This window comes from Melospiza georgiana, chromosome 4 (genome assembly GCF_028018845.1).
Source record: "Melospiza georgiana isolate bMelGeo1 chromosome 4, bMelGeo1.pri, whole genome shotgun sequence".
NCBI classification, from domain to species: domain Eukaryota; kingdom Metazoa; phylum Chordata; class Aves; order Passeriformes; family Passerellidae; genus Melospiza; species Melospiza georgiana.
The window spans coordinates 68,148,251-68,686,799 of NC_080433.1; the positions used below are offsets into that span (position 1 = coordinate 68,148,251).

General features: G+C 40.6%; 10 protein-coding genes and 1 long non-coding RNA gene across 17 annotated transcripts; 5 read left to right on the top strand and 6 right to left on the bottom strand.

Annotated features, from left to right (window-relative positions):
• Window positions 1-24,563: 24,563 nt before the first annotated feature.
• On the top strand, window positions 24,564-307,976 carry RELN (reelin). 2 transcript variants are annotated; one of them, XM_058023698.1, is made up of 65 exons: window positions 24,564-24,792; window positions 70,116-70,226; window positions 105,034-105,169; window positions 135,937-136,007; window positions 144,473-144,505; window positions 146,076-146,154; window positions 153,254-153,350; window positions 157,030-157,081; window positions 171,847-171,943; window positions 174,930-175,170; window positions 188,885-189,030; window positions 193,012-193,163; window positions 195,372-195,484; window positions 197,073-197,281; window positions 200,164-200,292; window positions 201,370-201,479; window positions 204,302-204,368; window positions 205,764-205,997; window positions 206,595-206,756; window positions 211,074-211,310; window positions 217,082-217,274; window positions 219,829-219,941; window positions 226,706-226,843; window positions 227,545-227,731; window positions 231,381-231,586; window positions 233,414-233,585; window positions 233,959-234,159; window positions 236,739-236,974; window positions 241,598-241,755; window positions 242,660-242,867; window positions 248,277-248,353; window positions 250,474-250,632; window positions 252,952-253,140; window positions 253,488-253,761; window positions 255,047-255,187; window positions 255,280-255,457; window positions 256,840-256,924; window positions 259,515-259,697; window positions 261,041-261,212; window positions 261,292-261,394; window positions 263,745-263,974; window positions 266,745-266,965; window positions 268,022-268,169; window positions 271,486-271,744; window positions 272,965-273,214; window positions 275,466-275,634; window positions 278,198-278,338; window positions 280,070-280,247; window positions 281,914-282,107; window positions 283,204-283,460; window positions 284,880-285,034; window positions 285,837-286,051; window positions 286,335-286,512; window positions 287,558-287,733; window positions 290,079-290,185; window positions 290,599-290,841; window positions 291,394-291,569; window positions 293,129-293,202; window positions 294,060-294,221; window positions 294,946-295,103; window positions 295,953-296,172; window positions 297,167-297,364; window positions 297,753-297,851; window positions 302,839-302,974; window positions 306,838-306,923. In XM_058023698.1, exons 1-64 carry the CDS (start codon window positions 24,564-24,566, stop codon window positions 302,966-302,968), a joined length of 10,416 nt encoding a protein of 3,471 aa, XP_057879681.1. In that variant the 3' UTR covers window positions 302,969-302,974; window positions 306,838-306,923. The 2 variants fall into 2 exon arrangements, with proteins under 2 accessions (XP_057879681.1, XP_057879682.1); XM_058023699.1 differs by lacking the exon at window positions 302,839-302,974 and having other exon boundaries at window positions 306,838-307,976.
• Window positions 307,977-314,150: 6,174 nt separating this feature from the next.
• On the top strand, window positions 314,151-353,086 carry SLC26A5 (solute carrier family 26 member 5). 3 transcript variants are annotated; one of them, XM_058021898.1, is made up of 21 exons: window positions 314,151-314,240; window positions 314,865-314,983; window positions 325,599-325,812; window positions 327,490-327,629; window positions 330,687-330,797; window positions 331,339-331,520; window positions 332,619-332,783; window positions 334,582-334,734; window positions 335,987-336,069; window positions 336,162-336,309; window positions 337,941-338,054; window positions 338,365-338,442; window positions 339,878-339,973; window positions 340,741-340,847; window positions 342,007-342,076; window positions 343,469-343,561; window positions 344,477-344,587; window positions 345,451-345,657; window positions 345,919-345,973; window positions 346,507-346,678; window positions 353,004-353,086. In XM_058021898.1, exons 3-20 carry the CDS (start codon window positions 325,658-325,660, stop codon window positions 346,647-346,649), a joined length of 2,211 nt encoding a protein of 736 aa, XP_057877881.1. In that variant the 5' UTR covers window positions 314,151-314,240; window positions 314,865-314,983; window positions 325,599-325,657; the 3' UTR covers window positions 346,650-346,678; window positions 353,004-353,086. The 3 variants fall into 3 exon arrangements, with proteins under 3 accessions (XP_057877881.1, XP_057877879.1, XP_057877880.1); XM_058021896.1 differs by lacking the exon at window positions 353,004-353,086 and having other exon boundaries at window positions 346,507-348,331; XM_058021897.1 differs by lacking the exon at window positions 353,004-353,086 and having other exon boundaries at window positions 314,190-314,240; window positions 314,898-314,983; window positions 346,507-348,331.
• On the bottom strand, window positions 350,243-358,944 carry PSMC2 (proteasome 26S subunit, ATPase 2). Its single transcript, XM_058021899.1, has 12 exons — window positions 358,816-358,944; window positions 356,611-356,648; window positions 355,424-355,505; window positions 354,450-354,549; window positions 354,014-354,145; window positions 353,306-353,378; window positions 353,066-353,161; window positions 352,643-352,807; window positions 352,070-352,157; window positions 351,252-351,454; window positions 350,622-350,718; window positions 350,243-350,513 (listed from the first exon to the last, which is right to left on the bottom strand). The coding sequence occupies exons 1-12, from the start codon at window positions 358,883-358,885 to the stop codon at window positions 350,356-350,358; spliced, it is 1,302 nt and encodes a 433-aa protein (XP_057877882.1). The 5' UTR covers window positions 358,886-358,944; the 3' UTR covers window positions 350,243-350,355.
• Window positions 358,945-359,219: 275 nt separating this feature from the next.
• DNAJC2 (DnaJ heat shock protein family (Hsp40) member C2) lies at window positions 359,220-374,597 on the top strand. 2 transcript variants are annotated; one of them, XM_058022007.1, is made up of 17 exons: window positions 359,220-359,299; window positions 359,905-360,006; window positions 360,563-360,638; window positions 361,430-361,528; window positions 363,737-363,878; window positions 365,032-365,112; window positions 365,826-365,891; window positions 367,647-367,738; window positions 367,839-367,960; window positions 368,765-368,914; window positions 369,214-369,302; window positions 369,389-369,458; window positions 371,018-371,202; window positions 372,409-372,509; window positions 373,461-373,568; window positions 373,833-373,987; window positions 374,480-374,597. In XM_058022007.1, exons 2-17 carry the CDS (start codon window positions 359,974-359,976, stop codon window positions 374,552-374,554), a joined length of 1,644 nt encoding a protein of 547 aa, XP_057877990.1. In that variant the 5' UTR covers window positions 359,220-359,299; window positions 359,905-359,973; the 3' UTR covers window positions 374,555-374,597. The 2 variants fall into 2 exon arrangements, with proteins under 2 accessions (XP_057877990.1, XP_057877989.1); XM_058022006.1 differs by having other exon boundaries at window positions 359,221-359,299; window positions 359,816-360,006.
• Window positions 374,552-383,125, bottom strand: PMPCB (peptidase, mitochondrial processing subunit beta). The gene is made up of 13 exons (XM_058022008.1): window positions 383,026-383,125; window positions 381,526-381,666; window positions 381,169-381,255; window positions 380,573-380,702; window positions 380,040-380,238; window positions 379,301-379,380; window positions 378,570-378,682; window positions 377,810-377,953; window positions 376,739-376,899; window positions 375,398-375,483; window positions 375,236-375,324; window positions 374,936-375,011; window positions 374,552-374,840 (listed from the first exon to the last, which is right to left on the bottom strand). Exons 1-13 carry the CDS (start codon window positions 383,113-383,115, stop codon window positions 374,776-374,778), a joined length of 1,461 nt encoding a protein of 486 aa, XP_057877991.1. The 5' UTR covers window positions 383,116-383,125; the 3' UTR covers window positions 374,552-374,775.
• A 2,678-nt stretch (window positions 383,126-385,803) lies between these two features.
• On the bottom strand, window positions 385,804-399,551 carry LOC131083117 (uncharacterized). Its single transcript, XR_009114397.1, has 3 exons — window positions 399,255-399,551; window positions 388,050-388,152; window positions 385,804-385,895 (listed from the first exon to the last, which is right to left on the bottom strand). It is a non-coding gene; the product is annotated as an uncharacterized LOC131083117 (long non-coding RNA).
• Window positions 399,552-399,786: 235 nt separating this feature from the next.
• NAPEPLD (N-acyl phosphatidylethanolamine phospholipase D) lies at window positions 399,787-420,171 on the top strand. 3 transcript variants are annotated; one of them, XM_058022442.1, is made up of 6 exons: window positions 400,165-400,245; window positions 407,723-407,909; window positions 411,097-411,409; window positions 417,061-417,707; window positions 418,579-418,693; window positions 419,924-420,171. In XM_058022442.1, exons 3-6 carry the CDS (start codon window positions 411,113-411,115, stop codon window positions 420,050-420,052), a joined length of 1,188 nt encoding a protein of 395 aa, XP_057878425.1. In that variant the 5' UTR covers window positions 400,165-400,245; window positions 407,723-407,909; window positions 411,097-411,112; the 3' UTR covers window positions 420,053-420,171. The 3 variants fall into 3 exon arrangements, with proteins under 3 accessions (XP_057878424.1, XP_057878427.1, XP_057878425.1); XM_058022441.1 differs by lacking the exons at window positions 400,165-400,245; window positions 407,723-407,909 and adding an exon at window positions 399,787-400,020; XM_058022444.1 differs by lacking the exon at window positions 407,723-407,909 and having other exon boundaries at window positions 400,042-400,245.
• A 3,132-nt stretch (window positions 420,172-423,303) lies between these two features.
• On the bottom strand, window positions 423,304-430,506 carry ARMC10 (armadillo repeat containing 10). Its single transcript, XM_058022445.1, has 6 exons — window positions 430,365-430,506; window positions 429,004-429,149; window positions 427,751-427,885; window positions 426,305-426,481; window positions 425,234-425,305; window positions 423,304-424,018 (listed from the first exon to the last, which is right to left on the bottom strand). The coding sequence occupies exons 1-6, from the start codon at window positions 430,504-430,506 to the stop codon at window positions 423,767-423,769; spliced, it is 924 nt and encodes a 307-aa protein (XP_057878428.1). The 3' UTR covers window positions 423,304-423,766.
• A 119-nt stretch (window positions 430,507-430,625) lies between these two features.
• Window positions 430,626-493,234, top strand: FBXL13 (F-box and leucine rich repeat protein 13). Its single transcript, XM_058023307.1, is given in 15 exon segments — window positions 430,626-431,090; window positions 434,521-434,649; window positions 436,123-436,250; window positions 437,899-438,003; window positions 459,366-459,499; window positions 466,691-466,778; window positions 467,404-467,525; window positions 467,680-467,842; window positions 468,972-469,032; window positions 477,578-477,661; window positions 479,251-479,342; window positions 481,253-481,423; window positions 485,129-485,214; window positions 485,217-485,291; window positions 493,009-493,234. Coding segments are annotated over 15 exon segments (2,055 nt in total). The 3' UTR covers window positions 493,161-493,234.
• Window positions 446,047-459,515, bottom strand: LRRC17 (leucine rich repeat containing 17). Its single transcript, XM_058022909.1, has 5 exons — window positions 459,433-459,515; window positions 455,262-455,391; window positions 451,278-452,150; window positions 447,669-447,824; window positions 446,047-446,450 (listed from the first exon to the last, which is right to left on the bottom strand). The coding sequence occupies exons 3-5, from the start codon at window positions 452,032-452,034 to the stop codon at window positions 446,047-446,049; spliced, it is 1,317 nt and encodes a 438-aa protein (XP_057878892.1). The 5' UTR covers window positions 452,035-452,150; window positions 455,262-455,391; window positions 459,433-459,515.
• Window positions 493,235-494,486: 1,252 nt separating the features above from the next.
• FAM185A (family with sequence similarity 185 member A) lies at window positions 494,487-532,457 on the bottom strand. Its single transcript, XM_058022910.1, has 8 exons — window positions 532,091-532,457; window positions 525,293-525,402; window positions 522,040-522,132; window positions 517,584-517,722; window positions 513,431-513,472; window positions 507,947-508,042; window positions 505,522-505,656; window positions 494,487-496,069 (listed from the first exon to the last, which is right to left on the bottom strand). Exons 1-8 carry the CDS (start codon window positions 532,455-532,457, stop codon window positions 495,954-495,956), a joined length of 1,098 nt encoding a protein of 365 aa, XP_057878893.1. The 3' UTR covers window positions 494,487-495,953.
• Window positions 532,458-538,549: the final 6,092 nt, after the last annotated feature.

Genomic DNA, 538,549 nt, shown 5'->3' on the forward strand with positions numbered 1-538,549 from the left:
GCAGTTTGTGTGGGGAAGTGAGTGCCCTGCTCTGTGCCACCCTGGATGCCAGCCCTGGTGTTGCCATCCTAGAGCAACTCAGCATCTCAGGCTTGGGATGGCAACAGCAGAGAGTGGTTGTTTTGTCTTGCAGGGTATAGGAACTTCAGCAACATCCCTGAAAAAGAAAGACGTGATCGGAATAAGTAAAAACATCTACAAGGGAGGCAAATTATGTTACTCGTGTGCAATTACAGCAGTTCCTGAATTCCAGCTGCATGGCTGAATGAATACCCATCCCATTTCCTCACATTTACATTTTTATGCTGCTTTTGATTATTTCTTAAGGATGCAAATCATTAGGAAACAGCAAATAACTGGGCGTTCTGCTCAAACTTTCTGAGAACAGTGTCATGTTGAGATTTGGGGATTTCAGAGAAAATGAGAAGAACAACCAAAGACAAGTACACGATTTCTCCAGTGATGTAAACAAACCTGTAGCTCCTGCCTCCCAGGGAGGGGAGCTTCTTCTCTGTCAGCACAGGCTCTTTCACTTGACTGAGCCTGGGGCTGGGGCATGTGCAGGAACCTTAAGTAACTTCTCCAGTGCTGCTCTTCACTTCAAGCAAGATAGAACATGTCTGGAGCTATCAGTAAGGAGATGTGTTCATGTATCCTGAGTGGGTTGCTTTTCAATGGCTTAGAATCCTTTACAAAAATCTTATCTAATGTCAGGAGTGTGGGAGGGGTCTCTTTGGTTGATTATAGGAAAAGCAAATACGATGGTTGTGCAAATAGTCACAGTTACTTTCTGCAAAGTAATTTATCCTCAGCAATGCCTCTGTTCACCATCCACTGAAGAGACTGAAGCTGATCCCTCTGATCCCTTTTGGACGTATTTGCAGAAATAAATAATCTCATTCCTAAAATATGGGGAGGCAGGGGATTAGACTGAAAATTCAAACTGCTCTGTATGGGCTAGCCCTCATACTGCAGGAGTCAGAAGTCCTGATTTCAGAATGCTACATAAATATGTGTCTGGTTTATATTTTCCTCAGATGGTACAGCTTCATGAATTTTGGTGTTGAAGGCAATTAGATGTGTGACCAGGGCAGCTGTTTTCCATCGGTAGCTAAAGAATAGCTCATCCATCAGGAGAGACAGCACTGCTTTGCATGTTCACAGCTGAAGAGATAGAGATAGTGGAGGAGTTCAGGTGGTGCTGCTGTTTCCTTCTCAATTTCCCTTCCTGGGGAGGTGAGGATGGTGTAAGAGCACAGTAAGATCATGAATATCAAATGATACTCTCAGACATGGATCACCACAGGTTTCTGATGATCCAAGGTCTGTGACTATGGGCTGCCTTTAGAGCAGTTGGATTCTCTTAGGAGGTGTCATATTTGATGCTCCTCAAACTACTGAACCAGTCAGAGGAGAGAGAGAGAGGACACCTTTTGCTGCCTTTGTGCCAAGCTGCTGCTGTTGGGCTTTTCAGCTGAGAAGGATGCAAAGTTTGGGGCACCTGGGAAGACATGTTTGGACACAAAGGTCTAGAATGGTTACATGGATCACTGTGGAACAGATCTACTCCTCATTCAGCTTGTTGAAATCACAGAAGAGAACCAGTCTCAACAGGGATTGGGCTAATCCTTTTTCCTGTTTGTGTCAAACGGTCCTTGCTCATTAAAAACTGGAATTTCTTTTTGCTTGAAACAAGTAAGTCAGCATGGGCTGCTTACCCAGTTCCAACTCTGACTGCTGAGAAAGTCATTATTTATTTTTAGCAGGTTAAGAAACATCATTTATGCTAACCTTTTCTTCTTTTGAATTCTTTTCTACAGATGCCTTCCAGAAATCTTTGGATGTTCGACATGTTACTATAGATATATAGTAAAATGTTGACAGCTTTCCTATTGCTCAAAACCTGAGGTTCCCTACAGAGACCTTTTCTTCACTGTGGCCTTATTGCCAAGTTGTCAGAGCATTAATTAAACTAGAAGAATAAGGCATTGCATGTAATTTCCTATACTGGATGCCTTCATGTCAGGGACATATCTCCATGGTAAGAACCTGTATATAAACAAAAAATAAGCCTGGCAGTGCTACAAAAGCTCATACAGGCTTTTAAGTGAGAAACATGGCAAAAGAAAATACAGAGTTTAAAGCAAAGTATTTCTTGGGAAAATGAAGACTGCTGAATACTGCAGTCATTAAGAACAAACGTGATAATTTTGTTTAGCTATTTGGTGTATTCCTATGCTACTTTTAATCTCCATATTTTAGGTATTTTTTGGCTCAAATCTAAAAAGTTTTCTTATTCTAAACCACCCCTCATTTATTATAGGTAGACTTACTGTTCCTTAGTGGGATTATGGATTCTCTGTACAAGCGCATAAAATTATGTATAGTAAAACTTTATTCCTTATAAACTGCTAATAATTTGCATACTTTTCATTTTGCTGCATGGATCAAAATGCCTTCATACACTATACATCACATCTCAATTTGATATGCATTTACTCTGCTGTTTAGGAGTCAAAAATACAGCACACATGTTGATGTTTTTCCTGCAATAAAATGAATAGATGCTCAAACTATAATTGCAATCCACTCTTTGCTAAACCTACAGGCAGAGCCAAAACACTACAGAAAAAGTATTTTTCATTTTTTTTCCTCATATTTTCAGGGCTGTGTGTTTTTGTGACTCTTCAAAAAATAAATTTGATCATTTGCTGCCACATTGAAAAAAAATTTTCAAGTGCTGAAAGGAGAAAATTGTGCTTTAGGAATTACAAAATGAAGGGGATAAAACTGTCTGGAGGATAAAACTGCTGTGTGTACACAGGGTCATCCCTTTCTTCTTGCCACGTTCAGAGCAGTTCCTGGGGGGTTGCATACAAAGACTCTCCCTGAAGGGGAGCACTGCAGCTGTTGGGACCTGGCTGTGCCACTGAGAATTGGGGCCAGCAGAGGGACATCCATCACTTACAGGCCGGGTTCTGGGCCTGGCCAGGAGCGCAGGAGTGAAAACTTCTGTGCCACTGAAAAGGGACTTGGAGAGCACTGGTAGTGTCTTCTGTCTCAGCCAGATACAAGAGCACTGGCAGTCTCTCAACATGTTATTTGAAACATTTTCAGGCTTGAAAAGTCCTTGTGAGGAAGCTCAGCTCGATGCATGTGTTTCTGGGCTGGAGCTGTGTGGCTGCTTCATACCAGCCTTCACTCCTCCTCCAGGAGCTCCATGTCCAAGGTGGGCAGTGTGGCCAGAGGTCTTGGTGTCTCTGGGGTGACTGTGTTGTTGTAGGCAGGTAGGTGGAGTGGCTGTGCTGCCAGGAGCTGCCTGTAGCAGCATATGTAGTATGTTCCTCTTGCTGTCTTTGTAGAATCACAGACTGTGCTGAGTTGGAAGGGGCCCACCAGGATCCTTGAGTCGCACAGCCCCGCACATTCACACCCTGTGCCTGAGAGCATTGTCCAAACACTTCTTGAAATCTGCCAGGCTTGGAGCTGTGACCACTGCCCTGGGGAGCCTGTTCAGTGCCCCACCACCCTCTGGTGAAAAACTTTTTCCTGTTAGCCAGCCTAAACCTCCCCCAACACAACTTCAGGCCGCTCCCTCGGGTCCTGTCACTGTCACCACGGAGCAGAGATCAGGGTCTGTCCCTCCTCTTCCCCTCATGAGGGAGCTGTAACTGCAGCGAGGTCTCCCCTCAGTCTCCTCCAGGCTGGACAGACCCAGTGACCTCAGCCACTCCTCACAGAGCTTCCCCTTCTTGTCCCTGGTGTTCTGGGTGGGTGTGCAGCAGCACAGTGTGGGTGCCAGTCTCTGAGCTACTCTTCAGCAGAGCAGTTTCACCCTTTGCTTCTCTGATCCTGCACAAACCCTTCCCAGTAAATCCTGTAAGACACCTGGCTGGCTGTTGGCTGGGGAGTCCATGCCCAGGTATTTTACATCTCAAGCAGCCTATGAAGCTGTACTGGGAGCCCAACAGTGACTCAAGCACACCCTGGGGTAGTCAGGAGCTCAGTTTAGTGCTTGGCAGCCCAGGCACAAGCAGAGAGAGTTAAAGTTCTACAGTGCTGGGCCATTCTCACCACCTCCTCTAAAATGTCAGAGTGATAGCATGAGCTTCCTGTAGAGGAGGCAGATTTTCAGCACAGCTTCTGCCATGGGATGAGTGTCCCTGTGCCTGTCCTCAGAGTGTCTGCCAGCAGGATGCACAGGGCCTTGTGTTCCTCTGCACAGGGCTCGCCTCTGCCCGAGGTGAGGGACAGCACTGAGGTATCTCTCATGGCCACTGCGAGGCTCCACGTCCTCCTTAGCTCCTTCCCTGCCATCCCCTCTGCTGAAGCACTCCCAACATTATTCAAGCACTTGGATTCCTTCTCTTCAAAAAACAGTCTTTAAAAATTATTAGTTAAATTTTCTGGTAAATAGAGTTAATGCCCTAAGAGAGGAACACTTTAGGTTGCTTAGCTGAGAGTATCTTTTATTAATGAGCTGCATACACCATACATTCACCCCCTCACTCAAGTCTCAAGCATTATTTCAGGCAGAAGAAAGCACATCTTTAGCATTGCAGGCTTTTGAACAATCTGAAAATGTGTAATGAAGTGGCAACATGTCTCAGAGGCAATAATGTGCTGAAACATTACAAGCCTTTATAGTTAGTGGGCATTTTAAAGCCCTAACTTGTAACAAACAGAACTTTGTTATTAAATACTTTTATGTACACAGAACTTTTCTCCTTCTCCCTATGTGTATTGAGTGAATCCTAAATGATAAACTGCATCAGTGCTTTTTCTCATAAACTGCTTGGTTTTTAACTTACAAGGTCCTTAACATAATTTTCTCTAGTATATCCAGTAATTCCCTTTCTTTTCTGGGTGTCCCAAAGAGAGGCATACAAGAGTTCATAAATCTAGTGCAAACTTATAGCCTGCTGTTTCCCCTCTCAGAATTATTTTTTAAAACACAGGTGAAATATAAAGCCTGGGGAGTGCAAAAGTTGGTCTCTTCATTAATTTAACACTTGTCTTTGTGGGAAAATAAAGCACAGATGAAAAGTCTGTAGGAAGACCTGCTGGTTCAGTCCAGGGTTTGGCTACTAAGCGTATTTGGTTATCAGAAGGATTAGTTCATTGTTGTTGAAATTTTAGCTTTGATCTCTCATTATAAGAATTTTTTAAATTCTGAGGATTAATTGCGTTTGAGGGGAAGATCCAAAGAATTTTTCTGACTCCAGTGGGTTTTGAAGGAGGCCACCTGAGGTAAATGATAGGAAAGCCCACCTCTGCATCTTGATCCCCGGAAATGGAATTGACCTTTTCACAGCTCAATTACGGATCAGTTTGTATAAATATATCTTAATGTTTGACCCCAATCTCCTTTGTGTGCCCTCGTGCAGTTGGCCTGTGAATACTGTGGTCTCCTATCAGCAAAAGGAGACAAGATATTTGCTCAGATGTTCAGAGTCAACAGCCCAGCAGAGATGGCCCCAGCTGAGGCTCTAACTCGGGCAGGTTGAAAAGCTTGGACCAGCTGTGGGGAGCTGAGCAAAGCTTTCTGCTTGTCCCCTTTGGTACTCACCTGCCAATAGTCCAAATTTTGCATTAGCAGTACTTCATAGCTCTATGGATTTTGAAGGTGGCATTTCTCTTCCAGCTGTAGTTTCTTCATCATAGATAAGGCAGCTTCCTGTGCCCAACAAATGTAGCTTTTACTCTTGCTGGGGGAGGAACACAAGGGCTCAAATGAGATCTGTGCTACAAATACACAGTGCCTGGGGCAATCCTGCTCTTGTGGGCACCCACAGATTCAGCACCCCTGATCCTCATGGGCTGTGTGAGGCTGGAGAGCAAAGCCCCAGCTGAGCATCTCTGAGCCTTCCCCGTTACCCACAGGAAAAGGGCTCAGTCCCACAAACTCAGAGAGCTGTCTCCCCTTGCCAGTGGGTCTGGTCCTGTCTCCCCTCAGCCCTGTGCCCTGTACTCCTGTTTGCTTTGTGCCTGTTCTGGAGCTGATCTCACCCCACTGAGACCCTAAAACCAGCTCAGCCAAAAACTGGAAAGCTTTCTGCCATGTCTCAGAGATGGGTGAGAAGGAACAGGGAAGGATGTGCTTTGGTAGCCGCAAGCCAATAGGATCAGCTCAGCTGCCCGAAATCAAACCTTAAATATGTACATCCTCTCCTGTTTCCCTCTACATGGATGGTCCTTGCCCTTGGACAGTGGCATAGCTTGGACACTTATAGCCAGTGGCTATAGGTAGAGATTCTGGAGTTCAGAAATACTATTTAGAATTAATTATTCCCTTAGTCTTCCAAAAGGAGGACTCTGTATTCATGTTTGGAGTATCTTCTTGAGGAGTTGTGGACAAGCTTCTGCTGCCCACATGCTGTACATACGAGACTACTAAACAGACAACACTAAGGCTATTAAACCCGCCCTTTTCATGAACTTCAAATTCATTGGCAACATTTATTTTAAATCACACTCTAATCTTTCAGAGAACAGAGCTTCTGCTTAAGATGCTGCTCCAAGGAGAACCAGCCACCATACAAGGTGTCCTCTTGATTTATAGCTGCAGCAGCCTGAATTTCATATAACATGATAATATTCTATAAAGTCTCGGAGCTCTGCACTGAGTCCTGCCCAGATAACTGGTTGAGCAGTACACACAGACAGGATGTGATAATAATGTCTTCAGCATGAAACGATGCTATTTGGGATGCCATCCTTCTTGATGTGGGAGACATAATCCTATTATCAGTCATCAACAATAAACGACGCCATTGTAGATATCCATTTGCTGGAGGTGATAAAGAAGCAGCCTAGCCAGCATGCTGAGGTTTCACCTGCTATTTGCTTGCAGATTTTCTCTGCAGATTTCTGCCCATCTGCAGATTTATTTTTTTTAATCACCGTGAGTAAGAGGGCATTTACTTCACTGGTGATTATTTCAAGCCACCGGTTGTATTTCAGCATTGATTTGGGGAATTCTGTTCCAGGCTTTGGAGCTGTGTCCCACAGCATTCTCCTGTGAGAGACTCTTCAGGTGCAGAAAGCAGGATGGTTTGTGGATATGTTAATGTCTGCACCTACGGGGATGGGTAACAAAGAATAGCAGTGAATATTTTGCCATAAATTGCCTGAGAGATCTCAGGAAAGGTGTACAGGTAACAGCCAAGTGACAGTGCCAAGCAAACAGATGAGTTTTCATCATCTTCATGCCTAGCCCATCCTTTCCAGCTATGGCATACTTTTTGATTACACTATGTTATTTTACAACTAGTATGAAATATTTAGGGCTTTACATTTACATAGTCATAAGACACCATTTTGCAGTACATCTTAGAATTCGAATACAGGAGCTGTATAATTACATACTTCCACAAAATTTTATTAGTGGAGAAAACATAATTTTATTCTGGCACATTGTTGGAAATTATTTCTATGATGAAATAATAGGAAAAATTTCTTCAGTTAAGTAGAAGTGTAAATGAACGAATTAGGTTATCCCTCTTAGACTTCATGTGCTGGGGTTGCAGCTGTGCTCAGACTGGCTATTTGCCTTCCTGTGCTTCAAGCAACCCAGTGCAGCAAGGCAGACTGGGAGGGAAGATGTGTCAGCGCTGGTGCTCACTGTGCTGCCCATCAGGGGCAGATTTATGCACACCCAGTTGCTTTGGTCCTTTCTTAGCAATAAGCAGCTGCTGCCAGGATACAGCTGTTCATTGCCCTCTCAGCATTTCTTGGCCATCTACAGGACTCATAACTGTCCACAGTCCAGGGCACAGGGAAGCACTTCACAGGCACAGCCTCGCTGTGTGACTGAGAAGGTCATAGTTTCAAAAGTTCTATACCTTCTTACTGATTTCTCATGGGCAACTCCTCACAGCACTGACTCCTTCATCACAGCATAGCCAACAAACTCCAACTCTCTACAGTACAACCAACAGACTCCAATTCTCTCCTCACCCAGCTAACCCGCTCTTTTGTAGCACTCGTGTCCTTATTGGGCACAGCTGTGGCCTGTTAAGGGCAGGGCTGTTCCTAATCTTTGGTGATCAGTACAGCTGCAACTCCTCAGGTGTGAGACTGCCCTCTGAACTATTCTCTTACATTCTATCCCTCCACAATTCACTTTTCTCCTGGGGATGTTACTACACTACAAGCACAAGCTTTCCCTGTGACAGGCTGGTGCAGGGGGGTCCCTTCCCATCTGCACCTCTGATGCTGGGTGCTTTTAACCCATTTGCAGTAAGAAATTCACCTGAACTCACCCAAATTCACTTCTCTTTGATTTTCTTTCTTCCCTAACTGCTTATTTCCCCCAAATTTCCCTACCTTCACACATGTACAGATACAAACCTCCAGCCCCTAATCTGGACACAGAGGATGCTTTTGGGTCAGTGCCTAAGTGCTAGTGCCCATCCCACAGGTTTCCACCTCTTTCCCTGGGCAGTTTCTCATGGAGGAAGGGATGTGGCAAAGGAAAGTGGACAGTGTTTGTCCAGCATGAAGCTGACCTTGGAGAAGACCACAGAGGGAAGAGGCTTGGACAATCTTCCCATGACTAAAAGGAGAGATGGAAACAGAATTTCGAATAGAGAGAGAGGTCCTGCTGCATTTCGACACTGCACATTTTTAGCTTTTTACACATCCACTCTTTCCCTGGCCACAGTCACCTTTTGTTGCTAATCAGTGGCACAGATGTCAGTGAATTGCTTTCTCATTTGAAAGATGAACATTTCACACTCCCCTTGGCTGGGAATCAGCTCCTTGCACAGCACCCCATGCCAGCACCTTTGCTACAGGCTAGTTTACTTTGCTAAGCCTTGCACTGGACACTTTACATGTTGACACAATGAATTCCTATACAGAATGGCTTTTCAAAATGACATTTCTGTAAAATCAACTGTTAGCCATCGTTTAAAAACACACACGGGATCAAAGTTCTGTTTATCCCAGGTTTAATAATTACCTTAGCAATGCAAAGCTGAGCCCAGTGGCACAATAAAACTTCCTGTCCACTTTGACATCTTGTGTGTTGATGTTGACTCATGATTTAGTCACTGTTTACAAATATTGGCCTGGGAGGTCCTTATGGATCAAAATAAATTATAGTATCAGGAAAGTGAAAATGGACAAACCCTACAAAACTGGCCTTAATCTGATGAAAATGCCCTTTAAATTAAACAGGTGGTGGAGCTAAGCATCTTCTCCAGAATTTTGCTCCCCTGTAATCTATCAAGGGACAGATTTACATTTATTGGAGCCTAAGGATTCATTATGGTAGAGTTTTTAAATGCAACCTACAGAGCACTAACAAGAGGTGAAACCAGGGTCACTCTTTAACTCATGGATCAATAAATCTTTTCCATCCTTGAACTGTAGTGTCAAATGCCATTGCCTAAAAATTCCTCAACCAACACACCAATCTATATCCATTACAGCTATATTTTCATTTTAGGGTACAAAGAGTGTGCACGTCATCTCAGCTACACTTCCCAGCTGTTTGTGCAAGTTATTTTACTTGCAGGCTAAAGCATATTCTAATTTCAACATCTATAAATAAATAAATATGTTCTGATTCATATTAAACATCCATAAGTTTCACATTGACAAGGCAGTAATTATTCTCCAACTCTTCCATTTCTTAATAGGAATAAAACCTTTGCCTAAACTCCATATTCACAGTGACAACACAACGTTAACATCTTTGTAATTCAGATAAGCGAGATCTTCTTTAAGAAATTCAGGGGGAAAATATGCAACCTGACAGAACAGCATGAAGCTTCCACATGAGAATCCTGGGAGAAAGTGTCTACATATTTCGGAGTAAAATCAAAGGAAGCCATTAAAAAAGAGCACATTGTCTAAAATGTGTTGAAATGAGACATGTATTTATTCTCTCCCTGAGGTAAAAACCTGTACAACTTTGGGTTAACAATCCATAAATTATCAAGTCATTTCTCACTTATGGAATAAATAGCATCCAAGAGTGTCTGCATCCACACATCAGCTGAAGCTGGAGAAAGCTGAATTTACAAAACATTGAATCAGGAGGTATGTGAGACTCAGTAAACAGCACAGAATCGAGTGACTACAACAAGGAATATTACAGCTAATCATCAAGTTTTCAGCTTTTCAAGAGTTTCTGGGGTGCTCAGGACCTCCCTGCAGAGCTTGACAGAAGAGCAGGCAAAACCAGGGAGGCAGGTGGGTGTAGAGGATGGAGGGGCCAAACTGGCAAGACCCAGCCTGGGCAGCAGCTCTTGGTTCAGCCACGTGTAGTGATGGTATTTTGGGGGCACTGATGAGGTTGGGATTGTCACAGGTGGTTGGTATTATTTGAATTCCTGGCTGAGCTGTGCCTTTCCCTCGCAGAGCCCAGCCCCATCCTGCTGGCTGTCCCATGTGGATGGAGGTCTGATTCAGAAATGATCATCAGAGCTGGAGCTCTGCCTGCTCCACTCAGTGGTGAGGAGGGTGCCCACCTTCTGCAGAGTCCCAGGCTTAGACGCCTTGATGGTAAAAGCACAAACCCAAGTGTTTCAGCACAGCGTGTCCAGGAGCCTCAGCCCACGTCCCTTCCAGGTCCTGCCCTCTCTGGGTACATTGCTGGAGCAGAGGTTCCTGTTTTGGAACGAGCCAGCCTGCAGGGCACAGAGGAGAGGGTTTGTGACCACCGCAGTGCTGCAGTCCATATTCAAATGCCAGGTCACAGCACCTCACAGGAGGTGTCTGGCTCCTGCAGAAGCCTGGCCCAGCCTGGTGGTGGTACACAGTGCCCTGGAGCAGGACTGAGATGCTGCCAGGATGGACCCTGGACCTGGGAGTGCTCTGAGAGCACAGCTGCAGCATCACATGTGGACCAGCCCTGAGTTTCAGAGCATGTCAGCAGTTACCTTCTGCCTTCTGATGAATCAACTCCTGGTCTCATTGCATATTTTTAAGGGCAGGTATCCAGAGGCTGGATCACACGGTGTAGGTCCTGGTAGTGGAGAAGTGCCCATGTTGGCAGGCTCTGGAGGAATCACAAGACATTTGCCTGTGGAAAACTAAACTGGACCTCATCCTGCAGCACTCGGAGGGTGAGTGCTGGGCCTCTGAGGAGACATGGGCTGGGCCAAGAGCATCAGTGCTAGAGATAAACACGAGTAAACACAGGCAAACAAATTACAGAGGGGAACAAGAAACCGACAAAGATGAATGTGGCAAATGAAATGTAAGAAAGTGTGTTAATGTGGGTCAGACAAAGACTTAAAAAATCTTGTACTCAGGATATTAAAATTGCACTCCCTGGTGTGTACCTGTCTGCACCTCTCTCCTAAACATTATTTCTGCTACATTTGCCTTGAATTAAGAAAGAGGTTTTTCATCTTCGAAGCAGTCAGACCTGCAATTACACCGACCCAAGTTTTGCATGAGGTAATATTTTTTCCTGCCTTAAACACAATTTGTACTCAAAATGAACTTGTTAAATAGTCTGTCATCTTGCATTTCCTTCTGTAAAGAGCAGACAACACCTGAATAGTTAATGAACTGCAGTGCAGTTTAATCAGAGTGGGAAAAATACTATTTCAAACAAAGAACAAAGTCATCCCCTCCAGTTTCTCCCACTGCCTCCAGCTTCCTGCAGTGGTCACTGGGTTGCACATGATGTCCTTTGAGCATGTCCCAAGCCAACAGGCCTGAGCCCCAAGGGTGTACACACATTTTGGGAGATGATGCTCCCCATCACCTTGCTTTGCAAGCAGCTGTTTAGGCCAAGGTGAGGTGAAAATGCCAAGGCAGTGTGCCCCAAGTCATGGACCAGCAACCCCAGCCCTGTTCAGGCTGTGCAGTCCCAGTGTTTCAGCCTACATAGAGACATAAAAAGGCTGGATGCCTTATTCACCCAGTAAGTAATTTACTGTGACATGTTCATACCAGTATACAAGAGCATTGATGTGCCTCCAGTCGTAGTGCTGAACCCAGAAATGTTGCTCAGAGGAGTCATAACCTGCAGTAGGAAAGAGCTCTGGAGCTGCACGCTGGAGTGCATGTTGCAGAGCTCTGCCAAATGTGATATTACCAAAATAGCTTTTGTTCCAATTCATTGGGCACATAGAAGCAAAAATATTACCTATTGTCTGGGTTGTAAGTTCCCCTTTGTATAAAATATGAATAAAATTTCTTAAGTGCGTTTGTGAAATGCTTTGTCCCTGGGCACAGAATCTATACACAGCCCCAGCATTGCCCTTATTTATGGCTTTCCTTAAGCACTGGGAGTTATGAAGATGTACTTTCACTTTGATCCTTCACAGACCCGGCAGCCTGCAGGAAGAATACAATTCATCAATGGTTTTGTTATGTGTGTCACTGTAACGGAGGGCAGGAATGAGATCCAGCATTCCTCTGCCACCTGGGAGCACCCGCTACCCAGCAGCACGAAGGTGGATGGGCAACATCCTCATAGCAGGTGAACTGCGTGAAAACACAAAGAAATAAAGTGGTGATTGTGGCTGGGAAGTGGCCGTTAAGGAAATTTAATTCAGCTGACTGTGATGAGTAAAGAGGCCATCAATAGTTCCCGCTACTGGCCACTGAGTTATTTGATACGTGATTTCCACAATCTAACTCCCTCAGCACATTGCTGTATTAAATCTTTTGTTGCTTTTGTTGTTTTATCCCCAAAGAATATGAGAGAGGTGAATTGCTGACTTTCCACAGCTTGCTTTGGCTGCAAATGGAGCTTCAGCTCCTCAGGGCTTTGGCTCATGGGCAGTGAAGCAAACAGCGACGGCAGGTGAAGATGGAGCTGTCTCCCACCTGCCTGCCAGAGGTTAGTGCTGCTCTAATGGTGTTAGCAGCAGAAAATATCTGCCCAAGTCAGCTCAAGCTGGGGCACAAGGGTGGAGCAGCAGAGATGTAGGTGCTGAATCAGCTCTGTTTTGGAGAGCAGAGGGATGTCAGCAGCAGCGCAGGGGCAGGGCAGGGCAGGGGCCACTGCAGGACTTGTTTAAGCAGCTATGCCAAAGACCACAAGCATGTTTTGCACTTTTTTCCCCAGGATTATGTTCGGTTGGCCAATAATCTTCAAAAGAGGGAGAAACCCAATATTGTAACCTCCCTATTATCCACATTAAAGGTCATAACAATCTGAGCCTCATGTTAATTTTATTAGCAATTGGACTGGGCTTTAGTAAGCACAAAATAATACTAACTCAAACAAATGCATCTTGCTTACAACTCACTATTATATTCAAAAGAAACAAAATTGCAAAACCTGAATGAAAATAGTACAAGGAGTACCAGGAGTAAACTGCAATCCCTCTGATTCAGTCTGTGCATTTTTGGTGTGGGGAGAAGAAAATATAATAGACAATAGGGTGCTGTAGGACAGAATAACACAGCCAGGGAGAGTCCCCATGACTCATACCCAGAAGATCTTTCCTCAGGAGTGGGAGTCATTATGATCCACAACAAACTATTGTAACCTGCTAAATGTCTCAAGTGTCTCTGAAGCCACATTAACTTCCCGCAGCGATGATTTTTCTAAATACGTGACATCGTGCTTTGTTCTGCTCCCTGCCAAACACATTTAAAGGCACTACCTTGACTCCCCTTTGAGAGGTCTGTCTGCAGCACTCATTTCTCTTTGTCTCTCCCTCATCCCCCTCCCCAGTGCTGGGCGATGCTCTCTTCACTTCCAGGAGAAATGACAGCAGCATTCTGCTTCTTGGAACAATGTTCTGGTTTATCTCCAGGAGTCAACAGTAGGTGGTTTACTTTCTGCCATTTCTGTCTCTTTTTTGTTACTTTGCTAGGCCATTTGCCAAAGGGAAAAAAAAAAAACCAACCCTGAATACTATGCTTTGCATTTCTGCATCTTGTTCCATTCAAGGCTTCTCAAGTATTTAACAAGCACCCTTTAATTCTGAGCTGGCTGCTGGCAGGTGGATGCAGCCGCTCTGGCTTCACCAAGGCAATGCTTCCCTGGGTGGGACATGCAGGAGAGCTGCAGATGTGCAGCCATAACAGGGTCAAGGCAAAGGCAGCTGCAGGCTGAGATGAGTTTTTCCCCTCCTCCTGCAAACCAGAGCTGTGCACATTTCACACTTGGACACCGCGGCGGTGGTGGTAGCTGTGCAGTAAAATCCTGTTGGGAGTCTCCAGGTGAGATGGCCACTGGTGTCTCAGTGAGGAGGCTGGCAGAGTGGACAGGCAGAGCTGGTCACAGAGCAGAGACCCCCAGCAGCTCTGGGACAGGGCTGCTTCTGTGGCTGCACCTGCAGCAGGGTAGGAGTGACACCCATGCCTGGAAACACAGGATTTCCAGATCTGCGGTGGGGAATTAAGTCTGTGTGTACAGCTAGTAAAGATAACTCCTTTCCTCTTATCTCACTGGAAGGGGGAGCAAGAGAAAGGCCAAGAAATTGGCCAGATAGTGTTGCCAGGAGCAGTGCTCTGAGCCCCCTGTGACAGCTGATAAAGGCTGTTGTGACCACGAAGCAGCAGAGACAGTGCTGTGCCCCCAGCCCTGCCTGAGAGCAAGAGGGGGAGGATATGTGAGTTAGCAAGTCTCCCTGGTCACTTTGGAGACATCACCTGCCTCCTCCTTAGGGACACAAGTTGATGTCATGTGCTCTTGTGTCACATGTCCTTTTAGAAAGAATTTTGGAGACAAAATAGTCCGCACTCCTGAGAATTCTTCCAAGTTACACAAGTGTCTCAGAGGCAAGGTCGTGGCACAGAAGCCACCTTGACAGCTCAGTTGATGGACCAGGGGCAGGACAGGGGTGTAGGGACATGGAGGCACTCAGGCTGACCATGGATTTTATTGTAGAATGAGCTATTTTTGACTGGCATAAGTTCAGATGTGATGTATGAAGTTGAGCAATGGGGCTGCACTGAAGTTACCGAGGTCCTCTGTGGAGGGCTGGGACATCCTGGGGGGCTTCAGATGAACTTTGAGAAAACAGAATAAATGGAAAGATAAGCAGGGATCTATGGGTACACCCTAGGATTTTTTCCAACCCCATAGACACCCATCAGAAATCTTCAAACCTGTTATGAGTCAACACACAAGGACCCAGCAGTGTATTTTAAGACACCACTTTCACAGGTTCATCCCCTCCCCTCAGTGGCAGCTCTCCAAGAACCTGCTCAGTTTTATGAGCATTGTGTGTCTTCACACCGTTGTGCCTGCATGGTACATGGGATAGGAGGACCCACCTCTGCTGGGGATGCTGCTCTCTGAGAAGTGCTTCTTGAGGGGTTACCAAGGTGTGGGAGAGTGAGCAGGGAGCTCACTGGACTTAGAGAGCTTGAGCTGCTCAGCTTATCAAAGAGACAGATAAGAGAAGACCTCTTATCTGAGAGAGCAATCGAGTTTTTGGCCCTGATCAGGAGCTGAGTGTCCCTGGCAGAGCCCTGTGATCCCCCTCACCGTGCACTGGGAGGACGTCAGGAGCGCCCTTGCACTCCAGAGCTGTGGAAGCAGACTCCAACATAGACCAACAGTTCATATCATTGCTGTGAAGGGAGCTGGGCAGCACAGCCAGCTGTATCTAACCAGGCACACCCTGAGCCTGCTGCCTGCCCTGGGCCCGCTGATACAGCCCCATGGCAAAACTGGAGGAACAGATTTCCCCAGGAGAAGCTCAGGGCAGGGATGGGAGCCTGGCAGTTTTCTCACAATGGCTGGATCACTCCTGAGGAGTATAACCGTGGTTCCTTTTGGGGATAAAAGTGCTATGGCCTCTTTTATACTTTGCAGGAGACAATATATTTTCATCGACAATCACTCTGAGCAGATTCTCAGTGACCTTCTTAAAGGGAGCTGGGAGGTATATTTGACTCATAAGTGGTGAAATTTAAACTTCTTGTGGAGGATTTGGAATAATGAAGTATATCTGCTTATTCCATAATATTCTGGCTTATCTTAATACTTTGCTTTGCTGCTAATAAGAATTAAGATTATTTTAAATTAACCTATGAATCTGATTTTCCAACCAGTCTTTGGTTGAAAAAGTCATCTTGTTCTCAAAACTGAAGTGGAAGTTCCATTCCCAACTTTCTTACTGCATTCACATCATCCCTGTATGTTGGCCCTGTGTTCTGCTGTTGTGATGTATTTCCTGGATAGCACTTGCTCTGAAAACCAGCTAATTTTACAGCTTGCAAGCAGATAAAATTAAATAAAAGCAGTCTGACTATGCAGTTCTGGGTGTGCAAGGCTCTGATGAGATATTTTCAATAAATTATTTGTGCTGGGAAAAAGAAAGGAGTTACGCAGTGTTTGTTTTCTGTTCCATGTTTTCCCATGGCGTCATCCATTCCCCATCACCCATCCCATGACACCCATGTGTGTTACCCTCAGGCTTGGGCCCACTCCTGGGTGCCTCCCAGGGCTCCTGGAGCTCACACAGGGGTGGGTGCACAGCGTCACCTCCTCTGGTCAGGCTTGCTGCTCGTGACACCCCAGCGCTGCTTGAACGGGGCAAGGAAACGGCTGAGCACCAGGGGAGCACACACTCACACTCACACTCACACACACAGAGTCACACACTCACACATTCACACATACAAGCAGACACACTCACACACACGCACACTCACACACACTCTCACTCTCTCTCACACTCACACACAGTCACACACACACTCACTCTCACACTCACACACAGTCACATTCACACACTACACACACTCATATACACACATACACACTCACAAACACTCTCACACACTCTCACACAGTTACACTCACACACAGTCACACACACACACTCTCACTCTCACACTCACACACAGTCACATTCACACACTACACACACTCATATACACACATACACACTCACACACACTCTCACACACTCACACAGTTACACTCACACTCACACTCACACACACACACACTCACATTCACACTCACACACACTCACACTCACACACTCATTCAGTCACACATGCTCACCCACACATTCACCCCCCCACACACACTCACACTCACACACTCACACATTCACACATACAAGCAGTCACACTCACACACACGCACACTCACACACACTCTCACTCTCTCTCACACTCACACACAGTCACACACACACTCACTCTCACACTCACACACAGTCACATTCACACACACACACTCATATACACACATACACACTCACAAACACTCTCACACACTCACACACAGTCACACACACACACTCTCACTCTCACACTCACACACAGTCACATTCACACACTACACACACTCATATACACACATACACACTCACACACACTCTCACACACTCACACAGTTACACTCACACACTCACACACACACACACTCTCACATTCACACTCACACACACTCACACTCACACTCACACTCATTCAGTCACACATGCTCACCCACTCATTCACCCCCCCACACACGCTCACACTCACACTCACACTCACACTCACACTCACGCTCACACTCGGTCCCCGTGCCCCTGTTGTTCCGTGCACAGCCCCATCCCTCGCCCCGCGTTCCCGGCGCTCCGCGGCCGCTGCTCCGCTGTGGGGAGCGCCTTGGTGCCGGGAGCCGGGGCCGGGCTCCCGCTCCCACCTCCAACATCCTCTTTCGACACAAAAAAAAAAAAGAAAAAAAAGGATAAAAAGACATTGAGTTCAGTGCACAAAGCGCAGCGACTCAGTCGCTGAGGGCGGCAGCGCATTGACCCCTGTGTCGGTGGGCTGCAGAGCAAAGCTGGGAATGCCGTGGCCCTGTGACCGGCTCTCACATAAGTTACCACAGAGCGCTGACATCCGTCCGTCTGTCCGTCCGTCCGTCCGTCCGTCTGTCTGTCCCGCCCTGCGCTGTCCGGGAGCTCCATCCTCCCTCACGGCCCCGCTCGGGGGTTGCCACATTCCCGCGTGGGTGAAAGAGCTCCGATGCAGCTGCCTTGCGGCTTCTGCCCGAACTGCATCGAACAAAACACACCCTGCAAAACGCCCCTGGTCCCACGGCCTGCAGCTGCGTGCCTTGGACAAAAGCGTTGAATCCTGTGTCTCCACACTCAGGTCCACTGACATGCACTCACACAAACTGTGTGTTTTAAATACATTTTAAATACAGATAGGATAAACTTGCAGTAAAATGCGTTTCCAGCCCCCTGCAAGTTTAGAGATTGCTGAATGAAAGAGAAGGGATACCTTTTCTGAGGCTCTTAAAGTTTAGCGATCATTAAATAAATCAAAAGGAATATCTTTTATAGACTTCCACATCCCACTTTTCCTCACAGAGTAAACTGTTCAAACTGTCCTGGCCTGTTAGCCCTGTGTACCTTGGGTCCCCGGGGTTACTGAAGTTAGAATAGCAAAGGGGAGAGATAAATTAGGCTGTAAAACGGACTAAGAGTTTCCTTTGTGGCCACTGACATTTTAAAAATTCTTCAGATAAAGGCTACCCACGATAAATATTTGCAAGTTAATGAAAGCCTTGGAAACTTCAGCATGCAGATGTAGCATGGTTAAATACCCATCATTTCTTCATGGGAAGGCAGAGCAGCCAGTGGATAGTGGGACAGAGCAGCCATGGACAGGAATCCTGGTTGTGTGAGATACCTCCTTATGTAAGCTGTGTGTATTCAATGTACACTCAAAATCAGATTTGCAAAACAAAGTCAAACGTTAGAATTGTGAATTCAACCAGCCCCAAGTTGAATTCCCCTAAAATATACTTAGGGTGCTCCTCACCCAGTGTTAATAGAGCACAGCAGCACCGTGGAACAGAAACAGGCAAAAGTATATTCTTGTGCCTGTATTGCATCCAAAAGAGCACATTAAGGGAAGCATAATTCAAATTAGGAAAATATAAAAGCAAGAACCATAATGAATGTTGTGTATTTGTCTTCAGCAATTTAAATTTTTATTCATAATAGATAACGAGATTAATTTTAAGCTCAGAGTCCCACCCACTACCTACTTTCCTAATCATGAGCAGAGAGTTAAATCTCTAGATTTACATCTCTAAAGAAATTCCATAAAATATATAAGATATTGAACACAAAAACTTTCTACTCTTTGAAAGTATTCACCCTTAAATGCTATTATTAAGCCAGACAATAGAAAGTTTTAAATACTTGTTCCCCAGTATGGAGTTATTTTTAAATCCTGTATTCTTTTTAATGGCTACAAGATCAATAATAAATGTAAGGGTTTGGGCTCACCTATTTGATAGCATCAATAGTGTTTTTAAAGCAATGCCTTTCTGAAAAAGAAAAGCCTTTTAATATTCTCTTTTATATTCATACCTCAATAAAGTTAATAAGCAATATAGAAATACAAGTTTAAACCCATTTGAATGAAATGCACTAAAAGAGAGAGAGAGAGAAATGTCTAAAGTTAAATTCTCTATTTCCAGATGAAATCATGAGATGTCAGTTTACAGATGGTGCATATTGCAGCAGCCCACTGGAAAATGGAGCAGCCAAACAGCTGCTATTGTTCCTACCCCAGAAAAAATGAAGATCTCGTAATAACATAGGCATGGAAGTTGCCTATAATTTCACATTTAGGCCTTTGTTTAGAAATGACTTGGGCTCTGCTTAAGAGCAAAGTTCATGAAACTGGCAAGGCAAGACTGCTTTATTATCTGACTGTGACAAGTCCTGTGCACAAAAAAGGGATTCATCCCAAAGGCTTATTTGGCATGGCCAAGGCAACTCCAGAGTGCCAGGCCTCTCTGGCAAATCCCTGCATAAATAGGAGAGGAGAACAAGGAGGCTGCATGAACTGAAGACATTGTTTTGGAAGAAAAAGCGAGATCAGTTAGCTATTAATTACTTTTAACTTCCCTGTCCAGCATTCACAGGTCAGAGGTTCCCACTTTGCTGAAGCCAAACTTTACTTACACTGAAGCTTCAGCTTCACTGATAGACACGAGAGAGGGGTCCCATCTTCCTTTAGCATGGTCAGACCCATCCTCCCCGTTTCTTTCCTTGACTGGGATTATAAATAAGGCCCGCACACCCAGGGATGACTGAGGGAGGGTTTCCAGCCTGCAGGAGATGTGCATGCATGGACTGAGAGCCCACCTGCTGCATGGGCAGCAGGGATCCCTCTCAGCAATTTGTGTGCATATCTGATTGTCAAGAGTAAAAACATACCAAGACAACACTGAGTGCTTGTATGGATGAGTAGAAAATAAAGACTTGGTGGAAAAATCTGGCTCTGGAAAGTCCAATTTATAGTGTGAGAAAACCAAAAGTGCCCCAGCTTGCTGTCCTGCTTTCAGATGGTGTACCACAATGGATAAATGACACATGCATTTTGGTGCTCCATGTCTCTTTCTCATTTGCTGCTGATTATGTAGAAACTCTAGGCAGTTTCTTTAATTTTTGTCACAGAAAGCTGCTGAAAGCAGGGGACAAGATTTGCATCAGGTCTCTCCACACGGTGACAGTGACAAAAGTGATTTTCTACATTTTTCCATGAAAGTCTTAGCCTTGACCCAAGGAGCTTGGACAAAGCCCCTTATTGTTCCATGTTACTTAGCAGCTCCCCAACTTGCCCATGTCCTTTCAGAATTATCTGCTGTGGCCATATTAATAAAGCAGCCACTTGCCTGCTAATGTTTCTCAATTCTGCTCTTGGGGTGTGAGCTCGCTCCCTGAATGAAGTGAGCAGCTCTACTGCCTGAATAATCACTTCCTTAAATTAATATGGACTGCAGCCACGTCCATCTGTGCTGTGATTTCCCACCACCACCCATGCTTGAAAGAGGCCTGTACCTCCTAAGTAATTATTTACATTCCACCTATTGCATTCTCCATTGCAGACAGACATTGACTCAGTTCTCATCTCAATTTATTCCTCGTTGTTTTCTGTGTTAAACAACACACTTCATGGGGGGTGAAAGCTCATGGTAACCTCCATCCTGCATGTATCAGGTAGGTCCTGCCTTTAACAGAGAATAGCTGTAACTTACACAAAGATCTTGGTTCACACAAGAGAGAAAATAAAGATTATTAGGATTTTTACAAGATTTTATTCCTATTCCAGGAGGGTTGGTCTTGGACACTCTTCTTAAATAGTTGTTCTGATGTTATTAATGGTAATATCTTAGCCTTGCTGTCAATGGGAGAGGCATGAAAAACTCTGGCCAAAGTGGTTTCATAAACCCCTTGCCTTCAAAAATCAGGTACTGTATTTACTCAGAGCAGTGAGGGGCTGTGAAACAATGCAAAAAACCCCTGGGACAGGGCTGGCCCTGTGAGAGCATGGGGACAGCCTGAGGGAGGCTCCCTCCATGCCCAGCCCTGCTGAGGCTGCTCAGGGCAGGTGTGCTGGTGCTCCAGGATGCAGGAAAATCTTTCACATCAATAAGGATTTGGGGTGATTTATGGGTAAATCATGCTTGTATCAGTGAGATTGTGCTGGAGCTGGGGCTGGGAATGAATGATCCTTTAGGGAAAGACTGGCAGAGTATGGAAGCTCCTTTTTCTTCCTTCCCCCAATGCACAGGGCTTGGTCGCAGCTTTGGCTCCCTGCAAATGTCTCAGCAAATGTCTCCCTGCCTTTGTAGGGACATTGTAAAGTCATGGGGTGTGTGGGTTCTGCAGTATCCTGGTTTTTGATTAAGGCCACTACTAACATCACTCTCCTAAGCAAAGATGAGCCTGAAATGTGCGAGGGAGTTTTGGGAAGCACTTTTTGACCTAAATGAGTAGGGTCAGAGAAGGCAGGTGTCTTGTCTGAACTGAAGGTCTATTACATCATTTCTGGAGGGTGCAGGAAATGGGGTTTGAGGTCCCAAACAGCCCCTTTAAATATCCCTGTGTCCTTGAATATTAGTGCTCTGGGGTGGCTGCTGGATTCCCCACCAACAGGGCATGACTGTGGGGCTTCCCCATTCTGCCCAGTGAAGAAGAGGTCAGAGATCTTGTGAAAGTGTAAGAAACAAAGGAGAAAGGAGAGAGGAAGCCATAACATAAAGAAATGGAGGATGGAGGTTACCAAGAAGAGACACAAGGCTTCCAGGTGGAGTTGCATTTTCACCTTTTTTACTGACCCTTTTGATGAGTGACACACACCTCCTAGAAGAAAGAGATGTGCTGGCTGCACTAACAGTCCTGGCTGCTCTGGATACTAAGCAGCTGGAAACAAAGAAAATTGTGTAAAATTCATCAGCATGGGCTCTATCCAAATCCCAGTGACCTCAGGGAGTGCTAATCTGAGCCCCAAAATCTGTTGGCAGGTTAGCTGTCCCGTGGTCCCAAGGTAATTTAGGGAATTAGCTCTTGAAAACACAAATGAAAAGGCTTTGCTGGAAATGGGTACAGTAACATCCTGGCAGAGGAGGATGGCATCCCCTCCTGCCACAGCAGTGGGACCACATCACCCCCTTTCCCTACCACTTCTTTATTTTACAAGAGTTGGCCACAGGCTCCTCCACAATGCCAATTTCCATGGCTGTGGGCAGAGCAGGCACGAGCCAGGGTGAGTTTGCTCAGCTGAAGCCCCCCTGGCATGGCCTGGCCTCGCTGGCAAGCCCTTGCTGGAGGCAAGCAGGAGTGCACAAGGGAGAACACATCCTGTTGGCAGTGGATTCACCAGTGAGCCCACACAGCTTTTGCCTGCATGAGATTTTGGCATGAGGAAATGATATTATTAGTCTGTCACTTTTACAAGCGTTGAAATATATGGAGGAGGCACAGATGTTAAAAAATATCCACCAAAGCAAACAAATACCCAAAGTTGAAAAACAAATAAACCACCCAAAAAGGAAGCCTCAGAGCCAAAATGACTCCCCACCAGCTGCTGTCAGGCCCAGCTTCCACAGCAGAGGCCAGGGACACCCCAAGCCAGTGGTGGGACAGGAGTTCCGTCCCCGGCATGTGCACCGCTGGTGACTTGTGTCCCTCCAGCAAAGGCAGCGCATTTCTCCATCCAAGCTGATCAGGGACATCCTCAGGGACATCCTCAGGGCCATCACCTCACTCCATCCCCAGTGAGGCACGCCCCAGTATGACAGGAGCCACGGCAAAGTTCTGCTGCTGGCGGAGAGCTGAGGCTCAGTGCAGAGCCAGCAGAGGAGCAGGCTGGGCAGATGGCAAGGATGTCCCTGCCCACGGGGTGTCCGTCAGCCGGCTGGGAGGGAGGCAGCCTGCACGGACGTGGGGCAGCTGCTGGTGCCATCCCTGTGGATTGTGCCTCCGTGGAGGGAACCTTTCCCTCTGGCACTGAAACCAGTCCAGGAGGGAGCCCCCGCCCCGTGCCAGTTTTGCACTTCAGCAATGCTGGCAGGCAGGCTCTCCTTTCCAATTCCATCATGTCACTGCCGCTCACCCCGGCGGGCTCTGGCCCTTGGGCAGGATCCAGCAGCAGCATGGGGGATGCTCTAAACCCTTGTGGATTTACTCCCATCTCCTGATGCCCTCTGTCAGTCCTGCTTTGTTAAAAATTTATGGTGTTATGAATCATTCGACTTGCCAGTGTTTTATGTTCAGTTTCTCATTTCCCTTCTGGTCTCCTCTGGGTTTGCCCCTCTTGCTGGGATAAAGGGCCTGGGCACACACTTTCAGGGAGTTAAACCCTTCTCCCAGGGACCTGCACTCCCCAGGACACACACACTGGCCCCCTCCAGGGGTGCCCGACCCTCCTCTGGGGATGCATGTGCATCACTTTGAAATGGCAGTGGAGAAGGTTTCAGTAAAAATCTCACTTTTCCCCAACAGTGGGTGCAGGTACAGCAGAGGCAGGGCTGCGGCTGGGACGTGGACAGGGGCAGCAGGGCAGGAATTGGAGCTGAGGCAAAGGGACAGAAGAATAGGGGCAAAAAGATAGGGAATGGGGCAGGTGTACAGGGGCAGGGACAGAGGAACAAGGACATGGACAGGGCTATAGGACAGGGGACAGAGCAGAGGGACAAAAGGATGGATAAAGGGATAGAAGTAGAGACATTTGTGTTGAGCCTGAGAGACAGGGACAAGGAAACAAGGAGGGAGCAGGATCAGGGACTCAGGTGTCAGGGTCGGGAGTAAGGGCTGAGACAGGGGCTGAGACAGGGGCAGAGGCAGAGACCGAGGCAAGGGCAGGATCAGAGCCAGGAGCAGAAGCCGGGTCGCGGACGGAAGGGCAGGGGCAGGGCAGGGCAGGGCAGGGACAGGGACCCGCGGCAGACAAAGGGCGGGTGGTGGCAAAGCCCGGCTCGCAGCCCCGTGCCCGCGGCGGCAGCACCGCGCACCGGCGCGCAGAGCGAGGAGCAGGAGGAGCGGGCGGCGGCGGCGGAGAAGGAGGAGGAGGAGGAGGAGGAGGGGAGGGACCTTCCCCTCCCTCCCACCCCGGCACCGGGGGAAATAAATTATTCCCAGCCCTCGCGCTCCCAGCTCCGTGCCCCGCACCCGGCAGCGGCAGGCGGGGACGGCGCAGCCTTGTCGGGGCGCGGAGGGGCCGCCCCTGCCCTGGCCGAGCTCCGCTCCGCGCAGCGCCGCGCCGGGGGGCAGCGCCCGCCCCGTCCGCCCCGTCCCGCCCCGTCCCGCGCCGTGCGGAGCGGAGCGGCGCCGGCCCCGCCGTGCCCTGGATGCCCCAGCGGCGCCGGCGGCAGCAGCATGGAGCGGCGGCGGGGCGTCCCCGGGGGCTGGCCCTGCCTGCTGGCCGCCCTGGGTGCCCTGCTGGCGGCGGGCCGGGCGGCTGCGCCCCGCGCCCGCTTCTCGCCCTTCTTCTTCCTCTGCACCCACCACGGCGAGCTCGAGGGCGACGGCGAGCAGGGCGAGGTGCTGATCGCCCTGCACATCGCGGGCAACCCCTCCGCCTACGTGCCTGGCCAGGAGTACCACGGTAGGTGGTGGCGCCCGCCGCGCTCGGCGCTGCTCGTCCCGGGCGGTCCCGGGGCGTCCCGCGGGGAGGCGGGCGATGGGGGGAGCGGGAGCCCTGGGCGGGTTCGTGTGCCGTGCCCCGGGGCAGCCCCGGTGCGGAGCGCCCCTTCCGTCCGTGCGGGGCCGCGCTCACCTGCCCCGGGCTCCGGCACCGCCGCCCGCGCCCCGTCCCGGCCCCGGCGCGGCTCCCGCCAGGCGCAGCCCGGAGCAGAGGAAATCCCGAGTCCCCGCTCCTCAGCCGGGCCTGGGCCGGCTCTAGAGCCTCGCAAGTTGCTGGCGGTCTGTCCCTTTCCCACTTTCGCAGGCATTCGGAGCGCCGAGCGCATCCCGCTCTCCCGGGGCGCCGCGCGGTGCCGCAGCTGGCGCTGCCACCGGGTCCCCGCCGTGTGTCACCGCGGTGTGCGCCGTCCGCCCGCCTGTTGCTCCCTTGCAGGTGCCGGGGGCGACAGCCGGGGGTCAGGCACTCACAGGTAGCTTGGAGGTGGAAGGTCGTGCCCAGAATTAATAAAAACCCCCCTGCTTTTCGTAAGCGGCCAGGCGGAGGAGAGTGAACAAGAACGAATAGGCGAAGTTGCTCAGCAAGTAGTGTCTCTGTTTGGGGGCTGTTCTGGGAGAGGGGCACAGCCCCGGGCTGAGGGGGGCCTCGCAGGCGGGTACGCTGCTGTGGGAAGCTGCTCCCGGCTGCAGAGTGCCCCTGGAAACCAGCACCGTGCCGTGCAACAGCCACATCTCCACTCCTCCGCGTGGAAAACTTCCATGTGGGAAACATCTTTTAATTCATAACGGCGGGAGACTGGTTAAGGCTACATTTGCTAATCCTTCTTCTCTCTTTGTGTCTGTTTGGAGTTTGCAATGCTACAGAATCATAACAACAAATTCTGCAGTAGGCAATTGGAGTTCAGAGAAAATGACAATAAAGGTTTATTTCAAACACGTTGCTCAAAAGCAGATACTGTGTGACAGTCCCTGGCTAAAGATGGAATTAAACTTCCGACTTTGATATGTTCCAGCTCAAAATTTAAGTTTCAGGTAAAATATTGAATAGTTGAGTTATGTGAAAATTCTAATTGAAATTGTTACTGTAAAGACATAAACCCCAAACACATCAAATACTCATTTTCACAAAGTATAAGGCATCCTGGCGTTTTTGTCTATGTGTAAGCTTTAACAGTACAGTTTTACCAGATTCATAGGAAACTTTTGATTTCGAAATACTACTGACCTTTCTGAAAAGCCACATATGTAAGTTTTATGACTTCACCAGATAATTTTTTCCCTTAGAACCTTAGATCCTACCGCCCATAATACACACTCAGGTTAGGTCAATTGCATTCAACCTGCTGAACCACAGATGTGCAGAGGGAAAAAAGAATCCGGGATTTCCATTTGGCACTATTTTAAATGCTGGGGTTTTGAAATTGTATTTCGGCCACATCAATGACAGAATCACCCCTTTCCTCACTGCTGCCTTTCCCCCCCAAGCCTTCAGCCCGTGTTTGAGCCTTTGCTGGTTCAGGGATAGGGTTCTGTGGCGGGCAGGGCTGTCCGGCTGTCCTGCATGGTGAGGAGCAGGACAGAGCTTGTTCCTCCGGGGATGCTCTTCTGCATCTCGCCCTTTGAAACAGGGTTTTGAATTCTGAAGCACCAGCTTGAGGAGCAGCGCCCCAGCTGCGCGCCAGACCTTTCAGGTGGCCTAGAGTGGCTTTCCCGTCGCTGTTTTGCGTCTGACCCAGCAAAATGCGGCATCTTTAAATCCACCTCTGCTCCTCCCGGGATTTCTCCATGTCCGCTCTCAGGTTTTGCCGAGCTGCTGCCGCTGCCCGCCCGGGGAGCATCTCCGGGGCTCCAGCAGCGCTCCCGGGCTCAAGGAGCGGCTCCGGGGCTCCAGCAGCGGCTCCAGGAGCGCTCCGGGGCTCCAGCAGCGGCTCCAGCAGCGCTCCGGGGCTCCAGCAGAGCTCGGGGCTCCAGCCGCGCTCCGGGGCTCCCGGCATCGCTCCCCGAGCTCTGCTGGAGCCCCGGAGCCGCTCCTTGAGCCCCGGAGCGCTGCTGGAGCCCCGGGGCCGCTCCTTGAGCCCCGGAGCGCTCCTGGAGCCCCGGGGCCGCTCCTTGAGCCCGGGAGAGCTGCTGGAGCCGCTGCTGGAGCCCCGGAGCGCTGCTGGAGCCGCTGCTGGAGCCGCTGCTGGAGCCCCGGCAGAGCCGCGCTCCCGGTGCGCGCTCCCGGTGCGCGCTCCCGCGCTGCCGGCGCTGCCCCGGTACCCGCGGGGTGATGCCCCGAGCTCTGCGATGTTCGCGGGGTGCAGCCCAGACATTCCGGGGGTCTTTAAAGCCACCGTGCTCAGCAAGCGTAAAGAAATCGGCCGCGTTCAAAGCACGAACACAGAGGGAAATCCACAAGGCGAACTTGCAAAACTAACTTGTATACACAGTGCAAGGTGCGAGCCAGACTCCTAATTTATGTCAAACTTGCAATGGTGATTTCTTTTCAAATTCGTGCATTGATAAAAAACCTACCCATGCCAAACCATATCAAGAGCCCTGTCTATTTGCTGTGCACAGTGCAGCAGACGTATTCTTGAGCTAAGCACACTTAATTGGTTAGATATTTTGAAATATGTGAGTATTTTAAAACATTACAATTATCTATGTTAAATATAGCACAGGAAAAATCAATCCCAGAGTATACAATCTGAAGAAATAATTTGAAGCAACTTGGAATCTTAAATAATACAGTTTAATGATGCTGAAAAATGCCAATCTGTACTGGTTGAGAATTTATCATTTAAAAATAAGACTTTAAAGGTGGTCTTGCTGGGGCACAGAGCAAGGTTTTTGATATGCTGCACGGAACACGGGACAAAGGGAGACTTACGTATGTGCAGTGAAAACTCACCTGCTCAGAGAGTATATTAAAATGCTCTGAATCTTTGCAAGTTCCAGTGAGGCCCTGTTTCAGTGCCCCTTCATTCTACAGGAACAGGTGCCAGCAGCATCCAAGAGCATAGAGTTCAAAGGGGAGGGAATTGGATGAAACCATATGCCAAGGGCTGGATGAGAAAAAAATTCTGATTAAAAAAATCAGCCCCCGGCTTTCTGCTAATTTGTTTGGACATTTCCCTGGGCACTCAGAGGGGGAGTCAGAGCACTGTGCAGCCACGGGGGCTGTGGCAGGGGCTCTCGGCCCTGTGCCCACCTGTCCCTCTGCTGCCCAGCACCACGGGAGAGGAGCAGCATGTGCTGCACCAGCCACTTGCCTGGGCAGCACAAGAGCTTCTACAAGAGGCTTCTCTGGCACCCCGAATCTGGCATTTTATTTCCCTGTGCCTCTGAATTTCATAAGTAAAACAAAGGCAATAATATTCCCTAGTTTGCATAGTCAAATTGGACACATTAGGATTTAGCACTTCGCCCCAAATATTTAAAATTACTCAGATTTGGCCCTATTCCTGCAAACAGTAAGTATTTAATCACTGACTGAATAGGACCAGACCCACGCTGCATATAAATACACTCTTTTATGTAAGACGACTGACTTGATACATCAGCAAACAATTTTATTACTTTTGGCAGACTTTTATTCCTTGAATTAGCTTATTTCAAATGTAATTAAGTCCTTGAACTGGCAAGGCACTTATGGGCTTGCTCAAATGCAAACTGACAAAGTGTGCACTGGTTTAATGTAGGCACCTGCTCAGCCTCCTCTCAGCCAAGGGGTGGCTGCGTGTTCAGGGAGCAGCATCAGGGCTCGCCTGGCTTGCTTGCAGCTTTCCTGGTAGATAGGGATGATCCTCTTTTGGTTTTTTCCTCTGTAATATGCAGAATAGAATATAATTTCTTTAAAAAAAAAAATCAAGCCAATACCAGTACAATTTCAAAATTTTTATACAACTCTATTTGGATTTATTTGCAATCTGCAAGTTGGTTTTTTTAATCTATGTCAATGTACCTTCAGTGCTGAGAGCATGTACCATGATTTACAGGCAGATAAGTACATTGGAACTGTATAAAGAAATAAGGATAAACTTGACTGAACATTGAGTCTTTACTGACCTTAATCACAGAAAGCTCAAAATGAACAGTCAGATTTGTAGTGTTTAGAAAATACAAACGGATTATCTTTATACTGTATTTGTTCTTATCCCTTAAGATTTTTTTTGCTGTCACTGCAAACAGTTCCTTTTTCCCAAGGTTTCAAATTTAGATCTTTTAAGAAAAACTTTGAACTGTTTTCCCATGATTGATGCTAAAACTCATCATTCTGCCCTTAAAATAGTTTTCTTTAATGGGACTTGAGTTTCTATTTCACTCTCCATTGTTCCTTTTTTTTCAAGAACGGATTAACCTTCAGTCCCCAAATGTTATCAGTTTCCATCTATGACTGCTACTATTCTTAGATATACTGTATATTGTCTAGAATGGTTGCTGTGATAGGTTGTAAAAAAATAGTTTTCAACTATTTTAAGTGGTATTTGTACACTCTTTCAGCACTGATAAAAAGTTGTTTAAAGTCTGTCCAATTCCACCTTTGTTACTAACCACTGCATTTTAGAAATACAGATTGTGACTTAGTACCTAATTTCATTAGGATCACTTACATTTCTGATGGACATTTTCGTTGTAAATTCTTGTTGTTCAGATCATTATTGAATAAAAACATGTTTGAGTTTGACATGAAGGAAGGGAAGGAAAAGAAAGACCGGAATTTATGTGGTGATGCTGCTTGAGGTGTAATCAGGGTGGTAAGTGAGTGGCAGAAACTCAGGCATGGCTACTTTCTGTACCAGTTATGCTGAAGTGTAGGAAGCTTTTAGTGAGTCAGTAGAAGTGAATAATGCACAGGAAGTGATGTTAATGCCGTGGTTAGAGAAGAGCAAATTTGTGTCTCTGTTTTCCAGCATCAGCCCAAGAACCAGGTCAGCTTCTTGAGTCTTTTGCAGGCTATTTCCTCAAAACCTTTCATCTCACCCACTTGCACCCTCCTCTGATCTCTGGAAGAATGGAGACGTCCATCAATGTCTGTTTAAAATTAAAGTGTGGAAAAACTTTTGCTCATGGGAGTCCAGTTATCTCCTGGGATTATTTTAGAAATCTTCTCTTAGGGACCCTTAAATTAAAAACCCGAGTCTGGCAATAGGTAGCAATGGAGAGGGAGTTATTAGCAATGGGGAAGACCCTTGATCTTCCAGTCTCTCCTTTCCTCTGAGGTTCCCAGCAATATCTTGCAGCTGCATGAGGGTTTCATAGCACATAAAAATTTCACCTTGGGTCAGCACTTACTAAAAATGCCTTCACCCAGCAGAGCCTCCGGAGCGCACCCTGACTGTGCTCTGCTGTATTTAGGATTTTCTTCCACAAAGTGAGCTTTGCAAAACCAAGGCTGATTTATGAGTGCTGTGGCCTGTTTGAATATCTCAGATCTGAGCCTTACTTAGGATGTTATTGAGGCAATATGAGTTTCTAGGTCTTGATGTTGACCAGTGCATTGTCTATATTACTGAAGCTCTTGCCTGGCCCCAAGGTTCATGTGGTGTGTGTTTGCAAATTTTAGAGAGTTGTGATTTTAGGACCTCGTGACCAGAAACTGATGAACAGTGCCAGCCTTAAAAGAGAAAGGTAGGGAAGTTTGCAGTTGACAGCCTCTTACAGACTGGGTTTCGCTAGGGAAGATGTTAAATTTCAATGGTTTTGGCTGTCATCACCAATTTGTGGGCATCATAAGCACCAGCAGATGGCCCAGCCAAAGATGAAGTCAGGCAGGGATTGATGAAAGGAGGTAGAAGGTCCACACAGGCCTAAATGAGCCTTTCTTGCAAATTTGCAGAGGAAATGTAATCTCCAGTTAAATCCTTTCTCCCCTCATCAGGGGGCTGCTCCCCCCTGCAAAGGAGCCTTGATTGCCCCAAATAACAGAAATCAAAGCCAGCATGGCGTGCTGGCCTGACCCACATTTGTGAGGTGACATCTGACTGTGGGACAGACAGGGCATTGTTGGTATTGCGGGTCTGTGTGGGGCAGACTGGGCTGGGCTGGGCTGGGGATGTGAAAAAATGATCTCTGCTTCAGCAAATTCACTGTCCAAGGCCTGGGGCTGCTGGGGGGGCTGGCATCTGTGAGTGAACCTTTCTTATGGCATTCACCCAGCACTGGAGTCAAGGAATAAAGGAAACCTTTAAATGGCTAAAGGGTGCAAAAATATTGTTTCAGTGAGAGTGTTGCACATATTTGCTGATTTCTCTGTCCAAAGATATTATTCTAATATGCATAATTTATCTGTGGAATTTATTGCCAAAATCTGTCCATGTAAACTGCTTTTAAGTAGAAATTTCTAGCAGGTATTTTTCTTATAAATAATTAATATTTGCAATTGCGTATATATATATATATGTATGTGTGTGTGTGTGTGTGTGTTGTGTATAATAATATAGTTATATATATATATATATGTAACATATACACAATATTTATAGTGTATATATATAACAAGAGATATACCTTCAAGACCAAAGGTGACCAGTTGCATCACCACAGCTATTATCAGATTGAAAATCATACTTCAACCAGTCAATGTGCAAATACTGTAGCATTGCTCCATCATAAAAAGCTATAGAATTTCAAAAGTGGTCTCCAAAATCCAGATCAAGGCAATAATAGGGAAAATGAGACATGACACCAACAAGCCAAAATGATTTATAAGTCGGTACTTGGGCATGTTGGTGTGTAGGACATTTCTCCATTTCCCACACTGATTATTCCACATTTGTTAGTTCTTTAGGTAGAACAGGGCGAGACTGTCAGGCCGGCGTCATGTCCCATTTTCCTTATTATTGCTTTGATCTGGATTTTGGAAACCACTTCTTTTGAAATTCTACAGCTTTTTATGATGGTGCAATACTACAGTATTTGCATATTGACTGGTTGAAGTATGATTTCAATCTGATAATAGCTGTGGTGATGCAGCTGGGATGGATTCAGAGGCAACCTCCATTTGCATTGTGTGTCTCATGCCCCACAGCTGTGGTTTAGATTTGCCATGAGTGTTTGCTGCATGGAGAGGGAAGGAAATGGCACTGTCTTACCTCTGAGAATAAGCAACCTTTCAGAGCAGCCCCTGTTATGAGAATTTCAATGGTCTCTGATGAAAGGTTCAGTCTGTCTAACATGCTTCCTTTCTTTGTCTTAACATTTCCTGCCTTTTCATTGGGCATGAAAGGTGCACAGAGTGCAATGTGTCTGGAATGTTTGTGTAATTCCCACCTTTTTTTCCCCCACCAGCTGGGACTCACCTCTGGGATAAACATAGGACAAACCCTGTAAGTGCAATCTTTGACATCTGTCAGAGCTCACTAGCAGGCTCCATGGGGAAAGACCTTCCTAGGCTGTCAGGATGATGCCTTTTTGTTAGGCTGGTAGTCTTCCTCCATTCCTCCTTCCCTTAGGTCAGTCCTGCAAACTGGAAGCCATGGCATGTGTCACTCAATTCCTGCTGGGCTCTGCCAATGGACAGTGGCACCAAGAAGACAGAGATCTGTCAGGTCCATGCCCATGGGACCTTCTCCAGGTCCCTTCAGTGCTCAGATGTGTCCCACAGCTACACATTTTACTCTTTTCCTAAAAGGAGAAGGGTCAAGGAAGTGGGTTTTTTGCAAGACTTTGTTTTGTTTTAATGTATCTCTCACTAAACCTTTGCCTTAAATAAGACCATGCTGGAGGTGTGTATACCCTCATGGAGAGGAGTACTGGGGTTTGTGGGAGCATTAGGGTTTGTACCTGTTTATTCCAGCCCAGGATCAGAGATTTCTCTGTCCTTCTGCAGCTGGAGAGGTCCTGGCTGGGGCTGGAGATGGCACCCAGTGCCAGGCACAGAGCCACAGGCTCCTGGCCACTGTCTCCTGCAGCCATCTGGAGTGGCTGCTGCCTCTGTGCATCAGGGTTTCCTGGGCAGCTGGGCTCAGCTCAGCTCCAGGCTGAGGCACTGTGGGCTTGGTCTGTGTCTCACCAAGCTCACCTGCGTCACTCTGGGCTCCCTGCGCTGTGGTTGTTGGCTCCTCATCCTCATCCTGCTGCTGTCAGCACAGCTTTCTGTTTGGGCATGCTGTGTGCTGATGTGGTTTCTGCTGGTTGAGATCTCCCCAAGGCTCCTCTCTGTCCACTTGAGGGGGATCCTTGGTCTTCCCAGGGAATCAGGACATCACTGACTGCTGCCTTGTAGTGTTTGCTCATGACCTATTGTGAACAATGTCTTTTATGTGAGCATCTCAGTCAAGAAAGCAGGATGTGTCCTGGGGGACTGGGCATGAGTGACTTGTGAAAGTTGCTGGAGAGCAGGAAGGGATTTCAGGCACTTTCCCAAAGGCTTTTACACCAAAGTGAAGATTGTTACAGTCTTTATAACATCCCTCTTGCCATATTTTTCCATCCTGGGAACTAAACAGAAGTGGCTGTTCCCTGCTCCTCTCTAGCACTTTGATTTTAATGTTGGTTGTGAGAGTTTCACAAGCATCTCCTTGGGAAGGGAAATCAATGGCACTTTTCCAGACTGTGTCTATTGAAGTTCAACCTGCAGGAGCCCTGAGTGACAGCAGACAAGGAATCCATCTCCCTTCAGGTGCAAGCTTTACCTTACACTACCCTGTCTTGCATCCCACCCCTCCCCACTTTATTTCAAACTTCTGCATTGACCTTCTGAAAATTTTGTGTGCTGTGCAAGTGCTTCAGCACATGCCCAAGGTCTGTCCCAGTTTTCCATATTCTGGGGTGACAAACATGCCTGTGTGTGTCCAGCCCTGCAGTGGGACCAGCATTCCCCACAGACCCTCTGAGGGGATGCCTTGCTCCTCTGCCAGGAGGGAAGTGGTGTGCCTGCCTGTCCCCAGCTCCTTGCTGAAGGTGCCAGCAGGGGAGCATCAGATGGATGATGGCCCTGCCTTCACCCCCATCACCTCCTCCCCTCCTCCTTTCTGCCTACTCAGAGGGAGCAGCTCCAAGGCACAGTGCTGAGTATTTGACTGAGATGCCCAGAGTAAAATCTTATTCAGTTTTTCTAGATGAGAAGCTTTATTAGTAAGATCAGCCTTCTGGGTGTTGGGGTTGACTGGGTGTTGGACACATTTGTGAGGCCAGGTGTAAAACTATTGCTGTGTCTCTCCTGGAGCAGAAGCCTTGGGGTGTGCAGCCATGCAGGGTGGTTGCTGGTTTCTCTCTTTGCTTTTGCAAGATACAGCAGAGGGGGAACTGGAGTGCCCTTGGTCTTCTGCAGCAGGGTGAGCATTTTAATAGTCAGAGATGGGGCTGAAGGTCTCTGTGTGTTTCCCAGAATGGCTTCTACTCACACATATGGATTTGTGACTGCCCACATATGGGTTTGTGACTGCCTGTTTCCCACAGGAGACAGGACTGTGCTCACTGGCCTGAGGAACTGAGCTATAACCCACACTGAGGTGAAATGCTAAGAGCTCTTGCACCATGCTTAGCAAAATTCCGATTGCCTCAGATTAGACAGTTATTTATTCCTGCCCATGTCTGCTTGAAGGGTAGATTGTAAATAAACAGGTATGACCCAAGAGAGCTGAGACAAGAAAGAATCTGCCTGCCAGCCTGGCTCCAGCTGTGTCTGTGTCTCCTACTGTCCCCTTCACCATTCCTTGCTGCCATGGATGGCTGGATGCTGGCACCCATCCCATGTCCCCTTCCAGAGCCTGGCTGCCATGTGGCTGTACACTGAGTGGTCCAGCTGGTGAAAAGCACACAGAATAAGGGACCTCACTGTTTCCCTCTTTCCATCTCTCCTGTGTAATTTTTGAGAGTGCATTTAGATAATCAAAAGTTGGCAAAGAAAAAAACTCCATACAGGGAAATCCATCAAGCAAGCTCCCTTGCATACACAGGCAGCATGAAGCAAATGCTGCTTTCCCCTCCTTATCCTGCTGCATCCCATCTGCAGGCAGCTCCTGCCCCATCTTGGACTGGAAGGGATTTTCATATTGGTTATGCACAAGTGGCATATTTAAGTTGCTCCTTAGGAATGTGTGGGGGAATAGTGAAAGTTTACTCTGCCTGTGTGCACGTGATGGTGAAGAGGAGGGAAGGAAATGGGAGAAGAGAAAGCACACAACACTCGCTGTCCAGAAGGCTTGAAATCTGGTAATATGTTTTTCCCTGTGGCTGAGAGGTAGTTTGTGGTCATATCATTCCACAGTTCTGGTAGAAGATTCATAAATGAGATAGCCAGGATGCAGAAAACCAGCTTTCCTGGGCAGGAGGCCTGTGTTCTGGCAGGGAAGTACTCCATGGAAGAGCTGTGTGTTCCCGTGTGGATCCTGCATGGGGGAGCTCTTCCTGTGCTGGAAATGTAAGTGATGGGAGGGTGATGAGCCTTTTTAACATCTGAAAACAGCAGTGTGACCCTCTGTGGCCTCTCTTCACGTCAGGCCCTGGGATGTGAGAAGTCATTCATCACATCATGGGGCTTGGCAAGGTCTCTGCCTTTGCCTTCCACTGTTCCCACTGCTCTCAGGACAATACAATGCATAGGAAAGAACGAGAAATATAGATAATATTTATCTTTCTGGCTAAACAAGCAGTGGTTTCCAGCACACAATAACCTTCCAGTGTTCCTATCTCACAGGGGAAATGCATTGCTAGAAAAAAACAACACTCCTTCCAGAATTAGACACATTCATCTGGACATTGGATGAAATGATTATTATAGCAAGAACTGCAGAGAGAAAGAAAACAGGTCAACTGGCAAAGGCAAAGATCCTGGTTTAACAAACTGCTGTCCAGCCTTGCAGTGCAGCAGTTTGTGGGTATGCCAGGTGTGAAAATCAAAGAATCAGTATTTAAAATGCTTAAAAATTAGTTCCTAGATGTTTGAAATAGAGAATCCCTGGCTGAATCTCAGTGTTAAATATTTTTGTTTAACAATTACAGCAATTCTTCTGACTCTGGCCCAAAACAAGTGTAGTCTTCAGAACCTCATTCAGATGACTACAAAGATTTAAAACTTCGGGCAAATATTTTTATGCTTTCCAAGTATTATAGTTCATCTGCTGATGGCTGATACCCTGTCAGATAGTTTTTCAAATTGATACTCCTGTTGCATGAGGAATTCCAAGCATAAACAGGCTGGGTGGAGAATGCATTGGGAGCAGCCCTGAGGAATGGCTTCAAACTGAAAGAGGGCAGGTTTAGATTAGAAGTAATTAGAAGGTTTAGATTAAGCAATTCTTTGCTGTGAGGGTGGTGAAACACCGGAACAGGTTGTCCATGGAAGTTGTGGATGTCCCATCCCTAGAAGCATTCAAGGCTGGGTTGGATGGGGCTTTGAGCAGTCTGGTCTAGTGGAAGATGTCCCTGCCCAATGCAAGGGGATTGAAACCAGATGATATGTAAGGTCCCTTCCAAGCAAAACTATTCTATGGTTCTCTGAATTTATTTAGTTGGAATTTCCGTGTTCATAGGGAATTAATTTGTCATCTGATTTTTGTCAAAGACAAAAATTGATAATGTACTGGAATAGGATTTGGTAGAAGTTTTAATGGAAAATGGGGAGAAGTGAAATATTTGAAATACATTACTGTTATTTTCAAATCATAGTTCTTATTTTTGTTTTGGGAAAGTATCTTAATTGTGAAACTGACTGAAAAAAAAGAAGTTACATGCATAATCAGAAAATGGAATGAGACTTTTCTGCTTGAACAAAAGTCTTTATCTAATTTTTTTGGGTTCATTGAAGATTTTCATATTGACCTAACTGATATTTTAATTTATTTTTTTGTGCCAGATCCTGCAGTATTTCTTTTATGGTGGCCCAAGCTGATCTCTTTTCCTTTCTTTTTCTTTTCGTTTTGATCACTGAACCAAAAATCAAACAGTCCTACTTCTGACAAGTTGACCATTTAATTTCCGGCCACTGCACTGATCTGATTCAGACCACTCCCTGTGTTTGTTCCCAAAATAAATTGCACAATCATAATTCACTCTTTAAGGTAGAGAGGGCAGCTGGTAACAATACTAACATTTCCAAGGTAACAAACTCATGTTTTCTATAATGATGCCTGTGGTTGCTGTGTGACTACTAATGTGTAAGTTGGCCACGTTTTCCTTTACATCTAGTCCTTTTTCAGTTTTCTTTTTTTGCAGAAATCTGTTCTGAGTTGCAGTGTTTGGTAAAAAAGGCTTAGAGGAGATCTCTCACTTGCCTTCTTCTGTAGCACTGTAATGTCTTACAGTTAAAGGGTACTTCTGCTTCTGATCTGGAAAACCTGTTGCAGGGCATCTACAGAATTGTGGCTCATTGAACTAGACAAAGAGACATTCATGTCTTTAAAATGATCTCTTAAAATGATCTCTTTTCTTCACACAATAATATTTACAGGCTGTCCACCTCAAACAGAAATGAACTGCTGAGAGCAGAAGTAGAAAACGCGTTTGAGAGACGCAGGTTTATTTCCTTCAGGGAAGTGATCCCTGTGTTCTTTATTGCCCTGCTTTCCCTTCAACGTGTAGTTAATGCAGTTGTGAAGCACAAAGGAGTTTCAGCAGAGCTGTGATGTTTGCAGAATTTGCCTCAACCAGCAGAGATGACAGGTGTGGGTTTGGCTGGAGCTGGCAGCCTCAGGCAGCCCGGATCACTCTGTGGACCTTTCCACTCAAAGGGATGTGAGTTTTGTTTCCTCAAGTGGTAGCAGATGTTAGGGAGCCTTTATGCTACTCATCACTGACAGAGCACCAATGCTGTGGCATCTGGCTGTTTTCTTTGTACAAATGGTGTTTTTAAACTCTAAACTGTCTTTGAGCAGTGCTAGTGGTGCATTACACGCTGACTACTCTTCTTCTGGGAGCTGGCCCAAAACCCCAATGAACAACTCCCCCGCAAGTGGCTTTTGCCCAATTAGGGAGATTACAGCAGAGAGCAAATCCTCCTTCTAATTGCAATATTTTCCATTTGAGAAAGCACATTGTAAAATTAATAACACTACAATATTTCTTTCAATTGCATTTCACTAAGTGCTAAGAAACACTAGTGAGTGACTTGCACTGTAACTAGTGACCTTGCATTCCAGATTTACAAAGCCTGCACTTTTTGCAGTTACTAAGTATTTTCTTCATACAAACAGTAAGAAACAAGAAACCTTTTTGTTCTAATTAATGTATTTTATCTAGAGCATGTAGATTTTTCATGAGGTGCAGAACTCATACAGCTGCTAGTAAGCACAGTACCTCAAATTTTCAGAATGGTCAAATTGTTGACAAACCAAAATTGCTTGTTCTGTCTTGGAGTGTGCCAGCTTTTAGCACTTCAGGGAGGTGAGGACTGTCATCACCATGGAAGAGGATCAGTGCCAGCAAAGCCCACAGCTCCTTGATGCATTGGTAATATAAGTGATGCATCATGAAATCTTTGGACAGGAGGACAAGATTTAACCCTGCTCTCTTCTTGAAAATTTTCCTAATTTACTCCTTATGGAGAACATCTGGATGGCAGTTTCCATCCCTCTGTGGGTGCACTGGGGCAAGGCTGACTGTGGCATCCAGGTGCAGGCAGGTGAGGCAGAAGAGATGACCACATGTGAGGGAGCAGTCAAATTTTCAGTTTATCCAATTTTTTCCCCTCTTCTCTCCTTTTTCACAGTGCTGGGCTCATTGCTCAGGGATTTAGCAACCGCAGCTTCCATGAAGTGACTTCTCCCCACATTGCTGGGCAGATGTGTCAGTGGGAAAAGCATTCCCTGGTCAAATGATCTGGAAGGGGTTCCAGCTGCATGCCAGTTCAGTTCTCATCCCTTCTGCTGAATTTAACATGTGTTTGTTATGGTTAGCGTGCAGAGTGGTTGTAATTTGTTTGAATTAGAGGGGAATCATCCTCTTTGTGCTTTTTTTACATCAAGAACACTATGCTCTGGTATAAAGAGAGATTGATGCCTTTGTAATTAGCTAGGCCAGAACTTGATAGACCTTTTAATTTTGGGTTTTACTTATGAGTATCGTATATAGATAGTTACCTTTAAGACAAATTGAGAATCAGTGATAATAACACGTTGCATTTTCTCCATTAGTTTTGATTAATTTGGAAATTTTTAGGTATAATTAAAGGATTATAATAGATTTCTTTTAATTATACACATAAGAGCATGTTCCATGATATTCTTTGTTAATGCCTGTCTATTTAACTCTTTCCTGAGCTTTTCTGTTGCAGGCAATCAGGCTGCTGCTAGGATGAACAGCTACATCTTGGGTGGCTAAACATTTAATGTGCTCTTCAGAATCAGAGGAGGTGCCACAAGGAAATATATGTGAGAGATCTGAATAAGTATTTCGGGGAGCTGGGTCTATAGCAGCTATTTATTATGTTTAATGTATGCATCATGGCAGCCTAATGCAATGCCTGTCATGTGCCAAAAGATAGCTCTGCTGTCTGGGGTTTTATAATCCCCTGTAATATCTCCCAGAAAGACCACATTTCAGTGGCTTAGATCTGGCTCAGGTTTTGTGTTGGTGGGGGCACTTTTTATGTGCTACAAAGCTGGTAGCATATTGGGCAGGAATTAGGAATTACTAGGAAATCTTCCTGTTCTAATGAAAGAACAGAAAAAGAAAAAAAAAAAAACCAACAAAACAACTCCCTCCCCCCCCCCCCCCAAAAAAACCAACAAAAAGAAAAAAAAAAGGCAAAAAAAACCAACCCCAAACAAAAAAAAAAAAAAACCCCAAAACTCCCAACATGTCCGGTTTAAATGTGAACTTCCTTAAATTTGTACCTAGGGGCTCAGGCTCATTTTTGCTTTCCAAGAACACAAAACTTTAGAAGGATGCAAATATAGTTGAAGTTTTTGTGACCTATTCACTGTAGGAATACCTTTTGTTGAATTTGTAACCTGTGTTACTTAAAAAGCTGCAAACTGGAACAATTTCCTATGAGAAATGGAAGCAGAAAGAAATGTTTCTCAAACTTAAAGCAGGATTTTTACATATTAACTATAAATATATTGCAACTGAATGCTTTTAAATTAAATAAAGCCTCTTGCTGTCTCTGCAGAAATGAATTGGGCAAAGGGATTTATCCAGGGTATTTCAGTCAGATGAATGGAGAGATATGTCCATCACCACTAACATGATGGTTATTCCTTCTAAATATAAACTGATAATATTCTATATTAAAGGCTTGATTATACCGTTAAGAAGATTAGTACATTTAAACAGAAAATAAGGGCTTATGTGCCCTAAATGTGAAACTAAGAGGAGAGGGTTTTATATATGGCACTATCACAATATTCAGTACTTTTGAACAAGGTGTTTTCCCCTTGGAAATACCTGTAAGGAATAATCACTGCCTCTGGGAATAGGTGGGATGCCTTAAGTCTAATCTCTTTCAAAGTGGTACTTTGAATATATGCAGGTATTAATCTTGGCCTGTTTGTGGGTATTTATTGGAATAAGCGTAATGAAAGCATGTGATCCACAAGGTCAGTTTTCTGTCTCGTCCCTTTTCTGTAAGTGTTTGGGATATCTTTTAATTGCAGAGACTGTGGCAAAGCTATAAAAAATGTGTGTCAGAAGGGAAAAAGGATTGATGATACCTCTGTGATATTTCTCTGAATCAGATCTATGAATTTAAAATATTTAACACATATTAAACATTTCAGTGTCTTTTAATATTGTGCTTGACTTACATGGCACTGTCTCTAAGGACATTGTATCTGAATCTTCTGAAGGTATTGAATTTATGACATTGAATTTAAGACTTTTGTGCTCATGTCATGAAGTTTGTTAGGTAGTGTTTAACATGTCTTCTTTTTAATTTTTTTTAAATTCTTTTTCTTTATAATGTAGTAGTTCTTCTCAGTGAAAGATTTATAGTGATGATGGGGGAAGACTTGTAGTTATCTCCTGATAGATAGCACTCCTTGATTTCTTTTTATACTTCTCTCAAATTAGATATTCTGCACCTTAATCACAACATCATCTTGGTTACTTTATCTTTTAAGACTAAAAGCCCTGAAATTATAAATTAGCTTAGAAATATCATCAGATCCTCTGCCTGGGGGCTTGTCTTTGTTTCTGACTCAAGCATTGCTCCATGGTCAAGTCCTGTCCAGAGACAAAAGCTGCTTGATTGAACCCGGTGGGGGCTGCAGTTTGAATGGGCTGCTGTATCTGGAGGCAGAGCTGGAGCTGCTGTTCCCCACATCCCTGTTTCCCTGGGGCAGGACACAGCCTGTGGCTGTAGAGGGCTGCCAGGAAACGTGCAGGCACCCAAGGTGCTGTGTGGGTCAAGGTTAAATGCTTGCACTTCAGAGGGCAAATCATGGAGTTATGGACTGCCAGGTATTGTTATGGACTGCCTCTAGGTCTGTGTCTTTTCCCCCTCTTTGTTGCTCAGGTCCCCACTGGAGCAGTGCCAGCCCCTCTGAGCCCCTCTGGCTGCTGGCAGCACATCCCCTGCCCAGCACTGGCAGAGTTTGCACTGGAAGGGGATGTCAGGTCTGGCCTGGGCTGAGATCCTTGGAATTTTCTGCCCTATTTCCCCATGAGAGGACCAGCGCCAAGGGGAAGGGCTGCCTGGCCCCTCCTGTCCTTTGGGATGAGCTGGGGACACAGCTTTGCCCGTCATTTTTGAGGCTGGGGGTGAGCACAGAACCTGGCCCTTCCTGGGGCTGTATATGCTTCTTGTACTGCCCTTTGGAACTCTTCAAATCCATGTCCTCTGGAATACTAAAATCACCCGAACTTCCATAGCTCTTACATGCCTGCAAGAGCTGCCATCCTTTAAACACTAAACTTCCCTTTATTCCCAGTGATTGTTAGTACCATTGCATAGTAATGTCCCAAATATCCAAATATCCCTGTATGCCTCTGTTGCTTTGGTGCTGTTATTGTTGGCATATCAAGACACTGTAGACCAATATGCTAAATAAATATTCTTTACACTGCTGTGGTGTGGTTGCCTTTTCTGCATGCTTATGCTTGCAAATCAATATATTTTTCCCTGAAGAAAATGTATGGGCACTCTCCTAGGGTACTGTCAGTACACTGTCTGTCCTCCTCCCTTTGGAATGTGTTGGTTAACATTGGTTAGTCAAATGTAATAGGGATACAGGTCTCAAAGATGTGAAAGATATGAAAGCTTGATGGCAATGGGTAGCAAGTAGAGCAAAAGGACCCAGGGTCATGCCATCGCTAAAACTGAAGGCAGTCAGGTGAGCTCAGCTATTTATTAGCCCTAGGAGAACACAGAGAGAGAGAGAGAGAGAGAGGAGGGGCCCTGCAGATGCTCCAGGCACAGCAACTCTTTAGTAAGACTCTGCTGTTCCCTACAGACACTGGGGAATGCCACCATGGGGCACTGATCCCCACTGAGAACAGTTTTCATTTTGCTGCTAAAAACAAAAACCACTCTGCAGCCACAGAGTGCTGGGCACCATGGCATGGCTGTCCTGGGGCTTGCTCCATGGCCTCCATGGCCTGGGGACCCTGTGGCCCTCTCCTGGGAGAGCAGAGGGTGGCACTGATGGGGAGAGAGGCCTCTCCCCTGGGTGGGCATGGGTGGGGGCACCCAGGGTAACAGGGTGTGGAGGGATAGAATGTAAGAAAATAGTGCAGAAGGTAGCCTCACCCCTGAGGAGCTGCAGCTGTACTGATCACCAAAGATTAGGAACAGGCCTGCCCTTAACAGGCCACAGCTGTGCCCAATAAGAAAAGCACAACAAAAGAGTGGATTAGGTGGGTGAGGAGAGAAATGGAGTTTGTTGGCTGTGTGTGCTGTGAAGAGAGTTGGAGGCGTTGGCTGTGAAGAAGAAGAAGAAGAAGAAGGAGGAGTCAGTGCTGTGAGGAGATATCCATGAAAAATCACTGAGAAGGTATGGGAGCTTTGCAATGAGATGGCAACAGCAGGGGTGCCTCAGCTCCCACTGTGGCACTTGGGAGGAGCGATGGGGTTTGGGTTTTTAGTCATGCACAGAAGATAATTTGTTGTCCTGTACACATAACCAGTTCTTCTGGTGGCCATCAGAGGTCAGGGTCAGGGGCTTCTAAGCCAAAGGTTGAGCTAGTCCCTGAGGTTTTTTCCCATCTCCTGAAAAGATGGAGCTTTCTGTAAAGGGCAACTGCAAAGAAAGAGCATAGGGATCCCTGTGGGAACAAATCCTCAGAAGAAACAGGAGGAAGGCAATAATCCAGAGCCTTTGAAGACCTGTAGGGCTGACCTGCAGTGGTGTGAGCTGGGTGGAAGGTGGCTGAGGGCACTTGTTTGTCCCTGAAGCTAGCCTAGTGGTCTCAGCCCTGGCAGAGACCACCTCAGGGCCAGGTACAGTGAGACATGGGAGAACCTCAGCCATAAAGAGCCTTCTTTGTTACCCTCAATGAGATTTTTATTGTCATTAGGAAAGCTCTTCCCATGAGATCTTAACTTTTGCGCTGTGCACTATGCAAGTGTGTTTAAATATTAGATTATTTATTTCTGTATTTTCACTTGTCCTCCGTGGGAATGACAAGGATTTTAATGTAGTACAGAAAATCCTTTGAGGTCTTCAAATTAGAAGAGCTCTAATGGAAAAGAGTTCTTTTTTTTTTTTTAAGCATAAAATGATGTGTTTGTGATTATAATTGATGATATCCTCATGAATCCCATGAGTTAAATAAAGTGAATCAGGTAAACAAAGTATTTTGTCTTGCTCAAATGCATGGTTGCAAAAACAGGAATAAAACACATCTGTAACATAATTAATTTGAATTTGTTTTACTAAAAAGAAACATTTTTATGGAAATGGCAATATTTTAATTTTGTGCATCATCCTGGGATCACTTTAAATTTAATTTAATTTCTGTATGATATTTAAATTTGGGTCATGTTCTGTGGAAATGAGATCATTATTCCACTGGGTGAAATGTTACCAAAATGGTCCTGGTGAGTGGAGAACTTGGCTTTGAATTCCTTCTAATGCAATCATAACAGAATATTTTTAGGTAAAAGCAGGGATGCCAGAGAAACATGCCAGCTTAGGTAATATTTAATACTTGAAGTCCAATGCTGATCAAGACACCACTTTCCAATTTCCCTTCCTGCAATCTGCCTGCCCTCTGCCAAGCACTGGTGTGTGATTAATTGACTGACACCAAGTCTGTTATTTACATTGCAGATATATTGTAAGTAGACTCCAGGTGAAGCTCCCAGCATGCTGCATATTTACTGCCATATGTTCAGGAGGTTGTGAACAGAAAAAAGTGAGTCTAAAGCCAGAGGAGGTATTAGAGGACACAATAGAAAAGCTAATTATAAAAGCCTTCAAAAGCAGTGCCTGCTTCACTGTTTGATGTCCCAATATGTAATTACAGAGAACTAGGAAATAAGGGAAGATAATAAAAGGAAGATAAAAAAGGGAAGATATAAAAACCAGGGCATGCTAGTTTGTGAGAGAAGAGGAAAACAGAGCTCCCCATGCGTTTCTCCTTTAGCTGTGGGAAATGAGGGAGGGCTGTGAAAGGGAGATGGAGGGGCAGGTGCCCATGGACAGGGGAGGTGTGAGCTCAGGGGGAATGGGCAAACTTTGTCAGTGCTGCTTTTGGGTGTTAACTGGTGTTCCACCCTCCTGAGGGGGCTTTGCACCAGGTGGGATGGCCAGACAGGGAGTGCTGGGGCTGGCAGCTGCATCATCCCTATTGGCAAGCAGTAATTTGTTCCCTTTAAGCAAGGACAGCATGGGAGGAAATCACCCCACAGGATGCTGCCCTTATTTAAAGCCCATTATGGGCTGCCTGTGCAAGTAGAAAATCTCAGTCTGCATCTGTTACTGTGTCCCCTACTAATGTATGTATTTTCCTTGCTATTTACATCACTTCTCTGTTAGGCTTCTGCTATGAGGGTTATTGGGTGTCTCCTATTGTTTCACAGAGTGGCTGGTAAGGGTTATAAATTTTGATAAAATGGAAGAAAAATGTGTGTCTGAATCCTAGCTTTGAATCTCTATGTATATAGCAGTATATCAGTATTTCTTAGGAAAACAGAGGTGCTGCCCTGCATTTCTGTGAGCTTCACATGTAGTGGGAGCTGGGGGTCAGGACACTTTTGGGCACATGAAGCAGCTTCTGGCTGGCTGGCTGGTGCAGGAAGGTGCAGGCAATATGGGGGGCTGGAAATGACAGCTCTAATTTTGCTCTGGGGCTTGAGGGAGAATGTCTTCAGTGATGCCTCAAAGGGCCTCCCCAGCACATAGCTCAATTATTTGGATGGTAAGCTGATTAGAGGATTTGAAAGCAATCATCCAAAAATGGTTGATGCCAGCCTCCAACTGACACATCAACTTACTCTCAGTGAGGGCAGAGAGGAGACCCATTTCAAACAGTGATTTTAGAAGGGTTTCAAACATCTTCAGAAGGAGTGTTGTAGTGAGCAAGGACAGCAGGCAGCAATTGGCATTTTAGCTTTCCTTCATGCCTCTTCTGGTTGGCACTGGAGGTTTGTGTGATGCCAAGTGGTGCCCATGTGTTGCACCAGCTCCCCAAGGTTCCATCCTGGCGTCCCAGCTGGGCTCTGGGGGCACAGGGCTCCCCAGAGCTGCATTCCTGTAGGGGGATAGAATATAAGAAAATATAGATACTGTAGAAAGCAATCTCACCCCTCAGGAGTTGCAGCTGGGCCAATTATCAAAGATTAGGAGCAAGCCTGACTTCACCAGGCCACAGCTGCAAGCAATGAGAAGAAGATGCTATAAAAGAGTGGGATGGCTGGGTGAGAAGGGAACTGGAGTCAGTTAGCTGGTTTGTGAAGAAGGAAGAGTCAGTGCTCTGAGGAGGTGCCCATGAGAAACACCAAGAAGGTATGGAAGTTTTGTGACAGGAGACAGCGGTGTGGAACCCTTGCAATAAAATGACAACACATCCTGGCATCCAAGCTGGGCTGTGGGGGCACAGGGCTCCCCAAAGCTGCCCCTTCTTGGAAGGCAGGAAAAGTGTTTGCTCAGGATGAGAAAATAGGAAAAGAGAACTGTGTTGGCTCAATGAGAGGACAAGGTGCCAAGAGGATTAGATGCTTAAAGTACGTTGTTCTCCTTTAAAAAAAACCCCCAAAATTTTCTAAGTAAAAATTTCCAAATTCCCTCTTTGCAAAATTTCTGTTTCTTAGCAGATTTGCAACTTGGCTTTACCACAATGATTTACAAAACTCAGCCTGCAGATTTGATGGGAGCAGTAAGGTTTACATATGAACAGAAATCCAGAGAATGTGAACCATAAAAATTATGGGGTTTTTTAATAGTATTTCACTATGAATCATTGTTGAATGATTACATGTATATTTGTCCATGGTCTGTGGGCAATTTAGTGTTTAAGACATATTTTCTTACTTTCACAATTATGTTCTGAATTGCAAATTTGCATTGATAAAATCTTGTTTTAAATATATCCCAAATAGTTTAAATGAATGTATGCATTATTATATTTGTTGCACGTTAAATTTCAAAAGTCATTTTACAACTGTTGAGTAAAAATGAGCTAGAAAAAGCCCATGAAATGTGAAAGGTGACAAAGAGACCAGCCCAGTCATGGAAGTGATTGGTTGGGGACAGAAAGCTTTCTTGCTCAGTGCTTGCACAGTGCTGAGCACTGCTGTCTTTAGTTTTCCTTTTCTGCTTTAACCTTGCTCAAAGCTGTGGTTCAGCTTCCTCCTCCGTTCCTACAGGGACTGCTCTCAGTTTCCAAGGTGTCAGGCTTGATGTGGAGTGCCTCAGATTCTAAACACCTATAGCATGTGCTGATGAGGTATTCAAGGGTTTCCAGCACATGTGAATGCAGATTAATTTAATGGGAATCCTGGTGCTCAAATCTTAGCAAAATTCAGATTTGAGATATTTCTATAGGAATGCTCGAAGACTTAGAGCCCTGGAGTGACCAAACAGGGAAGGGAATGAAGAGGTACCATTCTCAGGTACTGATTCTTCAGAGGATTTAGAGAAGCAGTAGTTTCCAGATGTTTACCTTTTGGCTGTGTTTAGCTGAAATCAGCTGGTGAGATCAACAGTTAGTGAGAGACATGTTGGGGAAACACATTTGTGATTCTGTTATGCTGTTTTCCATATGGAAATGAGGCTTACCCAAATGTTCCTTGCTGGACTGCTTTCTCTTAAATGAGAGGAAGCAGAAAACTAGTGAAAAAAACCCTCATGTTCAGATTTAAAAGGAAGCTACAAAGGCAGGTAAATAGAATTGCAGGTTTCAAAGTGAGTCTGTTCTGATGGAACACACAGAAAGCAAAGGTGGGACTAGGAAAGTGGAAGATTTGTGTTATCTACAAATTACCATGAAGCCAATAATACAGAAAAAGTGAGATTAAAGAAAATTTGTGTCTGAAAGTGTGACAGTTTTACTTGTGTATCTCACCGGGGGACACTGACATAATTTGTTTATATTTTAAAGTATTTTCTTGCCTGGTGAGATTAAATGGAAGAGCAAGGTCACCCCAATCAAATTGCCATGAAAATATGAGGGTGCAGATAGAAAATCTACCTTCCTCATCCTTTACCATGATGACTAATAAAAAGAAATAATATTTTACTCAGCTGTCAAATGGGCCTGGGCAAGTGGCTGAGTAGAGTTTTACAGGCCCAGGTGAGGAGTACTGAGGAGGAGCAGCTTTTTCATGTAAGAAGCAAGATTACAACCATTGAGGCAGGAGGAGAGAGAGGATGAAAACTTGACCACATATAATGGCTGTATATATTTAAATGTGTTCACTGAGATTCCTGGGTGCCTGTAGTGGCATGGATATATCTAGTAATAAAAATGTGGTTTTGATAGTTTTCCTTCATAGAATAGTGTCTGAGCTACCTGGTGTTTTAAAATCTGTTGAGGCTGTTTTTAGGGCACTTTTTCCACATCTTGCAAAAACCATTTTTTAAACACTTGTACCAAAGTGCATATAATTCCCCAACCACTTGAAACACTCTTTCAGTAAGAAACTTTGACAAGGCAGTTTGGTTTTAGCACTAACTTGCCTGATTTTGAAAGACACTTCATCCTTGCAAGTAGTTATACTGATAAACCAGTTAACTGCAGGTGGTTACATTTGCTTATCAGATGGGTAATTATTATACACTGGTAAAAGAAAGACAGCTGCAATTGCTACAGATGATTGTTAGGAGTTTTTTAGCAAAACAATGAACTGCAGCACCTGCCTTCCCAGTATATTTTACAATTTTGCTAATGGTATTATTTCCTAGACCCACCATGGCACAGAAGGATCTACACGGTGCTCTAGCTGAAACTTGAAGACATTTTCATTTCAAATGTGTTGTTACATTTGCTTATAACTTTCCGATAACCTCACCTTTTAGATTAATGTTTATTAAAAGTTTGCTTTCATTAAAATGGTGCACAAATGTTTGGCAGCTGTATGTATTGCTTAATAGCTGGCCAATTTGAAAAAGAAAGGAAAAAAACCCAAAAATCAGGTTTCAGAACAGTAGCTTAAATTTGTGTGGTTCTGCATATGTGTAACTCAGAGACTGCCTGCTGGGACCTACAGGCTTCCTCCACTTTATGATGAGATCTTGTGGCAAGTTTGAAGGAATTTGTTTTGCAAGCAAGAGACTTAGTTATGCATAAAACACTGGAATAGCTTAGGTCTGTCTCTGCTGTGCTATGTATTTTGTATTAATGTCAATATTTGTCTTTTGTATATATATAAGTCCCATTAGTCACTTTCCATTCTCATTTAATTTCTGCCAATCCCTGCCTTAAGAAATCCCCTAGATACAGCAATCTGGCCAGGGAAGCCTGCTCATTTCACCCCTCACACAAAAAGCAACATCCACCAGTGTAAATTGGTGAGGATTAGTGTATTTGATAAAGCTGTGCTTTCATTGCCACCTGGATCTGCTTCTGCTGACTGCCTACCATGCTTCAGGTCAGTTTGGGAAGAGCCCAATGAACCTGCTGTAACATCTATAATGCTTACCCATGATAAAGGGTCATAAGTCTTTAAAATATCTCCGCTTAGCTCTCTGCACCACACAGAAAGCAGATTCTCCAAACTTCTCTACAGCTCCACACCATGTGGTGTGATCCATTGCAGTATAATTTCTTATTTATAGTTGTTGGTTTGGAGAGGGAATCCTAACGCTTGCAAAGAAGAATTTGCTGCTCCTCGCTTAAATGTAAAATCACTGAGCTGAGACTCTCCTTTGTCCTTTCAGCTTTTCCACACTTACATCACATACATCTCACATTTGACCTTTACAGCCACACTTCCCATCTTTACTTTCATTATTATCTTTATTATCTGTAGCTTTTTAGAAACAGTTTGCAAATGGATGGACTGCTGTCTCAAATGCACTGAAATTTTAGCAGCCAAGATTCCCCTGAGATCTGGGGCCTCTGGAGGGGTGTGAGTGACTCTTTGTCCTTTCTTGCTGCCTTTGTGTTCCTGCACAGGGGGGCATGAGAGCACCACTGGCAGTGGGCAGGACCTTGAGAAGCTACATCTCAATGCACCTAATTTTTAATATATTACAATGTTGTTGTTGTTTTATAAGGGTTGGATGGGGGTTTTTCCATTCTTAAATCTGAAGAAGGCAGCAGATGTGTAATTCCTTAATTGTCTGAATTGCTTTCTCAAATTTCCATCACTTTCCATCAAAATCTCTTTTCTTACATTTCAAGGGGACAAGTTATCTCCCCAGCCTTGTCAGCAAGATACACAGGCAATTACACCTCTTAGCTTTTTTCCTACATCTGCTGAAAAAATAGTGATGTCCAAACCAGTATCCACTATCCTTTCATTTGTAGTCTGTGTTCCACAGTGGAAAACTTCCTTTCTCTGATATTCTTTTGCAAGTCCAAGTTCACCTATGTTGTTCTATAGTAATTTGGGGTTCTTTTTGTAATTCTTTAATCTCTTTGCCAATGTGATTGCTCATTTGTTCAGGCCTGTGTTAGACTTTCTCTTTCTTAGCACATTTTAAATTAGTCCAAATTTTCCCTTCTCCTGTTTTTGGGGTGAACTTAGTCTGTGCAGTCAGGTCAGGCTGGTTAATTAATTCTGACCCAAAAATTCCCCAAGTCTGCCATGGCTGTCTCAGTGAGAACCCCATCTATCTGCAAGGACTCCCTGACTTTTTTGGCAAAATTCAAAAGTTTCTAGAAATTATATTATGCCAGCTTTTGTTCGTCATTTTGGTTTGGTTTTAAACGCTTTCTGTACCCTTTGTCAAGGGTCATTTGCGTGTCTTGTGACTTGTCTGTTACTTGCACCTTTTTGATGCAGTGGTTGTAATGCCATTGATGGTAGATCCAACTGAGATTTCTCAGGACTGTATGAATCACTTGCAGTAAGAGAAGAAATTGGTAACTCCCATTTTTTTCTTTATCTCCTCCTTATTCTGAAGAAGTCTTGTTTCTTTAAGTGTACTGGGACATGAGATGATCTCGAAGTGATTTTCTTGAGCAACATGAGAGTCTTTTTGTCCATCACAGGGTCTTCAAATCAGCGGAGTGAGGGTTTTGGTGTCACAGATGTGACATTGTGTCCTTACAGTTTCTTTCGTGCCTTTTCTCTTAAGTTCCCCATATCTTCTTCTCTGTTTTTCATACAAACACAGAGAAATTACCTGCAATAGTTTCATGTGTCTGTGTTTGCTCTTGGACAATGATGTTCAGCACTGGGAATGCAGGGCCCACTTTTGGTTTAACAGGTTATGTAAAGGACTCTGGCTGCTGCTTATGAGCATCTCACTAGGGTACACAATTACTGCCAGTTCTGGAGTTCACTTCCAGCAATTTTGTGAAATCAGCCAAGGATGATCTCTGGGGCAGGGCTTTGTGGATGTGGAAGTTTGGGTTGTTTGAGGTCTCTGGGAATGAATGTGGGTTAGCAGGACCACAGAGGGGTGCAAGGACTGAACTGGGGCATCTCTGTCCCTTTTGCTATGTGTGAGCATTTGTGGCAGATTTGGTTACTAGAAAGGTAATGGTGCTAAAGGTTGAGGCTTATGTTTCCTCAAAAATAAATGGAGGATAAGGATTTGAGACTTTGTCCTGGTATTTTTGTTATTGTTGTTTGCGGGGAGGTGTGGCAAACACATGTCTTCTGAACAGAGAGAGACATAGCTCTCCCAGGACTCTCCTGTGAGAAAGCTCAGAGAAAGAATTAAAAAATTATTACCTCAATCTCTGCACCTGGCAGGCAATCTCTGTTTGCCAAAGATGTTTACAAGAAGGAGTTGTCCCTTCTTGACCAATAGGTGAGAAAAGATCCCTAAAGGCCAATCAAGTCTTAGGTCCACCATTGCTTCTACAAGGACTGTGAATTTCTAATAATAAAGTGCTTTTTCATGCCTTCTGATGACAGAGTCTCTGTATCACCTTTGTCTGGCCCCGATACCCCTTCAGTGATAGGGAGGTTTTGTTGAATTTGTTGTTTTTAAAAATAACTCACACTACCAAGCCTGGCTCTCATGTATTGGCAAACAACCTACATATACTGATTTTTATGTGCCATCTCTTCAATTATAATTGCTATGGTTCTCTTTGAAATTGCCCTGCTATAAACTTAATACCACTGGTAAATTCAGTTTTGTGTTCTGCAATGGTAATTCAGGCAAAATCATGCAGAATGAGAGCAATTTATTGAATTTAGACTGAATGACAAGGGGCAAAGAGATGGGCAGGAGTTCAGGTGTTGCAGGGTCTGAACTCCAGACTGTCAAAGAGATATGGAAATGAGCACGTGTTCATAACAAAGGCTTTATGCCATTTGTTGTTGTCTTACAATTTCCATCAAACCGCAACAGCTTTGTAGTTTGTTGTTGTGCTTTATCTAGGAATTTTCAAAGTCTTTTTTACTTAATTTAGAGGTGATAAAGCACAGAATCTCAGAAATATGTTTACAATCAAAGCAAGCCTTTTAATATGTGACTCACTGTCTTCTAAAGAAGGTCTTCATGTTCTCATTTTCAACTTTAATATGCTTTTAAACACTATGTTTTAAAACTACTCATACATTAGTATACAGTTCTTGTATTTAGATTTACCATTTTTGGCAGCACCAAAAAATATTTGAGTGCTTGTTTTTTAGAGTAAGGGAATTTGTGGGCAGCTAAATATCTCTATCTATATATATTTTTTGCTTGCCACAGCTGGTGTTTTGGAGAAGATTTACTTTACTAACACACTAACATTAATATTCTGCAATGTCTACAATGCCTTTAGCATGCCATTTACACTCATCTGAGAGATTTCAGGAAAGTATGATATTATAAGCCTTCATGAGTAATCCATCATGCCTAGGAGACTTAATCAGATTGGACATGGACTTACCCCTGGCTTAATAATTGTTACTTGTGTTATTACTGCCCTTATTTCTGTTTCATCTGTGGTAAAAATGTTCAGAATTTCAGCTGTAGTTCAACACATTATAATCGTGGTTCTCCACTAAATGCAGCACAGCACAAAACCTACAGCCACAATTCAGATTTTATGTGCAGTAAAATGTCTTGCTGTCCCTTACAAAGGACTATAAAAAGTTTAATATTTCTTCAGGACTGTTGAGGTAGCAGCATTAAATATTAAAACATTTAAATGTGCGGAACTGATTAATTCAGAATATATCAGAGCTGCTCATAAATGTTTAATATCTGTATTTTGCCTGATTGGATATAATTTAAGCTATGTGCTTCTTCCAGCACTCTAGGACCAGGTACTCATCTTTTATTTCTAGGAATGGTTTAAACATCATTCCTTTTATTACAGGTTAATATTAATGCCTCAACCTTTGGCTGTTATTGTTCATTCTTTTATAGAACCTACTTCAAAATTAATCACCTAAAGTCTGAGAGCAGCTGTTAAAGTTCTTTTTAAGTGTACCTTTCAAAAAATACAGTTAAAATTTGTACAACTTCTGTAGGATGAAAGCTGAAATTTTGTCTTTGTGATATTTATGCATTTCCTTAGAAAAGCAGAAATATCTGGGGGGAGTATTGAGACTGTGAAGTGCTGGATCTAGTCTGAGGTTAAACTTGGACCAGGTTGTAGCTGTGTTGGTTCACAATGAACAAATTACACTAAACAGCTGAAGAATGAGTGTCAGTGTCTGGGGGGAGAAGGGCTGGTCCTGACTGGCATGTGGCTGCTGAACCACAAATGGATCAAAACACCCAGTGCAGTGGTGAGACAGCCTCATGTGTTTCCTGGTGGTGTATGAAACATAAAGATCTGTATGGAAGCCTATAGATCTGTTTGAGACTTAGCTGCAAGCCTGGTCTTATGGCCAAATGCCAATGTCATTTATCTTCATTAATTTACAACACCAGTGCTGTTAAAACTCTCAACAAACAAATCAGCAAATCCTACACAGACAAATTCTTTTTGTTCCCCAAAAGCTACTCACTGCAACAGCACTCTTGACTGGGAGTGTTTCCTGTCCTAGAATTGGTACAATGAGGAGGAAGGGATGGACCTCATCTTTCAGCTGCTCATCCTGCTGTGGCACTGCAAGGCCCCACTGGGCTGGAAGGGAAACAAAAGCTCAGTAGGAGCTCCTGTCCTCGAGTGGATATGGTTTTGCAGCACTCCCCAGGAAGCATGCTTAGCATACAGCATTAGCAGAGCTCCACACTAGTTCATTTCCTTGCCTAGCATGCTTTAAATTATCTTCACTGCATTTAGTGCTTTATCCTCATCCCTCTGAAGTTAATGGCAGAAGCACCATTGCTTGTAATGAGGCCCAGCTGCCTGAGAATGCCTTGAATATAATAAAAGGACTGCCAAGCAATTTGCTGTTGTCCAAGGTAGAAATCTTGCTTTGATGCAGTGCTTTTCCCTTTTGAAAAGTGCTTCTCCACAGTATGAAGCAGAATTCTGGTTCCTGCAAAAAGCAAACTTGAAGTTTAACAGAGAAGAGGATGAGCTCAACAATGGTACAGGTTAACACCCTGTTGTGCATCCAAAAATATCTATTCCAGGAGTGTTTTCTTGACTTAAATGGCTTGGATTTTTTGCTGTCTGACTTTCTGAGGTAGTTGGATGTAATATATCTCTGTAGCACGGATTTCTCCTTGTCCTTGGAGACCTGTGGGAATGCAAAGGAGAGGAGGTAGCACACTCTGTCTCATCACAAAGATGTGGGACATGGAAGTTGTCCTTGAGTGAGAAACTGGAAGTCTAAAACCAGCACAAGTGATAGAATATCTATAATATCCCTTTTTTCTGAGGGATTTTTGAGGTAGATCTCGTTTTGAACTCTGAGACAAGTCCTGCAGCTCTGCACTAGTGTGCTCAGCGAGGCTGCCCAATGATAGCTTGGTTTCTTTTTGACTTTGTTCTTCAAGACTTGAGGAACTGCCAAGTTCTCCCTGTTTTTGACAGGATAATATAAACAGAAAAATGAATACATTGCCCAAACTACTTTTGTATGTGAGCTCACAGGAAAACTGTGTTTAGTTGTGTTTATTTTAGGTTAGCAATAAGGAAAAATATGCCAGATGTGAAAGAGAAAAAAGAAAAGTCATAAGAAGGCATTGCAATACATTCAAGTATAGGCAAAGTGCCCCTTTGCTTTCTAGGAAATGGAATAAGACTAGTTCCGGGAGGAATGATTTATAATAGAAAATACAGCTTTTGCAGAATGAAAACCTTACTTGGAAAGTAAGGTTTGACTTTTTTAAATTTGGGAAAAAAAAAAGTTGGAAAAGGGGAGTCTGACTCAAATGGGGGTTTTTTGTGCTTTTGCTTTCATGTTCATTGAATTGAATATGAAATTCACATTTTTCTTTGTCACCTCAAGATTAAATTGTATTTTTCTTGGTATGTAGTATCACAAATTCTATGATTAGGATCTTGCTGCTTTTTACTCTATTGGAAGGTTGGATGTGTTAACTAGATAGTAAAAGTTGGAGCATGGTGAAGTGCCTCCCTGAGGTGGAGGGACCACCTGGCACAAAGTGTTTGGAAAGGACATTTAAATCTTGATTTAGACTAAAATAGGGCTTGGGGTTTTTTTTCAGTTCAGTTTAACAAAATGAACTGAAATATTCAATTTCAAACTGAAATGACACTGGAGAAGCTCAAAGTATTTGGTTTTCATTGAAAATTGCATAATAAAAATATTGTATCATTTATGAGTTTGTAAGCCTCCTAAAAGCTGGTCATAATTCCCTCTTTTCATATTCAAAGTAAAAATAAATGTTCAAATACTATTGGCACTGGACTATTTCTATTACTTATTGAGGAGGCTTATTTAGCAAAATTGCAAATTCAAAGTTTCTTAGGTTTTTAGGTGGGAGACTTCATTTGCCTCTGAAGTAAGGTGGTGAAAAGTGTACAGAGGTGGATTTCTAAAACACTCTTTGTGTGGATTTTTAAATGTACTTCACTCCATGCTTGCTGACTGCTGCCTATTCTGTGTTTTGAAAGTTCAGTGTACAGTTTATTCCAGCTGATGCTGGACAGACCCCACTCAGATCCAGATCCATCTTTCTGTACTCTGCTTATCTGATTCTTCCTACTCATTCTCAGTGTGCAACACTGAGGGGGACAGACAGATGTCACAGTCATTGTTTGAATCAACTGTGGGTTTTAAATATAGAAGTGAAAGACATTATTGAATATGTGGTTCAAAAGACAAAAATGAATGTATTTATGAATACATGACTCCACAGAAGCATTCTACTTATATTTATTTATGCCTAATTTCTTCATAGCTAGATCTGTGCAAAGTGGCACGACTACTTGTATTAATGTCTGGCCATTTCTCTGTGCTTTAATTACTGAATGAGGGAGACATTGAGGCTGAACCAGAGACTTCTGCCATTTTTTCTCAGAATGTTTGACTCTCAGAGAGTCCAACTTCAAACAGCTGCAGTAAAACAAATGTAGAGTCTTCTCCTATGCAGAAGTTTCTCTTATTTTCTCTTATTCAAGCATTGCAGGTTAACAGTGATGTTACGTGTTGAGCCAGGAGCTGGAATAGAATGTTAAGTGTTCCTCTTCAATATTTAGGCACATGTTTCTTTTCACAGGTTGGTCAGAATTTTTTTTGCAAGTGTAGCTATCTGCTGGTGCAAATACCTGGAGTATTTTCTCCTCCTGGTTATTCTGTGGGAAGGATGTTGAGGTTTATACCCATCACAACATACTGGTGTCACTTCTGCCTTGGCCTTAGTAACTCCTGAGAGGAATCTGATGGAAGTGTCTGTCCAATTTGGGACTGGAACAGGGGGCTGAAAGAAGAACTTCACCATTTAGGTAAGGTGTTCACCAGCTGGTACACTTGCACTAATGGCCTATGTTATTGTAGGTGCCTGCTGTTACTGGGGGCTTATTTGGTGACACTATTCATTCACTGATGTAAAGACATGCCACAGAAAGGAGACAGAATGACCAACAGAGCTCTATGGATTTAACTGTGTTCCCAGTGATATATTTTGCTTTGTCCAGACAGTGGTGTTTGGATCAAATAGACTTGATTAACTTTGGCACTTGTTTGCCTAATTTGGTTTGTTGGGGGTTTTTCCAGGGGGCCTAGTTTCTAGTTTAGTCTCTTTGTTTCACTCTTAAAATTTTCATTGGCAAAATGATGAAGAAATGCTAGGAAGATAAAAAACCTCTTCACTGTTTTTTTCTGATAGAGATCTGCTGCTTATCATGCTTCTTGCTGAGGACACCAATACAAGCTATTCTGGAAATTAGTTTAGTTCTTCCTACTGCTAATGATCTCTTGCCTGGGAGAGTGGCTGTGCTATTTGCACAGCTTAGCTTGCCAGGTGACTGACTTTTCCACTGAGTAACTGTGCTTTTTGAGCCTTTATAAATATACTTAGCATTTTAGCCCTTTCCCCCTGCTATAATAATATGCAGAACCTCACCTATTGTGGAGGTACTTCTTAGTAATTGTCTCCTGTGGGACATGAAGACCTCTGTGACACAGCAGTGCACGAGCCAGGGAGCTGCAGGCTCGCAGCAATCCGAGGCAGGCAGCTGTGGGATTTATTTTCCAGAGAGCCAAGTGCCTCTTTTTGTTCTAACAAGATATGAGTCATAGCAGGGACATGGCTGTGAATACTTATAGCTTTCACTGGGATGTGCAGAGCAGAAGGAATTGCAGTATGGAAAGAGGACATGAAGTGATTTGTTAAAAATGCCTTATTTGCTGGGGGATTTGTACTGCTGTTATCTGGGATAGTTAGGCACACCAGGGACAAGAACCATGCTTTTCCTCTTTATTTATTTATTTTTTTAAGAACAGAAAGTGACCACTTGAGAATTTGCTGCATTTATAAAGTATTTAGGAAGCAACTAACAGATAAGGACAAGTTCAACACAAGTCACTGTACTGCAGTTGTATGTTTGTGTGTGTGCATGGTTTGGCTGGTTGCCTAATCAGAATGTTGGACTCAGACTTTCTTGTGAACATTTAGAGGTGGCAAAGTATCTGTTACCTGTCCAGAAACAGGAGTCTGGAAGGAGCCTGTTTTTATCTTCAGATCCAACCCTTAGCCCAAGCAAAATAGAGAGAAAAAATTCACTTTGAGGATTTTCCCCCAGAGTCCTGTCAAATATTTCATAATCACAACCTGCCACTGGGCTGGTGTTCCAGCCCTCTCCTTTCTTGTTCAGTAGTTGACCATTTTAACAAACCTAATACAAAGAGCCAACAGCTCTTGCTAAAGTGATGTACCAGGAGCCATTCCCTTCCTGAGGGAGCTGCCAGGCACTTGGGATGCTCAGCCTTGAAAAACCACACTGTGAGGAATTGCATGTAAAGAATAAGCATATGTATTGTCTGACTGTCCCCATCTCTGTCTCTGACCCATTTAGCCACATAACCATACAGATGAAACAAACAGATGCCACTGAGTTTTAATATTGATCTTGCTTTAGGAATTTTATTTCTTAAGCACGTCATTTTCATTCTACTCAATTTTCATTAGGTGTTTATGTATGTCAGAGGACTAGTGAATGTTTTTCTTATTTTTTTCAGATTCTTTTCCATGTTGTTCTGATTTGAACCATTAGAAACCAGCATTTTTTATTGATTTGAACTTGCAGTATGTATGGTCAAAGGATTGCATTAACATTTATTACAGCCCTGCCATTCATATGCTGAATTCAGTATCACAGAATCACTAGGTTGGAAGAGACCTTTAAAATCATAAAGTCCAACCCAGCCCCAACATTTAACCATGGTGTGCCATGGAGTGTCACATCCAGTCTCTTTTTAAAGACATCCAGGGATGGTGACTCCACCACCTCCCTGGGCAGACCATTCCAGAACTTTATCCCTCTTTCTGTAAAAAAATTTGCCTAATATCCAGCCTATATTTCCCTTGGCACAGCTTAAGACTGTGTCCTCTGGTTCTGTCAGTGCTGCCTGGAGAAAGAGACTAACCTCACCTGACTGCAGCCACCTTTCAGGAAGTTGTAGATGGTGATAAGGTCCCCTCTGAGTCTCCTTTTCTCCAGGCTAAACACCCCCAGCTCCCTCAGTGGTTCCTCACGGGGTTTGTGTTCCCAGCCCCTCACCAGCCTCGTTGCCTCCTCTGCACGCGCTCCAGCATCTCAACATCCTTCCCAAACTGAGGGCCCAGAGCTGGACACAGCACTCCAGGTGTGGCCTCACCAGTGCTGAGTACAGGGAAGGGTGACCTCCCTGCTCCTGCTGGCCCCACTGTTCCTGACACAGGCCAGGATGCCCTTGGCCACCAGGGCCCACTGCTGGCTCACGTCCAGCCGGCTGTCACCAGCACCCCCAGGTCCCTTTCTGCCTGGGCACTGTCCAGCCACACCATCCCCAGCCTATAATGCTGCAGGGGGTTATTGTGGCCAAAATGCAGCACTTGGACTTATTAAACTTCATCCTGTTAGACTCAGCCCATCCATCCAGCCGTTCCAGGTCTCTCTGCAGAGCCCACCTACTTTCCAACAGATCAACATACACTCCCAGTTTAGTGTCTGCAGATTTACTAATGGAAGACTCGATCCCCTCAACCATGCCATCAATAAAAACATTGAACAGAGCTGGTCCCAGCACAGAGCCCTGAGGGACACCACTGGTGACTGGCCCTCAGCTGGATGCAGCACCATTCACCACCACTCTCTGGGCTGGCCATCCAGCCAGTTCTCAATGCAGCAACGAGTGCTCCTGTCCAAGCTGTGGGCTGCCAGTGCAAATACTGCTTTATATTTAATATAAGCCCATATATTTAACCCAATTTAATATTTTTCCCATATAAATCCTCATTTGATCCATTCTTTAACCTAAAATGTTAATCTCTAGGCTATTTAGTATTATTGTTCCAGTTTATAGATGGGGGTTCTGTAGCTTTTTTTAATAGCATTCTGCACCAACTAAATGAGGGACTGTACTTAGGCAGAATTATTTTGTTGCATGAATCATACATACAAAATTAAATCACATTTTTGAACTCGTGTCCGTTCCCATAATAATTCCCATAATAATAAGTATGATGTATTTTAGGCCTCTTCCTTCTGTTCATAGTTCTCATCAACTTTCAGTGCATTTCAGTCTTCACTTCTCCATGCTAATTTTCTTTATTTTCTCTCTTCTAATCAGGACACTTGTGCACTCTTACCCCCTTTCTCCCCAGAGTCTACGGCCAACCCTCCCAGAGCCTGAATTGGTGAAATCTTTGGGTCTGGACAGGCTGCAACTCACTCTGCTGACTGGGCTGGGCACATCTGTTGTGCAGAAGGGACTCTTGAGATGAGCAGTTTGGGTGAGGAGGATGATTTTCTGCACACTCACACCCAGACAGATGAATCCCAAGTCTGGTATTAAAAAAATACCTGTGTGTCCCTTGGACATCTGCTATATTGGTTGCCCAACATATTTAGACTGCAAAGCACCAGGTTATTTAAGGTCTCTTATTTCTGCAGTCCATTAAGCAATCTTGTTAAGCTCTGGTTTAATGAAGACAAGCACAAATATATTAAAGATAAATGGAGTCAGAAACTTTATAGCTCACTCTTGTTCATGAGTTAACTATAAGACAATGCCAGCTTTCATTTGAATTATATCACACAAGGAATCCACTCTGAGGAGGGAGGACTGTGGCTGATAAGGAAGTGTCATTGTCATGTCTTGATGCCTGAACTTAAAAGTGGTGAACATCATAATGGGAACTTATTAGGAAGGTAACAGCATCATATATTATGCTGCTCAAAGTAGTAAAATTTAAGGCTGGATTACTGAAAAATAAAGGTGGTAGACAGGAACAGAGGCAAAAATAATGCAGACTTTTGGAACAGGAAATTGGAAGTGAATTTCAAAACATATCATCTTGATGCTAAGCATGAGTGAAGAAAAGAAATCAACACATTGAGCCTTAGGAATTATGAGGGAAGGAGTGAAGACTGAAACAACTTTTACCACTGGGTGTGCATTACAACATCATACCCAGATTTCTATGTCATGGATGCATCTGGTTGCCTCTGCTTCCAGAAATATAGTAGAACTATATTTTTTAAAACTAGCTGATGATGATAGAGAGAACATCTTCCTGTGTAATAGGAAGCTAAAGTAAGTTTCCTTAATTTTGGAAAAAGGATAGTTGAGAGAGTTGTGAAAGTTATCTATAAATGTTGAATTCTGTTGATAAAGCAAATGCTTCACTGAAAATACAATAATTCAGAGAAAAGGGAACTTAAAAATAAGTAAAAGCATTTTCATGCATTATATAAATAAATTGTAGGGCTCCTTGTCACCTGAAGCTGTAAAAGTATAAACTGACTGTGGGATCATTCAATCCCCTTTCCCTGGTCATTGATAAGGGTATTGAAAAGGAGTGGTCCCAACGCTGGGCCAGGGGAGCACCACTTGCACTGGCCACCACTCTTTGGGCTCAGCCATCCAGTGTTTCACCCAGTGCACAGTGCAGCTTTCCAAGCCATGGGCAGCCAGGTGCTTCCAGCATCTCTCGAACTCCTGCATTTCATGATATTTGCTCATCACAATTCATGTGTCTGTAAGAGGATTTGTGCTACTTTAGCCTGAGGTAAACACGTTCAAGAATCTGGTTTTAGAGGGTGTGCTTCCTTAGCTAGAGTTAAACAAAAGATCTTGCAAATATTTAGATATTACTGAGTTATAATAAATTCCTAGTAGATAATTATACTTACTCTCTTTTCAAGCCAGCCTTCATTTTCTCCTTTAATGCTATTGTTAATTGTGTATTGAGAGGTTGTTTGCCTTTTGAGGACAGCAGAATAAAAGGATTTACCAAATTCTTCTGAAAATCTGCACTGTGCAGAAATATTCAAACCTTCTAAATAATTTATTGAGAGCAGAGCCAACAATATGAAATTTTCATGTATGGGTATCAAACAGGCAACCTCACATAAACTTGAAAGGCATGAAAAATAAGGTTAGGCTTCAAAATGGGGGTCAATATTCTCAGGCTTAGAGTGATAAAAAAGTAATTACAATAACATTTAATCTGTTTTTAAGAAAAATTTGATGTTGATGCTTTTCATAGAAGCATGACAGCATTTGGCTTCAAAACTTAATAAAGGAGAATGGTGATTGCTGAATAAAGACACAAAACATTTCCAACATACATCAGTAACCAGGATTGTTTCATGCCCTATGTAGCTGGTGAGGTCTGGGAATGATCATCAGCTCTTCCATCTTCTCCTGGGACTTTGGATAAGAGAATTAATAACTACCACTGACAAAGAAGGTTTCACAATCATTTGAGTCTAACCATCATGTGCATGCTGTTAAAGCACATTTTATTGACTTTTATGTCATGTTAGGTAACTCTCATGTTTATTTGTTGCCTGGAGGTGCATTTCAATAAATGATATGATTGGTTTTTGTTTTTTAAGCTAAGACTATAAATAACTGTCCTCTCCAATCATTACAGGAAATGGTATTTTGATGATTATTCTTGCTTTGGCTATGGCACACAATTCAGTGGTTAAATTTTTAGAGACATAGCTGAGGTACATTTCAGTGAAACACATTTTGTTTGATATGCAGGTTATTGTGTTTACTGCTTAAACTCCATTAATACTATTAAGGCCTCTGTGAATTATCCAATGGAATAACAGGCATTTCTGATACCCTTTGGAGTGTTTTGGTACTGCAAGGGCTTGCTAAGTTGCTAAGCACTAGTGATATGTTTGGCATAACACAAGAAAGAATATAAAGATAGTCATTGTCTCTGATGTCCCTGGGTGAGCTCTGGGTTCTGGGATGCTTAATTCCGGCTCAGTTCCCTCTGATGTGGGCAATAGTTGTACATTTTAATAGAAATTGGATAATTAAGTTACTCTGTGTGAATGGCTCTTGGTGGGAATAATCTCAGTTTAGCCATCTTCAGTGTTGACATCTACAGCTGAGCTTTACAGTCTGGGCTCCCTTTATAGTCAGTGAGGAGAATCAGACATTTCTGGAGTGTGATTCATCTGGTCTGTTTTAAACATCAACATTAGGGTGAGATTTACAGCCTAAATGGGGTGACATAAATAGATGTGATGTTCTCTGGAGATTTATATAGCAGTAGCACAAATTCACTGGGCCACTGACTGAAACCTTCATCTCTCCTTCCAAGAAGGCTGCCCCAAAAAAAGAGAGGATGTGCCTCTCCCTGTGCCAGCTGATACTCCCTTTTTCCCGCATAAAATGCAATGCCTGCAGCTAAGGGACAATGGCTGGGTCACACAGGCACTGGAGTTTAAAATATTTTAAACCAATATTTTGTTGGGAAATTCAGATTTGAATCCTCTTACCCAGGTGAGAGCCTTGATTGCCCATCTGTTGGTTATAAGCAGGCAGCTATGACAGCAGCCAGTCTTACCTCTCCACTGTCAGGTCTCTGGGCTGTGCCAACACGTTTGGTGATGCCAGCTGGAATAAAGCACCTCTCTGCTCAATGTGGCCAACTTTCTGGTGGCTTTGAATATGGTCAGAAATGTATTTAAGTTTGGGATTTTGATACATAGGAAGTCAGACTCTTGGGTCTCACATTGGCAGTCTGTTCACGGGTTTAACCATGGTACTCTTCACTTTTAGTGAGATGGCAGCTCTGAAGCATCTTGGACCATGTAAACAAACGTGACCAATTCCTTATAGTTTAGGAATACAAGAATAAACACTTTTTATATTGCTACTGATGTCATTGTCACTGTCTTGTTATGAACTTTCAAAAATATAAGTAATGTCTCTGCAAATAGTTCTTTCACAAGGCTGATAGGCTACTCTTTGCATCCATGACAAATGATGTCTCTGGATATCATGTTACAGACATCTTGCCACACATCTGCAATCTATTTTCAGTTCTCTGTTGCTCATTACCAATTTAGGAAAGGATTTGAAAAGCTACAAAGACACAGAGATTTGATGGAGCATGGGGCAGAAGAACTGAAACTATACTGTAACACAAAGCAAGGCCAAATCAGATTTTTAAACAGTCTAGTACAAAGTTCAAAACTTGTGCATTGTACTCCCCTCCATCTGAGGGTATTTGCTAGCTGGAATAACTGGTGAGGGCATCACAGATTAGAGATGGCGCTGCTCTGTGCAAGAACTTCAAGCTCACGGATGTTTTATTGTGAATTAAGTGCTTTGGTTGTGGGCTTCAGAAAACCCACAATACACCTAAGTGAGAATGCTTGCAGTTGTAAGACTGCACGTCTGTTTACTTAACCATGCTGAAATGCCTTTTTTCTGCTTTCTTCCACCTACTTGGGGAAAATCAAAACAAGTATGAGTAAGAATCCTGTGGGCTTTCCGCTTTTGTTGCTGAATGATGTGTAGACCTGTGATTCATACTGTTCTTGCATGTCTGTCTGGTGCTCATATTTGAAATAGCTGTATAATTATGAATTTCTCTATTTTGTTTTCTTTTGAAAGCAAAGTATGTCTGCGAGCCATAAAAATTAGTTTGATGTCAACATGCAATTCACTAGTCTTTTAAAAATTTCTTTTTCAGTAATAAGGTTCTGAGTGCAATTCAGTACATACACTTTCTGGATTCTTGTAGTGATATATTCTCCACTATTCTCTTACAAGTACATTTGTCAGCACACTCTTTGGAAAGTATACCTGTAAAACTCTACCTGAGTATTTATAGATTTATAATCACTGTGGTGTCTTAACAGTTGCCTTTAAATAAGGCAGCAGGGTTTATTCTCCTCTTACTAGCAATTTAAGCTGTAGTGGCATTTCAGGAGCAGTCTGGTATTTTAAGGATTTGGGCTTGGTATTATCTGTGTCTGGATGGGTCACCTGTGTTTGGCATTGCATGAGGGTGGCAGAAAGGTTCCATTGCCTAAAAAAGAGAACAAACTTGGGAAGGGACAAAGAACATCTTCCCTGTGTTGAGGAGACTGAGGGCAGACACAGTAGTCTACAATTTCCTCACGAGGGGCAACACAGGGACAGACCCTGATCTCTTCCCTGTGGTGACCAGAGACAGGACCTGAGGGAATGGCCTGAAGTTGTGTTTGGGGAGGTTTATGTTCAATATTAGGAAAAGATTCTTCCCCCAGAGGGTGGCTGGGGTCTGAACAGGCTCCCCAGGGCAGCGGTCACAGCACCAGCCTGACAGAGCTCAAGAAGCACCTGGACAATGCTCTTGGGGAGTGGTGTGACTCTTGGAATGGTGCTGTGCAGAGCCAGGAGCTGGAATTTGATGATCCTGATGGGTCCCTTTCAATTCAGCATACCCTGTGAATGTAGTGTGGCATTTTCAGTCTTCGCTGTAGTGATGTTGGTCTCCATTGCTTTGCAGGATGCTGCACCACAGTGAAGGGACAGAGCCCTCTCTGAACAGGGCCATTGCACACCTGACTGGTAGATTTTGTTAGGAGTGAAGCAAAAAAACCCCCAAAAGCTTCACTTAAGTATAAATAATTTATTTCCTAAGAGGATGGTTTGCAGCCATGACTCAGGTGTGTGATGATGCAATATTACAGTGTTATAGGGAACTGGCTTTGACCTTGAGAAGAGCCTTAAAAAGTGTCTGCCATTGCTTTGATGCAAGAAAGCTTCATTTCAGGAACTCCACTGTCTGTGGTGATTCCATTTCACATACCAGAATTATTTTCTGTTTTGTCTGTGGTATGCAGAGGTGCAGTTTTACACTGTGGCTATGCCTTGACTCACTGAAGATGTGTGTGGGCATCAAAGATCTTTGCCTTTATAAATTCCTTATTGTACTCTGTGATTGTCATCAACAGCAGCTGCAAATTCTGTGGAATTTCTGTACCTTTCAGCCCTGTTAGTGGCATTCAGCTGGTGCTGAAGAGCAGCCAAAATAGGTAAGACCTGTCAGTGGCAGCTGTCTCCTGAGATCATCCCCTTCCTCCACCTGGCACTTTTTCTACTTTTACAGTTTAGATGCATTGGCTGTATTTTGAGTCTTTTGAATATCAGTCAAAATACAGCCTTTTTGGAGAGTAGATCAGTCCCTTGAGAGAATTTAAGACAAATTTTATGCAATTACTTACATGGATTAATAGATTTCTATAATCGTATGCACTATGTGTGGCATACAGCACCAGAAAACTGAAAATTATGTTTATAAGAACAGAATTAATTTCTTAAAATTATTTGACTATAGCTACAGTTTAAACTCCACTTGTTCTTTCCTGTTATGCTGCTACCTCCACTTGTGGTATAATTTCAGCAGCATCTTTGCCAGCCTCCTCCTTCCTGACCCGCTTCCTCCTCGAGACATGTCAGCTCCTGGCACTGCCAGAGGCTCTGCTGTCCCTTGTCCCACGGGAAGCACCAGGGCTCTCACAGAATCTTGTCATGCAAAATGAAAGGCTGCTCCAGCAAAGGCTGCTGCATCCCCTCCCTTCCCAAGGAAACAGCACCAAAGCTTCCCAGGGATGGAGACCTGGCCAGCCTGGGTGCCTGCCCAGCCAGCCTTGCTAGCACCAAACACAGCAGCAGGGATGTGCTGGGTGTGCAGGAGCTGCAGGCAGCAACTCCCGTTATTTTTGGTGGAAAACTGAGCTGAGGGCCTCATGATTCTCAGAAACATATTTTGTGACTGCAGTCCTTGTACAGAGAGAAGGGTAGGGCAAAACAGCACCAGAGGATTCTTCTATGGTGTTTCCCAGCCCCAGTATGATTTCTTTTTTATGGAGCCACTTCCTAGGCTTTTACAAAATAAACTGGAGTTATTCACTAATCCATGCATTCCTATCCATGTGTTTTGTGGACATGAATGTTTCATACCCATCATGCAAACACAGTTCACTTGATTTAAGAGATGGACTAAGAGTAGACAGTGGACATCTTTCCTGGCAGCTGACCAGCACATGAGGCTGACCCACACTTTGCTGCTGGGTTTTACACCCGGTCTCTCTTCCCTGTTACTGTGTGAGTCCCTCACACTGAACCTTTCTAGGATTTCCAGGCTACAGGTACAGATCCCATCTGCTTTTCATCACCTTCTCTTGGCTACTTTCACCAGCTGTGGTCCCCTCACCCCCATCACTCCCCATTTTCTCTTCAAAAATGTCCCTATTCCCTGTTCTGGTTCCAGTCACCACCTCTTCCATCCTAGTTCACTTTTGCCCTCAGGTCTACTTTTCTGTCTCCTAAGTTTAAGATATTGGTGATGGTATTGGTCAAACTTGTGGAACAACTTTGTGACATTTTGCACATTTCTCAACATTTTGAGAAGTGGGATTTTGATGAATTGAGTTTTCTCACAGAAGGCTTAGACTTTTGATAAAGATCACTCTCTTTCTCCTTTCTCTCCAGCCAGCAGATATGACTGTCTACTTTAAAACACTGAGTGAGAAACTTTCCACATCAAAACATCATCAAAAATGATATCTTCACAAAGCACTTCTGCTCCAACAAAGCAGTATAGCTGGACTGAAATATTTTTCTTGGGACTTTTTTCAGCGAGCTTTTATTAGTCAGAGAGTGCTCTAAGAGTACTAAGTGAGGACAGAGTTTGAAGAAATATTTAGATACTAAAAATGAAAATGTCTCTGTTGAGCATATGTGAACTCTGATTTTTTTAAAATGTGTATATATATAAAATATAATTTGTCCAAACTTGGAGAAACACTGTCATACTTGAGAGCAGAAGAGTTGATGAAAGCAAAGGACAGTGGAATTTTTCATCCATGACAACATATTCTCCTCTAACCTCACCTCAGAAATGAAATATTTTGACTGAAATTCAAGTAGCCCAAGGGGGTAAATACTGGCAAATATCTCAGGAACTGAAAATAGAAGGAAGTGTTGAGCAACTCTTCTAGTAGTTAGCACCTTTGCCTCTAAAATTTGCGGTGCGATATTGTCTGATCAGTAGGTCGTTCCAAAACGCATTTTTGGGAAGATGTTCTCAGTCGCTCCTGCTGGACCATTTCAAAGCAGTCGAGGCTTCCTGCCTTCTCTCTGAGGGGTGCAGGGTCCAGCACACCCCTGCCCAGCCACCCACCCATCCCTCCTTGCTGCTTCACCCCCCAAATCCTCCTCCCAAAGCAGGGTCATGTGGGGGATGGAGCAGTGCCTGCTTGGGCTTGTAGATGGCACCTGCTGCTGTGCTGTCCCCTGGGTGCCACGGGGCAGCACTGGGGCAGTGCCAGAGCCCCCCTGGCCTGCCCTGCCCTGCCCTGCCCTGCCCTGGCTGCTCTGTGTCCTTCCAGATGTTTCCCAAAGTCCCAGTGGGTCATGGCATTGGTCCTTGCTTCTCTAGTGCCAGATATTTTACATCAACTGCATATGGCCAGTGTACAGGCACAAACAAAGCCTGGTGAAGGGAAACTCCTTGTTCTTTTGGAAGAGGAATTTAGGACCCCACAGTAACAAGCCCTAGCCCCTATATAAAATCACAGTCCCATTACTGGGCTGTGCATTAGCACAGCTTTCCTGTTCTTGGTCATTATCACTTGGCATACTGTGTGTTTTCTTTTATTTTAGGGGAATTTGATGTGTTTCAACAGTGGGTAGGAAAAAAAAATCATCACTGAGAATGTCGTGATTAATTTTTTTCTCTTGAAGAACTATGGAATTATTCTGAAATGTATGACACATGTGTAATAACAGCCTAGTGCTCTGTTTTTAAAAAATGTGCTAGAGGCCTTGTGCAGTTTCCCAGAGGCTTAATGAGGGAGCCATACTGTGTTGGAAATTTTTCAACAATAAAAATTGACCTATTACATGCTTATGTAAAATGAGGGTTGACAATCACACAAATATGTCCAAAGTCAAATACAGGCATTGTGAAATATCACTTCTTTCCCACAGAGAAACTGGTCACCTGTTCACAGTAGGCTTTTGCATTATATCCTATCCAGTAAAGAATAAGATGCTTCCCTACAGGGAAACAAAATGGCAGCAAAGTACTGGCCCAGTGCCCTTCTATCAGTGCTTTTCACTGACTCTTTTGCCAAGTCTTCAAAAATAACACATAGGCATACTTTTCAACATATGTTTTGCCTCTCTGTAGGTTTAAAGGCATAAAGGGAAGAAAAGGTCATGTATTTATTCACCATTTCATCATCAAATGCAGGAAAAAAATCATTGTTTGCTTGTTTGATTTTCTTTTACTCTCCCTAATACATCTTTTATTTAAAAAAAAATCTAGAGTCTTTTGCTGTTCTTTTAACGTGTATCAGAAGTTGCCTGTTCTTTAAAAATGAACATATGGCTCTGAACCTGCATCTGAATTCAGGAAAGTGTCTATAGCAAAACACTGAAATTTGGAGTCATGGGAGCAGAAAAGTTGGATTCAGGGTTTATTCAGTGTAGTATTGAATAATCAAAGAAGAGAAGATAAATACAAAGAGTTGAATAATAAATTAACCATGGTAAATACTGCTCTTCTGCTCAAAGTAAATTTAGCTACTGTAAATTAGACAGTAATTTTAAGCCAAATGTGTACCACAGAGGAAAAACTGACTTTTAGGACTTAAGGAACCCATCAGTTTCTCTGTTGAATCTGTATCACCAATGACTGTCCTAGCAGTCACCTTGCAGTACCTTGCTTCAGTTTCCTGGCCAGTCACTGGCTCGTGATGTCCCCAGCCAAAAAAGGAGATACAGGGAAGTAGAATGTGATTTAGGAGTGATCAGAGTTTGTCCCCAGCAAAAGAGGGAAATACAGGGAAGTAGAATGTGATTTAGGAGTGATCAGAGTTGATCAGCAGTTCCTGACAAGCACTGATCTCTCCAAGTTAAGGGAATAAAAAGGATTGAGGTATGAAGCAGAATGAGTGTGGTAACCGAGGTCTGGAAGCATCTTCAGTGTAAGAGGCTACAAGTCATAAGACTCTTCTTCAGCAGAGAGAGCTTTTTGTTTTTTTATCTTGATCTTCATATGGTTGGTGACTGCCCAGCCCTCTGGTTTTTAGGGGTTTCTCAGCAGGGCCTCTCTGCATTTGAAGGAGTCAACAGCTCTTGCTGGTTTTGTATTGTCTCTGCACTCGCTCAGTATCCCTTCAGTCCTGTGCCCAAATCATTTATGAAGATGTGGAAGGGCACAGGGCCTGGAGAGCACAGGATGGAACCCTGTGGAACCCCACCAGTGGTAGGTCCCCAGTCTGATGTCACCCAATCACTGTAACCCTTTGTGCCCAACCTGTGAGCCAATGATGCGTTTATACAACGGTGTGCTGGATGTTCTGTGCGGAAGGATCCTGTGAGAGACAGTGTCAAAAGCTTTGCTGAAATCCAAAAAGGATACATCAACTGGCTTCCCTTGTGTGCTTACCTTGTCAAACACACCAAAGTAAAAATATGAAAGTTATTGTGTACAAGAATTGAATAAATATTGCAATAATGGTCAATTTTAATAAAGAATTTATAGATTCCAATGTTATTTGTATTTTCCATTTGGATGTTTTCTGCTATTACTGAAGAATCTCTTAAAAATGCCTTCCTGAGCTATTTAAATACACACAATCTGTAATGTTTCAGATGCCCGTATAACTTAAATGTATAATACTATAATAAGTGTGATAACTATAACTTGGCACTCTATTTAGATTCAGAAAGAACAGTACCATAATCCTGGTTATTTCAATGTGTTTACTACAGTTTAATGTCTGGACAATTGCTTACAAGCCATGTATTCCAGTGTGTTATTTTCTAACTCATTGTGCATTTCATGAATATGGTTTATCCTCCTGGCAAAGGCAACTTCCCAAGCACCAACTGAAAGTAAAAGTAGCATAAATATTGGGGAAATTCAGATGGATTCACTGGACTGCACGGTGGGATCTCATTCAAGAGCAAGAGCCTGCTCGCAGAAAGTGTATAGGAACTTAACCAGAATATTTACACGAATTTTATTTCTCTCATTTCAGTGACTATTTCGACAAGTACCTTCTTTGATGGCTTACTGGTAACTGGGCTCTACACATCCACCAGTGTTCAGGCTTCCCAGAGTGTTGGTGGTTCCAGTGCTTTTGGATTTGGTAAGTCCAGTGCAATTTACCTTCTGCAACCCAGGGTAATGGGCACTTGCTTGTACAGAGGACATCAGTAGCAAGACAATTCCTGGAACAGGTTAATTTAGACTGAGTAATCAATAATACATGGAAGTCAGTGGGAGTGAACAAGATAAAACAGTGGCAGCTTTTAGGCAGCTTTTATTGCTTCTTGTACCATCTTCACCTTTGCTCAGCCCTGGTATTAGTATGCTGAATAATATAAATTTTAAGACAGAAAAGCCTCAGCAGATAAATTGTTTTAAGTAGCCATTTCTAAATTGTGTGACATTTTGTATAAACTAAAGCATTTAGCCCAAAGCCCCTAAGTATTTCTTGGCCTGAAAACCTTTTCCTTTAAGCTTATGTCAACCTACTTTTCCATTCGGTTAATAGCATCTTCCTTAAAACCAGAATGCTGGTCAAGATATTTCATACAACCAATTATTTACCATGTCCCAAAAGCAGAATTGTTGTAAAAGGGATATGATAGGCTTTGCAAAATTATCATGTATTTCAGGTTCTGCTATAGCCCTCAGCTTTGCCAGGGACTAATATTTTTTAAATAATCCTTTCTAAATTTGTGCAAGTAATTGACAGCTATACTTTCTGCAGTTTGTTATTTGGTAGCATTTTTTATATCCTTACAAATAATAGTAAGAATTGCATTCCTCGAATTGGAGGAACTCAGTGACTCTATTAAGCACTCTGTGGTGAAGGTACAAAAAAAGGTACCAGTCATATGGTACACAACTTCACCTTCAGTAGCATGTTTAAATGTTTTAATTTTAATGTTAATTTGTCTGCTTGGGCCAGAATTCAGTACTTGGTTCATAATAACCTCTCATGGCACTTACTTTTGTTATAAAGTGTGTAGAGCATGAGTGGTCTGGGCATTTAAGTGTCATCCAGCAGGCACACATTTGCTTGTGAATTAAAGAATGCAATGTAAATAGCACATTATTTAAAACTGCACTGAGGGATAATTTGAGAAGGGCTTTGTTCTGTGGATAACACCAGAGTTCAACGTCAGACATTCTGCTCAGCCTTTCAAAGGGAAGAGCATGGCTGGCACAAGTGTTTCATGCCTTGTTCAAAAGGCACTGAAAGATTCTCTTTTCTGGAAGAATTTGTGCTGCTCCTTCTCCTTTCCCACTGTACTGTTTACAGAATGAATAGAATCTGATGGAGTAAGCAAGACAGAAAGAAATTACCAATGTGAAATTTCTTGGATGGTCAAGTCACTGGCAAGATGTTACCTTGCTGTGAATTAAGTGTTTATGCCATTGGGAGATCATGGCAAACTCACTGGGCAAAGTACACAGGTCATGTTTAATTACAACTAAGTATTTAAGAATAGCAATTAAGCAAAATTTTAAGAATCTAAATACCTCTGTGCATTTTCAAAGAATGTCTGTATTTTTCCCTAAATGTGTATCTTCATTTGTAGCATAAGTCTATTGCAGTTGATGTTTCATTGAGACAGATGTTAAAGTAACATGTGATGTATTGACAGAAAAAACAATGTGGCCTTCTTTAACTTGCCGAAGGTCATTCTCTAGCTCTTGATGTGTTACTTTAACAATTCTGTCTCTGTAAGATAACCAACAATTAAACTGGTGACATGTGTGCTCTGTATGCAAAAGAAGCTCCAAGCCTAGAAGCTGGAAAAATGCAAAAGCCAAAGTGATGCAAAAACAGTCATGCAGAGTTGGAGCTACTTGATTTTGCTCATCAAAACAAATTTTTAAATATCATGCCTGGGGAGATCTGATGCTCTGTCTTGAGCACGCCTCCATCTATGTTAGAGAAAAATTGCTGCCGTCTCTGAATTTCATTTTTTAAATTTAGTTTTCTGTGGGTAAACTTCAGGGTCAGTTGTGTTACAGTGTTAGTTAAAAATATTTTAAATAAAAGCCTTAATTTTCTATTTTTATTTGCTGTTTCCTAAGCTTGTATGTATATTGGAAAAAGAAAAAGAAAAAGAAAAAACCAATCTGAATGTTTCATAACAGATGATACTCTTGTGCAGCGTCTTTGAAGACACAGTAAAAATCAACAGTGAAGGAAAATGGCAATGGCTTTCAAATGCAATTTTATGTGAATCCTTAATCTATGATGTACTGATGGCTCCCAGGACTAAGAGCTACATCAACTTTTCCTATCTCCACTTTGCAGTGAGAGATGAGAAAGCTGGACTCTTCCAAAAGGTGTTTGGCATGTAAATGATATGCTTTTAAAAATTATTTGGTAGTTTTAAAAAGTAACAATATTTTAAAATCTACCATTTTCAGTAGAAAAATAGAGCAGTCTTCACAATATTTAATATGTTGTTTAGTAAAATAGTAGGTGGGAGTGACAATGTTTGGCTTTCTGAAGAAAACACAAAGCAGTTTCTCTAGAAACCCCGGATCCATCTGTTGTGCCATCATTTTCAATCAGCAAGGAGCAGTTTCTCCTTTGAGGCAAGTGATTGTGATATTCAGGTTTAGCTTGCTGGAAATTATTATTTTTTTTATGTTGAGGACTAGTCAGGTTCAGAGACCTCAGTTCAAAGATTCATGTGGTTTATCACAGATTAGATGGGGAAGGAGAGGCAAAGCTGGGCCTTTAAAACCTGAAGATAGTAATATTCTGAAATTGGGTTGATTGCTTATGGTACAGGGACGAATATTTTTTCTTCTTTTCAATATTACCATTGAAATGGTCTTGTCTGTCTCACACAGGAGGTCACACTGGATTATCATAATCTTCCAGACTGCCCAACAATTTGAAGTCTCCTTAACACCCATATATTGTCTCTTCTGTGCTATGAGCCACTGTGTTGTGACTACAATTATCTTTTACCAGTTTAGGAAGTTACTTGATGGAAACACAATCATTAAGATAATTTAAGTGTCATTACATTATATCTGGTGATTGCTATATGTCAGTTATAACAGTTAACCATGTCAAGAAGCTTTGAAAAAAAAAGGATAAAATATTTTAATTCTTAAGGTTATTGTTTTTTCCTTCTTCAGTACATATTGTATAAGAAAATATGTAGTTTCTGGTTTCCACAGACATGAAGCTTGTTGAAATTTTTATTTGGGAAACCTTCAAATGATTTCTTGGGGAGAAATGTGTGAGTTTTTGGGTATAAAAATTATTAGTAGTTTTCTCCCAGGTGAACCATTTTCTGCATTCAGATTAAGGTAAAACTAAAATTGTAAAGCTAGAATTAGAACTGGGACCAAACATAAATGTGTTGAAACTTCCCTAAACCAGGCTGGGGAGATTCTTTAGCAGAGAAATTATCTTTAAAAGCAGCTTTTAAGAAGAGGGTTTCTTTTTTCAATAGACTGTCTGATACAGCAGATACTCTCAGCTGCATCTCTTCAGTGTCATTTCCACTCTCCCTTCCTGATCAGTGTGGTGTGCACATGGAAATGTTCCCGCATCTTTCAGCGTTGATGGCTGATGGGCAATCCCAGTCTTTGTCTCCTCTTTTCACATGCCACACTGGTAGCCCTCAGTTTGTTCACACCCTGTCTGTCTCTGGAGACACATTTTGGACTTCTGTGGGATCTCTGTATCCATCAGTGCTTTTTGTTTCTTCTGCTTTTGTCCCTGAGGATTCTTGTTGGTGTTTGGCTGTTTCTTGACTGCTTGGGTCATCTGGCTGTGCTCTGGGGTTTATGAGCCCACCAAGACTAATCTCCCATGCCATCATTTAGGGCTCTTACTGCTTGGATTCGTCCAAATATAAAAGAGGAAAGTGAGAGACAGAAGTACTAAAAAAATTAGAAAGCTACAAATGTGGTGGTGGGTCTGATGGGAATGGTTGCTTTCAAATGAGAGTGAGGATAAATGCTTTGGAACTGGGCAAAGCATCCTTAAAAGGAGAACCCCAGAAGCAGCCCTGGTCCATGTGCAGTGGTGAGAGCACTGGGCATGGAAGGAAGATGTCACGATGGCAAAATGTTCTCTGGGCTGTGCCACGTGTGACATGGAAACACAGGAGGTCTCAACGGTGTTTCCTGGGGAAGCCTATGGCACAAGAGGGACTGGTCTCTTCTTGATGAACTGGGAATTGATTATCTAAAGGGTGGTGATGGACTGAGAGTTGGTGATCTGGGGGGTGGTAACTGAATTGAGAATGCAAGGTTTTGTCTCACTGTGGTGTATTGGAAATTTGGTGAGGGGAATGTTTTTGGAAGGTTTTCATTCTGTGTGTTTCTTTTTCTTTCACATATTGACAGTTAATCAAGTTTTTTTCCTTTATTCCTAAACTGGAGCCTGCTTTGCTCTATTCTTGGTCACATCTCACAGCAGGCACTAAGGAGAATATATTTTCATGGGGGCACTGGCATTGCACCAGTGTCAAACCATGACAGGGGGTGATAGGGGAACCCCTCTGCAGCTTGGCAGAAGCACCAAAACGCCCCGTGGCTCCTGCAAAGCTGTGTGCTCTGGAAAGCAGGAGCAGGGAGCAGGGTATCACTGCTACAATTACAGGAGCAGATTACAGCCTAATCCCTCGGCAGAGATAAGGAGCGCCGGGAGCTGAGGACCCGAATCTGTCTCATTACACAGGATGATCCTGGTGACAGCCTGGCTGAGCAGCCAGATGTGCTGGGCTGTGCACATCAAAGCGTGCCTTTGACCTGCCACTCACACTGCATCTTCATCCATTCCTGCTCTTCCCAAGGCTTTCTGGCTCCCTGGTAGCTTTTCACTTGATGAATACATGACAAATTATATTTAAGTTTGGTGTAATTAGTTTCTTACAAACTGCAGTGGGAAACATGAGCCTTCCTAGTTAAGCCACCCAAACCCTTGATTTTATGCAAAATCATAATGACTACACTGATGTTTACCTTTTAGTAAATGTGGAATTAACAAGTAATTTCCTGATAACATTTACGAATGCATTAACCTTCCAATCTAAATTGCAAAGGTACTCTTAGAAGTCTGTAGGCTCTATTGTGGCAGAGATAGTGGACTCCAAGCTCTGATTACACTGGAAAGTGTTGCCATAGGCCTAATTGGATAACAGAACATTTTTGTTTATATTCTGTGTAGGTTTAAACAACTTGTAATTTGCGATCTTTTAAAACAGATAACTCCTCCTACTGTGAGGTCATAAACTCCTAATTAAATTTTGGTTTTGTTTAACTGTGTGGGCTACTTTATAAGAAACTGGGAGGGTGATTTTACCTGGAAACCTTTTTATGCCTGAAATTGCATCTTCTAGAAAGCAAAAAACAGAAGATGAAAGATGATGTTGCAGTCTTTTCTCTTTTGCAATTCTTTGTTCCTATACCATGAAGGTGATCATACATATTTTAAGTAATATATTGACTCTCTGGGATTTAAAAGAATGAATAGTTACAACTAATCTTTGAAATATGGTGAATAATACATTTCCTAGAGGAAATCCTGGAAAGAGCAATCGCCAGATATAATGTAATAATGACACTTAAATTATCTTATACTCTTTGCTTTTTACTATTCTATTGCCTTTCGACAGGATTAAAGCAGCCCTCACATAATCCTTCACTGAGTATTTTGTTTACATATGTGACTGCCAACCAAAACCCCCTCTCAGTTTATAGAGGAAGGGTCATTTTGATCTGGTTCTGTATGGGTTGGGAACTGGGGGAAATGAAAAAAGTGGTTTCCAGGTCCTGTATTGTTGTATTTTCTGGGACCCCCTATGAAGGGAGGAAATGATGAATCTGACTCCATGTTCTTAGAAGGCCAATTTATTATTTTATGATCTATATTATATTAAAGAATGGTATACTAAGCTATATTAAAGAATAGAGAAAAGATACAGACACAAGGCTAGAAAGATACTAATGAACTCGTGACTCCCTCTTCAGAGTCCCACACAGCTTGGCCATGACTGACCATTAACTCAAAACAATTCACAGCAGAAACCAATCAAACAATCACATGTTAGTAAACAATCTCCAACCACATTCCAAAGCAGCAAAACACAGGAGAAGCAAATCAGATAATCATTGTTTTCATTTTTCTCTGAGGCTTCTCAGCTTCCCAGGGGAAAAATCCTGGGCAAAGAGCTTTTTCGGGAAATATGACCGTGACACCGTATCCCTTTTGGCTCTAGCAGCCTTAGAGCAGAGCTGCTGTGGGTGATGCTGCCTGGTGCTGGTTTCACCTCCTGAGGAAGAAGCAAAGAGGGAGCCTGGGTGGCTGAGGGACACCCCCAGTGTCATCTCCAAGGAGGTACCACAGACAGTGCACCCAGCTCTGTCAGCACGTGGGTCTGGACCATGCTCTGGAGGCATCCGAGGCTCCTCCTGATCCTGGATGGGATTTGTGGTTTTGAGCTGTCAGAGGCTTGGTTTTGGCATCAGTTTAAACACTGATGCTTCTGGGACAATGTTTTGCTTTCGGATTTTGACATATAGGAAAGAAAGGGAAGGAAAGGAAAATATCCCCCACTAACATTGTGAGATGGAAAAAGGCCAACTGTTGCATTTTCTTGTTAGGTGAGCCTATAAAATCAATCCCCCCTGCTCAGTCTGTCTCTCTGTGCTTGCTCACCACTCTAAAAAGTAAGGAATAGTCAATAAATGACAGCTCTTAAAAAAAGTTTTCAGCTATGTACATGCTACTGATCTTGAAGTGCAGTTTTTTACTGAAATTGCTGCAGATCCCTGGTTTATTTTGTGACAAGCCAAATGGGCTCCAGGACCCTCCCTTCACACCAGAGATATTTGCCAGAAACCAAACAGATGGTAAACTAGGAAGAAATGACCCTCGGCATTCTCATTAGAACAGTTGGGGAAATTTTAATAGGCCCCCATTTGCCTTGTGCTGTGTCTAATACCCTTTGAACTGCCACTTTTTTTTCCTTTTTTTTTTCTTTGTTACAAGTCAACTACTGCCATGTATATTTTAATAGGGATTATCAAATACAATTTACCCAGAAGATGTAACAGCCCTCCGCTGCTAATTAGCAAAGTTTAAATAGTCACTGAGTTCTGGAATAATTGGAAAGAAACAGTGATTTTTCTGCCAATGTATAATTACCAATTAACAGGAAGATAAAGTATCTGTATAGCAGTCATATCTTGAGGAATTTGTTAACAGTCAATTAAGTAGTCAATTGATGCCAAACTGACATTGGTCAAGAAAGTTTACATTTGAGTTTTAAAATACTTCCCCCTACAAATGGTATGTAAGAAAACCATAATGATGATAAAATTTTGAAAGTCTCTGTGTCATGATGTTTAATTACTACTCAATTGTCTTCCTGGCCAAAAGTTGACCATTTCTGCAAGTGATTGACTGTCATATGTGCCTTGTGGACAGGGTTTTAGCTTTATTAATACAACATATATTCATTATCATGGCATAGGCAGTAATTACCCATGCTTTCCTGGCAAGGAACTGCTGAGGAAGAAAATTCCCCACACGTTAGTTGTATAAGGCAGACAGCAATGCCCCAAAGGTTGGAGGAAAAAGCTAACTGGAGAGGGAGCCTACACAGAAAATACTTAAGTTGGCCTTGTTTTAGTCTAGTTTCACCCAGTCCAGTCACCTGAACACCTTAATTCTTTTCTGCAGCTACTCTTGGACTTGTCAGGTTTGTCTAACTCCAGCCATGGTAGCAGCAGCAGCTCTTGGACATCAAAATCCAATTTTGCCTAATCTGTTGAGAGGTTCTGAGTTAGTCCACAATTTATTTCAAATATCTTTGTAGCATTGTGAAAATGACATTAAAATACTTCAAGCTTTTAACCTTTTAAATATACCTGCAGCTCCTACTAGCATTTCTGTATATATATATACTAACATTGCTTGTATTTGTGAGCTCTGAATGGTGGTGCAGGTGAGTGTTTGATTCTACAGGCAACACTTAAGGCTTTGCAGATGAGATTGGGGTGATGACTGCACTGGAGACACTGAGGAGCATTTTCCATGTGCCAGTGCTTACAAAGGGACCCCTGGAGTTTTTAAACTAGAAATGCCTTTAGAAATACTTTTACACAGCCAAAACCAGAATGCTAATTGAAGTGTTGGGGCCAATTTTGGTCCAATTTAGCAAGTACATTTATTCAGTAGTGATGTTTTTTTTCAAGTCTTATATAAATCCTTTTTTTTTCCCCCTGAGTGACCAAAAAATGGTATGGGGAAAAGCTAGAGAATAATTGAATTTTAATGTGAATATTTCAGTTGCATCTTAATTTTTTATAAAATGCATGTAGTAAAAAAACTGGTGTAAAAGTTTTTGATCTGATCAGTGGTTTTGCTATACCTCATACTTCTGAAAATATTCCTGATTCCAATAAGGTAAAGATTTAATTCAAAATATATTAAGACAATAAATATACATTGTGACAGGTTGGTGATTTTTATTTATACTAATATTTATTGAAAGTAATTTGAAACGCTTTTTGAACTGTGCAAAATGTAGGTTCTTTTAATAACGGAAAATAATATATAAATAGGTACACACCCCCCATCTATGTGGACATATGCATTTATTCCTCACTCTCCTTTTTTTCAGCCTAATTTCAATATTGTGTTCAACCAGCGCTCTTTACTGTCACAAACAGTAACTCTTTGTAACAGTGCTGTTAACAAACATATTGCAAATTTTCATTTTTTTTTGTAAAAAAGCTGATGCCCATTGGAAAAGGATCTGGGAGTGCTGGTCCACAATCAGCTGACCATGATCAGCGTGTGCCCAAGAAGGCCAAAGGCACCCTGGGTTTTACAAACAGCACCAGGGCAGGGATTGTCCCCCTGTGCTCGGCACTGGTGAGGCCACAGCTCAATCCTGGGCTCAGTTTTGGGCCCCTCAGTACAAGGGGGACATTGAGGGGCTGGAGGGAGTCCAGAGAAGGGAACAGAGCTGGGGAAGGGTCTGAGCATGAGTCTGATGGGGAGCAGCTGGGGGTGTTCAGCCTGGAGAAAAGGGGGCTCAGGGCTGTGACCTTATCACTCCCCACAGCTGCCTGACAGGAGGCTGTGGCCAGGTCAGAGTCAGTCTCTTCTCCCAGGCAACAACGAGGAAAAGCAGAAATGTCTTCAGGTTGCACCAGGGGATGTTTAGACTAGGTATTAGGAAAAATTTTTTCACCTAATAGGTGGTTAAGCATTGAAAAAGTCTCCCCAAGGAAGTGATGGAGTTACTGTTCCTGGAAGTGTTTAAGAATTATTAGACGTGTCACTTTGTGGGCATGTTTATTTAGTGGGCATGTTAGTATTTGGTTAAAAGTTGGACTTGATTTTAGAGGTGTTTTCTAACCTTAATTATTTTATGATTCTAAATCTTGCCTTAAAATCCATCTTCTCTGCTTTTTAATGAGTAAATCACTCTTGTTTGCTATTGATTAGAGAAATGTCAATGTATGACATAAATTCTCTTTTGTTACTGTTTTATTTTCTTAGCAATAACATTTGGCCTATTGTTCACCAGCTAGACTGTGTTCTCAAAAGCAAGGACTTTCTTCTTTATTTTTCTGTACAGACATGCTGGCGCAATACAGCCCAATCTTTACTGCTCATGACTGTTATTATAATACAGATAATAGTGCAGAAAAGTCAAGGAGAAATGAATTAAGCCTTCATTGACTGCAATAACAGTAAAAAAAAAGCTTTCTTCTCCAAAAGATGTTGTCATTGTGCTTTGAGAGCTACCTTCAGCAGGATTGACAGGCTAGAGTTGCATGGTAACTTGTAGTAACAGAGGGATATCTTAATAAAGTAGGGGGAAAAGGCCATCATCTAGAAATTTAGGGCCATCTTAAAATTGCATTCTGTGTGTGTGTGTGCCACAAGAATAGATCAAGCAATTGTTCCTATGGCTGCATGAACTTCACAGTGCCAGTGTGCCTGCCTGCATTGCTTCTTGTCCAGAGCCTGGTTCTGTGGTGCCTCATTGTCACGTGTTGTGCTGTGACAGTCAGAGCCCCTTCTCCTGACTTCCTGGCTGTGCCAGGCCTATTATTTTCCTTGCATCTTGTGTTTGTCACAAAATGCAAGGATCTGATAGCATATTCAAGCAAAACTTACTGAGCTCTTGGACTTCATCAATTAAGATGCATTGAAGCCTCTTGCAAATGTGAAACGGTATTGGAAATTTTTTTTGTCATAATTTTGAAGACAAGTTTGTAAACTAATTTCTGGCATATTATGACAAACAAATGTCATCAGACTGCTTCCCCCTTATCTGCCAATTTGCCACATTTTGAAGTAGAGTTGATTATATGTGGTGAAAAATCAGGCTTAGAGGAAAATGGAGCCCTCTGTTAAATCCTGATCATCACCTGTCCTACCAGCTGAATTCACTGTTTGCTTGTCTCTTGTCAGTGTTGTGACTGATAATCATTTGTGTGTTTTCAGAGATGGTTCACAAGAAAAATCTGCTCCAAATCTGCTAAAAGGAATATCCCAATTTTCAAGGCTATGCCAGTGAAAGGTGATTGCTGTTTGCAGGGAGTGAATGGTAGGGTTGCATTTATTGGGTGCTAAAAGGCTGAACTAGAGGAGCGGGTTCCCGGGTTCCTGCTGGCAATGGGAGCAGGGCCAGCTCCTTTTGGGGCACAGGAGGGAAGGGCTGAATCCCCCGTGCTGCTCCTGCTCAGCCATCCCCAGCTCTGCAGGCAGCTGGAGAGGAGGGACTCTGCCTTTGCATGGGCAAGGTCATTCTCTCAGCTGGTGCCACTAAAAGGGGTATTTGCTGACTACCGAGCTTAGAAAATTCGGGGTTGTTTTGATGCGAAATTTGTGAAGCATCTAAAAGGCATTTGCTTGTAAGTGAGCATCACCTCACAGGAACCTGTCAGTCCAGCCATTCTTGCTATAAAATCCACAGGAAGGAAAAGTGCAGATCTTCACATGAAGCCCTTACTCTTTGCAGTAGGGTTGTTCTGCCATTCTGCTCTGCTGGATTTTATCACTGAATGAAGTCTGTAATTCCAGGGTGGTCATGTTTAAAGTTTTCGAAAGAGAGGGAGAAAAAAAGATTATTTTAAATTTCTTTAACAAAATATGTGTATAATACTTTAATAGTTCATCTGCTGCTTGAATTTCATTATTTTTGGTGACATATTAGACATAGTGTCATTTGAACACTGACTTTTGCTCCTGAAAAGAAAGAAAACGTGTCTTTTAGGTCAAAATGATAACTTCAGGATATTGAAAGCCTTAAGCAAGGATTTATTTAAATTTATTAAATGAGTCAACCTACTGTAGTTCTTGCCTTATTTCAACCTTTAAGAAAAATAATGCAATTATTAAAATAGGTGCAGTTTGGAGCCAAAGCAGTTGCATCTTCAAAAGGCTTAGCTTAAGCTGTTTGAGTGCTTGAAGGAAAACAGCTTTTAGAAGAAATCCAGTCAGTACACAAGTAGTCAGTGTAGGAAAGTAAAGATACTTTGCAGGTGTATGAGAAGGTTGGATTTTTTTTTTCCAATTAGCATCAAATTAAATAGCTGAATGTTGAATATCTTGTAGTGTTTTGGGAAGATGTGCTGTTGTTCAAAACACTTTCACTGAGCTCTAGCTTGTTTAAATAAAACTATTTAAATAATTACTTGACAGGGCTATTTTGGCAGCATCACAGCAAGTGATGAAACATTTTACATAGCAGTTCATGAATAAAGTCAGTATTTTTCTTTTTTATCCCTCTGACATTTGCTATATGTCTGTTTCTGGATAAACTAGTGACACAAATATTTTGTGACACTGGACTCATACTCCAGTCATATGCCATCCAGTCACCTTGACAGTCTCTGACATGCTGGAAGGATGATGTAGTTATTAGAAGGCTGAATCAATAAATGCTGACAGCATCAGCTCTTAAGATGAAGAATATGAACATTAAAAATGTCTAGATTAAAAAAAAATCTTTAAGAACTGTTTCATCTTGCAAGTTTTAATTTTTAGAAGGATTAAGTTTAAATTTTTAATTTTGATATGAATAGTGAATCTCCTGAAATATACCATCTGCTTGCTCAGCACATGTATACATTAAGCTTATCATTTGCTCCCTGTAGCTGTAATTTTCCTATTTTTAGATATCATAATGAAGGTCTTGGTAGAGATTTCTTCTTGTTATCTACTGATTTAAATGTATCACTGAACATGTAATAATTAATATCACAGGCAGTAGTGACCACCCAGTAGTCATAATTCACTCCAACAGGCAGCTTTGTGATAACCTTTGCTTAAGGAGGGCAAAGATGTAATGAACTCTTTTAAAAACCTTCAGTCATAATCTGCCAAGAGCTCAACCAAATAAACTGGAATGTGCTTTAGCCACAATTTTCCCTGAGACTATCAAAGAGGGGTATTCTAGCTTCTGATGAAAGTTTGGGTAAAGATTAAGCATGAGTATGGAATTCAGATTTGCCCTGAAGAATTTATCACATATATGTGGTAATCCAAACGACTTTTGCTTAGCATGGGACAAATAAATGTTTATTTGTTCTCCACTTAATTATGCTGAGCAGGATATGTAAAATCCAGTAACATTCTCTATCCTGGAAACATTTATGAGTAATTTAGTTACTGATTTTTTTTTTTTTGGTTTTGTTTTTAAAACCAGGAAAGTTTAGGGTTTTTTTTTTCCTGTGCTTTACTCCTAGTTGTATCTCCTCAGCCTGTTTCTGAGCATCCTTCCATTAGGGACTTCATTTTTGCTGTGTGTAGCTTGGGGACCTTGGCTGTCTGGCTCAGGCATTCACATACAGCCCTGCCTTCAGGTGCCCTGCTTTCCAAGGATGATTGAAATGCAAAGTACTTGTGGAGATGCAATTTTCTGATGCTCACTGCAGTTCATCCAGAGGAGTTTTGAAAGACATCTGTCATATTCAGTTATTGCAGGGTGTTGTGGTGAGCACTTTACACAAAAAAACCCCTCTAGATTCAAGGAACTCACAGGGATGGGACAGATTGGCTCTTGGAGACTGAGGGACTTTGTAAACTAGAATATTTCACTATGTAGGATTTTGATTTAATAGCATATGAAACATTTTAAATTTAATTGATTGGGATGTTCCCTAGAAATCTAGCTTTTAAGGTCTAAGCTTTCATAAGAGATATATAAAGTTTGTTAGAAGTCTGCAATAGTCCATGAGAAAAAAGCTGTCTAGTTCAAGTTTAATACAAAGAAGTTGTTGGCCTGGTATCTCTGGCCCAAAGCAGAGGGCTTCCATCTGGTAAATCTATGATCATAAAATCATCATTGAATGGCCTGGTTTGGAATGGACCCTAAAGATCCAACTGCTCTTCCCATGGGCAGGGACACCTTCCACTAGACCTAATTGCTCAAAGCCCCATGCAGCCTGGCCATGGCCATTTGCAGGGGTTGGGGAACCTGTTCTAGAGTCTCACCACTCTCAGCAGTAAAGATCTGCTTCCTAATGTCTAAACTACACTGACTCTGAGTTTGAAGACGTTCACCTTTGTATTGTCACTACATGCTCTTGTAAATATTTTCTCTCCATCTTTCTGTAGGCTCCCTTCAGGTACTGGAAGGCCTCTATCAGAACTCCCTGGAGCCTTCTCTTCTCCAGGCTGAACAGCACCAATTCTCTCAGCATGGCTTCACAGGAGCAGTGCTCCAACCCTCTGACCATTATTTATGTGTCTCCTGGGGGCTTGCTCCAACAGGTTGATGCTCATCCTGTTCAGGGACCCCAGACTGGCTGCAGAGCCACAGGTGGGGTCTCAGCAGGGCAGAGCAGAGGGGCAGAATGCCCTCCCTGCCCTGCTGCCCACACTGCTGGGGCGGCAGCCCAGGACGTGTTTGCCTTTCTGGGCTGCAAGTGCACATTGCTGTCATGTCCAGCTTTTCTCCCTTCCACCCCCACAAGTGCTTCTTGGCAGGGCTGCTCTCCATCTGTTCGTCCCCCAGCCTGCACTGACACAGGAGGCTGATTAATTACTTTAGTTAATATCCAAAGCATAAACTCACAAATCGCTCAGAAGGAACGGACCCCGGTGCTTACCCTTTAAGTGAAATTCTAATCAAACTGGATAAGAGCCCTTCCTGCCCCTTCCCCACAGATGGGTACGGTCAGCCTGCAAGTGGTTAATTTTCTTTGGCTGGTGGCACATGGAGGTTTGGGGTGGACACATGTCCCATGCCACGGCGTGAGAGGAGCCAAGACTCGTCACTCATGCGCAGGCACGTCCACATTGTCTGCCTGGGGCGAGTCCCACCCTGGCCCTGCTCCTTCTGAGACTCGGGGCATTGTCTGGCTTTGCTAACAAACAGCTTCACTTCAGCCTTGGGAATAGCTAAAGTGCAGCATCCTTTAAACACAGCTTTGAAATTACATGGAGCTACTTCTTTTTTATGTAATAAGTGAGTTTATTTAAGTGAAATCGTATTTAATGTCAGCCTATTGGCACAGGGTGAGAAAAAAGAGGAAAGGTTACTGTTAACACGATCTGTTTTTTATGCTGGCTGTGGAATTTGTGCTGTTGCAAACCCTCTGAAGTACTTTCTAAAAAGCTGGTGTAGAAGCGTCTCGCCAGGACAAGTGGCTTTTCATGCATTGTTTTATTGACTCACATTTGATGGGTTCTCATGTGTATTTAAAGGCTGAATTCCAGTCTCTAGGGAATGACTCAGAAAGCATTTAATTTTGAACTGAATTCATTTGCAATTTCCAACAGAGGCATCTGCTGACCAGTTATGAGAGGGTCTTGGTTCTTCAGCACTACCAATTGTAATCTTGTGGCACGCTTTATTTTGAGTCTCCTGGGCTTATACTAGGTCTTTTATTATAAACGAAATATAAATATCTTCAAAAGCAACACCAATAATTTTCAAGATTTCACCCAAATATGAAAAGATGTTTACAACTCACTCAAGTAGTGCTCACTTACTTGAATCATAGTCTAATAAAATGTAGTAGAGGTCCTGTTTTGTGTTTATTTTCATTGTCTTTTTTAATTGAAGGAATATTCCTCCTTGTTTTACTAAGAAAGGAAAATACATCATATTCCTACTACTTTATTTGTAGAAGTACAAGTACAAGTACTTGCACCAGAGGAAAAAAACATGAACTTAGGAGCATTTAAAAATGGGATATAGTCAAGTGGATGTTTTCAGTGGAAATAATTGCAGATATGCTTTTCTGGGTTACATAAACCACATGAACAAGAAATGTTGCTCATGTGAATAATAATAATTATTTTTATTAATATATTGAATTATATTATTGTTATTAAATTAAAACTGAATTCATTCAACTTAGTAATAATTCTAAACATGAGGAAACTTGCACTTTAAATCCCCATCCATCTTATTTGCAGTTTGTTTCTTGAGGTGTTTGGTTGGTTTTTTTTTTAAATGCAGTCATACAGATTTCAGAATAACAAAGTAAGAAGTTGTCAATCTAATTAGAGCAGGCATTCAAGAAGCAGTAGGAAGATATAAGTAGTTTAAAAATTATTCTAATAGAAGCGGAAATAGCTTAGAGTCTTCATAAGATTTTCTATTTCTATGCCCTGAAGACAAATAATAAATCTGAAGGGTTTCAGGAAACCAGTGCAATGAAATGACCTTTTATTATAAACAGAAGGAGTTTGGAAAACAATGTATGACCATAGCACAGCTAGATTGCTCTTAAAGCACTGTTTCATTACTCCACATGCAACAAGAAGGGTACTTTAAGCAGGAGTTATTTAAACAAGGCAGACAACATTAAGCTGAACCACTGTTAGTCAGTGCTAACCTGACTGTGGCTGAAAGAATGCTTCCTACTCGCCTAAAGTACAAGAGAAACAGTGAAAATCCTTTTTTATCCAGGCAATTCTTATTTTTGTCAGCATGATCTAAATACTGCCTTTTTGTATATGAACCTTGGTACATGTCTGCTTAACTATGGCATTTTCAGTGTAATTTGAGCTTTGCTTTGGGAAAAATAAACGAGTGATTAGTTTTTAAAAGTAGATTCCTGACATTAGCAGAAAACCTGGAAACAGGGCTGCTTGTAGGTAGATAAAATTTTCTGGTTTTTAAGAGAAGGCAAGTTATTAAGGTGACCTCAGGGCTTGGTCACAATTTAAGCATGATGTTGGTTTCATCAGGCCCTGCATTTTGGGGTGTTTTGGCCATTTTGGCACATGATCCCTGTGGTGCCAGGGAGCCATCCCCAGGAGGGAACCTTTCACTTTGGCTCTGGGCCCTGGAGCTGCAGGAGCTGTGACAATGCTGCTGTAGCTTTAATGTGTGTGGATTTAAGCTCCATCTTAAAGCTGGTTATAGTCATTTATCTCCTAAATTCCTATTGCAAAATTGTTTCAATGCTTCATTTGCCTAGTAATTAAAAAGGATCTAAATTAGAGTAAATTTATTCAAGTCCAGTTTCAACCCTTTGTTCTTATACCATGGTTGTCTTTTGGCTTAAACAGCTCCTTTGCAGCCCTGTGATATTTAGTGATAGCAGTCATCCTCTCTCTAAACAAGCTCTTTCTGCCTCCTTTTGTGACATATTTTACATTCTTCTCATCATCCTAGCAGTCCTTCTCTGCAGCTGCTCCAGCCTAAGTTAATCTTTTTTGAACACAAGCGTTCATAATTGCACACAATAATTGAAGTGATGTCTTAGCAGTACTTTACCAGCCCCGTACTAATACTTCCCCCATCGTTACTAGAAATAATTTAGCTGATGAATTCTAGGGCAGTGTTTGTCTTTTTTCACACTGGTAGCTTATTTTCAAACAGTGGTTGACTAATGTGAACAGAGCTTTCTCCTCCTCAGTAATTTCTAGCTTATAGCTGAACGTATTCTTGTTATTATCTAAAGTGCATGACCTTACATGTTCTACAAGAAGTAAAGAATCCACTTTGTGTACTTCTTTTCCCGTTCATTAATCATACTCTGTTTAAAAATGTGCCTAATTTCTAATTTTAATGTTTCTCCTTTGAACCTCCAGGAGCTTTTTCTTGCTGTGTCTTTAGCAGTGTATCTAGAAGTCCTTTATTAGGGGGTATTTTCTTTATGTTAGGCTAACTTATCCACTGAAATCAAATCACTTTTAAAATCTGATAAATAATTTATAACCTATAGATATTGAGCACTGACTTTTTGGTGCAAGGAAAAATTTTTATATCTAAGCAGAAGGAATAAGACAGATTAGCTTTTTTCCCCAGACTTTGGCAATCTTCAGCTTCCTTCTAAAATTGGGAACCCCAGCAATTTGTGTTCTTGTAGCCTCAGTTCATTGAATCATAGAATGGTTTGGATTGGAAGAAACCTTAAAGATCAGCTGGTTCCAAACCCCTGCCTTGGGCAGGGAGACCTTCCACCAGACCAGGTTGTTCAAAGTCCATCCATGGCCTTGAACTCTTCGAGGGATGGGGCAGCCACAGCTTCTCTGGACAAGCCCTTTTAGTGCCTCACCACCTCACAGCAAAGAATTTCTTCCTAATATCTAATCAAAACCTACTCTCTTTCTGTTTGATGCCATTCCCCCTTGTCCCACCACTACAGGCCCTTGTGAAAAAATTCCTCTCCATCTCTCTGTAGGCCCCTGTCAGGTTTTGGAGGGCCACTATAAAGGCTGAACAATCCTAATTGTGTTTCATGGCTGTAATTAATCATTTTTGTGGCACTCCTCTGGACTCTCTCCAGCAGGTCCATGTTGTTCTTTTGCTGTGAGCCCAGATGTGGATGCAGCTCTGCAGGTGGGGTCTCACCAGAGTGGAGCAGAGGGGCAGAATGGGAGATTGTTTTGCTGTTTTTAAGGTTGGCTTGGTTTACCAAATAATCTGTTTACCAAATAGTCTGTTTACCATGTTCCATGTGCCTAACCTGACTGAAAATTTCTTCCCACCTGGCCAATGCTTAAATCATAAAAAGCTGTCACACTTGGTGATTTCAGATCTTCCAGATTTCTGATGAAAATCCTGACTAACATTTCATGACAATAGTAATGAAAGTGCTATTTAGTGATGATTTATAAGGGACAGCTGGCCTAAAGGATTCAAATGCTTAATGCCATGAATTTTGTTTTGTTATTGTTTGGGACCACTTTTGAATATAGGGATATTGTATTTTTAATTGAAGTGCCTCAGGAAAGACTAAAAATGGAATTTTGGAATGAAATGAATCAAAGTTAAACATTAAAATAAAACTTTCAGAATATTCTGGGCACAAAAGTATTATTTCAGTGAAAACAGATTCTATTATTTTCATCTCTTCTAATTAACAATGGAGAAGAATAGTTATTGTGTGAAAGTCCATCAGTTAAACAAGAATTCACTTGATTAATACATGCAGAATAATACATGTTAGTCAAATACTGTTTTCCTCTGAGATCCCATTAAAAACTTGATGAAAGTTTAATTACAACATAGACCAGTTACGTTTAGATGACACTGGAAGCAACAAGCCCTTCAAATAATGGGGATGACACAAAGAGAATCAACAATTGTCATGAGCCAAACTGGAATTCTGCAGATTTCAGCCAAATGGCTGAACAACACAGGCAAAGGTGCTCTTTTGTTGATGGCATGTTGTTATGAAATTACATTTTTCATTCTTTGTGGGTAATTTTATTTCCAGAAGTCACCTGAGGATTTGAAAGATTTGTACATAAGTTTTGGATTTTATGAGAAAATTGATGTCAGAAAAACTCTGACCAATACATGCTGGATTTTGTGAACACTGAAGGTTTGCCTTGGAATTAGCTGTTTGATATTTACTTATCTCCCCTTTTTCCTCAAGAAAGAAGTTGAAGATAGCTCTGTTCTTCAGCCCTGTCATGGGGACTGTCATTTGAGAGCCGCTTGAGGACAGGGACATTTGGGGTCTGCAGACAGTGTGGAAGCAGAGTAGAAAGAATGGGATGGTGGAGAGGTTGAGGGGAGGATGTTTGCTGGAGCAATGGGAGTGAGGGAGAAGTAAGCATGAGACCAGAGCAATCACCTGTTCAAATGAAGCTATTTAAATCAAAGCGGGAAAAATTAACCCAAGAACTCAGATGTTGAGTTTGGTTTGAGTTTTTACAAAGTGCATAAAAAGTTTGTAAGTCAGCCTTCAACTCACAGACAACACTCCTGGAATGTACTGCAATGTGTGGCATAGCTGCATTTTTTAATTGAATGTAGCACAATCCATTGGTGGCCCTTCAGAAAGGAGTGAAGAATAGGATGTTCTTTCTTTGAGTGGTTATAAGGGAGAGCTGCATGACCATGCACATCAGAGCTCAGTGAAGCTCCATGGGAAAAGCATAAGCCTCAAAGCAAAAGTACTGCTGTTCCTGCTTAGACCATCTGACCAAAGAAAGGCTTTCCTTCAGGAAATATCCTCTGGACAGAAGGCTCAGAAGTTCTAAAATAAGACTTTCTATGGTACACTGGATTTTAAGAGGTATTTTATGCACAGAAAATAAGTACTGACGGAACAACAGGAGCTCCAGGAAGGAAGCTGTGATCAAACTGGTATATTCTCCAGCAGAGATCCAATTCTAACAGGATAAAGATATCAGATACTGTAGTAGCTGATTCATATTTCCTGTAAGAAGACCTCTACTGGTGTGGAGCACACTTATATCTACAGCCATACTTGTACAGATGTAGTCATTTAGCTGTCAGTTTCTTGTCCAAATGCTCTGCCACATTTCAGGCTCAGCTTTGAATGTAGCCATACATTCATTTTTTATGAATAAAACATCACATTAAAATGATCCCTTCAGCAGCAAAGATTTGTATTAAAGGTTATTTTCAAATTTTCTGTACTAATATAGCATCTTTTTGTTACCTTCATGATTTCAAAGCACGCCAGAGAGCACCAAAACCAACCTGCCTCACCCACTACTATTCAGAGATCTATCATGGCCTCTCTTCAATTCAGCCTTTCTGTTATTAATGTTCTCTTTTTTCCCACTTTGAAAGTAAATTAAATTTACTGAGATAGCTATCCCTAATGGCATGTTTCTCCTGAACTAATCCACATATTACATGTCATTGAAAATTGCACAGAGTGAGTAGAATTAGGTATAAAAAGATTTAAAATTCTGATTGCTACATCTGCAGTGAATATTGGGAATTTGTTTCAGCTCACAGCTGTTATCTCCATCAAGAGTCCTTTCTTTGCTAGTACAATAAAAGCTGCCTGCTAGCAAGAAAAAGATTTCTTTCCTTCATTTTTTTGGAAATAGTTGTATTGGAGGGCTGACCATGGGGATCACAATCTTTTTGTTGCATATATTACGTTTTTGCTATCTGTAATCCTTATTATCAAGGAATTCCTGAAAAATGAATGGGACATAAGTTATAGGTAGCTTTCTGTGGAGCCCATCCCAAGCACCCATCTCTCCATGTTGTTTATAACAGGACTGTAACCATTTGCTGTGTGAGGACTGCCTCATTCTGCATTTAAAGTTCAAGTGGTCTGGACCCTTCTCGTGGGAGTTATCAGGGCTCAAGTGTTTACTCAGTTTTTATATAAGTTTTACAATTCAATATGTTCCTATTAGTAGCTGATGTAAACTGAAATTAGCTGAAAGCTAATTTGGAGCTGCTCACAGGAGTGTAATTATTCAGAAAAGTGACTTCAGCATAACCAAACTTAACTATTTTAAGATAGGTAGTTCAAGTGGTATAAGTTGTTGATATGAGTAGGGCAGATCTGTGCTTATGTCATGAAGTGTTTGTGTGTGATAAAATGCTTTATTTCCTTAATGTGGTATTTTAAAGGATGTCTTACCTGTACCATTTAAGAATGAACAAGGCAAAAAGAAGCGTTCAAAAGCTGGAAGATCATATTGCATGTTTTTGTTCTTTCCATGATCACCGAGTCTCTATGGTCATCTAATTGAAGCTTAGATGTCATTTCCAAAGAGCTGTCTGTGCTTTGTACCACACTGCATACAGCTGTGTAAGGAATAATAAAACTGTAACTATCACCCCAGAAAAATAATGCACCCACCTGCACAGTACTGGCAGCCCTGGAGCTTTTAACATATTGCCAGGACAGCCTGGAGCTCCAGTTGGGCAGTGCTCGTTTTCAAAACACTTAAATGAAAAATAGGTGGAAAACTAATTATGGAAGTTATTTCAAAGTGAAGTACAGTGATTTGTTGAGATAAATTGCAAAATAAAGAGCAGGCAGTGTTAGAAGTGTGGAGTACATAAATTTATTACAGCCACAATTAGCGATCACAAATATTCTACAGTGAATAATTCTACAGTGAATATTTTTGGGGGGAGCAGGACAAAGACATTCCCCAATCCTCCATGTCTTTGTGAACTTGTAGACATAGAGCTTCTCCCCTGGGTGACCACCATGGTGCTGCCTTCAGCCTCCCTATGGAATGCTCTGTCGCCCTTTGGATTCACTTGTATGACATGACTTCAATCTACCCAAAAAGCAGTTTAAGCAATGCAATATCCTTCCTCAAGGATGATTTGGACACTGCACTAAATAATGCTCTGTCAGTCAGCTTTAGGATGCCACACTCTTCCAGATCAAACTCTTTGGCATATTAACCCATAGTTGTAGATCAATTGGAAACTCCTTAATCTTTTCAGATTTGCTAAGCATTTATTTACCAGAAATATCCTTTTGTATACTATTTTATCAATGAGTGACAGGATCCAGAAGCACTCTGTCCATTCATAAATCAATAGATGCCATCCAAGAAAATCAGTGCCAGGTTAGAGAACATGGACATGTGGAGAAGGACTGATATCAGCGAGAGCTGATGTTACAGTGTGCAACAGAAAAGTCACAATTGCAGTGTCTGGAAGTCCCAGAAGAAAACACCTCAATTAGCATGCGTGGCAGGGCTGAGATTAATGTAATTTAGGAAACCTTCTCATTTCCGAACTGCTAATCTGCCTTGAACAAGAAAAAATATATTTGAGATGTAAAATTAAATTTCTCCCTGAGTGAAACACACACTTTTTTCGTTGCAAAACAATAATGAAGGGGAGAACTTCCCAGCAGACCTGCAGCTCTTCAAGGTACTTTTCTTGTTAAGGGCAGATTAGCACGTCAAAAAACAGAGCCATGTTTTATCTTTACATTTTTAGCCTTCTCTTTATACATTAATGGGACTGCAGCTCTCTAGCGTAAGTCCCTTGGGTGTTACTTTGACTTAGCATATTCTTTAAACCCTTTTTAAATCCACAGTAAAATCTTGGAACGTTTATCCTACTAGAGCCACAGTGGGGGGGCATCAGCTGGGAGAGGCGAGCTTTCAGCTGTGTTCATTCATGGCACTGAGGCAAGCAAGGTTTCAGATTAAATTCAAGCATCTAGCTGATGCAGGAGGAGAACCTGGGATGCTCTACTCATACTCACATCTGGAGTCCAAATATTTTTTCCATTTCCATCCCAAATTCTAAAATGCAGCTCTGACCTTCTTACACATGCTCTTTAGTTTGGTGGTGTCCTCATATTTACACAGGATGGGATAAAGTTTTCTTTTTTTCAGCAAAACCATGAGTTGATTTGTAGGTCATGTGGTAGAGGGCTCTGCTCCCTGTTTCTGTAGCACCCTTAATTTTAATGCACGTTGCTACGTTGGCTGCTATCACATGAACCTTGATTAGGCTTCAGAGGTGAATATTTTATTCTGTTTTAATTTTGTTTTCCATAAATGCATAGGACACCGAGTACAGCAGGGGCTGCAGCTGCAGCAGGGGTGTGGAGCAGTGAGTGCCATTCTGGGGACACAGCCCTGCTTCTGGGCCAGCCCATGGCAGCACCCCCAGGAATACATTTTAGGATGCTTTATTGAACATGAAATGACTGCAGGAGATCAGCATTGACCCTTTAGTCATAAAGTGCTCTTCTGAGGACACAGACTCCAATAACTGCAGGTTTTTTCCTGCAGTATTTTCCCCCAGGAGTTTTGGTTAACAGTGACTGATGGTTTATAAGGGAGCTACTGTTCTTGGTAGATTGCTTTTATTTTCCTATCTTATATCTGATCTGGAAGTGCTTTTGCATGTTGAGGATTGATGATGTTTTGTCTAGAAGTAAGTTTCAGGCAAAGGAATGAAATGCAGCCTTTCTTTCTTTGCATTCTTGTGATTCTTGACTGACTGTATGTGTTGTCAGATAGAAACAAAACTGTAGTGTTACAATTTTTGTCTATGGTATATATGTCTAAATATATACCACATGGCAGGGGGCAGTATATCAGATTTTTTTTTCCATGGGTGATTGTTTTTGTCAGTAGAGTAAAAGTAGTAATGTGGGAATTAATTATTAAAATAATTTATTCTCCTTCTGAGCTTGCTGGCTGTGATTATTTTTGCTTCTTTTGGTGTGTAAATATTTGTATTTATATTTTGTTTCCTTAAATATTTTGCTGCTGTTCATGTTCATTAGCTTGCAATATATTTTTTGAGGAGTTTTCTTATGGGTGCCATTCTGCCTTCAGTGGACAGAAATTCAGCCTGCTGACTATGCTGCCCTTCCCTTTAATACTCTCAACATTATGGTCCACTGCTGACCAGTAGGGGAGAGGCATTATGAAAATGCAAAGAATTGGATCATTGCACTATTTAGGATAAACCAGGAGGCAAAATAAATTACTGCACATTTTACAAGAGACAGGGAGCAATTTTTAGACTTTCTGTTTAGTCCTGTAAATTGTAAAAAGAGATGTTGAATAGAGATGCATAGAGAATTACAGCAAATTTTTGTGTGTTTGTAGAAAAGGAATTTTTCATTTTCCTTTTAAATTTTTTTTTCCAAAAATACCATGAAATTCTGCAAATCACAATTCATATTTCTGTTTTGATGATGAAAGAAAGCATGACCAATGTGTATGAGGGAAACAGTTTGATTTTCACACTCCAGCTTCACTGAGTACCTGAATATCCAAACTTCTGCCTCTATTGCCCCTGTCTCTGGTGGCATCTGAGATGACCCTGTTGGGGTCAGCCAGGTGCTGGTGAGGGATGAGGGCTCAGCCAGGCTGTCCTTTTGGGCTGCCACATCCTGCTGCTGGTACCCAGCACACAGAGCACACACTCCCCCTCCCAGGAATGCTTTAGCCCAGACCTAATGCCTTCTAAAAGCTATCAATGCTATAATAGCTGTATTAATGCTGTAAAAGCTACCAATTTAATAGATTTGCAGCCTCAGAGGAGGAAAATCAGTCAGGTTTTTTCCTGATACATCCAAATATCTGTGGACCGTACAGGTGGTGTACAGGACTGTGCTTCCTTCCACACTGGTTTGATCTGGACAGAGATACTGGTGGATTTCAGCCAGCAGCACTGAATTTCAGCATGGTTTCAAAAGAAGAACTCCTGGAGATTGACAATTTTATTTGAAATTCCTCCATTCAATCCATAATACCATTTTTCCAGCCCCACTTCTCCCTTACCTCTCCCACCAATCTGGTCAGTGATTCCTCTGCTCTCTTCACCCCTTTGCAGAGGCCAAGAATGGCCATGGTGCCCATTATGCAACTTCACTGTTCTGGTTTTTGTGTTTATGAATTCTGAGGAATTTGTAGCAAACCAGCACTAATGTGTCATGGGTTTCAGCTGCTGAAAAAGGCAAACATCCTGACTCCTGATCACAGTGTTACAGACACTGTAGGTACAAATGGCACATGTGTAAGTGGTTGTGTAGTGGTTGTATGAAGATAAAACCACAATCTGCCATTACCTCAGCTGGCTTTTCCCTCACAGATGCATCTCTCCTGCCTGCGTGCCATCTTCCCAGAGCAGAGAGGCTTTTGTGAGGCTCAGATGTCACAGAAGTCTCCCAGAGATTATGGGACTGGCTGTGTCACAGGTCACTTCAGTGTCCCAGCAAGGGTCCCTGGGGTTGTAGGAGGCCTTACATAGGTCACCCCAATGTAGGTATTGCTGAGGTTCCTGTAAGCCCAGCTGTGGCAAGGGGGATCATGAGACCTGTAGTACCTCCAGAACTGCTCCTATGAATGGAAAGTGCCTCTTGTCTCCAGCTCTGTGGAGATGTTGCAGTTGACACTGGTGAGGAACAAACTGCAGTGAGCCACTCACTCAATTTCCAACCCTCTACACTCCCTGGGATGGGGAAGAGAATCAGAAAAAGGTAAAACTCATGGGTTGAGATCAGAGCAGTTTAATAATTGAAATAAAGTAAAATGTAATATTAATAAAAATGAAAAAGCGAGAGAGGGATAAAACTCAAGGGGAAAACCAAATAGTGCCAATACAATTGCTCACCACCTGCTGACCAATGCTCCTCCCATCCCTGAGCAGAAATTGGCAACTTCTGGCCAAGTCCTCCTGTTTACAGACTGGGCATGACATCCCATGGCATGGAATATCCCTTTGTCAGTCTGGGTCAGCTGTCCTGGCCATGCTCCTCCTGGTTTCTGGTGCACCTGCTCATGGCACAGCATGAGACACTTGGCTTGACACCTGACACTAAAAGTCCTTGACTTAGGGGTCAGCACTACTGAGCAACAACTGAAAAATCAGCTTGTTATCAATGCTATTCTCATGTTTAATCCAAACCACAACACTAGGAAGAAAACCAGCTCTATCCCAGCTAACCCAGACAACACAATATGATTTCAAGTTGACTTTCAGATCATCCGAGATAAGGAAATGGGGGATAAAACAGTATACCTTCCATAACAACATCACTCCAAAACAGGAGGAGACGTCTGCAAATGATAAATGCTCCATCTGGAAAGATTTATATGGAAATCCCTCTGGTTTCATTATGTAGTTGTCCTTATTGATTGGTTTGACTGACTTAATTTGCCTTGGAGGAAACTATCAATTTTAAAGCATCAGAGTTCACCAGCAGTGTTGATAACAGAGATATAAGGAGTAATTAGGGACAGTGCAAGTGCAACCAGGATAGGAGGTGCTGAGTGGCTCCTGTGGTGACTGAGGCAGTGACAGCAATGAGGGCAAACACAAAACACGGCTGCGGGCGAAGGATCAAAACAGAGGAAATGCCTTACAAGGCAGACTGCTGCCAGAAACCATTAACTTCATTTCGCATAAATTAAAGAGAGATTTAGGCTTTTGTAGGTAAAGCCATTATTCTCATTAGTCATGCTAGGCTATAGAAGAGCAAACAAGATACCAGGAAGTGTTACCAGCAACCACATAGACGAGAGGATGCTGTCACTGCAAACCACTCAGACCAGCTCAGATGAGTCTGGGATGAAGACTATCTATTATCTTATTTCAAAAACCCGACTTGGTGCTTTCTAGGTGCATTATAGATCCAATCAGGATGTCTGTGTTTATAGATGAGTGCTGGGCAGTTACATTTTTAGTGACCTGTGCAGTGAATTTCTAGTTATTGCTCAGCAATGTTTCATTTGATGTCCCTTGCTCTGGTCAGCAGGGAGGTTTGCTTGGGTCATGGCTCTGTTTAAATGAGTGGGTCAGGATGGTGTTGCCATTTAAGGCTGCTGGTTCACAGTTTCACCTCTACTAAAGCAAATTCAGGGCAATTCCAGGGGCTCCAGTGCTGCTTTGGTGAATTGTTGCTGCTGTAAGGAGAAGGATGTGGTTACTGCTGGCTCTGACAATGAGTCTGGTGGGAGCAGATGTCTGGTGAGATAACAAGGTGTCCCTTTGTCACATTTGTCCCTGGTATAAGCCCTATCAAGCAGAGTGTCTCATGTTTGGCTCATGAGACAAAGATTTATGTTTGCAAAGTGGAAAGATTCAGAACAAAGATGTATTTTTTGGAAGTTGTATGAGAGCTGCTCATGTGGATGAGGCACCAGTCAGTAACAATTTAAAATAAAAGTGGATGCAAACCAGGGACAGTTGCTTTCCTTCAACAGAATAAACTGGAATTTGGTGCTAAATAAACTAGATTTTGGTGCTAAAATAGAAACTGTGAAAAGTACAGAATGAAGGTATCAGCCTAACAGGTCTATAAAGAAATATATATAAGTTGCTTATTATAAAACATGCTGGGACTATTAGGAAAACATTTAAAATAGATTTTGGCTCAAGCTTTTGGAAATAGATTTTTTTCTTCTTCTATATTTCAGCAACACAGTAACTTATTAGCATTTTCTATTTATATTACTGCTGGTCCCTGTTTACTGTTACTAAATCTACTTGCCTTGGAGCACTTAGTGCTGTGCTGCTCTCTATGGAGCACTTAGATCTCAGCAGTAAATTGTCTTCTCATCCTTCTGACAATGGCCTGAAACCACCAACAGGCTGCAGACCAGGGCCTCACCAACCCATTCCCCTGAGTCGTGCAGCCAAATCACACATTACACAGGGGACTCACTCAGTGAGGGGATTTTTTTCACAATTCCACATTTCCACAATTCTCACCATTCTCCACAATTTCCATATGTGTAGGTCCTGTTAGGTTTAATGAGACCAGTACTCATAAATCCCTGAGATTAAATTATAACCCTAAATGGGTACTAACAGAAAGTGCTCAAAAGTTTTGATTAACAATCCCATTAAAAAAGAACATTAAAAGTGAGATTAAGCAAAAAATATCCTCCCTTTCAGACCAAATTTTCAAAAATCTGTTCATTAGTTGTTCATTCCTGCAAATCTCTGTTTCTAGTAAATGGTTTGCAGAAAATATTCACAAATGTGGATATAAAGCACTTCTCCTGTAAGCACCTAAAAGCTCTATTCTGAACTGTTTCCCTGAATCCCAGTTTGTGAATGTAATTCAAATGTGAACTTGCAATAAATTATTGTTTTCAGGACTATGAAGAAAATATATTTACATTTCATGTATGGGGGAAAAAAGGTTATAAAACCCATTATTATTATCTCAAGTGTGAGTCACATCAGCACTGTGGTACCCTCTGAAGAATCAGGTTGCTGTATTCAGGCTCCGGTTTTCTCCTGACCACAGAAGGAATTATGGATTTTAGAGACAGACTTTATTAGGCTGTTTTACACATATCTGTTTTTTTTCCCTAGTGTTCTGATTAACATGTAAATGGTATTTTCCCCCCAGCATTGCAGATAGTGAAAAGATTTATTATTTAATAGTGAAGCAGTAGCAATAATAATAATAATGAAACAAACACCTGACTTCAAGAAAGATAAAAATAACATATTGCTGGGTGGGAGAATGTATCTGTTGGTTGCTGGTCTTTTCTTTCTTCATACTCTTTAATAATTTATCCAACCATCCTGACCCTTAATTGATCACAAGGCTACCAAGTGCTTTAGCAGTCTGCTACACTCTGTCAAATGAGATGTGTTTTTTCCTGTGAAGCAGAATGAAATCTCCCCCAAAAATCAATTGGCAACAGCGAATTTCAGCTGGGTGGGTGCAGTTCACTTAGGGCCACATTCTGCACTTTTACTCCAGTTGAAAGGAACTTACATATGTAATTTAGAAACATTTAGCTGGCTACTTGCTTGGGTAAAACTGCATGAGCTCACAACTGTACATTTGTGTTCATTCTTTAGAAATTATAGTTATCAGCTCCAGATATTTCTTTACCCCCAATGGTCCTTTTTAACATGGATTATTAATGTTTTGCTTAAACATTTTGGTGGGATTTTTTTTAAAGAAAAAACCTACCAAAAAACAGGGAGCAATTTGATTTTCTTCCCATCACTATTTCTAAAATTTTAAGACTACATTGCAGGGTTCTGAGAGGGGTTCATAACTGTTTAAGGATGTTGTTCAAATATTCTTCCAATAACTGAAACTATGGCATTATTTCACTCTCTGTAGCATTCAGTGAAAACATAAATTTCAGTTTTACGTATATTTACAGGTGAGTCTCAAAAAGGTCCTTTAAAACATTTGAAGATACACAGGACAAAGGGAAGTTCCTACCTCTGAAAGTGTGGTCTGAAAGCTGCAGCTTTAGCAGCTGTAAATAGCACTTCATGTCTGTATACATTCAGATTTTATCCTAAATTGTTCCTTAAGGTCTCCACTTGGCTTTCTGTGAGTTCAGCTCGTGGCAGGCACCAGTGCAGCTGTGCTGGGGCCTGTGCTGCACCTCAGATAATGGGGATAACATGGACAACATCAAATATAACATGGCTTCCCCTGAACTTGCAGAGGACCTTGGTTCTGCACAGTCCTGGAGCCCTGTTCTACAGGGGTTTTACTGAGGAACCAGGCTCCTTGTTAATGGCACAAAGTTGTCACTTGTCCCAGCACTCCTGGATCTCAGTGGTGTGCTCTTCCATGTGACGGGAGTGTCACAGGGGGGCACCTCTATAACTGATCCTCAGTTTCTTAGAGAGGATGTGATTCTGGAAAGTGGAGACTGTGGGCATAAACTCCCTGCCAAAGTGATTACTTTAATTGAAAATATTAAAAAAAAGGCTACAATCATCTTTTCCATTTTGAAAAAATTAATCATCCCCCTCAGAACAAGTCCCTGGTGCTGCATGGGGAAAACAAGTAGCAAGCCCTGGTTTGGCCACTTGTGCATGAGATTCAGCACAGGAGGTGTTTTCAGGCATAGTCACTTTTGCATAATTTTTGCTTTTTTACACCAGACAGAATTGTGCTTACCTTGTGGGTTTATGGATCATCCTTTGAGATGCTAGAGCCTGGATGGAGAACAGAGCCCCCAGCTCCGCTTCCCAAGGGAAGAGATGGTTCCTAGGACTAGGTACTTTATTTTTGCATAACGCAAAATCTAATTTGAAAATGTCAGTTTCTGACTCAAATTTATTATCTCCTAATCAGGAATTATTGCTTTCTCAAAGATGCCAGAGTTATTTTGTTACTTGGAGCTTTTTCTTCTTGGAATTTCATCAATATTTTATGTATGGCATTTTGCTCTCACTTACACATTTCTGTGAAAATGGAAGCATGAAGCAGATAATCAGTTTAGAAGCAGCAAAGCCAAATTGTGGTGATTCATTTGACACCTGCATTTAACATTCACTCTCTTGTTTAATATCATACTCAAATAATGTAGTAAATAGGAAGTGGTCTCTAGCTGTCATCTGGTTCATCACTGGAAATTCTGTTTCTTTTATAAGATGAAAGTTGAGCCTTAGCTATAAGGAAGGGGTTTACCAAGGACCTTCACATGCACATGAGCTCCTTGTATGAAATTAGGGTTTAGAAAACTCTTTTCTAAAGGGGATATGTCATGCTGTAATACAGAACATTATGTAGTCACATAACACAGGGTGAAAGTCAGAGCTACTGCAGGTCCATGCGTCTCAGACTTGCAAAGCAGAGAAAGATGTGACTCTTTCCTGCATTTATCTGGGAAAATTAGATTGCATTAGATGCTTCCCAAGCACTGTCACTAGACAAGATCATCTTTTGTCTTCCAGGGGCCCAAATGGGAGAATGGCTGCTATCATCCATGTTCTCCCTTTTGGAGAAGTTACATAACAAGGTGAATGTAATAATGAGTTCAGGATCAGCACCTGAATTTGGGCATTTGTGGACCACCATTTTCCCATCTCACACACCTTTGTGTGTGCCATCTTATAAAAGAAACAAAATATTTCCCTGCATTAGATGTCACAGCCCTACTAGGGGTTCTGATTATCAATTAAATACTTTTAAACATTTAAAGATTGAAGTTATGTATTTATCACCTGACTTTACCTAAGCTTTTCCTTCCAATAATTTTCTCTATCCCTGCATTTCTTGTATTAATTTTATCCCTTGAAATCTTCCTCTTCAAATAGAAGTTCTTTGATTGACTATAGATAGTGTATTGAATAGTATTGAATAGAGCTAAACACATTTTGTTTAAAGTTTACACAATAAAAACAGCTGCTGAGTTCCCTCTTGAGAAGTACTGAGAATGTGTAATTTCTGTCCTGACAGTGCTGTTGGCAGGTACAAAGCTTGTCTGGGATTTGAATGGTTGTAATGGTTATTCTGATCATACTGAGATTCCTAAAGCCTCAGAAATTTTAGGGGATGGAGAATCTAGAAAGAAGTCTGCAGCAGGTGATTATGAGAGTGCACACTGTAAAAGCCAAGGCAGAAGGAGTTCAGAGAGATGCTAACAGCCTTTTTGCATGCAGCATGTTTTAGAGCTGTGGATGGCTACCTCTCACAAAACTCTGAGCATTTCAGTACTCATTAAGTCACATGGAAACACTTGATTTTTTGCTGAAGTGTTTATAGATTTTTATACAGGATGATCTTAAAATTTCACCTAGAGATTTTTAGTTTTGTGCGACTTGTGAGACTTTGTGAGACTAGACTTGAATGTACGTATTGGCACTGGTCACCAGGGTGTGAGGGAGATACCCACACACAATACTGACCTGAGCCACTCTGAAGCTGTCAGAGGTACATAAAGGATCCACTTTTGTTCTTAGAGCTGCTGTATTATCAGGCTTGTCTCATAATAATTTAAATTTTTTGTAGCAGAATGTTTTTTCACTTTTGTACTTTGATTTGTTATGGGGCAAACATGCAGCCTGAGAAGCAGCTTACCAGTTTGGAGAGGGGCTGGAGGAGAGGGGTGGAGTTGCATTCCATAATAAGGAACTGCAAAAAGACTGGAAGCGAAAAGGTGGAATAATATTCTTTGCCCTTAATTTAACAAGTTCTTAGTATCAATTTAATTGTCCAGTGTTTTTTGCATTTTTATCCTTTTTATGTTCAACCTTCAATGGGAAACCTTGGAATTTAAGCATCAAAAAGTTTTTTAATATTGCTGTCATTCACTGAAGTTTCATTATTTAATTGTTGTTAAATGTTCTGAAGGCTCTGAACTCCTAAATGGAGTTGATGTACTCAGTAAAGGTCCAGCAGATGAGGAGGGTTGTTTTTATTGCAATAATATAGCAATGAATTATTAATAAAATATAAAGATAACATGGTAATAAAATTATAAAATCGGTATTTGAATGATTGCTGTACTATTCATTGATTTTTTTTCCTGAAAAAAAATTGAATTACTTGTGTTTTTTCCCTTGTTTAGAATTTATTCTAGTAACTGCAAAATTGTTCTTTTTTTAAACTGTAAATCAAAGGAAAAAGAAATTCTCCACAGATGTTGTATGCGTTTGATGTATTAGGCACATTTTTGCAGTGTACTGCCTGAAACCTAGGGAATTCATTAACTCACAAGTCGCTGCCAAGGAGAGAAGCAGTCACATCCCCCAAGCTGCTCTGCCTGTCCCCTGGCTGGGGGATGTGTTAGGGCAGCCTTTGTCCTCCCTTGCATTTGCCTGGCTCTGGAGAAAGGGGAATTTCTTCAAACTGCAGGGCTGTTCCTGCTTCTCCCCTGGCAGCATCTGTTATTTAATTACCCTGATAGTCTGAGGCTGGCTGTTCCCACTGCACAGCCAGGGAAGGTGAGAGATGAGAGCTGCAGCAGCCCCCAGACCCAGCCCACTGTGCTGGAGCCACTGGCTTTAGCACAGCTTCAGAGAGAGGGACAGGCTTTGGGAACAAATCAGAGTTACCACCTGGCACCCTGGGCGAAGCAAAGCAGTTGCCCAAATGGCATTTGCTCTGTGAGGGACCTCTCTGGGCATATTTTTGGACACACCTGTCCCAGCAGAGCTCTGCTGCAGGACTTCAGCAGTGAGAGCAGGGCAGTGAGCCTGGGCACCAGGCAAGAGGGATTCCTTGAGGATGTTACTGCCACCCCTCCCAGTTAGCCAAGAGAGGCAAATAAAGCAATACAGCATGGCAAGAAGTGGCCAGACCTCATCTGCACCTAGTCTCTTGCAATAAAAGAAGAGTCAGTAAAATACCATCTCTCTGGATTTCCCTACTATTGATCTCCAGAAAAGAGGCTCCATTCAGGGGAGCTTGAGCCTTCTCTGTGACTACCCTGACACAATGAGCTGCAGCTTCATTTGGGAATTTGAGCTGTGACTGTGTGAATGACAGAAAATCTTATGTGGATTTTCAGTGGGGAACTGAAAAACCCTGAATGAGGAGGTTGTGGTTGTTTGCAAAAGACACAGGCATCACTACCATCACCTGCTGCCTGCTGTCACTCCTGGGATGGATCCCTTAAATTCACTGTGGCTCATTTCTCCCGCCCAAAAACTGAAGCTGGTTTAAAATTTCATAGCCCTGAGGATAAATAACATCCATAACCTTGAGCTATAGTCTGTCATCCTCACCAGTACCTGACCAGGATTTCAGACATTGCCTTTTGTCTGTAAAATGTGAAATGTTTTGCTTGTGAGACAGCCCCCACTCCATGCAAGGTACTGCTGGCATCCAATCCCTGGGGGTACCCAGTGGAGCAGTGTGCTTGAATTAGGAAGGATTTATCCCCTCCTTGATGTAAAACCCTCACTTGCAAACTCCTTCCCCATCTGGATCTGTGGGGACTTAGAAAAAATTGCTGCATTCATATTACAGGAGAATTCCCGAAAAAACAGTAATAAAGGATTCTGATACTCAGAGATTGTAGGCACAGAGTTTGTGGTGATTGGGGTGGGGCTGTGGCTGAGCCCCATCCCCAGTGGGCACAGCTGTGAGCAGCACTGACAGCAATGAGCCAGGGAGTGCCCAGGGGCACTGACCAACACCAAAGGGAACAGAGGGCACACAGGGGCAGGGCATCAACAGGGGGGTATAAAAGGTTGGGCTAAAGAACAAGGAGGGCAGGTGCTTGAAGTGATGATAGAAGGACAGTCTTCTGAAGTGATGTTGCTCTGTATGGGCAGACACCTGAAGCCTTCTGAAGTGGTATGGTGCTGCTCTGCAGGGGTTGAAGCTTTCTGAAATTGTGTGGTGATGCTCTGAGTGCTGTGCCTGTCTCAGCTGTGGCATGTGCTGTGGTGTACACTACGACAAGACGCAGGCTTTATTTCTCTATTATTGTTTGAATTGCAACAAGCAAATTCGGGAAATACCAGCCACTCTAAACTTTGTGATGCAATCACCAAATAGCTGACTGTGACCTTTTTGAGCACAGTAGTGCCTGCTCCCATTGCCTTTTCCTTCTGATCCTATTTGCAATATTTCAGCCCATGTCACTGTTTTCTGAAATGAAGGTTCAATATTTGAAGTAACTTGGAACAAGGCATTCTCTTCTGATAACTGTGTTTAAAAGAATAGTTTTATCATTTACTCTTTCATGTAGGAGGAGAAAAGGTGCAGTGATCCACTCTGATAAGATTGCCTTCCTTTAAGCCAAAGGGTGTCAAATAAACAACCAAGTTGTACGAGTTTGTAGGAAACTACGAAAGGGCTCCAAGGGGAGGAAGACTGCTGTCAGACATTGTTTTACATTAAAAATACAGTTCTTTCGTTTAATGTTGAACTGCAGTGAATTCCAGAGGGAGAGATTAATAGATGACATTTGCATTCATTCGTGTATTAAAAGCACATATGAGAAAGAAGTAAAAGAAAAATCAAAAGAACATGTACTGGTAGAACTGTTGCTTTTACTTCAGATCAGAAGAGTTTGTGATTCCAGGGTTCATCTGGTTGTCCCAAATAGATGTCTTTCAATTGATAATATCTTTCTCTAAGAGCTTCATTTTTCTGACTAAAATAGAACTTTTTTTTTTTTTTTTTTTTTTTTTCTTCAGGTATTATTGTCTATTAGATCTGTAATGAGTGTAAATGAGGTAATGGAATGACTGATTTACAGTAGCTGTGATCCAGTTCCTCCTTCCTCCTTCCAAAATGCAAATACTTCCTCTGGCATTGGCCTCATGAAGACTAATAGCAGAAAATACACGGAGCCTTGCTGTAAATGCAAAGTCAGCCTTGGCTCAGGCAAAGGCCAGCTCCAGTATTTTCATTGGCATTAATTCTAATTATTTGATGGCACGCCCCTGGGGTTTTTTAATTCCGTGTTGCCATGATGAAACACATGGCAGCCGCATTTCTCGGTCTGTTAGCGCCTTGCAATGAGCCATTAACACTTGTCACCGTTTCCTTCCTCTGTCTCTTTCTCCCAGGAATTATGTCTGACCACCAGTTTGGAAACCAGTTCATGTGCAGCGTGGTTGCATCCCATGTGAGCCATCTCCCAACCACCAACCTCAGCTTTGTGTGGATCGCTCCACCTGCAGGGACGGGCTGTGTCAACTTCATGTACGTATGGGCACAGAGCCATGGGCAGGCACTCACTCTGCAGATAATGGAGCCACCCAGCCTGCTCACACTGGCTGAGTAAAGCAGTCAGAGTACACCGACGGGTGCACACTGTAATTTGAAGTGAGAATATTGAGTTCTTCCTGGCTGAAGCATTTCTGTGCATAATGGGACTTCTTATTTTCAAAGCATGAGGAAGTCTAGCATTTAAAAGAAATTAATTCTTCTAATTAATCATATAATTGATCCTTTAAGTATATAGCCCATTTGCAGTGACACAGTCTCGTGATTATTGCATTTAATATGAGTTAGAACATCACACAAATATATTATTCATATTGTAAGAATCAATGCAAAATGCAAGTATTTGAGTGTAGCTATACTCAAGTATTTACTATTCCTAATTTTAAACACTCTGAACTTCTGATGAACCAAGAATGACCAAGAGGGTTTTTTTGGTAATTTGTTTTACAGACATAAGTTATCATTTAATGTTTTAGCACCAAATAAAGTTCTAACAAAATAGCTTATCTTCAGTCATTAGCATATATATTACTAACTTTTACCTTCAAGTAATTTCTAATTATTTGTCCCAGAATTTTATAGACCAGATTTGAGAGAGAAAATACACTGAGAATGCTGTCATAAGTAGAAAATGTTTCAAGTTTGACATTTTCAAGAAAAAAAAGGCAGACAGTTAGTTCCCTAATTCAATAAGTGAATCATTTCAGAGACATGTTTCTGTGTTTACTGTTGTCAAAACAAGTTTTCTGAGTATTATTCCCTTTCAATCTATACTGGGAAGCAGCAGGTAAGTGCCCCATATAATCAATTTTTTTGACTTTTGTAAAAAATAACAATGAACAGCTGACTTTGACTACATAAGTTGCTGATGGTGAGCACAGTACCTGTGGATTGATTTGCCTGTGAATTTGATATTTCCCCTTACCTACATAATGCACTTTTTTGCCTATACTGTCAGGATACATTATTTATTAGCTGTGATGACAATGTCAAGACATTTTTATTTCTGGCTCTGTCTTGTTCTAAACATGTAACAGTAAATTGGGAAATAATAGTTTTGATGGTTGATAGCTAAATTGTGAGAGTGTATTTATTGAATATACAACAGTTGTATATACCTTGAGGAAATCTGTCAGCTATGGGGTTTATACAACCTTTAACTTCTTTCTAAAAATTATTTCTTTTTTGGATAAAGAAGCAGCTAAAGTTTGTTTGAGCTGCCTGTACATCTTCTCTGTTTCACTCTTGCTTACTCCCTTTTTTTCTTGAATTATTTTGTTTTCCTGCTATTCAAGAAATATTTGTTGAATTTTTCGTCCCAACTTGCAGAGTGACTGTGAATGTATTTTTTATTAAATATGACCCTCCATTGTGAGTTTTGAGGTCAATTTCTAACCAGTCATTCACTTTCCTGTGGGTGACTTTTTCCATGGTTTTGTATTGGGTTGTTTGTTCATGTTTGCCATTGTTGAAGAAGACCTGACAAATAACTCTGCAGAAATACAAATACTATTACAAATGCTGACTCTCATTTAAGTGAAATTAAAGGAATATTTTTCTAAGGCAGTGAATGCTTGTCTATCTTGAAATCCACGGAAGGTTCAGCCCTGGCTTCAGTGGTAACAGAGTTAGATCAGCACTGAACAGTTTTGGAAATCAAACCTGTAATTTCCTGTTTAAGTCATAATTCTCCTCTTTGCCATTAGCACCCCTTGAACAAAGGTGGTGTTCCCACTGTGTTAGGGAAGTCCTTAGCCATGCATAGCAGAAATCTGAATTTATTGTTGGCTGGGTAGTTTGCAGCATGGATGTAAACCTACATCTGGCAGGGCTGAGAGGCCTGATCCTGCAAGGTCCCTGGGTCAGTCTTGGTGGCTTTTCAGGACGCCTCACATGAGGTATAAGGATGCTACGTGGGTGATACTGTTTTGTCTTGGAGGATGAGCAAAATGCTGCAGTTATATCAGTTTGCTTTTCCATAGTACGAATTCAGACCAGAGTGGAAAGGCTCAGCTTCTCTGGAGTTGGTGTTTACTCCAGGATCACACTTGTCTGCAGGAACACTGTGGGTAAACATGATCATCAGGTGAAGGAAATGTAAAGAGGGGAAATATGCTTTACCTCTAATCCTCCTCCTCAGTTTTTCTTCAGCTGCCCACACTTTCTTGCCTCAGCTGGTGTTTCTCCTGCTTACAAAATCACACATTGCAGTAAACAAAGCTATTTTTGGGGTACAGTGTTAGTCTGCCTACCTTACCCAGTTCCCTGAATACAAGAGTTCCAGAGGACTCTATCTTATTTGTCTCCTTTTGTGCCTTTATAGCAAATAATAAGTTTTCTTAGCACTTTCAATTGAATATAAAGTTTAAATTTAATATAGATTACATTTAATATATAAATTTAATTAATTTTTGTTTAACTTAGTATAAATTGGAAGTGCTTAGAAGAGATACATGAATTTATAGACTCTGACGATAGTTCAGTATAGGTAAGAGTTTCCTATACTGTGTGTTGCCAGTTTGTCTGTGATTCAGATCAGCTCATTAGTCTTTGACCTCTCTGGGGATGGATAATAAGGTTATTAATTAGCATTGGCTTTGACATGCGATTTTTGAGTGTTGATTCCTCTCCCTGGACAATTCTCAGGAGGAGCTGAACAAAGGTCACCAGGCAAACCTCTCACAGGCCAGGCAGCTTTGGCTATAGATGCACAGATAGCTTTTATTAACTGCACACACTATTGACCTGTTCTGGCTTCCACTGAAGCAGTGGAATTCTGTGGATGTGACACAAAGTCAAGACCCTGTAGCCATCATGGCCAAAATTCCCTTTCACTTCATCTGGGCTTTTTGGTGTGCTATTGTAGAGCTCAGTCCTGAAAGACAGGAGCCCTAAGACATGAGATTTGTGCAGTGATGCTGTCAGCCTGTTCTTCCTTGTAGCTCTTGTATCCATTGGCAAGCAAACAAACACGATAAAGGGTTTGAGATATTAAGATACTAACTTTCATAAAAATCAGTAGCCAGGCAGACCATTTATACCTGTAAATTTGGGCATTCCCAACAACAATCCTCCCCGCTACAATGTGATTTGTTTATAAACTGCCAGAAATATTCCTGCTGTCAGTGTGTCCATTCCCAGTTCCCAGTCCTTGCATTTCGCAGTCATGGTGCAGGAGGAGGCTCCTGGCCACACTCAGGTTATTGACACAGCCAGTGAGGGATACACAAGAGTATTGCTGTGCTGTGGGGAGGGATGTGGGGCAAAGCAAGGAAAATGGGCTTTTAAAATTATTTCACCTTATTATGGCTACTGAATGAATATTAAAAATACCTTTCTATGAAATACACTTCTAAGAGAAACACAGAGTGCTGTTGGTGTTCCTGTAGTACATCTTAGTGTGACCCTTGAGTGTGTTTTCACCATAGATACTGCCAGCTGAGCCGAGGAAATGAAAGCTAAAATGCATCATTTATTACAGAACAGTTTTCTTAGCAATAACTTAGGGCTATGTTAAACAGGTATTGAGCACAGGGCCGTCCCAAACAAATTGCCAGGATCTGTAAATGCTCTTTGCCACCACAAAATAGTAGGTCCTCCTTTAAGCTAACAAGTAATTTCTCTGATTGTGTGCAAATTTGCAAAATATTATCTTCATAATCCTTCAGCTAGGTTTGGTGGTTTGTAATTTCTTCTCTAAGCTCACACTAACCTAGTTAAAGCTCAGCCTGACAGCAGGGATAATAATGGCTGTTAAGCAGGGTGGCATGCTGGGCTGCATCTTAGGATGTTAAGCCTGTTGTTTTATAGATGGCTTAACTTACTAGTTTGCAAAAGTGATAAAGCTGACCTAAATAGCAAAAGCATATTTTGTTTTGACCACCAGCAGGGTTTATTGCAGAAGTTCCAGCTATTGTATTAAATAGAATAGCAGGCTGTAGAACGTACCTAGAAAAATAAGTATTTTTCTTGTGTAACTATTTGTGTTAGTCACTGAACAGGTGTTTAATAATTATGACTGTGTCTATATATCCACTATAACTTCTATTAATGGAAGACTGGACTTCTGTAAAGACATCTGCTGAGTCTAGGCAGAGTCTGATAAGCTAGTAAGTGCTAAAATCACATCTTTTGTGACACTTAATTAGCACAGCCTGTGGTGCAAATGGCTCAATAGGAATGGGAATAGCTGTGGTGCTCTCTCTCTGTGAGCACAGAGGTAAGACAGCAGTGGTGGCTGAGGCAGGAGAAACTGATTCTCAGCACAGCTCCTGGAAAAAGTCTGGGGCTGAATGCTGAGGCAGACAGCTGAACTGTTGGAAGACATTTTCAAGAAAGGAGATGTGTTTTTCACTGAGAATATGCCTCTTCCCATAATCACTTAAAGTTACAATTCCTTTCTGGGAAGTTTGAAGCACCCTGTTCCAGAACTGGTCTTTTCATGCCCATGTGTTTAAGCCTGTTTCAAGAACTGGCAATGGTGTTAATTATGAACTCAAAATACCATGCTGTACAAACACTACAGAGCATGAAGTCTGTGATTGAGAGACTTGGTTACCTATTTAAAGCATTTATAGAAAACTTATAATTATAGAAATATTGAATAAACAGCGAAGAAGATTACATGCTTTACTATATTAGTTCTCTAGCCAGGGTGGGAAAGAACTCTATTATCTGAAGGAACCACATTCCCCTGGTAAACCACTTAGCTAAACTGCCATTTAAGACACTGTTTACTGTGGTTTTTTCAATTGTTTTAAAGAAGTACAAAGGATAATCTTAAAGATTAAGTACCCAATTATGTTTGTACACAATGATAAGACACACAAATAATAACATAAAGTAAACAGAAAACAGCATCTCTCAGAAAGTGAGGTCCCTTAAGTCCCTTGTATTTATGTATCATCAACTCTCAATTATATGGTCGTATATGTTTTTCTCCCTCACATTCTTATGATGCCACAGAATTGTACACTGAAATACACTGTTGTTCACAGCATTCTAGCTGCTGCTATATTTGAAATCTCTGCATTCAGTTGAGGATTGCACCATAACACATATGCAAACCTTAATGTACAGATAACCTTGACTTTGGGGTTTTGTAAAGAAGCAGCTCCCTGCTTCAGTAAGTGCTGCATTTCTCTTCCTACTCTTTACTGCAACAAAAGGGCGAAGGAGGATATTTCATAGCACTCTTTGTGATATTGGTGTGGACTCTGAGTCAGGGATTGCATGGGCAGCATCAAATAAGAAGCAGTTGCTGCTTACAGTCAGTTCCAACATTTAGCCCAGTGTTGCAGTTATTTTTATTTTTCCATACTGCTTATAACTTATGCCTTGTAGAAAAAAAAATCATCAGTAATTGTTCCTTGCTCGTGTGTCAGTCTAGTGGAACTATGAAGAAAAATTACTCCCTTGCTTGGTTTTCCACTTCCCTGGGTAGAGGCATTGTTGTGCCGTCAATCAACATTATGTGTAATATTCTGAAAATCACAAGCCAATATTTGATTCCTATCTTGGCTCTGCTCTCATGTCCCATTTTGATGTGGTGCCCAGATTACCTCCTTCATCTTCTGTGTTTGTTAATTTCCAGTGAAATGCAAACTCTGTGCATGGAATCATTGTGGCTCCTCTATGACCCCGAACAGCAAAGGCTTATCCAACTATGTGGAATTAGATTTAACTTGTCTGTTAGCTCTGTCTCAGTTTTATCATTTTTGTGTAAAGCAGACTGAGGTGACTAATGAGAAATTGTGGGTGTTTTCAGAAACTTTTTTTAACAGAAGATAGTAACACAAAGGGTACTGTGTAGGTGAGTTCTCAAAAATGTTCAGAGCAAAGCAAGAAAACTATGAGAGAGGGTGAAAGCTGGTTGCACCTAACTTTCCACTCCTGAAAAGGGGTTTTCAGTTGTTTCAGCTGGGTATGGGATATGTGCCTATCTCCAGGGAGGTGTTTATATGGGCTGTGTGTCTGTAATTCCCCTGAGGGTTAATGGAAATGCAGTCTGGTTCCGTAGACATCCAGGCCTGACATCCAGCTCTACATCTAGGGAGAGGTACCTGCAGGAACACAAGGTCCCTAGTAGCTTCCTGAGGATGTTTCAAATTATTTTACTGCTTCTAGGCAGCAGAATTAAGATCTAGATCTCCACTGACAAAAATGGATCTCTAGCTACATAGCTTGCTTGTGGACCTTTACAAAGGCATGCATTTTAAGATTTTTTAAATGTGAATTGGAATCCCACCCAGACTCAGCTGCCTAAACATAAGCATCCTGTACCAAGTCATAAAAATGAATTTTCATCCCCACCACCCTCAGCAGTAACTAACTTTGTGTCAAGAACTTTCCAATGAGTGGGCCGCTCAACAGTTGAAATTTGCTGAAGGGTATGAATAAAAATGGCAACTGTGTAAAGTTCATAAAATCTTGCAATTTTTTTCCTTTTTCCCTGTAGGTCAAATTTGTTGTGCAATATTATCTCAGATGACTGATATTCCTACTAAAAGCCCAATTTAATGAGAGGACTACTCTCTTTTTAAGCTTATCTCTAAGTGTGCAGACAACTGGCCATTTGTGATTTTAGACTCCTCACACTGTGTTGTAGGTATAAGAAAAGCAGAACGAACAAAGCCAGGAAAAATGGTTATGTGAGCATGTATTTAAAGTAAAAGCACATGAAAATTCTATTTGTGTTAGTTGAATTTAAATCCAAAGATGTGCAAGAAGCATAAAATGCTACTTCTGTTAGTGTTGTGTAATGGCAGAGTAGAAACTGTAATGTTTTGCTGTATTAGGATGATTTCTTTTCTTTGTGTGATGCAAATTTATTATATCACTTACTTGTAATGTATGATAGCAGAAGGAAGCTCAGTATAGCCTTTGGCTTCTCTGTAAAGATCTTGTTGTGGCTTCATATAGGACTCTGGCACCTCCTGCATGAAATAAAATTAAATTTAGTAATTTTCTACTAGTATTATCTGAATGATAAAATGGTCATGGTGACAATTGCTTCCCTTCTTATAAATGTTCATTTAGCAATTCTAGAAGCAGAGATTAGATTCTACTTTCTTCCTTTTCTGCACAACAGTCACATTATTTTTGTGCACGAGGCCATCAATGCACAATCTGTGAATCAGTTATGAGTAACTGTGTTTAAGATTCTCTCTTGAATTTTGATAAAAATATCTCTGAAATTGAACCTCAGGGTGATTTTTCAGAATGTATTTTAGTTCATCACCAGCATAAACCTTTGTTTCATTCAAAGCATTGCTTTATCTTCCCCTTTTCTCAAAATGGCTTAATTTTGAAAGCATGACTGGAGTACAGAACATATTGCACACACTCCAAACACTGTTACCACTAATAGATTTTCCTCTGTATCACAGCAGTTGAATGAAATATCTCTTGCCTAATAATAATTCATCAATAACAAACCTTTCAAAATTACATCCTAGAAGAAATATGCTGAATGAAATAGCCACTAGCCAGTTTTGGGAAGTTCTTTTGGAAATGTTAGCTATAGAAAGAGTGAGCACTAACCATACCTGGAACTATTGTCTACAGGTAGACATGTAGTGCATAAAACACAAGTGCAGGCAATGGCAGAGGACAATTGTAAAAGATGTGTTAGGAAGATGAATTTCAGTCCTGCAGACGAGGCTGTACAACTAAATTCCATGTCTGCATGGAAGTCCCTGGTACCTCTGGAATGTCTCCTGGTGGGCTGTTGGAGTCTGATCATTTCAATGCCATCTCTGAAGCAGATAAAATGTCCGATGCATGAATGGAGTCAAATGCATTGTCTTGTTTCTGGGGAGTCCTTGACTTCTTGCAAGGGACTGTTGCCAAGTGACTTGGTGAAGAGCTTGATCCTGCAGGGTGCTGAGCACTGCCCTTGGTACAGCAGAGCAATCAGGTGTGTTCATGCTGTCATCAAAGGCACAGGCAACACTTTCCCATTCTTTTAAAATTCATGCCTTCCCAATATTTTTTTAAATTTTTCTTCGTTTGTGTACACAGGTAAGGGCATATAAGGATGTTCTGACCATAATTTCAGTTCTTACAAATTAACTTTTCTCACCTTGTTTGTTTGGAGGATCTTTAATAGAGTGATCTACAAAATATGATGTAGACACACAGTAATATTCAGCAAGGAAGAAATTCTCCCTTTGTCTGTATAACAATGTTCTCCTCATGCTGAATTTTAGCAAGAGTTTAAAAACAAGAAAGAAAGAACACCTAAACTTGAAGACAACAAAAACATTTGATCAGCTTTTGCTGCCCTCCTGCTGGAAAAACTTGATTTTGAGTATTCAGAATGAATGACTGTGATCTGTACAACAGAGTTATCTGTTGTACAGCAGTTACCAGCTAAAAGACTTGAAGATGCTACACCAATTCAAATGGTACATTTTTATTTAAAAGCATATTATTGAAGTATTTCCCATACTGTTTTGTGGCTCTTGTTGGTGATTAATGGCTATTTTCATTACCTATTTTACAGGTACATTGGCACTGTAACATTGTGTTTTAAGGTTGATGGTGTTGTTTTCCTTATTGTTTTGGAGTGGCTTGAATATTTTTAGTTCTTACTAGAAGTGTAACAAATACATTTTCTCTTATAACCTTCCAAATATCCCTCTTAGATCAACATAAGCTGTTTAGCTCAAGTAGCGATGTACATTTGCTTGAGCCATTTTCTGTGAAAAATGCATTTTTGAAGTCTTAAAGAATAAGAACTTCTCCAGCAATCTCTGTGATTTCCCACCCAAATAGGGAAGAGTTTAAAATAACAATTTTGAAGAAATCAATAATGGATGAAAATAATTCTGTCTTTATTTTCAGTACTTCAGTAGTCTGAGGTCAAATTTTGCCCATGTTGAACACATTGCTGCAGTCAGGAACTAAAAACCTGCTCCTCAAATTCAGCCAGCTCCTATCACCATCAGTGTTTATGCAAAGCATTATAACTGATAGGAACAAATTACTTTGCAGAACCTACTTACACATTCAAAGAGCAATGTCCTAAACATCCTAAAATGCAAATAATAAATAGTAGAAACAGTCCCAATCAGTATCACAGACAGTTTGGCAATGCAGTGAAGATGTCAGGGCCATAATTTGAACGATGGCTTTAACACACAAATGGAGAGAGAATATGTATGGTAAGTTAAGCTGCATAAAGCCTTTCTTCTAAATCCAGATGTAGGCATTAACTCGCATATTTGAGATGGCATGCTTATTTGCTAAGTGCAAAGATGGCTAGAAAAAGGCTTTCCTGACTGATGATAAAAGCTGGAGCACTCTTTAATTTTGGTTACTGCCAAGCTTATTTCAACAACCACAATAGTTATTTGGCTTCATACCAAAAGTGGCAATACAGTACTTACATGTCTATGGATCAAAATTAGATGAAAAATTGCTGTTTCTCATCTCCAAAGCTATTTGCCACACATTTTATGGGCCTCAAGATGCCTTTTGTAATATGTGATAACAGAGCCAACTGAAGCATCTGCCTGGGAAGAGATTACTTTAATTATGGACTCAATGTCCTATTTTCTGCAAGTGTTCCCCAGAGAATTTCTTACTGCTGGATGAGAGGTGTTATGATGCACATTAAAACGTACAAGTGAAACAAAAGAGGTTGTAAAAGTGAGACAAGGACACCCATAGAGACCCCAGTCTTGTATTCAGTGGCTAAAAAAACAACCCTGAATTCTGTGATGATAACTTTTTCATTAAACTAATACCCGTTAAAATAAATTTCCAAAATGTATGTACATAAAAAAAGAATGATAGAAAAGCTTACCATTTTTTTCCTTATCCTTTTATGTTTTGTAAAATTGATTGATCTGTAGAAGTCTTTAAAATGTTCATATTTTCCTTTTCGTTTTTCCAGTACAGTAGTTACTAATGATGTAATGTGAAAAATGCAGCAAGGAGGTTTCTTGTTAGCTTCTATTTTTATTGCACGCGAAGTTTCTTGTCATTAAGGATTCGTTTGCCTTCTGCTGTAGTATCATTGATCACAATTAACTCACTTGATATTAAAGTGGATGTGCTGTATGCTCCTATAGAAATTCTGGGTAAATCACCATTGATTTAGCACAGCTTAATGGATACTTAAAATATTTGTCATTCTCTCCTCATCAATTAGAAGAACGCCTAGAAATCTTCATTAGCAGCTGCTGCAATGATGAGCTGAAAGTTTTTCTTTACACAAAATACGATGGAAGGGCTGTAAAGATGGCTTGAAGATGCTGTGACAGCATGTGAAGTGCTGGGAAACTTCCTTAGAATTTGGAAAATTGCCAACATTAAAAGGGAAAATGACATCTCTAGAAGATACCGAACTTTAAAAACAAAGCAATAATAACAACAAACCAAATACGCCAAAAACTATTTGAAGTTTGTTTAAAACAGAGGGCCATATCTTCCTCTTTGATTTTGTACAATTATTAGAAAGGTTTATTCTCATAAAACATTAGAGTGAAAGCAATGCTCATCCTTTATAAATAATATCAATTAGCGTTAGGGATTTTGCAGTTTGCTAATTTTATAGTAACTGTGTCTCCAGTGAAATAGAACCAAGTCTGAAAAGAATGTTAAATGGTCAGTACTTCCCTGGTCTGGGGGAAGGTAGTATTGGGATTTCATAGCACAGCAAATGAAAACAATTAGCTACCCCTGCAGCATCCAGCCCCAAGAGAAGCTTGCCACGATGTGCTGGGGGCTCAGAGATACCTGACCCTCATCTGCAGGGTTGAATTTGGGGTTGGATGTGGTGGCACCTGTTCTGTCTGGGCTGTGGATATGCTCATGATGTAAGCTTTAGGAAGTGGATAGAAAAAGCTGAAATATTGTAGGTGGCTTTGCCTGGAGCCATTCTGGGTTAGGAGGAGAGGGAGCTCAGCTGTCTGCCGTGTACGATATGGTAGGACTCAGAGACACATGGCCTCTGGCCCCATGGAAGGATTAAGGATTAAATATTAGATCCCTTTTCTATTTTCTAGGCTGTAGTTGTTGAGGGGTTATTTTCTGACTTCATCTGGTTGTAAGAAGCTACACAGTGCCAGGGTTAAATGGAAGGTTTTAGCTCGTACATAAATGGGAAAAGCCCTGTTCTGTGAGAGGAGATCCTTGGACCAGCCTTGGACCAAGTTGGGAACTGAGTCAATATCAGCTGTTGCCAGGCTCAGTGCTTTGCCTTTTGGTTTATTACTGACAGGATGGAGAAAAGGGTCATGAATATACATGGCTTAATGAAGTGACTGAGGCTACTTTTCCTTGATTCAGGACACACAGACATGTGGGATCGCGGCTGGTCAGTTACTGGTGTCCCTTCTGAGATTTTGGGAGAGACCCTCTCTCCCTCCATCAGCTATGAAAACTACATGTGCCTGAATCCCTGTGCCTGGGAAACATCCAGTGAGGCACCCATGTGCATCCAGAGCTGGGCTTCCTCAGCTGCTCTCCCAGGCCCACATGCCCTGCATACCTTGGGGCACTTGAATCATGCTGAAAGTCACGTAAAATTTCAACTGTGATTTCTGCAAGGGCACACATTTCAGCTATGATGCTTTACCTTGCCAGAAGCCATGAAATCTGTTCACATATTTTCCTGCTTGCCAGGGAGAGCTGACCTTTCCTTCGGGTGAGGTGTCCAGCTTTGGAGCTACTGTTCTTGAGCTGGCACTGTTTTGTGGGTCTCCAGTGTTCCTAGCCAGAACTTTTTAAATAGTATGGGCAATTAGGTCATCATTCTAATTATTTATGTGCAAATTGTTGTGTTTTTTGTTTCAAAAAACATTCCAAAAGGCTGGTGCTCTGCTGTTACTTAACATGCACCTTTGAGCACTGGGTCTCTTATTCTGTGGAGCTTTTAACTTCTTAGAGAACTTTTTTTTCTGATTGTTCTCAGCATCAAGAGTCCCAGAGTCAGGCCAGTGAAGGGTTGGAAAAGACAGCTCTCTGTTTGAGCTGTTCCTTCTACTGTCAGCTGATGTCTGTAGCCCACATCTCTCTCCTGTTTAACGTGGCTGTGACTGTAGCTGCTGGCAGGTCTATGCCCATCTGGGTTGGAGGCAACAACTGCTCTGTGGGGGCTCCTGACTCTTCCACAGAAGGGATCTGCATCTTGGATTCCATGGGAAGGGCAGCACATGGTGCTCCAATCCTCCTCTCTTTTTCAAAGCCACGTGAGGTGCCCCTTGCCTGGAAACCACTAGTTTATATCACTGTGAGCCATTGCCCGTGCTGATGGATGAGGAATGTCAGCTTTACTTCTCATGGGGGGGAGAGCAAACAGATCTGGAATCCATGATACTGTCTTAGTTCTGAAGTACACCAAGGATACATCAGATTTCATCTAGCCTCTGCAAGGATTTCAGTGTCTTTTCTTAGGGAATATGAAACGTAGTCTCACAAATATTTCTCCTTGTTGGCATTTTCTCTAACATAACAGTTTACCTTTATTTTTTTTGTTTTTGCAACCCCTCTCCAATATTGCACAGAACATCCATTGCAAGTGTTTTCTCCTTCTTATGAGGTTCATTCTTAGCTCTCCTGTGACAGCAACACACCCATCAATAGTGAAAAATTCATAATCCTGGCAGAGCACTATGGTCTCCATGAGTCACCATTCAGAAAAGTGAAAATTATTTAATGTTAAATTTCTAAAAATCATTTAATTCCTCATGTATTTGTGCACTTGTTTGTGCCTTTAAAGACATGCATTGTGACACTGAAATCACATCTAAATCTAACTTTGCATTGCCATATGGCACAACCTGTAGACACTAAGACTCAGGGAATTCATGTATTAGGTTGCCAGACTGATGTGGTGGATAAGTAGATTGTCATAAAAGTAATTAGTTTCAGTGTATGTAGATTGCACTTGGCCTTTTTTGTTGTTAAGCTTTTAAGGATTGATCTTTTAATGCTTTGCTTTGATACAAAAACAAAGCATCTCACACGAGGACAATTCGCAGTTAAAAATTTTTACTATATGTTTGCTGAATAAAATAAAAATAAAATAGATCTCACTCTTGCTAGTGTTTAGGATATGTCATGACTGTTTACGTGTATTTGTAAGGATATTTCTGCTGTTGATTTTTAACCCATCAGGATCTAATTAATAGCTAGGTTTGCTGGTTGTGACTATGTTCAGAGCTCTGGAATACTTTTGGCTAGAAGCCCTGTGGACTAGGAAAAGGAATAAAAAGCAAATTTAAAAAACCTGAGGTTGGCTGATGATGTGCAATGCGATATGGATGACTATTGGATGCCTATTACAGTGGTGAGTAAAGGCAGTCATGTTGCAGTAGTTTAATTTGGTAATGGTAATTATTTTGCATCAGCAATTCTCCACTCTTGATGCTGATCCATCTCACAGGTATTCAGGCTGGATTTCAAGGCTGGGTTTCTGCCTCACTTTTGTCAACAGGGATTTTCAGTTGCAGAATGTGACTTGGGATGCGAATTCCCAGCTGGAGCTGCCAGGGAGTGCCAAAGCCAGGGCAGAGCAGTTATTGGTCCCTGTGACCCGAGGGCCCTGCACCTGCAGAGGCTGCAGCACACCTGGGGGCTCTCAGCTGCCTGGAGCTCCGTGTGTGAGGCTGGAAGGTTCAGCAGCACTGAACACCCAGGGACAGAGAGAAAGGGAGGGGTACAAACCTCAGCCAAAACAGAGATATTAGCCAAGTTTATTAAGTTTTCATGAGTTTAATTAGATTTCCAGACAGTAACAAAATTATGGAGTAAGTGAAGCTCAGTGTTCACAAGTGCTGGAAGCTTTGCAGTGCTCTGTTCAGCAGTGCTTTAATAGTGTCTTTAAATTTGCAAGTTACGTTTGAAAAATTAATAAATAGAATTTTAATAAACCCTCTTTCTCTTTTTTTTCCCCCCTTAAACTGGCAAAATCAACTCATTGGGTCTCATTCAGTCTGTGGAAGTGTGAGTACAGAATACATTTCATGGTTGATTTATGAGCTCCTTGAAAATATGGTTTATAATGAAATTCCGACAGGCCCTTAACGAAATTAGCATAACAAATAGCAATGTAATAATACCTTTCATGTCTGTGCATTCCTGCAGATTCACTGTCAGTGAGCACTTGCCAAACACCAGAGCATTTCCAGCCAGGGCTGGGCAGCACATGCAGACAATGCACCCCCAGAAAGCTGAGTGCCTGCTGTATGGATGTGGAGTTATGGATTCAGAGAGTCTGCATGGGCAAAGTTAAACCAGCAGTGATTCTAGCAAAATAATATCAAATTAAGAATAGCTGTCTTCAGCTACAGAGTTATTGCTGTTATTGCTAGTTGCTTAGTTATTACTAAGGCAAAATGTGAGAAGTGTAACTTTTACTTCTGGCAGTACTTAATTTCAGGGTTTTGTGAGAATTAGGAAATACAGCTAGCAGACCAGTAATGGCTTGGGCTGTCATTGTCCATATAGAAAGTCTGTATTTATACTTTAGAACTTTATTTTGATGAATTTTACATTTGAGCCTGGTCTCTACAGACTGGGATCCTGATGCTTTGCCGGTGTCTAGCATTTGCAATATATGAGTTTCTGCCACCCTGTGTCTAATGCAGCAATATATGAGTTTCTCCTAATGTGCTTCTTTGAAACAATTTTTTAATAGGTTTTTTTAAACCTGGGCCAGAGCTGGATAACTGGGTCTGAGTCAGTGTATTTTTATGTAGAAAAGTCTGGGCTGTGGGCATCTCAGATTTTATGTCCATAACACAAGTGGTTTGCCACTTGGAATTTCGAGGGCATTACACTGACCTCAATCTGCTCACACAATCACTGAAACAATTTAAAGAGCAAAAGTACTATGCAGCTGTTAGTATGCAAAGGGATGTTGGAGGCTGTTGAAATACAAAGCAAGAGAAAGAAAGACAGTGAGTAGCATAATCTTTGGTCTCCCAGCAACTGATGCACACTTATGGATAGATGAAGCTAAATTTTAGCATTGAGGTTCACATATGCAGAGTATAATTACATTTGTATTCTAAAAATGTCGTTAAAGCAATGTTAGACTCAGTGGTTTCTTTTCAAAGGAAAAGTTAAAATGGGAGATATAATTCCAGATGAGATAGTTAGAAAGAACTGTTTACTGTGTTTCTCATTGGCATATTATTTTGGGAAATACAGAAATGGCTGGGGACACAAAAATGCAGTCTGGGAAACAAAAGAGCAGAGAGCTTTTGGTGAGACACCAAAGCTCATAGGGGTGCAGGTTAAGCCAGGCCTGGGAAGACTTAGTGCAGAAAGTCAGCACCTTGCCTACAGAAATTTGGGAAAAGTAAAATCCCTTGAGAGACAGCTTTGTTATTCATATAGAGCTGTTTTGTTCAGTTTTAGTGACATGTCTGTGCCTGTGGCAATCCTCAGATTTCCACTATCAAAATGTCAGGTTAGGAGGTGACTCAGTACTGGAGATTACTGTTTCATGGGGAGAAGAGCAGAGGTAGAGGAGCCAAAAGTTTGGGGAAATCCAAACCAAGGCTTGACATTGTCGTAATAATTCAAGCAGTTTTATTTCTTTTACTTAAACACTGTTGGGTAGCTAAGGTAAAAAGGGAGCATGAAAAGGTTTTATCTTCATTTATATGAAACGGGGACAGTATCCATCTCCTGCACTCAGCCTTCAGCTTTCTCACTGTCATTTTTCATAGGAGAATTTGCCTTTTTTGTTAATAGATTAATGGAGGAATAAAACAGCCACCCTAAGTTCAGTAGCATAGAAATTGTGAGCCTGCTTTTTTCCCCTGCTTTTTGACTTAGCCAGGCTAAGTATCCTGAAAGATTTGGGCTTCAGTCAGCACGGTGAGTGCATGGTCCATTAATCAGATTCCTTAGGTTTGCAGTCTTACTCTTTCTAGCACAATTACTTTTTTCTCATTGTGTCCCTTGTACCAAGGGGTACAGATCCAACAAGGAGGGAGAGAGATGATTCCCAGGGAATCAAACTGCTTCATTTATGGCTGTTACATTCATGACATTGCTCATGACAAGAGGGTCGTAATCCAGCTCTACAGTTGTTACCTCATGAATTGTAGACCATAGGAATTTGGGTCTCTAAAGGATTCAAAAGCTTTTAACCAGTAAATATAATTGGAGGTTGCTTTACCATTTCTTAGATACAGACAAAAAGATACTCAGCTCATGCTGAGTAATTGCAGAAAAGCCAACACTTGAAATATAATTTCCTCAAACGCTACAAAGTAGACCATAAGAAATAAATTATCTGCTTTCTCTGCCAAAGACTCTCAACCATAACAACTCTTAACAGTCATCAGCATCAGATGATGTGTAAATCAATAATTCATTGCCCTCCAATTTCAATTTTCTCAAGGAACATGTTTCCTAATCTCATTTAGACCAAACTATGCTGTTTTAAGTCCCATGCAGAGGATGGTGTTGGGTGGGTAGTGTGAGTTTTGGTGTACACATAGGACATGAGAGCTTCCCCTGTGATACGGAGCTGGTAACTCACAGTGCAAGGACTCCCAGGTGCTGAGGAGCTGCAGCAGCACCAGGATTTGTTGGGAGAGGTGTCTGTGCAGTCAGGAATTTGAGAATCACACCAGTGAAATGCAGGTGCTGAAGTGGTTTGAGACATTGGGGTCTTGAACTACCTTGAGGGTGACTGAACTGCTGTGTTGTTGTTTTTGCAATCTGTGCCTTGTTTTAAAGAAAAGAGGTCTATCCAAACCCACTCAATTTGAAGTCTCATATGTGTGTAGTGATTTGATAAAATTTCTTGGTCAGAAGTTTCACATTTTTATTAGAAATGGCAGGTATTTATAATTTGCTGCACAAGTAGTTTTCATGTTTTAGCATAATTTAGAGTGAATTAATGGCTTGTTATTTATTGCCTAATGCTCTGTAGGAGTGATTTATAAAGCCACACTCTGCACTGCTTGTTACTCTGTATTCTCTGCATTAGGTGTATCATCAATATCATTAAATGAATTCACAGTGACATTGCTCTGGAACTATGGGTTTTGATACAAGGGTAACAGAACATAAATCAAGAATTATGTTTAATTCATAAGAGGCACCAACCTCTCATTTAAGTGTAGGCTGGGCTAGATGGTGTCAAAAATATGCTTTACAATACCTCTTCTGATTGCATTTCAGACCCTCTCTATACACCCTTATGCTCTCCATGAGAATAATAGATAGCAATACAGTGCAGTTTGTCAAGTGAATAGCATTTCTGGCTTTATATATTTGGGTGCAAATGCTATCATTATTTTTACCACAAGCCAAAAAGGAATATATTTACATGTATATACTTAAAACTATTGTTAAGGGAATCTATAAATTTAAAGACAAATCTTGCCTATTCTCTGCAATAAATACAATTGTTAACGATGTAAATTACACTTTAAAAATCCAATATTTTGTAGTAGTTCTAACTGTTCTGTTATTTTTACTCCTAAGCAGAAATATAAATAAACTTTTATTTTACTCTTTCTTTTCTTAACTCTTTTCTCTTGAATTAGTACATTAAAATCCAGAGCATTGAAAAACCTGTCAGAATATTTAACTAGTATCTGGTTACTTTTTTACAAATTTTATGAAAATATTTATTTTCCCTTTGGCTTTTGTAAAAAATTAAGAAGCCTAAATTTAGGATTGGCACTCACTTGAAAATGCACTTTCACCTCACTATTACTCCAAGTGCATATGAACAAGACAGTATCATTCATATATAATGGCAATATTGAAGCAAGAAGCTTAGGATGCAATTTATTGGAAGTGTTAATTATGCAGGAGCCAGGGTTGTCATTTGCTAGAAGTTTCCTCATCACTTTGCTGCAGGAAGCAGGACATTAAACCTATTAAAAAAAAAAGTTTCTCTTTGATACTTCTTGGAGTTAACAAAATAGTCTTCATGTATTTGAAATGGCTGGAAGGAATTACATTCATGGGAGAATACTAATGTTTACACATTACACACAGAAAAAAATGTTTTGTGAAAATAAAGGAATTCTTTTTGTTCACTATTTTAAACATTTGTTCTCAGTGGAAACAAAGGACAGTAGAACAAATAACATATCTCTGGAGAAGGAGAGAAATCAGACTACAGGGCCTTTTGGTCCCAGCTTTCATGCCATATCCTGTGTGCACTTTCATTAATATTTTCTAGCATTTGTTAGAACAAGAGAAAAAAATCAATTTAAATATATGATGAAGTTTTTTACACAAAGCTGGAAGAGATTGTTGGTATTTTTTTTAAATTTTCACTTAAAATTAAGTTGGAATAGGACACTTGTAATGGATAATTTTATTCAATTTGGAAACAAAACTTAGATACTGTTCTAAAATGAGTGACTGCTGTACATGGTGACACAGTACAGACCCATTTCCTGGGCAGCTGTCCAGTTTCCAAACAGTCACTAATATTAAAATCTTCTGTCACCAGCATTAAAAGGTGCCTGTGTCAGTTAAGAACAGAAAGACAAAACATGCAGGGAAATTCAATTTAATGTAGCATAGGATGTATGTCTGGAGGGGAAACGCTGCTTGTCCATCCCTCTTTCTCCTTGCATTAATTATTTCTGAACTCGTAGGTCCATACCAATGAAAGTTGACAACAACTTAGGTGTCTTTAATAATATTATCTTGGATGCCTGAATATAGAGGACCATAGTGGGAAGGATTATTGTATACAAATGAAGAATTTGAGGAAGCTCAGGCTTGGCAAGAAGCCCCAGCTGAGCCCCTTGCTGTTTTAGCAAACTCCTCCTCAGCTGGGAGGGGATGGAGTTGGGAGACCAAGAGAAAGATGGTACCAGTGTTGCTGCTTGTGATGAGCTTTCTGTGGGTTAGAAATCACTTCTCCTTCCTGCAGCTGTGGAATGACGGTGCACACACTCCTGCTGCATGGAGGGACACAGGAAAATACACAAAGCTGAACCAGTACCAAATAAACCCATACTTGTCATGAAGTCATGAAGCAGCATCATTCAGCATACCCTGACACCAGGAATGCAGACATGGATTCCTGAGTTCAGGAATGCAAGGCTTTAAACAGGATTCTTTTCACGTATGTCCCCAGAAATTAAAACGGCTTTATAAAATTTATTTTGATACAAGTTTTGGAAGCGTTAATTGGTAAAAAATGTTTTTTCAAACCATGCATACTATTTTAGAGACTATTAAGAAATGTAGGTGTGGTTCATTTAAATCCCATAATAGGACAAATCTTAGCATTTGAAAAGCAAAGATTTTCTGAAATTTAATGTATTTTGTTGCGCATAATGAAGCAGATGAAATAGCCTGGAAACAAAAAAAAAGCAGTTTCATTCTTGCTTCCTAAAACCAACAGGGCAAAGTTCTTTATTGTTTTCCTATAATAAACTCCTCAAAGACCAAGTGTCAGCATGAGAAGTATTGAAGAACAATTTTCCACACTACTGACAGCTGCAAAAAAGGAAGGTATTTCCCTGTACCAAGGCAATATGTAAATTTTTGTGGTAAGCACAGATCAAAAGATTTGTGAATGGAACCTCAGAAAATACTCCTGTTTTGGTTTATTAAAAGTATCTAAAATATTTATAATGTTTCCTGTAGCTCTTAGTTTAGGAATCATTAACTCAATAATGCAGTCAGAACAATGGTGAAATGGAATACATATTGAAAGATAGAAGTAAATAGACCATTTGAAATTCTTAAGCTAAAAGGTACATGTTCACATGTCTCCACTGGGTATTATTAATACATAAACAAAAGTCTTTAGTTTAAATGCAAGGGATTGGCCTCAGGTCAATAAAATTTTAAAAATGTATAATTTTTTTTAAAAGGGCAGCAATATTATGCAAGGAATCCAGAGTTACTGTGATCTCTTTGATTGAGGGATCCTCAGAGATGGATGCACCTGGAAGCTAAAAATCACTAGCTGTATTTTAAGATATTTTATTTGTTATTTGCAATATACTGTTTTTAACAGTCTTTGTGCAGGAATAACATAGAGTTATCCTTGCCAGTGGATGAAGTCTGCCTGTTTTCTAAGCATGTGCCAAACAAGTGGTACAGCATAATTAGTGCTGCTATTTTTACAGCATTGTTTTGGATGCTGTTCTCAAATATATCTTATTTTCTCCTGATTTTATAATTATATCTCTGTCATCCACACACCTTTACCAGCAAACAGTTGTTCCATCCCTCTGAGGGGTCTTGCTTCAATTCTTTTGACTCACTGCCACATCCATCCCATTCACAGCAACAAGGTGCCTTCTAGCTTATGTTGTATTGTGTTTCCATTGTAATTTTTCAACGTTTCAGCCATTCTCTGTGCAGATGTGGGATTTATTTTTCCCTGAGATCAGCAGATTCCTGATGATCATTCAAAACAGAAAATTGCTAATCGCACTTGTAGTACCTTTATGTAACTTTTCATGAAATCTGATATGAATCTATCCTTGGTCTGGTCAGTTTTACTTGGACTGCCCTGGGAAGATTTATGTCACACATGGGATGTCACTGCTTCCCATTCCAGGGGACTCTGTCTGGAGCCAATACTTTGGATAATTTTGACAAAGAGAATTCTCAGAAAACCAAGGTTTTATAAAACCTGTTCAATTTATCACTTGTGAATTTATCTCAGGCAGCTCATGGGAAGTGTCCCTTCCATAAGGGTGGAGAGAAGTGGACTAAATGCAACAGTCGACCTAGTACCCAAAGTTGAAGAGGAGAGATTTGCAAGAGCAAACCCATATTTTTTTGGTTGTGTTTATTTGATGCAGTATTTTCACAAAATCTCAAAAACCGTATCACACTGAATACCCCATTAGAATATCAGTTGTGAGAAGAGATCCTCTTTTATCCTTAAGTGTTAGCTTGAGTTTGATGTTTTATTAATCAACCATAAACTTCTTAGCTACACAAATTACAGATGAATTTCTCTAATTTCCAGCACCACTCTGTTGTGTACAGCAGCAGATGTGCACGTCTCCAATGAATGGCTTCATCTGTAGTACTTGGAATTTGGGATTCCAGACAGGGGAATTTGAGCTCCCAAGCAATATTTCATGTAAAAAGCAATCATTATTTGTGTGTATTTGAAAAGTTCACCTTCCTGGAAACTTTACTGAACTGAATTCCCAGTGTATTAATTTTGATAGGAAACTGTCATTAGCAAATAAATGAAGAGTTGAAGTCTGGTTGTGTTTCACCCAGTATGGCCATTTCTTTGTTCACCAGGGGCAGAGGGAATCCAGCGTTGGTGGTAAAGAATCTCAGAGCATCAACAGGATATTTCCCTACAAAGATTCATTCTAGTGTTGTGCTCATTCTGCCAGAGTCTTCTGAAAACAAATTTGTGCTCAGGAAAAATTAGTCAGTAATAAAAAGCAAGAGCAACCATCTATCCTGGAGGTACTTACATTGTTCCTTAGATTCTCTGTTACTCTGGTTTCTTTCGAGGCCAGGGTTATAAATCTCTTCATTATTACTTTAAGAGAAAGGTTTTAGACTTCAATGTCTTTTTAAATAATGGGTTTAAAGAATTATTATCCACAGCGTATCTAAAGGAGATATTATAGCAGTGTAGCTTAGCAGGTAATTTGTTTCTGAGTAAGACAAATCATGGATTGTTTCCTAGTGAGAAACATGGTTTCAAACTTATTATTTTGGAACAGTATATTATATGGGAGGCTGCTGTCCAAATGAGTTGTAAGTCCAGTGTATTAATGCCTGTGTCAAGTGACTGACCAATTGAAGGTGAAGCTCAGATTTTGTCAAATGCTATTTTTGGTAATCCTATTATTACTTTATTATGCAAAAGCATTCACAAATACCAGAACTGTGAGCCTTGATGTGCTGCCAGGCAATGTGGTAGAAGGTATAGCAGAGCTGTTTGTGTTTTATTGTGTTTTATAGTGTAGTTGACCCTGCTTTGGCCAGGGGGTTGGTCTGGAGACCTCCCAAGGTCCCTTCCAGACTGGATTTTCTTATGATCCTCTCTGGGCAGTGACAGTGAGGGGCAGGCCATGGTTTCCTGGACGGATAATAACTCAGAAGCAGCTGAATGAAACCATTCTGGAGGTGGCAGCAGGGGCAGAGGGTGGGTCCTGAGCCCAGCTGTGGCTCACAGAGCTCCCACCTGCAGCACCAAGGGGTGCTGAGCTATTGCAACACCCTGCAAGGGGAGCTCAGGGGCTCTGCTCAGCCCAAGGAGCTGCTAAAAGTTACTGGTTTGGAAAGCAGGGCTGGAGGACAGGACTTGTTGTGGAAGGACACAGAGAACAGATTAAATTTTAAATTCGATCTCTCTGGCTGGGGTGGGAAAGGCTGGATGTGATTTAGGCACCTGTGTGTCTGATTGTCTCTTAATCCCAGCCCTAAACCAGCCCTCTCATGGGCATCTCTGAAAAAAGTCTGTGTTGAGGAAAGGCCAAACTATACTGTGAGCAGCAGGATCCATGAATCCAAGTTTCCTTTGTCTTTGGACTGTAAACCCCAATAGCACCCACACCACAGCACTTCCAGGGCCTCACACTACACCTCAGTCTTGCCTTCAACACCTCTAAGGTCCCCAGATAAGTTCCTACCCTCCTCTAGCACAGCCAGCTCCTGCCAGGGCTCCCCACCATGGTCTCTCCAGTTTATGCTGTCTACATGATGCCATTCCACCTGCTCCTTTTGTCTGGAGTTCTGTGATACTTCACAGATTTTTCTTTTTTTTTTTTTTTCTGGTGGCTGATGGAATTAATTATTGTCCTAAGGCAATATTTCACCTGCCTATTTCTGTTTGTAAGCTGGTATGGTCTTTAGGGATTTGTACTTTCTTCCAACTCATAAATCTGGATGAAAATTAAAAACCATGCAGGAGAAATAACTGTCCTTCGTATGATTAGTGACCCTGCATTTTTTTTTTCAGAGGTTCACCACATTCACAGCAAGAATAACAATTCTTCACTAACAACTGTATTAGGTTCTCTCTTAGTTTGATTTTGATCTGTCTGTGAAAGACTTGTGTTCATGTTTCATTTGTTTTTCAGTCCTCTGAAAACATTTAGGTTGGTGAGAAGGCTGCAAAGAAACATTAGACAAGGAGTGCAATATTTCAGAGTTTGGTGAAGCTTTAGGAAGGGAAACCTGCCCCATGTGCTGTGGGGTGCAGTCTGTGGAAATTTTGATTTTTGCTGTATTATTTTCTAGCATTAGGCTAAAGAGGCAGGTTTTATCCTTCCCTTGTGAGCTGACTCACACACTGTGGATGCACCAGTTACATATCTGTAATTAATGCTGAAATTAGTTGTTTTTAAGAAAGGGAAACAATTTGGCTTTGTAGGGGTTATAAAGCAAATACAGGGGATAAGGTTCCAGATTTTTATGTAGTCCAGCACACCCACAGCTAGTGGGAATGTCCTTTGGGAGCATGGGCAGCTAATCAGGATAGAGCAGACTGGGGAAACGTTAACTAGGAAATGGATAGTGAGTGCAGATGGCATGAGAGCAGTGAAATGGAAAGATGGCATTAATATCATCCTTTTCCCCATTATTTAGGATCTTTTAAAACTAATGTTGTTTTCTTCCCAGCATCTCATATGCTATTTCTTTTTTTTTATTTTTAATTTTAAATGTTTTTAAGTTTTCACTGTGTTAGCTGAGTATGATATTTATTACAAGCTTTCATTTAAAAATGTACCACATCAGAAAACCCCAGAGCATCAAGTACCTCTAAACTCCTGGTTTTCTGGGACCATGTAAAACCTTTGGCACTCTGAGATATCCCCCAAGATTAGGGAGAATCAATATCAATATTCATGCAAAGTGTTCAACATAATGAACTGGTTAATTCTTCTGTTCTGTGAAAATCAGTTCTCAAGTGATGTTTAATCTGATTAGATGCAAACCTTGGTTTCATTTCTTTGCTTTTACTAGATACACAGAACATTAGAATGACGGTTCTGCAGTTGAATGCAGGCTGGAAGGCATCTCAGGATCCCTTTCAGTCCAAAATCCTGCTCGAAGGAGGGCCAGACCAGGTTGCTCAGGACTTTAATCCAGTCTGGTTTTAAGATACAACCATGATGGAGTGGAACTGCACGAGTTCCTTTGCTGGCTGCTGCCATGTACCCCCAAAATCACCTCTTCTGCGGGCTCAATGAGCCCTGCTCCCTCAGCTTCTCCTCACAGGGGGTGTGCTCCAGCCCAGCCCATCCATCCCTGTGCTCCAGCCCTGACCATCCTTCCTTGTGCTCCATCCTTGTGCACAAGGATGTCTAAAAGGTCTAAAACCATCTCCGTGTTCATTTAGGGATTTCAAGAATTTTAAAATCCACAGCAACTGCAACATTTCTTCTTTTCATACCGGAAAAGACAAATGTTGTTCTTCTTCAAGGATAATTTAGGTGATTGAATAACATCTTCATTGAATATAGGCTTCAAAAGACTACATAAGCAAAATTTAGGAAAAGTAGTATCTGTTGTACAAAAAAAATGCAGTATATTCATTAGCTTAGGGTTAAATATAGATTTCAAATAGTTAAAAATATTCAATGCATTAAAAATCTAAAATTCATCCAACTGATGTTTCACTAAATTATAAAGTAAAATAGATTACAAAACCTAAAAAAAGGACAGAGTCTTCTCCCAAAGACTGAAAAAGGTAGAAAACAGGGACCTAGTTGCTGGCACTGTGTCAGTAGAGAGACAATGGATGCTTGTTCTATTATTTATATGAGCTCTCTGCTTGGCAGATGCCACTGCAATAACCCTTTATTTTAAGTATAGAAAAAATAGAATTTGCTTTCCTTTATAATCACACAATGCAAAATACTAATGGAAATGTTGGATTTCCTGTAGCTGGGAAGAAAGTATTGTCCTAATCTGCTTTCAGTTAACAAGAACCTCTAAGCATTCCAGTCACATAAAACAAGGCAGAATTTTTAAAAACCCCACATCTTTTTATTCTCTGAAATTGAAGAGAAAGGACAATGAAAGTGTTTTATATACAATTTAAAATGGTAAGTCTTACTTTTTCACCTCTTTTCTAAGGTGTATACATTGTTATGTTGTCTCCATCTTTTGTACATGCACCTTGCAACCAAACAAAAGTTTGGTGTTCTTCAGGACAACAAAAAAGGGTTCTCAAAAATTGTAATGTGTAGGGGCTGGAGGTGCTTGTGCACCCCTCTGTTTCCAGTGTTGTAGTCTTACATTCATCTTCTAAAATAACTATAATTATTTTTAATTATAATTATAAAATCTAGAATAGAATCACAGAATGGCCTGCCTGTTCCAGTGCCTCACCACTCTAACAGTAAAGATTTTTTTTCCTAATATCTATTTTGAACCTGCCCTCTTTTCAGTCTGAAGTCACTCCCCCTTGTCCTGTCACCACATCCCTTGCAAGAAGTCCCTCTCCATCTTTCCCTTCCCAGTATCTACTGGAACAAAATTTCTGTAGGCCCTCCTCATTTATTTTCTATTTGAGATTTTTTTATTCAAATCTTGTTTAAAGAAAGTTCTTAAATGTTTATTAAATCAGTCTTTAGTCAACGTTTGCATCCTTTTCCCACATGGGCCGTCCCAAGAGATAAATTCAGTGACAAAAGACAAAGCCAAGTGGCCCTTGTTCCTCTTGCATGGGTGAGCCTTCCACCCTATGTGAAGGCTCACCCATGAACTAAGTTATTAATTGTAATTTTTTATTTATATAATTCATTCATATGAATGAATGAATTATATAAATAAAAACCACAAACTTCAGCAGACAGTTGCCCCAAATGAAATTTTTGTTCTTGGCCCTCTAGCACACACCCTGGCTTTTGCTGACCATTTTAGTCCTTTCCCCCGAAGAATTTTCACCTCTGACTGAGGTTTTCAGAGCAAGTGTGCCAATTCCAGTCTCCTGAACAAATCTCTACAACAGTAATTGCATCTTACTTGCCAAATTTCCCTGACAATTTCAGCTGAATATGGTCAGGACAGATGACTTCCTCTATAACATATCAGTGAGGGAACCATTGGGGACAGGGAGAGAAAAGCAGAGTCAAAATGTGTATTTCAGAACACAGAGATCTCATTTCTGCTGCTTTAATTAGACTGAACTTGCATGTCAAGTGGAAACTGAAATAACAGCTTGGAGGCATTTAACCAGTGGATGGAAGCCTCCCATCCAAGTGCCTTTGCATCAGCTGCCATGAGGGCTCTGTGCATTTTCCCTCCTGGCCCCAGCACCATCTCCCAGTCAGGTTTGACATTCAGTCTGGCTGCTCTTGAAGAAATTGTCACTGAAGCTTCCAGCCCTGGTAGGAAACACAATACAAAATGCACCCCAGCCTGACCTCACCTCATAGCACACAGAAAATGGTCAATAAACCACCTTGGCAGGGCACTGGAAGAAAATGGTTCACACTTCCAGCATGAAAGGCTGTGCACAACACAGTCCCATGTTCCTGAAGACCTCTTCTCCATCATGCTTTCAAGTTATTTTATTCAGAGATCCCTTAATTAGGCAGCATTGGAGGAGAATGTATTTTTTAAAGATTGTGGGTTAAACAAGACAACCCTACAGAGATGATCCTGCAAATTTCACAATGCATTAAAAATCAACCCATTTATTTGCATAAGCAGGGCAGCTATCCACCTCTGGGCACGTGGCTGTGTGTCCTTTGCACAGGTGGGGCTGGCAGAGCAGGGCAGCAGAGGCAGCACATGAGGGTCAGTCCCACATTAGCCTCCTGTCTGTGCTCTCCTGAGCCTAAACCCTCTCTCCAAAATGCAACCTGTTAGCAAGAGCATGTTAGCAATCCATGTAATAAGGCCAGCGTGAATTATGAGATATTTCAACACAAAATGCCAACAGCAATCATTGGATGTGCATTATTTTCTGCTCCAGCCCAGCTCATAACTTGCCTAGCATCACCTGTGTCCCCCACCGTGGTGGGGAAGCAACACAGTCTGTGCTGGCAACAGACCTGATTTCAAGGGGCATCACTGTGGGGCTGGGGAAGACCAATTTCAGCTTCCTACAGTCACTCTGATTTTCCTGGAGCCAGTGTTGTGGATGTTGCCCTGAATTTCCTCAAGTAGAAGCAGCCACTAACCATTAGTAGGTGGCACAAGGTTAAACTCTGCTAGTGCAGGTAAGAAATAACCTCCTTTTCTTTGATCCTGCAGAAAACCCTCTTTGGTGCACCATGAGATGAGGTATTTTACTCTAGGGCACCCGAGCCTTTTTGAAACTCCCTCTCACATGAATTTGTCCCAGTGCCTTCCCTCACCAGGGAAAGGTGCAGATCTGTGTAAGGGCAGAACAAGCACCAAGCATCCTTACTGGCACCTGATTTTAACTCAAATAGTTGTGGTTTAGGGAGGAAAATTCTTTTAAAAGCTGCTGTAATTGATGTATGGGGTTAGCAATGCCTTGAGCTGCCAGAGAACCTTGGCACCTGATGTAGTCTTTTTGTGTTGAGAACTCTTTATTCCTCTGTAAGCAGTTCTTCCCCTCTTGCACAGCCCCAGGCACACAAATAGATCTAGGCTATTTGGAATATATATAATATATAATGGAAGAGTGAGGTTAATATAAAGAGGAACCTTATTACCTCTAAGTTGTTTTTCTTTCAAAGCTCTCACTTACCATGTCAGGATGTACCTCTTCTGGGAACAGGATGGGATTTCTCCCATTTCTTTTGTAATTCTCATCCCTTTGGAAAGATTAATTCCTACTAGAAATTTTCTCTGGGGACATATGGAACATGCATCTTGCCTTTTGGCTGACTGACACATTAGGTCTGATTAGTCACTTGCCCTGTAGCTGGGAATAAATAGCAGACAATGTCAGAGTGGGACTATAGACTGGTGTGGAGTAAAACCAAATAGAATTTAGGAAGTGCCCTTCCTCTAAGCAATATTTAACTAGGGAGTTAAGACAACACAGAAACTTTTCAAAAAAGCATAACATTCAGTTAAGTAACTGCATATATATACATATACATATACATATACATATATATATATATATAGTGACATATATATGTCACAAAAGCAAAACCCGAGTTACGAGTTGAACAATTATATTATGTAGTCTTCATATGAGTGTGAATATAGGAATTGAAATGAGTTTGGATATGTTAAATGTCTTTATAAAAAAAAAATCCAAATACACAATCCTGTCTTGTGAACATCACCTGTCAGGTAAGAACATCACCAACAAAGAAAGTTCGATACAGAAAAGGTATATTTTGAACTTCTTTCTAGAAATAGCTCAGTTCCTGCATAATTGTGCTGCATTTTTTTTCATTTGCTCCATTAATAAAGCACAAATCCAGAGAAAAAGGAGCAGATAAAACTGGTCAAGTGGCAGTAGCAGCACCCTCAGCAAGTCTCTGAAGCTGCACTTATGCCCATGGCAAGACAAGCCTGACGTGAGCACGGGCTGCAGCAAGCAGTGCCCCTCCTGCCCTGCTCCCCTGGCCCCAGGGTGCAGCTCTCTCCTGCTATGGAACAGCAGCACTTGGCTCCTGGTCTGCATTGTCAAGCAAGGGATGACAGGCACAGAAAGATGCTGATCATTCAGCTGGGTGCTGGCTCTCTGCCCAAATCCCCTTTTTCTCACACGCACGCAGAGATCCAGTGAACAGCGCAGGGTTTGGTATTATTGGTATTACTTGGTGTTTGTGTGCATTCAGACACATGCTTGAGCTCTCCTCTGCATGAGGTCTGTGTTCCAAGGGTTTGCTCTTCTCTGCCTCATAAAGGAATGCCCTGGTTGCCATCATTGTTGTGTACATTCTGAATTGTTTCCTGGGCTGTTGCATAAACAGCATCTCTGAAGTCCTGGTCCACTGCTAATATAAGTTTTCTTTCCCACTGTCTGCAAAGAGTCCTCTCTTCCACCCTGACAGCTTGGGGGATAAAACTGTTGTACAAAATACCTTCTGTGCCTTAGGTGTGCCTTTTTCTTGTATGTTGAGCCGGGGAACTCAATACATAAAATTTCCACACTGAAACACATCTAAAAACCTGTCTCTTGGTGCTGCATTGGCCACAAAGCTGGCTGTGGGATGCCCTGCCATTTCAGCTGCCTGAGGAAGCCACCATATCTGGTCCTTCTAAAGAAATCTGGGCACATGTTTGATTTTGGAGATTGTTTGGTCCAATTCTGACTTGCATGACTGAGTACACCTATGTGGTAAATTGCAGAAATCTATGTGATGATCATATAGTTTCATTCCTATTTGTCACAACAGAGCTTAAATGAATTATTTAATTCATAGTTTTAAATGAGACTTGCTCTCATTTAAATGAGAAATGCATCAGCTCTCTTGCCTTTATGTGCTGGAGCAGTGTATTTGTTTTTATTTTACTCTGTACTTAGCATGGTCACTGGTCTTATCAGCAGATATAGAAATGCTAATGTAGAACTATAGCATGAAGTTCTGCTGTATTTTATGAAAGTACTGAAAATCCTAAAATAGCTGCAATAGGGGACATGGTAGGGAGTGCAACCAAAACCTCTCTAGTGATGTGATCCTGGGACTGTGGCCAAAATACTGGCACTGCCAGGTGAGGCAAGGCTCCAGCTTTACATCTGCCTCTGAAAGTCCAAGGTGGAAAAAACCAGCACAGCTCTCCTTCCTCAGGCAGAGGAAGAGTGTCTAAAAGCCCTAGGAGCATCAGGTCAGCATAGTTTGCATTTCAGGACACACACATTGGTGTAAACAGAGCTTTCCTACACGTACAGAAAGCAAAGTAGATCCCAGAGAAGCTTTCCTTTACTCCTATTTGTATTCTGACAGTTCGAAGATGAGTTCACCCTGGGCATCCACTGTATCTGAAAAATTTAGTATTAGATATGTTAATTTTATTCTTCCTTTTCAGGATAACTGGCCTAGTAGCCAAGTAAAATAGGATGTATTTTGGTTTTCATTTTCCCACCATTCCTTTCTGGTCTTTTCTGACATTTCATAAGCCAGCTAGGCATGATCCATTAGAGAGGGCACACTGCTGGCTGAGAAACTGCACTCATAAAGGAGCTTTCAGCATCTTACTGTTCAACTGAGAGGCCATTCCAAGAACTTCACATGGATCTGTGCTGAGCCCATTAATATTAGTTAGAGAAAGGCTAAAGAACACGTATGAAGAGTGTGCATGAATCTACACAGATATTGGAGGAACTTGAAAGAAATCAGACTTCAGATTCAACACTTGCAAACACTGAGAGGTTTGGAAATCTCTGAGATAAAACTGATGTTGTGAAGTATTGCACTTGGAAAAGAGGGGTTAAATGAGCAACTGGGAAGAAAGTAAAACAATTGCTGCTAACATGAGAGCTCTGTAAGAGAAAAACAAATCACATTGCATTGTGTTTCTACCTGATCATGAGGAAGCAATGACAAGTTTTGTGGTACATTACGTCTTCTAGCTGTGGGTCAGTAATGGGAATTAATTATTCTTTAGAAAAAACTTTTGAGGCTTCAAATATAGAAACTCTTTGTGCAGCTACAGATGTATGTCAAAGACATTCTTCATTACATGCCAGTGATTTTTATTACCAACCAAACCATTTTGGTTTAGGAATTTTGTTTTGCTATGCACAAAACAATCACTGCAAATTATTCTATAAATTTAGAAGACTACAAAAAAGAACACAGAAAGAAAGCAGAATGGGACTTCTGATTTGATTAGTCATGCATAAAGATATACATATACATGTATAAATAAGTTTATATTATTTATTGTTGTCTTTTTTGTGTTCACAGGGCTACAGCTACTCATAGGGGCCAAGTTATATTCAAGGATGCCTTAGCACAACAGCTGTGTGAACAGGGAGGTAAGAGTCACCATAATTCTAAAAATATCTGGCAAGTGTGGTTTTCCATTGTACCTGCATGTCAGTGTTACTCTTCATGAAAGCTATTCTGTAGAAAACCTTGAACCAGGATCTTATTTACATTCCTGAAACTGAGTTTTTTGGCTCCATACTTCCCATTGTCTATCCAGGAATCCCACTTTTCCTCTCTGCTAAGTGTTGGGGAATATACAAAACTTTAAGTAGCATTATACACATTCCTGAAATCAGCCTTAATAGCCAACATTTCTTTTCTGTCAGAGCCACGAGCTGGGTTTTAACCCTCACTGTATTAACTTTAAGCAATATGGCTGCAGCAAAAGCTTTGTTTACTATCCAGCTCACACATGTGCATGTAAAAAATATGCCTTCTCTTTTTGTGAAAGTAGGCCATTGAAATTTTGCCTGTCATATCCAACATTTGATCATTTTTATAGCTAAACAAAATGTTTGACTTACACAAACTTTAAAAATCTAATTGTTTTCACAGCTTACTCTTTCAATGAATAACCTAAAAAGTAAATGTCCTGTTGTCATCTGTTGTCTACAAACAGTACTTTGCTTTGAACCTGCTTCTTTTAGTGAGAAGTAGAGAAGGTATCCATCATTTTTGGTACATGAGAGAAAGGAATTTCCATTTATATCAGCAAAATTCCAGTGATATTTCCATGTGAAAAGAAACAATGAAACATGGGCCAAATTATTTAAAATAAAGATTTTTAAATGGGAAATGTGTTGTGATATTAACCCACAAGAGAAAATCCCATAAAACCCATCTCTTGGGGGCATTGGAACTACAAGGTTGGGGTTTTTTCCTATGAGTTGCAATATGGTTTTTGCAATAAAAAGCTGTTGAACATTATTTCAGGAGCATAACCTGAGTCATTCATATAAGGTATCAGTAGTAGCTCTGTGATAATGAGGGGAAAAGATTTCAACTTTCAACTTCAATATTCAAGTTTTACCTTTTGTTGTAGCTCAATGGAAGTAAGAAAAAGGATTCAGAGAGGTGAAAAAATGTCAGGATGTTGGCTGTACTTTGGAGGAAATAGAAATATGTAACACAGTGCTGGCAATGAGAAGGGAGTATCATGGTGATCTGGATGGCAAGTGATTGGGCCAGCCACGTGTTTTGCTGTGGGGAAGGAAGAACATTTGGAGAAATTAAGAGGAGGTTAATTAACAGGAGGTTGTGCACCCGTGATGGGAGTGTGGAAGGGCAGTGTTTCAGTGACTGGTGTGTGGGGACCTGGAACAGAAGTGTTGGCAGGATCATCATTTGGATGTACTGAGGAGGATGGGGAGGGTATCTCACACAGGCTGCTTGCTGGATGAATGTGAGTCAAGAGTGGAAAAGTGAATATGCAATCAGCTTAAAGTGACAAAAACCAGAAGAGAAACAGATTAAATTCTCCAAGGCATAACTGCAGAGTGAGCACCCCACAGCCAAAGGCAACCTGGGGCAGCCAGAAGAGGTAGGGAAGGGAGAGGGCAGTGGGAGTCATGTTGATGGCAGTGACCAGGATGGTGACAGCTGTGCACAAGCAAGCTGAACGGAAATACACAACTGTCAGTGTCAGAGCTGGCAACATGGTCAGGGAGAATATGGCCAAAGCAGCAGGATTTCTCCCTGCTAAAAGAAAATACCTTGGTAAGCAGAGACAAGCTGGTAGATATCCATCTATACAGACCTGACAGTCCTTCTTCAGACATTCTGTTCGCTGAGATTTTAGTGGGAGAGCTGACAAAAGAAATTTTTGTTCTTTCACCCTTCTCTGCTTTATAGTTCTGCAGTTTTGGAGCATAACCTAACCTCAGATCAACATTTTAGCAACACTTATGTTGGTTAGAACAGTAAGTCCTTATGTTACTGTTTGCTGTCCCTGAGTTCACAGGAACTCTGCAGAACAAGGAGAAAATAGAATTGTGGTATTTGTTGTATTCAGAGTAAAAGGATGCTGAGATGTCCCAGTGGCTGCTCAGCTGTGACAATCCCTTTGCTGCCTCCTTCTCCCATCCACAGCCATGTCCTGCACCAGCTCCCTGAAAGGGCCTTCAGCTTCCCTGCCTTGCCACAGTCTCCCACACCCTTACAACTTCTTTTGTTTCCCATGGTTTTCCAGCAATTCCCTTTGCTTTGTACAGTCACTCCAGAGACATCCCTGCAGTGTGTGCTGTCGCTGCAGTGCCTCTGCAGCCCCTGGGTTTGACTTAGCCAGGATCACCCCGAGGTGCTGCTCTGTGAGCATGGACAGCGTGTGCCGGCTGTAGCAGTGACCGGAGCTCCCTGCAACACTGATGTGCAAGATCCTCAGTTTTTCTCTTGGCTCTTCTCCCACGTTTTTATCCTCACCATGGCTTCTCCCCCTTGGTTTCCCAGCTCAGACCCAGTTTCCTTGACTTGGATATTCAACCACTGCATTGCCCATTACCCTTGCTCCCACCCCTTCCAGGCTCTCCTCTGCCTTTTTGTTCTTATTTCTTGAGCACAGTGTGCATTGCATTAATCTCTAACCACTGCATACTATTATCATCCTTATACTATTAGAATTAATTTTCCTATTCAAAGAAAAGAGGCTTTCTTTGAAGTAGACCTTACTTCATTTATTCAATTTTCATCAACACCACTCATGTAAACAAAGGATTCTTTCAGGAAGAATTAGTGAATTTATTTAGATGCAAATATCATATTAATATATATGCAAAACAGCAAGGTAGACTGACATAAATGAGGTTTTATAGTCTGTTTCTAGCCCTAAACATTACTATACTCAAATCATGCCCTGAATGATGTGACATATTAAATAAAGAAAAATAAAACCACAGGGCAACTTCATAGATTTATTACAGGACATGTTCTTAATAAGCATGTTCACTAGAGGTGGTATCAGACTTCCGAATGTTTAGTAAAAAGGATATACAGGAAGATGTGAAAGTAGCAAGGAATCTCAAAAATCATGTTTACTGTGATTGTCCACCCTCAGATGTACATTGATAAATCCTGATAGAGTTAATGGAACTTGTGCAGTAAAAGGAAAGTGATTTTTTGTATTTTGAAGAGAATTAGAGGATGATAAAGGGTGGTGTTAAGGGATGGCAATGCCATATGTATAATGTAAATGTAGTAAGAAATTATGCTATAGGGGAAGACACCAAAGAAAGTAAAATAATTGCTTAAAAACTCTGTGTTCAGAATATAATACATATTTTAGGAAGCTAGGGAGAGCTGATGTTTGAGAGCTGATGTAAGCTTTAAATTTTATGAGAATTAGACTGAAGAAAGGAGACATAAAAATTATCATAGAAAAAGTTCATCTAGAACAAACAGGAAAAACCCCAACAGAAATAAAAACTATATAAAAGAATCTGGAAAGGGTAGCTGTCTTGTCAATGCTTTTAACAATAAATAAGGATCATAATGAGTGATGATATGCTTGACAATAAAATATATATTTAATAAAAAATATATTTAATTCATTGTAATAGTTAAATAAATGGAAAATAAGGTAAGCTTAGTATTGTGCATGTTGATTCATATTTATTTCTGAGAATATCCTGAGAATTGGCCCAGACTGTCTTGTATTTGAGAACTTTTGCCTGAATGTTTGTGCAAGACCCTTTAGGTGCATTTTGCATTTGCACTTTAGGTGCAACCTTGTAAAATTTAGGAACACTCTGGAAAAAAAAAATGCAAACCAGATTTCAGCATTTCAGGCTTGTATTTTAGAGGGTCTCAGAGCAGTATTTGACAGAGCAGAGGAGTGGAGAGTAGAGCTGGTGTGAAGCTCCTCAGTTCATGTTTTAGCAAGAATAACCCAGCCTCCCTGGGGATGCTCAGCCTCCATCATTCAATAGCAACTTGGTTTACCAGTAGAGAGAAAGTATTGGAGGGAGTCTAAATAAAAGCATTTATTTCCCTTTTTATCTTCATCTGGCTGCTAATGGCAAGGAGATTAGAGTTCATGATCTGCAAACAGAAGACACCTCTCTGCACACCTCATTTGTCATGAACTGATGAGCAACAGCTGATGGCCCCTGGCTGTAGAACTCTGAGCAGTGTTTGTCTGGGAGCATGCAGGCATTTGTGTCACTGTAATTCACTTGCCCTTCATATTAAAAAACCCTCAAACTTCAGAGTTCTGAGAAAAAAAAATATATATATTTTTAGTGGGTTTTAAGAATATTTTCTTATGCTGGATTTTCTATCTATACCTATACACAGTCTTGACCCCAGAACTCTATGGAATATGACTGTCAATAGAACAAATGGATGTTTCTGTGTTTAATTTGCCTTATGCTTGCTCTTTTTAAATTTGAATGGGGACTAATGTTACTTAACAGTTGACTATTACCATGTTTAATGATTTTTTTTCTTGTTTTTTCACTGACAACAAGACCACCAACAAATCATTTCTTTCCTCCTCACATTCCAGTTCCTAGAAGATGGCATTCCCTTCCCACTTATTTAATACTTCTCTCCCTTCCAGTTTAACTAAAAATGGGCATATTTAAATTGGCTTAACCTTTCAGCAGCCTTATTTCATCCACAGAAAAATTTAACCTTTTACTCCAAAACATTCCTCCATTCTGCCTCATCCCAGTGACACAGAGCCCTACAATGTCCCCATTGACTTTTGAATTCCCCATTAGCTTCCTCAAGATTCTCAGCTTTCAGTTTGGCTGTGGCCTTTCTCTCTCTGAATTTGTATTGCATCCTTTCTTCTCTGCTTTTCCTTGCCAAAGGGACTGCCTTGTAAGACAAGGCAAGCACTCTACATTTCCTTACATTTTCTCATATTGTATTTGCTGATACCTCTGAGATTGTGACCTCAGTTGAGCTCTGCTTCCATTCTTTACTCAGAACAATTCATCTCTTGTAAAGCTCTGTATATACCCACAGTGCTCGTTGAAAATCAAATAATAAATTCATTTACTTTACTTTTTAAAAAGGTACAACATTCTCATTCAAGCTAAGATGCTTTTTGGAGCCACACAAATACTGGGTTTAAATTTAAAACCATCCAACTATGTGCCTAAGGAACATCTAACAAAGTGAATAATGGTTTAAAATATGAAGTGAGATCGTCTTTCTTTTTCCCTCTCAGTCTGAAGTATTGTATAATTCCTTTTAAATTATAAATTTATATCTTTGCGCTGCATAGCTACTCTGCACTGTAGCATTCCTTTTATCTTTGTCAAATTGTACAAAAAAACTTCATTTGGCTTGACCCACACTGTATGGCTTATGTAAAAATCCATGTTATTTTAAAGAAAGTAGTTCTGTAAATTGATTAGAAAGGCAGATCTGAAAATATTTTAAAACAACTACTATTTTTACAACTAATATTTTAAAAAACTATTATTAGTTTTGGGTTGTGTTTTGAATTTCTATTATTTGTGGGCCTTAAATACAACACTTGAAGATCATCTCAGTGCTGTTTTGCAATTAAATATAAAATGTAATACAGAAATTATTTATAGAGAGAATAAAGTCTATTTTTATCACTCATTGAATGGTACCCTCACAGTCTTTTGTCACATTCAGCTCCGGAATTTGAATTACAATCAGAATACCTGAGACAAAAATACTTGGGCTTCTTAGATCCTGTAAAGATTTAGGAAACCTCTCCCCAGCATAAAGTCTATACTTGTAACAACAACCTTTTTGTCTAACGTGAGACGTTTGCTTAGTTCCGTCTCTAATTTTTAAATGATTGATCAGCAGCATTAGTATGGACCTGCACCATTTCCTTCCTTTCATTCTGCTGGTGAGCAGTTTTGGTGTGCAATGTACTCTGCATATGGTGGAAGACCCATTTCAGGAAAAAATCTCAGATCCCAAGTCTGTATTTTTTAATCACATAAACAGCCAGTTTTATTAAATAATGATGAAGTCAAAAAGAGTTTTCAAATGTAAAGATGCCCAGTTTGTGCTATACCTGTGCCTTTTTGCTGAATGCTGGAATTTGGCATCATCTCATTCATGACTGTGTGTATCCTTGGCTGGAGAAAGCCTCTTTCAAAGAGCCATGTCAAACAGCCTGGGGTGAATGATAACACAGCCCTCCCTTCTCATTTGGAGGTCTGAACTGCTCTCCTTGGAGAGGGTGGTCTGTTTCATCTGAGTTACTTTCACAGGCCAATGACATTTGCTTGGGCAATTGGTGATGTGTCCTGACCATGCTCCTCACAGGTGAGACTGGCAGGATGGCTCTCAGCCACCCCTCAGTGCTGCCCTGGAACTACTGAGAAGGGAACATCAGGGATAGTGATTTTACTTTATACCTAGCCTCTTGGAACAGGAGTATTACAAATCCCATGCCATAATGTGCTTCTTTTCCTGCAGGCAAAGTACAGAACAGTTTGTGTTGTTCAGTCTGGGAAATAATTCAGTTAGTCCAGTTTGATCCATTTATTTGTGCAAATAATTTTTAAAAGGTTTCTGGTGAAATTTACACATTCCCATTGAGAAACACAATACCTGGGGTTCCAAGGGAAAAATGCAGTTTTCACTGTAGGATTCAGCAGTGCAGTCCAGCACTATTCTGGAGACAGTGCCAAGCTTAACATGCAATAGTTGTATTTCTCCAGATTTTGTACCAGCATGATGAGAGGACTTGGCCATTGGTAGAGTCATTATTGACATTTTTGCTTGGGAAGACAAAGCAGCATGGGTGAATTTCTTGTATAAAAATGGAGCAAGTTAGCCATGAAAAGGAAAAAATATTTCAGATTTCTGAAACAAAACCGGACTCTTAAGAATGTCTTTTCTCTCAGTTACAGTAAAGTTTTCTGTGAAGGTTCTCAGTTTTTGTGTGCAAATATATGCATGCATACATACCTATATATGCCTATGTATATATGTATGCATGTACATGTGTGTGTGTGTGTGTATACTCATACATATATATGTATATATACATATATATGTATATGTACATGAGGTTAGGGGAGAGATATATATGTACACATATATGTAAATATTTATATGGTTGGTGGATGGTGTGAAAAGTGTCTCTCCTCTAATTGGTAAGTGTACAATGGAAGTTTTCTGTCTAAGGTAAATTCAGATTGCTTGCCATCATTTTCTGGTCTGCAGATAGTTCATTTGTTGACTGCTCAGTCTTCTCTATCACCTACTTCTCCATGAAGTGTTGCAGTTTCATTAGAGAGATGGCATGGCTCCTTGCAAATCCAGTATTTAAGGACTAAGCAGGAAGAGAAAAACAAAATTCTTGAGATTTGTATTGGACTTTCTATTCAGATAACTATGTATGAGAGCTGTACACAGATTGCTGCATTCATTTTTATGTTTATTTTTAATCTATTTTTAATTTGTCAGATACTATGACAGAAATTGCAGTAATTCAGTATTTTTTTGCAAATATGCTGAAGAAATCAGGAGTACTGCCACAATTTAGGTCAGCGCCCAACAAAAAAAAAACAACACAGAATCATCAAATGAATCCTGGCTTCAAAAATTCTCCTTTTTTTTGGTGGTTTTATTTTACCAAAGTCCAAAAGACAGCTGGAAATACAGATCCATGGCTGAGGTACTGATGGACAATTAGGTAGCTGCCTCCCAGGAGCTTGGGTATATGCACCCCTTTGGCCTTCATGAAAGAGACGTAACCCACTTTGGATTTAAGATCCAGCAAGGCTATGGGTGTGGTAGCTGCCATGGAGTATCCTACACACTGTGTATCCAGCTTCTAGACCGCCCCAAATATTTTTATGTAGCTGTGCCCTTTCAGGTGCAGTCTGGTTCCATTTGTGTGGTGCTACACCAAGACTCCAAAGTGTTGGTAGAAGGTTACTCAACAAAGTTGTGCCATTTCACACACTCCCCATGCAGTGTCCTTACAACATTCTGGTGTTTCTTGGGAGGCAGAGACCTACTGGGGAATTAATCAGCATTGCCTGCAAAAACATGCTTTGACATAAGTGTTTGATATTGTGATTTGCAGAGTTTGTCCGTTACTTACTGCCCTAGGAATATTTGGATTACTTCTCCCAATAATATGCCCAGTAAAATGTTGTTCAGTGTAGTATAAAAGATCAAAAATGGCAATTTTTACCTCTCCTAGACTATTTCTGTTGTTAAGCCTAATTTCCACTTTGTCGGCCCTTAAGCTATTAAATCTTAATCCAAATTATCTCATCATTCTAGACTTTAATTGATCTTTTTTACTATACTGTAAAACCAACACTGACTTTCATTTATTTCAATGCTTATTTTAATTAAGAGAACAATTATTTTTGTTTTCCTATTATATTTTTTGTAACTTTTGGGGTCTGTCATATTTTTCACAATTAAACTACTGAGATAGCTGATTTAGGAGAGAATATACTGTACAATTTGTTTTAAGCTGAATTGATATTTAATGCTGCAGTTGAGCCCTGTTGATAGAAGATATTCATGCACTGTGTGTCTTTGTTTTCCACAGCCCCAACAGAAGCTCCCTTACATCCTCACCTAGGTAGGTGATTTGTCATTCTTACTACTTAAACTCAGAATCATTGACTTTATTACATTAAAAAATCTGTAAAGTCACATTAAACTAAGTCTGGGGAATTCAAATAAAAATGAGATTCATATGAAGTTGATTGATTTATATCTAATTCTGATTAGTTGTTTTCATTGTGGTTTTTATTGCTTTTTATTGTCTTTGACTCCTTGTGGTGTGAGTATATCATGCTGCAGACATTTTGGTCCTAGTTATGTATTAGAGCATCTGTTTGCAAGAGAGTCAGGACTGGAGCACCCCTGCTATGAGAACAGGCTGGAAGAGTTGGGATTGTTCTGCCTGGAGAAGGGAAGGCTTCAGTGAGACATTAGAGCCCCCTTAAAGGCACTGCAAGAAACCTGGAGAGGAATTTTTTCAAGTGCTTGTTGTAATAAAACAGGGGGGAATAAGGGACTTTAAAATGAAAGAGGGCAGGTTTAGATTAGCTATCAAGTTGGTCAGACACTGGAATAGGTTTCCAGAGAAGCTGTGGATGCTCCATCCCTGGAAGTGTTCAAGGCCAGGTTGGATGTGATTTTGAGCACTCTGGCATAGTGGGAGGTGTCCCTGCCCATGCCAGAGGTGTTGGGATTAGATGATCTTTAATGTCCCTTTCCACCCAAACCATTCTCTGATTCTGTGCCCCATAACCTTCAGTGTGGGACAGCACCTCACACCAGGGCAGGGTTGCTCTGAGGAAGGTTTTGTGCCAGTGCATCTCCACAGTGGACCCTGGAGCAAGGCACTGCTGCTCCCTGCATCCACCAACCCTTGTGCTGCAATTGGATTCATCCAGGACAGATTCTGGCATTCTTCCTCAGGTTAAATAGTAGGCCACAGGTTACTTCATTCAGTTTGTGGAAGTATTTGTAGAGAAGGATCTGTCTAACACAATCACAGGTGCCAAAGTGTGGGGATTTTAAGTGAGTTTATTGGTCATCATACATAAATGAGACAGTAATTCTAGGTGGAATATTGGAGTCCAAAGTTTGCAGAACAGTGGTGAGAAATATTTGCATAACATAGCTCACAGTTTATGTTCCTTAGATGAGTTGACCTTTACTGCCAGGTCTGCTGATAGCAGCAGAGAAATTCCAATGAGCTCATGGATTTTTGCTTATGAGTTGTCAAAATGTATCCCCTGACTGTAAGATCTGTAATAAACTCATTAGGACTTCTCATCCATTCTTGTGCCCATGTTTGCAGAATCTGGATTTGGAAGGATTTTTTTCTAAGTATTCAGAAAACCAGCAATTCAGAACAAAACTTCTTAAAAGATTTAGTGTGTACTTGATGAGTCTGTCTTTCCATACCCAGCACACTTTGATGATGGGGGCACTTTTTCATTTTTTGTGGTACTATGGTAAGGAAAAAGCCCTGTAACTAAGAAACCCTGGCTTTTATAAATAGCTTAACCTGAAAAGCAGATTTTTAGGAATATAAAATGCATTTTACCATTAATTGCTTTAGGTTAGGCAACACTTAGAAAGCATGGGATGATTGCACTGGATTTTTTTCCTGTACTACTTTGTTTTCTTTGCAGCTGAAATGCACAGTGACAGCATTATCCTGCGAGATGACTTTGACTCTTACCATCAGCAAGAATTGAATCCTACCATGTGGTGAGTTTCTGCACTCCTTTACAAGCATTTGAGCAAATGAAAACATTTATTGAATGAAATGACGTATGAACTAAAGTGTGGGTTTGCTTCATTAGGACATAAATATTTTGGTTAATTAATTAATTCATTAATGAGTGACTGAGAAATTCTAAGCACATTGAAGTGGGTGACAAATTCTTGTTGATTTCAAATTTTTAAATAATCCAAAAATAGAAGGACTAGAGCTGAGCTCAGTGAATATTTATGAATGAAGATTTTTGGTTTCCTGAAAACACAGATTTTCATCAAAAGGGAGAAGAATTTCAATAATTAAACTTTGTTGTTTCATTTTTCCTTTTAATTTCATGTTGCACATGTTTTTGGTGAAGCTAACTATAGCAATAATTCCTTCCAAACTGAAATGAAGTGTTTCCAAATGGTTTAAAAAAATCATAAGATAACCCCCCCCGAAAACCCCATCTGGAATTAAATACCTCTGTCTAATATTCATGCGATGAAAATGTTTGAGGTTGAATTTCTTTTTCCTTTTTTTTTTTTTTTTATTTTGTTGAAGACACACTTTTTCAGGATTTTTGTATTGTATTGTATTTGTATCGCATTAGAAGGAAAACACTTCTCTGTTCTATACAGCAACTTTGAATTGCTAGGGTTTGGGGGGTTTTGGGATCCCTGACTTTGGTCATTCACATTATCACAATCTGTGTCTGAAACAGCCAGCACAAGATGTTATCATGCTTTAACCAGTGGAAGCTATGGGAGAATCTCAACCTTCCCATGCATAACAAGGCAGGTATCGCTTGGGGCAGGCCAGGCAGCAGCTTTATGAGCTGTGAGCACAGTGAGAGAGCTCTCAGACACCATCTCTCCCTCTGCTCCCCCATTCTCACTCAGCCGAGGGACTGCAGAGCCCCAACCCCTGCACTGCTTCAGAAAACAAGGGAAGAACTGAGGAAAAACAATCACTTCAATGGCAATAAAGTCAAATATCAATCCCTCGGAGGGGTGGGCTCCTTAAGTCACTGCCATGGTTCTGAGTTGCCCATCAGTAAATAACAGGACAATATGGAGCAATAACTGTTGGAGGAGCCTACAGGAGCAATCCCCCAGTGTTCCCTTAGCTCCAAAGATGGGAGTTGGAAACAGTGGCAGACTGTTGGCTTTTAGTCAAAAGGAGTGTTCTTTTAGCAAAGATGACTCTTAGACAGACTTCTGAATCTTAAATATTAATAATTTTACCACCACAGTGGTCACAGACAACCATTTAATATGAAATATGTGTACAAGGTCCCAGAAGAGGAAGTTTTACATCTCTCTTACTACAAAACTACTGCTCTGCATACTGAGGGTATAAACAGTGTAAAATACCCAGATAAACACATCTCTTGGTCTTAATATGAAGTTTTGAAGGTTGGAGCCTCCTTTCTTAATATAAGATTTTTTCTGAGTTTTCTGTTTCTTTCAATCCTATTTCATAAATATAATTAATTTATTGTTTTAATTTATACAAGACATAGAAATCTATTACTGGGATAGTTTATCTTGTTCAAATAAATCCTTGATGAGAATTTTAGCACTTACCTGCATTTGTTAGTTAATACATTCATTCTGTGACATTTGACTTCATTTTCCTTTTTTATTAAGGACTGTCACAACTTTCCATCTGTGCAGATCTTTCACAGATTTACCATCCTATGTAAAAATGCTGTAGTTTACAGAATTTTGCAGATATTTTTATTTTGTACAGGCTCATTTTAACAGGTTTAAATGTGTGCCTGCAATTTTTGCTCCTCTTTTTCCTTTTGTATCAGCTCTTTAAATGTTTTTTCTGGACTAGAGGCATTAAGGACGTGTGATACTATAAAAAAAACCCCATCTTTCTTTATGGTATGGACAGATCAAGGACTCTTAATGGGTTGTAGAATAGCTGCCAAGGTAGATAGCTTTAGCAGCAGTGTGTTAAATGGACTTGAGTGGAAAGAAATGAGGAGAGGCATTATTTCCCTGCAGATGCCTCATAATTCACAGAGGACTTGTCTGTTGGGAGCCTCCATAATTTATTTATCCATTGCTCTCAACTTTAAATTCATCCTTGCTTATAGAAGTCTCGGCAGAAAAATATCAGATTAAAAGAGCCCCCAGTGTTCTGCTCCTTTTGTTCCCAGGATGTGGATTTGGTCTCCCTGGAATTAACTTCACCACCTTGCTTGGTGAGTCAGTGCAGAGAGGTGGGTGCTAGGAGAGAGTCCAAAAACTCACCACAATCCTGAGGCAGATTTTCCTGTAATAGCACAAAGCCAGCACTTTCAGCAATGCTAAACAGTGGAGCAGAAATAAAAGAAAACCATAGTGATGCATCGTGAGCTTTTCAGCACAAAGAATTTCTGCAGTAGCTCTGCCTCCAGTGAAGGCCCACTTAGCAGCAGAAAGCTCATTCTCATTTGATTGTCCAGTGGGAGTAAAATCAGGGATTATTAACAGTTGTTGCCATCCACCCTAAAATTGTGGTTTTTTTCCCCTGGCAGCTGCTAAAATCCCATCTTTACCACAAGCAATTGCAGTGAGTGCTGGAGCAGCATTTCCAGCTCTGCTCAGGCTGCTCTGTGTGGAGCAGCTGCCTCGTGTGCCCCACAGGGCCGTGCCATGGGGCCACTTACACCCAGCCACTCCAATTGTTTCTGAAGCCATTATTTGTGTGCAGATGAAAAGAGAACTGCTTGTATTTTCCTCCAATCTTTCCTTCCCAAATCCTACATAACACTGGAAGTGATTAATATTTTCCCACTCCTCCTGCTTCCCCTTTTGGCATGTGCAGCTCTGGCAGAGATGTACCATCCAAGTGCACCAGATAAGCAGCTCATGTCCCCTCTATGTGTCCAATTTTATGAGTCCCAGCAGAGCCTGTGTGTCACTCCATTGCTGGGAGAGCTCTCACATCAAATAACTATTTTGCACAAGGGCACTGTATGATTTTAAGAGTGACTGCCTGCTCTTTCAAATGCATTGTAAGACACATCCTACCCAGCGGCCATCTGTTTCTTTGGAGGCTCAGAAACAGGGAAGGAGTGGATGCAAATGTTTTTGGAGCTGCAGAAGGAAGAGAAAGGAAAGAAAAGTCACAGCACCACAGTTCCTTACCTAAAACAAAAATTTGATGACTGAAAGAAAACAGGAGGAATTGCTGAAGTGGGAAAGGGACAGGGAGAGAGGAGGCAACAGGAGAGGACACGTCCTTGTGTGAACATAGATGAACCATAGAACAAAGAAGGAGGATTTCTCTGCTGGGAATGCAGGAATGGGAGCATTTCGTCATTTTTGGGGGAAACCACCAACTATGAGAATCTTCTTATGTGGTGTGTCCAACTAATGTTTATAATCTTTTCTTGCAGTGTCCAGTCATGTCAGAATATGGTCATTCCCAAAGTCCCCAGCCATAGGCAAAAGCCTGCTTACCTAAGCAAAGATTTCCCATTTCTTGGGTATTATTTGCCACCAACCTTACAAAGATCTCTTGTCTTGTGAAAAATATGTTTCACACAATCATAAGTGTCCAATGTCTTATGTATCTGGCATGTACCAGCTGTGGAAGTTAAGGTGGGTAAGATGTTCTCACGTCATCATAAATGCAGCACCAATGTCCATGCTCAGCCACTGCTGACTTGTTGAACTAACCAGAAGTGCTTAGTACATTTGTCAATTGGAAAATTAAAATAATACAAGGGAATAATGTCCATGAGACTTTCTGAAAACTGACAGGACACTGTTAGATCAGAAAGCTCAGGAATGAAGGAATTAACTGATTTCTTCAGTAGGGAAAGGGAATCTGCACCAGTACCACTTGCCAGGGAATGGCTGGATGAGTAGAGGTTCAGTATGTGTAGTATGAAGAAGACTGTCTAGGTCATTGAGCATCTATTCCTGTGACCATCTTGCCTCCATGTAACCTCATAAACTGCAGTGGAGAACATAGAAAAGGTGCTAGATAAGAACTAAACCAGGCTAAATGAGAACAAATATTTTTTAAATTCTGTTTAATCTTATGATAAACAATCTAATGTTAAGAAATGCATAAATTAGTAAAGAATAAATGTTGGCATTAATGCATGTTTCCTGTATAAAACAGTTTTAATAGTAGGACTGGAGAAAGCAGGGGATTCAGTACATTTAAAGGTGAAAGAGACAGTACAGAAGTGTTTTGCTGGCTAAACTTTCCTTCCCAATTTGATGTCATGTTTCATCTCAAAGCCTATCAGCACACCAAGCAGCAGTCACTTACAGAAGGCACACTTGTCAAAGATGACATGAAGAATAGTTGAGCATGTAAAATCAATCAATAAGAAACAGAGATTCTCTTGGTCATCACTTCTTCATGGCATATGAGAAATGTACAGGTACAGTGATATTTCCAGTGGCAAAGAGGTTGAGGAAAGCGTTGTGACAGGAGAGAGAGGTCCTAAAGTGGTTTCCAAATTGCACTAAAACTGTGGGATTAAACTTCAGAAAGATTTATGTTTAAAAATCTCTTGGCAGTTTGAGATGTTTATCTTCTTTATAGTTCCGACATCACAAAAGACATCAGTCAATATAATATCCACACACTCAGGTATTGTAGAGGGAAAAGGAATGACGAATAGGGGTGAGGAAACAGCAGATGTTTCCCCCTCAGCAAAGTGAAGAACAATAGCAGAGAGAGGTGGGACTGTCTAAGCCAGGGATGAGAGGGATGGCAGGTCTGTGGAGAAGTCATCTCGATAAATGCGACACATGTCAGCAGCGGCAGCGAGGACCAGCTGTGAAGAGAAAGCTGAAGTGATTTTAATGTGCTAAGATTTTAGACCAGGCAGGTGAGAAAGATAATGTAGAAAGCTGCACCCAGCTAGGGCAATTAATACTCTCTTCTATTTGTATAAATAGAAAAGAAATTAACCTTCCTGTCTGCACCAGGAGAGGAGCAAATTGGATCGTTTCTAAACACGTAGTACTATGACGATGATCTGAGGAGCAGCAGATCAATTATCTTGCTCTTCATGCATTCTTGTCAAGCTAATGAGCAGTTTATTGTCAAAGGTAATGCACTTCAAAGACAGCACAAAGATTTGAATCAGGATTACCAACAGCCATCCAATTTTGTATGAGTCATCCTAGAAAAGACAACCGATGATGAAACTGCTGTATTAGCAGGAAAGTGTTGCTGGATTTCCAGACAATATTTCATAGACCCCATTACAGAAGTAAAACAGATTAATAACTTTTTATCTGTTGAAATATGAGAATTAGAAAATTAAAATATCCCTTGGATTATGTAGCCTGACCTTTCAGGAAGGACTAAGTGGTCCCTACAAAGTATTCAGGGCAAAGTTTTCCTGCCATATCTGTCTCTTTGCATGTATCAGGAGCCCAGGTAGATGCTCCACTATAAAATTCAGAAATGTAGGGGCATACAATGAAAATAATTTTTATAACAGCCAGAATCCTACAGAATCCCAGAAATTTTTCTAGTTCCTGTCCCTCTGCTCTTCAGTTGTCGGAACTTCAGGATCAAGTGAAATTTAGATAGCAACAAAACATGTCCCTTGTGAACTCTGCTTCTGTGCTTTCTCTAAAAGTACTTTATTCACTTACATGCTCTCTTCTTGCCTTTTATTGAGAAATAAAAGTATTTGCTGACTGTGATTTCTGTAAGTCAATATTAATTCACTGATGTTGATTTGAACTATACTATTTTAATTGCTGCATATTCAAAATCCTAAATGCTATCAGTGTGACTTGCTGAATTACTTCAATGGCATGCTCATAGAAGAAAATCAACTCAAACATTTTGATGTCTGATGTTTTTTCTGGAGTAAGTGTTTCCCTGGAGGTTTGATGTTTAAGTTGAGCTTTGGATGCCCAAAGGCAATGTTGGCCAGCACCTTTGCAGGCAGCTTGTTGGGGACCAGGAATATATCCAATGTTTTTTGAAAATGTGGACCTCATGCCAAGATCTGATACCCTAGCTCCAGAAGGTGGAGGAGGCAGCCCTTTCCCTACGTTCTGCAGTCAGGCTTCCCACAAAATCCTTCAGATTGAATTAAGAAGTATCAGGACATGTGTAATTATTTGTCTCTGCAGCACTTAGCAGCCTCTCTGATATTTTCTTCATAGTTTTTCCCCTAAAAGGTGAGCAGAGAGGCAACTCTGTTACTAGGAACATGGAATATGACAAATACAAATAGAAGTAACAGCAAATGCCATGTTACACTGCAGCCTCAAGCCTGGCCTTTGGGGAAATAACCCTGCCAGCAGGAGGGGGGATGATCCCAGCCACTTGTCCTCAGCTGTTCTCTACGGTAACTCCATGATGGTGGATTTACTTATGGTAAATCAAATGTTCACAAGGATTTTGTAAGAAGAGTAGCTTCAGGGTATATGATATATGTAAGATTTCAACTTGTTTTCCCATGGTGAGATGCTTTGCATTCAATGAGCAGGGACACCCCACTTTAGAGGAGGGGCAGTCTGCAGAGAGCCAGCACTGAATCACCAGGGCCTTTCACAGGAGGCAGTTCTGTGACAGTGTTCACAGGGGACCCAGGATGAGGGAAGAGATGAGGATCTAACTCCATGTTTCAGAAGGCTTGATTTATTATTTTATAATATATATTATATTCAAACTATACTAAAAGAATAGAAGAAAGGATCTCATCAGAAGGCTAGCTAATGATAGAAAAAGAAAGAATGAATAACAAAGGCTTGTGTCTCGGACAGAAAGTCCGAGCCAGCTGACTGTGATTGGCCATTAATTAGAAACAACCACATGAGACCAATCACAGATGCACCTGTTGCATTCCACAGCAGCAGATAATCATTGTTTGCATTTTGTTCCTGAGGCCTGTTAGCTTCTCAGGAGGAAAAATCCTAAGGAAAGGATTTTTCATAAAAGATGTCTGTGACACAGCTCCAGTGGATCATATTCACAGCTGCCCTACCTTTGTGTTCAGCACCACTATAACAAACAGCCCAATCTGAGCACCAAGACACAGCAGCCTGATTTTACAGTTTACACAGTCTCAAACACCCAGTCTCTGCTCTCCCTTCTGACCACGGTGTGCTCTCCCTGCAGGTCCGAGTGCAGTAACTGCGAGGTTGGGGGGCACTGTGGAGTGATAATGCACGGCAACGCTGCCACCTTCTGCGACCCATACGGCCCCAGAGAGCTGGTAAGTGAAGGCTGCCCCTCTGCCAGGGCTGGGGGCAGGCTGGGGAGCTGTGCCAGCTGCAGGGATGCTGATATTTGAATCAGGATTACCAACAGCCAGAATGTTTGGGATTTAGCAGAGATGCTCTTGAGCAAGGTGATCGGTCCATACAGGTACACGCAGAAACATCCCAGTGTTTTAAGCAATAGATGCTAACCAAAGGTTATTGCAATAGTTGCAATATTATGTTATTGCAATAGTTGCAATAACCTTTGTCCCTTTGCACGGGACAGTCTCTTGATCCATCATGTATCCAAGTCATTTAAAGTATCTCTGAAATACTGAAAAGTCAAGGACATAGAAGTGTGTTTTCAAACTGGCATCATTCTCTTTTTATATCCAACAATTAAATAGAGACAGCGTTCATTTTTCTTTTATTATTTTATTAGTCTTGTCCCGTTTTTTCTTGTCCCTGTTGACAAATGTTAATTTGGTTGTAAAACACCACTTGTGAACAATGCATCCTACAGACTTAAATGCAGCCTGGAGCAAGCACCTGCCAGTCTCAGGGAAGTGCATGTAACAGATTGAGTCATGATGAATGGGACAGAATTAATTTTGTTGGGGGTAGTTTGGTCATAAAAGTGCTGTAAGAAACAAGTGCAATTTGCATTAACTTGAGGTCACCTGGGTGTGGAAAATGAATTGCAATACATAAAGCAATGGCCACATGCTGATGCTGAACTGCTAGCTGCAATGATGTGCATATAAGGGGAGCTTTGGAAAGCACTGAAAAATTAAAAGGCCAGATCAAAGCCCATGTAATTCAAAATTAATTTTCATGTTTTCAACAGTCTTCTGAATGGAGGGAGAGGCTGATTAGAGCTATTTGAAGAGCAAACATGGAAGAGGGCCATAAAACAGAAGTGGTTTTGGCCAGGCATCTTCCCTTCATTTCAGACACTGACAATTCTTTTCACAGGGTTAATTTTACATCCTTAACTGGGAACAGAATGACACAAATGCAATGTAGATATTGCTGATGTGGTGCATAAAAGTCATCAACACATATAAAACTAATTTAGAGATTTTACAGATAAAAAAGGATTTCCCTTGCAGCCAGCTCCAGCCAGGGAATCCTGTCAGGGATGTTAAATGGCCTCTCTGCTACTTTGCATCCTGTTCAAATGTGCTGTGCTAACTGCCTTGAGAATGCCTGCATTGGTTTATGTCCTGTGCAAAAGGGAAGTCACACCACTGGGGTATTTTCCCCACTTTTTACATTCATTTTTAGCTGTAGTGCTGAGTACAGGTAACACTACTTGGAAAAATCTATTTATGACATTTAACAAACCCAGGGTCCCAGCTCTGAGGGTTTTGAACTGTCATTCATTAGCTGTCATCTCTCTGCTGATATACAATTAAGACTACCCTTAGTAATCAGGAATTGGCTTCAAAATCCAGTCTTGGACTGCATTTGTCATATTGGTGTGTGGCACTACCATGGCATCAGGAATTTGGAAAACATTTGTTATGCTACCAAAGTGGTGTGATTAAATAATGATCTGAAAGAAATCATCATGCTTATAAACAGTTACCAGCCTAAAAATGAAGTATTTATAAATATTATGGCAGTGCTGCAGAAAAAATCAAACCCTTGTGCAGGAACATATTAATGGCTTAACACCATGGATGAGCACAGGAGTGCTCAGGCCAGAGGTCTGATCTAGCTCTATTTTTGAGTATGGACATCCATTTAAATGCCTACTGTCTTAGAACCAACCTGTTTCTCATTTGTAGTTGTTTTGGCAATTTCACAACATACCTCTTCCTGTCACAAATTTTAATACCTGTTTCATTTCTCCATGACTTTCATTAATCCTATTCTGACCCTGCTTGAAACAGATCATGAAATCTCTCCTCCTGCTAATGGCTCCTGGTACATGAATTACTGCTTTAAAATACTTAGTTTCTTTAGTCAAGAAAAGTTGAATTTGCAAAATATTTTCCATCAGCAGCTCTAACAGCTGCAGATTTGCTACCTTGACCTCCTTCTTTCCTCCTGATTTCCAATAGCCACCTGTTACTGCAGGCAGAGGGGTTTTAATACCAACTGTCTCTCTCTGTGGGTGAGAATTTACTGCTGGCAAAATCCTGAAAGGTGTATAGCATCAGAGATGCTGCAAGCAAAGGAAAATATCTGCTAAAGGCTCCCTACCATACTCTCTGCAGTGTCTGAACTAAGCAGTCCTATGCAGAATTTTGCAAAAATGTTTAGTAAGTCTAGTGCTTTTTCCCAAAGCATTGCTGAAATGATTCACAGCACAGTCTAAATCTGCATGAATGTTTCTTCTGTGATAACTGATATGTTTAATTTCTTGGTGATATGAGCTCCTGAACCTCAATAAAGGTTTTGTTTTCAAACTATAACTTGCACAACATAATTAATTGAATGAAAGCTAATATAATAGGTGCTCTTAACTCAAATCAGAAAGTAATTTATCATTTGGCAGGGGGTGATACCTAATACTGAATCAATCCTGGCAGAATGACTTAAATGGGAATGTAACTTTATTTTTAAAGTGAACACATGTAAATGCAGCTTTCCTATTCTTGCTTAAATATGAAAATTATCTGTTAGAACATGTAATCTTTTTATCAGCTAATCTTCAATGCGTTTCAGTGAACATACCATTCCTTTATATTTATAAGAAATTCTTTTCTGTATGTAATATATATGTAGAAAAGAAACAAATCACACCTAAACCTCACACCAACTCATGCAGATCTCCATCCATTATTTTCAAAGGCATCATTTAATGAATAGCTCAACTAGGTTGAGCTGGCACTGGAAGAACTCCAGTCCCTTTTGTTCTTGGATGCCTTGCTTGTTAAGTGGCAGTATTGTTAAATTCAACTTTCAAAATAAACTGAAGACAATTAGGTGTCCTTCACAACACGCTAGGGCTTTTTATTTTATAGCATTTTCAGGAGAACCATTCTAATTTGAGCTACTGAAATATGGAGGCATTCAAAGAAGGGAGAAAGAGAGGCCTCAGAGGAGGGTGGTTTGCTGAGTACAGGGTGAGCTGCTGGTGTTTCTCTTTCTTTTTTCTCCATCTCACTGGATGTCAGCAGTGGGCAGATTCTGCTACAACACTGTACATACCATGTAGTATCACCAAGTGTTTTTGTTTCCTTTGGTGTGGAATATTTAAGTTCCATTGTTTCCTGTTAATAGTTCATTATTTTAGGGTTAATAAATGTTATTTTTAGTATTTATTTATGATCATTTTTAGTCCTTGCTCTGTGCTGGGAAAAGCGAGAACTGTTCCATATATATAGATTTACACTAAGCTGACTGCAAACCACAGAGTTCATCTTTTCAATCTTCTAAAGAGAGATCAAGCGACCCTGCTGAACATAAATGTGATTTTTTTTTTTTTTTTTTTTTTTTTTTTTTTTTTGGTAGAAATTATTATGGTGAAAAAAATTCTGGCTTTGACATATGATGACCTTTCGATAACCAAAATGACATAACGAAAATATCCACGATCACTCAATCTAAAAGGGTTGGTGATCAACAGTCCTATGCACTGGAGATGTGGGTGTCTAGAGATTTTCCATGCTTTAAAGAAAAACAAGTGATGAATGTATTGTTTTGCTCATCTAACAAAAACATTTGCTTCTCTTCCCATAGACCACCACTGGCCTTAACACAACTACTGCATCCGTGCTTCAATTTTCCCTTGGTAAGTTTAGATTACCCTTTCACTCAAGAAAGTGCAAAAAGTCCTTTCTGTAAAGGAAAATGGCCCTAAAGTTCAGGGTTACCTTTGTGGTTGATGTTAGACTCAACACAAGGGATTTAAAAAATCTTTTAAAAACTGCAGTGTATTTATTCATCTCCTGACATGGAGCTACTGTTTTAAATTTTGGAAATGAAAAGCTTCAGTGGATACTCTGATGAGCCATGTTTGAGTTCTGGTTTTTTTCTCCTGTTTTATATATATAAAAGCTTGATGTTTAGCATTATAATTTCTTGCTCTTTCGCTGAAGTGTGATTATTGTTTCTAAAAAAAACAAAAAAAAAGAAGGGTTTTGTTAATTAACTCCCCAATATATTCCAAGTTACACCAAGGTAGTGCTGTTTTTAACACATTTCTACAAAGAGAATAGGTAGGGCAGATGAAGACTAAATGCTATTAAGTCCATATTATCAACAGCATGGTTGTATGCTGTATTACTTAGGATACTGTGAGTTATTGCACATTTCACTGTGCATTTGTGGCTATAAATTATGCTAGAGGCTGTGGTTGAGGGCGAATTTGGAACACACCTAATTTGTTAACTCATTTCTCAGTGCTGAAAATATGAAGAAAAAATGTTCTAGTGATATAAATGGTTCAGTAAAAAAGCAAGCAGGAAATGTAGTCTGTTTTCTCTGTAGACCCCTGGATATGTGTTTCCAAATCATATTCCCATTTTTAAAAAAGTAATTCTCCAAACCTATCTCAGGAGATGTGTGATTAAACTCTGGAAATCTCAGTTGAAAATAAGAACAATCATGTAGCTTGGAAAACAGCTTGGGTTTTTTAATGGATTGGAAATCAAAATCCTAGAAGGCTCAGAAATACATCATTTAAATTTGTTTTTTACCTGAAGTTGTTCATTTGGGTATTGGAAGCCATCAGTACCTACTTCTGACTGCAGTGTAAATATATCTAAGGACTGGTATCTATCCTTTATTTTGAATTACTGTTTTTAAAAAAACAGAAAAAAAAATATCTCCAATCCTCAACTGAATCAGTGCATAAATATTGGGTACCTGAGATGAAAACCAGCCTGCTGCTGCCCTGCAGTTTCATTCAGACAGCGGAAGGGCAGCAGCTCGCTTGACCCACTGGGATGTGTTGCTCACTGACAGAAGCACAAGGAGATGTGATTCTATAAAGCTGCAAGTTTGCAATGATAGAGGAATGTCACTTTTCATGAAAATTGCAAAAATCTATTTTGGATTATTCTAGCAGAGACCCAAGGTGGTTAACAGCAGGGCAAGGTGAATGGGCTGGCAGATGTGTGTTTGCTGTCACAGCCCAGTGCCTGGTGCCTGCTGCAGGTGAGCTGCAGAGCAGTGCAGGCTCCCAGAACGTTCAAAACGAGATTTGATATTTCACTAGGAGCATTTGTGCCTGTCGGATGGGAAAGGTCAAATAAAAAAGGGGTAAGAAAAGGCTGAGCAGGAAATACTCTGTATGTATACCTTAAGAATGCCTGAGTCCATACCAGTAGGAACCCCTAAAATCCTCAGTATGATGGAGCAGAGAGGAGTGAATGCACATCCAAGTAAACCAAATTTCAGCCTCCAGTTGAAAATGTATCATGTTTCCCCATGTGCCTGTGATGAGTTTGAAATACAATGCAGATTGGTTTGTAACTGATAGAAGCCAGCAGGAGCCAGGGGACTGCTGCTGAGCTCAGCAATACTTGGCTTTAGAATCCAGTTTCCAGCTTATTCCCCAATGTCCGATTTAATCATAACCCTATTTAGGGATTGATCCAAGGGAATTGCTTTTTATTTTAAAGAATGTTTACCACTTTCTATCAGCCATGGAATAGCTTAAGCTGTAGTCTTTTGGGGGTGTCTTTATGTTAAATTTGTCACATAGCTTTAGCTTTATTAAAGAGTGCAAATGTTAATTTCTCTTGCCACTAATTATCAGATGGAATTTTGTCTTTGCAGTTATATAGGCAGTAGAGAACTAGGAAATGAAGCTAAAAATTCTGAAGCTAAATTCTGGTTTCACCATGAATTCCAGATCCTTTTAAACTCTGTGGTCAGGGAGGGTAACAGACTAGTGAATTTTTCATTAGTTGATATTCTGTGTGGTTTCCTTCATGCATCATGTATTTGGTAGTTTTGCTCTTTAAAGGCCAAGGCAGTTGGAAAGGTGCACTTAATAAGAAAGCTTAATTAGAATGAAAAGGTAATTAGTAAGGCATTTGCAGCACACAGGACAACATTAATGTGCATTTTCTTTTCTGAATGAGAGGAACTTGTCTGTCATGCAGCATCCACTCAGACCTGGTCCAGGGCTGGGGTGATGTTTACACTCATGCACTCTGTGCCCAAGTGTGCAAAAAATTTTGATTACTGCAACTGTCTTAATCAGCTATCACTACATTTCTCCAAGACCCAGCACTGACACGTCTAGCAGTTTCCTTAATGTTCAGTGGGATTGTTAATGGAGATATTTAAAGCAATGCCTTTGGGCTCTCTCAGGCCAGAACATCTGATTCAACAGCTTGGGAATTGCAGGATATTGCACAAAAGCCTCTGGACTCAGCTGCCACACAACATTAGTGTGATTCATTAGCTGAAATATTCTCTATCTCCAAATCTGAGCCTTTTCCCCTCAGCTGCATCCCTGGGCTTCCCCAGGGTTGAATGTGCTCTGTCATTCACATGGATCACTGTGGTGGAAGGTGACTCTTTGTACTGAGAGACAGCAACTGAGCTAAATACAGGCAGAAAGAGACACCAAACCCCATGGGAAGAAGAGGAAAGGCTTTCAGGAAGCAATGGCAAGGTGTGAGGTGTGCAGGTTGTTGTGCTGTGTTGTTCCTTGGGTGCTCTCCCCAGCAGGTGCTCTGGAGGCAGAGTGGGCACTGCATGGACATTTCAGCACTGGCAGGTTCTTCCCATCCCTCCCTCCTCTGCAGGGCCTCTGCTGCAGCTGGAGATGCTGTGATGAGCATCAACACCCAGCCTGGCCTCCAGGGAGGTGCTCCTTGGAGCCATGTGTGAAACAATGTGAAAATTGTTAATGGAAAATAATGGAAAAACTTGGTTCCATGGCTCTCTCCTTATGTCTTAGTATTACAAGATCATTTCTGGCTGTTTAGCAGTATTTGGAAATGAGAATAGCTTGGTAGGGAAACCTCCTATTTTTCAGCTTTGCTATGAAAATTCCTTCACATTTCTCTGAAAAGAGGATGACTTTGTCAGTATCATATACTGGGTAAATACTTAATGTTTGTAAAGCACAGTCCTACCTTAAAATTGCTTTCCCTTCAACTTTCATGTCATTGTCACAGAGATCCTCTGTCATTACTAGAGCAAATTAGCAACTCTTCTTCCCCCCTAATTTTCAAAAAGAAATCTAACCTTCCTATTATTTTACATTAAACCAAAATTGGTTTCTGGGAGAAAGGGTTTTTTATCTTCTGAGAAGGAATACACCTTCAAATATAAGAAACATTTGGCAGTTCAGCTCTGTGTCTCAAGGATCAAGCCATTAGTCTTGCAAACAAAGAAATAGACACAGGTTCAAAAGCTTTTTGCTTTATTTGGAGATAAAGCTTGGATTTGGCCTCTCCCTTTCAAAATATTATTACAACACACTTTTGCAAAAGTTGGGTTCCCTAATCTGTTAGGATTTACTTTGAATCAACCATTAATCCTTATTTTCAGTCCCCTTCAAAACTACCTTTGTATGGCAAATAGGTCACCTGCAGGATTTAAAAGCTGTTTGCAATCATAAACCATCTTTCCCTAATTGATTATGAGTGACCTGAGTTATGGTCACTTCATATGTGTAATATTGGTGTATATGCTTATCTTGACAAATGGAACCTCTTACAAGACTCTCAATATGATGCAAAATACTTTTCCTGCAAAAAATAAAATAATAAAACCTGTCCCTAGACTTTTGGTGGACCCTGAGAATACCACAGAGCTGGCAAGGAAGGGTTTCTCTCTGAGATCATTATTTGGCATTAACAGGAGGACTTGGAGATGCATTGGCACAGGTGATCTCCGGTGCCTGAAGGCTGCCAGGCTTTGGCACTGGAAATTCTTTAGGCATCCTCACTGCATGGATCATATGCTTAATGCCTTAGCTATTGCTAAAGAAAAGACTTGACATGAATAAAATCTAGCACATCAACCTTCAGCAAAAACAGTTTTCAGTGAGGTTTTAGCATCAGGCTTTAATCTGTGAGAGTGCTTTGTGATTTTGCCAGATGGACTCTGTTTGTCCTCTCAGGAAAATCCCAGTAGATATTATCCAGAAGATGGGTCACTCATGTGGTGATTTGCTCACTGGTCTGGAACCACAAGCATTTGGATCTTACTTGTAGATTAAGAATGGCCCTTTTTTCCCTGCGCTTGTGGGATAGAATAGAATAGGACCATTTCAGTTGGAAGGGACTGACAATGAGCAGCCACCCAGCTATTTCAGGGCTGACCAAGAGTTATAGATTGTTGTTAGCTTTAACATCATCCAGTCACTTCTCTGACATCTACTGCACCTTCCATTGTTCCAAATTATTTGACCAAGTTAATTGTTGATTAAGCATTTGACAAGTATTCCATAGAGGGTTCCACATGTATTAAATTAATCTATTCCAATCACAACAATACCTGCCAGAAATTTATCAATGTCCCTTAATAGCTTTCTAATGGAACCCTATAGTAAGGGTAAATGTATATGTCTATTGGTTTTAATGTGGTTAACATATTATTTAGAAATATTACTATTGGTATTCAACTATTCAGGACTTTTTAGTAATTCAGGGTGCAAAGATGTTGCTAGGGGTGATTTTCATTCTATAGTACCCACTTTTTCCCCATTTTCTATCTTCCTCCAAAGGAAATAAAATGCCAAACTCTCTGCTTTTACATACATAAATATTTCATTGGCAATCTTGCAGTATAATCACTTAAACCAGTAACAGAAGTAATAATTTCCCCAATCTTGTTCAACACACTTTCTACTCTTGCAACTTTATTTTCTGGTTGAGTAATCACCCCTGTCTTCTCTTCAAATTTCCTGAGCTTTTAAAACCCATCAGACCATCAGTTGTACTTAACTGCAGAGTAATTGTATTACCTGTGGTGCCTTTACATTTATACTGTCATGTTTTTTAAGTGGTGAGGTGGATGTGCAATGCACATTTCTATGTGGCTTAGTTTATTTACAGTCTGTTTTTAATGCTGCTGATTTCACAGTCCTCTGTGACTGTAATTCAGAAAACTATTTAAAATCTGCTATTGATTGCTTTTAATTAGTTTATGAGTAAGGGTCACTGATTTGGATGCAGATCTTTGACATAATGATTCCTAAAGGATTTCCATGTCATGTGCTGCTTCACCCTAAGACATCAGGTTAGTGAATCATTAGCAGCAGACTTTATTTCTCTCCCTGAATTACCAAGGTCATGAGGATCTATGTGAAAACTGTTTTACTCAGAAAAATCCATGGCCTAATGGTCTTGGTGATGGTTGTTGAAGACAAAGCATGGATAGTGTTCATCACCTTTACAATGTGAAATGCAATGTTTTCCTTAAATGCTTATTTATTCCACTTATCATTTGTAGCAGCAATTTGCCTTTGTTACCAGTGTAGTCTTGCAGAATTAAACTATACAATTTATTTTATTATGTAGATAATGGAAACACTATTTTACCTTGATGTGTGCTCAATCTACAGATTGTCATTATTACTGTTATTATTATTATATCACCAGCATCATCATTAGAATTGTTGAATGTGCCCTTTGGATTAGTCCTTACCTGATAGGATTCTGTGCTTCAGAACTCACATTTACTTCTCTATTAACCTCAACAAATAGAAGATCATGATGAGCAAAAAATAATCATGCAAAAATAAATAGTGCAGCCGATTCACTGAGCTCCATGTCTTTCTGTGGAGCAAACAGCAGTTCCTCACTGCTAGGGCTGGCCCCTAGAGCAGCATCTGGAGGACTCTGCAGAGATGTGCATGGGGTGATGATCCCTTCTGCTTCCCACCAGAAATACCCCAATTCCACTTTGGCTCAGCCATGAGGACAATGATGATTACATTTGGCCTCATGTGACAGTCTGGAGACATTTATCATTTATGTTCTTATCATGTTTTAATTCACATCTGGTGGCAGCTGCTATATTGACAGTAGTGTTTTTATGCTGTTTATCCTCTGCTTGAATTCAGACCCCTCAACAGAACATTTCCAAACATGTTTTGCTATGTAGGTCTCAGCTTTGGCTGAAAGGAACCACTGCTGATCATTTTCTCTTAATTTCCATTTCTGTTTAGTCAGTTTTATAATTAGCAGAAGCTATTGGATGACTGACAAATGCCATAATAGCAATAATTTTGTGGGACAGCCTCAGCATAACTGGATAGAGATTTCCTTCAGATTTGCTAGGAAAATTCACTCACACATCTCTAGAGAAATACCACAGTGAAAAATAAATCCCTTCTGAATTTAGCATGGAGGAGCACTTGATTGTGTAAATAATCTATCACTCTGGTTAGCTGAACACCAAAAAACCTCATAGAGCCAGCCGTGGTCCCAAATGTTTCAGGTATGTTGAGCCACCTCCCTTGCTTCAGTCACTTGCATGGAGGATTTCCCTCAGTCACACAAATTTTGTTTCTCCAGTGCCTTCCAGGTTTCCTGTGCAGGGGTGGCACATCCACACAGCTGTGTTCATAGTGGTACCAGCAGGGAGGAGCAGTTCTGCTGGCCACAGATTCATTGTTACTGGAGTTAGATTCTGTCCCTTCTGAGCAACAAGAGCACAGCATTAAAAATATTTGAACCCCCAGGTTGTTTTGTCCTAATTTCTTTCCTATACATTTTGGAAAAGCCTGAGAATTTAATACAGCATAACTCAATACTGAAATTGGTGTCATTCACCATTCTGCATTTCTTCCACTTGCTTCATTTCCCATTCTCTCCCAATAAAACAATGTGGTTATTTTGGTGGTTTTTTTTTTTCATTTGTTGTTGTTTTTGTTTTTTGCTTGGCTACCCAAATTGCCATTTGCTAATGTCTGACATGAAACCTACTAATTTCCCTTTTCTGGTGGAAAAGCTGTTTGTGTTGATGCATAGGTTATATATTACATCTGATGTGAAGGAATAAGACAGGTAAGTAATATCATCAAGTACTCCTCACATAGCAGGTGGAAATGTTTGGTGGTGTTTATTTATTTCACTGAGGTTTACAAGAGGGGCTGCCTCGGTACTATCTAGATTGAAACCAGGGTTTAAAGTTGATGCTGTATTTGAAAGACATTTTAATGGCCTTGGGGCAAAATGATTTGTGTTGTTTTGGCTAGCCCAAGGTTACAATGAAATATTGTCTTTATTACTTCTGTACCAGGGTTTCTCAGCCACTGTTGGGAATTAAAATGTGAGCGTTAAAGATTTACTACCTGGAGAAAAGCAGGAAAGATGAAGAGCCTCAGGATTCAGATCCAGGGCAGGTGGCTGTGCCACCATCTTGCAGCCAAACGTGGGCCATTATGGAATTGGTCACTGCAAATAATAAGTGCTGGATTACAGACAGACTCATCTTAATCCTGCTTATATTATTGTACACAGATAACACTTTTGTATGATTAAAAAGGTCCATTTTTTAATTAAACAACAAAGCATCTGTAGTTCCCAGGGTGGGAGGGGACTGAGAAGCCCCCAGCTCAGCAAAACAGTCCTGGCTGTTCCTCCAGTGGGTGAGGGACTGAAAAATAAAAGCAGATAAAAATAGAAAAGCCCGCCAGGAATTGTGAAAAACAGTTTTTTCCAAGCTAATTATTTTCCACCTGCATAGGTAAAGGCAGGCATTTGAAGGCATTTAAAGGCAGGCAATCTGTTTTACCAGCTTTCAGAAAAGAGAGACACCTCAGTGCAGAGCTGTCTTGAGAAAAATTATTTCACAGATTTTCTTGGTGCCAGAGAATTTCCCTAAAGCAGCCAAGGAAAGGACTTTCATATCTGTATATTTAAGACAGCTCCTTTTACATTGGTTCTTGGGCCCAATGTGTGTTTTCCACTGCCTCTAGACTGGACTGGCTGTAGGGATCTGAATAAAACTTCATGTATTTTCCTGCAGTATTTTAATACCTTTACCAACACCTTATGGTGCTCATTTGCTTGATTATTGACCTTCATAGCTGGCTGCTACAGTTACACAAAGCATCTCTTTCTATTTAGTGATATGTGTAAGTGTACTACTGAGCTACTTTTCACATGTTATCATTTATATTTTGCCCAGCTCTCTGCATAATGTGACATTAACTCTTTAATGGCAATAATGCTGAATGGTAGAATGTGGGTACCCCAGTAGAAAATGCTCCCTGAACACGGGGGTTACTATTTTGTCAGACATCCAAGAGCAACTGCAAGTGTTTTGGGAGCATTAATGATGCTGCTATTTCAGGAGCTACAGTTCCTGCGTGTCCATTTCAGCCAGGTCTGGGCAAGTTTGCTAACTTTGCCTTCAGCAAGGTGTTTTGTTATGTGATGTTGGTGCACTTAAAAGCATGATTAAATTTAGCATCGTGTAATTATTTCTTTGGCAACAGGCTTGTTACCCAAGCACATACCTGCTGGTTGTATCTCAGAAAGAGACACTATAAATAGCTTTACATCAGAATAAATTGGACACTGGCATGAGGGAAATACAGCTTTCTGTTTGGCTTATTTTTCTCTCCTTAATGTTCTCCGCACCAAAAGCAATATGAATTGTGATCCGAGCTTGTTCATTAAAAGAGAACAAATTTGTGTGAGTGCAGGAAGCACATCAGATCTCTGAATATAAATAGACTAGGAGGAAGTTGAACCAGATAAGTATTTCCTCAGACTTCTCATCTACAGGAAATTAGCTGCATTAATTCATGAAAAGCACATTTGCTGTTATTGGGAATCCTGGCAGGAGGTGGATGGGAAGGGACCCGTGGGTGATCACCTGCTCCATGCTCCCACCAGCATCACACCTGGGCAAGGACAGCCTGCTCAGAGCCCCATCCTCCTCGGGTTTAGCCTCAGATTACCTTTTAGGACTTAATTTAGGAAGTTATTCTGATTGATTTTCTCAAGTGTATTTACTAATTATTCTTCTCCTCATCTTTTACAATTTTACAGTGGTGGCTTTTAGCCTGCTCGTCAATCCTTTAGTTTTATTTAGATGTAAATAACTACCCAGCATTTCTGAAATTGAACAACAGCCTAAATCTGCTAGTGGAACAAAAATTAGCTGCTCTCAGAAACCTGCAGAAAATAAATAGCTGAGACTTTATATTACAAAATTCATAATTCTCACTAATGCTAAAGTAGATGTGATTTTTATGAAAGGCAAGCACCATTGGCATTTGTTTCCTAGTGCCAGATATTTGTTTCAGATTGTTTATCAGAACACATACAAAACTACAGACAGTCAAAATCCTTTTCCCACAGGGGAAAGAAAAGCAGCCAGCAATAAAATTATTTGTTTCCATGAACAGATAGACAATGATTACAAAATACAATGCAGTTCTTACCGTTTTTAATTTGAATATTTTTTACACTCAAAATACCTCTTTGTATTCTGAATTCACTCTACAAATAAGGAAAAGCTGTTTAAAAAGTCTAAAGATCTAAAATGTCATCGTTAAAAATCATATTCATAACTAAATTCAAAGTTGTGACTTCAGAGAAAAAGAAAAGTGCTCTTGTGACCTTCTCTTGAGAAAATTTTCAGAAACAGAATGGAATGAACAGTGCATCAGATATTTTTCTATCAGTGCATCTTATATATCCAGCACTAAATATTCTGTATTTTAAAATGGTATAAACCATCTTCTTCTTGATCAAAAGCCTATATAAACACACACCTAAAATTATCAGAACCCATGGACCATTCATTATACCTAACTGTATGGTTCATTACTTTGGAAAAAATTATTAGCAAGCCAGCCAGATTTGACCACTAGTCATTTATATTATCCAGTTTGGCTTAATTCAAGTGATACCACAAAATTATAATCCTTAGCAAACACTAATCATTATTCATCCCATTAACAAAATTAATAAATGTAATCTTGTAGCATTAGATATAAGGGATTCTTCCCAGCGCTCTTTTTTTTTTTTTCAGATTGCACTCAGGAGTCTGAATGCTGTTGAACCCTTCTGAATTTGAACCCTTCTGCACAATTTTTTATGAATCTTTCCAGTGCAGTTCCCATTAGACTGACTCTCCTTAAAGGCAGCATTAGATATCTCATCTGCTTATCCACAGAAGCACTCACAGGAGCTATCAAGGAGTTGTCAAGAGGCAGAGGACATCACACTCTATAAGGAGCAAAATATTGCTTCCCTTGCAGATGGCACCCAGTTTTATCTCAGCAAAACACCAGCTCTGATCAATGTTGTTAAGAGATCTTAGAGACCAACAGCTGTATGGCTTGGGTTTCTGTAAATCTGACACAGTTGGAGGCAAAGCCGTAGTGAGAATTAATTTTGCCTGCCATTGTCAGCCTGGATACAAATAACTGAATATCTGGATACAAACAGCTGATATGTGGTGCCTTCATAACATCTCTCCTGAAAAACTACACTCTCAGAGCTGCTCCCTTCATGGCACTTAAAAAATAAGGTAGCTAAAATATTCACCAGTATTTTAGATGGCCAAAATCACCTTAAGAAGACCTATAATTAAAAAATACAAAAAACCCATGACTGTTTCAGTTGGATATGCTGAGAGTGGTCAGTGCTTGTCAGGTCCTGGCTATGCGTTACCCGTCCTGTGAAACAAGAAGCAAAAAAATTGAGAAACAGATTTTTGTTTCACTTTTCTATTCTTTCCTATTTAGCTAAGCAGAATTAACAAAGCAGTCATCAGGACATATTTAGCAATCCCATAGTCTGCCAGTCAAAACCCTCTTCTATTAGCATCAGTGCCTGGACTCAACTATAAGAAAATTTTGTTTTATTGAAATTTGGCTTAGGAAAAAAATCCAAACATGTGAAGCACCAGGCAAATAAATTAGTGTTTCAGAATATTCAGTATATGGAAATGGCTGGGTTTTATAACAGAAGCTGCTCATAGTTTTTGATAACAGACAAAATTGCTGTTTGAGCTTCAAATGTATCATTTAAAATTAAATCCATGAAGGTTGTCTCTACTCTAGCTTTTCTCTGAAAGTTTTGGAAGTCTGTGAACATCAGATAAAAGTCTATCAAAAGGAGTAAAATAACTCCAAAGGAAGAAAATACTTTGTTCCTGAAACACAAGGACAATCTTGCCTTGTATATATGTGAAGAAAAAATTTGACTATTTATTGGGGGATGGTTTGGGGTGCCCCCTGTTCCCAATAGGTAATTACACACGCAAGCCCTTAACATTGAAAGTATAATCCTAACTCTTAGCCAGATTTATCTAGCAATAACCTCACCAAGGCATCAATCTTGCTGTGACATACTCATCTCAAGGAATAAACAGCATTTTTTCTCTAATGCAGTAGCTTACTAACACAGACTTGTTTACAGTAATGATTGTGCAGGTTTTGCTACTCATTTTCAGGGCTAATTCAAATCCTGGGCTTTCCTGATTGAAAGCAAACCAAACCTAATCTCATTCAAAAGGTTTTATGTACAACTTTTCCTTCAGAGGACAGGAAGGTGTGAATATTTATGGCATGATATCCTGCTCCTGCTTCTGTGCTCAGAGCTGACAAACTGTTTATTGCCATCTCTGGGAGCTGTGGGAAGGACACCTCCCTCCTGAGCTGAACTGGCCCCAATTCCTGTGATGTTATTACTTGAGTCCTGATCATATTTTTGTTCAGAAAGTCAGAATACAGCTTTGCTGGTCGAGGTAGAGGCAAGCATCCAAAAAGCAGATTTCTATTTTAAATAATCCTAGTTTAGGATTACTGAAACAACAGTGATAGGGACTAACAGCCATAGCACTAAGTAACAGTAATATTGAAAGTAATATTGAAAATGATATTGAAAGGCAGGACTCACAAGACCATCTCAGTAAGCCCTGTCCTGTAGTGCAATTGCATGTTCACCCTCCTCCCTTTTCTTGGGGAGAAATTCCTAATGTAAACTAGGATGTGTATTAGTTTCGTAAAAGGTTCAAGTACCAGATCAATAATTTTTAATTTTTTTTTGTCAGTTTAAGTTTTGGAGAATTAGATAGGTACATGAAAAATAATCTCAACATCTTATTATTTTGAATCAAGAAAATACAAAAAGAGGCTTTAAACACTGATAAAAACACATTTGTCATCACAGTCAGTAATTGCTTCTTGAAGGCTTTCCCAAACTATCTTTAATCTTAATACAATCCACCCTGATGGTTAAAATAATAATAATAAACCCCAGCATTTGTCTCTCCTTTTCTTATTGTCTCCACTACTCTTTTTCCAGTATCAAAAGTGAAATACCACACCTACCTTGCAAAACCATCTCTGAGTGGACCCCTTTCTTTGAAGCAACAGCTTTGGTCCTCATTGCATAGTTGAGGGTGTTCAGATCTAGCAGACAACATTTTTCACGTTGACTATGCAGCAAATCTGGCCCTTTCCCATTTTTAAGCAGGACATTTCAACTTCACTTTGTTAAAAGCACTGTACCAAAAGTTGATTGTAACACTAACTGGAATGGCACATGTTATAAAGTCTATATTGCTGCTTATTTTTACTGTTTATGTTATTTTAATTTCTGCTGACATAAAACTCAGTATGTTGCTGTTTTACCTCACAGCCTCTGACTGGCCAAAGACATCAAGCTGGCTGTAGTTCCCTGATTTTTGAACTGGATCCCTCTAAAATAAAATGAACAAATGTGATTAAGGGTTGGAACTCCTAAATTCCACAGAAGTAGGAAGTGGCAGCAGATGTTGCTCAGTAAAGTAGACCATCCCAGCAGATGGGCAAATATGAAACGCAAAGGCTTTTCCTGACATCATTTGGTTTTAATATGATAGAAATAAAATGCCTTGTCAGTAAAATATAACCAGACAGTTGCTCTGTAGTCATTTTGGATACATGGCTGGTAATTCAAAGTCCTGCTGCCTTTGCAATATTAATTATTCTGTGCCTCTTTACAGCAAGAATACGTGTCAGACCAGCTGAACACGCCACATGCAGCTGTAGTGGCGAGGAAGTATCTGTTACTCCATTTGCAATTTAACATTAGTGAAAGACACAGGAAAACAACTTGGATAATTCCCAGGAATCTAGTTGATGTATCAGAGAAAATTTTAGACACAGGACCTCACCCCATGTTCTGGAATAGCTTTTCCCCTGTATAGGTTTGTGGTGTGTGTCTCAGAGTAGAAAAGCAGCTCTGTAGGGCTGAGAGCTGTGAATGTGAACTGCCTCAGGGGAGTTGGGGCTGCAAGCTTTGTGCTTAATGACATATGTTCCCATTAAAATGTGTAAGTTGTTCTCTTGTACAAGTGGTTAACACCTTTTTAATCAGGCCATTTATTTCTTTTACAAAAATAAGCACCCCGGGTTGCAAAATGATACTATTTTACTCTCAGCAGCGTGTATATACATTTATACATATATTAAAATATGTATTTACGCAACTTTCAGTGTGATTGAATGAATCTGAGACACACATTAGCATAACATGCTACTTGTGGCACAGATAATACATATTTGTAGTGAGAGCAAAGCTGTGGTACTCAGTCAGTAGTATCCTGATGGCATCAGAGATGCTGTTTCATAGAGAGCTGCTTCTCTTAAAAATGGCAAGTACATGATGTCTGCTGCTTTCAATCTCACCTGCTTATGACATTGTGTCTTTGGAGCAAAGGCTAGGATGTGTCTGTTTCACTGAGCATCACATTTTCTGAGATGGATGAATTATCTGGTGTCTGAGGAAAAATAGCATTTTTAGTGTGTTTAATTACAGCCCAGGTTGTTTATCTTGCTTTCTGGGATGAACTTCTCAATCTTGTTTTCATCTTATTTTGACTGCCCCATGTATTAATTGTTAAGCTCATCTTTTGTGACAACACCCAGAAGGCACCCTTTTATAAATCAAAAGTAAATATATTACCCTACCTTGCAGGGGTGCCATAAGGCTTAATTAGTTCATTTTTGTAAAGTGTTCTGATATTCCCAGATCAGCATCAAGTGTTTGTTATTAATTATAGGATCTAGGGAGTATATTGGATGATTTCTTAATTTAATTTCCTTCAGGCAACCTTAAAATAACTAATTTTGTAATATCTTTGTTCTTTTAAATTCCTAAATCACATTTGCTCTGGGCTCAAATAATTCTGTATATATTTTCCTCTCACTGTATTTTTATTTCTAGACTTTATTTATACAGTAATATGAAAAACAGTCTTTTACTATTTTCCCTGTGAATTCTGCTATGTGGATTATTCTCGATTAAGAAGGTTTTGTTTAAACATTAGCTGGTGGGTTTTTTCCTGCAGTTGGGGGTGTTAAGTAATTTACTTGGCTTCCCCTGGGAAATTTGCAGAGATTACATGGCACTGCTGTGATTTATCATTTCTACTTTATTTCTGACTCATAAAGCATGCATTATTTTGTGTTTACTTTCAGCAACAGATCACAGGAAATTTCATCATCAATCAAAGCACTTTAAAATGGGCAGAAGTGATAAGGTGACAAAGGCACAGTCAGCAACTGTGGTTATTGGAGAATCATTTCTGCTTCATTGTGTGGTAACACTCCTCATTTCATTGCTTCCCCAGGATCGGGCTCGTGTCGCTTCAGTTACTCAGATCCCAGCATCACGGTGTCCTACAGCAAGAACAGCTCTGCAGATTGGACTCAGCTGGAGAAAATTAGGTTTGTTACAGCTCTTTAGTAATTTTCATGTTTTCCAGCTGAGCAGGTGGTGTTTAAACCTGGCTCTTTCAAAACTTATTTGTTAACTTTTCAGTTCTCCTTGTTCAGACAAAAGATGAGGGGTGAAATTCCTGGCTAATTGCAGAACTGCCACCAGGTTTGGTAAATCACAAATTCATCCATTGACTACATGGGAAGTGAGGAAGAGAATCATTCACACTTAAAATCCAACTCCAATAACCAGCAGGATCAAGTGCCTGAAAAAACAAAACTTTGATGACTTTTTGCATTTTAGCACCATTTTTAATATCAGCAAGGGACATATTTTATAATATTTCAAGTTTCTACTTTGGAAGATTAAAATGTTCAATAAAAACATTTTATAGTTTGATATGAACATTTGATTCTTAACACGCTTGTGATAACAAGATTATGACAAATAGTGCCTTGCTTTTAAACCAACTGGCATATATGAAAATGCAAAGGATTATGAATGGAAAATTTAAATCTTTTTATCACAATATCCACACCTTTAAAGAGAGCCAGTGTCAAAGATGGATTTTTCTAAGACAGCATATCTTATTAAGTAATAGTAGGAAAGGCATTTTGTGCAACAGCATAGAAAGATAATTATGCAACTGGGGAAGAAAAAGCTGTTATTTATATATAATGTACTCATGGCATCTCAGTGTGCCTTCCTGCATCCCTTCAGTGTCACTGCTGTACAACTGACTTGCTTGAGCCTGTTTTCAGTCCTTTGAGGCAAATTACAGAGCAAAAGGATCCTTAATTTCTGATGAAGAAGCAAAACTCTAGCTGGAAGGTTGTGTATTTCAGTATCTCATCCTCCAACTCCTTGTGGGAGTGGAACTACAATTTCATTGAAAAAAACCCATAAATTTTAGTAAAACAAGTGGTGCTAATTCTTATCTCAGAAAAATATAAAACAAGAGTCATTCACTGCAGGCACTGGAGTTGCCTCAGAGTAACCACACAACACATTTCATTTTTCTCACATTGATGCAAAATTACACACCTAGTCCATAACATCAGCTCAGTTGCTCTCATAGCTCTGCAAGCCGGCAAACTTGAGAGTTGTGAGGATGCAAACAGAAACCCTTGAGACCAAATTTTTTTTCTGAAGTTAATGAGCATGCAGTTTGACCTCTCTTTCCTCAACTTTGTTCCCGGAGCCAGCAGTAGAAAATAGGTCAATAGAGCAATGTCGTGCGAAGGGGAGAGGATGAATTATGGAAGGATGCTCGTTGCTCCTGTGCTCCCTGTGAATTGCAGTGTTATTTGAATGAGCCTCAGCAGATTTCACATGCAGCTCCGGGGAACACTGGGAGAACTGGGAGGAGACGGGACAGGAGAATGAAGGGGAGGTGTTGTATTTTGTGGGTGGGATGTCAGCTCTGGGCTCCTGGGAGGGAGGGCAGAGATCCCTGGGGAGGGCAGTGCTGTGTGCGGGCTCTGGGAGCAAGGACAGCGCCTCAGAGCAGCACTGCACTGCAGGGTGACAGACACAATGTTCAGCAAGGGCAGGGAGATCTGTGAGGGCACAGTCTGGGTGTGAATATGGGACAAATACAGCTGCATTTCAGCATTTTGCTTTGCTTTTAAAAGAGGTGTTCCTCTATTTTCTGCTACAAAAGGAAGCTCTTGGTGCCCCTTTTCACTAAAGGCTCTGGATTGTCTCTGACAAACTATTCGCCCTTAAAAGCATCACTACCAAGGCAAATAGAACATTGAGTAGCTGACATCTTGCAAGCCTCATTTTTGTAACTCCTTGCAGCCTGAAGTTTGAACAGAGCTGATTCACGTGCTGGCTGTTTGTTGAGGTTTAACCCCACCCAGCAGCCAAGCCCCACACAGACTCTCTCACTCCCCCACCAGCAGGACTGGGAAGGGAACTGGAGTGCTAAAAAATAGAATTCATGAGTTGAGATAGAGACACTTTAATAGGGAAAGCAAAAGTTGTGCAGACAAGCAAAGCAAAGCAAGGAATCAGTTCACTGCTTCCCGTGGGCAGGCAGGAGTTCAGCCACCTCCAGGAGAGCAGGGCCCCATCACGTGTGATGGTGACCTGGGGGACAAGCACCCTCACTCAAAACATTCCCCCTCCCTCCTTCTTTCCCCACTTTATACACTGAGCATGGTGTCACATGGTCTGGAATATCCCTGTGGCCAGTTGAGGTCACCTCCCCCAGCCTCCCATCATCCCCAACTTCTTCTGGGTGAACCTCAATCCTTTCCCTGCTCTCTGAAGAGCTCAAGGCCTTGATCATTGCCCACTAGTAATGCTCCAGGTCTGACTCTCCACCCCTCATTCTGTATTTTCAGCAACAAGACAGAGGACAAATGGATTGTTTCTTCTGTATTGTTCTTGAAGCAGAACATGGAAAGAAGGACAGCCTGGCCCTCCGCATGCACAGAACTATCGTGACAGCAGGGGTGTGGGATTGGAAGGATGTGTTTGTCAGAGAAAATTCCTAGCTTTTCTCTCCAGCCATTCTGCTCCATGCAAATCTTAAGAGATTGAGACATCAGAAATCATCAGATTATTTTGATGAAGCGAAAAATCAAATTTTGTGAGACCAGTTTTTCTAATGAGCCTCCCTAACATTTTCTTTTGGCCATACCTGCAAAATAGCTGACCAGTCACCATCTGTGACCAGCACTGAGCATGGATGTGGTCCTGCTCTCTCCTATCCTCCTGCTCTCCCAACACCTGCAGTGATCTGTGGTTTATTGCCTTATCTTGCACTCTCTCTGAAGCCAGGCTGCCTGTTTGGGCTGGATGTGCCCTGCCTGGCACAGTGGGACTCTGCCTCAGGGCACGTATTTTCTGATCTCCACAGAAGCTTTATCAGCATACCAGGGATGTTAGCACAAGCATGTCACACCTAGAAAATGTGTTAATTGAGGGAAAAGTGTTCCTGACTATGGCTTAAAATTGGTCTAATTCCCTATCCTTGTTTTTCAGTGCCCCTTCCAACATCAGCACAATCATCCACATCTTGTACCTTCCTGAAGATGCTAAAGGGGAGAATGTCCATTTTCAGTGGAAACAGGATTATGTTCTTGCTGGTGATGTGTATGAAGCCTGTTGGGCATTGGACAACGTCCTGATCATAAATGCTGCTCACAGAAAAGTTGTGTTAGAAGATAATCTGGATCCTGTGGATACTGGCAACTGGCTTTTCTTTCCTGGGGCCACAGTTAAGGTCAGTCTGATTTTCCATGGCTTAATGTTATTATTACTCTTGTAAGTAGAAGACAGTAACACCTAAGCAAACTGTGATCATAAGAGTGTTCAGGCAACTCCATCTGCTTCTAGCATTGGGCTCCTTTTAGCTTTGTTTTTACCCTTTCTCTATCCCATTGGGGCCCTCCAAAACAATGCAACTTTTCTGCCCTGACCAAAACCAAACGTCATTTATACTGTCATGTCAAAGATCATGAAACAGAAAATGAAAAACAGCTTCCTTTCAGCAAAACAGTGCAATATTTTTGAAACTAATTCAAAAATAATAATTCAAGTCTTTCTGTTAGATATTTTACATACCTGCTTTTTAACTTGATCTTGTTCAGCTACAGCTACTCACTTCACAAATCATCCCCAAAAAGTAAGGTTTCCTACTTTTTCTGTCTGTGAATATCCCATCCCCATTGCAGCACAAATTTGGGTAGTGGCTGCTCCTTAAGATTCTCTTTTTCAGTATGATCCTGTCTTGCTATTTGAGACGCAGCAAGACCAAGATCCATTCTACCTTGAGAAAAACTATAAAGAGCCCAACAAGATCCCTGTGCACAGAGTACCTTCACATGCAGATTTTTTCAGTATTTGTATAACAGTTGGATCCTTGCTGTCTATGTTTCAAAGCAGACAGAAGTTCAACAGCTGATGACTTTCTGGTTTCATCCTATTTTCATTCACAAAAGCAGTTTTGATGTCAGGGTTCATTTATGATGCTGTTAATGGTTTTGGCAATTGCACAGGAAACAGATGTTGAATACAGAGGGCAGTAAGAGTTTGGTTTTGGCCTCATCCTTTTCCCACAGAACCTGATACAAATGGCTTCAAATTAACAGTTTAAGACATAAATATTCCCACTAATCTACTAATCATAGTGCCATCTTATTAACTCTTTTTTTTTTACTTCAGCAGGGTCATTTAAACTACATTGGCAAAGTTTTTACACAAGGTTTTAGAATCAAATAACATCCAATCGCATCGTATTTAATGAATATTATGTGATTGGTTAACACTTGTTGTTTTGCCAGTTTTATCTCTGGATTTTGAAATCCAGCCCACAGATGTAAAGGTGTGAAAGAAAAGCAAGGGTTAATGTACCATGGGCACTGTTACTTTTCTTAGTTGTCCAAGCCTAAACACTGCTTGCTCTTTCTGAAATATGTATGAACAACATCTAAATTTCAACAAATAACTCTCTCTTTTTTTGTTACTGTTTACATGATTCTTTTGTTGTTGTTGTTGTTGGTTGTGGAGGTTATATTGGGGTTTGTTTAGTTAAACCCAGCTAGTTTGTGCCAATACACAGCTAGGCATTTATGAAAGACAAAGGACCTAAACCTGGAGATCACTGAGAGTTTCTAGACAGAAATCCCATCAAGGTCAAGCCTTTTATGTGACATGAGTGAGGTTTCACCAACCTGACATTCCTCCAAGCTCATCTTCTGTTTCAGGTACAAGTGAAATGTGCAAATGCCTGTTTCCAGCTGACCTCTGCCTCTGTGTAGCCACTTACACCAGGCTGAGGCTGTGTGTGTGTAGGCACCCTGGATTAAGGCTATGTTTGAGGCAGGCCTTTAATTCTTCATGGGACCCTGCAGTGTGTCTGTATTGTCACCAGAGCACTCCTTCACTCTTTTCATTTTTAGCTCTTGCTGCAGTCTTCCTCAGATTTTCAGGAACAATCTTGCCAAATATAATTTGAACAGATTTTGCAATGTGAATTTCATGTTATGTCAAATGTAAGACTATAAATTGGGTCAAGATTTACATCAGATCAGCATAAAACCTGTCGTAGCATTCTAACACCAAGAACAATTTTTTTTACTTTTTTTTTTTGCTTTTCATATTTGGAATATTATATACGTTTTACAAAATATTTTATTGTTTTCTTTAAAACACCTCTAATCTCAGTTCATCACAAACATAATATTTTATACAAGTAGAAAGATAAGAATCTTTGTAGATTGTGCTAATGACATTAAGTATGGCATAGAGGAAGGCTTTAGGAGATTTCTCTATCATTGCCAAAGTCACTGGCACACAGAATAATGTTTGAGAAACCCTAACAGTGTTACAGGGGTAGCTTCCATCACAGATGATTCTAGTTCCCTTTTTTCTACAAGTCTTTTTGCTTCCCAGACAACAGGAACTTGCTAAATAGTCCTGTTCCTTGTTCACAAAGTCTGTACAGCAATTTAATTTTTTTTCTATACATTTTTACTGAGGGATCAGCAAAGTGTGGTCTCATAGCTGCCTGCAGCTTCCCCATGGAAGCAGAGGGGCAGGCACCAATCTCCTCTCTGGTGGCCAGGGATAAGGTCTGAGGGAATGACAAGAAGCAGTGTCAGGGGAGATGTAGGCTGGCTGTGAGGAAAAGGTTCTTCCCCAGAGGGTGTTTGGGCTCTGAAGAGGCTCCCCAGGGCAGGGGTCACAGCCCCTGCCTGACACAGCTCAATGCTGGAACAATCCTCTCAGGCATGTGGTGAAATCCTTGGGATGTCCTGGGCAGGCCAAGAGTTGGACTCTGATAATCTCAGTAAGCACCATACAACTCAGGATATTCTGTGATTCTGTGCAGTTTCATTGCTGCCTCCTGCTGCCTTTTCTAACTCTCACCTATGTGCCTGAAGTTCCCATACTCACTGTCACAATGCTGAACTTCATTCCAGTCTCACAAGAGCTTTTCTCTGATGCCCAAGCGTGTTTGTGCCATACAAGTTTCAATTCATATCCTTCCAACCCCTCTCAATTTATATTTTAGATAAACTAGCCTTAAAAATATTTCTTGAGGATCTAACATGTAAGATTAGGTCATTAGACCCTCTCTGTCCTTGACAGCAAATGACACAGCAGAGTGTGCATCCACAGGCAGATGCTCTCCTCACAGAGGAGTGGTGTCATCCTGTGGGATCTCAGCACCTCAGGATGAGGGTGCAGAGCAACCAAGACCACCCTTGGGGGGCTCGGGAGTCCTGGAATGTTGCCAGAAGTGTCTGGTGGCTGGACTTTGATCCTACACAGGAGATAACATCTGTATGAGGACTGGGAGGATTTCACTGGGGTGAATGGTGAAGGGATAAGTTAGTTAAAGTATAATACACAGTGTTTAGGATTTCTGTACAGGGGGGTCTAGAGAAGTAAGATGGAGGAATTGGGGCGTGTCCTGTCCTTCTTCTTCTTCTTCTTGGCCTCCATCTTCTGTGGTGATGGTGGCACTTTGGGATTGGTCTTTACTAAAAGTGCACCGGTTAATAAGAATAGAAGGTATTGGGGAAAAATCATAAATATTGTACACGTAACTTCGGGTATAAAGATAAGTGACCGCCCCGGGGGCTCGCAGTGTGCCCATGGCTGACATGCTGAGCAGACCTCTGTTGGGCTGAAAGAAAATCTTTTAGATAAACAATTAATAAACACTGAGACCGAAACAAGATCAGAAGTCTCTCCTCGTCCTTTGAAGCGCCGGGCTGCCCAAGGTCACTCTGGGCCTTTCCAGGCCACCTAAACAGCCGAGAAACCGACATCATCCTTGCTGCCTGCTGAGTCCCTGGCTCATCTTTGAGGGTACATCCCTTGAAGATAACACCATTGGAGTGGACAGTGAGAGTATTACTGAGAAATTTGCAGCAATGTGTTCACTCACTCCCGTCTGGTGGGTTTGGATGCTGTGTTCTCAATAAACACTGTGGGAACTTTCCTGTGCCCAGCTTGGGAAGCAGTTTCTCCTCCTCTCCCAGTCTGCCTGAGTTTGGCCCAGGGATTTCCTTGCATTTCCTGCTGCCCTCAGGAGCAGTAACTTCCAAAGGAGTTACTGCTCCTTTGGAAGCACATGGCTGGTTGCAGACACAGCTGGACCTGGCTACTGAGACAGGATGCAAGCTGAGAGATAATCCATTGAGCTTGTGTGTCTTGGTTCCAAAGAAGACGGCAAAAGGCAAGAGAGAGGCTGCTAGCAAGGCCAAGCAACCCTTAGGAGATTAATTGGATCCACTGAACGTGTTTATCTGTGTCGGGCTGTGTGGAAGGGTGTTGAACAGGATAAATTCCTGACTGGGCATCAAGATTTCCAGTGACAGCTCTGAGCATGAGCATGGCCTCACAACTGAGCATGGTCAGGATGATGCTCTGGTGGTTGAGATTGCTGAAATGAATGGAAGAATGCTGTACTTCTGTCAAAAATGCTCCTTGGAGCTCTACTCCTGTGTAACAGAAAACCAATTTCAGCTTTCATTGGGCACTTGATATTGTCTATTTGACCAGAAATTGCTGAGCTTTGAGGTACAGCATTTAGAAATTCTTTTGTTTTCTCTGATTGTCCTAGTCCAAAATTGATCGTCCAAACTCTAAAACTAATTTTAAGAAGGGAGACAATCTTAGTAGCCTTCGAGTTTTTGTTTCTGCAATGTTTAATTGCACAGCAATAACATTGAGACCAAACCACCTGTCTCTGGAATTTTTCCACATTGGGAAAGAGCAGAATGGATCATTTCAGACACCAGAGGGACAATGTATCTGGTGGTGGTGTGTTAACCCAGTGACACTTTTCATCTTTGAGAAGAGTCAAGTTACAGAATTGCTGTCTCACAGTATTTGCAGCCACTCTTCCTTTGGGGGCTGGAGGTTGCCATCCAGCTGGACAGCTTGGTTTGTTTGGTCTGCAGGGTTTGGGGACTACACCTGAGGCTGATTGTTGGTGCTGAGCTCTGTGTGTGCAGCCTGGCTTGGGATGGGGCAATGGGGGCAGGTGCGTGCCAGCCTCACTGAGCACGTTGTGTTTAGCACTAGGGAATGGTAACTGATCCGTGTTATTTACTACCGTGGGCATGACCAACAAACCCTGAAAATATTCCAATCCCAGTATCCTGATTCAGTAGGCCCTTTAAATAACAGGTCATCACCGTTCAGTTCCTTTTCATTTCCCAGATATGCATGCCAGTGTAGCAGAAGGGAAAGTTGCATTTGAAAAGAGTCACTCACACTCAGAAAATATGCTGAAAATACTGTATGTAAAACACTGTGACCTTTTACCACACCCTGAGCAGAGCAGGGCTGTGCACATCCCTGACCTGCAAGTCCTTCCTGAACCTGCATTGTTCTGTGTTTCTGAGAAGAGAAGACATGCACACAGCCCTGGGAATCTGGCAAAAAGGAAGACTGATTTAGCTGTTTGATCCTCCCTCATTCCAGAGAATATTTACAAATGTCTGAATACTCTGTTAATTAATTAAATGGCTTTGGATAGTCTTCTTAAACAAACATCCTGATCCATATATGTATCTTTTGGGTTCGTTTGTGCTAAAATAAACAAGATTTTTTTTTCCTTTTGCTTTTAAATTCTTGCTTTGAAAAGTGTTCAGGTGTCCATATTTTGAATCAGTTTGAATGTATTTGTTTGAAGGACGAGAGGTGATATTCTATATATGCCAGTGTGAAAATGTCAGACTGAAATTGCTATGACCTTGTATTGGTCAAAATTACAAAGAGATAGATTCTTCTGACAAGATTCCTTTGTTTTTTGGATAAGATATATCAAGGCAGCATTTGTTCTGTGGGCCAAACCCAGCCTTCTAGCCAGCTGCTTTGCCTCACAGGAGCCCTTATCCGCCACATCTTCCTGGGAAGAGATGGGCAGACTTCCTGCTGCACCTCATCTGAGAGACATTCCTGCTTCTCTGTGGGTGGGACGAGGAGTGTGAGAGGGGAGGAGAGTCGAAGAAAGCAGTGCAGGGTGCACAAAACCTGTCTACCAGCTGCCTTTAGATTGTGGCCATTCTGAGCTGTGCCCATGAGGAGGCATTTGTGTCCCAGCCCATGGGTGGAATTGCTCTTGCCTTTTTTTTATTCCCTATTAAACAGACTTGTAATTAAAATAAGAATACTTAGATACAATGCCTAGTAGTTCATTAGAGCTGGCAGGTGGTTGGCTGTAGTGCTGTGAGTCATTTGGGCAGCTGAGAGTTGATGTTGGGCAGCAAGGCTGAGCCCACACCTTTCTCCATGCCAGTTCCCTGTGGCTTGGAAGTGTTGAGAGGGATGGCAGGGAGCCAGCATCAGCTCTGAGCTGGTGTCCAAGCACAGGGGGTCTTCCTGCCTCCTAGAAGGAAAGAATTTGATCTTCACAGGTCACTGTGAGATGCACGTCAATAAAAATAACAAGAATTGACCCATTAGATGCCAAAGAGTAGAAACCACTTTGCTTGATTCTTTCTCACTCTGATTTTACAGTGGTGTAAATGCACACCATTGCTTTCAGAAGAGCAGATTATGCTCAGGGCAGAGTGCTCCAAACATCAGTAGTTCCCAGGGCTATGGAGGAATAGCTCAGATCATGCCAGTTAAATGACTCATTAAGGAAATCGGTCATCGCCGGAGCAATCGATGTTGTACAAACATCATGAAATGTCCTAGAAAACCAAGAACCACACAAATCATATGAATCACTCATAAACAGGCAAAGTGTTTGGAGCATTAGCCTTTGAATAACAGTCTACAATCGGAAATGATGAGTGCAAACACACTTTATGAAATGTTTCTTGCTGCATCACAGGACGAGTTTCATCCCATTGTTTTGGAAAGGGAAGGTGCCCTATAACCCTCTGTGCTCCTGCCTGCTTGTGCAGCCAAGGTTTTTGTTCCATAGCCTACATTAAATAATGTAAAAATGTAACACATAGGAAAGACTAAAGCTCTGTTTTTCTCATGGGAAGGTATTCTAATCACATTGTGTTCTTTACTTTGGTCAAAGAAGGAATTTCAGGCCAGGAGCATTAGCAGCCAAATTCACAGAATTTAGAATTTGAAGTTGTCTCTAAATTCTGTAACTGCATCTTTGCTGACTGACACATTGCATACAAAGTATGACTTTATCAGGACTTAATCTAGCCTTGTACCTGCTATCGTGTCAAAATTTTAAAATTTCTAAAACCTGCATGACTCATTTCCAGAAAGACACAATATCTAATTTACAGCTCCATTGACAATGCTGCTTCAATTAATTTTCTTCATCTTTCTTCTTGTTCCTCTGCTTCTCATATCTCATCTGTTTGCATTGCCTAGATTTTAATTAAAAAACCTCTCCTCTCTAAGGAGCAATCTGAAGTGGCAAAAATAATCACTTAAAATATTGCAGTCATTAAAAAATTGGCTGCGGTCAACGCCGCGCATTTTCAATTTGCCGACAAACGATATTTTCGTTTCTTTTTAAAGTGCATTTTGTATTTGAACAGCATACGCCAGCCAGCCTGGCTATCAGAGATGCTCCTCCAGCTGGGTGGGCTGCGTGACAACTCCTTAATGGGGGAAATTGATGGCCCTCTGCTTGTGTAGAGGTGAAGGCATACTGGGCAGATTTCTTTCCATCTGCCGTCAGCCCTTTGCAAGCTGGCACTGCCCAAATGCCCAACACATTCATTCCAATGCAAGAAATGTCGCCAAAAAATAAATTGTGAGGCTACAGCTGTCTGAAAGAATCATCAGGGCCATTAGGCCCAGGGGAGATAATATGAAGAAGAGCATTGGTGTTCGTCACTGATAAAAAGCTAATTAAATGATGGTAAAGATGACTGTGAGTGCTTTAAAGGCATAGAGGTGAACAACATTTTCATGGGAGCGCAGGAATGAACCTCAGGAAGATGATATGCAAGACCTCAGCCAAAAATCTGTTACACTGAGGAATTTCACACTAGTGTTTCCTGTTGATGCTTTGCCGAATGGCACAGTTGTATCATTTAGTTGCCCTCTGTTCCACTCTCCAAGTAAGAAATCCCATACTGTAAAGCCAAGAGGTATTTATTGATTCACAAGTTTGACTCGAACAACAGGGACAGAAGCTGGCTAGGATGAACTTCAGTGCTTCTGTTTACATTCCTAATATTTGTCTTTTGAGTTTCTAAAAATCTTCAGGCCTGTGTGCTTAACTGCATCTGTGGCCGAGGCTGATCTGCTTGAGGCTTTTGCTGGTTCTCATTTCAGGGTGGGCTGGAGATCTCCAGCTCCTCCTGGCCAAGAGGTCACACTGAGGGTACCTGATGTCTCCTTATGTGGTGCTTGCATGCAAGTCTTTAGAGAAATGGAGATCGTTCAGACATATTACATGATGTAGGATCCCAGATCTCACCTGAGGCCCTTATTTAGTTATGAAACCTTAAAGAGATCCACTTATAAAGGGCCTGCTTCACCAAATCTGACTTTCCTGCTTTTGCTGACCAATGGTTTTGAGAAGTCATAATTTAAACAATTCTGGATCTCATATGATCAAGAGGTATTGTAGGGGGATACAACATAAGTAAATAAAGGTAGTATAGAAAGTAATCCTAAAGAGTTGCAGGTGGGTTAATTATTAAAGATTAGGAGCAGGCCTGATTTTAACAGGCCACACCTGTAGCCAAGAAGAAGAGTGTTATAAAAGAGTGGATTGGTTTGTTGAGGGAACTGGAGTCAGTTGGCTACTGGGAGAAGAAGAAAGAGTTAGTGCTCGGAGAAGCTGCCTACAAGAAACATCAAGGAGGTACAAAACTCTAGCAATATGGAACCCTTGCAATGTAATGACACTAGAACTCTTGCACTATAATGACAACAAATGGACTTATATTGTATTCCCCTACAAGGCTTTCCTAAAAGAACCTAAAATCTAAGTGTAGTGTAGGATAAAGAGCTTGGCAGGCTCTTGACAAAAGTTTGTTTTTAAAACCATGCTTGGGCTCTCTCCCATTAACTAATGTCTTCACAATGTGTTGTAGAAATCTCATATGAATTAGTAAAACTTGCAGGGTCTTGTAGACAATTTGGCTTAGAACTATAGTAATAAACTGAAAATATTCATAGACAACAGCAATTTTAGAGTGAAAGTGTATTTTTTGTAGTTGTGATACCAATGTAGCATCAAAGATTCGTTATCAAGGAATGTACCACTGCTGCCTCGCCATCCACAAACCCAAAAGAGAGCCTGTGTGCCAGGACATTGCCATCCATTTATAAAACAGGGAATAAGCTGGGGTTGGGAATGTATGGGAGTAAAAGGAAATGCTGCAGGAGGGGAGAATGCTCATCCTGGTCATCAGTGCACTCTTCAGTGTAATCATTGATAAGGCTTGCTGAAGTGAGCACTAAGCAAATGTCTGAAGGAAATCATGTGGGCATTTGACAAGAGCAGTGGGGAGAATGGGCAAGGACCTGCAAGGTGGGTTGTCTCACCAGCACGTGTAGTGACAAGCATTGGCAGTCAAGGAAAAGAAAAGATGGGGCATATGGGAAATGGTGGAGGCAGGTGAGGATGAGCCATGCAGGGCCTTGAAAATGGGGAAAAAGCAGTGATACCATAACTATCCAGTATAAAAACTTCAGAAACAGCAAATTCAGAGTGAAGATTGGATTGAAAGTAAATCCAAGAATGCTGAGATTCAGGAATACATCCAGCCAATTTTCATTTTGCCCTATTCTTGCAGAGCAATAGCTTAACAATTACAGCTAGTGAACAAGGTAGTGCCAGACTAAATTAAAATATTTGTTGGTTTTTTGGGTTTTGGTCTCTTGGGATCACCACAGTCCCTGAACAGAACCTGGCTTCTTTCCATTTGGCAACAGGCAGGGCTTGTTTATTTAGGAATACAGCACTTTACTTATGTCAGGCTGATGGTCCCATTCCAGTTGCAAACAATGGGCAACAGCAACTGTTGTGAAGAGGCTTCATTCAAGTGCCTGTGTCTTGTGTTCTATTATGTAGGTGATCTGGGAGTAAGCTTTGTGAAATTATGTTTATCAGATTTGTCAAAGAACTTATTCTCTAAATTAAATTTTCCTTACAAATTAGTTGAATGTTTCAGTGTTGTAATTTGCACAAGGACGCACTAAATGTTCCTCGTGCATTTAATCCCCTTTAAACAAAATTGAATGGTGCTTCAGTTCTGGACCTACAGCTGATGCTTCCATGGTAACAAGGGCAAATATCCTACAAGTGGCTTTCATTTGGCCCTTTTAGTTACAAATTTTGCATAGCAAGTTGACTTCCTCTTATTTTATACATTATTTAAATGTAAATTAAAATTAAACAGAGAACAAATTTAATCTGGAATTCATAAAAGAGCAATTACATAATCCAGAGGATCTCCAGTTTAGGGAGAGCTTAATCCAGATAGTTTTAAAACTCATTATGTGTACATTCCACATTTTTAACCTCTTGGGAATAACAAAATAAACACTTGTGAAATTCAGTCCTTAATACTGGAAGTATGTAGCCTTCCACCACAAGTGTAAAACCTTTAATTTGGGAAAGAGATAACACAATATGTGAATTGTACTTAAGGTTTTTCCTTTCTAAAGATTTGAATTCAAATCTTGGGTTGAACCCAAGAGAAAAGGAGTCTGATGGTTTTAATTCTGTCTTTAATCTGTTCAAGCCCTCTGCAAACCCACAAAATAATCCAACATATTCAGCAGCCTGCTGGATGCTGAACAAGACTGACAAGGTAGCTGGGGCAATGCTGGTGAGGACCATCTCCTGCAGAGCTTCCTTTGCTCCTGGAAAATTTAGCTGAGGGCTCTTTGACGTTTTTCTTCCCTCAGCAGCCCATCAGGTAAAAAAAAAGAGCAGTAAAAGCAGTGACAGATAGTGACTGCTTGGGAAGATAAAAGAAAAAACCTAAAGGTGATAGTTATACAGGCAGGTGGGAGAGAATCAGACCGTGAGTGGAGGAGCCCTGGCCCTTGCTTGGCCAGCTCAGCTCATGGAGCTCATCCACATCTGCTTCCCCCACGGGCAGGCGTGCCCCAGGTCCTGGATGCTGGCACTGGGGCAAAACTGCACAAGAAAATGGTGGCACTCCCTCAGAACTTCTGTAAAATCCATACCTGGGTTTAGAGCACATTTCTCTTTCTCACTCTTTTTTGAGGTCATGAGCTCCTATTACATGTTTCACAGGTATTTAGAATAACAGGGGAGTTAAACCCCAGACTGAACTTCTCTTCTGTGTAGCTGTTTCACAGGAGCCAAGGCTGACAGGAGCAGATTGTGATTTGAGCCATACGTTGTGTGGTTCGTTAACACATAAAATATGCATAAAATACATATTCATAGATACTATGGAGCATTTCTGTATAAATGCAGAAATATAGCTTTATAGAACTAATTAAATAAATTATGATTTTGAGCTTTCATAAAGTGTTCATCATACACCACTGTATAAATAATTATTTATGCCCCCCCTTGCCAAACTGCCCATTTATTTATCTTGACAGCCTAAATGAAAACTCCATTCAATAAATATTCTGCTAGACAGCAGAAGGATGTACAAATATTAAAAGATAATGAGGTTGTATCTGATTTGTGTTTATTTTAATAGATGGTTTTCATCAGGCAAGAGATTACTAATTACATACCCACTATCAAATGCATACTTACATATAACTTAGCACCTGAGATATAAGTTCCTCTTATAGAGGATTTTCCAATGCTTGTATGTAATTCTAATATCTACCTCAATAGGATCTATTTAGCTGTTTGTTTCCCGAGATGAAGGTTTATGTATAAATTTGAATAAAGTTTTAGCCTGAATATTAATTTTTAGTGTATTTATTTGACTGCATGTAGATAATGAGAGTTTTGTGGCAGATTGATTGACAGATAAAGGATACTTGATTTGTCTTCAGCAAATGAAGAAAGTTCTGTAAATCAAGAGGCACAACAAAGAAATTATTCTTAAAATTCTGGTGTTAGTGATACTGATGAGTGTGAAGGTTAAAATCAGTAAACAAAAGCAATTTCTCAGTCCATTATAAATAACTGCATAGTACAACTGCTGTTTTTCAAAGAGAAGGCATAAAACTGTCTCATTAATTTCTGCTAGTTATAATATATTTGATGTGTAAATTATTCTGCCTTTTCAGTGGCATATATGGTATACTGTGTGTATGCTGCATTAACAGACCAAGGAGAAAGGAGACTTGTGACAAAATCTATTTAATTTCTGTGATAAGTTATCAACACTTCAGGATCTTTCTATTGCTTTGACCTTTCTTTGGGAAAAAAACACTTTAACAGCAATTAGTTTATTTTAGCAGTTGAAACAGTCTTTAGGTTTTTACAATGTGTTATATTTTTATGTGATATTTATTCTGTGTTAATAAACATAGAGCTGTTGTCATTCAAGTACAGAATAGGAACTCTCTATACAAAAATCAGACTTCAAGTACTCACAGTTCTTTTCTAACAATGTGTAGACACCTCCAGAAATATAAAAATTATGTTCCTTTATATAAATTAATTGCGGAGGTATTGAGAACTATACTTGAAAATCATCAATAAAAGAATTTCTATTATGTGACTTTATTGATAAAGTGTTATAGAATATGACAAAATGTGTTATTTTGTACTTTGCTCATAAAAACCCATAGGCTAAGATGTAGTGAGCAGTTTTCATTTCTTGCCCCACCTTTCTCTTTGTTAAAAATCTAATTATTCCCTTATGTGATGCTCCCATGACCTTTTTAAGTGCAGAAGATGTGATTGTCATATTTTCCCTTGGCGCATTATGAAGGGGTTCAGAGAAAAGAGGGCACTGCACAGACAATACTGAAAAGGTCAATGCAATTTGGCATTATTGTATCTCTTTTTTAAATACTGAGATGTTGTAGGAATGCAGAATTATTCTAATTAATAGTTCCTTAATTCAGCTTCCTTTCTTAAGGAGCAAGATCTCACACACATACACAGGAATAAAAGACGTCTTTGAGAGAATTTGTTTTGTCAGTACTTTTTGTAATATGAAGAATTCAAAAAACTGCTAAGTGGTCTGTTTGCATTAAGGCAAGGTAGATCCTCTTTAGAAAATTCTAGTACCTGTTTCTGCCTCACAGATTTGGCAGACTGCTTTTTTATCTGGCACACAAGAAAATAAAAAAAGTAGGATGGAAGAAAAAATAAAATTTATGCTGTGACCCCCTTGTGCACCTCAGAGGCAGCTCCTTCCAGGCCAGCACTCCTGGAGAGTTCTGGTGGCCGTGGTATGTTGGAGGAGACACAATGCACCATTTGATGTTGCTGAGGCAGTGTGTGCAGAAATGCAGTAGGAAGAGCAGACACTGGGTTTGGGAGCAGCCTCAGGACCCCTGGGATTGCTCTATCACGAGAGCTTGTGGCCTCCAGAGCTATTTGTTATGCAATAGCATTTGCTAAATACAGCAGATACAGCCTTTTCAGCCATACACTTGGGGCCCAAAGTCTACTGTATGGCATTGCATAGCAATTTGACACACAAATACCTCTTTTGGCAAAAATTCAAACCCAGAGATCTGACATGTTTCACAGCACAAAACTCTTACGCCTACAAAATCTCTGTAGCAATATTTGAAATACTACTGAAGTTATTTGCAGACAGAGTTGTGTGCGGGCCAGATGTAAGGAAGATGCTTTAAAATAAAAATAAACACCCAGAGATGTGGTACATGGCTTCTCAATGCAAACACAGTTTTACCATGGTCTGTAGTGGGTTTGTAGGGAAGCAGGTACAAGCTTAGGACGCAATAATTGTTGGGGCAGGACAAGATCCAAGATAACCATCTGGTTTTTATTTAGTTTCAGGCATCAGCGAGCCCCTAGATAAGTACAGCTCACGCTGAGCTCTGACAATGTGTGAACACTGCACAAACCCAGCCTAACCTCATCTCCCCTGTGCTCCTTGTGCCCACAGCACAGCTGCCAGTCCGACGGGAATTCCATCTACTTCCACGGCACCGAGGGCAGCGAGTTCAACTTCGCCACCACCCGCGACGTGGACCTCTCCATGGAGGATGCCCAGGAGCCGTGGGCAGAGGAGTTTGAGAGCCAGCCCAAAGGGTGAGTGTCCCCAGCCAGAGCAGGGCCCTGCACAGCCCAGCAGCAGCACTCCAGGCATGAGGAAATGGGATAAACAGGGCATTGCTTCTTACCTTTGCTGTGTAGTCAGTGATGAGGATAAATAGCAATACTGTAAATAGCACATGGCTGCAGATTTTAGGAAGAAACAAGACCAGGAAGTCCAGGAGGAACAGTTTCTTTCTGGACCATCCTGTCATCGCTGTTTTTAATGAAAAAAATGACATTTGTGAGTAATGTAACCATTCTAATGAAACACGTGATGGTGATCTGTTTTGTTAATTCACACCAGAGTATTGTTAACAAGCTCATGTCCATGTGATATCAAATTCCTTGAGAAATTCATCTCCTCTGGATCACTGCTGTGAGCCTCACTTTACTGAGAGAGAGCTCCTGCTTGTACAAATGCCTGTTGGTGCTGGAGGAGGAAGAGGAGGAGAAGGTGGAGGCAGGAAAGCTGAAGCAGCAGTCTGTTCTCATCTGGCATCACCAAAAGCACAGCCCTACCTGCTGGGAAAGAGCTCAGGGTCTGGCTGATAATTTACTATTTCTATTTTGAATATATACTTTGTGATTCAGAGGGTCCCTATAAAGCCATATCCAGCAGGAACTGCTGCAAGGATGCAGAAAATAAACAAAAATGTCTAGGACAGCAATATTACTGCTTTTATCAAAACATGAGTGAGCTTTAAAAAATATGTCCTGGTATAAAGAAGCTTCATTTTATATACCTCATTTTATAAATTCTGACAAAAAGAAAATAGCCTCAGTAGGGTTTTGATTCTTTTATATTAAAAAAAAAAAAAAAAACAAACAAAAAAAAAACATTAGTGGCTGTAATCCCAGGGCAGTGAGAAACATACGCTGCTAATTTATGGGTCTCCACTGAATGTTGATTTTAACCTACAAAGTACTTCAGATCATTAGCAACTGATTCAAATGCTGCCTATGATGTGCTGAAAGTGAAGAGCACCTTTTAAAAAATACATGCTAATATGTCCTGTGGACACATACATATATTTGGGGTTTAGAGAAAAAATATTCACTGTGGACTCTGTCCCAGTTCAAGTAATCAGCCAATGGCAGCAGGTGCTGCTTCAGACAAAGGGAAGAAAATGAGTTCATGTGTGTTGTGTTCTATGTCACCATGTGGGACACCTTTGAGATGTGCTCTCCATCTTTTTTCCATCCTGAAAAAACCAGGATGGGAGTGCTGTCTGTAGATATCTGCCCTGTTGGTAGAGCTTCTCTACACAACTGGGTGCTTAGTCAAGATAAGTTGGGAGACTTGCAAGCCAGGTCAGCAATTGTACAGTTCCTTCTGGATTGGGCAAATGTCACTTTTCCTGTCACAGGGTGCCTGGTTCCAGCTGCAGGTGGAAAGGGAGGGTGCAGCCCTCCTTCGATTCTGTCGTTCTGTGTCCCAGCAGCCAGGTCCTGATCTGCCCCCACTCCGTCTGCCCAAGGCCTCATAACCTTTTTCCTATTTTTTTCTTTGGAAATTTTACTCTATATTAGAAACTTCCTTCTTTCTATTGTTCTGTAAGAATGGAGATTTAAATTGCATGCTGCCATAAATAAACACCGAACCTGGGTGATGACTACATCCTAATCATATAAAATTGCCACCACTACTGTTCCTCTTTTCAACATTTCTCTGGAATTTGTTTTGGGTGCTGTACGTAAATACAAATACATTTGAGTGAGTTTCCTTAATCACTTCTTAGAGAAATATGCTATTAAATGCTATTTAAACTATATATGAAATACAGAACACTGCATACCTGAGAGAGAGCTTGCAGGAGGTTCTCAGGCACTGCTTTGTCACATCAGCTGGAGCCTGCCAGCTCTCAAGGGGAAGGCAAAAGCATCCCTCATAAGGGAGAGCAGAGCAAAAGGAAGCTCAGGTATAGGGGTCACCACCACTTTCCTCTGCACCAAATGCTCTTGGAGATGAGGGCAGAGGGAATCATCACTGTTTTTAATAAGCAGCTGGTTGGTATTTTTTGCATCTACCACCTAAAGTGGGAGGCTGTGTGGGGAGGGCTTGCTGTTCTAAGTACCACACATATTTCCACTGTCATTCTGCTTCTCTTTACTTGTGTGAATTAGAGCCTGATCCTAAAAGTGAGCAGATCCCCACATCAGGCTGCCTAGCAGGCCCACTCTTGCTTTGGAACTCCATGTTCAGTTGGTCTCGTTTTGGTCCATAAATCACATGTTTTATAAAGAAGAATTCCAAGAGTCATGTGAAGGATAAATTAGTTCAAATACAAATGTTAAATCATGCCATCACCCAGGATCCTTCTCCATTTTCTTTACTGGCAGAGTGTTGATGTACTCCTGTTCAAGTGCTTTAAAAAAAAAAATGCAGAATTCTCTAATTTTCATTTCTGATGCTGCCTAAAAGGAAACATCCCTAGAAACATCCATGATCTGCATCATTCATGACCCCGAGCTGTTTTGTGGGTCACTACAGAGTGTTTTAATTGAGCTAAATAGAGCATACAAAAGATCAATGGAGCATTGTGAGATTTTTTTTGTGTAAGTTGAAGTAGGCACAACTGTTTAATTCTGTACTGCCTTCAGCCCGGGAGACCCATTTTCAAAATTGTGTTTTTATATTGCACGTTATATCGCACATTAGCTTTAAAAAATCTGCACAATAGAATTAGGGTTAGATTAAACTGTGCTTCCATTAAAATATTTCTATTTATATCATAAAGCTTTTCAGTGATGTTAAGCTCACTAATTCCTGTGTAAATGACTGACAGGTTTAAAGCAGGATTTCCAAACAGGCATGTCACCAGTCTGTCACAGCTTAGGTCCATGGGGAAACTGACAGCTTTTAAGAGGATCCCAGAAATGCATTTTGAAATCATTGGAATGGTTAAACTAATAAATAGACTGTTTAGTTCTTTAATGACAGTTTTTGAAATTGTGATATGGCACATACCTGCTAGAGATTGTCTCTGGTGGAAGGAGACAGAAAAAGACTTTGCCTCCCACAAAGGTTTTCTGAACTTCCATGTTTTCTCATTCCTCCTGAATCATGCTGGATAGTTAAATGTTTGGATTATCAGGATTTAGTGATTCTAAATAATTTCATTGTTTTATCAGCCTTATAATTCTTAAATACTTAATTATGAATTAAGACTTCAACATGAATAATAATAATATATCAGACCAAAATAATGCACAAGATTTCAACACTTTCTAGTATTTCAAAACATTTTGATTCAGTTTTGAAGTAACCATCACTTTCATGATGAAAATGTATTTTCAATGTAAAATACTTAATTGGAAAATTCTGCAACAGCCCTTTTAATTATCACTGAATAAAAATAAGATAAAATGCTGTACAGAAAAACTGAGAAAGATCATATCATCACATATTAGAAACACAGCAGTCTTTTTTCATACTCTGTTCATGTGTTAGTTAAAAACTGTTACCCTAAATGCTCAAAAAGATGAAAAGAGAACATTTTCAGCTATTACCTACATATTTAATATTTGTATAGCAGATATGGTGGACATGTGCCTTTTCAAGTTTCATTGATCTATAAATCTTTTATTATGCAAAATTAATCAGAATGCATTTATTTTTTAAACATTTTAGCACCAGAAAAATAATTAGTGAAGATGGTAGAACAATACAACACTACATAGTTGGTAGCAGCATTCACTAAAAGCCTCATTTTTTTATTAATTCATGCATTTCTGTCAAATTCTTTTAAATATTGATATTAACTTTGCATTATTTGAGTCAACTGAGTTTAAAAGCTAATGTTGAATATGAAAGTAATGGTATAGGGATGACATTTGAAACACTGTGGTTTTTTGTCCTCTATAAGAGTAGAAACAGCTAATTTCATAAATACCAGTGAATCCTATGGCATGTTTTGTATGAGTTTATCAGTGGTGTGCTGCTGCACCTTCTCCACCTACTGTTGGCCTCTGCAGGTGGGACGTCTTTGGAGCTGTCATTGGTACTGAGTGTGGAACCCTGGAATCTGGCTCAGCTATGGTATTTCTCAGAGACGGAGAAAGAAAAATATGTACTCCATACATGGACACCACAGGTTATGGGAACTTGAGGTTTTATTTCAGTATGGGTGAGTATGAATTCCTGGTGTAGTACAAGATGTGAAGCCTGTGAGATTTACATTACGCGGTGCTGCACAGCTGAACAAGTCTCATGTGGAGAAGCATCTTCTTGTCTTGTGTACACTAATTTCAATCAGTGCCCCTTAATTAACACTAAGAGATGGTCATATCTTTGTCATCTTTAGAGGTTTTACAGGTTCCTTTCATATCCTCCTGTGGTCATGTCCATGCAGACCCTGGTGCTAATCCATCAGAGTCCAGAGAGTTGCACAAAAGAATGAGATGGGAGTAGCATACAGTGGGGCAGCCTTCCCTGATGAACCCATGGAATAGTTTCACCTCAAAAGCTCTTACTCCATTCTTAAAGTCCTAAATCTGTTAAAATGTTGGCCCAGGGTGAGATTCACACAGAGAGTGCTGTGGTCTGGGAGGAGATGTGTTCTACATGTGGCACCCCTCATGAAAAGCACTGCTGTGGTGTTAGCATCATCTGTGGACCTTCCTTGCTGGGGCAAAATTCAACATCAGCCATTTCCCAGGGCTCAGGAAGCAGCCAAGAGCCAGCCTGTCCTGTCACTTCTCCCTGTTGGTGCTGTCACTGCACAAGTTTGATGTTGCAGAATCCCCATGAACATGGTAGCTAATGCTCACAGTATTTTTCCAGAGCTTTTATTTCGCACATAAAGGAAGTGGCATGAGGTTATTCTCTCAACACCATGTTTAGAGAAAGTGAGGATTTTTGCTTAAAAGAGAATAATAGAATAATAAAGGAGGAAGCAGAGAATAAACCTGTGACCTTCACAAGCAACCTTCTGTATCAACAAGAAAAAAACACACTTTATTTAATGAGGGGAAGACCTCATGTTGTTTTCCTAAATTGTTGCACATCTCCTCTGTGTTGCATGAATTATGGATAAAGCACAGGAAAATGAGGATGCTTTTTCTCATTTCTTCCAAGCATTACAACACCTGCAAGAGAAACAGGAAAGAAATTTTGTCAACCTTCTGAACTTAGCGGAGAAGTTGTCAGCAGATGCAGACACAGAGGACAGCAGGATATTGTTTGAAAAATGTATTCTCTGTGTATTTTTAAATTAAATAAATAATTGTTTGAGCATTCAGGCAAGGAGAATATTTGAAAAGACAAATGGATGTTCTTTATTACAGTGTAAAACACATTAGAGGTGCACATGTTATCCAGTTCTCTGAACTGCTTCTCCCAGTTTATTACGAGAACTGGCTGGCTGTAGCAAAAAAACAAAACCAAAAAAGCAGAGAAAGTGTTCCAATATGTGCAATCTTTCTGCTCTGCAGTCTTTTCAAAGAAGCTTCCTCATTCTGTTTTTATTTCTATTTTGGGATTTTTATTTTTTTTTTATACCTGGAGTAACCATACTATACAGGGAAATAATTAATTAATAATTCCTGTTTCAAATACAGAAACATTGTTTTAAAATCTTCTTTTCCACAATACCAATGTGTGATGATATTCATCTTGTAACTATAATGTAGAACGTAATGCTCATATTTTCCAATACATCTGCTCTTTCACAGAAGCTTAGTGAATATTTTGGGTTCTACTGATAGGAAGATATTTCAAATGCTGCCCTGTTCCAGTTGGGCAAGCACACCACACATGTTTTGTGTGGTACAATAGATTCCAGCCAGCCAGCCATCCCTTTTAGGATATGGTGTAGACAGTAGTAGGAGCAGAACAACAAATAAGGTACACAGCAGTCTTTCTCACTTCCTACTTAGAAGAAGTTCTCAGCTGCCAAACTATCAGCTGAGAAGTATTTAAGATGCTGTTGTGTACCTACCTACATGTGTGACTGCATGAAGAGTGAGCAGTAAATAGCAGTTTACTGATGAGAACTCAACAGCAGAGCATTTCTATGTAAATAGGATTTAAAGCACACAGATAGAAGTATTGCTTGAGGCACAGCATTTTCTATTTAAATTGTTTTGATAAGCTGATTAAAAGAGGTACTTGAGGTTTTCGTAACCGTCAGCCCCCTTGATCTCTGCCACGGTGCATCTGATCAAACAGTTCCTATACACTGTGTCCTTAGGGATGGTGTTCTTTTGTTTCAGATCCCAAGTTAAATAGCATCTGACTGTAATTATTTTCATAATTAAGGCTGCATATATGATTCCACTTTCCAATAACAAGGGCTTCAATTAATTTTTTTCTCACTCAAATATGTGCTGTGCAGGGGGAATTTGTGATTCTGGAGAATCCCATGAAAATGATGTCATACTGTATGCCAAGATTGAAGGCAGGAGGGAGCACATACCTCTTGATACCCTGACCTATGCTGCTTACAAGGTAAATTGTCTTAAACAAAGCAGGTGGTTGGGAATGGACAGATCATTCCCTTTTCAAGCCATCACAGGAAGATTGTGATGAAGGCCACACTCGTACGTGGCCTTCCCAAACACATAAATCATGTGCAGACCTGGGAGCAGTCAGGCACCTTTGCAGCACAGCTCTGCAGTTCCTGGTGGTCACTCCAGCCCCAGGCAGGATTTTCAGGGTTGGCTGGGGATGGGGAAATGGGCAGGAAAGCAATGGGCAAAAGTTGTCAGTTATTAGCTGAAAACTTCAATGATAACATCTCCTCACAAATGATTACTCCTGTTTCCACTCAAGCTCGTTCTAGGCACAGTGTGATGCTGAGGAGCAGGGTCCTGAGAGGGTCATTCCTGGTGGGATCAGGGGCTGGGAGAGGGTCTGCAGTGAGAGGGCACAGACTCAGCCATGGGAGGCAGCTGCTGGCAGGGTGCACAGGCAGCATCTCCTCTGCCCAAAGTGCAGCTGCCTCCCAGCCACATCCACCACCCCCAGCAGGACAGTAAAGACCTTGAACTTGCCTTCAGGATCCTTCCTGTCTAGGGCAAAGGAGCACTTAGACCATGTCTACCCTGAATTTTCTGGCCCTGAGGTCTCCTTATTCTGCTGCTGTAAAACAGGCAAAATGTGGTGTTTCATACAAGTGCACACAGATGAGCTAGGTATTGAAATGCAGTGTGCTTACATAGTCTGAGGGAAGTTTGATGGTAAAGATGCTGCTGATTTCAAGCACAGATCTGTGTGAATTTTGTCTGTAACTTTAGCACTTAGAAACCAAATGTTTACAATAGTGTTTGGCCTGAGTTTGGTTGAGTCACTTGCATTGTTTCATTGTGCATGGCTTCCCTCCTCGCCTGCTTCTGTGTGAAAGACAGGGCAGAACTTTTGTAAAACTAAGGAAACTGTAATTGTAAAATAATAAAATATTAATTAGGGAACTTGGGGAGAGATAGGATCTGAAATTACATGGAATTCATTGTGGAGGTTTTTTAAAACAAGCAGTTTTAAAGCTGACATCCTCTTTTGACATAATAAAGTTCTAATTACATTGCTTTAGGACAAAGGCTAAGCTTTGTGAGGCAGTGCTTTCTTTTATTTCAGCAGCATAACATCCTCCCCAGTTATGCCTGTGAACTCCTGCTGCTCCACCATTCTCACGTATGCAGAGCAGACATCCACCACCCTGCCTCAGCTTCTGTGAGCTGAAAGGCTCCAGGACAAACATCACCTTCCCCTCCCAGCTGAAAATGACACCATAAACTTGCCCCTCTCAGAACACAGAAGGTGCAGTCTTTTCTTCTGTGCCTTTACAACCAAACCATGCCATCCCTCTGAGGTGATAAGCATCACTGGTACCCAGGGTGCTAATAAATACCTATCCACATAATAGTAAAAGGCTTTATTTGGGATTGTGTGTGGGGAAAAGTGGCTAAAAAATTGACAAAATGAATCAAGGAGAGAGAACAGCACTTTTGGTTCAGCACAGTTAGAGTTGTTTTTTTATTTTAAATGGTACATTGTGACCTTTTAAACTTATTTAAGCCTTTTTAAATTTCTTTTGAAGGTGCCATCTTTGGTTTCTGTTGTCATTAGTCCGGACCTGCAGACTCCTGCAACCAAATTTTGCCTGAAGCAAAAGAGTCACCAAGGCCACAACAGGAATGTCTGGGCTGTGGATTACTTCCACGTCCTCCCAGTGCTCCCTTCCTCAGTGACTCACATGATCCAGTTCTCCATCAATTTGGGATGTGGAACTTACCAACCTGGTAACAGGTACAACTGGAGAGATCATTCTTTTGGGCATCAGCATTCTAGTATATTTTGGTGTATTGAATCTACACAAGGATTTGTAAATCTTTTTTCAGAAGAAGGGATCCCATTGATAAAGACAAATATAAGCTGCTCAAAAGCTAACGTTTCTCCTGATCTTTACAGGCCCAGATTTATGTGTCTCATGTGCAACAAAGAGTCATTTAATAGCTTTCCAGGTCAAAACTTGCTTTTCTTAGCCCATTATTCTGAAATACGCTCATGATTTCAGATTGACTTTTGCTTCAGTTTCTAATGGGTATGAGATTTACTTCTTAATACTATGTAAGGAGGAAAACATTAAAGGCAGCAGCAGAAACCTGCCCTGCTGGCCTCTCTGAGATTACTGATGCCACAAGCATATCTAATTCTAGTAAGACTAGTGATAAATGACCCTCATCTAAATGACCATCAGTGTGAGGAGCTCACTGTCTGTAGGCTGATCACAGAACACTTTTTCTGGCTTTACTTCTTTTGGACATTCGATGTGGATTTTTCCATGGGGAAAGGGAGAGAAGGGAGTCATTTTAGGCTCCATGTTTTATAGAATCATAGAAATGTTGGTTAGAAGGGACCTATACAGCTTATCTGGTGAAACCTGCTGCTGCAGGATGGATGGTCACTGGGCAGGTCAGACATGGCTCTGCCCATCCCTGACTTGAAAAATCACCAGATGGACACTGTGCTACCTCAGCTGCTCAAGTGAAAAAATGTTTCCTAATGCACACTACAAAACTATGAAACCATGCCTTTATATTATTGTCCTTTGTAGTGTGCCTGACACTACTGAGGAGAGTTTGACTCTGGTTTCCTTGTGAGTGCCCTCTGCACCACCACAGGGTGCTACAGCTCCCCCCTCCCCGCCAGGCTGAGCAAGCCAGATCCTCAGCCCATCCCAGCTTGCTGCTCAAAGCCATCTTGCCCATCCTTTACTCTGCTCTCAAAGTTCTTAATATCCTTCTTCAAATGGAGAACACAAAACCAAACTGCCCGCTGTTCCTGCTCTGTTATATGCATATGAGAATATTTATATTGATATTTTATGAGGATTAATTTACTTTATATTTTGTAGCATTGAGAGTTTAAAGTAAGAGACTATGAGAGCTTTTATCTGTGTCCCAAGGCATCTACTTCCAGCTGGAAAGAGCTGCATTAACACTGACAGTTCTTGTTGCCATGCAGGGTAGCAGAATTCAAGGGGAAGCAAAAATCAAGACACTGCACTTATATTTGATAGGAAGAGAAGGCAGCAGCATTTTCCTACATGAAAAGTGAGAACTTTGCCTATAAACACTCCTGGCCAGTAAACATGTTATATAAAGTCTCTGCCTCAATCTGTTTTCTGATGGAGATTAGTATATATTTTGAAATATCAATATTCTTCCTTCTATTTCTGAACTAGAAGTGAGCTTCTCCATAACCAAAGAAGCATTAGGTCACCATTTTTCCTATTTGTATTTCCCAAATACTGCAGCATTTCACATCTCCCAGTCTGCAGCATTATTAATAATGCTTTCATTACTGCAAATGTGAGAGACTCATGCTGGATATAAGCAGTAAATATGACCCTCTAAGGTATCTCTGCATCTAAACCTGAAATAAATTAGTCAAAACCTCCATAAACTGTTTTAATAGACATGATATCGCAGTGATGGTACATTCAAATAAAGTAATATTGTCAGCAAATTATCATGAAAATAAAAATTCAGAATCCAATAATTTAATATTGAGGAGATAAATTAAGACTTCTATAATGTTCCATTACTTAAAATAAAACAGAATATTATGAGCTAATCATATGGAGGAAATTACAAGAATAATTCATTAAAATACTAAATCTGTAGTAAGTCAAGCAATTTCTCTATTAGTTTCTCAAGGTCTTTGAAGTGTAGGGCATCCAAGGATTTCCTTATAGGTTGTAAGCAATTTGGGGTTTTTTTAACTCAGGAAAGAGACAGCCCATGCATGAGCAGCTAGTGGTCTTTTGCCACGTTTTGCAGATGTCATGGTTAGCAGCTGGCAGTTATAGGTGTCCTGTGCTCACATGATGCTGTTTAGCTCTGATTAACCCAAGGTTTCTCCTCATATCTGAAGCTATTTCAATATGAAATATTAAATACAAAAGTAATGCAGTTCTTTTAACAGCAGCAGCATACAAACACTGGCTAGATGGTGGCCCAACAAGAACTCTGTGTTCAGGCAATCCTCAGTCTAAAAACCTTTGGGGTTTTAAACATTTGTGCTGGTGTTCACAGGGTTCCCAGGATGTGAGAAGAGAGGAGGATCTGACTCCATGTTTCAGGAAGCTAATTTATTATTTTATTATATATATTCTATTAAAACTATACTAAAACTAGACTAAAAGAATAGAAGAAAGAATTTCATCAGAAAGCTTGCAAGGAAAGAAATCAAAATGGAATGATAATAAATCCTGTGTCTGACCGGGAGTCCGAGACAGCTGGATTGTGATTGGCCATTAATTAGAAATAATCAACATGGACCAATCAAAGATGCACCTGTTGCATTCCACAGCAGTAGATAATAGTTGTTTACATTTTGTTCCTGAGGCCTCTCAGCTTCTCAGGAGAAAAAATCCTAAGGAAAGGATTTTTCATAAAACATGTCTGTGACAAATATGACGTGTTTGACTCACGAAACTTTGTCTCGTGTGTGCATTTGCAGGAATTTTTGTATTCAAATTCTGCTTAAAATTCTTTCTTGTTTCCTCATCAGTTATGAGAAATAGGAGATTTGGTGATTTCTCCATCTTGGTACTTCTACATTGAGATCTATGCCAGGGACCCTCATGGTGTCTTTCTCCTTTCTTACCTTCCATGCGTTACCAGCGTCATCTTGGAGTTCTCAACCAACCACGGGCGCTCGTGGTCGCTGCTGCACATGGAGTGTTTGCCTGAGATTTGTGCAGGGCCCCACCTGCCCCACAGCACCATCTACGCCTCCGAAAACTACAGCGGGTGAGAGAGCTCTCTGAAAATGCAAAATGCACAGCACTACAGATGGGAACTGCAGGGGGGAAGGAGAAAGCAGCAAAGCACACAGCTCTGGGTCATCATTCCTTTTTGACTACCTGGAGACAGCAAGGAAGGAGTGTTCTGAGCTCCCTGGCTACCCAGTCATGAAAGCTGAAATGCATGGGGCTGCTTCTGTGGTATAATAATCACTTTTGATGTTAAAGAGAAATGACAAACAAACCGACTTTTGGACAGCATATTGATAAGAAAAACGAAACTTTTACCTTGTCAAAGCCACAAAAGTTTTCTTCTTGGTCAGAAAAAACACTACTCAAAGCTTTATTTACATCCTCAGACACATTTACTCCTGTGAAATCCCAGTACTGGGTTTCAGTGAAGCGCATTCTCCATACTTCTTCAATGAAGATGGTTATAGTGTCACTTTCAGTATCAACCCTTCTCAGCATTGAGTCTCTTCTCTACTGTTTTCACTGAAAAATGAGCTGTGGCATTTTTCTGCATAGCACAAAATCCCTTGGTGTCCCAACTTCCACAACACTTACAAAAAGAAAGTTGAAGCATTGCTATGATCTGATGGCACACAGCCCCTAGTCCCATACAATTTTCATAGGAACCATTACTCCTGGTGTGTGCAGAAGTGCAGCCTCTGTGGATGATAGAGAATGATGGCCCAGACTGCAGCATGCCAAACTCTCTGCACCACTCCTCACCCTCTGAGGGTTTTCACCAAACAGAGTTCACTCTTAGGAGATATTCATGGGGATGGGGAAGCTGCTGCAGCAAAGGAGCTTATGGTCTTTGCCAGAAGCTGCGTGTATTCCTACAGGGGGAAAATGGCTGGGTTTTACAAGACAATAACTAGTATTCATGTACTGTATAATATATGGACTTCTTATTTTTAATTTGTATTTTCCAAAGCTGCTGTAAATTTATGCTTCATTTGAGCAGATTTTAAAATCAAGCTTCTCACAAAGCTTCCAGAATACATAAACGAATCTGCAAAATATACTGTTGCATAATAACTGTCGGTGTAAAATGTCTGTGTTATATGTATTTCAGGTGGAACAGAATAACCATTCCCCTTCCCAACGCTGCACTCACCAGTGACACCAGGATTCGGTGGAGACAAACAGGACCAATCCTTGGAAATATGTGGGCAATCGATAACAGTCAGTATTCTTACCCATGATCGTGACACAGCAGAAAAGTAAATTTTGTATGCTGCTCCAAGTAAACATATTTTCCACCATCATAAGTCAATGAAATTACAGTTTGTAAATTCCTGTTCTGCTTAGTTGCATTAGGTAACAGGTGCATTGTGAAGATAGAAAGAGAGTCTGCCATTAGAAAAGACAATAATCTAATAATTTTTTTCTGTTTAATTGAATGCTTTCCAGGAAAAAATATTAGTGACAGGGTTTAATATAGCATTTCTTATGTCTGCTTAGTCCTAATTACATAAATAGGTTTCACACTGGCTGTTGAGGACATGGACTGTAGCAGCCAAAGCAACAAGAGCAGCATCTGGGACTTATTTTGCTTCTGGACATAGAAGACCATCTTCAAGCAATGCTGCTAACAAAATACTAAAATAAATTTACTTTGTTTACCATATCTTCAGGGGAAAGTGCCATCTGTTTCAGGGAACTGTTCTTCCCTTTGAAAATTATTTTTCACTTATACCTTTTTTTTTAAATGGATTTGAAGAACCGGGAGAAGTTTATGTTGATAAATATTTAAATTACTTATTACAGAGGAAAACCAGGACCAGAATTATCAAGGAATACTTTAAAGGGCAGTAAAAAGTATTTAGGAACACAGGATTAAATGCATGAAATGCAGAAATAAGTATGATTGAAAGGGTTAACAAAGAGTAAGTGAAAATTTTTTAGTTTGCTTGTTAGCCTTAAGTGATTTGGAAGTAAATGAGCTACATTCAGAATTTGTTTGGTTAGATGCATGAAATACACAATTTAGAAATTTATACTGATGTACAATAGCTTGTGAAATTTTGCAGTGATTCCCAGTAAGGCTTGATATGGTGCCTAGGAATGGTAAATATTTACATTTTGCAGAATTCTTAAAATATATTGAGGCCTAGTATTGACAAGAAAATCTTGAAACTGCTAAGGTAATATCATTGAGGAAATTTTGTCACTACAAGTAATGAACATTGTTATCTTAATCATAGCTGGAAGTAGCATCATCTTGGGTATAGTATTAATGCTTCTCTTTAGGGATGTTATATACATCAAAAAGTAAAATTAAGGGGAAAGATGGGTATTCAAAATGAAAAGATTTCTATGTGTATCTGAAAAGATGAGTTGCTATCTTAAAAAATGCTGACTCTAAGTGTTGGAGACACTCATGAGAGGTTCACAGAAACCACAGCAAGATGAAATCAATCCAAGGATACCAATTCCTTACAACAGAACAAAACAAGATTTTGAAAATCATTTGACAATTCATTTATCTGCACAACCTTTGCTTATAAAACAAAATACAGCTCCATGAAAGGACGCTGCATGCTCCTGTGTGCACAATCTCAAGAAAAGGTTTACCAACCATCTGCCTAGAAAGTGCTTGCTGTGAATTTGAGGTGCAGAACCATGACACAGGAATTGAGTCTTAAAGACAAATTTCTGAGGTTTTGAATGCTTCCTTTATTAAATACTAAAGTTTTACACTGTATTGTAGGAAAAAACTCATAACTATTAGCAATCCACCAAAATTCTTGAAGAGAGGAAGATTTTCAAAGATTCATCACTCTGACTTTTAGCTTCACGACTGTTTCCTATGTGAATCAAGTTTTAAATGAAATCTGGAAGCTGGCCATCTTTCAGAAACTCTGGAAAAATGCCAATTTCTGTAAAGTTTTTTTTATTTTGAATGACACCATTACATCTTTAACCCTTCTACTTTTACCACCCCCTCAAAAAGACCTCAAAAGACACAAAAATCAAACAGACAGAACATAAATTTTTGCACCCTGAGAAGTGAGAAAACCTAGAAATCACATGAAATCTGATGAGGACTTAGTTATAGGGGGTAGCTAAGAGGGATTTAGAGTGTGTGTGCTAGGGAGAGCTGACACCCTGCAGTGATGGGCAACATTATAAAACTAGGAAAAGGAAGAAGTACTGCTTCTTATAGATTATTTTCAAATTAGTGGCTGTTTCTTCCAAATGTTTTAATACAAGTGGGTAACTCCAATTCTTCAACAGAAAAGATGCCACTATTCATGGTTAAGGCCTTTTAGCATTTTGTATTAAAATAATATTGCCCACAAGTTATAACTTTCCTTTCTTATAGTGCAAGAGATTATACTGAGATTTTCTCATCTGTCCATCCTCCATAATTTTCACAAATATCAACACTGTCAATGAGGAGTCATTGGAGGAAGATGAAGCAAAAGAGTAAAACAAATCTGGTGTATTTTTGAGCACTTTAGGATGTGAAATTTTGTTCCATTTAAAAGAATCAGTGAAAGAGTATGAAAATAAGTAGTTACTTAAGACAGATCAGGGCAGGTTCTTATTCCCCTAAATCAAATCAAGTAAAGTATGTAGATTTCAATGAGAGAAGCAGTGACATATTTTTTTAAATCTACAAGACTGCTACTGGAACGTACCAATATTTAGATTGGATTATATCTCCAAACTAAGATGAAAGGAATGTCAATGAAAAAATTTGAAAAAGGTCAATGCCTACCAAATTATCTGATCTCATTCACAGACAGTAATTAAGACAGTACTAGTGGCCACAGTACTGTCTTTAGCCACAGATGGACATGACACATTAAATAATAAATTATCCCTGACTATCCTTGACACAGCCAAATTATTTATATCCTTTCATAGACCTTTTCCAGGTAGTGGGATTAAAATAAATACAATAATTGTATGATCAGGTCTGTACACTTCCTTGTATTCATCATACTCTCTTTAGCACATAGCATAACCTCCCATTTAATTGATTTCTCTCTCTGCAGTTTATATTGGTCCAACCTGCCTGAAATTCTGCTCAGGGCGAGGACAGTGTACCAGAAATGGCTGCAAGTAAGTTATATTCAGCACTCATGTTCAATTTCTGTCACAGAGTTCACTTGGTAGTGTGAAAGTTGAAGTGATTTTCACTTCAGTCCTTGCTCTTTTAGATGACTAAATATAAAACTAGCATAATCCTCAGAATTCATAAAGCTCACTGGAAAGCTAAAGATCAATCTTTCTGAACAGCAGCATGTTTAATATTTTTTTTATTATTTTCTTCAGGTATAGTGTCTAACTTCCAGTTCATCTTAAAATGTGCTACAAAGCACACTGAAAAGTCATATATACTGGTTATAGAGGTGATTTGTGACTTTATCACTTTTGTGTTAAATGTTGGGAAAGAATTACAATTTTAATAGTTCTAACATCCCATAACCTAACCTACCTCAAGGACAGAAGATCAGCGCTTCACTTTTTTTCTGATAGTCTGGCTTGTTAAAAGGGTTCCACTCTAAAAAATAAAAAGGTACTTACTCAAAAGCAGCAAGCACATTCTTTTAGGTATTGAGTAACAAGAGTATGCTCCACAGAGCATTCTCTTTTGTAACTTGTGGTATTTTCAGGGTCCCCCATTGTGGGGAGGAAAGATGAATCTGACTCCATGTTCCTAGAAGGCTAATTGATATGATATGATATATGATATGATATGATATGATATGATATGATATGATATGATATGATATGATATGATATGATATGATATTAAATTATATTATAGAATGCTATACTAAAGGATACTTACAGAAGGCTTAACAAGATACTAATGAAAACTCGTGACTCCTTCCAGAGTCCTGACACAGCCTGACCATGATTGGTTAAGAAAAAACAATCCACATGTTGGATAAACAATCTCCAACCACATTCCAATGAAGCAAAACACAGAAGAAGCAAATGAGATAATATTGTTTTCCTTTTTCTTCTCAGCTTCCCAGGAGAGAAATCCTGGGCAAAGAGGATTTTTCAGAAAAGATGACAGTGACAATAACTTAATTTCTAGTAACCACATCTAGTGTGCTACAGATAAAAGCAAATTTTTCATTTTACATATGAACAAATGTAATTATGTCAGCAGGGGTTTTGTTCAAAAAATAATAAAAAAAATATTTTCATAATTTTATTTTTATTAAAAATATTAATTAAAAATATTTCTGTACTGTGTTATGTGCAGATTCATGGGGTGTTCATAAATACATATTTTTTAAATTTGAAAAGTAAATACTAGCTAACAGAAGTAATGTGCTGTGCGCTTTAACTAAGTAACGTTCAAAGAGGTTCTTGGGCCTCAGCCTTGAGAGGGAGCTGGTGGGTTTGCTCACTCCATGAACAGCTGCAGCCACGCTGTTTGCTGACACGCAGCCACGCCAAGGTGGGTCACCAGTCGTGCTCTCCCCTTCCTCCCCGCAGGTGCGACCCCGGTTTCTCGGGGCCGGCGTGCGAGACGGCGTCGCAGACCTTCCCCATGTTCATCTCCGAGAGCTTCTCCAGCTCCCGCCTCTCCTCCTACCACAGCTTCTACTCCATCCGCGGGGCCGAGGTCAGCTTCGGCTGCGGGGTGCTGGCCAGCGGCAAGGCCCTGGTCTTCAACAAGGACGGCAGGCGCCAGCTCATCACCTCCTTCCTGGACAGCTCCCAGTCCAGGTGAGAGGCAAGGAGGGGCAGAGAAATGGGGGAGCTCCTCCCTCTCCAGCTTGTCTCTTATTAAACCAGTTTTTGTTTTAAAAAACTCCTAGGTCCATGTTTTGATGGCGATTTCGTAGCCTCGCCTTTTTTCCCTCCTGCTTTGTAAACAACAGAGCCCCAAACAGACTGGAGGGAAGTTATTGTACAGCTCGGATGGAAAATATGAAATGTTAATATCAAACCTGAGTGTCAAAGCCAAGTGCTAATTAATTATTTATAAGGTTGTGTTTATTTGACAGCTTGTGGCAGCTGATTAGATCCATTCACTATCTCTCCCTCCCCTTCAGTGCCTAATAAATAATTAAATGCAGTAATGATTGGCATTTTTTTAACTATATGCGCCACAATGCATTGCTTGACAATAAAAACAAATCACAAGTACAAAACCCCATAACTGATATTTATGAAAATTTGCCTAGATTGAGAAGATCTGAAAACAACCTGGTTAGGGGAAAAACAAAACCAAAAAAAAAAAAAAAAAAAAACCGCCAAAAAAACCCCAAAAACCCACTGTGGAAAGGATACCCAGCAAACATTTGTGTGGTTCTGGTGCAGGTTCCTGCAGTTCACACTGCGCCTGGGCAGCAAGTCAGTGCTGAGCACCTGCAAAGCGCCCGACCAGCCCGGGGAAGGAGTGCTGCTGCACTACTCCTACGACAACGGCATCACCTGGAAACTGCTGGAGCACTACTCTTACCTCAACTACCACGAGCCAAGGTACGTGCACACGTATCACCAAGAGTTATTTGCATGCAGTTATGCTGGCTCTGGTGGTCACGGCAATGTGGAGACTGAGTACGTGGTGCAAGAGGGAATGAAGAGGTTTTATTGCCCACTGAAGTTACCGCCTTCCTTTAAAATGTTGCAGCTCTTCCAGGCACTTCTCATTTTGTCATTCTATAAAAATGAATACATTGGTTTAATGGCTTTCAAGTCTCAGGTGATGCAACAGAACAAGCTGAGGCAGTACAGGAGGAGGGAGAGGAGTGTACTTGTGGGAAATAGGGGCATGACTCTTCCCCTGGAAGCAGCCACTTGTAAAGAAAAATTAACATAAATTATTTGTAGCTTTGAAGCCATAGATACCCTCACTACACCAGCCTCTGGGATTAGGAGTTTGCAGGCAGCACAGGACAGCTAAGACAGAATCTGATTGTGAGGATCTGTGCAGGATTGTGAGGATCTCTGAGGTCAGCAGGAAAACTCACCTGCTCCCACTCTCCAGGCAATTGCATGGCTGTGCCTCTGCCCTGGGCTGGGCTTGGTGCCCTGGGAGAACCTGCTGCTGACTGTGCCTGGGACTTGCACAAATAAAAAAGAAGTTGAATGAAGAGCTCATTTCATCTAGCAATGCCTATGTTTGGTGTCAGATTAGAGAGGAATATATCTCTTGTATTTAGAGAAAGTGTTCCTTTCTGATACCTGTGTGACACCATCCACCAAATTTAGTAGAGCAATACAAAATCAGGAGTCTCCATGAAGTACCAAAATCGTGGAACAGTCTGGTCTGGATCTGTGCAAACCCTCTCAAACCTGGCAGCAGCCACCTTCATGGGGTGCTGCAGCAGAGCCAATAAAAGCCAGTCTAATCTCCAGTTAAAGGAGATGCTCTGCAAAGGGGCCCAGAAGAGGCAGAACTGGCATTGGCATCACTGGACTCATTCCAGCACGTCCATTTCCTGCCCATGGGTAGCTTTGACCTGGGTATTGCCCTGTGTCTTCTTCTCTACTGAGTTCAAGGAAAACATCTTAGTCAGCCCCAGGGGTGGGACTGGAAATAGCCTGCAAGTCACTTTAGCTACACATAACTTTCATTATTTATATTTATTGAGCTCAGATGAGTGCTTTTTCAAAAACAAAACAAAACAAAAAATTAGATTTCCTCATTTTGTTAATAACTCAGTACAAAATTGCAGTATTCAAAGTGTGATTAAGAATGGTCTAATTGAAAAAAATCCCTTGTAACATTTAAATTATTTCCTGGGAGCTATAAGAAATACTTAAAAATGTGAGAGGAGGACTGTATTTGGTAGAAATACATTGTAGACTTTAATTTCTGAAGTTCTAAATGTTTCCAAAGGAAAGATGCTACAGACTGGAAGACTTAAAAATCTTCTTCAAAGTTTAGTTTGCTTACCTTTGTTATAGTCACACATATATTTTATATGACCCTGCTTCTTATTCTTAGATTCAAAACTACATCTGTAGGAATTACATTTCCCTAAAGGTTTTTAATATATAGCACTATGAAATTTTTATAACAAAAAGGAAAATACATATTCTGGTGACTGATTTTAATCAAGTTTAAGATATAAATGTAATAAATTACACAGATGTCAGAGATTTATTTGTCTTTTTAAGGTTAGGTATGAAACACAATTTCTGTTGTTCTGACAAGGTACAGAGCAAAGAACATTATACATAAGCTAGAGAGATTTTGCCATGGGAGGTGGGTGGGTGGGTGGATGGGTGGATGGGTGGATGGATGGATGGATAGATAGATAGATAGATAGATAGATGATAGATAGATAGATAGATAGATAGATAGATAGATAGATAGATAGATAGATAGATAGATAGATTATTCAGTCCACTCTGGGTAGATAAAAAAATGACATAGATACGAACCTGAAGCTAATGGTGGCATAATTATGAACACAGCTTCACCTTTTCATATTATGTTGTCTGAAAATATCAGCATTTTCAGTAATATAGATGGACTGCTGCAAAGTTTGGCAATCAGTCTGTATCCACGAATTTAATTAATCTTCACTCATACAAAAAATAATTACACATTTAATGTTCTCCTGAAAAGGTGCATTTAATCTGCTAACATTTGACAGCTGCATTTTTCTTCTGGGCAGAGCAGCGGTGGCTTTTCAATATTAGGTATGCGCATAGCTTGAAAGAATGAGATCAGAGCAAAGGTCTCCCAGCTGGTTTTTAACAAATTTAATGGTGGCTGGTAATGTAAGTAGGAACACTTTTCTTCTCTGCAGCAGAAAAGTCATTAGCAGGAATCCCCCTCCCTCTCCATCTATCTCCAACAAATCAAAGCCAGACAGGAGAAGTTGTTACAACTGGAGGTGTAGTCAGGTTCTGCATACTAACATATGTGCCATACATGGTGGTTTACACCTACATTTTTAAATTGTGTTAGCTTAATCCCCTGGGATGGGGAATTTATTTTAACATGTGTTAAATATTTCAGCATCTGATATGTGTATCAGTGGAGCATGTCATGATTTAGGATTTTCTGTACATTACTGTCTGTGAGAATTAGCATCCACGTGGGCAAGCTTATGAGAGTTAAGAGTGAAAGGGAAGATACAGGCACCAGAGGCAGCCATCAGCAGAGAAATATGCCCTGGATTATGGCAGAGCATTAGCTCACACAAGTGCCAGGTGCTTCAGAGAGCCCACTGGATACAGTGCTCTCCTTACCAGGGTACCAGCTTTCCTCAGGATAACACCCCTGAATCATGGCAGAAAAAAACATGGTTCCTTTTAGCATCAGTTGCAATTTCTTGTCATTTGTGCCTTTAAAAAATTAACCCAAAAGGTTATAAAGTTGCTTCTTATGAGGGAATCCTTAGTAGAAAAGAAGCCAGGGTCTGAAGTCAGTCAAACATATTTATTTGAGCGTAAAGAAAATGTATCCACCATATATAAAGTGTGTGCTGTGCTGGTCCCATGCCACAGAGACATGGCCATGTCACCTCTGGCTGTCCCTCTGCACTTCTCTCTCCAGTCTATGGATGGCAGAAAGCAGCTCCTAGAAAAGCCAGGCAGGACTTTCTGAGTGCTTCCCACCTGTTTAGCCCAGCTATTTGGTTTTTTCTGGTTAATGGATTAATGTATTCTTCTTTAAAATGAATGTGGCACTAAGCAACAGTATTATAAATCTACTCCCTACAAGGATGTTGCAGCAAGTCACTTTTAAGAGTGTGGTTTTTACACTAAGATTGCCACAGGCACAAGACTCTTTCATATGCAGAGAACAAAACATTGTAACAGGCAGCTCAGAAAGACTTGAGTATGAAAAGAATTTGATGGTGAAGTATAAAAAGATGCTTTCTATTTACCTGATATTTCATTTTATCCATATTTCCTCTAACAGAGAAAGAAAAATTACAGTTACATGATGAGCTAGCTGAAAACCCTTTAGCCAGCAAGTAATTGTGCCCCAATGGAGACAAATGTCCCTGTTGCCAGTCTGTCTCACAGCTGACGTGGCTGTGTGGGGTACCATGGTCTCAGTGATTTATGGGGCTTTCAAGAAGGTGTCATTGCTGTGGCAATTAATGTATACTCCCTCCTGCAGTGTATGAAAATTGCTCCTGGAAATCAGATAATACTCTTAATTTTCTTTGCAGTTTTTCATTTCTAGGTGTGTTGACACAGCTGCCATGACAAATCAGGTGACCTTGCATACCAGAAGCACCTGGGACTCACCTCCAGTTGCATCTCTATGCAGCTACAGAAAAGGAGTGTCTGCCAAAAAGGACTACCCACAGTCACACTGTCTGACAAGATGAACCTTTTCCACTTGACTGTGGCAATTTACAGGGGTGGATTCTTCCAGGACAAGAGCACCAATAGAATGATATCAATGCTATGTGGGGAATGCAGATGTTTACAAGATGCAGATCTTCAGGATAAACCCACTGAGTCTGACAAAGGGGAATTGGAATCCTTAAATCCTTGTCAGTTCATCATTCCTTTGCTAATTTACACCTTTAAATTTACCGAGAAGTCCACAATGGAAGCAAAAATTACAGATTTGGTAGAAACTCTTTCTGGTGGCTTTTGGACATGCCTGGGTTTCAGTAAATGAACTGATTACCAAGAGAACTAACAATTCCCCTGTCCCTGTCACTGGTAGCAGCTATACCAGCAGATGCTATGGTATTTGTGGGTTAAATTTACTCCATGACTTTTAGGGTCAGTAAGGAAAAGTTACCAAAAATACATCCCCATGGAATTATTAGAAACAGGAAAAACTGTCAATAACGACTTTGTTTTGTTTTCCAGAATCATTTCAGTGGAGCTGCCTGAAGATGCAAGGCAGGTTGGCATCCAGTTCAGGTGGTGGCAGCCATATCACTCTTCCCAAGGCGAGGACGTGTGGGCAATCGATGAAATCATCATGACCTCTGTGCTTTTCAACAGCATCAGCCTGGACTTCACCAACCTGGTTGAAGTCACACAGTCTCTGGGCTTCTACCTGGGAAATGTTCAGCCCTACTGTGGCCATGACTGGACTCTCTGGTGAGAAATATGTATTCTTTCCTGTTCTGCTTTTGTTTTCCTTGTCTATTCATCCTGCTGAGGATCAAGTGACTGCTGAAAATGCATTTTTCTGGCAGCTATTCAGAGTAATAATGTGTCTTATCCTTGAATTGTGGACAAAAATACAGTCACTAGTCTCATTGCAATTAGCAGTAAGTTTTTCACTTCATTGCACAGATTTATGTTTGGTGGGAACATTGAATGTGGCATTCTTTTTCCATGAAGTATTTAAAGAATACACTAATAGAAAAAATTCAGAAATGTTTAATAATCTTCACTTCAAATCCAGGCAGGTTAATATAGATATGCAGGTAATGAAATAAAATGTTAAGTAAAGACTGAATATTTTGTAAGTGATGTTTAGATCTATGTACATAGCCATTCTATTGTAATCCAGAAAGCAAAAGGCAGCAGAATATAGGCATTATGCATTTGTAGTTGCTTTGTCTGGTATTACATACACTTAGACTTCTGCACTGTGATCAGCATTATGACATATTGCAATTAGGTCTCAAATATGCTGTGTATTTAGAAACAAAAGCAAGAAAACATCAAGCCCTCAAAGGAAATAGAGGCAAGAGAAGCAAAAGAAGGGGAAAACAAAACAAAAAAATTGTTAGGATTGCATAAAAATATGCTTTTTAAACTAAAACATTGACATGCTTCACAAAAAAAAAAATCTGGAGCATTTGAATGTAACATTTGGAATTAATACAAGGGAAGCTCAATTTAATCTGTGTGTTTTGATTAAAACCAAATAACAGTTTTGTGCTAGTCTCATCAACCTATAAACCCAGTATAGTTTTAATTGGCATAGATATATTTCTTTGGAGAAAGTACAATCACAGTAATTATAGAAAACCTGAAGAAAATAAAATAATTTTAGCATCCCCATGGACACTCAGAGAAACACTGTTGGAATTTTATTAACAAGTATCTCTGAGCAATCTGATTTGACTTTCTGATCATCTGTCAGACTAAAAGGAGTTGGCTTAGCAGTAGGAACAACACCAAATGTGTCCTAGCACTGATAATGAGGCAGTAGAAGCACCATTAACCACTTTAATAAGGACAAGGAAGGTACTCGCTGCTCATTAAAATGAAACAACATGTTAGGGCTCAAACTGTTTGCATCTTCCTTATCAAAGAGCTGGAATGAAAGCCTTTTAATGACATTGTTTTCCCTCTGTACTTTTAAGACCTGTTTATCATGGGAAGGACAGCAGATAAGATAGCAGAGGTTCCTCTCTTTTCCTCCCATGACTTTAAATCAGAATCAAAATTATAAACACTAAGCTAAATTCTCCATCCCATATGGAGATGGACTAGGTTTGTAGTGCTCAGTCATAGAAGAAACATTGAAGTTTCTATGCATCAAATATAGAATCAAAACCTTCCTCACTGTTTGTGTCTAAGTATTTTTCATTATCACTGGAAAACATGAACTCTATCCTTCACTGACCTTGCTCCTCTCATGGGAAATTTTTAAACTTACACAAAGTCTGTACAAATGGTTGCTAGTTAAATTAATTATTGTTGGGTTTTCCCAGCTGTGAGTCCATTTGGTTCTCATTTTCTAACTCATGAGTTTCTAACTCACGAGCAGATCTTGCAGTAGCACTGACACCATCCTCCTGAGAGCAGTCTGACAACAGCTTTTTCATTAGTACAACTATGGGAAATAGACTATCAATCATTTTACAGGGTGGCATCCCCAGGCCCATTTTCACAGAATTGCTTTTAATTGTCTCTTAGGCCTCCATTTCTACCTTAGAACCTGTAAACGTGAAACATTTATCCTTAAAATTTGAAAAAACTGAGGAGGAAGATTTTAAATTTTTTTATTAAAAGGCAGGCTGTTCTTTTCCATACTTGGTTTCATTTAAAACAAAATTGTTGATAAACATATGTTTTGATCAAAGGTGATTCTTGAGTATTTTCATGGTCTGTGTCTGAACAGGCATTTTATTTGATAGCCATCATCATAATTTGATTTCAGAATGGATCCTTTATTACATCAAGTGTATTTGTTGTACTGAAAGGACTCTGGAACACTTTAAAATGAAGTGCTTGATGATGTACATTAATTCATCACTTCTCCAAAATGCTCATATTCAGGCAAAATTTTGAACCAATTGTCTCTGGAGTATTGTAGGCTATATACAGTGACTTGCTGCAATTCACTTAAATATTGATAAGGATATATATATATATATATATATAACTTTGAATATATATATATATATATACATATATATTCATCTGGATACAAATAAAATAGCTTTATATAAATATATATATGTATTCATGTGGACACAAATAAAATAGCTTTATATAAATAAACTGTCTCCAGTCAGATGACAGCATTATGATTTAACTCAGTGTAGCAAACAATAGAGTGTCCCAGTGCTCCTGGAGAAGCCTAGAAGAAGACTGTAAAGCTGTCTTGTCATGAGCTATGTTTATGGAGCAATATCATACAGTGGTCCCACATCAGCTTGGTAGTTTGTCTTAAATATTTTGTTGTTTAGAGTAATTGTTACTCTGTGACATGCAGAAAGTTTCTTTCAGGTAATTGACTTAATTCTATTAATGATGTTAATACATTTAGGAATTATTTAGCAAAGCAGGTATGATGCAGAAAGGCCAAACATCCCTGCTTTTGATGGGAGCAAAGCTGTGTCTGGTGCGAGCACTGGGCCGCCGTGTCAGTATTTTCAGCCAACGCAGATTTACAAAACAAGCTGCATCCATGTGGCTTTTCAGCATCCCTAAAAGTCCCAGCCTTGAAAAGATGGTAACTCTGGGGATCTCAGAGCAGTTTGGAGCAATGCAGGTTGGCTGACATTGGCTGTGATACCGTTCCCAGAAGTACCAATTAGCTGGCAGTGCTTGGAGGGAGAGTGATTGTTCTGAGGGCACCTATGGGTATTGTTCCTGTGCCTCTGCAGGTCTAATTATACACGTGCCAGAAACCCACTCACAGCAACAAATTTATACAAAAATGAGGCCTCTGCATTCTCGTTTCTGAAGATTTTTTAGTTAATTATTGTGACGCCAGGGACATGACTTCATCTTTTACAAATTCTGGAAAGGCATTCCAGCTGTGTGGCTGCCAGAACAAAGAAAACATTTGGTATTCCAGCAAAAGAACATACCCCTAACCACAACATGAGAGATCTGGAGAGCAAAGAAGGGACAAGGTACAGCCCACAACTTTAATGCTACTTGTGTTCAGCTGGAGGCAAAATGTGGATGATAAAGGACTTTGTGTACCTGTAATGTGATTTCCTTCCCTCAAAAGAGCTTCTTATAGAGCACCACATATTGTCTGCATCTCAATACTATCTTCCTTTTCCACATTTCTTTAATATGCATTTTAAAGAGCTGGTTTGACTTTTTAACTTACTTAATATACTTACTTAATATATTGTGTACAATATCCAGTGGCTAAGCTATTAAATTAAAATGAATACTAAATTTAAAATATTTTAATCATTGCCTGAATGCCACCAGAAAGAATGTATTAGAGTTTAAGACTTCTTTTTTTCTCGTTTTATTTAGTAGTATTGAATAAAAGGAATTTTTGTGAAGACAAGAGCAAAATGTTACATTTAATTCTTTGCCCTTTTTTTTTCACTAGAAGTCCTTTACTTGTCTTCCGTTACTTTGGTAAGACAACTTCCGGGCAGATGTTTCATCAAATTGTTGAGTTTCAACTCCTTTATTCTGTTCAGATAAGCTTTAGGTAACTGTGATGTGCTGTTATGCCCAGGTTTTTGTGTGCAGTGCCAAATCCTCTTCCAAAGCAGTGCTACACATAACTGTCAGCTGATTACACTGCACATGTTTGGCTGACACCTGAAGAGCCTGGTTGTATTGGCACAGATTTCACAACACAGCCTGTGTCAGGTCAAATGAGTTTTAGCTTTTAAATTTGAGTATTTTTGTCATTTTATAAAATACAAGATAAAGTTTAGAAGAAAAGGAAATTCAGGCATTATCCAGACAAGTTCTTCTGAGGTACATTCAGATCTAACCACGAAGCCACATACCATAGGGAGATGTACTGCTGATGAGTGCACATTATATCCTCTTCTTAACTTAAAATTATCCTTCCTATTGAGAAGAAAAACACTGGCAACACCAACTGAAAGGGCAAACAGTTCAGATGCAGTTTTCCAAGATAACTTACTGCCTTCCAGTCCAGCTGTCCATGGCTGTGCCCTTGTGCCCTGGCAGTGAAGGGAGTGTCCATCCACAGTCACTCGGGGCTGCTGAGTGACAAGACAAAGTGAAAATTTTCATATAAAGTCATGACCTGGATCATCTTTAGGAAATCAAGTCACAGAAGTAAGGCCAGAGAGTAGAAAGCAGACAGGATCTCAACTTATGCCAAGTAACAGAAATTTAATAATGACAAAACTAATGTCAGCTTTCAGTAATTTCTTCTAAAGCTTTAAGGTGGGATGCTGACATGTATGGCATAAGTGCTCTCTCTGGAAAGGACTCTGTAGAAAACAATGTAGGTCAGTGAATTAATTCAAAAGAGTCCTAAGTGACACTGACTTGTATTCCTTATCCTCACACTCACTTTGCCATGACCTTGAATTTTACAGGAGTAGAAGCTAATATGTTCTGTATTGTATTTAAAGATTATGACTTCTTATGTAAGATAATAAACTGTAGCTTACTCAATCATAAGAGCAACCTTGAACTAGATTATTCTCTTCATCACCCCTGTACTGAATGTAGCTTTTTCTTTTCCATGATGATTTGCAGTGATTTTCTTTAAAAAGAGCCAATCCCTTTTCTAAATTGTTTGCATTTAAGAATAGTCTTAGAAAATATTGAAGCTGAAAAGACTACAGTATTTCTGAAGACACTAAGTAAACATCTCAAACTAAGCAGAGGGAGGCAATTTTCATTCTATGTGAACTTTCATTAAATATTCTTGTTTTGATGGCAGTGAGCAAGATTCAATGTTTAAATTGTTAGTACTTCCTTCTTATGCTTCTGTTGTATTTGAGGTTTTGAATTTTGTTGTTTCCTTTTTCTTTTGAGTAGTGCACAGAAGAAAAACCTGCATTTGAAGTGAAATATCTTGGAATTTCAGACTATAATATGTATTACTATATATATGATAACTGGGTACCTTGCAAAATATATGTGTAGTATTACTATTGTTCTCCAATCCACTGGAAAATATAACTCTTACATCAGTACACTCTATGGAAAAGAAGCTGAGAATAGAAGAATAAATCTGAAAAACAGTCAAGTGAATGAATTGCACAAGTCAGTGAATGAATTGCATATAGGAAAATCAATGAAGTTAACAGTGTGTATAATAAGAGTATTTTAAATTAGATTCAGAATATCTTAACTGTCCAGTATTAGAATGAAATTACAGTTCTGACTGTGGCATGACCTTAGGCAATGGACACCCAGGGGAATGAACTTTCTTTATGTTGTTTTTTCCTTATGTTGCCCTTTGCTAGATCCTAACTTGATCCTTAATATAAAAAGCATATAGTAAGAACTAACAGAATAATTCAGTGTTTCACATTCTGGGATACATCTAGACCTTCCTGGTAATTTGCAGAAGTACCAGCAGAAAGATTCTTCTGTGGTCTCATCCCACATGCCAGTCTACAGAATAAAGAAGCACAACTGTATTTAACCCAGAGCCATAATGTTCTTTTTTGAGTGATTTTGGGCATCCATCCTGATTCTGTCCTTGCATCTCTCAGTTTTACAGGAGATTCAAAGCTGGCCTCTAGCATGCGCTACGTGGAGACCCAGTCCATGCAGATTGGAGCTTCCTATATGATACAGTTCAACCTGGTGATGGGCTGTGGCCAGGCCTTCACCCCTCACATGGACAACCAGGTGAAACTGGAATACTCCACCAACCATGGCCTCACGTGGCATCTTGTTCAGGAGGTGAGGCTGGCAGCGAGGACGTTTGTCTTCCATAAACTCTGCTTTATACAAAGTCTGAAATACACTTTTGGCATTGAACAAAGATGTTTTCCTTTTCACCTTTCAGTAAATAAATTCTCTGTGGTAATCTGTCAAAATTACTAATAGAGGCATTTAGACTGTTCCTCATAATATTTGGAAGAAAGGTGTATGAAAGCCTGAAACAAAATAGTGACAGGAATGGACAAAGGCTGAGAAAAAAATTGGGCCACAGTTAGAGCTACAGGGTAATGGCTGAGATCTTTCCTGTGCTATTGCTTTGTTTTTCTAAGCAAAATGCATCCACTGTTTCCTGGAATTTAAATGGATAGACATTCTTTCTGCCCTCGTGCACAGCCATTTGGTAAATGGAAGCACATTCCTTCAGGGGATTGTAATGCAGAGCTTTCATCTCCCGGCCCTGGTTCAGGCTCAGTCCAGGCCGGAGTGACCGACCCTGCTCCCCCAGTCTGCAGCCCGGGCTGCTCTTCCCCCGGGTGCCCCCGTGCTGCCTCAGCACCAATGTGAGCAGCACGGAGTTCATGCTCTGGTTTTCCCCCTCGGATGGAAAGCTGGACTTTCCCTGGACTTGGGGTGAACTGACCGCGGTCCTTTGGCTGCCTCTGAGCAGCTCCAGAGGGTGTCAGGGAACTTGTCCTGCTGCCTTTCCACTGCCTGCCCTGCAGGCTCGCCAAAGGATTTGTATGCAAAGTACCACACCTTCTATGAGCAATTAAAGCTTTGCCTGGTTACCCTTGCCATGCTGTGTTTTGCCACATTTACTTTGGTGGGCCTAATTAAGAAACCCCAATAAATGAATTTTTAAACTTTGAAAACCCAAATAATGATTTCTTATTTCCAAATAATATTTCTTATCCAGACAAAAGCTATAAATCATATATTTCACACCCTGTTCATGTCTTGTATACCTAGCAAGCATCATCATTTTGGTGTCCAAGAATAGTTCCTAGCAGTGGGTGTTTGGGGTTTGTGCTTGGCATCCATGGAAGATAAGTTAGCTTCAGATTTTAGTGCTCCTTTCCTTGCTCAGTAGAGCAGAAATCAGGGAGAACATGCAGCCAAATCATTTTTCTCACACCACCCATGTTGCTGTGATAAAAGAGTATTTGTAGTATATTTCAAGGACATAACCTGGCAAATAAACAAAACACTAATTAATTAAAATGTTTGAAAATTTTGTTTGCTTTGTGATCACTGATCTTTATTAGATCGAGTTTTCTATTATCTTTTAGGGGAGATGAATCACGAAAAAATGTTTGAAAATTGCTGGAAAGGAAACTAAGCCTTTAGAAAATCTACTAAAACAACAACAAAAAAAAAAACAGAATGAAGTCTCAGATCTTCATTTAATACTCTAAGATGTTTGAGCAATAAATTTCTCTGTAATATATTCTGCCCTTCTTCATATTTAATACATAGCTATTACTGTATAATTTAACTGTGTGAATATTCTTAATTTCCATAACTTCTGTAGAGCATCACTGCTTTGTTATTAGTTTTAGAACAGCCAGAGTAGGTTACTTGCATGAGCAGGTGTCTGCTCTCTTGCCTGATACCCTTCATGGGGGTGAGCACAGCAGTGACCAGTGAAATTCTCCTGGGCACGTGGGGATGGTCAGGAGAAGCTGTGCTGTGGCAGAAGGGACTCTGAACTGGGAGCTGGAAGAGGATCATGTGGGTTGGTAGTAACTTCCAAGCACTTTATTTATACCTCATATGTCAATTTTTTGTTCTGGCAAAGAGAAAATAAATTAATGGAATATTGCAAAAAATGAAATAACATTGGAAGGGCAGTGCTATATATAATATAATGTACTTCATTTATATTTAATATTAAAAAGATGCGATCATTAAAATGATCATATTTTCTGAATTTAAAAAAAATAGAATTTAGGAAACAGACCTCAACAGGAATCTGAGTTAAATACAGAAATAGTCCTAGAAGCAGGAGGGAACAATTTACAGCACTTGCTGCAGGTGTCAAAGCTGCAGAGCTTGGGATGGGCCCAAGGACACAACTTCAGTAGGCTGTGGCTGGGCCCTCTGGTGTGTGTCTGTCTGTCCCTACTGCTGCTCCCCACTGCAGATGGAGGGTGTGGGGCCACTCAGCATGCCCAGGAAAAGCTTCACAATAGGTCTCTAAAATGACCTTTATGATAGTCTGGAGGTCACTTTCATAGTGATCTTGTATCCTCACTTCATAGTCCATGGTGGATGCTGGGGTGAAGATGGTAAAAACCAGAGAGATAGACATTCCTCACGGAGGAAAGCAAAACATTGCCAGTCATGAATGCTAAACTCTTTAAATAGATTCATATGGCTTTCTTCCATCCTCAATTGTACTACTGGTTTTCTGAGAAATTTCTCCACTTCATGCCAGGATTTCTCTCTTCTGTGTCTTTCACTCCAACATCTGGACCCAGACAAGCTCCTGGTTCTGTGACTGTTTGACCCTTGTTTCTGTTCCCAATTATTCCTCGACATTAAATCTAGTTTTGGAATGTTTTATTTTAAGGAATGCCTTCCCAGTATGCCAAGCTGTCAGGAGTTTACATCAGCAAGTATTTACCACTCCAGTGAATTCACTCAGTGGAGGAGAATCACTGTTCTTTTACCACAGAAGACTTGGTAAGCATTTATTTCCTATCTTTAAACATTTTTTTTTGTGGGGAAGAAGGGCATGGGGGTGTTGTGCAGACAATTTGTCACATCAATTGCTGTGACAAATATCAAGTCGTCTGCAGGTCATACTCAAGCCAATAGGTAGAGTCCCAGGGCTGACCCAGTCTCAGGTATTTCCCATAAAATGCATTCCTTACATAATTAGAGAATAAAAGTTGGTGAAGTCAACAGAAACTATTGTTTAGGATTGTTTTTAATACATACTCTGACTCTCCTAATAAAGTTCAGACTTTTCAAAAATAGTGGCACTTGTCTATAAATGCCCTATTGGAGGAAGGCTTTATTTGGATTGTTAATTTTTATTTTGCACATTCCTTATTGTTTACATCTTCAGACCAAAGCCCTGTATAAACAATAACTAATGATTCATTTCTGGGAATTTTTTAACTCTTGTTTCTTTTTATAGCATGTCTTAAAAAATAACATTCTCTCATGCAAAAAAAAGAGAAACAAAAATTATCAGAAAGCCTATTCATCTTGTTGTAATCAAACTTGATTTGCCTCCCCTAAAATTTTTTAATCACTAAATTGTCTCTTTCATTGTTTATTTTTAAATCTTTATTATACCATACCAATAAAAATCTTGTCATAAATCCCAATAATCTTCAGGGCATCCTTCATTTGAGAATTTAATTATTGCAATTAGAGTTACATTTTGAATACGTTTGACCTGAATCCATCATAGCAATTGCAATGAGAGCTTGCTCAGATTAAGTCATCATTGTATTTCCCCATCCTTCATCATTATTTTTTTTGCACTCTGCATGGCCTCAGCACAGCCTGTTTCCATCAATCACACCACAATGATACCTTCTTTCAACACACTGCCCCTTTTTGCTGTGCAGCCAATATTCAGAATTTCCTATTTCTAGGCAAAACATCAAAGGCAAATATTGAATCCTTAGAACATAGATAATTCCAAATGGTGCAAGTAAGTCTACAAATAACTGCTTTGTAGTTAGATTATAATATACTGAATCTTACATGTCATTTTGTGCCACTATACACAAAATCTGTGGTTCACATAGACACTTAGGAGTTTAAAAAGCACCTACAATTTTTTGGGTTACACTCCAAAGTAGGCTGTTATTCCTAATTTATAAAACATATAATGTACTCAAAGTAATTATACACTGTGTATTTGATGATGATACCAATGTTGTGGCCCTCTTTTTCTTTTGGATCTACTAATTTTTCTCAGCATATGAGGTGACAGAAGCATATAACTCGATTTTAATTTAGGAGACTGTGGGGAGAAGTCATGATGAAGTAATAGCCGGGTTCCTGTTCTATGCTGTGCACAAATCATAAATATTTCACACTCTGTCGTGTATCTGAAGGGATTCCCGTCTGTTAGCAGAGTTTTGTTTGTAATTAAGGTACAAATTACCACTGAAAATTTCTTTGCTCTTCATAGAAGCCATTTTCTGAGTTGTGCTGTGCTGTGGTGCTATCAGGGTGAAGAGGAAGGGTGGCTGCCTGTTCCCCATCGAACGCAATCCAGCACACCACACGTCTCTCCCACCACTTTTCCCTCTTTCTAACACTCCTTTCCAGTGGCAAAGAGCAGGTTAAGGGCTCAACAGCTCCTTTGGGCTGAGACTGGGAGGGGATTTTTTACAGCTTTTTAGATCAGGCTTGTGAGCAGAGAGAAAGTTTCTGCCTTTGCCAAACCTGGGCATTATCGGTGACAATTTGATGAGCAGCTCTCCACTGCCAGCCCAGCCACATAGAGAGCATTGTTCCAGGTGGCTGGTGGTGCAGGGAGGGCTCCTCTTGGGTGTGCTCTCCCTCCTCCTCCTATCCCTTCCCCACCTGCATCCACCCCACAGAGGCAAAACCTCAGTGATGGAAGAACAGTGCAGAGGCAGAGCCAGATGTTCTGCCTTCCCAAAGCTGGGGTGAGGGGAGACATCTCTGGAGCTTCCATTTCACCCACACAAGGCAAAGGCTGGCACACACCCAGCCTGCTCTGTGCTTACTGCACAGGGAAACCAAGCGCCCAAAGGAGGTCTCAGGAATGTCTCATTAGCCTTGTTCTGGCCCTTGCTGGCCTCAGCATGCCCTCACACCCCTGCACAGTGATTGCTGGAGCTTTTACCCCTGGATGCACAGCTCCCAGCTGAGGGTTTGCACCTTGGACGTGTGGGAAGTGTCAGGCTGTGGCACTGCGCTCATGCAGCTGGAAAATTGTTCAGAACATCACCTATTTCTCTTGTAAACTTTCTGGGTGTGCTGGTATTTCTGCAGATCTGTAGATGTTCTCCATCTAGCAAGCATGCGTTTACAAGGTCCCCGTGTTATGTGAGATTTTGGGTTAGGAAACCTGCTGCAAGAATGAGACTTGAAGAAATTAAATGTAAGCACCTGCTTGCTGAAATTGTATTGTACTTGAACTGAACATTTCTAACACTGATGAAAATTAATTTCAGTTTTATGCAAGGCATTTACATATGAACAGGCTTTAATGAGATACAAGCAGCTGTCAGTTGCTGACTTCATAAACAAATCAACACCTAATGACTGAATGAGACCTTCAGGATAATTGGGTAAATGTAATTATGGTAACTCAGAAGGTAGCAAATATAATTTTACCAGCCACAAATTTGCATTAAATCATTAAGGCTTTTAATATCAGGAGAGAAGGCAGTGATTTTATTTTAACTCACATATCAGAAAAATTTTATAACAGAGCATCATTTCACTGGCAGTACTTCTGGGACATGATTTCCTTTCCATGTGCTTATGTAAAATGTCACACAACAAAAATGACTTTTATTTGACATCAACCTGAGTTAGATATAATGTCATTAGAGAGCCAGATTGCTTTCTAGTAGCATTTAAAAAAATGGAGAAACTATGAGGAGCTAGGGAAGTTTATTCTTCTTTTAAGAAATGCTTCCATAGCTCCTCAGTGCTGCACCTCCCATTTCAATAGATGTCCAAACAGTGACTGCCCAGAAAAGCAGTGTTTTATCACTAAGGATGCAGCTGACGCTCATCTCCTTATTCTCTTTTCTTAATTAACATGGCTTTTTAAAATGGTTGATTACCATTTTTAACAGCATAATCCTCTTTAGCTGTTGTTACCTTGAGATGCAGAGCAGCCTTGGAAAGCTCTCAAAAGCAGCGAGCAGGACTGGGTTTTCAGCAGCATTGCTTCTGCAATTGTCACTTCAGCCTAACATGCATTATCCCCGCCCAGGGAGGACTCTGGATCCATAGAGCTGTCCCTGCCCACAGCCCTGGGACAGTGGCACTGCTTCCCACAGGAGCCCTGGCAGAGGCTGGGTGGGAAGGGGAGGGCGCCCCTTGTCCTTTGCAGTTTGGGGCATTGGGATTCCCATGGTGGCAAAGCTGTCCCCAGGGGAGAGCTGTCTGTCTGCAGGTAAAAACAACTCCTCCCTGCTGGGCTGTCCCCAGCCCCCAGCTGCTGCACATGCCTCCATTTGGGCAACATGTTCATCTCCAGGTGGTGATGAGCCTCCTCCCTTCTTCCCCTCCCCTCAAATGAGAGAAACAATCATTTCATTGGGCTGAGTAACGAGTGGAGCTGAGTGCACCCTTAGCTTGATGTGCAGCCAACATCTGGAACCCGAGGAGGCAGATGGAGCTCTGCACCTGGCAGGATGGCAGCAGGAATGGGACAGTGAGACTCTCCAGGGAAACATTTTGGTCAGGTGAAACCAACATGATCCTGAGCAAAGGGCAGCTCTGTGCACACCCAGCCCTGGGAACAGCCCCAAGGCAGAGCTGCACAGGGATATTCTCAGCTGGGGCTCCAGGTGCTGTGCTCCCCTGGGCATAGAGGTGTCCTCTGCCACTGCACAGGGCTGGGCTCTCCGCACTGAGGGTGCAGGTCAGGAGTGAGCCTTGTGCCCAGAGCCAGCCCTGATGTGCTGCCCAGCCCTGATGCACCTGAACCAGCCCTGATGTACCTGAACCAGCCCTGATGTACCTGCACAGCCCTGATGCACCTGAACCAGCCCTGATGCACTGCACAGCCCTGATGCACCTGAACCAGCCCTGATTTACCTGAACCAGCCCTGATGTACCTGAACCAGCCCTGATGCACCAGAGCCAGCCCTGATGCACTGCACAGCCCTGATGCACTGCACAGCCCTGATGTACCTGAACCAGCCCTGATGCACCTGAACCAGCCCTGATGTACCTGAACCAGCCCTGATGCACCAGAGCCAGCCCTGATGCACCAGAGCCAGCCCTGATGCACTGCACAGCCCTGATGTACCTGAACCAGCCCTGATGTACCTGCACAGCCCTGATGCACCTGCACATTTGCCCTTCCAGGCCATGTGCACCTGGCAGCAGCCAGTGAGCAGCCAAGGCAATGCCATCAATGCCACACCAAGCTCATTTTAGGGGGCACTACCACTTGTTGGGCACCACGAGACTTCCAAGGCATGGTGAAATTGCCTCTGCATCCCTGTAAATCTCCCCTGGTTTGCTGTAACACCCCAGGGCTGCAGGGTGTCACACCAACTCCACCCATACACGCTCCCTGATGAAAAACAGGGATGCCCAAACGCAGTGCTCTCCCTCCTGCTACCTGGGAAAATTACATGACACAGTTTTACTGTGCTGGGAGTTCACAGGGGATGTGTTTGCCTGCTCTAACACCATTCTTTGGTTTCAGTATTGTCATTTTCCTCAGCACACATTAGAGTTAACACCAGTCATTACAGCTCCTTCCAGAGCCTACAGCCTCTGTCAGGGCTCTCTGTGGTGCCATTGATGGGAACATGAACCTCAGCAGCAAAGTGATGTGCTGACTTCAGAGCACTCCAAAAATAAACAGTAAATAATTGCAGTCAATATTGACTGCCTATTGTGCCTTCACAAGCTTGGGAAGTCCTTTGTGTGCTGATTACTGGGATTGCACACTTTTAATGGATAATTCATAGCTCTTGTAATGTAACCCATCAATACATTACATCCTGAGGGAGTATTTAATCAGCAGATTTGCCCCTGCAGATTAACTCTGAGTGCTGTAAAAATGCTTACAGTATTTGCAATATCAAACAGACACTTAAAACAGGCAGCAAGGGTCACTTCAATTAAAAAACAAGCCCTTGGGCAGCTTCACATGTTTTTTAAAGAAATTTGTAACTGGTACTTTAAAAATTTATCCATACATGTAGCAGTCTTCTCATATGTGCCAGAGTGGCTAATTGCTCTGTCACTCTGTCCTCTTCAGCTGCACAGGCCTGCTCCCTTCATTTCTTCACTTCCATACGTGTGAGCAGGTGGCTCAGCCACCTTTACAGTATTCATTTTAATAAGTCTTATTCTGCATAAATTATTGGGGGTGGGGAAAGGCCTTTGTATCTCCAAGCAGAGTAACAGCATTTTATCCTGTGCCATCGTAAAGTAACCATATGGCTCAGAAACAAGTTAGAAAAGCTTCTAATAGGAGCTGCCTGCTTCTCCTCCTCAGCACCCCCAACCAGCCCTTGGCCAGACACAGGCATATCCCATTTAAAATTGGATTCAGCCAGCCTTGCTTTCCCTGTCCTACCCCTCCACAACAATGCAATCCAGCCTCAGTGCCCACATTGCTGGGCACCCACCACCACCCCTTTTTACTTGGAGTGCAGAATCTCTGTATCCCCTGTTTGGGAGTGGCCACCAGCCAGTGTCTGTAACCAGTTGGATGTGCACAGTTTGGCAAGGTAGCTTGAGAAGGCTTGATGATGACAAAGATTGCTTTTCTCATTATTTACTTTCTTCTCCAGCCTTGGTTTTTGAGGGTGGTGGGTGTCAGGCTGGGTTTGGCTAGCAGCAGTCACTCCCGTGGAAAATGTCAATGTTGAATTGGACAATCTCCTAAAGGGCCAACACTGAGCATTTTTAATGGGTAATATTACCTGACTTCACTACTGTAGAGAAAAAAAAGCTGTTGAAGATAAAACTATTTAGAATGGAGAAGCTAGAGCAAGGTTTTGTGCTTGAAGAATATTACAAATATCCAGAGATTAGTTAGGCAAGGAATTTAATTTGATAATTCCCCACCACAAACCTTGGGTGTTACAGATTTTGGGTTGTTGGCCAACAGCAAGCTATTTGCGGTGCAGGAAAAAATAGATGCCATGAAACAGGATCTTTGACAAAACCTTGTGCTCTCAATGTCACCAGTGGTATGTGCGCAAAATCTAGTTTAGAACCATCCTGACCAAAACAGAAAAAATTATATCAAGAAAAAAAGTCAACTATTGTTGAATGGAAATAGTTGGTATTCACTAACACTCAAGAACTTTAATAATTGTTGAAATAATAAATATCAGGAGAAACCTCTTTAGGCAGTTTATGACCTGTTAACTGTCGCCAAAAATATAAAAAACAAATTCATGCCCTAGATACACCTTTCCAATTTTGCAACCATAGCACAATAAAAATCCAGTAATATTCACAGCTAGGCTTGCCTTAAAATAATTCTCAAAATCCCTACAATGTGCTCTTCCTCAGAAATGTCATCAGCCACTGGAAAGTTCATTATATAGCCCTGTGCCGTGACTGGCATCATCTAGAAAGTTAATTTGTAAGAAGCTGCTTTTGATTGTGCCAGCCTTTGCACCCCAGGCTGGGATTGGGATACTATGGGATACTAACTTCATTTTTTTTTTTTTACATTTACCTCTTTTCCTGCCATTTTGTAAAGAATCCAAAAGTGATGCATTGTTATTGATTTTAAGGTCCAGTGCCACACGTTTCCGCTGGAGCCAGTGCTACTACACAGCCCAGGATGAGTGGGCCCTGGACAACATCTACATTGGCCAGCAGTGCCCCAACATGTGCAGCGGGCATGGCTGGTGTGACCACGGGGTTTGCAGGTATGAGGCATTTGTCAGACCCTCCTAGCAATGCTCTCCTGATACTTCAGGCACCCTACTGTTTTCCTTTTCTTGGCTGTTGTTATTTTTGTATTAAAAATTAAAAAAACACTCTGTTTTTTTAAATTTAAAATTTTTAAATTTTAAATTTTTTAAAAAAATTTAAATTTTTTTAAATTTAAAAAAATTAAAAAGCACTCTGCAGGGTTGACCATTCAAGCAGCATTAGCAGCAGTTGCTCCACACCAGCCTGTCCAAGGAGCTGTACCCTTGGCAGATCCAAGCACTGGAAGAGCTTTCACCTGCTCCAGGTGTCCTGGTGGCCATTCCAGCCCTTTTCACAGGAGGCTCAGCTCAGGGCCAGAGCTGCTTTGCTGAGTCAGAAGGATGCCAGGGACCAGCTGAGCTCTGCTTGGCAGTCACTGTCAGAATGGGTGCTACACCAAGGACAGACTGCTACTCCCTGACAGCCTCAAACTTTCTAGAGACCCCAGGGGTTTGGGGTTTTTTTTATAAAAAAAAATTTCCAATTTTCCAGTTATTCAGATTTTTTCCACGATACAAAACCACAATTCTAGAATGATTTTTGTTTTCAATTATGGTTGTCCACATCGAATTTTATAAGGTCAGTGCACTGCCTTAACTAATTGCCAGTATCAAATAAAGTCCTTAAAACTTGTTATGTTTACACTTCCCTCCAGGTGCGATTCAGGGTTTCGGGGTACTGAATGTCAGCCTGAAAATCCCCTTTCTTCAACCATCATGTCTGATTTTGAGAACCCAGACACCCTGAAGACGGAGTGGCAGGAAATTATTGGGGGAGAGGTCGTCAAGCCCGAGGAGGGCTGTGGGGTCATCTCATCTGGCTCCTCACTCTACTTCAACAAGGTAGGGCTGGGGCACTGATAAAGGCACACACTGCAGGTTTCTGTGGAGCATCATGTGGCTGTGAGGCAAAGAGAAGGGAGGTGGCAGGAAGAAGCTGCACGTGATATTAGACGCGTGTTAAACAGCCCAGCTATGCTCTGCAGGTAAAGAACAAAGCAATCAAAAGAGATGGGGAAAGACACATGCACTGTGTAGCCAAGAAATATCAGCTGTAATGAAAGGTAATAAATTGCCAGTGTGCAGGGAAGTGTGTATATTCACAATGTCTTACTTGGACATTTTCTTTTTTAAGATTCAGTTTGCAGCCTCCAGCAGCTCCCATTTGTTTCTTCTGTACTGTCCTGGCTAAGAGATGGGGAAAGGTTGGCTTTCCAGGACATAAGCAGCTTAATTTGTGGTCACAGGAACAAAACTATTGAAAAAAAACATTTTTCAGGCTTTTAGAAAATGTTTAACCCGAAGGAGAATATTCTTTTGTATAACTTGGATACTTTGCAGACAAAAAAATAATAGAACAGGAAGGAGATATAGGGAATTCTGCTAATTAGTAGCAATTATAGCTAAAATAAAAAGAGATCTTTATGACCAAACGTAAGATTATGCATTGTAATCACTGATTTATTTTTGTATTGTTGCTCCTCAGGTCTGTTACTAAGGTTTGTTTTGTTCTTAATTGAAAGGAAGAGTGTAAATGCAGCTATGTGCTTCTCCTTTAAAGGTTTGATCAAACTGCCACTGCTGTCATGAGAGCCAGATTAATCCCAGTAGAATAACCCGATATGCAACGCTGTGCAATTGTGTGTTGTTTACCTCATTACAAAAATCTAACCCATGAAATAATTTTCAGCACTCCTACATAGTCTCACATCCAGCTCCCCTGGAAATAAAGCTCTGCACTGAAAATTTCGTAATAGCCCAATCAGTATAACTAGCTAATTGTGATAATTGGATTTTTATACATAATTGTCTTCCCTGTTAGATGTTTTTCCTTCTGGCTTGGTTCCTTATGCTAAGTTTCTCAAAAGTAGTTTGCTAAATTAGAATTAACCTGCTATGATCTTTCTTCTGATTCCTGCTAAGGAGGAGTGAAAAACTCATTTAGAAATTCTTGGCTTCTTTCTATTGATCTCTAAGGGTTATGTTATCACTCATTTCTTGAGTAGTAGCAGTCTGTGTGCCGTCAACAGAAGGTGGTTTATTTAATTTCTGTTTAGATCTTTCTCACACTGTCTAGGGGCCATACTGGTGGATTATAAAAAATTATTTTTATAGTTGCCAAACAGTTCTGTATTGTTTTGGGGAGCTCATATTCACATTTCTTTTCATTTGCTCAAACAGCCACTTTTTATTTGAATGTCTAATGTTTGCTGTCATAATCAATTACTGCTGCCAGAATTAATGTTGGCTTTGTTCTGACAACCCTCTAGCTTTTGTTTTACAACTCATTTCAATCAGTTGTAGGTGTGTTCACAATTCAGAGCTCTTTCAATTAGCAATTCCCTGAGGCTTTATGTCACTCATGCCCTCTCTCAGTTTACCTGGGTCTGTGATTACCCCTTTGGCAGGCACACCTGCTGTGGGTGCGGATATGGAAAGCTCACCTGGAACAGTTTTAGGGCCAGAGCTTGGCCCACTGCAGGTCAGGACACACAGGCCATGGGACAGCAAGTGTGTTTGCATCCTTAGCACCCATTTCTGGCTCCACTTGACAGTGACAGTTTCCAATTCCAGTGTCTCCAATGAAGCTGTGGAAGCAAACCACCCAGAGATTATCAGTGTCACCTTGGCCAGCATTAGCCGCCTGGGGCTGCACCCAGGAGCTCAGGGCTGCATCCAGGGCTGAGTTCTTCTCACTCTCAAGGCACCATCCAGGAGGGAATTCCAGTCTCAGCTGGGAATAAACAATGAAATAAACCAAACCAAGAACAATTCCAGACTAAATTGGTCTACTTGTATCCTGTATGAGCTTTTTGAGAGTCAAAGGATTCTTCACAGGTTTTGCTGCCTTGTCATCAGTGGTACAAGCCAACAAAACTTCAGACCCCATGAATTCAGCTTCCAGCAGTCAGTCCCACAGTGCAAGGTGCCCTATTTGGTATGGTCCACAAATGAGCTCAGCACCCAGGCTGTTATACCAGCCAAGCAAAGACAGAGAAAGAAAAGCAGTAAACTTTTATCTCTGCTGGGTTTACCCTCAGCTGTGTAGAACAAAGAAAGAGATGTGAATGGAACAGGATTTAAATTCATCTGTCACCTTATGACAGATGTTATGTTAAAAAACACAGATGATATTTTAAATCTCAGCTCCTAAATCTTGTTACATGTGTCCAGCTAGATGACGTCACTTGCTTATCTCAAGTTTATTTGGAAATTTGTCATAAGGATCCCAAATGTACAAGTGACATTACTTAAAACACAGGCGTCATAACTTAACCTTGGTTTTCCTTTTTAAATCTTTTTATGCTTGGAGATGGACAGAAACACACTTTTTAAAGGGAATTGTAAAGAATAGGCAGGATGACAGTTCTGGTCCATTTTGGGGGGTGGTGCCAGGTTGAAGCTGCTTTAATAAATGCAGAAATGCGATCCCTGCATCATTTCTCCATCTGTACACAAATGGCTTTGCTCTACCTATAAAAGCTGTGGCAGCCTGATGCTGTGCTGGGGCTGTTCAGATGCAGGGCATGCAGGTCACCTCCCTGGGGACACTGCTCTCATCCTGTGTCCTGCCTTGTCAGCTTCATATCCCATACCAGCACCTTGTAGGTTTGGTGATGTGGAAGTCCACAAGTTCAGCCTCAAGCCCCAGGGCACAAAGGGAAGAGGATTATGGGATAATTTCAGTTACAATAAAAGGCTCTTAAACCTTAGAGCTTTTTTTTCTATGAACATGCTCTGTCTTCTGAACACACACAGAGTGACCACATTGACCTCTTAAGTTCAAAAGCGTGCTTGGAAAAGCTGTTCACTCAGTTTTACAAGGCTCCCTGTTTCTCTTAGCTGTGCTTAGGTAAACTTGAAACTAAATCCACAGGTTTTAGTTGAGACACTCCTGATTTACAGCGCTTATTAGGAAAAGAATATCGTTTTGTGTAGGAACAAATTTTATTCAGCCGAAGCATGAAGAGAAAATGCCAATCCCTGGTTCTTGTGTAGAAGATGGACCTTGAGGAAGGTATTAGAGGAGACAATTTCAGGTGATTAGGTAACCTTGTATAGTGCAAGATTTGACCAGGGAAGAAGGACTAGATAAAAGGACTTTTTACTGCTCCATGAATTATCAATAGAAAGCTGAAGACTTAAAAATTTAGCCTGGGTTGATGCAGGATATCCAGCACCTGCTCTTTGTCCTCTGAAGTCACATGGGACCATGAGATTAAATTCTTGTGTGGAAATTGTGTTGTGAATTTTCATTGTGTATTGAAATCGAATAATAAAGTTCTTGTGGGATCAAATCAGGGTGACATAAAGGATGGCCAAGCAGAATAATTGAAAGACAAAAAAAGCCAAGTTGATACAGAAATCTATGTCCTCCATGTTGTGTAATTTTGTGTGTAATATTCATCTGTAATGGACTTTAAATATGCCTATTCATCGTGAAGGTGCCATAATTAAAATTATTATTGTCCCTCTCTTCCTTGTATTGTAGGCTGGAAAAAGACAGTTGGTAAGCTGGGATTTGGACACAACATGGGTGGATTTTGTACAGTTTTACATCCAGATTGGAGGAGAGACTTCTTCATGCAATAAACCTGACAGCAGAGAAGAAGGTGTGCTGCTGCAGTACAGCAATAACGGCGGGATCAATTGGCAGCTACTAGCAGAAATGTATTTCTCTGACTTCAGCAAACCCAGGTATAATTTTGATCTGAATTAAGTAATCCACATCCGCATCACCTTTTAAAAATATATATTTCTCAACTTATGAAAACATTAATCATAATTCAAATTTACAATGCTTAGAAGTCATCATTACTTTTTCTGACTGGCACAGTAAACTCCTGTCACTGGGAATGAAAACTGTAATGAAAGTGAGCCTTACAGTCTTAAGTAAAATATAAAATTTCCTATCACCTTCTATGTGAAACATGACTAAAATGCTAACATCTGCAAAACATTAGCAAGCAAATACAGAACTTGCTTAAAAGAGGTGCAGAAATCTTCCATTTCCTCTGACTCTGATTTCAGATCTAATGTACATGCATTAATGTCATATGAAGCAAAAGCTCTTTAAATAAATATTTAAGGAGGAGAAGAAATCATGTTCAGCCATTCAAACTCGGTGTCAGATACCTTGTCAGTGAAAATTTAAATTGTATTTGTCTACATGGGTGTTAACACGATTTCTGTTACCTGTAGTCCATGTCTTTCAGGATACAAAGATCTTTATAGGAGGCCTGAAATATTTTACCCAAAGAAAACTGCTACATAATCTATTCCATTGTAACAGAAGGATGCTTTTGTCTACAAATAGGACCAATCAGCAGAAGAGAATGAGAAATTAATTTTGGTGGCATATATCACTATTACTTCCTGGCATCAGAACATGGATCAGCTGAACAGTTTAATTCAAAGCTAGAGAGCTCAAATCAGTTCCTTATTGTGTTTGGCAATATAGTAATAGAGCAGAAAAAACATACATTGTCTTGAAGAGTTTACAAGAAGAACAAAGAAGGCTTCTTGATATGCAGTGCATAAATAGGGATCCAGATATATGGGAAAATAGAATAATAGCATCACAGAATCCTTAAAGTTGGAAAAGGCCTCCAAGGTCATGAAATTCAACCTTTGATCCAACATCACCATATCACTAAGTGCCATATCCAGGGTTTTTTTGGACAGTTCCAGGGATGGTGACTCCTGCAGCTCCCTGGGCAGCCCAAGGAGCCCAAGTGCCTGACTGCCTTTTCAGTGGAGAAACTCTGCCTGTTGTCCAACCCCAACCAGTGTAGCCACATTTCTCTTCACAGAGAAAAGCAAGGCACAATTCTTCCCAAGAATATTTCTGAGATTCACATTCTCTGAACATCAGAGGAAGGAAAAACAATTCTTTTCATTTGCTGTGCCTGCATTTGTGCAAAAGTACAGTGCAATATGGAGATTGTTTACCCAAAGTGATGGTGTTTTGTTTCCTTGGCCTATCAGGACCAAGTGTGTGTGTGTGTGTCGGGACTATCGGCTCACAGTCACAAGATTCAGTGCAGTGTGTGCAGAGTGAGTGCTTGGCACATTCAGTTTAGATGTAATGTAATATAGTATAATAAAGTAATTAATTAGCCTTCTGATATCAACGGAGTCCTCACCATCATTCTCTGCAAATTCAATAAACTTCCTCTGGCAGAGTTTGAGGCAATGCACTCGTGTCCCTGGTTGCCTGGGGGAAGAGGCTGATTCCCCCATCTTACTACAACCTCCTTTCAGGTAGTTGTAGAGAGCAATGAGGTTTCTGCTGAGCCACCTTTCCTCCAGACTAAACAACCCAAACTTCCTCAGCAGCATCTCATATGATTTACTCTCTTCGACCCTTCCCCAGCTTTGCTGCCTTTCTCTGGACACACAAATTACTGAGGACTTTTACAGATAAGATAGCTGCTGGCTTTCCTGTCTCTTTTCCCTGTTGAGTGATACATTTCTCTACAAACTGTGTGCTCCCTGAGGTTCTGCTCTGTTTATGTTCCTCAGGTTTGTGTATCTGGAGCTGCCAGCTGCAGCCAAGACCCCCTGCACCAGGTTTCGCTGGTGGCAGCCGGTGTTCTCAGGGGAAGGGTACGACCAGTGGGCCATCGACGACATCATCATCCTGTCAGAGAAGCAGAAGCACATCATCCCTGTCATCAATCCCACCTTGCCACAGGTAATAAGCAAGAGCCACCTGTGGGCATCCCCAGGAAACAGGAACTATCCTGTTAGGAGACTTGTTTGAATATAGTTTTCGTTGAAAATACTGGGTTTATTTAAAGAGACAGCTGCAGTGCTTGCAGCTGCGTCTCTGTCTGGGAATAACCGGGGTCTTTGCACAAAATCATCAGGCTCCTAAGCTTTATGTCGGAGGATGTAATGATGTATCTCTGCAAAAAGTCAAGACTGAAGTTTTGGCAATAAAAATTTTTTTTGAAAACTACAGAAAATAAAAATTGCAAAATTTGAAAGTTCATCATTTTGGGAATTATTCTGAAGTCACAGCACAAGGGGATAATACCTCTGGCTTTTCTTTTCATTTCTGACAGAACTTTTATGAAAAGCCAGCATTTGATTACCCTATGAACCAGATGAGTGTATGGTTGATGCTGGCCAACGAAGGGATGACCAAAAATGAAAGTTTCTGCTCTGCCACCCCCTCTGCCATGCTGTTCGGTAAATCGGATGGAGACCGGTTTGCAGTGACTCGAGATTTAACCCTGAAGCCTGGATATGTCCTGCAGTTCAAGGTATTCCTTAAACATAAATCTGTGCAAGAATATCAGTAAAACTGCCCTTAGCCAATATTTGCAAGGTGCCACTGGGGCCACAGCTCAAAGGTGATAAAATAGACAATTGTGTAAAAAGACGTGAAAAGCACAAGTATGAACCCATACAGAATAAAATGCCATCCTGCTTTCTAGAATAGCCAAAACCTTGGTGATTTAAATCATTTTTACTCCTCTGGAGAAGTTTTAAAGGTTTTTGTTCTTCAGCACATTTCAGAAGTGGCTTGAAGTACATGTCATTATATTCAAGTCAGTACTAGGAAATGCTACTGCACTGTCAAGCCCAAAAGGATTTACCCCATCTGGGGCTCTGTGAGTACAAAAGCTCCAATGTGGTTTGGGTTCATTTTTTGTATTTTAAACTATTTAAGGACTTACAAGCTGCTCTGTACTCCAGTGTGTGTTTTTCATATAATTTACTTTTATTGTGTCAATGAATATAGGCTCCAATTAGCATTTTCTTCTTTAAAGAGCTTACAAAAAATTTCAGTGGTCTGACAATACATCACAATATGGGCTCCAAAGAAAGTGTATTTGCTTTGACAAGCTCTTGTTTCTGAACCCTAATCAAAATTTTATTGAGTTTATAATGAAATCCCATTGGTGAATTCTGGAAGTTGGTTGCAATGCAATTTTAATGAGTTCCCCACAAATACATGGTCCTTACATAATTGGTGGATACAGACACTGAATAATTTACAAGTGGAATTATTAAAAAGATCAGATGTTTACAGGCAGCTTTTCAAATATAATTCCCACAGTTCTATAAATAGGAAAGTTCGTTAGAAATACTGGGATTTGTAAAATAATCTAATTTCAACTAAAAGATATGCTATTAAGATGCTATACAAACTGAGGGATTTCAGTACAATTTTCTTGTGAGTATTGCATGTAGTTTTATACTTTAAACTGTTTAAAACCTAAGGATATCTCAAGACATAAATACCAGTTAGGCAGGAAAAGGGTTATGCTATTTGCCTCTTCACCACCTTCCTGTACTTCAGTGACTAAGTGTCCAATTTCTAGGTTTGATGATCAACAGCAATTAAGAAATTGTCTGGGTTAAAAAAAAAGCAACAATACTTAAAATGTTTTGTACACCTTCCATCACTGAAGCACTTGTCAATGTAACATAACTATACAAAACATGAGAATGTGTCACAGAACAGTGAGTTCTTCTTTATAAAGTCTATTATTTAAGGACTGAATTTATACTTTTTTGGAAAGCTTTTCAGCCTGCACATAAATGTGTTAGTCCTATTTGCATGCTTTCATGAGTGTGTGAAATTTCCATTTTAAATAGCAGACTGGAATAATTTTGCATTGATAAGCTCAAAGACAGTAATTTGTTAGAATTATTTCATTTTACATGAATGATTTTGTTTTACATGTTGCCTTCTACAACTCAAGTAGAATTTCTGCAATAAACTAAGGAAAACTAATATTTTTCTGATAGCTTGAAGAATGAAACTGAAACTTCAAATCAGCAGTTGATTTTGGTCTTGGCTGCATTCTCATTTCACATTTTAATATGCATTTTTTCTTCTTAATCCAAATGTTACTCCGTTCTGGGGGCCCAAACTGCAGTGCCAGCTCCCAGACATCATTCCTGCAAGGCAGTGACGAGGCTGTGGTTAGGGCTAACCTGGCAGTCAGGCTGATGCTCTGGGCACACTGTGCTGCAGATGGGATGGATCCCAGAGGATACAGCTCTTTCCACTCCTGGGCACGCAGGTGCCTGCACAGAGTTTTCTGTTTGGGGCTTGCTATGCACAGGGACCCTTGGAAAGTTCTTTGCACCTCTTTGTGTGCTGAACTCAGCAACCTTAATGAAGGAAAGTGGGAATTTTTACCAAGAAATGTCATATTTCCATGTAGGAAGCAGACTCCAAGCAGTCTGCCAGCAGGGTTCAGAGCCAGTGCTCAGAGCATTAAACCTCCCAGCACAAAAAGTCAAAGGTGGTTTGCAGCCAGTAAGTACTAATAACAGTGCAGTTTCTTCATGTCATCTCTGTCAGGAAAATTAATCCACAAACACCAGAGGCTTATGTCCAAAAAGGAGACTGAGGAGTCCTTTTACTTTATTCCAATAAAGGGAGAGGCCATGGGACATTCCCCTGGAATCTCTCAATTTTCTGGAGGATGCAGCCTCCCTTTTTATCCTAATTTCCCAGATACATTTCCCTTCTCTCTTTCCCCTTTTGCTGAGGTACTGGAGAGGTACAGACTTCCTGATACGCCTGATAGCAAAGATTTCCCTCTAATGTATACCTGTCCCTTCTAATTCTTAATTCTTATGGAATTTAGGTGTTTTTCTCCCCCATTGTTTCTTTCATCTTTCAACATCTAATTTCATTTATCAGCAAACCTAAAGTTGATTTGTAAAACCAAATATCTTTTTTCCAACCATCAATCAGTAGAATCCTTCCCATTGTTTCTTTTATCTCCCAGTGCTAGTTTTATCCACCAGCAGACCCACAGCTCGTTGGTAAAGACAAACCTGCTATTTCCCTCATCTCTGACTCTCTGCTTCTTCGCAGCTGAACATTGGCTGCACCAGCCAGTACAGCAGCTCTGCGCCCGTGCTGCTGCAGTACTCGCACGACGCTGGGCTTTTCTGGTCGCTGGTGAAGGAGGGCTGCTACCCCGCGTCCCCCGGCACCAAGGGCTGCGAGGGCAGCTCCCGGGAGCTCGGCGAGCCCTCCGTGTACCACACCGGCGACTTTGAGGACTGGACAAGAGTCACCATTGTTATCCCCAGGTCGCTCGCAGCCAGGTACGGTGCGCTGTGAACCAGCGATGCCAGTGGGACACGGGGATTGATATAGCTGCTTCTGGAATGGTACATCCAAGTATCAAAGCTGTGTTGTATTGCACTACAGAGTTTGTTTAGTTGTTGTTTGGGTTATTAGAGAATACCCCCCTGGTGGTCTATTCCTTGGTCAGTCCCTCCCCTTGCTCCTCCCTACTGGTATCCCATTGGCCATGCTCCTCCTCCACTCCCATTCCCTGGGTATAAAACTCTCCCACCATGAGCCATGAGGCCTCTTCCCATGCGGGTTTTTCCATATGGTGGTTCTCAAGTCAATAAACAGAGGACATTCATTCCCATGTGGGGAAGAGTGCTTCTGGCCTTTTGCTTTGGTCCATGTAAGATCATGTGAGCTGAGGGTCCATAGCCAGTGGGGTTGGACCCAAGCAGCCTGTCCAGACATGGTCTTACAGGTGGCTCCCAGAGCTCAGCGAGCCCTCCGTGTACCACACTGGGGACTTTGAGGACTGGGCAAGAGTCACCATTGATATCCCCAGGTCACTCGCAGCCAGGTACAGTGCATTGTAACCCAGTGATGCCAGTGGGACACAGGGCTGATTCACTATTCGCTAGCTGATTTAGCTGCTTCTAAAATGGCACATTAGGAAAAAGTTGCGAAGCTGTGTTGTATTGCACTAAATAGTTTATTTAGTTGTTGTTTTGCACTGGGTTATTAGAGATTTTCACAGAGTAGTCTTTATATTGCACTGAATAATTTATGTTGTATCACGTGGTTTGTTTCTTCCCCCTCTCCTATCACATGGTTTCTGTCTCACTCACCCCTCTACCCCATACCCACCGGTGATCTCTTCCCTGGTCAGTCCCTCCCCTTGCCCCTCCCTACTGGTATCCCACTGGCCATGCTCCTCCTCCTCCGCTCCCCATTCCCCAGGTATAAAACTCTCCTGCCGTGACCCATCAGGCCTCTTGCCACACAGGTTTTTCCGTATGGTGGTTCTCAACTTAATTAACAGAGGACATTTGTCCCCACGTGGAAAAGAGCACTTCTGGTTTTTTGCTTTGGTCTATGTAAGATCCTGTGGGCTGAGGGTCAATAGCCAGCTGGGTTGGACCCAAGCAGCCCGTCCAGACACGGTCTCACAGGTGCTCCCGGAGCTCAGCGAGCCCTCCATGTACCACACAGGAGACTTTGAGTTTCTCTTGTTATCCCCAGGTTGCTCACAGCCAGGTATGGTGCATTGTAAACCAGTGATGCCAGTGGGACACGGGGATTAGCTTATTTAGCTGCTTCTAGAATGGTACATTAGGAAAAAGTTGCAAAGCTGTGAATAAAAGCAGCGTTAAAATATGGCAGAGCTGGGGGAAATATATGCTGCCCCAAGCAGTGTGAATTTTCCATTTTAAAGGTGTCAGATTGGTCTGTAATAGATAATTAAATTAAAAAGCAGCAAGGAACCCAGCACTTTTTAATTTGACACCAATTCTTTCATTGTCTTTATCCATGTCAGCTAGGTCAAAGGCACCAGCAAGAGAGTGGTAAGTCACATGAATTAAATAAGCCATTTGAACAGGATTAATTTTAGTTACCACTAGGCAAAGAAACCTTAGCAAGGTATTTGAGCTGATGCATAACGTGCTGTGTCACTGAAGGCAGCCAGGACAGCCAGAAGCAAAGGAGGGAAGAATGGCACATCTGCAAGCACAACCTCAGCCCCAGATTAATACAAGTGAGAAAACATCAAATGGTGGAAGACACAAGCCTTGAAGTCAGGAAGGTTTTCTGGATCTTCACCCAAATCTTATCTGGATTTGGGTGAAGTTCTTCACTCCCCTTACTCTGTCTTACTCCATCAGTAAAATACCCCGATCTGATTTGTTGGATGCACCAAGCAGTGCCAGCACAACCACCCCACCAGGCCCTTGGCCATGTCCCCCTGCCTCTCACCCTCCCAGCAGCTTTTCTTGTGCTGTCTCTGGGTTTCTGACCCATCCTTCTCCCTCATCCTCAATCCCATTTCAGTGTGTGGCATATTTTGTAGCAGGGGAGCCGGTGCCTCTGCTGCAAGGACTTGAAATAGAGTGTGTACCATAACAAGTTTGTCTTTTCTTCAGTAATTAGCCAATAAAAGCAGGTGCCAAGTTGCACAGATCTGACACCAGCTGATTTGATTTACCCAAAACAAGCAGGGCAGAATCAATAGCAGCAATCTGTTTGGCATTATGTGCAGTAATGTGATCAGGAAAAAGAAGCTCATGCTAATACATTGAAAATGTAAGTATTGTGACTGCAATGAGTGTTTTGGCATGTTGAGACCTGAGTTTGTTGTGGGCCACTTAGGAAATCATGGTTCGTGGGTTAACCAGAGAGCATCCCATTTCATTATTTGCTACCAAGCATGAGCATGATCTTCCAAATCCCAGTGCACAGCAAAAAAAGAAAAAGCAATAGGTTTATTATTTTTTAGGCAGAGCAGCAAGGAGGATATTAGTTAACCCATTATATTGGCAAAGAGATTTTAAATCCATTCCCCTCTCTGGAGCTCATGTAACATGATCAGTATCATAAAAGTTAAAGACTGGAAATTAATTACCAAAATATTTTTTCTTCAACAAACTTCCTATGCAGTGAGTCAGATTTGTGGGTAGAGTAGGATCTTCTGATGAAGTTTATTAAGGAAGCCCTCCCACTGAGTCATGAGGTCAAGAAAGAATCCCACTGCTTTCTTAACTCCTTCTCAGAGGGGAACCTGGGTGCAGCTGGATCCAATCTTAGCCCTGGACTTTGTCAGTGGTTTATGTCTAAAGGGTTATACAGGTGTAAATTAACCTTTACACAAGGTTGTCCTTCAGGATTAAGAATGGCAAACTAGATATATTTATATAAACATGTTTATTTATGATTTATTATGGTAACAATTAGACAAGAAGATCTTAATCAGAATTATTTACTATACAGTATTGGAGCCATAACAACTATTATAATATAGTGCTCTATGAAGCAACATTTAAGCAACTGTATCAAAGCAATTGTATTAAAGCTAGCAAAAATTATTATTTAGTAGAGATTGATGTTACTCACCCATACAATGACTGTGGGCAAATTTTTTGCTCAGTCTCAAAGATTAACCTTTAGTTATTGTATCCCCACTCAATGGAGGAATCGGCAGCCACTCCAAGAAGGGATATGTCAGAAAACCCTGCCATTAAAATTTGGGACTAGACTTTTAGAGTATGAACTGATGGACTGTCAATCATATGTCTCTGGGCCAGCTGTGTCAGCTCAGCAGCCTTAAGACAAGTTCTTAGTGATATTGTTTGTTCCTTCATCCGTGTTTTACCATCTCCATCTCACTGTCAGGATGTTTGACTTTGAGATTGATGAGTCAGACTTGTTACTTCTGTTTAGAGAGTGGCTTTTTTTCTTGTGTCCAAATAATGTAAATGTTTTTTACTCAAAAGTGCACAATCCTGTCATAAACTCTGCATTGCTGCCATCACGGAGCTCCTTTCAAAAATACTCTAAGAAATGAAGTTCAGGGATTTTGGTATGTAATTAGCACTTCAGGCTGGACTGATTAGTAAAAAGCATCTTCAAAGTCACGTTAATCATTCACTGTTGTTGATAAAACCATGTATTTGTTCTTTGCTTCTCACTGATGGATATGGGCCAGAGAAACACAGGGAGTCAAAATGCAGCCAAAAAGTCTGAAAGAAATATCCTTAAGCAATGTTGCACAAATGCAGCACGACAGAAATCCAAGCATCCTATTTGCAAATGGCTGTTTTGGGAAAAGGTCCTTTTGATCTCATGGAAGGAGCAGCAGCTATTGAAGCCAGGAGCAGCAATAGGAGCGAGGGCGGGTAGGATGGTTGGGACAGATGGAGGTGAGAGATCTCTGAAGCCAGGTCGTGGAACTTGAGTGCAGGGCCCTGCTTGGAGCAGGGCTCCAAGAGGAGCTCCAAAGAGTTTGAAAGAGAGAGAGAAAGTGAGAGAGAGCAAGAGGAAAAGAGAGAGGATGAAAAAGTAAAAGAGGATGAAGTTCTCGTTACAACACTATAAATCTTCTTCTGTGCTGAATATTCTATTTTTCACTAGTTAATTTAGTACAAGTCCTATAGCATTTACATACAGCCTATAAGAATCATTGCATTACTATACTGTGTTACATTTTAAACCCTAAAAACTACTCTTTGGGCCCCTTCTGCTATGCTAGTAGGGTCTGCTCTGACACTTGGACCTGTCTGCAAGCAGAGGGTATTGTCTAATCAAAAGGGGATGACTTTCAGCTGGCTATACTATTGTTTTCCAGTTGTTCAGTAACTGAAATGAAGTTCAGGGATTTTGATATGTAATTAGCACTTCAGGCTGGACTGAGTAGTAAAAAGCATCTTCAGAGTCACGTTAATCATTCGCTGTTGTTGATAAAACCATGTATTTGTTCTTTGCTTCTCACTGATGGATATGGGCCAGAGAAAGGCTTGGTATCTCAAATCTTGCTTTCATTTCAATCTCACTTACGGTTTCCATATTCTCAAAATCTTTTGCCAGGCAATCATATTCATGAGGCTTTCCCATTTCATCTTCCCCACAGCGTAGCAGTGCTGTTGTTTTTTTTTTCTCTGCAGCAAGACGCGATTCCGCTGGATCCAGGAGAGCAGCTCCCACAAGAGCGTGCCTCCCTTCGGCCTGGATGGCGTCTACATCTCAGAGCCCTGCCCCAGCTACTGCAGCGGCCACGGCGACTGCGTCTCGGGGGTCTGCTTCTGCGACCTGGGCTACACAGGTAGCACGGCCCCCCTCGGGGGCACTGCAGCCAGCACTGGCTGAGCTAAACCTGTGAACTGACAGCTTGCTTTGCCTCTCCGATATTCCGGAAAAATGTACGATGACATATATTGCACGGGCTGCCAAGAGGAATCTTTCTTGTTTTGTTAAATTAAATTCGGCACAGGCAAAGCAGAGCAGCTGAAGGCAGCGGACACCGTTGATGTTCCTGGCAAGCACAATCTTTGAATATCACCATCTGTATGAATGGGAAGGGACTAGCAATAAAAGAGAAAACAAAATAAAATATTATAAACTGAAAAGTCTGCTTAAAAGCCTTTGGATCATCTTCAAAAGAATTGTTGCCATTTTTGAGTCCCCTGGCCATCAGATGGCATGGGACCAGGAGGGAACATATGTTCTGACAGGCCCTTCTGTGGAAAATTCTGCTCACTTGTGGTTTCAGGGGCTTTTATGCTGAAATAGGAAAAAAACCCAAAATGCAAACCCTGTGAAAAAAAAAGATTGACACAACCGGTTGCACACTGCAGTCTTTTCAACCCTCAACCAACAAAGCAATAAGCTAACATCTTTTGTTCAATTTGTTTAAAATTAAATAGAAGGATAATATTTTTCTGTTTGCAAAAAATGCCTTATCAACATAAAGCTTGGCTGTTTTTTACCTAGTGAAATAAGCCATCTTAGACTTTAGAGGAATAGGGCTTATTCTTCCTACAAAAATTTGTAAAGTGGGTTTAAAAAGATCCAATCCAGTCATCAGGGTATTTTCTTAGAAAAGCCTGGTGCTTTGTCACACATAGATGCAACAGAACCATGTGCCAGTGCACTGTATCTGACCCTTACTCTGTCCAACACAGTTTCACCAAAGCATCTCCTTTTTTTTTTTTCTTTTTTTCTTGAAGCATCACATGGAACCTGTGTGTCTAATGTGCCTAATCACAGTGAGATGTTCGACAGGTTTGAGAGGAAGCTAAGCCCTCTCTGGTACAAGATAACAGGAGGTCAGGTTGGGACAGGCTGTGGTGTACTCAGCGATGGAAAATCTCTGTACTTCAATGGACCTGGCAAAAGGGAGGCAAGGACTGTTCCCCTGGACACCACAAATATCAGGTCAGTGCTGCTTCTCAAAATTACCTGTGTGTTCATGTTCTCTGTTCTGCCCTGTTGAAAGTGTGGCTATGAGAAGGTGGAAATGTTGGTTTTTTGTTTTTTTTATGGTAGTCATAACCTGTACAAGAACTCTGAAAGATAGAAAAAAAATACTTTTTTGTTCATTCTGGTGTACGACTTCCTTTTTTTGAAAGATAATACTTAGGTTAGAGACATTGGAACAGCAGCATAAAATAAAATATTAACTCGCTATCTTTCTGAGAAGATAGTTTGCATTGTATCCTAAGGCAGAAGACAGGATCTTGAGAATGCACAAAAGCTAAGACTCTGCCCATAGCTGGGGAGAAAAGCTCCTTTTCCTCTGACTGTGTTGAATTGCAGGCATGAGGATGGCATAGCAAGGAGCTGTTGCTAGCTTGCCAGATGTTGTGAATTACTCCACTTGTCAGAAGTGCAAAGGAATGGAATGTGAATTGTTTCTGCATAGCCAAGAGGCTAACAAGCCTTCACCTCTTTCCCTGCTGCCACTGAATCCTGCTACATTGGTAGCAATTATCCTCTTCTCTCAAATTGCCTAGCTGATTAATGTAATTAGGATGAACAAAGGGCTGTTAATTCTAACCACTATTTAGCTTGGAGTTTGCTGCAGCTATGTCCAGTCTCATGAGAGATTAGGCACCTGAAACCTTGAGCACTCTACAATTTTGGCAGTTAGCTTAATAAAAGATATTTCTTCTGACAAATCCTGCTCTGAGAGTAATAATGCCGTGATTTGCTCCATAATTGAATTTGTGGGATCACTCAGCAGAGACTGGCCAGAGGTCACTGTGATCACTCCAGCTCAGGCAAGCAGGGCTCTGCAGGACAGTGTGGGGGCTGCTGCTCTGGGGAAGTCCTCAGCTGCTCCCTGGTACTGCACAGCACTGCACCAGCCACCTTCCTTCTGTCCCCTGCGTGTCTGACAAATGCATGTCATAGTTATATCATTATGTAAATTACTTGTTAATTAAACTAATTAGTTGTTTGACAAATATGCTTTGTACAAGTACACGTTTGCGCTGGAACTCTGGGAAGATGTGAGCACTTCTATTCCACTGTCTTCAAATCCTGTTATTCATCCTGGGAAGCAATATAATGGAAGTAGTCTAGACTACTTCCTCAAGAAGTCTGCATTCAAAACTCTATTTTTGTGTTATTCCTTCTTTCATGAAGAAATCTTTTGTAATGCCAAGTATTCCCTTTAGTTTTACAATTACTTTGAAACCACTTTTAATGCCAGATATTCATATTTATAGCTTTCTATTTTTGCAAAGTTTGAACCATTTTAAAAGCCAAAAGACATTTTAAAATTCTGAGCAATGCTCTTTCTTGATGTTTTTAATATACCACTGCCTCTGTTTTGCACAAGAATATGGTTATTTTGTCTCTTAAATCTGTCCCAAAAACATAAATGGCCAGAGAAACACTTGGTAAGAGCAACTACAATCTCTCTTCTGACCATGTACTCACAGTGTGAGCTGCTGTCCTGCTGGAAATTATTGTTATGTCAAAATAAAACAGCATTTTATTTTTTTGTAAGCATCACAGTGAGCAGCTTAACTCCCTTGAACAATTCAAGCTGGAAGCCACATCCCTGGGCTGTTTGCTAGACAGAACATAGTGGTCATCTCATACACAAATGGGACTAACATGGATTTTTTGCCTTCTTCATTGTGTGCTCAAAGGTAGTAGCCACCTGATGCTGCTTGACCAGAACATGAACTTTTTAGGCTACAGCAATTACCCCAGGCTGCTTTTGTGTTCAGAGGAGAGAATGGCTGCTTCAAAAGGGCAACACAACGCATCCTAAAAGAGCAGCTAGCAGTTTGTCATCTGCAAACACCTATTTATTTCTTTCTTTCTTTCATTAACTGTAAGACAGCCTGAGTTTGGTCGTGTATAACTCAGACATTCAGCTACAGACACCTTGCTCTGAACAGATGCATCCCGCTTAAATGTTTGAGGCCATCTGGAATATTAACTGTGTCTTTTTTTCTAAAGGTACATGAAGTTTGTGAGAGTGTGAAGGGTTAACTGAGAGGCCTATACACTAAAAAGAAAATAATTCCTCAGCCTATAAAATTTTTTCATTATTGGAGCTAAAATTAATGTCACTTGAAAGGGGAGATTAAAGGGAAGTACTTTTCCCATTTTGGTATTACTTTTTGCATTCAGTAATGCCTTGCATAGAATTCAGTTATCTTATTAGGGATCATCTTAGCCCCTGCACAGTTATCTTTTATTTTTGCAAGGGTTTTTTGACTGGGGGTTTTGGTGACTGAGTAAACAGCAGGAAAACATGCCTTGAAAGACATACTGTTAGATACGTGGATTGAGGGTTGTGAATAGGAAGGCTGAAACTCCTGCAGTAGATTTTTAGGCTGCTTATTTTTAAGGTTAATAGTGTTTTCCCAGACCATTTAAGATCTTGTTTTGTTAAATCATGCATGGAAGAGCCTGATAGAAAATTGACAAATATTACAGGACACTAAATTTTTATTTTCATTCTGCATTCCTGATCTACCTATCTATGCGTGTTCCATATCATCAGTTACAGCTTTTTGAATGTGAAGTGTAAATTTTATGTAAGGAATACATAGACTTTTTTTTTTCTTTTTTTTCTTTTTTTTTTTTTCTTTTTTTTTCTTTTTTTTTCTTTTTTTTCTTTTTTTTCTTTTTTTTCTTTTTTTTAAGTACAAAGGCCCTTTTCCCTTTTACCCTTCTCTCCCCAGCACAGCATGGTCCATGGGGTTGAGATTTGTCAGCCTGAGGTGTTGGGTGCTGCTCAGGAGTGCCCCAACAGGGCACTGCCACGCCCAGGTGTCACACTAAAAGCATTTCAAACTAAAGCTTGTGCCTGGGAGCCAATGACCATAAAAAACTACTCAAATTTTAGTATATACAATAAGTGGTCTTGTAATCTTAGCTTTGTTTGTCCTATTGCTTCCTTATTCCTTCATATGATTGACTACACCATTTTTTCCCCAGATATTGGGAGAATGTCACATAGCACTAAGAGAGCTGTAAGTGTCAAAGTTCATTTCACCCAGACAAATTTTTTTTTGCCCTACACTTCAGAAACCCCCTGGAGTCTCTCCATTCCTTCCCTCTTGCATGCCCCAGCACACCAAGGGCACAATTTCACAATTTCACTGCAGTATTCCCACCCTTCTGGCTGACAGTGTGATACATAGATGCATTTTGGTTGCTGATGAGCTGCTGCCTCCCATTTTGATGTCCTGTCCCTTATGACGCCCTTAGCTATCTGTTCAGTGGGAGTATTTTGCACACAGTGCCTACCTGGCATCCAGATAAAAACCATGGAATAAACAAATATTTTTTCCAAGTGGTGACATCTGGCTTGTTAGCTGACTTGGCTCCCATCTGCTTTACAGCCTCCATTGCTAATGATTGTGCAACCATCCCAGGGAGCTGTTCTGGGTCAGACACTTGGAGATCAGATGGGCTGATTCACCCTTCTGCAGAAAGGGTTTTTTGCTCTTTGGTTTTGCTTTGTAATGATCTTCACATTTGGCAAGAATAAAAGAATTTTCCACAGGACTGTAAATCTCTTCACCTCTGATGCTTCTGTCTAGAGTTTTACTGCCTGAACACTGTCTCCAACAACAGAGCTGCAGCAAACAAATAGAATTTACCTGGCTAAATGGAGTGGTACTGTGAGCCTGACTGTCTAGAGCTGTCTGTGGGGTTATCTTAGCAATGAGATTGATGAGGATATTCTGCCTTGTCCTAGACCCTATGGGTATACAAAACATTTCAAACAGTAGACACAGATTTTGGTAACAGAACTGGAATGCAGCTGGATTTAGAATCCGGATTTAGAGGAGGATTATGATATTGTGCATGTAACAGTGGGTGAGGGAAATTGGAGTCCTGTCTGCATTTTACTGGCTCTGGCTGTAGTGATGTAGCTTGTCTGTGGTTTTACCGTAATTACTGCAAATTAGAACAAAATCCTCTAAAGCAAAAAGAGTTGTCCTTGCAGAGAATTATTTGCATGGCAAAAATGCACCTCAAAATTTATGTTTTAAATAAAGACTTTATCTGTGTCAAGAGAATTAATGAGGCCTGATTTTCTACCATGCTAATTTAAAATTGGCCAGGAAGCAATGAGAAGAATGGCATTGCCAGCTTTCAGCACACAAAATCTCATCATGGGGTTGAGTCCAGTTTCTCTGCTCTGCTCAGGTGCTGTTTTTGGTGTGCAATGGAAACAACCTGTGAAGAATGTTTAGATTATGGGGTGATGGCATTCTGAGTCATCTCAATGCTCTTTACCTTAGTTATGACCTAGAATGCCTGAGACATGCAGTGAAATCAGGGGAGTGAGCAGCAGGACATTAATTGAAATTAATTGGTGTTTATATATAGCACAATAGTGTGTATCTAGGAGAAAATGTAAACTACTCTAAAACCACAGAGTCATAACAATAAACACAATCACAGCAGGGATACCATGGCATTACTGCAGATTGGGTGGAAAAAAAACCAACCTAACAATATTTTGGAGCACAGGGATGGAATAGTACTTAATTCAAATATTGCTAAACAGGGATGCTCCAGAGTTCTGTCAGTAAAACCAGCAGGATTCTGTCTCAAGGAGTTTTGTGGCATTAGAGGGGTTGCTGAAAGTAGTTTTGGGAAAAATTGAAGACATGGAAATGTGTTCATGCAGAGACTCAGATGCAGTAGTTGCCATGGTTTACAGTAGAAAGGAACAAGAGAAGGTAGGGAAGTGATAAAAGCACAGGGCAGGTTGCAAGAAAAGCAGCTCAGGAACATTTTTCTTCACCACTTCATTATGTGAGAACAAGAGAATATTCAATGAAATCATAACGTATAGGTTCAAAATTAAAGGGTTTGTTTCACAAAATGTTCAGTGAGCTCACTACGCTGAAAACTCTTTACATCAAGAATTTAAGGATATAAAAAGGATTGCTGATTAAGGAGGATATAATAATTTTATTACAACCTAATGCTGTATTTTAAATCTTTCCCTAATTTCTGGTTACAGTAGGCCAAGGTAAGATCTGATGTAAGGAACAGCTTTGCCTGCTATGGAGATTTTGCAACTTTTGTGGGAGATGGAACTGCTAACTTCTCACACTCACTCTGAAACACATTTATTAGGCACAAGATTGATAAACCACATCACTTTCTTCTGTCTTGGGTCTTTCAGCATTTACCCATGCCCATGTTTGGTTTCTCTGGGAATATTGCTTTTTCAATAAGCCTGGAATAGGGACCTAACTGAAAATGCCATTAGCTAAGAGGGGCAAATTATCCTGACTGATCTTGTGCTATCAGAAGATGATTACATTTCTTTTTTATCCTGTGTTTTTTTAAAAGGCTAGTTCAATTTTATGTACAACTTGGAAGCAAGAGTGTTGGTAACTCCTGCAACAGACCAAGAGCCAGGAATGAAGGTAAAGCCCCTTTTCTTTATTATAAGCCTTTTACCTTTTGCATCTTCTGCAGCGTTTTTGCATTTACAAAATCAAGAAGATATTTTTTTTCATATAAATCAATTGCCTCCTCAGTTTTCATAAATGTTGAAGAAAGTTATTTACTTTTGATGGACTTTTCTAGTTATAATTAGTTACACCAAACCTACTGGTGATCCATCTGTAGGAGTAACTGTGGGGGCTGTGATGGTCTAAGAAAGACAACATTTACAAAGCAAGCTGTAATAGCTTGTATTAAACTACTTTATAGTGTTGGAAAACAGATAAATTTACAAGTCCACAGGACTTTTCATAAGGTCTGAAATAAAAGGAATGAAATTCAAGTTCGGGATAAAGTGGGCAAACTCCATTTCTGACCTGAGAACTTGTTCATCTTCTCAACTACACCAGTGGGTCTAATAAAAAATTGCCTTCCAAAACAAACTTATGCATGTTTTACCCAAAACACAAGATGATAAAGTTGCAGCTGAAAATTTATTTAGTCTGAATAAATTCATTTCTCCCAGATGCCTCCTCTCTTATTTGATCCACATGCTTAAAATTACTGTGGTGGAGGACTGATACTTGTGTTTGGGAAGGATCAGCATTCTGGGAGCAGATTCCCATGTAAAGTGGTCTAGTTGCATGAAGTCAGACCACTGACATGAGAGATGAGAAAATTTAATTTTCCTCTCAGTATAAAGTATTTAACATCAGTGGATTGTTTCCTGATAATTGGCATTTACATTGACTCACTCCCTGAGGAAAGCTGTCATTTTGCAGCACAGATTACACCAAGGGTTTGATTGTCCACTCATTTGCTCCAAATGAGACACCAAATAAGATACCAAAAAAAATCCGTTGTCTTGGAGCATGCATCAATATAAAAGAGTTTTAAGAGAAGAAATATACACAGATGCTTTTTTCTTGTATTGCCCCTTTTGATGAGCTCTGCTGGGCTTCTGTTTCGTCCTAGTATGTGCCATACTGTATGCACGATACAAAGACTATCTTAAATTTTCTAAATATTGTGATAATTAATTTCCAAGGATGCTGTGGGCTTGCATACATAGCAGGAGGATTGTAATCCCAGCTATCAGAATTATAACTTAATCTTTCACATAAAGTGCAAGGATACCCAACATGAAATAAATACTATGTTTAAGAAAATCACATTATTCCTATCATTTCTGTGGTATGATCATTAGTTTCTCTGAGGGTGTAAAAGATTTGATCCTTAGAGTTTGGTGAAAACAGTGAAGATGGCATGTGGCAGCTGGTGACCCAGGTCACCTTTGTGTCGGGACCCAGGACATTTCTCTGGCTGCCCTGGGTGATTCAAAACCCTGGCAGGGGCTCAGAGACCTTGGCATGGAGTCAAAGACACCTGTGCCTTCGATTTTAACCCATGGAAACAATTACCAACTTTGTGTGAAGAGTTACAAGCCACAAGAGTTTGAGTAGAATGATAGTTAATTTGTCACAAGGTGAAAAAGTAGAATTTTGGGGTTTTAGAATGGGGATTCAAGAAGCAAGATGGAGGAATCTGGGTGTGTCCTGTCCTTCTTCTCCTTCTTCTTCTCCTCTATCTTCTGCTGGGATGGTGACACTTTTTGATTGGTTTAGAATAAAGACAGACTGTCTAACATAGGTGATAGATATTGGAAAAATAATTGTAAATAAAGTACACGTAGTTCTTAGTATAAAAAGTTAACACCACCCCAAGGACAGTCACTGTGCCATAACCCAACCTGCTGGACAGATCTCAGCTGGTCAGAGAAAGAATGTATGAGATAAGAGAAAATAAACAATCTTGAAAAGCAGAAGTGACGAATCTCAACTTCTTCTTCCGGTGTGGGGCTGGGAAAAAAAAAGCCTTTCTAATACCTCGGGGGTCATCTCAACCAGAGAAACCTGAGGCCTTTGCAGTAAGAATTTGTGGACAGAAATCTCCTGGGCCAGGAGTTGCACAGAGGGTGGGGCACATGTCACATGCCTGGGTGCTGGGTGGGAGTTGGCAGCTCCAGAGCACAGGGTGAGCTGCTCCCTCCCTCCTTGCTCTGCGCGGTCTCACTCACTGCCCTTGCTCGTTTTAAATGCAGGACTGGTCGTTCAGTACACGAATGACAACGGCATCACCTGGAGCTTGCTGCGGGAGCTGGACTTCATGTCGTACCTGGAGCCCCAGGTGGTCTCCATTGACCTACCCCGGGAGGCCAAGACCCCTGCCACCGCCTTCCGCTGGTGGCAGCCACAGCATGGTGAGCAGGGACAGCCCGAAAACTCATTGAGCAGCTCCACACATCCCACATGTCAGGGCTACTCAGTTGGGTAGAAACCTCAGCTCAGGAAAAACACGGTATTTTGAACAGTTGGATGTTGTGAGAGCATGTTTGGGCTTATCCTGAGTCACACTATGGCCGTGATTTTCTTTTGTAGCACCAAACTGATGAGTGGGCTTAAGAGTAAAATTGCTTAAGAGCTAAATTTAAATCAAAGATGCTGAGATGGCAGGAGGGAGGAGTGTTACAGGGCTTGCAAGGGTTTTTCAGAGTGAAGAGAGAGACGAGAATCTTGACCTCATGTTCAGAAGGCTTGATTTATTATTTTATTATATATATTACATTATTACTGTGCTAAAAGAAATAGAAGGAAAAATTCTCAGAATGCTAGCTAAGCTAAGAATAGAAAAGGAATGAATTATAAAGGAGCTCTCCCTCTGATTCTGTCCCAGAGAGAGCTCGATCTTTGATTGGCCCTTAATTGTACACATCCAACATGGGCCAATCACAGGTGCACCTGTTGCATTCCACAGCAGCAGATAACCATTGTTTACATTCTTTTTCTGGGGCCTCAGTTTCCCAGAAGGAAAAATCCTAAAGAAAAGATTTTTATGAAAATATGTCTGTGACAGAGGAGGAGGAAAAAATATTACATTTTAATAAAGCCTAAATAAGATCAAAGTTTTTACCTGAGTATAGAGTGACCTGGGATGCCAAATGGCTTACACTGTCTCATTTTTTTCTCTGTTTTGGAAGTGTAGGCATAACTTAGCCTTGAATCTGCCTACCTGGTGGCTTCCATCTCACTATTTTAATATCTCCACATTCCAGAACAGGACCCCCTGCTCCCACCATTTCTAGTGTCCCAGAGCCCAGGTCCCCTGCCCCTGCAAAACCTCTCAGCCCCTTCCCACATCCTCACCTGAAGGTTAAACCCTGGTGCTGACTGATTCCTACAGCCACTGTGAGAGCTCCCACCTCACATGGGGACTTATTACCACTACTAAAAGGGTCCTGATTAAGTCTTACCTATGCACAAGGAAGCAGCTCCTGGATCTGCAGGAAATATAAGGCAATATTAAGAAATATAGCAAAGTACATTTCAACAGCAATTCCTTGGGGAGCAAAGCACATAGCTTACATTCAGGTAATTATGGTATGCAGCTTCTTAGACATCATTTATCATTTTGATGGATGATTTTATTCATAAATTTTCTTGTATGTGCTGGACCTAATTGTCCTCACTAGGTATGAGAATAGACAAGACAAGAGGGATGTGATTTAGTTAAGAGGACAGTTCCTTTGCTAAGCAATTACTGGTGCACCACAGAGCATCACTCTGTGATGATCATTTGCATTGATGAGTGGTGCAGTGTCCAGCCTGTTGCTCCCTGTACTTGCCTTGGTGGCACCTGGATGACATCTGTCCCTGCAGGGTCATCACTCTTAAGGCCACTGATATCAGCCCTGTGGCTCCCAGTATAAACAAGGTTTTATGACTGGAAGTTGAAATATCACCTTCCACACTGGCACCTACACCAGACAACCAGTTCTGGTCAGAGATGTTAGTTCCATCATGGACTATCCTCTGTCTGCCATTCCTCAGTGCAGAGTGGCCCTATCAGCCATGACCCACGTTCCTCTTGGTGGCAAGGCAAGAGTCCTGGCACATTGCTGCAGGCTCACAATTTATTGTAAAGGCTTTCCTTGCTCTCCCTCCTGTGAGGGCAGCAATTGTGTAATAAGAGGTGCTTTTCAGCATGCCAGTAGAAAGGTGAATTGAAGTGAAGGCCAAAGAAATGGGCTGCAGATGATGAAAGTGAAATGCCTGTAGGCTGGAGAGCAAGAGGAGAGAGATTTCCAGGAAGGAGAACAGCACTTCTCTAAATATTATCTATATGCAGAACCTTCAGCATTTTCCTTCTTGTGCTATTCACTTTGATACAAAAGCTATTTTGGGAACTAGACAGAGCCTTTCCAATTTAGCTGTGGGGAATAGCAGGAAGGTTGTGACCCATAAAATGAAAATCCCCAATCTAGGGGCTCAGGGACCAAACAGAGGGAGAGCATATGATGGCAAAGGGACTGAAGCTAAAGTAATGAAGAGGGAAATACCTGTGTTCATCTGTAATAGAAACATGCTCTAGTGTCCAGGTGCATCCTTGAGCAATGTTTTAGTCTTGTTTAACAGCACTCAAATCTGTGTGATTGAGTGCTGCTCACTGAGTGAACACAGCATATGGGCATTAAAAACAACTTAGAGGGACTCCACTAACCTGTCTACTCTGGTTTTTGTAGGGAAGCATTCAGCTCAGTGGGCTCTGGATGACGTGCTCATAGGGATGAATGACAGCTCTCAGACCGGCTTCCAGGATAAATTTGATGGAACTGTGGATTTACAAGCAAGCTGGTACAGGATACAAGGAGGTCAAGTAGACATTGACTGCCTGTCTATGGATACAGCTCTAATGTTCAGTGAAAACATTGGTATGTGTCATCAAACATTACTACATTTTGTATGAGTCTATTTTATAAATTACATAAAGATTGAGTTTTACAAGATGGGAGGTATAGACAAATCCAGTTATTTAGAAATCTGTAGGGAAAAGAAGGCTGGAAGAAGGTGGAGATAGAGGTAATAAATTTGAATGACAGTATTGAAAGCATATGCCGAAGGTACACTTTGTTGTTATTGTTGTATCTGTTGCTGTTATTATATTTGTTGTTATTTTTGTATTTGTTGTTATTGTTGTATTTGTTGTTATTGTCATATTTGTTGTTATTGTTGTATTTGTTGTTATTGTTGTATTTGTGGTTTTTCTCTCTTTGCTCAGGAAAACCTCGTTACGCTGAGACTTGGGACTTCCACGTGTCAGCCTCCACATTCTTGCAGTTTGAGCTGAGCATGGGTTGCAGCAAGCCCTACAGCAATTCCCACAGTGTCCACCTGCAGTATTCCCTAAACAATGGGAGGGACTGGCACCTGGTGACAGAGGAGTGTGTCCCCCCAACCATCGGCTGTCAGCAGTACACCGAGAGCTCCATCTACACTTCAGAGAGATTCCAAAACTGGAAGAGAGTTACTGTCTACCTCCCACCCTCCACCAAGTGAGCACTGCTCTTCTGGCTATTTAGCATGACAAAGATTTTGCTGATCTAATTAGAACAAACATCCTCCAGCTTGGGAATGTTCTGCACGTCTTTTAAATTTTTAAATGTGCGTTGTCACGCCACCAGAATTTTACATTTCACTTCAAAATATTTCATCAGCTATAATGTGAAGCGTAGGGACTTAAGGAAGTTACAACGTTGATGAATGAATTCTTAAGTCTTCCCTATAATTTCTGACAGCAAGAACAAGAATGCTAAACCAGCTTTTCTAACATTTATGCAATAAGAAGCAAGAATAAATTCCCTGATCCATCCTTTCCTACATTAGTGTTTTCTGTTATTGCACATTAAGTTGTCACCCAACATTCAGGCATGTCAGTCACAGCACTGAGCAAGTCAGAACATGTCACTGGATGTGCCACCTTCACCCTTTTGACCAGGAGGAGAGTTCTGCCAAGCTCCTCAGGATATCACAGGGCTGTAAATGGATGTGGCAGATGTGCTGGCATCCATCTCTCTAAATAAAACCATGCTCTAGTTTAGGAACAGCAGGTAATGAAAGTGACTGCTTACCATTGTTCTGAGTAGTTCTGTAATTCTTCAGAGCACCCTACATGTTACCTCTGTACATTTCATCACCCAGAAAATAGTGGTAAAAATGGGCACACAGCAAATGACCTGGGCCTGGAGTTCATATCTTGGTTTCCAATTCCACAGCTCACTCCAGAGGGCCATACATCATCTTTCAAAGAATGTTTTTTCTCCAAAACGCTTTCTTCATTTGAGGATAACAAGGCAGTCAGCAGTGACAGCAGTGTGTATGCATGTGCATATTTGTACATATATATTCATACATTCTTATATATATATATAACCATTGTTTTTCTCTTTACACAACACTTTGTATAAATGAACTTCCATAACTTCTTACCTTACTGATGCAATTTTACTGTTTCCATTCTGCTAGCAACACGTGGAGCTGTCAAATGCTAATGGAACTGCTAATTTCTGCTCAACCACTTATTGATCAGCAAGTGTCTCAGCAATGTTCTTTCTCGATCATCACTTTGGGCACCTTTCTTTAGAATATGCTGGAATTTTGCCTGAAAGACTAACCTGAGAAATTTAAACTTCCAGTTTCCACTAGAATATGAATCTTTTCAAAATAAGTGGGCCATGCTTATTAATCTACTTTTCTTCAGAAGTCTGTGGGATTTTCTTTAGTGGATCTTTGCGGATCAGAATTTTGAATCCTGAAATAGATTTCCTTTGTTTTTAACAGCTCTCCCAGAACACGCTTCAGATGGATTCAGTACAACTATGCCTCTGGAGTAGATTCTTGGGCCATTGATAATGTGGTCCTGGCTACAGGATGCCCCTGGATGTGCTCAGGGCACGGCATCTGTGACTCAGGCCATTGCATGTGAGTAGGAAACTGCTGAAGCTGCTTCATAGAGAGGATGTGTTTTATCCAGGCCAGATGGATAATACCTTTTCTTCCCAATGTGTTGCTAGGTGTGACAGAGGGTTTGGAGGTCCTTACTGTGTCCCTGTCCTTCCTCTGCCATCTGTCCTGAAGGATGATTTCAATGGTAACTTGCATCCAGACCTTTGGCCTGAAGTCTACGGTGCTGAGAGGGGAAACCTGAACGGTGACACCATCAAGTCTGGGACAGCTCTCATTTTTAAAGGGGTCAGAGATTACCCACATTTAAAAAAAAAATTATGAAAACCAGTAGAGTCAAAAACAGAAAGTAAATTTTCTCTTGTTAGCCCCATCTGTTGATTTTGAAGTCTTTTGGCTAGAATTTAACATTTTGATTTTGCTTGTCTTTTCCTACCCTAAACATGTGCCATGTTTTCCACAGTTGTTTTTTTATGAACAAATGGGTTTCATCTCTTGGTCGTTTATTATTTTGTTTGTGGTATAAACTCTTCATTGACCACCAGAGGAAAAGAATTAAATTCTACACTGAGATTCTTGAGGTGACCTATTTGGAAATATGGCACACAATACGATTGTCTTCAAGTTTCCTGATTGGCTCTTTAGTATTTTGAATAATACAAATTAGTCAGGGCTGTAGTCTGTGTCATCAATGTTTATGTAGTTTGTCTGTATTTTACTCAATTTTACAATTTTGATGTCTTCTAGTTCTTTAAAGACTTATTTTTGTTGACTGCAGATTTCAAAAGGCCAGGACATATATTTTCTGAATTTTTCTGTTCTTAACAAAATGAATAATAGATTTTGTTCACAAGCACACAAATTATCAGCTCACACAAGTCTTCATTTGACACTGTGAACTCACGTGCCCCCCCAAAAAAAAAGTTAAATAATGTTTGGTGTACAAATTAATTCTTTGAAATATTTATTTGCAAAAGCTTGACTCCAGTTCAACCTCTTTAGATTATTTAAATCCCAAATCACAAAATGTGAGTTTTCTAAAATTTGCATTGCTTGTTCCTTTAGATTGTTCCCCTGGGGGAATGGGTTTGAGAAAGAGGGAAGCTCTGAGAGTTGGTTTTTGCCAGATCTCTGCAGAACAGGGACTGGCTCTGGCCCCAGGATCCACACAGCAGTGAGCTCATCAGTCGAGCTGGACAGGGGGTCTCAGGATCCCTCTGAGGTTTCCTTTGTGCTCCCTTTCCTTACAGGTTGTATATTTGTACAAAATATGTTTTGAGATATAGAAAATAACTCTAAGAGAGGACTGTCCCTGCCTGGAAATTAGGGTGCCTGGCAACTGTACAGTTTGCACAACAAGTGAGTGCAGTAGCTTGGACTCAATGTCAGAGTCAGTGCTGGCAGATCCAATCACACCCCAGGGGTTCAGAGCACGAACTGAATGAGCTGTAACTGTGCCTGTACCTGCCCATGTAGCTGTGCCTCTGTCAGACCTTGGCTCACTGTGCCAAGGCTGTCGCTGTCCCCATTTTCTGCCTGGGAAAAGGAGTGGAACAGAGAACTTCCCCTCTTGCTGCCACCAGCAGGCAGAAGCAGACAACAGCCAAGCACAATAAGCTGCGGAACACACTCAGTCATGAGAACTTACATTGAATATTCTGCATTTGCAGGAAGGACTGAGAATGCTTGTGTCAAGAGATCTGGACTGCACTAATACAGTGTACATCCAGTTTTCGTTCAAATTTATTGCCAAAGGTAAGATCCTCATTGATTTACTATCACTTCTCTAGCTTTGTTAGTACATAGTAGCAGCACAGAAAAGAATACAGATTGATATTTTCCACTTCAGTGTATGGTAGGGATCAACAGTTTATGGTAGACTGACTATATGGGAGCTTGTTTGAAATTCTGCATCACCCCTACCTTGCTCCCAGCCTACATGGCTGTCTGTGCAGTTCCTAAGGAAAAAGTGAACTTTAGTATCACCAAAAATAGCACAGCTAGTAAAGTCTTAGGCAGAAAAGAAACAAAGGAGCTCAAGGTTTTATAGATATTTTCCATTATAATGGGAAAAAATTATTTGTCCAATTTTTTTTATGTAATAAAATTGTGCCTACAGTAAATTACTTAAGGGACTAATAGTAAACTACAGTGGTTTTCCTTTTCTAGCTTCAGTACACTGCATTAAAATCTCTTACCATTTGACTGCCTAGCAGGTAGCTTAGAGATAACTGAAACTCCATAATTCTGTTTAATTGATATGAAGAATAGTCAGACTTTGCAAGAGAAGTTTTACACATTGTTGTAAATAACCAGTGACAGTTCCTCCAGTACAAGGACTTTTAAGCCAATTATTCAGTTTTACCCTGCTCCAAGGCCCTGTCATCCTTGGCTTTAAAAAATAATTATATCCAAGTCTGGAGTGACATGATGGAGAACCACTAAACTGCTTGAAGGTTTGAGCCACTCCCATGCAATTTCAGAACTTTTCCCCAAATTTGCTGATAGAATTGACACTTCCAGGCTGAACTCTGAATGCTGAAAAACTCCTCTCACTCTGGTGTAAGGAAGATGTCCATAGTTTCTGTGGTAAGCTCAGTGCTCTGGGACTGGAGTCTAACTGACTCAACACTTACCAACAGCTTGAAAATAGTTTGGAACCCTCTCTTTCTTCCTAAATAAGTGTATTAGCCAAATCTGTGCATGGATGAGGGAAAATATAGCTCTTTGTGAATTATTATTGATTTTCTTTAATGGGCATTTAATAATATATATTGGGCTATTCATTACTGGGCTTAGCTCTTTATCAAAAACATAACATCCCCCAAAATGATAACATGCCAAATATTTCATGTTTATAAGCAAAGTCTTTGTGAAGACTTCTTTTACGAAATTATGCCCTGGTAATATTTCTTCATATGATCCTTGAAAAAAATATTTAAAAATGAAGTGAGTAAAAATATTGCTCTGAAGGCAGGAGTAGCCAAAGGTTCAAGCCTGGATTTTGACACTTGACCCACAAGGAGTAAGACCATGAAAGCCCAGAAGAAATTGCTCCTTATTGAATCTGTATTACTTGTTAGCCCTACTGCTGGATCCAGGACTTAGTCCCAACAAGCTCCCTCATGTTGAATACAAGTTGATATAGCTGGGCATATCTCTCAGCTGTGAGTGTTAAAAGCAGTGTGTTGTTTACTGTTAATTGCCACAGATAAGCTGAAATCAGCTCCTGGCTGCAAACAGCACCTCCCTGCTCTGCTCCACAGCAGTTGAGTACTTAGCAGTGGAGCAGAGGGGAGCAGGAACATCTGCACCAGGCACTTGGTTTCAGCAAATGTGGTTCATTTAACCTGAGAAACATGGGAAAAGCTTGCACAGTAACACACAGTGAGTCAGGGATGAAGAATCTGTCCCTTAGTCCTTTCCTTCTGCTGGTTCCTGACTGAGTTTTTGGGGACATGCCATCACTGTGCCACATCAAGAAGGGAGCAGAGAGTGTATGTTTTTCTGAGTGAGACCTCAGTTCAGAGATGCCATCCCTTGGACACTGGTATTCCTGGACAGCAAGTTAGGCATAGGACAAGTACAGGCTGGGGGCTGAGCTTTGTACGGCAACCAGCATCAAAAATGAGTGCTGGGCTCTAATTAGCATGTGTTAATAACTAGGGATGTAATGAGCTTTTGTTTTTTACTCTTTAAAGCTCTAAGTAAAAAAAAAATAGGAGGAGCTGGTAGTTAGAAAATGCAAATTTTACTGTCAGTTCTGCTGACTTTTAGGCCCAGTTTAAAGCACAGAATATTGCTTTGTTGTTGTTAAAATATGCTAATAAATATCCTCAGTGCTCTCCATCAATCATGTTATTTCTGGGCATGAATATCCTGATCCCAGTGTCTGCAGTGAGAGCCATAGGCTCATAAATTTATGAGAATAGGGACTGAGTCTTTATCCTGGATGCTACAGATGGTGATGATAATGTCTTGTAGCTGGACAAAACAAGCAAATAAATACTGTATTACTGGAATATGTTTGTAGTAGGAGGAGCTGGTATGTTCTAATCTCAAAAAATGTAATGCTGAGATAGCTTCTTGTGTAAGTATAATCGTATGTATCATGAACAGTAGTGTAAATTTAGGCCCTATTTCATTTGCATTTTGCAGACAAACAAGCAAGAGAAAGCACAGAAAGTCATATGTGTAGAATGTGTATTTAGCATCTCAATAGCTTAAGCTGTTGTTAAAGGAAGCCCATACTTTGTAGTGGGTGTCAGAGCAACATAATTTCATTTATACTTCCTTGAACTTACTGGATTTCAATGAACATAAATCCATGTCCTTTCTGCTCCAGGCACCCCTGAGAGGTCTCATTCCATCCTGCTGCAATATTCTGTCAATGGTGGCATCAGCTGGCACCTGATAGATGAGTTTTACTTCACCCAGACTACAGATGTGCTCTTCATCAACGTCCCTCTGCCCTACGCAGCCCAGAGCAACGCAACGCGCTTCAGGCTCTGGCAGCCCTACAACAATGGTGAGCAAAAGACACACCCTGGGAGGCCAGGTCCCTGCTGGCACTGCTCAGCATCTCTAAGAGAGTGCATTTTCTTGAACTGAACAATTAGAGAGACTCTTAAATCATGGGGGTTTTGTGTTTGAACTCCTGCAATTAGAATTACTGCAGGATTATGTTTGCTGTTCTTAAAAAGCAGTTGAATGCTTTAAAGTGAAGTACCTTCACCTGATATCCCTGGACTGTGTGCAGAAATGCATCAGCTTTGGCCCTGGAGGGAGTGGGAGATAAGAAACACCAATAAAGTTAACTTCACTCAGGTTCTTCTCATTATTTTTAATGGGCATGATTCTCACTCACACTGAGGCCCCATTAGGATGCTCCAATTATACAAAAGTGTCCCAAGTGTAAATGGGAACTGGGCCTACCTTTCTCAGAATTAACTAGGCATTAAAAACCCATTTAGAAAGAGTATGTAGTGAGCAGTTAATCTTTTGATTAAATTGTGAAGGACTGGAAAACCACAAGAGGAGCACAGCTCCTTCCTCCTGATTACAGGAGATGTGCCAGCTGAAGGAAGCTCTTCTCTGCTCGCAGTTACTCTGAGCACAGTTCCAAGCAGAAACTGACATTAACAGCTCTAAAGAATTCCAGCAATCATTTAGACATGTTGATTCAGCAACAGTTTATTCCGTGTAGGCAAATTCCTAGCACACCCCTAATGAAAAAAACCCAAATTCAAATCTGGTCCTGACAATCCCGTTTCAGCTCGTTCTTCTGACGTGTCCTGCCTAAAACAATTATCTAAACTTTTCTCTGATGAACTCAAACACTTTTAGATAAATGAAAAAATGCTACACTGAAGGTCTGTCAATTTAATCCTTCCTCTTCAGTTTGAGAATACCAATTTTCTGACGTATATGAATACATAATCCATTGGAGAGAAGGAAAAGGAAACTCTTCCCAGGCATACACAAGCTGCTGAGTGCAAGGATGTAGAATGAAATTGCACTTTCAGCCTGCTTTGACTGTGTAGCAACTACTCATTTAGATGATTCTTAATTGAAGAAGACAATGACAGAATTTCAAAGTAAATATGATTTAAATAGAAGATAATTGTTCAACACCCATTGCTTTTCACTCTTTGTTTTGCTGTGCCTTCTATAAATTTTAGGGAATACAAGTTAATTCCATAAGTTCAAGCTGGAAAGCAGTATGGAAACTATTTTCATGGAAAGTGAAAATAGTGATCCCACACTTTTAGCACCCTCCTCTTCACATAATCCATAAATACTGGCTGCTGTCCTGCTCTCTAATAATATTGGTATTAGGTCTTAATAGGAATATTTCCATTCTCTTTGTAGGCAAAAAAGAAGAAATCTGGATTATTGATGACTTCATTATTGATGGAAATAACCTGAAGAATCCCATTATCCTTTTGGATACCTTTGACTTTGGCCCTAAAGAGGACAACTGGTTTTTCTATCCTGGTGGAAACATTGGGCTTTATTGCCCATATTCATCTAAAAGAGCTCCGTAAGATTCCCTCAGGAATACAATAGAGAGAAGTGACTTTGTAAAGTGAGTCTAAAGCTCTCCTCTCCTTGATTTTCAGGGAAGAAGATTCAGCTATGGTGTTTGTTTCAAATGAAGTTGGAGAGCACTCCATTACCACAAGGGACCTGAGTGTCAATGAAAATACTATCATCCAATTTGAGGTACTTGTCCTCAGAAAGTTATTTTGCCTTTTGCTTCATGTTCTTCTATATTCTGCCCTGGTGAATTTGCCCAGCTCTTCTGATTGCCAAATAGAGAAACCTGTCCAATTTCCCCTCTAATTGATTTGACATTACCCTCCCTCATGTGTATGTATCACGATGCTTTTAATGCACAGATAAGGGAAATTTCTGCCTCAAAGTCTTCTACTTTCTTGCCTAAATTACTACTTTGTCTATGCCTATATACTTGCACTGATAGCATTAAAGTCCATGTGCTATGCATTGGAGAGTCACAGCTGCAGGCAAGAGGACGAGCAAAATATGGTGAGAGTCCAAATTGCCACTTCACAGCCTGCTCCAGGTAAGAGTGCAGCACTTCCACAAGCTCACCAGTGCAGAGCTACAACTTCATCTGTGATAGTAAAAAATAATTTTTCCTGCCTTGCTGGCTTAACTGCACTATTGCACTTTCTCAAAGACAAGCTTCTGCTTTCCTTTTCCTTCTGCCCACATCATAGCTGGTCTAGATGAAGCTGTTTTTTGGCTATTGTGGCCTGAAGTCATCCTATTTTCTTTTTTAAAGAAAGTTCATTAATAAGGAGCATATTTTTGTGCTTCATTCTCTCAGTGGAAACAGGTGACAACACAGAGTCTAAACTAAACTGTATTTCTGACTTATCTAAACTGTGCATTGCCTGGGGCAGCTATTGATGGGAGTAACCAGTTAGTATTTCTTAGTTTAGAGAGGTCATTATATTGTCATTAAGAAACTGGAAAATAATCTGGCACATAAATTGCCATGTCACAGTTACCAGGCTGCTTTTAACAACTATGTGGCATGTTGTTGCATTAATATGAGCTGCATAATAATCAGCAAATGATAGGAGTTTATAAAAATTACTGAAATGATACTAAGGGTTTTCCAAGAAAATTAGGTTTAGCTGTGTACTCATGCACTCTTCAATCTGTCATGCAACTAATTCATAAATTATTGAAGGCAAACCATTTCCTCTCTTAAAATATAGATTAGAGCCTGTAGAACAAAAATGTTTGAGGTGACTTTAAGATATTCATAAGCCTTGATAGCATTAACTCATAAAATCTACATGTTTACTTCCATATGTGGTAAGAACATCATTTTCAGCTCACGTTTTTGAGAACATTAGTGTAAATGAAGGGGTTATGCATAATGCAGTGGTTTCTCTCTGTGTCTCAAGAGTCAAAACCTATATTGGGTCAAGCATCTCTCTAAGCTTCCAGATGAGTAGACAACGCTTCTAGTCAAATGTAGGTTGATGGGACTCATGTGCACTGAAGAGTGATGAAGGAAATTTGATGTAGGATACACTTTCAACATTCATGCACAGTTCTAAGCATTACTGTGTTCTAGAAACAAATAGATTTTCTTAACAGAATAGAATGCTACAAAGACACTTTTTTTTTGCTAAAAAGATATATAAAAATATTAAAATGTTACATAGTTTTAATGCAGGCTTTGTAATCAGTACATCTTATTTTATATGACAGTCATTCTGTAAAGAACTAATTTGTCTTCTTTTACAAAAGCAATCTGAAATGATAAGAAGATCTAAATATCAGTGTAACAGGAAAACTAACTTGCACTGTCTCAGATTCTGTATTAAACAGTCTGTATTTTTTCAGTAGTAGAACTGGTTTTTGTGTTTTGCCTTTTCTACTGTTCTTTTATATGAGGAATCTTGTGAGCACACCCTGAGAGGTCTGACACTGCCAAACTAAGACATTGCATCTAAATGCAGTCCAGCTATGATGCTCTAGGGCTTTGTCATTATACATGAACAAATAGGTAGTGACCATGAAAGCTGAATATATTGAGGTGATAAGCTTTGTTTTTTTTTTTTTTTATATATGTAACATTAAAGAGGATCATAGTGTAGCTCAGCAATTAACAGCTCAACATTAACAAAAAGTTAATGCTTCACTTTTTGTTTTAATATTTCTTCATTTAATAATGCACATTTTCTTGATGCTGGGATTACTTCAGCACCTGCCAGAGGACTGCAAGAACTGGTGCATTTACTCCAGCAATGTTAGCAGCTATCCTTTCTAACTTTGGTTTTCTCTAGGTAGAAATTATTGGGGAATTCTTATCACATTCATTTTATAATAACCCATGGTGTGATATACTAGTGGACAGGACAGTAATGTGCAAGAGTTCTTGTTCATGTGCATGTCCTGAGTGCATCATCTCTGTTGTGAAGTGGGTTCCCAAATCACCCTTTTCCTGAACTAAACAAACACCATACCCAGTGGGGGAGGCTGAAGAATGACTGGGAGTCCCACTGTGTCACCTTCTGTGTTTGGCCCCCAGATCAATGTTGGCTGCACCACTGACAGCTCCTCTGCTGACCCGGTGAAGCTGGAGTTCTCACGGGACCTGGGGGCCACCTGGCACCTGCTGCTGCCCCTGTGCTACAGCAGCAGCAGCCACCTCAGCTCCCTCTGCTCCACCGAGCATCACCCCAGCAGCACTTACTACGCAGGCACCACCCAGGGCTGGAGGAGGGAGGTCATTCACTTTGGAAAGCTGCACCTCTGTGGGTAAGTGTCCAGCTCCTGCTCCTGCCCAGCTGCTCGCTGCTTTGCTTTTATTTGTTTTTCACCCAGCACAAGGGTGGTGCATAAGAACTGCAGCACTAGAGCAGAACAAATGACCAGTTTTTCTCAGCTTTTTGCCCTGAATGTTAGCTAGTGTTCAGGTGATTCCCCAAATCATCTTGTGCCTAATGCTGATGTAGAATAGTCACAGGCAACTTCCTATTATCTATATATTTAATTAGTGATAATTTAATAGAAGGGAGTTGCTTGTTGAAATAAACACAAAACTGACTGTTCTTAGCATGCTCTGAGTGTTCTTTGCAGAACTGCATCAGCCATTTCAATTCACTGATGATATTCTTGCATTAAATTTGAGCTTCATAAGAAAAATGCAGTAAAATAGGAGCTAGTATAAGCTTGATTCCACTTCAGTATAAAGAAATGGTCTGATCTAAATAATGTCTCAGTCAATCAGGCTGGATGATAACACAGCATAGAAAAACACTATGTGCTAGCAGGCACAGTAGTATGTAACTTTTCAAAGTAAAAACACTACTGTTTACTTTTTCAGGAATAACTGTCATCCAGCATCAACTCACTTTATGTAAAAGCTCACACCATTAATGATTAAACTGTAGCATATATGAATGAAAATGAGCTATGCAACTATGAGACTTCATGAGTCTGTGCACCTATGAGACTGAGTATTTATGAAACTACTGCAGTCAATAGGTCCTCCACTAAATAAATGACCCCATATGTGCTCTGAAAGTATGAAAAGACCTATATAAGGAATAAGAATCACATTTTGAAAGACTGATTGTTTAATAATTTAAGGAAATGTTTAAATTTTAAACCTGAGTTTTCTGGTTTATGACAGTTAACATTTCAAGCATGCAATAGGTAACCATCTCTTTCAGCAGCTCACTTGTACTTCCTGGTTTTGTGCAAAAGAATTATTTTGCCCTTTAGCCAACCATCAATGCATCCCTCCAAATAAAAATTTTGACTGTGCAGACTCCTAACTCATTTAAACCTTCCAGGATTTTGATTTAGTCCCCTGTTCCTGAGTACTTCTATCCTGTTTTCCTACCTTCCTTCCTTCCCCAACACACCAGGCCAGGAGTCCATGGCTGACAGCCAGCCAAGCCCAGCAGTGCAGAGTAATTTACATTCTGTGCATTAAATCACTGGGCCAGAGGGCTGAAGGGGGATTTCTCCACCAGAATCTACTGGAATAACAAGAAAAAAATCCAAACCTTTCTCATTGTGTAATTCTAAAAAAATCCCCCAGCCTTTCCGTCCCCCAAGTGCCGAGTGGTTGTATTTTAACTGAGGATGAAGACATTTTAAGTTATTTCCACTACATAGGTAATTTTAGAAATGAATATATGTTCTCAGCAGACAGCTGTCAGTAATAATTAGTATTTCCAGTTATGTCCTGAAGGAAAGGTCCAGGGCCTGTTGAGCCAGAGAAGAAACCCCAAATAAGCAGTGGTTCACTCTCTGCTCCAGACACAAGTCATGGTTCGCCCTTGCCAGGAGGGCCCCTGAGAGGAGGAGCTGGCTTGTCTCAGGAAAAAAATCCAGCTCGTGGGGCAGAGGTTTACTCTCAAGAGGAGCTTACAGCACCTCCAGCCTCACACTTGTGTCCCTCCCCTTAGGGCACACTAAAGTCAATGATTTTGACTTCCAGCAGAATTCTGGTTCTTGGGCATCTTTCTTGTGACACTTAGTAATGTCCCCACCCATCAATTATTGGTTGTTACCTAAATCCCTTCACAAAAATTTCTTTTTAGCAAATCAAGGAAAATAATTCGTCAGCTACAATTACCTATGGAATTGATTTGCCTGCTGAATTTAGATGTCTTTAACAAGACACATTAAACACGCAAGGCAATTAAGTGCTTCTCCCTTCTCAATCTTCTGGTTTCCTTCCTCCCTTAAAACGTTTTCTCAACTGGGAATAAAATTAGTCTCTCAAGTATTTTCCTCATCTCAATTTGTTTTCCCTCCTTCCCCAGTTGGTTCCTTTTTATATGCAGCATTGATGCAAGTAGCACTTAGGAGATGAATTAAAAATGACAGGACAGCACCCATAGGAGAACATAGTTTAAATTAACAGCTTGCAATATCAGCCTGGTTTAAGATTAAGCTGCCCGAAAGCAAGCTGAATACCTGGTGACATGACAGATCATGTTTTCTTTCTGGATAATTGAGGGTGAGACCCTCCCACTCCACCCCTACAGGTGGTCTCCCTGGGGGCACAGTGGAAGGATGAATTAGAATCTCACTCTCCAGGAGAGGGTGAAAGTGGCTGGGTCTGACCCACACACTGTACACCAAAGCAGAAGGGAATCCACCAGACCACGGCCATTCATCTTCCCCATGAATGATGGAGTTAAAAGTAGCTGGATTTTAAATTTTGAAAATCATGCCTGCCATTCAGTTTTGAGATTACAGCTAATGAATAGTGTTATTTTTATTCCTGTCAGTACTTGGGTTGAACGTCAACATAAAGATGCATGAGGTACTGAAGGAATTAGATCTAGCAGTCAGTTTCTAGAATTAACCTATTTATCAAGCCAGTTCTGACAGAAAGAATATTATATATGTGAATAGAATGTTATATATACATATAGAAATATATATTTTTATATATATAAATATATGTGTGAATATATATGTGAATGCATATGTGAATGTACGTATGAAATACCAAAAAAAAGATGGAACTATAATTTAAAATAAGTACACTTTATGCCATTTTCAGGCTGGCGAGGTTCAGGTGGTACCAAGGGTTTTACCCTGCTGGGTCCCAGCCTGTGACCTGGGCCATTGACAACGTGTACATTGGTCCCCAGTGTGAGGAGATGTGCAACGGGCACGGCAGCTGCGTCAACGGCACCCGGTGCATCTGCGACCCCGGCTACTCGGGGCCCACCTGCAAAATCAGCACCAGGAACGCCGACTTCCTCAAGGATGACTTTGAAGGTATCTCTCTTGGGAGGGGGCATCTGAATGCTACCTGTCCATCTCAGTGCAACCCAGGGTTCAAGGGGTTAAACAGCAAAGCCTTGCTCCCCCCTGCGTGCTTCTGGTTAGAATTTGTGCCATGGGGGTGTTCCCGTGAACCAGGTAGTTCAGATGCCATTTGCAAGTGTGGTTTGTGAATGCCTGACGATGTAATTTGGATTACAAAATCTTCATTCTCTCTCTCCTTTACAGGAAAGAGATACTCTAAATTCTCTACTAAGTAATGTTGTCAATTTTGGATTACAAAATCTTCATTGAAACAGAACTTCCTGAAACTCTACATGTAGAAAATAATCTTGGAAATAAATAATGTTTTGATGGTAGTTTTGATGGTAGCACAGACAGAGCATTTGCAAGTGAGGCAGACAGCAGAGGGCTTTAAGTTCGTGTCATTTCTCACTACAAGGGAAATCTGACCCCCTCTACTACAGCAATCATGGTTTCAGAGCAGACCAAGTGTCTCAGGAATGGGAGCCAGTGCTCAGCAGCCACAGCAGACCCCAAGAGAGGGAAGGCAGAGGGGAGCTCCAAGCCTCACGCATGCCTGGGTGCACACAGCATCCCTGCACACAACTCTGAAACCCCTCTGGGCTTCCCCCACTAGCAAGCACGGCAAGAGGAGCATGTTTTCATAAAGCAGCACCTGTGAACCAAACTCATCCCTTCACAGCTGTTCATTTTCAATTTTTCCAGCCCTTGCTTGCATGCTACCACTTCGAACCCAAAGTTTCTTTATAGACCCAAGTACGTTGTTGTTACCTTAAGATAAATGATGAAAGGTGGAAAACCTTGTGAATAACTGGAAACAAAGGTCCCAGATCTCACAGTTCTGGGTTTATTTTGTTTATTTTGCTTTGGTTTGTGTCAGCTTTCTAGAATACATGGCATTGGAAACACTGAATATTTCTCAGTCAGCGTGGGATTTTTAATTTATGTCTCTTCCTCTGGAAGTAGCACTCTTGCAGCAGGAGCACTTCAGAGTAAATCATAAATATGTATTCACTGTGTATTCAGGTCAGCTGGAGTCGGATAGATTCCTCCTTGTGAGTGGTGGAAAGCCATCAAGGAAATGTGGTATCATGTCTGGAGGAAACAACCTTTTCTTTAACGAGGAAGGTTTACGTATGCTGATGACTCGAGACCTAGATTTGTCACAAGCCAGGTAACACCTTTCAAAAGTTCTTTCAGGATTTCATTGAGGAAATGCTATACTGAAGAATGATGCATATGTGATATTTCTCTAGCAAAAGCAAGATGACCTATTCTGTGGTCCTCACACTAGCAAATGTTCCATTTTCACCACTGCCACCATGATAAATTCAATTGAAATTGAACTTTAATTGAATTAACCATTTAAATGTTGCTCTTTTTTTTCCCTTAAATAAGAAGTCTGGAAACTGATGCAACACTTTCAGTAGTTCATGCAAGCTTCTGTTTCCTAAATCCATAACATGAGAAATGCTCTGCTTTTCTTACAGTCTGGTGTATTATGAGCCATTGCTGAAACAGGAGTATCTGCTGAAAGTATAATTCTTACATTTGTCATCTCATAATTCTTTCATTTCTGAAGTTTGTTTTTTTTCTTATTGTGCACATTTGTTTCCAATAATTCACTGAGAAATTCCCATCAAGCTGTCACCAGCTATTGGAAACCAAGTATTTTAGTGCATTTACAGTTTATGGTGTATCTTTACAGCCTACAAGGAGACATGTGATGAGTGAGACATGCTAAGCAAGCCACATTAAAAAAAAATTACACTAATATGAATTAAACACCATCCCAATTGTGAGCATGCTAACAAATAGGCATTGTTTTCTATTTGTTCTGTATTTTAGCTGATATTCTTGTATTATTACTTTGGGGAGACTGCATTTTCTCCAAGACTTTTTTTCATTGATCTCTTATAAACACCCTACTCCTTTCTTATGTTCTATGGGAAACATTTTAACAGGCATTTTATCTACTTTTTACCTGTCAGCATTGCTATTGAAGATTTAAATAATGGTTTCATTGTAAAGACTGGTGGTCAGTAGAAAGGCCTAATATCTAACCATTGTAGTTTTTAGATCAGCACTTAGCTACACCTCATTGATGTGTAATATTAAGGACCCTTGTAATTTGTAAGATTCCTCACAGCAAACTTTTTTCAGAGTTTGATAAAAACAAACCCCAGTACTCAGCACTGATTCCTAGATGACTCTGAAGTTAGAGATTGTTTAACAAAAGATACTAAAAGTCTTGTAAGTCACTTCATAATTTAACTAAATTATGTTTTCCTTATTGCTCATGTTCAAAGAACCTTAATTTATTTATCTCTTTTCCATGATGGTCTGTAGCTGGATTTGCAAATATTGACCTCAAGGTGTTATATGGAGATAAATTACTTCTGTCTTAGGAAAACATAGCTGAACACTCAATTTCTTGTATTTATGGTTATGAAAAATAACAGTTATCAAGCAATAACTGTATGTTCTCTTCTGAACAGCAAGGCACACTGCAGTGGCATTTCTGGGAGCTGCTCCTTTGCCACCTAAAGTAATTACAGTGGGATTTTCCACATTTGCAGACACTTTGTCCACACCTGCAAAGCACAACAGGTCTTGCTGTGACACAGGTGTGCCAAGTTCTGCACAGGACTTGGGGAGAGGTTTCAATTTATGCCAGGAGTGATGAGAACAACTATTTTTTTAAGGGTGCTAGACTCAGATGTCACATTAAAACTTCCCTTTTCTTTATGAGGAGATCCCCTGAAAAGCACAGGCAAGCAGCTGTGTCTGTCAGTGCTGCAAGCAACACTCAGCACCTGGGCATTGAAATCAAGTGGACTCTGCAATCCACTGCCATCACATCTGTGCCTTAAAGAATTTAACACAGGGACAGTGTAGCACCATCATGGTGATAGTGGTAGCTGAAACTGAACCACATCAGTAAGAAGAGAATATTTTAGGTATCACAGCTGATGAAATCCCTTTAAATTCTGAATTACTAGAAGAAAATCCACACATTTGAGTGTTAGTAGATTTGCAAAAAAATCATTTTGCTTTTCCATATATGCAGAGACTTTGCAAAATATCTTTGGGATAAAAAGAGAGATATTTAAAATTATTTTTTAATCTGTTAGACATTTTTACTTATATTTGGGTGGGTTATTACTACATTAGTAAAATCTGAGATGTAAGAACAGCAATGCAAAGAAATCAGATGCCACAGAGACAAGGTCACCTGGGTTTATTTCCTTTGAATTATGTGGCCAATGTTGGAGTAAATCTGAGAAGGCAGAAAGACTTGCCAGCAGTGAAGCAAATCCATTACATTTGATATGTTGATCCATGAGGGTACCCAGTGCTCCTTTACAGCACAAGCAATATGTTATGTCTGGGACATGGAGGTGGATATAATCTACAGCAAAAGCAGCTCTATCTAGTAGCAAGAGAAACTGTGAGTCGCAGTGAGGACTAGAATTAATTGACTTGTAAGTCTGGCATTTTATTGGAGCTTTGTCTGCCCAGCATCTCTGCAGCCTCCACTCCCAGCAGATCTACCTGCAGAACAAACCAGAACGAGATTTTTTGATATAAAACTTCTTTTGCGCCATTTTATTTAACCGTGAGCCAGGCAGCACTAAGGCAATAATAATTAGTACAGATAAAACACTCCAAAGCCGTGCAAAAGCTGTGCAAACATGAATTAACACTTGTGATATCCCTGCAAGTCCAGTAAGTAAATATCATTACAGCATGGCTCCCCCCACTCCAAGAGCACAGTGGAGCTATTTGTGAGCCTCGGCTGACGGGAGGGATTTCGCAGTTTGATACAAGTCCATTGTGCAGCTTTGGAGAAGCCAATTAACTGGGGGATGAAAGCACTGCTGTCCCTGGGTGGCTGGGGCTGGCTTCAGGGAAGCCAGCACATTTAAACGCTGTAATTTAGACAAATTTCCCAGGCTGACAAAATGGACAAAATGATCCCTGAAAGTGAAATGTGCTTTGTTCTCCCGTCCAGATTTTCTCTGGTTTATGCCAATGGAAAACTGGGATGCTTATTTTGAATTTAAGCATTTCAGCAAATTCGTAGCAAATTATGATCTACTTAGAGCACAGTTGCTTTTCTGCCACTAAAATCTGTACTCATGGGATACAGGGATAAAAATTTCACCCAGGATTATGTTTCTGATACTTGCAACACCATCTGCTGTGCAGACAAAAGCTGAAAACATAAATGACCAGCTTTGTTCAGCCTCTTATGCCTGGCAAACTACCACACAGGCAAAATGAATTTTTGTCATACCACCTGTCTGTCTAGTTATATTCTAGAAGCTTTGGAAAGGAAATCATAAGATCTCCTAAAGATGGCTCTTAAATAGAGCTAGAAAACACAGGGCTAGTCAGTAGACAAACTCCAAGGCTTTCTGGTTCCCTGTGTAGGATGTTGTCTGAAAATTGATCTTTCTGGTAAGTGGCAAGATTTTTCCTGTTAGATTTGTGCAGTTCTTCATGAGACTGGGATGTGGCAAGGGGGTGCCTGACCCCAGGAGCCAGCCTGTGCTGCTGCAGTACTCACTCAACGGGGGCCTCACGTGGAGCCTTCTGCAGGAGTTCCTCTTCAGCAACTCCAGCAACGTGGGACGCTACATTGCCCTGGAGGTTCCCCTGAAGGCTCGCTCCAGCTCCACCCGGCTGCGCTGGTGGCAGCCCTCCGAGAATGGGCATTTCTACAGCCCCTGGGTCATCGACCAGGTGAGCAATCCCTGTGGGTGTCCCTTCTTTTAACACGGTCTTAGACTGGATTCAGTCCGAATGTTTCCCTTTTTCTGGCATGTGTCGTTTCGCTGGAGCAAGCAAAAATGCTTAGTAGAAAGATATTTAGAGCACAATTGCTGTTTGATGAACTCATGATTTTAATGCACCGTTTTCATGGAGCGCTGATTGCCCCATGAATTTCCTAGAATTTTAATTCTAGGAAAGTATTTTACATGTGTGTAGGGCCTCAGGTTCACATTGCAGGAGGCCTTACAACACAGAACGCAAGTCTGATTTCAGACTTCAAAAACCTTCATTTAAAATGTATCCAAATATGTAATTGGCTTGGTATTATGTAATAGAAAAAGCCTATAGAAAACTATCAATCTTGTGAATATCAATATCAATTTTATGAAAATAAAGTTTAATATTTGGGATTTTCTGCTATAAAGATTAATATATTACTTTGTATGATTTGGTATAAATCCCAAATGATTTATCTCTAAAATTATTATGCTCTAAGTAGTGCCATTGGGTTGTCCAAGTACAATTTGCTTTAATATTTATTACTTTTTTTTAAGAAGTAAGTTCAGATTGTTAGGAAAAACCTAACCAGCCATTTTAATGTTGTGGTTACAACATTTTACTTCCCATCCCTATGTTTAGAAGTTAAAAGCACTCATTTTTTTGATATCTTCATTGAATGTAGTTATATTTGTTAAGAACAATCAGAAACTGAATTCAGAATAACAAATGAAAAATAATTCTACCTTGCTTGCTGTTGAAGAGTAAAACAATGATGTTTTATAGTCAGTGACAAAATAGAGGCTATTTCCCCACTTCTATCAGCAGACACAATCTGATAGCACTGCACCAGATAACAGAAGAGCAGAACAGTCACTGGGAAAGTGCAATCATTTTGTTTCTACTAACACTTTTTTTGTGAGCAGTTTTACTTCACTGAGATTGGAGCTCACCTCCCTGAATTTTACATTTGTACAGCTAAGCCAGTCTCTTTCCTTTACAGGAAGGAGATACTCTCCTTTCTCAAGGCCTAAATTCTCTACTCAGTGATGCTGTCAATTTTGGACGAGCCGAATAAATACGCATAGTCTGGTACATCTCTTCCTCCCTCAGGTTGCTACGTCACTTGCATGCTTGTGAAGACTCCTAGACATTCCTCCTTCTCAAGAAAAGTTTCTTTCCTAATGTTTCAGGTTCTTATAGGAGGGAACATCTCTGGCAACACAGTACTGGAAGATGATTTCACCACCCTGGACAGCAGGAAGTGGCTGCTGCACCCCGGCGGGACGAAGATGCCGGTGTGCGGCTCGGCGGGCGACGCGCTGGTGTTCATCGAGAAGGCCAGCACCCGCTACGTCGTCACCACCGACATCGTGGTCAATGAAGACTCTTTCTTGCAAATAGATTTTGCAGCTTCCTGCTCTGTCACAGATTCCTGTTATGGTAATGGCTTCGTAGTAATCCCTGCCATTCCTCTTCCTCCACCGCAGGGAAAGTTCACTTGTTTTCTGGTTGCATTATTCATCGTAACAAGAAGTGAGAAACAAAAGAAAGCTGCGTGTTTCTGTTAGAAATGGTAACATCAGCTTTTTAGTTCCAGGCATCTGAAGCCTAAGATAAACTGAAGTAAATCATTCCCTGTGAGCATCTAAGTTGCAGTTCAATCAATCTCAGAAAAAGACTAACAGCTGCCTTACTCAAAGAATCCATTTAGGAGATAATGTCCACTGCTTGGGGTGGTGCTGTAATAATAAGCAGCTGGGTGTTCCAGCATATGTTTCTTGCTTTGTGATTTTGCATTTTCAGTGTAGTCTCAGTTCTGATCTCACTTGTACCCATATATCTAAGAAATCATTTTTACCAACCTATGTCTGACACTTGCTAAAGCAGCATCAACTGCAAAAATTTATATTGTCCATATGAAATATGTATAGACCTATATATTTCCATGTACAAATGTGTGCATACATACCATGCACATGTGTATACATCTGTTTATGTATACATAATGATGCAATTTTTAATTACCGAGCTTCCTCTTTTCATATGGTGTCTCTTGAGTGCACACAGCTTTTATATGTGTATATACACATATATACATATATATATAAATGAATAAAAACATGTTCTGTACTCATCACATCAAATACATATCACATGGAAATTAAAAATTATGTGAATTTTAAGGCACATGAGAAATAGGTTTTTCTTAAAAACAAGCTTTTTTAATGCTTGTTTTACACATCCTCTTAGAGTAGGGTTTCAAGGTATAGATGTTTTTAATGAGGACAACAATACAATACAGTGCATCATGTGATATGTGTTAGTAAATAGTTGCTGAATTTTCCTCTACAATTCTGTATAAAAATGGAAAAAGATTTTAAATGAAGACCCAGATTTAGCTTCTCTGATTTTGCTAATCTGAAGCTACTTACATGCTTCAAAATTTTTCTTACTTTTGTTATTAAGAATACTGCAGTATCCTGAGATCATCTCAGCTAAGTTTAGATGCATTTTGGTGACTGAGCTATATACTGGCAAAGAAACAGATCCTTATTTTGTTGGGGGGGCTTTGTTTGTTTTTTTGTCTACAACCCTTATCTTAACTTCATATTAAATTAGGCAGGACACTACCTAATCATGCTTCCAGTCATGATGAGAAAAGCATTTCTTTTGGTGAGGGAAATTTAACAGTAAAAACTCACTTACCCTTGTTTGTATCTACTTGTCCTTGCATTTCTATAGCACTGTCCTTTGTGCTGAAACATCAAGTAGGACTGATTGGGTGATTAAGGGTCATTCCCTGTGCATGAGGGTAGAAGAAATGAGTCTGTTAGTAATCAAAAGATCACAGATTTATCACACCTATCACTGCAGCCACGCTCCATGTTTTATGCAGCCAGCTCAGCCAGAGTACCTGGCAGCTGGAACATTTACTTCAAGTACCAGCTCTGCACCTATTATTATTTACATTTTCATGGCTGCATGAAAGTTTGACTTGAAGTATTTAGTGAGCTTGACTAACCTTTAATTTTTGTAATAAAAGTTTATAAGCCATAAACATCAAAACAATGAAATTGCTGATTTTCACTGAGAAATGAATACATTAGTTTAATGTGGCTAGACTGTGTTTGAATGGAAACAAGCTCACTGACTAACAAACTCAAATTAAAATTGTGCTGAATAATTAAATGAGCTGGTCTGCAGGAAGGGTGGAAGGCTGACTAAGCCATCTTGTGACAGAGACAAAAGTTTGAATTGGAGTGTTGCTCTGCTTTACACAGCAATCACATCCAGCTGAACCTCACTCTTCAAGCCCAAAAAACAAAGTTTGGTGGTCATGGTGCTGCCACACCATTTTTTTGCATGCTGCAGCTAAAGACATTGTCTTGACTTAATCCTGGCAACTTAATATTGGCTCTCTCTTTTCATCTGTGGTGCCTTGAGTTAGGTGGCAGATGTGGAGATGTGCTGCAGACCCCACCTGAGCTATACCTGCTCAGCAACATGTAACACACCCTCCTGCACTGCCATCAAGGGAGGTAGCTTTGTGCTTCTGACACAAGGGTTTGAAAAGTTCTGGGTGGTTATTTTGTCAGTTCAGACTTGTGGTACTGTCTGGGGCTTGCACATTATTATAGGCCTATGGATATAAGTCTCTAAATTAAATAACTAACGACCTCTCCACCCTTAGCTATTGAACTGGAATATTCAGTGGACCTTGGGCTGACCTGGCACCCAATTTTGAAAGACTGTCTTCCCACTAATGTGGAATGCAACAAGTACCATCTCCAGAGGATTCTCATTTCAGACACTTTCAACAAGTGGACCCGGGTTACTTTGCCTCTGCCTCCCTATACCAGGTAACTCCCTCTGGATTTCTGCAGAATAAATCTAAAAGCATAACTAGGTATTTATAATGTCATAATGCACTATGGAGTTCAAGTAATTGTAACATGTCCTTTTTGTTTGTTCCATGTAAATAGCAACAAATCAGTATAAGTAAGAGAAGCTCTGTCCTATAGGAATTGCAAACACAGGTGGCAAGGGCAGCAGGCTCTCAGTGACTCCACAGCTTTGCTCCTCCTGCTGAGCCTTGTCTCCTCACATAGACTTAGGCTGAGCTAACTGCTGGCTCAGAAGTATCAAAGCACAGGTAGAGCCTTGAGATTGTTGTCATGAAAGATGCCATCAAAGGCACATACAGGTTTGGAAACAGAGACCTTTATATTTTAGCAATTGTACTGAAAATGCCTATACAGTTGCCACATGTTTTGACATTAGTAATGAAAAAGTCTGTGTTCTGTTACTAATCATTTGGGGCATCTAGACTCTTCCCTATCTTCTGTACAGTTACATCAAGTAATAGCATTTTTTAGGACTCCTTCCCAGCATTAATTTTCTGTGCTTCCTCTTTTGTGTGGCTTTGCTAAATATCATCTGTAAAAAATCCATTACCCTGTCAGTTCTTGTATAAAGACTGTAAATTTGTGTTCAGAGTAGCCTTTCTGGGGTTGAATGGGAAAAATCAGGGCTAGGATTGATGTTCCAAACCAATTGAATTTGGACCTGAAAGAAAGCTACCACCTGAGATAAACTCAAGTTTATAAATAACTGTGATTTTAAGACTGAAGGGTTTCTTGAGCAGTATGTGTCACAAGAAGTCTGATGCCCTACTGAGGCAAAAATTGTATTTCTGTCCAATCCCATAATTGTATTTTTTGGCTCAAGTAATACAATTTCCCAAAGTTATTAAGACAGGCATTCCGTGAGAGAGGTTATTACAACCTTATCTCACAAGCAAGAGAGGCGTTGAGCTTTAAGATAAGAACAGTGTAGCTAATAGGCCTTTTAGTCTAGATGCAATATAATTTTTATGCTGCTTTATTATTTCAAGCTCTGTAATAGCAGGTGTGTGCCTCCAGTTGTTTATGCCTGTATGTTTTAGGCACATGCAGGCTGTGTAGTCAGTAGCTTGGCCTGGTGCTCACCACCCATGTCTGTGCAGCCTCCTAGGGCTCCTGTACTCCAGAGTCCTACCTCACCTCTGGCCTCTAAATGCAACGGACACTCACTTTTAACTTGGACCTGATTTTAAAATGCAAATGCAAATACAAAGTCTTCCCACAGGAGCATCAGCTCCGTGAATTGTTAGTGATGTGCCCAGCCAAAGCATGCAGTGTAAGACAGAGGTGCTTGTCTTTATTCTGAAAGGACTTACTCACAATTTTTATGCTTATTTTTAAAATGCTGCTTGGTGAACAGCTGAGCTGAGCTCGGAGCAGTAGGTTTCTCTTTGGATAAACAAGTTATTTATTCAGCTCATGCAACATTTTCATAAAGAAATAATTCATGGGAGAATAATGACCTTATCATATGACATCTTTTTTTACACTGAATAGTTTTGGGGGGGGGGGGGTTGGGTGGGGTTTTTTTTTTTGGTGGGCTTTTTTGGTTTTTTATATGTGTGTTTATAATAATTTTGATTTCTCTTTGAGATTCAAAAGAAAACAGACTACAAAAAGTTCAATGCTGCCATCTAGTGCTGTACCACAAAACAGGGATTAGCTTGAATTCATAGTTCCAGAAATTCATCTACTCATGGCCCTTGACTCAGTCTACAGCCGCATGAGCTGAATAACTATTTGGTGTCCCTGGCTGTTTTGGAAAGATTTTCATCATCTATCTTGGGAGCTGAGACACTTAATTCACATATAGGGAGTTAAGCCCATTTTAATCAACAAAATGAATATAACTTACTGAGTAGAGCCAGGATCACGCTGCAGATAATTTCTTGATATTTTCAGCCAAGCCCTGGGTGGAGAGGAGGGAAGAAACTGCAGAGCCAGGGTCATGTTGCAAGCACTGCATGGGCCCTCTCACCTGTCCCCAAACCCACTCCCTAGAACTGCTCTTAACCTAAGTGTGGTTGGGAGAATTCACTGAGAAAAAGCCAGTGACAAAGTAAAGGCAACAAAAGTAAATTTGTTGCCTTGGACTTCTTGACTGGCTCAGGATGAAACTTGGAGGCTTTGGATTATTCTGGCTTGATCCAGCTCCTAGCTGTCCCTCAGGTTTGGATCTGTGCTGGGACATGGTTATGACAGGCCTGAGCTTCCAACTGGGAGCACCACCTTCTTCCTACCTCCCCTCCACTGCACCTTTGGCCTGCTTGCTTTGCTTTCACCAGTGATCCATTTCCTGCCTCCCGCACTCTCAGCTGATACCAGGCACCCATGCTTTGTTCTGTTCTCAATATCTGGGCACCCTTTTCTTGGAGGGATGTTGTCATTGTCAGAAACCAGCCCTGGGTATCCAACAAATCTCCCAAGAGCAGGCTAACCTCAAGACTAACATTTCCTTTCAATCAAAATAAAGATTACCTCAGCTAGAAAATACAGGATTCTGTTTTTCTTTCCCTCCAAGGTCTCAAGCTACTCGTTTCCGCTGGCACCAGCCTGCTCCTTTCGACAAGCAGCAAACGTGGGCGATCGATAATGTCTACATCGGGGACGGCTGCATAGACATGTGCAGTGGCCATGGGAAATGCACACAAGACAACTGTGTGTGAGTGCCATCTCTTCCCTGTCCTGCCCGGGGCTGCAGCATTTCACTTCTCTCTCTGTCATTCTGATGAATTTTCAGGAAAAACTGTGATATAATTTTACAAAGGAAGCTGGATTTTGCTCTTAAAACCGAGCAGGGCACTGTGTCCACATGGGAATGGAAGTAACAAGCAGAAGGGGAACTGCAGGGGTTGGCCCTGCCAGACCTCTGACTGTCCATGCTCCATGGCCAAAGCAGACAGTCCTTTCCTCAGTGGTAGTGCACCACCTCTGCCCTTGCCTCTGCTGCATCAATTCCCCTCCCACCAGGTAGGGAGAGGGTACCCCTTGAATTTGCATAGCCCTCTAGGGACATACAGTCCTGGAGCAAGTGGATAGGAAAAAAACCCTTCCTCCACATAAAAGTCACTTCATGTGAATAGATGCACAATGACCTATCCTCTGCTTAGACTAAGGAAGTCCTTTATCCTCCATCTATTGATTTTCCATATTGGTTTTATGGATGCTACCAAATTTGTCCCTGAGCTTTTTGGAGTGGGTAATTCTATGGAGCTAATTACAACGATAATTAAACCAAAATAATGGTGTCTGTTTTATCACTTACATCAGCGCAAGTTAGAAGGAGAATCACTTCTTCTTCTGTATTGTTAATGTAAACCAATGCTCTCATTTCACATTTAATAAAAAAAGACACAAGCCCAAGCGTACACCATAACATCTCTATTAATACAAATTAGCATTGGTTCTGAGCTTAATTTACTCCATTTGAGATGATTAGATATAACTGCAGAACAATTAAGGATTGACTCCTTATTCCCAAGGGATTTCACACCATGTCCCTGTGCTCTTAACCTGGTGCAGGTTGCAGAGAACTTGGGCTGGAGTTGGGACATATCCACTAAGCAGGATGTAAGGCCAAATTTTGCTTTTTGACTGGTGTTATCTTGATGGTCTGTTGACTCTGCTTCATGGTAGGGTTTGCCAGGAGAGGCAGACTGGCTTGATCCTCAAACTGTTTGCATAACAATCCACACAGAGTCCTGCAAAGCTAGCAAACAAAAACCCCCCAGATTTGCCTGTCTTGGCAACAGAGAAATACCTTCCAGATGGATGTATTGCCTTTTTTCCAGCCACAAATGGCAGCAGAAATGGGAGAATGGTTGTATAATTGCACTGTGACTGTATTTCTTAGAAATATATTTCACTGCAGAATAGACATATTATTGTGTTCTCCTCTATCCTGACAACACTGAGGTACCAAGACACAATATCCCTGGTGAAATCTCATTGTAGCAGAACACAGTTCCAAGCTGTTATCCAGTCTTTGACACATTATAAGAATGTTTTTCAGAGAAAAAAAAAAAAAGGAGAACTATATAAAGATAAGAAAGCATCCATATACTAAAATTTTACAGAGACTTGAACCTTAACATTAGCAGGACATTTTTAGGCTTGGCACATTCTCTTGGTTTATTTATCCAAGCACAATGTATTTCACTGCTTTTACTATGTTTGGGAACGGATCCTGTAATAGAAGCTTGAATTACTCACAATACCAAGCCTTCAAAAAAGTCATTTTTGTTTCACATTAGCTACAAAACGCCAGATGTTTGAAACCCCCACACACCAGTTGTGCACTAGTCAACGATGCCCCTCTGCAGAATGAGATGGTACCTTAATAACACGCAGAGCCTTTGCCAGCTGATCTGTGCATTTGTTTTTCTCTTTGCAGCTGTGATGAACACTGGGGTGGGCTGTACTGCGACGAGCCAGAGACCCCCCTTCCCACACAGCTGAAGGACAACTTCAACCGCTCGCCCTCGGCCCAGAACTGGCTGACCGTGAACGGGGGCAAGCTCAGCACCGTCTGCGGGGCCGTGGCCTCGGGGATGGCTCTGCACTTCAGCGGGGTGCGTGTCCAGCTCGCTCCATCTCACACTATAAGTGGGACTGATCTTAAAAGTTAAATAGCAGAGCATTTAAAAAATAACAGCATAATGTATCAGACACATAAAATATTTTTAAAAATTAAATCCTTTTAATTAATCCTTTGGCTGAAGGTGGAAGTCAAACAGGTCCTACAGACTAGGGTCAGCCAGAAACACTCCAGGAAAGCTGACACCATGCTCCTTGATATGCTGCAGCCAGGAGATTGAGATATAGTGTCTGTGAGTCCTGTATAGGGGCCTTTGAAAGTGGAGCTGGTAGGTTAAAGAACAGTATAAAAATGTAGACTTTTAATTTTCCTCTTAAGACTCTCCTCATAGCACTTTAAACTTGCTGTCATTATATTGCAAAGGTTTCATATTGTTGTCTCCAAGAGTTTCAAACCTCCTTGATGTTTCTCGTAGGCATCTCCTCCAAGCACTGACTCTTTCTTCTTCTCTCAGCAGCCAACTGACTCCAATTCCCCTCAACCAACCAATCCATTATTTTATAACCCTCTTCTTCTTATTAGCTACAGCTGTGGCCTGTTAAAGTCAGGCCTGCTCCTAATCTTTAATATTTAGCCCAGCTGCAACTCTTTAGGGGGTAAGATTACTTTCTATACCGCCTTTACTTATATTCTATCCCCCTACAAAAACTTGCAGACCAGAGTTTGGTGTGGCTTCTAATCAGACTGCAGAGGTACATTAATAACAAGCTATTTGCACTTGTATGACTTGCACATGGTCCATGACAATACAGAGCCACAGAAACACAGAATGGGCTGGGTCGGAAGGGGCCATGGTGGGTAATCTGGTCCAGCCTCCCTGCCCAAGCAGGGTCACCCTAAAGCACGTTGCATCCATGTGTAGCCTCATCTTTCAAATGCCCCACAGGTGGAGTTTTCAGAGTCAGCTCACAGTAAAATTTCCTAGGTTAGCTACATATGTAGGTGTATAACCCTGACTGCTGCCGAACTGTAGTTTGCTAACGTATAACCTCAGGATTATAAAAATGATGATTTAGTATTTTAGAAACACATAAAATTTACGTCTGTAGATCTCTTCTGTCAAATTTATAACTAAGTTCAAACTGACAAAAGTTTTCTAAAATAAACTAATAAAAGCATTACATTTCCACTTCATTACAGTAGGACTAAGTAGACACCAACTAACAGATTAAGGAATGTGAAATATATAAGGTATTGTGGAAAACACACATACTAAAATTGCTTTGCCATTTGATGGTTTGCGTGAGTTGAGTCATTAGCACATGATCAGTAATTCATTAATTCTGCATGGAAAACTTCATGATTTACAATGGAGGCATGGATTACTGCAGCTTTTTTATTAAGAGGAAAGGTGAATAAATTAATGTTGTAAAACTGAAGGTACAAGTAGCAACATATATAGATACATGACAGAAATTTTTAAGATGAAACATGACTGAAATTATGTCTTCAGGGAAAACATATATATACATATTGTTCTGTTGTAGCTTTACCTTTGGAATAATTAATAAAATTCTGTACAACCTTAAAATTTTTGCAGCATGAATCCACATTAATAGTGACTGCATAGTCTAACACTTTCTATGAACATAAGTTTTGCCAGACAACACAAACCAACATATTTTTTCATTGCTTTTAAGGGCTGCAGCCGTATGTTAGTTACAGTGGATTTGAACCTCACCAGTGCAGAATTCATCCAGTTTTATTTCATGTATGGATGTCTGATAACTCCAAATAACCGCAACCAAGGAGTGCTGCTGGAGTATTCTGTGAATGGTGGAATCACCTGGAGTCTCCTAATGGAAATTTTCTATGATCAATTCAGCAAGCCTGGGTTTGTAGATACCTTCTTTCTGCCTGTGTAAATTTCTCTGCTAAAGTCAGGTAGTCTTGAATGTTTCACCAGAACCTTTGGGATCTGTTAGTGCTGCGGTTTGGATGTCAGGTTGGGATGTACAAATTCAGCTTGTACAGTCCTAGAGGTGTTTATTATTGGCCTTGGTGCATGTATTGAAAGCATCAGCATTTATTCAGCTGCTAGGCCAGAAATACAAGAATACCTAGGAGCCTGTAGCAGTCTGGTAGATTTGCAAATGGTTGCAGAAGATAAATTAATAGCTACTGTAGTGGTGTCCATTTTGTTCTTAAAGTTACTAACCTTTGCAATCTATTTCTTTATTGGCAAGATCATAAAATCACTGATTGTTATAAGTTAGTTACAAAATGTTGTGGCTAGAAGAAACTACATTTCTGCATTTATCCATCAAAAGGATGGATACACTCAAGCCCTGCTTTCAGATGTTTGTGAGATTCAAATCACGCATATATGTGATCTGACCATTTTCTCACTGACTAATTTAAAAGATTCACAGAAAACGGGGATGTGACAGACCCATTATTTGTTATTTTATTCAAGCACCCCAAGAATCACTAGCACTTTAATTGGACATGAGATTTCAGTGTACTATTTTCTACTGTTGCAATTGAACAGATAAAATTTTGCTATCGTCTGAATTGCTCCAGGTTGAAAAAAGCAATCTTTATTTCACTTGCACACTCTCCTTCTTAACACTTTCCTTAATAAAGGCCTTATGGCCATACTCTGCTGGTCCAGACCATTGCATTCAGTCCCATAAGGACACCTGAAGCAAGTGAGGTTGTTCAAACCATGCCACAGTTGGGTGTTGACCTTTTCCACCTCTCTCTGAGCCCCTGTCCCAGCGATGACATTTGGAGTGATCAGAAAGTTTTTTGTTTCAGAAATGTCTCCTAGAGGAATCTAGGCTAGACCAATCTTTTTCTTCTTTCCCAAATTCCATGTATTCCAGGAAACATCAGGAATGGACTTGGTCAAGGCATCTAGCACAGAGCATAGCAAAGTGTCCTCCTCCCACAGCTTTCCTACAACTAATCCCCAGCTTTTATTCCAGCTTTGTGAACATCCTCCTTCCCTACGATGCCAAAACCATCGGGACCCGCTTCCGCTGGTGGCAGCCCAAGCACGACGGGCTGGACCAGAACGACTGGGCCATCGACAACGTGCTGATCTCGGGCTCGGCCGACCAGCGCACGGTGATGCTGGACACCTTCAGCAGCGCCCCGCTGCCGCAGCACGAGCGCGCCCCGGCCGACGCGGGGCCCGCCGGCAGCACCGCCTTCGACGTGGCCCTGCAGGACAAAACCACGGGTAAAACTCCCACCTGAGTCCCCGCTAGGGAGCAGGGAGCCAGTGCAGTGATGCGCAGGGCTGGCTGAGCCTCGGACTCTCTGTGTCGCTGTGATGGCGACTGTTGAGCGGATTTCCCGGCTGTGGCTGAAATGAGGCCTAGTAGGGGTAGGGTAGGAGTTTGGGAGGCAGTGGGAAGTTGTTGGATTTCTAAAGTGTTTGTGGCGGAGGCCAGTCATGCTATGCAGAGGATAAGTCTGATGTCCCCAGTTTGGTTGTAAAGTACAGCTTGAGGGGCAGCAGTATTGGCTTCTTCCCGTCCATGTCACCAGCTGATTGGTAGGAAGGATGTGATTCCGACTCCTTCTCAGCCAATGAATAAGACAATTCCGTTGCTGAAGAGGCCCTGTCTTTTGATTTTTGTTTGCAAAAAGCAAAATGAAAAGATGTAACGCAGCTTTTTTACTGTGTGAATGTGTGAATTTATTTAGAAGGCTTCCTTTCTATTTCCTTTATTTTAAAGGGAAAAAAAGTAATTTAAAAGTGACAGGTTATTCTAAGCAAATTTCTTATCATGAGTGTCTGTTCCCTATTTGCTAACTTTTTAAAATTTTCTTTAAGCAATTTAAGTTACATTTTACAACTAAATGTTGTTGTTATAGTGTAAGAGGTCTATTGTCATTACGTTGCAAGAATTCCATATTGCTAGATTTTTGTACCTCCTTGATGTTTCTTGTAGGTATCTCCTCCAAACACTAACTCTTCCTTGTCCTCACATTAGCCAACTGACTCCAGTTCTTCCCTCAGCCAACCAATCCACTTTTATAACACTCTTCTTATTGGCTACAGGTGTGGCCTGTTAAAATCAGGCCTGCTCCTAATCTTTAATAATTAACCCAGCTACAACTCTTTAGGGGGTAAGATTACATTCTATATTACCTTTATTTGCCTATATTCTATTCCCCTACAACTAAATTTTGTAGAAGATGCATTTTTGTATGTTTATAAGGCTTAACAATTACCAGTCTGTTAAGCACTTTGTGCAGACATGTGGGCAACACCCATTAAAAGGCTCTCCCAAAATGTTCAGTGCAATAGAAGTTCATATTTTAAGTAAGTCTCAGATCCTTACTTCTTTAATATTAAAAAAAAATGCTGTAATGCTTGTCTAAGTGAGCAAGCTCATTAGTAAGCTTTCAGCAAGTAAGCTGTAAGCTTACTTACTTACTTACTCAAGTAGAGTGCTTTCAGCAATAAATGTAATAGATGTAATACATATTTACATGGGAACAACGGGGTACCGACATTCTCAGGAGCAATATAAATAATTCTCATGTAGGCTGAAAAATAAAGCTGTGAATCACCTTTTGTGGTTAACACTACTCCCTGTTTAACTTGTATTGTCACTGTATATAACTGACCTTGCCATTTATTTTCAAGTGAATGAACACTGGTTATTCCATGATGATTGCTCAATTGAGAGATTTTGTGATTCTCCTGACGGTGTCATGATCTGTGGGAGCCACGATGGCAGAGAGGTCTATGCAGTCACCCACGACCTGACTCCTACAGAAGGCTGGATTATGCAGTTCAAGGTAAAATCTGTCTGCAGTAAACTTACTCAAAACCACATTTTGTTCCAGGTCTAAGTAGATCTTTCAGGAGGAAGGATGCTGTATAGGTATACACAGAAGCAATTCCCTGCTGGGAAAAATGTTGTTATTAGGCCATCCTTATTTTTCTCACTTACGCTGTGTTGGTCAGCTTTAGTACCACAGGCTTTTCTCAGAGGTGGCACATTCTTCTCTTCCAGCACTGCATTTCTATGGACATCATGTAATAAGGATATTGCACATCTACCAGGTGCCTATTTTGTCACACCTGCTAGTGAGGGAAAAGCAGTTCCACAGTAGTTCACTTTGCTCCTGGGCTGTCATGCACTCATATCAAACCTGCATCCAAACTGGCCTTTGTACACCCATTTACCTCAACTAAGGAAATAACCCAGAAATATATGGAAATTTCAAGAACCCTTTGCACATCCATCTATAAACGTGGTCTCCCTAATCTGTGGCCTTCCCTGAAATATTCAAATCTCATGTTGTGTGGGAGGAGATATTAACTTCATTTGTTTTATGGCACTGGGGTCTAAGGCACGAGTGTCAAAATCTGGAAATTCAGAAATGTGAACTATCTAGAAAAAAACAAAATTCACAATATGGTGTCTGTTCTCAGTCTTGAGAATATCAAAGAGATCTGCAGGTGACTGGTACCATACAGGCACTGCTGCTGCCATCATTTCAAGCAAAATTCTGCAGTCTGTTTTCAGGTTCAAACACATTTTTAAACTCCCCACCACAAGTAATTCTTAATTACTGATGATCTCTTCTTTATTAGGTTTCTGTTGGATGTAAACCCTCAGAAAAACTTGCACAAAATCAGGTCCATGTGCAGTACTCCACTGACTTTGGTGTTAGTTGGAGTTACTTAGTACCTCAGTGCTTACCAGCCGATCCAAAATGTTCTGGGAGTGTCTCACAGCCATCTGTCTTCTTTCCCACAAAAGGATGGAAAAGAGTAACTTACACACTGCCTGAAAGCCTTGTGGGCAAGTAAGTATGAATTTGTTACTCATTTTGTCTTGGATTGAGTACCACCCTGGAAACACAATAGGACATCTGCCTATTCATTTTCTTTCTAGGATATTGCAAATAGCAGCGTTCATGTTCATTACATTAGGGATATCTAAAAAATCCATTTCAATAGGTATTTCCACTACTTGTGGAAGCTCAGAAGATAGTACAGTCATGATTATATTGTGTTTAATCTCCTTTTTTCAATTGAGCAAAGTCGGTTTATGCCTTTGTCTGGTTCTCTTCATTCCTTTATATCTAGTCCTGTGAGGTTTCGGTTCTACCAGAAATACTCAGATATGCAGTGGGCCATTGATAATTTCTATCTGGGCCCTGGTTGTCTGGAAAACTGTAGAGGTCATGGAGACTGCCTGAATGAGCAATGCATCTGTGATCCTGGGTATTCGGGTCCAAACTGCTACCTGACCCAGACACTGAAGGTAATTTTATTGCATGTTTTTTTAAAAGAAATAACTTTGGCATATGTTTGACTGGGAAGGAAAGAGAGGAGAGATTGATCTCACTGGAAATTTAGCTTTGATTCTTGTCAGCCTGAAGACAGTTGAATGAATTTTCAGCCCTTCCATCAGTTTTTTAACAAAACTATTACTGCATTATTCAATAATGGGTTTGTTGTTGTATGTTTGAAAATAACACTTAGCCTGAAAAAGCTGTGATAAAGTTCATTGTTCATCTTTTAATCATCATTATAGGATGAAAATCACCCTTGCACATGTGGTTGTATTTGAACAAAATAGATTGTCTTTACTGTGAGAGAGCTTACTGAAGTAGGGAATAAAGGAAAATGACAAAAAATTAGAAAATTAATTTACATGGCTGTTTGGCTCTTACTCATGTTACCCACTAACAATCAAGTGGACTCTAGTTAGATATTGCTAATTTAAAAGTTAAAAATAACCAACTAACTTGTCAGTTGTCATGTAATTTGAATTATTATAACCTTCTGTTTTTCCTCTGAAATACTAATTACACGAACAAATATCATTGTCTGTTTGCAGTTTTTAATTAGTAAGGTATCCATCATATTAAGGACACTTGGGATAAAATGGTAGCAATTTTAGGGGAGTTTTACTGCTAACTCCTTAATGCCAGGGTCTCTGGTTTTGCTGAGGAAAGATATAGAATATTTTTTCTCCCATGCATTCAGAAGTCCCCTACTGTTCCCCTCTGCCATCAGAACCTTGTCACACAAACCCAACATGTTCATTCATTTGCACATGCCAGTTTTAATTTGCTTCATTACCTCCTGAGTCTGTTAAAATCCAACCCTAATATATTTTCAAATTTAGCCAATTCAGTCCAAGTGGCTAAATATTCAGCTAGAAGTGATTATGCTCAGTCACCCTGAGAAAAATTTAGCGTTCTTGAGCCCTTCAAACATGTTTAGGTCAGTTCCAGCTGTGGTTGTTAAAAAGACTTAAAAACTTACTTACCTGTGCTTCATGTTAAATTCCTTACTTACAGACCTTCCTGAAAGAGCGCTTTGACAATGAGGAAATTAAACCAGATTTGTGGATGTCCTTGGAAGGTGGAAACACCTGTACTGAGTGTGGAATTCTGGCAGAAGACACAACCCTGTACTTTGGAGGTGCAACTGTGAGGCAGGCTGTCACTCAGGATCTGGACCTGCGTGGGGCAAAGTAGGTCACGGCTCTGTGTCATTGTCACAGGGAGCTGTGTCATACCCTGGCAAAGCAGCAGGCAGCACGGCTGGTAGCTCAGGGAATTCCTGGGCCACCACAGGAGCAGCACCACCTGAGGAGACACTTGTAGCAGCCACAGGGCCTCCCTGGTGGTCAGTTGCTCTTGGGATCTCTGCTGGTCAGAGTGACCCTGAGATAAGTTAGAAAGTCTCTTTTCCCAGCCTGGAGGTTGAAGAAGGAGTCAGAGCTCTTCATTTCTTGGTCTCAAGGTCATTTATTGTATTTTATCTTTAAAATTCTTTCTCCTGTCCTGCCTTGAGGTCTGCTCAGCAGGACAGTCAGAGGCACTCTGCCTGCCCCCAGGGTGGTGTTATCTTTTTATACTAAAAACTATCTGTAGATTATTTACAATTACTTTCCAATACCTATCACCTATGTTAGACAGTGAGCCTCTACACTAAATCAACCTAAAAGTGCCAACATCACAGCAGAAGATGGAGGCCAAGAAAAAGAAGGAGAAAGGCTGGACACACCCAGATTCCTCCATCTTGTCCCCTGAACCCCCATTCTAAAAATCCCAAAATTCTATTTTTCACCCTGTGATAAATTCACTATCATTCTACTTAAACTGTCATGGCTTGCAGATCTTCATATAAGGTTGGTAATTTGCTCCCTGGGTCATATTCAAAACCACAAGTGTCTTGGGCTCTGTGCCAGGGTCTCTGGCCCCCTGGCAGGGGTCTTGGCAATTCAGGACAGCCAGAGGGATGTCCTGAATTCCAACGAGTTGCCTAAGATAGGAAATGCCTAGTCATGATGACTGGACCTAAGAAGCCCCTCTTCTGCCTTCAGACCCTTGTTATCTCTCTGTAAGACAATAAGTCACTTTTACCTCCACCCTTACTATTAGAATGTTTCCCAAAACCCCTATACCCTACATAAACCCCCATTCCTGTGCTGTTCTGCAGAAGAGCTGTCACTGTCACCCTTTGTGGAAGCTGCCAATGAAGACACCTGTGTGGAACCTCATACAGCCTTCTCCTCTCTCTCCTGTGTCTGCCAAGGCACTTAGCAAGCAAAGGGCTGAAATCACTAAGAGCTGAACTCACCAAAGAGCTGATCTCACTTAGGAGCTGAGCTGCTTGCTAAGATTGCCTGTGGCTGGGAGCCTGCCTGAGGGACCCAGACAGGTGGACTTAGCAAGACTTTGCTATCCAGACAGCTACAGTCAGAGACCCCGAGGACCCTCACCGTAACAAAATAGACACTGAGGAGATTATGATTCCCAGGGTGCTGGGGCTATGATTCTCAAGGTGCTGATGCTTTCAGATGAGTCACAGAGAACAAGGCTCACCCCAGCACAGTGGAAAGGGTCTGACAAGTCCAGGTGAAGCAGCAGATCCTTTTGTCCAGAAATGTCCTGGAATCAGCGACTTCTGTCCTGCAAAGAGGCACCAGTCACCAGGGCATCACTCCTGGAGGCACCAGCTGTGTCTCTCACTGAGTTCAGAGCAGTTCTGCTGGTTGTTCTCTCCTGGTTGGCCATACAAGATCCATTCCATTTCTATGCTGTTGGAAAGGATGAGTTATCCAGAGAGCAATGGAATTCTGTCAGTTTAGACAGGCTAAGGACATGACATAGATAACTTCATTTCTCTTGATCATAGTGCTTTAATGAAGCCAAACACTCTGACTTCTTAAATTTTGCAATTTGCTGAATTACAGGAAGGAAGGGGCCTCAGGGAATGTCTAATCCAGCCTCAAGCTCAAAGCCAGGTACCACTGAATTCGGGGCAGTTTGCCCAGGACTTTGTCCCCTTGGATCTTTGAAAACCTCCAAGAACAGAGATCCTACTGTCTGTCTGTACTGGAACACTTTTACTAGTATTCAGTTACTCTCAGAGTGATTTTTTTTTTTTTTCCCTGTTAAATCCATTTGAAACTTCCTATTTTTTCAGTGTATGACCTCTGGCTCTGAACTCTGGTTCCAACCTTGCCTCAGTTTATCAACTTTTTTATGTCCTTCATTGATACAAGGGCACCTTAACACATGGTGAGCTCCCATTCCACCAGGAATCTCAGGGAACTCTAAGCAAAGCAGCTCCCATCTGGTCTGTCCCTGGCTGGTACATTTGCAATGGGCTACTCCCAGGGGCAGTTCTTAGCTGAATTCCATGAGGTTCCCATGAAAATGTTTCCATGAAAACCTTTGTAGTACTTGTGTATCAGTGTTATTTGCTTAAAAATGTTGGCATTTGGAACAATTTCAGCATGTCTGTTAACAGAAAGCAACCTCTGTTCACGCAAGTCTAACAGATGTGATCATATACATTTACTCTTAGGTTTCTACAGTACTGGGGGAGAATTGGGAGTGAAAATAACATGACAACGTGCCACAGACCAACTTGCAGAAAGGAAGGAGTGCTGCTAGACTACTCCATTGATGGAGGCAAGTACATACTGTATTTACAGCTGAGTTTCAGTCTGGTTCTGTATCTACCCACCATGAATACCTGACAAGTTGTCAGAGATCCAAAATAAAAAGCTAATTCTTAATTGCAAAGCTATTTTGGTTCATGTAAAGATTTTTCCCCATCTAAAAGTTCCATCTATTGCTCAGAAGTTTTCCATAATCTTCCTGCCTTATTTCAGTAATCAGTGGCTTCCACCCAAGCTGATTATTCCTTTTTACAATTGCAAGATTACTCTTGGAGTGAGTAACACTTGCCAACTATCCTTAGAAGTTAAGCTCTATCAGAAGACCACAGCTATTACTTTTTATCTCCTATTATCTTTAATCTTTTAGAAAATTCTACCATATGTTTGGTTTTATCTCACTAAACCTGCATCTTTTCATTCTAGGGATATCCTGGACTTTGCTCCACGAGATGGATTACCAAAAGTACATCTCAGTGAGGCACGACTACATCCTGCTCCCCGAGCGCGCCCTGACCAACACGACGCGCCTGCGCTGGTGGCAGCCCTTCACCCTCAGCAGCGGCATCGTGGTGCCCGGCCCCGAGCGGGCCCAGTGGGCTCTGGACAACATCCTCATTGGGGGAGCTGAGATCAACCCCAGCCAGCTGGTGGACACCTTTGATGATGGTAAAACAGGCTGCCTCAGCTCGTCTGTGGTCTGGCGTTACCTGTTCTTGTCTTACCTGAGCCCTGTGAGCTTGCAAGCAGATTTTATTTTATTTTAACTCTGCACGTTTTTCACTTTGTGGACTAATGCTGTTTATATGCTATTCTTCATGCTATTCATAGAAGTGTGTAAATATATATATATATGTGTATGTGTACATATATATGTGTGTGTGTGTATACACACATATGTATATTCCGATGTATATGTGTGCACATGTCTGCACACATAAAAAAATTTCTTTCATTCCAACTCATTTCATTTAAATTTCTGATATTATGCTCTTATCATATTTTTTAAAAGTACTGTTATTTAAATGCTATAATTACCTCTCTGGCAATGAATGTCTTTATTATGTCTCTCTCTTTGTAGCTTACTGTGTGTCATTACAGATAGCATAAATGTAGTGTCCATATCACTAAAGTACTCTGTCAAGCGATTCTGTGGATTCATTTCTAAGCCTTGATGTTTACTAAGACAATGCAGTAATTTTATTTAACTCATCTTAATAGAAGGCACCTCTCATGAAGAAAATTGGAGCTTTTACCCTAATGCAGTCAGAACTGCAGGGTTCTGTGGAAATCCATCATTCCATCTCTACTGGCCAAATAAGAAAAAGGATAAAACACACAACATCCTGTCCTCCAGGGAGCTCATTATACAGCCAGGATACATGATGCAGTTTAAAGTAAGAAATGTTCTCTCTCTCCAAAGTAAAGAACACAATGAAAATTCATCTAATGTGTCTCCAGAAATTATTGTTCTTCCAACTAGGATGCTCAATTGGATGAATAATTAATAGTGACTTTTTACTAGAAATCAAAGGAAAATATGAAGTGTAGGTAATGAGAACCAGAAGGGCTGCATGAATGTAAAATGTCAAAATATTCTGACTGTCTGTAAGCTGTTGGGATGACTCAGAGGAATTAGAAGTCTAATACCTTTTTCCTGAAATGATTGGATCATCAGATACAGTAGGAATTATTTTCTAAGGTGAGAATAGATGCCATGCAAAATAAGTTATTTTCCCCTAATTTGTGAAGGAACAGAAAAAGTAAGGGAGAAGGCTGGAGAAGAGCATCATATGGAAAATGGAAGTGTGTTCAAGTAGAGGTGCCCCTTCTTCTTCCTTATGCCATGGCAAATTACCTAAACCATCAGAGAAACATTTCTGAGTACTTTAATTTGATTTAAGGTAGAATTCTACCCAGGGCCAAAGGCAACAAGTAGTTGTTTTCCAGAAATGTTCTTGGCCATTACCCAAGTACCCTGTCTTAAACTAGGAACTAACATGAAAGTAGGGTTATCAAAATACTAATCCATTTTCTTATTATGGTTTTTTTCTTGCTCTTCTGTTTAACAAGATAGTTACAGAATTTACCATCTTCCACTGCTCAATATTTTCACCTTTTCTCAATGTCACTGCCTATTTCATATTTACTGTCTAATGTAATCCCTAAAGCACTGCTTCCCCACTCAGCATGCCAAAAAAATTATATATTGGAGGAGTCTCTGAAGTTTTTACTACTGAATGTCAAGACTGCCTCCAAGATGCTTATTTTACCCAGCCTATCATCTTTTTCCTCTATTTTAAGACCAAAATTAGGATAACCCATCAGCATTTAATAGTTTATATTGCTAAACTCTTACTGCAGAGTTTTTCTTTCCTGACCTTCTCCCCATTTTTCTTCACTGCTCACAGCAAAGGTTTTATTTCTAAACTAAGAACTCAGCTGTAGCATGGCTTCTGTTTGGTTTTGAAATTTAGCAATGTAATGTACACTGGGTATTGTAATCTGTCTACTGTAATATGGAACAAATGTGTCTATTGTTTTAAATATTCAGAATAATTCTGTTTCTAAATTGGACTGATTTAAAGTTTATATCCACATGTTTATCATTATGAATTTTAAATTTCATAGGTGCTTCACTTTTGGAAATGCCAAGGAACTACCATATATTTTGTTTCAGAAAAAATGTTTGTTTAGATATTTAATTTGGAATTTAGAAATGAAATGTTAGGATTCTGTTAGGAAATAAGAGTAGCAAGGAAGTAAAATTCTTTAAGTAAAAACAGTATTTGAAGTACTATGTCTTGTTTTCCATCAACTTTTGATGGATTTTACCCAAGTTGACAATCTCTCATACATCTAATAAAGAAACAAAAAAGGAGAACATAACTTGATTATATATCACTTTAAATGCCTACCTGAATTGTTATAGCAGTTGATTTTATTTGTGCTATAGATCGTGGTTGGCTGTGAGGCAAATTCTTGTGGGGACCTCCACTCAGTGATGCTGGAGTATACAAAGGATGCCAGGTAAATGACAGCAGAATACACAGACCTGAAAAAAAAAATAGTATGACATTAAAAATGTAGAGAGCTTCTATTTATTAAAGCTTTGTTTTGCTATTCATGTTGTTACATGAATTATTGTAATGTGCTTTGTTATTCATGTTGTAACAGAATCTGAACAAAGCCCATGTGCAAGCATTGGGATTTGTCTACATAACTCCCATAAATTCTCTTTATATTTTATCCCAGATGTTGACAGGTTCATGGTGTTGAGCTTGTAGTTACAATCATGAGCATGTTCCTGTTAAAAATGTGCTCCCAGGAAAACACATTTGCAGGAAATTATTTAGTAGGATACAGGACCAAGCTGTCATGAATTTGGAGTTACTGAACTCCAAATTGGTCTTTAACTAGCTAACAATAGCACTGCCTCATGAGCTGTAGAATAGCAGCATGCTATAATTTGTGAAAATGAAGGTATATTCCGTGCTCAAAAAGCTGTGGGTGAAAATGTAGCAAATTCTATTGGGACTCTCATGAAGACTGTAAGAAAGAGACTAAGGAGCTGCCTCCTAAATAAATCCTGTCAGGCAGCCCAGAGCAGCTGTGTGTACCACACTGCTGGGAGTACCACCACCAAGGGCTGCACAACACTCAGACATCCCCCTGGCTGCACCTGTGCTTTGACCTCTCACCTCTAGTTTATTTGTGGCTCCAGAGAAATGAAAATGATTGCTGACAATCTATTGCTGACAATCTCTTGTTTCTTTAGTAAGACAGGCAATGTCATGACACTTAGAAATAATCTGTTTTCCTTTCATTATTTTTTCAGTTGTTCTAAAACATTTTTCTCTTTTTTTTTTTTTTTTTGCTTCCTACAGGACAGACTCATGGCAACTTGTCCAGACACACTGCCTTCCTTCCTCATCTAATAGCATTGGCTGCTCCCCATTTCAATTCCATGAAGCTACCATCTATAACTCTGTTAACAGCTCCATGTGGAGAAGAATAACTATCCAGCTGCCTGACCATGTCTCATCCAGGTAGGTTCACCAAAGGTCAACTCACTGTGGACCTATAAAACGACAGCTGCCTTGCTGGCATGGCTTACTAGGAACAATTGGTGAATTAAAAATTATTCCTTATTGTGGATCATTCACATTCTCTGAAAAATCCCTTCACCCAGGATTTTTCTCCTGGGAAGCTGAGGAGCCTCAGAGAAAAGGAAAACAATACTTATCTCATTTGCTTCTCCTGTGTTGTTCTCATGTGGAATGTGTTTGGAGATTGTTTACCCACAGGTGATTGTTTCATTGGATACTGATATGAGTTGTTCTGACTCTTTGGCAAATCAGGGCCAAGCTGTGTTGAGACTCTGGAAAGAGTCATGAGTTTTCATTATTATCTTTTTAGCATTAAGTATCCTTTCTGTATTCTTTAGTATAATTTAGTATAGTATTCTTTAATATAATATTGTATTATAAAGTAATAAATTAGCCTTCTGAGAACATGGAGTCAGATTCATCATTCCTTCCTACCACAAAGGTCCCTGCAAATACAATAATTAATGTTCTTCAAGAAGATTTTTGTTAATAGAAGTCACTACTGCCAATGATGTAGCAGGCTGGGTATTTCCAGTTATTGAAGTCACAGCCCCCTCACATGACATTTTTGGTTACATTTGCTGCTGGTGCATTAGAACATCACTATGCAGATGTGTTTAATTGCTATGCATCCTAACACAGTGTTTGATGTTGATATTTGCAGTGCAACCCAGTTCAGGTGGATTCAGAAGGGAGAAGAGCTGGAGAAGCAGAGCTGGGCAATCGATCATGTGTACATTGGGGAAGCGTGCCCAAAGCTCTGCAGTGGCCACGGGTACTGCACGACTGGAGCCATCTGCATCTGTGACGAAGGATTCCAAGGTTCCATTTCTTCATTTCTCTCTGTACATCCACTGCAGTCTAGTCTAGCTCAAAATTAAACAAAAAGACTAAGTGATGTATCATGTCCAAATTCATCACTGGAATGTCTGAGTAACAAATCCAAAATTAATAATTTGTCAGGGCTCCAAATTACAGCTTTTCCCCCTTCTTACTCTTTCTACATTGAGCCAGCAGTCTCTCCCACCTGGCATTGTATGGAAAGTCCACCCAGCCCTCATTGAAGGCAGAACATGGCTACTTGATTACCCAGAATTGGCTTCCACCCCATGCTCCTTCCAAGGGTGCATCCCAGAGGATGTGCAAATGGGATACAGATGTTGGTGACTGGCATCTGTAAGGGACTCTGTGCCCCATCAGGACACAGTGTTCTGCTCTAAGCCCTCAGTGCAGCTAAGCACATGCCTAATGGTACCTGAGTGCCCTTGGTAAGCTCTAAGTGCTTTGTGGGAGTGGAGCCAGTGTTTAATGCCTTCCAGGAGAGCCTCATAACTGTATAAGATCAGATCCCTTCTGAGTTTTTAGACATTTTTGCCTTCAACCCACAATTTGAGGTTTCTCCTATTGGCATCAGTGCAAAACAGGAGAAACTGTATTGCAGTTCTTGAAGTTATACTGCTGTAAAAATTAGACTCACAGCCTCAATTTTGTAAAAATGACTGCTGTATATCAATGTGCACATTGTTAATGAGTCTGCTGAAATATATTCAGGCTGTCCTTACACTGAATATTGAGTCGCAACGTTGAAAAGAATTACAATGACCTGTAACTCAATTTTCTCCATTCTTTCTATTTTTTGCATGTTTTACAACTTCATTGTGTCATTTTTAGGTGATGACTGCTCTGTTTTTAGCCATGATCTGCCGAGTTATATTAAAGATAATTTTGAGTCTGAAAGAGTCACTGAAATAAACTGGGAAACCATTCAGGGGGGAGTGATAGGGAATGGATGTGGACAGCTGGCACCCTATGCCCATGGAGATTCACTCTACTTTAACGGATGTCAAGTAAGACAAGCTGTGACCAAGCCTCTGGATCTCACCCGAGCAAGGTAATAGTTGAGCCTAAACAGCTCTTCTAACAATTCATGAGAAAGGAAACTCTTCACTTGCATGTGCAGCCATGTGGCCTGTACAGATGAGGATGGACTGACCTGGCTGTGCCATGCAGTTGGATGTGGCTGGCAGAAAACATTAGGGTTGGCAAAATGCTTTGTGATTTTGATTTGGGAGATGGAGAGTGAGGATGTCAGATGAAAAGGTCAGATGTTTTCATCATGCCCAACAGAGCACTATCTATGTAAGCCAGCAATGACAATGAAGCTGTTGGCACAGACTGGACACCAGACTGCCTGGACCAGGGCCTGATCTGATAAGACAAATCCCATGTTTGTATGTGCCTCCACAATGGTTATGACTAAAGATGTTATTTAGTAATTACAGGGTCATTTTCTCATTTCAGTTGTCAAATAGAATTATATTCACCTGGCAATGAACGGGAGTAGGTTTTTCATCTATTGAGCCTCTTTGGCCATGGAAAAACAAATGTAAACAGCCTGTGCTGGCTCTTAACAGAGTGACAGCTTTCAGGACTGGTTTATCTTGTCCAAAGCAAGATTAGAAACAGGATGAATTGGCCAATGGACTAGATATAATCAGGCTCTTCTCTTCTTACTTGATGAACACCTGGATAGAATATGATATATATATATATTTTAGGCACTTTCTTATATTCAACCTTTGTTTGTTCTTAAACTTTTCATACACTCGTTTACATGTTTGCATTTTTATCCATCTCAGTTTTGTGCAGATATACTGCAAAATTGGATCCTGCCTGCAACAATATATTATACATAGTAAACTATTATTTTGAAAGGGGAGCTGTGTTTTAAAGATGTAAGAACAGTTTATTTTGCATGTTAAAGTAATGATTCTTGAAAATGCTGCAAGTTTTGATAAGGTAACTGCAATAAACCTAAAAATACAATTGTTCCCATTTGAATAATCTTGCATATTGAAAATAATTTTTCTCTCTGTGTTTTACAGCAAAATCATGTTTGTTTTGCAAATTGGAAGTATTTCACAAACAGACAGTTGCAACACCAATCTGAGTGATCCTAACACTGTAGATAAGGCAGTGCTCCTCCAATACAGTGTAAATAATGGAATTACATGGCAAGTAATTGCACAGCATCAGCCAAAGGACTTTATACAAGCCCAAAGAGTGTCTTATAATGTTCCCTTGTGAGTACCCAGTCACGTTTCATTACCTCTAAGTGCACATTTCTGCTAAAATGTAACCTATCTTTGCATCACTGTTGAAGAAAATAGGTTGATGAGAGGACAAAGAAGAAGACTTAAGAGGAAGGTTGATTAAGAAATTCCAGGCTAGTGTTTATCAATGCACTTAAAAGAAAAACAGAAAGAATGCTTGTTTTGAAGATAATGGGAAAAAAATTCTCCCTACCTGTGTGCATTTTTAAATATTAGTGTGCTTTATATGTACAATATGTTGATGTTCAGTGACATAGAAATAATTTGACTTTGCTCTCAGCTCTTGTTGGGGGATAGATGGGGAAATGCAGGGCACCAACAGTCTGGAGCTCTGACAGGCCCTGTGTTTGTGTGACAGGGAGGCACGAATGAAAGGAGTCTTACTGCGCTGGTGGCAGCCCCGTCACAACGGAACAGGTCACGATCAGTGGGCTTTGGACCACGTAGAAGTCGTCCTGTGAGTATCAGCCTCACCTCATCCCACCCCACCTCAGAAAGCACTGAACTTTCTCCAGCATGACATGAGTATTAAGCTCATTAAGAACCATTGTGGCCCAGGGTAATCCTTTCTCAAAGGGAAATCTTTAAAATCCTATCTTTCCTGATGCTCTGCCCTGACTGCAACAGTCAGTAGTTAAGATGGACACAAAGTAAGTGTCACAGCAGGGGGGTGTGTGGAAAAAATCATGGAAAAAATGCAGGAGGGAAGGTGGGGCTTTATCACCTCCAAGTATTGCTGTGGTCCTGTAATGCAGCAATGACTATTAAAAAATTATTGTGCTGGGACATAAGAAAGGATATCCTGTTCAACACTGTGCTGCCATTTAAGGCTGATCTATATCCTTTCAAAGATAAAAAAGATTCTTCTGTATTGTTCATTGCACAAAGTAATGTTGTCGTGCCTCTTAAAAATCTGTGTTAGCAACTAATGCCTTATTCATTTCCTTTTTTTAGTAAGAAGGATACTGTTCAGAAACAGGGTTCACTATATCAGGTTCCTATGGTCCGAGCTCTATATTCATCCCCTTGTCAAGATTTTACCAAGTCTGCACCCTCCTGATTCTCCCATTCTTGAGATGGGTTTCGCTGGCAGCTAACCCGTTTTTCCTGTGTTGCACCACGAAGAGATGACCTGCTTTTTCTCTAACAGTTTAGTTCCAGTAGAAGTGAAGTGCTAGTGGCTTCCCGGGCAGGAACTCATCGCTGGCAATGGTTGGCAAAGAGAGGCGAGCCCGCTCCATAGATAGGTTCAAACATTCTTTTTATTGAACAATTTAAAAACAAGCAATGGAGAAATTAGGCTTAGATAACCTCCAGACTGTGTAATTATAGCTATGAGGTTTCTGAATTAGCAGAGGCACTGCAAGTAATGTTTTTTAACAGTAGAAAAGTGAATTGTCTGATTGCTAGTTAGTCCTGTTCTCCTTTCCACCAAGAAGCACCAGCTTGCATGGCACTCATATCAACCCCAAACCAAACTGGTCCCAACACTGAGTAACTGTACACCCTCCACTGCTTTTACACACCTTGCTGGGCTCTGCTTCCATAACATTAAGCTTAAAACTGGAAGGAACAGAGGAGAGAGATGGATATAATTCCTGGTTTAGTCAATCAATGGCTGTATGATGCTGCATCAGGAAAGATATGGAAGAGTATGAGCCTGCAGGAAGGTCACCATGGTTAGGAAACCATTGAAAGGGGAACTGGTCATTGTGAAATATTCACGAGTCTTTCTACCTTTCAATTAAAAATAAAATTAATGGAAAAAAAACATGTAAGAATAAAAATAAATATAATGTTACCCATCAATCCAAGCACTGAATTAGGCACCATAAGTAGGAATAAAACAGATCTTTAAAAAGTTATTCTGAGGCTGAAATGTGGAGAACTTCTTTGACAATGAGATCTGCCAGTCTGTAGACTAAACACACAAGCTGAGTGGTAACAACAAGTCATGTGAGATATGTTATACTGGAATGGCCATAGCAAGTAACCACACCTTGCCAAGAGAAGGAACCAGATGAGCACACAGGTCTCCTCCATTTTATTATTTTAGTCCTGTTAAAGAGCTTTAAGAGCTTCTGAAAATTGCCCTAAATATCAGGCTAGAGGCAGAGGATTTCCACCCTGTTCAAGTGACATTTGTACAATCCACAGACAGACAGACCAAACTGGACTGATTCCTCCCTTACCAAGTCCTGTGAAACACAGTGCCGTGACATCTTATATCCCAAAGGCCAGATGTAGAGTTCCAGTCCCTGCTAACTACAACACATGAGACATGCTGCTCTGAGGAAGGGCAGAATTCCATGCCATGGTGCATTTGATTCCTATACTGGCATGTGCTCAGACCTGACAGCTGCATTTAACTCCTCTGATTTGCTTGAGTTCTATCTGCACATTGTAATTCGTCAAAATAATCTTTAGGCCTCCTCAAATTTATTTGCAAGTAAGCTGCAACTTCCTTATCAAGAAATACTCTCACCTGGGTTTTTCTGTAGCGCTGCTATTTCACTTGGTCACCTCACACTGATCACTTTACCCCCAGCACTTCAGTTTCTTCACCTGTTAAATGATGAAGAGTCACTCAGTCACCTCCATAAAGTGCCTCAGGGTATCAGCAGGGAGCCTGGCTCTGTAAGTACTTACCCTAGATGATTCTGCACACACCAGGGCTACCAGAAATCACACTGTGACTACTAGGGATAGGACTTGGCTTCCATTCTTAATATTCCTTCATTTTCCAAGGAAGGGTACAGAAGCACTGCCTGCTTCTGGGAAGAACAAGCCCCCTTTCCCAGGCACCTCTCCAGCAAGAGGGGAGGAGGCAGAGTCCTCTGGGTGCGCTCCCTTCCCACCAAGAGCTCTGTGGGCAATAGCCACCCCAGGGCTGCAGAGAGGCACAGCCTGACCTCGAGCCATTCACCAGGGTTTGCCTCTTCCCATTAATTCTATAGGGAGTCACTGGGGAGTCAGTAGGCTTCTGGCTGGCTTATTCATCCCAAAGCTGGGATACTTTAGAAAACACCTGTGCCTCCTAAATTGGAAGTAATTTCTGTTGGAACTCTGGCCTGGTCTCAGAAGGCCATGAACATCTCTAGACAAGAACCCATTGATGGCCCACATCCAACACAGTCTGTATTCAGTCCTCTTACAACCCTGGATGAGACCCCATACACCTCTCCAGAACAATCAAAATTATCCTCACTGGCTCTGGTTTCAGTCCTAGACTCTCAAGTTTGTGATCTGTGTACCCACATTGATGCAACAGGCAAGCCTCAGCCTGTGAGGTGTTGGAGCAAGGAGCCAACCTACACTAGGTTTGGGACATAAATAAATTCCTGCCTTTCCACACATCTCTTCTTGTGTTTTCTTCCTTACCCTGTGGGGTGATAGAGGTCTGATTTTCCCAGCCTGTGTGTTGGCCTGGCTGCCTGCACCCCCAGGTGCACAGCCAGGTGCTGTGCCAGCCTTTCCTCAGCCCCCGGGCAAGTGAGCCATGCTCTCCTTGAGCAGGTTCCAGGTGCACAGCCACGTGCTGTGCCAACTTTTCTTCAGCCCCCAGGCAAGTGAGCCAAGCTCTCCTTGAGCAGGTTCCAGGTGCACAGCCACGTGCTGTGCCAGCCTTTCCTCAGCCCCCAGGCAAGTGAGCCATGCTCTCCTTGAGCAGGTTCCAGGTGCACAGCCAGGTGCTGTGCCAGCCTTTCCTCAGCCCCCGGGCAAGTGAGCCAAGCTCTCCTTGAGCAGGCTAAGAGCTGCAGGGAAAGCACCTCCAGCAGGCAGAGCTGATCTGTAGGAAGGCAAAGAAAATAAGGATTTTCTTGATTTTCTTTCCCATCCAAAACAGGGGATGTCCCTGCTCCACCCTAGAGTGCTCGCCCCAGGGGCATATCTGTGAATATCTGCTTCCATGGCCCAACTCCTCTCAGCAATCCAAAGGCTTGCAGTCAGTTCTGTCCCAGGCCTAGCTGCCAAGTCATAGTGCAGATACTGCTACAGCTGAAGCACAGCCAGGATCATGACACTGTTCAGTTCAAACAGTTTCTGACTCAAGGGCCACCATCCTCTCACCAGCAAACATGCCTTCAGGATGCCATTTCTTTGATTCCTTTTTGCCCCAAAAAAATTGCTGCAGATCAACCTGCAGATTATACATGGACGCAAAATACTTGGCAATGATAAAAAAGGCCAAAGATGGATGCTTTTGTATCTTACTTAAAATCATTCCACTTATGAATGAACTCTTTGAATCACTCAATAAAAAGCAATATTTTTAAGATTGTGATGCAGCTGCAAATGGTGCTTAAATTGAGCACCACTTTTAAACAGGTGAAACTAAATACCTGTGTTGACAATGTTATACATTAAATTGAACTTTCCAACTTAACAACAGTCAGTGTCTGTCCTGTGGTGGGGAGAGGAGGCAAGTTGTTAAGTTGTCCAGTCCCTTTTATAATCCAGTGCTGATTATTCCTCATTAGTGCAGCGTTTTTTCTCTCCGTTTGTAAAGAAAGCTTTGGGCCCAACTCTCATGTGTTCCATGTGGCTCTTCTTAGGATAAAAAAGTATTTTATCCCAGGCTTAAGAAAGAGTGTTTTTCTGTGCCCCTGTACTTCTGCCCTAAGAAGAGCCCATGTCCAATCCTGCATTTCATTTGCACATTGTTTTTCTCTGGAAGCACAGCTCTCAGCCTGCCCCCTGCACACACACCTGACACCTCCTTGCATGTGCATCACACAACTGCCATTTCTTTGTGTATAGGGCAGGCCCTTAGGGACATCTCATTAACTTAATTAAATGTCACAGGTACTGAGAAATAAAGGATAGTTATAAGATGAACACTAAGGGTCTGATATTGTTGATATTGTTTTCTTTACCCCAAAACTTGTAATGTGATCCAAAGGAATATAAGTTGTGCAAGGAATGCAAGAAATGTTATCCCCTCCTACTATTTTATGGTTAACTGATAGATAACAGAATGAATCCCTTCATAGCCATCACTTCATGCTCTTCATTGTTGAGATATTCTCACATTTTTGGCACAAATGATTTAGTGAGAAGTTATGTTGCATTTGGTGCAAAGAATGTTTATCCATATTTTGGAATAATTGAATACAAATTGCATATTCTAGATTTAACAAGAAGTGCTCATGTGGAAAAGCATTTTCATCAGCTTCCTTTTTTTAGCAAAAAGCAAAGATTTGAAAAATGCATTTAAATTAAGTATTATCCAATTTATGATAAAGAACATGAGTAGTTCAAACATTAGGTGACTATCTGAATATTCACAACATTTATGCCAAATTTAAAATGATGCGGTTTGTGCTTCTATTACATTTCTATTATGTTTCTAAAAAGTGCATGCTGAATTTTATAGAAAATAAAAATCTAAACATTGATTTGAAAGCTGAGGAAATAATTTGTTCAATTTTTATTTTCAAAAGAGACGAAAAGTCCTATATTGCCTCTAAACCTCATCAGGGTTTTATGACTAATCACAGTGCTGCATGCATTGAAAGGCATTTTCTAACTTGTGTTGTATTTCATTGTTTGCTGTCATTGGTTTTACACTAGAATAAGGTAAGTACTTTCCCTGAATCAGTATTAAATGTATGTTTCTGTTACAGCTGCAGCTCTTTCACAAAGTTTTGTCAATGAGGGGTTGGTGGAAAATCATTTATACTCTGAGATGTGCCACATAGCTCTTGAGGGCCCTGATCCTGCACTGCTTCCTCAGGGAGCATTGGGGAAGTTAGACTTAGCAGAAATTGCTCAGTAGATTGTGCCAGTGGGAATGATGTGCAGCGGGAATTTCACCAAGGCTGCAATGGGACTTCTCCATCTGCTTCAGAGAGGGGTACAGTGAGATCTACCAACGGAGGGCCCCCAGAGCACTGTATGGGCAGCCAAGGGGCAATTCCCACTTTTTTCTGTAATAAATGACCACAGAGACGCAGCCACAGTCAGGCAGTGTATGCCAGTCAATCTGCCATGGCCACACCTGCCCCTTGGACACAGAACCAGTGTCCCCAGGCAGTGCTTTCATGCCATGTAACCCAGCTGCTTTGTGCTGCTGCAGTTAATGGATACCACTAACCAGGATAGCTGCTGAGCTCAGGGTTCAAGTGTTGACCACCAAACCAAAGAATATTTGCCATTGATATGAGCCCTCAGTCAGAACACGTGACTTTTTCCATTACAGTACCTGCCTAACAAAGCATTTGTAATTCAGCATCAAAATTTACTCCAAACCTAGTCTTAAGGGACATACTTTTGCTGTGTTCTAAGGCTTTTTTCATGTTTAATTTTGTTACTCAAATATTTTTGTTTCTATTTTGTTCCTGTTTTGTGCCCCATCAATTAAAAACACGCAAATAAGGAAAGACATGAGTATTTACTGGGGTTATGCACTGCATATTTTTCACTCAGTTTGGCTTTGTTCCATTTTCATAAACTTTAAATTGCAGCCTTGTAGTTCAAATTGTGCTTTAGGAAACATGCAATAAACATAATGCTCTACTAAACACTAAGAGACTTTAGTCCAGAGAGACTCCTTCTCATAAATTGCTTTATTGTAGGTATTTTTTTGAACACAACCTAGATAGTTTTGTTTTTGCTTTTTTGCATTGGCTGCATATTGCTTTCAACTAACACAACTCCAGGTACTTCTTTGGAACATTTTTTAGGGTTTCCTAAATAAATTCAAGCAGTATTATCTTCTTTTTATTTTTTAGTAGTGCACTCAAAACTGTCAAAAACATATTATACAGCAGTCACGCCTGCTAATCTTTTTTTTTTTTTTTTTTGCTTTGTGCTCGATTGGTAATACACAGATAATTACTTTGGATCTGAACTTCTCTGACTGGCTGATGGTTCAGTGAATGCACAGAAAGGACAGAAAGCTCAGCAGGTGCTGACCAGTCCATTACACACTGACAAAGTGTCTTCCAGTTGCCACTGATTGTGAAAACCACACCTACTCTGATTTTGTGGTGCAATATGATACAATACTGTAATGCATAGGGTATACATATTTACCCATGGAAAGAGTGAAAATCACAGTATTTCTACAGCAGGCATCAAGGTTCTTCTGTGGCATCCAACCAGTAGATGGAAAGTCTGTCTCATGTCAGTGAGGACAAGTTTGAACTACATTAATGCCAGTTAAAAAATACACATTGAGTTCCTGAGAATTTAGACTTCTCTTATTTTTCACACATTGCACTGCTATGGTGCTCAGTGTAAGACATGAATACATGCCTCTTTTTAACACCTTGATCATCTTCCAATGGAACACAATTATATTAATAAAAAAATAAGTAGATCCCTTCTACATTACTAGGTAAGCATTTCTTTGTTCCTTTTTTTCAATTTCTTCTTTTCCTTCTTTTTCTTTGTTCATTGTTTTAAACATCTTCATCATCCCTGTAAGGCCAGATACAAAATGGTTGGTCATTTGAAGTGAAATAGAGGCTAGGTGCACATAGCAGTGTCCAAAACCAGTCCTGAACATCTCTGCTGAACTTTTCTGGACACAGGCAGACCAAAGACAGGACAGAAAAGGCTCCTGGGCCAAGGACTGCAGCACAGCACGTACCCCATCTGTCCAAGTCTTGTCCAAGCTGAGGCTAGCAAAACCAAGCTCACTCCTAAATTTAACCAGGTCCAGAAATGCGATTTTTTTCAGCCAAACACTTTGGCAGGCTCTGTTTGGTCCCATGTACCCAGAGCAAAGAGCAAAGCTGCTCAGAGTTGGGCTGTGCTTTCCTCCAGGCCCATCTGGTGTGTGCTGTGGCTGCAGAGCAGCCTTCTCCCAGCAGACAAGGGCTCTATCCTCACCTCATGCTCAGCATGCTCTCCTGAGAGGTGGAATGTCCCCGTGAAGGCTCTGGTCTGAGGAACCACCACCCACTTTCCAGGCAACGGGAATTAAAGGCAAGGGAAAATTAAGAACTTCAAGCTTCATGACCAATGGCAGCCACTCTCAGGAGTGGGTTTGGGGTCATAATTTCCCTCCTGCCTTCATCAGTGAGACAGCTGGCACTGGAGCCAGGGTGACCTTCCACCCTGAGGACTTAAGGACCAGAATGAAAACTGATGTTCAGTCCTGCTTTGCACTTGAGCTACCAAGTGGCATTAAAGTTACATAAACTCACCACTATCAATCCCTCACACAAAACTTACAAATCAGCACAGACCTTTCCTTTTTACTTGAATAATTTAGCATTAAGCCCTCTCTCAATTGCCAGATGATCTAGAGCTCTACCTTACTGTGACAGTGCCAAAAGTTGAGCCAAGTGTACATCTGTTTTCTTTCATTGTCACCAGGAGCTGGTCTTTATTTCATTCTTATATGTACATTCCAGTGTAAAAAAAAAAATTTAAATTGCACAGCTTGGAAAACTAGTCAGGAAATTACTTGGATTTACTTAGAGGTTTATAATCTAGATTTTGACATGACAACCATTAATCAATTTAGTCAATTGGGTACAAGATTAGTTAATGAAAAGGGCATAATTTTGTTAGACACATTTTTTTAGGTTAAATTAGCATACTACAGCATGGGTTGATTGTGGTTGTGGAATACCAGGTATTTTGCAAAGCATACAACCACTCCTTTTTCCTAAGGGCCATATTCACTAAAAATAAGTTTATGCACCAGAGAGGAAAGTATGACTTACTGCATTATGAGTATTCACTTACTCACAGACAAAACTCACTTGTGAAAACATTCCTTGAAGCCACAAATGGGAGGTTTGTTGATTGCAGGTCTTCACAGATCTGCCCTGTCATGGTTCCTTCTTCCCTCAGTGGGAGAAGTAGAAGCCTACATTAGGTGGGATGGGCCTGGTACTCCAGGCAGGTCTTCCAAACAAGGGTGCCTTCTTAAATTCAGCTGCAGTTGGGCTCTCTTGCTTGGTTTCCTGCCAGACAAGGCATAAGCATCATAAGATTATGCTTATTGCCCAGATCTTCCTTTTGGAAGAGGGTGCATAGGGGAGGGAAACATTAATCTGAATAAAAGTATTGTACTTCACTTTCTATAAGGTAAAAGAAGAAGAAGAAGAAGATAAAGCTTTTCCCCTATTCTCAAGCAGTTAATTATCAAAGACAGAAGGATAACTGGAGTATAAAACCCCCACAGAGAAATGTTATGAAGTGAAGTTTTAGTGAATCTGGCCCTAGGCAGCACCAGTTTTCATTAGCTGAAAGCTCTTAACCTTTCCCTAAGATAATTTACTGTAAATGAAAGCCAAGTGGGACAGATTCTCAATTGCCTTGTACCTTTGCAGTTTAACAAAGGGTGTGCTTCACACCAGTTTGCACAGACTTGAAAAGTCCTGCAAGGACAAAGAATCAGTCCCACTAGCTCACTGCTACAAAAGAATTTACACTACATGTGAAAGAAACTGACACTCTTCTCTTCTTTCACCCTTTGACAGCACTCGCAAACAAAATTACATGATGAATTTTTCACGGCAACATGGGCTCAGGCATTTCTACAACAGAAGACGAAGGTCACTTAGACGATATCCATGAAGAAACGAGAAATTTATTTTTTTTTCCTCCCAACATGTGATGTGTTGCTTTCCATTCTTTAAATCTAGCACTGCATCTGGTATCAGGACTTTTCTGCAACTGGCTTGATGAATAACTGAAAGCCTTTTTCAAGACAGAGTATACACCACTTTTTCGCACTGTGAACTAATGAGAAGTGACTTATTTTCTCATAGGTAAATGTTTTAATGTTGATGTGTCTGTGAAAATTGTGATCTGTTGTAATACCCGTTACAGTGGCAGTATTGGAAGTAAGCAACTAATTCTGTTTAACAGGAAAAAAAGTTTAAGCACAAAGACTTTTCAGATTTTATGTTTATAAAAACCTACATACTAAGTACAGAATTTAACATTCTTTGTCACATAGTTATTTAAGTGCACTGTATTTCAGCTCTGTGTCATTTTATATGATTAAGTTATCATTGTTTGTCCTCTTTGTATTCTCTTCTACAACATGACACATTGGCACTGTATTTACTTGTTTTGTTGTTGTAATATTTTTGCTGCTGATTTTTTGGCTATTTACCTTCTTACAAAATGTATTTAAAAAATCATCTAAGTACCTAATCCAGAAGATAATTGCAAAAGTAGTTGTAAAGGCGTTGATATCCTTCGGTCTTATTCTTTGATATGTCTGTTGGTTAGCATTGTTTTGTGGATAAAAAAAAAGAATGCTTGACATTAAACTTTTTCTACTAAGGATTTGTGGATTAAGCCCCAAACAGAAATTCCCAATTCCCTGTCTAAATGTAGTCAGTTCTCTGAAACTGATTTACTTACAGTAACTGCCATTTGGTGTCTGTAGTAATGAAGTGATTTGTAAGCAGTGAATGTTTCATTGTGTTCTCTTTGGTGTTTGTTTCTATTGCGGGTCATGTTTGTATCTTCTGATAAAGTTGTATCTACACCAGCAACGTTATAATGCCCCTATAGCCCTGAACTGTCTATTCTCATAAATCAAATGCTTCACTTTATGGTGAACCAAGCTAAAGATCCATGCTTCAATAAAGATAATGTCAACAAAGAATTCTGATGTTAGACTTTTCAAGCCATGTGGGCTTTACATGAAATCATAAACCAAATTCTTCCACTAAACACCTAGATTCTAAAGCAAGCATTAATGTTATTTTTAATATTAGCACATCACACTGAACAGCATTTTGCAAGTAACACAAACTAAGAGATCTCCCCATCCCACCTCTGGATATAATACAGTCCTTGGAACAGGTCCTGGTGCAATGAGTGAAACAGGACCACAGAGCAACATGCACTCTCGCTTTATCTGCAAACCAAAAAATGCAAACCACTGTTCCCAAGCTCTGAGAGCCAGAGCGTGGCACATGAGCAACCTTGCTCCAAACAGACCAAGCTGGCGATTCTTAGAATCATATGAACCATTAAGGTTGGAAAAGACCTTTAACATCAATCCAACTGTTAACCCAGCACTGCCAAGCCCACCACTAAACCATGTCTCTAAGCACAGCTACACATCCTTCTAATACCTCCAGGGATGGGGACTCAGCCACCTCTCTGGGCAGCCTGTGCCATGCCTGACAACCCTTTCAGTGAAGAACTTTTTCATTATGTCTGACCTAAACCTCACCTGGTACAACCTGAAGCCATTTCCTCTTGTCCTGTACTTTGCTACTTGAGAGAAGAGACTGCTGCCCACCTCACCACAGCCTTCTTTCAGGCAGTTGTAGAGAGCAATAAAGTCCTGCCTGGGCTTCCTTTTCTTCAGGCTAAACAATCCCAGTTACCAGAGCTTGTCCCCAGCAGAGAGAAGTATCATATACACCTGCTGTGCTCTTACATCTTGCACATCTGCTTCTGGCACTATACCTGTCTGAAGCAGAATGATGATCCATGTTCAGCTGAACCATGTGTTTAATTTGTAGGAGGTTTTTGACCGCAGGTACCTGAGCAGTGCAGAAAAAAAAAGGAAAAAAAAGTTGTTCAGTGACCAACTAGTCAACTCCTTGGCTTGATCAAAATTATGACAGACCTTTGGATGATCTGGAAACTTGCTGCAACAGTCCAGCCTCCTGCAAACTCACTGTACTGGAGTGCTTTGTGTACTTTCAATTCCTGAAAAAAGATAATGGTTCTATTCAGAGAAGTAGCAGGAAGACAAAACATGAGGGTAATAAGAATATAACAATTGAATGTTTGGGCAAGTGATTTTAAAATATTATTATAAGATTTTTGCCCATTGAACAAACAAAACCACAAGATCTAAACATTCCTATTTTTAAGATAACTTTAATTGCTTTAATAGGTCAATAGAAGGGTGGTAGTTCAATCTAAAATGCATGTGCAGCTAATGTGCTTCCAGGAAATCAATTTATTTTAAAGATTTAGATACAATGAGGCACTTTGCCTGACTTTTTAGGCAAGAGATCAGCATAGCCAGAGAAGCTGCTTTTCACAGTTGTATTTATTTCCTCTGAATAATATATGCAATCACAACCACAGAGGGATACCACAAAGCATTTTACCCAAACTCTCCACAAACTCTGCAATGGCTTTTCTCTTCTTCACTGGAAGATTCCCAAGTGGTATTATCATCTGCCCTTTCCAGACTCCAGGAAGTTCTTCCTTAGACATTCTCCAGTCCTACAACACCCCACGTAGCATACACAAATGGTACACTAATGTGGATTTTTATATTTTTCCTCCCATATGGCAGAAAGCAATGAATCATCTGACATTAAGCAGTTGTTAAAATAGCAAGGGTGGCACAAAGGATAATCAATGGCAATAAATATGCTATAAAATGCACTTTTAAGTTCATACACTGGTGTAAAACTTTTGCAGACATAACTATGAAAACTGATTTTTAGAATACTTTTAGCATGCCTTATAGTCTTCCTGATTTCTCCTATCAGCTGACTAAGCCATGCTCAAGTAGAATAAGGAGAACTTAAGAGAAATGAAACAAAAGTGCAGAAAAATGCAACTGACCCACTGGATTTCCTGAAATAAACAAAACCTGAAGCTCTCATAATTTTGCCTAAATATTTTTCTCTCAAGCTTTCCTCATCCAAAGATGATAACATTTTCTTAATGGGAGGAAATGTGCAGAGCACCAATATTTTTGAAGAACCAAATCCAGCTTTGCATGATCTTGACAATATACAGAAAAGGGTAGTAATTAAATAACACAACAAATACCCTCAAGGACAAGACACTGTCAAAGAACAAGGTACCAGCACAAAAATTGGGTAAATACCAGACTAGCCAACAAAACTATAGAAGCAGAATCAACAGCATAAAGCAGTTTTTAAAAATGCCATTTTGCATTGCATCAGGAGAAGTGTTTATGACAAAACAATAAATATAACTACGTCTGCCAGTGCTGGTAAAGAAGACAGCAGTTGGCAGCTGTTGAGCCCTTCACTTAAATGCAGATATAAACAAGTTAGAGAGATTGCAAAGTACTGCAGCAGAAACAAGACCCTTGAACCCATGAGCTTCCAAGTAGAGAGAGTTGTTTAGTCTAAAAAGGAAAACATTTGGAAAGAGATATGACAACATCCATAAACATGGTTCTATGTTTTATTGACTTGCTAACCCTTTAGGGCAAATGTTACTGGGTGGAAATGCTGCCACAGCATCACCTCATCATTTATCTACTACTAGTCAATGGGATTGGTTATTATCAAAGCAGGAAGGTAGTGTGAGGCCCCAGATAAAACCCACTCAGATCAGCTCTGTGAGGTTTAACTAGTGACTCAACACAGGAGGAACAGGAACAAGCCAGCTGCAGAGGGGAGCTACCTCCACCCTGAGCTGGCAAGGGAGCCTCAGAATGGAACAAGGCCAGCAAAAGAGCTTGCCCATGTTCAGCATGGCCCTAAAGAGCTGATTAGGGCTGCTAGCAACCCAGAGCAGCTGAGGCCATGCAACCACTTGCAGTGCTTCTGTGAAGGAGCAGATAAAGCATTCACCACACAGAGGTGGTGGTTCCTTTGCTGGAAAAAACGAGCGTGAGGTATGAGCATTCAAGCATTGTACAGGTGACGTGGATTGACTGTCCAGTGCTCTCTGTTGCTGATGTTTTCTGGCTGTTGCCTTTTCTTCCCCATGTTATTCCTGGTTCAGCTAAAGGGCCTGAGCTGGCAGTAAGCCTAAAGACTTAGTTCCTGTGTGGCTAATTACAACAGAGCCTGATGGGGAGAGTTTAGCTGGCACGCAGCAAGGCGAGGCCAAGCAAACACGCCGTTCCAGGAATGGAAGGATACCATACTGGAGGATGATGATAATGCTAGGTTTATAGACAAGCAAATTTCTTAAGCTTCTTTAAAAAAAGAAGAGAATGTGGTTGTGCTTTTGAGCTCTGCCACTCAGGGGAGGTTTGTGCAAGTTAGAAGAAGCAATTCAGAAGTGCAAGTTAGTGGCAAAGAAGCAATGTCAGAAGGCTCAGCTGTTTCCCTGATGGCATGCAGGCCAAAGGCAGAACTTGGGGACGTACTGGGAAGTCACAGGTTTGAGGGCCACTTCGGCATTAGGATGATTTTGCTGATACCATGAAGTTGGCTGATAGCCCCAGGTCCCTTTTTCCCTGCACACAGATCATGTGCATACACACAGCCCTCTGCTGATACCCTACAGCTCCAGGTGGGCTAGAAACAGCACATGCAAAGCATGTATAAACAGGTTTATACTCACAACTGGACACCCAGCTCAGCTGGTTTAAAATCACACCCTTCTCAGGGGAAATTTTAAATTATGTGAGTTCAGCCATTTTCAAGGAACTTCAGCGCAAAGAAAGGAAAATGTCCCAATGTTTGGGCCTCTGCTAGAACAATTGTGGTATTATGGATAACAACAAAGCTTGACATGAGTTATGTGTCTGTATAGGATGTGGGTAGCAACTAATTAACAGCAGCAGTTTGAGAACCAAGCCTACTGGCACTGAAATCAGTGGGAAAATTCCTGTTCATCAAATGTGTTTCACTTCATATGGAAATGTCCACCTCAGCCTTACTAATTCTGGTTTGACCTGTCCTAGCACCTGTGTAAGACTCCAAATATACACAGGGATTTTTCTGCCTTAGAAACTTGTCTCATTCTCAGGAGACACACGAGGGTAGTCAGGGTGTGGTGGGGAGTGAGCCAGTCGATGGAGCCCCTCTGACCCATTTGGAATGTTCCCTATGGGAAGTGCATGCCAGTGACCCAGTGGGAAGTGTCAGAACTCTGCCCTCAGCCCCTCAGCCACCTCCCCTGCCCACAGCCACCACCAGTGGCTGCTGGAGGAAGTTGAGAAATAACCAGCCCAACAGCTGGAGCCCCACTCCAGGCAGTGTGAGCGCTGGATCTGGCCTCTGACAGCACCCCACAGCTTTCCTTTTGCTGCTGGAGAGCTGTGGTTCCTGCTGCTCCATCCCCTGGGAGCCAGCTGAGCCCCCAAAGCTCGCACTGAGCCCTCTGTCATCACACAGCTCCAGCGCTGTGCACGCACCCTTAACTAATATTCCACAATTACCCTCCACATGAGTGTTTTTACTCTCCTCAATTGTCTATATTGTTTATTCTGTATTAACTTTCCCTCCCTTTTCTTGTCTTGGCCAAAAATCCTCTTTTCATCTTGCTGCTACTGAGTTTAGCACTTCATTAATCCCTGTCCTTGTCCCAGAGCTGAAGAACCACAGCATCTTTTACCATTTTACACAACGCTGGAAAGAAGCAATAAAAATAATTATTGACTTTTGAGTGCAACACACTAAAATGCACACAAGAAATTAAAACCAGCTTGTATTTAAATGTAACCATTGACACAATTAGTGTAACATAATCCTCAGGATTACTGTAACATTCAAGATGCTTTATACCTGGGGGGACTTTTCTAGCAGGAAATCTGTTAATCTGTGTTTGTCTGAGGCTTTTTCCTCTCCTTTCTCCTTGTGCAGGTCTTCCTGTGGTATGTTACTACAATGTGTGTTTTACTGGCAACAAAGCACGTCAGAATTCACTACCAGGCCACACCCTCACAAGTGAATTACACCTGCATTCTAACACAGGCTAGAGATTTCCAAATTCAGGAAATAATTAGCTTTTTGGATAAATGCCTGAATCAACAAACATGCCTTACCCAAAGTATCTCCACTTACCCAGTTCTGTATAAAAATGGCATCCGACATCAGTCCAAATTAAGTCTGATGTGTGTGGCATTATCTATTACTGCAATTTTCCAACTAAATGCCTTTCTGTTACAGCCTGTTTTGAGTAAACAAACCTCATATTTAAAAGGAACTTTAGAAATGTTTTGACCTTGAAATTTCTCAGTTTGACAATGCTGAAATTTAAAGCGCTGTATTTCACCATGAATTCATTTAAATTTTATTTAAGTTACTCTTACATTCTTACAAGGGCTACCACGTCAAGGAATCATTTTAAGATTTTCAAATAATACTGTCCTGTAGACATCAGTTTCACTGATTTTTTGATGCTCTTAGTGCATAAGAGTTTCAAAGCTGGAAAAAAAAAAAAAAAAAACCACTTCTATAAACTCTATATACAAACCCAAATCTAGGAAGTGGGAAAACATTTTTGTCGTGGGTGAGAGTGAGCTAGCATGATAGAAAACATGATAAACCAAGGAGTCGGAGATGAGATCTATGAAGGCATTTTACTCCTAATTCCTGCATATTCACAATGAAATTCAAACGTATGTATTCTTTGCGCCCCTGAAGAAATGAAAAACCACACCCAGATATATATTTGGAAAAAATTTGAGCAGTTCGGCTGGTCAGACACGGGAATAGATGGCCCACGGAGGTGGAGTCACCATCCCTGGAGGGCTTCAAGAGCCCTCAGGATCCGGCGCTGGGTGATGCGCTTTCGGGGTTACGGGGGCAGGGCTGGGTTTGTGGCTGGACTCGTCATGTTGAACGACTCGGTGATGCTGAAGGACTCGGTGATGTTGAAGGACGCTTCCAACCCTGCTCGCCCCAGGGCTCCAGGTCTCCGTTATCCCCTCCGAGCGAGGGGGCCCGGCCGGGTCAGAGCCTGGGCACGCCGCGCCGCCGGGAGCGCGCACGGCCCCGCGGCACCCTGGGACTCGTAGGCCGCGGCGGGGACGCGCCCGGCCGGTGCTGCGGAGGAACTACGAGTCCCAGGCGCGCCCGCGGCCGCGGGGTGGGAGGGGCGGGAGCCGGCAGGGGCCGGCGGCTGCCCGCGCCCCCGGGTGCCTCACCTTGGAGCGAGCGGCGGCGGCGGCGGCGGCGGCGCTGGAGGGAGGCGGAGGGCGCTGAGCGGAGCGCGGCCGGCCGGCCGGGCGAGGGTGAGCGCGGGGTCAGTGGCGGAGGGGATCTCTCCCCTTGAGCGGATCTCCCGTGAGGGGAGCGAGCCTCGCCGCGAAGAGCGTCGGTTGGGGTCGGGCTGTCCCCACGCCTGTGGCTCCCGCTCGGTCACCCCGCGCCGGAGGTGCCTTGGGGGTCTCGCTCCGTGACGTCCCCTCTCCCTTCGCTCCCCGCCGGCCCCGGCGGAGCGGCCGGGCTCCAGGGGCAGCGCCGGGCTCCAGGGGCAGCGCCGTGCCGGGGCAGCGCCGGGCTCCGGGGGCAGCGCCGGGCTCCGGGGGCAGCGCCGGGCTCCGGGGGCAGCTCTGGGGGCAGCCGCGGTCCGGGGCAGCGGCGGCGCCCGCGGTGCTTGGTGCTGATTAAAGCACTCTCAGCACCACGGGGAAGCCCGAGGGAGGGTGAGAGATCAGTCATTTCCTCGTGTTGCGGCTGCAGCCCTCCGACTATAAGCTGCGTTAGGTCGGAGCGGCTCTCCCAAGAAGTAACAACAAAAATTACCTGCTCTGCGCTTCTCTACTAGCTTTAACCCAAAGACCTTCAAAACCTTTCCAAAACCTCGATTAAACTATTCACCCCCCCCAACCCCTTCATGCCCTTCCACTTTTCAGGCAAAGAAGAGGAATTTTCCTTTCCTATGTCAGTATTTTTCAGCTTCACGAGCTGTGGGAACGTTTTGAACTCCTTACAAGGGATCAGTGAAAGCAACTAGGAGAAGCCAGCCAGAAAAGTAAGTAGGCTTAAATTTGCTGTGCTCGTGCCCATGCTGCTATTGCAAAATTTCTGGTTGTCTGGAAATTGAAATATGGTTGAAAGCTGGTTTTGGGGTGCTTCGAAATTTCAGAGGACCCAAGTGGCTGTTGCAGCAGGCATTTAGGGATAGTCCAGTAGTAAGGAAAAGAAAAAGCATTAGATTGCTGCCATTATTTCTGCTGATGAATCAGCAGAATATGCATTCATAATTCTTCATATCTGTCACAGTAATACAGTTGTACAGCATTGGCTTTATGTCAATGACTGACAACAAGGGTCTGGGCACGGAATATTTTGGCTGAAGGTTTCCCAAACTAAGACTAAAATCTGCAAGCAAACTTTTAAAATGTCTCTTACTAAAAGTGCAGTAACAGGTATTTGGGGTTAACAGGTGTCTTGGTTTATATTACAGAAGTTTCATGAGTAGGATGCTACTTTACTGCTGCTGTAGAAATAGAAGAACTAAGGTAACTTGCAGTTTCAGAAACAAACACGTGCAGGTGGCTTGCACTGAATCCCCACTGATCTGTGGGGATCACCTCTTGCCTTCCTCAAGGGACAGTTATCACACTTTGAAACACTTGGTCTCTGACAGTCCTAAGCCTTCCTAAGGCAGGACAGATGTTTCAGTTCTGCATTCAGCAGTATTTCCAGACTGAAGTGTTTTGTTAATAATAGTCTTGCACTGTATTGTGAAACATCTCTGACATGTAGTGTGGGAAAGGTATAGGAAGAGAATGGAGTTTCACACGTGCAGAGCTGCTGTTGGTAGCTGATGAAGCATTTTAATTTGCAATAGCATTTACTCCCTTGTATAGACTTGAGGGTATTTAACTCATTAGTCTCATTCTAAAAGCTTCAATGCATTTAAAGGTATATTTATGGGGGTAGTTGGGGCAATATTGAGTTATATTCAGAATCAGATTTCAGTGAAGGAAAGCTCTAAGTTCAGTAAGAAACAAGCCTGCTGCTGCATCCATGTTCTAAACTAAACTTTATTTCCTCTCAGTATCATGTCCAGAGCTGATATGCTTTTATTGCTCATACTGTACAAACTCTGTGTGCAGGGTAACAGTTTTTTTAACGGCTGATATAATTTTAAAAAGTACAGATAATTGAGCAATCTAGGTGAAAGGCCTAGGAAATTGTGATGTTTGTAGCCTCTGGCATAAAGTGACTGACTTCTAACTTAGTACTGAATACTTACTAAAATGCTCTGTTGGATTCAGCCATCAGATCTTACAACTTGGAGCACTGAACAGTCATTGCATCTTGCCTTTTGTTTGGAATTTCTAGTCCATTACTGTGGTTCAAATCATATCTTCAGCACACAGTTTTTCATGGTTATAATAGTCTGTCCCCAAAAATTCAATGTTTTTAGAACTTAAATATTCCAAAACCACATGGAATGATGTTATTATTATATTAGTTGATGCTAAAATAATGGAAAACAGGCACAGATTTAGCACATGGCTGTCACACTGTTGCTCTTTTGCTAATAACTTAAGAAAGAAGAGCTGAATGTATGTTTATCTGCTTTGACTGTTATAGTAGAGACAGATCAGTATTATCTTGAACTACTACTACTAATTTGAATTGCAGCTGTAAATGTAACCAAGACTTCTGTGCATCCACTGAGCTGCCTAGAAGAGCACAGTCCTTTGAGCTCCTCTGCCTCTCTTGGTCTCTGCCCAATGAACTGGTCACTGCTGTTTTTTCTTCTGTTTTATTGCTGATGTATTTTTCTGTAAGATCTGGTTTTCTAAAGCTTTCTTTTCTGATTTTTTCCTATCTGATTGTTTCATAGGCTGTAACTTTTAGCACAAGAAACCCATGCTGAATCTAAAACTCTCAAGCTCTAATTAGCCTGCTGATTTCCCAGTTATTTTTAATGAATTAAACACCATCATTATTCAGATGTTTCTTTCCCTGGAGCTGTTAATCAGCAGACTGTTGTCTTGCTAGCCAGTATTTCTTGATAGTCTTTCTGATAATAATTCTTCACATGGCTACATGACCTGCCATTGCTGTTATTTTATAACCAGTTATCTATCTAAAGCTTTTTGCTCTTTAGAAGTATAAGCAGCAGCAAAGTGCAGGTCTTGTTGCTATTTGCTGTGTGCCCAGGTAATGGGAAATCTATACACAAACAGACAATGTCAAACATTTCCATGGCTTTGAAGATACGGCTGTACATTTGTGCAGGCACTTGAATGAGTTTTGCAAATCAGTTGCATTGATAGGATTTAGATTTTTATTTATAATTCTAAGAGTACATATATGAATCACTGGCCTGTCAGGAACTTGGACCACTCTTCTCAAAATGTTGCTTTAACTATTTATTTTATTTTGTGCAGTAGCAAGGCGGGAAAACCTTCCTTGTGACAAAGAATAGTGTGATTGCCTTCCTGGGAGATTTTTAAAATCTGTATTTTTACTGCCTGGGTAGAATCTTTTTTTCTCCTGCCTTCTTTGGAAACTTACTGGTTTGCCCAGGCAGGGGATCAAGTTTTACTGCTCTGCTTTGACTGCTGCTTACCATTTTGTATGTCCAGTTCTGTTTGTGTTCTTATATTGTTGTGGTTATTGGGGAGGGTGTGTGTTAGCTAATTAATAGATTTTAATCTGTTAATTGAACATCTGAGATTCTGACACATAGGCTGGGCTAGAGCAAAGATCAAATTGCTCCTTTTAATTTATTTTATGGAAATTAGATTCTGAAGCAGGGCTGAGATTTGAGAACTCCTCAGAAAGCCTCTCATCCCATGCTGGGTGGGGCTTTGAGCAACCTGGTCTAGTGGAAGATGTCCCTACCCAGAGCAGGGGTTTGGAACTGGGTGGTCTTGAAGGCTCCTTCCACCATTCTGTGATTCTAAGGCATAGACAGGATTTTCCAATCCAAATCAAAGATTGCTGAGTCTGTTGTTTGAAACATCCTTGTTGGAGTTCAATCTAGTAGGGACAGATCAATTAAGCTCAGTTAAGGATTGAACTGATTAAGGATTACAACATTTGGATCCATGGAATGGAATTTAAAAAGGTATAGCCCACGCAGGACAAAACTTGGATTGCTGCTCAGAGGTGCTCACAGGGAACTGCCTGTTCCTGTTCTCACAGAGCTCTGCTAACCTCAGGCTAATCTGAAGGGTCACATAAGGAACAAAACTACATATCTATCACAGATACAGGCAACTGTAATGTCTTCTCTAAATACAGAAGTTTTGCTGCTGCTACCTTAACTTTATAACATGGTTCAAGTCCTTTCCCAGAGAAATCTATACCTGAATTCATTTACCACTTCAGCATCTAACCCTGCATACCCTGCTTTACCAGGATCCTGCCCCAGCTTCAGGGTTTTCACATAACATTGTTTTCTAAGCCATTCCAATTTCTTTCAGATTTACTGTTTCATTACCTACTGTCTTTGGTTCATTGCATTTTTCTTTTTGAAATTTTGCACTGTACTTGTTTGCTTGTTTTCAGTTCTGTATTATATGATTCCAGTTTTATTTCTTTGCCAGTTTCATGCAAATCAATATATATGATCTCTTTTTGGTGCTTCATTGAAGTCCATATAGCTGAACAGGTGACCTGAGTCTAACTAACTGCAGTTGTAGTGAGTGTGGTTTTTTCCCCCCCTGTTTTCTGGTGACATTTGTTTCTTTTGCGTATGCGTTCCTGAGAAGGAAGGGAAGGTTCTTGCAAGAAGAAATCATCAGAAAATTACTCAGTGAACCTTTCTTCATTTCATTTGATGATCCTCAGCCCAGATACCCTTCCTGCTCTTCCAGTTCCTTCATCAAGACACCCTGTTCTAGTGTAGCTGTTGCAGGGATCCATTCATGCAGGGTTGTTCTGCCAAATACACTTAGAGGGTCATTTGGAGAAAAGTTCAGCTCCATGAGGGCTGATCTTTTTGTTTGTGCAGTTAAGAGCAGACATGGGGCTGTCTCACATTAAAATTTCTTTAGCCACAGAAGAAATATATATACACGTATGTACTAATACTTGGAGACACTTCTCTACATGTTCTTTGCTTACAGTGGATTTTAAAATATTTCAAGCAAAAGCAGTGTTGGCCTGTGTTTGCTGTGCACTCATGGCCTTTAGGTGTAATCTTGGCATCAAAACATTGAGGAAGGTTATTCCCACTGTCTGGCATTCACCTTCAGGTCATGAAGCAACACTCAAGTACATAAGAGACAGGAGAATGTATTGTTTAGATAAAATCTTAACCAAGCAACAGTTGCATAAATGGGGACAGGATCTATCATATGTCATGTTCTGCTTACTGCTCATGTGGGATTCGGTTTCAGACCTAGTGCAGAAAAAAAACCACAGAAAATGTGTGTTATGAAGTAGCTTCCAAGAATGAACTGTTTGCAGATCCTAACATGGATAGGGAAGTTCTCAGAGCTATCAGGAGGAGAGTGGCAGCTTTGAGAAATAGTTGCTGCTTTCCCAAGGAGTGGCTGCCCTGTGCTGAAGTTCTGTGTTGCCTTTCAGAAGCATCAGTTCTTCAGGAATTTCTTCAAGCATGGCAGTGGCTGCAGCCTGTTTTACAGAGGAGCAGATCCTTTCAGAACGTGTTAGAAAGAGTGCCTTGTAGAGGATCCTTGGAGACTTTTCAAAACCTCATGTTACTCAAGTAATGGTAGTTACTTTATGCCATGTTTGCAGCAGTGCAACTGGAATATAAATTTTAATCCCATTCTAAACCCTCTCTTCCTCCCTCTCTGCACCCCAGTCATTTCTTCCTCTGACCACACTGTTTTAGTATCCTTCAGTTTCTCTGACTTGAGAGGTTTGCACTGTAAACATGATGACTGAAATGATTTTGTTATAAATAACAGCCTTCTATTTTTCATTGTTTATTTTTAACTTGATGCAGCACTTGAGAGGGTAGTGATCTGTGTAAAGAGTTGATGAAGCAGATAGGGGAGAATTCTTTTGGTGGCTTTTCTACAGAAGGAAGTGTAGCACAGAATGAAGTCATTTCTTTCTGCACAGACACTTGTTTACTGTCTGCGTGTTCCACTATGCCTGAAAAAAATGAACCAGTTGCTGGAGGTCCACTGTGATCACAAGAAGTAAAGAAATTATTCTGGCTTAGCTTGGTGTGTATTCATTATCTTGATTTATGTTATCTCCTCTGACCAGCTAGAGCTTTGTGAAGAAAACTGCTCCACCAAAGTTTTTGGCAGTGGATTTTCTCTGGAGATGAAGCTGGCTAATGATTACCTGTCTCTGAAGTGGTGGATGTCCTTATCAGTTGGCTTAACAAAGCATAATAAAGGGGTCATCAGCCATGCTACTGTTCTGATTAACTTACTGATTCCACTGTCACTAGCAACTGCTTTTGACAAAGAGGATGGCAGACTAGGATCCAAGGTCACTGAAGCTGCAAAAAGCAGAAATAAGAATGATCATATTGCCCTGGGTTCTCATGGTCATCAATGTGTTTACACTGGAAACAGAAGCCATCTCTTATCTAAGTCTCAGAGGGAAGGAGACCAATGTTCTGCTGCTCAAAGTGCTCCAGCTGTTTGTCTTATGTGGAATGGATTAAACAGCTCAATCATTATAACATGTCCTAAAACATTCTGTTGATGAAAACAAACATAAGATTGCTGGTTGATAAGAGATATGCCTAAGACACTAATGAGTTCATTAGTCCATGCAGTAAACTTTGGGGCCTTAAGTATTTTTTGGCAAGGAGCATGAAATATAAATTATCTCTTACCAGTTACATAATAATTTTATTTTAAAATATATATATGTCTTATTTGTTACCATTTTGAGAGAAGGATCTTTATGCTCAATGTTATTATTATGCTGTTTTCAGTGGCTAAAAAAGGAAAATATACTGAATTCAACAGCCTGATGAAGATGGGGCTGCTGCTGCTGCTCCATCTCCCCAGATCCAACCAGTACCAGGGCTGAAGATGTGTTTCCCATAAGCACACACATACACAATGCCCATGGCAAGTCATGCATATCAGAGAGGCAACAGCTTCATCCCCTCTGCTCTCTAGCCAAGCAGGATGGAGGTCCAGTGCTGAGAGTGTATGTACACATGTAGAGATACATCACACATCTGCAGGGTGGATCCCTCCAGCACACAGGCTCACAGAGTCTGCCTGGGAGCTCCTTCAGCCCAACTTCCCCAGCTGAGCTGGACAAATGAGCCCCAAGGTGATAGCCCCACTCCAGCTGTTGGTACAGACCATCCCATGTGCCCATGTGTGACTGGCCAGGACTTCTCTTACTCTTAGAGATGGGCAGATGCTTTTCACACTGGGAACTGGCAGGGACTTCTAGGGTCCCAAGGGTGACCCTTGTGTACCACTCTGGATTGGTGGTGATGAGCTTTTGATAGGCTGATGGCTCATGTGGTGGCCTTGGCAGTAGCCCACCAGGGTGTTATCCAGGTTTTCCATCCTGCTGTTGTTCTGAGTAACATTAGAGGTGTGTGGAGAAGCTTTTATCACACAACCAAACACAGTTTATGTAACCATCTCACCTTTCTAATGATTAGAATGGACATTTTACCTGTCTAAAAGCTGCATAGAAATTCAAGTTCTTGATTTATTTTTTTCCCAAAGATTCACTCCTGGAGTGCATTTCTTAGATTAGGATCTACACAAGGAAAATTTTGTTTGTTTCACAAGTTACCCCTGAATTTTTGAAATTTTACTTAAAGCCTTCAGGTTTAAAAAATCTAGTTGTTAGTGGATTTAATGGGAGGAGTGGAGGAGAAAAGAGAATGATGAAAACAGTCCAATAAAATCAGGAGAACACATTCCTTATGACCCCACCCAGTCATTTTACACCTTTGTGCTTATTTGAAAAACAACTTTGTACTTGTCATTGAGGCTGAAAAGTGGAAGGGCACTGGGGAATGAGGCCAGAGAGAAAAGAAAGAAATGAGCCATTATGTGCTTCCTAAAATCACCTAGGTTTGTGTCTTGCCTCTTCAGACAGTAGGAGCAGACCTTGCAGTAACTGTGCTTTTCAGGGTGCATTTGGGAGAAGATGTTTTACATAGAGTGGCAGTATTTCCACCAGCCCTTTGGCTGATGGCTGTCGCCTGCGTTTGTAAGCTTGAAGACACAAAATATTTCATAGACTTTTTAGCTCATGATCAAACATGGAAGTCTCTAGCAGAGGACATCCTGTAAGACAGTACTAGTACTGTCCACCTGTGGTTTTCTGCCACTTAAAGGAATTTGTGTTTCCAAAAGAAAGGGGTTTTGCCCTTGTAAAACAGGCAAGACAATGGATTTGCTGCTGCCTCCCCCATTTCCTTAGGTAGCTCAGACACATTCAGGTTAGATACACGTTAGGAGAAAAAGTGCCTATTAAAGCTGCAAGACTCACATGGTACACCATTCTTAATGTCTCCAGCTTCTTGCTTTTTCCTCCCCATAGTTGTATTTTGAATCCAAGGAACAGCAGCCAAATCTCTGTTCCTATAAATTTTATGGTTGCACTTTGATTCACGTGATTTGGATCAAAAATTATTGTCCTCTGTAAGAATCAGTGCAGATGGCTTGACAGACCTCCTTTATCAGCTAAGACTGGGAAGAGAAAGTGCTAATTTATTACTGATAGTGTTATAAGTTCATGTTTGCTTCACTTTTTTTTTTTTTTTTTCTTTAACACCTTCAATTTGATAATAGCAGGAAAGATATAAGACAGGCCTTTATCAGTCAGATAAAGAATTGCCAACTCTTAAGTCTTCTGCATACAGGTTTTACCTACTTCTACTCAACTCTTATCTGGCTGATAAGATTAATGACAGTGTTTCTTACAGCTTTTTAACTTTATTCTTGCCATGAAGTTCAAAGGTTGTTGAAAAGCAGTATTCCACTATCCACCATTGCCTTTCTCTTCCTCTGGATAAAGGTCTGTGAGTTTTCAGAAGTCATTGCAGTAAGCTTTCTTTTCATGAAAATGGCAGTTCCTTGCTTTTGCTCTTTAAGCATTCTGAGAGTGAAGGGCAAGACTCAATTTCTTAGCCTTGGAAAACTGTGTTGCCAGTTGGTGGTGCAGCAAACACTTGGGGAGACATTTGAACCAGTCATGAAATGTTACTATTTTGCTACTCAATAGACAATGTGTATCATCTCTCATAAAGACAAGCATCTCACTCGTGCTCTCTGTGTGCTTTTGCAAAAGAGAGGGATGATATTAAAGACTTTAATTGTTACTGTGCTATCTACAGTGTAGTATTTTAGGTTGCCATCAAGGAACATGCTTATGCAGGGCTCTTAAGATGAAGGTGGTGAAATGACATGGAAAAGAAAGAGTGTGATATATCCAGCAGTAGTTTTAGGTAGATATAGGATCTCTTTTAACTACAGGTGATTTGTTTTCCATGTTCTTGTGTCCACTGTGAAGGTAAAGACAAGATCCTATCATATCCTCCCTCAAGTTACTTTTGTTTTAGCTGTTTCTCATGATTCAGTGCAGTGTAACTTCCTTACTCTGACAGAATCAGAAACATTCAATCTACAGTTTAAAAACCTTCGTATTGAGGGATGGTGAAACTCGGCTTGTGACCTCTGGCATTATTCCAAACTAACTCTTGCCATGATCTGAATAACTGATTTAGAGTTGGACCTTGTTCAGTTAGTCAAATACAGCATTTGTATAATTTATTTTACCATGAAAACCAGAGGCAGGATGGAACTTCTCTTGTTCTGTTTATGCTCATAGTACCTGGAAGAGTTGGAGCTTGTGTACAGAACTGGAGACCTCCAGACCTCTCCAGATCTAGATTTATGTTACAATCTCATGTGGCTCTTCTATGTATTAACCAATCTACCTGAAGCTGAACAAACTCAAAGGTGGAAATTCAGGACCTGAATTGTTTGAGGTTAGCAGGGCACTGTCTTGTGTTGCTGTCCTTTGTAGCAGAAAGAAGGCAGAGTGTGTGTTTTTAAAACCATGGCTAAAAATGTATTGATAATGCATTCTCATTTTTTTTGGAGAAGTTTGGCCAAAACCAAGTCATTTAGCTGATTTGGTCTGTGTCTTTTGCATGCAGTTTCAGATTTTGTTCTGATTTGAGTGTATTTTCTGTTTAGGACTGATTAAAATTGCTTCTTAATTTGTGGATAAGGCCAACGTTGCCAGAACACCTCAATTAATTACTGGAGAAGATGGATTCTATGTGAATAATGGCATAAGGGACCGTTATGGAATCCCAGAGTGGTTGAGGCTTTAGGGGACTTCTGAGGATCACAGATTACAACTCCCTACTCAAGAAGGATTGCCTTTATTTCATACAGTAAAGCTGGAGTCAATTTAGAGTGTGCAGTAAATGAAAAATTACAATTTTAGTAAAAATATCCTTTTGTGGCTGACAGCATAGGGAAAGTATTGCTTATGAAATAGTGAGAACTGAAGAGATACTAGGCTGTGTCAGTTCTAGGAGAGATTACCAAGACCTGAGTGGAAAATTCCAGCACTTTGATCAGAGTGAAGACATAGATAGCAATATTGATATTTTACTGGGTGTCTGACTGTATTTGCTGAATCGGAATGTTGGGCCAATGATGGTTGGCTTTGTCAGAGTGCTTAGGTAGCAATTTGTTTAATTTCTGCGTGGTAACCCTTTCCCAGAAAAGTATTGATGTTCAGCTAGAAACAGAGCACCCCTGGGTTAGCAGCCTTGGTTGAAGGCAAACACATGCTTAAGTGACTTGCTGGACTTGAGCCCAAGGCCTTGCTCACAGGGATGGCTCTGTTTCCCACTGCACTCACGTTCTGTCATCGAGTGTGGCACTAGCCAGCATCTCTGCCTAACAGCATAGCAGTCCTGTCACTTTGCTCACAATTGGGAGTGAGTTTCTTGCCCAGGATTTCTGAAAGCGGCAAACATGGGGCAGTGGAATTAGCAGAGTGTCTTTTAAACATGTTAAGATTTTTGTGGCACTGAATCAGACAGACAAATAGATCTTTACAAACCTTCTGGCTAGTTTTAAAGCTGGGCACATCTCCGGATACCTGTTTTAGTCTGTGCAGATTGAGAATAGCAGTAAGTGGCACATTCATTGAGATAATAACTGTTTAAAAGTAGTGAATTGTGTATCCTCGAGATGCTGTTTGGAAAGAGAAGCTTCTGAAATAGAGAGGAAGGCAGATGAATGGATGCAGGATGCAACTGACAATCTGGAAGAAAGAAGTGGGTTTCTCAGTGTTAGAGTTCTGTCTTTTGAAAATGGACATGCCAGGTTCTGACTAAGGAAGTAACTCAGCAATAAAGGAATCTCCCTCCTGCGGTGGTATATTCTTTAAAAACTGAGAGAAAATCCAGATAAACATGAATACAACCTTCCAGGTTAGTTTCATCTCTTATTTACAAAGAAAATAATGTAAAAGCTTTCATTATACAAGAGAAGCATAAACTAATAGTTTTCATATACTAAAGACTAAGTGTGATTTATTTTCTTCCTGCTGTTACAGACTATCTAATTAGACTGCAATCACAGTTCTTGCCTCTAGCTTGTTAAAATACATTATTTGAAAGGAAATGCCAAATCTGAGGTTCAAAAGGAAACCAAACTTATTTTGTCTGCATGCAGATTTTTTGGTGGAGACCGTGGAACTGTTCCTCCTTCACTGCTGGTCTGTGAGATCAACCATGGAACATGCTCAAGAAGAAGAAGTGGGACTTGAGCAAAGGCAGATGTATTGTGTGCAGAGACCAATATACAACCAGGAGCTCCTGCAAGGACAGCTGCACAGGCGACAGAGAACCCGTCAGACTTTAGGGCAGAGGATTGCACATTCTTGTCGGTAGGGGTTTTGTCTTAGCTTTGTTTCATTGCTTGGAAATGTTATAATTCTTAATTGATTCATGCACTTAGCCAGTAATATCTTCAAAGAAACCTAAAAGATAAAACCACTAATTCTACTTTGACCATTCAGCAAGACTGGGAAGAAGCTGTGTATGTGCTTTTAATGTTAATGTGGACTGTATTAAAAAATGTTGGATAAATTAGTTGAATTGCCTTCATCAAAATGCAAAAGGAAAATACGCAGCATGGGAATGCGAAGTATTAGTTAGATCACGTGACATGAATTCACAAGACCCAGAAAATATCTGTCCTTCTTATGTGGAAATACTTATGGCCAAATTTGTGCTTCACATGATCCTTTCACAGAAGAATGGAGATGTGTGATAGCTGTGTAGAAATCTAAATATTGGTCTAATAAGAACTTACTAAAGGCATTCTCTTGCTTTTAATTAACTGCCTTGGCATATAAGTATAATCTGGTTAGATGTGAAATGTCTTTAACTGTGCTTCTCTTGCTCCATGGTACCAGGGGATTTAAGGTCTCATTAGCTTTATATTTATCCATGCTTCCTTTGCAGAGTTTTTTTCCATTTCTTTCTCAAACCTTGTTCTGCATGACAACAGAATTGCTTTTCTATAAAATATTCCTGTTTACATGATTTGACATTTGGAGATTAGCTTTGGTTTATGGAATGTTTTCAATGGTAAAGACATTTAATTCTACCTCAGAAAACTTGTCTGTCCTGAATTAAAAGAAAGTGGATCAAAATCCTCCTTTTTGTGATACAGTCTACCTAACCATGGAGAAGTGTGGATGACTCACACTTTTAGCAACAAGCTTCTTCACTGTGCAATTCAGAAATGCTAACAAATCTCTGCAATTCTCTTGCAATTCCCCTACACAGAAAAGCGTTTATGTGTTACATTTTTAGCCAAGGTTAACCTTACCACAGTACAATCAAGGTGTGATGCAAGGCATTACTGGATAGAGATATGTATTTCCTGGCTCTGTTCATTTGTCATGAGTCAGGGTTTCAAAAGGTTAATAGCTCTGCTGAGAGTCAGGGTCAGTGCTGCTGGCCTCAGTGCCTCTCCTTTCTGGGTGAGGAAGGGTTATGCTCTCAAATAGCCTGGAAGTGGGGCTGTCAGTACTGGTAGGGATAGTAATAAGTACTGGTTAAATTAATAGATTTGCCATGTTTAAAGATTAGGAGTATACAATATTAGGATCAAAAAAGTATACAGCACACAAATAGTAAATGGGAAAAAGCACTGCAGAGTATTCTGATGAGTGAAAACCACTATCAGGAAGCAAGATTGTTACTAGGAACAATCCCCTGAGAATAATTTGCTTCCTGATAGTGGTCTTTCTTTACTTCCCCTGACCTCCAGTGGGAAGTAGAACTGTTCCAGTCTATGCACATTGAGTTTTGTGCTCCAGTTTTGTTCTCTTCTCTAGTTCTGTAAGGTTTGTCAACAGCACTAACACATGATTAAGGGCTAAATTAACTAGAGGCATAGTTGTTTGTGCTTAAGCATGTCCAGAAATTACTGTCATCAGGAGTCTGAGCCTGCCTGTAAAGGAACTGTTTTCCTGTATAGGGATGAAAGACAATTTTTACAGCCTGTTTGTCTCCTGCTAGTGTCTAACTTTCTTTCTGCTTTGTAATTCCAGATGTACTTCTAAGAAAGCCAAGTCTCATCTTTACAATTTCTTACCAATTTTAAGATGGTTGCCTCATTACCCAGTGAGGAGATACTTATTTGGAGACATTATCTCAGGTATTAGCACTGGGGTCATGCAGCTTCCTCAAGGTGAGTGTACCTCTGGATTTAATTATCTCTTCTTTACTTTTCCTGTGTGTGTGCCGTTATGGTAGTTCTTAACATCCTGAAACAGGTGCTCCTGAGAACAGGATGTGTATCTCAGGGCTCTCTGTGGAGATCAACATGGATTCTGCAGACCAGCCCAGAATGATGATTCCCTTAAAACTGCAAGTAGTGATATGCACCAAACCCTGAAAGAAGCTCCCTCTCTAATCAGTATCCACAGCTCTCAATGGCAGACTAACCTTTCACAGTTTAAGTGCATGTCCAAACTTTTCCTGAATGCACCATATTATTTTCTGTTCTCATTGTCCTGAAAGTCATGGCTTATTTCCTGCAGAGGGTGGCAGACATATAAACATTATGTTTCAGGGAGCAACTGAAGCAAAGTAACCAAACTAAATTTAACCAGAGAAGAACATGCAAGAATTCAAAGACTGATCCCTAAGGCTAGAAGTCACCACTTTACACTGGAACCATAGTAGCAGGCAGCAATTTATGTGGTGGAAATAAATCAAAAGCATCATCTCTAATACGGCTGAAAGTCTATAGAAATTTCTAGTAAATTCTTGGAAGTGTCAGCCTAAGTGGAGCCCAGTCCTGAAGCAGGAGCAGGTTCTAGGAAGACAGAGAAATCCAGTGTTCACTATTCTGTGTCCATTCCAGCTCTTGGTGAATGGACCAGTAGAATCTTTTGTTTAGCCCAGCATTTACTATTAGCAGTTTCAGAAGTGTTAGGAGTTTAGAAAGCAGCAGCACTTCTACAGCAATATCATTATGGGGTGCCCACTGCTCTGGGAATGGCAGCTTCACAGTAGCTGCCACAGTCTCAGTAGATTTTTCCACAATGTCTTGGGATCAAGGAAATTCTCTGATTGGTGCAGAGCCTTGTCCAGAGGGTGTTATAATTAAACATAAATAAGTTTACTTCTGTGTTGATTTATTTCATATTTGCACTTCACTTAGGCTGAGGCAGGTCTGAAAAAGTCATCTGTAAATCCAAGATTTTAATGGGTGGTAAACAGTTAAAATAATTAAATACCCTAACTTAGGCTCTGCAGATAATTTCTTTATTTCTGTATCTTCCTGGTTTTGTTTAAGTTTTATGATTAGGGTTATTTTTATTTCCACACAGGGAAGCATAAACTTATCTTCAACTGATAGCTAATGTGGTTAACTCTCAGGCATATCTGTCATATTCTAGGCACAAACATTGTCAGTTGTATACTGAAACATAATTAATGTCATGACCTGAAAGAACACTAAAATGTAAGTGGTCAGCAGTGAACTTTGTACTTCATTTTGTGATTCTTGTTAAAAGTAAACATTATTCATTTGGCGCCTGTAGACATGCCCTTAAACTGCTCCTAATCTTTCCCTTTCTAAAAACACAAAAGTTGAACTTTCAATTTTCTGGAATGAAAGTAATTATAACAAGCATGGCTTCAAAGGAGCCTGGGAATCATTCCAGGCAGAACTACAATGACCACGGTGTTTAAGCCATGGCCTCCTATCAGGTCAATATCTCTTTATTTCCTTGGCACTGACAGTCTCTAAAAATGCCAGTACAAATGCAAGGGAATAAAAGGGTATTCAGATCAGGAACTTCACACAGACCCACCCTCCCAGTTTTGCACACTGATTTTCAGTTCTGGTTACTTGTACTGTTAAGTTCATCATCATGTTAAAGGCCAGACTGTTACAGTACAGGGTGTTTGCTGATGTCAGGAGAGGTACCCCTTGGCTGAGAAAAGATATGTGGGAGGAGTTTCACAAGTACTTAATGAAATGCTCATTTGAGCAAGAGAATCGATGATACCATCAGTCCACTTTTGGTGAGAATATGAATTTTTGGTAAGGACTCAGGTATTGCTTAGGGCTACAAGAACAAGGCCCTGTGACTTACTACACTGCACAAGAGCACTTGGATGGCACAGATCCATTTGGTTTAGCTCTGTTTTTTTTGTAATGTCATGCTTTGTATCCCAGTTTAAATTATTAGGGAGAGGTGTTTTTGAGTATCACTGGCTGTCCGTGGTGGGTGAACCATTGCTTCTGTTTGGAATTTGCACTAACCCACAGGCGTTACCAGCCTGCACTTGTGAGAGTGCAGAACCAAGCCAAGGCAGGATGCAGTGTTTTCTCCTTGAGGCCCATTTGTTCTGTTCTGGTGTCAGTTCTCATTAACACAAGCTATGCAGAGCTATTGTTTTGGCTGGAACTGCTTGGGACAGTTGTGTGCCACATCACATGATGTACACCACTTGCTTGTGGGCCTGGTCCCATGATAAGCACACCCTGAGTCACACGAGGGTGGGAGATCTTCCCTGGTGTCCCTTCGAGCTGTTCCCCCCACAGCTCCACATTGTGCTTGCCAGCCCCCACTACAGATGGAATGATGTGGATTGCATTCCACTGCATGGGACTGGACAGGGCTTAATGACAAAAAGGACTTTGTTTTTGGGAAGGATACCAGGCTGTATAAGCTCTGTGACCTTACAGATTGTCAGAAGTTCTCTGCTTATTTTACATTTTGAAGCATGTTTTGTGGAAACATAAACTGTTATGTCATCCCAGTCATTCTGGGGTGAGGGAGGAGGAAAGTGTTTGGTCAGTTAGGGGTTGCCATGAACACCATGTCTGATGAGAAAAAAAAAGAAAAAGTCAAATATGTCCCACTTATGAGAGTTTGGGTGTTTCTATCTGCAGATGAAAACAAAAGCAACAAAAATAATTTGTTGGCCATTAAGGAGTGCTTGCACCCACAAAGACAAAACAGATGCACACGTGTACACACAAACACACCTGCAGTGCCTGTAATTAGACTTTGGTTTCCTGACTCAACCCATCATGTTTCTAGGCACTGACCTAGAGTATTATACATTTTAAAGACTATTCACTGAAAGATCTCCTATTTTTTAAACCTGGGACAAGTCTCTAGATTTCCTGTTAGGCATGTTCAGTTGTAGTAGACTTAAATCCCTTTGCTTCAGACGTTTTATTTTTGTTGTTAACTTATCATACATATTTGTGTCTGTTTTCTAGGTTTAGCCTATGCTTTGCTGGCAGCTGTTCCCCCAGTATTTGGCCTATATTCTTCATTTTATCCTGTTTTTCTGTATACTTTTTTTGGAACCTCCAAGCACATATCAATAGGTATATCTGTATGCATAACTGAAACTCTGTCTGTATGTGTGTATGTGTGTATTTTTAATAAAGCTGTAAAAAATAAAATCAGAGAAGTAGAAAGTGTAGCTGTTTTCCATAAATTAAAATTTAAGTGCATAGGAGAAATGCAAATGTGTGGAACATATGCAGTACTTTTTATTGTTAGCTTATACATTTTACATAGGAAGCAGTAGAAGAGCATCTTGTATCAGATTAGATCTAAAAATATGTCTTGCAAACTCCTGAACTATGATTTCATTGGTGTGGCTAGGATGAATCTTTAAAGTGCAAAATAGAAACTGAGATCTAAAAAAAATGATGGTGTTTACCTACTGCAGAGATGTATGTTCACCATCTAACTGGCTTTAATTGTGCTGAGTACTGGAGCAGATATGGGGACTAAAAAATACATTATTAAGATAGAAAACTCTTATTTTAGTTTTATTCTAGATATCTCAATAAGAACCACTCCTAAAAAAAAAACTTGCCAAGATTTTAAGCAATTATTTTCCTCTCCCTCTTATTTCAGGTACCTTTGCTGTGGTTAGTATGATGGTTGGTAGTGTTGCTGTGAGAGAAGTGCCTGATGAAATGATTTGTCTGGACTCTAATACTACAAATACTACAGAAATCCTTGAATTTTACAGTGCTAGGGATGCCAAGAGGGTGCAGGTAGCTGTGGCTCTCGCCTTTCTTTCAGGACTTATCCAGGTATGTGCTCACAGTTTGCTGTAGGAGCAGCTGCTGCTGCTGGACTTGCAGGGGGTGCTGAGGGACAGTGGTTGTAACCAGACTTGTGCTTCTGCACTGCTCTGTGTGGGACACAGGCTGCTTTATGGCAGTCTCACCACAGAAATGGGGATGTATTGGAATAGAATCCCACTATTACCAGGTAGATTGTGCCTGGGCTGTTCTGTCCCTCGCTGCTGGGCCAAAGGCAGCAACTGTGGTGTTTCACCCCAGAGACACCTTTAGCTTGCTGGAGGTTGCAGCTGGGCACTAAACAAGTCCAGGCTTGTTAGGAACTCCGTTTACCTCAGGAGAGAAGGCTTCAGGCTATGGTGAAGAGGAAGGAGACAGATTTTGTCAGAGGGTTAATATCCAGAGGTTTATTCCATGGTCACAGAGGTCTGAATCTTGGTAACAGCTCCAGCAGAATCCTGACCGCATGGCCTGATTGACCTTCTAAGCACCAGGTGGAGGGGGAGGGAAGGGACAGGTGAGCCACCAGCCAGGTGGGAGGGGCAGGGTCTCAGGGGAGGATGACACCCAGACAGGCCAATGACCTCTGGGCATAGGGGCATCCTTTGAACTTGACCAACCACACCACAACCTTCCTGGAATGTTAAGCCTGATTGACAGAACTCACTCAGCAAGGGGGCGAGGGGGAAGGGAGAGAGGTATAGGCACACCTGGGGAAGGGACCCGTAAGTTTAAAACAGGATATTACAACACACTGCAACAGGGATGGATGCATTGGAGGCAGGGCTTTATTGGCATCTTAGCTGGATTGGAAAAAAGCAAGATTTTTCCCCTTTTCATTTTTTCCTATCCCATCAGAAAAACTCAACTGACATTCTCTAATCTGTCCATAAATGCATACAAACAGTGCATAGATACATACATACCCATATCTCACACTGGACCTGCCAGTGGCATGAAAGATGGGGTGCATTGATGGCAGCTTACTTTAGAAAAGCCACGTTCAGGTTTGCCTGATCTGGCTTGGGCATTGAGGAGAGGAGAGGGGGTGTGTGCATGCTATACCCAGACTATAGTGGGATGGTTGACCCTTCTCTTTTTCATTAGTTGTGTCTAGGTTTCCTTCGGTTTGGATTTTTGGCCATCTACCTGACGGAGCCTCTGGTGCGAGGGTTTACCACTGCAGCTGCAGTCCATGTCTTCACTTCCCAGCTGAAATATCTCCTGGGCATCAAGACTAACCGCTACAGTGGGCCCCTCTCTGTTGTATATGTGAGCAGCTGCACTTACTGAGCATGCAAATCCCGCATCTAGTTCCTAAGCTTTTCTGCCTGTTTTTGTGCATTATTTGGCACTAAGTAGAATAATCTTCAGTATTGAACACAGGTCATTAAGTGCCATAGTAATATATCAATATCTGGAAGTGCAGCCCAAGAGTGACTTGATAGATTCACACAGTCTGAGATTGTGATAGTGTTCACAGGGGTCCCAGGATAAGGGAAGAGATGAGAATGTTGACTCCATGTTTCAGAAGGCTTGATTTATTATTTTATGATATATATTATATTAAAAGTATACTAAAAGAATAGAAGAAAGGATTTAATCAGAAGGCTAGTTAAGAATAGAAAAGAATGATAACAAAGGCTTGTGACTGACCGAGACAGTCCAGACAGCTGGACTGTGATTGGCCCTTAATTAGAAACAACCACATGACACCAATCACAGATGCACCTGTTGCATTCCACAGCAGCAGATAATCATTGTTTACATTTTGTTCCTGAGGCCTCTCAGCCTCTCAGGAGGAAAAATCCTAGGGAAAGGATTTTTCATAAAACATGTCTGTGACATGAGATGGGCAGATTTCGGGATTCTGCTGAATGCAGTTTCATAATATGAAGGAATATTGTTCATTGAAGCAAATCTCTTGTGCCTTGGAGGGAAATGTGCTCCTGAAATGCTTCACTGTAAATCAGGCATGTTCTGCAAAGCTAGGAAATGTTGCTCTCAGAATCTTTCCACTCTTAAGTGGAAGAAAAGGGGAGATCTCAGATGTCTTTGAAAACCTAAGCTTTTGAGCAGATTGATGGCTCAGCAATAATGAAGCTTCAGGATTTCATCTACATGTAGGTTGCAGAAAATGCTTTGTGGGAATCTTTTTGTATGTTTGTGCAGATAAAACAAACCTTTTGCAAACAAGTCTGCATTAATGATTAATTCCAAAATTTGCTGTTCAGTTCACAAAACTGGGAACCAGTCATACTAATTGCTAAACAAATAGAAGGGAAGTTATAAATTCAAAATGCATACTACCTGAACATCTTGAATTGATATAACATCTTGACAGTTGTAGCAATTTTCAATCTGCATAAGGAAGAGTATGTTTGCCTTCTTTCAAATACCTCTCCAGAGGTTATTTATTTATTTTAATGCAGTGGATTAAGGAGGAATAATCAGTATGGGCAATTATTCACCCTCTAGCAATTTGTGTATTCCAGCAGGTTTTTTTTCCTAACACTCTTTTAGAAAGCATTTTCAATTGAAAGGTATTTGGAATAATGGCCAGTTCAGCAGCATTGCAGGATCATGGTTATTTAACCATATTGTTATGGCAACCTCAATGGTTCTATCAGCAGCTTTACTGTTTTAGAATAGTTTATGCAGCTCTAAGTAAATGTAACTTGCCAAAGAATATTTAAAGGTATTAGAAGGAGTTTGCATTTATTACTTTCAGGTAGCTGCCACTGAAGGATATGTGTGAAAATGTTAAGGATAAGAGACATGGTTTAGTTTAGATTTTTTACCCCATTAAAGTTTTTTCTCCAAATTTTTGCCCCCTTTAAGGAACACTGATATTGTAAATGATTCAAGTGCATTTCTCTCACTGAGATACTCTAGTCTTCTGTGTTTTGTAGGAGCAATGGGTATTTTGGTGAGGCCTTCATTCACTGTGGTTATAAATTTACAATGAAACCACAGCTGAAAAGCAATGTATAATTTGCTCTTCTGTGACAAATCTCCATGAAGATTCTATTTTCTTAAGAATAATTATGATGCTTGTGGTATGTTACAGAGCATGGTTGCCGTGTTTTCAAATATAACGACCACCAATATTGCTACAATGATTGTTGGGTTAACGTGCATTGTTCTGTTGCTGATTGGCAAGGAGATCAATTTCCGCTTTCAGAAGAAGCTCCCAGTTCCTATTCCTATGGAGATCATTGTGGTAAGCCAGTTGGGAAATTCTATGGCTAAATTATGTAGCTGTTCTAAAGCTGTAGAAACTGTCTCATGTTCTGTCTTCTATCTGAGCCTGAGAGTAACTTCCATTGAATATAATTCATTTGAGCTTTGATCCAATTGAAGGTTTGGATTCTCTTAAAATTAAGAACTGGAATGCCCATATGGAGAGCATAAAGTCACAAAGAAGGGTTGAAAAACAAATAAAACACCCCCAGTCCCTTATAGCAGTGGGTAGATACAAAACCCTCTCTATCCAGGAGTTTGGGCTCCTGACTGATTCCCTGCAAGACAATGCGGAGTGTCTGAAGTGGCATTTCCTACTTGGAGTCCAAGAGTGCCATTTCCCCCATGGAGTCTAAGACCTCTGAACCCTTTCCTGAAGGAAGGTGCTTACAGATGCCTGTGAGATGCCTGCAGAGGTTCTGCAGGGCTTGCTTGCTTTTTGAAATGCAGTAGCAGAAAGTAGAGCAGGAACCATCAGGACTTAATACTTTTTCCTTTCTCTGTTTCTGAGACTGATAACTGGCTGCAGCACTGATTCTCTTTCAAACAACTATTCTAAAATACCTCTGTAAAACAGACTGTCATAATACACACAAAGCCTACAGCTCAGACAAGCTTTTTTCTTTAAAAGTTATTTGATTTAAAAATGAGTTCTCAGATTACTATAGATCTCAAAAAACCTGCACATAATGGAGTCAAGAAAGGAGATAATTGAAGGTATGGGCACAATCTAGATAGAAGGAATAAAGAAAAGGGATGCTGGTGAGAGATGAGTGAGATGTGTAATAGGGTATTTTTTGATAGGCAAGAGCAAAACAATGTTCCTTGTTTTGCTGTTGCATCAATTCTCTTTACAGGTAACAGGCTATGCACATACAAATAAGTCAGTGCACACAGGCAGGAGTGTCCTTGCATTTGATTTTTCCAATACACTCATTTGCCTGAGCTTGGCTTAGGCAAAGGGAATTTGAGTGATTCATATCATACCATAGCATGTTCCATTTAACTTTTTACAAAAAACTATAAAATCAGGGTGAGTTGGACATGATGAAGGGAAAATCATGATACTCCCTCCTTTTTGTCTGTTTTTTAGCCCCTAACTCATAGAAAACTGACTGACAGTAAATGTAACCCCTTGTGTTTATTAATTGTAGTCAGCCAACCTTTATATCTCTTCAAGTGGCTTTATCTCTTTTTAGATAATGTTTACAAATGTGTTTGTGGATTTTTAGGTCATTATTGGCACAGGAGTTTCAGCTGGAATGCATCTGCATGAGTCATACAAAGTGGATGTTGTTGGGAATATTCCTCAAGGGTAGGGATGATACATTCTTATTAAGACTGTCTTTTCTGTATTGCTTATAGTTCTTACCATATTAATTTATAAATCTTAATTTCATCTCCAAGGTTACGTGCACCAACCGTTCCTGACATTGGGCTAATCCCAGCAATATTTGTGGATGCAGTGGCAATTGCAATAGTTGGATTTTCAATGGCTGTATCAATGGCCAAGATCTTTGCCCTTAAACATGGTTACACCATCGATGGGAATCAGGTAAAAGTAGCAGAGTTGATTTGTTGAAAATTCTCAGTAGCACCTTTGTTATATCATTAAAGTAGGGTGTGATATTGGCAAAAATGAGGATTTCTTCAATAGTGGAATCGAGCCAGATTTTTGACAGCCTACAGATTTAAAGGCCAGGAATTAATGTAAGTTCTTCTTCTGGCTGTGTTTAAAAAACCAGTTTCACTTTTAGCTTCATTTTGGGAAACCTGCTTCTGCTATACTTGGACATATGCATGGCTATTAATTTTTGGGACAGGCATAACTTGGCCATACTGTCCTGATGAGCAGCTGCATTTTCTCTGCTTTCTGTAATAGAGCAAAGCACAGAGGTCCCATATGATAAATACAGTATCTTATGTGTCAAAGAACTCTTGTTCTAGAGTTTAAAAATTCCAATTATGTTTTATATTTTCTTTTTATTCGCAGCCATTGCAAATGGGCAATGTTTTCTGGGGCAGCAATTGGCCCTGTCTGTACTTGGCATTCTGAGTATGATTTGAGTGATGAGGACTGTGTTTAGGACTCCCTAAAAATAAAATAGGTGTCCTCCTCACCCACTCTGGCCTTCCTGTGCAGTTTAGAATCAATACTTCAATTGGATTATTGGTTTATATCATTGTGGTGTCAAGGGAGACAGAGCTTCCCTTGACACCACAAGGGAATCTCATCCTTCATGTCATTGTGCTCTGTTACCCACAGAAGAAGAGGACAAATCTGTAGCTGCATGAATGTAATTGGCTCTATTTATCTTAAACATAATCATTGCTGCCCTGAGTTAAGCATCTAAATCTTTTCCTCAGGAGGTGCCAGATTGTACTTCACCTGGGTGTTAAACTGTAGCACTCCTTGTCACAGTAGCAGTGCATGCCAAGTGTTTAAATGAATCCAAAAAGGATTGTACAAATGCAAAGAGAAGAATCTCATTGAGGGCTGTTGGAAATGTGTGACTCAAATCACTCGGTTACAAATAACAAGATGCAGAGTAGTCTGGGGAGGCTTCATTAGAAGCAAATAATTTCTTAGGCATCAGAAATGCAGTACTGAGGTAAATGGAGCTCCTGACCTCACCCATGGGAGCAGTTCTCATGTGGGATCTTCCAGAGGAAGCAGCAGACACTCATTGGTTTTTCCATGTACAGCAATGGATTACCACTCCTGGAAGCACATGCAGGGCTGCTCATGGTTTTAAACACACAGAGTGGGAAGCAAAGAAAGGTGTTTGCATGAGAAAACATTTTTCATGTATATTCAGGGTTAAAATTCAAATTATCCCCAAGATGAAGAAATCCTTAAAACAAGCAGTGCTGGTTTTATTTTCAGTCTGATTAATTATTCGTTTTTATTTTCAGTCTGATTAATTCTTGTAACATTTTGGGATAGGAAATGTCTCCAGCATTTCATCAGAGGCTTTTCTTAACAGATGACTACATGCATCAGCTTGTGCTTGTGTGAGAACTACAAGTATAAGCTACAATTAGGTTGCTTATGCTCTACAATGAGGTTGCTAGAAAGCAATGTAAATAAGATGTGGTTGTTAATGTCTGTGGATAGTTCCAGCTTGGTACCACTACTAAGTGTAAGTGTATATTTGGCTTTCTTTGCTCTGTTGTTCAACACAGGAACTTATTGCCTTGGGAATATGCAACTCTGTGGGGTCATTTTTCCAATCCATTGCAATCACATGCTCAATGTCTCGGAGTCTTGTCCAGGAAAGCACTGGTGGAAAAACTCAGGTATGTAGAATACCCAATCCTGGGCCAAATGAAGTTGACTCTTTGGAGCTCCAAAACTAAAGTCTGAAGCTTATCTAGATGGCTATATTTCTCTGCCTGAGCCAGAAGAATTAACTGGAGTTTCCCATGTTTCAAATCCAGACTGGGCCGGGATAGAAAGTGGCAGGATGGGCAAAATGGGTGAACTAAATGGAAGGAATCAAAAGTCATTTGTACAACCAGCCTTGTTGAAAGCACAAGGGGCTAGCTAATCAGTAATATTTCCCCTTGGGAACACTTCTGAATAATCTCTGGCTTTTTTTTTGTTCAGATTGCAGGTGCACTCTCTGCAGTTATGGTTCTGTTGGTGATTGTGGCTATTGGATACCTTTTTGAACCACTTCCACAGGTAAGGGACTTTTGCATATTAGGGATTGCATTGACTGTGAACAGAGGCCTATGAGTATTGCTAAAACTTGAAGTTGTGGGAGAGTTAGTAAACAACAGTTAGGCTTTGATCCAGAAAGCTTTAAATTTTGTATGCATTTCTGCTGTAAATTAGCCTAGAAATAAATAGTGTTTTGAACAACTCAGCATGATTTTTGTTGTTGTTTTTTGTATTGGATATCCTGGACTCTGTCTTTAGAACATAAGAATACCTTTAAGCAATTCCCCTTTAGAACTGTTTAGGTTGGAAAAGGCCTTTAAGATCATTGAGTTCAGCTGTTAGCTCAGCACTGCCAAGCCCACCACTGAATCATGCCCCTAAGTGCCACATCTACTTGCTTTAAATGTCTCCAGGGATGGTGACTCAACCACCTCCTGGGTAGCCTGTTCCAGTTCTTGACAAACACTTCCATGAAGAAACTTTTCTTCATATCCAATCTAAACTTCCCCTGGCACAACTTGAGGGATTTCCTGTCATTCTGTCACATTTTATTTTGCAAGAAGAGTCCATTCCTCACCTGGCCACAACCTCCTCTCAGACACAGAGAGTGATAAGCTCTCCTCTGAGCCCCCTTTTCTCCAGGCTGAACACCCCCAGCTGCTCCCCATGAAACTTGTGCTCCAGACCCTTTCCCAGCTCTGTTCCCTTCTCTGGACTCTCTCCAGCCCCTCAATGTCCTTCTTGTACTGAGGGGCCCAAAACTGAACAGAGGATTTGTGATGTGGCTTCACCAGTGCCGAGCACAGGGGGACAATCCCTGCCCTGGTCCTGCTGGCCACATTGGATTGCAGCACAGCAATTCTGGGTTGAAGTTAAAAAGTTAAAAGAAAGTCACAGCTTGGCCAGTAGAAGGCTGGGGCTGGATAATGGCTCAGCATAATGAGTTGTGTTTGCTGCTGTTTATACTTATTTGTATAAAAATATATTTATGTGAAAAAGTATATTTCTAACTTTAAAAAAAAATCTGTTTCTGGTGATATGCAAAGGATGATACACAGTTCCTGTTTCTTGTTATAGGAGTTGGACCTTGGGTTACAACCATATGACTATTGCAGGAATTGTTTCAGTATGTTGTAGAGAAACATGAATTTGAGATTATAGTCTACTGCTTCAGGCACTGTAAGTGTAGCAGCATGAAGTGTAGGAGCATGTGATTTCTCTTGCTAGGAAAGAGTAAATCAAACTGAACTGAACTGGTTTGCCCATTCTGCAGCTGCAGTAAAAGCACATGTCCACTGAACTACCTGAAAAGTTGTGGGGTTTTGAATAGAACATCTATTCAGTGGACTTATATCAGTTATAAAGCACAGAAGTAGTTATTTGTGATCCTTTGTAGTTCTTATTTGACATTGGGTTTATTTTGCTTCTGAAAATTGCATTTTTATAATGTTCTTAGACAGTGCTAGCTGCAATTGTCATGGTGAACCTGAAGGGAATGTTTAAACAGTTTGCAGATGTCATGCACTTCTGGAGAACTAGTAAGATCGAGCTGGTGAGTATTGCACAGCTCAGTGCTTATATTTTACTGTACTAAATTTGTTGCTATCCCCAAAATGGTGTAGAAACTTACCAAGGAATTACAAATTAGTGTTGTATTGCAGGTGGACATAAGTCAGGGAGCTGTAAGTACCCTGGGAGAGTGATCTGTTGGAGACAAGAATATTTTTGTTGTTGCTCAACAATCTTATAACTCAGTCAGAAGTAGTTTGGTTGTGGGAAAAGCAAAAGCTCTGGCAGTTTTGCTATAGAAACTGCCCTAAAGGCTGTGGGGATGTCTGAGAAGAATTTGAAAACAGAATAACAAAGAAAACCACGTGAAGGTATTTGCCGTCTTTTAAGACAAACCAAAAACCTGGCTGGAGTGGACCAGAGCTAAGAGTGCATTGGAGGGAACATTTTGGTGGCATTTCTGTCCTGGATGAACTGGCTGGTGGAGCTGGGTTAGAGCTACTTGCAAGCCTTGAATATTTTTTTTATCTTAAGATTTTTGGAGTCTGATGATGGTAGAACAAGAATCCTTGGAGAACAGGACTTAAGGCATTAATTAATATGTGACAGTTTGTCATATGTTAGAGTGCCTTGAGCTTTTATGCCCTTCTGAAAGGTTGAGGCAGTTCCCATCTGGCATCATGATGGGTTGCATTAGAGCCTGTTCCTGGTCAGAAGTGATACATAGGTTTTGTGGTTGGGTTCTGCTGTTGTTTTTGTTGTTAACAGGAAAGAGGATGCATAATAATTCACACCTTTGTTTTGTTTTAGGCCATCTGGGTGGCAGCTTTTGTGGCTTCTCTTTTGCTGGGACTAGACTATGGTTTGCTTAGTGCAGTTACATTTGCAATGATCACCGTTATTTACAGAACACAAAGGTCAGATTTCTTTATCAAAATTAATGTTTGCTGATCTTCTATGTGGTTTTGTTTGCTTAAGGGGTGCAAATAAACAGAAGTCCATCCCACCCTCTTCAACTGCATGCTGAATGGAATTTCCTTCCTAATATAGGTCATGCCCTTTGGCTCTGATCCAGGGTTCACATTTTCTTTTTCTGAGAACAAAATTTTTAGAGAGCATGAACTTGTACTCTCAGTAATAAACAGAAGATTTTTCATTTCACATAGTGGTTAATCTTCTTGTTTATTTCTTTTAATGCGTAGAGTTTAGAACTTTAAATCTTCTTTCTGCCAGTTTCAGTATGATCATGTTTTGTGTGCACTAATTGTCACAGACAAGCTGAGGTTGTGTCAGGTTATCATGGGATGAATGCTTAGGTATTTTAAAGGAAAGTTGTAATTTGTAAAATACAGTGGCTGTTCTAGTGTTCAAGTCACTTCTCCCCATTCAAAGTGACAAGGCTCTTATTGTGAAGCTTTCCAGGTCTACAGTGAAGTGATTTCTTGCATGTGTGGATAGGACTGGCATGTGAGGTTTCTGGGCTCAGGGTCTGGGACAGGTGGAAACTGTGTAAAAGTCTTGGTTCTGTCTCCATTGGAGTGAAAACAAATTGTGAAATTTCCACTCTGCATAAATAAGAGTATTTTTCTGCTATCTCTACACAGTTTTATTCTTGCAAACAGAACAGTCATGTACTTTGCTGTCACAGTTCTTGTGAGTTGGGAATATTCATCTGCTTAGACATTGTCCTGGGAGCAGAGTAGCTCTTCAAAACTGCAGCATGTTTTCTGTCAGTGTGAGCTTGCATATTTGCAGGACAGTCAATAGAGTTGCATAGAGTTGTCCTGGGGTGACAGAGAATTTGCTCTGTCCTTTTGCATGTTCTGACTCATGCTTTTCAGAAAATGACAACATTTCAGTGCTAAGCTTATAAATTGATTTTGCACTGACAGAACCAACTTTCTTTTAAATGTATTCTGCCATAAACTGCTCCCTGCATTTAACCATGTTTAGATAATCCTGTACCAGACAGGCCCTGCAGAATGACCATTTAAAATAAGTTTCAGTCTTTGTTAAACACTCACTTTTCCACTTTGTAAGTGATAATACAGAAATACTTGTTTCCTTTCTCTCTAGACCTAAATACAGAATCCTTGGTCAGATTCCTAACACTGACATCTACTGTGATGTGGAAGAGTATGAAGAGGTAGGAACATGTTCTTCTGCATTGAGGAGTTTCATTCAGTGGAGCAGAGACAGCTGTGGCAATTTGCTGCTTTGTCCTACCACACTGCACATGCAGTGCTGCCTGCTGAGCGTTCACCTGTGTTGAAAGGAAATAAATTTGGGTTTAGTAGTAAAAGTTGCTTTGTTCAAAATGCAAGCTCTTTGTACTGCACATACATTTCCCCAGGCAGTGACCAAAAGTACTTTTACACTAGTTCCATTGTCCCAGTGTTTAGGAATACCACTGCTAAACCTGCTATGTAAACAAGTGCATACCAGGCCACCTTCTTTATTTGTGTGGCAGTAGTGCATGGAATCCATGGAACCCAGGATGCAAACTTGTGTGTTCTTCAGAATTGCACAAACTGTTCAAAACAGCATCCCACCCATCCCCTGCTCATTAAATATATGTGATTCATGGCACAATTGTTCATCATGCACTTAGCTTCTCATAAATGCCATTTTGTTCAACCAAAGGTTGATGAAAGCATTACATTTTTCAGTGCAGTGGATATAAATATGCTGTATTTATTCCCAAACAACAGCTACAATTTTCTGCACTCCCTGCTCTGTTCTCAGAGATGCTGCTATGAAAGTTACATCGCCCTTTACTGAGGAACCAGTCTGTAAAAACCTGTGGGAAAAGATCATGCAGTTCTGCTTTAAATATGATGCAAAGCAGGAGCATGAGTGCTCACATTTAGATCTGCATGCAAAGGAGAGCAGACTCCCTTTGTGTTACACTGAATGCAGTCAGCATTTCCTCCTGGTGGAGGTGGGGCTGGCAGCATATGGCAGGCTGGGTCTGTGCTGCTGGCCAGGTCATTTGCATGCAAAATGTCCCAGTTCAGCCTGTTTTGTTAGAGATGACTGCATTTAAAGGAGGGGAGAGAAGTGAATATCAAGACCTGTCTGAAGGTCTGGATAAAACCACAGATTTGAAAGGTTCATTTTTTTGGTACCTGGGGAGTCAAGAAAGGAAAAGAGAGAAAGAGGGAAATGAGTTATTATGCTTGTTGAAAGGGAGGGGGAAAGGAAGCAATTCTAGGAGTGCATGATTTCCTCACGGTAATACCAGCTGCAAATAGCAACATGAAAGAGCTGCAAATATTTAATTTTTATGGCTGTACATTTTGGTGTAATATAGAAGGAGAAATGTTACCAGGCATTGATGGTGTGCAGTAGCACACTGGGAGAGGGGGAGGTTCTGATCTCCTGGTTGCCTTTGCTCACAACAGTGCCAACCTTCTTTATCTGGCACATGCTGAGAGCCATCCAGGGTTGGCTGGTGCACTGCTGCATGTTCATGTGTCTTGTGATTACACAGGGGTCTTTACTCTGTTTAACTGTTCACATCCAATATTTTCCTTAGGTTAAAGAATATCCTGGCATCAAAATATTTCAAGCTAATACATCTCTTTATTTTGCTAATAGTGAGTCATATGCAAGGGCACTGATAAAAAAGGTGAGTAAAGTAAATTCTTTAATGTCTGTGTCCTAAAAATTCAAACTGGCTTCTGAAACTTAGTTGTCTTTGAGCTCCTTTAGTGTAGCCCTTAGCACAGTGTTTCTCAGCCTGCAGCCCCTGGTGATCTGTACAATATGAGAAGGTTATCCTCCAGCCAGCTACAAATTATCTTAGGAAGCAACAACATGGTGGGAGGGAATAAACAAAGTGTGGCCTCATACTGACTGCTCGTGAGTGGAAAGTGGTGGGTGCAGAACTGGTCAAACACAAACTGGTCAGACCTTTTTTTTCAACGGGAAAATAGTTGCTGAGCTGAAAACAAAATGGGAATAAAAGTTTCCTTGTTGGGTAACTAACTTTACTGGAGTGTAAGATGTGGAATCCTGTGGGCATTTAGTGCCTCCCACGGGCAGCAGATGAGCTGCAGGCAGGGTGTGCCTCACTGCCTGTGTCACCCCTGCTGTCACTGGGTAGCAGTGGCAACAGCAGAGCCCCTGACCCGGTGACAACTGTGCCTGTACTAACTTCTGAAACATTTTTCTGTAGCTGCCATAGCGAGTCTTATACAAACCAGGTGGGTGGTACTTGCCCTCACAAAGCAAGAGATATTGGTGATTATTGCCCAAGTGCACTCTCTCCCCTTTGCTCTCTGCACTCCAATCAGCATTTGGTGGAAACACGACACTCTCTGATTTCAAGAAAAGAATGAGATGAATCTTTCCCTCATCTTGTTAACACAGTGCTTGCCAAGATGATTCCTTCTTTACACTGTTCTCACCCCCACCAAGGGAAGCTGGAAAATGCAGGCTTCTTGTTTAAATTTATGGCAGTGATTAATTCGGTGCAAATTGATACTCCAGTGCCATCCTAACAAGATGAGTCTCCTCTGATCATACTTTCTTCTCCTGACAGACTGGAGTGGACCCTGCTGCCTTATTAAAAGCAAGGAGAAAAGCCCAGAAGCGCCATGCCAGGGAGATAAAGGCAGCAAATGAACAGAGAAAGAAAGCTGTGCTGAAGCTGGTGAGCTCTTCTGTCAATATTTACCTCTGCTTTATCAGCTTGCAGGCTGCTCTCAGGTGTTACCACTCTTGTGTGCTGCTTAGGGAGGAAGTGCTGTGCACTGGGGACAGGTGGCTGAAGGAACAGTGTAAGGATCAGAGGCTCACTGCTGTATTGGATAATTATGTTGGACCTTGATTGCATTCAGGTAGCACAGAGTAGCACAGAAACTCTCCACAGTCATGCTGTCTCACCAACAGTGGTGTTGGCAGAAATCAAAGGGACTCTGCCCCTCCACACACACTTGGAATAATAATGTAGGAATAATATAGAATAAAATTAATTCTAATTAGCAGCCCCTGTAACAAGAAGGTGCCATCCCCTCTGCTAATCCTGGCATGGCCCAGATACACTGAGAAGGGTTATTTGGGACATGCTTGTACTTTTATGCATATATAAATTCACCACCATGGTGGGAGAGAGTGTGTGATTTTACCATAGGAAACCTAAAAAAGGCCTAACTTCAGAGCCCAATTGCTGTTCTTTATTTTTAATATATAGGTCTTGATGGGATAAGGCAAGGAAATGGAGTACAAATGTGACAGTAAAGTTGAACAGGTGTCAGTGTTTGAAGGAAAATGGTAATTCAGTCCTGAGATAACAGCTTTGAGCTGCTTGTGTGTGACTGTTAAAAGGCTGAGCATGAGAGAACAAACCTTGATATACACAAGATATGGAAGTGTGTGTGCCTGTCAAGCCAGTTTCTGTAATGACCAGCAGCTTCTCAACTTTTAAAGGCTTAAAGAGCACCAGTGAGGGGAGCAAAGGGATTTACACTGAAAAAGCATTGATTGCCTTTAAGCTTTGTTCATCTTCTCTCCCAGACGAACGACGTAGAAGCAGGTGTAAAACATGAGATAGCCAGTGATGACTTACCTGTGAATGGAAAATTTGCAGATTCTAGTGTACATGACATGTCTCCTGAGGAGCATGAGCATTTTGTGGAGCCCAAATCAGATATTCACTCTTTAATCCTGGATTTCACCCCGGTGAACTTTGTGGATTCAGTTGGAGCAAAAGCACTAAAATCAGTAAGTAGGGGTTTTTTCTCCCAGAAAACCTCACAGAAAACTTTTCAGATACCAAATAAGGAGCCTGTCAGCATGAGACATAACTGCCTGTTTAAATACAATCCAGTATCTCACCTAGTCACTGGTTTAATTTTGTAAGTTTTAGCTGAATACTGGGGAATGTGTTCTCTGCAGCTTTCACAGTATTTGGCTTCCAGAACTGTGTTTGATGTGTATGATGATGTATTATCTGCATTTAACTTCAGCTTTACTCTGTTGTAGATTATAAAAGAACACAACAAAGTTGATATATATGTCTGCATTGCCGGCTGTAGTGGTGAGTAGAGATTTTTGTTTTTGTGAGCTTTATGGGAGAGATTGTGTTTTAACTCCTTCCCTCTGCTCCCCAATTTCCTGCTGCCAGTAGTGCCTCAGTAGTATCAGCACTTCACATAAAATTGGATTTGAGGAAAAGCAAGAGCCTTAACTTCAGTGAAAGTAGAGCACTGATGAAATGAGCTTTGTGAGGAGGGGATCCTGCTCCCATTTCTTCCAGCTGGCAAGTTGTGAATATCACACTTAACTTAGTATCTTGAAATTGTAGTGGTAATGGAATGAGGAGAAAAACCTGAAATGTTCCAATATCCAATATTTGGGATTGTAACATCTTCTGCCAAGAATAGGCCTCTGCCTATGCCTGCATAGGCACAGACTGCTTGGAGTAAAAGTAGCATGTGATGCACTTGACTATTTCAATTTTTTAGTAACAAAAAGTAAGAGAACAAGTTCTCATCTTCCTGCTATGCCATTGTCTTCCATCCTTGTACTTAAGTGTATGTGCTGATGCCATGTTTGGGTTTTGTTTTGTAGGCCCTGTTATGAATGAGCTGACAAGACTGAATTTTTTTGATAAAAGTGTAACAAGAGAGTTGCTGTTTCACAGTGTTCACGATGCTGTCCTTGCCTGCCAAATGAAAGATGGGTCTGCTGCACAGGCTGGCTCTGACCTTTGAAGAGTGGCACTGAGCAGAATGGGAGCCAGGTCTATGCTGATGGAGATTCTTTCTGAATATTTAATTTGCACAGTTTGAAGAGAGCCTGAGGCCGTTTCCACCTATGGGTATGGGGTGGTGTTTGTTTTTTGTAGGGAAAGTAGAAAAGGAAACGGAAGCCTTCATGCTCTTGAATTTTTTCCTTTGATCAGGGTATAGCCTTCCAATAATAAAGAAGCACAAAATTATGCAAGAAAAGAAAATTCAGTGTATTTTGCTGCAGTCAGAATCTGATGGACGAGGTGACATTCCTATTCCTGTTGAGAAAATGGGCACTTTAACTCACTACACGTGGGATCTTGCAGGAGGTAACTGTTCTGCAAGTGCAATACACTGTACCAGTGTCTTTAAATAACTTTATTAGATGACTTTTAAAGCCTGATGTCAACATCTGCATACAACAGATTGGTACAATTTATAATACTTTGCCAGCTGGATTAATGAATTCACACTGGTAGCATTTATCTGCTGCTGTTTTTAAACCTGGATGGTAGAGTTTTGGTTTTTTTTTAAATACCTAACCTGTCTCAGCTATACCCAAATTCTTCATTTCTGCTCTAAGTGAACTTGAAGTCAGAAACTCATTGTTTAATTATTCCATTATCAGTACAGTACTTGCACTGCCAAAACTTGGTTAGGCTTTCTAGAAAACACAGCTGATTTTAATCTAAACTTAATTTATCTTCAGAGTTTAAAGACAAAATTGGTTTAAGACAGGAATGAAGCCTATTTAAGTTAAGAACTGATGCCCTATATGCAGTCTCTTAAGATGGAATAAAAATTTAGGCAAGGTCTCAATGGTTAAAAAAAAAAAAAAAAGGTATTTTTCTGTTGCCTATCTTCCTTCCAGTAGTGCTGCTTCTGCCACAGCTTTTAAGTGCTTTGAGAAACAGAGTTCAATATAACTCAAAAACGGTACATGTTTGGGTTTTTAAAAGAAACAGTAGCATGGGATTTCTTTTTCTATTGTCAGCCTGGCCACTGCAGTACTGTCTCACTTCAGGTGTGAGGTGGAAACCATGGAAATCATGCAAAAGAAATCTTCAATGCTCCTGTTTCTCTCACAGCAGTCACTGTGAAGCTCAGCAGAGGCAGAAACCTAAAAGCATTTCTCTGTAGGTTATTTTGACAGCACAGGGCAAGTGAGGCATCAGTGACATTTCACTCAGCACCCTCAAATCACAGGTCCAGTGCATAAGGAATTCAGACACCTTCCTCACCTCTGGTCACAGAATGTAATAATCTTGTTTTATTTCAGGCTCTTACACTTAGGGCTTACTTCAGGTAAACATTTAGGGCTTGCTTCAGGTAAACTGTTTCCAGGGACCAGGGGAGTTGGGGAAGATACTTTGTTTCCTCAGACTCCCCTGCCCATAAGGATGGGAAGCTTTCTGCATCAGAAATTGCTGCTTAGCTGGAGTTCCAAGGATGAAGTGCATGCATGTGAAGACAGTGTGTGTGCTTATTTAAACAACTTTTGGTACATTTTATAATGTTAACTAGTTCAACAAGCCTTTGTATCTACATACAGTATATTTTTCTACTTTCAGCTTGTTGCAGCTTCAGTTTTTACCTCTCTAGTCTCTTCAGTTCACATTGAAATCCTGTCAAGTTCCAAAATAAAGTGTTGTCACTTGTCAAAATTTTCCACTTTGTCTTGGTGAGACTCGGTCTGAGGGACAGGCTGAGAGCCCCAGATACAAGTGTGCTGCCAGGAGAGGTTTCCACCTCCAGGCAGTGTTCCCTGCTCTGCTGCTTCCTGCTCCTCACTCCTCCAACCCCCACGACTCCCTCTCCATTTCAGGCCTCACAGGGATACACAACTAAAGCTGGATCTCCCACTGTGGCAGAAACAGATGCACTTCCCAGGGAGCTGCTGAAATGCTGGACTGAAAACCTTTGCCCAAGAAAGTCCCACATCCCAGACCATGCAGAACAAGTGCTCCTGCATCAACTCCCCAGGAATGCTGGCAACTCATCCACAGAACAAAATTTTCAGCAGTTTTGCTCATCTCTTCCTGTGTTTGGCTGCCACCAGCTGAAGCACTGGCAGCCTGAGCCAGCCCCTAAAAAGGGAACCCATTTCCTCTTCCCTGCACTCATTAACTGACCACCATCCAAAAGTGCCACAATAAACAACCCCAGGTCCTTTCCCCTTGTGACAGGGCTCCAGTCTGTCTGCAGGGACAGGGGAGTGCCTCCCCCCTGCTGCTGAAGCCCCACCACAGCAGATGGCACTGCATGGCCTAAATGTGGCTGGTACTTTGTAATAATCAGGGTCATGTTCCTTTCCCCTCCTTTTCTTGCAAGAGCACTGATGATAATTCAGGATACCTGGTAAGATCCAAACTCTTTCTCCATACTTCACTTACCCTTCTCAAATAAAAGCTACACTTGATTTCAAGTGCTGCTCCTGGTAAACAGAGATGCTGTCAGTGCTGCTTTCTGAAAATGAGAGAAACACTCTGTCCCACCAATAAACCTGCATCCCTCCCCAAAATGTTCTTCCTGAAATGACACACAAGTATTGAGATTGACCAGGTTTCCATATCAAGACACTGACACCAGCCAGAACCCTAGCCCAGTCCATGGCTGCATACTCTCCCTATTGCACACATTTCCTATTAAAAAAAAATAGAAGTGGCTTCATAATTTAAGCTTGATAAATTGATGGGTCTCATTTTGATACAACTGACAATAAAACTTCTCCCACTTCCAAGACAAAGCAGTTCCCAAAAGCATTTTTTCCCTCAGGTATTTCTTTAAACTCTTCCAGCTCTTCCCCTGAAACCACTTTAATGCAACACTGGAAAGAAAAGGAAAATGGAAGGCTGTTGTTTTCTGTTGAGCACGCCCAGCTCTACAGGACCTTGTCAGACAGATGAGGATTAACCTTTCAGGGCTGCCTGTGTGGCCAACAACTCCCAGCCACTGCTCAGCTCTGGAGAACCAGGAGCCTGTCCCGGCCATCCTGTGTGCAGCAGCATCTCAGACAAGTCACACAATGTATCAAAGTGCTCACTACCAGACTGCTGTCAAACTTCACAGCAGGAGCAGGGAAAAGGAACTTTCCATCCCACAGCACTGAGAAATTACACCTTCCTCCTCCTTGACCCATTTACTATTTTGTAAGACACAACAAAGAATCTCAGCAAAAGGGATAGAAAAACCACTGAAGATAAAAAAAACAAGCTGTGATGGTACCAGAGCATTCACCAAGGGAAGGATAAATTGTGCCCTTCACGTTTTCCCTTAGCTGGGCAATGACTCAGACCATCACCATGCCTTCCCATGACAGCTCCTGTTTTCGTGGGACACACAAGCACTTCTCAGCACACCCAGAAACACTGGAGTCACTCAGGGGTCTTCCAGCACCTCTATGGCTCAGATTCAAGTTTCAGGGTGTAAATGGTGACCAGACATCTAAACTTGAGATTCTGACATTGCCCAGGTATCTGATTTTAAATTAGCCATGCTGCTGTAACCTCAGTAAGATCTTTTCCCAACAGCAGCAAGAGTCCACTGGAGCAGAACACTCACAATGAACACACCCCTACTGTTTGGAACACCATTTATTTCTAGCTTCCAAGAACAAAACACAAATCACTACACTTGGATGTTTGTTCCACAGAAAGTTCTGGGGGAGCAGGAGGAGCCTTCCCAGGTGTCAGTTGTAGGTCATGTAGCGGGGGGTAGCGCTGAACTTGGCGTAGGATTTGATGACTTTGTTCACCGCCTCCAGGAAATCCTTCTCGGTGGCGATCTTGCGGCGCGCTCGGATCGCGAACATCCCCGCCTCCGTGCACACGCTGCGGATCTCGGCGCCTGGGAGACAGACAGACAGACAGACAGACAGGGATAACAGCTCAGCACTGACTGCCTGGGGACACACACACAGCCATCCAAGTGCAGGAATAAACACGTGCAGCTTACCTGTGCTGTTAGGACACAGCCGAGCCAGCAGCTCAAACCTGATGTCCCTCTCCACACTCATGGAACGAGCGTGGATCTTGAAGATGTGAGTTCGGCCCTGAGGGAAAGGGAGGAGGACAGAGGTGTTCATGGCATGAAAGAGGTGATGACTCCAGCCTGCAGCTGTCTGCCTCCAGAGCAGAGGCAAATGGAAAATGCATCTTGTATTTGCTGCCCAACTATGGTTTCCCAAATCTGGACTGGAATGTCTAAGTGTTCATGACACTAAAGTAAGAAAATAACTCTAAAAAGGGCTTTCATTATAGAAGTACCTCAAGAAATCTCTCTCAGAAGAGCCAACCACATTCCAGCTTCTGAAGTAAATTTTGGATCTGGTTAAAGGATTTTTTCTCTGTTGAGGCAGGAACATAGTGATTAAATGTGCCTACCATGGCTTCTTGGCCAGGATGGAATCTGTGCATTGTGGAAAAACCTTTGGCACATCTTTAATCCCCCACATTTCCGTGCAGTTTCACATAATTTAAGAGTGCTGCATTTGCTGATTCTCATAAACTTCCAGACAATGATGCCCGAACTTAAGAAACACTCTGCCATCAGAACACACTTGGCGGTGAAATAAAGAGTTCTCACCTCGAGATCAGGCAGGCTGAACTCGATCTTCCTGTCCAGCCTGCCAGGCCTCATCAGAGCTGGGTCCAGAGTGTCAGGCCTGTTTGTGGCCATGAGCACTTTGATGTTGCCCCGGGGGTCAAAGCCATCCAGCTGGTTGATGAGCTCCAGCATGGTGCGCTGCACCTCGTTGTCCCCGCCGGCGCCGTCATCGAAACGAGCACCTGCACAGGAGACACCCGGGAAGAGGCAGCTCCAGGCCGTGGACTCAGAGTGTCACGGGGGCTGCAACACTGTGGGACACCTGGGGAAAGGCTTTAAAGTGCATGCAAGTAATTGTGCAGAGTTAAAAAGGTCCTGAGTACAAAAGGGGCTCTGTCTCACTACATAACAACCGGCCAGGATGCTGGAATTTACCCATGTGGTTTTGTTTGTTTTGCCCTTCCCTCAACCAAAATCATCTATGTAAGAACTGTTCTACTTTCAAAGGACTTTTCTTTTGAGAAAAATAATAATGTTTAGGAAGTAACAAAGATGTTGAGTGTACTCCAGAAGCTGAAGGGGGTTTAAGTTAGCAATACTTTTCTGCAAACAAAATACAGAGGTTCTTCACTAAAGTTCAAATAATCTGAGTGTCCCAAATGTGCAAAAAATAGCTTTCCATCTGGGCTATATAAACCACTTCCTGACAGCTTCCTGGACACAGGGTATGCTGGGAGTAGTTTTGCTAACTCAGTATTTACAAGCACTTCTCTTGAAATGCAGCAATCCAGATACAGAACTAAAGAAAACCTGGAAGCTCTCACAGGAGATCAGAACTGTAGCTACTACAAACATACCTCCAATGGCATCAATCTCATCAAAGAATATAAGGCAAGCTTTCTTGGTTCTGGCCATTTCAAAGAGTTCACGAACCATTCGGGCTCCCTGAAAGCAAAATAATCAAGATCTTGTTAAGAGATTTTAGGCACATTAAAGGAAAACTCTCAAAACCAAACTTTTCATGCTTCCAAATACTTCTAAGTTTCCAATTTGTTTACATATATACTGGGAGAAGTATAAAGCTTAAAGCAATTTTTAAAGGAGATAAAAAATTACTGCTCTTAAACTGAGAAGTACAGATTAAGTAATTTACCTCAGGGCCAATTGAAAAACAAGTGGCAGAGTTGGGAGCAGAATCCTAATTCCAGAATCTTCCTGAACTTTGCAGATTGAACTCTGTACTGCAAAATCCCTCTCCTAAGTGACAGCAAAGCTGAGGTCATGTCACCACTGCCTGACCTGCAGTGATTTGTCTGACAGCTCCTGCCCCCTGCAGCTTCCAAGGACATCCATCCCTCACCCCCAGTGTGGTGTCTGGTTCCCAAGGGAGATGTGCAAACCCCTGCACTCCTTGAGGTATTTGCTCTTACCTCCCCCACGTATTTCTGCACCAGCTCAGATCCAATGACTCTGATGAAGCAGGCATCAGTCCTGTTAGCCACAGCACGGGCACAGAGCGTTTTGCCTGTGCCAGGTGGCCCAAACAAAAGCACTCCTTTGGGAGGCTCAATTCCCAGGTTCACAAATCTCTCAGGCTGTAACAAAGGGAGCCAGAAGGCAAGGTGATGTGCAAATTAAACATTATGTGTATCACAGCATATATGCAAATCAAGGAGATCATTAATGAAGAGCAAGGTAAATGAGGCTGGGCTGGATTTAACATGGTAAAACCTGACTTCCTTTCACTGGACTGTTTACACTCAGTAACACTGTCTTTTCTTGCTTTTTCAGATGCTCACAGATGGCCAGAATACCTCCAAAATAATAGAGGCTTCAATCTGGAGGTTACTTACGTGAAGCAGAGGGGTTTCCACCACCTCTCTCAGCTTTTCAATCTGTTCTTTACAGCCACCAACATCACTGTAAGTGACATCAGGTTTTTCTTCTACCTGCACAACAAAGAGGTGAGTGAGCAGTTACCAGCCTGGTGCAACAAATCTCCACAGGCTTTCAACAGCCCACAACAAAATCCAGCAAAAGGAATCACAATTACAAGATAAAGCCACGTCAAAATAAGTAAAGGCAACTCTCACTTGCATCATGGTGACTGTGGGATCAATCTTTGGAGGCAAGGGGATGTGGATTTGGTACTTGTTTCTGTCCACCCTGGTGAGGAAGCACAAAGACTATTATTGTAACACTGGTCAAGTAAAGTGTTTTGTAGAAACAACTCTGTAAATGAGAGGCTGAATTCTTGAGCTGTTCTTTTCTCTGGCATCAAGACAGCCCAGCCCTGAAAGTTAACAGTCAGGTAGGCCAGATACTGGAATTCTTTCTGTAGAGAATTTTAAGGTTTCCAAAACTATTAATTCCAAAGTATTTTGAAAATTAAATTTCAAAACATCCCACAGAGCAAACTGGCAAAATATTGACTCTTAAAGTAACAGGTTTTACATCATCAGTGAACATTTTCTGGCTGCTTAAAGTGTAACCTCAGAGTGCCAAAGAAGGATCCTACACAGGCTCCCTGAAAGCTGGCACTGCTGGGGCCTGAACTGAGAGGTTTCTGTCCAATGACACACGGGTTTGGTCAATTTTTGTCAAAATAACATCAAAACAAGATTCCAGCAGAGCATGCAGGTGAGTTACTGACATCCAAGAGAAAGACAGCAGTGGTGTAATTTCAACCACTGCAAAAACTGGAAATGAAGGCTTGCTGACCTGTCAAACTACAACATGAGATAACTCAGAGCAAGCTTCAGTCTGCAGGAAGACTCACAAGAACAGAAAGATTTGCATACCCAACTCTCATGCCTTCTTCTATGTCAGTAGGTGCCACCTGGTCACTGAGATCCACCACGAACTTGGCAAATTGCTTGACATTGATGATGTACTTGGGATCCTCGGAGTCTGCATTGATGATCTTTGTGCACCTACCACACAAACACAACTGACCCTCCAGGCACACAAACTGCTTCTAAGCATGAGCATCAAGAGAGTCACATTTTCCAAATACACCAGAATCCCTGCTGTACTTGTCATTACACCTTTCCAGCCTCATTCAACAACTGCAGAAGTAAGCACAAGTATGAAATGCATCACACATAATGACAGTGGTAAAAAGCACTTTCAATATGCACAACATGGAGTTCTTTTTATAAAAGAAGTCCATACATAAGCTATAAATCAGATTTTTAACACTATGGAGCTCTACTGGAAGGGTAAGAGTGCTCCCACCTTGCAACTTGCAATGGTTGCTCACTTTGCAGAGTTTGTTTATCTGCAGCCAGATCCCAAAGGGCAGGAGGAGCCAGGCCAGTGTCAGATTCCTTGATTCCTGTGTGCAGCACAAACAAGCTGAGGAGGAAACAGCTCACTGGGATGTCAGCCATCCTTCCCACAGCAAAACTCAAGAGATAACCCTGCAGGAAGCTTTTTGAGAGACCTCCAAAACAACACACACACATCTTTGATGGATTTCCTAAAGAACAAGTTTCCTAAGGCAAGAGCCTACGTGACCATGCCAGCTGAACACACAAATCCCAGCCTGGCCACCCTCCCAGCCAATTCTGCAGTGTGGGGATGATTACAGCAGGACAGAGCATTGATACTGGATATCTACATTTCACTAAAGGACTGAAACTCTTGAGTGTTTTCACTGAGCTCCAGTGCAAAGTATCAGAAACTAAGGGATTCACACAGATAAAACCCCACAAATCTTCCAAAATATGCATGTAACAAGTACCATCTCCATTATGGATTTAAAAGAATCAACATTATTTTACAAGAGAAATTTCTGTCTTCCTGGCACAACTCAGAGCCACTGCAGGATTAGCAACAGAGCAAAAAACATACATCAGTGAAAGAAAAATCAGGAAACAAATGAATTGTTACTGTTATCACTACTTCATTATCTGGTGTCCGAAAGGGGCATTTGTTTCATGCCACCACTACATATAAAAACCAGAGTTTTGATTAAAAATGTGTTAAAGTACAAAATTACAAAATCAGATGTACAGATTAGCCCTGTCCAGTTGAAAAAAAATCACCTAACAAGCAAAAGTCTCATGCTACCAAATACAGAACTGTGTTCTTTGGAGAAAAATAACAACTAAAAATCAATGCAGAAATCGTTGGAAATCAACTTTTTACAACACTTGTTTTGGTACCTGTGGCTCCTCTACTGAAAGCTTTCTACAACACAAACCTACCAGTGAGCTCATTGATTTTCTTAAGCAGTTGTTGAATATCATCTTCTACTTGCTTGATCTGCCTTGAGTACGTGCTCTGGCCCTGGAAAGGAATAGCAGGGAGATTTCCTGAGCCAAATGATCTCATGTTTAGGAAAAAGTGACAAGAGGTGCTGCCCATCAACAGACTGTCTTGGTGTAACAGCCAAGCACTGATGGCAGCCAAAAATGACAGAATTAACCTGCAGTAACAATATTTCTGTTTGCAAAAGTGAACTGCAGCTACACACAACTGACCAACTGGGAAGGTGGAAATTTTCCATGTTTGTAAACTTTAATAATTTGTTTTTCTTTTAAACCCATTCAACCTTACTTTTTCAAATTGCTTCTCCTATAGTTTAAAACATACTTAGTAAACTGATATATACAGAGAATTCAGAATACACTTTCTGAAACCATCTGTACAAGTGCTTGAACTGCCTTACCCAACCTTTCCATCATCCACAGAGGACAGCAGAAGGATCAAGGGGCGAATCAGAATTCTTGCTTGTGATAAAATGCTTTTTTTGGTCCAGATCTGCCTAACACAGGCAGATTCAGACCTGGATTTGCTGTACAGTATCTCCTTGGTAGATCACTGGCAACAAAATAAGAAGCTGCAGTGGGTACCTGCTGCATTTCAGAGCTTTGTAAAGGAGTCTTGGTGTCAACAAAATTCAGATTTCTGCCAAACATACCTAAGCTGTAAGTTTCATCTTTCAAGAGTTCTTTTGCAGACCAAGTGTACTTGCCAGTGGAAAGGGTGGATTGGCATTTTCAGCCTTATTGTCTGTGAAAAGTGCCTCCCAACATTATGTTCTTTTAACAAGATGGCTAAAAGCAAGTCAATTTGGCAGGAGGGAGTTTTAAAATTATTTTTTGTATAAACCAAGAAAACTGGCCAGTGAAAAAGCTCTAGTAAAGCCCTGGCTGTTAGAGCCCTATGGCAATCAGCAACGAGATACAAAACAAAACTAGAGAAGCACACCCAGGATTGTTTTCAGTGTTGCAGGCTGCATGTCATTGGAAGGTGAAAAGGGAGAGAAGATTTTGGGAGCAGAGCAAAGCACCAGGAGAAGCAGAGTTACTCTCCACCCCTCCCCTCCTGCACTTATTCCCCCCAGAACTGCTCTGTGCCTTTCACACTCCCACAGCTGTGGGCTACTTACATATGTTTTCAGCAAGGCAATATCTCCTTCATCAAGAGCTGAAACAAGACAAGAGAGATTTAGCTTCCAGTTCTGAAAAACAAAGCCAGCAGTGTTAATTCTGCCTCTAAAGGATCAAAACATTTTGGAGAGATTCTTTTGAGTTTCCACTTTTCACTGAAACAAAGTGGAACAAAAAAAACCCATCAGATATGTAAGAGAAATGAACCAGGGTCTCCAGCTACTCTATCAGTCCAAACAGCTACAGCACTCAGAGTCACAGCAAGCAGGCCACCTCAACTCTGCTTCTCTCAGAGCCTCCCAGCCCCTGACTGTTCAAAAGAGGAACTGAAGACATCACAACTTCATCTTTTCAACTTTGTGTTTCTAGATGTTCAAGAAAGCATCAATGAAAAACTGGCACCACTGTCACTCTGTCTCTGCACAGAGGTGGCTCCAGTGACTCCTCTCCATTAACTAAGAAAAATACTGCTCTGCAAGTGCCACTGTGCCACAGCACTCACACCACCGGCCACCTCACACCCTTCCCATCCCTGTTTAATTCCTCTCCTGTCTAATTCCACTCTTTTTGAGACAGATGCAGCCCAAACCACACAGAACTGGTGGATGTGGCACTTGGTGCTCTGGTCTAGTTGAGGTGTTAGGGCACAGGTTGGACTCCATGATCTCAGAGGTCTCCTCCAACCTCATTATTCTGTGGTGATCTGGGAGCAGCACGTGTTAGACAGCACTCTGAAGACCTTCTATGTTGATCTGCACTTCTTTCCTGACTATTTGTACCACCCCACTGATTGCTTTTTATAGCTGCTGAACACTCTGTTGCTATAATTTAGAAATCTTTCTTGAATGGGAACAGTTCAAAGGCCATCACTAATTACGTTTTGCACTGCTTGTGCTTCCAGATGCTTTATTAAATATTTACTAACACGAAATAAAAAGCCACAATCAGTTAAAACATGAGGGGCAACCAGGCAACTTTCACACGGTGCCGGTATCCTGAGAAACCTGGGAAACCTCGGCCCCCTTCCCTCTCCTGCTTGCCGGGACTCGGAACGACAGCGGCAGCACAGGGCAGCTCTGGGGCGCTCCCCCGGCAAGAGAAAGAAACTTCCACGGAATTTTCAAGGCTGGGAGAGACTTTCATGATCATCAAGGCCACCCATCAGGCCAGCCCTGTCCCCGTAACCGCGACACCACATCACCCAGCGACGGATCCAGACGTTCCGGAACTCCTGCAGGGATGGTGACTCCACCTCCCTGGGCAATCTGTCACGATGCCTGACCACCCGAACTGCCAAATTTTTTTTCTAATCCCTAATATGAGTCTCCCCTTCTCACCTTTGGGCCATGTCCTCGATTTCTCTCCCTGCGGGCACGGCAGAACAGACCGGCCCTCACCTCACCACAGCCTCCCCCAGGGCAGTGTAACATTACCGTATCACGTTTTGCTGGACATTTAAAGTCTGGAAATAAGTACTAAACCACAAAAGGCATTTTCCCTCTCCCGATGAGGAAATTCGACATTTTAGGAAGCTTTTGTAAAAGAACAAGACTTAAAAGGCGGATGGTCCATTCCTCCCCCGGGCAGCTCCAGGCGGTGCTCGCTCCGCACCCCGGGCGGGGCAGGGGCAGCCCCGAGAGCCGGGCGGGCCCCGCTGAGCCCTCACAGCCCGCTCCCCGTGAGCCCCGGCCCCGCTCAGCCCTCACAGCCCGCTCCCCGTGAGCCCCGGCCCCGCTCCCCCCTCACAGCCCGCTCCCCGTGAGCCCCGGCCCCGCTCCCCCCTCACAGCCCGCTCCCCGTGAGCCCCGGCCCCGCTCAGCCCTCACTGCCCGGTCCCCGTGAGCCCCGGCCCCGCTCCCCCCTCACAGCCCGCTCCCCGTGAGCCCCGGCCCCGCTCAGCCCGGTCCCCGTGAGCCCCGGCCCCGCTCCCCCCTCACTGCCCGGTCCCCGTGAGGCCCGGCCGGCCCCGCTTCCTTCCCCGCCAGCCGCGGCACCGCCCGGGCCCGGGCTGCGGGTCGGGCTGGGGAGCACTCCCGGAGCGCCAAAGCGCACATTGGAGACATTTTTAATTAATTTTAGTCCCTTTCCCCCCGCCGCTCCTCCAGCCCCGCCGCTCCGGGCACCGACATGGCCGCCGGCGGCGCCGCCCCACTCCCGCCCCGGGCGCTGCTCAGAGAGCGTCCTCGCCGTCCGTGGGCCCTCACCGCGGATGGGTTTGTCCTCCTTCTCCTCCTCCTTGGTTTTCCTCTGGTCGGCTCCCAGGTAATCCGGCATCGCGCCCGCCCGCCTTACGCAGCACCGCGCCGCTTCCGCCCGGAACACAAACCAGGGTGCACCGCGGCCCGCGCGCTGGCAATTCCTTCCCCCCGGCACCGCGGCCGCCGCCGGGAGTTCCGCGCGGCGCCGCCGGTTCACCCTTCGGGCCGGGGCAGCGCCGCCGGTACCGCCCCGTGGGAGCCGCTCCGGCCGCGGGGGCGCTGCGGGGGCGGCGGGGACGCGGCGGGGCCCGCGGGACCGGGGCAGGGCCGGCCGGGCCGCTTATGGCGCCGCACGCCGCCGCCGCCCCGGAAGCGCTGCGGGCGCCCCACGCGCCGGTGCCGCGGCAGGCGCAGGCCGCGGCCATGGCGCTGCTGCGCGGCCCCGCGGCGGACGGACAGCGCTCGGCCGTCTGCAGGCCGCTCTCCGCCGGTACGTACCGCGGGCTCGGGACGGGAAACGCCGCCCCGGAGCGCCCGGCCGGGCCCCGGGCTGGGAAATCGGCCGGGCTGGAGAAGTTTGGTGTTGGTTTGAGTTTGATCGTCTCCGTGCGCCGTGCGCTGCCCCCGGCGGGATCGTTGGTGCCCCTGTGCCAGCAACAAGTCCGGGTGCTCCCGAGGGAGGGGCCTGGGAACGGGAACGCGGGGGACATCCATCCCAATCCAAATCGCTGCCCGGGTGCCTCCTCCGCCGCCGGTACCGAATTGAACATCCCTTGACACGTGTGTCCCTTTAACTCGAAATCACCTTTGCAGCCGTGAGAGCGCGGAGCTCCCGTCTGGTGGGCACGAGTGCTGGGTCCTGCACTCTGCTGCGTGCGGAGCCCAAGAAAACACTTACAGATCTGTGATGCTGTGCTTGTGCGGGTTTTGATGGGGTTTAGTTTAAAAAAAAAAAAACAAAAGTAAACCACAGAAGGTGAAGTTGCTTTTATGTTTTTGCTTATAGCATCAGTACTCTGTCAAGTGGAACCTGTGGGAAGATGGTTTGAAGCATTTATTAAGAGGAGAAACATAAATGTTTCTGCCTCTTTCCAGGAGCTAGAAGATGAGAAGGAACTTTCTGAGGAATCGGGGGATGAAGAACTGCAGCTTGAGGAGTATCCTATGTTAAAAACCCTCGACCCAAAGGACTGGAAGGTATTCAGTCAATATGTGTTACTGTCACCTCGTTTGGCCCATCGAGGTTATATGCCATGCCCAGGTGCTAAAGATCTCCTTCCTCCTCCCCTCCTACACCCATGTGAATCAGTTCATGTCCCTTATCTTAATATCTGGTGTGTGAAGGCAAACTCCTCAGGATAAGATCTTAGCTTTGAGCTGCAGCTTTTTATTTTACTGCCTGAAAGAATTAAGTGTCTCATCTCCTTTATTCTGGAGTTACATACTCTTAATATTAACAACAGTAATTCAGTTTTCCAGTAACTGAATTTTCTACTGCTTTAATCCAATTTAGATTAAGCTACTTAAATTTCTGTGAAAATGGCTTAATTTATTGGTATTCTGTTATTCAGTAATTATTCAATAATTTATGACAGTTGTTCCTATAGTGTTTTCCCAATATTTATTGGGAGAGGGAAGAATTCTCCCTCTTGCCTTTAAGAGATGGGGAAGAGAACTTGTTTTCTGCATGTGTGGTGGTGTTTTAGGTTGTATTTATGAGTGTTTATTAGGGTTTGTGGTTCTTTTCTCTCAGAATCAAGACCATTATGCAGTTCTTGGACTGGGAAATATCCGATACAGGGCTACTCAGAAACAAATCAAAGCAGCTCGTGAGTACCTGTCCCTCATAAGCAAAACCTTTTTTCAGATGTGCACAGCTGGTTTCCAGTGAAAATACCTGCATGTTGGGAACAAGGTTCTTACTGTTTCCCAGGCCTAAAAGTTTGATTTGTGTTGTTTACCAGCATCTTAAATTTGTATCATAGTTCTGAAATCCAGAAGCCTAAATGTAGGGGAGTAAAAAATTTCACAAAGCCTAAATGTAGGGAATTAAAAAAATTCACAAAGCCTAAATGTTGGGGAGTAAAAAATTTCACATCTCTGTTTCTGGGAAGTGCAGCAGCATTCACAGGCTGTAGCTTTCCTGCTAAATTTCACTTTGGATCGTGTTCAAAACTTCAGTAAAGGGATAGAATACAATTTTTGTTTTATCTGAACTATTTTGTTTTTCATCAGAAATAACAACTAAAATTACATTAATTATTTTTGTTTCTTGCAATTTTGAAGCTGACTGTACACTTACAGATACTAAAGCACATTGCTAGGCATAATAGTAGAGTAAGTCTCAGACTTCTTCAGGTATTGAGGAGGAATAGAAAATAGAGTTTCTGAGTTGTGGTTATTTTATGTCCCAGCAAAGATGAAATAATGTTAATTCTAACTATAGTATTAAATCAAAGAAAATTCATTAACTTCTGTTTTCTGCCAGATCTGACTGTTTGGTTTGTATTTTTATTTAAGTTTTGAATGAGAGAAATGCCAGTTGGAGTTACTGTGTGACTTTGTAGTTTGAAACTGTTTCTGCTGAAACATTTCTAACTGTAATGCATTTATTTGTTAGATAAATCCATGGTTCTGAAACATCATCCAGACAAGCGAAAAGCTGCAGGGGAGCAGATAGGAGAGGGTGATAATGATTATTTTACTTGCATAACTAAAGGTAAGCAATTGATCTCCTTTGTTGGATACTCTCTCAATCTACTTAATCATCAGAAACGTATTTGTTGGCTTCATTAGGATTTTAAGGGATTGTCAATGAGTAAACAGCTGGAGTTCTTTTTCCATTGTAGAAAACTGCATCAATAGATCACATGAGGTGTAACTTCCCAGTGGGCAGAAGCAGGAAGGGAAGGCAGCTGACAGATGTTTGGCTGCTGTGGCAGCTGGTGACAAAATGTGACACTTGCAGCAGTGCACACACAGATGAACCTCTGGAGGTGGCCCCATACCTGGGATGAACTAGTGAGCCATGGAGCAACTCCCCACAGGCACCAGCAGCAGTTGGAAAATCTGAATTCTAATGTGCTTGCTGTGACAATAGGACATGTGTTGATTTGATCCAGGTCATCAGTTTCTTCAGCTGCTCATTTGTGCCCACAGATGAGCAAGTGAACTCCATTTAATAACATTTCCTTCCTGCCTGAGTGGGGGACTCAGCAGTGCAGGATTAATGGCTGCACTCTGGTTTTAGAGGTCTTTCCCAACTTTAATGGTTCTGTGGCCCAGAACACCACTGCTGGCCAATTCCAAACCCACAGGGGCTGCTCTAGGTGTATGACTTGCATCTCCAGGAATGCTTGAGAGCTTGGCTTTTTTGTTTATTGTAAACAAATTTCACTCAGTAAGGTTGGAGCAGGATGAAATCCTGGAATTTGTGTTTCTAAACTTCCTTCTCTGAATGTTTGTCTAAAATATCTCTAATACTAGTTAGAGATATTTTAGACAAACTAATATTTTCAGCCTCCTTTGGAGTTATCAGAAGGAGGAAGGTTGCCAAAGGAAATAGTTTTTCTGTTGCAGTCCTGTCAGGAACTGTCAGATATCTATGATGAGATACCTGCACATGAGTTCAGGAAAATGCTCTGTGTTCTACATGCAAGGAGCAAAAAGTCATAGAACCTTCCCTCTTAACTGCTTGCAATCCAAGTTTGGGGCTAAACAGAAAGCAAAGCACAAAGTAGCACAGAAAAGGAATAATGCTTCCAGGCAGCATTCTAAAATGCAATAGTAGGAAAGGGGGACCTGGAGTAGGAACAAGCAGTAATGAAACAGGGAGGAGAAACTTGGAAAGGTGGGAGAACATAAGTTGGACTCAGAAACTGGTCTGACAAAGGAATGTGTGGGAGATCCAGAGCTGGGGGAGCTGAGTGTGTGGGAGTAGAACTGGGGATCTGTAAGTGGAAGGGACATCTCCTAAATGGAAGAGGAACCAATGGATGTGCACAGAATTTCCTGCACCAGGAAAATGGTGTGAGGGTTACTGAGGCAGGATAATTGGGGTCATTTGGAGTGTTGGTGGAGGGAAGTCCTTTCCCAGAGGGAAAGGGCAGACTGGCAGACAGCAGCTCACTGGTGGCCACTGTCATTCCTTGCAGTGAGATCAGCTTACAGCCCTGCAGGGCACCAAGGCCTCCTCCAGATTATCACCTCCCACATCCAACCTTCCTGGGCCAGTGTCCTCTGGCAGGGGTGCAGGCACACAAGCCCATGAATGATTGCAGTACAAATTTGATTTCTGTGACTTTTCATTCTTACTGAAAAATAGTGGTCATTGTAAAACTCCACACTTCACTGAGATAAGAGTACTGAAGCTGTAGTTTTTGTGATTTACAGAACATAAAATTAGTAATGTGATCTCCCCAGCTGCAGGGATCCAAGAACAGGAAATCTGGGACTGTTTGCATGTTTTGGAGAGTTTGTGTGGAGTTCTGTATTCTATCAAAGATTCAGTTCATCATCACCTGCAAAAATTCTAAGGAACAGTTCCTGTTCTAGCCCATTCTGACAACACATGAACTCAGGGATTGCCTTTGCTCTGTGCCCTAATGAACCATTTTGTCAATTTATCTGCAGGGATCTGGTGTAGGATAAAAGTCTGAAGATGTCATGCCCAAACTCCCAGTGTCTGAACAAAATTTACTGCTATAAAGTTAAATATTGTCTGTTTTGTTACATCTTAATGGTTAAATGTGTCCTTTTTCATAAATGTTTTCCTCCTACTTAGTTTAGCAGGAACAGACAGTAATGCTTTTTGGTGTCACTAAAATAATGAAATATCAAGCTCTACAAGAACACTACAGATAGATCAAACACAGATCTGAGAACATTCTTTTCAAACATTTACAACCTTATGTCTGGTAACTTTCAGCTTATGAAATATTGTCTGATCCTGTGAAACGACGAGCATTTAACAGCATAGACCCAACTTTTGATAACTCTGTACCTTCCAAAAGTGAAGCAAAAGAAAACTTCTTCGAAGTTTTCTCACCAGTTTTTGAAAGAAATGCCAGGTAAGCTGTGTCTGACTGCCTCTGCTGTTGCTGGAGAATCAGCATTTGCAAACTCTTTTGACATTGTGTTTGTAACAAGAGATGTATTAATTTGCTAGAAATGTAATACAACTAAAATAGTTGCAATTATTTTTTATTTCATTTTAAAATAATCTGAACTGGCAGCTGATGGCTTTGAGTTTGACCCATGCCATTTTTAAAAAACTTCTCAGCTTCCCATTACCTACTGCCCTTTTTGCACAACTCATTGTTTCATCTTAAAATTACTTACAATACCAAATATGTGCTGCTGACTAAAACTTCCTTTTTAAAATTATTTTCTTCTGAGAGTGAGGCATCAACAGAAGACAGTAGTTACAGTCATGATTTAGCTGGTTAAAAGAGAAGAAAATTGTAGCTGTCAATATTTGGTGGTTCTCTCTTACATTGTGTGAGTTCTTTTCTTCATTTGATTCATGGTTGACAATTAGCTTGGTATTAAGGTTGTCACAATAGAAACCTGCCAACTTTTCCCTGTATAAAAGGGCTTAATTACATGAGGCACTTTACAACATTCTGAACAATTATGGTTTAAACTACTCTCACTGAATCTTATTCCATAGACTTCAGGCCTGGATCTGTGGTTGTCAGATGAGGTTTTTCCCTTTTCTGCAGTGAGACTTAATGCTGTGTCATGGAACAACCAATTCTAGAGCCTGTGGAAGATTTCCCTAGAAAAAGATGCAGTGGGGGCAAAGTATGCATTATTGCATTATTCCCTTGTGCTCCAGTAGGATGTGTGGGAGACTTCTGTACCCTGCCAGAGAGCTGAGTTATTCACAGAGTTATTGTGGCCACTTTCTGTAGGCTCCTCTGCCAGAAGAATGTGTATGGAGAATGGAGTATCTACAAAGATAATTTGTGCTCCATCAGGTCTCCTTGAGGCACAAAGCAGGAGGCACTCAGGCAGGAGAAGGTTGCTTTTTTGGGGAAACTCACCCAAAAATGCCCAATCTGGAGGATACTTATGAGGAACTCTCCTGTTCTTTTCCTCTTTCCTGGTGCCCTCTCTGTGCTGGTGGGAGAGAATCTCGGGTTTTGATTCTGTGCTTAACAAATGCCATGTTATGAAGATTGTATATATTGTTTCTTGAATATATCCATGTATTTTCAGGTGGTCAAATAAGAAAAATGTACCTAAACTTGGGGACATGAACTCCTCATTTGAGGAGGTAGATGCATTCTATTCCTTTTGGTAAGTCAGCTGGTGCCTCTGTTTCTGTTCAAGACATGCAGTATAAAGGGCTTGCAGACCCTTTGGTGTGTGGGCTGTCCCAGCCTCCTGATGTCACAAAATTACCCCACAGCTGTTTGTGCCTTCCACAAACTGAGCCAGCTTTCTCCTGGCTAACCCATCCACTTGTGAATTCATGGTTGCAGTGGGAATTTCTGACCATGGTGGCTGAGAACTGAGCTGACCCACAGACTGGAAGTCAGGTTTATCTCATCTAACCTGTGTTTTTAGTGGAGACATCTTAGGAGTTTAAGCTCCTCTAGCAAAGGGAGGTGTGTTTAGTCCAAAAAAGTCAGTCATGTTTTTGGCATGCCTTATCTGCTAAATATGGGTGCTCAGATAAAGATTTATTTCTGTCTGAACTCTACTGACTGCACTGCATTTCCCCAGCCTGTGACAGAAACATAGACAGCTGTAGACATTTAGAGCGGGCAAGACCAATGCCATCCTGAAGTAGGCTGTCCCACAGTACAGAGAGGTGTAAATCATATTCTGCATACTGACTTAACACAGTGGAATCACTGTAGGTGCAGAATAATTGCAAATTATGTGTTATAAATTGTTAAACGGCAGTACAGTTGCCTATAAACACATAACAGTAAAACATGTGCTGATGTTTAACAGATTTGCTGTTTTTTCATTCACTTTTTTTTTTTTCCTTCAATTTCCTTTAGGTATAATTTTGATTCCTGGAGAGAGTTTTCCTATTTAGATGAAGAGGAAAAAGAAAAAGCAGAATGGTATGTAAGTAAAAATAATTTTGACAGGAGACTGAGAGGTTGATACAGCAAGATTTTGCAGCTTTCTCTTAGACTGTAAGTCATAGGAAGAAAGGCAGCTGAGCCAAGTCTGAATTCCACTCTCCCAGCTTAGGGGTCAGTCATGGATTGAACTGAACTTACTGTGGGCTTCTTCATGTAATTGAAGTAGTTCCTGCTTGCCTCACAGAGGTCTGTCTGAGGTGCTTTGAAATGTGTGTTCATTTAAGTCCAGGCTTTCAATTCCTGCCAGTCCCAAGCACAGGTGGAGCCAGGACAGAGTGGATGAGCATGCTGGTATCATTTCTCTCTTTAACTTGTACTGAGAAAATGATACTTCCTAGAGTTTGGAGAGGTGAGTTCTGATGGCTTGATGCTAAAAATTATGTATTAGTTGATGTAGTGATAGTTGATGAATTACTCAGAACATGTTGCATTGGAAAATACATTGTGGTTTTATCCTTCCTACAGTTATAAACAGTGTTCAAGCTGGAGCTTTAGTCTGACACACATTTCACAGGACACAACCTCACTTAGTAATCCTTGTGAGACCATAATTTACATCGTATGCATCTCTTTTTCCCAGTTTGGCTAGAAATCAGTTTTGTATTTAGATTCAGTGGTTGGCTTTCTTTGTGCTGGAAACTGCCATATTTAGGCTGTAGCTGGGCATTTCTCTTCTCTTGTGCCTCTTCCTGCTCCTGGATTTCTTGAGCCTCAGCAGACCCACTGTTCTCTCTCCTGTGAAGATTCTGTGAGGGCACTGTAATCAGTTCCCTGTCACTTGTACTTGTGGTACATCACACAGATGAACCTCTAGGCTTCTCATTGGAACAATCTTGAATTATTTGTATAGCTCTTTTTTCTGCTCATTCCTGTCATTAGTGTCCTTCTCAAAGATGTTTAGACAAATGGTACCTAGTGTGCTGTACTTATGAGAGAGAACTGCATTACAGCTGCTCTTCAGATGGTCATGATTCTTGCTACCCCTTCTTGCCAAAGGTGATGTTGCTCATGTTTTAAAGCTTCAATCTATTCACATTAGCCTCCTTCTCAGTTATGAGGATTGCTTTCTTTGTTCTGAGGTAGAGTGGTTTGGGTTGGAAGGAGCTTTAAATACCTCATAGTTCCAACTTCCCTGCCCCCTCTGTTGTTCTTTATGTGGCTGTGTTGATGAGGCTACAGATCCCCATTAAAATTTGCCTCTTTCTTGACAGCACTGGTAAAATTTCAGATTATTTAGTCAGCCCATCAATTACCTGAGCTGTATTTCAGTGGAGTGAATCTGGCATGACTTTACCCAGAGTATCATGCTACTTCATAGAGTGTTGTTCCTGTGCAGATGAGTTTATGTGACATGACTAAATTCTGCAAAATGAGCTAACTGTGGCATTGTTTATACTGCTGTCCTTTAATTAAACCCTGTGCTAGCATTTCTGTTGTTTAGCTTGAGTTTAATGTTAGGTAAGCAAGTGGATTGCATTTTGAAAATAAAGTCCATGGTCTCATTCCCTACAAGGACAGATAAGCAGCTTGCTTTGTCAGGTTTATATAACTATGTAAACACTTAGCATTTTGTACATGAACTCAGAGCCTGGAACTTAATTTTTTGAAGTCTATTTTTGAAGTACTCCCAGAAGAACATCTGTGTGGGGGGAACTGTTTGAGAAGCTTGTTGATGAATTTCTAGCCGTGGCACTGTAAAGCATTAGCACTGAACTATGCTTTCCCTTTTAGTCGAGATGAAAGGAGGTGGATTGAAAAGCAGAACAGAGCTGCCAGAGCATTGAGAAAAAAAGAAGAAATGAACAGAATTAGGACTCTTGTTGGTGAGCACACAAACTGCTGTTCTTTAAAGTGAGATTTATTAACTAACTGTGGAAGTCTCCTGCTTTTCTTCTATACATGATGCTTCCTTTCTTCCACCAGACAGTGCATACAGCTGTGATCCCAGAATAAAGAAATTTAAGGAGGAAGAAAAGGCAAAGAAGGAAGCAGAGAAGAAAGCCAAGGTAGAAGCAAAACGAAAAGAACAGGAGGCAAAAGAAAAAGTAAGTGAAGGACTTTATTTGGGTTGAAAAACTCTGCTTCATTCACACCTGCTACTTCAGGTTCTAGATTTGTCAGAAGACTACTGACAGAATTACACACAAAAATGTGTTGTGTTTGATGCCTGTGCAGCAGGCAGTGTAAGGCTGGCAGCCTTCTGACAATGAGATGGAAACAAGGAATGCAGATCTGAAACAAAACACCTTTGAAAACTGAGTTCTTCTGTTGCATACACTTCCTCTGGTTTCAAGGCAAGCATTAAGTGCATAAAATGGGTATGTCTGCTTGCCTTGGGCATGTGGTTTGTGAATGGTTGGTTGGTATGAAATGTTCTGAGGTAACAGAACATACTTGATAAATATGAACAGTTTGGAGAAGATGGCTCCAAACAGGAATGAAAGGGAACTGTAAGGTGCAAAAAAGTAACTTTAAAGACATTAGAACACTGCAAAATATGTCAGTAATGATGCAGGAGAAATACTGGACCATGAAGTTCATACTCCTGAGGCAGGAGTAGGAAATTATGCACAGTTTTGTATCTTTGTTGTAGAGGAAGTCAGGATTATAAACTGAGGGTCCTCACAGGGAGTACTTGACTCAATGCCACATGGTATGTGTCATCATCTCCCTCAAAATTCTTGGAAAACCAGACATTAAAGTATTCATGCATTTTTAAACCCCCAAACATACCAACAAAACTCCACCCAAGCCAGAAACAACACATTTTGATATTGGATGACTGAATGGCCCTGTAACAATGTTACTTGGATGATTTTTTTACTTGCATTTTTTTCTTTTGATTGCAGCAAAGACAAGCAGAATTAGAAGCAGCACGGTTAGCAAAAGAAAAGGAGGAGGAAGAAGTTAGGCAGCAAGCATTAGTGGCAAAAAAGGAAAAAGAGATACAGAAGAAAGCAATCAAGAAAGAAAGGCAAAAACTCAGAACAACATGCAAGGTATTTAACTATTATTACAATGAAATACAGGTTACATCAGACAAATGACTGTCTTTGCTTAGATCAGCCTGGATCACGTGTTTGCTTGTTCTTAGGGCTGGAGATGGGTATGGAAAGTGGGTTTACTAAAAAAACAAAATACTAAAACACATACTTACATGCATATGAGTTATGAGTAAAGCTGACCAAATAGGTCCAAACACAGCAGTGGCTGAAGAATGCTGTGTGTTAAGCCTTTGTCTGAAGGAATAGGACAATAAAGTTCAAGAACTTTGTAGAACATGTATTTCTGCTTCCAGAACTGGAATTACTTTTCTGATAATGAGGCAGATTGTGTTAAAATGATGGAGGAGGTGGAAAAGCTTTGTGATCGTCTTGAGCTAGCAAGGTAAGTCCTCCTGCTGCTGCTTTCTGCTCCTTTTGATACCCATCTTTCTACTAGCTCTCCATTGTAACTGAATAATTTATTTTTAGTCTGCAATGCTTGAATGAAGCACTTACATCCACAACAAGGGAAGGAGGAAAGGCGGCTGTAGTAAAACAGGTAATTATGCTGAGTGTCAAATCAAATAACAGAATAACTTGTGAAATCAACCTGTCTGAACTGAAGTAAGATGCAGCAGAGCTGCTCTGGAATCGTGCTTGGTAAAACACAAAGACTTGATTTTCAGAGTCCACAGGCAGAGGGATCTCTGCTTCATTTTACATTGTGCAGTTCATGGCTGGTCAAAGTAACAGGGCCAGCCAAGAACAAAATACACGTTTTTATCTGTAAAGAACACAAAACCTACCTCTTATATGGTATACAGAAACAGTAGAGAAATTTCATTTTGCCCAGCAATGTGTAGCAGTTACCTTGAGGAAGGAGGGCAGTCTTTTCTTCTTATGCAAGAAAAATCCATGTCTAGTGTCTGTGACTTGGGGATAGATCCACAGAAGGACTAAAATGTGCTGCAGGCTGTTGGCACTAGAAGGGCTGGTAGGTTGGATACCAAGGAATGGGAAATGCAAGACACAGGGAATCAAAATTTACCAAAACTCAGCAAGGATCTGCCTATATTTGCCATCAAGGAAAAGCCATTTGAACCAAAAACTGAACCTGGCAGAAGAACCTGCAGAAAGAGGAAGGTGCTTTCTCTCATCCACTGTGGATACACAGCTGTGAATGTTTTTCCTTGGTGGGGAATATGATCTGCCCCCATCCCAGGTCAGGTTTACTCATCAGACAATTTAGGACTGAAATGCCTCTTACTCTACAGTAATTCAGGGACTGAATTCAATATTCCATTTTCCAGGAGGGTGTTCTAAATGCAGGACAGTCCTCTTTCTATCTGTTAAAACTATTCCACTAAAAATTATCTATCAGTTAACTTTCCTTTTGCCAGGAAGGTTTTATGAAATGGTTTCTTGCTCTTGCCATTGGGCATCCTGCCAACAGCCATAAGTGCACAGCTCTTCTAATGGTGCCATGATTGGACTGGGCCCACTCAGAAGCAGATGATTAAAGATGTGTCACACCACAGTCTTGAGATGTGATTACAGATCACAAAAATGTGCAGTGGGTTAACTTAAGCAGTTTTTAGCTTGCTAAATGGCCATCTAACCCTGAGTACACACTTAGTAACTAAAATCTGCAGCTCATTCTAATGTAAAAGTTCTCTGTTGTTATGGCTGTACTGATATAATCAGGCTTAGATACCAGTTAGGCTGGAAGATTTGAGAGCCAGTGTATTCAACACAGAGGTTTAATTGCCCTCACTGGTCTTAATACTTTTGTGGATCTGTCCCTCTAAGTCAAGTGTTAGCCTAGACATTCATGCAAGGTTGAAAACTTTTGCTTTGATTCTGGGGATATTCATTTAATTTCCTAGTGAACCTGTGATGGATTTGTGCTGTTAACTACTGATCTTTAAATCCTAAACATATACACATGGAATGAAGGGAAATAATACTGGAACAGATAAGCTTCTCTGTTTCTTTACATATAATATACGGAACAAAAACAAAGCAAAATCCAAGGTTCAAAGGAAGTCCAGAGAGGGGGTTGTGCCACTGTTAAATGTAACAATAATTCAGTAAATAATGCTTATTTGCAATCTTTAGATAGAAGAAATAAATGAACAAATAAGGCGAGAGAAAGAAGAGGCAGAAGCTCGTATGCGCCAAGCAACAAAGAGCTCAGAAAAGGCAACCACTGGCGGTGGAGGGGGAAGCAAAAACTGGCCAGAGGATGATTTGCAGTTGTTAATTAAAGCTGTGAACCTCTTTCCAGCAGGGACTAACTCAAGGTACTTCTCGGGTTTGGTGCTAAAAGCCCTTACTAACAATTTTAAATTAAATTACAAGCATAATAAAATATTTTCAGATCATCCCAAGTACTTTTGTCAGTGTAAGGACTTCCTAAACATCTTTTTTTCCCTTGACTCAAAAGCAGCCAGAGGTTTGTTTTTCCTTGGTACCATGCTCTGTGTGTCACTGGAGTTAGCTCTGGCCCTGTATCTTGTTTCCCCCCAGATTTGGGCCTCAGTCCATTACCAGGATGGTGCTGAGGTGCCTGTTTGCACAGGGCTCACTCCATGGTAGGCTCCACTCCTTAAAGTGCAGAACAAAACCACACCAGTGACTGGGGTGCAGCTGGGTAGGAATACAAGTGTGTAAGCCACTTCCAGAGGCTCCACAATGAAATGTGAGGCTGGTTTCTTCTCTATATGGTAGGAGGAAAATATCCCAGAAAAGGAGTTAAGTCCACCAGCTTTCTTCAGAGGAGAGCCAGAGGAAGAGGCAAAGGCTAAGATTTACAGAAAACAGCACTGGCACTCAGCTTACTGCTAAGCAAGAACAGGAGCACACTTTAAATACTTTTTTTCCCAGGAATGAAATGCCTTCTTCCATGTAGGATTACAAAGATTTCAAACATCCATTACAAAATTTGGATGCTTACTGAAAAATGCCATGCTCCATGGAGATGATACCAGTGCCTGTTTCTGCAAGACTCCTGTCTGAGCAGCACTACATATTGCCTTCCATTTTCTAAGAATCCACTAGGAATAATCCTGGGACTAGGGCTGTTCCAGCTCTCTCCTCTTTAAGCCCTTTTACCTAATGTTTAGTTATTCTTCTGGGGCAGTGGACAGAGGGTTAGTAACTACTCAGCCCTTCAGTGCAGCCTGCAGTATTTAATGCCAGAGGTGCCTAGGGAATTCAGGATAACAGCAATTTAGCAGAATTTTGATTAGAGGTTTGCACTTACCTACATTGTACCCCATCCTTTTTCTGTATTGGGAACTGAGGAGTTCACGCAAGCTGATTGAATTCTTCAGTTAGTGACTGAAAGCTTTCCAGAACAGCAACTCTGGGATTTTGCACATATTTAAATATGTTAGACCTTACTCAGGAGTTTATAAAAATGTGTACAGGAGCTTGCTTGACCATGGCTTATATGAAGATAAAGTATTATGTAATGTGCTGGTTTATTATTTCTGTTCTTGCTGTAGGTGGGAAGTTATTGCCAATTACATGAACTTGCACTCTACTACTGGAATAAAACGAACAGCAAAAGATGTCATCAATAAAGCAAAGAGTCTCCAAAAGCTTGGTATCTATATTACCTTATTTTTGTAACACATGGTCTGCCTGCTTCTGTACAGCTGAGTTTTCTGTGACTGGAGCTGTGTTTCTTAAGAAAATCCTCTGTACAGCCCCAAAAGAAATGTAGTTCAGATGGAGGATTTAGAGGAGCATTTATGTGATTCAGTGTTTTCATCCTAATGGCTCTTTTGTAAGTCAGCACCTCACAAGCAGCTCTCAGAAACTCTCTTAATGTAGCTTGATGCTCTGATGCCCTGAAATAGCAGGGCTCAAAGAGAGATAAATGGGCCTCTCAGAAAGCTCCCTACAAAGGAAGGCATCTAAAATAAATGGAACTGATGAAGGTCTAGACATACTTTAAAAAAATTAATGGAATCCAACACCAGAGTAAGACACCTAAATGAATGTGGCTCATCTCCTCTTCAAAAATGAATATAAAAATGAAAAATTAAGCATAGAGAGCTCTGGAATAAGGCTGCAAGGAAATTACACATTTCACTATAGAAGGAAAAAAAAAACATTAAATTTTCAAGAGGTTTCTGCATTACAAACCACAGAGGGGCACAAGGAGCCACCTGGATTTTCCTGCCTCTCTGACATGGTCATACCCTGGGCAATGCATGAGTTTTGTGCCACAGCCCTGGACAAAACAATCCCTCTTGATTTTGGGGAAGTTGCAGATTCAGGTTTAAGATTATATGGAACAATTATTCCTCTGAGCACTATAAAGCAGGATAAGGGTTGGAAAATCTGACACTCTGAGAAAAACTTATTGGACCCTGAATGATTTTTTTTTTAATCTACCAACATCTTTATAGTAATTTTAAAGTAAGTAGAAATTGGGGTTTATGATTTTGTGATTATTGGAATTAATCTGCTACAGAATGTTGTTATTATTATTACATCTGGCTTTAATATTCTTGCAATAATTATTCACTTTAATGTCTGTTGCTCATAGACCCTCATCAAAAAGATGACATAAACAAGAAAGCATTTGACAAATTTAAAAAAGAACATGGTGTGGTGCCTCAGATGGACAGTGCTGCCCCCTCAGAACGATTTGAAGGTAAAGGTGAAAAGGGAGCCCTTCTTGTGCACTTCTCTCCCCTGGGTCTCTTGGGGTGAAAGTAACCCAGAATTTTCTCAAGATTTGCCTACATACTTTGATAGCAAGTGGTTCAGGCTCTGGTGCCAGATTTGAGGGTTTCTGGTACACACAATACATCCCAAAACTTCAGGGATTTAAAATAAACTAGAATACGTTTTACAGTATTTTCTAGACTCTTTTAAAAATATCTATTCTTGCTGTCCTTTTTGCTTTTAAAAACAGGATCACCTCTAGATTCATCCCCTTGGACTACAGAAGAACAAAAACTTTTAGAACAAGCATTGAAGACTTATCCAGTAAATACTCCTGAAAGGTGGGAGAAAATAGCAGCAGCTGTTCCAGGCCGGTCAAAAAAAGACTGCATGAAACGATATAAGGTGAGGTCCCTCACCTCCTCCTGGGACTGCACCAGGCCAGGCCTGGAGAGAATCCTTTGCTTTTACTGTTCCATGAGATACTGCCCCAGAGACAGGATCTGCCACAGGCAAAATGATGGAACCTTAGAAGAAACCTTTTATTTTTGGTAACTTAACCCCAGAAGAGCAGTTCCTCAGTGAAAATAGTGCCTCTGAAAGCTAGCAAGGAAAGTCTGTGTCAGGAAATTTGTTTTATAGTTTGACAGCAAGCTCTCATAGATTATGTCCTATCCCCAGCTCCTGTAGGTAAAGTTCCTGGTACTTGAGGATTGATCTTCCATTAATTGATTTGTTTCTAAGGGAAATTGCTTGACAACATTAAACAATGTAGATTTCTCATTATGTTGAGAAGTAGTGTGTTTTACAGTGAATATATGTAATGTTCAAACCTACAGCATTGGTCACAAGTTTTGTGTTTAGTTAAATTTCTTTTTTTCCCCACCTTCTCTTCAGGAACTCGTGGAAATGGTCAAGGCAAAGAAAGCTGCTCAAGAACAAGTGATGAATGCTACTAAAGTCAAGAAATGACTCTTACTGACAATCCTTGTTTTATAATAAAAATGCAAATACTGTACATGTTTCCATTCCTTTCTTCATTATACAGAAACACAGGAGGGGCTGGTTCTTGAGTTTTAATCTTCTCAAAAGCAACTCCAAAGTTTTAAAAGGGTGTAGTTGATTTGTTGGGTGTTTTTTTGTTGTTTTCCTGGTTTTTTAAAGCTAAAATATGCTGAAGTTCTTGTTATTCACTACTCACGACGCCAATACATGCCACTGCAGATTTTGCTATACTCTGGAAGTTGTTCAATTGGACCTGGAAGTTAAAGAAAGTTTGCCATGACACATGCTCAGCTCACAGCAAGTGGTCTGGAGGGGTTATGGGAGGATCAGGAAACTTGTATCACATACCCACGGCAGCAACTGCAGGATGCTTATCATAGATGTACTTTGTGCAGATTTCTCTAATAGTCTGGGCATCTATAGCCTAAAAGGGGTAAAAGAGGCATCTTTGTTACAGTCCCATAATAAAACCGTTTCTGATCTCAATTTTGTATAATCCAAGGGAGCAGGAAACAAAACCCTTAGAAGTTTTCTCAGTTGGAAATGTTTTCTCAGCTGAAAAAGAAATACAATTTCTATATTGTTACTTGCTGTAGCAAGTCATTTTCTTGATGGCCTTTTAAAAGTTGCAACATGAGTGCCACTTACTTCAATTCTTGCCTCAAGTTCTGGAATTGGGATTCGGCGCTTGTAACACAGCATTTGTCTTCCGATGTCTTCACAGATTGGTGTGGACCCTAAAACAGGAAAAAATCCTTCAGTTATCAGCCTATGGCTCCACAAAGAGTAAGAAGTTCTCATAAGTCTCACCATCAAGTTGTAGGAGCATATTTGTCTTTAGAAGATTTTTTGCTCGAGCTACTTCATTTTCTGTAACGCTTGTGCAAAGTCTTATCCTGAAAAACAGTTTCAGTCCAAAGGCATTAAATAATGGCAGGCTGTAGCACACAAGATTGCCTGTGATAAGGTGCAGAGGCATTGCTGCACCTACCAGGCACTAACTACTCTTCTGTAGACAAAGCTTGTAAGACAGCTTGGAAAACTAGCCACGGATACAAAGCAGCAGCCTCAAAGTAGGGGTTTTGGAAGCATATCAAGATACCCAAGAGCAAGCTCTTTCTCTTAGAAGAGGTGTATTTCATTTCATTACATACTTTGAGGCAAGTGCACTCTGTACTTGTTATCTTGAGAATGGAGGTTGCTAAGAAAGTAGAGCCAAGCAACTGGTAACAGGCAATTAGCTAGAAGGCAATCCAGCTTCCTGGCTCCTCTTGGTGAGATAATAACTTGCCACACTGCCTATGGAACATTTTGTGAGGAGAGGAGGATGCATTAAATAGCTTAACACTGAATTCCTGTCCCAGGAATTGGCTGTATCTTCCCTAGTGCTAAGCTGCAGCAGAGTCACGGTGCTAACCTTTTTCTCCACCACTGAACAGGGATTTCATAGAATAATGGTATATAAGAAGTGATTTATGTGATTAAAGAAACTCCTCATTTTCAAGATTTGTTTCAACTTCACCCACTTTAAATCAAGTGCTTTTAAGTAACATGCATGTGTTTTTAATAGCACCTGCAGTTCAAGCTTTACAGTCATCATGGTCTTCAAAACATCATCCTTCAAAACAGATTTAAGCCTCAGATGAATGAATATTGTCTAGAATCATAGGTTTCAAATTTCCATATGTACCAGCTCAACTTTCCCTATGTGTTCACTAGAGCTAGCAGCAGCACATGATACATCAACTGCAGCAACTGCCGACTAAAGCTGTTTGGTAACTGCACATTCATTATTCTCATCCACAAATATTTGCTCTTCCAGTGGTGGCACTTGCAGCTCACAAGCTGCACAGTGACTGAGTAGCACAATAAAAGGCCTGACAGTTTCATGACTTCTGTCATTTCCCAGTCAAAAAAAAAATCCCTGCTGTGTTTTCTCGTGCAAGAAACAAAACCTACATCTTAAGCTATTCACTCCAAATAATGGTGTCAAAAACTGGGCGCTGGGACTTGGCTTTGGGTGCCAAAGTTTAGAATTTGATGCATTTGTTGTTCCCAGGCAAGCCCAACCAGAGAAAAATATTCTCTTTATTTTTAAATTGTATTCCTCCACTAAAAACAATCTTTCCAGAGAAACAGTTGGTAGCTTACCATTCTTTCTGAACAAAGTGCACCATGTCCTGAATAGTGGATGGCTCACAGACCATATAGAGTCCCCACAGCCCTGTGTCAGTGTAGCAGGTGTTGAAGGACTGGAAGCTGTGACACAGGTTACCTTGGCAGGCAATCTGAGCAAGTTTACTGGACAAATTCTGCCGAGGCAAAAGAAAAAGATAATTACTTCATGAAGTTTTTTGAAAGCTTACTAGTCACCTCCACATTTCCCATTTTCATTTCAATGATGACTGAACATGCAGTAGTAGCTACAAGGTTAATTATCAGCTCTTCATTTCAACCCTTTCTTTCCTTGCATGTAATATCACATTTCAAAATAACACCCCAGATTTGAGCCAAAATCACAAAGACACTTAGGTTCAAGAAAGAGGCAGTTAATTACTGATATCCAGAAGTGGCATTCACATTCTCTGAACATGATTCCTTCACCCAGGGTTTTTCTCCTGGGAAGCTGGAAGGCAGCAAGAAGCCTCAGAGAAAAGGAAAACCATTCTTGTCTCATTTGCTTCTCCTGTGTTGTGCTCATGTGGAATGTGTTTGGAGATTGTTCCATTGGATTCTGGTGAGTTCTTTTGACTCATTGGCCAATTGGGGACAAGCTGTGTCAGGACTCTGGAAAGAGTCATAAGTTTTGATTATTATCTTTTTAGCATTCAGTAAGTATCCTTTCTGTATTCTCTAGTATAGTATAGTGTTCTTTAATATAAAATAGTATAATAGAGTAATAAATTGGCCTTCTGACAACATGGAATCAGATGCACCATTCCTTCCCTTTGTTGGTGGTCCTGCATTTATAATATAGAGGTTCTGATGACATACAGGTATAAAACATCCTACATTCCATGAGGGCTGGCAAACCTGAAGTCACCTCAGACTGGAGGTGGAGGAGGAAGTGGTTTAGAACCACTTCCTAAGATTCTCCTACATCCTGAGTAACACACCCTCTGAGGCTCACAGCTGGATGCCCTTTTCTGTCCTGGCAGTACCAATTCAGGGAGATCCCACCAAGCTCAGTGAGAGCAGGCAGGTGCCTGCAGGCTCACTCACCACTCCTCCTCCAAAGGAGCGATCCCAGTTCCCTATCAGGGTGTTGGCCACCATCAGGGGGATGGTGTCGGGGTCAGACCAGCCGGCTGCTTCCACGGCGATGGCCAGGTGTGCCAGGGGCATCTTGTCATCCCTTACCCGGATCTGCAACACAGCACAGCAGCTCCAGAGCAACCTGCACACACACTCAGGCAGGCACAGGGCACGTTAAACAACAGCAATCACCCTTTGCACCCTACAGCTGGATTACAAAACATGCACTAGAATTAAAGTATATGGAGATTAATTTAACATCAGACTTAACTGCTCCCCTGAGGCAATTTCAGATCATTTTGCCAACCTACACAGAGAAGCATTGCAAGGCATTTTACAACTACCAGCAGCAAGGAAATCTGATGACTTTGTAAAATCTGAGAAGAGATGGGAATAGAACATGGATGCCTCCATTCTCTGCCACATCCTTTAAATGAGTGATTCTCAATAAGTGGAAATGCTCCAGTAAGAGGATAAAAGGAAAGTAGGAGCAGGGATAAGGAAGGTATTCCTCTAGGAAGTGATGAAGAATAAAAAGTGGTGGCAGTGAGGCTTGTCCAAGAAAGAATGGGAAGTATTGCTTTGGAAAGCAGCTATTCCATTGCCACCACTGGGGGAAAGAAACCTTTTCATGTGCTGAGTCTGTGGCAGAGCAGCCCTCTCTCCTCACCCAAGAGCACATGTCAGGGGATGTAAGGCCAGCCCCAAAAGCCACCCAGCAGCTTACCTCACTGCCTGTGAAGCTACAAGGGGGCAGGGGTGGCAGTCCTCCTTCTGGAGCAGATGGCAAGTTCCCAAAATGGCACTTTGCCAGGTCAAGTAGTTCATCATGAGAGACCCCTGGACAAAGGTATTTCACATGCTTTGTGATGTTACTCTGTGAACAGTTAATTTAAGTTGCTGCACAGTTTAAAGACTCAACCAAGAACTGATTTTTTGTGCCCCTTGCTTTAATACCCCACCTTTGGATTCTTCACACATTCCCTCTATACAGAGCAAGATCATGATTCCTCCTGCCTGGTTCTCTAACAGCTTTCCATTAAAACTACATCAAATCAAGCTCTTTGCTCTTTCAAGCCTCAGTGTTACATCTTTCTCTCTGCATTCCCTGCTATTCCCCTCTTCACACCTCCTAGGACCCTTTTTTCCTGCCCACATAGAAGAATGACTTTGGCCTCCAATTCACTTCTTGTTCCTGATTTAAGGCTTCTGGAATATTACTGACAGGAAAAGGGAACAAAAGCTCAAAGGGTTTGAATGCACAAAACACACAGGGCTACAGAGGGCCAACAACAAACAGGAGCTGCTGAACAATGGGTGATTCACCACGTGGTTCCCACAGACTCAGGCCGTGGTTTCCTCCTGAACAATGGGTGATTCACCACGTGGTTCCCACAGACTCAGGCCATGGTTTCAAGCACAGTTTCATGTGATCAAGGGTGAGTACCCCATACTGACCTCCAGCAGCAGCCAAGACCATTCTGGGTCCTTTGTAATGTGTTGTTATGTACTCCACCAAGTCATTACGATTTATGGATCTAGAAACAGGAAAAGAGACAGCACTACTGTGTCAGTAAAGTTTAGAGTAAAAAGAGATAAATGTATAGAACAAAACAATTGTCAAAACAATTAAAAGTGCTGCCACTGTTCAGAGCAGAAGCAGAAAGCTAAAATAAAGGTGACTTTCTAAAAAGCAAATAGGAACTGAATAAAAAGCTCTTCTAGCTTCCTGAGGAGGAGTGAGAATTCCAACTCAGGCAGGTGGAGACAGGATGCACTAACAATCTCCTTTCCTTTGAAAGCAGCACATTTAGCAGCCCTCTGATCTGCACTGGTCTAAACAAATGCTGAAAGAGCAGTGCAAACACTGTGTGCTTATAATAATGCCTAACATGTGACCTATAGGAAAAAGAAGTATTTCCAATTTTGTGCCAGGTGCACTTATAAGAAAGAGGAAAAAAATATGGCAAAAAAACCCCAAGCCATGCAGAGAACATCTGAAGTTCACATACCCTTTGATGACTGCCTACAAGGAAACTAAGGCAATACAGGGGTTCTATTACAACTATATTCAGGGCAATTTCAGCTGCCCTCCAGTGTAAAAATGAAATCTGACACTGTTCTCTACATTTTAGCTAACTCTCTCAATATATAAAAGTTACCACGCAATTAAAGACAGAGGTAGTTTTGGACATACTTGATATTTTCAGTGGGTCCCAAAATGGTGCGTCCTAGGGCTGTGTTCTGGTAGGCTGTGGCATGCAGGTAATCAAAGACAACTTCCTGCAGGTTGGTTTCAACCTCCTGCATCTCCCTCAGGATAACTCCTCGCTCCCGCTCGATCTCCGCCTCTCCCAGGGTGCTGTTCTGAATGATGTCAGCAAGAATTTCCACAGCTGATTGCCAACAGAGACGGAAATGAAAGAAGTATTTTCAGGCTACTAGAAAAATCTGGTTCCAAAAGTGAAACCCACCTCAAAGAGTCATAAAACTAGCAAGGGGACAGATCTTATCTAGGGACTCTGAAGAGAAAAATATTTCAAATATAAGCATCCCTGCTGGCTCCTCTCTAAACCCATATTCTCACGTTCTTGTGAAGCTCAAGAACGGATTTTTCACCAGGCAAGGAAGGGACTGTGACACTGCAAAAGCATCATTCTGTGTCATCTCACTGGAGGCTGGATAAGCATGTTGTTCTCTGCAGCTTTTCTGATGAATGAGAGCAATTACCTCTTGGTAAGTCTTTTGAAAAAGCCTTTGCATAGTAGACAGTTTGTTCCCTGGATGTGTACGCGTTCAGATGAGCCCCCATGTTCTCAATCTCTAGCTCAAGGTCTAACTGAGATCTCTTTTTTGTTCCCTGAAATAGAACAATAACAAAATCACATTAGACCCTTCAATTCATCTACTCATCATCACTACTTCTTGTCTGGAAAGGTTATGATCAAGAGAAAGAAAATGTGTTCTGGAAATAAACCAGGCATACTAATCTCTCCAAGCTTTAAAGTCAGATATAAATCCTACTGCGCTCACAAATGAAAATAAAGAGCTGGCTAAAGGGTGACTGTGTCTTCTAAGGCTACTATAAGAAGGTAAAAGTGAGTTAAAAACTACATCTGTGTAATCTATAGTTGTGTAACACACAGAACTAGGATTTTAGCTTCATTTTTCTAATGGAAACCAAAATCCTGGTTGTCCATGTTATTTTTCTCATTTCATTTTGGAAAACTTATTTATACAATTCTGACAGAGTTTTTATCATTGATCTTTAGAGATAAATAGCATAAAAATTCATTGTAAATGTCTACATCAATCTTCACACTCACCTTGAAAGCCATATGCTCAAGAAAGTGAGCAGTGCCATTGTTCTTCTCATTTTCATATCTGCTTCCAGCATCAATCCAAAGTCCAACCTCAGTGAAGAAAAAAAAAAAGTAATTTTCCCAGCTAAAAGCTTTGCTATGGCTTTTTCCTCAAAAGAGCAGGTTTTCAAGAAAAAGAAAATTTTGATCTCCACAAAAAATCTAATTACAAATCGACAAAAGCCTTAAGATTTCTATGCCCTGGCTTAAGTTCTAGGAACAGTTGTTAATTAATATTGAAATGCAAATGCAATTTAGTTCCACAAGGAAATGAACACACAGGAACAGACACAAAACCCCTTCCTTTTGTAAGTTACTTACTGTGCATGTTGAGAGTCCAGAGTCCTCAGAAGCTACTTGCAAGCCATTTTCCAAAGGACTCACCCTAGTTTCAGGGACATTTAGGATTACTTCTGTTGCTGCTTTGGAAACTGTGCACCTCCCTGTTCCAACATGCACACCCTGGAAAGGAAAATCATCAGCCACACTCAGATTGTTTAGTTATATCCAAGGATGCTTTTCTGAAAAATGTATTGCTGAACTCAAGCATTAAGTCCATGGATCCTTCTTAAAGCATGCATTTATAAGGGAGAGAATCCAGGACTGCTATTCACCACTGCTTCACAGAAGGGAAGCAGAAATCTGAATGAGAAACAAACCCTGAAGATAACTACAAGTGAGGAGATGCATCTGCTGCCTCCAGTCTGACACAGGAGCTGATCTCTCACCAGCCAGCCACCCTTGTTCTCCACTGCTGCCAGCAAGAGCCTGCAGGACCTTTACCATCAGGAATTCTCCTGGGAACCTGATTTCTAAAGTGAACTGAGATACAGCCCAAGGGACCGTGCCAGGACTGCAAATCCATCAGCCAAGGATCAGAACAGCACAATCAGGGGGCAGCTAAAGCACATTAAATGAGAGCAGGGTAGAAAAGAAGGGAAGCTTACTGCAGACTGCAGTTTTTCAATAACAAGAAATGTAAATATGTATCTCAAATTCAAGCAAACAGCTATCTTGAAAACTGTGATTTCAAATGTTTCAAATAAACCAAGATTTTTCTCCCCACATAACTGCCCTAAAAATGAAATTACAAAATCCAGCTTTCAACCCCTCTCCTCCTAGAATACGTTGGATCTCTTAAAACTCACTTATTTTGGAATCACAGCACAATTCAAGTTTGAAGAGACCACTGGAGGTCTGTAGCCCAACTTTCTGCTCCAAGCAGGCTCAGCTTGGTCAGAGCACTTTGTCAGGACTTTTTGCACCTGGCTACTGACAATCTCCGATTGTGAGAAACTGCACAGCTCTGTGACAGCCTGCTCCACTGCCTGACTGCCACATAAACAGGTTCTCCTCTCTTGCTTCAACTTACACCCATTGTCTCTCATCCACCACTGTGACAGGCCTGGTTTTAAGTTCCTGACAACCTTCTCCCAGGTGCTGGCACAGATTCTTCTCACAGCTCCAGCTGAAGCCACGGCATCTCCAGCCTGAACAAGGTCCGGACCCTCAGCCTCTCCTCACAGGGCGCATGTTCCAGCCCAGTTCATCCCTGCTGAGCATCCCCGGTTCCCTGACACCCCCTCACACTGCGGAGCCCCGGAGCTGCCGCACGCAAACCCGAGCAGCGCACACCGATCGCTCACTACACCTCCCGCCGAGCACCGCGCCGCGACTACAACTCCCAGCATGCACCGCGCCGCACAGCCTCCAGCTCCCCGCGTCCCCTCAGCGGCGGCCCGGGCACCAGCGCTCGGAGCCACCGCGGCGCCCACGCTCCCCGCGCCTCCCTCCGCTCCGTTCCCCTCCCTGCCGCCTCACCCGCTGCGCCGCGCCGGGCGCTCGCACCAGGCGGGCGGACCAGGGCAAAAGAAGCCGCCGGGCCGCTGAGCGTGCTGCAGACGCCGCCATCTTGACACCGTGGTGGGCGGGGCGGAGCGGGCGGCCTTCGGGGGCGCGCAGGCGCGGGGCAGTTCCAGCCGCCGCCGCCGGGGAACCGCAGTGCCGCGTCCCGGGGAGGTGGGAATGGGAAATGTCCGGGTGGGAGGGGACCCGCGGGGACCCACAGGGCCCCAGAGGGATCGTCAAATCCAACTGCTCGCCCTGCACAGGACAAGCCCAGCGATCCCACCGTCCTTCTGGGAGCGTTATCCAAGCGCTCCTGGAGCTCTGGCAGGCTTGGGCTTGGTTTTAATGGTCCCGTTCTCCTCAGTGCCCCAGAGCAGGCAGGTCAGGAAAGCATTTTCCAGCCGATATCCCACTATGGCCGCGTTCAGCAAGCACAAAGCGCTGCCTTCAGCCCCGGGAGCTGCCGTGGGCGCGTCCCTGCGCGGTGCGGCTCCCGCGGCAGGGCTGCCTGAGGGCGCTGCGCTCCTGCGGGACACACCCGCTCTGACTGGGAAATCCCGCGGCTGGAATAACTTGGAGTCTTTTCTGGGGAAGTGTGCGTAACGGAGCTGAGACACTTGTCATGGATAGCAGGGCTTCGTGCAAGCAGTAAATGCAGCGCCCCGCCGAGCCTGTGCCGGCGCTGGTGACAGCTCCAGACCCAGGACTCCAAATTCCCGGAATGGTCCCGCCCGGCTGCCCCAGGCCGGGAAGGGCTGGTGACAATGCTGCTTGACAAGAGTCGCATTTGGGCTGGGAAAAGCTCTGGAAGTGTAACAGTGAAAGCAATCTCAGTGCCGAAGATTGTCCCTGAACACGTTTGGAATGTATGGCTGTAGATAAATAGGTACAGACTTGCAAGAAGCAGTGCTTGGTTTTGACTTCGTAGTTAAATTTTTTAGGAACTTTTCACTTGGCTAATCAAGCATTATCTCAAAAATGAAGGAGAACCAGGGTGAAATTCTGTTATTTGCCCCACAGTAAGTGACACAATGCAAAGAAACAAAATACTACTTTAAAAAAGAAATCTGTACTACTTATGCTGCAGGAAGCAGTGTTTCTAGGTACCATTTTCCTAACCCATTCAGGGTTAATAAAGTGCTTCAGATACCATCTAACACAGTACTTCTGACACCCTCTGCACAGATACTACAAACCTTCCCCATGTTGCCTGCTCTAAGAGGAAGAAAGCTCAGCTCTGGGCACATGATCATAAGGAAGAGGTTGAAAAGGTGGGAACTGTGGATGTTTCTGATCAAAAGGAAGAGGTTGAGAATGGTGGGAACTGAGGATGCTCCTGCTCAAGAGCATGAACTGTCTCCTGCCACTGCCAAGGTCCTGTTACTCAGAGGTGATTCTTGAGAGCTGTCGCAAGTGTTGCTCCCTTCCCCCTGAAGCGTTATCAGTCACATGCAGATTTTAGGTGACAAAATCCACCGTGACTCTTAAAGGAGACTGGGGATTGTTGGTAGCTCCCGGGCTGGCTCAGATGCTGAAGTGTGAGAAGGCTCTGGGATTTAGCTTCTCAGACTCCAAAACATGGACCAGTTTCAGAAAAATCCACTGTATTTTAAGTGTATAATTTTTGGGGGGTATTTTGTGTATATAGGCAATTTCTTACTCTCTTGGCAGTTCAGCATGAAATTGCACTTACTGCCCTAAAATGTTTGCACTGCCAGTTTGTAAGCTCTGTGCTTAAACAGCAGCTCAGTCCTGCAGCTGGGCTTGTCCAGTTTCTGTCACAAGGACTGTAATTGCATAAAAATAGTAAACTCCCAAAGCATGATATATTGCATACAACTAAAAATGAAAGGGACACTGTTGTTAACACAAAGGTTAAAATATAAACCTAAATGCCAAGAAACCAGATGCTTCCTAATTTCACAATGATGCCTTGACCTCATTTGGAACTGTAGATCTCCTACTGAAATTGTTACTGTTGCTTTGGTGCCTGTCCTATTTCAGTGCCCACACAGCCTGTGTAAGAAGGATCTTGTAGCTGCAAAGCACGCACATCCTTTCACCAGAGCATTTACATTGGAGTCAAATTAGTTTCCATGGAATAGAAAATCTAACCTTACATGAAACTACTTCTTTTTTTTTAGTTTTGTTTCTCCCATTTAGTTAATGCATATTCAAAAGATCCATCCAGTTCCTTCATTTTTTAAATTTCAGATAGAGCTCTGTCAAGTTGTAAAAGAAAAAAGTAAAGCACCAAGCTGTGCAAATGAAAATTAAAATTAAGCTTCTGTTCCATTTTATAGCTAGATCTAACTGATCTCATATGCTGGGATTTATCTCAAAGATGCTTTACCAGATTTCACTAACCCATTATACATCCTAGAAATTTGAATCCTTGCTAGACATAGAATTACAGCTTAAGATAAACTGATTATCCCCATAACATGTCTCCTACTTAACAAAATAGGAGTGTCTCATATGTAAATGTAATCTAAAATTTAGCATCCAGCAAAGGTCATTAGAGAGATGCAACTCTAAATTAAGAAATCTTATTAACCAGCTAAAAATGCAATAAAATAAAACAAATATTGGTGTTCTAACAGTAGAAGCTCAATATGTAAATATTCACCACTAAACTTTAATAAAACACTAGTTTTTAAATGGTTATAACAATTTTATTACAATGAGATTATTTAGAAATGAACTACTATAACAAGGAATGGTCACAATATCCCTCTAGTTTAGGTAGTATTATCTTCAGCTTCCAGATGGAGAAAATTGGACCTTTTTTCATAGTGCTTGTGTGTCCAGTTTCAAGCAACAATGGAATAGAAAGGCCAAGGCTGAAAGAAGAAATTTCTGTATAAATGATGTCCTTGTCATCAGTATATCAGATAGAGAAATAGTTGCCTGCTAATTCCAAGATGCCACAGAGCCTCTGAGTGGATTATGTAGGTGAGGGTCTCAAGATGAGAATCTGGTTCTTTGAAATCCAGATTCCAGATTTCACCCTAAGTATGGGAGCTTTTTATTTCACACTAAGCAGTTATTTTAGATCAGCATCCCTCCTAAAGAGGTGCCTGGAAAAGGACCAAATGGCATTTTTGGCTTTTAAGTTTAAAACTTGTCAAGAACTCCATTGAAACCAGTAGTAATGCACAGTCTGAATTATAGTTCCAACTGGTTTTCTGAGGAAATAAAGTTTCCATGTTCATTACTGTGCAACATCAACCAAATGACACAGGCATCTCAAAGAAAAGGAGATTCCAGGAGCCACCAGCTGAGGAGGTGCTGCACTATCAGCTCACACATGGGAGAGATTCCACTCCATAGGAAAAAGATTCAGCTGGTGCTGGTGCCAGCACTCATAGATCTAACTTGCTGCTTCTAGAGTAACATTTCTACTTTCTAAAACAATTCCATGTGGTAGCAGTGATATAAATGACAGATCTGTTTGTGCACATCTGATGTGTGTATAACCACATGCCAGCACTGGGGCTGAACACAACACTGTGAAGCCAACACTCCTCTAACCCTGAACTAGGATGACAATCTTGGTATGAGCAAAGAAACATGATCTTGAAAGGTTTTTCTTTCAATTGTATATATAAGTATTTCTTCTGAAGTAAAGAAAAAGTTATATCAGCAAGACACACTGTCATGATCAGCTGATTACAGAAGTGCTTGGGAAGAACTGCCCTGTTACAGGCTGATCCAGCCCCAGAGCAAGAGGGCACAGGAGCTCAGCATTAGAACAGCCCTGCTCAGGAAAAAGACCTTCACAGTTGCTGAAACCTTCCCACAGTAAACATTAACAATTGAAATTGCCTTTGGCTAAACTGCTGCTTAGTGCTGTGTTAGCTTTTTGTAGAGTCATGGTGTTCACTGTTTATTTACAATCTACTATCTTTTTAAAGCAATGATACAGTATTGCCTTTAATGAATATGCTGAAATCCAGCTGCCAGGAATTGCCTTGATCTCAGCCAAGCAAGCAGAATTCAAAGGAGCTTAAAAACATGGGCTCAAGAAACAATACATTGTTTTGTAGAGGGGTGGGCTGGGGGGCTTTTTGGGAATAAAGCTGTTTTGAGAATACAAATCAAACTTTTCAGACATGTTGTCTGATTTTCATGCCAGCTGTTCACTGGCCTCTAGCAGATTATTTTATCAGTATTACCTAGAAATTACCCTTCAGCTAATTAAATTGCAATAGCTTTTCTTTCCCATAGTTAACCACTGGGCAGCAACTGCAAAGGCCTGCAGGCCACTGACACTGGTCTTTTGTGCTCTCAAGCTGCAAGGAAGACTGTCTAAATTAAACATAGAGGCTGTTGGCTGAATTTATAACATTTCAGTTGCTCATTAACAGAGCACTCTTTTGAAGCTGTTGATTAAAAGCTTTCTTCAGGGAATATTACAGTATTCTGTCTGCATGCAGTTCTCTTTTTGCTCATAAGTATTTATGCAGTGAAATAAGTCTGTAAGTGCCAGACATCCCACTACCTGACAGCTGAGAGCTTTTATCAGAAAGATAAATGGAAGGACTTTGGATAGCTCATAACAACATTTTTTCAAGAATAACATGCCAAATAAATGATTCTGCCTGATGCAGTAACTCAACAGGAAATACTGTGGGTAAATTCATCTGATTTAGCTAAACAGATAGATTTTTTTCTTGCCCTTGAGCAGACTCACTGCAGATTAAGGATCAGTCCTTTTTTATTGCTTTTGTTTGCATTGTGCACAAGTGTCATTTCCATCCTTCCACATAGAGGTTCCCTGTTTTAGAGCGTTATTCTGATTTGATAGTGGATGAGTTTCCAAAATTCCAACATTTATTTCAACCTTTTTCTTATTTTAAGAAAGAATCACTTCAGACAATATTTTTCTCCAGAAAATAATTAGGAAGTCACCCGAGTCTCTGGTATGATCAGCTGAAACTAACACACTGAAAACTGAAATTAATGCAGTTACTGGAATGATTAGAATTTGGCACCTGTTCAGGCATCCAGGGCAGCCACTATTCTTTGATTCTCTGATTCATTCCTCCTCTGTTCAGAATTCTTCAGGTAGCCATGCTGTGGGCATTTTTCAGCAATCTGTGGAAGGAAAGTAAATGCTGCTAATGCTACTCGTCACAGTTTATAATACAGTTAATGTACACTTACATGCTATTGCAATATCCAGATAACTAAGTTTTCTCTTTTATTTCCTCTCTTAAAACCTGTTTTCTCACTCTTTAATTCCTATATTCTTATTAATGCTTTAGTTAGCCAACAGAAACTACCGACCATGTAGTTTTATACTGATAATAATACAGTGTGATTACAGAGTTCCCTAAACCAGTCATTGATCCAGGGCAGGTTTTGTTTAGCTATCAAGCTCCTGTTAAGCTCTAACTGTGGAAACAACATATATGAGCATTCTGCTTTCCAGCTCTATCCAACTTCCTGCTAGATTTCCCAGCCTGATTGATTGTCAGCGTGTTGTAGTCTCTCAGGGCTCACCACACTATTGCATGCTGGCCAAATTTGTGTCCCAAAACTCATCTCTTCTGTGCTCTAGAGCCTCCCTTGTGCTCATGTACAAAATTTGCATCACTCACACCTCAGCTGCATGAAAGCACTCCTCTGTGCTCTTCCAACAGTCAGTGGAGGGAAGCAGGCACCTCGACTTTTGGGTTATCCTTTGTACTCTGGACACCTCTCTTGGGGTGGTTACTTAGAAATGTCTCCTCGTGGTGCCTCCCTCCCCCAGTGACTGTAGCAGAGTGAATTTCTAGTTCAGCAGACTCAAACACCCAACTTCCAGGCACCTACCCTCAGGCAAAGCAAACCTTATCCCGAACTTCAGGCCAGGAGCTCATTGCATGTGTCTAAATATCCCTTATCTAAAGATCAGATCCATATATTTTAATATATTAGAGGATCTTATACAGATTATAAATGCATTTTCTCAAGGGCACAACAAGTTGAACATATATTTAGTAAGGACCTAAGCACTTCAATGCAGGAGGGTGGAAATTTTGCAGCATCTTTACGTAGTTTTAAATACTGAGTGCTTGCCATTAATTGAATAAAAATACAATAATCACATGAATATTCTTTGAGTTATTTATTTTATATTACAATAAGTTTATTTTTTTATGCATGCACATATTCAAGACTGTGTAATAACTGGATTTTGTGCTGATTTTAGTGTGATGAACAACCACAATGTAGAAGTTATCAAGGGAAAAGCTAGGAGTGTTGACAGATGGTTTGGAAAGAGAAAGTTGGGGATTTTATAAACTGAGAAGCTGTCAGGAGTTTGGAAATGGGGAATATCATTGGTCAGATATTTCTGCTCACAAAAGAGGCTAACTTCTTAGAGCTCATACTCAAACTTCTAAATTTCACTCTGATTGCACTGAGTTTAGTCATGCATTTCATAAATATCCTTTTTTTCAGACTGATTTCAGATTCACTGGCTTTTTTTACAGTCCTTTGAAGGAAAAAAATTTCTGAAGTTTCTTAAACCCACTGTGCTCTATGTCCCAGATTGATGCCTTTCTCAAATCCTATTATAGCCCAGAATGGCAGACTACCATTTTTTTTATGGGAGACAGCTGCTTTTGCTAGTCATTTTCTTCCCTGCCACTTTTCTACACTCTTCTTCTGACTTCCAGATGTTTGGCAGCCAGTGCGGTGCAGTAATTCCAAGAAAGCTTCCAAACATCTACTGAACCCAGACAGTGTGCATGCACAGGTTTTCTCTGTAGCTAATGTGCACTGCGAGGCTTTTCTCTTACAAAAGCTACACAACTCAAGGCTTGCATGCTCAGAAAATCACCAGGTTTGCAGTGTGAGAATTTCAGTGTATGTGTGTTAGTAAGTGACTTTGTAAACAAGCTGTTAGTTTGCAACGTCCAGAAGACAAACAAATTGAGACCCAGTATACCTTAAATACATGTGCTTCCACATTGGCCTTTGAACTTCAGATGCTGACTGTGAGGCATGAGAGTACCTGTGTGCCTCTGAAATATATATATATATTTTTTTTTGGAGATTGCATTTAAGTATGTAAGAACTGGGTTAATATGAGAGGCTTAAGAGATCCACCTAAGAGGCATTTTCAAACATGACAAGGTCTTCATAGCAGATGAGCTATAGTATGTCACAGGAAATAAGGTCTGGAATAGGAATCCAAGTCATTGCTACTAAGCAGATCCAGCAGAATGAGGGGATGGGCAGTTACTCTCCAGCTGATTGCAGTCACTGCATGGATAGTAATGCATTGGGGTTGCACTAATTCAAGCATTAGCCAAAATCTCGTGTGGTTCTGACTGTGCCTATCAGTCATCCTGCTGCTCTATTAATGCTGGCAGATCTACTTTTGTATTATGTAATGGATTTATTTTATCCTGAAACATTCTTCCCAGTAAAAAATAAACCCAGAAAGCTTTGGAACTTGCTTCCAGCTGCACAGTGCACAAATTTCACAGCTATTCCATTTGTCTTTTCCACCTTCTTTTTGCCATATGATAAACCTGTATTTTCTAGTCTTGGCTTCCTAGCAGCGAAATGATCTACTTCTCAATCTTTTCTTTTAGAATTATAAGTAAAGCATTAGGAGTAATTTTTAGTATATTTATACATACAATTTGGTCATAAAGGATTTACTAAAAAATTCTAAACAACCCAGATCTTCTTGGAACTATTCTGTTCCACTATTTTCCAAAGTTTTCAGTAGCCTGTGGAAAAAATAAATGAAAAAATGTGGCATTCTGATTTTTATTTCATCCATATAAAGTACTCATGCACATCTCAGAAATTTATGGATTGACCCTCTCTGTGTCTACATAAAATCTACCCCAGAGAGATTGTGGACTCCCCATCCCTGTATGTTTGTATGACCAGGCTGGATGGGACTCTGAGCAACCTGATCTAGTGTGTACCCACCCATGGCAGGAGGGCTGGAACCAGATGATCTTTAGTGTCCCTTCCAACCCAAATCATTCTAGGATTTCTCCCCCAGTCACGTATATTTGAATAAAGACAACACATCTACACAGTCTACATTTAAGTACTAGGAGCTACGTGCATAGTTGAGATTTGCTATCTGATCTTTACAGCCATAGACTCTAAAGTACCAAATCAAAGTTCAGCTCTCAATGAGACCTTCAACTTAATTCAAAGGACTTCCCTTTGAATAGATTACTTGACTTGCATATAATGGTGGCTGACACAATGAGAACATGGAATGGAATATTTTAGTTGGAGGGGACCAACAATGCCATGCAGTCCATCTGCCTGACCCATTCAGGGCTGACTGAAAGTTTAGGTGGGTTGTTAAATGTCCCTCAAACACTGTCAGGCCTGGGGACTGACACCTCTCTAGGAGGCCTGTTTCAGCATTTGCCCACCTCTGGGTATAGAAGTGTTTCCTAATGTCTCTTTCTTTATCTCCTTGCTTTGACTTCTGCAAATGCTTGTGTAGGATGGCTTGCTTTCATTTTTAAGTTAGAGAACAGAGTAAGACTTCCAGGTAGAAAAGGGAAACAACAGATAAAGACAACTTAGATAAATTAAATGTTCTAAATTGTGTCAGCCTGCTATAACCTGTAACAATTCTCTACTAGTACTCTATTAAGAAAGCAAATGCTTCATTTGCCTTCTAAATAAGGAACACATAAATTAAACAAGAAAGGAATTGGCAAACATAACAATGGAAAAAAGGAAGAATCCAAAACTCAGGAATTCAGGAAAGGTAGTTATTTGCCTTTTTACAACTACTACTACTCCTTTACTACCAATAATAACAACAACAATAGTAGTAACAACAACAACAGTAATCATAGGTATTCCTAAGCATCTACACAATAGCCAAGAGGAAATCATCAAGAAAATGGAGCCAGACTCAGATTACTGTATGGTGAGAGAGTGACAAGTAATAGCATAAATTGAAATGTGAGAGGTTCAAGCTAGATTCAAGGGAAAACATTTTCACCATGTGTCAGTCAAACTGTGGAACTGGTTGTCCATAGAGCTTGTGAACCTTGCTCTTGCACGTTTTCAAAATCCAACAGGATCGAGTCTGACCTGAACTCATAGCTGACCCTGCTTTCAGCAGAGGGTTGGACTAGGAACTTCCTATGATCCCCTGCAAATTAAAATATCCTGCAATCCTGCCATGATAAATAAGAGATAATGTGGTTTTACCAGAAAACAACCTATTAAAAGCAGCATTCTGTAAAAAAAACTCAACAAAAAATAAAGAAACGTTGTGATTTCTCTCCAATGAAGAAACCACAGTAGAACCATGTAATTTAAAGAAGTATAGAAAATGTGAACACGTGAGGTAAGATTGAAAGAATTCATTTATTTAGTCCAGCAATGAGAGGACTGAAGGAAGATACATCAGTTCTCAAATATGTAGAAAGTATTGGAGAGGTACAAAGTGTTTTTCATGTCCATTGATATGGTAAGAAGTAAAAGCCTTAAATTGCAACTTGAAGATTTTGGTTATATTTTACAAAAAGTTTTTGAACTGTAAAGAATGATACACAGTAGCTGACTGGAGAGATCTGAAGAATCAGCATAACTGCAAATTTTCAAGGTCAGATTGAACAAATATCTGTCAGGAGCTGATTAGATAGAGTGGATTCTTCTCTGAAGCAATAGGAAGAACTGGAAAACCCTTTCAGATCTCTTTTTTAATCATGTCTTAAGAAGCAACTCCATTGTCTTCATTATTAAATTGGCATGAAAAAAATGAAAAAGTGTACCAGTGTCACTTCTCCAAGTTTTCCTAAATTCAGCCAAGTATTTTTTTTCCTACTTGTTAAACCCCTCCTTCCTTCTCTCTCCCCAGCTGCATGTGCTGAGCATGATGCCATATGGTCCAGAATATCCCTTTGGTCAGTTGGGCTTGACTGCCCTGGTTGTGTCCCCTTTCTAATTTCCTGTGCACCCCCAGCCCATTTGCTGGTGGGGTGGGGTGAGAAAGAGAAAAGGCTTTGACTTTGTATAAGCACTGCTTAGCAAAATCAAAAACATCCCTGAATTAGCAACACTGTTTCCAGCACAAATCCAACATTTAGCCCATACCAGCTACTATGAAGAAAATTACCCTTTTCCAGCCAAGACCAGCACACTTAGTGACACAGGTACACAGACACAGAAGCCTTTCTGCAAGGCTTGAAAACAGGTTCTTGATCTGGTTCATTTCACAGCATCACAGATACCCTGGGTTGGAAGAGACCTTAAAGATCACCAAGTTCCAACACCACTTCCATAGGCAGGGACACCTTCCACTAGTCCAGGTTACTCCAAACTCCATCCAGTCTGGCCTTGAACACTTCCAGGGATGGGAATCTATGACTTCCCTGGGCAAACTGTTCCAGTGCCTCAACACCCTTGAAGTAAAGAATTTCTTCCAAATAATTTAAACCTATTGTCTTTCAGTTTGAAGCCATTCCCTCTTGTCCTGTCACTACATATCCTTGTAAAAAATCTCTCTCCAACTTTCCCGTAGGTCCCCTCCAGGTACTGGAAGGTGCCTTCTCTTTTCCAGGCTGAACAGCTCCAGCTCCTTGAGTCTGTCTTCATAGGAGACATTGTGGCACTTGCTGCCATGATCTAGCTGAATAGTTAGAACATGGGTTGGACTTGATGATCTTATAGGTCTCTTCCAGCCTTGAATTTCTGTGATGCTGTGAGAGGTGCTCCAACCATCTGCTCACCTTCTCTGGACTCACTTTAACAGGATCACATCCTTCTTATGCTGGGGACCCCAGAGCTGGATGCAGAACTCCAGGTGCAGTCTCACCTGGGACCTGCTGGCCGTGCTGCTTTGGATGCAGCCCAGGATTCATTTCCCTTTCTGGGCCGGGAGCATGTACACCCAGGTCATGTTGTGCTTGTCATTTATGGACACCTCCAAGTCCTTCCCCCCTGGGCTGGCTGCTCCTGGTCCATCCCCTGCCCAACCTGTACTTTGCCTGGGATTTCCCTGGCCCATGTGCAGGACCTTGTACATGGCCTCAATGAATGAGGTTCACAGCTCATGCAAGTCACACTGGGAGTGAAGAATGCTGAGACCAGCCTGACTTAGCAATCCCAAAATTGAACACTCAGAGGAAGAACAATGTTTCCCAGCAGAAACTGGCACCTCTGAGGAAGTGGCAGAGTTCCTGGTAAAGGAGCCAACAAGTGACAGCACTGATAATGCAGCCTGGAGACATGTGACTCATAGTCAATCACTTTGTACTCTAAAAGCTCAGTCCCTCTTTTTAATGACAGGGTTTTCTAACAAAAAAAAACTGACTGTGTGGGGACACTCTTCCCTTGAGGCTGAGCAAGACATTTGCCCACAGGCATTGTGTGAGTGAGTAACATCAATTTCCATAATTATTTGCTAGCTTTAATATCATTGTTTCAATATTGCTTCAATACATAGTGCATTATATATACTATGTAGTAGTAGCTACATATACTATGCAGTAAATAATTCTGGTTAAGGTCTTTTCAACATCATAATAAATTTAAATTCTTATCTACTTTATTCATATAAATATATTTGGTTTGCCATCTTTAATCTTGTGGGACAAAGTTGTAAAAAGGCTCAATTACACCATAAAATACTTTCGAGATAAACCATTGGAAGTCTGGGACTGGGACTGGATCCAGCTCCACCCAGACTCATTTTTGAGAAGGATTTTAGAAAGCAAGAGGGTCCTTTCTGCACTTTGTGGCTCAACAGGGCAGGGGGCTCTCCCCAGTAAACCTTGTCTGAAGTTCCCATTCTGCCCCTGACACTCTTAAAACAATTACCTTTTATCAAATAACAAAATGATTTTGTTATCTGACTCTAAAAGCATTTTTCTATGGAAGAAGCTTATCATTGTGTAGCATTGCAATGTAAATGACTCAGCATAAATACCTGAGTCATTTGTCATTATTAATTTTTTTAAGAAGCAATCTATACCAGAATACTTAGAGAAACATCCATCTTTTTCCAAGTTTTAAATAACATATGTGATATTTACATTCATTTTAGAAAAAACAATGGCACTTTCTCACCTTTGTTACCTTCAGAGAGTTTCATTATCAAGAACCCACTCTCAGCAATTACTTTTGCATTTTAAGTTTTGCATTTCTGGTCCAGTTTTGCCAAAAGTGAAAGACTCAGTTCAGATGCATCTGTTTTCCAGTGACATCTATGATTGCTTTCTTTCATTTATTCAGTGAACCAGCTGTGTTGACTGATGTCTGAGAAATCAAGTTCAGTCACAGAACAATTCCATTGTAGTCAATTTAGTTGCAGCAAAGAGAAATTTGACCCATGGAGCTCTGTATATTGTAAAAGGTCATGCAGCCTGTCAGTAGTTCAGACAGGATTTAAATAGGGGATCCTCCTGAATCCCAATTCAAATGAGACTCTTTTGACATCATCACAGTGTCTACATATTCAGACTGACACTTTGTCACTCAGAGCACTGCTTATCTGTTGCCACACCAAAAAGTGACTGTCATGGCTTCAGCCACATGCCCCCATTCTTTATTTCCATTTATTTATAACTCCCTCCTCTATTCAGGGGCAGCTGTTAAAACCAATGTGGATTTCCTTTCTCTCTCCCTCCTGGGAGCTGTGGATGAAGAAGGAGGGCAGTAGCAGGGTACTGACCTCAGCCTGGGAACGCAGCAGTTGCATTAGTGCCAGAGCAGCAGCTTGGCAGCTGAAAGCAGCTCCATGTAGCACAGAGCATGCCTGCAAGGGGTGCTGACAGTCACAATAATACTCCAGTTATGAAAGACCCTCACTGAATGTAGTGGTTTGGATAATGTGATTTATTGAATCCCCTTCTGGTCCTGTATTTATGTGATGCTTGTACGACAGAGCTAAAAAAGGTTTTATGGAGGCAAGGAAAAGGATAGTCATCATTGTTAATATCTACAAGCAATCACAAGGAAGCTCTGACTTACCTCATTGTTATACAACTTCCTTATTTATTATTATTTCCCTACAGTAACATTCTAGGACTTAAAAAGTAATTATTTTTCTTGTTTTCCTTTTTCCCAATGTATTTTTCATTGTAATATAAACCCTAACTTTTTTGAAATTATTCATGTCTGTTACAATGTCATCATTATATTTCACATAAAACAAAACAAAATATGCTTTTGAGCATTACCTAAAACTCAGAAGTTCCTTGTCTACAGTCCCCAAATTTGTCAAATTCTTTATCGTGTAAGAGATTTAGATTCGTAATTGTAAACCTAACATTTACAGTCATTTCATTATTACATTTTACTATATATAAATTTTGTACATAGTTCAATTTAATGTTTTGATTAATCAGTACTGTGAAGCATTTTGAACCTATGTGGGTGTATATACATATATATATATATATATATATGAGCTGGTTGTGTAACACTCTTTCATTGGGTACCTTAACATCCAACATGATTTGAAATTCTGCTTGCCTCTGCCTGCAACAGGTGCCAAGTAAATTTTCCCCCTTAAGTTCTCTCCTGAAGAGGGTGGATACCATAAGGGTGGTTGCTTCTGCACATGGTAATTAGAAGGGAAGGCTAGGCTTTCTGGTTATGTCCCAATATGGGCCAGTTTTGCCAGAGAGGCTTTTACTAGCTCAACAGAATTTCTTTTGGTGCTAAATTTCTATTCTAGTAAAAATTCCTGTATTGCCAATATTAGAGTGGTGAATTTTTTTTTCTAAGATAGTTGATTTCAATCAGATATCCAGCACAAACTGTTCCAGCAAGTGTGGGGTTTTCTCTGCAATAAACTGCATCTGCAGTATAACAGTAAACATTGCCTAGCATATAGCAAATCTCAGCCAAAAGCGATTTTGAACTATGACTTGATATTCTAGGATGGAGTGAGAGATGGCACAACATTTTTACTCTGTCATCAAGGAGGATTTTCAATTAAGTTCAGATAAAATGTTATAGCTTTATAACTGAACTAACTGTAAGAATTGTTTTCTTGCTTTAAATTGTTCTTCAGTTACTGGCCAAGACAATGAGTACCTCGCTCTGACACATCTCATGTCAACCAACTAAATTAGACTTTGTGAAAAAGACACTAACACTACACTTGAGAGATCAAAACAAAATACTGATACACTTCACTTGTGAAGAAGGCTAAACCTTTCATCAGGAGCAATTTTATAATCAAGTTAGTCAAGCTGTCCTGGCCATGATTAATGCACTATCTCTAAGGGAAAGACTCCCCTGCAGATAAAATTCATGAAGTACTAACTGTGTGATTCTAATTAAGATACAGGTTGTTGCATTAAGCAAATTAAGCTAGTTTAAGGAACTTACCCTGCCAAGGCGTTAATGAAATGGTATATCCCAAAAATTTCAATAAAAAAATATTCTGTTTAAGCTGTTAAATTTCATTGTGAGGAAAAAGAAATGCACTGACCCTTAAATAACCCCACTCTCCTATCCCTTGGTATTTGTGCCTCTCTGCAATACAAAGCTCTCATAACTTTTCTACTTTCATAAACAGAGAACAATATATAGGGTCAGTCTGAGTAGCAAAAGTGCATGAGTAGTCACGAGTACATGCCACTGATGGAAATAAAATTATTAAATCTCCATTTCTTAAGATGAGATGCCAAGTGAAAACTCTTACCTCGTGCACAGATGGCTGGAACCTTTCCAGCTGTTAGTAACTTCTGGCTGCCAACCCCTGCAGGATCCTAACAACACTCCTCTGGGCACATTAGCATGTCTGGGGAGTATTGGGAGTCAGAGAGATCCCTGTTCTGGCTTTACACAACTACTTCAGCACAGATACTCCCTCAGGACTTTTCCTCAGCCTAGATATGTTTGTGTGTAAAAGACATTGAAAAATCAAAACCCACCAAAGAAGCCGTACTAGACTGAGATCTCAGCTGGCTCCAGGGAATACTGAAGCAGGAAATTAGTTTAAAATCCTGGTTCTGTTGAGCAGCACCTCTGGAGTGGAATTTTCTCATGTTGTGCATGCTGGTGTGGCACAGTAGGTAATACACTGATATACTCCTAGCAGTGTCAGACATTACTTGAACAACAAAACTGTATCATTCTGCACAGGGCATGTTTCCTTTTAAGCTGAAAATTGCATGCTGCACAGATACCAGGTGTCTTTACTCCTTGACATCTGTATTTGTAGTACAGAAAAAATGCATTTACTAAAGCAGAGCCTCCCAAGCTGAGGTTTTTGTATCACTGGTGATACACAAACTACTTCCACACCACATGTGGAGCCAGGGCTGCCTGCTAGGAGATACTCAGCTGAAGTGTAGGATGAGCATCCCAAATCTGCTACTGTTGGCAATCAGCTACCACCAGCCTGGAGGGACTTACCTAGTGGCTTACACAGATTTCTATGCATAGGCAGTAATTATTACTGTTAATGGTCATTGATCAGAACAGCTTTATTATCAAAATCATTCAGGAGATCTTAGTCTCCACAAAGTAACAGCTGAAATAACTTCAATCAATACAGATTTGTGTTCAATAATTATGAGTAGAATTCATTGCTACAAGGCCAGCTTAGCATTAGATATAGTGATAGATTAAATGATCAGGAAATATCGGGAAAGAAGGAGCAGAAGTAAGACATAAATTAGGAATTTCCATCTGGCAAAGGTCAGCAAATGTTCCTGACCATAAGCAACCAATATATATCTGTATCACTATGTAAAGAACATAGAAAACAGATAACTCACACAGAACAAGGCAGCTTGATAGTTTAATGATTCCTTTACCTTAAGGAAACTAAGAGAATGACAGATAACAGAAGAGTAAGGCCCATATTTCTAGTTTCCCAAGACATGCACTGAGAACTTTGGCCTTGAACACAGGTAGATTTCTTTACCAATGAACCATACATCCAGTCCCAAGCTTCAAGATAAAAGTGTTAACAGAGCTCCAGATAGTCTTAGATGTCATACCACTGCTAGATAATATAGGGTGTTTTTCATATCACACCTGCATAGCTTTGCTCTTTGCCATCCACTGTCCTTAAGGAAATATTTTAAAGATATGCATTAATTTCTGAGAACCCAAATCCTCTGGGTTGGGTGCCTCAAAATGCCTCAATTCCCTGCCCATAGTCTGCAAACTTCTGTCAGACGTGAGCAGGGTGTGAGGGGATGATTGTAACCCAGCACGTGAAGTGACCTGGACACGAGTTTTACCTTCTCAGGGCCGAAGGGATACAGGTGCATTCAGATGCCTGCAGGATGGGCTGTCCTGCCCGGACAACGCAGCCCCCGCGAGTGCCGGCTCCCCGGGGCTGGCGGCACTGCCCCGGCCTGCCGAGACAACCGAGCCCGGCAAACTTTTCACCGCAGCACCTGCTGGTGGGAGCGTGTTCGTGCTCCCAAGCGGGACTGCAGGCAGCGCTTACCGCCCATGGGAGCCGGCCAGGAGCACAGCTGAGTGCTTCCCTTGTGCCGGGGCCGAGGAGCAGCCCGGCCTCCAGGGGCAGAACGTGTCGGCAGCTGTGACACTGTCCCGCCATGGCTCCGGGACTCCCCCTGTCCCTCACACACGGCCCCCAGCCGCCATCTTGCTAACGGCGCCGCTCCCCGGCGCGGGGCCGGGCCGTCTGCTGCCCTCTGCCCGCCACGGTGATAGGCCGGGCTATGTGGTGCCCTCTGTCCGCCACGGTGATGGGCCGGGCTGTGTGGTGCCCTCTGCCTGCCAAGGTGAGGGGCCGGGCGTCGCGGAGCCCCGGCTCGCCATGGCGGGGCGCCGGGCGCTGTGGAGCTACTCCGTGCAGCTCGTGGCGCTGCCCTCAGCGGCGGGCTGGTCAGGTGGAACGCCGCAGCCGTTTAACAGCTCCTACCGGAGACCTACAGAGCCGCCGCCGTGGAAGGGGTGGAGCGGCACCATGGAGGAGGAGGAGAAGGAGGAGAAGGGGGACGAGACTCTTCAGGGGCGGCAGCAGCAGCCTAGGAGGTGAGCGGCGCTCCAGCGGCAGCAGCGCTTTGGGGCCGGGGGCGTCTCTGCCCCCGCGCCTTCCTGTGAGCAGGGGGCAACCGGACCGAGCCTAAGCGGCGGCTCCCGCCCCGTGCCCGTCCGGTGGGCAGGCACTGCCCGGGCTGCCGCCGTCAGAGCCCGGCTGGCGGCTGGAGGAGCGGAGCACCTGCTCCGAGCTCGGCAGTGGCTCTCCAGACACACACGGTACCGGGGCCCCGCCGGTGAATGTGGGGAGAGCGGGCTGAGCCGCTGTGGGAGCGGGGTGGAGCGGGCGCGGGCACCCGCTTGAAAAAGTTCGTGGATGGGCGGGCGAGGTGCGTGGGGCCGGCTCCCGACCGGGGAGAGCGGCACAGCCCGGCTGCCCACGGAGCTCGGCTCCCAGCCGGGGAGAGCGGCACAGCCCGGCTGCCCACGGAGCTCGGCTCCCAGCCGGGGGGAGCGGCACAGCCCGGCTGCCCACGGAGCTCGGTGTGTGGGGCCGGGGAGAGCGGCACAGCCCGGCTGCCCACGGAGCTCGGTGTGTGGGGCCGGGGAGAGCGGCAGAGCCCGGCTGCCCACGGAGCTCGGCGTGTGGGGCCGGGGAGAGCGGCACAGCCCGGCTGCCCACGGAGCTCGGCGTGTGGGGCCGGGGAGAGCGGCACAGCCCGGCTGCCCACGGAGCTCGGCGTGTTTCCCGGCCCCGCTCCCTGCCTGCCGCCCCGGCTGGGCACAGAGCCTGACGGGCTCCAAAACCAGCTGCGACCGGGGGATCCTTTCGCAGCGGCGAAAGAAACCCTGCAAGGAATAAAGTCCTGCTTTCGCTCCCAGCGCAAGGCTTTCGTCTCTGTCAATTGACAGTAAAACATGCTGCAGCAGCGCTGGGAAAGAAACAAGTTATATAATCGCAAAAAAAAAAAAAAAAAATTCCGCTTCGTAGTGTTGGCGGCTTGGAGAATGTTTTCTTTTGAAGAGGAGGCACGAACTGATGTTTCTGTTCGTATTGTATAGTGCGAAGCGGAGGATATTAAGGAGGTCATTTAATGTAATTAGTGCAGTCAAATAATCTCAATGATCGTCAATTATCTCCAGCTAGCAAGGGTTGGGGACAGTGTTTGTTGACTGCATGCAGTAAAATTAATGAACCTATGCAGAAATGTTTTTTTCTGGTGACGACTATGATTTCTTCCATTTGCTAAATGGTGATTATGTAGCAAGTTTTTAAAGGCAAGTACTATTTGTACTTAAGTATTTTCTCTTTCATTCTCAAACTGCCTCGACTAAAAGGGCATCAAAATTAAAGACAATAACAGGAAAATCACTTCCGTTTTCTTGCGAAAAAACCTTTGAAAAGAGTATTTTTTTATTTATAGTAGCAGCTATATCAGTTAAGAGAGTAGGAAGCTTATCTTACTTTGTAGGAAGTACTTCCTTACATTTTGAGGAAGACAAGAATATTATTCTTTTAACTTCTTAATTCAAGAGTTATTGCAACAGTGGCTTTCAAAATACCCCCAATTATTTCAAAGTGAAATGCCTATTATAGAAAACAATGGGAATTTTTAGTACCTGGAGGTTGGAAAGCCCTGTTTGATTCAGTTATGGATGATGGAGAGTTGTTTTTGGGAGAGGAGGGAAGTAAGGGATGACAGTGAAACTGTTCAAATATAAATAACAGTTATTCAGCTTCTGCTTGGTCTCAAATCAAAAGAGATGTGAAGCCTTTTTAAGAGGAAGCAATCCACTGTTATAATTTTATTCACTTGCATTATCTAAGTAGATTTGAGGAATAACCAGGAGAAAAATGCTATTTCCTTAGCCTTTATAAGCTCAAGATTGAACCAAAACTGTTGATTCTTCATTCAGAAATAGCTTTTAAGTTCTTTTCAGCAAAAAGGAAGGCAATTATTTTGTCTGCAATGAGAAAAACAGAAATACTGCTATATTAATTAGTGTCTTTACACAGAACACCTGCAGTGAAATTAGTTTTGCTTTTTGTCACATCTATGAATCCTTTCCTGACCTCCCTTTAAATTTTTTTTTCAGTCTATTGCTTGAACTTTATAGTTTGCAGTGTGAGCCCCACTTCTAATACATTCAGAGCCAGGACCATGGAAAATCACTTGGTTGCCTTGTGCGTGAAGATTCGAGCAAAAAGGATTTTCCTGTAAACTGAATGTTGCACTTAGTTGAAATATTGTTAGAAAATCTAGGAAAGAAGGTATGTGTTATATACTCTTGGCATGTGACATCTTGGTGTTGAGCAGCTGTGCAAGGAAGGGATGGTTTGGGTTTGAGCAGCCTGCAGCTGTGCCCAAGCAGATAAACCTGGCAAAGCTGTTGAGGAGAGAGAGCTGGGCATTGCCAGCTGACACAGTGAAAGCACTGCTGCCATCATAGCCCTGCTGTGAAAAACAAAGTTTCATAAGAGGTGTGAGTGAAAAATTGGGTGTTAAAGAATCTCTGCCAAGAGTTACTTCTTCTGTAAGACCTGTAACTGTGCTTGGAGCTGGAAGTCCCACTGCCTGGTGAGTAAGGCTGATGATAGGACAACAGCTTTTATGGCTTAAAATATTTGGGAATATTTTTGTTGTGCTTTGGGCTGGTTTTTGTAGGAAGGTTTCATTCAGCTGTTTCTGATAAGAATGTGGCAGTAGCAAGGTGTTTGTGTGTCTGTTGAGATGTGCTCACATGAAACACTGTCTCCTTAAAACACCTGTGTGGTTAGGATGGTGCCTTGAAAATGAGTAGAAGGCTCAGATGTTTGTGTTGGAAGGATGCCTTGACTCTCTCATAAGAAGAAAAACCCAAACCACACAACTCCTAGCATTAACACTTCTGTTGTTGACTTACAACCAGAGCACTTTGCACTTTGTTTAGAGTAGTGAAGACATTGTAATCTAGAGTTGTGGGGATGGAATCAAAGGCCCTTTATATATAGGAAAAAAGGGTGTAATGAAAAACATTTATGTATCATGATGTTCCCAGTTTCCTTCAGGACTGATGTTTTGCTGTGTCTCTGTACTGTTCCTTGGAATTTCTTCTTAAAATGGGAACTCTAAGGGTGCTGTATTGGATGTGGTTTCTGGCTTTCTGGTATCAAGTTTGGATGTTCAAAACTTTTGTTATTTGGAAAGGCTGGTGTCCTTTTGGCTTAACTAATTTTAAAGTTGGCCTTTGAACAGGTGCATTGAAGAAAAGCATCTATTTCAATAAAAAAAAAAAAAAATTCACTTCCTTATCTTGCCCAACCTGGTAATTATTCAATTGGATTTCAATAAATTTGAATTCAAATGTTATAAATAGTTCTGTAAAATCCATATATGTATGGGGTGTATGTAAATATATAGAGGGAGAGAAAGAATGTTGTTAGGACAAGCAAAAGTTGATTTTATATTGAAAATCAAGAATAGAAAGAATTTAGGGAAGTATTTTCATGTTGCAGAGAAATTACACTAGACCCAAGGTACCTGGACCTTGAACTGGAAAGAGGGAATCAAAATAGACAAGCCTTTAAATATGAATATAAACAAAATTTTATGACTGTCTATTAACTTAAAAATAAAATGGAGTTCTTGGGTGTTGCTGCACTTCCTGGACAACTGAGCTTTTATAGAGTTGTAAAGGATTATTCTTGGTGTGAGTCTAGAGGAAGTTTGCATAGGTGTTTGTTCCTTTCTGGCACAGAGAGACAAGGAAAAAGAAAATGAAAAGGCTTAGTAAATGAGGTGGAGATAGCAATTGCACACATAAAAGTTCTGGAGTCGATGGTAAATGAACTTGAGATCCTGCTTTGCCATGTGGATCCCATGCAGCAAAGCTTTAGTGATTTCTGTTTGTTTTTATGGAAACAGTTCTTCCATTGCCTCTCTAAGCACATGCTGCAAAGGACATCAGTTTTCTCCCCCAGCATGTTGAAGTGGAGCCTTAATTTCATTCCATGTAATAGCATTTGGGTTTAGTCATATCTAATTGACATTAAGATGTTAGATGGAAAACCTTTACCCTTAGGATGGAGTGTGAGCTTGTAATATTTTAAAACTTTTTTTTTTTTTTAGTTAAGAAAAATGTATGCTAACAGCTTCAATGGCATCATAACTTAAAATGCAAACTCCAAGATGCAGAGGCTGTTAACACACAGGAGTAGCTCAAGTGTTTTTAAATGCTCAACTTCAAAGTTTGACGATCTTTTCTAACAGTGAAGCCCATCCTGGCAAGGTGTGCCTCTGTCATTACCTGGAGTCACATCAGTGACCAGCTGAAGCTCATGAGCTGCCCGTTGGCACAAAGAGTTACAGCAGTGCAGCTGCTGCCAGAAGGTTAAAGCTGGGCTCTGGGTCCCAGAGCTGGCTTGCTACAACTTTCATGTTTGCTCTGTTGGAAAAGCTTTATTGAAATCTAAGTATGAAGGGCTATCCATGGAGATTGTAGTTGCTGTTGGAATGCACAACCTACCTGTACAGCTGTGTGCATGTGCCATCTACAATTATTTTTCTGTTGATTCAAAAATTGTCTGCACCTGATTTGTGACCCGGCTATTGTCTTGTGTACCATAACACAGCTGTAATGCACAAACCCTGCTGCTGTGTGTCAGCCTCAGCCCTGCAGAGCAGGTAAGAAAACTTTGATTCCATCTCTTGTTCTTTCAACATTCTTCCCTATAAATTAACTAGTCTTATGAAACTGGTTGTTTAGGGAGAGCAAAGGAAAGCAATTTCCTTTCTGGTGTGGGGAGATTTGACTCCAGCTTCCCTTTGGTGACTGCTTCAGCAATAGCACAGAATTATATTGCTCTTGTGCTTAATCATAATGATAGTCTAGGCTGCTCTTTCAGATGTGATGGCCACAAGCCAACTCTTGGGTTCTTTTATTCAAGACTGCAGAAAAAGATGAGGGTAGAGAGGAAAAGAATTTATTTTAAAGGCCTATAACACTAAAGAAATGTTCTCTTGGGTCTGTCATCTCTGTTCTGCTGCATGTCCCCTATGGACAGCTGCTGTCATATCAGGGATCACAACCTAATCAGGATATAAATGTGACAAAAATCTTCTCTCATATTATCTACAGATCATAGACATGTTTGGGGACTACAGAATGCTCACAGGGACAATCAGCTGGGGCACCTGGAAACAAAGGGGAAATAGTTCTGCATTGTCCCAGATCCAGGGTCTGTATTCAGTGTACACAGTGCCCGCAGCTGGTCAGGTTTAGCCCAGCCTTTAGAAATGATTGGCTCCAGGGACTCCTGATGGGCCTGACTCTAAAGCCTATTTGCATTTGCATCCAGAGGCATGTAAAGGTGTAGCTGACAGGCATGAATAACTTTCTGTTGGTTTAGTTCCCCTAATGAATGCCAGCAAAATAGAGGTGGAATGTGCAGTAATGGGAGTGGGCTGCCCTGTGGGTGGTAGGTGGCTGTTGAATGTGCTTGGTTATAATGTGGAACATCACTGTCTAAGGAGGTAAATGGAGAGAGGCAGCATCATCAGTGCTAAGTGTAAATGAAACCTTGGAAGAGAATAGATTGAAAATGAAAGGGTAGGAGGAATTGTTGAACCTAACTTGGTGGTATGTGTAACTGAGCCACACAGTGAATTCTAAATAGAGGGTATTTAATTAATTATTTTTTCTAGGCCAGTGCTGGCATAAGTAGTTTTTGTTTACAGCAATATATTCCTGTTCTCACCCTTCCCTGTCCTAACCAGTTTGTTGGTATAAACACTTGCATGGTTGCTCCATGATGCAGGTGAAAATTAAGTGCTTCTCTAGGGATGGGAAGGTAAGAAGTGACTATCAGCTAGATTAGTTTCTTAAACAAGTTCACCATGTGGACAAAAGTATTTGTTTTGGCAAGCCCGGGTGAGCAGTGAGGACAGAAATGGATTGGCTCGTGGTAGTAGCTGCTAAAGTAATACAGCTGCTAAAGAATAAGCCTAACAACAGATGTCTGTGGGTAGATGTCTCAACTTTTTTTATTTGTAATCTTATTTTTCTCTGTGATGTCTAAATAAAACTTTGCTTTGTTTTACTGTTGATCCTCAAAGCTAGATAAGAATGATAAAGGGCTTATTCTCATTCCATGAGGCTGTTTATGGAGAGAGCTATTCCTTTTTCTGTTATCAACTCTTTTATTAATCTTTCTTGAATAGTACACAAGGACAGTGTAGAATCAGCATACTTAGAGATATGTTGAATGAAAATTTTGGCAACACTTATTGTTACTAAGTATTTTTAATGTGTTTCAAACAATAGAAGTATTCACAGATCAGCTAATGCAAGCTTGAGGGATCTTTGTGTGAAATCCTAATAACAAGAGCATCTGGAATAATTGCTGGTGCAACTGCTGTGCAGTGCTAAAAAATAGGTACAGTGAAAGAAAACTTCAAGATGTGTAGGAGTATACAGTTCACAGAAAGCTCAGGTTCTTGTTCTGGTGAGTCTACAATGGTGAGATGGAACAACTTGAAGTACTGCACAATAAAAGTTTAAATGCATTCAGAATTTTCCAGTCTCAAACTGTTCATTAATTAAAGCATCCAATTTCAGAGCTGAAGGGAAAATAAAAGCAGAGCCAAAACTTAGCTGGCAGTCATTTGATAGTAAAGCTTGTGGGAGCCAATTACTTACATGGTCCCTAGAGTTTGCAAATACCTTTCCTTGTAACTGAAACAATTTTTTGTTTTATTTCAAGCCAAAATGCTTGGGTTTTTGCAGTCATTAAAAATGTGTATAATGAAAGAAAACTTCAGAGTTGTGTAGCTGTAAATGGAGAAAGCTCAGATTGTTGTTTTGGTAAGGCTGCAGTGGTGTGAGTTTGCTGGCAATTATGTGCTATCTCTCCTAGGTGATCATTAGTGCAGCCTAGTTCTGGATGTAGTTTACACAGAGAGACAGTGATTAAAAATGGACCAAACCCTTTACTTCAAAAAAAGCATAGAAATTCAAGGTATTTGGGAGGCTGTGGAATGTTTACCAGGCAATTGTCAAGTTTTGGGGAAGTTGTTGTGTTCTGGTAAACCATAGCCTGATTGTAATTCTTAAACTGTCAGGCCTGTGGATCTGTTACATAAGGACCACATTTCTGTGTACAAATGAGGAGCAAGTCTGTTTTGGCTGACTTGATGCTTTGTAGCATGTTGTGCATGGCTCTGTGATTAGTAGGGGAACTACATCCCTTGCATTTATGGAGCAGCAGATCTTAGCAGAGACTGGGTGGAAAAGGTGAAGACAAGAGATTTTATGGCTATCTTCACGTAATTTGTTTAAAAGACCATTTAAAAAGAAAAATTATAATGGCAGAGTGCTTCTTGTGATGTTGTTGTGTCCTTTTGCAAACCTTATTTTGAAACAGAGCATTAAAATATTTAGCTAAATTTTTGTTATTTTCCTAAATAAACACAAGGCTCAAAGCCAAAATATTTGTATCCAAGTCTTCAGTTGTATAAGCAATGCTAAAGGAAACCATTTACCCAAAACCTGTTGTCCTAAGGGCCATATCCTGTTGTAAGCCAGTTTAGTGGGATGTCAGACATGGATCTTCCATGCCATGTCTTGCCAGATCTACAACTTCACTCTTCCTTTGTGGATTATGAGGGATGCCTTAGTATTTGATGTTGGAAAACCTGATCTGTGAGCTCAGCATTTTGATGCATGTTAAACTTTGTCTTATTCATCAGCCTGTTCTGTGTTCTTTCCCTCTGTCTAGAACACCTTCTGGCCTTGTGGATTTGGATGACTAATGGTCTTCTTTAGGAGTTTATATGTTCTTGGTTCATTTCCTCTTCTGAATTCAGCTGAAAGAGCAAAGCACCTGTGACTCAGAGAGAGGGGGTGGTTGTGTCTCTCCTGAGCCCCTCTTACAAATACTGTCAATGCACTTGCCCTCAGCTGGGGTAAGTTGCCTCATCCTGAAGGATGGGCTCCATTTGCCAGGAAAGCTGTTAAATGGTTTTAAGTAGAATAGTAGTTTTTATTTATGTTTAAAAATATTTTATGTAGAACTTTATATAACAATAAACATTCACCAGAGATGTGATCCCTTCCCTCTGTCCCTCCTAAGTGAACAGAACTCTGTTCCAGTTTGATTTTTGTATCTCTATAGCTCATAGTTTTTGCTGCCATTCAAGTAGTTTTTCAAGTGCCAAACTATTATTTTTGGGTAGGAAGAATTTAGGAAAGCTGGCCGAAAAACCAACTGATTTCTGATTGGGTATTTTCTAGTATTTAAATATACCTGCTAAATCTCCTTATCTGTAGAGACTTTCTTTTGCAAAAGCATAAGAATCTCCTTGGGCTTATAATTGGTTGGGTTTTATTTTAAGCTAATGATTTCTGGCTTTCAAGAAATTATCATCTTGCTCTTCTATATAAGAAAATTATGTCATGAATATTGTAGGGTATATTTAATAAATTTAAGTGGAACAGAAACTATGTGACAAGACTGATACTTCAAAGGAACCTACAGTTCATCAGGAATACTTTAACTGATTGTAAATCTGTCCCCTTCTTAGGCATGTAAAAGGTTTAAAGTATTCTGTGAGCACTGAGGTCTTTTATCCCTTCAGTTGCTTATGGAATACTAATGAAAGTAATGTATGTGCATCATGTGGAAAATATGTTGGCAGACAGAGAGATACCTGCAGTGCCTTCAATGCTTTGGCATTGTCTCTGTTTAATCAGCACAGTCAATCCCTGCTTCCCTTAGGGGTTTATACTTTCAGAAAAAGATCAAAGGTTTAGATGAAGGTTTAAGCAAAAGTAAAATTCACCTATTTGAGAGATGAATGAATAGATAAAGAGAAGCTTAAAAATAAAACTTTAGGCACCCTAGTCTTTAATATAAAATGTCTTGTAGGAGCAATAATTATGGTGGTTATATACACTTTAAAAATCAGATGTCTGAGATGTTAAGAAAATCATTTCCTGGAATTAAGTACCTATCTGATTAAACTTTGTGATCTGTTTTCATGAAGCTTTCTAAAAGTGTAGCTGTTTTATGCTGTGTCTGTGTGCTTTGCTAAATTAATAAACTGACCTGGCACTGAAAATGCTCTTTGAGGAATGCAAAAGACAACCCAAACCCAACTCTTAAGTTAAAGTAACAGTTAAAATATTCAGTGCCATTTTTTGGGTATTCTGTCTGCCTTTCTGTGGCACTGATTCTTTGTGTTACCATTTACATCTGCTTAAAATGCTATAGAGCAAGTTGAGTGTTTCATTGAAGGCTGATTCTGGGAAATGTTTAGTGGAATAGAGGAAAAAAGCCTGGAAATAGCAACAGTTAAATTGAAACTGATGCAGATATGGTATCCTAATGCTAAACAGGAAATATGTTAGTGGAGTGCTTTCAGTAAAACTGCAGGGAAACAGGAGTACAAAGCAATTACATAAAATAAGATTGTGACCAGGGGTAAAAAAAATTCTATCAGCTGTGTTTTTGAATGCTGTTCATGCTTTTTTATTAGAAATTAATTTTGATGTGTTAGTATTTTATCTCTACTGTATAGGACAATAATGGTTATTTTGTTAGGAAAATTTCACAATATTTATCAATTGTCATATTATTTGCAGCTGATACCATACTTAGTGTTTAGTCATCAGCTGCTGCTGAAATAGCAGAAATGGGCTCTGCATTTGGAGTTGGAACATCATCACCAGATGCATTGGGTTCAGTTTACTGACACATATGTGTAATATCTTAGCTGAAATGGTGCAGTGAACAATATATTTAATTTTCCCTGTGACTGAGCTTATGGGGGCAGAATGAGTTATGAGATTTCTAGGAAAACTGTGAGCTTCAATTCTCTTCTCTGACAATGTTGTTGCAGGGACTGCCTTGCCTACATCAACCCAGTGCTCCTGAGTGTACAGCTGGAGTCTGAGTATTTGAGTTAGTGAAACAGTGGATAGGACAGAAATCTCTCCATCTACTAGATGTGGTGGAGAATTTTCCACAGGATGAACTTCACAATTTGTTATTAAAAACTATTCCTGCACCTGAGCTGTAACTAGTGCTGTCTTTTCATTACTAGTTGTCTTCCAGTTTTAATTAGGTAGAATTTGTAAATGCCAGAAAGTTGGGCACTCATTAAAACAGTAACCATTTTTTTAAGCTAACAGAGCAGTGTATTTACTTTCAACATTTCAGTTGAAAGTAAACATAAAAATTGAAGCATTTCAATTCAATTGAATTGCTTTGACAACTTCTGAAATGAAATAGGGATATGTGGTTTTTCTGCCTTGGGTAGAATTCAATTATATTTGTAAAGTCTGCAACACCCAAGTGCAGTTTGGAATAAGAGACTCTGACTACTGAGTTGTAGTTTTCTAAGAAATGTACCAGAGTCGTGATATCATAGAAATCAATTTTTCTCAGTTATTTTCTCACTTTTTTATATTTCACCATGGAATTAAGAGTGAATGTTGCAGCTGTGATTTAAAATATTTCAATTTCCTGTGGCCTTTCACCAGTCAGTTCAATGTGTATCAAAATTGTATTTGAAACAGTTATTTACCTTGATTATAATAAACTTCTTGTTTGCTTTAGACAAAATATGAAACAGTACCAAATATCTTTTGTGTTCTGAGTTTCCTGCATGTGTGTTGGTGTGTTAGTAATGCTGCACAAGACTGCAGTTTTTACTACAAAACCAAGGCATTATATAGGCAAATCCTAAGGTATGGTATTGCACAGACTTGCAGGATTGTGTTACATCAGGCACCAAATGTCATAAGTTTCAGGAGGAATGACTATTCTTCCAAAATGTAAATTAAGGAACCCTTCCCCCTCACTTTTGCAGTTGGTAGATAATAGTGTTAGTATCTGAAACTGTGCATTCCAGGGAGTAAAATTCAGCCTGAACTACAAAGAGCCCTCATGTCTGCTTGTCACAGCATGTTTTGGAAGTCTTTTGTGTAACAGTGACTGTTTTAAAAGCATATTTTGTTGATTAAAAAAATCCAGTAGATCATAAAATAGGAAAGGCGGGCTTGTTCCTAATGTGTGTGAGAACGTTCAGTCTTATGAATGTTTATGCTAGACCAAGAAAATAATATTGATTAATTTAAAATTTGATTTAGCTCTCCTGAAAAAGGCATGGATAAGAACACAGATGAGGAGCAGCCTTCAACTTCCTGTAACCAGTACCCCAAGGAAGCAGTGAGGAGACGGCAGAACTCGGGTCGAGGTTCCGGGGGCAGTGATCTTTCCAGGACCTTCAGGAAAAGCTTCAGGCTGGACTACAGATTAGAAGAGGATGTCACTAAATCAAAGAGGGGCAAAGATGGGAGATTTGTCAACCCATGGCCAACATGGAAATCACCAACCTTACCCAACATTTTGAAATGGTCCTTCATGGAAAAAAATAACAGCAATGTGCCACGCTCAAAGCAGGTGAATACTTCCACATTTTACTTTTGTGATTAAGACTGCTTTTACCTCTGCTCTAATCAATAAAATAGGACAGTTTCTAACTTAATACTCATTAGACATCTTCTGGAGGCTTTTCTAAGTCTTACTTTTCTGATTTTATTGACATTTTGTTCTTTTCAAAAGGTTGGTTAATACTTTCTACCTCTTTAATTTTTATCTCCTTGTCAGTTCCACATGCTTTAATTTATACAGCTCAGTTTATATTTAAAAAAAAACAAAAAAAAATGGCCCTCTAGCTCAGTCATAAACCACTTACAGCCATTCCTTTTTAATAGGTGTTGCCTTATGAAGCATTCTATTAACTTAATTTGTGTTGCATGAAATAGCTAATTTCATGACATATCGAATTTTTAAAATTTTGCCTTTTTTTCTAGATGGCAATTTAATACATATGTTGCATCTCTTGCATGAAAATGTAATAGTTTCTGTCACCTACTTATGAAAATACTTACAGATTTGGTTTTTTATGTTTCAGTACACCAGGAGAAAAAATTGCATGTGTTAAAACTAACCTGAGCAAGTATTTGTACTGAAACACTTGAAGTACAGTGCCAGTTTACTGGGTAACACTGTTATTTGTTGGTGGTGAAATGCTTTTGTCAGGTATTGTATGTAAAGAAGGAGACAGGAGAAACTTCTTTCCCATGAAGAGTAATGGGTACTGGAAAGCCATGGTTATCTTTATGGGCACAGGAGGTATGAAGATGACTGGGTTTTGACAGAATTACTTCTCAGGGCATTTCTGATGTTGACTATTCAGAAAAGCTGTGCTGAAGGGTGCACAACCAAGGACAGTATTTATTAACAAGCAGGTGTTAATAATGCTTTTAAGCATGCAGGAAGGTATACACAAGCTATAAATCTCACAGCCTGTATCAAGCAAAGAGCTTTCCATTTTGTCTTACCTGAACTACCTGTGAAGGAAGGAATTCTATCAGTTTTATGGGCAGGAAAGCCACGTTAGACATTAATGCATGATGGTTTGGGGATGTTTAAGAAACAAATAAATTTGCTATAATATAATAATAAATAAATTGACTTAGAAGAACAGCAAACTTGTGTCAGTCTTGGGATCCCTTCCAGCAATTTACTTTTTAAAATTTGGTGTCTTCCTTGTGGTGACAATGGTGGCATCAGTGTGTACAGCTTTCTAGACAGTGTGCTGGCCACATTTCCATGAAATGCACACCTGGAAGTTTTCAGTTGCCTTTGACTGCTGCCCTCCTTGGTTTGTGTAGAACAGGCTTCATGTCCTGCCAGTGCCAGTGAGAGGGCAGGGACTGAGGTCCCTTGAAGGCAGTGCTGAGGTGCACTGTGGAGTGCAGAGCAGCTGCAGCAGTCCCCTTTAATTTACACTTTGTCCCTACAATAAAGGATGATCACAAAGAAATCTCCAAGGCACCAGCTGAAAAGCCAAAAAGCCATCTCTCTGACCCAGCTGGGATTAATCATGGTCCAATTTTATTTTTTGCATAGGAGATCTTCTAATTAGGTGCCTGCAATTATTCACAAGTTTGGTGAAGTAAATCAGAAAGAGAAAAACCTAGACAGGGATCAATAAAATGCACTTCTGGAGTCCTCAGCCATTTTGATGCTTGTTTCAACCAGTTTTCTTCCACCCCTACATCAACCTGTGAAGTGCATCTGAGCTTGTTTAAAATTCAAACGAAGGGCTCCATACTTTATTTATCACTGCTAGATGTCACATCCTCTGAGCCAGATCCCTGCTTCAGTTTCCACACTGAGTGAGCCTAGTGATGCCCTGCTATGCTGGGCAGGTTCAGTTTATCTGTACCAAGTGCTTTGTGTATGTAAAAAGGAGCACATTACCCAGGATCTGTGCTTGTGCTTCACTGTGGAAAAGCTATATGTATTATAATCATGCCTACACAACATTCATCATCCAGAATGCTTGCACTTCTTGGATTTTCATTACAGGCTTTATTAATAACTTTGTTCAGTGCTGCTGGAGGATCTTTCATTATTAGTTGTTGGATCAGCAGTTTAGATTGTTCTCGTTTCTGTAAATCCTGTGGTATTCCAGTATGCACTAAGCACCAAAAATCCCAAGCTAATCAGCTAGTCTTACCAAAGCCTGTCATGTGTTTTTTCTTGCTTTGCATTAGGAGGGCAAGAAGAACAGGGAGGGGGAAGGGACATAGCAGGAGGAATTTTTTGTATTACTTGAATAATGAAGACAAGACAGTATTAAGCACATTTTACTCCTCTCAGTAGCTGGTTTGACATAATTGCTGTATTTCAAAAATCTGTTATAATTCTTCTAGTTTTAATATGTTTCTGGTTAGTCTGACAGAACTAAATGTATTATAGCAGGATAAAAGTTCCATAAGATACATATTTCATTCATTATATTGCTTTATCCTGTTGTGTGAGTTTTAAGTATTTCATGTGAAGTATGCTGTTAATAGAATTTGTGTTTTAGTTTGAAATCTTATGAGTTGAGTATTTCTTATTGCTTTAAGGGGATTTTAGTGTGCTTTTGTAAAATAATAAAAAAACCCAACTAAACAACCCCAAACATAAATCATGTGCACTGAGAAGTAATGTTTTGGTGTGATTTACCATGATGCCTGGTTTCTGATCTCATCCTCTGAGGAATCATTGCTTGGATCAGAAGCCTGTGTATCAGAAACGTGCAGAGCACAAGCTCTGTACAGGTTGCACTACCTTTGTGCTCTTGGTTTGCCTTGAACTTTTCTTCACAGAATTTCACTTAAATAGGTCAGGACAGCTATTGTTTGGACTGTGCTCTTCTCTATCAATCTTCCTGTCTGTGTGACTTTCACAAATGCCTTTTATAGTGATTACTTCTACCTTTAAATCAACTATTCTAAGTACTTGATGGCATCAATCCCACTGACATCCCTGTAAAGCCTTTATTAATAGTGCAGATGTGTTGTGGCTTTAGGCAGCCAAGTTCCAGTCAGCTGCTTGCTTCCACCCTCCACTGCTTCCTCCCCAGTGGATTGAAAGGGGAAAAATGAAGTAACTTGTGGGTTGAGATAAGGACAGTTCAATAGGTAAAGCAAAAACCGTGTGCACAAGCCAACTAAGAAATGTATTCTCTTTGCATGGGCAGGCAGGTGTGGGCCATCCCCAGGAAGGCAGGGCTGGTGCCTTGTGGCAGTGACTTGGGAAGATAAACACCCTCCACTCTGAGTGTCCCCCACCTCCTGCTCTTACCCCAGATATTACTGCTGGCTGCAATGTCCTGTGGCATGGGACTCTCTCTGATGGACTGGGGTCAGCTGTCCCAGCTGTGTCCCTCCCAGCTGCTTGTGTGTCTCAGTCAGCTGGCTGGGATGCTGTGGAAGCACTGCTCAGCAGTAGCTAAAACATCAGTCTGCTGTCAGCACTGATTTCAGCACAAATCCAAAACATAGCACTGTAGGTGCTGCTGGGAAGAAAATTAACTCTACCCCAGATAAAACTTCATAGAATGTGTCTGAGTCCCACTTAAGAACTGATTTTTCACATCTGCCAATTGGCCAGTTCCTCATCCATTTAATATTGTTTGTTAATATTGCATAATGCTAATTTTAAAAACTAATTTGTGCCAAATGTCAGCAAAAATAAGTGAATTAATTTAGTTCTGAGAAAATTCGGAGTCTGACTCTAAAACCAGCTACTTAAAAAGAACATTTTCCATTAAAAATGTACTAATTGACCTAAATTGCATTATGACAATTCATTAAGATCCATATCTGAGTTTTATTTTTTTGATATAATCTGATTTGTTGACTTAACCATATGTAATTTGTTGGTTTGTCCTAATTTCCATTTTTAAGTACTATGTTAGTTTTGTGTATATATATATTTTTTTTAAGTTGAAATATCACAGTATAACACTTCTGTAGTTCAGATTTCTGTGGCCAATGTTGTTCCCATGTACTTAGAATGAAATAGAGATAGAGATAAGAAAAGGATGACTTCTTTCTTGGTGAAGCAGCCATTTATCTCAGTCTAAGATTGCTACTTTTCCTGTATGAACTAAGGGGATGAATTGTACTTACCTTATGTTCAGCTTTATAGAATGTTATCTGTTTCTCATTCCTGGAGACAGTAATGAAACTTCTTCAGTAAACATGTCTTGTCCATTAGCTCTCAGAAAAAGCAATTTCATGAATATTTTATTATTTACAGCAGAATTGCAGGGGGATGGAGATGTGCATGCTTTGTTTTTCCCAACATATGCCTTCCAAATCAATAAAATATTGTGGAGAAAGTAACTTCCCTGAAGCTGTCAGGACTGGTTTAGCAAGGCAGCTCCTGCAGTCCTGAACTGTCACAGCATCAGCTGGACTTGTAAAGGAGCCCAAGGTCAGCTCTGTATAAACTCACAGATAGTGCTAATCTGTGCTAGGCTGAGAGAATGAGAGCAGCAGCCATGGCAGGCAGAACTTGACTTGGAACCAGAAGTGCTGGGACATTTGTGATTACGAGGGAGAGGAGTGTCAGGAGGCTAAAAGCTGCCCTAGCACATGGAAATTCTTCTAAAGCAAAGTGAGGGGCTCAGACCATAAGTGTTTGGGAGGAGAGCCTTAGCCACATTGTGGCTAAGCTGGAGATGGTCAGGAATTCTGAGAAGACTGTTTGTTTGTTTTTAATAGGAAAGCTCTTCTTATTTATTACGTATAAAACTTCTGCATTAGCACTTCAACCCAACTGCAGTGAAGAGCATAACTCTGGCTCAAAATGAGAGAATGAGTAGTGGTTGGGCAGTGAGTTTCAGTAGGTAATGTGCAGTCATGGCCTCCTTTGTGCCAGCTTGAGGATACTCACAGAGTCAGATTGGAGCAAATCAAAATGAGAGCTGTGTATTTTTTCCCTCTGGATTAAGTTCAGCCATATCAGTTTTCTGACCTGTCGTACTCAAGTAGGGATTGCAAAACTTGTCAAGCTGGAATAAGGGAGGAGGTGGTGGAACCTTTTCATAACCAAGCATATCTATGTACCTTAAGGTTTATCTTAAAAGTTATTTTGTTTTTTATGAATGTTCATTATATTCTTGGCAAGATGGGAAGGCAGGATTGTAATAGCTAACATTAGCCGAGTGAGGTTAACCTTTGTGTGCTACTTCTAGATGTAATGAGGATGGGCAGAGAGAGGGCCTGACAAAAGCTAGCAGAGCTTTAGTGGAGTGTGGCTGGGGAACATGGCATTTTCTTTCATCTGTGACTTACTTGTGCTAGGACTTAAGAGGATGCATTATTGAGTTGCATAAGCTAAACTTGAGTATTTGTTAAGTAACACTCTGTGTGTGTGTATGTATACATATTCTTTTTCAGGTGGAGGAGATGCTGTTAGTGCCTTGCAGTGCTTTCATTGCAATGCCCCCAGACTATCAGGCCTGAAGGGATACTCTCTTTCTTGACAGAGAAATGTAAATGTTGCAAAAATCTAAAATTAAATGAGGAGGAAGTAGCTGGGAAAATGGACATTAAAAGGCATCTGGTGTGTGCTGCAGTTCTCTGCATAAAAGCACAAAGTACAAGATTTGACTGTATAGATTTGTGCTTTGTATGCAGTTTTTGTTCCATGGCCAAGTACATTCTGAAATCTCTCATGCATATTGCGTTCTTTTTTGCCAGGAACTCGACAAAGAACTGCCAGTGTTACAGCCTTACTTTGTTGGAGCCCCAGAAGATGCTGGGCAGACAGGATCTGGAATGCGGGTCACGTGGCTGGGACACGCCACGGTTCTGGTGGAAATGGACGAACTCGTGTTTCTCACTGACCCAATCTTCAGCCAGAGAGCTTCCCCCATCCAGCTCCTGGGCCCCAAGCGCTTCCGAGGCCCTCCGTGCACGGTGGCGCAGCTGCCCAGGATAGACGCGGTGCTGATCAGCCACACCCACTACGATCACCTGGACTACAACAGCGTGGCCAGCCTCAACGAGCGCTTCGGGAGCGAGCTGCGCTGGTTCGTGCCGCTGGGGCTCCTGCCCTGGATGCAGAGGTGTGGCTGCGAGAATGTCATCGAACTGGATTGGTGGGAGGAGAACTGTGTCCCCGGTCACGATGCGGTCACTTTTGTCTTCACTCCTTCCCAGCATTGGTGCAAAAGGACTGTGACAGATGATAACAAGGTTCTCTGGGGCAGCTGGTCTGTCTTGGGACCTTGGAACAGGTTTTTCTTCGCAGGAGATACTGGATATTGTTTTGCTTTTGAACAAATAGGTAAAAGGTTTGGACCTTTTGATCTTGCAGCCATCCCCATTGGAGCTTATGAGCCAAGGTAAGAAAATCAGAGTTTGAGCAGTATACGTAAATGAAATGACGTACTGATGACAAAAATACACCCAGAAGTTAAAACTATAGCTGTACTTTTAATAAAGTTTTTGGAGAGTCTTTTCTTCAGATTTAAGGACAGCAAGGATGAATCAGCAGTCTTTCTTCCCTTAAAAATGTTGATTAAAAATCTGGAATTACTCTGTGCCTTTTTTTCTGAAACAGCATAATTTTATCCAGCCCATTCCAGTTTATGTCATTTGCTGCATTTTTCTCTTGCTTCAGTGTTTTCCCTGGTTTTGCAACTTATCTGGAGACAAGGATGACTTGGTTATAGAGTGTGAAAAATCTGTTTGCTCAAGAGAGATAACTTTTTTTCCTTTTGGAGAAAACATTTAGATGATAGTACTCATATGATGCTGGAAGGAAAGAATGTATGGACAGAGAAAAAAAGATGGGAATCTAAATAGCATGGTAAAAAATTCTGTATCTTTCAAGAATTGCCAAGTTCTCTCTTTTGCTTTGCCTATTCCCGTGGGCTATTTCTGAAGCACACTCTTTTTGGTGTGCACCAATTTTTTTCAGAGATGGATTTCAAGTTTTGGCCCTAATGCCTCATATGTCCTTAACCTATTGAAAATAGTGATAAGAAAATATCCTTCAAAAAGAGAGTACAATAAATGAACTGCTGTTTGATGTTATGTTGGTATATTTTAGTTTCCTGATCTTGAGTGTTCTGTATGTTGTCCAGGTGTACATGCTTATGATTTTTTTGATTAGGTGAGCACATATTTCTTTTTGTACTTTGCACTGGCAGTAAAGGAGAAATCTTGCACTGGATTAGGTGACACAAAAAAAGTGCTTCTTTGTTTTGGTAGGTGGTTTATGAAATACCAGCATGTGGATCCTGAAGAAGCAGTAAGAATCCATATTGATGTTCAAGCAAAGAAGTCTGTAGCAATTCATTGGGGGACCTTTGCTTTAGCAAATGAGGTAAATTGCAACACTAAGCATGAGTTGAGATTTCCAAGGACTAGACAGTCATTAGTGAAGCTTTGCTTGTGCAGTTTAACCTGCATATCTGTAAATGTAAACTTAAAATGTGAACTTTATATGAGTGAAAATTTTTGCTCTATATACTGCTGTTCAAAACAATGCTTAGCTTTTCATGACCAATCACATAAAATATTTCCACGGTTAAGAGAGTACAGAGTTATTGAAGCAAATGTGGAGGATTTCTGATATCCAGATGCTGAGGAACATAACAGATGAGGACACATGCAGTATTTTGCAGTGTTATGCAGTAATAAAAACAAACTGAGTGGTGCATCACTTGGAGATAGTAAGAACTGCATGCCAGTAGGTCAACCAGTATTTATTAATTATGTCTGTCTAGTAAATATATAAACAGTATTTTTAATAGTTGATTCAAAGTTAAAACCAGAAAGGATGTGAAAAAATTGAGTTATTGTGTTTTTGATTTTTAAGGTGTTTTATTCCCCTCTACACCCCACCCAAGCCCACAGATCTAATAAGAAGGTTACCCAGATACTTTCACAGCAACTGAAAGTGCAGTGAATAGAAAGTACCTGCATTTGTTTTGATACTGTCTGGTAGCTGTTTTTCAGCTTTGTTTTTGCATCAGTTGCACCACTTTATCTCCTAATTCATTCCTGATAGTGTGATCACCTGATCTGTCAAATGTTGTCCCGTCTGAGCTCCGTCCCTGCTGCTCGCGCAGCTCCGTGGCAGAGCGTGGAGGGAACACAGGATGCGGTGGGTGGATAGAACATTTCCTGTCCGCAGTGTTTCCAATAAACTGTACTGTGCCCGCAGTACAAGAGTTACTGTGTATTTAGGAGCACAAACACAGAGGATTACTCCTTTGGGCAATGTAACAAATACAGGCGGTGACGAGGGGGGAGCGTTCGGACGGGAGCGCGGGGCGCGGAGCGGGCAAAGCGCCGGCTGCTGGCGGCAGCGCTTCCAACCGAGGCATCTATTCCTGCCCTAAGGCACCGAGTGCGGCCTCACGAGTCGAGCCTTGCTACTTACTCTGCAGCTGTAGATCAGCGTTCTTATATTCCAAAAATCTAAAATGAACCCAAACATTTTAATTTGATAAATATCCTTCTCCTCCACCCGTTTTTTAGAGTTTTTTTTTCCCTTCAAAAAAATGTTGCAGTGGTATCTTTTCCCTCATATTATTCTCATTTTTTTCAGTATTACTTGGATCCTCCAGTTAAATTGAATGAAGCTCTTGAAAGATACGGCTTGAAAAAAGATGACTTCTTTATCTTGCGCCATGGAGAGTCACGGAATTTGAATACAAATGACCGGTTTGAAAACTGAAACAGTGTCAGTCCTTGTAAGCCCTGTTTGCTTTGAACTAATGGAACAATACTAACAGAATGTACACAATAGATTTTTGAGATTGAATTGGATTTTTAAATGCCAGGTTTCTCAGTTTCTAAACTTCTAAACAGTTTCTCAGAACTAAAGCTTGCATACCAATTTCATGACAAACTTTATTAGTTATTTGTTTATAAATTTAGAGAGGTGATCCAAAAGTGATTTATATATTAAGTGTTGTCTGGGAATAACTTGCTCTGATGTACACCACTGATAAAAAATTTGTTTTAAAACTCTTCATTTCACCTGCTGCAGCAATAATAACTTCAGCACAGAACATATTCTTAGGATTAATGGCTGACTTGAATTATTCATTGTTAGACTGTCCTCTCCCACTTGTTAGTCTTCAGGTTATGCCCTGTACCTTGATGTACAAGCTTCATACAGCTTCACTGTATGTTTTGTGGGGTGAAGTCTTCCAATACAGCTGTGTTGTTTAAGCACAAGCATGGTAAAATTGTTTCACTCTTCATTTTCATGTATTAATGAACCACAAAAGCTGAATTTTACATCAAAGAAATGTGCCTTTTAAAGAAAGAGATAATTTAATATTGCATCACGGATGTGTAAAACTAACTGCTGGCCAGAATACCTGCACACTTTTATTGTTTTGTCTATGTTTTTATGTTAGGTCTGAATGTGTCATTTGCAGCACATGAAGTGGAAAAACCTCTTGATGTCGCTTGTCCTTGCATTAACTCAGCCTTTTTCTAAGTACCTTTTTTTTTTTCTCCCCAGTAGAAAATCTTAAGCAAGGGCTGTGGTATTTTTTCTAATAGCTTCCCTATAATTTTAAAGTTGAATGAGATTACAACATTGTTCAGTGTTATAAAACTTGGCCAAATGTGTCTGTATCAAATTGTCTTGCTCATTTACAGAATTAAAGCCTATTGTTGCCAATAAAAAGGGTTGTTATTCTCCTTCATAATTTCATTGGCAAATCGTGTTTTGTTAATGATTTCTTTTGGTCTGTGGGATATGTGGGTTGGTTTGGGTGGGGTTTTTTTTTGCTATTGCTGTACATTTTATTTTCATATCCCACAAAGATAAATATATATAAAAAGGACATATTATTTAAAGGCATGAACTTCTGGCAACTAATTACAACCAGTTAATGAGATTTCATAGTAGGAACAACTGAGGTAATCTTTTAACTATGGACAGTTATCAAAACTGGTTTAAAACTATCCTGTTATTCAGTGTTGGGGGTGTTTGAGATGAAATCTCTTGTGTTTACACAACAGCTTCAGTCACAACTTGGGTGCTACAATGTATATTACCTGTTTGTAATTTTGTGGAGGACACCAAGCTGCAAGAAGTTAAGAAAGGATATGTCCTTCAACTTTGAAGGACAAATTTAATTAAGGGTGATTTTGTTGTGGGTTGTTTTCTTTGCCTGTTTGTATAATCATCAATAGGTTATTCTGTTAAATTATGTACTTCAGAAAGAGTGAAACTAAAATACAGAACACCTAGCTAAGCAGCCAGAGAGCAGAGATACACTTAGTTACATGGCTCAGAAACTAAATGTCGGTAATGACATGTTTTGTTTTGGATCTGTTAATTCACACCATTTGTACCTAGAATGCTGACTCTTATGTTCTGCTTGGTGCTGATAAGATTCCGCTAAGGGTGTGAGGTAGGTGATAAAAAAATGAGACATCTTTGCATAAAGGCACATTGGAAAGTCTTGCATTATTTCAAACATCTCAGCAGCATTGTTCTATGAAGAAAGCATTTAAAAATAGTTCTTTCCAGACCAGAAAAAGAAAACCGAGACAACACTGTAGCAAGTTCTTGTGTATTTTTAGAAAAGGTCACTTGTTTGTGTCAGGTGTTAAAGCAACGGCTAAGAGATCAACTCTATCAAAAAAAGATGATACTGGAAAAACTTATTTTTAGGTTGGAGAACACAGAAAGGGACATCTAGACACCTCTGTTGTTGAGCTTAGGAAACCATGTATCAGCTATGCCTAGAACAGGCTGGTCCTAATGTCTTGTCAGGAGAGGACAGTGGGTAAATTCTTAGTGTCTGGCATAGTCTTTTCTTAGTCAAATTCAGTAGCAGAAAACACTAAATCAACAAAAAGTTGCAAAACATTAAGTGATTGTAATGTAACTTGCTTATTACAAACTGTACAGTGTTTTAGGAGCAGTGGGAAGGAGAAAAGGAAGTTCACTGTCAATGCAGCAATTGTCAAGTTTCTGACTGGGAGTGATGCCAACTTCTATTTCTGCCTTAACTCTATTCCTGGTGAGTTAAAACTACCTACGTGGATAAATTAGATATGTGTAGCTTTCCCCCTGTATTGATCAGGGCTTGGGTGTGTCACAGTTTCAAGGTCATATTTTTGTTGCAGTTTTAGCTATTTGCAAAGTGACCTTCTGAAAACAAGTATCTATTGTAGTACAGAAAGAGAAGATAGTAATGTTTTCTAAGAGCAGTGAGTATGCTAACGTAGAAAGATGAAGCACTTGGTAATAGTTTAGGTGATACAGTTCTCTTAAAAATGGAACAAAGTGGAAAACTTTCCTAGCCTTTACATCTGACACCTTTTTTAGTTTCTCTGTAGTGGAAGTTTTTTAGCAGTTTGGTTTTAGAAGTATTTTCCAGTATGTTTTCTGTTCATCAAGGAAACTGTTCAGGTTCTTTTACAATAATGTTTGTATGGATTCCACTTCATTTTGAAGTAATGCTGGGTTGATGACTAAAACTTTATGGGTGCTAATTCTGCAGAAGCACTCATTCCAGTGATGCTCCAGATGCAGAAAAGAAAGGAGTAAAGATATCCAAGGAAAGGAAGCCCAAGGACTGCTACCAAATTGGAAGCTTTTGTAAAAATGTGTATGATACTGCTCCTGTAGACTTTTTTTAATAAGAATGAGAATGCTGAATTGCAGTTGCAGATAATCCTTGACTCCTAATAAAATAATTTTAAAAAATATGCCTGCCTTCCCTAAAGTGACAATTTTAAAGCAATATAAAATCCTTTCAAATTTTCTTCAAGTGTAGAAACCTTTCACAGTTGTGGTTAATTGCACTGCAGTTTGGCTAAATGGAGTGGATATACTAAGCATGCAAAAATGGAGTTTAAGAATAAATTCCATACAAGTACGAAGAAAAAAACCAGGTTTGGTGACTTTAGTATGCAGCTTTCATTGAAGATACTGATTCTGGAGGAAGCCAATGATAGTTTGGTATTGTTTTTATTTAATATTATTTTGTAAGATTCAGCTGTACCATTTTTATAGGTAGCCTAATAAAATATAAATGCCTAATCTCCAATTACTAAATCTTTAATGCACAATTCTAATGAGGTATTTATTCAACAGCTGCAAATATTTAAAGTAAAAAAAAAGTCTTTGACATGTCAAAGGATACTTTCATTCACTTCACTCATTCATTTTACATATAAATGTTTTCATGTTTTAAACTGTTCGCCTTCATTGCATAAATGTAGCAACTGTGCAGTGGTTTATCAGTAATAATTAAGCTGTTTTTTTTCTCTTGCTTGTAAAAAATATCTGATAGTATTTAGGGCTTTTTATTTTTTCTCAATCATTGTTGTATTGTTTACTTGTTGCAGGCTTTCTTAGCCTAGCATTGCCAAGATTAGATATTTTCATCAGGTCAGTCTGTATAAGAAAACAACACTATTGTGTTAATATTCTCACAACTTGTTCTTTCACTTCTGTGTCAGGGTGATGCAGCAAAGATGCCAGTCTCTGAGCAAATGGGGCAGAGTCCCTGCAGAGTGTGAGGAAAATTGAGTCTTCACTGTATTCCTCAATCTTGGTGCCTTCTTCATCCTTCATGTTCTTTTTCAAGTTGGCTGCAAAGGCCAGGGCTCGAACCAGAATATCTCTGTTTACACAGTTGTCAAAAAGTGACACCAATGATGGCACCTAGGACATTGAAGAAATAGTCCATACTTAATCACCAGCAGTAAGTACATGGAACTAAATCACACTTATGAAAGTGGAAAAAAAAAGTGCACCTAAACCATCTAATGCAGAAATTGTATGACATCCCAGTATGCTGTGAACTCCTGTCAGAAACTTGCAGAGTGTATATTTTCTCTCTAGAAAAGACTGGCCTGTTCATCAATGGGCTAATAAATTCTTTGTATTTTATTTTCAATCTCCAAAATGTGGCTGTCTGGAAAATTCCCATTTGGAAGAGAGGGTCTCCTTTACTTCTCAGCCACGTTGACTTTGCCCTGAATGTTTTTGTTAGCATACCTGATAAATGAAAAGTGATACACTTAACAGAGAATTGAATAGTTAGCTACTCTAACCTTGTTTGAATAATGAAAAGACAGCATTATCGAGACTAGCTTTGCTTGTGGCACACAGCTCACAAAGAAATGCCACTGCACATGTTAAGAAAGTTACTTTGGGGAGGGGGATGAGGATGCTGCCCCTGACTCTGTTTTGGTGTGAAGAATTTGGTGTCAGTTCAAAAGAAACCTGTGTGCCAAGGCCAACACAGCAAATGTCACACAAATTTCTCCATGAAGAAATAAGTAAATGCACAGGGAAATTCACTTAGAGGCAACAGTTTTTATGGCTGCATTTGAATCAAGGGGTGTGGATTCCAGTGGAATTTGTTGGGTTTGGCCCAGTACATTGGCTATAGAAACAGCAGTTGAGAAGGATCACTTACAGAACCAGTTCTATTTGATAGTTTTCAATCTATATACTGACTGTGTGTCTGAAAATAAAGTTTTGGGTTCCTTTTACAAAATACAAACTGAAGTTCATGGTATTACCCCTTTGGTGGAAAGGGAAGGTTAGATCAGGCTTCTGCAAGTTATTGATTATTTTAATGTTACACAGGAATGTTACACAGGAAGTACAACCACACAGTGTCTCCAAGGGCACAGGCCCTGTGCCTCTCCCTCTCTTAGTACAGTATCTGTATTACACTGCCCTCTGGAATAAATCCTGCCCATGAAAGAATGTGCACTTAGCTACTGATTTTAACCAAGCAGTGTCTAGAATTGATTCTGGAATTGCATATATATTTCTAATACATTAAAATTCTTCTAGTGCATGCAATATTTTAACTGATACACATGTATATATGCCAAAAATAAAATGAAGCAGCAAGAATCTTACTTGAGCTCTGAGAAGATGTCTTGTCATGGCTGGGTTTGCAGATAAGTTCACAAGTACTTTCAAAACTTGAATCTGAAGTGAGGAATGTTCAGTTTCATTAAAAGCTCCAAAACAGTAAGTAAAGCTGTAATGGGTATCAATAATGTCAAAGTTGACTTGGGGAGGAAAAGGCAAAATGGGTTAACCAATATTGAATATTTTAGTACAGGGAAAACCAAGGTATAGACATGTTAGAAGCAAATTCAGATTGACTTAAACATCAAAATAAGGCAAGAGCCATAAATGAATCCTAGGCTAAAATGTAGAATATGTTTAAAATACAAAGAAGATGGTTAAGTACTGCATTTAAAATGATCCAAAGCATATACAAATACACCTTTGTGCTTTCTTGGACCTTGTGATGCTAGTCTTTTAACACTAGGAAAAGGCCATATTACTTCTGTACTTAAGTACAATAGGTGTGTTTAGTGGAAACGAGTTTTTTGGAAAACTGGTTTTGATCTGATAAAGCAACCACATACACTGAAGGTACTACAACATCTTGAATAAAGCTGATTCTGGTCCCTAACTGAAGCTCATTTCAGTATTACAACAAATAAGCAGGATTTCCACTTGTAGTCACTGAGGTTGCCAGAGGTGTCATAAGCACAACAGAACTAAAGTCCATAGCTTAGGATCACTGCTTGGCATGTTTCCCTGCAGAGATTCATGCATCAGTGAAGCCTTTCCCATGCAGGTTCTCCTTGCTCTGGGATGCAGTAGCAATGTTTAGAGCAGAAGAGAACTCTGGAGTTGCAATGGTAAAGGCACAGGGCAATCACAGTGCACCCTGCACTGCTTTGGTAGAGCTGTAGCCTGATGGTTCCACTACCAAGATTCCCTTCCCTCCCTGGTTTTTGAGTTTATATTGTGAAACTAATACAGATCCATATTTTAGTGCATAAAATCTGTTATCATTAATGAATATTTGGTTTTTCTTAGCACAGTTTAAACCATTTAACCAAAATGTTAAGAAACAAGGCAAGCAAAGCAGCTTCACAAACAGCTTGTAAAAATAACACTACCCAGTACCTGTGTCCTTTCATTTCCTTCTGAAAGCAAATGAAGAAAGCATGGAATGGAGTTTTTCATCTTTTGGTGGTAGTCATTGGTAACAGACATATTTGTCAACAGCCTGAGTCCAGCTAGCTGCACATCAGAGTTCAGGGGAGCTGACTCAACAGTCCCACAGACTTGTGTAATAAATACCTGGGGAAAGGGGGGAGGAAATAAAGAGAGAATAGTCTTTAATAAAAGCATATTTTCTGTCACAAATAGTATCAATGGCCTAGCTACAGTAACATAAAGACCTCCTGAACATTGCTGGCTGAATAGTGAAGGATCTTGGAAACAACTGCATTTTTGTTTTGAATATTTCAAACATTCTAGTGGCATGACAGAAACAGACCATACAGCATTATGCTCACTAATCTTCCTGAAACATAACTTGCTCTGAAAACTTAAATTGCTTTGCCTCCATCTCAGAAGTGACACAGCTGCCTTAGGGAGTTGTTTAAAAATCACTTATAAATAACTAACATCCTAAATATTGAGAACAAGCTAAGGACAAGCTTTGAAATGAAATCCTTTCTCCCAGCCATTTACTGGAGCACACTGCAGGAACAGCAATAACAACTGACATTAACTACTATTTTTACCAATTTTTCTTCTGGATGACAGTATACAATGAATCTTTGAGTCCTAACAGAGGAAAAAAAGTAATTTACCCTTACCAAAGGAGTTATTTTCTACTTATACACCTTGACCAATATGGACAAGCACTACTTAATAAAAATTGCCTATTGCTAAAGGTGCTGCAAACTACCACATGCAGTCACACTACCTTTTTATCAAGCTACTGAAACAAACTACTAAAAGTCTTCAAATCTGCCTCAACTCACCACTTGGACACTTCTTGATCTGTTGATTAATCAGATGGATTTCTTTTTTCTTGATGTTTAGTCCTTTCATATCCATAGCATGTACTGTATTTACCAGTGGAACTTATAATAATTTATACATGCTTTTCCTTTAAAGTGGAAGTATCACCTGAAAAATTGGTCTTGTACAAACCCAGGGGCTCAATTACTCTGTTCTTCTCCCTCACCTAAGGAGTCCTGGCAAGTTCAATCTGCAATCCATTCTGTTAAACAGCCACTGCTGATGTTGTAGGCATGTTTGGAAATCATCTTACCTCACGTAATTTTACTATAATCTTGGCAGAACAATCTCTCTTTAATAGTATTTTGTGAAAGATGGACACAAACTGCATAGGTTCCTGTCTTTTATTTTAGAAGTAAATGCCAGTGAAGCAATGCACTTCTAAGTTATCCTTTCAGTCATCCAGATCTGCTGACTTATATCTCTATCATCAAAGCATTTTGGCATCCTGGCTTGTATTTAACAAATATGCTGAAGGACCTATACTATCCCTTTCCCTTGGTTACTTTGGTTTTTCCCATTAGAAAAGAATCTTACCTGTATCTCTTCCTGATTTTTAATATTCATACTCAAATTATTAAGTGCATTCAGTGCTTTTTCTTTAACTTTGGGAACGCACTTGGAGAGCATCCCTCCAATAACAGACAGACCATCCAAATTTCGGATTATATCCTGAAATATAGAAGATATTTAATAGGATTTTTAAAAATTCAATTTAAATGCTGAAGCATTCCCTCAATTCTCCATATTGACAAAAATGAAGTATGTGAATGAAGAATTCAGAACTGACTGCTCTGTTTAAAGAGAGTGTTAGCAGATACTGCTTTATTGCTTTACTGAAACTAAGAAGGGTTCTGCTTAGGAACAAAAGCATTAGTTGCTGTTATTTGACAACAGTAGATCACCTTTGCTTTTAAAATCTGGTCTGCAAAGCATGCTTAAAACATTTTACCTTATAAAGAATAAAAGGAAATTACTTGATAATGAGTTAATAGAACAGCTGAGCCAGATTGCAGTACCTAAAAGTCCTGCCTGAACAGGAGAAAATTTCAAGATGTAGCTTCATATTATTAGAGGTTCTGAAACTTTCCATTACACTTGTTTTTATCACTGTTTTTAATCTTTCTCACTTAGACTTTAACTGTCTTTTTAAAAAAACCTGCTCTAAAAAAAAAATTAAATGGTCTAATGAGCTTTATGCTTCAGTTGCATTCTAAGAGATTTATATTAAGAAAGCCATTTTGAGAAGCCAGAATAGATGGCAATCATAAAGAGCAAAAAGGGTGGGACCTTGGAGGTTAAACTGGTAAAAAGGTATGAAAATTGGCATCCAGCTCACAGTTTTTCTGCATTCTGTGTCTGAATGATTTGGATGCCTCGATAGTTGTAAAATTGCTAATGTGCAAACAGCACACAACTTTGTGAGGGACAAAAAGTATAGTTTATCTCACTAAAGTTTAGATCTGAACCAGAAAGTATTTAACCTAGTATTCAACCCTTTCATTAACATTACATAATTGTAAGTAACAAAAGATGTATTTACAACACTTTTGAAGTACAGGACTTTGTATGGACTTTAAGTGGTCCAAACATTATAATTCAATAAATTCTGTGAAGCTGGTGAATTATATTATTTGAGCCAGCAGAAATTAAGGCAAGACATTAAATAGATTTTAGAGCACAAGCTGTCCTAGCTTTCAGTCCTGTGTCACTCTTTAGCAAAACAGCAGCTCTCCTCTGCCAGACTGGCTGGCATTGGACACTGTTGTTTTCTACAGAACAATACTCACTTGATTTACAGAGAAGGCAGCACTGTTGCTGAGAGTGATTAAAGCTTGCTCTTGAATTAATGGATCATCTGTGGCCTGGAGCAAATGAATAAGTTTCTGTAGAGCATCCACATCCATGGTATGGGTTGACACTGGAGGACTGCTGTCTGTCAACGTTTAGAAATGAAATACTTGATACTAAGTTTGAGACATTTCACTTAGTTGCTACTTAATGATTTTTACAAAGCTGAAATTAAGTTCTCGGTTGTAGGACATATTGTTGTGCCCAATCATCATATCATGGTAAAAAGATTGTTATGACACTAAGATTTCCATCCTTTTCCTGAGTCCTCTAATTACCTCTTTTGAAGGTGGAGAATAAAAGGAACACACAATTAGAGGTTGCAGTGAGTTACTTCCTGGTTAACCAATATTAAATCTCTCCTGAAAAATTATTAGGAATATTCACCAAACATGGCTTGGGTTTTTTGGTTTTTTTTTTTTTTTTGTTTCCCCAAAATGAAATGTGGAAATCTGTCTGGGCACTGTAGGAAACAAAACTTCCAGTTTGCAGACTACTACTTCCAGAAATTACAATGACACTTTGGTAGTATGCTGAGATCCTTTGACAAAGTAACAGCCACGATGTTAGGAACTCTGCTGATCATGGCATCGCTCAAAACAAGGAGGAAGGCTGCTTCTGAGTCAGGATGATGTAATGGAGTACCTGACCTTTATAAAAGGGCAACAAATGTTATCAAAGGCCATTTCAGCCAGGCTGGAGGCAGAACGATTTAGGCAGGTGAAGAGCCATGAAACCTGATCTCTGACTGCTGGACTAGTCATAGCTCATAGCTTACTCGAGATGACTTCTGAGAAGCTAAGAGTGCTTTAAATTCCACAGCTTTACATCAGCATTTGGCCAGGCAAACACCATAGTATTCTTTCAGGGTTAAAAAAAAAGAGATCAAAGTTAATTATGATGATTCAATAGCTCACTTCAAACACAAAATCGTTTTTCATCCTCGTCTAAACACATTCCGCTTAGCTCTGAATTACAGGGGGAACACAAATAACTGCAGTAACAAGAGTAAACACAATGATCAGACGTGCGCTTTGGGGGACTAATAAAAAGAAAAAAAAATAGGCTTTTCTTAAAATAAACCATACTCCAGAGTGCCCCAGATTGCCACATGGCTGTGGAGGGCCGGGACTCAGGGCTGCGGCACCGCCTCTGGCAGGGCGCGGAGCCACCTCCGGGCCCCGAGCCGCGCTGCAGGGCCGCGGGCTGGGAACCCCCCGGGCCCCGCGGAGCCTCCCCCGGCCCCGCCGCACACCGGAGGGGCGAGGCCCGCCCTGCCCGGCCCTGCCCCGGCCCTCACCTGCCGGCGGGCCCCGCTCGGCCGCTGCTCGCCGCCCCCGCCGCCCGCCCGCCGCCAGCCGCCACAGGCAGTAGCAGACGCCGGCCCCGAGCAGCAGGGCCGCCGCCGCCGCCCTCACCGCCGCGCCCCGCGGCTCCCACATCGGCCCGGCCGCGGCTGCGTGGCCCGCGGAAGCCACCGCCCCATCCGGCGCGGCTCGGCCGCGGCTCTGCCCTTCCCTCGGGGCTCGGGCGCGGGGGTTGCGCCCGAGCTGCCGCAGGGATGCCGAGCCCACAGCTCCGTGTGCAGGCGCGGGAGAGGCTCCGCCGCTGTGTGACAGCGACGCGCTGCGGTTTCTGTTCTACAGGAAGGAATCACCCGCGCTCCGGGCCGGCCTGGTCCTGCAGCGCCTTCCCAAACACGCTGCCCCTCGGGAGGCCGCAGCCGGAGGGAAGGGCGATCCTGCGCCATGGCCGCCCTGGCGGGGGCAGGCACGTCATCCCCAAAGTGCGGGACCGCCGTGTCCGCCGCCCCTGGCCCCCGCCACCCCCTGGGTGTCCAGGCGGTCGGCAGCCGGGTCCCACTGGAGCCGGTGGGACCACAAACTCCCCTGGTAACATCTATGGCAGGGAGCCACCGCCACCCTCCCTCACCAAGGGTCCCCCTGGGCCCGGCTCGTTGCGCCCCTCAGCGCCGGCCGGGGCATCTCGCATCCCTCCCGCTGCTCTCTCTGCTGCCTGGGGCATGGTTTTGTTCTGCTCGTTTTGTCACTAGCCTGCTTCAAACGATTTATGAAAACTTTTGGAGCAGTAACAAGATGGAACAAAGCAATTCTGCTTTATTATCTATGTTAAAATGGGGATATAAATGAAGAAGAACCCGGTGAACTGCATTGGCACTTTCCCTGTTACGTTTAACTTCTGTGTTAATTACAGAAGAACTTCTAGACTCCAGCCAGGTAATTCATTCCTCAGGAGTGCAATCCATGATTTCCAGTGGTCTGTCAGTCATAAAGATGACACTGGATGCTTCATATATGCTGGTGGATTAGGTATTCTTGTTGGTGTAGGAGAAAAAGACTTAAAAATATCAGGGAGTAAAACTGGCACAGTGTGAAGGACTATGGGGGGAAACAGGGTTGGTAGGTTTGCCCTTAGAATTTGCAAGAATTTTGTGATTCTCTGTGTTTCTATATTTTCCTTCCTGTTTGTCATGTTCACCTCTGCTTGTTACCAAATCTGCAGCAGCTGTTTTTCCGTTTCCTTCAAACAAAAAAAAGAGGCACAATGCACAAATGCAAATTTAAGAGATAGCCTGATATATTTAAGCTACCAAAATAGACCCCATTTGCAATCGGCTATTACAGCCAGGATTTCCATAGAAACACTAATAAAGAAATCTTGAGCCAATTACAATAATTACAGAGGAGTGCTGCCATGTAGACTGAGTACTTATCTTGGGAGTCTGTCTCTAGGTCATTCTTTGCTTTCTAAGCACAAAAAACCAAAATATAAGATGTATCACCATGAGGTGTCTTTCTTGATTCAGCACTTTAAAAATCAGCTCATATTTTTCCAAGCAAAAGTTATAGCATTATAGCTATAATAGCATTATAACAGCAGTGAAATTAGGTTAATGGACTCAAAATGAAAGAATTAAGGATAAGATTAAAGGAAGACTCTTTTTAAAAGAACCAGTTAAAAATTACCCTGTGTGAGATATTTTTATCCTTGTTTTTCTTGTTTCTTAGATGTTGCTTGCTGATATCTAGCCATATTTCTTATTTAATTTTGTTGTGTTTTAATTTCTTTATGAAGTTACAGGATGCTTGGTGTGAAGATAAATGAGATGATACTGGTCCTTTTATTAAGGAACATCAAAGCTGAGACCTTTGAACCTTTATACACATAGTCTCAAAGTTAAGGATATAGAGTTCTAAAATGGACATTTACTTAAGTCTTTTTGTGATGAGGTTGTGGTTTGGACATGATCCAAACAAGCTGAAATCCAAGTAATCTTGTCCAGATAATTTAGGATTCCCTGCTGGATCTGAGAATTTCCTTCCTGTCTGATTTCTGTCTGTTCTCATCCAGATTTACTTTGAAACAGTATTCATTAAAAGTCAGGCAAAGACAGTAATCCTGCAAACACTCTTGTGTATGACAACTTCACTGTAGTTAGTAGCTATATTCTTACAATGTTAGAATTGTAAGAGCTGGCCTAAGATCTTTCTGCCCTGGGACCCAAATTAATTTTGCCATGAAGGATAAATGGCTAAAGAAGTATTAAGAAGAAAGGGTGAAAACATTGGTGATGGACTTGTGATTGCCTGGCATAATTGACACAATTGTTTCCTGTTTTACACCTGGTCCAAGCGTTATTGAAGAGTATTTGAATGAGGATTGCAAGACAAGGTGTTACAATTCCTTTCTTATTTAATTAATATTCTCAAATGTTAAACAGAGGCATTGCATTGCAGTATATTACTGGATAGATTGGATTTCTTGTGTTGTAGAACTTTCAGAACACCCAAAGGAGAAGAAATTGTCTGTTTCTTTGAAAAAGGGGTGGGGGGAAAGGCAAACAATCTATGAAACAAACTTGAAATAAAATATGGCAGTCACATACTGGTTTATCCAGCAGAGGGAGTAGCTTACCAATGTTGGGAATGGCTTTGGGAATCTGCCCATAGGAAAATTTGTGATAAAAAACCATTTAGGTGTTTATTATTTAAAACATTGCATGCCATGAGTTACAATGATAAGTGATGCAATTCTATTTTTTTAACATAGTCAACAATCAGCCACACCTGGGAAATTCCATTTCTGTTAAGAGGATTGAAAAGATGCCTAGGTTGGAATTGGTGTGTTAACTAATGTTGTAAATATTCAGGTGTCTAAACTGAAGACAGTGGCCTTTAATTTTGTCTTCACCTTTTCATTTTGGTCTTGACTTAGATTCATGGAAACACAGAAGAGTTTGGGTTGGAAGGAACCTTCAAAGAACATTTAGTGCAACCACCCTGCCATGAGCAGGGACACCTTTCTTTCCCTTGATCAGCTTGCTCAAAATACTGCCCAGCCTGGCTCTGAGCACTTCCAATAATGGGGCATCCCAACAGCTTCTGTTCAGCTGCCTTCAGAGATCCCTTCCAATTTACATTATTGTCTGCTCTGTCCCTACTGATGGACATGGACTGATTAGAGCATGGAGGGCCTGTTGGGCTGTTCCCTCTCTCTACCTGCCTGCCCTGCTCTCTGTCCCTGCAGGGCAAGGGGCAGCTTGACAGCAACTTGCATTTTTTTGCCTCTGTGCCATCCGTGGCTTTTCCTCTCTGTCCACAGCATGGGTTTGATTTAGAGCCTGCCTCTTTTTCTTTGTCCTCTCACCATGCTTCCTGAAAAGAATTCAAGCACAAGCTCCACATTAATTTAACAACAGCAAGAGGCCATATCTTGAAAGTAATATCGGATGCCATGTTTTGACACTTTTACCAGGCACAAGAACTTTTTGTTTATCATTTCCAATGAATATTCACTTAAATAATTGCAATTTGCCCATATACATTATACTTTGAATGTTCCTGCTGTATGTGAGCTGAAAGTCCAAAAGTAAATGATCCATGTCCTTTAGCTGATAGGTAAAGATAGCTAAAGGGCAAATGAGAAAAACTGGTTCATTGGTTATTGTGCATCGTTGCTAAAAGATAATGTAAAATTGTATAAGAAAACAATCCTGAAAAGCAAATATTTTTAGCTGCATTTTGTTTTCAGTGTTAGTTACAAGATCAATTTTTAACCATTCAACATATTCTTTACCTCATAGTATTAAACTTGCTTTATATTCCATTTCTTATTAAGTAAATAAAATTATCCAATCTTATATACATTCTTTAAAATGCACATTAAAAACAATTAAATTCTTTGTAGGAATTGCTAAAGAAATGCCAGTTATTTTAATATCCTAAACTAAGTTCTTAAAAGTCTACCAATGGAATTATACTGATACATGCAATATTACCTTTAAAATTGAATGAAAGGGAACTGATAAAAACACATGCCTCTATTTTGCAGTACTTTAAAAGATTCTGGTAAACTGTTGTTTATTTTAACAGCTTCATAACTAGATGGTACTTTGCTGTAAATACAAGGAATTAATTTGCAGTTTCTTTTTGCAGGTGCTGCTCTGTGGTGTATTTATTGTTCATCCAGAAGATCCACTTACATTCTTAGAAGAAAATCTCAGAGAAATAATGGCAAAGGGATTAGATACTTTCTTATGATACATACTAAATTATTCTCTGTGTGTGTGTGTGTGTGTGTGTGTGTGTGCTATGTGGTTTATAATATTACACTTGGACTTTTAAATATGCTAATGGTACAGTATCTTCTATGTAGACTGCAACTTAAATAAGAATACTGCCTTTTGCAAATATTGATGGCATATGATATTGCAAAAACAGTAAGAAAATATCTATAAAAACATAGAATATATTTTATTTTTATATCCATGGGTTTGTAGGTGTTTGGAGTTTTTGTTTGTGGGGGTTTTTTTTGTCTACAGAATATTTAATGAATATAACCTCCACTTAATGCTCCTCTTTGATTAGTTGATATATTAAACCTTTACTTTTTTGGTAATCAAAACTGAGGTGATGGTAAATGTTTTAACTTCATTGCTGTCCACAGCACATTTACCTGTATGAACCCGGAATGTGTCTTTCAAGCACTGCAACATTAAGTGAGGTATTTCTCCTTTTTTCTGTTCTCTGTGTGTTCTTTCACCTTGTGAAATGAAGACAGCACAGCATGAGATTAAAAAAAAAAGGATTTAGTTTTCTTTATACGGCAATCTTAGAAAATAATGTGATATTTCTTGCTTTAATATTCTCTGCAATTTTCTGATGGAAGTTTTCAATGGTGTGTGAGTAATAAATCCTTAATCTTTGGATCCACTCACTAAACAACTGAGTCAGTAAGCTGGCATGCAGTGTGACTGGATTTTTCTCTTGATTATCTCTGTATAACTGTGCTCAGTTTTGTCTTCTGTTAGTGCATCTGTCCTGAGTTCACAGCAATTACATTTCAGCTGTTTCCTCTTTTGCTGACTATTCAGTTGGAATTCAGATCAATCCAAAAGTAGAATGCTTGATTTATACAGTACACATATACAAATACAAACTTGTTGCAGTCAAATCCTCTCATAGATTTTCTTAGGAGTAAGAGCAATACATGAGATAAACCCCAGTATTTTCTGAGGCCCATTGCTTTTTGTACTTTCAAAGGATCATATTTTCTTTTACAGTGATATTTTTAGCCCATAGTCTTACACAGTTTTGGTTTTGTAGAAATTCAGACTGGTTTACTAAAATACCAGTTAGAATCATGTGGTAAAGAGCTAACATACCAATGGGTCATGAAACAATTTTAGCAAAGAGTAACTCAAATATTTAGTATGTTAAATAGCTGAATACAACTGATTAATAAAAGAGTGAATATGAGGAATGAAACCCTGAATTTAAGTTATTGAGCTTTCCTTCAAGGACAGAAATTAGTTCTGGTATGTATGCTAATTTAACTTCTCTGTGTAAAACCAGTAGTGTCATTTGGTAGTGAAGCACTTCTAACTATACACAGAAAATTATACTTGAATGTTCATCACTTCAAATTAGATCCTTTAATTTTCATCAACATGGAAAAGACAAGATTTAATTTTTTTGTGTGACTCAAAACATTTGTAAAACAGCATTACTTTGTGTACTGCCATAAATTAATTTTAGATGATTAAAGAATTGTGTGCAAAAGAATTGTGTGACTTTTACAGCAGAAACTTAATGAAGCTTTATTTTGGGTAATTATATATTTTTCACCTATTTCAGGAACATCATAGGAAAAATCTTTTACCAAAGTATTTACGTTGCTCCTTTGTGTGAGGAAAAAGTTTTCATTTTAACACAACATAAAGTGAAATTACAAACTTAGATTTGGTATTAATTTCCTCTGATGTTATTCTGTGTTAAAACTCCTCAGTTCTGACTTTACTCCTGTTCCAAACCTGACTCTTCTGTACTTTAATCAGCTCTATTTGTGAGAAATATGGTGGTACACCCAGAAATAAAAGGACAATTTTCATTTAGGTCTGAAAGTAAACAATCTGTGTTTTCTTGTGCTCTTTCTTTGGTTTTCTGTGCTTGGGATTAGGAAGATCACACTTTATGTAATCCAAATTTTCCTTTGAAAAATGGGGATAATACCTACATATGTTTTAAAATATGACAATGACAATAAATAAACACATCCACTGGTTTCTTTGTCATGTGTACAAAATTTCATGATCCTCCATTTACAATTAGGTAAGGTGGGTTATTTTGTTTTGAAAAGCATTCAGTGCTTATTATATAGGAGGTACAGCTCTGCTAGGAACACTGGTGTAAATCCTTGCTAAGAACCACAGAATGACAGAATTGGCAGGGAGATGAATGTTTTCAAGCTGTGCTGTGTTTAACCTTGGTGCAGCTTTGTCCAGGGTGTTTTTAGTCATTTTAAATATCACAGGTGTTGGAGAGACACCAATCTCAGCAGGCAGTGTATCCCAGTACTTCACAATCCTTTCTACTGCAAATCCTAACACAGTAGCCCTTCTTGAAAAAAAAAAAACAACACAAAAAACCCCAAACCCACCCACCTTTTAAAAAAAATCTTATTGTCTTGTACAATGGGGACATGGAAGGTTATTCATTTTTCCTTCAGTGCAGCCTTTCTAAGATTGTCTCGGCCTAGAATTTTGTTAATTATCACTACATTGGACTGGAACAGAACATGTTCCATTTATAATCTCTCCCAAGAATTTTTTTTTTTTATTAATATGATAAGAGGGAGGTTTTGGCAAATAAATGTAGCCATGGAAAGTATTATTCATTCAGCAAGCCAGATACAGAGAGATACTGAATTTTAATATATCAGTGATATATGACTCATTTGAAATACATTTTTGTTCTGAATCTAATTATTTCTTATTGCTTAGCCTGGAAGGAAAATGGGACTTCTACCAAAGGTTAAAATTGGTAAGATATAAATTGAATTTGCATTCTGTTACACTGGGGTTTTTTGTATTGCCAAGGAAATATGAATAACATCTAAGTAAATGTATCTAGCACTTTTAAATTATTTTCTATTACCACTCAAATGTCCTCCCATAAATACAGATCTGTACTGTAGTGAAGTACAGATGACAGTAACAGGACTATGGCAGTGGAAGCAAGCAAATTTTTATTGCTCAATACTTCAGAAAGTTACAAACAAGTAAAAATTTTATTAAAATGAGTGGATGAATTGCTACTGAAAAATATAATCAATGTGTATTTTATTTAAATTATAAATAATAAACAGTTCTATTCAGAAGTTTATATTGTTGAGCTTGATTGCTTTGAATTTTACAGCAAATCGCAGTGTTGTGGATTTTACTTCAGTTCAGAAACTGTAATAAATTACTCATTCTGTTTTACAGTTCAGAAGATGGATAAAATAAAATTTGCTGGAAAGGAATGAGAAAAAAGCTGGTGGAAGATGGCTCTACAATAAATCCATTGTAATATCTAAATATTAAAAGTTATTATACAGAAGTGGAACATGTGTGTGGAGACCGACAAGGAAAAAAAAAGGCATGTAAGTCTAGGTAGCTGTTCTGCATAGGAGAAAAACCACATAATATATAATCTGAAGTTATGCTGTATAAATTAGAATAACTTAAACAATTTACCTAGCTGTCTTTTTGCAGGTTGGGCTGTGACAACTTGATGCCATGAGTGCCTGGAGAGGCAGGTCCCTGTGTTCTGTGCTAGGACAGGTGGTGCTGGTTCCCTTCTCCCCAGACTGAGCGGTGATGCTGGCTGGGAGGTGTTAGGGAAATGGGGTGTATGTCAGAAGTATGGGGTGGAAAGAGTTGGGAGGCTTTTCTGGGAGGTGAAGAGTGCAGTGATAGGGTTAAAACAGGAGGGATCACAGACTTGGAGTCTTAGCTTTGATTAGATGGAATGCATGATGAGAGGTGAGGATGGTGGGATAATCGAATGAAGAAAGTCAGAAGACAAACTGGTATCTTAAAATACTTAAAATTTTAGTCTGACTACATTAAGCTGGCTAAAGATGTCCTGTTTCTGGAATGTATCAGGGCATTCTCAGGGAATAATAGTCTCAAATTCTGTCCATTTTTAATAGCAGTTGCACTGATTGGCTTTCCATGATTAAGTTAGAATGCATATAACTGAGTCATTTTTTAATAGTGTACATTTATATTGTGTACCCTTTTGTAGACATTTTGGATCAACTAAGTCACCTAAATGCACATTTCTGGTACAATTCAGCATGCCCTGGGATGTGTCCTGGGAACTAGGGCTGTGGAACTTTGGCACAAGCTACAAAATAATGGCTTTATTTATGTGTAAAGTGCAGAGGGAGCAAAAATTATTACAGAAAAGCAGAAAGCCTACCAAAATGCTTCCATTTTTTATTTAAAATATTGCAGCTCCCTTGATCCAGAGAGAATAGCAAATCTGTGTGGTTGTCACCTGTGTGGTTTCTTTTTCTTGTCACTATTTTATTCAGGTTGGGAAATGCAGAAAGAGCTCTTCTCTTTAGAAGACAGAGCAGAGGTTTGCTCTGGCTGAGTGCCTGACCATTTGCTGCAGAAAGGCAGAGCTCTTTCCCTCTTCCTTTCTCCCTCTGTGAATCCTCATGTTCTCTTTTTTGTGGACCCAGAATGCAGATACAGCCTCCTTCAACAGGAGATCATTATTGGGTGTTGTCTCCTCCAGGCCAAATGTGTTTGCTCTGAGCATTCACCGACTGTGGAAAATAAAGCATGCCTGGACTTTTCAAAGTTCTGGAACTTATGATTAGTGGCCTTTATTGTCTCTGGCACTGTAGATGATGTTTGGTGATGGTTCATTTTAAAATTACAGGGCATTTAGTAAATATAATTATTAGCACACTATTGTTTGTTGTAGCTTTCTGTTCTGCTCCTGTGCCAAAAAAATGGTGAGTTTTAACTTATGGCTGGATAAGATCTGTCCTCAGGGCCAGCTGGGAACCATTTGCTTTGTAAATTACAGTTTCCTAAAAAAGGTCAGTGGTAACACAGTATCCTGATGTTGAGTTATTGACATAAAATAATTGCTGTGTTTTAAAGGTGGCTGCTGTGGTCTTGATACTGACATTTCAGTTAGTGGAGTTCTGAAGTTAAGGAAGTCATCCACATGTCCAAATTAAATAGACTTTTGGTTACAGAAGCCCATGATGGATCCAACTATATTTATCATGGATGCAGGTCTTTGAAAAGATGCACAAGAAGAATTTGCTATCAAAAAGGCCTACACATTTTTATACCTTAAAAAATCTTTGTAAACAGCAACTACATTCTGAATCAACTAAAAATCTTTAAAATGAATGTGGCTATAGCAAGTTCCAAAAATTCTGTGGTAAGAACATAAAGCCAGAAAACCTGGAAGAAGTAAAGAAAGATGGCTTGTTGAACATACTTTGAGGAGCAGGCAAATTACCTGAATTGTATTACCAAAGCAATTAAATGCTGGTGGGAAAAGCCACATTATCAGTAATTTTCCTACTGATTTTTTCATTTCTATCTAATGAATTTATGGTCTATGGATAGTTGTGTAGCTAATATGAAAATACCTTCTGTAAACCACAGTGGCATCTTTGCTGTTTTCATGCTGATATCTTACTATTAACTTACATATCTTAAATGCAAATTTCTTTGGAAATGTTTAAGAAAAAATTCTCTTCATTGACAGGATATGGTATAAAATCAGAAGTGTTTTTTTATTTTTGTTATCAGCCAATTACCATATCAACTTTAAACTGCTGCCATTAGTGTATTATTGTGCAGTTATAAAAGTAATTACACTAGAAGCATGAAGTTTTTCTCATATAAAAGTTGATAATGAAGGATGTTATTAAGTGTGTTCCTTTCTGGTTTCTTTTTCACAGTTAGAATTGCAGATTTAAAGTTTCGCATATCAGATATTTCAGCATGTGATGGTGTAATTCAGTACTGCAAATGGTTGTGGACATGTGGCATTTTAGCATGTAAACATGTAGAAAATATTATGCAGAAGTGACATCCATGTGTGTTATGTTTGAATCTTTGAGGTTGCTGTTCTTTTCATTGGCCTAGCTTTAAGGTACCAGTAAATGCTACCTTGCTAGGAGCCCCCTGGGCCTTCTCCAAATGAGCAGTCACAGGTCTCAGCCTTACTAACAGGGAATTTGCTCCAGTTCCTTAGCTATCTTTTTGCCCATTGTTGGACTCTCTCCAGTGTACTGGGAAGCCTAGAACTGGACACAGTACTCCAGGTGTGGCCTCACTTGTGCTGAAGGGAAAAATCACCTTTCTTGATCTCGTGGCAGCACTCCTAATGCAGCCCAAGATACCACCCATCTTCTTTTGGCAAGGGCACATCACAGGTTTGACCTGGTGTTTAGCAGGACCTCCAGATCCTGTTCTGACAGCCTGTGTTCAAGCTGGGCTTGCCCCCAAAGTATTCTGGTGCCTTAAGTTGTCCCTTCCCAGATGCCAAAATTTGCACTTCTTGAACTTCCTGTCAGCCCCTTTCTCCAGCCTGCCAAGGCCCCTCAATGGCAGCATGACCCTCTGGTCTATCAGACACTGCTCCAAGTTCAGTGTCTTCTGCAGCCCTGCTGAGAGTACACTCTGTCTCATTGTCCAGGTCATTAATGAAGATGTTAAACAGGACTTGGCCCAATACTGACCCCTGGGCTATACTGTTAGTTACTGGCCTCCAACAAGAGGCTCACCAACCAAAAAAACCTAAAACAAACCCGAACAAAACAACAACATCAACAACAACAAACAAGCTAACCTCCCCCCTCCAAACTAACTGTGGTCCTAGGTTAATGTGATGTTCACAAATAGTCAGTACTTGATTCTATTGCCAAATCAAGGTCCTTCTAGATGTAAAAAAGCATCTTAGTTCTTCCTCATACATAATAAGCATGTAAGTACATGTGACTGAGGGTTTGGAGGTTAATTCCATTTGTGACAGCATTTTGCAATAGTTTCAGGTCAGTAATATCTTTCTCAATATGGTTGTGTGCTCCACTAAGCAGAGAAGTGGGCAGGAAAACTAAAAAGCCTTTGTGATCAGTGTGAGAGGTTTAGTCCTAGTGTGAAAGTGTACTTGATTTGTTAGGAATCATCTGCACCCCAACTGTTACTCATCTATCTTATCACCAAGAGTCTGAAAACATCTTGGAAGTGTTTTCATGAGAAGAAAACCTCCTCTGCTACAACTAGGCAAGATCCCAAACATTTTTGATTCCTGGCACACTATTTCTGAAGCAGGAGAATGTTACTGATTGACTCTTTTCTAGCCTACACTTTAACTGAATTCAAATGCAAAAAAGGAAAGGAAAAGGTTTTTTCTTTTCGAAATAAAAAAGGGGGTTTTTATATTTTAAGACTATAATGCATTTATTATTTAATCAGATAATACATTATTGAAATGGTTGATGCAGCCTATAGCAATTTGAGTGTTTCTTTTGCCTTAGAAAATGACTGTAGTTATGGGTGAGAACAATTTTGTGTCTAGATTGGTGATGAAGAAGAAAACTGGGTAGATATAAAAAGTATTTTGGTCATGGTTTTGGCTTTTATATCACAGGATAAAATAACATTCTCAATGATATCAGCATGCAAATTTTTTAGTGACAGAATTTAATCCAGTATCATCATGAATTTTAGGAGGTAATAAAGCAATGCAAAATAAACCATACACAGCCACATCACCTCCTTTATAGGTGTTGTACTTAAAAACATCAAATCCTTCTATGATTGTTTTCCTTAGGTATTTGAGTACAAAACTGAAATCATTGTAAGGTTTCTTGCATCCAGAGCTTAAAAAAAAAGTAAAGAACAGTTGTGATAGAATTACATTTTGTATACAAACGGCCTTCACTGTCACATTATTTAACTGATTCATATCTAGTGTTGATTATATCTGTTGGAGTGTCAGTATGTTGATTGCCACCCATTTTCATTTATCTTACTAAATTCAATTCTTGTCTCTACAAATCTTGCATTTTCCATTTTTGTAGATAATTAATGTTTTCTGTAGGCTCCAAATCAAACATTTTGTCTATTTACATCTACTGAGTGCTATTTTAAACTGGTTGTGATGAATCATATATGACAGTCTTCAGGGGCTTTTAGAAAACATTGATTTTAAAGCTGTTTCTTCTAGCCTTGAAGATACCCAATAGGTTTTTTAAGCATGAAATTCATTTAAATCAGTATGCTATTGATATGTAGATCAACTACATATGTTTTTATGTTGAAACTCACTGGCTAGCTATATTTATTGTATTGCCTACTTGTGCCATTCTTTTTAAGTTCTTGTGGATGGTTTAATGTTGCTGCAAAACTATTTTTTTTAAAGATTGAAAATCATATTGAGATTCTTTTCCTTTGACATTTTTTCAGCTAACAAACTGGGTTGAGCTGTCTGTTCAGTTATAGGCTACCTTTCCATTTGAAATTATTCAAGCTACAGCTCTGACCTCATCTTTCCAAATAAATCCAAGATTACAGAGATTTTGGCAACATGCCTTTATTGTTAATGTTATAAGAGCAATTATTTTAACTGTGGGTTAGGTCTGTTTGTCTGACTAAACATGTTTGTGGTGTTTTCTTGATAAATTAATTATCTGCAATTTAAAAAATTGGCTTTGTGTACTCTTTACTTTGGCCTGTGGTGCATTCATAAAATAGAAGTCTTTGTCTAATATCTGCATGTGAATGTTAATATGATTCCAGCTCAGACTGTCGTTGGCAAATCAATGTGTTACTGTGCCAGAGAATATGAGTGTATGAGATGCATGGGTTGTGGCTCAGCTGTTTGTGGTATTCCTCCACCTACTCAGAGATTGTGGAGAATCATTTGTCTTCCATGTGTGACTGGGAACTGCCTTTAAATGCTGCCATTAGTATTCATAGTGCAGGAGCTAAAATTTCCTCTGAAGCTTCTGAAGTGTCTTATTTCCAGTATTGACAGACATATCTATTTTTCCTGTATTCTGTCATGGAAAACATGGCACAAAATGATCTTTTCTGTGTTTCATGTGGCTGTGTAGAGAGAGGGACACTGCCTCAGTAGAGCACTGTAGTTCATCCCTTAAGGCAGCACTGCATGTCAGGAAGATAAGGCAATTGTCTTAATGCAATTGTATCATGCAATTATTTCCTGGCTATGGACAGAGAAGGAAGGGAAATCAAGAGAGAAATTACAGAAAGAAGAGACCTAAAGAGCTTGTAAAAGAAGAGGCCCATTATTTTCTTTCAGAAATGGAAGCTCTTCTGGGACCTTTTTGATTAACAGTACAGAAACATAGAGATGTCAAGATTAAATTGTGTTTTATGGGTGTGGTGTTTGATGGAGGTTGTACTTTACAACACATTTTTGAGAAGCTGTTGTGTTCTTACATTATTTGTAGTTGCAATTACTGCAATTATTGTTGTCTCTTCTACCCCATCCTCAGTGGGGGTGTCTCTGTGGGAATCCCCAGGGCCTTTGAACAAGAGCAGTTAGTCCACTGCATGTGGCCTCAGTCTTATCCCACTGCTCTTTCAACTGGTACTTTTTGCTGACCTGAGAGGTCAGAGACTGCTCACACAGATTTTTTGTCTTATAGTTTTCTTTCTTCTTAAATACTTCTCCAGGATTGTCTTTTCTACCCAGACTTAGCCTGCCTTAAGCTAGTATTTTTTCCCAGCACTGACTCTGCAGAAATTAACATAACGTGGTCTATAAATGCATATTTTCCTACTCAGATTTTCACCATTGGCTGTGCTGCCAATAACAAATGTTCTGCTGTGGTTTTATTGCCCGTCCTTTTCAATCATACCCAGTGGTTCTGTATTGAGATAATTCTCCAGAATTTGAGAGGAGGAGGAAAATATTACTTAATATTTGCTACTATTTGTGGAAGACTTTTTTTTTTTTTTTACTTTCAGCACTTTTAAGTTTCCAGAATATGCCCTATTTAGGGTTACTGGCAACTAGGATTTTCCTCTCTGTTCTGTCTTATCAGGATTAACCTTTAACAGTGAAGGTAATGCTTAAGATATTTCTAGGAACAGGGATGAGTCAGATACTGTTTTTGGAGGATATTGTGGAAGAAATGGCTAAATTACCCAGTTTGTCAGCAAAGCACCATTAAATATATTCATATCTGAATAATGGAGGACATAATACAATGCAAATAATAATTGGATGTGTTTGTTTTGAGATTCTTCACCATTCCTACCACCCTTAACATCTCCTGATTTTTTTCCTTTATGTTGTTCTTTTATTTCATGTTAGCACTAAAGCACTGAGTGCTTTGTCTTGTAGAACAAAATGAGCCACCTTTGGGACTTGTGGTTAAAGCACCAGAGGAATGCAAAAACACCACAGTTGTCTCCAGATCTTTAAAGGAGGAAAGTTTCTCCATGGAGTCTCCCAGAACATCTTCCCTAACAGTCAAGAGAAATTTAAAGTTTTGGCCCTGAATTTCTACTCTGCAGGTACACATTTCTTAGTGATCTAAGTATATTATGCAGCAAGGAATTTTATCTTTAGAGATCTCATCTATTTAGCTGAGGCACTTGTACTACCCTGTTACTGTAGTGTTAGAATGATCACAGGTTTTAATCGATGAGTATTCACATAGATAGCTGTTTGAACAAGGATGTTCTGTAACATCCATGCAAGGATGTGCATTTTACAAATGAGCTGAAAGAGTGAACTTAGATGATGTCCCACACTCCTGAGCTATCACAACCATACTTACCTTCAGTTTGGGTGGGCACTGATGTGCTGGATGCAGAGCACAGCATCCTTCATGTGATCTTTGTCACCTAGAAGTGATGGCACGTAATCTGTGTCAAAATGATACAACAACCTAAAATTCATCCTAGAAAGATTTCAGCTCTGCTTGCCTCAAAAACCAAGCAAGGCAATTTATGTGGAGCTGGATCTTGGGAACCAACCATAAATTGGCTACTTTTCTTTCAGGGCACTCAGGTATGGAAGAGGCAGAGGCTCAGTTATTCATTCAAGACTGAGGAGGAACACTGGGAAATCAGCAAGTGAAACCCACCTTCTGTGTTTGAATCCTAATTAGTATAACAGCTGCTGTTCTTTTTCTAGAATAGTATTTAAGGTTAGTCTTAAGTTTGTTTTTTTAGTCTACAATAAAACAACAGGAAGTCAGTATAAAAATCTTAGAAACATTTTCTGGGAATATTTCAGGAAACTGATAGATACAAAGAACTGTCAATACATTCAAGGGAAATGGGTCTTGGTCACAATCCTGCAGTTATTTCTGTGTGAACATAAACTGTGTTCATACATAAGACAACTTCTTCCAACCATATTATGTACATTTGTGTCTATTGATTTGCCAAAGTATTTCACAAGAGTGTCCAGAACAAATTGTCAAAAACAATTATTAGATGAAGGATGCTGTTGAACTAATGTCATTCTGTAGTTATTTTTGGCAATAAACAGACATCTTTGTAGGCAGATAGTCCTACAAACCAACAGAATAATGAGAACAAATGTAAACAGCATGTTTTTCTTTCTCAAAATATCAGATATTTAAACCTACGAAGGGAAAGTTTTCCCTTATTAGCCTATCACAGTGACAATTACACCATGCTTCTTTACTGTCTGAACTGTTTGCTCCTTGTGTCGTTCCCATTCCTCGTCATCTTTGTCCAGATCAAAAGTTTCTGGATAGACAGGAAGCTTGTCTTTTGGGCATTCCTCATAATAACTTCGAACATATTTTCCAACAGACCATCCTTTGTATTCCTCAGGCATTTTGCATTCTAGGCCATTATAGTGAACGTTGTAGTGATGCTTCAGCCAGTAGAAAAGATAATGTATGTTGTAATCACATCTCCAAGGATTCTCTCTTAGCCACAGTATTTTCAGAAAGTAAAGATCTTCCAGTACTCCATATTCAAAATTCTGCAAGCTGTTGTTTGATAGATCCAGCTCTTCTAAATTATTGAGGCCTGAAAAAGCAGCTAATCAATAGAAAATAGTTATTGGTACCTTATGAAGTTAACTTAGAAAAAAACATTCATATCTAGAAGAGGAAAAATATTTTTATAATTTTAAAGCTACTGGATTTTTTGGTTTTATTTTGGCTAGAGGCTATAAAAGGATTTGTCAAACATTGAATTTTAAAATATGGCTCATGCCTTCAGAAGTGAAATATTAGGGGAGTTGCACTGCTGGCAAAGCTATAAAACACTTCATGAGTCTGCCTGAGTGTAGAATAGAGACAGTGGAGGTGGATGAATGCCTGATTTACTCATTGAATCCTGTTGTTATTGTCATGATACAGAAGTAGGAATATGGAAATTTATTATCAGACAATGTGCAGGGCTAGAGGTTTGTGTGTGTGTGTAGGTATTTGTGTGCATGTATAGAACCTTCAAATTAATGTTTTAAGATTGGAATGGAGTAAACAAGGAGCTTCATAATAATGCTTGTGAGTTACATTTCAGAGAGCAGTTCATATTTTTTGCGCGGATACTGTTTCATTTAATAGCAAAAGTCTTAATTTAAATAAATCAACTGTGTAATGTTAAACCTCACAAGTACCATTTTACAAGTACCATTTTAATTTGTATTAACATTTCTGATGCTGTTTAATTGGCATGATGGTACTAGATAAGGCCCTTTTTGCTTGATACATTTCCTCTCTCTTTCTCCCACCCAGTTTCATAATTAAATCCAAATGAACATAGGCTATAAGCAAATTGCCAATAAGGATACTTGAGTCCTAATAAAGTATAACTTAAAAGCAATTCTATGTAGTGATTTTTAACTAAAAAGTGTTTAAATTCTTTAGGTTTGTCTGTTATTTTATCATAAAATATAATTGAAAAGTAGCCTCCTGTAATGCTTTCTTAGATGTGGCAAAGATATTTTAAAAATCATTGAACTACTTAGCATTTTGGAAAACTGTTAGCCTTCAGGTTCCAGAATTACCTTTTGCACTTGGTGAGTTTAGTATTTAGAAAGAGCAACTTAAATGTGTCTTTCTCTACTGATTTTCATGATGAATATATTTCAGTGCAAACCTTTACTCTATGGATTGAAATGTACAAAAGGTAAAATTTGCACCAGCCTCTAGAATTTTAAAACCTTCCCCCTCCCACCCAGTTTATATCTGATAGAGACAGTATTTAATAAAAGAGAAATAATTTTTTATGAGTATTTAAAATTATTCTTACCAGGATCAATGTATGCTAGTCCATTACTGTTTAGATTTAATATCTTCAGTTCACTGACATCTTCAAACTCCTTGGCTCGTAGCTGTCTAATTTTGTTGTTGGACAAATCAAGTTTAGCTATATCTGGAGGTATGTTGCCTGGAACTTTCTTTAAATCTTAAAAAATGAAAAAGACACAACTTGTATCAGCTTTAGATTATTCTTACTGCTTAGGTATCACAGTTGCATGCCTGACAGAGTATTGTCAGTCTAACATTTTTCTTGTTTTCTTTCCTTTTTATCCCCTCTACTAGTGCCACCATGATTTTTCAACTTCTGAATTTCATTCTTTCTTTACTTGTACTTTTACGTTTCATGTGAAGTTTGTTCTCTTCATTAGTGCATATAGTAGAACTAGACCATTCACATAGGAATAGGGTAAGTAGTACCTTATTTTATACTAATACATTACTATATATTTATATTTATACTAATACAAAAATATATGTGTGAAGGGCTTGATTGCTTCAAAAAAAGAAACCAGAGTAACTATATAAAACACCACCCAGGCAGCAGAGTGGCATTTTGTCTGCTTCTCTCTCCTACTTCTATCACTGGCAGTTCCAAAGTAGCTGAGGACCTCTCAGTCATTGGTGTCCATATCCTTACAGTGCTCCTTGCAAAAGAACTCCAGAAAGAGCAGCTCCTACTCCAGTAGTAAGGGCCCATGCTTGAGAAGTGCAGCCTGTGGTTTGAACCCTCTCAGGGTAATGTTAACAAACCTAATCTCCAGGATTATTATGTTTGCTCAATGAGCGTTCTAATCCTGCGCTGTCATAACAAGAAAATGAGCAGTGTCTCTTGTCTGACCATCTTTGAATGAAAGCAAGTAGTTTCTGGATCTGTGCTGGGCTCTGTGTGGTACTTCTGAAGTTCTGAAGATATCTAATGACTCAGGTATTTTTGAGAAGAGACTACAGCAACATACCAGAGTCTTCCTGCCTTATATCTGATTATGAGCAGAGCTGTGGTATTATAAATACATAAATATTATGACTACTCCAGCCTGCTGTGGTTGGATTGCTTCCTGCTTCTGCAGATGTCAAAGTTTCAGGGCCTATTTATCACCAAATGAATGCAAATAATGCTTGAATTTAGAGACTTGGAGAGTTTGGAAGTACTAGAAAGCAGACTCTTTTTTTGAACTGTCCTTGAAAATCCAAGTTCTTTGTAGAAATGCAAACAAACTGCTTTTGCTTCTTTTTTTTTTTTTTTTTTTTTTTTTTTTTGTTTTGTTTTGTTTTGGTTTGGTTTTGGTTTTGGTTTTTTTGGTAAAACAGAATCAAAGACATAGAGTATTTCATTCTGGAGTCCCACAAGGTCTGGCATATCACTGGTCTGATGAGAAATAAGCAAATTATTTTTTAAAAAAGGGAACATACACATGGATTAATATATTTTTAAGATTTTTTTTCATGAGGTTTCTGGCATTAATTGAAAGTTCCTGACCTGTTGTGCTACCTCTTTAGACATAGTAGTGGTGGAGCAAGTGCTTGTCATTCCATTCCTTCCATTGTAAAGGAATAATGGATTGGAGCTTTTCATGTCATCTTACTGGTTTGTTAACTGATGCACTATTTTTTTTCTATTTTGAATTCTTGTCCACACAGATTTAGAGACATTTTTGTGTTTTCCCTGGATTTTGTGTGCATTACACTCCTATTTCTGATGAAAATTCCAGTGAAATGTGCATCTGTTGTGCAATATTCATATACAAAGACAGTAAGTACAATGCTTTCATCAAAGATTTCCGTATGTTCAGAAATACCAAATATCCATGGGATATCTGCATCCAGCTGTCAAACATATGCACAGTAGACCTAGTACTTCCAAACAGTATTGAAACATACTCAGTGTGTCCATGCAAGCATGCAGGAAGTTCTGGATTGACATAATTAGTTCTTGACCTGAAGAAGGGAGTCCCTGTATCCTCTAGTACTATTGTGTAAATGTTAAAATAACTTTATTCCTCCATTATTAATATTAAAGACAATAAACCATGCTTTCAAATACCATCAACCCCTTTGAAACTCCCATGAAGATCAGATAACATTGAATGTTTCTATGAGCTTAGAGAAAAAAGTAATTTTTTTTCCTCAGAAGTTTTTGGGTATATTTGTGTATTCAGCTCATCTCTTTGATACCACTAAGAGGGGAGAGCTGTAAAGTCTTTCCTTATAATAAAATTGTAATTTATGCTTGGGCTTTATTCAATAACAGTTTACTGAATACTAAGAGTGATATGAATTAAGATTCTACGAAGGATAATTAAGATAACAATCTATAATCTAATAGTTAAGATCTTATCTACAAGGAAAGGTAAGATAGGTGAATATTAAAAAATAATAAAAGCAGCACAAATAATTAATTAAAAGATGTAGTAGCTTCATGGTAAAAGAAAGAGAAAATTGAGCCAGATAGACAAGAAAAGAATTTACAGGGTGAAATAAAAGTAAAGAACACAAACCATTTCTATGACATACATAGTAGATAAGCCATGTAATCAAATACTGAAATCATTAGTCCTTGATATTTAGATATTATCTCCTTATACTGAATTCTGAGCTTTTCTCTGGCATAAAGGTGCAAGAGTAAGGGCACACTGAGGTTTTTACAAAAAATCTCTTCAAGCTAATAGAAGTTCAGCTGAATAAAATATGCAGGCTAAGCTCTGCTAAAATTGGAGAAAAGGTCTCGCAATGCTTCTTCTTTCAGAATTGTTATGTTAAATAATTATTCTCCTCTGATTTTTTTTTTTTTTGTTTGCTTTGTTTTGTCGTGGGATAAAATATGGGAAATATAAAGGACAAATAAATGTGCATTTTCGTGTTGATATATACCCCATCTGGTTTACCCTTAGGGCTTAACTGTGGCTCTTAGGGGCCTGAGAAAGATTTAGAGATGGAATGGATCCAAGTGTCTGAAAAACATTTCTTGAAGTCCCTTCAACTTTGAATTGTTTGCTGGGTGCTGGGAGGAAGAATACAGAGGAGGTATTGCTTTATTAACAAAAACACACAATTTCTTCCCTTAGTAGAAGAAATCTTGTGCAGCAAATGTGAGGATGCAAAGCCTTTCCTTTGCAATCAGGTTCCTCTGGGCATTGAAAACACAGCTGGCTGCTCCAGTCCTGCTTCACAGCTCACCTCTGTTAAAGTTATTGCTATCGTTGTGTTTGTACAATGGAAGGAAGAAAAGACACTTTGTGCTTGTCTGTATCAGTTCAGCAGGTTCAGCAGAGCTGTAATCTGACTGATTAGTATGTTTATAGTTGTACACTCAGACTAGTTACTTAAGTAATATGCTTTTATCCCTGTTGGTTTCTGTTAGATACATCACAGCACTATGGAATATCTGTGGAATTTGGGCTGCAGAGCAGAGGGAAAATGCAGGAAGAATTCCTGCTTATTGCTGATAGCTGTAAGAGAAAAACAATAAACAATTTCCATTTAAGCAATGGGAGTACTATACTGAGTTCATTTGAAATAAATAATGTGCAAATAAATGTAGAATGGATTAAATAACTAGAACATTAAAATCATTAATTCAGTTATAATGACAGATACAAACCTTTTCTTCTGCAGTTCAGAGTTGTCACAGGAAACACATACATGTGGCACAAAGAGGAATCAAATTCTGGTTTGGCAGGTTCAGGCTTCTCCCATTTTATGTTTTTGGGATCCTGCCTGTCCTCTTCACTACATAGCTGATCAGCTTTTACCTGCTTTAACTTCTGATTTTTCAGTTCTATTGGGTGCACACATTTGGCATAATTTCCCAAATTCCTGTTTGTTGGAACCTGTAGCATTGTAACAAGAGTTTCTAGTTCACAGCTGCAATGCCAGGGATTGTCATAGAGACGAAGGTAGTTTAGATTGGGTGTATAAATAAAAATCTCCTCAGATAAAATCTTAATTTGGTTATGCTGAAGTAAGAGCGTGGTAAGTTTATCCAAACCATAAAAAGCCTCGCTCTCAATTTTTGATATGTCATTCTGTTGTAAATCCAGACTTTTCAGCACTTTATACTTAGAAAACATATTATTCTTTAGTTTACGAATTCTGTTTCTTGCTAGCAGCATGTGTTTTATATCTTCTGGCCAATCAGGTGCCACAAAAACCAATTTTCTTTCCTGACAGTCTAAGTATTTCTCATGAAGATAAGTGTAAATATCACATGGTAGGTCTCGGGCATTGCGCTTAACAGTGCTAGATGCTCTCCTTAAAATGTTTTCCCTTTCATTTTTTCTCAAACTCCTATTCCTTGTCCTCCTACAGTCAGATGCACTACAAAGAAGAAGTAGTAATATAATAGTAACTACTTGCATCCTGACATTCAGCTGCCCCCAGTTCTTTTCTGACAGCTGGAACACTTGAAATTTTTGGATAGTGCGAATCAATGTTGTATAGATCTGAGGAGGCACAGCTGGGGTGTGTGGGATCCCTGTGTTGGAAGAAAAGTAAAGCATTAGAACAGATGGAATGGGCATTTCCATGGAAGATTATATAAGTCAAGTACTCAATCATCACACTACTTGGAACTTCACAATTACTTTGAAGATTCAATGTTCTATCTCTTTTTGTTTGTTTGTTAGTTTTTACTTACTCCGGTCTACTGTTTTTCATTATGATTAAACATGGGAAACTATATGGACCAATTTCTCACTGATCTTTGTTAGGAGATTCTCATGTATTCAGGAAACAGCACCAGGGTGGACCTTTTAGCATTTAAATTAATCTTGGAAGATGAGCTCAAACAAGGAGTTTGAAGCTGGTCTTTTCCAACTTCCTGAATGCTGAACAACTGGAACACATGCAGAGTCAAACCAGGGAAAGCCATCAGACTGCCAGTTTTAGTTTGTGCTCAAGGGTGGGCTTGTTTTCAAGTCATTTTCTCAGGATTGTTTACCCCAATTTTTGGGGTTTTGTGCTTTCATCTCAGTATTCTGCTGTGACTATGGTTCAGGATATTGGCCCAGATAGATTGAACCTGTATGAGGAATTCTTACATTTATGTCATGCACTGAGAATTTGAACTGTTCGCCTTTAATATGAGAGTTTTTTGGCTTGGTTGGGTTTGGGTTTTTTTAGTTGTTTGGGGGTTTTTTGTTTTTGTTTTTGTTTTTTTTTTTGGTTGTTTTTTGGTTTTGTTTTTAATTTTGTTTCAGGTTTGGAGTTTGTTGTTTCATTTTGGTTGTTTTAGGTGAATTAAAAATTTTGCAAGACTTAAATATCTGTGAATGCCAGGGATTAAATATAAAAACTACAAACTCCTTCTACAAACTCTAATTTATACCAAGAAGAAAGATTTTTTCAATTGCTGTGGCTATTTGGATTACAAATCTTCCTGATAAAAAATAGAGACTTGTGTTCTTAAGTAATTTAAAAATGGAGTTAAGTAGGATTCAGAGATAATCTGTGAAGTTCTCACTGGTTTTCTACACTACCAGGGCAAAATGATATATTCAATCTCAATTAATTTTGATAAACAGGCTTCAAAAGTTCACTAGTCTGGGAGGAGGGTTGTTATTATAAGCTTGGAGTTGTCAAACTACATTTTAATCCTGTATTGTTTACAACTTCCTTTATTCCTTCAGTACCCACTTGGGCTCTACAAATGTCTCACTAAATTCTTGATATTTTTAAGAGGTTTAATTTTAAATGTGTCTAAGAATGCAGTCACCATTGTGTATTTGTCCATTTTTTTTCTCAGCTTAATATTTTAAAGTTTATCTTGCTTCCATTAATTTTCTTTAATGCTTTTTCATTGCTCTTCTTTGATAGAAAAACAATGTTTCACTTTGCTTTAATTAATAATTTCTTAGAAAAGGCAATGTTATAGGCAAATTTTTCTTATAATAAATTAATCTAAGAATAACATTAATATATTGTTCAGAAATTATGTTTCTTAATATATTCATGAATTTATAGGCTATTTCTAGTGTTCAGTATGTAAAAGAAATCTTTTGTATCATTTATATCATTTTAGTGAAGTGTATATCCAGTGTTCTAGCCCAGAAACACCAATATTTTCACACAAGCTTTTGAAAATTACCGTAGGTAAAATACAGCTTAAGCACTTCAAACAAAAATTGTTTAGGATAGTCAAGTTAGTGATGCAAGGGCTGCTTTTCTCCCCTTATCAATAGGTCTAGTAATTTCATCACAGAAAACTCTCACATTAGTGAGGAATGCTTTGCCCTTGATAGACTCATGCTGGCTGTTTGCTGTCATTTTTTTATCCTTTGTGTGCTTGGACAGAGCTTCATGGAGGATTTGCTACATAGCCTCTCAGGGACTCAAGTGGAGCTGACTGGCCTGTAGTTTCTTGGAGCTTCTTCCACTTCCTGAAAATGGAAGTGACATTTCCTATCTTCCAGTCATTAGGAATCTCCTCTGACTGTCATGACCTTTCAAAAATGAGCGAGGCCTCTCAATGACAAGAGACAGCTTTCTTCCTCTTGGATGCACCCTGTCTCATCCCATTTCCTCAGGTGCTCCCTGACATTAACTTCTTCTACAAGGGGTATTGCTTCACTCTCAGACTCTGCTCACAGGCTCCAGCCAGGCACCTGGGAAGCCTTCAGACAGGCCTTAGCTGTAAGAACTGAGGCTAAAAAGTAAAGGAGTAGCTTGTCCTTGAAGATTAACCAATTCTCCGGAGCCCCTTTGCCCTCCAGGGCTGTCTACTTTAAGATCCTGTTCAACATATACCTAAAGTAGCCAAAATCTACTAACAAGTTCAGAGTTTTTTCTTCTACAGTTTGTCCAATTTTCTTCTGTCTGGATTTTGAACTTCTCATTTTCTCATTTCCATGGCTGCAGTAACAAAAGCCATTTAAGTTCATTCAAGGTGACATTCACTCAAGCTCACATTCCTTCACCTGTTGAAGAACACTTTTCCTGGACCACTTGTCAGCCTGCCGGATCAAGAAACTGTCTTCAACATACTCTAGAAGTCTTCTGGATTGTTCATGCCCAGCCATATTTTCTGGCAGCATATAGGAGTGGCTAAAGTCTCTCATGAGTAACCAGGGTAGGCAAGAGTAAAGCTTCCTTCAGCTGCCCAAAGGTTTCATCCACCATCTCATCTAGATCAAGCAGTCTGCAGCAGATCCCTACCACAATGTAATGCTCATAGGCCTGGCTTCTAATCATTACAAATAAGTTCTTAGTTGACTTTTTTTTCCCACCCATTTCAATGCAAAGCCCAGGCATGATTTTGCATAGAGTGCAGCTCATCCTCAGCTTTCTGGGCTGTCATTCCTAAATATTCTGGAAGCTTTCATTGCACCCCTTCAGTTGCATGTACTATCTCTGTGCATCTCTGGAGTCCCAGTGAAGTCACAGCTCTGAATCAGTGCATGGATTTTGGTCCCTGCTGGTTGATTCCCAAGCTACAAGTGTTTGTGTTCAGACACTTAAAACAGACCCCTTTGTGCTGCTTTTGCATGCAAGATTTCAGAGATTTTCCTCATCACTATTTCCCCCAGTTTTCTCACCACTCCTTGTGCCTTCACACCTTACAGGTTGTGGTTATCTTCTATCTACATACCTGTTTTTACTGATATGTCTCCTCTCTCAAATCCTTTGTTGCAGGAATGGATTTCAAAAGCACAAAATTTCCTCTTTAGGATTGGCTGGTATTGAATTTCAGTTATCTGGATGGTCCTTTTGCCTGATAACTGAAATAGGGAAAAGGTGATCACAACATGGAAAAAGACAGTTTCAACTATTACATTTTCATGTACAAGTACTGACTTTTTGTCTTTGCATTATATTGACATTCATTGTGAAACATTTATCATACTAGGAGATTTGTTCCCATTATATAAGAATGGAACAATATGAGTAGTACCTGTTCTGCAGGTCAATAAAATATGGAAGCCTTATAATTACTCAAGTTTAATGTTCCAGAAGGTAGAACTAAACAGGAAGCATTGTGTAAATTATTTTCTATTAAATTTTATTACTGGTTAGAGAAATATACCAGAATTCATTGAGAAAATTCACCAATGATTTTAGGTATCAGGATTGGCTTACAGTAATCTTTGTTTAGCAAAATGTGTTAACATATGCTAACCTTCAATCAAGTGATAAGTCCCTTGTGCTCTGTAGGACTGTATAGTGTAGGTATCCTTTAAAATTATAAAATGACCATACTTCAAGTAATAACAGTAGCATCACATCTGTCAGTATTCTACTTTGAGGCCTCCAAAGAAAATGGCTGAGACGTACAGAAGTTATTATGATGTTTTGAAGATACTTACTCAGGTTTTTTTCCCCTTATAGATATACATATACACACACAAATATAATTTTAATATACTTCTGGGTATTTTTATTATTCAGCCAGTTTAAGTCTGGCTGAATCTGTTGTATAGAGATAGTACTATTTAAACAAAATCTGTTGTATAGAGATAGTACTATTTAAATAAAATCTGTTGTAGAGAGTACTAAAGGAACTCTATGATTATTGACAAGCTAAATTACAAAGAAATATGAAATAGAATAATTTTGCAGGAAATTCAGAGGCATGTGTAATAGAAATAGTATTTTTTGAGTTATTTGTAGGATTCTGTCTGCTATACAAAATGAAATAAATGCCCCACAGATTTAATTTATATGGCAGTTCTTTTATCTTTTTAATATGTCTAAAAATATATGCTATATTCTCTTATATATTGCACAGTTTCATAAAACTTTTAAAAGAAAATGCTATCCAAAAATTTCATGTCCATGTCCAGTTCCTCATGATGATGCAAGGAGTTTGGAAGTTAGATATGTTGATAAAAATTTATCTTTGAAAGAGAGGATTGTGGCTAGGTGCATTGTGTGAGCCAAGGCCTTGTGTGACAATTGCAAAAGAAAGAGTTATTCCAAACTGATATTTGGAAGCTCAGTGAGCTGAAGGCAGAGAACTCAACAGTCTTTAAAAAGTCTGCCTTTCCTGCTTCAGAGGTGTCCCTAGAGACTCAAGGTCTGCCTGGCAGGTAGAATTGCTGCATTAAAAGCTGCCATGGAAGAAATGAGGTGAGTTGTTCACAAGAGCAGTCATCACAAAGATGTACGTGGGTTTGAAAAATAGCTGTACGTTATTTCTTTCTCCTATGAGGAAAAAGAAATATATGTCTTTCAATAACATCCTCATGAAGTTCAGAAACATGTTTTTCTTTGGCATTTTCATAATACATTTAGAATTTTGTTTTTCTTTGTCTGAAATGCCATATACTCACATAATTAACATTTGTTTTGGCAAAGTTTTGCAGTAGTGTCTCCAATTCTATCACTCATCTCATCAGTATTACTTTTATTATAATCTATGTTTTTCCATGTTGGCTGATTTTTTGTGTTTTTAGATTTCCATATGTTTATGCTGAAGTTTGGAACATAATTTTTTTGAAGTGTAAATAGCAAAGAAAAATTCTCCACTGACAAAAGACCTTTTGCAGTTATCTTGTACCTTGTTACTATGAAATTTTCCATTCACACATTGTTTCTGATTGAAAACCATGAGATTACACTCTTTGTATTGATAATTTTGAGACAAAAAGCAAAGCTCATTGTTTCTGAGATTATGGGGATGTACAAAAAGCTGCTGTCCTGTGAAGAATTTGATAGCAGACAGATTTTATGAACATTTCACATGGCAATCCTAAAAGCATTAGCTCAGCACAGGTTCTGTGTACTGTGGTAACTAACACAAAGTGTTTAGAGGTGGCAGTATTGCATTTCATAATGCTGCATGTGAAATTTGCTGTGGTGAATCAGACATCCTTTATTGGAACAAGGAGCTGGGGAAGTGTAGGGGTCATTTTTTATTCTCTCATAGTATTCCATACAAGTATTTTAGCCTCCATATTGCACAAAAGAGATAGTCAGTTAAAATTTCCCTCTGAAAACTTCTGTCACACAGGGTAGACATGAGGAATAAATGTCAGGAGGTGAGTTTGTCAGATTGCTTTAAAACAATGATCCTGAGACTGCAAATGTCAAAATTAATTGAAAAACTGGTATGACAGAATTCCTGCAGAATTTAGCAGTAACACAAAACAAGGATTTTTGGTAGTTTGTGCGCTCCTTGAGTTTAAGGAAGATATCACTTTAAAAATGAAAAAAGAAGGCATGTGTTAAAATTCTCAGATCATTAAAAATTGGTCATATGACCAGTAAAGGAAATCAGTATCTCTTCTAGGTTATTGTGAGGTTTTGACCACAGTCTTCAAAATACAGCAAGAAATGCTTACCTGTATCTTAAATTGTGTGGTCTTGCAGCAGCATGTACATTAAAAAGACTGAGAGCTACCAGAGTGTTTACTCCAGTCTCTCAATTTATTATTTATTTTATCAGATATATTTGGGAATATACTCTCCAAATGAGTATCCCACTCATTTCTGTGGGATATCACACTAAAATGCAAAATAGCTCTGCCTTCTACAAAGAAGGATACTTTTACTTTTGTACTTAATATGAATTAAGCATTTCCATTTTAAAAAAAGATACCACAAATAACACATGCCTTTATATTCTAATATCTGGGTCTAATGCACATCGTTGGGTTTTTTTCATGAAAAGTAATCTTATTTTTTAATATTTTTGTATTTTTTTTACAAGGGCATTCTTTTTATACTTCCTCTTTGCATTTGTGTTCAGCATGTATTGAAAGCATAAAGTCAATTCCAAAAGTAAAGTAAATTCCTACTCTATATTGAAAGCATAAAGTCAATTCCAAAAGTCAGTATGCCACTCCTTAGGCAGTCAGCTCCCCAGTGGGAGTTCCCATCTTTTCAAAATGCCTAATTTTGCTGACTTGCAGAACTGCATGACTACGACTAAATGTCTACCAGAGCAGAAGGTCCTAATTCTAGGTTTTGATTTTCTGTATGCTTTCATTTGTGGCGCTTGTGGTAATTGTTATTTTTTCCAGTTGGGAATATCATTCAGTCAAATGAATAGTTTTCAGTGGGATATAAACCTGCAGCTGGAAATTTAAGTAATTTCAGAGTATAGATTCTTGATTTTACAGAGTGCTGTTGATTAGCATTTTCCACTTAGACTATTTGCTTTCTCTTAACTAATGTTTAGTATAAAGAAATGTTTTCCAAAAGAACTGATCAAAACCTAAAATTACATTACTCACTTTTGTAACTGTAGCTCTTTCAATTTTTCAGATTCTTTTAATAGTACTCTTCTAAATAATTATACTACTTGAGAAGTTTAAACTACACATTTCTGCTTTTAGTATCTTTTGATAGAGGTCTGGTTTTCATTTCCAGCAGGCGCTGCTTGTAAAATCAATTGCAAAAGCAGTCCAACAAACTTACACTGAAAAGTCATACTTGCAAAATATGCACAAAGTTCCAACTGCTTTTGCCGTTGCTTAAGATAATTTTACAATGTTACTGGATTCATATGGTGAAATATCTTGCATGATAGTGCTATTCCCCACTAATCTGCAATACAAGAGCAGAGAAAAACTGCAGCAGAAGAAATGGGCTTTCAAAATTCAGCAAGTAGATAATTCTATTTCATGTTGAACATCTTTTCTTTACAGTAATTTTCAGAAAACTTTAACTATGACATTTTATGTTCTTTTGACTCTGTAGCATGCACTTGTAACAAATTACTCTGCTGTTTTTTGTGGGTTTTTTCACAAAGCTTCCCCAGTTTACAGTAAATTAGTTTGGCTCACTGCAGAAAATTCACAGACAAAGATTTACCATACCTGCACCCTTGCAAAGGCTGTCACAAGATCATCTGTTTGGAAATTCCAGGTTGCATTCAGGTTTGTAGTTCACGTCTTTCTTTCATAATGTGAAGCAGAGGATCCTTTATATGACTGGCAGCATCCTGCATTCATGGTATACTGAGGTTGAGCAAGCACTGCAGCAGCCTTCCAGGGTTTTGAATTACATGACTACAGCTGTTTAAGTTTTACTAAGGAATAATAGCACTATAGGTTTGGATCTCTTCCAGCAAACTGTCACATCTATAAACAGCTAGTACTTACTGCATAATGAGAACAAGGCTTGCTTTTTGTAGCCATAAATAGACTAATTTTATGTCATGATTAGTTGGGGGTTTATATCTGGAGCTTTAAAAATGCAGTTTTTACTAAGATATCAAAAAAAAAAAAAAAAAAAAATAAAAACCACCCTGTGCTGGAAAAAAATACAGATTTACAGTTGATTTCCTGAGAAGGAAGTTAATTAAAAAGTGAACTTTTGTTGCAGTTTTACATTGGTTTAGTATATAAATTGAAGTCATATTTATTACTGCAATCTAAAAATAGTTTTGTTTTGGATTACTTTAGTATCCTACTAAACTTGTAAAGAAAACAAAAGTTTTAGAATACAGTACTATTTTAGAAACTTTCAAATATATACTGTATCTTGAAATATATTCCAAAAGCAATATGAAATGCCAAATTGTAAGAAAATTAAATTCTCCTAATGCTTAAGTAAAGACTCACACATTAATTTCTATATAAATTGAGAAGATTCTCCATATAATAAAACACATGTGAAATAGCAGAGATGGAGTCTGAGGAATATGACAGTTTAACTTTCCATCTAACAAAAGCTTTTCAGAACAAAGGATGAGGCAGATGGGGCAACAGTCTTGTTCTGATTTCTCTTTACCAGGCATCTGCTTCTTGTTCATGAGAATCATGCTGAGATTGTTGTGCAGTGACAGGGTGAAATTTGAAATGAGGGCTGAGGTTAGAGGAAAGTTAAGAACTACCTACCTCTTTTTCAAAATGCCAGTAATTTGCTCTGTTTTCTGAAAGCATCATTCCTGCTTGCTTAGAAGTGTCATCATGAGCTGTAGGGATGTGCCTCTAGAAAGCATGATCTAATAGTGCTCAGGGAGAAGAGATCAGCATCAAACAGGGAAAACCACAATCCTCCTTACCAGAGGTCAGTGGGTTTGCTTGCCAGTGCATTTGAGAGCCCTGAAAGGAATTCCACAGCTTTCTCCATTTTTGGGTTCTGGAACAGTGCTTAATGGTTATGACCAAGTACTTAAGTGAACAGTTAAAACCAAAAAAAACCATCACATTGCATCACAGTTGGATAAAGGATTTTAAAAAGATTTTTTTCCACCTCACTGGATGAATGAAACCAAAGGGAAATTTTGTAAGGCTAACATTTCAGAAGTAGTTGAAAAACTGTAGAGGAGTTGTACTATTACCATGGAAATTATGCTTAAAATATTCTATAGAATGTGTATTTTTAATGTTTTTCTTTTTAATTTTTCTTGGGATTTTTCTTTCATTTTAACATAACAGTTCTTTCTATATGAATTGTTTTATTTCCACTACTTCTGTAGGATTTGAATGGTTAATTAGAAAGCCCAACTGTAAAATGTGTGATTATGTTAAGGATTGTGTGAGTAGCAACTTAAAGACCAAGGCATTTAATTAGCTCACTAAAAGAGGGGCAGAAAAGTGAGAATTAAGCAGACATTTTCTAGTCCATTGCTACAAAACAGTGCAATCTTTTCTTTGACTATTATGTTCATACATGGCAATAATACTGGATAAATTGTAGGCATGTGTGGTTTTACATAAAGTCATGGTAATTAAAGTTTTATCTGTATGGCATAGGCAGTAAATATTTTTGTTAATGAGCTTCAACGTATTTTCCTAAAAATACAGAGATTCTCTTGTGTATTGTTCAAAAGGTACCCCATAATACCATTGACATTCTCAGGGCTCCACCTAGAAAGCATAAGATCTGTTTGTTCTCCTCCTGAAGCTGAACAGTGTTGGTGGAAAATTTTCTGCTCTTAGACACAAAACTGGAAAGACCTGAGGGTATAAAGCAATTGCATGTCATGCCCAAAATGTGTTACAGCAGTCTGTCACTTGCTGTAGGCCACCACATCTGGACAAGAGAGCACAAGCCACTGGGAAAAATTAATTTGTCCCTTTCATTTCTTGACATCTGTCTTGCAGGGGTGTTGGAGAAGCCTACATGTAGACTTCACCAGTTTTCAACATCTGTTTTCCCTCTGCTCCAGCTTCATTGGGAGAATTCTCATTTTGGCAAATTCTGGCTTCTTCAATCATATCAAGGAAAGAAAAAGGGGCCATCACTTGGGGAGCACATCTGAGCTATGCTCTTTATTTATTGAAGGAGAGAATGATTGTTTACATTTCCTGAATACAAACTTGTGTAACTGAAGGATACTGTAAGTTACAAATGCTCTGTTATTTATTTTAGGAAAATGCTAATTCAGGAATATGTTAATATAAGTACTTTTTTTTTGGACAGTGGAAAACTAAAAGAAAATAACATGTGGAGTGGAGCCATCAATGTAATATGCCAAACATCTGAAAGGATGTCACAATTCATTTTATGAATCTTGACAGGATGAAAAAAAGATAGTCCCATGTGCCCCAGACAGTACTTCCTCAATTCTAAATGTTGATTTTCAAATTTCTACCCTCAGTGTATTGCCAATACTGGAATCACAAAAGTGTTTCTTAAAAATCCTTTCAGTGCTGCAGACAGAGTCCTGTCTTGAAAGCTGGATTCCACAAATCCAATCAGTTCTGGGAGAAAGACAGAATTGTAAAGTAGTGTATGTGTAGCAAAAAAGCCAAACCTGAATAAAAACCCCGTGTACCCCTATTCTTCAGGATAAGAAACTATAGAAAGGTTAAATTCAATGAACTTTGATATTCTTATAAGCATTTCATCATTTCACTGCAATTATTTTCTAAATCCCTGGGGACAGATCTTTAGCAGTGGTTTGCTCCATGTTTCTTTTTTGTTGTACTTTCATTTCAGATCAGAGTATACTATTATGCAATCAAGATAAAAGCCCAAGACAGTAATTTACACATTAGACTGAAAACTCCTACAGACAATGAATTGTATTTTACTTCTTTACCTAATTTTATTTACATTTATATTTTATTTTTGCATTCACTTCTGATCTGTATATGCAAGAACAATAAGACATTTATAGAATGATTTTACTGAGTCATGCAGAAAAAGTCTTTTTTTCAGAATTTTGTGGGACCTAAGATTCAATAACCTCAATATTCTTCCTCACAATTGATTTGATAGCTGAGGTTTAAGTGGGATTTTCCTCATCTGGGGTGAGGAATACAGTATTAAACTCCATATGTATCCTAACATTGAATCTCAGGCCAAGCTGTTCACTCTTGAGGCAATCTATTAAACACAGAAATTCCAAGTGAGCTGAGAAAGCAATTATTTTACTAAAATCTGCAAGAAATCTCAGATTTCTGTACCTTATCTTTGAGAGTGCCTGAAGTTTCATAGAGAATCCACAGGGGACATAGGAAAGAAATTTAATATTTTATTTTTCTAGAAATAAAGGAAAGAGACACATATATTATTGCAGTAAGATTTAAATGTAAATTAATTTTATTTAATCTTATCTGAATGCATATCTCACACTGGAACTTTCTCAACCTGATGCCTGAGATCCATTGTCCATTTTTAAGTAAAACAACAGTTCAAATGAAAAAGAAATTAGAAACAATCTGTGCAGTGGTATTATTATTAACTGCTTCCCTATAATTTAGTTTGGCTTGAATGGAGGAAAGCACTAGATTTCTGCTGTTTCTGGTATCAAATGTCTATGTTAAGCAAACAGTGGTTTTCCAGATAGAGATTAAAAGTCCTTTAGACTACATTTAACATTATGCAGTCCTTACTGAATTCCAGAAAAAGTCATGCTATGTCTGTCAGGATTGCTGAGTTTGATCTGATTACCTGCTACCTACCATCTCTCCCTTTGAGAATGGGAATTTCACTTTATTTTAGGCATCTAAGATAAGGTAGTGACTAGAAAATCAACTTCATATATTTATATGGAAATTAGAGAGTGGGAGAGGTCTCCAGAGGTGATTCAGACCTATCTTGGGATCTTTGTTGCTCTTTGCTAGACAGAGATCCCAGGATTCATATTTTTCTGCGGTTGTGCTGCTTAAGAGCCAACAACCAAGAGGCCTGTTGCAGAGTTAGGTAAGCTAACTTGGTCATGCCCTGTTAAAGCAACTGGAGCTTCTTGACCAGCAGAAAGTACAGATTTCCCAATTCATCCCTCAGATATTCACCATTAAGTTACTCCCTTTCATACATACTGAACATTTTGGGGTGAGGAAACAAGAGAGGATTATGTCTCATTGCATATACCAATAGTGAGTACAAAACTGGAATCTGGAAAAATGAGTTTCATATTCTGTCCTGAGAATTAGCACACATCTTGCCCTACTGACATTTATCTTCTGATGATCACTACCAGTAGAAAAGAGGACTGATTGCCTTTGCCACAGTAGCCCTACAGTGCACCTTGTTCTTTTGCAATCATTTGGGGTGGGCAAACCCACTCTATCCATGCTGGTGGTGAGGTCTGCAGTACTATCTGCAGATCCTCACTGATGTGTTGCCCACATCAACCACATTCCCAAAAGCCACAGTGTCCTTTTGTCCAACAGACACATCTCAGTTGGACGTGGTATGAGAGCCTGGAGTGCAGCAACAGGCTTTACATGCTCTGACCAGCTTGTGGTTATGAGATGGTTCTTTCTTTATAATCCCTCTCTGCCACCTTCCCTGCAGCCTCAGAACAAGATTCTGCTCTTTTTCCTTCTTCATCTGCTGCTTAGAGTACATCTGTTCCTGGAGAAGCCTGATCCAGGATAACACAGCTGCACCATATTAGACCCCACCTTGACCACAGCCAGCTGTCAGAGGGACGGGACTTGATGGGATTTATATCACCATGCATGACCAGTAAAATGTTTCCTCCATTTATTTGGATGGTAGAGTTTTCATTCTGTCATTTTGCAGGCTGTTACAGACCCACTGTAGAAAAGGAAATATGCTACACTTGTCCTGAATTCAAAACACAACAGATTATTTGCATCCACAGTGCTAAAAGTGCCAGTGTGTGTTATGAGCCACACCATATTGTCTGTCTGTCTGTCTGTCTGTCTGTCTGTCTGTCTGTATGTGAGATCTGCACAAACGCTTTAAGTCTAAGAATACATTTGACAGACACAAAGTCAGTTTCCCTCTGGGCTGGTATCCCTTTGCACAAAGAAAAATGTGCAAAGAGTGCCACAGAACTTTAAGAAAAGATATTTAACATCAAAGTATTTAAAACAATTGACACAGAATCTGTTTTAAAGGCCACTTCAGCCTGAAAATAAAGAGCAAGCCAGTCTGGGCATAAGTTAAAAGATAAGGCATTATGCCAGAAAAGAAAAGACAGTCTGCCTTGATTATAACTTAAAGACATTCACTCCATTAAAAACATCTCATGTGCAAAAGGAACCCAAATGCTTAATTTTCAGAAAGAGGAGCCAGAAACCCAAGGTGTGAATCTCCTCACTCAGTGTAAGATAGAAGTAAAGCAGGCTTCATTCTAGTTTCCACTGATAAGTAGTAGTGGGGACCAGTCATATGCTACTAATGCTAGAGACTAGAAGTGCAAGAACTGGGAGCATGTCCTCATAAAGTCATGGTAATTAAAGTTTTATCCATATGGCACAGTTTAAATTAAAGTCTATCCATATGACAGAACAATCCACCAATGTCCTGTTGGATTGTTACCATGCTGAGGTGGGATGGGTGACCAGCTGCTGCTCAGTTTCTGGCTTGCTTTTCTGTGACCATCTCCTGTCTGCTAGTGGTGTCGGACAACATTCATACCCTGAGCAAAGCCTGTGCCTTGCACTGCTGCTCCCACCCTGAGCAAAGCCTGTGCCTTGCACTGCTGTTCCAACCCTGAGCAAAGCCTGTGCCTTGCACTGCTGTTCCAACCCTGAGCAAAGCCTGTGCCTTGCACTGCTGCTCCCACCCTGAGCAAAGCCTGTGCCTTGCACTGCTGCTCCCCTCAGGCAAGGTAGCCAAGCACCTCATGCTTCTGCTGCAGCTGCAGAGGTGGGGCACAACAAAATTCTCTCTCAGTCTATTTATATTACAAGATTCCTTCTTTGGATTCTTCTCTCCACAGGCCTTATTTGGTACCCAGGAGGACATGCCAGACTACTTTTTTTTTTTTCTGTGGATGTTTTGCAAATGAATTCCTGGGGCTGTAGTCTGAGCTGCGCAGGGTTACTATAAAATCATAAAATCATTAAGGTTGGAAAAGATCTCGAAGATCCCCAAGTTCAACCATCAACTGTTATACTACACACCTTCAAAAGCCTGGAAAACAGTGAGATCTCTACATGCAAATATCAGGGGGACTTCATGGGGAGGAATTGTTCACATCTATACTTTGTGTAGAAGCTGAAAAGAAATTGTCATTTGCACAGCATTTATATGTGAAAAGAAACATTCTGTTTGCCCAAGAGTGAATGGACATCTATTGAATTTAGCAGTTAAAAAATTGTCTCCCTGGAATAAACTGAATTGACAGATGCATCAGTCCATTTGTGATTTCATTGAATATTGCGCTGTTGGAGTAGGCAGAGCTGTTGTTGTGGTCCTGCATGAAGGATTCTGTAGAAGAGCTCAATATTATTGTGACTGCAGAGGACCTTTCCTTGTACCCACTCTGAATCCAACACACATTTTACTGTGGATCTGGAAAGAAATAATGAAGATAATTTATTACATTCAGAACTTGCTTCAAACTGAATTTCAACATCTACCATAGGTGCATAAATCATAAAACTGGGAAAACAAAGGTAGAACAATGAGACGGTAACATTCATTGCCACTTCCATAAATGGTTCAGCTGTAGAAAATGTTGAACCTGACTATTGGTTAGAGGACACATTTTTTTAACAGATCCCTTAGATTATGTTTAAATTTCAGAGCAATATGTATCTGTTTTTCTTTTAGTGAGATAAATGCATTTCTTGTTTTAGGGAGCATCCATGTGCCTAGGTAAGATGTTAAAGCATTGAGAAGATCTCAAGCTTTTCCTGTACTGTTTTTGTTAGGCTTGCTAAGACATAAACATTTAATTTCTTGTGTAAATTTGAGCTGATGTCTTCAAAAATACTGCCAATGGCTGCAATTGGATTCAAGATTTGCTAATCAGCAAAATGTTAACTCTTACAGACAGATGTATTTTTTAGAAACTGAAAATAAACTGTACTTTTTGAGAAAATTTATGATGTTGGAACTGAGCTATCCTCTCAAATGACATCAAAGAAGTAAGAATCAATTCAAGAGGAGAAGTTCTAAGCAAAAGATTTTTTTACTATTGTTGAATTTGCTTATAAATCTTGCTCACTTGCATTCACTGTCAGAAAACTTCAATTGTCTTGTCTTCTTTTTTCATTGGTATGTTTGAATTATGGTCTTCCAGTGTATAAACAAGAGCATTTCATTTCTTTCAGTGGTTAAGCAACTATAACATGTGGGAACAGCATTCTGCTACTGATTTTGCCTATCAAAAAAGAACTTCCAGGCTTCTGCAAAAGTGATTGTTCACTATATCACTGTCTCTGGGGTCTGCCATACTTCATGTCTCCAGGTACTTGCTTCTTTTCCTTGTGTTTCCAAACATAATAACCATATGGAGAATTCCAGTGGTTTATGTGCCACTCACTCTCTGGAAGCTACTGTTACATGGATTATAACTATTTGTTTGAAATTGTAACTTTTTGATATTATATGGAGAATATTTGCTGATCTTTTTTCCCTACATGACAGCATGAACATATGAATGTTTAATTTCACCTTTTTTCTTCAAAAGCTCTGCTTGAAAAATGTCAACAGGTAATGTCTGTTGTCCTTCTTGACTCTCCAACACTTTCTGACACAACTTGTAAAGCCCTCGCAGAATGTAAACTTTTGAAGGTCAGCATTGAAGGTTAGTATAATGATAAAAAAAATATTAGGATTATGTATTTTTGCAATTCATTCAGAAAATTTGAAATAAATATTTCAGTTGATTTCAGTGGGTATTTGGATCATGCTTTTAATGTATGTCAGATGTGTAACTTGCATCTTAAATGTTTCAACAGGAAATAAGCAAAATGCTGATTTAAGTTTCAAGCTGATGAGTAAATGCTGCCCCTACATGAGGCACATTCATGTGGCTGATTGCCAGTGGATTACAGAGGCTGGTGCTAAGATGATTTCACCATTGAAGCACATTCTTGTACTGAATATGGCAGACTGCACAAGGTACTAGATCACATTTCTATAACCGTTGCAAAGGGATTGTTCTAAAGTTAATTTTACTTTTAATAAGTCCTGTTAACACATCTTTCTGTTTTAAAAATAAATTCTTAGAATCTAAGTATAGATATCTTAATGTTTTGAAAAATATTGTATACATATAACTTTGTTCCTGTATCGTGTTTTCAAAAATTCATTCATTGTTACTCCAGTTCAAGCAAAAAACAATTAACTGTTGATGTAGTGTCACTTAATAGCCATGGCATATTATAGTGCTGGAATATGGCTATGAAAAAGAATATGATAACCAAAGACAATTGTCACAATTCCATTGTCACAATTCCATTGTCACAATTCCATTGTCACAGTTCTCTTGAAACTTGGATAATATTTAATTTTGTGAATATTGAAGTAATACTTTATTACTGTCAAATAGTAAGAAGTAAATAAAATTGACAATTTTTTACAATTATCAAGAAAACATGGTAATGAATATAGAGAAAGAATATATTTTCTAGAAGCAAAAGCAAATGGAAGGAGTTCCAAAGCTGGACATTTGATCCCTGTTTTGTGGTACAGTGTTAGAGTCAAAGGTGAGAGAGAATGGGGAAGGCAAAGTTTATAAACATTTCAAAATTGAAAGACCTATAAAATAGTACAAAGAAGTTGGAATTGCTTTTGTACCTAAAGTTTCTGACACCCTGGGTAGTTTTAGGGATTCTGCTTTAAAGTGTAACAAGAGCTTTTTTTGTGCCTGTTGGCATATAAAAATCTGATAATATTGCCTGGAGGAGCAAGTGAAAAGTGCTGGAGCAATAATACCACATTACCCTGTTGGTGGTTTAGCTGGGCAGGTGGGACAGCTGCCTGCATTTTCTGGTTTAACATTTAGCAGGCTGGGTTTTCCAGTCTGTCAGCCAAATCATGGGCTGTGAGGGTGCTTGCACGTGTCTATTGCTTCTACTGCCAAAGAATGGCTGGATTATCCTGACAAAATTTTTTAAGCACTAGTAAGGGTATTGTAGAAATCCACTCATTTTATTGCTTTTCCAGGCACTTTCAAATGTGTCAGCATTAGCAAAGTAACAGATTTTAACAAATTTAAACTCATTGGTGTGTTGACCCTGGGCTCCAGGTACCCACCAAAGCTGCTTTACCACTTCAGTGGACAGAACAAGGAAAATACAGCAGAGTTTGTGGGTCAAGGCAAGGACAGGGAGAGATCAGTCACCTGGTACTGCCACAGGCAAACCAGACTTGACCCAGAGGAAGAAATTAATTTATTGCCATTCAAATCAGAGTAGGGCAATGAGAAATAAAACCAATCTTAAAACACCTTCACCTCACCCCTTCCTACTTCCTGGGCTGAGCTTCACCCTTGGATTCTCTGTCCCCTCCCCTTAGTGGCCCAGGGGGATGGAGAATGGGAATTTCGAATCTACAAAATCAGAATTCCTAAATTATAGGAAATCACTACATGTGAAAACTGAAGAAAGAAAATTAATAGGTCATGATTTTTAGAATTAAGAGATGTGAATAAAAACATGTCTAAAAATGGACACAGGCAATGTAGTGGCTCATGTCCCTGGCACATAATTCCAGTTTAGGAATGATGGCATTCTTGTCCTCTTGTATGATAAAGCAGTGTATGGCTTGTGTTGTCACATGGTTGATCAGCTGTGTATCCATGCCTCGACTATTTAAAAAGTTATAATGTGGCCATTTCAGCTCTCAATCTCAGTGTGGTTACAGAATATTAACCTTTCAAATTCAGTTGGCTTTGTTGCCAGGCTCAGCATTCTTTATGGACTTTATAAAAGTTTGCTATTCTGAAGTTGCATTTCTTAAATTTATCTGTCCTCTTGAATGAAAACCAACTGCACTGTGAAATAACACCCAAACTGTCACAGTGGTTGAATTATTGCAGGGTGACTTTATGAATTCTAGCTTCTACTATATTTTGTGGTTACACAATGAGGCCCTGTTCAGGTTATCAGTTCATTAGTAGCACTGGGACTTTGGGATTTGCAGTGATTCTTTGTGCTGCAACAAACTATACAAGCCAAAATATGATTCTATCCTACAGAATTGTGGGATTAAGTTTTTATTCATCAGGGAACACAAAAGAAATTCTGGGAATGCATTGAAAAGCTATTGTACAGTAATGTTAAACATACCAGAGATCTGTACTGTATTGAAACATCTGTAGTTTTGAGAGACCTGTAGTCAGGTCTACAAATCTCTCAATTTGGCTGAAAGCTTTTCTATCTACTTCATTTTTATAAATTCTGTGTGTAAGTTAGGTATGTGCAAGATATGCAACTGATTAGGTGAAACACTCTGAGGAAGGACTCAGGATAACTCCATGCAGGGTACAGAACTGCTATTGCACACAAATGCTGCTGGTGACTCTTGCTGCTGCTGTCCTAGAAGATCATTGTTCCTTAAAGTTATATCAGTTCCTTAAATTAAAAAAGTATATTAGTGCAAATGAAATGTTTAAACAGGTTCTGAGTCTTTCTAGATTTGTTTCCCAAGCTCTGTCACTTGGAGTGGTGATCATTTCTGAGTGCTGGAGCTAATGGAAATTCTCATTACCTCCAACAGACTTTTTTTCAGAAAGCTCAGTTTTTCAGCCATTCCAAAGAGCAGCATCTTTCTAATTAAGCAATTAGTTATTCTGACTCTTTAGGGGGTTTAAAGATCTAGTTTAAAAATGCCATCATTAATTTTTGCTAACCTTCAATGTTGGCTGCAAATTGTATATTGACTTGTTATAAATATTGCCTACATTTCTCTTTTGGGGTCAGTGATGGAGTGTAAGGCCATTTCTACAAGGTTCTTCAGGAGCTGAGCTGAGAGAGCTGAGTGTTAGCTCCAACAGAGGCACTGCTAGAAAACAATTGCCAATGAAAGAATTACTAACAAGGTATCTTCAATATGTCAAGCTGCTAAAACTGGAAAGAAAAAAGAGCACTGAGGGGAGTCAGGTTAAACATTGGCAGGTCCTGCCTTGTGAAAGATGTTACTTTTACTTTTGGGACAAACTCTTTGAACCAAACACAGAAATCTAAGAGTCCTTGTCAAGAAAACTTTCCATAGAGACTACTCACTCAGTCACTGTCCAGACACAATTCTTACTAAGAACTTGATTATTTGGCTGTAAAACAAGTTTTGTGCAAAAAAAATTATAATATGAAAAAAAAAATTAAAATGCCTGTATCTTTTATGGAGGCCAGAAAGTGAAAAAAACTTAAGCTAAATAAAGAGGGTTAGGGAATCCAAGAAGACTTCACTTAATGTGATATTTAAAATATCACAAAATTATATCTGAATGAAATTTATGCTGCCTTGAATTTAGTCCCACAGTGTTACAACAAAAATGGGTTTTTTTCTCTTTGTTTGCCACAGCAAGCCTTTTAAAATGCTGTGTTTCTTCTTACTCTAGTTTTCACATAGCACAACCCATGACCTTGGCAACAAACCAAGCTTTTTTGCTCACACTGTTTTGCTAAGGCTTGCAGTTTTTTCTCTCCCACAAGACAGATAAATTGAGCATTTTAATTTTTGTAATTTCTATGAGTTATAGTAGGAAAAAACTGTGGTTTTAGCTGTTTGCTGTATTTAGGCATGTAAAATTCATGCACATATAAAATAAATACATTAAATATTAAATACATTTCCTAGTGTTAAAACTCTACTTGATAAAAGGAAACCTATCAGTCTCCTTTATAACAAGCTACTATTTGTATGCTTTGGGTTTATATTATACATTTTATTAGCCTATAGAGGAAGTCATACTGTGATCTCTGTCAGCTTAGGTTAAGTGTTGCTTTGAAATTGCAACAGAGAGCACAGTGTTACATGTACAGTAATCAACACCCATATGCTGTGTTAAATAAAGAAAAATTGTAAAGCTCATGTGCTTTCCTGCAGTCTATGCTGTGGATCTCTCTTGCTTTTCCTGTCTTGCTGTTAGGCGTTTTAAACTTAGAAGGTGCAACTTAGATTTGCACTACAAAAGAGAATTTTCCTTTCTGATTTTTCAAATGACAGCAGAATCCTTCTGCCCTCAAAGCAGAGCAGAATTTCTTGCAGTAGGGATTGACACATACTTAAGGGAACATAGTGGAGAAAAGATACAATAGAGCCATATTTTCTGATATATTTGTGTCTCAGGTATGACTTACTTAATCAAAATGGAAGTTTTTCCCTCAGTGTTGATGCCTTTCTCTTCTGTTGCTTCTTCAAACACAGATATTAAAAGTCTAATGTTTGGAGGAGTTTATTATACTTATCCTGAGCCTACTTCTCAACTGAAAATTGGAAACTGAATAAAAGTAATCACTGCATATGTTCAGATTTTGATATTGCATAGGAAGTTGTACATTTTGCATGAAAAAATCTGCCTAGGGAAACTTGTGAATACTAGGTAGAAAAAGGGAATTAATTCATGTCATGTTTAAGTTGCATGTTGCTTAAGCATCTTGCTAAATAAGACCATTCATTAACAAAACCAAATATGCAATGAAAAGGAAGTGAACTTCAAGCATATGAGGAATTGGTGGTATAATGCAATTTCTGTACTTTTTTCATTAGGGCTTTGACTATATTGCTCTTACTCCCAGAAAATACATAGTATTAAATTAAAACCCCACACAATTACATTTTAAATACTAATTTTTTCACTCTTTAATTTTAGCATTCATCCTTTTACATTTTAGAAAATATTTCCTTTATTCAAAATTTTTTTAAACAACACACTTTTTAATATTTTTTTATCGTAGAAGGACATCTGGTTCTGTCATTCTTGAAGTACTCAAGATTAGTTTATTAAAATTATAGAAAACTTAAAAGAATCTTAGAAATGAAAATATTAGACAAAGATTTTAAGTTCTTTGAAAGAAAAATAGTTTAAAATCCTTGTGAAGATTCTCTTTTTTTTAGCTATGCTTCCATCCCTCATTGTTTTGCTTCATGTTTTGCTCCTCTAAACTCCTTGCAATAGGGACTATATTGTTTTAAATTGTGAGTATGGTGAATGTGTCCTTGAATGCAGATATAACATTACAAAAATTTTAGATAGCACTCTAAAATTATTTACAATATATGCAAGGGATATGAGCTTCTATTACAGAGATGGTAGCATCAGCACTTAGGACCAAAATCTGTCTTAGGAAAACAGACTCATTGGAACTGCTTCCATGGGTTAGAGAAGCAGCTCTAGTCACAAATTTTATTCTTACACTCTCCATATGTTTGTTAGAATGCCTTGATTTCTCCCCAGTGTCTACATGACAAGGTTCTGGCAGCTTTGCTCCCAGGGTGATTTTGAGAGCCTGCAGCTGCCCCACTTCCCTCCTTCCAACACAAGCTGCTGATGCATATGGCCTGGACCACCCATATTCCTGGGACGTTAGAAAAGTAATTTGGTATAAAAGTATTAGGACATTTGAAGAAAATGTCTTTAATCAAGCAGGATTTAGACAGAAAAACATAGCAAAGAATAATAAAATAAGCTTACTTGACTCCTGAGTTACATAAAGCATCCAGGAACAAAAACAGCCCTGACATAGGCTGAGGCAAGCTTAACGGAGAAGCTTAATGTCAGGGGTGAGTTATATGCAGTGTAATAATGAGAAAGAAAAAAATAGCCTGAAACATAAAAAATAGGTACAATACTTTGAAAATGGGAACAACTCTGAATCGCTTCTGAAATCAAGGATAAAAGGATGTACAAAGTACACAGAGAAATATTCTCTGCTTCTCTACTTTCTTCTGCAGCGACTGTCATTTAGGTGCAGTTTGTGGTGGTTGGGGTGGGGCTGTGGCTGAGCCCCATCCCCAGTGGGCACAGCTGTGAGCAGCACTGACAGCAATGAGCCAGGGAGTGCCCAGGGGCCCTGACCAACACCAAAGGGAACAGAGGGCACACAGGGGCAGGGCATCAACATGGGGGTATCAAAGGTTGGGCTAAAGAACAAGAAAAGCAGATGCTTAAACCCTTCTGAAATGGTGTTGCTCTGTATGGGCTGATGCTTGAAGCTTTCTGATATTGTATGGTGATGCTCTGTGTGTTGTGGCTGCCTCAAACTGCAGCATGTGCTGTGACACTCTCATGCATGAAGTTTTCTGCTGTAATTATTTAAGGCCCCATTCTCTCTTCTGGATGAGTTGCTGGTGTGTGCTGTTTAAAGTTGGGCATGCTTTGCAATCCCTGGGTACTCCAGAGCAGAGGTTATATGAATGAGTAAGCACTTAACTGCATTTTCACTTCTTATCTGTTAATGATCTTCAAATCCTGACTGGTCCTGAAGGCCAGGCTGCAACACAAATATTTACTAATATTTTAATAATAAGTTTCTAAATAGGGGAAGAAAACCCTGCTCAAACAAAAATGGCATTTTGATTTTCCACAATAATCTAGAGGAATTTTTTAGCACTCTTAGCACTCTTTTAGCACTCTTAGTGGGATTCTGAATCTGCAGTGACTTGAACCCATAGTCTGGCTTTGCTTTTTAGTCTGTTAGAAAATTAGGACATTAGGACTGAGGAATAGCCTTGTAACAGTTAAGAAAAATATATCATTAAGTCTATTAGGTATAACCAGCTACAGACTGCAAATGAATTAGTTGCATTTGATTTCCAAAGGAAAGGATGTGACAAATCCCACATATTCCCAAGGCAGGGAAAAGAAAAAGTTAAAGTATATTTAAGTGGGCTCCAAATTCCAACTTGTTTAGGAAACAGGAGAAAGAGAGCATTTAATCTGGAGACTCAGAAACTTAATGCTATAAAAAAATAGGAAATACTGAAACAGAGTCATTGTGATCAATGCCAGATGTGCCAGCACCTGGAGTCCCAATGCAAATCAGCTGCAATTAAAAGTACTCAGCAATGTGGAAAATCAGGCTTGATGTTGTTACAGGATATTTTGTCACAATGGGATCCCTGTCATCTGGATTGTCTCAAGAAACACTGGCAATCATAGCTTGTTAACTATGACCTGGGCTAACCACAAATGGTGTTAGGTATGGAAATTGAATTTTATGGCATGTGTTATACAGTGGGATTTCTACACTGCAAGAGAAAAATGTCCCTGCAGTTCCTGAAAACAGGTCTGGCTCACCATCACATTAGCTCAGGTATTAGAAACAGTACAGTTACATTTGCTTACCCATTTCCCTGAGGTTTTTACTATGTGAATCTCAACTTTGTCCTGACACATGTGAATTTTTAATAGCAAAATGAATCTGCATGGTAGGAATTGCTTTTTTCTCTTTTAGTGTTCAATCCATGACACTGGTGCCTGACTGTGGCTAATCTGTGCAAAAAATCTGAGCATTTTAGAGGATAAATTAAGTAATTGAATAGTAAAAGGCTCAGGCATAGATGGTGGGAGACACCTCTTAAGAGCTGTCCAAGGCCTGGAGTCACATTGGAGTCATCTGTTTGGTTTGGAGTATGAACAGGAAGCAACATCTGTATATCTGTGGAACAAAGATACATTACAGATGCTGACCCTGAAGGTTGCAAAGAGATATGTGGACAGAAATCTCAGAAGAAGTTGGAAATATCCTAGCACACAGTTGTTGTTAGAGAGAGACAATACATTCATTGTAGTCTGCAGTAGAAAGGCAGAGACTTCAGCATGAGAATATAAATAATGAGGAGTTATTCCTTGCTATGTCATAGCCTCAGGTGGCTTTTGTCTCTAGCAAGTGAAGACCCTCACCAACTGGTACAGTCAATAGTAATTTTCTTACCCACAGAAACCATGGTGAAATAATTATAAATGAGTTTCTGCAAATGTCTGTAGGCCTTATGGCACAAAATAACTGAAAAAGCACAAAAATGTAAAAATTACTTGAAAAAAAATAGCTGTTACAGAGGATCAAGAAGTTTCTTTTTAAATTGTTTTCAAAATGGAAATTACAATATGCTATAGAAGAGATGCTGGACAAAGTCTTCCATTTCTCCATAGCAATGGAATATGCATCCAAGATACAGGAGTAATTTATTGACACTAAAGGAGAAATAGGAGAGCTTTTGGAGAGTAGGTGATCCTAGAGCGGGTGATCCTAGTCTGTGTGTTGCACAGTATTTGTTTTGCCAGAATTTGTTTCTAGGAGTTCCAATATGATAGTTCCAACTATATATTCCATAAATATGAGGAGATTTAGTATAGAAGAAGAAATTTTCCAGAAATAGGTCAATATCCTGGATGGAGATTCCTGACATTTATCAAGGAATAAATCAGGAAGTCTAATAAAACTAATACTAATTGATACCTTTGTATGTATGTTAGATACAAAGATAATAGTTTAAAAATTCATATAGATTAATTTTTTTGCATAGAGATTGTTTGAAGAGGCTTCTTTTTGGAAAAATGAAAGTTTCATAGTTTTTTATGTAATGTCCTAATGACATTCCTTGTCTTTCAAGTCTTCACTCTTTTTCTTAAATCTATAATTGCTAACAAAATGCCTCAATGTATTGATTTTCATTTATGAAAATAGTTTTTCTGTGATGTAATGTCACTTTAGTAATATAAAATTATTATAAATTAACTTGAAGTGATAGCAGAATTAATTGTCATTTAACAAAAAAATCTTCATTATATTCTTTAGTTTTTCATTAGCAAGTACATTAAAGTGGTGCACACTTTTGATAAAGAAAAATCCAAGAACAAATTATGTCCTTGAGATCACACCTATCAGACCATCAGTCTTTGCTGTAAGAAATTGAAGTTCTGGCATAAACCCATTTTAGGTTTAAGCACATAACTATTTTATTGTCTTGAATAAGAGCACTCTGGTCAACAAAAATTTGAAATCTGTGGATTTTCACGAAGCTGTTGAAAGTAGTTTTCACCAGACAACTGCGTCTGCTGAGAAAAATGCAAAGTTTTGTGTTTTCATAAGTAGCCAGGATTGGAAACTTCTTTCATTGTTCCATTTTTTGTATCTATCCAGCTTGTGAGATTTCAGGAATCTGCAAAATTTGAACTCCAGCCGCACTCTTCCAGCATTATCATTACAGTGTCCACATCTGGGTTCCAGACACTATCTGCATGTGCCTGTTTTTTCAGGATGATACTTCCTCTCTGCCTGCAATTAGGCAGTGCTGTTCACAGCCTAATTGTAGATAACTTATTAACCATATGGAATAAAGGGATAACTTTTTTTTTTTTCCAGTAAAGTTTACTTTATTGATATGAACTACAGAGATATTCTGCTGTGATTATAAAAAATAGTTTTACAAAATCGACACTTAATTTTCCTTTACATTAGAGCGCTTAGGATCAGAACATTGCCCAGTTTCCTGGTGAAGAAGCAGTAAAAATCACAAAGCATTTTTAAATCCTTTTGCAGTCCTAATGAAAGTCCTTATTGTCTTGAATAAGGGGGCTGTTCATACACTTTTGAGTGTGACAGCACCATTTCAAATATTGTCTTGAAGCCATAAAGCCCTTAATGGTAAGGCAGCAATTTTAAGACATTTGGTCTTAGCAAGTAGTATTTTGTTCTTCCAACAAAAAACCCCAAATAAACCAAACTAAACAAGCAACACACCTCCTCCCCCCAAAAAATTGCAAAAAGTTCTTCCACCCCAAATTGTGGAGATACATAAATGTGTTTTGGTGGAAGTACTTCACATCACATTACCTTTCTTCAGTTTCTTTGTTTCTCAAGATTATTTTTTTTCCCCTTTCTCTATTAATTTTTCCAGATTTTTTAGGGTTTGAGAGCTCTTGGTCGCCATGGACAAATATTGGAACTTTCTATATCACAAAGCAAAAACTTCAGTGACAATGGGATTCAGGTAAAAACTTTGCCTTTTTCTTGGTGTTACCTGGAAGCACCCCAAGTTCATTAAACTAACCATATCCAAAATTGATCTTTGGTGTTGCATGTCATCCTTCATTCTTCATAACACCACTCTATATCAAAAATTCCCCCCTTTCATTCCTACAATGCCATATACCTGAGATCTGTTCAATTTTGCCTTGAAAAGGGTGAAGAGGGGGCAGTTTTCTGCTGTTTACTTCCATGCAGAACCTAATGGGCAGGAAATCAACTTGGTTTGAAAATTCAGAATGAAAAAGAAATTACTGTTTCCAAAATGTATGGTTAAACTGTGAAATTCCTTGTCCTTATCACAGGTTGGTTGAAGTTTACCAAAATCCATTTGGAGATTTGACAAATTCAATATGATTGCATAGATTTACTTTGTTTTTGTATTTTACTTTGTATTTGCAAACAGTATGAGAAAGAAACACTAGAGGGTAACTTTACAGTAGTAGAAAGAACATCTATCTTGTTAGGAATTGACATCCAAATAAGAGCACTTGTTTTTGTAACTGAGAATAATTCCTAACTATATATAACAGAAAAGCTTAAATAATAGATTTTTAATGGTATCAATTACAATTTAATGGTATCAATCAACAGTTGCAGATCATAAAGCTGCAGGTTCAGCCAATGCCATCACATAATCCCAGTCCTCAGCTTCTACAGTTTTTCCATTACAAATCTTCAACATCCACCATTTTATAGCCATATATTGTAAAAATGAGTCAGTTGTTGTACCACAAGAGCTACATCTGGATTGAATCTTGTTGCTCAACGTGCACGTCAGGCCTTTTGCTTCTCTAGGAATAATTCTGACTTGTCTTTTATGAATGTTCTGTGCAAAGTTCCATGTTTTAACCAATGACCAAGTATGTGCATCTTGTGTACCTCATGGAAAGTCCTGTGGTGCCAGTGCTGCTGCTCTCAGAGGAGAATATTCACTGCTCTGCTGTGCCATGCTCATGGCCAAGAAGCTATTTCAGGTGTCTCATTACACAGAAGAAATTAAAAAAAGACTGTTAAAAAGAAGTGTTTCTGCTTTCCCTGTGTGCCAAATGAATTTGAATTTTTTTGAGGAAAAAAGCAGCAGCAGGGAGCACATGTGGGAGTTGCAGAAGCCCTGTTTTCATGGATCTAGAGAAGGCAGGAGAAAGAAGAGGAGATACAGAGTAACTCAAAACAAAATGACCAGTCATTTTTGGAAATTGAATCCAAGGATATGATTTTATGGAAAATCTGCAGAGGGTAATTCCATTGTAATCCCACTGCCTGTTCCTATGTACTATAACAGAATGTAAACACTTATGAGATCCCATATTTTGAAAACACGATCCTTGCTCACTCATAACTCAGATGATGCTCACTTAATTAACAGCAATTTAGTATTTGACCTTTTCATTGATGTTTGTGTGTCCTCAGGCCTTATTTATGCACAATTAAAATTGTGCAATTAAGTTGGAAAATTATGTTTTCTTCATATGACATTTGACTTTTTATACTGACTAAATGTCTTGCAAACATAATTTATCCTCACAACCTCATCTGTTATTTTCTCTATAGATATATAACCAGGGTTACAGAGATGAAGTAAGCAAACAGAGCTCCATCTCTTTTGATTGCAAATATAATTTGAATGTTATTTGCAAAAACATGTAGGGGTACTCCTAAAGTTAAGAGTAAATTCAGAACCTAACTTTGAAGGATATTTTAAATAAGTATGTAGAAAAGCTATGCTAGTGAAAACAAGATAAACATATCTAACAGGCATTGAAATCTTGGCTTCAGCCTGTGTTACATACCCTAGCTGAGAATGTAGTGATTAAGTCATCACATTTGAGGCCTAATTCTGAAAGGATTGCAGTTTCTCTTGCACATGGATGAAAAACATTTAGTTGCTGGGTGTAGAATGTTTCTGTATTACAGGTGAAAATCAGCCCATAAATCCAAAATTGAAATAGGAAGGGTAGAGAAGCCAATTAATAGAGATTCTGAATTTTCCATTTTAACCTATCCTAGATTCAAACACTGACACTTCCAATATTTTGTAAAATAAAACAAGGACCCAAAGCTGAGAAAAACTGCCTTGGTATAGCTGTACCAATAGGCAAAAAGAGAACGAAATCAGAGTGAAGATATAGACAAAAATCTTAAAAGTACACTCTATGAAACAAATTTCAGATCTGATAAGTTTCTTTGCATCTATTTAGGTAACACTTATGAAAATCACACAGAAATACATAATCTTTTGTCATAGTAAAAATAATATTGTCTAGTGATCAACCCTGTGTTATTGTGTGAGTTCCTATGTAACATAAGGAAAAATTAGCTGTGCGTTAGTACTGGTTACTGCAGAGGTAATTTTGTCAGAATATATATAAATATAAATATATAATATTTGTGCATAAAAAATGCATGCATTTTTGTGTGTGCTCACACACTTTATTTATCCATGTGGTGCTTAGTCTTTTTATCTCAGGACTAATTCTTGAAAGCTTTGAAAAGCTTCATGCAAGCAGTGGTTTTTATTCAATCCACTATGTGTTCTTCCTTGTTCTCCCTGTAGAGGTAGAATTGCTATTCCAGTAAATGACAAATTAGTCTGGCCTTAGGCCAAGATTAGCAGGCTGGAACCCAGCTCAGTGACACATTGAAGGCTTCTCACCAGGGTTTGAGGCTGGACATGACAGAAGAGAAGAGATTCTCACTGAAGCTAAACCTCTGGTAGAGCTGCAGGCTGTCCTGTGTTCCTCATGACATGGAAGTGAAGAAATGTGATTTTAGGCAACTGTTTTCAAGAGGTTTCCAGAGAAGGTTTCAGTAGAAGGTCTAACTTCTCTTTGTAAGCCTAGAAGTGATGTTTTTCAGGCTTGGAAAAGATTCAGGCTGAAAAGTAAAAAAAAGTTTCACAGTGCAAAGGAGAAAAGTGTATTTTAAGAATCTAAGTGACCTTTCACAGGAGTTCCATTATTATTTTCCAAGACTGTCTGCTTTACAGAATACATGAAAAAGCTAGTATTTGAGTTATAAAGGTGCTGGAATTGGAGTCAGTATTATCTGCAAATGTTTATTCATTCTGAAAACTAGGATAGAACTTGTAGTCAATCAGTATCACAGTTAATTGGCCTGAGCTCCACAGAGCAAATCAGAGCCCAGAACTCTTGAGTGACAGTCCTGAGGTTCTTACCCATTCCCTTCCAAAAAAAAAAAAAAAAAAAAGTGATTTATTCAGAATTCAGATACAGCTTTCTGTTCATTTAAAAGAGAAGAAGTTGTTATGCACAAAACTGGGCATTTGCAGAGAGCAGTAGAATGAATTTATCTGGGCCTGTTTCTCTAAGCACTACATTTTACCTACTGGGTTGTGCTCAATTTAAAGAACCCAAATTCAACATGGTTTAATACATACAGTGGAACTTACATAAATGTTACCCTAATGAACCCCCAGTATAACGCACAAACAATTGAAAACAGCCCCTTAATGCATTTCTTCTTTTTCTAGAAGTCAATGGCAGAATGACTTCACTTCTAATGAAAGGTACCTAGAGAACTGAAGTGTGGGAAGTGGATCAAAGGATTGGTGTCCAAGCATTGTAATTGAGTTCTGCAAGGGCACAGGGTACCTGGAACACTGCCTTGTCTCTTACTGCCCTCAGCTGACAGATGAAGCTGTGAAAACATTGGCATTTCACTGCCACAGACTGACATCTGTCAACATTGGAGGCTGCCCAAAGGTATGCACAAGAAATAGGGTGATAGTTCTGGGATTGCTATTGTAAAGAATTACTTACTATTTCATCCAGAAATTTGACCTGCTGGCATCATTCAGCTGCTTTTCTGTGAGTTTTAAGATTTGAGACTTGGCTCTTGGGAGTATTTGGCACTCTTCTAATGGTTGCAGTTACAGTTTAAAGGTGCCCACACTGTATCAGGTAAAAGTTTTTCTGTCCAGGAGTTGATGTCTAAACAAGGGTGAAGAGAGAAGAGCTTTCACATTATGTATCACTTCCTGCAAATGCTGTCCCAGGTTCTGGTGTTTAGGGTGCCTTGGAAAGATTGTGGCTTTGTTTTAATTAGTCTTGATATTTTAATGGGGGTTTTTTCCCAGTTCCTTTTCTGAACCCAGGTAAAGCATAAACTAGGGCATTAGAACTTAATACCTGTGTCTTAACATGGCAAGGCAGTGACTACTTTGAAATAAAAGAGGTGCCTAAAAGCTGAAGTACTCAGGGTTGAAATTAAATTATTTAGATTAAGATTCATCTGTAGTGAAACTCAGTTCCTCTTTACCATGAACTTCTATTACAGCATTTTTGCTTCTTGTATTTTCTGTATAATTTCTTTTTGACTGAAGCCTGACATCCCAATTATCTTTTTGCTGCCTCTGAATGTGTGTTCCCTTTTGAAATTCTGCTGTTATGAAAGTTATATCCCTTCCTTGTACTTTCTGACTTAATGGCTCTGGCTTCTGCGCATTTAATTACTTGTGTGGTTTTAATTTTTTTAGCAAATTAGCAAAACAAAATACTTGGTTCATTTTGAAAATAAGCATACAAATAGTTTTTAAAATGCTGATTTCATTTTTTGTTTAAATTTCATGGGAAGAGTTATAATGTTGCTTCTGTCACTATCACGTGGCAATGAACAAGTTTATTACTACTTTTGGAAATGTTCCTCTTGAACTATCCTTTAAAATGTTGCCTCTCAATGAACCAGTTTTCCTCATTTTTTCCCCATTGAAATGCCCATGTCCTATTTCCTTCCACAATAAGTCTGTAGCCATCACTGGTCCCTGCTTCCTCCTCACCAAGACCCATTCCATAACCCCTGACTATTCTTCCAGTCCTCCACACATCCCCTCATTGCCTGCAGTGGCTGAACACAGCCCCTGCACAGCTAATTTGAGATTATTTGGACAACCAATTAGCCAGCCCTAAATTTAGATATTCTCTGATCAAGTTGTTTGCCTTCCAAATGTACAGAGGCTTCTCAGCCTCTAGGCCAAAGCTCAGTGGCTGTGTTTCAGATCTGGGAGGCCACTCTCTATCTCTATCTTACACCAGCCCATGGTTTATATCTTACAGATATTACTGTACACCATTAATTATTATTTACATGGGTCCTAATCTCCTGTGTCCTTTGGGTTAGATAGATATTCAGCTATTTTTCCACAATGACAGTGGTAATAGAAGTTGTGCACAGCAGTCTTCCCAAAGCAGTTGAAGTATGTAGTGCTGCCATCAGTCCTGTCTGCCCAGCACATGACATACCAACACAGGAAAACGAAACAAAACAAACACCACAAAATGTCAGTAAACACATTTAGGCTGGCAGCTGGGAGATTTTTTGGTTATCACAGCAGGGAATTATGAAAGAGCTTTCTAGGAAGGGAGATGGGGCAAACTGTTAAGCAATGTTAGTATGGCTCTTGATAAGGGAATGGACTGGTCACATTTTGCAGTTCCTGCAAATGGGAAAAATGAGTCAACTCAGTGACCCAGTAATCCCCTTCCAACACTTTGTTCCTAGATGGTATCTTTTCTTTAAACACTTATAAAGCCAATCTGTTAAATGCTAATACCCTACTATTTTCAGAAGAGAACATTGAGACTCTTCCACATAAACCTACCCATAAGTTTACAAGTCTTTGTTTGACTTGACTCTAGCTTGCAGCTCCATAAAAAAATGAGATGGGTACACCTGTGCATATTAAAGCTAATGGGTCTTACAAATTCTTTGGCAAACTCTAGTGTAAATTGAGGGTATCCAGCTGCTAAGTAAAGAAATATTTTCCACTCAGAAACTGTTTAAAAATGGTCAGGAGATGAAAGTCAGAATGAGCCTGTTCCAAAGGATATATGTTAATGTGTCCTGCAACATCAGGTATCTTATTTTTAAGAAAAATAATTTAAAATTAATATAGAAAAATTAATATACAATATTGAAATATTAAATTAATATAGAAAAATATGTACATTAAGGATATTTTGAATGTGCTATGCATGTTACTCTAAAATTAGAAGAGTTTATAACGTTAATCCTATATTCTGAGGCAAATCAATCGTCTTTCAACAAACTCCAGTGACTTCAGTGGAGGTGCTGTGAGTCTCCATGCCATGGCTCTGTATGCCTTGGGCAGGTACAAGTCATTTTTCAAATGCTGATTGTATAATACATTCAGCAGTTCTGTTCTGAGCCTTATTCAGGGAATGAGCCTGATTCAAGGGTAATTCTTATTTCATAGGAAAAAAATGAAGTTGCTGTGGGAAATATTCTACACATGAAAAAATACAGCAAGAACCGAAAATAAATCTCTGGTTAAATGAATTGGCCTTTTAAATAGCTAAGTTCTGAAGATACAACAGAATGAACAATGAATGCTGTCATTCAGTCCTCTAAAGGGAATAGGATTCAGGGTATGACAAATGTAGATTTTTCTAAATGCATCTGATACCAGTTACCAGCTTCAGAGTCAGCAACTTTTTTTAAAAAATAAGAATATGAATCTCCTTAAAAATATTTTTATCCATTTATTAATCTATTGCAGATCTTAATACTAAGCATATAAATAGATCTGGAATAAGCAAAGCACATGCACATTGCTCCATATACCAGGAGGACTGTCACAGTGTGCTAACTTTTGTTCCACAGCCCCAGGCCCCAGCTTTATCTTGCTGCCTTGTCTCTCATGGATTCTCATGAGATTGGCTGTTTGGTACAAGTGAAATCCTCATCTCTCTTTCTACCACCCCACTCCAGTGATTTCAATCAAATGTCTTTGATTAAAGACTATCTCTTGATTTTTGGTCCTGAATGAACAAGGTAATGAAAGTATGTGCATAATGTATTCTTGACTGTTCCCATTGAGGCCAGTGAAGCAGTTATTACCATGCATGGCTGCTTAAGTACCTTGAAGACTGTGTATCAGGTTTTTTTCAAATGCAACTTCCAGCATTAATGGCAATGAGTTTTAGTTCCTGAAAAATGGACTTGTGCTTCAGAGCTAAAAAAACCAACCACACATTAAAAAATCTTGGTGTGAGACACTAATTTGTAACAGAGAACTAAGTATAAAAAGTCATACAAGTGCATCCTTGTAATTTAGAGGGAGCAATGCAATTGCACAAATACTAAAGGCTTCTATGTGCTGCATGCACATATATGGGTGGGAAAGTTAGACCATTCTCAGTAGGTGAAAAAACCCCACAATATTTAAAACTAGATTGCAATCACAGTTAACTAATATCTAATATTAGAAAGTAACAGTTTCTGTGAAGCCTCTTGCAGAGATTCAGAATTCTGCTGTGCCAGAAACCTTACTTCAATTTTAAAATATAGTTTTCCTGCCAATTAGATACTAAAGTTGTGCTCTGGGCATTTTTTTTACATCTATTCAATAATCTTCTAAAATCTGTACGTCTTGTTGGTTCATTTACCATTGGATTGATACACATATCCAATACTTGGCTGCAGCCTGCCATTATCTCCCCTTCTTGGACATCTCAGGTTGCATTCACCTTACTGACAATACCTGAGATATCTTCAGAAAGGCTGTGAGCAACTCCACATTCTCACAACACTGTACTGTAGAAAAATTACCAAAAATATATTTCCTAATCTTACTTCAGAGGAGGTTGTAAACCCCAAAACATGAGATTTTCTTCACTGGCATCACAGTGCCATGCTAGGTATCTGCCTTGACCCATCCAGTTTATATAGAGGGTGTCCCTATTGGTGCCTTAGGACTCCTGTGGTGTGGCAGGGCCCTCTGCATGTTCCAGTGTCAGCCAGAATTGAGCAGAGGTACAGATTCCATCTTTTTATGGCAGACAATGTCCTCTCAGGAACGTTTCTGTTGGCAAAGGACACTACCTCAAGGACACATGGGAACATGAATAAGAAAATCAGGCTGGGCTTAATGCTCTCAGCCATCTCACTGTCCTTAAGCTCACTCCAAGGGTTTGTGAGAGCCTGTTTCCCAGTGACTGAATGTCAATATATGGCAGTAGATTTGTGCCTGTGCTCAAAACACAGCACAGTTATATAAAGGGAGTCAAGCTACGATGCTGTGACCACCTTCCCAGGTTGGTTTTTACTGACCAGCCTCTAAGAACCTTCTCTTAAAGTTCAGTCTGAACTTCCCCTGACACAGCTTGTGCTTTGTCATTGGTCAGCACTTCCCCCTCATCCTTCTCTTCTCCAGGCTGAACAAGCCAAGTGACATAAGCCACTCTTTGTAATTCTTGTGCTCAAGATATTTCACCATCTTGGTCACCTTTCTCTGGATGGTCCCCAATAGTTTAATGTCTTTCTTATATTGTGGTGCCCCAAAGTGCCCCCAGCACTGGGAGTAAGGATGCCCCAGTGCAGAGCAGAGCAGGGCAGGACAATCCCCTCCCTTGCCCAGCTGGTGCTGCTGTGTCTGATGTCACCAGGACACAGGTGGCCCTGCTGGCTGCCAAGGCACTGCTGGCTGATGTTCAACTTTCCGCAGACCAGACTCCCAGATCCCTTTCTGTAGGGCTTTTTCTCCAGCCTTTCATCTCCCAGTGGTTATGTATAACCAAGTTTACCCCATCCCAGGTGAAGAACTGAGTATTTGCTCTTGTTCAGTTTCATGCAGCTGGAAATTGCCCAGCTCTTCAGTCTGTCCTGATCTCTCTGTAACTCCTTTCTACCCTCAGGGAATCTTGTTTAGTATCATTGGCACACTTTGCATTTAATTCCTGCATCCAGATCATTTATAAAAACATTACAAATTGAGCACTGGTGTCTGGCCACTAACCTGATATAACCTCATTTACTGTAACCCTTTGAGCCCAACCTGTGAGCCAGTTGCTTACCCAGGGTATTAGGGACTTGCTGGTCAGTTTATCCAGGATACTTTTGGAGACAGTATCAAAAGCTCTGCTAAAATCCAAAGTCACCATATCTACTGGCCTCCTTTGGTCAGCTATGTCGATGACCTTGTTATAAAAGGAAATAAAGTTGGTTAAGCAGGACTTCCCCCCCCTGTTGTACCTATGGTGGCTGTGCCCAGTGGCTGCATTGTCTCTCAAATATTTCTCAGTTACTCTCAAAATAACCTTCTCTATAATTTTACCAGGCACTGGAGGGCCTGTAATTGCTGGAGTCTTCCTTCTTACTCTTAAAAATAGGGAGAATTGAACTGAGAGCTCAGTTTTCATCTGTGAGTCTCAAAAGATGTGGATTCAATTCCCACCACCCTTCCATGGGGGTTAAGAGTATTACAGACCAGGCCCTGTACACCCAGAACAGCACAGTGGCCAGACATGCCACAGGGCCTGAAACTGGAAAGGAACTGAAGTTTAGACATGGTTGATCTATCTGAATAGATAACTTAATAAAACTTTATGAGAGTAAGAAATATAAAATACCATGCTATATAGACAGTCTATACTAGGAGAGCTCCTACTGTACTTTAACAGTTCCTCTGTAAGTACTGTACTTCCTGCTGAGCCATTCCAGGGTTTAATAGCTGCTTTAGAGACCACAAGACCAAGACACATACTTAATAACTCAAAAGGTATTTCCAGTGTGCTTCACACTTTCCAAATCCTCCTCACTGTTCCCTTGTCTTACCACAAACAATTTTGCTGTCATTGGTCTTATTTTCTTCACTTCTCTCAGATGTAGTTTTCTCAATGTCATCTCAGAACTTTCTCCTTAAAATCTCTACTTCTAATTAAACACTTGTTAGATACAAAAAGTGCTTTGAAGGATTGGTAGGCAACAGTAGTAATTGAAAAAAAAAATCAGATTCATTTAATATCTTCATAATTTTCTGATTTACAGTTTTTCTCATCTTAAACCTCAAGGGTTTTTCTTTTATCCTCAGATTACTGTTGTTGACTTGTTTATTCTGTGACTTCATGTCTCTGTTTAGAGCAGCAACAGCGTGTCAGCCCTTTCTGATTCTGCCTGCTGATCCGTCTTCCTGTAGAAGTGAGATGAAATGGGAACAGAAACTTGTGCAAATTCCAAGTTGTGCTGGGTGAGCCATCACCAAGGAGCTGACATGACTTTTTAGAAACCCATTTGCATTATTTTGGCCTGGGATGACCCACGACTTTGCCTCTGCCTAAGAGTCCCATGTGCCATGGGTTCTCCAAAGGTCTTGATTAAACTCTTCTGACGCAGCCAAGGAATTTCCCAACCAGTTATTTTTACTCTGAAGATAACCCTGGAGAGTTACACGTCTTTGCAAAACAAAAAGGCAACCATGAGACACATGTCTCCACCCAGTGTTATCTTTGCCCTTTGTGTGATGTTCAGAACGAGGTAAACTTTGCCAACTTTATTTTCTTGAGTCTCATTTTCTGGACAGAGGATGGTTTTTGTCCTTGCCAGCCTCAGTCTCTAACCCTTCACACCACTTATTCAGTGATAGGAAACTCCTGTCCTGCACCATCTGAGTCTGGGACAACATCTACTAGGTGGACTGATACGCAGAATAATGCAGTCCCAAGCATTTTTAACTTGTTCTTTCCAACAAGTCCAAAGAAATCCCGCTCTAGAATTTGCCAGGCCACAGAATATACTGGGAATGACACTCAGAAGATAAAAGTGAGTTCACAGTGAGATTCTGATATGTTCCACACCCTGCATGTTTCCCAGTTTAGGAAAATCTTTTTTTTTTTTAATTGCAGTTCAAGGTCAATATGGCAATGATGATAAAAATTTTATCTTCTGCCAATAACTACATCAAAAGCACAGTAAAATATGGCATGATTCTAGAGTTAGTTATCTTGCAGTAGCTTTTCAGCAACATCAACAGCAATGACAGTATTGTCACTGTCACATATTTTTATAAAACGATGTGTTTCTTTCACAACCTGTATGTTTTTAGTAATGAATGACAAGCAAAAGATTGTCAGAAAAACTAAATCAGGCCCTAATTCTGTTTTCAGATTAATTCTTAAAACCCTATTCAGGTTCTTAGATTTTCAGAAGGTAAAGACTGATTTTAGGTGTAATTTATGTTCTGAGGGTGTGAAACCAACATTGTAGAGAAATTTCATTCTCTGTTTAAGGAGATGGAAGAGATCATCTATGTAAAAATCACATTTATCTGGAGAATTAAACATGCTAGTGGCTTAGGTTCTAAATAAGCAATAGAAGAAATATGTTTTTAGTTTAAAGTTGCCTTAAAATATTTGTGGTATAAAATACTACTTCATTGTTCCAAAGGAATTCCCCACTATTTATTGTTAAACACTAACCAGTCCTAGCAGACATTTCTTAATAGACTAAACCTTGCAAGTATTGAGTCATATCTCTTGTATTGTGCACATTGTTTTTCTTTTTTTATTTTTACTGTTTTGATAGATTAAAATAGAAAACATGTGGAGCCACAAAGTTCTCCAAGTTTAAGTCCAAAGCAGCTTCACAGGAAACAGTTATGGGCCTTCAATTGAACATTCTTTCCAGAATAAGGTAGATTTTGAGATTACATTTGCCAACATACTGCCCTGCTTCAAGGTTTAATAAATGTTAGAAGGAAGAAAAGTTTTGAGGCCTGGTATCCTGCTGCATATTTCTGCATCCAGAGGCTAATGACCTTTCAGTTAATCCAGTTTCTAAATGGCAGAAAGAACCATGGATAATCTAATGTGGAAGTACATAGTGCTGGTACAATTGATTTCTTCTGCTAGAGGAAAAACAATCTAACTCTCTGCATTCTAAAATGTAGGAAAAGGTGGTGTCAGCTTGATTTGCTTAAGACTACTCCTTAAGACTACAGGAAATAACATACTGGCATCTTTAGAGAAACACTTCTGTTCCCTGTAAAACATTCTGTGTTAACATTTCTAGATGCAAAATGAGAAAGGAAACATGTCATTGACAGAGAAGCCAGCTAGGCTTGTAATTTCCCCAAACTACATCTCATCTGTAACAGTTTGGTTCCCTAAAAAGATCTCCTTAAATTACTCCTTAAAAATTATGTGCTTCCTTCTTTCTTGTCTGCACTAACATAAAACTGGTTACATTTCTCCTAAACTCATGACTACATTATTAACAAACTCATCAACAATTCCTCTTACAATTTTTGCCTTTTAAACAAAAATTACACCAGGTCTTAATAGTTACAATATATTTAACATTTGGAGAAGACTTTCATTTTTGTTTGGTTTTGTTGTTGTGTTTCCTAGTGGCTGCTGTTGATTAGAAAGGAGATTGCAAGAACTCACAGAATTTCTTAGGTTTTATCCAAATATGCAAACAAACATGGAACTGGAAATGAAGACCTCCTACACACAATTTGGTAAAAGACCAACAGCATTTACTCCTAAGTCTTCTGTTAAACAAGAAACAGAAATACAGTACTGTCTTCTCACTGACTGTAATTCTCTCTTTGGAAGTGACACAGAGGCTCCTGGAGTGCCACGTTTCAGCCACTGAATGCGTATGAACTGGATGCCATAAAATGATAAAACTACTGGACCTCAGAATGCTTCAGGTCCTAGGTACTCTTACCACATTCTGTAGCCTGGAGCATGCCTGCAGAATGCTTCCTGCTTTTCCCATTAGCTCCCTGCCTCCACTTGCTTAATTTCTCCTGTACTTGCACTACAAACATCTCTCCCATGTTTGAGATTTTATTTTCCATTACTTTTTACTGATGATTGGTTTCTGTAACCTCCGCTCAATAAGTTTTTTTTTTTTAAATCTCTGCTTTTTATTATGATGGACCCAGTCAAAGAGGAACAGGGTCCCCAGGGCAGTGGTCACAGCACCAGCCTGACAGAGTTCAAGTGTTTGGACAGTGCTCTCAGGCTCATGGGATAACTCTTGGGAATGGGGCCGTGCATGGCTGGGAGTTGGACTTGATGATCCTGGTGGGTTCCTTCCAACTCAGCACATTCTGGGATTCTGAAAAATTGCTGAATTTTGGAACGGCTCAGGATTCAGACCATGCTGCAGAACTGTATTTCCCAGTTACCCCCTCTGAGTAAAATGGATTCAGACTTTGGGTAAGGATTCAATTAGGTATTCCAGTGCTGCTCAAGCCCTGTGTTTGGGCCAGTTCTTTTGTCTGACTTATACCAAGAGATAGCTGTTTTGCCAAAGATAACTGTAATTATTGGCTGAAATACTTTTATTCATCAATTGGCTCATTTAAGACAGTAAATAAATAAATAAATAAATAAATAAAATAATCAGGCTCTGTCATAGTACAGCATATCTTAAATAAACAATCTTTTTACCATGTGTTGATGATTAATGAATGGCTATTTCTGGCAAACCACTCAACTGTAGCTCCAGGCATGGGACATCATAACTTTCCAAAAAAGTAGTAACAGCTCCCCTTATACATGCTTCAGACAGCCACTATACATTGCAGTTTCCATGAAAAACAGGAATTTGGACTTGGATGAGTTGATTTTTTATAGGTCAGAGCTTATAGCTCATATAAATTGTGCACACATTCCTCAATGGCACAGGCCTCCCTAATATAAAAACAGATGCAGCCTTGTGTTCATGTGGTTCATAGAGTGTGTCAGTGTTGGACATTTTATAAAAAAAATATCCTGCAGTGGTTGCAAACAAACCCTTCTTGCTTCACTAATTCTGTCCCTTTTCCACTCCTGCCCACTTCCCTTTCCTGCTGTAGTGGTGCAGGCATCACAGCTGGGCACATCTGCCCCTTGTAACCACCTCCAGCATTTCCACTTTGGGAACCAAACACAAAAACACTGTAGCAGCATTACTGACAGATCACAGAGCACTTCAATTTGGATTTTTTTCCAGTGTTGTCTGGATGCTGTATGTTATATTTTTCCAGAGCCTAGGAATTGGCCAGCAGGGAGAAAGACTGCCTTGCTGTGGCTGTGACACACCAGCTCAGGCTGAATCTCCTGGAGAGGATGGGAGCTGCAGAGTTGGCTCTTCCCCAGGAGCCCTGGAATATTCAGCACAGGGAGAGGCTGGGCAGGAGGGTGCTCTGCTCAGCAGGACCAGGCTGGCAGCCAGCTCACACAAGGCATGGAAAGAAAGAGACATTCACAGCACTGCAAGTGGTGGGTTCTGTTTCTTCAGCTTGGGAAGGTACTGAAAACTGCTGGATTGACACTGCCAAAAAAGAAGGGAGAGGTGCTCTTCTTTTGAGTGTCTCACTCAGGAGGCCTGATTTTCTCAAATTTTGATCTAGTTTTATTAGTTTTGTGCTCTAGTTCTGCAAAAGAGCAGTGACCACAAAATGCTGAGGGGGATCTGAGTGGTCACGGGTAGGTTTGGGCATCACAGACAACTCTCTTCTGGTTCAGCTCTCACAGAAGCTGCAAAACAAAACACAGCCTTGGGGCAGGTCCAGAGCCAGTAAATGCAGGTAACCACCAGGCTCCTGTGGCACTGCCTGTTGTGTACTCAATTCCATTTCCAAAACAATACCTGTTAAAAGAGGTGGGTGACAGAAGATACCTACAGTAGAGAGGCTGCCCAAAATCAAGCAGAAGGTGAATGAGGAAAGGGTAAAATACTTGGAGGTGCCACAGACACTGGTTCAAAAAGAAAAACAGAGGGACCTGCACAGTTACCACAGCCTTCCTATAGAGCCATGAGAAAACAGCTTGGAGATGCTTTAATATCTTCAGGTGTAGCTGGTTTATTTGTCTTGTTTGGTTTTATATTTTCTTCCAAAGTGTGTTGTTATTCCAGTGGCATCACCCTCTCAGATCTGTGTTCAGGCAGATGCTGACACACTAGAGCAAGTGTGGATGAACCCATCAAGACCACTGAAGTGCTGGAGCACGTAACCTGTGAGAAACCTTCAGAGAATTGCTTTGCTACATCCCAGGAGAAGACTTGAGATGGAGGAGACCTTATTGCTGTCTCTAACTCTCATCAGAGCACAGAGAAGACAGAGCCAGACCAGAGTCAAAGGTGCACTGATAGGACAAATGGCATATGGAAAATTCTGATTACATTCTGATTACAAGGAAACTTTAATTTTTTAACCAGGAAGCTGGCCAAACTCTTGAAGAGGATCTCAGAGACTGTGCAACCTTCATCCCTAAAGATATTCAGAACTCATCTGGTAAAGCCATGACTCACCTGGAATAGTTGGATACACTTAAAGCAACATCAGGTTAAAATACTCTCCAGAGACCTCTTCCAACATAATTCATTCTGTGACTCTATGACCTAACCAATTATCTTCTGGTTTACTTTCCTCAACACCCTTATAATATTGATAGTTTTAGCTAAAGCAAGGAACTTTTCCTCATTAAACTGCTTTTAGTGTTCTTTGTAAAAACAACCTCTGAAAAATTTTGTCATTATTAAACTTTTGTTGCAGACAAGCTACTTTGAAATACACAGCTGAACTGGAGAAACAGGAACATAAAGATGCTGACCATCCTTCCTGGCTCAGATATGACTGGGATGGTAACATAATCACCTTCACCAAAACATGCAGATCAGAGCCTGAAAAAACAAATTCTTCAAAATGAAATAAGAAGAAATTGTGCAGCATCTCTACAGTTCAAGGGTTTTTCTCTAGAGCATGAAAAGACCACTGTGTTATTTTTTCTTAAAACTAATCACACTTTAATAAAAGGCCATTTGTTGCATTAGTAAGGAAGCATAGCAAATCTTTCTCACAGGAGTATGAATGCCTTCAAGCAAGACAGCTGCACTCAGACAGCACTGCTAACTCTCAGATGTTGATTCAAGCTGTCTTCGTCTTTCAGTAATGAAAGTTTTTGTAGTCCCGTGCAGAGTAAGCAAGGAATAAATCTGCATGTGTTGGAGGATTTGTTTGCCATGAAGGTCCTCTCCAGGACATAAACACTCTGACTCCCCAGAGAACTCCACACTTGATGTGGTTGGTACCCATCAAGTACAGCCTTCTTGAGGAGTGGAGAGCAGTGAGTAGGCACTGACTGCAGATTCTTTAATACACAACTACACCTGTGCATTTCAGCACAGTTCTGCACTTCTCAACAGTCACTTGTGCACCCACAGCTCTCATTCTCATAAAAGCCTCTTGGGCTGAGTCCAGCTCTCTAAACAACCTCATGTTTGTGTCTGCAGGTCTGAACTGTAGGCTGGCTGGCACCTGAGAGAGCAGGAGAACCAAATTAGAGGGAGCACAGATTGAAAAAGTGTTGGAGTATAAATTTGCTCCACTTACAAGAATGTCTTCTCATCAAATGGATAAAAAAAGATATATGGGCTCACAAGGGATTTGCCATTCAAACTCTAATTGCTGATAACCTACTAATCTTCCCTTGTCTAGAGATAAATACAGTTTCACCTCATTAGAGCAGAACAAGACATTGTTCAATGCCTTTGGGGAAACTCATAAGGAAGGGTTTGTCCTCCTTCAGTTCATTCTTGACCTTTATATTAACATTCTAGCTGGTTTCAACATGTTTTAGCTTGGAATTAATATAATCAGTAGCTTTAGTAGTAGCACAATTTTTCTGCTGGCTGATTCAAACTTCTTTAAGCAAGTAACTAACAAGTCTGATGTTTAATTCTTGCTGGATTTAGAAAATTAATGAATTCAAAGTCTGAGTTTGCTTTCTTTTGAATATGGAACAAATAAAATGTTTTCTTACTGTGTTCTCCCTTAAATTGCTGATGCAGCAGTCTCAAAAACCACAACCTTAATCTCACAGGCTGACAGGCTTTGCATTTCAGGTGAATAATGGGACCATTAAATGGATTCAATCTTGTGAAATACCTACTAGACTGTTTTCATGTGGTGTGAATTTTGAGGTGCTTTTTTCACTTTGGCTGCAGCAGGGCATAGAAAACATTAGTTTCAAATATTTTTCTGGCTATCAAAAACCATTTAATTTATTAATTTTGTAATTTTAAAAAGTATAATAATATATCTAGTAATATTGTAATGCCTTTAGTAATACTATTAGAAATGCTTTATATATTACTGTTTATATTAAAAATACATATAATTTGTCATATGCATTAGTGCCCACCTCATCCCAACAAGCAGTACACACAACAATAAACAGGAAGGGGAGTTTTTAACCTCCCTGAATTACAGTAGGTATGCTGCCCTTGAGTCTTGAAGTCCATTAGCCAGGGGCAATTATATCTCCTGGGGAATCCTGTGGCAAAAGAAGTTAATTTCATAATGTCCCATTATGCCTTAAAGAACATACACATATGTACAAAACCTAAAGCCTGAGCTGGCACTCTGAATTCTCTCCTGATCCTCACCATCCCCTGAGCTGGCAGGGATTCTGACATTTCAGCTTAAAACACAAATTTCACTCCTGCTTTTATAAGGTGCCACAGAGACGCATGGAAAGGCTTTTAAAACCCCCATTTACTTTGCTGTGTGCTTATTTTACAGTAACACAGAACCCTCCACCAGATCAGACCTGTCCTTGTGCAGGTTCACAGCTCCCTCTCTGCCTCCCAGGAGCTCTGCAGGAGAGAGCTCTCACTCACTGCAGACAGAGCAAGCAAAGATTCCAGCTCTCAGCGACAAGGGAACACTTCCCTCCTAGGGCAGCTTCTCCTTAGGGGAATGCTCAGGTGGACTCTCCCCTAGGTCCAGTTGGAGGAGTGCTCCTCCTTCAAATCAGCCAGATCCATGCTACTTTTATTTATCTTGAAAGCTTTTCTTTGCAGGCGAGCAGTGGTAGACAGAGCTGGAGCTCTTCTTTCTATCCACAGACCAGAGGTTCAGGATGACACAGAGCAAGTTCTGCCATTTCACAGAAGTATTTTTACACAGAGAGTACCCATCAGCCAGGCAGAAACTGCTCAGGGTTCAAACACCAAATGAGAAGACCACATAAGAACCACACTGAAAGTGATTTTTTCCTATCCATGATACAATTTGGTTGAAGAAAATTCTCTGCATTTTGCATAAACCAGCAGAATTCCCACAGTATTGAGACATTTAATTTAAAAGTACAACAGAGCTTGTAAAGCATGGCATCTTGGAAGTGTTGAAAATGCTTTTTTACATTTTTAAAAAACAACTTCAAACTTCTGTTTGAAAGCTATCAGCTTTTAAACTGCTATGGTAAGTGGGTCAAATTATATGAATTCTGAATATGTAAGATCATCCTGTTCCTAAAAGGCACTAAAAGTAAACCAGACTGTTTAGCACCAGCACTGTCACAGGCAAATCTTGGGTTAAAATTCTCTCATTTTTAATAGTTTCTCTTTTATATTAAGAATATTCATCCAAAACTTTTCATAATTTTACAGAAATGTTCCTTTGTAGTTTCTTGATTTAACTTCTTTGGCCTATTTCACCTTTAAGAACTCTTCAGCTTGACAGACTGGATCCAGCTTTGGCTTTTAAGACACACTTTGCCATTTTGTGTGTCAGCCTTAATCCATTTGTCTGTTTCATCCCTTTGATTCATGTGACCTGGAAAAGAGAGTTGTCTTAGTTTAATTTGACACACAGTAAACATATCATCTTCACATTGTCTTTTTTTTATAAGCTCCCTGGAAGCACTTAGAGCACTTTTATTTGGTAGAATTTGTGTACTTTTAGCAGAAGCATTTCCTTCTTGATACATTTTTTCTTAACATTAATCTACTTTTCCATAATACATCTTCACAATAGAACAGTGGTTTTTATTATATAGTACTGCACTTTTTTATTCTAAGCTAAGAAATGTGTTATGGTGGGTTGACCCTGCTTGGATGTCAGGTCCCTACCAAAGCCACTCTGCCATTCTCCTCCTCAAATAAACAGGCCAGAGAAAATGTAACAAGAAGCTCATGGATCAAGATAAGGACAGAGAGAGTTCAATCAGCAGTTACTGTCACAGGGAAAACAGACTTGACTTGGGGAAAAATTAATTTTATTCATTCCAAATCAGCTCAGAGAAGGGCAATAAAAAATAAAGCCAGATCTTAAAAACATATCCCACTCACCCCTCCCTTTGCTCCAGGTTTAATTTCACTGCTGATTTCTCTACTTCCTCCCCACCAGAGGCACAGGGGGACAGAGAATGGGGGTTTTGGTCTGGTCACACATCATCTCTGCCACGCCTCCCCCTGCAGAAGGAGAGCTCCTGATGCTCTGCCACGGAGCCCTCCCCAGGCTGCAGGTGGATCTCTGCACCCCTGCAGACCCCAGGGGCTGTCCCAGGGGAATCTCTGCTCTGGCACCTGGAGCACCCCCTGCCCCTGCTTCTGCACTGGCCTTCACATCAGCAGGGCTGTTCCTCTCACATATTTCACTCCTTGCTCCAGCTGCTGTAGGGTTTTTCCTCGTTAACTGTGTTATTCCTCATCACTGATGGGTCCAGCCCTGGCCAGTGGTGGGTCCATCCTGGAGCAGGCTGGTGCTGGCTCTGCAGGACACGGGGAAGCTTCTGGCAGCTTCTCACAGAAGCCACCCCTAGAGCCCCTCCCAGCAACCTTGCCACACAGACCCTACATGTACTGGCCTTCTCTGGGATAGGGTTATTTTTTCTTAATAGTAGCTAGGATGAACCATAGTTTAGATTTCTGCTGAAAACAGTGTTGACAATATATAAAATTTGTTATTTCTGAGCGGCCCTTTCACAGCTTCAAGGCCTTTTCTTCTAATATTGCCCTGCCAGTGAGGAGGCTGGGAGGGGACAGAGTCAGGACAGCTGACCCCAAATGACCAAAGGGACATTCTGAACTGTATGGTGGCATGTTCTGTATCACAGCTGGCAGGAGGAGGAGCAGGGGACACTCAGAGTGATGGCATTTGTCTGACCCAGTACATGAGACACAGTCCTGCTTCCCTGGGGATGGCTGAACACCTGCCTGCCCTGGGAAGCAGTGAAAGAATCCCTCATTTTTCTTGGCTGGTGTGCACTGCTTTTGCTTTATCCATCAAACTGTCTTAATCTCAAAATCTCTCTATCCCAACCATGACTTTTCTCACTTTTACTTTTCTGCTTTTCTCCCTCATCCCACTGTGGGGAGTGAGTGGCTGCCTGGTGCTCAACAGCCAGCTCTGGTTAAACCATGGCTCTACATGAGATACTGATCTGGCTAAGTAATTTCAAAGATTTTAAGAGCCATGGTAAGATCTGACTGTCCAGATGCCCAGGCATTTTGCAAGTATTACTGTTTCCTTATGATAATGGCCTAAAAAAACCCCCACAACCCTGAGTATCTGTCTCACAGGTTTCACATAAACTCTGTACTCACAGGCATGCTCTGAAAAGCTCACTAACAAAGAAAAGAGTTCAACTCTTCAGTCTCATTTTATAATCAAAAACCTGAGAGCCAGAGAGAAAAGTGATCTTCCAAATTTATACAAAAGATTTGTGTCCATATTGGGAATTAAACTGAGATCTTTAAAGTGCCAAATCAGTGCCTTTATCACAAGATCAACCTTCACATTGGTTTATCTTTACAAAATATAATAATTTATTATTACTTTAGTGTTCATTTAATTGTGTGAATTCTAAGTTTAGAATAATTTGAGCCTGTAATAGCAAGAGGGATGGCAGGAAAGCAGATTCTGAGCCAATTTTGCAAACATGCTCTGCTCTGACCTGTAACACAGCTGAAATCAAATTCTGGCCACAGCAAAAACAGTGGCAAAACTCCAAGTGACATCACTGCACTGGTTTCCACAACTCAGGCCCGTGTGCCAGAACTTTTCAATAGCATTTCAGTGCTTTAGCAGCTCTAAGAGGGATTCATTTGAGTTTATGGGCCAAACCCACAGCAATTCACAACAGGCTGAGGTGTGGTTTGGAAGTACAGAGTTCTCAGGAGTCCAGCAATGGCATCATTGAGTGTCCCTTGTTATCAGACTACAGCATGCCTTCAGGTGTCTCCAGGGGGATGTCTCAATACAATTTCTGCACTCCTCATTGCTCCAGACAGCAGCAGTCTCAAGCACACTCAGTGTCAGTGTCGTTCCCACAGTAAAGCAGAACCCACAGACCTCTACTCATCATCTAACTGCAGACTTAATCTGTGATGAATCACCAAGTTGGACAAATGTGTTGTATATGGAATCCATTAAAATTTGGAAGTTCAGTTCCTCAAAGCTTTCCTGAAACACTGATTTTCAATAGTATTGTATCAGAGAGTACAGAACAAAAACTAAAACAGAATCTTTTAAGCATAGATAGCACTTGAAACATTTCATCAGTCTGGTTTTTAAGGAAACAGCCTCCAGGTGACAAGAAATTGAACCAACAAAGAAGTATAAAGGAAAATTTCAGCTGATCCTTTAACAGAGCTGTAGAACACTGAAATAAGCTCTTTCTCCTAGGGAGAGAGAACACAATAAATGCATGGCAGAGATATATTTCCAGAAAGTGCATATTGGAGTGCTTGGTCCCAGCTCATCTCTCTCATGTTTTTGTGACTATGGCTTGTACTTCTGTACACGACACAAACACTGAAGCACAGAATCAGTGCTGTAACTGGTTTCATGCACTGCTTACACCTTGGCAAGAAAGTTAAAGCAGAGTTTAGGGAACACAGGAACAAATTTACAAGAGGCATTTTAAAGCTGAGTTTCTGTCTGAGCTCTGTTTCTCATTTTGGTTTTGCCATGTGAATGTAGAAAAAAGTTTTGTTCCTTATACTCCTGGAAATTTGCCTGTGAGGCAAATATTAAGGTTATTAAGCCCATTACTAGTAGGAGGTTCAAAGTTATTTCCTATATTTGAATTAATTTGTGTATGAGGCAGTAATCAAGCAACAAGGTTTAGCTGGAGACCTTTTGATGACTGCTTGGGTCTTAACTGTACTCACTGCTTGTACTCTGGATACCATGAGAGCACGAGTGGATTTTGAGGAAGACTTTATTAGCTTGATTAAATCACAAAAGCAAACAGCCTCCTGAACTGAGAATGAGGTGGAGGGGGGAAATTAATTACAAAACCTACCAGGCAAGACAGCAGCAGGAGTTCAGGAGAAGACAGATACACTCATGCTGTGTATACCTTTCAATTCAAAGCCCAGGCAAAAGGTTGTGGTGTTTAAAGGAAAGTAACACCTTGGCAAAACTTCAGAGTCAAGCACTGACTGTTTATTTACTTGCCTTCCTGGAGACTGGAGAAGTTGAGACCTCTATTTTCATTTCACAAAACACAAGAAGAGGATCATATTTTAAGTGTTGTTCATTGGTAGTGTTAGGACTGGGCTATATATCAAAAGGTTGTGAACAGCTTGAGTTGAATGCAAGCTGAAACCAATAAAAATCTGTAGGATAGCATCTCATCTAATGTGTTTAATAAAAGTTGGATGAACTTTCTATTTGACTTGAAGGAATGTAATCTTTTCCAGATACAACCTGGGTCTTTGTTTATTTTTTTTAAGATATTGCTTAAGGATCAAGGCTTCACAGAGGGCAGTGTGTAGAGGGACATTATAAAACAAAGCTCTTCCCACTCAATTCTAGTGGCCAAGAGTCAATAAAAACTGCTTCTAAGAAGGAAAGTTCTGAAGTGCCTTGAGAACAGACTAAACAGGGGGGGCATGACAGCAGATAGTGTTACTCCTGGGATTGAACTGCAATGCTGACTGCAACAAACCCAAGACAGCTGCACAGTGGGAGCACTTGTGCAGCTGGTAAGCTTCAGATAAAACCTGAACTTTCAGCAGACTGACATAATACAAGCTCTTTCACTTATTTCCCTTTTAAAGGCAAGTTGCTTGTCTCATGTTATTCACTGCCCCTTCAGCTGTGTTTGTATTCAACCCTTGAACTCCAGGCACCTAAAAACACAGACATTACCTTGGAGTAAGCAATACAGAATTTCTCATCATGAACACTCTTATCCCCATCCATCCATAAAGCTTTGAACATGGTACAAAAGACTGCAATCAGCCCCCTCTGGCACCCTGGCCCCAAAGCAATCCTAAAGGGAAGGCCACAGCTCTCCCAGCACTACTGTGTGAGGGACCACTGAGGGAACAGTGAGAAGTAATCATTCCTGATGGCAGGAAACATCTGGCTAGATCCTCTTTGCTCCAGCAGGGAACATCAGGCAGATGTGAAAGCTGTAACAATTCAGTGCATGCCTGAGTGATTGTTGTAAGGAGAAAGGTGCTTCTAACCACAACCTATGGGGAGAACCAGGCAGGATGAGAAGACCTGAAGCATGTAAGAGAAACCTGAAAAATCTGAGATAGGACAATAGTGTCAATGTCCATCTTTTCAAAGGAATCTGGTAATTACAGACAGGCTGACTCTCCAGAGGCACAGGAAGAGGAAGGCCAGCAAAGAAATTCTGCAGTATTAAAAGAATAATTGGATACTCAATCAACCCATAAGGTAGAGGCAATGTGAAAATTTTCACAGGGGAAAAGGAGTTAGAGGAGTCAATGGGGGATTTCCTCTGCATGTCTTATACACACATCTGAGGGAAGGCATAAATTAACATGGGAGATTTCTATTACCTGCATGGCCATCAGAGGCATGGCTAAGAGAACACTGCTTCAGGTGGCTTTGCAAAGCTCTTGTGCTGCAGCCAGGATGGGATTAGTACCAAAACCTAAAAGTCCCGTTAACTGCTGCAATTGTTGTCATGCTGACAAGAACTGGGAGCAAGCATGTCTCCACTTGGGAGAAAACCAAAGCATAAGCTCTTTGTGTAGGGACAGAAAAACTCAGAGAGGTTTGCCAGTTGAGAAGGTAAAAACAGGGAGACACAGTAACAACAAACATCCACAGCCCCTGAGGAGCACCTGGGACATGGGGGGACTGTGATGGTGTTCACAGGATGAGGGAAGAGACCAGGATCTGACTCCATGTTTTAGAAAGCTTGATTTATTATTTTATGATATATATTATATTAAAACTATACTAAAAGAATAGAAGAAAGGATTTCATCAGAAGGCTAGATAAGAATAGAAAAGGAATGAATAACAAAGGCTTGTGTCTTGGACAGAGTCTGAGCCAGCTGAGTGTGATTGGCCATTAATTAGAAACAACCACATGAGCCAATCCCAGATGCACCTGTTGCATTCCACAGCAGCAGATAATCATTCTTTACATTTTGTTCCTGAGGCCTCTCAGCTTCTCAGGAGGAAAAATCCTAAGGAAAGGATTTTTCAGAAAATGTGTCTGTGGCAGTGGGACATTTACCATGGAAATTCACAGAGCTGCTGCAAACCAGATGAATTGCCTGCAAAGTTAAAGGATTCCTCAGTACCAAGCAGATGGCATCAGGTGAATGCATGCCACTGAATATGAACTTGGCACTAGAACTGGGGCAAGGATGGAGAAACATCCAAAGTCAGGTGAGTCCCTGGCATCACTCAGAGATGAGATTTACATGGTTTGTTTTCCAGACAATTAGGTTTGGAAAATTGACACCATTTGCTACAAGGATTCAAATAAAGTCTCTGAATGACTGCAAGACTTTTTCCAGCAAGTTCACAGTGGTCAACACACAAGGTGGCAACCAAAGTGGCTGAAATGTTTCCAGTGTCTGAGTTTCATTTAGTCCCCATCCACCCACATGCCTGATAACCTTCCTTTGTTACTGTGGGGTGGGAGGGAGCAGATGGTCACATCAACCTCAGACAAGAGACACCAGGGCTGAAAGCTTCTCCTTAGGAAGCACTGAATTTAGTCAGAAAGCTCACATCACCTGGTCTTTACAACCTGCAGCACTGACAGTCCTACTGCCCCCCAGACAAGTGCTACAATCAAGTTGACCTTGCTATTGAGCAAAGTTTCCTTTACATGAGGTCAAGTTATAATTTTTAGTCCTATTGCCAGTCAACAGAACAATTGATTTCCTTATTTCTCTGTGGCAACTTCTTATGTACTAGAAAAATGCTTCTTCTCTTCCCTTTGTCTTGTCTTTTGAGACAAAACGAAACTTTTCAGTCTTCTCTTGTTAATCATGATTTCAGGACTCTGATCACATGTTCTCCTTGAGAGACTCTACAGTTTCAAAGCACAGTACTCAAAACTGGACACATCCCAGCAAAGTATTACTAATGCCATGTAAAGCCAAAGGATTATTTTGAGTTTTACAGAACAATCATGTTAACATGCTGTTTGTTTTCAATGGTGTAACTCTATTGTTTCCTGATATTATTTAAATATTGCTCCTCTCAGGACTACACAGGTAATTGCTCCTACCTTTATACTTAGAACTTAACTTATTGGAAAGTGGCCTAAAAAGCATATAAATCAAAATTATATGAACTTAAACCTTGACTTTCAACATGTTTCAAGTCCTTTGACATAACAGTCTTCTAAGTTCATTTTCTGCTTAAATATTTGACACTTTTTAGCCTCCTATTCTTTCTCTTACCACAGGTAGTACCTACAGCTAATAACCTCCACAGGCATAAGATTTAAGAACACAGGCACACCTGGAGACAGGGAGCAGGCAGACATTGAGCAGGAAGGGCTTTTCTTCTTGCCAGGGCAAAGAAAGAACACCTTGACATGATTACAATCAGAAATTACTGGAATGACTCAAGCACTCTAAAGGCAGCCAAACACTTCCACTGATGGAAGCTGGACCAGTGCTGAGCGTGAACTCTGTTTTTGTGACATTTCATTATAACATACATACTGCTTTCAAGACTGCCAATGGAAACAGATGTAATTTGCTCTTGCAAATTACTTCAAAGAATGAAAGCTCCCTCACTGCTCTCCAGTTCCCTCCCTTTCTCAGCAAGTGTCTCCATTTTGCAGGAAAGTCCCTTCTTTTCCTAAAAGAGCAAACCCATTTTCCCACTCCCACCCTCTGTCTCTGGAGCACTCACTGCAGACTTCCATCATCCTGCTTTCACTAAATCCCACTCTGTTCCTTGGCTGGCTGGCAAAGCCTGGATGGGAGTGCTGGTGGGGCTGTGGTGCACTGACTGCCCTCAGGGTGGAACTGGGGGTGATGGTGCACATGAGAACTGCTCTAAAGCAGCAGGGAAGGATTTCCTAGAGCAGCAAAGTGCAGGAATATCTGCATGTTCACTCAAGTCACAGAACTCTGCCCTGTCTTCCCCCTGGACAGCCTTCTCTCTAACACATTCACATATTCCCAGAGGCAAGCAAAGCTTCCTAAAAGGTCACAGTGCCTGTGTTATTCACATGAGAACTGGATTTTCTGAAAAATCATCTGGTTTTAAGCTTATCTTTGAACTCAAAAGCATAAAACTCCCAAACTGCCATGCTCTTGTGACACAGTTTTCAACCACTTGGCAAAGCCCCTCTTCACTCTCTATTTTACATTTCTTCAGTCACAACAGCAGGACAGCTATGGACCTTGTACCTGAAACTTCAACAGTGAATAATGCCCCAGGATACAGAAATTGTATTAAATGATTTTCAATTATTTGAAAATCTACTTGTACAATAAAATTACCAAATATTACCTTTAGGAAGAAGCAATTGTGGATAGTGAGGGGACAAGTGCAGAAAGAATACATCATAAGGTAAAGAGAAACAGAAGGAGGAAGTATTTCCCTTTTTATGTAATGCTGTAACTTCTTTAAACAACTGATAAGCATTAGCCTAATGCTGTTGCCTCTGCAGAATTCTTGATGATTTCTATGCTTTTGGAACTTGAATATTTGAGAGTTAACTAATCAGAGTTTCTGCTTTTGACCTCAAGTGCCAAGATGATTTCCATACAGAACAGTGGTTGAAAAATTGCATCTGCTCCAGTGATGATTGTCCCACACAAACACTGACTGGGTTGTGAAAACAGAGAAGTCATTCAGCTGGAGATATTTGAAACACCATCCTTATCTTTAATGTTGCCAAAGTAGCAGATGATTGATTGGCTGGTGGTCCTCATTCACTGAGAAGTCTTGTTTTACTGCTGAGGTGATTCATTACACCAAGTCATGCTAGAACCTGGGGTCCTTCCACAGATTTCTACCCTGACAACCTCTAATTATGGTTTTTGTAGAAACTGTATTTAATAACCAGTACTAAATTTAAGGGCTAGTTACTGTTCCTAGGCAGGAAGGGATATATAAGCAGGCTACATACTAAAATTATATAATTACAGTTCCAATGTTTTCCTGACTCTGAGATCCCCATCTTACATGGGGAAGGAAGAGAGCTTTTGTGCCTATTTTCTTAGGTTTAAAACTCCAAGCCTTACCCCATTCTGCTGTCACAGCAGGTCACACTGACATAACACATTCAAACAGAGCTGGAGCCCTCAGACACACTCAGTTAATGTTTTCTCTAGAGCAAACTGTGGAATTGGTAAAAGCAACAGCCTTAACTTCTAGATAGCAACATCTGGAGTGGGGGAGAGAAATACACACCCTGACAGTGAATTGTGCAACTGTTTTCTAAAGCAGGAAACAGCAAGACCTGAGATTCAATTTTAACTGCCTTATAAGAATAGTTCCAGTAATTGCAGGTACCTTTCCATGTACTCTCTGTCTCTATTCCTCCAGCTCCAGCTTCTTCTGCTCTTCTCATCTCCCACCCATCATTTCTCAGCCTATCTTGCACTACATACTATTTATAAATATGCCATTATCCCTTTTATTTCCCCCCCTTTGACTCAGAAACAGACAGATTTTTCAAATTATTATATTTTGAATACAATAGATTGCTTAGGAAAGTCTATGTGAGTTTCTAAGCCAATGGGTCAAATTCAGCCCTGAATTATCTCCCACAAATTCACTGGACTAACACTAAGGAGGACTTTGGCTCTAAGGCTTTTCTTAGAAGTTGATTACATTCACAAGTCATTTACCAAATAAAATTTTAACATCATCCAGTAACATGGGGAGTAGAACAGCACAAGCAAACATCTGAAAGTGAAGCAGATTAAACAAGCAGCTGCCAAGGGCAATAAACTAATAAAGAAATTTAGATGCCTTTGACTTAGGGCAGACAGACATTTATTGGAAGCCAAGATTAGTAAGCCTTACCACTTAGTGTTACATGATCATCTTTGGAGGCACTCTGTGTTTCTTTTAACTGGATCTCTGAGCTCACATCCACTTTCCTTCCAGACAGCTCTAAATAGGCTTTGAGAGATGCAGGTACCTTGACTGTAATTGAACCTGATATAAAATGAAGTGCAAGCTAGTTAGTTTAACCCTGAGATCAAAGCATGAAATACTCCATTATTTCACTAACTCCAATCAAATCATCATTTGGTTGTGCTTGGTTGGGTTTTTTTTTTAAAGTCTTCAGAAACAGTAACCTCTTGTTTGTGGTCACTGAAAGGATAAATGAAGGTATCTTCATTTATCATAAACAGAGTATGTCATATATAGAAAATGGCATCACAGCATTTCCTTCACAGACATGAAAATAAATAGTTTGATAGAAATAGAAAATAAATAGAGGATGTTATTACAGGAATGATCAATGGAAGCAAATATAATAGATCTCACTAAGTTCATCTTCCAGTTGTATATTCATATTCCAGAGCAAGGACAGGGCAGACTTGACAAATAACCCAGTCACTGCATGGCACATGATGAAAGGATTGCTCCTCTGGAAGGATGGGGGGCTGCTCACTCACTGTGAACACTGGCAATTGTCTTTGCTTTGCTCAGGGCCAGCTGTTCACACCTCCAACAGATGCAGTCTCAAAACTGACTATCCAGTTTAGACTGTGCCTCACTAAAATGTAAACTAGTGGCAAAATTGCTGCTTTGGTGGCCTGAATAATTCTACTTTGAGATTAAAACCAGAAATTCTGACTTCTGCTGCCCCTAAATATCTATGCATCAGACCAAAGGCAGACACTGGGCCCCCAACCCGGCCACATTAGTCATCTTTGGAATAACTCAGTCACAAAGTCTGAGAGCTCTCTCCTACACATTAGATCAAAAACATGAGAAATTCAGAATATGCTTCCTTTTTATGTGTTCCTTAGTTTTTGCTCAATTTCAACATTTACTTTAGGAAAACATAAAACATTTTCTTGACATCCATCCCAGAAGCTTCAGCAGAACATGGTAAGGATAACAGCAAAGAAGTACCAGAAAGCAACCCTGGCTGAGCAATTCACACACAGCAGAATCACTTGCCTGTGACAGCTCTGGTGAACAAATTGCTTCCAGTATAATTTAGGCCTGCATTTTGCTGGATACACAAAAGCCTTAGAATAGGGAAGGGAAAAGGTCCTCATCTTTGGGTCCTCTTTGGAGACTTGCTCAGTGATGACTCACAAAACCCAGCACACATGCAGCTCATTTAGCACAAGTGGGACATTTTCTACACTGCAGCTGTCGGCAGTTACTCTGAATTTACAGGGTAAACAGAGCTTCAACTTTGCCTTTACTAAACTGTGCTGCCAGAAGAGATGTTAGAAAATAGTTTGAAAATAACATTAATTAGCTTTTATTGAATATATTCCTCTTTTCTTCTAGCTCAAAGAGATACTAACTTAGCAAAATAAGTGATACTAAAGGTAACCAAGAAACAATATAAAAATAAACATCTTTGCACTAATGAAGCCAAAATAGATTGTACAGAAAGATGCACAAATTATTTCAATTCATTGACACCACGAGTCCCATTTTGAGTAACTGTTAGGATTTAGCAGGGCACAGGCTTTGTTTCACAGGAGACAGAAGTGGACCAAACCACCCAAAGTCTCTGACACGACATTAAAGTCAAGTATAAAAATGCTGTGGTGTGTTTTAGCTTGGTTTGGATTTTTTTTTGTTTGTTGGCATTTTAGGTTTTTGGTGTTTTCTTTCTTTTTTTCCAAACTAGGATTAACAAGATGCATTCAGGGCTCTAATTTACAGTATCATATCTTCAGAATGGCAAAACTGAATGAATTCAGCAAAGCAGATATTAATTCAACTTTATGTGTGAGCTTTTAACTATGAAGAGGAATTTAACTGAGTAAGCAGGAGAGAAGAAGAAGGAAAATGGTAATGTAAGGCTCTCCCATCTTTGCTTTTCTGCCTTCAAATTTTCATAGCAGGACATTTCAATCAGAAGGCAAGAAAAAATAAATGTGTGTGTGCCAGTGATCACTGCCCATACAGCATCATGGAGAAAACTGTGCTCAAGGCAAAGGAACACTGTAACCCCAGTCAGCCTTGCAGAATTCTGCTGGGCATATTGCCAGACAAAAAAAAAGAGAAACATTGAAAAACACAAGCACATTTAATCCATCTTAAGTATTCTTGTTCCTGATAGAGCTTATTGTATTTTAAGTATTTATAGACATCTTCCAATAATGATACCAAAAAAAAAAAAAAAAGAAATAACCAACAATCAGAAACTATTTTTTACAGACAGATAAAAAACCCCAAAGCAAACCCTTATCTCCTTTTCTTTTACATCAAAATCTGCTAGAAAAAATATTTGATTTAGTTTGCTAACCTTTCTGGGATTTCAGATCCACTTTTCTTAATTGACTGACATAAACATCTATTGTCCCATGATATGTAGAAGCTTTTAGACTTCCATCTGATGAATCTAAAAAACAAAAGAAAAGAATTTGTGTATCATCACTCTTTTTAAGTAAACATTTTCCAGAATATTTCTTTATACCTCAAGCTGATTTTTATCAATTCTTTTGTGTTTGAGAATAATAATATTTATTAATATTCATAATAATTTACAGATTATACATAATATACATAATCATTTACATAATATACACATACAAAATAATTTGCAGACTGTCAGCCTTCACTTAGGATTTTTCAGAAACCTGTTACTCTATCTCCCCACTCCAGCACTGGGGCACATGCTGCTCCTCAGGCTGTGGCTCTGCAGTTGTTCTACATTACAAGGGCCCAACTGCAGTGCACATCTTTCTACAGGAATGTCTTTATCTTTGTGTGAAAATCAAGCATGAAACTTGAATACTAATATCTCTTTTAGCTTCCAAAAGAGTTCATTTGCTCAGACCCTGTGCAGGGATAACTTTACCCAGGAAAGATACCCCATGCAGAAACCAAGCAGGGGTGCACTGCAATATCTTGTTACACAGAAAAACTGAACACAGGCTGATTTGTAAGGTCTGATTCACTACATCTGAGTTATCAACAATTGTTTAATATGTCCAGGAAAACAACATTATTTGTTCTATGTCTTGGAATAGAGAAGCCTAAATTTTCCTTTAAACCTTATTAGCAGAAATTTATGATCATACAACTCTGCAAAAAAGCATTTTTACAAACAGAAAGCCTTTAAGAAGCTTTAAGTGTATACTTGAGTAGTCTTTATTTGCAATGTACTCCAATTTTAAATACATAGACTTCCACAATATTAAGTGAAGTCCCAAAGAGTTCAATTACTTTCAAACTACTGAGTTCAAACTACTGAACAAACTTATACTTAATAAAAACTGCAAAGAAATCATAAAAAAAAATCTAGAGGAGCATAAAAAAATACCTTGGTACACAAGCAAAAGGCAGTTACTGAGAGGTATTTTTAGAGACAATGCTAGAAATTAAAGTATTGGCAAGAAATCCTGAGACACTGATAGACACTGGTTTCTGAATATGCAGAGATAAACCCCAACAATCAAACTGTTAGAAGTAGCTAAAAAAAATAAAACTTGAATGAAAAAGTTTTAAAAAGTAAAAGCATTAATGAGAGAATGAACCTGATTAACTAACAAGGATGTCCCATATTAACATTTTATACTTGCCATACAGTTTTAGCTCTAAGTAAATTCATCTGGAGCTTTTCTGATCCCAGGTTTCAAGCACAGATGCCAAAGACCAGTGCATTGCTTACAACAGCAAAAACACAGAAAAGAATCTTTATCCCATAGCTAAAGCTGATTTCTTTGGAGGGGAAAGTAATCAAAAAAACCCAGCTAATCCATACTTAGTCAGCTGAGAAACTGAGAAGGGCTTTGGCTAAAAAGAAAACATTAATAACTAGAACTGGATGTGAATGCTTCTGCCATTTCAAGACTGTACTAAAGAAAGTCTGTTCAAAATCTGAAAGAAGAAAATTAACTCTTCATTAATAATGAAGAGTTTTGCTTGTCTAAGTGAAAATGAAATATTGATTGTAACTGATGATTTTCTAAAAGGTTGTTCATAATAGTTGAAAAGTTAAAGTCATTAGAACTGGAAAATTTGACATGCATCAACCTTTTAAAGGCACTTTTTTAGCAGTGATCACTAGAAGTTTTCATGCAAAGGCTGTTTTTGCAGAGATTCCCCATCAAATTTAGTAACAGCCAACTACCAACTCCACATAACCTTGACAGAGATTTTGCTGGCAACAGATACAAGAAACATCCAGCCTTTGACTCTCCTGCTTTCAACAGAACCTAGAATAAGTTCCTTTATCTATTCTAGGAAGGAAGAAGAGTCTCCAGTGACAGAAGAGCAGCTCTCTCCAGGGAGAACAGCTACACACAGTCCACATTCCACCAGCTGATGGTGCTTCAGAGGGACAACACTGATCCCCTGAAGCCTTTCTCTTCCCACTTCTCAAAAGCAAAAGCAGCTCCTGTGGGATTCTTCTCGGTGGGAAGATAACTTTTGTGAATCTGCAAGACTGAAAAAAGTGGTTTTTCCTAGATCTTCAATTAATAAATATTAAAATAAAAAGAATTCTTGTTTTGTTAGAGATTGGATGGTGTTGGCAGAAGGCATCAACACGAATAAAGGATGCAGGAGGAGGGCAGGAGGGACAGACTCACCAAGGCACAGATTTACCAGAAAAGCCAAAAACACCCTTGAGGGAAATGGAACACTTTTCCATTGAGGAGCACTGTTTTGGGAGGATGACTTGCCAGATTTTGACTCTCTGAGTACCTCACTAATACAAAGTTTCCTATGGCTGAAGAAACTTCAGCAGAGTTTCAAAACCACCAAAAGCTTGGCAGCACTACCCAAACACTAAACCTGACACTACAACACTGCACAGCAAACAACTGTTAAGCTTTGACCTATGGAAGTAATATGAAATATATTTCATAGAAACAACTGAGTATGATTTATGTAACAAATGTTACAGATACGATATTAAATACAAGTGTGTAGATACAATTAAGAATACCAAGAAACATAAATAGTTCATCACTTCTGCAAAGTCCACAAAGATCCTGTTTCAAGTTTGTGTCTCTAACTCTTAACAAATAAAGGGGAATAAAAGGAAAATTAATTAAAAAAAAGATAAGGCACAACAGAGTGCACAAATATAAATAAATAAATATTTCAACAATGAAAAATTACCCCATACTAAGAAGCATAGGCTGACAGCATAAAATACATAACAAATAGCAATGGAGACAATACATATTTTATGGTTATGACAGATCAAACCTAAGGCAATTTATTTTCAAATATATACCCAGTGCTAGCTGATATGAATGTGAATAACTGAAGGTAAAAGTAAGGAAAAAATGTATAGTTGAATTTGAGTTTGCTAAGGACCAACAGGGAAAAGGTTTTCTCCAGGTTTTTTAAGGAGGATAACAAGGACAAAGCCTTTTACTGAAAATAGAACAGATGGTCAGCCTTGTGCAGCTTTAGCTATTTAAGAATTTACTGGTACTAGAGAAAAAAGATTAAATAAAAGGGCACGGTGAAGCAAGATGTCCTTGGAAGGACAAAAGTCTGTTAAGTTTTATGGAAATAAATAGAGCTTGAAGAATAAAACCAAAGTCACATAACTTGAGAAACACTGCACAAAAAGAACAGTGAAAGGCCTACAAAGTGAACATTTAGCATCACTTTATCAGCCTAGCACTAAAGAAAGGATTAAACACAAGTGATCTTTACTTAAATCTAAGCAAAAACATGTTTTTCCTAATAGCACCTAAAGACTGACCTGTTTATGGTAAAATCAGTGACAAAAATCAACCTGTATAGGAACACAAAATATTTATCATTATTTGATTATAGACTGGAGGAAGCATGAAACCCCAAGGTATCTGAAGTGTGATGAAGATTGAATTCCAGCTCAGCTATCTATCTAGTATTTCTTATTGATAGGAAACTGGCAAAAATTTTTGGTTTAGTTCATTGTTCTAAAACTGTCATATGAAAAGTATGATAAGAAACTGAAATGTATTCACTAAATAGACTTCATTATTAATATTAAGAATTCACTAAATTGCACACAAAACTGAAAAATCCTTAGCAGTCCTGACCATACTCACCATGGGACCTGGCAGAACAAATGAGGCAAACACACAAAGCAAAGAAATCTCACAAGGAAACAATTCCTTTCCTAACTAAACTATCCAGGCTATCCTTTTACCTACTCATGATCTATTTTCTATCCCAATATTCAATTATATCCATTACTTGTAAAGGCTCTTTTTGATCAATTACTCTGCCCCAAAAAAGCCCAACCAACCAATCCACCTGGCTTGCCTGCTTTGGAGAAAGGAATTTGGGGGTGAGCTCACTGCTCTCTGCAGCTTCCTGGGGAGGGGAAGGGCACAAGGAGGTGCTGAGCTTTTCTCCCTGGTGTCCAGTGAAACCTTGCATGGCAATGGTTCTTTTTTAGGAAGGATTGTTTCACAGAGAGAGTGGTCAAACAGTGGAGCAGGGTTCCCAGAGAGGCTGGTGCCCCAAGCCTGTCAGAGTTTAAGAGCCCCCAAACAAGACACCCCAACTCTTGTTGGACTGGATGGGCACTGTGGGACCCTTCCAACTGAAATAAGGCCTTCAGCAAACTGGTTGAGTAGGAAGTGTTCTCACATTTTAAGACTTGAAAGTCTGAATCTTCAAAGTGTTTTACCTTTAGAAAAACCCATAGAAATACCAGGGATGTTTAGTGCTCTTTAGGAAAAGATGAAGACTATCTAGTGCTGTCAGAATTGAAGTCTGAAAAATAGTTTCTTCAACAGTAAGAGTGTCCCAATGCTTAAAAGCTGAACCTGGTTAGTTAAGGAAAATAATCATCTGTTGATGGAAAAAGCTACCTCCTATATTAAGAAACCTTTATTTAAACACTCTTCATACCCTATGAGTTTATTTAAGAAAAGGAAAAACAGCCTAGCAAGTTGAATTTAATTCTGTGGTTTAATGACTAACTCATAAGAATGTGTCTTGCATTCATTTTCCAGGAATGCTAATACAGAGCTCTTAGAAACACAAGAAGAGTTGTTAACAGTCCCTGAACACATCCTAGACACGGTCCCTGAAACATGCTGAGTGAGTGACTACAGTTAAAATCTTCAAGATCAGGGCCTGAGGAAATCTTTCTACATTCAAAATATACAAAATCTTAGACAAAGTTCAGTGTTACTTCAATTTCCTGCCATATCAATAATTAGAATTTGAGTTTCTCACTTTGGTGTTTGTGTGCTATAAAATGCACTGATATAAGGTACACCATAACTGATAGCTCTGAGTTACCCTGTCATATAAATTCCCAGCTTCCCAAGAAAAGGTTTATGAGCTGTTTCCATTTATGAAGGGAAAACTACTGGCATAATAGTTTGAGGATACTGAAATTACCACAAGCCTTGCCATTACCTCCCCAAATAAGTAATACATCAATGATAAGCTTCCTGACATAAAAATTAAATATAGCTAATCACTGATAGCAATAAATATAAGAGAGAACTACAGTAAGGGCACAACTGCATTTGATGTAGACTTAAGAATTTTCTCAGTCCTTTTATCCCATTTATATCTAAAAGATGACAGCTAGACTCAGTCTCACTTGTGCAAAGTCCAGTGAGATCTTGTGCCTTGCCCAACCACAAAAGGCTGACTTTGGCAAGGGTCTTACTCAGCCACACTTATCAGGGCTACTCCTGAAGAGGAGGCAAAAACATCTGTGTGAAATCACCTCCTCTTCACTTCCCCTGTGAATATTTAGTCTTTAGAAAGGATAAGGGAAGGGCAAAAGAGACAGAGAGAAGGCAGAACCTACCTACTGTGATACTCCCTCTTCTGGTCTGAAGGTTGGTATTACCTATAATGAAAAGCGGGAAAATGTTAAAAACATATTATTGAAACATATTATTTATTTATTATTAATATTGTTGCTTTACAAACAAAAGTCTCAATATATATGGGTTATAATTAAGTGATTCCAGACAAGAAAGACATTGAGTGAATTCAAAGATACCACCTGGATTCGAGGGAGAAAAAAATGTAGAGAGGCATGTGCAAGGCTAATGCACAATATTGCCTTACTTTACTTTGGGCAATTTTTTGTTAATTGCTATGATGCCTGCAACAGCACTAGAGATGATTTAAATTCAATTGCATGAATAACAGGTTCTGTTTTCCTCTTTTATATACCTATACCCCATCTCTGCTGGAGGGAATCTTATGTGTTATCTGTAAAGGCAATTTCCTGGACCCACTGAACATTTCCTACTCCCTCCAAACTTACTCTTTTTTAAGAGTACACAAAACTCTCACATTTTGTAAGAGTTTTGTGCATGATAACCCCTTGTCAACATTTCCATTGACTTCAGTTGGAGTATGTTGGACAAAGTGGAGAACATCAAACAAAGCGTGTAAGGCACAAAATGTAGAATGGTCTTCTACTGAACTTGCATCACTTTAAACAGGCACAAGTGTTCCAGCCTTGAAATTTCAAAATACTTATTCTGCCCTTTCACCTACAACATTAAGAGAATCTGGAAGGACAACAGATGTACCTCCTAACAGAAGAGACATCTATCCTACTAACAGTCTAACTAAATTGTACAAACTTCTCCATTTCCATGCATAAATGTGTCACAGAAAATGCTCTAAATTAAAAACGAAACCACACCATGTCATCCCTGCCATTCTCTCATCCTCCCAAGAGAAAGGCAGAATGAAGACTAATGCTGATCACAGAAACTGAGGGCAGTTTAGCAATACACAGTAACCATAATTTTCAGATTTTCAGAAGAGGTTTTAAAAATTGCAGATGGATTAAGCTCTACCCTATCTTGTGTAATTACACAGTAGTAAACAACCATTAGGGCAGAGTGTATTCCACTGTATATGACCTGTATTTTTCTTAGTGGTTCATGGGCTGAAAGCTAGAAAAGCAGCCTATCATCAACAGTCTTAAATTCATCTTTTCAAGCACATACTGTACAAAATACTTAGGAGTTCTAAAAATCAGAGCAGAAACAAAAGCATTTTCCAATGACCTTGAAAGATGTTTGGCTTCACTCTTTGCTGTTTTTAAAATCCACACTATAATTTTCCCATCCTTTCCCTCATTTTCTGATGGCTGGCACTTGGTTTGGTACAACCTACAAAAAGACCTGGGGTTTTGTCAGCCAGCAGCTCCCATGGAGCAGCTGAAGGTACATCAAATTCTGTCAGCATACAGCCCCTGGGGCTGTTCTGCATTTTTCTGGGGGTTTTCTTACCTGTTTTCATAAGTAGACCCTTGAAAAATATGCAACATGTAGAAATCAAATTCCATTTAGCTATATACTCCTATGGCAGAACCACCAATGCTGCACAATGTCAAGACATTCTGCGAGGCTGCACTTAGAATATTGTGTCCAGTTCTGTGCTTTCAAGTCAAGAACGACACTGATGTCCTTGACTAAGGCCAGAGAAGGCTATTGAGAAGATCAGGGACCCAGACCAAGCTAGAGATGCCCTGAGAGCATGTTGGTTTTGGTTTAAAAGGAGAAGGCTGAGGAGTCTTCTTCTGGCCTTCAACTACCTAATGAGAGGTATAGAGGAAAAAAAGATATTCTTCTCATGGTGGTGCAACAAGAAGTAGGAAGAAGTAGCAATAATGGATACAAGTTGTAATGGAAATTATGATTAAAAAAGGTTTTTTCCCTGACAGAAAAACAATTCAGGAGTGAGTGGACCAAGATGTCCAGAAAGTTCATACAAACTCTGCATTTGAAAATACTCAAAGCTCAACTAGACAAGGCTTGAGCAAGCTTGGTCTAACTGAGCCTACTTTAAACATTAGTTGGGAAGGAATTTGACATCTAATCCAAATTTAAACTAGATTTATTAAATAAATTAATAGCTAATGCAACTCAACCCAAGACTTTGGGACTGCTGCAAAGGGGGGTTTCCTGTTCCTCCCATGTGCCCCTTGGTAGAGAAGGCTCACTGTAATGGCATTGGCTCTTAGATAAAGAAGAAAGTCCTCAGGAGCAAATTTCTTTTTCAGGTGTAAACTCAAAAGCTTAATGGCACCTGACACCTCTAATGCTGTTACAGAAGGTGATGAACATTACCCACAACAAACTCCTTTAAAACAATGCATGACTCCTTTGCCAGAGGAGCGTGAAGCAAATGAGCAGTTGTGAAAGTTTGAGCTCTCCCAGTGTCCTGATATTACAGCCTGAGTTTCAACCACAAAATGTGTCTCAGACAGGTTTGTAAAGTCTGTGCTGCCCTAACTTCAATTTTCCCAGTGCAAAAGCAATGAAATCCAGCTTAGTTTTGTGCAGGATGTGCTGATTTGATGCCACCTATAGTGTTAGCTGTAGGGAAATGGTGACTTCAACTGCCCCAGAAACAAACAATCTGTCCAGGTGTTTACAGACAAAACCATTGGAATTGAGGTACCTCAAGAGCAAAAATCAGAAGTGAAAGTCACCATTTTTTAATAGCAGAAATTTATATTAGGAGTTATCTTGTCTGCTAATACATGTTGGCGTACTTTGAAAGCCTTGGCTATTAAACATGACTGGGGAACATGATATTGTACAGAAAATATTTTTTCTCAAAAAGTAGGGTAAAATTACCAAGCAAAAGTTAATGTGCAATTTTTCAAAAAACATACAGCTAAAATAACATTAGGTGTTCCAAGCCCATTTAGTAGAGCGGTCATAAAAATAATCCTGAAGTACCATAAGAAATGTCTGCATAATTTGGACACAATTCTATTTGTTTTCACATTGTTTTTCAGCTTAATGGCAACAGGCATTACTGAAGAAAGTAAGTTCTTAACTACAGCAGTTATGAGCTCATTTTTGTAACAAGAAAATAAAAATTAACTCTTGAATGTGCACAAAGACTGAACCTGCTCACAAACTGATTACTCCACAATATCACTATAAAAGTTAGAAAAAGCCAAACCAGCACAGCTTATTAGACAGAAGTTCCAGAAATAATACAAACCTACATGTTAGAAAAATACAATTACAAGAGAAAAAGCAGCTTATTTCTGTCAGTGCATGCTAAAATTAACTTTACCTAACAGGTTTAGAAACCATTCTCACATTTAATATAAAGGGACAGAGGAATTGCTCCTTCAAGGAAGAAAGAAGTAATTTCTCAAGCAAGATGACAACATAATTTCTTAGCAACTGTAGTAAATTCTTTTTAAGGGATATAGCTGAAAATCTGGAACTCTAACAGAGCTGAGTAATTTTCTTTGTGCATCTTCCAGTTTGTTTTACTCAATGTTAAATCACCACAAATGCATTATAGCACAGTCTGAATTCAGAGGGACTTTTGTTAAATCAGAAAACCACACCAGATTTGAACCTCAGCTGCTGCTTCAATAAAATACTCTGTAGTTTATTAGTTTTAGATCTAGGGGAAGGACACCAAAGGGTGGATGGTTTAGAGACTGCTAAGAAGTTCTAAGAACTTCTTCTAAAAACAGAAACTGTCACCACTCTTAACGTAAGATGCCAGCAAACACACAGGCCATTTCTAATAAAACCTCCTCATTATGACTCTCTCCAACAATAGTTCTTAGTAGATGATCTGTCTAAGAGTTGCTTTTCCTATGAAGAAAATAAAAGATGGGGAGAGGGGAAGAGAAGCCTGCTGACAACTTTCAGTATCGTTTTCATTGCTGAATTTTGGAACATTTTGATGTTCTTAGTATGTGTTACTATATGAAAGACATTTCTTTCGTATAATATATGCTTTTTGCTATTAACAAGTGTGGTTATGAAACTGTTTTCAAAAATACAGTCTGCTAGGTGGCAAAAAATCAATTGCCTCTAAGAGAAATAGCACTGTTTTGCTTGCATACTGTGCACAGGTGATTTAGTGATAGTCTATGCATTGGTCCATTTGTTACTGTGAACATTACTGGACACCTTCAAAGCAGCTTCATTTGTGACAGACCTCCTTCTTACCATGAACACTTCCCAGCATAATATCACCAGATTCTGAAGAGAGAGATGCTGATTCTGCATAGAGATACTTAGTTTTCAGCGGCCCATCTTCAGTGGATATATTGATGGTTGTCCCCTGCAGCTTCTCTATATTTACACTCTAGGAGAAATAAACACAATCAACAACTTGTCATCACAGTTTGAAAAAGCAGTGGGAAGTAACACTGTTAAGACACAAAACAAATGGAAAGCAGTTGTTGGTGCAGGAAAAATGGAAGCAGGTTCTTAGCTAAAGGCTACACAAGACAAAACAAAAAACCTTCTCATCCAAGAGCTCTGACTCAAGAACTAATGAATGATTCTTCACAACATTCCTATGAGTTATTACATCCACAGTTCAGGTGAAGAACCCAAGTAGTCACAAACAGAGGAAAGAAAAGCTTAATTTAATTTTCAAAAATTAAACACTTCATTCTGAAAAGCAAAATGAATTATTAACTTTAATTACGAAGACTGAATCTTCGTACAGCATTATGACACTTGGAGCATTGATGATCAATTTTCTGCCACCACAAATAGAAACATCCTCTGTCTTGTTACACACAGCTATTTATGAAGATTTTTAATGGTTTACATTGTAGGTATATCTTTGGTGAGGGTTTGCAAAAAAGCCCCACCCAGCTGCCCTTTTTCTCAGCATAATTTTCCTATTACCTTGGTTACTCAGGCTTCTATTCTTGGACTTAAGCCTCAAGGCATACAAAGCCTTAAAAAACCAGGGATAAGATCACCATTTCTACTTCTTAGCAATAGAAACAGAGAGAAAGGATAGAATGTGGAAAGTTGCACATTTGGGAAATAAAAGGTGACAGATGAGCTTATCTATGTAAAAGTGATGAGTCACATGATAAAACATCAATGTATTTGAACAAAACATAAAAATTCACATCCTTGTGCAGCAACCGTATGAAACTGAATTCTGTTCTGTTCAGTTAAATTCAATTTATGATGGAAGAATGCAATAGCTCATACCTGAACCCCACTCAATTAGTTTCTATTTTGCTTATACAGACTTTCAGTGAATTGCACAAAATCCTCATTCATTATATGAAACAATACATGGCTTTCTAGATAAAACTGTGCCTCACTCAAATTATTTTTACATCCTCCTTGTCATTTTAGCATTGCCATCTTGTGCAAATAAAGTTAATATAAAAAAATAAGTCTGTTAATCCTTCCAGTATAATACTATATAAAGAATAAGCTATGGATGAAGCAAGAGATATTCTGACAAATAACTACTAGTGTTACACAAACTCAGTGCTGCACTGTATCCCAAAAACTGAGCTGAAGAGTCTCCCTCAGTATGGGCTATTTGACAGCCAAATTACACTGTGGCCTTAGCCATCTATTCACACTGAACTACTAAATTATAAGATTACAGAATGGAACTACTGGGCTTGAGACTTTTCCCATGCTACAATACTGATTAGATCGCCAATAATTTAGCAAAATACATTAAACTTTAAGAAAACCAAAATGCTACGCATAGCCTATGGTAGAAGTAGACATATGTGCCAGTCAATGCCTACAATCACTGCAGGTGCTGCTGTGCCACAGACAGAAACAAAATCCAGTAACAAAGGCACAACTTGTCACTACTGAACACAAACTTTTCATCTAGTACTGCTTGCAACAAAACCCTAATAACCAGAGATCTTAAACACTAATTTACATTGCATCTGTCCTAGGGATGCTCCCCACTCCCCACCCTGCACGGCAAAGTGCAAACCTGCTGTGACACATGGTCACAGCAGCAAGGAAAGGGAAAGGCACTCTCATTTTAGGCTCTATGATCCCACCTGTTCTAAGAGTTAAATGACTTGCAAAGAACATTTCCCATTTGAAGGCCATCACTGATATCAGCGCAATGAAAATAGTGCAAAGCACACTTGAAAGGGGAGGAAGAAAATAAAAATATCTGCATCGTTTGGATACAAACTGGCTGCCTTGTGGCATTCCTAACCAGGCAAAGGGAAATTCAAATAGCTACCTCTCTTCCTATAGAATGAAAGTTTTAATTCTATTTAGATATATTTATTTGTTTACAATAAAGCACTTAATTTTTAAATAATCTCACATACCAACTCTTTTACCAGCCTCAACTGCCTTTCTTAAAATTGCACAATTTTAAGAAAGTAATAAGAAGAGTTTCCTCAGCTCCAGATCAAAAGAAGTTACTGTAAACAATAAAACAAAAACTACCAATACAAAGAATATTTGTTTCAGAATAACCCAAATCAGGGTATGGGCAGGGAGGAAGGGGAAGTCAGACTGCTCAAATATAAGAATAAAAAAGTATTTCAGATGGGGAAAGCATGGAAAAATAGGATTGCTTTTCAATGAATATGCTTTCAATCCCAAATTCTTTAACTCTTGTGGAGTTCTGGCAGAACACAGATGTCTGGCTCAACAGAGCAAGTGTTATAGAAAAGTCTCCATGGCACAGATTAGCTAATAACGCCCCAGGCAAACCAATTTCTTTATTTTTGTCCATTGAACCACCAGATTGTCAGGAAAAAATTCCTTCCCTTGGGCATGGAGACTTGGGGGTTGCAGTTCCTGAAACTGACCTCAGGCTCAAGTCCCATTGGTCTCATCTGCACAAGTCAGACTGAGAAGGTTTTACACCTGAACACATTCTCAAGATAAAAACTGACATCTTGCTATGCTTACATAGGACATACACAGCTCCTTCTCCACACATTCCTGCTCTTGGCCTTCCTTTTTCTGCTATCATTGCTCAAATGCTTTACTAGTGTCTTCTCCCACTTCTCCCCTTAAAAAATATTAATTTTCCAAGTGCTTAGTGCCTTTTACCACATCCTCTCCCCCCCCACCTCCAGGAGAGGGCTGGAAATGCTGACAGAGCCATAATTACATAATGATGACTGCATCTGATGGAAGAAACATCTCACACAAGCACACAGAGGAGACATAAGGCTGACTGATTAGTAACAGAAGTGGCCAGCTGAGAAACAAAATCTGTCCTTCCTAACCACACTACAAAATTTGTTAGTGAGAAGTTCAATAACATAAGCCAAAATACTGTTCTGTAGCTGTGAATTCGTGCTAAAATGACTCACTTCACTCACGTTACTACAGCTTTACAACTCTAAGATTGACTTCTTGTAATATTACATACTACATATAAATATTTATGATCACAAATTTAATCTGTATGACATTTGTTTTATTGTTTCACAAGGGTGATGTTTCTGAAAAGAGCTAATTTTTTAAAAAGCATTTAAAGGCTCAAAGTAAAACAATTTTCTGAACTATATTTTCCCATACAGATACAATTATCACATTTATTACACAAAAGGCAGTCTAACACCCACTTCCAAAGAAGCACAGATAAATTAATGCTGACAGTTTTTGGAAAATCCAATGGCAAGTTGCTCAGTTTACAGCAGGGCATCAAGAACAGCTCACAGCAGGCTCTAGGTAAATGAACTGACCTGGGAACCCACAAGGTGCACAGCAATGCCAAACAGCACCTCACAGAAGTGACTTTGGATGCCTGGAACTCACTAGTTTGGGCTCAAATCTACCCTGGCAAGGGAGGGTTACCCCATTCTCTGACTCTTCCCATTCCTGCTGGTTAAAGGTGCCCATGGACTCTGTCAGAGCACAGCCACAGCCACTCCCAGCCTTGGCTTGGCTCCACATGGTCACACAGCAACACCTCAGATCCAGGGAATCCTAATGCAGCCCATTTAGTTATTTTAATGGACATTACAATGCCTAAAACCAAGACTGGGTGTGAGAACTGCAGAGAGTTTAGCTCTACACTACTCTAAATAAAGGAGAATTGACTACTTATGTCAAGAAACAAAAGCAGCGTACAGTAGTTTGTGGTTAGTCTCATACTGCCATCTACTGAAAAAACCAAACTAGTTCTCAACAAAATTGTTCTGTTTGTGATTCTTCCCAATGCATCTCATAGCAAGATTACCTGTGATTACATTTCCTCAGCTGCAAAGAAGTCTGCAAAACCTTCTACTCTTCCATTCTTACATAACACTACAAGTGTACAGCATCTACAAATATCAAGCCACTACCCACCAAAACTCCTGAGCCTTCTGCAGAGTCCAGATGCCTACATATTAGCCAAGGAGAAAGTTTAACAATGTCCTGAGGGGTCTATATAATTAAAGCTGATGGGTTGTATCAGTAGAATGACCTCTGTACTGATGGAATGATCACACACTTATTCTGCTTTCTGTGGAGCCTGTTTATCAATCCAAATCAAGCACAGGATAATATAATTTAACAGACAAACATAAGAAACAGTGAAGTTACAATGAGAGTTATTTACATATTCTTTAGCACAATTTTTTAATTTAGTCCTTTTACAACAAATGAGGAGAATTGAAGAGAAGCCATTGAAGAGAAAGTTTTACTTCCTACTTACCCCCTTTTCTGTTGCACAAATATCTGTATTGCCATAAAGTGTTCCAAGACCAATTACTTTACCACCATTTGTCCTTATATCAATTTTATGGCTCTGAAAAAAGTTAAAAAATCATACAGTTAGGATAACTGGTTCTCCAGTTATGGTTATCTTGTTTTTCAAGTTGTACCACATTAACCACTGGAAGCCTCAGTCCTGCAAAAAGAACCAGATTCTACAGCGTTTTACTGCACACAAATTCTAATTAAAATTGTTTTGCATAAGGTAAATCTCCAGTTATTAACAAATTAGCCAGATTAGAAGCAAACACTGCTCTACAGCCCTTATAGCTTCCAGCTGTTGCTGCATACACGAGAAAAAAAAAGTACAGAAATACACATAAAACAATCTCAAAAACAAAACCAAAGCCACCAGCTCTTGTGAATAAAATATAGCCATCTGTAAAAGAGAAAAAATCTTGAAAAATTAGAGTTAAATAGATAGTTCTCTCCTTCTACAGTAACATGATGAATTAAATGTTTCAATCTGCCATCACACTCCTTTGAAGCAGGGACACCATACTTGTTATCAGAATAATGTTTAAACAGCAAGTTCTCCAAATATGTACCTTGAGGAGAATATGGGAACTTGCAAGATTGGAAAAACCAGTGTATAGCAAGGGCTCACCAGTGTGGCCCCTGATAGATCAGTAAAATAAAACCACAACATAGACACTAATTTTCCCCATCCCAAATTATTAGAATATCTTCCTAAGAAAAAAACAACCAGGCTTTCAGAGGTAAGTATTTCTAGAGACACCTAACAGACAGAAGGATTTGCTGAGAGAAGAAACCAGTTACAGTGGTGAAGCAGCTTTTTCACTAAGAGGAAATATTCCACTAGCTGAAAGAAAAAAAGCAATAATTTTTCATAGCAAAAATTGTCTAAGCAGGGGAGAAAGGTTTGAATAAGGAAGCGGCAAAAGGCTGTCAAGACCTTAACAGATGTCAGAGGAAAACCAGAAAAATTTGTTCAGAAGAAGAGAAGGACACAGGTGCAGGATGAATCAGGCTCTGACAAGGGGTGTGCTGAGGAAGCACAGCAGGCCTTCTGCCAGTGTGAGAGAGATGCCTGGAAATTCTTGTTATCATCAGCACAGTCAAGAAGTAATTGAGGAACATGGAAACATAATTAAAGGGTCTCCCTGGTGGCACTGTCATCATAAGAAGCACCACAAAAAATTTAAAAGAAGTACTGCTTTCTCAATAAAGAATTTGTGAACAATTCATACTCTGAAGAAGACCAAAATGCCATAACTGCATTTTGGAATTACTGTTGCCATTAGTTGACCTAGAGACTTGGAAGGGATAGGGTGAACTGGACTTCAGCCAATTAAAAAACAATCACCATCCAAACAAAACAAAACAAAATTCAATAAAACCACCCTCAACAAATCTCACTGGCTGGGTAATGTCTACCACAGCAAAACTGCCAGACAAAATCCATTAATAAGCCTCATAGAGACTCCTCCTTTCTGTTCAATCACTGGTATGCATGATAAAGCAAAGTAGAGGTCAAATCCTTAAGTCTTTTGTAAAGGCACTCTAGATTGCATATAAAAAAGCTTTGTATATCAAAAAGTTTTTTTAAATTACAATTTATACTAACAACTTCTTGCAAGTTAAGAAAATGAGCAGTTGTGAAGCTGTTTGCTGGTGCTCTTGAATAATCCCTGCATGATCAGATTTTTTCATTTGAAGTAATTTATCAACAATCTTTTCTCTCTCCTGTAAAGAAAGGCTCTCCTGCTTTGTTAGTTAATGAGGTTTGTTAATAACAGCAAACCAACATTAAAAGAGCTTTAATCCATCCAGGGGAGGGCACTATCCCTTCAGTTTGCTCAGTAAAGCAAATTCCCAGAAAGGGAATCAGCTCTTATGCTTCACTACAGCATCTGATCCATAACACTTTTAGTAGTTTTGGAAAAACCCTGAAGGCTGATACTTCTGTTTCTCCCAAATAATTCTGCTTCTCTGATAATACTGAATATAATTCCTGAAGCTTTATCAGAAAAAAATAGTTCAGTCACCTTACTAGAACAATAGTACTTAAAAACAAGATTAGATTAAGATCCAGCTCTTTTTTGTGAAATATATTTTTGAGACACGTTTCCCAGAAGTTGGTGGTCTTTCCTCAAAACCATCTTTTTCCATGACACCACAAAAAATTCTTGATGTGATGGCATGCCATGATTACTGCCATTATTACTGCCCAAAACCACCTTGTTTTCTCATGCTATGCAGTTTCTCATTGTTGTCATTACTACATAACAGAATAATGTTTAATGAAAATTTTAGGTGGGCATCAGATAGTGCTATTAACTTCTGTTAGATTTTAGGTATCTTTAGAAGAGTAAAATTACAATTACACAGAATCTGGAAGCCTTAAGTTGTCTATAGTTCCCCAGTTGTAGAGCACACCTAGCTCTATTGGATATTACACCCCTCCCTAAGCTCAGTTTTCCCTACACCTGCTATAAAATCCTCTCTTACCACAATACAGAAAAATGTTAAAAAATTTCTCATATCTCAAAACAAATTGACCCTTCTTTTGAATTTATACCAATTCCTGCAGGTTCAATCCCAAACAATCAAGTGAATTTGATTCCAAATAACATCTAAGTCAGATAAACTGTGATTAATTTTACAACAGCTTAAGTCAGCAAACTTGAAGCCTTAAGACTGAAAAAACAACCTCATGCCTATGATAAATACAGTATATATCAGCTATATTTCAGTCAGGTATTTTGGACATGTGATGTGTAACTTCTGATTGAAAATTAACCTAAAGGGACTGTCAATAGCTCTGATATACCAATTATTAAAAAACAAAAAAAAAATACACATTAAAAAAAATCAGCAGCAACTTGCAAAGTCTTGATTGAGCAGGCACAACTATTAACCTACTAGACAGGAAACCCCAGTCTATTTCTTTTTCCTTTTGAGGGGTAGGGAAGACAGGAATCAGGCTCACTGCTCCTGCTGCCTTTGGCTATCACAGACACATGGACTTCTGACTCCTCCTTATTCACTGGTTTTGACTTTTGTGCTGCAATTGTATGCAATAATTCAAGGTGAGGTGCTGTGCACAGAGCAACATGAGTGCTGCAATGAGAATACCAGAGTACTTCTCATCTCCAGAACTGGTATTTAAGCTTTAACACTATATCCCACCACACAATCCCTTCTCAAACAGTGAGGGAGGTTCTTTGTACCTTTATTGACTGCAAGACACTCGTCCCCTTCTCTGTTTCTATTTTGCAGTTATCACATTCTATTTTCTGAATCTTCACGCAGCCAGTCCCTGATGTTTTGATATCCAAATCTAGAATTAAAAAAGTGTTTTATTAGCAACAGAAAGAAAAAAAGTCAGATATCTTTAACATAGTATTTGATCATGTTACACAGTGTAAGAGCCTGAATGAGGGATGTGGGGCTCCAGGCAGCTCTCCAAAATGCAGTTTATTCCATCCAAGAGTTACAGCACTCCAGGGCCATGGGTGGCAGAGCCTGTGCCCACAGCTGTCAGCTCCAGCTGCAGGCAGGCCTGCAGACCCTTAGTTTGGGTTACAATGCATTATAGACTTTGCTGAGCATCTTAATGCAGTAGAACCAATCTATCCCTTAACTTTTATCTATAGCCTGTCATAACTATTATAATTACCATGTTCACGTTACTATTCTCCAATCACTAAAAGTTAGTACATTGCAGTTTGAGCTAGAAGTTGTTTTTCAGTTTTCTTGTAGTGGAAGATTCTGAGACCTTTTTCTACTTGCAACTTTGCTGACTTGTTTGCCTGTGCTATCTTTCTGCTTGGTAAAAACATCTTGTTTGGGGTAGGTTTATCCTTTGCTCTGAGCCATAAAAACCCCTTCTAACTAACACACCCTTTGCCTCCTTAGTTATCCAGTAAGACTGGCTCAGCAATTCTTTTCTTCTATATCAAAACTTCATTTCTATTCCTTCATCAGACTCAACATTTAAAAATCTTTCGGCTAAGCATACATACCTGTGAGACTTTCTTGTCAAACTTTCATCCGGGAAGGATGAAACAACACAGTAACCAAACAGAGCAGCTTCTTTGTTACTAAAAACCTGCTTGCTGTGTCTGACCATGCACTTTGAACAGCCTGAGTAGTCACTATCAACTATGAACACTGAAAGTTTAGCAAGCCAGAGTCTGAGATACCCAACTCCAAGAGAGAACATTAAGAAAAAGAAGAATGACTGTAACCTGTGGCAAGGAATCAGCAGGGTGTGAACCTTTAGTGAAGTCTTATCTTTTTCTTTTTAACTCCACCTCCATCTCCTATCTACCTTAGCCACCAATCCCATTAGAAATTCTCCTTAGACACTTGGGCACCCTGACACCCTCTTTGGGGTAGAAGGTTGGCAGGTGACTGAGGCCATATGTAGAATAATAAGGTTCAACAGCACAAATACACAGGCCTTGCTGCTCCAGGCAGAACGTGTTGGTGTGCATCATTCACCCCAGCCTCTGCAAAGCCTGACATGAAGAAACACGTTTGCCTCCAGTCTGAGTCACCTCACCTTGCTACTGTTGCTTGCTACTGTTCATAGACTGCCACAAAGAAAAATCAGCAGGTCTTGTAGATAAGATGCAGGGGCAGGAAAAGCATTTTTCTGCTATTTGTCTCACCCTTGGGTTTAAGGAATGGGAAGAAGTTTTGAGAATGTACAGTCCGGGGATTCTGTCTATATTAATAATAATTTCTATTAATAATTTGTATAAATTACCACTATAGTGGCTGGCAAAAGGTAAAGGCAGGAGAGGAAAGAAGTGATTTAGTTCTTCTAAGGATAAAAGGTAAAAAGAAGAAAGTGTTTGCTGCAAGACACAAGAGAAGAACTAAGATCTGACAGGATCAGATAGTGAGCCCCATTACTCCCTAAAGGAAAGGAGATTATTTGGTAAAGAAACCTTCATTTAAGCAAATGTGAAAGTCTTCCCTTCACTGCCACTGCCTGCTAAGGTTATCAGAAAGATGGAAAGAATAATCAGCATGTGCAAAACAAGCTCTGCCCCAAGGAGATTCCCAAGTCAGACCTGTGAGCCAGCAGAGCCTGAAGATCAGCACTGTCACACTGCTGCCCAGGACAGCAGTGTCCTCCTGTCCTGCCCCTGGAACAGTGAGCTTGCAGACCATGAACATCAGAGACTGAGAGCTCCTATTAACAACAAGTGGAAGTTTTGTCACCTGACAAACTAGGAGAATCCGAGAGACAGAGCTGAAACACAACACCTCTGCAGCAAGCATGACCCTCATGGCTGCAGCAAGCCAAGGTTAAATTTGGTGAAGGATGTGGACCACATTCAGAGGTTAACAATTCCTTAAGAAAAAAGGCTATAAGAGGTAAACTGGAAAGCAATGTTGGTTTTGAACAAGCTGTCTTGCCCAGACTGCTCAATTCACCCACTGGACAACTGCACAGTGCTTGGGAAGGTCTACAACCAAGACTTGTGCTATTTTGTTTCTGAGAAGAGAGTGCCAGAACCCAGTTTGCTTGTGCAAATCTTTGAATTAAATCAGCTTGAAACCCTCCTGCTCTTACAACGGACAAGGAAAAGGCTTGAGAGTGCTCAGTTTAGTCATGATACAAACACACTGAGACTTTTACAAGAATAAACTTAACAAAAAATCTTCTGATCCTGTAGAGTGTGTTATTGCCATCATCTGAAAAGGTGGCTAGCTATGAAAGATGGGTGCTAAAAGAGGACCCAGAAATTTGAAAATTCATAAACAAGTCATTAAGAAACACCAGGGACTTCTGGAATACACTTTGTGCCTTATCCTCTGCAGTCACACCAGTTTGGTAGCCTTGATATAATAAAAATTAGTGGACAAGGAATTGAGCCTCTATTTTTCCTTCTGAGTTCCCAAACCAAGGATAAACAACTCCATAAAGCAACAGACTGAAAGCTGGATAATATTGCCAATGAAATTTTAACAAGGAGGAACAAGATCCAATCTGTTTCAGTGCCAAAACTCCAAAAATAGCCAGTTTGATTCCTCCCTAGCAAAGACAAGGGCTGAAGCCAACTTTAGCCACATAGACCACAAAGAATGCATGAAAATCTTTGTGGTGTAAAAGACTTGTATCAGAAACTAAGATATTTAGGAAAACTGAAACACTTTGGTAACAGAATGTAGGCAGAGGTACCCCAGGGTATTTAAGCACCCCAGTTATCAAGCTGCCTTAAGCTATAATACTTGAAATAGAGTGGATAATTATTTCTTTTCAGATGACTCAGCAGCCCTAGAATTATCTCAAATTATGGTTATGCAAGCCCTCAGTACAGTTTACTTCTGCATACTCATGCAGTCAATGTACAGTAACCAGAAATCAAAGGGCTGGTTTCAGGTTCAATTAACACAGGCCAAAATAAATAAGCTTAATTAAACAGAAATACCTTGACATCCGCCATCAATGAAGGTTAGATGTATCAGAGAAGATTATCAGATCATGTATGATATTGAAATCCTATAGGACTCAAAACCAGACACAAAGACAAACAGAGGATCTTCTGGTCCTACTAAGCTGCTTAGAGGTTGCCTTTGGTTTGAAATGCACATTTAAGCTCAGCATCTTCCACACATGCTCTTCCTTCAGGCTCTAAGGAGCTTTAGATAACTTTGCAGCTTCCTGGATAAGCTCCAAGCTAAATTGTGAAAGCTGTTATGAAATGCCTTAACTTCCAAAGTGAAGAAAACAAGAAAACACTGAAAAGAGTTTTCAACTTCCTGCAGCTGAGAGAGCTCAGGCAGAACCACCTGAGCAGAACAGAGCTAACATTTTCCTCATGCATCCAAGGAAAGGCAGAGAAAAGCCACAGTGCTTGCATAGCAACAACAGTTCCTTTCTGGTTTGAGATGTGTTTTTACAAGGGATAAGATCTTTTGTTTACGCAATAAAATTTAATGGATAATTCTTTTCTAAATAAATAAACTGAGCTACTCAAGCACAAACTAATACTCAGAAGATAAAAAAAAAAAAAACACAGACTAGAGCTGAAAGGCCACTTAAAAGTAGAATCTCAGCGCAAGCAAAAATTCCACTTCACTGAGTAGAAACTTATAACACCCAAACCCCATACCTTTACATTTTTGTAAATATATCACTAGATGCACCTGGATGACAGCACGAACAACAGTAACATCCTGCTAATTATGGGGTGACAAAGAGGCACTTGTGGAAGGACATTACAGTCCACAGATTGTCCAGGGAACCTGAACTGCATGAGCTTACCACAAACCCAAGTGGAACAGCTTAGAAACCCACAAAAAAAGAAAACTTGTTTCAAGAAGAAAACTTGTTTCAAGAAGAAAACCTCTAAGACTGTCTGCAGTTCTGGCTGACATTCAGAATATAGTAAGAATCTCAAAGACAGGACAAAAACAAAATTATTGTCTTCTAGCAATCAGAATTGACTATCAAGACTTTCAGGAAGATTCCTCACATTGAAACCCTTTATGAAGGCTGAAATTCTTCACATCTTAACACATTGAATTCTGCACCTTGAGAATAACCAGCTCTGGAGTGACTTGTAATAGTCACTCAGAGATCCTGGAGAAACTGAAACAGTAAAGGACTACTAACCAGACACACCTGAGAATTGAAGGGTAATAAGTGAGACACTGGGTTTGTTCGAGGCTCAGTAATTATGGGATGGACTCTGTGAATGTGCTACAGACAAGCCAAGGCAATCTTTGTGCTAGTCAAGCAAGGGAAGGAAAAAAAAAAATAAAAAGAAGACCTGTAAGATAGCAACTGAAAATTCTCAGGTAAGAGTCAAGGCTACAAGACTCTTAGAGAAGACAGTCCAGCTAGAGTTCAATGAATAAAGAGGCAACAGCTGATCTGTTTAAGAGAACCAACTTGGATTTTCAAATGCCTTTAACAATACCCTTAGTTCCATATTGTCTTTCAGCTATAAGCTGTGCACCACCTTCAACACTACAAGAAGCTGGAAATTAGCACAAATACCAAGGTTGAAAACTTATATCAATGGCACCACATTATTCAGACTACCTAAAAACTCACTGATAAATTGCAGGAGGACCTTGGAATACCACATACTAAAATGATAAAGTAGCAGGAAATTAATTTGTGGGAGTGATAAGAGTTTACTAGGAAGCTGAAACTGTTTCCATGTATAAAGGGACCCTCAGCAGAGATCCACTGAGGGGTTGAGCTGTATCACGCTCTGAAAATCCTCTGATGAAAACAACTGACAGTTAAGAGAATGCTTAGATGAAATATCATTTACATTTGTTCTTACCCTTGATGATGAAATATCATTTATATTTGCTCTGTTCTTACCCATCCCTGAGCATCTGTTTATGACCAGAGACAGGGCAGTGGCTGCTGGAGTCATGGCAGGAACCAGCACAGGCATTCTGACAGAGCAAAGCACACTGAGGGCAGCGAGGGTTATATGCAGATTACATGCACAAATATTCTGTATTTAATTACAAAGTATTTGTGCACTTATTAGTTGCTAGGAAACAAAACAGACCCTAAGTTGTGATAAACATATTTAAGAAACAGCCCTTCAGTTTTAAGCAGCACTTTAAAGGAATTAAATTATAGGGATGAGTAAGACTGGAAAATGTGAGAATGATGTGATGTCAAACCCATAGGGCTTCTCCATTTTTGAATTATATACAGTTCAGGTCCTTCTAAACGAAAATTAGAAAAAAAAAAAAGCACATTGCAGAATTTTGCCTAAGACACAGGGTGGGAAAAAAAGTACAGTAAGATAAAAGGTGCAGAATGTCTTTGCTATATGTAACATCATATTCTATAAAAGTCATAGATTACATGAATGAAGTGTAAGTAGGGTGGAATTATTCATCATTTCTCGTATCACAATTGCAGCAGGGCTTTAAATAAAATAATGCATCAGTCTTCAATAACTTTAAGAAAGCAACAGACGAGGCGCATTGTACATCAAAAGTTTTTCCAGCAGGATGAAACATTCTGTACAGTATAGAAAATTGCCCAAATGTATAGGTAAAAACCAAAAACACATTAGTGACTGAACACAGATCTCTGAGTTTGTACTCCCTAAACTCAGGGCCACTGCCAGAACTTCACTGTCAGTTCAGCAGAGATGTTTATTGGCTTCAGCCACTACAGCTGCTCTCCCAAACCGTGTTCCATACACAGAAACCCTGCACAGATTATAGCCCTGTGCCCAAAAAGATAACGCAACGTTTGTACTGGACAAGGGAGCCCTTCTTTATTTCATCTGCGCCGTTACCTCCCGGGCTCTTTTGATCCTGCGGAGACCCACTCCACACACAAACCCTGCCGGAGCTGCTGCATGCTGCAGCCCCAGGAGGGCAGAGAGGACCGGGATGCTGCCCCGGGGTCTCTCTGGAGCAGCCCCAGGAGGGCAGGGATGCCCGGGATGCTGCTGGATGCTGCAGCCTTGCCGAAGCAGCCGCAGGAGGGCAGGGATGCCCGGGATGCTGCCCCGGGCCGGGTCTCTCTGGAGCAGCCCCAGGAGGGCAGGGATGCCCGGGATGCTGCCCCGGGCCGGGTCTCTCTGGAGCAGCCGCAGGAGGGCAGGGATGCCCGGGATGCTGCCCCGGGCCGGGTCTCTCTGGAGCAGCCCCAGGAGGGCAGGGATGCCCGGGATGCTGCCCCGGGCCGGGTCTCTCTGGAGCAGCCCCAGGAGGGCAGGGATGCCCGGGATGCTGCCCCGGGCCGGGTCTCTCTGGAGCAGCCGCTGCCAAGCCCAGATGTCGGCGAGCGCTCGAGTGCCCCTGACCAGCTCAGGTTCCAGCACAAACCACCCTTACCGAAAGGGTCACCGACAAACCGCGCAGCCCAACACGCAGGAAGCGGAGCTCAGGACACACAGCGGGGCGTTCGGAACTACCGAGGGCCCGATGCCGATTCCCAACGCCGCCTTCCAGCCCAGCCCAGCCCAGCCCAGCCGCCGGTGGGACCCCCGCGATCCGTGCGCTCTCCCGGCCCTCACCGAACATCACCGGCGTCCGGATGTCCACGGCGGTCTTGCTGTCCACGCCGTCCGCCACGATCGCCACCTGCCCCAGCGCCTCGTCGTGCTCCACCCGCACCGGGTCCCGCTCTCGCTCCCGCCCGGGGCTGCCGCCGCTCACGGCCACCAGCACCCGGTCCGCGCCCGGGCAGCGCTGCGGGTCCAGCGGGCGGACGCTCACCTGGCACGGCAGCCGCACCCGCAGCCGCCCCCGCGGGCTCACCGACAGCGCCCACTCCCGCGGCGGGCCGGGGCCGCTGCGACCGCGGCGGGGCACGGGCGGCGCCCACTGCCCGCCCGCCGCTCGCACAGCCAGGGCCGCCCAGCGCGGGGGCAGCGCCCTCATTGCCGCCGGCAGGGCGAGAGCGCCCGGGAGCCGCGTGCAGGAGCGCCCGGCACAGACGGGACCGGACCTGACGGGACCGGACCGGACGGGACCGAACCGGGCGGGGCGAGGCCGCTCCCGGCGGGCGGCCGTGACCCCCGGCCGGTCACGTGACAGGGCTGCACGCGGGGAGCGGCACCGGCACGGCCGGTAAACAGGCCGTCGCTCGGCCGCGGAGCCTCCTGGGAGCCGTAGTTCTACAGCGCGCGGAAGGAACTACAGCCATGCCCACGGGCCTATCGGAGAGCGGGGAGGGCGGGGCATTGCCCAGAGCTTGCTGTTATTGGGCGGCGGGGCGGACGCTGCAGCCAATCAGAAGCGGGAGCGGCTGAGGCGGGCAGGAGGCGATGCGTGGGTCGCCATAGTGACGGGGACGCCGCTCGGCCGGGAGGGAGCCGGGGGAACCGGGACCGGGGCGGGGGCCGGGGTCAAGAGAGGCAAAGGAGCGGCTCCGACGTCGAGGCGGGAAGTAAGTCAAGCGGCGCCGCCACAGCCTTGTTTGAGGAGTCCCTGAGGGTCAGGAGTGCGACCCCCGGGCGGGCCCGTGCCGTGAGGAGCCGGGGTGCCGCGGGCAGCCCGGCCCTCAGTGCCCCTCAGCTACAGCCGGCCTGCCTGTGCTGAAATGTCCCCGGCCAGCCGGTATAGAAACAGTGTGGCAGATGTGTTGGAAAAAACACAGTTATTTGTTGTTGGTTTTTTTGAAGTGATAGCACAAAGCACCAGACTCGCTCTCTGTCAGTAAGTTTTGGTCAATATGTCAGGTGTTGTACTGCTTTGTAGCAGTTCTGAAGCCAAGCAAATAAATATTTTCCTGAGGTCTCCACAAATAAGCCTTAAGACAATTGTCCTTACAGGGTTTACAAATAAGTAGGGAACCACTTGAGTGAGTTTAAAAGACTCTTCTGGACTTCATAGCCCACATTTTCATCACATAACAATTTTTAAAAAATGAGATGGGGCATGTGGGCAATAGATGATGTACAGTCAGGGGCTGAATTCTAGTAATAGTTGTTGTTTACCGCCAGTAATGAGAGAGAAAAATGTACAGAAAGCTGCATTGTCTTAGCAAGATTGCAACACAAGTAATAACGAAATCTGGGCCTGTTACTTAATTCCTGTCTCCCTTTTGCATTCCATGTGTTTCTTTTCATAAATAACCATGCAAGCATGATACTTAGTCATCAAATACTTTTCATCTCTTTAGCTCTATTTCTATTTCTGTCACTGTCTGGCTTTGATTAGTTATAAATCTGAAATGACATCTCAGTGTCCAAGAGGAAAGAGAATGGCTCTATTTTTTTGGTCCATTGGTAATTTTCACTGTGAAAAGTTTAATGAAGATTCACATTCATGTGTTAAATTATTGCATTGGTTTACATTACTCAGTCTCAAAAAAATCATTAGGCTAAACACAAAGAGGGCTAGCCTGTTTCATGATAGTCTTGTATACAAAAATTGAATTCTAGAAAGCCAAAAAAGTATCAAAAATATATTGGGACATGATGGAGGCTGGAAGGTTGGGGTTTGTTGGTTTTTTTCCCCAAGTCTTCAGAAATAGTGGATTTGGGGGAAAAAAATCTGCAAAATTCTCACCCTTGAGACCAATACCAAATTTGGATGTCAGATTGTTTGTCAGGGGGAAAGCTGTTGCAGATGTGTGCCAAGTGTGTTGCAATGTGCTCTAACTCCGCTAGATGCCAGCCAGCTCAGCAAATACCTCGGGTAACTCCGTGCTCCGGCTGCTCCGGGGGAATCCGGCCCCGGTGAGGTGGAGCTCGCTGCTCATCCCCTTTCTGCCCGGGTCAGTGCTCCCGATCCTGATCCTGGACTCCCCCCTCCTCTGAAACCACAGTGCTGCTTTCCCACAGCCCCCCTCTCCTCCAGGAGCTTGGTATTTGGTGCTCCTCACGCAGGCGGAGCTTTATCAGCGCCCACAATCCTCACTGAACTGGGCTCTGCATCACCTTCAATGCTGTCAGGCTTTGCATGGTTGAGAAGTTAGTTCAAGAAATCATTCCAAGATGTTTAAGCCTCAGTTATGTTTATATTTCATTGTTGCTGTTGGGTTTTCTCATTAAAAATACTGAACAAAACACAAAATACAAAAAGATTAAAAATTGCTAGGAAGAAGCTCTTTCTCCATACATATGAGACCTCATATGTTTAATGTTTTACTTATGTAATCTGTATTTTTTTTCCCTATATTGATTCTGTTTAGCTTTCATGCTTTTGTTTGGATCAGCTGTATAGCATATAGCAGACTCCAACGGTGAAAGAATATTTATTTATTTACTTACTTACTTGTTTCCCTCTTTCATTTTTTGACTTGTCATTTGCAGGAAAATAAAACTGTATCAAATTTATAAGTGAAGATATAATTAGAACTCCACTTTTGATAGCTGCATGATTTCTTAGTGAATTACAATCCTTATTTGCCATTTTATTGGTGTTGTATGCCAAAGAATATTCAGTATTTCGTGCAAAAGATCAAAAAAACCTAGAACTTACAGAAGTTCTATAAAGTGTTTTAAAATAGATTTTAAGCCAAATTATTATCAGATGCACTTTTAGGCTAAGGTGAAAGAGAGATTTCAAGGAAAGAGGAATTATTTACAGGGGAGGCTGTAGAAGGAATACATTTTTCTAACTTTTGTGTTTATCACAGAATAATCACAAACTGCTGCAGGTACCCAGAGGGTATAAACTTAGTCTGCCTGGGCAGGATTAATTTTACCCATTTGCTATAATTGTAATGAAGAATTAATGTAACTTCACTTCTTAGGAAAATAGGGCCACCTGTATTTGTATTTTGGGGTTTTTTTAGTGGTGCATTTCTGAACTGCTTCCTTGAATCTTCTTAGTTCTTAAGGTCTAGAGTTCAGTAGGTAGGCAAATTATGTTTTGTTTGTTTCCTCCTCTGTACTTTAGCATTGCAAAGCACACAATGGTTTGGATTTCAGGGATTTTCTTGTTTGTCACGCTACCAGAAATTTTCTGAGGAAAGTTAGTTCCTCATGGAAACCATGTGAAATGGAAGTGACAAATCTTACCATTCAAATTCTCCTTATCTTAGCCATATCTAATAAGAACTCCAGCAAATAAAGTCTGTGTGTGGCTCAGGGTGGTTCTATCCCAAACAGCAGACTTGAAAATAAGAGAAAACAGCAGAACTTATGAAGGAAATTGTTGAGCAGTTTAGGTAGAAGTTGTTATCAGTTTATGGTGTGCTCTCATTTCCCCAAAGTGGTGAGGTTGTGCAGTCTAATCGAACAATCCATTCTGATTCACATGCCTTTGATAATGTCCCATTGTACATGATGCAGTTTTAGATTCAAGTATTGTTTAATATTGTTTAGCATTGTTGGCATGGTTTTGTTGTTTAGACTCACGTCCATTCATGCTGAAGCACAGACTCTGTCCAGTTAAAACAAAAGGTCTTCTACTTTAACATTAGGGAAAAAGCATTAAAAATCATTTTAAGGGATGGAAAGAGGATCACTGTGTGATAGAATAAATCTATGGTGCTCCTTTTATTAATATTACCTGTAGGTCTCATCCCTTCTCTTTGAAGAGGATGTGGTAGAACTGAAAAAGTTTTGGAGAAGGATATGGACAGTGGAAGGCAGAGAAAGGCTTTCATGCCAGTGACAGCAGGTGGATTGGCTGCTTCAGCCTAGAAAAAGGATTGTTAAATGATGATTCAACATTAGGAATAAACCTAGTGGCATAGAAAAGTTGTGATTATTCAGTGACTCATCCAGTAAAAGAACTAGGTGACATCAAGGAGCCAGATGCAACAGGAAGCACCATGTCATACCAAGGTGAAATGAAAATCTCCATTCCCCTGGATTTTACCAATATTGAAAGTTTTGAGTGAGTTCAAGGAGAAAGGGCATGGGTTCATAGAAGCATCACCACACCCTGACTGGTGGGTACTTCTCTCCCTCCCCAGGCATCCAGTTGTAGGCTGGAATTGTGCAGAGATGTAGGGGGATAGAATATAAGGAAAATAAAGGTAGTGTAGAAAGCAATCTTACCCCTGAGGAATTGCAGCTGGGTCAATTATCAAAGGTTAGGAACAGACCTGACTTTAACAGGCACAGCTGTACCCAATGAGAAGAAGATGCTATAAAAGAGTGAGGTGACTGGGTGAGAAGGGAGCTGCAGTGTGTTGGCTGCTTTGTGAAGAAGGAAGAGTCAGTGCTCTGAGGAGCTGACCATGAGAAACACCAAGAAGGTATGGAACTTTTGTGGTGGGAGACAGCAGCGTGGAACCCCTGCAATAATTTGACAGCACAGAGATATGTGATTCACCTTCATACATGGACCTGCATCTCTGTGTGCTCAGAATAAAATGTTACTGCTCTTTGCATCTCTTGCTCTGAAAATAACTAGTGCAGCTAAGTGTTGACTACCTGAATTCTGTACTGATTTGTGTATGAACGTTGCTGTTTGCTAGAGAGAGACAGAAGTAAAGAAGCTGAAATTAGTTTGGGGAATCTCAGTTTAGACTTCTATTATTATTATTATTATTATTGCTGCCCTGAAGCTGTTTCACAAGACAGTTCTCAGCCTGATTTGACCCAGGTTCTAAAACAGCCTTGTAATTCCTGTTCTCTGCAATTCTGTGTCTTGGATCAAGGCTGTGATATTGTTTGCAGTTCTACAGTTTGAAAACATCCTTACTTGTTGGACTATTCCATGAAGTTAGGAATCACGACAACTTTCAGTCCTATTTCAATTAGATGTTTTATTTACCAGATACTGCAAAGACACAAACTTTCCACTTTGCTTTTTGAGGTTTATAGATCTAATTTTATATAAGCTGATTTATCTATTTAGTAATGTAGCAGGTAATGGAAGACTGCTAAACTTATTTAATGCCCCATAAGCCTACATGTTTATGTCTGCCCTCTCTTAAAACCACATGGAGACAAGGGCTTGTCACACTAGCTGAGGGTTTTCTAATGTTTTTTCTCTGTCTCAGATTTCTATAGTTGTGTCTTAACTTAACACTATAAACTTTTCAGATTCAGAAGATTTTTTTTTTTTAATTCTCTCCCTGCCCAGAAAACTGGAGTCCTGGTGAGGACTCTTTTGTACAGCTGTTCTGGGAGGAGGAATATTTTTGACTGATGTCAACCATAAGTTTCACATACGAGTACTGATGAATATGCCTACACCAATGAAACTCTCACATTTTAGCATTGTTCTAGTAAGAGTTTCTGCCACAGTGCTTTTCCCTCTGTCTAAATTCTAAGTTGAGAGGAACAAATAAAGTAACAGTAGCCATAAACACAAAATGCATATGCTAAAATATTCAGCAGCTGTTTAGGGATGAAAAGTCACTTGCTATTTATAAATGTGTGTACATGTTTATTTACAGTAACTCAGAGTTTATTTCTTGGCCTCTATGATGTTTACAGTTATTTCACAATGTTTTGACTCGTCCAGGAGGGATCATGAAATTGCTTTTTTTTCCATAAGCAAATACAGACACTGAAAGCTCTCTAAAAGTCAAAATGTTCCTGAAGGAATTCTAAACAGTACTGAAGAAAGTAATAAACTTGCCAGTTTAACTTCCACTACTTTATAGACAAGTGACTTTTCAAAAGGTAACCATAAATGACCCAACATTTTTGTATCCATTTTCCCACCACAATTATAAAAAGTTATATTTTTCTTAACTGTCAGTTTTCTGGCTATGCAATGCCAAATTGCACTATCTGTTTCATTGAAAAGGTCTGGTGTATATTATAGAAGTAGTCTCAAAATTTCTTTGTAATTTTATTATAGTTTTAATTTTGGTTGTCCTTGATTTATAGTGAGATTAAAAGAGAGCACTCTTTTAAAAAAAGAGGAAGGTCTCCCACATATTATGTGAAATGCTAAATAATGTCAAGACTGCCTAATTTGAAGAGGATTCTGCAACTTTGGCAGCTGATATGGGTTTTATTGTGATGTGGTTCCATAGCAGAATACAATATCATCTTCATAATAGCTAATGTAGAAAGACCTTCTGGTGTCAGGTGAACATTTGCAAAAGTCAATTA

Bases quoted from the DNA above. Each gene is read 5' to 3' on its own strand.
- RELN (XM_058023698.1), top strand. From the start codon at position 24,564: ATGGAGCGGCGGCGGGGCGTCCCCGGGGGCTGGCCCTGCCTGCTGGCC. The intron at 273,215-275,465 runs GTAATGGCTTCG...CTCCACCCTTAG, and splicing joins TGTCACAGATTCCTGTTATG to CTATTGAACTGGAATATTCA. The intron at 286,052-286,334 runs GTAAGTATGAAT...CTTTATATCTAG, and splicing joins CCTGAAAGCCTTGTGGGCAA to TCCTGTGAGGTTTCGGTTCT.
- SLC26A5 (XM_058021898.1), top strand. From the start codon at position 325,658: ATGGAACATGCTCAAGAAGAAGAAGTGGGACTTGAGCAAAGGCAGATG. The intron at 327,630-330,686 runs GTGAGTGTACCT...TCTGTTTTCTAG, and splicing joins GGTCATGCAGCTTCCTCAAG to GTTTAGCCTATGCTTTGCTG. The intron at 336,310-337,940 runs GTAAAAGTAGCA...TGTTCAACACAG, and splicing joins ACACCATCGATGGGAATCAG to GAACTTATTGCCTTGGGAAT.
- PSMC2 (XM_058021899.1), bottom strand. From the start codon at position 358,885: ATGCCGGATTACCTGGGAGCCGACCAGAGGAAAACCAAGGAGGAGGAG. The intron at 355,506-356,610 runs GTAAGTAGCCCA...ATTCCTTTCCAG, and splicing joins TTGCCTTGCTGAAAACATAT to GGCCAGAGCACGTACTCAAG. The intron at 352,158-352,642 runs GTAAGAGCAAAT...TTTTGCTTTCAG, and splicing joins TGCAGAAATACGTGGGGGAG to GGAGCCCGAATGGTTCGTGA.
- DNAJC2 (XM_058022006.1), top strand. From the start codon at position 359,233: ATGGCGCTGCTGCGCGGCCCCGCGGCGGACGGACAGCGCTCGGCCGTC. The intron at 365,892-367,646 runs GTATGTAAGTAA...TTTCCCTTTTAG, and splicing joins GAAAAAGAAAAAGCAGAATG to TCGAGATGAAAGGAGGTGGA. The intron at 373,988-374,479 runs GTGAGGTCCCTC...CCTTCTCTTCAG, and splicing joins ACTGCATGAAACGATATAAG to GAACTCGTGGAAATGGTCAA.
- PMPCB (XM_058022008.1), bottom strand. From the start codon at position 383,115: ATGGCGGCGTCTGCAGCACGCTCAGCGGCCCGGCGGCTTCTTTTGCCC. The intron at 381,256-381,525 runs GTAAGTAACTTA...TTCTTCACTGAG, and splicing joins CTGGACTCTCAACATGCACA to GTTGGACTTTGGATTGATGC. The intron at 375,484-376,738 runs GTAAGCTACCAA...ACTGTTTTTCAG, and splicing joins CACTTTGTTCAGAAAGAATG to GATAAGACTTTGCACAAGCG.
- NAPEPLD (XM_058022441.1), top strand. From the start codon at position 399,803: ATGGCGGGGCGCCGGGCGCTGTGGAGCTACTCCGTGCAGCTCGTGGCG. The intron at 400,021-411,096 runs GTGAGCGGCGCT...AATTTGATTTAG, and splicing joins CGGCAGCAGCAGCCTAGGAG to CTCTCCTGAAAAAGGCATGG. The intron at 418,694-419,923 runs GTAAATTGCAAC...CATTTTTTTCAG, and splicing joins CCTTTGCTTTAGCAAATGAG to TATTACTTGGATCCTCCAGT.
- ARMC10 (XM_058022445.1), bottom strand. From the start codon at position 430,506: ATGTGGGAGCCGCGGGGCGCGGCGGTGAGGGCGGCGGCGGCGGCCCTG. The intron at 426,482-427,750 runs GTAAGATTCTTT...CCCTTTCCCCAG, and splicing joins AAAATCAGGAAGAGATACAG to GTATTTATTACACAAGTCTG. The intron at 424,019-425,233 runs GTAAGATTCTTG...TCAATGTCCTAG, and splicing joins GACATCTTCTCAGAGCTCAA to GTGCCATCATTGGTGTCACT.
- LRRC17 (XM_058022909.1), bottom strand. From the start codon at position 452,034: ATGCAAGTAGTTACTATTATATTACTACTTCTTCTTTGTAGTGCATCT. The intron at 447,825-451,277 runs GTTTGTATCTGT...TCATTTTTTAAG, and splicing joins TCTGAACTGCAGAAGAAAAG to ATTTAAAGAAAGTTCCAGGC. The intron at 446,451-447,668 runs GTAAGAATAATT...TCTATTGATTAG, and splicing joins ACTAGCATACATTGATCCTG to CTGCTTTTTCAGGCCTCAAT.
- FAM185A (XM_058022910.1), bottom strand. From the start codon at position 532,457: ATGAGGGCGCTGCCCCCGCGCTGGGCGGCCCTGGCTGTGCGAGCGGCG. The intron at 508,043-513,430 runs GTAGGTTCTGCC...TTTGTTTTTTAG, and splicing joins AAGAGGGAGTATCACAGTAG to ATTCATCAGATGGAAGTCTA. The intron at 496,070-505,521 runs GTAAGGCTTACT...TCTCTTTTCCAG, and splicing joins TGATCATGTAACACTAAGTG to GTCACATGAATCAAAGGGAT.